This window comes from Phoenix dactylifera, chromosome 8 (assembly GCF_051530095.1).
Source record: "Phoenix dactylifera cultivar Ajwa chromosome 8, Ajwa_hap1_PhDact_Kaust_v1.1, whole genome shotgun sequence".
Classification (NCBI taxonomy): Eukaryota; Viridiplantae; Streptophyta; class Magnoliopsida; order Arecales; family Arecaceae; genus Phoenix; species Phoenix dactylifera.
In genome coordinates, this window is record NC_143197.1 from 4,354,237 (window position 1) to 4,924,285 (window position 570,049).

At 40.2% G+C, this 570,049-nt stretch overlaps 39 protein-coding genes, 6 long non-coding RNA genes, 1 other non-coding gene and 5 pseudogenes across 97 annotated transcripts in view; 21 read left to right on the forward strand and 30 right to left on the reverse strand.

Moving 5' to 3' along the window:
- Positions 1 to 5,984: 5,984 nt before the first annotated feature.
- On the reverse strand, positions 5,985 to 14,048 carry LOC103702078 (U2 small nuclear ribonucleoprotein B''). The gene is made up of 5 exons (XM_008784365.6): positions 13,873 to 14,048; positions 10,551 to 10,723; positions 10,190 to 10,283; positions 9,178 to 9,266; positions 5,985 to 6,374 (listed from the first exon to the last, which is right to left on the reverse strand). The coding sequence occupies exons 1-5, from the start codon at positions 13,952 to 13,954 to the stop codon at positions 6,090 to 6,092; spliced, it is 723 nt and encodes a 240-aa protein (XP_008782587.3). The 5' UTR covers positions 13,955 to 14,048; the 3' UTR covers positions 5,985 to 6,089.
- Positions 14,049 to 18,314: 4,266 nt separating this feature from the next.
- On the reverse strand, positions 18,315 to 20,751 carry LOC103702212 (sex determination protein tasselseed-2-like). The gene is made up of 2 exons (XM_026802604.4): positions 20,271 to 20,751; positions 18,315 to 19,771 (listed from the first exon to the last, which is right to left on the reverse strand). Exons 1-2 carry the CDS (start codon positions 20,354 to 20,356, stop codon positions 18,952 to 18,954), a joined length of 906 nt encoding a protein of 301 aa, XP_026658405.2. The 5' UTR covers positions 20,357 to 20,751; the 3' UTR covers positions 18,315 to 18,951.
- A 49,051-nt stretch (positions 20,752 to 69,802) lies between these two features.
- LOC103702079 (wound-induced protein 1 pseudogene) lies at positions 69,803 to 70,798 on the reverse strand (annotated as a pseudogene).
- Positions 70,799 to 72,988: 2,190 nt separating this feature from the next.
- On the reverse strand, positions 72,989 to 97,044 carry LOC120109280 (uncharacterized). 4 transcript variants are annotated; one of them, XR_015967808.2, is made up of 3 exons: positions 96,737 to 97,003; positions 93,618 to 95,521; positions 72,989 to 73,237 (listed from the first exon to the last, which is right to left on the reverse strand). XR_015967808.2 is itself a non-coding variant. In XM_039123041.3 (2 exons), exon 2 carries the CDS (start codon positions 95,331 to 95,333, stop codon positions 93,687 to 93,689), a length of 1,647 nt encoding a protein of 548 aa, XP_038978969.1. In that variant the 5' UTR covers positions 95,334 to 95,521; positions 96,737 to 97,044; the 3' UTR covers positions 93,272 to 93,686. The 4 variants fall into 4 exon arrangements, 1 of the variants encoding a protein (XP_038978969.1); XR_016396119.1 differs by lacking the exon at positions 72,989 to 73,237 and adding an exon at positions 86,379 to 86,789; XR_015967809.2 differs by lacking the exon at positions 72,989 to 73,237 and adding an exon at positions 91,562 to 91,580.
- On the forward strand, positions 89,512 to 91,177 carry LOC103702213 (3-dehydrosphinganine reductase TSC10B-like; annotated as a pseudogene).
- A 5,400-nt stretch (positions 97,045 to 102,444) lies between the features above and the next one.
- LOC103702081 (uncharacterized) lies at positions 102,445 to 105,857 on the reverse strand. The gene is made up of 2 exons (XM_008784369.5): positions 105,003 to 105,857; positions 102,445 to 104,619 (listed from the first exon to the last, which is right to left on the reverse strand). The coding sequence occupies exon 2, from the start codon at positions 104,474 to 104,476 to the stop codon at positions 102,719 to 102,721; it is 1,758 nt and encodes a 585-aa protein (XP_008782591.2). The 5' UTR covers positions 104,477 to 104,619; positions 105,003 to 105,857; the 3' UTR covers positions 102,445 to 102,718.
- A 145-nt stretch (positions 105,858 to 106,002) lies between these two features.
- On the reverse strand, positions 106,003 to 111,451 carry LOC120110166 (uncharacterized). 2 transcript variants are annotated; one of them, XM_039124340.3, is made up of 3 exons: positions 109,473 to 111,451; positions 106,715 to 108,549; positions 106,003 to 106,454 (listed from the first exon to the last, which is right to left on the reverse strand). In XM_039124340.3, exons 2-3 carry the CDS (start codon positions 108,360 to 108,362, stop codon positions 106,441 to 106,443), a joined length of 1,662 nt encoding a protein of 553 aa, XP_038980268.2. In that variant the 5' UTR covers positions 108,363 to 108,549; positions 109,473 to 111,451; the 3' UTR covers positions 106,003 to 106,440. The 2 variants fall into 2 exon arrangements, with proteins under 2 accessions (XP_038980268.2, XP_038980267.2); XM_039124339.3 differs by lacking the exon at positions 106,003 to 106,454 and having other exon boundaries at positions 106,464 to 108,549.
- Positions 111,452 to 111,594: 143 nt separating this feature from the next.
- Positions 111,595 to 140,893, reverse strand: LOC103702084 (D-alanine-D-alanine ligase family). 8 transcript variants are annotated; one of them, XM_088702452.2, is made up of 25 exons: positions 140,203 to 140,783; positions 139,014 to 139,085; positions 138,151 to 138,194; positions 137,953 to 138,064; positions 137,245 to 137,316; positions 133,436 to 133,498; positions 133,141 to 133,239; positions 129,426 to 129,503; positions 129,254 to 129,346; positions 129,040 to 129,162; positions 127,560 to 127,640; positions 125,743 to 125,958; positions 125,562 to 125,609; positions 121,902 to 122,063; positions 120,770 to 120,873; positions 120,205 to 120,449; positions 119,331 to 119,399; positions 119,178 to 119,242; positions 118,143 to 118,312; positions 117,943 to 118,021; positions 116,759 to 117,014; positions 114,494 to 114,539; positions 113,012 to 113,120; positions 111,888 to 111,950; positions 111,595 to 111,796 (listed from the first exon to the last, which is right to left on the reverse strand). In XM_088702452.2, the coding sequence occupies exons 1-25, from the start codon at positions 140,566 to 140,568 to the stop codon at positions 111,716 to 111,718; spliced, it is 2,916 nt and encodes a 971-aa protein (XP_088558578.1). In that variant the 5' UTR covers positions 140,569 to 140,783; the 3' UTR covers positions 111,595 to 111,715. The 8 variants fall into 8 exon arrangements, 7 of the variants coding, with proteins under 7 accessions (XP_088558578.1, XP_088558576.1, XP_088558577.1 ...); XM_088702450.2 differs by having other exon boundaries at positions 121,809 to 122,063; positions 140,203 to 140,782; XM_088702451.2 differs by having other exon boundaries at positions 121,809 to 122,063; positions 129,040 to 129,159; positions 140,203 to 140,781.
- Positions 140,894 to 142,824: 1,931 nt separating this feature from the next.
- On the reverse strand, positions 142,825 to 143,847 carry LOC103702214 (mitogen-activated protein kinase kinase kinase 20-like). Its single transcript, XM_017841562.3, has one exon. The coding sequence runs from the start codon at positions 143,845 to 143,847 to the stop codon at positions 143,017 to 143,019; it is 831 nt and encodes a 276-aa protein (XP_017697051.3). The 3' UTR covers positions 142,825 to 143,016.
- A 5,668-nt stretch (positions 143,848 to 149,515) lies between these two features.
- Positions 149,516 to 180,740, reverse strand: LOC103702083 (HEAT/U-box domain-containing protein). Of its 8 annotated transcripts, XR_003384672.3 has the most exons (17): positions 180,408 to 180,667; positions 180,111 to 180,222; positions 178,145 to 178,207; positions 176,152 to 176,229; positions 172,213 to 172,304; positions 170,078 to 170,180; positions 168,879 to 169,031; positions 166,243 to 166,898; positions 165,635 to 166,124; positions 160,518 to 161,011; positions 158,648 to 159,455; positions 156,085 to 156,802; positions 154,908 to 155,995; positions 154,367 to 154,822; positions 151,656 to 151,886; positions 151,096 to 151,327; positions 150,131 to 150,175 (listed from the first exon to the last, which is right to left on the reverse strand). XR_003384672.3 is itself a non-coding variant. In XM_008784372.5 (16 exons), exons 1-16 carry the CDS (start codon positions 180,461 to 180,463, stop codon positions 149,948 to 149,950), a joined length of 5,826 nt encoding a protein of 1,941 aa, XP_008782594.3. In that variant the 5' UTR covers positions 180,464 to 180,740; the 3' UTR covers positions 149,516 to 149,947. The 8 variants fall into 8 exon arrangements, 7 of the variants coding, with proteins under 7 accessions (XP_008782594.3, XP_038980269.2, XP_088558573.1 ...); XM_008784372.5 differs by lacking the exon at positions 151,096 to 151,327 and having other exon boundaries at positions 149,516 to 150,175; positions 180,408 to 180,740; XM_039124341.2 differs by lacking the exon at positions 151,096 to 151,327 and having other exon boundaries at positions 149,516 to 150,175; positions 168,685 to 169,031; positions 180,408 to 180,666.
- Positions 180,741 to 181,540: 800 nt separating this feature from the next.
- Positions 181,541 to 194,245, reverse strand: LOC103702086 (uncharacterized). 3 transcript variants are annotated; one of them, XR_015967811.1, is made up of 7 exons: positions 193,958 to 194,245; positions 192,828 to 192,964; positions 191,088 to 191,148; positions 190,787 to 190,952; positions 187,353 to 187,441; positions 182,348 to 182,531; positions 181,541 to 181,816 (listed from the first exon to the last, which is right to left on the reverse strand). XR_015967811.1 is itself a non-coding variant. In XM_008784378.4 (7 exons), exons 1-6 carry the CDS (start codon positions 194,007 to 194,009, stop codon positions 182,383 to 182,385), a joined length of 621 nt encoding a protein of 206 aa, XP_008782600.1. In that variant the 5' UTR covers positions 194,010 to 194,245; the 3' UTR covers positions 181,541 to 181,816; positions 182,348 to 182,382. The 3 variants fall into 3 exon arrangements, 2 of the variants coding, with proteins under 2 accessions (XP_008782600.1, XP_026658424.1); XM_008784378.4 differs by having other exon boundaries at positions 182,348 to 182,498; XM_026802623.3 differs by having other exon boundaries at positions 182,348 to 182,498; positions 190,787 to 190,949; positions 193,958 to 194,242.
- LOC148702620 (uncharacterized) lies at positions 184,541 to 187,352 on the forward strand. The gene has a single exon (XM_088702038.2). The coding sequence runs from the start codon at positions 184,680 to 184,682 to the stop codon at positions 187,194 to 187,196; it is 2,517 nt and encodes an 838-aa protein (XP_088558164.1). The 5' UTR covers positions 184,541 to 184,679; the 3' UTR covers positions 187,197 to 187,352.
- A 9,617-nt stretch (positions 194,246 to 203,862) lies between the features above and the next one.
- LOC103702087 (LURP-one-like protein (DUF567)) lies at positions 203,863 to 207,337 on the reverse strand. Its single transcript, XM_008784380.5, has 3 exons — positions 207,009 to 207,337; positions 204,455 to 204,664; positions 203,863 to 204,106 (listed from the first exon to the last, which is right to left on the reverse strand). The coding sequence occupies exons 1-3, from the start codon at positions 207,225 to 207,227 to the stop codon at positions 203,984 to 203,986; spliced, it is 552 nt and encodes a 183-aa protein (XP_008782602.3). The 5' UTR covers positions 207,228 to 207,337; the 3' UTR covers positions 203,863 to 203,983.
- Positions 207,338 to 208,191: 854 nt separating this feature from the next.
- On the forward strand, positions 208,192 to 211,826 carry LOC120110167 (protein transport protein Sec61 subunit beta-like). 5 transcript variants are annotated; one of them, XM_088702458.1, is made up of 3 exons: positions 208,192 to 208,462; positions 210,890 to 211,043; positions 211,298 to 211,826. In XM_088702458.1, the coding sequence occupies exons 2-3, from the start codon at positions 211,028 to 211,030 to the stop codon at positions 211,552 to 211,554; spliced, it is 273 nt and encodes a 90-aa protein (XP_088558584.1). In that variant the 5' UTR covers positions 208,192 to 208,462; positions 210,890 to 211,027; the 3' UTR covers positions 211,555 to 211,826. The 5 variants fall into 5 exon arrangements, with proteins under 5 accessions (XP_088558584.1, XP_088558582.1, XP_038980272.1 ...); XM_088702457.1 differs by having other exon boundaries at positions 208,410 to 208,462; positions 210,879 to 211,043; XM_088702456.2 differs by lacking the exon at positions 210,890 to 211,043 and having other exon boundaries at positions 211,302 to 211,826.
- A 2,255-nt stretch (positions 211,827 to 214,081) lies between these two features.
- LOC103702089 (protein neprosin-like) lies at positions 214,082 to 220,961 on the forward strand. Of its 4 annotated transcripts, none has more exons than XM_088702461.2 (6): positions 214,082 to 214,484; positions 216,123 to 216,323; positions 216,407 to 216,556; positions 217,385 to 217,438; positions 218,354 to 218,491; positions 220,435 to 220,961. In XM_088702461.2, the coding sequence occupies exons 3-6, from the start codon at positions 216,419 to 216,421 to the stop codon at positions 220,807 to 220,809; spliced, it is 705 nt and encodes a 234-aa protein (XP_088558587.1). In that variant the 5' UTR covers positions 214,082 to 214,484; positions 216,123 to 216,323; positions 216,407 to 216,418; the 3' UTR covers positions 220,810 to 220,961. The 4 variants fall into 4 exon arrangements, with proteins under 4 accessions (XP_088558587.1, XP_088558586.1, XP_088558589.1 ...); XM_088702460.2 differs by having other exon boundaries at positions 214,082 to 214,480; XM_088702462.1 differs by lacking the exon at positions 214,082 to 214,484 and adding an exon at positions 215,932 to 216,009.
- A 2,437-nt stretch (positions 220,962 to 223,398) lies between these two features.
- LOC103702215 (protein neprosin-like) lies at positions 223,399 to 226,811 on the forward strand. The gene is made up of 4 exons (XM_088702054.1): positions 223,399 to 223,777; positions 223,894 to 224,053; positions 225,402 to 225,550; positions 226,009 to 226,811. The coding sequence occupies exons 1-4, from the start codon at positions 223,613 to 223,615 to the stop codon at positions 226,375 to 226,377; spliced, it is 843 nt and encodes a 280-aa protein (XP_088558180.1). The 5' UTR covers positions 223,399 to 223,612; the 3' UTR covers positions 226,378 to 226,811.
- A 4,110-nt stretch (positions 226,812 to 230,921) lies between these two features.
- LOC108511119 (uncharacterized) lies at positions 230,922 to 233,784 on the forward strand. The gene is made up of 3 exons (XR_015967632.1): positions 230,922 to 231,343; positions 232,444 to 232,671; positions 232,818 to 233,784. It is a non-coding gene; the product is annotated as an uncharacterized LOC108511119 (long non-coding RNA).
- Positions 233,785 to 236,247: 2,463 nt separating this feature from the next.
- LOC103702091 (TOM1-like protein 6) lies at positions 236,248 to 250,978 on the forward strand. 2 transcript variants are annotated; one of them, XM_008784385.6, is made up of 9 exons: positions 236,248 to 236,695; positions 240,696 to 240,774; positions 241,323 to 241,421; positions 244,029 to 244,142; positions 248,399 to 248,568; positions 248,711 to 248,792; positions 248,952 to 249,037; positions 249,490 to 249,747; positions 249,829 to 250,978. In XM_008784385.6, the coding sequence occupies exons 1-9, from the start codon at positions 236,583 to 236,585 to the stop codon at positions 250,700 to 250,702; spliced, it is 1,875 nt and encodes a 624-aa protein (XP_008782607.4). In that variant the 5' UTR covers positions 236,248 to 236,582; the 3' UTR covers positions 250,703 to 250,978. The 2 variants fall into 2 exon arrangements, with proteins under 2 accessions (XP_008782607.4, XP_008782608.4); XM_008784386.6 differs by lacking the exon at positions 244,029 to 244,142 and having other exon boundaries at positions 236,346 to 236,695.
- A 340-nt stretch (positions 250,979 to 251,318) lies between these two features.
- On the reverse strand, positions 251,319 to 251,867 carry LOC149752950 (protein NRT1/ PTR FAMILY 2.6-like). The gene has a single exon (XM_089924618.1). It carries the CDS (start codon positions 251,865 to 251,867, stop codon positions 251,319 to 251,321), a length of 549 nt encoding a protein of 182 aa, XP_089780744.1.
- A 3,743-nt stretch (positions 251,868 to 255,610) lies between these two features.
- Positions 255,611 to 259,691, reverse strand: LOC103702216 (protein NRT1/ PTR FAMILY 2.7-like; annotated as a pseudogene). Its single transcript, XR_015967812.2, has 4 exons — positions 259,469 to 259,691; positions 259,170 to 259,391; positions 258,312 to 258,851; positions 255,611 to 256,599 (listed from the first exon to the last, which is right to left on the reverse strand). The product of XR_015967812.2 is annotated as a protein NRT1/ PTR FAMILY 2.7-like (transcript).
- A 6,723-nt stretch (positions 259,692 to 266,414) lies between these two features.
- LOC103702093 (uncharacterized) lies at positions 266,415 to 267,056 on the forward strand. Its single transcript, XR_005510939.3, has 2 exons — positions 266,415 to 266,740; positions 266,836 to 267,056. It is a non-coding gene; the product is annotated as an uncharacterized LOC103702093 (long non-coding RNA).
- Positions 267,057 to 273,577: 6,521 nt separating this feature from the next.
- LOC103702094 (alanine--glyoxylate aminotransferase 2 homolog 3, mitochondrial-like) lies at positions 273,578 to 279,114 on the reverse strand. 3 transcript variants are annotated; one of them, XM_008784388.5, is made up of 9 exons: positions 278,619 to 279,114; positions 276,811 to 277,041; positions 276,555 to 276,725; positions 276,233 to 276,376; positions 275,827 to 276,006; positions 274,899 to 275,124; positions 274,433 to 274,546; positions 273,915 to 274,001; positions 273,578 to 273,788 (listed from the first exon to the last, which is right to left on the reverse strand). In XM_008784388.5, exons 1-9 carry the CDS (start codon positions 278,814 to 278,816, stop codon positions 273,745 to 273,747), a joined length of 1,395 nt encoding a protein of 464 aa, XP_008782610.3. In that variant the 5' UTR covers positions 278,817 to 279,114; the 3' UTR covers positions 273,578 to 273,744. The 3 variants fall into 3 exon arrangements, with proteins under 3 accessions (XP_008782610.3, XP_038980274.2, XP_088558593.1); XM_039124346.3 differs by having other exon boundaries at positions 274,433 to 274,570; positions 278,619 to 278,930; XM_088702467.2 differs by lacking the exons at positions 273,578 to 273,788; positions 273,915 to 274,001; positions 274,433 to 274,546 and adding an exon at positions 274,671 to 274,813 and having other exon boundaries at positions 278,619 to 278,930.
- Positions 279,115 to 282,235: 3,121 nt separating this feature from the next.
- Positions 282,236 to 290,614, reverse strand: LOC103702095 (DNA N(6)-methyladenine demethylase ALKBH1C-like). Of its 3 annotated transcripts, XR_015967814.2 has the most exons (6): positions 290,223 to 290,588; positions 288,047 to 288,313; positions 287,328 to 287,672; positions 286,288 to 286,588; positions 284,141 to 284,626; positions 282,236 to 283,438 (listed from the first exon to the last, which is right to left on the reverse strand). XR_015967814.2 is itself a non-coding variant. In XM_008784390.6 (5 exons), exons 1-4 carry the CDS (start codon positions 290,388 to 290,390, stop codon positions 286,313 to 286,315), a joined length of 1,056 nt encoding a protein of 351 aa, XP_008782612.4. In that variant the 5' UTR covers positions 290,391 to 290,614; the 3' UTR covers positions 282,236 to 283,438; positions 286,288 to 286,312. The 3 variants fall into 3 exon arrangements, 2 of the variants coding, with proteins under 2 accessions (XP_008782612.4, XP_088558594.2); XM_008784390.6 differs by lacking the exon at positions 284,141 to 284,626 and having other exon boundaries at positions 290,223 to 290,614; XM_088702468.2 differs by having other exon boundaries at positions 282,236 to 284,626.
- An 11,151-nt stretch (positions 290,615 to 301,765) lies between these two features.
- Positions 301,766 to 304,564, forward strand: LOC103702096 (transcription factor bHLH61). Its single transcript, XM_008784392.5, has 4 exons — positions 301,766 to 301,991; positions 302,835 to 302,960; positions 303,064 to 303,234; positions 304,292 to 304,564. The coding sequence occupies exons 1-4, from the start codon at positions 301,914 to 301,916 to the stop codon at positions 304,379 to 304,381; spliced, it is 465 nt and encodes a 154-aa protein (XP_008782614.1). The 5' UTR covers positions 301,766 to 301,913; the 3' UTR covers positions 304,382 to 304,564.
- Positions 304,565 to 310,620: 6,056 nt separating this feature from the next.
- Positions 310,621 to 313,203, reverse strand: LOC120110168 (uncharacterized). Its single transcript, XM_039124347.3, has 3 exons — positions 311,516 to 313,203; positions 311,315 to 311,405; positions 310,621 to 311,221 (listed from the first exon to the last, which is right to left on the reverse strand). The coding sequence occupies exons 1-3, from the start codon at positions 311,676 to 311,678 to the stop codon at positions 311,125 to 311,127; spliced, it is 351 nt and encodes a 116-aa protein (XP_038980275.3). The 5' UTR covers positions 311,679 to 313,203; the 3' UTR covers positions 310,621 to 311,124.
- Positions 313,204 to 313,381: 178 nt separating this feature from the next.
- On the reverse strand, positions 313,382 to 321,382 carry LOC103702097 (Pseudouridine synthase family protein). 4 transcript variants are annotated; one of them, XM_088702470.2, is made up of 8 exons: positions 321,044 to 321,382; positions 320,903 to 320,938; positions 320,428 to 320,540; positions 319,152 to 319,300; positions 317,670 to 317,814; positions 314,851 to 315,288; positions 313,618 to 314,078; positions 313,382 to 313,537 (listed from the first exon to the last, which is right to left on the reverse strand). In XM_088702470.2, exons 1-7 carry the CDS (start codon positions 321,291 to 321,293, stop codon positions 313,641 to 313,643), a joined length of 1,569 nt encoding a protein of 522 aa, XP_088558596.2. In that variant the 5' UTR covers positions 321,294 to 321,382; the 3' UTR covers positions 313,382 to 313,537; positions 313,618 to 313,640. The 4 variants fall into 4 exon arrangements, 3 of the variants coding, with proteins under 3 accessions (XP_088558596.2, XP_089780830.1, XP_026658419.3); XR_015967815.2 differs by lacking the exon at positions 313,382 to 313,537 and adding an exon at positions 314,387 to 314,631 and having other exon boundaries at positions 313,949 to 314,078; XM_089924704.1 differs by having other exon boundaries at positions 313,382 to 314,078.
- A 54-nt stretch (positions 321,383 to 321,436) lies between these two features.
- Positions 321,437 to 328,887, forward strand: LOC103702098 (uncharacterized). Its single transcript, XM_008784394.6, has 6 exons — positions 321,437 to 321,665; positions 323,858 to 324,129; positions 324,749 to 325,400; positions 325,494 to 325,693; positions 325,774 to 326,018; positions 326,114 to 328,887. The coding sequence occupies exons 2-6, from the start codon at positions 323,858 to 323,860 to the stop codon at positions 328,066 to 328,068; spliced, it is 3,324 nt and encodes a 1,107-aa protein (XP_008782616.4). The 5' UTR covers positions 321,437 to 321,665; the 3' UTR covers positions 328,069 to 328,887.
- Positions 328,888 to 330,653: 1,766 nt separating this feature from the next.
- LOC103702100 (peroxidase RIP1-like) lies at positions 330,654 to 333,703 on the reverse strand. 2 transcript variants are annotated; one of them, XM_088702471.2, is made up of 4 exons: positions 333,557 to 333,703; positions 333,275 to 333,412; positions 333,002 to 333,196; positions 330,654 to 332,829 (listed from the first exon to the last, which is right to left on the reverse strand). In XM_088702471.2, the coding sequence occupies exons 1-4, from the start codon at positions 333,584 to 333,586 to the stop codon at positions 332,266 to 332,268; spliced, it is 927 nt and encodes a 308-aa protein (XP_088558597.1). In that variant the 5' UTR covers positions 333,587 to 333,703; the 3' UTR covers positions 330,654 to 332,265. The 2 variants fall into 2 exon arrangements, with proteins under 2 accessions (XP_088558597.1, XP_017697068.2); XM_017841579.4 differs by having other exon boundaries at positions 333,275 to 333,651.
- Positions 333,704 to 333,784: 81 nt separating this feature from the next.
- On the forward strand, positions 333,785 to 337,935 carry LOC113462411 (uncharacterized). Its single transcript, XR_015967816.2, has 2 exons — positions 333,785 to 334,292; positions 337,544 to 337,935. It is a non-coding gene; the product is annotated as an uncharacterized LOC113462411 (long non-coding RNA).
- Positions 337,936 to 338,627: 692 nt separating this feature from the next.
- On the reverse strand, positions 338,628 to 339,660 carry LOC108511120 (mitochondrial import inner membrane translocase subunit TIM23-2 pseudogene; annotated as a pseudogene).
- A 5,648-nt stretch (positions 339,661 to 345,308) lies between these two features.
- On the forward strand, positions 345,309 to 349,138 carry LOC103702101 (cationic peroxidase 1-like). Its single transcript, XM_008784397.5, has 4 exons — positions 345,309 to 345,582; positions 346,527 to 346,718; positions 348,367 to 348,535; positions 348,628 to 349,138. Exons 1-4 carry the CDS (start codon positions 345,361 to 345,363, stop codon positions 349,011 to 349,013), a joined length of 969 nt encoding a protein of 322 aa, XP_008782619.4. The 5' UTR covers positions 345,309 to 345,360; the 3' UTR covers positions 349,014 to 349,138.
- A 1,114-nt stretch (positions 349,139 to 350,252) lies between these two features.
- Positions 350,253 to 351,944, reverse strand: LOC103702102 (peroxidase RIP1-like). Its single transcript, XM_008784399.5, has 3 exons — positions 351,710 to 351,944; positions 351,416 to 351,610; positions 350,253 to 351,102 (listed from the first exon to the last, which is right to left on the reverse strand). The coding sequence occupies exons 1-3, from the start codon at positions 351,917 to 351,919 to the stop codon at positions 350,539 to 350,541; spliced, it is 969 nt and encodes a 322-aa protein (XP_008782621.3). The 5' UTR covers positions 351,920 to 351,944; the 3' UTR covers positions 350,253 to 350,538.
- Positions 351,945 to 356,136: 4,192 nt separating this feature from the next.
- Positions 356,137 to 357,722, reverse strand: LOC103702103 (peroxidase RIP1-like). The gene is made up of 3 exons (XM_008784400.5): positions 357,459 to 357,722; positions 357,163 to 357,357; positions 356,137 to 356,921 (listed from the first exon to the last, which is right to left on the reverse strand). The coding sequence occupies exons 1-3, from the start codon at positions 357,666 to 357,668 to the stop codon at positions 356,361 to 356,363; spliced, it is 966 nt and encodes a 321-aa protein (XP_008782622.4). The 5' UTR covers positions 357,669 to 357,722; the 3' UTR covers positions 356,137 to 356,360.
- A 10,964-nt stretch (positions 357,723 to 368,686) lies between these two features.
- LOC103702104 (Major facilitator superfamily protein) lies at positions 368,687 to 373,512 on the forward strand. 2 transcript variants are annotated; one of them, XM_008784401.6, is made up of 4 exons: positions 368,687 to 369,210; positions 369,620 to 369,837; positions 370,595 to 371,151; positions 372,452 to 373,512. In XM_008784401.6, exons 1-4 carry the CDS (start codon positions 369,108 to 369,110, stop codon positions 373,329 to 373,331), a joined length of 1,758 nt encoding a protein of 585 aa, XP_008782623.2. In that variant the 5' UTR covers positions 368,687 to 369,107; the 3' UTR covers positions 373,332 to 373,512. The 2 variants fall into 2 exon arrangements, with proteins under 2 accessions (XP_008782623.2, XP_088558600.2); XM_088702474.2 differs by lacking the exon at positions 368,687 to 369,210 and adding an exon at positions 369,313 to 369,499.
- Positions 373,513 to 378,290: 4,778 nt separating this feature from the next.
- On the forward strand, positions 378,291 to 380,376 carry LOC103702105 (peroxidase 4-like). Its single transcript, XM_008784402.6, has 4 exons — positions 378,291 to 378,565; positions 378,654 to 378,845; positions 378,950 to 379,115; positions 379,769 to 380,376. The coding sequence occupies exons 1-4, from the start codon at positions 378,353 to 378,355 to the stop codon at positions 380,158 to 380,160; spliced, it is 963 nt and encodes a 320-aa protein (XP_008782624.4). The 5' UTR covers positions 378,291 to 378,352; the 3' UTR covers positions 380,161 to 380,376.
- A 6,870-nt stretch (positions 380,377 to 387,246) lies between these two features.
- LBD15 (LOB domain-containing protein 15) lies at positions 387,247 to 388,923 on the reverse strand. 2 transcript variants are annotated; one of them, XM_008784403.5, is made up of 3 exons: positions 388,558 to 388,923; positions 387,992 to 388,241; positions 387,247 to 387,920 (listed from the first exon to the last, which is right to left on the reverse strand). In XM_008784403.5, the coding sequence occupies exons 1-3, from the start codon at positions 388,569 to 388,571 to the stop codon at positions 387,528 to 387,530; spliced, it is 657 nt and encodes a 218-aa protein (XP_008782625.1). In that variant the 5' UTR covers positions 388,572 to 388,923; the 3' UTR covers positions 387,247 to 387,527. The 2 variants fall into 2 exon arrangements, with proteins under 2 accessions (XP_008782625.1, XP_038980277.1); XM_039124349.3 differs by having other exon boundaries at positions 388,483 to 388,918.
- A 4,842-nt stretch (positions 388,924 to 393,765) lies between these two features.
- LOC103702107 (uncharacterized) lies at positions 393,766 to 404,296 on the forward strand. 2 transcript variants are annotated; one of them, XR_603256.5, is made up of 3 exons: positions 393,788 to 394,089; positions 398,236 to 401,767; positions 401,897 to 404,296. It is a non-coding gene; the product is annotated as an uncharacterized LOC103702107 (long non-coding RNA). The 2 variants fall into 2 exon arrangements; XR_015967818.2 differs by lacking the exon at positions 401,897 to 404,296 and having other exon boundaries at positions 393,766 to 394,089; positions 398,236 to 399,596.
- Positions 404,297 to 405,133: 837 nt separating this feature from the next.
- LOC103702108 (uncharacterized) lies at positions 405,134 to 406,437 on the reverse strand. Its single transcript, XM_026802624.4, has one exon. It carries the CDS (start codon positions 406,250 to 406,252, stop codon positions 405,635 to 405,637), a length of 618 nt encoding a protein of 205 aa, XP_026658425.1. The 5' UTR covers positions 406,253 to 406,437; the 3' UTR covers positions 405,134 to 405,634.
- Positions 406,438 to 417,071: 10,634 nt separating this feature from the next.
- On the forward strand, positions 417,072 to 417,153 carry TRNAS-UGA (transfer RNA serine (anticodon UGA)). Its single transcript has one exon. It is a non-coding gene; the product is annotated as a tRNA-Ser (tRNA).
- Positions 417,154 to 417,231: 78 nt separating this feature from the next.
- Positions 417,232 to 426,328, forward strand: LOC103702109 (uncharacterized). Of its 3 annotated transcripts, none has more exons than XM_026802622.4 (6): positions 417,232 to 417,423; positions 420,169 to 420,267; positions 423,293 to 423,486; positions 423,608 to 423,805; positions 425,498 to 425,557; positions 425,908 to 426,328. In XM_026802622.4, exons 2-6 carry the CDS (start codon positions 420,174 to 420,176, stop codon positions 426,052 to 426,054), a joined length of 693 nt encoding a protein of 230 aa, XP_026658423.4. In that variant the 5' UTR covers positions 417,232 to 417,423; positions 420,169 to 420,173; the 3' UTR covers positions 426,055 to 426,328. The 3 variants fall into 3 exon arrangements, with proteins under 3 accessions (XP_026658423.4, XP_088558601.2, XP_088558602.2); XM_088702475.2 differs by lacking the exon at positions 417,232 to 417,423 and adding an exon at positions 417,452 to 417,622; XM_088702476.2 differs by lacking the exons at positions 417,232 to 417,423; positions 420,169 to 420,267 and adding an exon at positions 422,883 to 423,087.
- A 13,626-nt stretch (positions 426,329 to 439,954) lies between these two features.
- Positions 439,955 to 442,178, forward strand: LOC103702110 (CBL-interacting serine/threonine-protein kinase 14 pseudogene; annotated as a pseudogene). The gene has a single exon (XR_015967817.2). The product of XR_015967817.2 is annotated as a CBL-interacting serine/threonine-protein kinase 14 pseudogene (transcript).
- Positions 442,179 to 453,987: 11,809 nt separating this feature from the next.
- LOC103702111 (adenine/guanine permease AZG1) lies at positions 453,988 to 456,675 on the forward strand. Its single transcript, XM_008784408.5, has one exon. The coding sequence runs from the start codon at positions 454,194 to 454,196 to the stop codon at positions 455,901 to 455,903; it is 1,710 nt and encodes a 569-aa protein (XP_008782630.1). The 5' UTR covers positions 453,988 to 454,193; the 3' UTR covers positions 455,904 to 456,675.
- A 6,674-nt stretch (positions 456,676 to 463,349) lies between these two features.
- Positions 463,350 to 467,269, reverse strand: LOC103702112 (CBL-interacting protein kinase 18-like). 2 transcript variants are annotated; one of them, XM_026802620.3, is made up of 2 exons: positions 467,155 to 467,269; positions 463,350 to 465,179 (listed from the first exon to the last, which is right to left on the reverse strand). In XM_026802620.3, exon 2 carries the CDS (start codon positions 464,842 to 464,844, stop codon positions 463,507 to 463,509), a length of 1,338 nt encoding a protein of 445 aa, XP_026658421.3. In that variant the 5' UTR covers positions 464,845 to 465,179; positions 467,155 to 467,269; the 3' UTR covers positions 463,350 to 463,506. The 2 variants fall into 2 exon arrangements, with proteins under 2 accessions (XP_026658421.3, XP_008782631.3); XM_008784409.4 differs by having other exon boundaries at positions 467,012 to 467,235.
- An 11,618-nt stretch (positions 467,270 to 478,887) lies between these two features.
- On the reverse strand, positions 478,888 to 486,868 carry HEME2 (Uroporphyrinogen decarboxylase). Of its 2 annotated transcripts, XM_008784410.6 has the most exons (6): positions 486,192 to 486,868; positions 484,794 to 484,915; positions 483,192 to 483,302; positions 482,443 to 482,631; positions 481,006 to 481,131; positions 478,888 to 479,551 (listed from the first exon to the last, which is right to left on the reverse strand). In XM_008784410.6, the coding sequence occupies exons 1-6, from the start codon at positions 486,304 to 486,306 to the stop codon at positions 479,036 to 479,038; spliced, it is 1,179 nt and encodes a 392-aa protein (XP_008782632.3). In that variant the 5' UTR covers positions 486,307 to 486,868; the 3' UTR covers positions 478,888 to 479,035. The 2 variants fall into 2 exon arrangements, with proteins under 2 accessions (XP_008782632.3, XP_088558603.1); XM_088702477.2 differs by lacking the exon at positions 483,192 to 483,302 and having other exon boundaries at positions 486,192 to 486,627.
- A 680-nt stretch (positions 486,869 to 487,548) lies between these two features.
- On the reverse strand, positions 487,549 to 496,156 carry LOC103702114 (Haloacid dehalogenase-like hydrolase (HAD) superfamily protein). Of its 2 annotated transcripts, none has more exons than XM_008784411.4 (11): positions 495,958 to 496,156; positions 495,747 to 495,863; positions 495,369 to 495,437; positions 495,122 to 495,226; positions 494,038 to 494,092; positions 492,429 to 492,502; positions 492,058 to 492,141; positions 491,826 to 491,966; positions 491,674 to 491,739; positions 489,827 to 489,936; positions 487,549 to 488,000 (listed from the first exon to the last, which is right to left on the reverse strand). In XM_008784411.4, the coding sequence occupies exons 1-11, from the start codon at positions 496,051 to 496,053 to the stop codon at positions 487,832 to 487,834; spliced, it is 1,086 nt and encodes a 361-aa protein (XP_008782633.1). In that variant the 5' UTR covers positions 496,054 to 496,156; the 3' UTR covers positions 487,549 to 487,831. The 2 variants fall into 2 exon arrangements, with proteins under 2 accessions (XP_008782633.1, XP_008782634.1); XM_008784412.5 differs by having other exon boundaries at positions 495,961 to 496,155.
- A 3,372-nt stretch (positions 496,157 to 499,528) lies between these two features.
- LOC103702115 (HMG-box (high mobility group) DNA-binding family protein) lies at positions 499,529 to 503,609 on the reverse strand. Its single transcript, XM_088702478.2, has 8 exons — positions 502,959 to 503,609; positions 502,636 to 502,766; positions 502,369 to 502,509; positions 501,339 to 501,426; positions 501,172 to 501,258; positions 500,256 to 500,300; positions 500,076 to 500,134; positions 499,529 to 499,960 (listed from the first exon to the last, which is right to left on the reverse strand). The coding sequence occupies exons 1-8, from the start codon at positions 503,037 to 503,039 to the stop codon at positions 499,936 to 499,938; spliced, it is 657 nt and encodes a 218-aa protein (XP_088558604.1). The 5' UTR covers positions 503,040 to 503,609; the 3' UTR covers positions 499,529 to 499,935.
- Positions 503,610 to 503,745: 136 nt separating this feature from the next.
- Positions 503,746 to 511,001, reverse strand: ETG1 (E2F target protein 1 (ETG1)). Of its 3 annotated transcripts, XM_089924705.1 has the most exons (15): positions 510,344 to 511,001; positions 509,763 to 509,876; positions 509,540 to 509,647; positions 508,987 to 509,118; positions 508,859 to 508,906; positions 508,622 to 508,669; positions 508,023 to 508,145; positions 507,675 to 507,833; positions 506,524 to 506,598; positions 506,223 to 506,336; positions 505,805 to 506,007; positions 504,958 to 505,093; positions 504,594 to 504,821; positions 504,171 to 504,238; positions 503,746 to 504,060 (listed from the first exon to the last, which is right to left on the reverse strand). In XM_089924705.1, exons 1-15 carry the CDS (start codon positions 510,521 to 510,523, stop codon positions 503,946 to 503,948), a joined length of 1,851 nt encoding a protein of 616 aa, XP_089780831.1. In that variant the 5' UTR covers positions 510,524 to 511,001; the 3' UTR covers positions 503,746 to 503,945. The 3 variants fall into 3 exon arrangements, with proteins under 3 accessions (XP_089780831.1, XP_008782636.4, XP_089780832.1); XM_008784414.6 differs by lacking the exon at positions 508,859 to 508,906 and having other exon boundaries at positions 510,344 to 510,883; XM_089924706.1 differs by lacking the exon at positions 508,622 to 508,669 and having other exon boundaries at positions 510,344 to 510,883.
- Positions 511,002 to 522,205: 11,204 nt separating this feature from the next.
- On the reverse strand, positions 522,206 to 530,675 carry KT2 (potassium transporter 2). Of its 4 annotated transcripts, XM_039124351.3 has the most exons (11): positions 530,597 to 530,675; positions 529,931 to 530,413; positions 529,688 to 529,788; positions 529,271 to 529,505; positions 528,940 to 529,185; positions 528,742 to 528,795; positions 527,321 to 527,581; positions 526,769 to 526,821; positions 526,562 to 526,685; positions 524,050 to 524,304; positions 522,206 to 523,556 (listed from the first exon to the last, which is right to left on the reverse strand). In XM_039124351.3, the coding sequence occupies exons 3-11, from the start codon at positions 529,724 to 529,726 to the stop codon at positions 522,484 to 522,486; spliced, it is 2,340 nt and encodes a 779-aa protein (XP_038980279.3). In that variant the 5' UTR covers positions 529,727 to 529,788; positions 529,931 to 530,413; positions 530,597 to 530,675; the 3' UTR covers positions 522,206 to 522,483. The 4 variants fall into 4 exon arrangements, with proteins under 4 accessions (XP_038980279.3, XP_038980278.3, XP_088558606.2 ...); XM_039124350.3 differs by lacking the exon at positions 530,597 to 530,675 and having other exon boundaries at positions 529,906 to 530,305; XM_088702480.2 differs by lacking the exon at positions 530,597 to 530,675 and having other exon boundaries at positions 529,899 to 530,249.
- A 30,509-nt stretch (positions 530,676 to 561,184) lies between these two features.
- Positions 561,185 to 563,136, forward strand: LOC103702119 (transcription repressor OFP2-like). The gene has a single exon (XM_008784418.6). The coding sequence runs from the start codon at positions 561,807 to 561,809 to the stop codon at positions 562,893 to 562,895; it is 1,089 nt and encodes a 362-aa protein (XP_008782640.4). The 5' UTR covers positions 561,185 to 561,806; the 3' UTR covers positions 562,896 to 563,136.
- A 3,785-nt stretch (positions 563,137 to 566,921) lies between these two features.
- LOC149752951 (uncharacterized) lies at positions 566,922 to 569,087 on the reverse strand. The gene is made up of 2 exons (XR_016396121.1): positions 568,683 to 569,087; positions 566,922 to 568,362 (listed from the first exon to the last, which is right to left on the reverse strand). It is a non-coding gene; the product is annotated as an uncharacterized LOC149752951 (long non-coding RNA).
- The window catches only part of LOC148702622 (uncharacterized), a 1,794-nt gene continuing 371 nt past the window's right edge, over positions 568,627 to 570,049 (forward strand). Inside the window, exons 1-2 of the long non-coding RNA XR_015967819.2 lie at positions 568,627 to 568,747; positions 569,223 to 569,327. This is a non-coding gene — a long non-coding RNA (uncharacterized LOC148702622). The remainder of the gene's footprint in view (positions 568,748 to 569,222; positions 569,328 to 570,049) is intronic.

Consider the following 570,049-nt stretch of genomic DNA (forward strand, 5'->3'; position numbering starts at 1 on the left):
AGAATTTTACGCACCAAATCAGAGTTAGAATAAGACTTTTCTAAACTTTTAAGCCCATTTATAATATCAGTAAAACGAGTAAACATATCAGTTATGGACTCAGTAGATTCCATTTTAAACAGTTCATACTTGTGTACTAATATGTTTATCTTGGACTCCTTAACTTGATTGGTCCCTTCATGTGTGACCTCAAGTCTATCCCAAATTTCTTTGGCGGTGGTGCAAGTGGATATTCTATTAAATTCATTTACATCTAAAGAGCAGTAAAGTGTATTTACAGCTTTTGCATTTAACTGTGCTAATCTTCTATCACTTTCATTCCAATCCATTTCTGGTTTGGGTATGATAGTGCCATCTATGTTAAGTGTGGGTATGTGAGGTCCTCTAGTGATGATTTGCCACAGTTCATAGTCCGAAGTTTGAATGAATATCCTCATTCTAGCTTTCCAATATGTGTAGTTTGTGCCATTAAATAGAGGTGGTCTATTTGTGGATTGCCCCTCACTCATTGCACATCCCACTTGGGTTGTCATGATCTTTAACTCTTGATTGTTAGATCAATGAGCACTATTAGAGCACCTCGCTCTGATACCACTTGTTGCCCAAGGTGACAAGCCAAGAGGGGGGGGGGTGAATTGGTTTCTTCTTCTTTTTTTTTTGATGCTTTAAACGTTTTCTTAATTAAGTGCGGTGGATGCTTTCTTAAGCTATTTGAGTGAGTTAAACTAACGCAAGAGTAGAAGATGATGCAAGAGTAAATGAAAACACAAGCACAACACAAACACAACAATATATAGTGGTTCGGTGCTCTCCTTAGCACCTACGTCCACTCCCCAAGCGACCCCTTGGGAATTCACTATAATCCCGCGGATTACAGTTGGATTGTTTTCCGGGCTCACAATCCAAAAACCTTTGTTGGTTTTACGGGCTCACCAACGAACCTATACACTTGGTTTTCCGGGTTCACCAAAAACCTTTGTTGGTTTTGCGGGCTCACCAACTAACCTTTACACTTTGGTTTTCCGGGTTCACCAAAAACCTTTGTTGGTTTTGCGGGCTCACCAACGAACCTTTACAAAGTGTTTAATTAACAAAAGGAAAGATTCAAACTCCTAAATGAGCATATGAAACAATATAAGCTACAAGGAAGAGTTAGAAAGTATTTATCGCTTTGAAGTCGCTTTGCTCTTCTTTGTCAAGGATGCTTCACTCTTTAAAGGGGATGGAGCTCTTGATGCCTCTTTGAATCTGCTCAATCCCTTTCTTTGATTCTTGAATGAAGCTCTTGATGAAGAAGATTAGGGCACTTTTGTATTCTTGGGTACTCTTTGATATTCAACTCAAAAGTTATTCTCTCTGATGAATAGTGCCCCTTTAAATAGCTTCCCACCTTCTTTGGTCAAGCCCCAATGGTTAGAATTCAAAAACTAGCCGTTACTGACCTTGGGAAGGACAAAAAGTACATCTGCAGAACTAGCCGTTACTGTTCAGCCCGTGTTTGGGTCGGCTCAACCTGTCCTTGGGTCGACCCAACTTTGCCTTGGGTCGACTCAAACATTCCTTGGGTCGACCCTCTCAGAAACCACAGAAACCTCAATTTCAGCCTTCCTTCCCATGGGTCGACCCAACCATTCTTTGGGTCGACTCAAAGTCCACTTGGGTCGACTCAACTTCTTCTTGGGTCGACCCTCTCAGTAATTCCAGAGAACCAATTTCTGTCTGTCTTTCTGTCTTGCCTTTGGGTCGACCCTCTCAGGGTTTGGGTCGACTCAAGCTTGGGTCGACTCAACCACTGTTTGGGTCGACCCTCTCAGTAAATCCAGAGAGCATTCTTCAGTTATGTTTTTGAGGTTCTTCAAGGTTGGGTCGACTCATGCTTACCTTGGGTCGACCCAACTCACTGTTCATTTGTGCCATTTTTGCAGGAGTGTGCCAAATGATTTCTTGATGTGCCGGGGTTGACCCAATCAACCTTTGGGGCGACTCAATCCACACTTTGCTGCATTCTCAAGGTTAGATTCATTCAAATGAACAAGGTCATGTATCTATTTTCAATTAACCAAATATACTGAGAGTAATGAACTTATAAATGAAGTATCAATTTAACTTATAGCATACTCTAGATAATTGCTTGTTAATCATCAAAATAACACTATCATCCTCAATGTATCTCACGAGGATTTCAAAATTAGAATGTTTACTGGGTCAAAAGTGGACCGCAATTAGGGACACGAAATCAGGGGCGCATTCTAAGGTGATTCTATTCCAAATCAAACTCTGCTTCGTGGATACATTGTATTAATTATTCTCCTTTTGTGGAGGACGAGGGAGCCACCTCCCGCAGCCTTCCTCAAAGCCCTAGCAGCCAAATTAAGCGTAGACTCTTCTGATTTTTGTCTAAATCAAGCTGTGATCTCCAAAAGATGCTGTGCTGATTTTTCTCTCGAGAAATCAGTTGATTTCTTTCCACACCAAGCCAACCCCCTCCCTATATTGAGGGGCACAGAAGCAAGAAGGAGACGTCAGAGAGAGGAGGAAGAAAGAAGGAGAAGCCAGTCTTAATGGAAGAATCCTTATGTGCTGCTGTTGCCCAAATCTGCATGGAAGGCTGACCTCTTCACTAGGGCAGGATGAAACCCTAACAAAGGGTCGGGTTTTGTATCTTTAATTTCTGTTCTTGGAGATTTATAAACTTTTTGTTCTTAATTAATATCTTCTTTTATCTCATATTTAATTTCTGTGATCTTAAGTATGATGTTTATACAACTGTTTTTCATTGTCACTAAGTAAATATAAGATAATCCATGCTTAAGGAAGATGTGGTGTCCTGCCACATTAGTTTAGGGTAGACATCTCATGCCAACTGAAGATGGATTTTTCTAAATTACTTTCGTGAATTTTTACTTGAATGCTTATAAGGCTTGTAGCCAATTTGCATGTTAATCAAAAACGAATTAAAATACAATTAATCATTACTGCTATGTTAGTGGTGAATTTCTTGCCCTAGGTTCTTCTATTCATATCATTTTCAATTGCACTTCTTATTAGATTACCGTAGTTTAATCTTCTTCACAAACTCTTCTTTATATATTTTTAAGAAAATAACTGCTCCCCAATCCCTGTGGATCGATATCCGTAATTAGCCACTATCCTACAAGATACATGCTATTGTGTGGTCTTTAAAGTTGACTATCAGTCGGATCCTTTTTTTTGTACTTCATCCATTGGCTTATGCAGTATCTCTGGCAAGTCTTTGCTCTTTATCTGCTCCTCCAATTCACTTTTGGATAACCTTGTCATGTGTTTCTTGGTACAAGACAGAATTGGGTCCATTTTTGCTGATTCATGAACTACAGTCTTGTCTACTTCAGTAGCATATTCACTTGAATCAGTGGATATCATCTGAGGGAGTGGCTGATAGAAATTTCAGACAATTTTTTCTGCTCTGGTGAATGCAATTCAGGAACATGCTCCATATAACTTCTCACACCATCTGTATCTGATTCATTAAGCTGCCTATATTTCAATCTCACGTGCCTTTCTGAAATTCCATTAGAATCTGGTCAGAAGTAGCAGGCAATCAGTTGCAACCAAACAACAAATTAGGCCAAAAAAATTATATAACAACAAAGCCCAAGCAGAAGCATAACAAGGGATAATTACTTCGATTCGATGTCCTGTATCAGCAAAAAATTGTGGGTTTCACCATTGCTCCAACGTGATTCCTTCTGGCAGAGACAAAAGTGATTTCTCCATATTCAGTTATTCACCTTTTTTATTAATAAATAGTACAAGCTGGGTCTGATGAATGGTTTCCTTCAATAGAAATAGGTTCCGCAGAATGAATGGAAGTTGGAAAAACATCAACCAAAGAAAACAACACGCCAGATGGAGGGGAAAAGGACATAACTATAGCATTAGAAAAACAAAATAGGCAACATTAATTCTAATTAATGGGAGTTTATTAGAATTATAACAGAAATCTTATCGCATCTATTTTGTGTCAGTTTAATGGGCAGAAGTATACTCATCAAGGTTCGAGGGTACTGCAAGGACCAGCTCTCAGCCTAATGCCAACTCTTTGTGTTTTAGTGTTGAAACCACAGCCAGAAATCTTTTCAGCAGGAGAGGGGCTGCATATGAAAAATTAATGGGGAAGAAAGAATTATTATAATCCAAGAATGGGAGAGAGAGGGCGGGGAGGAGATGGGGCGGGGGCGGTGGGTGTTTGAAAACGTTATGCAAGAAGAGATTGGAATATCCATTGTGCCAAAATAATTAAGAGATTTCTCCAAAAGGCATGTCAGAAATGCACTATGAAAGATTGCAGATCTGAAATGACTTTAATATATGCCAGACTCCTTGCAGAAATAGAAATAGATATTAGATTTGCATCTGTAACTGTCTAAAAGAGCCCAAAATAAAAATTTTGTTAAAGTTCAATGGGCACCTGATTTTCATCGTGAAAGCTCTCACAGCTACCTTTGCATCTGATGCCTCTTCCATGGCCGTCCCTGCACGTTGCCTTCTCTCCAAACAGGATGCACATCTTTAGAGACCAAGATGCGAATCCTTAGAGGCCACCCTTCTATGCCATCGGAGATACGAGTGTCATGCACATGGGACACGCAACTATTAATTAGAAGGCCAAGCTCCCATATCGACCACTGCAGACCAAGCTCCCATGTCAAGTACTCCAAGGCGAGCTCCCAGACCGAGCACTCCCAAGTTGAGCACTCCCGGGCCAAGCCTCCTACGGCCAAGCTCTAAATGGCCGAGCCTCTAATAATCAAGTCTTCAATGGCCGAGCCAGGCCAAGCACTCTAGACCGAGCACTCTAAGCTAAGCAGTCAAGGTCTAATGATCGAAAAAAATCACTTTGCTTCCTTTGTGATTTCTTCCTGTTATTTCAAAGTTCTGCTTGACTTAAGCTTCAAAGGAGGCTCGGTCAAAGCCATCCCGAAGGGTTTTTTTCTTTTCTTTGTATGCAGATCCATGACTCTCCATAGTAGATTGGCACTTTGTCTTTCACTACCATGGACCGAGTGGATTGATTTGCACCCTCCGCGCCACCAAATCATCAAATCATGGTTGAGCAGGATTTGGCAACAACTCCTATCGCATGTATGCACTGGTAACATGAATAACATTTTTTTTTTTCTGCTCTTCAAATATGGTAGTACAAAACCATTACAAATTTTTAACCGGGTGCCCCGTGCTGCGGCCTACTGCGAATGCTACATTGGTGAAAAGGGAGCGTTGTGGTCTTGTCCCTAAGCGTTACGCTCCATTATTTTATTTGACTTACGAATTTGTACCCTTAGTTGGGTTATTCATTTGCTGCCGAGATCAAAGGATGGTTATATCAGTGTTGGTGGCCCTTTCTTGATGTTGCCATAATACAAAACAAAGAAGACCCAGGTTACATCCCCAGCATCATAGCTGCAACAACTTTGGAAATGATTTACTCTCTATTTTATTCTAAGTGGGAGGAAAACATTATTTCTCTTTGCCTTCAAGCTTTTGTTTCCCCAGAGAGACACCTAAAAAGAGTAACAGGATAAGCTTCCCATTTCCTCGCTCATATATACTTCAGGCATGCCAAGAAACCCAACAGGAAGAAGTTAATTTTTTTTAAAAAAAAAAAGTATTAAGAGCATGTCTAGGCACCAACCAAAACTGGTTTCGGGGCAAAGCTGCTAAAGAATCTGAGCCACAACCAGTGCCAATAACCGTGAACAGGTTTTGGTTGGATCAAGTGGGATGAAAACTTTATGAGCTAACTGGTGCAGTTGGACAGGCAGAGATGGTAAAGGAAACAACCACCTGGTGCAACCGCCACATAAAGTGGTGACATGTCGTTTTTGTGTTCAACATAAGAAGCAAATATGAGTGGAATTCAGAATAAATCAGCAAAACCTTTTAAGCGAGCAAACCGCACCAGCATAGACAAAAGTAGGTGGAGCGATTATACCAGTACAAAATGGTGGACGAGTTCCAGTCTTTGGTTCCTTCATTTCGATAAGAGTAAGCGCTTAAGTTTTACACTCAAAATTTCTTGAATACTAGACAATCCCAATGGAAGGTTATCACTTCTTTGCATAGGTAATCGCCATTGGGTTTTGAGGGGTGATCTTGAACCCTTGAAGAGCCTGCATAGCAATGGAAGCCTGCATATCATCTCCAAACTCTACAAAGGCGATGCCTGGCTTTGCTTCGATCATCCTGACTTCCCGGAAGCCAGGGTATTGTTGGAAAAGGATTTGCAGCATCATGCTTGTTGTTTCATGAGGCAAGTTTTGGATGAAAAGGATGTTGTTGGGAGCAGCAGCAGGCTCCTGCGAACTTCCCCTTCCTTGTCGAGAAGCTTGACCCTGTACATATTTTAAAAGCAAAAACTATTTAAGAAATTGAAAAGCTCAAAGGAGTTGGTTGCAAATGAACTTCAAAATATAAGCAGAATAGGCTTAACCCTGTGCAGATTTTAAAAACAAATTGCTGTTAAGAAATTGAAAAAGCTCAAAGGGGATACAAATGAACTACAAAGCATAAGCTGAACTAATCCAGGATCATTAACAAGATAATCTGATACCTGACACTTCAAACTAAACCTACAGAATTTATGCCCGTTGTCCACTATTGGATGGATAATCAGTATGCATTATCCTATCACCAACACATATAAGTTCCCTAAAAATGGCAACATATGCCAATGCTAAAAGCAGTTTTAATATAGAGCAAAAACACAAAATGACAAATCAACCATAAGCATCTTGTTTGATACGTTTCATGAGTGCAAAGCACATGACACGAGAAAAATGAGGGAAATTAAAGAGAGATGATACAGATTTGTCGAGTTAATAAAATGATTAAGGAGGGTTTTGCAGCAATAAAGGAATTGTAAGATAATGGGAGGATTCTTGGGAAAACCCACAAAGACTATATAATTGTTTTCTTTGACATGGTATATACAAAAATTGCTATTTCGCAAAACCATTTAATCGATGCCACAAGTCCAATGCACTTGGTGATCAGAAGCTTAGGAAATATATGCTCCCCTCACTAGTATTTCAAGCAATCAACTTTTCAAGAGAACCGTGCACTTGATTTGATCCAGGGCCAAATTCAGGCCTCCAAGAAGCAGCCCTAGTATCTTGCATGGCGTGTAATTTAGTCTTAGGAGTAAGGACATTCAACAAGATTGCCTCATCCATAAAAAAGAGCGTACAAGTTCAGACAAATGATCTCATAATCCAAAAGTTGATCTCAATGAAATGTGTCGTCCTAAAGCTTTTTCCTTTTCTTTTTTCCTTTTTATCGCAATCTAAACTAACAACGCCATTACCAGTCTCAAGCATTGATGAGAAAGGTGGAGGTTTACGTTAGGTTGACAATCAACCATAAACATATAACAAAAACTATGAAATAGATCCAAATTTTTGCGAATGAGGATCCATATAGCACACTCCAAATAGTTGGAAAAAGGCTAGATGATTATGATTGTGATCGCAATCTAAACTTAAAAAAAAGTTAAAACATGTACACCATTTTTCATCCCTATTTCAGCCCTTTATATGAATATTGACTGGTTTTCTCTCACAGAATATGAGTTTGGATACTTTAAAAGTCCCAAAGAACACTAGAAACGCAAGATTATGAATGTGGTACTGATGTTAACCTCATTGATACTTTTCACAACTATTTGAAATTCAAAGTTATTGCATCATGAGCTGGTTTGTAATTCTATTTAATAATTTATACATGTATTTGTGACCCAGCATTTCTTACCTTAAAATAACTCCTCCTACCAATTCAGAATACACTAAATGCGTGTAATATACAAAGCCATCATAAATCAAGCCGGAATATGCCTTCAATCTTTTCTATCAAGTTCTTAATTATGTTCTAAATTTTCCAAACGTATCCCGATTCCATGCATTCATTGTAGTTGCTAAGATTTCTTTTTCTCAACTTATTTCAGCTAGAACACTTTGGAACAAAATGAAATGACAGAGAAAAAAAAGAAAAAGATTAATCTAAGGTTGGAACTCTTTTAAGATAAAAATCTTAAAATATTGACCATGTGACCTTCAATCTTAGCATCAGAAGAAGTTGTGTGAGAGGTTGAATCGGACATTCCGGAGTGATGGATAATCATGCATGAGTTGGTTGAAGGAAAGCAAGGAAAAATGATAACCTTAGAAGCCGGACTCTTAGCACAGGGTAATTAGAGATGGTCACTGAGAAGGAAAAGTTGCAGCTTGACACGTGACAACTAGGAGAAATGGGTGAAAGCAACCACAAGAATTGCATGAAAATGGTCCAGTGGCTAGATGTTTGCACAGTGATGGGCATGCTGAAGGTTTAGATCAAGCATCAAGAGCTGAATACAAGTACTAAGAACTTAAAAGGTATGGATAATAGTGACCTTAAAATAGTGTTGCCAAAATCTTTTTCACATTCAACAAAGGGGATGGGCACAAAAGATGACTCACAGAAAGGGCAAGTGTTTCTTAACCTTTTCTTTTATTAGTCTTGTGCGCAAGAGAGGATCCTTGTTATCCCAGTTATACTGCTCAAATATTCAAGTCAAAGATTTAAAGCAGATGGTACTATTATCATATCACACTTGTTGAGACATGACACCTGAATTGCATAAATCATAAGTCAAGGATTTGGTCTCTGGTGATGTTTGATAAGATAAACGACGATGATTCTAACATTTTGTAGAAAAACATGCAAGCAAACATGCACTGCACACACATTTACAACATCAACAACCTTTTAGGGACGTCCATCTAAATCACTGAAGAATCCAACGGCTCACCATCATGGCCAATGTCAACACAAGTTTGAGTGCACAAAAAAATATAGGAGAAACCCATTTCTTCAGTCCAAATCATTATGACCAATTAATCCATTGCCATTTACTCCAGATCATGGGACAGAAAGCTATCAAAAGCTATCAAAAAACTTTCAGCCAATAAACTCCTATATTTCATTTGTTGACACTAAAGGTATAATAGGATTTATCCTAAATCATGCTTTACATTCCTTTCATCCAACGGTATGCGGGTTGTAGAGTCAAATGCACCGATTAACAAATCAAACATGAATGATATTTGCCATAGAAAACAAGATTCAATTTCCAACATGGTATGGCAGCAAGATACTTACAGGAAGCCCTCCATTAGTTTGAGCACCTGGACCACTAGAAGCAGAACCAGATTGCTGTGCCTCCTCAGCCCGACGCTTTTTCTCAGCAGCTGCAATAAAAAGGTTTAAAAATACATGGTGCATATGGAACTCGTAGATAAATTGAAGAGCATACAGAAAATTATTTAAGAAAAAAAGAAAAAAAAAATTGCCAAGTGATACACTCGGCAATGGATGAGAAAGGAGGCCTACCTTTACTCCTCTAAAGCTGCAGATGGATTGAATCAGGTCGCCATGTATAACCCAGATCTGACCCAAGGTCTAAAATCTAGACCCAGCCCAAGACTTGGAAAGTCTAGTTCATGTCAGATCAAAGTCCATAGGGCTACAATCAGATTTCTGAACTAATTTTTGTCAGGTCAAATCAGATCTAATAGAGTCAGGTTCAATTTAGGAGATAGACACCCCATGCAAAGGAAGGAGAGGTCTTAGTAATGGGATACATGTGTGGCTCATCTGTCTAAAATCCAAGTATGGTTGGGTCTTTGGGTTACAATAAGTCAGATTTGAGTTCACCTGACCCACCTGCCCACCTACCAACCTTATTGAGCACATAGTTTAAGCTTATGCAACATTGAGTTCTCAGACACTTATGAGCCAAATTAAAGCACAATCCCTGACAATAGCAGGCATAGTGGCACAATACACACAATATAAGGAGAGAAAGCACTATGATGCAAGATTCTGAAAACATGGTTGACATCATTGTTATGGAATCAACCCAGCTATTATACAAAGACTACTGCTGCAAAAGATAAACCATTTATATGTGCTCACATGTGCATGACATTTGTGCATGTGCATGTCTGTCTTGGTTTATGAAATATTCAGAAGAACCATATCATGTAAGCACATAGTTAAGATGTTAGTCAATGAAAACAAAAATAAAATAGTTGCCCTAGAACTCGGACAAGCCCATGAATGGAAATTTGAGAGGATAAAATTTATTCAGAAATTCACAAGATCTGCATACCTTTCTCTTCTTGTTTCTTCTTTTTCTCTCTTGGAACATATGTTCCATCTTCTTTCGCAACACAATCTGATTTTGTTTTAGCATATTGTATCCTCTGCGCCAAGCAGTGAGATAAACATGTATCAACTGATTTACAATTCATTCATACATTTAGTATTTCCGTATAATGAGCTTGCATGCTTAATAGGAGTCTCATATCATATTGAGATTACCAAATTTAAAATCAGCACCACCATCTAAGTAAATGAAATTAACAGAAAAGAGAAAGCAGCAAATTTTCTTTCATTTGTAACATGTGAATAAGAATATATTAGAAACCAGAGGTTCACAACATAGACTGCCGTGCTTTGATAAAACTCACCAATGGCTTATCATAGAATGGAAAGTTTTGCATTTGGCGTACAGCATTACTAGCAGCTGTAACTTCAGTAAATACTACCCATGCCTGGCCTCGAAGTTTGGGTGTTTTCAGGGCCACCACATCCAAAATCCTCCCATATTGAGAGAATAAAGCATAAAGAGATCGCTTCAGCTCTGCAACATAAATTAAAAGAAAGAGCATATGAAACCCTTAAGCACTAATAATAAGTATTTACAATATTATTGCACTAACTTTAAGGATATTCACAGCTAGGCATCTGACTTAAGGAAGCTTTTGTCTAAGTGACAACGGAAGAAGTTCATATAATATTAGCAGTACCAGAGTACACATTTTCATCCACAACTATAAACATAAAAACGAGCATTCTCTCACTTATTTCCAACTGCTAACAAAATGTAGTTAATTATGTTGCATCTACCAGTAGTGATAAGACATTTCAGACAGGCATGTACCAAATGAGCAAGAAGACACCCCGCAATTATGAAGAGCCTTTTCTCCATGCACTAACAATTCTATATTCAAATCGCAGCATCAATTCCAAGGCTATGTACCACAAGTGCTTCTCTAGACCCACTAGACATTGATGCGTCGATCCACAGTTTAGCAGCAGCATATCACTTCAGTTCTAATAATTGTAGAGGAATAGACAATAATGAGAGATTGCTGCCAGAAGTGGCAGATGCTGTCTCAAGTTGATGCTATTGGAACTCATGGTTAAACTAAGGGAAAAATACAATTTGACCCCTACAAATTTTCACGAATAACACAGCCTCCAAAATTTTAAAAAGTTTTAATTAACACCACCAGGTTAATTTACCATAGCAACGTGGTCCAGCCCATTATCTACTCCTTGACATTGTTAACATACAGGCGCAAAAGACTAAATGCCCTTTTATTTCATGGATATCTACAAGAAACCTTTTATTAGGCAGATTACTAGACCCTCACCATCCCACCCATGCTTGAAGTGCTGGCAACAACCGAGGAGGAGGTGGAGACCTCGGAAACGAAGTTGTCAACAGGGTTCTTCACTTCTCCTCCCCCTCTTCGTCTTCTTTTTCCTCCATTAAGCATGGTCAGCCTGTGTCATCTCCACCTCCTAACATGTGTCTACTTCCCCTTGTCGCCACCACCCTTCCTCATTGTTGTTGGCAACCACGGCTCCTCCTGCTACTGTACCCGCTAATCCCTATCTTGTCCGCCATCAAGAAACCTTAGTTCATCTACAAAGAAACTTTAATTTTAACCCTAGATTTGACAATGGGAAGGTTCAAGCTCGATCCTTTTAGTCTCCAACTCATCTATCGCCATTTTCTCTCTCAATCCCTCATGATCAAGAACCTCCTCATTTCCACTACTATCACCGTGCTCCCCATCATAGCCTCTAGGTTCCATTGTCCTCCTCCCCAACCTCGACGACCACTACCTCTGTTTCCCTCACCTCTCCTCTCTTACCACCAAATTCTCCCCCTACCCCACTGATGGCTTCAAGGCCGCCCTCATCCACAATCCCTTGAGATCTAGGTCCATTGGAAGGAATTGGGCGAGCTCGTCCTCTCTCCCAATTCCCATGATCTATTCGGCTTCACACAACTAAGGGACAAGAGGTACGATAGCAAGGGCTAGGAGAAGTGCAGGAGTGGTTCCTAGGCCACAGCAACACTTGCCCCAATGGTCCTAGTCAATCGGCTTTGACATCTCCTTCCATGGGACCAACTTGATCTACATCACCCTTAAGGGGAGTGGTTTTGGGGTTTCAAGCTTTCTTCCTAGTGGTTTTGGTGACAGAAGTGGCATTGCGAAAAAGATGGCATTTTTGGGTAATGTGGACAGGTTTTGAGTGGGGCTTTCGACTGTGGAAAATTTGGTAGTTGGCTTTCTTGATTCTGGAGTCATTTAGGAACGGCTTTAGGGGGATGGGGTAGATGGGATAGGGAGAATGGAGTTTTTGGAGGAGGTTTCACCTCCCCCAGTAGCTTAGGTTGGGGGGCAGACACCATTGCTAGCCCAGGAGGCAAGTCAGTTGTAGATGAATAGAAGGGGTATTTTGGAACATCGGAGGACAGGTATTTGGGAATATCAGCATTTGCTAGTTATCACATGATAGTCATGTCATAACATTTCCTAACAAAGGTAGATGGTTGGACAAGAATGACCAGATAAAATAACTTTTGGAGGTTAATTGGCATTTTAATGTCTTGGTGGCTAAATGTTTCTTGCAGCTGCTTGAAAGGGTTAAAAAGCACTTTTCTCTTAAACTAAATATATATGTTTCCTTGTTATGTTCTATGCTACTTGGATCCTTCAATAACAAATTGTTACCCTATAGTTTTGAGCTCTGGCCTTTAAACATTGATAATGGCATTACCAAATAAGAACTACTTGCATATACATATGCATCACACTAACTAGAAGAAACAACTATGTTTGAAGTACTTAATATATTTCTCCTTCAATCTTTGAGACAATGAGTAATAATTACCTGCAAGCTATATATATGACTAATGTTATAAATACTTTAATTTAAAAGTTCTGGAGACTACAACCAAAGATCGCCCTTGTGGAGCTGAGGGTACTAATACTGCACAGAGCTGGAGAAGTCAAATCTCGAATCGTCTGGTCTTACTAGAGATTTTGTTATTGATTAGAGTCAGGTTTAATTGACAAGATCTCTACAAATAAACCGACAAAGCATGATAGTAGATGCCACTAATTTGATTGAAGAAGAACATAAAACCATACTATATTAATTTCCAGTTCAGTCACCTCAAACTAGCACAGATTGTAGAAGATCAGTGCCACATACCCTAACATGGAAAACTTGAAAACAATGGAACAAACGAGGGTTATTGCACGAGTGCATCCTGAGCATCGATAAATTTTGGGACTACATCCAGATTTATATCATCTTCTTTTCCAGAAATCTCAGAACAAACTCCCAATATTCTTACTAGTTTAAAGTTAGTAAGATTATTCCGCATGTTTTCTGAACAGTCCACTACAGCAACGTTTTACGTTTTTCCTCTACATTATCTGTACCCTAAAATTCTTAGGACCAAAATATGAAAAGAACCCAATCCCGATTTCGTCTAATAAACAGTCATGATCAAGAGAAAAAAACCCTAATGCTCGACGAAGAAACAAATAAAAGAAAAATTTCAAAGAAAAAGGCGCCAATACGACTCCTACTCGTCTAAGAGAGAAAAACCCTAGAGCTCGACACCAAGAACGAACGAACAATCTAAAAATTCGGAGAAAGGTGTATCAAAGGGGAAATTGGAGAAGGATTGACGGATTTCACCTTCTTTTTTGACCTTCTCGTTGAGATTTTTGATGTAGATCGTCTGGTTCGGAGGAATATCGCCGGAAAGCATCGCCACCATCGCGTGAGAGCAAAAGAGAGTTGAGAGGGTTAGCGAGCTTCTTGACAGGCCGACCTTGAGCGAACCTTATTGCCCGAGGCGAGTTTGCCGATATCTCAAAATAACGGACCCTCTCCGATACCATTATTCACCGTCACGGAGTTCAGGCGAGTAAAATCGGATGAAATACTAACATATTCATAATTAAATTTATTTTATCTAACAAATATAAATATAGACAAAGATATTAATCGGATGAAAAAAAAGTTTATATTCATATTTATTTTAAATAAATAAGGATATAAATTGAATATCAAAAATATAGATATAAATATGAATTTAAATCGGATAATTAAACATTATGACTATAGAACCAAAGATATTACTAAGTGGATGATAAATCAAATTAATAGTATATTACATTTATTGTTTTAAAAAGTTCATAAGTATTATATAAAATTATATAAAGTTACAAATAAAACCGGATATTTAGATACGAAGCGAATAGTTGTCTATCCATATCCATATCCATTTTTTTTTATGAATACGGATATGGATACGCATATTAGTCGGATGCTTAAATTTCTATCCATATCCGAATAGATTCGGATACTAAACGAATTTGGACGAATATTATCCGATCCACTTTCACCTCTAGGGCCTGCATTATATGCTGAAATTACCGGTAAGGTTCTTAACCATTGTAATAAGTATTAAACACAAAAAATTACAGTAGTCAGCTGGCATAAAAATGTAAATATAAAAATATTATTCAGATAACAGCCGTCATTTCGTTCTATAGTGCTCTTTGTTAGAGAATAAAAGTTGGATATATCTATAGAAACTCCTGTATGGGATGATGTTATTAGATGTGTTTTGTTAAGTGCTTAGACTCCTTTTCCCAAAAAAATAAAATAATAAAATAGTAAAATAGTGATTCTTATTTAAGCATATATGAGGAACTTATGATATAATGAGCGGTCATTATAGTAGCAAATGTTGTAAATCTTGACTTGAAGATTTGTTTCTAAGTCAGCATGCCGCATGAATCAAACTAATATCGGGCATGTATGATTCATCTTTGCTGAAGAAGCACCAGGATAACAGTCAATATAACAATAAGTGGATTAATAATTTCAAGGTGGTAAAAAAAAACTAATTTCTTGTAAAGCACATACCTATTAGTTGGGCAAATAGAATCTGAGAGGGGAAAAAAAAAGAAAAAAGCCTCCATAGACCATATCAATCTTCTGGGACTTTTCATCTGAAGCCTAACTGTGAGGACAGGAATCCTATGAAATATGCCATATGAAACAAGAATTCCTAAACCAACTATTCTTGCTTGTCTGGCGCCACCAATCGCAAAAAGATTCAAGCAGTTCCTGAAGCTGGCGTATTATGTTGATGACACTTTCTATGAAAATAAGAGTAAAACTTACTACCTTGAGATTGATGCGAGATGCAGTTCCATATTGAATGCAATCCCATCGTATGCCACGAGGTGCAGGTGGGGTTTGAACCAGGCCATTAGTATAGCCAACCAGAGACTTTACCGACATGATAAATTAGTGATGTGATTAGTTTTAACAATAAATAATTGAGTACAAAATGTAGTGGGATCTTGCTTCTTGGTAATCCTTGACATACAGAGGCGCCTGTTGACTCCATACCGTCCTTTGTCTCTATTTAGTTCTAACTTTATTGCATCCTACTTTCAAATAGGAAAAATTAAAAAAAGGGGGAAAAATGCGTTATAAAATTGATTATTGTAATCGACAGGCTCATGTACGCTAATTTATGTTTTATAAAAAGGAATTACGGAAGAAAATGTTCATGTTCGGTGGTGACAGCATTCTAAGTTACACATGTACCATTTGTTAGCTGGTTGTTTAAAATTAACCAATTAACGGCTCCCTGTAAATTTGGTGGGGTCTATCTCTTCAACCCTTGCTTCTCTTCCGAGAGGCAAACAATGAATCCATGGCCCACACAGCATTACCGCACTAGACAAAATCAGTTGCATGCTCATGTAATTAGGTATATATACGTTCTTTTTAAATTTTACATGAAGCCCTTTTGCTTGAGGAATTCAAAGCTACTGTCACACACCCCCTAACGGGACTAGGTTTTCTTAGAGCCAAAAACGCAAAAAAAAAAAAAAAAAAAAAAAAAAAAAAGGATAGAAGATTGGGTTTTTAAAGCTGCATCAAGACACTTAGCACTAGCTTGAAAAACGCCAGTATCCCAACCAGTTATATTATCGATAAGAATACAGATTGACAACATCCTATCCCATCGCCAGCTTCTTTTTTCTGACTTTACTGGCTGTTCGATCTCATATATGTATTGCGTGAGGCGCCGGTGTACCAAAAAAAAACAAAACAAATATATCATCGAGAGAAATACTTGACAGCATCCTACCCCAAAAGGTGGTCCTCATTTACACATTCAGAAAGAGGATGCTTGTTGCGCGTGTGAGAGAGAGGGAGAATGAGAGTGAGAGTGAGAGTGAGAGAGATAGAGAGACCAAAACAAGAAGATGCTTATCAAAGACACCAACATACCTATCTCGATTAGGATAATCAATGACCTAACTACTTGGCCAATCCCAGATTCTCGACTCTGAGAATGAAGTGGCTCCTCTCATATCACATTGGCAGTCTCAAATAAAAACCTGTTTTTAATTACCAAAAAAAAATAAAAATCTTATTTCCTTTATAAAAAAGAATATAGCAGAATCACCAGCAGGCTATTGTTCTAACCTTCACTTGGAAACCCAGTATCGCAGACTGCGATCTTTGACCTTCTTCATCATTATCTGCCTCTTTGTCAGCTCGCCCTAACTGTTCAAGTAAAAGTCTCCTGTTGTTTTGGACGTGTGAAAGCTCCATTTTTCCTAAGCCTGATGCGTCCAAATTCTCTTATACTAACTCCATTGTTCCTAATTAAACGATGTCACAGCACAGTCTCTTCTTGCATTAAAAAAAAAAATGCATCATTAATTAAGTCATCAACCTTAAATACTAAAGCAATTATAATCCTTAATATTCAGTACACATGGAGCGACGTCTCTCCCAGAAAACAGGAATATGGTTTTCCAGGACTTCATGGTGTCACTATAGGTCATGGGCTGGAAGATTCAGTATATAGCATAGAATAAAGGATTTCAAATATTATCAACAGGCTCGGTCGGTATTAAAAGCTACCTCACGTAACTCATGCTACGGTTAAAAAATGGATTTGAGCTGCAGAAGGTAGCGGAATGCTCACCTCACGGTTTTCAATGCTTTGAACTTTAATTATTCGATTACTCGAGGTGTGCTTAACCTACTTCCACTTTCATTTTTTAAATCTCCTAGTTGTATGCAAGCCAATTTTCTATTGAAGCAGAACGACAGTAGAGACGGAAGGTTGTCAGCTGCTTATAACCAATATCTTTCTTTTTCTTAAAAAAAAGGGGATATAAATTAACAGAAACTTTTGCTTGTGACTAATGGAACTTCTCCTAACAAGTGAGGTTGAGATAGGGAAATTAATAGGCCATCCCTAACTTTTGATGGCACCTTTTGATTTTTTTTAAAAAAATTAGTAAAATGGAATCATCCACCATGGCTTTACTTCTTTTTTTTCTTGAAAAAAAAAGAATGCAACCACTAGAGCTCATGTGTATATGGAGACCGTGGCTATGCTTGCAGCATCACTAGCTCCTTTTAGCAAACTTTTCCTAAAAGCTAAATACGAGGCTGCAAAAAGGGATTAGTGAGTTCCTCGCTTTGGGTGCAAATTTTTGAATTAACAATTTCTAGGGCTTTGCTGTGCTTTGAAAGTCAAATACTAGGTAAGGTCCTCCTAGACTAGCCAGTTCATTTTCTTCAGCAACCTTTTGTTTTTTGAAAATAATGGAGGAGTAAGGTACTCCACCATGTTACTTTATATTTCCTTCGGCAACTTATCTTGCCTTAAAGGCGATTCCATCACCATGACAGAATCGTACTGTTTGATCTGGTTAATATTCCAACATCTCATTGGAGTAGTCAAATGCCATGACAGCTCCACCGGAGTACAAGTTCCTGAATTCTTAACATGTTGGCTTGACTTTTCACTCAAAGAGCTTAAGTAGCTGTTTATCAGCAATTATCAAATATTCTAATGGTGGCATCTATTCAAGGCGTCTCAGGACGTTCATGTAGGTTGAAAGTTTATACGGTGAACTAGCCCAGTCTGAAGTCAAAATGATTACGAGCAACTCATTACTTATGATCAAAGTGCTTTAAGATGTTGATATAAGCTGCACAAGTACAGAGAAGGCAAAACTATAAGTTCCCTTGGGGAAAAAAAAATGGCATACTACTTAACTTTTTGTCCTTTTCTCCCCCCTCCTTTCTTCTTTTAATTTGTCATGTTACATGTTTTAGAATTTGATGTGAATTATGATCAAATATTTGATTGCACATTGTGCATTAATTCCAGTTAGAAGTAAAATTGGAATATGCAAACTATCAGTGAGGGTTTCAGAAAACAAAAGGAGATTTGTGCATAAACAGATCCGGGCTTCAGGTAACTTACCTCGACTAATTAAATCATCAAATCATTTTCTTACATTGATCTGATGATGTATTAAAATAAACAAAAACTTTATTATCTTTCAAAATTGATTCAACTTAAAACTAGTAACTCGGTTGGTTGGCACCCCTAGCTCTCTCCCTATCTGAAATCTCAGGTTCAAAATTGAGTGATGCTTGAGGACTCCGGTCAAGGAGAGCCATATGGTCTTGTCTTGAAAGCTGTAACCAAATAACTCGTCAGCATGTCTTGGATTTCGTTCCATCTCAATCACATCGAAATACTCCCAAGAAGATCTAGTTAGCAAATCAAATCAGAGATAAAAGATCGCAATCTAGTGAAAGAAGATTATAAAAGAAGCTGTAATTAGAGTTTCTCCTTCGGGTGACATGGAAACAAATCAATTGCTGCATCAAAAATTAATTGTTTGCATCAAAGAACACTAGTCCTCGTAACTACAATCCAATAAGATTCCTCGAGGTGGTGACACCTCCGTCCACCACAAGGTTGTGCCCGCTGACGTACTTGGCGTCGTCGCTCGCCAGGTACAGAGCCGCCTCGGCGACGTCCCGCGCCGTCAGCGTCGGCCCTTTGAGATTCGCCAGCCCCCTTACAAACTCCTCCATCTTCTCCACCTCCGCCGCACTCGGAATCCCGAGATCCACCCCTTCGCCGTCGTCCCTCCATGCGTTCACCAGCATGTGGGTGGCCACCCCGAACGGCGAGACGCAGTTGACCCGGATCCCGTGCGCGCCCAGCTCGCATGCCGCGTTCCTGGTGAGCCCCACCAGCGCGTGCTTGGACGCCGTGTACGCGTGCGGGCCCATCCCCCCCATCACCCCGGCCACGCTCGCCACCGACACGATGCTCCCCGCCCGGCGCACCGCCACCATCGCCCGCGCCGCGTGCTTCATCCCCAGCGCCGCGCCCCTCACGTTGACGCGCATCACCCGGTCGAGCTCGTCGGCGTCGAGGGACAGGATGCTCTTGGCCGCGTGGGCCTGCTGACCGAGCACGCCCGCGTTGTTGACGAGCACGTCCAGCCGGCCGTGGCGCGCCAGGGTGCGGTCCACGAGCCGCTCGACGTCGGGCTCGAAGCCGACGTCGCAGTGGACGAAGGTGGCCACGGGTGCTAGCGAGGCGGCGAGGGACTCGCCGAGGTAGTCCTCGATGTCAGCGATGACGACCTTGGCGCCGTGGCGGACGAAGAGGCGGACGGTGGCTTCGCCGATGCCGCGGGCGCCGCCCGTCACGATGGCCACCTTTCCTTCCAGCCTTTGAGAGAGAAGTAATGGAATTATATCATTACATGGAGAAAGAGAGAAGAAAAGAAGAGAAAAGCATCAATCTCCACAAACAAAATATTCTGGCTACGATACAGCGTGCAAAATTAGCTCCAAACTATGCATTGATCTGATCTGGTGTATATTTATATCCATAAAATTCGAGATTTGACAAGTAACGGAGCTGACACCAAAATTAAAGACCATGTTACCGGAGCTCTTTTGGAGTGTACCATGTTTCCACAGCTCATGAATGACAGCATCGCTGAATCGTACTTAAAAATGTACGTCAGAAATGTTCTTTTCGTGTATAGATGACTACATTGTTTTGCAAAAGAAACGTGGAAATGGGTTATGATTGATCTGTTTGTGTTCGAAAAATAAAGTGATCGGTGGGAGACTGGGAGTGCTGTGGGTGCTCATCAAAGGGAAGAGAAATGTAGAGAGATCAGTGGAAGAGATATATATATATATATATATATATATAATACCTTTTGTACTGGGGAACGCCAGTTTCCCATCCCCGAACAGGGATCCCTTGGTGGCTTGGCTCCGGCATTACTTCCACAATAGTCATGCTAACTATTTCTTAGACACGCACTCGGAGGGGGGGCGAGAGAGAGAGAGAGAGAGAGAGAGGGACTTGGAGGGGTCTTGGGAGTTAGTGGTATTGGTTTACATACATATATATAGATAAGGGGAGGGTTTGGTCTTCTGGTGATGAAGAAGAGGCGTTGATGAAGTCGAACCACCTGCAGGGAGGCGATTGGGTGGGGGCTGTTCCTAGAAAGTACCGGCGGCTGCATTCCGAGCGCGCATGTGAGCCTCTGAGAGGTCACCACATAAAGGCCTTAAAAAAATGACAATCACCATATTATTTCCGATGGTGCGGGAGGATAAATTAGTAGTATCACCAGCCAAGGAAAGATGAAGCCAGTAGAACGGAGACGTTGCAGCTAGGCAATTATTGTCGGACGGATTCGATTAGGATTTTCAGGAACTTACTATCCCTTGTACTGTTTTTATTAAATGCAGGCTTCCCTTGGACGAGATGCATAATTGCATAAAAAAACTAGCAATTATTGATATGATCCATGCAATTATGATCTTTCTCTCATAAAAATTTCTGCTGAGCTGGGTGATTACATGACCATTTAGATAAATGATTATCTGACCATTTAGATAAATGATTATATGGCTAACATATAGTATATGAATGATGATGTGGCATATATGAATGATGTGTTACCATGTCATCACTTGCATATGATAAATTATATTTTTGATCCTCTAAGTTTCACAAATATTTTTATCTATCCTCATAGTTTAAATATCTCTAATTAGGTCCTTTAATTTTCAAGTACATCTAATGTAGCCTTTTCGGCTAATTCTAACCATAGTTTCTGACACCGAAATGCTCGAGAATCCTTATTAGGATCCATATGCCTTCCTTCCACCTCCTCCTCATTGGCCTCTTTTCTGTCTTCAGCATTCAACCCCCTCCTTCTCCTCTTTCATCCTTGAGATGACCCAATCCCCCCATGCCCTCCTCCTTCGCCCTTGGCGTTGACTGGCCCCCGCCTTTGTGACGACCTAGTCTCTCTACTTCCTCCTCGTGTGGTTGTCCTTCTTTCGCTCCGTCCCGCCCTCTTCCGCTAGGTCCTCACCCTTCTTTTATTGTTGAGCCTAGTGTCACCTCCTCCCAGTCGAGCCTGCAATGGCACAGTCTTCCTCCTTCTCATTCTTCTCCTTCTCTCTCTATTATTATACTTTGATGTTTTTTTCTTTGCCAGTGGGCCAAGAGATAAAGAGAATGAGGAGGAGGAAGGTTGCGTGATTGCAAGTTTGAGTGGGAAAAGGCGACGACAGGCTTGAGCAGCATGCTCAACAATGGAGGAAGACTAGAAAGGACCCGACGGATGAGGTCGAGACTAAGTAGGCACGATGCCACAACGAAGGCAAAGTGGAAGGAGGACAGCCTTGCAAGGAGGAGACTGGGGGATCAATCTATATGCCATGTCACGGATGAGGTCAAGACTAAGTAGGCACGATGCCACAGCGAAGGCAAAGTGGAAGGAGGACAGCCTTGCAAGGAGGAGACTGGGGGATCAATCTATATGCCATGTCATCACTTATATGCTGCATCATGAAAATAAAAAATTTTAGTTGTCATGCCATGTCATCACCTATGTGCCACATCCTTATCTATATGCCATGTCATGATCAATCGGTCACAAAAGCTTTTAAGGATACATCCAATAATATACTATTTGTAATTTGATTTCGCTCGGATATGCGGTTTGCCTCTCCTCTCTTATCCATGTTTTGATATATTCAAATTACTTATTCCATCTTAAAGATCCTTGGAGACACTTGTGATGATAGAGAAAATATATGAAATAGCAAAGTTTTAGACACAAAAGAAAAGGCAAAACGACGGTAAAAAAATTGACGTAGGGCATGCAAATTAATATACCGTCCATATTTTGAAGACAAAAGAGTTTCACATGCACAGATTACACATCAAGTCATTCATAGAAGCCAAACTCACGTCAGATATTGAGATTATACCACCTGATCTAACATGATCTGATCTTATATTACTGCGGTAAAGCATGTTTTTTTTGAGTGTACCATGTTGCCAGAGCTCATGCATGATAACATTGCTGATTCACACTTAAAAATTAATGTTCATGATCAGAAATGTTCTTTTCTCGTTGAAGCATGCATGACAATATGTGAATGGCTACATCGTTTTGTAAAAGAAATGTGGAAATGGGTTATGATCGACCTATGTTTGTGTTCGGAAATAGAGTGATTAGGGGGTGTGCAGTGGGTGCTCGATCGCTAAAGAGAATGTATAGAGATCAATGGAAGAGAGAATATCTTGTGCCGGGGAACTCCATTTTCCCATCCTAGAACGGGGATCCTTTGGTAGCTTTGCTCCGGAATTCCTTCCATAACGTTCATACTAATTATTTGTTACACACAGAGTGAGAGAGATCCGAAAGTGTCGTAGGACTTAGTAGTGTTGGTTTATATACACATTAGCATATAACCTATGCAATGCAAAGATTAGGATTTTTTTCCCCATTATTCAACTATTTTTGAAATATAATATAGCAAGATAATAAATTAAAAAAAATTGATAACCGTTGAACTTTAATAATGACTAAGCAAAAATTTCAATCATTAATACCGACATCATTAATAGTGGCCTCACAAGATGCCAATTTTTTTCCTTCTTCCAACCATTTTTAAAATACAATATAATAAAATAATAAATTACAATAAATGGAGGAGGTTAATAATTAAATTGTTATTGCATATTAAGTTATGAATTTTAATGACGGCCAAATATATTAACATCTGCATCATTAATATTTTTTTTTCTATCTTACCTATGCTTTGAATTTCAAATTACTTTTCCATCTTTGTTTCATTTGATTGGGGATAACGTATAAAAAAATAAATTTTACGTCAGATAATCATATTTAGTAAGAAAAAAAGATGGAAAGGATGGTAAAATAATTGGTGGATCCCATGCTTATTTTATTTGGAAAGAATGTAAAACAATTATCACAAGAGGTTGGCATTTTTTTCCAAGTCAGATTACTAAGCGAGATAATCTGAAATTGTCATTACTTGATGAAAATATCCTAATGATTTTCTTGCCCCTTTTTAATATTGTTAATCCCACAATAGTTCTAATCAAGGCATAACACCAGCTGATTATGTAAGAAATATATTTTATAAAATATGTTAATTAATTTAAAGATATTTATAAACTCATGTAAATATATTTTAATATTTGAAATGGCTCATTTGACAACCTTGATATAAATGGGCCATAAATTGCCAACAAATAGGCTGAAAAAAAATCAATAATTGAATGGTTTATTTAGAAATACTGCTGAAAATTTGGCAATATTTGTATATAATATTACCTCCAACCAAGCAAAGTAATCAATAGATAGTTTTTTAAATTATTGGGTGTGAATCATCGGGCCATATAGTATGTACTGATAGAAAGCATGCTCTGAAAACTATCTATCGATTTACCGTAAAGTGTGTATTGTATCACTGCCAGGTATGCATCAGATAAATTTGTAGTATATTTCAAAAAGTCGATAAGTGCATATTACCGGCTATGTAGTATGTATTGGTGAACGTGATATTTTAAAAAGTGTATATTAATTTGCGTAGAAGTGTATATTGGGTTGCAAGATGATTAATTTGCTAAACGTATATCATCTGATCATGTACTATGTACCGATAGACACCATACTTTAGAACTTGAATATCAATTTACCTAGATGTATGTATTGACTTGCTAAATAATTAATTTACTTTGTGTGTATTACTTGGCCATATAGTATATACTGTATTTTTTTTTTAATCATGAAACCGATGACTCCGTTAGTAAAAAAATCAACAATTTTTAATTTTTTTTTTAAAGATGTGTACTAAAAAAATATAGCAAAATACGAAGTCTGGTCTATATTTTACTCTTTCGTGTCCGTCCATGTAATTTTTGTTGGATGGGGAGCAATCTGTCCTTATTTCCAAGACAAAAGATTTTCACATGAGAGATTTCATATCAAGTCATTGATAAATTATAATGACAACGATGCAGCAGCACATCCGCGTCATTTGCTGAGCTTATAGCTCCTGCATCCAAGCGGCACGATGTCCCCGCTTGAATCCTCGAAGAACGTTCTGAAGTTAAAGGCAGGACTACTTCACCAGGAAGCGGACAAAGCCAAGCAGTCAAGATGCCGTCGGGGATACGGTGAAGTACAGCATCTAACCTTGGTTTTAGAGAGCAAAGATCTATTGGGAAGGATTGCGGCATTAAGGTGTATTTGGTTCATGACTGAGATTAAAATCAAAATCAAAATCAAAATTTAGTTTGTAGCTAGAATCAAAATTAAAGTATTTTCATTGTTTACTAAACCGAATGAATATGGCTTCTCCCAATTAAATAGTTGGAATGAAAGCCATTTTTTTCATTTCTATTTTAAAATCTAACTCTCTCTTTAATATTATCAGCAATTAGTGACCGCTAAAAAAAAATGTTTGTTTCTCAAAAAAAAAAAAAAAAAAAAAAAAACATGATGGCAGATTCAGTTTTGTGGCATGGCAGTGGATTTTTTTTTAATTTAAAAAAATTGGATTAGATTCACAGATAACGAGCTATGCATCTTAGGCCTTATGATGCTGTGGGTTTATCCTCGTATCTCTTGAGCTCATCAAAGAAAACATCCAAGGCAAGCTGACAAACTTTTTACCTAATCTTTGAATGCTGTGCTAGAATTGACTCATCTTAACTTATACCAAACTTCCACCGAGGCTTTATGCTCTAGGGCACTGGTCAAAAATATAATGGGCACGTACTATGACTTGCAATTCATCGATCCAAAAAATTTATTGGTTGGATTAGTTTCACCTACCCAGTACCACAAACCAACACGTACAAAGATGAGAAAACAAGAAAGAGATACAAATAGAAGCATTCAAACATAGTTGTACATATTGGTTTGTGGTTGAACTCGTCCTTCGCCTCAACAGTAAATTTGGCCTAACTAAAAAGAAAGGAGACGTCAAGTGCCAACACATTTGAAAAGGAACCAAAAAAGAAAAAGAAGAAGAAGAAAAAAAAACTTTGCATGCTTAACGGAAATGAATGCTCTTGGTTTATTCTCAGTAGTAGGTCCTGGTCTAAGACCAATGGAACTAGGTCATCCAATCAGGTAAATCTGGCTTAAATCGGCCTGATATACTGTATTTGTCCCAGGTCTCACCTTTTTTTTTTCTTCTGTTTTTTTAATGACCTTGAATGATCCTTAACAGTGTATGGGTAAAAGTTATTTATTGACCTGAACTTAGTTCAATCAGAAAGCAGAGAGCTCCAGTCATTTCTTGGGCTGATGGCCTCATATCGCTCGATCGGTGGCAATTTTTAAACCTTCGATAAATGAGCTGATTAAAAATAGTAAAATAATAGGAGCTCAACAATAAAAAATAGTAGATGATTCCAAGATTTGGAATGATGATGATTAAGAGCAAACCTAGCTAGAGAATACGCTCTAAATTTATGCTGCCTATATATATATATATATATGAGAAATTTGTGATTAATTAATTGAAATCCCGTTGTTTTAGAAAATAAAACTATAATTTAGTGGAGATAGAAAAATTCTGCAAGAGTTAGGACTATCATCAAAACATATTTTGTATAGTGGCTGTTGAACCTGCCACATGGCACAAGAGGATTGGTGCTTTATATCATATTATTCTCTTGTCAACTGTGAAACGCATCAAGGCAGGTTGCAAGCCAAGAGAAATTTTTATTAGTGAGAGTTGGTCCATATGACAGTACACAAAGCACCAGGAAACCAGTCAATAAAGTCTCTGTCATCTAATCACTAAGCAAAGAGTTTAACTTTAACAAAGTGTTTTGAACTTTCCAAACTCCTTAAATTATTCCTCTCAGGTCAAACAAGGGCAGAGAACTTTTATTAATAATAAGGCCGAGCTTATAAAATGGTGCTCGGAAGACTTGCGTCTAGATGAAAAACCAAAGGAGGACTGGATATGCTACTTGTCGGTTCGTTATATAGAAGATGTCAAGGAGTTCCTTTCTACCGTATTGATCATGCAAATATATATCATCAAATCATTCTACAAACAAAACCTCAATCAATCATGGATCAAGTCAATTACTTATTACTTTATTTCTTTTTGAGCAAATGTGATGGAAACTCACCCATTTCATTAAGATAATGCAATCCTATTTTTTTTTTGTTTTTTTAGAAGGAATATGAGCAAACAAAACAACAAAACAGCAAGAAAACGGCAAAAAATAAAAGAAAAAGCTCTCGAGCAAGGGAGATATAACAGGGTGTAAATAATGATGATGGGTCGTAATGAAGCAAGTCAAGGCATTGCATTCAATCCATTTTTTCGAGCAAGTTGGGGGGATCACAGCGACATCCCAGCTCAGTCGCTGCTAATTATTGCTTCTCTTCCTGTTCCACGTAATCTAAGAGAATACTTACAAATAATTTTAGAGAAAGAACAGTACATCAGCTTTTAATGCTCGATAGTCAATGTACGTATTATTTAAGAACGCGTAGCGTGCTAATCATTATTCTGTTCCTTGGAAAGTCCAAGCAAATGGGAGACAACGGCAAAAAAATCACAATCCCTTCCTGGTTGACATGGGATACCAACCCAAGAGGAACCTAATAATTGCGAAGTCAATCTCATGGCGATGCTTATAATTATTTCCTTGTCAATAACTCCTTTTAAATTTTTTTTAGTTAATAAAATTGGGGAAAATGTTTTCTTTCTCTTTTGTTTTCTAAGGAAGAGAGAAAAAGGGAGGTCGGATACGTCCGAGCAGCTTCTTCTGAAGAAAATGGAACAGCCACACGCAAAAGAGTCAAGGAAAATAGAAGAAGAGGAGAACAAAAGCATCCCTTGCCGACACTGCTCATATCATCCTTTACAATATGCTTGGTTAGAGAAAGCTCCGTTTCTATTTTCATTTCATACTTCAACTCTTGAAAATCTAATTCTAGCTTTTTTTTTTTTATATTCAAATCCCATTCTGATATGCATGAAAAAATTAATTTTTCAAAACTACTCCTTTATTTAATTGATTTTTCAAAAACATCCGGCCATTTTGATTTCGATACCAATTTCAATCATAAACTAAATGCATTGAAAAATATGGCTATTCTGATCTCCATTCCAATTTTGATGCCCATTTAGATTTTGATCACAAAGCAAATGCACCCTTAATTCTCTGGGCCATCACGGTTGGGGATAGGTGGGGCGCATGACGGCATAGATGATACAGTCAAACCAATCTATTGCTCGGCTAATCTTGAATTTTCAGCAGTGATCTTTAACATTTTAATTAGAATAAGTTGAAGTAGTCTGAATTTCTTCTTTGTAGACCTTTGATCCAATCATTTGCATGGAACTTGATATGATCGATAACCTGCTGAACTGAATTCTTACTGTCATTGAAGATGATGTTTTGTATAATTGAAATTAATGGTTTTCTCGGTCCTTTCCAATGTGGTATGCATATAATTGTAATTTATTCTGTTATTCTAGTATTTACGATAATGAAAAGTAATTAGTGGACCAATGTTTGTAAATGATTTAGGGGCTCGTTTGGTTCGCGGGAAACATTTTCCTTTCCAGGAATATGATTCCTGGGAAACAAATTCCTAGGAAGAGGATGCCTAGGAAAGTACTTTTGGCATGTTTGGTTGACCATGGAAAAGTGACAAATTTCCAACGTGCTTATGTTTGGTTGGCCATCCACTTTCCTAGGAAAGTTATATATAATTCCTATTATGCCCTTAATAAAAATTAGGTTTTTAATGCCTCTTTAATGCTTCTTTAATGCTGAAGGGACTTTTTGGGAAAAAGTAAAAATGGAGTGATTCCCGCCTCATGGGAAAGTAACTTTCCCATGTTTCTCATGGGAAAGACTTTCCCATGAAATGTGGGAATCACATTCTCATGGGAATACAACTTTCCCTTCTCTCTCCTTTGAAAACTCCAACCAAACAAGAGGCATCTCCTTACTTTCCCGTTGACCACACTTTCCCCCATTCTTTTCCCGCGAACCAAACGAGCCCTAGAAGTAAGAATACTAGGGATATTATACATGAAGAAAGAACCATAGAGGGCGTTTGGTAACCCCAACAAGATCATCATGGTGATTTAATATCCCCGGTGATCCGAATACTGGGGTAATTTGATCCCCAGTGATCTAAGATTACTGTATTTGGTAGGCCATGGTCTAGTGATTAAAAATCTCCGGATATCTATCAGTAACTTGTTTGGTATAATACGGGGATCCAAGATCACCGACTACATAATACCACAAATACCTCTAATATATCTTAGATAGATTTTTTATGTGTTTTTAATTCTCATGAATCAAAAATGTAACTCAATATGCTAATTCCTATAATAGCTCTATAATTTGGTCATATATTCTATTTTTAGTAGCCCTTAATAAGTTTCTTTTGCTTAATCCCCTGTAAAAAATTGCTTTTTGATTCTTTGACGACCATTCATGCTAATAAAATTTACTATAGATCTTTAGCACTGTTTCCATCTATTCATGGTTGATAGCAATAGTGCTCTAACCTTAGATAGCAATAGTGCCTCTTCAATTTTATATGATTCTGGAATGGAAGCACGGAAAAGTAATTACTCTAAAAGAGGCCCATGAAACTGATTAAATAACTGAGATAATGCTTGGCAATACTGTTTACCATGTCAAGCAAGAGCAGAATAGGAAAAGGTTATCCCACGACACTTCATGGTCAAGGTAAAGGAAAGAATTTGTCTAGAAAGGGACAAATTCACTAGAGAAGGCAGGGGCATTATGAGAAATTCACTCCATCTAACTAATAAAAATTCCATCCCACCATCTCCCCTTCGAGTCCCCAAGCAGCAACTGCAACATCACAGCATAGCAACCATTCAACCCCAAGCAGCCATTCAACCACAGAAGGAAACTCTCCACCTCCCTTCCATCAAGGGGGAAGACCCGTAGCCAACTCCTGTTTCCGTTTTATATGGGGCCTTTGCTTCCTCAAATCTCACGGCCAGACATAGAAAACAGGGCAAAGAACCCCCTACCCCGCCCCCCCTCTCTCTCTCTCCTCTTCTCCTATCCTCTCCTCTCCCTATTTCATCGCAAGTCGGTGCTTTTTTGCGTCCTCCCTTCCTTTGGTGGTTATCTTCTCTTTGCCTCCCAGAAGCCTTCCTTTGGACGGAGGCCTTCCTTTTTTATTAGCATTCAGACTCCTTTCTTGCGCTCGCTGGAAAGGAGAGTAGAGAGATGGGAGAGATCGGAGCGGAGATAGGAAAGAGATAACGACTCGAGTGTAAAAAAAAGGTTGAGGGGTATTTTGGTCTATAATTTTCAACCTAGGATCACTGTCCTGATGTGATCTTGGATTTCCGAGCTTAAGGTCGGGTATTTCATCACCGGGTTGGACGGTGATTTGAGGAGTGAAGGTAATTTAGGATCACTGCCACGTAGGATCACCGTGGTACAACCAAATGCGGTGATTTCATCACCTCCACCCTCATCACCCTTGATCCTGGGCTGATCACTCCATACCGAACGCCCCCATAAGCCCCAAATTCCCTCCGGGTTACTAGTATAAGTGTCATTTGTTAGTTTACAATTGCTCTTAATTTAAAGCATTCTCTCTTTTTCCAAAGGACATGTTTAACGTTCTTCATTGTATATTATTTATAAATTGGTTTATTTGGTTCTAATTTGCAGTGCTTTATGATTTCAACATCTTATATCAACTCCAGCAAGCATCTGAGTGCATAACACTTGGGTGTTGGCCCAAGAAGCATGGCAGTTTTCTAGGCTTAGATCATCCACAAAGATCCAAGATCCATGACTCCGGCGTGCCCAGTTGGGCTTCTATTTCAGAGGTCCAGCCCACTCAATCTTAAATGGCCATTCTTCAGATGTTACTAACGTAGCAAACTAGAGCTCAACCAACCCATCATGTATCACACTAATTTCTATATGTTATGCTAATATCTCGTACCATATGGCAAGATAAATCGTTCATTGCGTGATACCGGCAACACTGTAACTCAATAATTGTCACAATGTTCTTTCCATTGAAGGTTTGCAATTTGAGTCTCGGAAGGAGCAGTACGTGGAGCAGGAACATGTAAAGAATTTGCCAAAGCTGACATGCAGGATAGCCGAGCAACGCCTCAGTTCGATGGGCCAACAACATGAGCTTAACCTGAGATACCCTGGACAACCTATATTCTCTACAATGCACTCTTGCACTATTAGCTCGTATCCTTGTGGGTTATAGTATGAACACACTCCAATTTTTTCTTAAATATGCTCTCTTAGGGTTATGTGCTACATGAAAAAAACTAAATTATGCTATATAGGCAATGAGAGCTTCACAACTTTATTTAGAAGGCGATTCTATGATGGCTATCAGATGGTTTTTTAATCCATCTCTTAATAATAGTGGTTTGCATTCACTATTATAGTGTTGTTAGAGAATGATATGCTCATTGCTTGCTATTGATATCATATTTACAGAGAGAGTAACGATGCTTCTGATTGAATAGCATCCTATATGGCTAACCATATAGAATCGATATTATGAGTTTCTTTGGCTGAACTTTCTATTTGATTTTTATTTTTTTATTTTTAGATTTTCCGGGAATGTATGTCTAGTTTAATTCAATGCGTGGAATGTAGTAATAGAAAATGAGATTGGATGCATATTCTCCCTTCTACCACTTGGCAAAGCACCCGAATACGGGTGCTAGCCGAGTGCTGCAAGTTGCCAGATGGGCTGGATAGCATCACCAAAATAGGACGGATAAGATAGCAGGAGAGGATATCCCGAGGACGACAAGCAATCCTCCGGTCCGTCCAAGCTGAGTAGCCCACCACTGCCAGCCGGCATTTCTTTAGTGTTCGGGTTGTATCCTTGGCGCGAAACAATGACCGATTTCTTTCGCGACGTCAACCGTTGTCTCGCGCTCTGCACAGATTGCAAAGCACTCCGGATGCGCGGTTTAAAGATCATTGTGCGATGCAACGGTGGATTCGCGCGAAGGTGGGTGAATCGTTCTTTCGCGCGAAGGATACAATCCCTGTCCTCCATTTCGCACTGAGCGCTCGCCTTTCACCTCTCAATCCCGAATTCCTAATTCCAAATTCCAAATTCGCCCTTAACCATATCGTATTCCGCCGCAGAATCCCCGGGGATGCGCGGTTCCCCTGGAAGATCCGACATTCCCGACGCCGAGATCAAGGCTTGCTCCTCGTCTCCCCTTTAGAAAATTTCCACTCTCGTTCCCTATAATTCTCGCATCAAACCCTGGAAGAGATGAGGTAGATGGGTTACTCTCACCGATATCTACCTTCTGGAATATGAGATTCTTAAATTTTACCATTTTCGATCGGGAATTATTTGTTTCTCAGCGTCAGGTTTTGAGAAAGATTCGATTTTTATTGGTGAAACAGTCGTTTGGATCACCGGAGCTTAGGAATTGAATAATTTCCGATTTTAGTTTTTGGAGGTTTTGGAAGAGATCGGTGGTTTAATGTGGGTCACATTGTTAATTGCATGAGAAGAGAGGGTTTTCAATGGATTCAACTGCTGGGAAAAATGATGGCATTCATGGCAAGAACGGTTTGGAGAACAATGGAGATTTTGTGGTCAATGTTGAGTGCTGTGGAGGAGAGACAGGGGATGTCGGAGGCTCCGGTGGTGCCGACAAGGAGGAGAAGGTATGCAGGGTTTGTCAAATGAGTTCAGACTGCGTGTCGCAGTCTGGCGATCTGATTCAGCTTGGTTGTCGGTGTAGGAACGATCTCGGGACGGCTCACCGCAACTGTGCTGAGCTCTGGTTTGCCATGAAAGGGAACAGGTCAGTGTCTCTTTTAGCTGTTGTTGCTTCTGTTTTTAGTCCGTTCCGATCGAGCGTCAGCCTTGATTTTATGGCTGGCTACACTATTGGGGTGAACATACTCTGATTCATTTCAATCAGGTTGGGTCAATCTCATTCAATCAACTTCTGATTCCATCTTGTCTGTCTGGCCCGGTGTACCTACTAGAGGTATTCAATACCCTACTCCTACTAGTGTTTGTGTGTGTCTGAATGTCTGAGTGGGACCTTTCCTCGTGAATTGCCTTCTTCGAGGCATGATCAGGGGCGGGATTTCACTCTTCAATGGTACGGTACCAGCACGGGCCCTTTCTCGATATGGGTCATCCTTAAAAAACTCCGTTTGGTGGGTATGAAGTCAAGACCAAAATCTCCTCTTTCTCGCTTTTGGTACAAGGTGGTTTGCTCTCTTTACAGGTGGGAGCAAAAGGTGGTCTCCTTTTAGTGGGTACTCGACAAATAGGATAGCTGAATGGGATTTTTGTTTATAACTTTCTAAATCGAAGATTGATCTTTTGTTGTGCGAAAAATCAGTAGCTCGTTGCTGTTCATGCATGGGACACTTAAAATAAGAAGGCAAGATAGCTCACAAAAATCACTCAAATAAGTCATTCAGCTGTCTTCCACCTTAAAATATGGATTTTTTTTTTTTTCTGATACAACGGTGACTCGCACTGAGCGAGCATGAGTACACCCAGTAAGATCTTAAAAAAAGAAGTTGATAGATAGAAAAAGAAACGGACTTGTAACTCTTCTAGATGTTCTCTCCCGAATGATGCGCAGCATAGGAAGTAATCCAGTCAGCAACACTATTCATCTTCCGATAAACATGAGTGGAGCTGAACCCTTTCGAGAGCTTGCAGATGTCTCGAAGCAGTGGGTGCCGGTCGTCTTTGCTGTGCTGACCCTGAATCCAGTTGATCATCGTAGCCGAGTCACATTTAATGTAGATACTATCCGCACCTAGAACTAACCTCGCATGGGTGATGCCCTTCCTTGCAACTTTTAGCTTCGCTTCGATGGCAGACTGTCGAAAATGCACCGACCTCCGGTTGTGACAAGTCTGGAGTAATGATCTCTAATCATAAAACCCACTCTTCCTCTGCCTCCATCCTCAAAAACATGGCCATCAAAGTTTACTTTAAGAAAGCTGGGGGTGGAAGCTCTCAGGAGACAAAAACAATCATAATCACTACACAAACTGAGTGGGAGCCCAGATATCCCTAGCCAACCCTGATAAAACCACAATAATAGTACTAGTAACTTCAGTAGCATGAAGTAATGCTCTGTCCACCACTGTATTTGGGTGGATCCTTCTGTCCTCGAAGATTTGGGCATTTCTATTCATTCATATGTGATAGGCCATGTAGGCACATCTGATATTCCACTCCACGGTATTGAGCCTCCACAAGGACTCTTTCAATTGACCTAAAAAGTCTTTAAACAAGGCTGCAACCTGTGGTGAAGCCATAGCGCACCCCCAAATGTGGCTATTACAAGATAAAATGCGCTTGTAGGTGATGCATTGAGCGCGAGAAGGCATGTGAATTATTAAAATGGGGAGAAGGCATTAAAACTAATTTACTCATTTTATAGTCTGTGCCTTTTAGCATAACACTGTAACTAGATATGCGCATGGCTAAAGAAGTGTCCAATGTTTGCATTCAGGCTTGGAACCAGTATTAGCATTGTTTGCTTGAAATTCTAAAACACGATGGTGATGCAAGGCTAATAGTTTCCAAGATAGTATTGTATAATTAATATTCAATTTTTCATGAGGCTAGGATATTCCTCTTCTATGATGGTTATTTCCTTCTTTCTTGACATGTACCTTGAAAATCAACAGAATATTGTGATATAGAATGTAATATCAGGTGTGTCTAACTCTGGATGATTATGCAGAGTTTGCGAAATTTGTGGCGTAGTTGCAAGAAATGTTACAGGAGTGGGAGACTATGACTTCATGTTGGCATGGAATGATATGCCTAGAACTTCCCACTCCTACAGATCAATAGAATGGAGGTGTCATCCTGTTTGTAGTTGTGTGGCAGCAATATTATTTATAGCCTTGACAATACATTGGATTTTACAGCAAAGGCATCACTCACTGTAGTTCTTTTTGCTATATGAAAATAAATCTCATGGAAGTTGTGCAATTCTTTTATATTAGTGGGCAATGCGAGAGAAAATATTCATTGGTATTCGGAGAATAAAATCTTTCTGAATATCTTATAAATATTTGCTTAACTATTTTAAAAGTCTTTTAGCATTTACAAGTTTATGAGGTGATGAGAAATAATTTTTAATTATCTCAACCTATTGAGAAAATAAGCATACGTGGAGTAATGTGGCGATGAGAAATAACCTTTAATTATCTCAACCCCGTAGCAATGGAGAAAATAAACATATGTAGAGTAATGCCAACATATAACTCCCACTGACAGGTCGTCGAAGTGCCAACATACAACTCCTATTGACAAGGTATCGAAGTGCCAACGTACAACCTCTGCTGATAGGGTATCGAAAAATATAGTCTGGCTATAAGTTTAAATTCTTTTCGAATCAAAACTCTTTTCTTCAAAAGCATTTTCAATGCTGCAAATTGTAAGATACATAAAATCTTACAACATCGAAATCAATCAAGCATAATTTCTATCAAAACCAATCGTTCAATCAACAATCATATAATATTCTAAAAAAACATATATAGTAATAAAACATCGTGCATTAAATTCATAAATCAAGAAGAATTCGATTAACAAAATATTTATAATTTGCCGATGAATTTAGAACAAGAGTTACATTACTTATCTTATGAGCGAAACCAGACTACATGTTCAAATAATTTTTAAAATTCTGCTTGGAACCCAGGACTTTTGCAAGCACCGTGAGCCAAGTAAAATGATTGCTAGAAAGTAAGATGGTGCGAGTAAAAATGGACCTTTGTTGGGCAATATTTACAAGATCACCTACTGAATGCGAGTAATTGGAGAGAATATAATGAACAATGTGATTTGTGGACCGCAGTAGATGTGATGGCATGCGTATGCTTTGTATGATTCAAGATACCCCGGCGCGTTACGTGCTCGGCTCTCATGTCTATTAACCTCAATGCCATACTTTGCGTGTGGAAAGATAGGCCAAACGATTGCAAATCACGTTCCTAATTTGATATAGAAATGATAAGCGAGTCATTCCTCATACCATAAAACTTGTGCGTGTGGTTCTGAGCGGTCTTGGATGATTTGTGGATGTGCCATGGTCCACCCTACTGTGATGTGTTAGGTTCCGGAAGGCAACCAATCTGGTAGCTAGATATGCCTTAAAGAATACATGCCCGTGTGTCATCTGATATTGAATCCTGTGTGATCCTTTTCTTCTCCGAAGAGGTTGCATCTTGTGTTTGGTTATTTTTTGACTCGTTCCAGATTTGTGAATTTTGTAACTAGTGCCATGATTTTTCAAATGTGAAATACGCTTACGTGTCTTGTGATGGTCTTTTGGGTTGCTAGTTTAGGTTGATCTAGGTGTTTGGAGGATGTGTATTAAGATGTACATATTATATCTTGCTCTTTGATGGTCAAAATGGTTCTTATTGGACTGTTGTTATATCTTAGGCATCAGCTAGATAGACCTATCAATATATGAGGAAGAGGATGTCAATTTGCCGGGTTGGTAAATTTTGTTTGTATTTATATAAAATACCTAGATTTGATCCCGTCTTCATGCCATCATCTCTCCATTGTTTTCTAAACTCTAGAGGTGTTAAATGGGACCTTGCAAATGCACTTTGGGAAATTAAAGGTCCATCAAGAGCTTTTTTGTGTGTGTGTGTGTGTGTGTGTGTGTGTGTGTGTGTGTGTGTGTGTGTTTTGATTGACCATCAAAAGTTAAAGGGTTGTGGTGGAGGGCATATCTTATGCGAGACGCTCTAGGGCGCAGGCCCAAGAGGATAGTGGTGGAGGATTGTCGGAGGAGGACCAGGGGGAGCTTAGGGGACTCTTGGCCATGCACCATTCTCCACTCAGGCAGCAGGAGGTGTTCTGGAGACAGAAATCGAGGGTTCAGTGGATCCGAGAGGGAGATCGCAACACGAGATTTTTTCATCAGTCGACTATCATGCGGAGGCAGCAGAACAGGATTCGCAGGATCAGGGATAGTAGTGGGCAGGAGTCAGAGGATATGGAGGTTGTCAGGAGGACACTATTGCAGTTTTTTCATGCCAGATGGACTGACACAGAGCGACTGGATGGTGATGGCTATGAGTGGGGATTGGTTCCAGAGGTGCAGATCACCGAGGGAGAGAATGCAGCTTTGACCAGACCAGTATCAGATATGGAGATTCAGGAGGCCCTATGGTCTCTAGGGGAGGATAAGGCCCCAGGGCCGGATGGCTTTCCCCCACTTTTCTTTAGGAGGTATTGGCAGATCATTAGACAGGAGTTTCTACAGGCTGTTCAGCAGTTTTTTGCATCGGCTTCGATGCCTACGGAGTGGAGGCGGACTTTTATCACTTTGATCCCGAAGAGACATGATCCAGTAGAGCCGAGCCACTTTCGGCCTATTAGTTTGTGCACGACTTTGCACAAAGTAGTGGCCAAGGTACTGGTACAGAGGCTGAGAGTTATTTTGCCCAGGATTATTTGTCAGGAGCAGGGAGCTTTTGTAGGGGGACGTTCGATTTCTGATAACGTCCTCTGTGCCCATGAGTTTATGACTGATCTGCAGAGTGCTCCCCGCTGCAGGAGTCTGATGGGGATCAAACTGGATATGGAGCGGGCGTATGACAGGATGAGGTGGGATTTTGTTAGGCGGTCCTTGGAGATGTTTGGATTCCACCCACAGTGGATTAGATGGATTCAGGGGTGCATTCTGGCACCATCTTTTGCATTATTGATAAATGGCTCCCCATCGCGGTATTTTGAGTCATCAGTGGGTCTGAGGCAGGGTTGTCCATTGTCACCACTCTTGTTCATCATCTGCTCGGACTTTTTGTCACGAGCACTCCGCCATGCAGCAGTGACACAGGAGATTGAGGCATACAGGCCAGCGAGGGGCGCGACAGGTATCTCGCATTTACTTTTTGCGGATGATTGTTTACTATTGACCCGCGCGACTCGGAGGTCAGCTCTGGCTATTAGTGGAATCCTGGAGGGATATTGTGGAGCTTCAGGTCAGATGGTCAACTTATCTAAGTCAGCCATCACCTTCAGCCCGAGGACTGATCCTAGGGTGAAGGCATCCATCATGAGCAGTTTGGGGATTGCCGAGCAGGAGGGGACCCTTAGATACCTCGGGGTCCCGATTACTGGTCGACGTCTACGGCAGGGGGAGTGCTCGTCCATGGAGGTGTGTATCAGACGGAGACTGGAGAGCTGGCAGGTGAGCACTCTTTCGATGATGGGCAGAGTTACCCTACTGAGGTCAGTTTTGAGCTCTATTCCTGTTTACCTACTGTCTAATACTCTGGTACCGGTTTCTGTGCTCCGTAATCTGGAGAGGTTGTTCAGGAGTTTCTTATGGGGGCACCGTGGGGACAGAGGGGGCATCCACCTACTGGCTTGGGAGGCCATCTGTCAGCCAACCAGTCGGGGTGGGCTGGGAGTCCACTCTCTTTTGGAGCGTAGGGAGATACTGGCCACTAGGCTGGCAGTCAGATTTATTTTGGAGCCGGGAGGCATTTGGGCTTCCTTGCTGAGAGCGAAGTATGGTGACCCCATTACTTCGGATACATTCAGAGCCGGACGTGGATCTTCCTTTATTTGGAGAGAGATATGTACTCGTGCCCCGGGGGTGCTGCCTATGATCCGATGGGAGATTGGGGACGGTCGGACTATCAGTATCCTAGAGGATAGATGGCTATCGGAGGACAGATTGCAGGATTGGCCCACACTGATGGATCACGGGTGGCTGGAGGGGCGCACATTGAGTGCTTTGTTTGTCCAGGGGGAGCAGAGATGGGATGCAGACCTCGTTAGGCGGGTTTTTGATGATCAGCTGGCAGAGAGAGTGTTGGCCTTACCGATCCCGATGGGGATGGCAGTGGATAGGAGGATATGGAGCTTGTCCGGGAGGACGATAGTGAGCTCCCGCGACATAGCGCAGTGGAGAGGAGGAGTGGGGACCCGACACTTTGATGGTGCCTGGATCTGGAGACTATGTGTTCATCCACGCATCGCACTATTCCTGTGGAAGGTAGCATGGGGTTGCCTACCCACTAGGAGTCTTCTGATGCGACGGGGAGTATGGATAGCTGCAGATTGTGTTGTCTGTCCGGAGGTGGAGGAGTCTATCTATCATGTGCTAGTTGAGTGTCCACGGGCTGTTCAGATTTGGAGGTCTGCAGGGATCGCCTATGACCCGAGACAGAGATGGTCGTCCATAGCCGAGCTTATCCGTTTCCTGGAGTTCCCAGGGGCAGGACCCGGGGTGGAGGAGAGAGGGACTCGTGTTGCATATCTGGCTTACCACTCCTGGTTAGACAGGAATGTACGAGTCTTTGAGGGTCGCAGCTCGTCCCCGGGGGCGGTGGTGGCCAGGGCCTTTCTGCATGCAGAGGAGTATTTTAGCACTGCTGTTAGGTCACCTTCCAGGTTGGCCAGGGACATCTGGGGTACCCCGACCGCTCTTAGAGCGCCCTTCTGTTTCGTATCCTGGGTACCCCCACCCTCTGGTTTCCTGAAGGTGAATTTTGATGGTAGTTTGGCAGCTGACGGAAGTGGTGGAGGTGCAGGCTTCGTCATCCGTGATCATGATGCCAGGTTAGTGGCACTGGGGGGGCAGCGGATCTTCGATGCATCGGTGGTTTGTGCGGAGCTCCGAGCCGCATGGGAGGGCATATCTTATGCGAGACGGATATTGCATGCCGACCAGGTTATTCTTGAGGGCGACTCAGCCACTGTGATTGATTGGATTAGGGGTCGAGGTCGTGCAGGTGAGGGTAGACCGTTACTCATGGATATTCGCGGACTTTTGCAGGCGTGTGGAACCCATCAGGCTACACATGTCTACAGGGAAGCGAATTGTGCAGCCGATTGGGTCGCTTCCTATGCGGCTCACCATTCTGGTGGTTTTACTGTGCGGGAGCCCGACACTGTGCCGGAGTCTCTTTTAGATTTACTTGCTTCTGATTTTGTAGGCCGTATTCATACCCGTAGGGTATGAGCCGCCGTTGCACCAAAAAAAAAAAAAAAAAAAAAAAAAGTTAAAGGGTTGTCTCTGGCTCTGTCTTCTCAATAAGCTTAATACTAGAGATAAGTTTTTCTTTCTGAGATTTGCATCTAGCTATTTGCATGCTTATTGCTGTGGTTGGCAGGAAAGAAACACGCAAATTTTCTGTTAGCATAATTTTAAAGATCATGTAACAAGCTACATCAACCATAATATATTTTTTTTTGTTAGCATATTATTATTTTTTGTTAGTATAATTTTATTAAAGTGATTTTAGAAAATACATAATAACCTGTAATATTATTTTTTATTAGCATAATTTTATATCAGCCTATATTATTTTTTTTTTGTATAGAGTCTGTACATAAATATATATTATCTCTTAGATGCACCAAATGTGATGGAACAAAAAATTAAAATTATTTTTTTTGTTTTTGTTTTTCTCTTTTTTACAAATATTTTAACATCTTTCTCAGCCTGGCCTTCCGCCGTCCCTTCAAAAATTATGCTTCTCTTGAATGACAGGTCTATCGTCCCTTCAGGAGTTACCCGGTTTTGGTAAGATCTGGGAGAAAATTAAAAGCATCTCTATGACTTCTGTATGACCTTCTACCTAGGCTTAGCCACACGAGCTCCTACCTCTGCGACATCTTCTAGCTGGGCGTGCATACACCCGTCTAGATCACATTGCCTCGTCCTCCTCTGCGCCATCGAAGATTTAAGCCTTCTGGTTGTCGTCTTTACTCTATTGCTGGTTTGATCTCATTGCCTACTGTAGTGTTGGTTCTGCCAATATCCTATTTCTACTGCTCTGTCCTCACATTCTTGTGCATTCTTCAATAAAATTGGTGGCTAATAGAGGGATACTCTCCTTAACCTCCTTTTCATCGAGGGAAAAAAAAAAAAAACTATTTTAGTTTTCCTGAAAAAAGAAAAAAAGCTATGACAATGGTATTAGTTTCTCAAGTTCATGGAGTTATGTTCCAGCTTAACGTTCCATACCTGGATTAAATAGATCCCAATGAAGCACTAATCTGTCCATCGGATACTTTCTCTTTCTTGAGAGCAAAAAGCAGGCCAACGTGGCTACCCACATCAAAATTTGTTACCCAAAGGGTTCAGGTTAGAATGAATCGGAACCGTCTCTTAATTAGCGGATCAAGATCATGCCTTTAATGATGGTTAATTACTTTAAATACATTTGAATCACATATTACCACTACTGGTCAGCTCATTTTGATTGGCTAGTTAGTTCAAGTCGGCACTTCAGTAAACACTGAGGTCAATAGTTCCGTTGATTACCGAGTAAGCTAGTGGCTCACTCGGCTACTAAGATTGTTAAAATAGTTGCAGAAGTAGAGAAAAAAAAATTTTATTTTTTCATTTCATCATATTCAGTACACCTTAGAAGTTATATATACTCATGTACAAATTCTATAAAAAAAATAATATAAGTTGATATAAAATTATGCTAATAAAAAAAAATAATACTCGCTGATATAAATTATCGTGTGATCTTTGAAATCACTCTAATAATATTATGCTAATAAAAAAATAATACTGACTGTTACAGAATCATGCTAATAAAAAAAAAACTATACCGACCAATATAGGATCAAGCTAATAAATTTTTTTAATATGAGCTAATGTAGATTATTACATGATTTCTAAAATTATGCTAATAAAGATTGACGGTCAACAAGGCCCCACTCAAATCAGGCAATCCAGGGGTTCGCATGAGATTTCCAAATCCGACTGCTACAGTAGAATGAGCCAGAGCAAGGATACTACTTCTGGGAAGATGGTTGATTAAATGATATTCCACTGGTGCGTTATCTGTTGTAAAAGTTAATTGTTTTTTCTTTTTTGAAAGGGTAACTCATTGCTAGGGGTGGCAAAATATGACCCGACTTGCCAACCCGACCCGTATTCGACCCGCCATAAACAAGTTTGGATTTGGCCTAAACAGGTTCGGATCGTAAACAGGTCGACCTGTTTAACCTGTTTATTAATTGGGTCGGATACGGGTTTTAGATGTCTGACCCGTTTAAACCATTTAACCCGTTTAACTGTTGGGCAGGTTAAACAGGTCTAAACAGGTTAAACGGGTTAAACAGGTTAAACTGGTCTAAACAGGTTAAACGGGTCTAAACAGGTCGGGTTGGACAGGTTAAATAGGTTGGGTTGGACAGATTAAACAGGTCTAAACAGGTTAAACGGGTCAGGTTGGGCAAACAGGTTAAACAGGTCGGGTCGGGTTGGGTAAACAGGTTACCTGTTTATTAAACAGGTTAAACGGGTCGGGTCGGGTTACCTGTTTAATAAACAGGCCAGGTTCAGGTTTGCAATTCCTGACCCGTTTAATAAACAGGTCGGGTTCAGATTTATAGTTTTCTGATCCGACCTGTATTTGACCCGACCTGTTTATGCCTGATCCGACCCGATTGCCATCCCTACTCATTGCAGGCCGATTTGTGGTGATCTTAAGGACAGCCGTGTGCAAATTTAAATGCGGCTCTAGAGTTTAACAGTACCTGACTTTTCTTCGGCTCGAGAGGTAGCATCAAACGCAAAAGGCGTCTAGAAAGCCCAACTTAAAGACAAACCTGGTAGATCTCTCCAAGTTATCTCACGTCCCGTCAAGATCATGGAAGAAGTAGGGCGGCATCTTACGGCTTCTTGCACGCTCGATTTATTCTTCCCAAGGCTTGTTTTGCGGTGCATCTCTTTTTTGTCATCAACTTCTCGATTGGCATCTTTTGTCATCACATCATGACTTATTCCTTAGTGAATATCAAAATATGCTCTCATGTTGCCAATTGGATCTTTCAATTGGAAATTTGAGAATATGCTCTCCATGGGGAGAATATTGGATATCTTGATTTCCACTCGAATCAGCCTCATTAACTTCTGTTGCTGGAAATTGGACCCGGGGGCCGCCACGAAGCCGGGGAAGGAGGGGCTTCCGCCGCAGGGGCGGCGATCGACGGCGTGCCGACTGGTGGCGTCCTCCTGGAGGGGCTGAGCTCCGCCGCTGGGAGGGTGGTCGACGGTGTGCCGGCTGGTGGCGTCCTCCTGGAGGGGCAGAGCTCCGCCGCTGGAAGGGTGGTCGACGGTGCGCCGACTGGTGGCGTCCTCCTGGAGGGGCAGAGCTCCGCCGCTGGAAGGGTGGTCGACGGTGCGCCGGCTGGTGGCGTCCTCCACTGTGGGGTGCGAGTCCTGCAGGAAGAACCGGTGGCCGGGCTCCCCGGCGCCGGCCCTCCGATGCCTAAGTCAGAGGGGGCAAATATGTGGAGAGAGCGGGGAAGAGAGTATGTGGAGAAGACAGAGAGAATATTTGGATAAAATCAAGAAGATCAGTTTCCTCAATTGTCTGTGTTGTTTACTTCTTTCCACCCGGTCTAGGAGGGTTCTCTTCAGCTTCGGGTTTTTCCTCCCGTTTTGGTCCCCCTTTCCTCTTCCCCCCAGGTTCCCTTTTATAGGAGGATTCGGTTACCTGGGAGGTGACAGTAGGTTTGTCCCGTTCTGTAATAATTGGGCACGATTTGGCCCATTAATGGCGTGATGGAGAACGGGACCGGATCAGACCGGAATCAGGGAGTTGTCACGGTCGATCGGACCTGTTGAAGTGGTTGAACCGCCGGCCGTGGTGGGCCTGGGGTCCGTGGATGGTAAGTGCATTTATTACCGAATGAACCGGCGGTCAGGGAGAGCCATACGCTCTGATGGTTCAGTGATCCGGAGATCGTCTTGGGCCGTGTTCATTAAATGACTGAGTGCATCGGAGACTTGAGGGAGCCTCGTGCATTAATGGCAGGTCGTGCTGAATACCTGCGGAGATCTTATGCCTTGATGGCTTGAAGATAGCGGCAGGTTATAGTGGAGTTGTCAGGTCCCTTAGAGGGTCAAGCGAGAGTTGAATTATTTGGTAAAGGCATCGGCTCGGCAAGGGTGCCGAGCCGAGCTGGTCGCCCAATGGGGCACCCTGTGGCGGGGTTGCTTGAGTACTCCTGGTCGGCGCCTTCTGGGCGAGCACCTCCTAGCCGAGCGCCTCTACTTGGCGCTGTCTCTGGTCAGCGCTTTCTACTTGAGCGCTTCTTTGGTCGGCGCCCGCTGGTCGGCTCTTTCTAGCCGAGCATCCCTACTTGGTTATTTCGGTTGGGCGCCTCTTGGCGCTTTCTCTGGTCGGCGCTCTTTGGCCGAGCGCCTTTCCGGTCGGCGCTCCCTAGCCGAGCACCTCCGTGGCGATGACTTCCGAGTTCCAGTTGGCTACCAGCTGGAGCGCGGAAAGTAGCTTTAGTTGGGGCATTACGGATTCCGAAAATTTTAATTTGTCGCGCGTTTTGAATTATCGAGCGCTTCGAGATGCCTTTAATAGGCGGCGTCTCTCCTTACCCGAGGAGTCTCATTATTGGGACACTTCTTGCAAAGCGTCCTCGCGTCGTGGGCTCATGATGGGGCCGCACGATCCGATGGGGCGTTTCGGCGTCCGAAGCGCTAGCCCTAATTAGATGCGTCGCTTTGTCTTTTGGACCGACACGCGTCGCCATCTAAACTGGATGCAGCATTTTTCTCGCTGATCCGGGCCGTTGGGGAGGTCTATTTAAACTCTCCCCTGGCCCTCTATCCTCTTTCTATTGCCTTCTGCTTCCAGCTTTTTATTCTTCCAGTCTTCCTCAGACCGAAGTCCCTTTTCTTCGGCGTCTTCCCCAGGTTCCCCTCCTCTTTTGATTTCTTTTTCTCTTGCAATGGGTTCTGTCCCTAGCGAAGTTGAGTCCACCATGAGTGTCCTGGAGGTCGAGATGACCGAAGAGTGGTTCTTTCCTCTTCACGGGTTCCGTTTGGAGCCCGCCAGGCGGAGGGATCGGATAACCGATCCTCCGGTAGGCCGGATCGGAGTGCATTTGGAGTCGCCCTGGACCGGCCTCCGATTTTCTCTTCATGGCTTTGTGAATGAGCTGCTAACGACGTGCCAGTTGGTCCCGGCGCAGCTTACTCCGAACGCCTGGAGGACGGTGGTCGGTTTTCTGTCCCTGTGTTTACTGCAGGGGATTCCGACCTCTGTCAGCGTCTTCCGGCGACTTTTTATCTTTAAGTCGAATCCGGGAGACGGAGAGTGGCTGTACATCGCCCTTCGGGTGGGTCGGCCACTTTTTCATGGCGCCCCCTCATCCATTCATGGCTGGAAGGAGAAATTCTTCTTCCTTGGTTCTGCACAGTCCTGGGGGTTTGACCCCAGGTGGGGACCGGCTCAGCTCAAGGCCATCAACAAACCCCCCAGACTTTCTCAGCGTGAGCAGGGGATCTTCGACGCCGTCCGCAGCCTCGGGAACGGCATCTTACTGAACGGCCTCATATGTGAGGACGCTTTGGTAAACGTGGGCTTGAGCTCGGCGCGTCCCCATGGTAAGGGTAATTTCAAGGTGTATTTATTTCCTTACTGTTCTAATGTTCTAATCCTTTTTGCCCTTGCAGATATCGCAAAGATGGTGACGAAAAGTGAAGTCCTCTATGCCCGCTTCCAAAAGAGGGCAGCCGAGCTCTCGGGCGAGCCGACCGAGCCGAGAAAAAAGCAAAAGGTCTCGGCGACCTCCAAGGCCCCAGCGACAGCAGTGACCGAGGAGGGTCCTTCCCGGCCCGCTCACTCCGAGGCGGGTCCTTCTCGCCCCGCTCGCTCCGAGGCGGGTCCTTCTCAGCCCGCGCGCCCCGAAGCTGGTCGGAGGGAGGGCGCGGATTCCGGGGGCTCGGGCTCTAGAGGAGCCTCGATGGCGCCCCTATGTCCGGCGCCCTTGGCGCAGATTCCTGGTCGGCAGGACGCTCCAGTTGCCGACCAGGGGAGGAGTTCAGCGGGTCTCGTGCTTGCACGCCCCGCTATAGTTGTGCGGCGGTCAGACCGGCCGCTCGTCCGACCTCAGCCCCCTAGCTCCGAACCGGGGAGCAGTCAGGGAGCCTCGGGGTCGGCTCTACCTAGGCCAGCCGACGCTGGCCTTCCGGGCCCATCGGGCTCGGAAGGACGGGTGCCCCTTGCACCCACCTGGTCGGTGTTCGAGGATGATTCAGCCCTCGAGAATCCTCGAGTAGCGCTGGAGATATTCTGGGTCGCGCTGCTCCCTGCCGACCGGGCAATGATACAGTCCATGAGCTATAATGCTTTCATGGACTATACCCGCTGCAACGCCGTCCGGATAAGTAAAATTTCCCACCTGTGTAATCTGTATAGATTTTTTATTTGTGGTGTCTTATGTTTTCCTTTTCGTCTCTTTTACAGCATTTGCACAAGACGGAGATGCTGATGCATCTTGTTCAAGAATACCGGGAGAAGGCCCGGAGGTGCCAGCACGGGTACGACGAGGCCCAGACGAGGTACACGGCCGCCGAGGCGAAGTACCAGGCCTCCGAAGCGAAGTACCAGGCCTCTGAGGCCGAACGACAGGTGCTCCAAGAAAAGGTCGGAGCATCTGAGGGAAGGATTCGAGCTCTTACCGCCGAGCTCGATGAGGAAAAGGGCGCGCATGCGTTGGCGAGGTCCGAGCTGCGCGCCGCTGAGGCTCGATTGGCCGAAGTCGAGCAAGCGCTGGCCTCCCGCGAGCAGGAGGTGGAGAATGCCCGCCTCCGACATTCGGAGCTTGAGCGGGGAATAAAAACCCTCGAGAAGAAGGCCACCTACCACGAGGCTCGGGAGCTCGAGGCTTGGGAGCAAGCTCAGAGCGCGGTGGCGCTCTTTCGCGAATCGGCGGAGTTCCGCGACCTCCTAGAAGAGGAGGGCGTGAACGGGCTAATCCAAGGCTTCCGGGACTTCCGTAACCAGTTGCGGCGGCTTCTCCCGGATTTTGATGTGAACCTGCTCCAGCCGAGAGCAGGGGTCGAAAGGCCGGATGCGGAGGCAGAGACTCCGGAGGCCGAGGCGACCGAAGCCGCCCCCGAGGCTACTCCCATTGCTGCCGAGGCCGAGGAGGTCCCGACTGCTGAGCCCGCCGCTCCCGACACTGCCGAAGCCGAAGTGGTCGGGAGCGGGCCTTAGTGTAATTTTTGTTTCGTTTTGTAAAGTCGGGATGGCCTCCCGTACTTGTAAGGGCCAAACCCGAATTTTGTACTTAGCCTACGGGCCTTTTTGAAATGAATATACATTTCTTTTTTGGAAACTCGTCTGTCGTAGTCCTAGTTTTCCTACTCGGATCCGCTTTAGGTTCCGAGGATATGGGCTCTAGGGCCTCAGCTTTTCCCGCCACAGGGTTTGAGTTTAAGTTTAGCTTGCCGAGCTCTATTGCTTGGTCCTTCAATCAGTGGTATAGCAACGCTTGTGCTTATACCAAGGATTTGGGCTCGGAGAGTTTTTCCGAGCCTAGTCCAGGACTCGACCGAGCCCTAAGGCGGTCATCAGGACTTGAACTTCAGCGAAGTTAGCGAGTTTCGATCCTCACGTTGCCGGGGCGGACCAGATTCGTTTCCAACGAATGGGTCGAATGCCCGTCAGCTCGTGACGGGGATTCGCCGGACTTAGCATAATATTGTGCTGGTGTCATGAGCACTTCTTCGCCGAGGCGATCGAAGGCGCTCTTCTGCTCGGTGTCCACTCTTGGAGGACATCGGCAGGGAGAAATCCGAGAACAGAATAGATAATGTAGAAACATTAAATAAATGGGTACCTTGTACCGTGTGCGTCCTTGCGCCGAGGCGACTGAAGACGCTTCTCTGCTCGGACTCCGTTCTTTGGGGACGTCGGCAGAGAAATCCAAAAATAGAATAGACAATATAGAGATTAATGTAAAAACATTAAGTAAATGGGTACCTTGTACCGTGTGCGTCCTTGCGCCGAGGCGACTGAAGACGCTTCTCTGCTCGGACTCCGTTCTTTGGGGACGTCGGCAGAGAAATCCAAAAATAGAATAGACAATATGGAGATTAATGTAGAAACATTAAGTAAATAGGTACCTTGTACCGTGTGTGTCCTTGCGCCGAGGCGACTGAAGACGCTTCTCTGCTCGGACTCCGTTCTTTGGGGACGTCGACAGAGAGATCCAAAAATAGAATAGACAATATGGAGATTAATGTAGAAACATTAAGTAAATGGGTACTGTTGGGGGGAATAAGATTTTTTCCCAAAATGACATAAATGCCCCTAAGAAGCCGTACAACTTCCGACCCCGGACGGCCGAAGTCGGCGTCCGACTTCGGAAAGCCCGACCTCGAGACCTCCGACCTAAGAAAAACCCCGATGTTCGAGGTCTACTCTTGTCAGCCACCTACTACGGCCGTGCGCCTCAGAGGTCTGGCCGAGGACCATACCCTGACATTTATTGCGCATGGTCGCTGTAACCCTCCGGCTTACTCCACAATAAATGCGGATCTCCGGCTTACTCCACAATAAATGCGGATCTCCGGCTTACTCCACAATAAATGCGGATCTCCGGCTTACTCCATAATAAATGTGGATCTCCGGCTTACTCCACCATAAATGCGCATGGCTCCTGTCATCTACGGACTCTCAGCTCTCCACGGCAAATCAGCCCAGCAGAGTCTAGTCAACTATGATAAGTCTCCGATCTCGGCCATACCTCCAACACCAATGCAATAATTCGTCTGACAGCGTGCTAGTTCGGGTTATACGACGCCCTCACCGCCGACATCAGAGCAATGATTCGCCTGACCATGCGCCGACCTGAACAACATGCCGAGCCGTACTATGGCCTCGCCCTGTTACATCGCAGGTAAACCGACCCCCGCCTATAAAAGGGAGCCTTGGCCTCTCAGGAGGGGGTTGGAAGATTGATACACTCTACAGACATTATTTATCTCCCTTTCTACACTATTTGCCCCCTCCCTGACTTGAGCGTCGGAGGGCCGGCGCCGGAAAACCCGGCCACCGGTTCGTGTGCAGGCACCCGGACGGAGGACGCCGCCAACTGACGGATCGCCGCTTCGCCACGAGGACCTGCCGCCCCTTCTCTCCGACTGCCCTAGACGGAGGACGCCGCTCGCCGACGGACCGCCGCCCCACCGTGAGAACTCATCGCCGCTCCCTCTCCTCGACCGAAGACTGCCCCCGGGTCCAATTTCCAGCAACAGTTGGCGCTAGAGGAAGGGCCTGAGTAGCAGTCATGAAGTTGAGAAGTAAGGGAGCCTCTAACATCTCCCGGCGTCCCCCGCAAAGCCCTGGACACTCTGTCCAGAATTCTCCAACTCCGGCTGACCTAGTTCCTCTGGTCCAGCCGGAACAGTTCGACGCCTTGGTACAGCAAGTCCAGGCCCTGGCCGCCGCCGTTCAGAGTTTGCAGCACGAGGAAGCCTTACCTACGCTCCCCCCACGGGCTCAGGCCCCGCCGGAGTGTCTCCCCAACGGCCCGGTTTTCCCAAGCCAAAACTTGCATGGCTCTTCTAGAGCCAATAACGGAGAACGAGCTTCTCCCCGGAGGGAATTACCGGGAGAAGGTTTCGATCGGAGACCCCAACTTTCTGAGGCAGAGTCAGCCCCAGATCACCGTAAGCCGGCGCAAACCACAGCGACAATCCCACGGGCGGGGGAGCTCGACCGGAAAGTTGAGCATCTGGAGCGTCAGATTGCGGCGCTCCACAGCAAGAAGGCAAGACAAGAGGGAGACTTTGAGTTCACCACCAAGTCCCCCTTCTCCCGCCAGATCGAGGATGGGCCAGTTCCCGCGAGGTTCAAAATGCCTCAGGTGGAACCCTACAACGGGACGACCGACCCTCTCGACCACCTGGAGAGCTATCGGGCCCTCATGGCCCTACAAGGGTCCTCGGAGGCCATGCTCTGCAAGGCCTTCCCAGCGACCCTCCGAGGGACCGCTCGGCTTTGGTTTTCCGGGCTGAAGCCGAATACGGTGTCCTCTTTTGAGCAGCTCGGCAGGCAGTTCGCCACCAACTTCGCTGCCAGCCGGCGCCAGCGACGGACGTCAGACTCCCTCCTCGACATCAAACAGAAAGAGGGGGAGCCCCTCAAGGAGTACCTGGACCGCTTCACCGCAGCCACATGGGAGGTTCGCGAGCTAGACCAGTCGATGGCTATGTCGGCTCTGAAGACTGGGGTTCGCTCCTACCGGTTCCTCTTCTCCATCGAGAAGAGCTTCCCGGCCGACTTCACTGAAATGTTGGCCCGAGCCCGGAAGTATGCCAAGGCCGAGGAGGCAGTTGCATCCAGGCGGGGGGCAATTGAGCCCGCCTCCAAGAAGCAGAAGAAACGCCGCGAGGAGCGCGGCCGACAAAGGAGCCGATCCCCCCGCCGAGAGAAGAACCTCCCCAGACTGAGAAGTCCGCCCCGACAGCAGAGGCGATCTCAGCAAAGGACCCCTCCTCGGCCGAGGTCCCCACCACGGCCTCGGACGTACCCGGGAAAGTACGAGAACTACACACCCGTCAACGCTCCCCGGGCCGAAATCCTGATGGAAATCGAGGGTCGGGACTTCTTCTGACCCCCGCCTCCTATGCGAGACACGGGATTCCCCCGGAATCCCAGGAAGTATTGCCGCTTCCACCGAGATCGTGGGCACGACACGGAGGACTGCTACCAACTCCGGGATGAGATAGAAGCGCTCATCCGACGGGGAGTACTCAACCGGTTCGTGAGGAACCGACCTGAGGAAAGGAGGCCGGCGGAGAATGTCGCACCAACCGAAAATCCGCGCGACAACAGGCCCATCGCCGGCACCATCAACATGATCGGGCGGGCCTCGGCAGGAACGGCCGCCCTGGAAGCACCCCCGAAGCGCCCACGTACTGGTGAAGTCATCTCGTTCTCGGATGAGGATTTAGAAGGGGTCGAAACCCCCCATGATGACGCTGTGGTCATCTCTATGATTGTAAATAGGTTCGATGTAAAGCGTGTCCTAGTTGACAATGGAAGCTCAGCCAACATTTTGTATTATCATGCCTACCAAAAAATGGGATTGACAGAAGGGCATCTTCGGAGAGTCAATGCCCCGTTGGTTGGGTTTACCGGAGATGCAGTCCCGGTTGAAGGTGAGGCTAGCTTCCTTGTCACAGTCGGCCTCGCCCCCCGGGAGAGCACAGTGAGGATGGACCTCCTGGTGGTCCGTCTGTCCTCGGTCTACAACGCCATCCTTGGGCGCCCAGGGCTAAATGCCCTTCGAGCCGTGGTTTCAACTCGCCATTTGCTCATGCGGTTCCCCACCGACCAAGGAGTAGGCGAGGTCCGCGGAGACCAGCTGGTCGCCAAGCAATGCTACATGGCGGCCCACCCAGTAAAGCAACCAGCCGAGGCGCCGGACCACCCGATGGGCCCTTCGCTGCCCATAGAAACCCTCGATGCGAGGGACACCCTCTGGAAGAAGCAAGTAGAGCCCGGTGAGCTCCTTATTCAAATCCCACTACAAGAAAATTTTTCCGAGCTAACTGTGCAGGTCGGCTCCGGCCTCGGCGCCCGCGAGAGGGATTGCCTCGTCAGCTTCCTGCGGGACAATGCTGACGTCTTCGCCTGGTCGCCCGAGGACGTGCCAGGAATTGACCCTGAGGTCATGGTCCACCGACTCCAGGTGAGACCGACCAGCAGGCTTGTAAAGCAGAAGAAAAGAGGCTCCGCCCCGGAACGACAACGAGCTGCGGCTGAGGAGGTGGACAAACTCCTCGGGGCCGGCTTCATCCGGGAGGTCTCCTACCCGGACTGGCTCGCCAATGTAGTCCTCGTAAAGAAGGCCAATGGGAAGTGGCGTATGTGCGTGGACTATACCGACCTGAACAAGGCCTGCCCGAAAGACAGCTTCCCCCTCCCGAGCATCGACCAACTCGTCGACTCCACCTCAGGACACCAGCTGCTAACCTTTATGGACGCCTTTTCAGGGTACAATCAAATCCGAATGGCGCCAGAAGACGAGGAGAAGACGGCCTTCATCATCGACAAGGGCACCTACTGCTACAAGGTGATGCCCTTTGGCCTGAAAAACGCTGGGGCCACATATCAGAGACTGGTCAGCCAAATTTTTAAAGACCAGATCGGCCGGAACATGGAAGTCTATGTGGACGACATGCTGGTAAAGAGCCGAGCGGCGGAATACCACATAGCCGATCTCAACGAGACATTCGCCAAGCTCAGAAGATATCAAATGAAACTCAACCCGGCGAAGTGCGCGTTCGGGGTCACCTCGGGCAAGTTCCTGGGTTTCATAGTGACCCAGCGCGGAATTGAAGCCAACCCGGAGAAAATCCGGGCACTGCAAGAGATGTCGCCTCCAAAGACTGTTAAGGAGGTGCAACGGCTCGCGGGGCGGGTTGCCGCCCTGGGAAGGTTCGTCTCTCGGTCAGCCGAGCGATGCCTCCCCTTCTTCAAGAGCCTTAAACGGCCGAAAGACTTCCGGTGGACAGAAGAATGCCAGCAGGCCTTTGAAGAGCTTCGGAGCCTTCTGGCCTCTCCCCCGCTGCTCACCAAGCCCCACAAAGGCGAGGTCCTTTACTTATATCTGGCTGTCTCCCCAGCTGCAGTAAGCTCAGTCCTCGTCCGGGAAGAGGACAAGCTCCAAAAGCCGGTCTATTACACCAGCCGGGTTCTCAGGGATCCTGAGACCCGATATTCTAAACTTGAGAAGACCATCTTCGCTCTCATCATCTCGGCTCGGAGACTCAGGCCTTACTTCCAAGCCCACACGATAGCTATATTGACCGACCAGCTTATGAAGCAAATACTGCAGAGGTCGGATCGTGCGGGGAGGATCGCCAAATGGGCGGTCGAGCTCGGGGAATTCGACCTCGAATATCGGCCCAGGCCGGCTATCAAAGCTCAGATACTCGCCGACTTCATCGTGGAGTGCACCCTTCCGGACGACCCCGAGAGGCCACCCGAATCCTTAGAGGAGGCCCCGAGGCAGCCATGGGTCCTGCACTCGGACGGGTCTTCAACCTCGGAGGGTAGCGGGGCCGGACTCATCCTCATCAGTCCAGACGGAGTGGTGGCAGAGCAAGCTTTGCGCTTCGAATTCCCGGCCTCGAACAATGAGGCCGAGTATGAGGCTCTCATCGCCGGGCTCAAGCTGGCAAAAGAACTAAAAGTGGAAGACCTAACGGCCTTCAGCGACTCCCAGCTGGTAGTGAACCAGGTCCAAGGAGACTTCGAAGCTAAAGAGCCATCCATGCAAAAGTATCTCCAAAAGGTGCGGGAACTCATATCTGCCCTGAATTCTTTCAATATTCAATACATCCCCAGAGCGGAAAACCTCAGGGCAGACCAGCTATCCAAATTGGCAACCTCCCGCATGAGCGAGCTTCCCAAGGGAACAGCGCTCGAGTATCTTCGGATCCCCAGCACGGAGGAACCCGAGCCCACCATGTGCATCGACTCCGAGCCAAGCTGGATCGATGGGCTCGTCTGCTACCTTCAGGACGGAACCCTACCTCACGACGAGACGGAAGCTCGCCGAATCAAGCGCCAGGCCCCCCGGTATGTCTTATACGAGAATAGACTCTACCGGCGATCATTTACTTCTCCCCTCCTCAGATGCCTCCGCCCCTCCGAGGCGAACTATGCCCTCCGAGAGGTCCATGAAGGGATCTGCGGAAATCACCTGGGGGGTCGGACATTAGCCCATAAGGTCCTGCGACAAGGATATTATTGGCCCACACTCCAGAAGGATGCAACGGATTTCGTCCGGAAGTGCGATCGGTGCCAGCGAAACGCCAATGTCCAGCGCCGACCTTCAGCTCTGCTGACCTCCATCATCGCCCCCTGGCCGTTTGCCCAATGGGGGATCGACATCCTGGGGCCTTTTCCCCTGGCCACCGGACAGAGAAAGTTCCTGGTCGTCTCCATCGACTACTTCACCAAATGGGTCGAGGCCGAACCCGTCGCCCGGATCACCGAGCAAAAGATGCGAGACTTCGTGTGGAAGTCCATAATCTGCATATTCGGACTACCCCGTATCTTTATATCTGACAATGGTCGATAATTTGACAATGTTCATTTCAGGGAATTTTGCTCTGAGCTCGGCATTGATCACCGTTTCACCTCAGTCGCTCACCCCCAGACAAACGGGAAAACTGAGGTAACTAACCGCACTATTTTGCAGGGGCTCAAGGCTAGGCTTGATCGGTCCAAAGGACAGTGGGTCGAGGACTTGTACAATGTCCTTTGGGCGTACCGGACCATGTTTCGACTGCCCACGGGAGAGACCCCCTTCAACCTAGCATACGGCACTGAGGCCGTCATCCCGTTGGAGATCGGCCTGCCTTCTCCAAGGGTGGAGCATTACGACCCCGACACCAATTCTTCCCAGCTCAGGAGCAACTTGGACCTCGTCGAAGAGACAAGAGAGTTTGCCCGGGTCCGCATGGCGAGATACCAACAGCGAACGGCCCAATACTACAACTCTAGAGTCAAGCCCAAGCTCTTCAAAGTGGGGGACCTCGTCCTCAGGAGAGCCGAGGCTTCTCAACCAACTGAGCAAGGAAAGCTCGCCCCAAATTGGGAGGGACCGTATCAGATCGCCCGGGTACAACGACCAGGGGCGTATAAATTAAAGTCCCTAGAGGAGACCCTGATTCCGCGAAGCTGGAACTCCGAGAATCTACGAATGTACTACCAGTAAAACCCCTAGGGGTTCAAGACAATCAGGACAATGGACTCAGCTTCCTTTTCGCAAACAATTCTCTTATCTTGATGGTTGTAATTCTCTTCTAATATTGGGTCGTCTGTGATCCTCAGATTCCCCGACCAAAATCGGGATGCCTCGAGGCTCGACCGTAGAGTCCCAAACTTCTTCGACCTCGGGAAGAATCGCAGGACGACGAAATATCGACTTGGCGCGAAATTCCCTCGACTAAGGTCAGAATGCCCCGGTTCGTCGGGATGCCCCGGTTATAGGGATGCTCGAGACGTCAATCTATGAGCACGGTCCTCTCTGACCAGACGAGCTCGGCTCGTTCTCCATCAACTTCCATCTATGAGCACGGTCCTCTCTGATCAGACGAGCTCGGCTCGTTCTCCATCAACTTCCATCTATGAGCACGGTCCTCTCTGACCAGACGAGCTCGGCTCGTTCTCCTACCTCGACTAAGGTCGGGATGCCCCGAGGGTCGACCGTAGAGAACCAGACTCCCTCGACCTCGGGAAGGCGCCGTGAGGGGTGGAAAGGGTGGCTCCACCCGGGGCGCCACGAAGTGGACCCCCGGGAGCGGTCGACGATCCCCGATCCCCGAAGCGAGCGATCCCTCGACTAAGGTCGGGATGCCCCGAGGGTCGACCGTAGAGAACCAGACTCCCTCGACCTCGGAAAGCGTCGCAGGTCGGTAGAGCGTGCCCAGACCCGCCGACTTGACGAACGATCCCTCGACTAAGGTCGGGATGCTCCGAGGGTCGACCGTAGAGAACCAGACTCCCTCGACCTCGGGAAGAAGCCGTGAGGGGTGGAAAGGGTGGTTCCACCCGGGGCGCCACGAAGTGGACCCCCGGGAGCGGTCGACGATCCCCGATCCCCGAAGCGAGCTATTCCCCGACTAAGGTCGGGATGCCCCGAGGGTCGACCGTAGAGAACTAGACTTCCTCGACCTCGGAAAGCGTCGCAGGTCGGTAGAGCGTGCCCAGACCCGCCGACCTGAAGGACGATCCCTCGACTAAGGTCGGGATGCCCCGAGGGTCGACCGTAGAGTCCCAAACTCCCTCGACCACGGGAGGCACCACAGGTCAGCAAAGCGTCCACGAACTCGCCGACCTGACGCAAGATCCCTCGACCAAGGTTGAGGCGCCCGAGGTCCTACCATGGGGTCTGAAACTCCCTCGACCTCGCAGAGAGCTACAATTCAATAAAGCCTCGCCAAATCCTCTCAACCTCGGTGGGCGCTGTTGGGTCCGTGAGAAACCCGAGCCCCCCCTTTTAAGTCAAAATGACTCCGGAGGTCAACGAGGAAAGGAGGCAACCTACTCCACCATGCGAAGCGTGACTCGGAGAATGCAAGAGGTACATCCAGCTAGACGCCCTCCTTGTTAAATTTTATCTACATATTATTGAGCGGAATCCCAACGTTGGAGTCTTATCTCGCCCCAAAGTCGGGCCTCTCCAATGGGTCGGCTTAAGATCGACCCCCTAACTACATTATGCAGGCTCCGTTCGTCAAGTCTCCGCAATCTGTACGAAGGCTTCATAAATTAGGGCCCAACTCGGCTCTTCTACGTAAACTCCGACATCTAGCTGAGAAAGTGGTCCCGACTACGAGTGTATCAGCCAAACATGGATACCAAGGCAATTTTTGGAAATCCCAGCCTTGCTCACCGAGATCTCGGCAGAGTCCGAGAACGATAACTACGAAAACCTTCGACGATGACTTACTTATTAGCCCGCGCTCCCTACGAGGGGTTCGGAGTTAAGTTCGGAAACCCGACTGAAATCTCCGAATAGCAGCAGGCATAGATCTAGTCCGGTCTTACATGAAGGGCTAAGGCCCGACCTCGATGCCTTGAGATTTCCCTAAAGGCTAAACGTGATGACTTCCACGATTCTTAGATCCGAGCTATGGGACTTAGAGGAATTTTCTAAAAAAAAAAACCTAAGGCTCGGAGCTCCTTTTGGTCGGAATGACTAGAACCCGAGAAGGCTAAGACATAGCCCGGGAAAAGGGGACAACTTCGTTAAGCAAACCGAAAACTAAGATGTGAAGTTAGAGGTCGTCGAGGCAGTTAGCTAAGGCTCTAGCCTCGTTCGCAACAAAAAAGAAAGGCAAACACACAATGATGAAAGTGTTTTTTATTAACAGAAGGCCGAAGGCCGATTACAAAATTGGAGGTCGACCATTTAAGAGCCGACCTCGGATACAATGAAAAAGAAAGGAAAATACGCTAAGTCCTAAGCGGCGGGAGCAACGTCCGGGGGGTCGTCCGGCACATTGATGATCTCGAGGTTTTCAGCCGGCACAGGCTCGGGGTCGGGGGCAGGGGCCTCGGGTACCGCCTCCGGGACGGCGTCCGTCTCGGCCGCCGGAGCCGCCTCTATGGTGCCAACCGCCTCGGCCGCCCCCGTCGAAGGCTCAGCGGGGTCTTCTTCGTATATCCCCGCCTCGGATGTCAAAATTGTGGGGAGGGCTTCCACGTCGGACCCCAGGCCCAGGTCCTCCCTCGGACGGACCGTCGAGAGGTCGTACTGAGGGCAGTACCGGCGCATCTGAGCCCAGAAGTTCTCGAAACTTCGGAGGAACCCGTCCACTGTCTCCTCCTCCAACATGTCGCGGAACTCTTGCGACTCCTTGAAGAGCTCCACGGCATGTTCGGCTCGCTCGAGTGCCCTCCTCTCCCGGGCCTCAAGTTGCTCGATTCGGAGGCGGGAGACCCCGTCCTCGTGCCTGAGGGCCGCGACCTCGGCCTGGACCTCCCCTAAGCGCGCCTCCGTGCCGCGCAAGGCCGACCTGGTTAGGGCGTGGGCGGCCTTCTCCTCCCCGAGCCCCTCCGCCATGGCGAGGCGCTCAGCCTCGGTGGTCGCCCACCGAGCCTCGGCTGCGGCCAACGCCGCCTCCAGCTCGGCGACTCTTTTCTTGGCCGGCTCCAGCTATCGGCCGAGCTGTCGGACTTCTTCCCGACACCCGTGGGCGATGAACGCCAAGGTGTCGAGCTCGAGAATATGCTGAAAAGAAAGAAATGAGGGTGTTGTGAGTTGAAAAGCACACAAGTACGCTATTAACTCAAGAAAATTAAGAAGGAAGCTTACCCGGGCGGTGTTGCAGTAAGCGCTGCCAACGACCTCCTCCAGCGAAACATTCCGGAACACGGCCCGGTCCGCTGGAAGTTCCGCACGCCGCAACATAGAGCGCGCGACCTCGGCATCCTGAAAGGCCGAGCTCCCCTCGGGAATAGGGGAGTCCGGCTCGACCGACTCTTCTCGGAAAGCCCGGGAAGAGCTCGGCACGACCGGGCCCGAGGTCCCGGAGCCGCTCGCTTCGGGGCCTCGAGCAAGCCCGGGTTCTGGCTGCTGCGGGGCCATGGACGACTCCCCCCGCTGGGCAAGGGGGGCAGGGCAAGGAGGGGCCGACGGGCCTGCATCACTAACGACCCGCTCCCGCCTCGGGTCGGCTGCAGGGGCCCCCGCCTCGGGGCCACTCGTGCCGGCTGAACTGGAGGCGCCGTCCGACCTCGCCCTCTTCCGGGGCTGGGGCCTAGCTCCCCCGGCCTCGGCCTCTCGCCTCCTCAGGCGAGAGAAAAGTGATGTGTTGCTGGTCGGCAGGCGGAGAATATCTGAAATCAAAATTTCGTTAAGTGTCAGACCAGTGACAGTAAAAGCAAAGAACGAAGAAAAAATAAAATAACGTAACCACCCTTACCCTCAGGGCGCGCCGAGCTCAGACCTACGCTCGCCAGGGCATCCTCCCGCAGGAGCTCGGTCAGGTCGTTGCCCCTCCCGAGGGCTCGCACGGAGTCCAGGGTCCTCAGCTCCCTCCTCGAGGGCTCGGAGAGCTTATTGAGGGTCTTCAACCGAGGGTTCCCCCACCTCGGGTCGAACCCCCAAGGCGCCTCGGACGCCAGGAAGAAAAACTTTCCCTTCCACTCATGAATCGAGGAAGGGGCACCCTGGAAGAGTGACATACCGCCCCGAAAGGCGAAGTATAGCCACCCTGCATCCGCCGAGTTCTTCTTTAACAGAAAACACCGGCGGAAGAGGCCTACCGAGATCGGAATCCCGTGCCCGAGGCACAGGGACAAGAACCCGATTATGGTCCTCCACGAGTTCGGAGCCAACTGCGCCGGGACGAGCTGGTACTCGGCCAGCAGCTGGCTCACGAACTCGTGGGCGGGAAAACGCAGGCCAGCCCAAAGTGTCTCGCGGTAGACCGCGATCCGACCTGGGGGCGGCTGCGTCACCCTGTCCTCCGGCCCCGCAGTTTCAAGACGAAACCCGGGCTGGAAGAAGAACCGGGAGCGGATCAGCTCCAACTCCTCCCCCGACAGACTCGATCCCACCTCCTCAGGACCCAAACCCATTCCCACAGAAGAACGAAATAAAAGTTAAAAAAAAAAAGAGAGCGAAAAATGGAAGCTGGGGAGGAGAAGAAAAGAGGAAACCCTAGTGAAAACAGGGTGAAAACCTACTGGACATCGCCGGAAATCGCCCCGGGCACCGACGGCAAGGTTCGGTTGAGAAAGGAAGCAAGGGAGAAAGGCAACGAAAATAAGAAGCAGCCAAATAAGACCTTTAGGGCAACCTCGAGGGGTTTATATAGACCCCCTGACGGCCCAGATCGATGGGGTCGGTTCCCATCCCCCGATCGGGTTGCGCCACGTGTCGACCTCGTAAGCCGAGGCACCGTATTCACTCCGGATTAATAAATCGGGTATGAAATCGAAGCGTTGTCCCGTCGGATCTCGGGGCCTCATCATGGGTCTGCAAAATCAAATCGTCTTGAGGAACGAGTGGACGCCGCCCCGCTCCCCTCATTTAATAAGATCTGGGACACGTGGAGCCTCGATGTGGCCTCCACCTCTCCGGAATTGTGATCCAATAACACGAAATCGGAAGCGTCCGACCATGGGTCACGCCGCGTGTCCGTTTTAAACCCCGTAACGGCACACTCATTAATGAGCGAGAAGCCTCGATTACGGGATTGAGGCACCGCCTCGACGAGCCCGAGGACCCCCATCATTAATCCGCCGTAAGGCGATCCTGGCGATTCAAGAGACGCCACCTCCGCTTCAAGAAGCGTAATGATACGAGCTTCATCATAAGCTCACTGAATAAAGCAGCCTCGAGACGCCAAAGGGCGCAGGTTTCACCATGAAAGCTCCGAGAAGCGCAAGGGGGCGGACGAGACTCGCCCCCCAACCTCAGTGACAGACTTTACTTCCCTCGTCCGAGCCCACAAGTCGCTCGAACTCGGAAGTCGGGGGGTAGTGTTGGGGGGAATAAGATTTTTTTCCCAAAATGACATAAATGCCCCTAAGAAGCCGTACAACTTCCGACCCCGGACGGCCGAAGTCGGCGTCCGACTTCGGAACGCCCGACCTCGAGACCTCCGACTTAAGAAAAACCCCGATGTTCGAGGTCTACTCTTGTCAGCCACCTACTACGGCCGTGCGCCTCAGAGGTCTGGCCGAGGACCATATCCTGACATTTATTGCGCATGGTCGCTGTAACCCTCCGGCTTACTCCACAATAAATGCGGATCTCCGGCTTACTCCACAATAAATGCGGATCTCCGGCTTACTCCACAATAAATGCGGATCTCCGGCTTACTCCATAATAAATGCGGATCTCCGGCTTACTCCACCATAAATGCGCATGGCTCCTGTCATCTACGGACTCTCAGCTCTCCACGGCAAATCAGCCCAGCAGAGTCTAGTCAACTATGATAAGTCTCCGATCTCGGCCATACCTCCGACACCAATGCAATAATTCGTCTAACAGCGTGCTAGTTCGGGTTATACGACGCCCTCACCGCCAACATCAGAGCAATGATTCGCCTGACCATGCGCCGACCTGAACAACATGCCGAGCCGTACTACGGCCTCGCCCTGTTACATCGCAGGTAAACCGACCCCCGCCTATAAAAGAGAGCCTTGGCCTCTCAGGAGGGGGTTGGAAGATTGATACACTCTACAGACATTATTTATCTCCCTTTCTACACTATTTGCCCCCTCCCTGACTTGAGCGTCGGAGGGCCGGCGCCGGAAAACCCGGCCACCGGTTCGTGTGCAGGCACCCGGACGGAGGACGCCGCCAACTGACGGATTGCCGCTTCGCCACGAGGACCTGCCGCCCCTTCTCTCCGACTGCCCCAGACGGAGGACGCCGCTCGCCGACGGACCGCCGCCCCACCGTGAGAACTCATCGCCGCTCCCTCTCCTCGACCGAAGACTGCCCCCGGGTCCAATTTCCAGCAACAGGTACCTTGTACCGTGTGCGTCCTTGCGCCGAGGCGACTGAAGACGCTTCTCTGCTCGGACTCCGTTCTTTAGGGACGTCGGCAGAGAAATCCAAAAATAGAAGAGCGGGCTGAGCTCGTTGGCTGAAGACGATGGAGCACGAGCCGAGCTCGTCCGGTCAGAGAGGACCGCTACTCATCTCGATGTCTCGAGCATCCCTATAGCCGGGGCATCCCGACGTCTCGGGGCATCCTGACCGTGGTCAGGGTAGGAGCACGAGCCGAGCTCGTCCGGTCAGAGAGGACCGCTAACTCATAGCCGATGGAGTACGAGCCGAGCTCGTCCGGTCAGAGATGACCGCTAACTCATATCCCGACGTCTCGGGCGTTCCTATAGCCGGGGCATCCCGACGTCTCGGGGCATCCCGACGTCTCGGGGCATCCCGACGGATCGGGGCATCCCGACCGTGGTCAGGGTAGGAGCACGAGCCGAGCTCGTCCGGTCAGAGAGGACCGCTAACTCATAGCCGATGGAGCACAAGCCGAGCTCGTCCGGTCAGAGAGGACCGCTAACTCATAGCCGATGGAGCACGAGCCGAGCTCGTCCGGTCAGAGAGGACCGCTAACTCATATCCCGACGTCTCGGGCCATCCCGACGGATCGGGGCATCCCGTTGTGGTAGGGCATCCCAATATATTGGGGCATCCTGACGTCTCAGGGTAGGAGCACGAGCCGAGCTCGTCCGGTCAGAGAGGACCGCTAACTCATAGCCGATGGAGCACGAGCCGAGCTCGTCCGGTCAGAGAGGACCGCTAACTCATAGCCGATGGAGCACGAGCCGAGCTCGTTCGGTCAGAGAGGACTGCTAACTCATAGCCGATGGAGCACGAGCCGAGCTCGTCCGGTCAGAGAGGACCGCTAACTCATATCCCGACGTCTCGGGCCATCCCGACGGATCGGGGCATCCCGTTGTGGCAGGGCATCCCGACCGTGGTCAGGGTAGGAGAAATAAACCTGACACCATGAGATAATCAGGAGAATCGGTGAGCTCAAAATGAGTATGCGGATCATAAGTTTGTTATGAAATGGAATTCATAAAATAAAATTCAATAATTGAATAATGGGGAACCCCTTAGGGTTCTACTGATGGTACATGCGGAGATTTTCAGAGCTCCAGCTCCGCGGAATGAGAGTCCCATCTAGAGACTTTAGCTGATAAGTCCCGGGTCGGCGGATGCGCGTGACTCGGTATGGTCCTTCCCAGTTTGGGGCCAGCTTCCCTTGCTCAGTTGGTCGGGAGACTTCAGCTCTCCTGAGGACAAGGTCTCCTGGTCTGAAAAATTTGATTTTGACCCTGGCGTTGTAGTACTGAGCTGTCTTTTGCTGGTACCTCGCCATACGAACTCGGGCGGCCTCCTTTGTTTCCTCGATCAAGTCGAGGTTGCTTCTGAGCTGCGAAGAGTTGGAGCCGGCATCATGATGCTCGACTCTTGGAGAGGGAAGCCCAACTTCCAGTGGGATGACGGCCTCCGTTCCATATGTTAGGTTGAAGGGAGTCTCACCGGTGGGGACACGGAACGTGGTCCGGTAAGCCCACAGGACATTATATAGGTCTTCGACCCATTGTCCTTTGGTTTTGTCGAGCCTGGCCTTGAGACCCTGCAAAATAGTACGATTTGTTACCTCGGTTTCTCCATTCGTTTGAGGATGCGCGACCGAGGTGAAGCGGTGGTCAATGCCAAGCTCGGAGCAGAACTCTCTGAAGTTAATGTTGTCGAATTGGCGATCGTTGTCAGAGATGAGGATGCGGGGAAGCCCGAATCTGCAGATAATGGACTTCCAAACAAAATCCCGCATCTTCTGCTCGGTGATCCGGGCAAGGGGCTCGGCTTCCACCCACTTGGTGAAGTAGTCGATGGAGACGACCAGAAATTTTCTTTGCTCGGTGGCCAGTGGAAATGGCCCTAGGATGTCAATTCCCCACTGGGCAAAGGGCCAAGGGGAGCTGATAGAAGTCAAAGGGGCCGAAGGCCGGCGCTGAACATTGGCGTTCCTTTGGCACCGGTCACATCTTTGGACGAAGTCCATAGCATCCTTCTGGAGTGTCGACCAATAATATTCTTGGCGCAGAATTTTATGGGTCAATGCTCGCCCTCCCAAATGGTTCCCGCAAATCCCTTCGTGGACTTCGCGTAGGGCATAATCAGCCTCCGTTGGGCGGAGGCATCTGAGGAGGGTAGAGGTGAAGGATCTCCGATAGAGCTTTCCCTCGTACAATATGTACCGGGTAGCGAGGCGTTTGATCCGACGAGCCTCTTGTTCGTCGGTGGGGAGGACTTCGTCTTGCAGGTAGCCGATGAGTTCGTCCATCCAGTTTGGCTCGAACTCAGTGCAGAGGGTCTGCTCGGGCTCATCTGTACTAGGCTTTTGGAGATACTCCAGTACTGCCTCCTTGGGAAGCTCGCTCATGCGAGAGGACGCCAGCTTTGATAGCTGGTCGGCCCTGAGGTTCTCCGACCTGGCAACATGTTGAATGTGAAAAGAGTCCAGGGTCGAGGCGAGATCCCGTACCTTCTGAAGATACTTCTGCATGGTCGGGTCTCTGGCTTCGAAGTCTTCCACAATTTGGTTGACGACGAGCTGAGAATCACTAAAGGCCTTCAAGTCCTTCACTCCTAGCTCTTTGGCTAGCTTGAGCCCGGCGACGAGCGCTTCGTACTCCGCCATATTATTGGAAGCAGGGAACTCGAGGCGCAAGGCTTGCTCGGCGACCACCCCTTCTGGGCTGGTGAGGATGAGCCCTGCTCCGCTACCCCCCGAGTTTGAAGAGCCGTCGACATGCAGAGTCCATGTCAAACTCGGGGTCTGCTCCACTGGTGGTTCAGGTTCGGGCTCGATCTCATCCAGTATAGTGCACTCGACAATAAAGTCTACGAGCGCTTGTGCTTTGATCGCCGGCCTGGGTCGGTACTCGATGTCGAATTCCCCGAGCTCGATGGCCCATTTGGCGATCCGTCCCGCGCGATCTGATTTCTGCAGAATCTGCTTGACCGGCTGGTCCGTCAGCACAGCCACTGTGTGGGCCTGGAAGTAGGATCGGAGCCTCCGAGCTGAGATGACCAGGGCATAGGCAGTCTTCTCAAGCTTGGTGTATCGGGTCTCGGCGTCCCTCAAGACCCGGCTGGTGTAATATACTGGCTTCTGAAGTTTGCCCTCCTCTTGGACCAGGACCGAGCTTACTGCCACAGGGGAGACGGCCAGATACAGGTAGAGAAGCTCGCCCTGGTGAGGCTTTGTGAGCAGGGAAGGGGAAGCCAGGAGGTGCTTGAGCTCTTCAAAAGATTGCTGGCACTTGTCCGACCACAAAAAATTCTTCGGCTTCTTGAGGGCTGCGAAGAATGGAAGGCAGCGCTCAGCCGAGCGGGAGATGAATCTCCCGAGAGCTGCAACTCGGCCTGTGAGCCGTTGTACCTCCTTGACCGTCCTGGGAGGCGTCATCTCTTGGAGAGCCCGGATCTTCTCTGGATTGGCCTCAATTCCTCGTTGTGTAATGATGAAGCCGAGGAATTTGCCGGAGGTGACCCCGAATGCACATTTGGCTGGATTGAGCTTCATCTGGTATTTTCGGAGCGTGGAGAATGCTTCATTGAGGTTGGCTACATGATCTTGTGCCACCTTGCTTTTTACCAGCATATCGTCCACATAGACCTCCATATTCCGGCCTATCTGGTCTTTGAAGATCCGGCTGACCAGCCTTTGATAAGTTGCCCCGGTATTTTTCAAGCCGAATGGCATCACCTTGTAGCAGTAAGTTCCTCCGTCGGTGATGAAGGCGGTCTTTTCCTCGTCTTCCGGCGCCATGCGGATCTGGTTGTATCCGGAGAAGGCGTCCATGAATGCCAGCAGCTCGTGACCCGAGGTGGAGTCTACGAGCTGATCGATGCTGGAGAGTGGGAAGCTGTCCTTTGGGCAGGCTTTATTCAGGTCGGTGTAGTCCACACACATACGCCACTTCCCGTTGGCCTTCTTGACGAGGACCACATTGGCGAGCCACTCCGGGTAGGCTATCTCCCGAATGAAGCCAGCTCCAAGGAGCTTACTGACCTCCTCGGCTGCTGCTCGCTGGCGCTCAGGGGCGGCGCCTCGTTTCTTCTGCCGCACAGGCTTGCTGGTTGGCTTTACTTGGAGCCGGTGGACCATGACCTCTGGATCTATCCCCGGCATGTCTGCAGGCGACCATGCGAAGACATCCATGTTGTCTCGCAGGAAATTGACGAGACGACTCCTCTCGCGCTCATCGAGGCCAGAGCCGACCTGCACGGTTAGCTCAGAAAAGCTCTCTCGTAAGGGAACTTGGATTAGTAACTCACCAGGCTGTACCCGCTCTTTCTGAGGGTCGACCCGTGCCTCCATGACCTCAGTTGAGGGCTGGTCAGTCGCTGGGGCAGGCACCTCGGCGGGTCGCTTTGCCTCGTGGGTCGCCAGGTAGCATCTCCTTGCCACCATTTGGTCCCCTCGGACTTCGCCGACCCCCTGGCTGGTGGGGAATCGCATGAGCAGGTGATGAGTGGAGACCACCGCTCGGAGGGCGTTGAGGCCTGGCCTTCCGAGGATGGCATTATAGACCGAGGGAAGGCGTATCACGAGGAAGTTCATCCCCACGGTACTTTCACGGGGGGCGAGCCCGGCTGTGACCAAAAGGTCGATCTCGCCCTCTACTGGGACTGAATCCCCAGTGAACCCAACCAACGGAGCATTCATCCTCCGCAGCTGTTCTTTGGTCATCCCCATTTTATAATATGCATCAAAGTACAAAATATTCGCCGAGCTTCCATTATCAACTAAGATGCGTTTTACATCAAATCTATTTATGATCATGGAGATGACCACGGCATCATCATGGGGGGTTTCGACCCCCTCTAGATCATCGTCTGAAAAGGAGATAGCTTCGGAGGCGCGCAGGCGTTTCGGGGAGGTTTCTTCCCCTGAAGCTCCTCCTGCCGAGGCTCCGCCTCGGATGGTGTTGATGATGCCAGCGATGGGCCTGTTGGCATTTGAACCTTCAGGCTGCGCGGCTCTTTCGGCTGGCTGCTTTTCTTCACGCCGGCCTTGCACAAACCGATCGAGCACCCCTCGGCGGATGAGTGCTTCGATCTCATTTCGGAGCTGGTAACACTCCTCGGTATCATGGCCTTTATCCCGATGGAAACGGCAATACTTCCGGTTGTCACGCCGGGTTCGGGTGTCTGGCTTCGGAGGTGGGAGCCGGATGCGATCCCGACTCTCGATCTCCATGAGGATTTCAGCCCGAGGAGCGTTGAGGGGAGTATATTTTTCATACCTCCCTTCGGGTGCAGGGGCTTGCAGTGGGAACCTCGGGCGGAGTGGTGACCTCTGCTGTGGCGGTCCCCTCAGCTGGGGTGGACTCTTCGGGCGGGGCGGATTCTTGGCTCGTCGCGGAGACGGGCCTCTGGGCTGGCCACGCTCCTCGCGGCGTCTTTTCTTGAGGTTCTGCTCGGTCCCGCCCCGCCTGACGGCCACGGCTTCTTCGGCCTTGGCGTACTTCCGCGCCCGAGCGAACATCTCGGTGAGGTCCGCGGGAAAATTCTTCTCAATTGAGAAGAGAAATCTGTAGGACCGGGCTCCAGTCTTCAGCGCCGACATGGCGATTGACTGGTCAAGCTCCCGGACCTCCCATGTTGCGGCGGTGAACCGGTCCAAATACTCCTTGAGGGATTCTCCCTCCTTTTGTTTGATATCAAGGAGGGAGTCGGATGTCCGCCGCTGGGGCTGGCTGGCGGCGAAATTGCCAGCAAACTGTCTGCCGAGCTGCTCAAAGGAGGAGACAGTACTCGGCTTTAGCCCGGTAAACCACAGCCGGGCTGGTCCTCGGAGTGTCGCCGGAAAAGCTTTGCACATCATGGCCTCCGAGGCTCCTTGTAGGGCCATTAAGACCCGGTAGCTTTCCAGGTGGTCCAGGGGATCAGCCTTGCCGTTGTAGGGCTCCACCTGGGGCATCTTGAACCGTAACGGGACCGGTTCATCTTCAATTTCCTGGGAGAAGGGCGACTTCGTATTGAACTCGAAGTCGCCGTTATGTCCTGACTTCCTCCCGTGGAGTGCCTGGATTTGACGTTCCAGCCTCTCGACCTTCCGGTCGAGTTCATCGTTCTGGAGGATCGCTGCAGCGGTTCGTTCGAGCGCAGGTTGCCCTGGAACCGATTCAGCTTCTGAAGGCTGTGGCCAGCCTCCGTGGCCTCCGGCTGGGTGCTCTCCCCAAAGGGAGGCCTGGACTTGGGAGTCCTGACCTCGAAGGTGAAGTCCGCTTGTGGGAGGCTCCGGTTGAACTGGAGCCTGAGGAGGCGGTGCCGTTGGGATGCCCCTGGGCTGCAGGCTTTTGACAGCGGTAGCCAGGGCCTGCACCTGTTGTACCAGGGCACCGAACTGCTCCGGCCGAACTTGATGAACTGACTCAGTCGGAGGTGATGGGTTTCGGACGGAACGCTCCGGGCTAGGTGGAGGACGTCGAGAGGCATTGGAAGCCCCTTTGCTTTTTAGCTTCATGGCAGCGAACTCGGGCCCTTCCTCTAGCGCCAACTGTTGCTGGAAATTGGACCCGGGGGCCGCCGCGAAGCCGGAGAAGGAGGGGCTTCCGCCGCAGAGGCGGCGATCGACGGCGTGCCGACTGGTGGCGTCCTCCTGGAGGGGCTGAGCTCTGCCGCTGGGAGGGTGGTCGACGGTGCGCCGGCTAGTGGCGTCCTCCTGGAGGGGCAGAGCTCCGCCGCTGGAAGGGTGGTCGACGGTGCGCCTACTGGTGGCGTCCTCCTGGAGGGGCAGAGCTCCGCCGCTGGAAGGGTGGTCGACGGTGCGCCGGCTGGTGGCGTCCTCCACTGTGGGGTGCGAGTCCTGCAGGAAGAACCGGTGGCCGGGCTCCCCGGCGCCGGCCCTCCGATGCCTAAGTCAGAGGGGGCAAATATGTGGAGAGAGCGGGGAAGAGAGTATGTGGAGAAGACAGAGAGAATATTTGGATAAAATCAAGAGGATCAGTTTCCTCAATTGTCTGTGTTGTTTACTTCTTTCCACCCGGTCTAGGAGGGTTCTCTCCAGCTTCGGGTTTTTCCTCCCGTTTTGGTCCCCCTTTCCTCTTCCCCCCAGGTTCCCTTTTATAGGAGGATTCGATTACCTGGGAGGTGACAGTAGGTTTGTCCCGTTCTGTAATAATTGGGCACGATTTGGCCCATTAATGGCGTGATGGAGAACGGGACCGGATCAGACCGGAATCAGGAAGTTGTCACGGTCGATCGGACCTGTTGAAGTGGTTGAACCGCCGGTCGTGGTGGGCCTGGGGTCCGTGGATGGTAAGTGCATTTATTACCGAATGAACCGACGGTCAGGGAGAGCCATACGCTCTGATGGTTCAGTGATCCGGAGATCGTCTTGGGCCGTGTTCATTAAATGACTGAGTGCATCGGAGACTTGAGGGAGCCTCGTGCATTAATGGCAGGTCGTGCTGAATACCTGCGGAGATCTTATGCCTTGATGGCTTGAAAATAGCGGCAGGTTATAGTGGAGTTGTCAGGTCCCTTAGAGGGTCAAGCGAGAGTTGAATTATTTGGTAAAGGCATCGGCTCGGCAAGGGTGCCGAGCCGAGCTGGTCGCCCAATGGGGCACCCTGTGGCGGGGTTGCTTGAGTACTCCTGGTCGGCGCCTTCTGGGCGAGCACCTCCTAGCCGAGCGCCTCTACTTGGCGCTGTCTCTGGTCAGCGCTTTTTACTGGAGCGCTTCTTTGGTCGGCGCCCGCTGGTCGGCTCTTTCTAGCCGAGCATCCCTACTTGGTTATTTCGGTTGGGCGCCTCTTGGCGCTTTCTCTGGTTGGCGCTCTTTGGCCGAGCGCCTTTCCGGTTGGCGCTCCCTAGCCGAGCGCCTCCGTGGCGATGACTTGGGGTTTTTCCCCCAACAACTTCAGCTATAATTGAGGCGAATGACTTCGAAGTAAACCGAGGTGCTACTTTGGTCACAACGATAAAAACTCAACATTGTATTTAATGCATGATCTACGTGACTGCCACTATGTATTGCTTGCGTGAAATAGTTACCACGCTATTAACATATAGCTGATTATTGCCACACAGTTAAGGACTTAAGACACGTCGCGCCAAATTAGCTAACGAACGCATATTTTATGCTATATAAAGAGATAGCTCGAGGATCCTTACGTAAGCTGATTTTCACTCTTCCACACTGTTGTTCTAGTATTCTGACTTAAGCATCGAACAATTTTTTACCAGAAACTTTTTTGCAAATGGACTTCTTGCAGATTGTCATTAATCATGATCAGTTCTTATTCACCTCGGTCTCTCCCGACTTTACTTTTCTTTGATTTGTACTGATCATAGAGCATACCGAGCAATGGCCGACCTCTGCTCAAAATTTAACGGCAATAAGTAACAATAAGATTCGTCTCTAATGCTATAGACTCCACTTTTTGTATCCCCTTCCCCAGCCATCTCTGTGATCCCTCCACCAACATAGAGAATGCTGTTATCCTAGCATCCGTATCCTCATCCCAGTTCTGGGCATCTTCTTATCACAGACGTGGAACAAGCGATCGACGAGGTTCGCTGGACATGTATACCATAAATAAAGTAGATTTGTGACGGTAACAGCATTGCGGTGTTTTGACGCTTCAAAACATAGGGAAGTTTTTATATGTGACAAATAGTTAAGAAATTGAAATCATGGAGAAAAGCAACACAAGAAATTGGGGTTTAATCAGTGACGTGACAGCCCATTTAAACTCTCCGACATAATTATCTGTTCCAAATAATTGACCATGGATGTAGATATTGATTTAAGATGCAAATATCAATTCTTTATCTAGTACAATCACAACCATTCCTACGAAGCATATGTGTCGGCCCATGTATTGGTTATATTTAGCTTCGTAAAACTTACAAGCGCTGGGTTCTTTAGTTTTTTCCGTGGGTCTATGCGCACGCAGCTCCAAAGAATCATCCAGCCGGCAACAACCTTTTGGTTTTCACTTTTTTTTTTTTTTTCCTCCTTGGACCCCACATGTTGGTGAGTGGGTGGCGTGGCGGGCGATTTTAGGAGCTGGTGCCTGCTGGTATGGTTGTTCTCTTCTTCGTAAAAGTGCGGACGCCCCTTGTTTTCTACTGTTCACACGATTATCGACGGGGACTCAACAGCTGGCGCCAGGTCGCGTCAGCACCGTACACGCGTCGGGTCACTCCCAAGGTTTCCGAGTTACCGCCGGTTAACGTACGCACGATTATTCTTTTCCTTCGCGTTGGACTTGGGAGAGGTATCACATCCTCCTCGGTACGGCAAAATGCAAACAATAAACACGCCGAAAAAGTTTTTTATTTTCGATCAGAGCTTGTGGTGGTGATAGCTCAACTCTATTATTCCTTGACATTTCCTTCTACCAAAGTAGGATCAGAAGAACCCGCTGCTAGTGGTTTCCCAGGCCGGTTAAGAGCTTCGCCGCCGGGCCTGGCCTCACAGAATTGTTAATATTTAAACAATTAAACAACTCCAGTTTGTTTATTAAAATGACGACACAAGCATCTTTTATTGAAGACGAAATCAAACCAGCAGGCAACAACAGCAGCGGAAGAAGAGAGACAATCTCTCTTCTTCATCTCTAAAAACACACACACAACACAACACACACCTCCAAGATACAAGCGTACTACGTTTAGCCCTCAAGCACTCCCAAAGCTTACTACAACCCCTGATTCAAAGACAGACAGGGGGAGACACCCCCAGACCTCAACCCATCCAGCAACCACCGGAACCAAGGCTTCACCCTGCTATTATTATTATTATTATTATTAGTCCACCAGCTTAACTCGTTATGGCAATTAGATGGCAAGGACGAGGCCGGGGAGGGACTTCCGGCCCCGGTCGGGGAGCCTGCTCTGCCAGACGGGCAGGCAGTGAGGGTTGGGCACGTTGGAGGTAGAAGAAGAAGAGTCGCCGGAGCCGACGCGCGTGACGGTGACGGAGGTGTCGAAGTACTCCCTCACCTGGGTGATTATCCCATCCGCGCTCACGGTCCAGGCGTGGACCCAGCAGGAGGAGCGCGCGCGGTCGGTGCCCTCGACGAGGACGGTGGAGCCGAAGGCCTCGATGGACAGGGGAAGGAACTCGAATGTCTCCTCGGGAGAGGCGCCGGTGAGGAGGCGCATCATGTGCTGGTGAGAAGGAGGGCCATGGAACCACCACTCGATGTCCGGGGCCAACAGCTGGTGCACCCTCTCCACGTCCCGCGAGTTTAAGGCCTCATACAGCTCTCCCGCCACCCGCTTGTTCCTCTCTTCCTCCGCGTCCGCAACTTCTATCTCGTCTTGGTTAGCCAGCTCCGAACGAGCCCCTGGGCTCTAGCTTCCCCAACAACAACCGACGAAAGCGTAAAGAAAAAAGAGAGGTATGGAAGCTAGGAAATACTTGACCAAAGGCTTTGGAGTTTAGGCTTTGGTCGAGAGAGGAGAAGGGTGCGAGGAACGAATCAGGGAGGAGGAAGTGGGGATGGGGGGCACGGGGTTTTATAGATACTTGGATGGGGTGCGTGTGCGTTCCCCGGGGCCCACACAGAAGTGGAGCAGGTCTTTCTTGGCCGACTAGTATAGGTTTTGTGTTAAAAGGTGTTTGATGATATGTGTGAACTGGCGTGGAACCCATTGTCTCTGCTTGTGGTCGGCTCGGCTTTAGTGCGCATCTGGGCTGTGGCATGCGGGGAAGGCAGCTTAGCGTGGGGTTCTTTTACAGGACAAAGTGATTTGTACAAGGCAGTGGAGCCCTGTGGTGGGCGGCGATTGGTTTCTAGCATGCTGTCCTTATTATTGTTTGGCCGGCATGCGTATTTGCTGGTTTCACTGCTTTACTTTGCTGTTGGCCACTTCTTAACCCTCCTGAGGAGTTAATTTGGGAAAAGCTTCTTTTAAAAGAAATCTAGGAAAAGCACCAACATTTTAATCTGTACCTAACTTTTCGTTGAATGAATTGACATCATGCCACAACTTATTATTGTTGTCCTCAGTATCAGTTTAGCTGCAATTATCGTCCACATTATCACTTGTAGTGCACGCCCGAGCCATGCTAAGCGGGGAAGGTAGATCGTTGTTTAATTCGTATGTAAGAAAGCGATCGGTGTTGATATCGACTAGTTTATCGGCTAGTGCATTCAAATTGTCCAATCCTTATTAGGGACAATGGCCACATATAGTCATGCTGATTCATTAGTCGTTAAATATGGTATCCTTTCTCTTGTGGCATCTGTTGCTTATTAGACAATCTTAGCTTGTCCATTGATATGGGACAAGTAATGTAACATTATTAGCTGATTGCATCAGATTGCTCTTTATTTACTGACTCATTGCACAAAAATTGGACTGGAGCTATTCTTTGTCTGTACTACATATCCTTGACGTGGAAGACATCTTTTATCATTCAGTTTTATCCATGAAGGTTGGTTGATTTCCATAACATGAACAGAAGTGGTACGATTGGATTAGATGGATGAGATTATAACTCCACATCCTAGCACAAAACATGTTAATTAAATTTTTCTTGAGCATAACATGGAGCAATAAGAACAATTGAACCAGAGAGGGACAATGTTTAAACTCCATTATTTGATGGAACCCCCCCTATCCTTGGGATCCTCAGGGCGAGAAAAAAGCTATCTTGAACATGCTTTACTCCATCCATTGTTTCAAAGATGAGCAAGAGTGAGAACAGCTGATGCCGACCGAGACAGTAGAAAGAAACGGCACTGGGGGCCCTCCAGCTGTCATCTTACTATGGCTCGTGAGAACGACTTCTGAGCTCGATAACTATGATGTTACTGAGGCCAATATCTATGGGTTCTTCCTTGATTAAAAAATTTACAGGGCACATCATCTTATTTTTATCAAACAATTGGATTTTCCTTTTAAAAAAAGTATTTTTATCCACGATCTCCGATCTTTGTAGGCCAGCAGATCCATTTATCTCAGGGATCTAGGGGTCCACTTCATTAAGGTTTCTGGTCCAGCATGACTAAGGCTTGACCATGCCCATCCTTTATTTCTATCATGGCCTACCAGTTGGTTCGGTGTTATTCCAGTCAGGTCTAGTATTTATTTATCTTTTTTCTTTTTGTTGAGGTGTAGGTCTAGTATTTATCTATCGTTCGGACCTTTGGACTTCTAGAGGTTTTGTTAGTTCAATCTGGTCTTTCGTCTAACCTAACGTGCACACCATGTTCATACCTTTTTGCCAGGCAATTAGAGGTCTTCGATTCAAATTCTGAATGCTGCATTCCGAGTACTAGGAGCTGGGTAATTTTAATATGTACAAGTCTTTAATTGTCACCTTCTCAGGAAAAAAAAAGAGAAAAATCTATTAATAAGATGTTAGGTTGAGACATGCATCATCGATCGATCGGCCCATCTTCGAGTCCATTTGAGAGAAGGCTAACGGTTGTTCAAGGGGCATACATGTGTAATTCAACGGTGCATGCATGTTTATATTGGCTTTCAAGTGAGCTACTCTTGGGAGAAGGTTCTCCAACTTACATACAGTACGAGCTCAACAGATTAGCTCGATGAATTAGTATGTTGTTTCCAGAATTTTCTGCATTAAGAATACCTCTAATGTGGATACATATGCGAACAACAAATAAGTTGAGAAAACATTGAGCTTATGTGTAAATTCCTGGTTGGTGTGTTTGCTTGTGGATTCACATGCCGAATTTTCGAAGCAATCATCATGAAATTGTACAAAGCTGGAGCTTTTCATACTGCTTCTTTTCTTAGATTGATTCGGGGATTAATTCTATGTCAAGGGCACATAAGATTGTTCTATCAAAGAAAAGAGAGAGAGAGAGTACCGTGTGAGAGAGAAGAAAAATGCTGTTGCGGACCCTAATAGCCGGAGGCTTGGGTTGTATCTTTCGCGCAGAATGATTTCCTTTCTTTTATGATGTCAACTGTTGGAACAAGCAATAACCATGTCAAGATTTGTGCAGAAAGGTAGATGAAAGAGATTAGAGTGCTTTAAAATTTGTGCAAGATACGATGCAACAGTTAGTATTGTTTTTGATGTAAAAGGAGGCAAGAAGAAGCCGCCCGGCTTTTATTGAAGATTAATCATATTTATAACAGCAATGAGTTACATTGTCAAAAGGAGGAGAAAAACAGATGTGAAAAAAAGAAGCTAAATGGCCCCAAACCAAGTGTCTGATAATTATGACAGAAAATGTTGATCTTCGTAAGAAGTAGTGGAGGAAAGGACTTCATCCAGACCTACAAGTATGAGCATTCATTTCCTGAAAGTTCCAAGCAATTTCACAAAAATTTTCAAGCCAATATTTTTTTGTTGTTCCATTCTCTTTTGAACATGAAGAACTCTATTTTATTGATCTTAGAAGACTAAGTTGTTGTACCCCTTCTCACATCCGAATGAGACTTAAAAAAAAAGGCAGTAGAATGCAGAATGGCTACAAGCTCCAAATTTTACAGAAAAAAAAAATCAAACTACATTAGTCACGCATAAGCTTAGAGACCGTATTCTTTACTTTGAATTAAGGTCTTTCTAGCTCTATCTACGTAATAGGATCGCATACGGTTAGCATTGTGAGAAAAAAGATCCACCGTTCTTTTGCACGAAAGGCACAATTGGAGGCATAGATCTATCATGAAATAGGAAAGTTTGTTGTTTGCCCTGGCACTCGGATATATTTGAAAGTGTTTTCCCTCCCTGAAGCTAAATTATCGAGCTATTCATGTTTCCCTTGGACACTAAACTATCGAATTAATTATATGAGACCGAATATTTTCATGAAAAAGTTGTTTGGTAGAGGCCAATCAAGCTTTGCACTATAACCATGAACTTTAGGGAGCTGATGTGGGTGCTGATGCACGACCCTTGGAATTGGATAGCCATCTACCATGAGATTCGCATTGCTAAGAGAATCTATGCTTTCTATATTTTCAAACTTTATTCACTGTTTTAAGAAGACGGAATGTTCTTAGTTGGATGATACAGAGACAAATCTTCCAAGTGGGAAAATTGATTCCATCACTACGTTGTGATCAGATAATTTTTTTTGTTCTTTTTTGAGAAAAGTTGTGCTTAGGAAAGTTATGGATATCTACTCTCAACATAAAAGTTATAGATGTCCACAATGACCGGCCACTGATAGGTTAAGACGTGTAAATTCTGATTCATTTTGCCCAAGATTACTTTCGTTTCCAGTGAAGTCTTCACCTAGTAGATCCAAACATGGAGAAATTATTAGCTGGACCAAGTTTATCATGGACCATAAATAAATTCATTCTAGCACGTGTTGCTATTACATATATAAAGAAGGAAGAGGAGGAAAAGGAGATTACTATTATATGTGTTACTTTCTAGTTGGATTTGTTCATGATCGATGTGATCTAACTAATATTTTTCTGGATTTTAGATGGACCCTCCCATCTCCACTTGTGTGAGAATCTAAGCTAGTGTTGGTTTCCTTACTAAAACAATTGATTGAAAATTGGGATATAGACATATGGTATCACTTTTTGATGAGCCAAAGCAAATTATTAATCGTATCAAACGGTTAGAAACATGGGCGGTCTCCATGCCAAATCTTATTTTGATCAGGTTCAAAAACTAACAAAAGAAGCTAATCATAGAGAGTTTATTTTTCCATGCCTATGTACTATGTCAGCATCCGTTATGAGTGGAAGACCAAAAGAGAAATTATCATTTGCTCAGTTACAACTGGTTCGTGTGCAGGTAAGTCTATTGGCTTGACTTATTTGTGCATGCCAGTGATTTTTCACATATTTGATTTTCTCTACTTATTTATTGTGCATGTCAATGTGATTGGAGGCCCATCCAAGTTGTTGCACACTATTCATTCTATTTTACATAGTTAAAAAATATAACAAATGGAATTACATATTTCTTAATGTCACGCCCCGAACCCGGGGCCCGGGGCGCGAGCAGACGCCGCGCACCTGCAGGGCGAACCCCGCAGGCACGCAAGGCAGATGAATCAGATTCCACATCAATAGCTAAACAAAGATAAATTCCAACTTTCAATTCAAATGTCCATATATACATAAGTCAAAAGAAAAAGTCAATATCTACTAGCTAACTACATCATGATCACTCCACCCCGTAATCCCCATAGTCACATATCATCACCTGTAAAAAATGTAAATAGTAGGAGTGAGCTAACAGCTCAGTAGGCAACATCATGCAATAAAGTCATCATATAACATGTCATAATGCATATAAAAGCAGCTAAACACATAAATCCAAAAATCCACACAATAATCTGTAAACCCAATCCGAGACTCAAAATAACTCAACCGCATGACTACGGCCACATCACCCAGTGGCATGGTTACACCGAAGTGCCAATACAACTCTCCGAAGAGCCGCTCCACTGAGCCAACGCACCACTGTGCCGCACCCCCTGGTGCCAAACTCACGCTCCACCGAGCCGCTCCGAAGAGCAAAACGCACCCCTGTGCCGCCACTATTCTATCACCGGTGGTCGCGGTGTCGGAACTAGTTCCTCAGTACAAGTCGACAGGGCCAACGTATCATCCCATTGGCGGGGCCTAGACTATAGTCACGCGGATTTTAAAAATCAATAAATCAACTTTCCAAATTAAAGTCATAATCATACTCCCATCAGTAAAGCATATAACAATTTATGAAATTTAAATATTTAATTTTAAATCTAACACATAATGCCAATAATAAAACATAACATCAACATATGCAAGATACATGTTAAAATTCTACTTTAAAGCAATAGGTCACCTACCTGGGTTCGCTTAAAAATTCCTGCCACAGATATCACGAACCCCTGGTTAAACATAAATATTAATTATTTAATTAATTTAGAAACATAATTTAAACTAATTCCAACCCCTTAAATTCCTAAGTTCAAAGATCCAAGAATGGGTCCCCAAAATCAAGCATAGACCCTAAGAATAAATAGACTAAATCCCAAAAATCAGAATTCTTTAGACCCAAACCAATTGTAGCCCAAAACAGATTAGGCCCAATTGAACCAAACCAGATTCAGGTCCAGATCAGATCTCAGGCCCATACCAAACCAGCCCACAGATCCAATTAGGTTCAACTCAGCCCAAAAACAGATCCTTAGCCCAACCCAAACCAGGTCTGATCAGACCAGATTAGACTCAAGTCAGACTAACCCAAATTTCTGACTCAGATCCAAACCATAACCCAAACCCATTCACCCAAATCCAGATCAAACCAAATACAAGGATTAGGTGGAACCGGTTCATAATCTAAACCGGTTCATGGTCTGATCCCCACTTGAGGCACGGATCTCAAAGCCAGGAAAAACCCAGGCCGAATGAAGAAGAAGAAGAAGAAAGAGAAGAAGAAGAAGGAAGAGAAGAAGAAGAAGAAGAAGAAGAAAGGAAAAGGAAGAAGGGGGGGGGGGGGGGGGTGGCTGGTGATTCCGGTCGGCCCTCGACGGCCGACTGTGGCCCTCGACGGCGGTGCTCGGCCCGCCGCCGTCGGCCATCCCACTGTCACAAGCCGAGCGGAGGAAGAAGAAGAGAAGAAAGAGAGGAAGAAAGGGAGGAAAGAGAGGGACCGAGGCTGGGAAGCCCGGCCCCCTGTTCGCCCACCTCCGGCCGAACCCGTTTCGGCCGGATTGACCCCGGCCGGCCGCCGTCGGCCGGCCGAATCTCCCAAAAGGAACTTCCCCGAAACAGGGGAAGTAAAACCCATTGATTCCCATCGTTTCTCTCCCCTTAAATCCAAAAAAAAAATAGGTCTATGTTGTCTTGCTCACCTCCGGTCGTCGACGAAAGGATACCCGGCGGCGGTGGTGGCTCTGGCGACGACTACGGCTCCGGCGACCGTCTCTAGAAGAGGGAAAAATGAAGAGGAAGGGATGGGCTCTCAGAGAAAAGAGAAAGGGAGAGAGAGAGGGAGAGAGGGAGAGGGAGAGAGGGGAAGAGGGAAGAGCGGGGGGGGCTTGCGGGGGTTTCGCTGGCCATTCGGCCGGCGTGTTCATCGTGGGAAGACCACGATGAACAGACTGAAGTCGGCATCCATTGCCGACTTCAGTTCATTGGGCCCAAGAACGGGCCCAATTTCCGGTCTTTACACTCTAACCAACTAAAAAAAAAATTTCGTCCTCGAAATTAAAACATACCTCAATCCGAGAACAAAGCAGGAAACTTCTCTATCATCTCCTCCTCCAGCTCCCAAGTAGCTTCTCTCTCACTGTGATTGCTCCACTGCACCTTTACATAAGGAATCGTGCGCCTCCTCAAAACTTGGTCCTTTCTATTTACCACACGTATTAAGTTCTTTTGATCTCCTTCAAAAGAATTCCAAATTCCCAACCTTGGATTAAACTGTCATAATTATATCCCAAAGAAATTAATTTCTCTTAATTCTACCCAGAGATCATAATTGGCTTAATAGAAATAGGAGAAATCTTTAGTATCAAATCCTCTTAGTATTCTATAATCATTTTGCTTTTCTTTCTCCCACATCATTCCAACAAATAAGAGATCCATGTTAAAACATTCCAAGTCTAAGACTAACCAAAGAATCATCATCCGTAAATGCTAAATTTAACATGCCCAAGATTCTCCCAAAAGTTGTCAACAGTAGAAGAATCCACTGGTGAGAATTACATAGCTACCTTTAGATCATCCATAGAATCAACAACATTCTCCTGAATCTAACTCAAGTATTTCTGTTAGCAATATATCTCCTAACTAAATAAATAAATCTATAAATTCAATTAATAAAAAAAATCTTAAAGGAAATAATATACATGCATATCATTCGGCATCCAAATAATTCTATTTTAATACAAAATAAATCTATTCTAGCACAAAGTAAATCTATGCATTTAATAAGTTTATATCATAGAATTTCAAATCCTACCAATCTACTAATATTAAATTAAAAATAAAGGTAGAAGAAATAGCCTGATTGAAAGCAGGTCGAAGCGCGTAGACGCTGTCCCAAAGAAGTATTTGCCCCCACGTACGGGTCACCCGGCAATCCTTCTCGGAGATACGACGACCCTACAACCTCTTCTTCGGCACGTCTCGGAAGAAGTCAAAGCGAACCCGATCGGACTTGCAGATCCAGCAAAGAACGGAATGAAAAGAACTAAATAAACTGAATAAAAAATGTAAAATAAAATTTGGAAGTGGCTAAGAGGGAGAAGAATTTTTCCAGAATTTTTCCACTATTTTTCTGAAATTTTTCGTGTTTCTAAAGAGATGAAATGGAGGGGTTTATATAGGGATTTAATCGGGGGCAATATGGTCTTTTCGGCGGACGCGTCCGCGCAACGTGCGCCAACGGGCGCACGCGTCCATTTAATGCGAACGAAAACGTCCGTTGGCGTTTTCGTTTTCAAACGAGCACGCGGCCGCGGCCGCGGCCGTTTCCAAAGCGTAACGCCCGCTGGGCGTTACCCTTTTATTTTTTTTTCTCTCAAACGCGCACGCGGCCAAATTTCGGGCCGCGTGCGCATTTAAATTTTTTCCAACAATCTCCCACAAAAAATTTAAATAATTTTAAAATCAAAATAAAATGCTGGATATCTTATATTATGTAATAGGTGTAGGTACCTTTCGGTTTGAACCTTCACTTAGTGACAATTGATTACATCTGTGGAGCCAAGGTGGTCTTAACCTTGAACCTCGGTCCATGGCTCAGATTAAATCAACAACACACATAATATAGCCCGATCTGGGTTCTAAGCGGGTTGCGCTGTTATGGCCATGCGCAGATATCTATCATGTGCTTTTTAGGGAATCGCCCATTTCCCATAATCGCGGCCTCACGACTGCACATATAGGTGAGTCCTAATAAGGAAGCTAGCAAGGAAGCTCCTGCCTCTTGGGTCTCGGACTCATTAAGAGTTATACAAACGAACTCATCCTACCGCTTGCTTTTATGAGCACTAGCGCCATAGGGATGAGGACAACATAAAATAGTGCTCCTCTTAGTCACACTTCGGTTTGTTTCTACCCATTGAACCTTTTAAGGTTGGGTTCCCACCGTGGTGATCTATCTTTATGGGCTAAGCCCCATCCCCCTCGACGACTCTAGAACCACTGTTCTAGATAAACCTTTTGTAAGCTGATCAGCCAAATTTTTTTCTGATTTTACAAAATTCAAGGCAATAACATTATTTTTCAATTTATATCTCAATGATTTATGACGTACTTTTAAGTGCCTGTTCATTTTTACATTGGCATTTTCTTGGTTGCACTTATCTATTGCAGATTTACAGTCACAATGTAAGGAGACAGGTGGTAAAGGTGACTCATCTACAGGAAGGTCTATAAGTAGATCTCTGAGCCACTCAGCCTCAGTGCTAGTAGTGTCTAAAGCTATCAGTTCAGATTCCATGGTACTCCTAGATATTAAGATTTGTTTGGTGGATTTCCAAGACACAGCAGCACCTCCTAGGAGAAAGACGTATCCTGTGGTGGATTTAACATCTAAGGTATCGCTGATCCAGTTGGCATCACTATAGCCTTCTAAAACAGCAGGAAACCCACTAAAGTGCAAACTATAGGACTTGGTACCCTTAAGATACCTAAGAATTCTCTCTAATGCTGTCCAATGATCTCTATTTGGATTAACAGTATATCTACTAAGTCTATTTACAGCATATGCTATGTCTGGCCTAGTGTAGTTAGTTAGGAATCCTAGTGAGCCTATGATTTGAGCATATAGGCTTTGAAGGATAGGAGTTCCTAAGTTCTTCTTAAGATGTGTAGAGGGATCAAAGGGAGTAGAGACAGGCTGACAATCCGAATAATTAAATTTGTTGAGTATCTTGTCAACATAATGACTTTGGGATAACTCAATTCCATTTGCACTTCTAATTATTTTGGTATTTAAAATTAAGTCAGCTTGTCCCAAGTCTTTCATATCAAACTTATGACTTAAAAATTGTTTTACTTCATCAATTATCTGAAGATCTGTCCCAAAGATCAGTATATCATCTACATAAAGGCACAAGATCACAAATTTGTGTCCAACTCTCTTATGATATACACATTCGTCTGTGCTATTGATTTCAAATCCAAATGTCATTATGGTTTCATCAAATTTCAAATGCCATTGCTTAGGTGCTTGTTTAAGACCATAAAGAGATCTGACTAGTCTGCAAACTTTATTTTCTTGGCCTGGGGTTTTAAATCCCTCTGGTTGGTCCATATAAATTTCTTCATTTAAGTCTCCATTTAGAAAAGCTGTCTTAACATCCATCTGATGAATCACTAATCTATGAATGGAGGCTAATGCTATAAGGACCTTAATAGTAGTTATCCTAGCTACAGGTGCATAAACATCAAAGAAATCTACCCCAGGTCTCTGAGTAAAGCCCTTGGCAACTAATCTAGCCTTAAATTTATCTACAGAGCCATCAGGCCTAAGTTTCTTCTTAAAGATCCATTTGCATCCTATTGTTTTACAACCAGGAGGAAGATCAGTCAATTCCCAAGTATGGTTTTGGATAATTGATTGCATCTCATTGTCCACAGCTTCTCTCCAAAAAGGTGAATCCAAAGATTTCATTGCGTCCTCAAAGGTAGTTGGAGAGTCTTCTATTAGGAAGGTATAAAAATCATCTCCAAATGTTTTCTCTACCCTGGATCTTTTACTCCTCCTAGGTTCTGCTTCTACTTCTATTGTTCTTGTCCTTATTCTACTAGAGCTACTAGCTATACCGCTATCTACTCTAGTCTTAAGTGGAAAGGTGTCTTCAAAATATGTTGCATCTCTGGCTTCTATGATAGTGTTGTTACTAATATCATTTATTTCTGAACTTATTACCAGAAATCTATTGGCATTACTATTGGCTGCATAACCTATGAATATGGCATCCACTGTTTTAGGGCCTATTTTCTTTCTCTTAAAATCAGGTATTTTTACTTTTGCCAAGCACCCCCACACTTTTAAATAGCTAAGATTAGGTTTTCTATGTTTCCAAACTTCATATGGGGTTAGATCATTATTTTTAGAGGGAATTCTATTAAGGATATAACAGGCTGAAACAAGAGCTTCCCCCCACAAATTTTCTGGTACTTCTGAGCTTATAAGCATGGAGTTCACCATATCCATTAAAGTCCTATTCTTCCTTTCTGCTACTCCATTTGATTGGGGAGAATAGGGTGCAGTCACTTCATGAATGATTCCATGATCTTCACAGAATTGAGTTATGTCATTTGATGTATATTCACCTCCCCGATCTGATCTAAGAATTTTAATTTTCTTTTCCTGTTGGTTCTCAGCTTCAATCTTAAAAATTTTAAATTTGCTGAGCACCTCATCCTTGGTTTTAATTAGGTAGATGTAACAGAACTTCGATAGATCATCTATAAATGTTACAAAGTATCTGTTACCTCCCCTAGAAGTTCTACCAGAGTCACAAACATCACTATGAATCAACTCTAATAGATCAGAATCCCTATTAACAGATTTAAAAGGCTTCCTAGGGAGTTTGGCTTCTACACAAGTTTGACATTTCTCATGGTTCTTGAGATCACTTTTTGGTATTAGATTTAGGTTCATAAGTTGCTTAATTGAATTATAATTTACATGACCTAATCTACCATGCCAAATAGAAGGAGGCTCTATATTCATAATCAAAGGATTTTCATTTATTGAAGGAGCTATTACATTCAATTTGAACAATCCTTCACTAAGGAATCCTTTTCCAATAAACATAACACCATGAGAAATTACAACCTTATTGGACTCAAAGACAAGACGAAAGCCTTGCTGGACAAGCAAAGAACCACTAATGAGGTTTCTCCTAACAACTGGAACATGTTGGACGCCGTGCAGTGACAGGACTTTTCCAGAGGTAAGCTTTAAGTCCACACGTCCTACTCCTAACACACGTGCCTCCGAGCTGTTTGCCATGATCACAGCTCCTCCACTTGAGATCTGGTAAGAAGAAAACCAGGAACGATCCGAACAAATATGAATACCAGCTCCGGTATCAATCCACCAATCTAGTGCTTGTAAAGTCATGTTAACTTCAGGAGTGAAGGAAACAGACCTGAAAGCTGTCTCAGAGGAGCCAGCGCCGGAAGTCACCATGTTGACTTGAGCACTGGATGTGTGTGGACCCTTCTTCTTAGATTGAAGAGGTGCAGTCTTCTTATAGAAGCACTGTGGAGACAAATGGTTGGTCCGACCACACACATAACAGAAACGAGCACCACCTTCCTCTTTCTTCTTCTTCTGCTCCTGGGATTGAATAGGCTTCCCATTGTAGTGGTGGTTAGGGTTTCTAGGGTTGTAGGGTTTCTTCTTGAAATTCTTACGGAAGGGTCGGTTCTGATTTTTCTTAGGAGGAGCTTCTACATTATATGCATTATTTTTAGATCCAGTAGAGGTATTATTTCTGAGCCTATGCTGCTCTTCAATCCTAATGGAGTTTAAGACTTGGGTTAGGGTGAGAATTCCTTGGGTATGGCTCAGGGTCTTAGCAAAATCAGACCAGGAAGTAGGTAGTTTATCTATCAAACAGGCTACCTGGAATGATTCATCCAAATTGGTTCCATTAGCCCTAAGCTGGTGGATCAGGGTTTCAAATTCATGAATTTGGTCATTCATAGGCTTTGAGTCCACCATCCTAAACTTATTGAAATCGGAGGCTTTGAACCTCTTTACCCTAGCATCATCAAGACCATATTTGCTATCTAGGGTGTCCCAGAGTTCTTTGGCACTCTTGGCTGTGTAATAGATATCATACAGCCTCTCAGAAAGAGCACCTAGAATTCTATGGATACAATGATAATCTATCTCATCAGGTGTCCTAGAGGGTGTGCTAGTGGAGGCAGAATGTTCAGTGTTGGAAGAGGTAGTTGGGTTGGACCCGTTATCAACTTCGATCGTACTTTCACCTATGGCTGAGATTAACCCTAATGTGGTGAGCCAGAACCGCATTTGGTTCTGCCACCTCCTAAAGTTATGGCCATCAAATTTTTCAGGTTTGGCACTAAGATGGTCACTAGTGTTTGAGGCCATAGGATCAGGGTTACAGAATAGTGACAGAAACCTGATTGAAATCAAAAAAATCTATGTCAAAAGATTGCAGTAATATTTATATTGAACTTTGGATGTCTAATTGATATATCCAAAAAACTAATAGCCAGATCAGCTCCAGATCGGTGGTGGAGCACTAGGCTCACTTAAGTACCAGCCTTTCTTAGGCACGTATGCCTTTTTGACAAGCTTTTCTTAGACACTATTAGTTAGTGGATATAATCACTAGAAATCACACAAATTCAATATTTAAAATAACCTAAATGCAAATTTAAATTAGATATTGTGGATTAACTAATTTCAAAATTTTTCGTTTGAATTTTCCGAATTAGCAATGATTGATTACTAATTTAGTAGTAGCAAATCAATTATTTTAATTGAGATCTAAAATATCAATTTAATGAATTATATGTTAGATTTGAATTATTGCCTTATTGAAATAATTGATTACTAATTTTATGGCAAATCAATTATTGTAATTAAGATCTAAAATGTCAATTCAGCAAATTAAAATATTTATTTCTTTATTAGAATAATTTATTGAGATCTAATAAGTCAATTCAATAGATTAACTATTATGTATCAACCAATTTCCGAATTTTCCGTTTGAATGGGATCTGGAAATTACTCCTTGAGAAGTCCAAATGGAGGTATAATAAACCTCTTGGAGGTTAACCAAATTATTAACTCTTTAGAATAATTTATTATTGATGATGTGCTAGCAAAAACAATTATTGCAATTAAAATCTAATATGCCACAATTGTAATAAAGAATTTAATTAATTATATATTACTAACAAAAATAAATACTTCTTTGGATTGTTAGCAATATATCTCCTAACTAAATAAATAAATCTATAAATTCAATTAATAAAAAAAATCTTAAAGGAAATAATATACATGCATATCATTCGGCATCCAAATAATTCTATTTTAATACAAAATAAATCTATTCTAGCACAAAGTAAATCTATGCATTTAATAAGTTTATATCATAGAATTTCAAATCCTACCAATCTACTAATATTAAATTAAAAATAAAGGTAGAAGAAATAGCCTGATTGAAAGCAGGTCGAAGCGCGTAGACGCTGTCCCAAAGAAGTATTTGCCCCCACGTACGGGTCACCCGGCAATCCTTCTCGGAGATACGACGACCCTACAACCTCTTCTTCGGCACGTCTCGGAAGAAGTCAAAGCGAACCCGATCGGACTTGCAGATCCAGCAAAGAACGGAATGAAAAGAACTAAATAAACTGAATAAAAAATGTAAAATAAAATTTGGAAGTGGCTAAGAGGGAGAAGAATTTTTCCAGAATTTTTCCACTATTTTTCTGAAATTTTTCGTGTTTCTAAAGAGATGAAATGGAGGGGGTTTATATAGGGATTTAATCGGGGGCAATATGGTCTTTTCGGCGGACGCGTCCGCGCAACGTGCGCCAACGGGCGCACGCGTCCATTTAATGCGAACGAAAACGCCCGTTGGCGTTTTCGTTTTCAAACGAGCACGCGGCCGCGGCCGCGGCCGTTTCCAAAGCGTAACGCCCGCTGGGCGTTACCCTTTTATTTTTTTTTTCTCTCAAACGCGCACGCGGCCAAATTTCGGGCCGCGTGCGCATTTAAATTTTTTCCAACAATTTCATCATAATGCCTTTTAGATCAAATATTAATGATCTTAACCGGTTTCAAAATAAGTCAAACCACCACACTTCCGCTGCACTCTCTGATTTAATTCATTTAATTCTTTAAAGTCACAAAATGATTTCTGACTAAAGTATCACTTTGCATTGAGACTAAGAAACTCCAAATTTCAAATTTCCAAGTAGAACTAGAGCAAAACCTTTAGATCTTTTTGTCCTCAATTTATATAGAGTGTACATACCATAACTAACCCCCGATCCTTTAGTCAAGTTTAAGGTCACTATGTGATCTCCACAACCTTCTTAGAATCCAAAATATCTAGGTTTAATTTAAAATAAGTTAACCATGGATTTCCTCAGCAATTCGATTAAACAATCCACGTTGATCTTCTTTCCAAAAGATTTACTTCAAATTCAATGGTTTAGGAGTCATTGAGCCAATACACTAGAATTTAACTCGATCGATCTCCAGATCTTCCTTCACCAAGATTCTTAACATCCATCAGTAATGCTATATATGATAATTCATGTAAGCATCTCATGACCGAAGTCTCTATTCAATATGACATTTATTAGTGGCTTCATCAACAACGACAAAAGATCCCTGCTCAAATCTTAAACCTAGGCTTGAGTTTTAAATTAACACATCAAATAGTCTTCTACAATTATAAGTAAAATCCAGTAGCCCAATCCAAAAATGAGAATTCAAATAATTAGAATTCTCCCATCAATATGCATACTCTATGGCCTCAAAATAATCAAATACATCCATAGGAAATAGACCCATTTGCAATATCCAACATGCCAACACCAGATATAATCAACATACATTTTCAACTTCGAAGAACGTTCCTTTCAATATTATGAAATCTCCTTAGCTTACTCCAATACTAAATCAACGTACAAATCCCACTCTAATAATTAGCAGCAAAACCAAAAGTATGATCACATTAAAACCCCCATCAAATTTGAACTTTCAAATCATTTAAATAATATCTGAACATGGTATACTCGATATGCCATTGTTGACCTACACTTATCTTAGGTCAAACCTCTCTTATCATGATCAAAGACAATTTATACTATCCTTTCGTATGCATCGAAAACCAAACCGATGCATACATTTTATCATAATGCCCAATGATCTTACAGCTTAAGCACTGAATTTAATTGTCATGTCCTAAGTGATCATAACCTTAAGCTATGATATATTTCCGTCGCAAACCCAAGTGATCTTAATCTTATGCTTGGGTTCAAATTTTGTCACTAATCCCAATGATCTTAAACCACAAACACTGATGCCACTTGGTCTTAAATCCCGAGTGATCCTAAACATATGCTCAAATTTCAATTTGTCACTATCCCCAATGGTTTTAAACGTCAAACTCTAGTGCCATTAAGGCCACAGTCCCTAGTGGTCTTAAATCTTAGATTACAATATCATTCTTGTTACAATCTCAAGTGATTATAAACCACATCTCTGATAGTTTTTCTATCATAATTCTCCACTGATACTCACCTGAACATAAACCCTAGGATACCTTAACCTTAAGCTCTGATACCACTAAATCTGTCACGCCCCGAACCCGGGGCCCGGGGCGCGAGCAGACGCCGCGCACCTGCAGGGCGAACCCCGCAGGCACGCAAGGCAGATGAATCAGATTCCACATCAATAGCTAAACAAAGATAAATTCCAACTTTCAATTCAAATGTCCATATATACATAAGTCAAAAGAAAAAGTCAATATCTACTAGCTAACTACATCATGATCACTCCACCCCGTAATCCCCATAGTCACATATCATCACCTGTAAAAAATGTAAATAGTAGGAGTGAGCTAACAGCTCAGTAGGCAACATCATGCAATAAAGTCATCATATAATATGTCATAATGCATATAAAAGCAGCTAAACACATAAATCCAAAAATCCACACAATAATCTGTAAACCCAATCCGAGACTCAAAATAACTCAACCGCATGACTACGGCCACATCACCCAGTGGCATGGTTACACCGAAGTGCCAATACAACTCTCCGAAGAGCCGCTCCACTGAGCCAACGCACCACTGTGCCGCACCCCCTGGTGCCAAACTCACGCTCCACCGAGCCGCTCCGAAGAGCAAAACGCACCCCTGTGCCGCCACTATTCTATCACCGGTGGTCGCGGTGTCGGAACTAGTTCCTCAGTACAAGTCGACAGGGCCAACGTATCATCCCATTGGCGGGGCCTAGACTATAGTCACGCGGATTTTAAAAATCAATAAATCAACTTTCCAAATTAAAGTCATAATCATACTCCCATCAGTAAAGCATATAACAATTTATGAAATTTAAATATTTAATTTTAAATCTAACACATAATGCCAATAATAAAACATAACATCAACATATGCAAGATACATGTTAAAATTCTACTTTAAAGCAATAGGTCACCTACCTGGGTTCGCTTAAAAATTCCTGCCACAGATATCACGAACCCCTGGTTAAACATAAATATTAATTATTTAATTAATTTAGAAACATAATTTAAACTAATTCCAACCCCTTAAATTTCTAAGTTCAAAGATCCAAGAATGGGTCCCCAAAATCAAGCATAGACCCTAAGAATAAATAGACTAAATCCCAAAAATCAGAATTCTTTAGACCCAAACCAATTGTAGCCCAAAACAGATTAGGCCCAATTGAACCAAACCAGATTCAGGTCCAGATCAGATCTCAGGCCCATACCAAACCAGCCCACAGATCCAATTAGGTTCAACTCAGCCCAAAAACAGATCCTTAGCCCAACCCAAACCAGGTCTGATCAGACCAGATTAGACTCAAGTCAGACTAACCCAAATTTCTGACTCAGATCCAAACCATAACCCAAACCCATTCACCCAAATCCAGATCAAACCAAATACAAGGATTAGGTGGAACCGGTTCATAATCTAAACCGGTTCATGGTCTGATCCCCACTTGAGGCACGGATCTCAAAGCCAGGAAAAACCCAGGCCGAATGAAGAAGAAGAAGAAGAAAGAGAAGAAGAAGAAGGAAGAGAAGAAGAAGAAGAAGAAGAAGAAAGGAAAAGGAAGAAGGGGGGGGGGGGGGGTGGCTGGTGATTCCGGTCGGCCCTCGACTGCCGACTGTGGCCCTCGACGGCGGTGCTCGGCCCGCCGCCGTCGGCCATCCCACTGTCACAAGCCGAGCGGAGGAAGAAGAAGAGAAGAAAGAGAGGAAGAAAGGGAGGAAAGAGAGGGACCGAGGCTGGGAAGCCCGGCCCCCTGTTCGCCCACCTCCGGCCGAACCCGTTTCGGCCGGATTGACCCCGGCCGGCCGCCGTCGGCCGGCCGAATCTCCCAAAAGGAACTTCCCCGAAACAGGGGAAGTAAAACCCATTGATTCCCATCGTTTCTCTCCCCTTAAATCCAAAAAAAAAATAGGTCTATGTTGTCTTGCTCACCTCCGGTCGTCGACGAAAGGATACCCGGCGGCGGTGGTGGCTCCGGCGACGACTACGGCTCCGGCGACCGTCTCTAGAAGAGGGAAAAATGAAGAGGAAGGGATGGGCTCTCAGAGAAAAGAGAAAGGGAGAGAGAGAGGGAGAGAGGGAGAGGGAGAGAGGGGAAGAGGGAAGAGCGGGGGGGGGGGCTTGCGGGGGTTTCGCCGGCCATTCGGCCGGCGTGTTCATCGTGGGAAGACCACGATGAACAGACTGAAGTCGGCATCCATTGCCGACTTCAGTTCATTGGGCCCAAGAACGGGCCCAATTTCCGGTCTTTACACTTAATCTCCAATTATATATCAAAACCCTTTTCTACTACGTCTAAATCTTTCATTTATTGATCACTTAATACATAGATGATTATTTCTAAAATATTTGAAATTTTATATTTATAAACATGTGTATAGTTCAAATTATGATGAATAGATTGTGTCAAATTTTTGAATGTTTGATATATGCTAAGTCATACCGTCCAAACACCAAATAGGTTTCAACTTGTTTTAAGGGATATATCATAAGTGTGGACAATATACACATTCAACTCAAGGTTTTCATCTTGATTGAGATCTTGTTTTGTATTGGCATCAGGTACATCCAAATATGATCGAAGTAAAAATCTTTGATCTATTATCTAAGCTGATATAAATAGATAAAATCCAAGATATTGGTCGAAGTGATATATTTATATAGGTTGACATCTTTGTCACTTTTTTTTGCCTCCTTACATAAGATGTTTCAATCAATAAATCTCAAAATTAAAATATAGGTATAATTTTTAATCTAGGTCTATTCATATTGACCATGATCTTGAAAATATCAATTGAGATTTTGAAAAATCTTGGTTCTTTCATTTTTTTTAATTGATGAAGACATTTCAAAATTTTTATTTACGACCTTAGTTCATCTCGGTCTTGGCTACTCACCAAGATAACCTACGTATAGAGATCTAAATACCTTGATTCAGCTTTATGCAGTCTTGGTTTAGCAAATCATCCTTTCCAATTTCCTTTTTTTCTCTCTATAGTCACCGGCTGTCTGCCAATATGGGAGATTATGGTGGGAGGGGTTGGGACATCAGATTTGGGAGTACGAGGAAAAGTTTGGAAAAGAACGTCCACTTGATCAGTGGACTCAAATTATCAAGATTAGAAAAGATGGATCTAGAGGCACGATTGTCAGTGGAAGCATGCGTGGATATCGTGGTTGTGTTCCTCATGGTAACCCAAGTGTGTTGGTGATGCTCCACCTCATTTTGTTTCCTACCCATTGAATTACTGCTGCTACTGGTGCAAATGAGTCGGGTCGGATCGGATCATGAATGACCACGACCCAATTCAGTTTCTTATTCGTGTTCTAATTTTGGACCTAGACCCAACTCAATAAAAGATCGGACCAGATCGGTCCATGCATAACTCGGACCCAACCCAAAATAATTTGAATCCGGTTCGGATTTCCGAAGTGCGTGTGTGAAGGGCAGTGTTAAAATTTCCGTGTGAGGAGAGATGGGAAAAGGGTGGTAACTAAAGTAGTTAATTGCAGTATCGAAACTTCCATGTGAAGGGGAAGCATAGGGACCGGCAATTAAAGTAGCAATTCAATTGCCAGTGGAGTGCACGAGAGTTTTAGTAGCCAAAATGCTATTGTATGTTTGTTTGTTTGGAAATTTCTTCTTCTTTCGATCAACCCTTCCTTGGCTTCCCTCTTCCTACTCTTTCTCCTCGTCGTCCCCTTCGCCGCCCTCCATCTCGTCCTCCTGGCCACCGTCGTTCGCCCACGACGCATCTAGATCCCCATGAAGGGCCGCCACATCCTCATCAGCAGCGGGTCTAGCAGCATCGGCCTCGCCCTCGCCCACCGCATCGCCGCCAGGGGCACTTGCATCTCCATCCTCGCGCGCAACCCCACCCACCTCCGGAGGTCTACAATGCCATCTAACTCGCCATTGGCATCAATGCCGTCGCCCTCGCTGCCGACGTCCGGGACCTATTGCTGTAGCTTGGGCCTTCAAGGAGGTCAGCCCCGTCGACGTTCTCATTTGCAACCAGGGTGTGTTCGTGCCCCAAGAGTTAGAAGCCCAGTTGCTAGAGGAGGTTTGCTTCATGGTGGAGGTCAACCTCATGGGCTCTTTCACCTCATCAAAGCCGCCCTCCCTGCCATGAAGGCCAGCGCCAGGGAGATTGGCCTCCCCGCCTCCAAAGCCCTCATGTCCTCCCAAGCCGGCCATGTCCCTGTCGCCGTCCCTCCCCCTCGCCCGAGTCGCCTCCACGGTACTGGAAATCCTTGTGCGTTGCGAGTCATATGCCTCGCAACCTCGCTTTCTATTTTATAAACGTCTGCTTGGCTTTGGGCTTGAGCGCGATTTCAATTTTCACAAAGATACAGAGCTTGGGTCGGGCCTTAACATGACTTGTTTTCACTCCCGTAGGCTGCGGGCAGTGGGCCCAAATAATTTTACAAATTCGGATCGGGTTGGGTCGGGGCCGGTCGTAGGATTGAAAATTCAAAATTATTTGAATTTCAAATGGATCGGGTCGGGTCTAAATTCAGTAAACCTAAATCCGATCTGAAAAAATGGAATGAGTCCAATTTTAGAACCCGGCCTAGCCCACGGGTCCTCCAAAACGGGTCAAGTTGGGTGTAACTGTGTAAGTGGGTCAGATCGTGTCACGAGTCAATACGACCCATTTGTAGCCTTTTACTGCTAATATCGGCAATTACTTGAATATTATAACTTGAGCTGCTTATAAAAAAATGGAATAAGGTGACATAATGCATACCTCACCTTACCAAACACCTCATCCAAACATTAAAACTTAATTTAATCGAACAGTATCCGAACTAATCCATTATAAATTTATAGCACCAGCACTCCAACAAACCATCACAGGACACTAAAGCAGACGAATTCAATTAACCCGTCAATTCGGGAGTCAATCTTGGGCCTGAAGAGCCCATCAAAAGCATCGTTCGAGCATCTCTTTGAGGCCCATTTACGCCCGACTTGGTCTGTTGCATAAAACGTACCAGAGGAGACATGGTCTTCTCTGACGCTGCTTCAACAAAGCAATTGTGAAGTCTCTGCCCCATAGAATATTGGTTTTCATTATGCAATCTGTATTTGGTTTCCAAGCGAGCAGCTCAGTTTGTTAATTAATATTCTTTACCATGTTCTATCATCTATGTACATTTCGTGAATTTTGTTTCTTTTGAAAACTTCGTTAGAAAAAAGGGAAGAAAATTTCTGTTCGAAATCTCGCTGATATAGATCATGGCTTGATATCAAGTTTGTGTTATAGTTCGATGAGCTACATCGTCTCCTATACCTTCATGTGCCATCTTTAATGCATCACCATAGGTATATCTGTGTCCATTTACGTGTTTGATTTCTATCACACAAGATGCTGCTATGGATTAAGGTTTGACAGTCGAGATGTACATGTTATACTTTCAATGAACTACATCAACTCCTGCACTTTCATGTGCCTTCTTTAATGTGTTACCATAGGCATCTCTATGTGCATTTAAGAATTTGGTTTCTGCTCGTCGGAAAAAAGAAATGGAGAAAGAACAGGATATTTATACTTTTATGTGACCTTCTTTAAAAGTATTATTGGAAATATTACCTTTTTGTGCTCCCTGGAAGACTTTATAATATTGTTTTAGCTATAAACAACCTGTTTTTCCACCTTCCAGAAATTTATTTGCTACCCATATGCCTCCTAATCTTTCATGCATGTTTGTGATACGAGCAATCTTTCTCATATTATATCTAAACAATGATGGTATTGTGTTATCTTTGTTTCATGATATGACTGCACTTATATATTTCCCATCATTGAGAATTTGTGGCTTATTTTCTCAAAAAGAGACTTCTGACTGATGGTTGATGAATGATGACCGCTACGTTATCCCAACTCATTCACCTTTTCTTCCCTCACCCCCTACTCTCTCTAGATTTTGCCTTCCCTTTTATCCATTTCGCAACTCGTCGTATATCCCATCTAAGATCACTCTTTAGTACATTGCTTCAAGTCATTAAGGTATAAGAACACAAATTATGGCCCCAACACTGCTCTTTTTTGAGACTCCAGTACCTTGATTTCCTTGTGATCTTCTAATGGAATATTTTCATGATGTGGGGCTGTTTGGTTCTGTTTTATTTTCATTCAATAAATATAAAAATTCATTTTATTTATTCAAGGATGATTTAATAAAGATCCAGTTTTACCAAAAAAAATAGAGAAGCATTTTATGTAGAACAAGAGAGGGTCCCTTAGAAAGCTCATACTAGGTTTGCTATCCTATCAGCTTTTCCAAACTAGGTTTTATGAAAAGCAATCAGACAAGTGTTTTAATTAAAACAAGAGCAGAAGAATGTACCATCCTCTATTTTGCCCGCAATTTATCATGTTTCTTTGCCCCAAAAGACTACTGAAATACTTTCAACTGCGTGCTCTCAAAGCATGAGGGGAAGGTTAGTCACTAGACAAGCCAAATTCTCAGCATGAGAGGGAAGAATAAATGTCTGAAGTTATCCTAGCCATAATTATTTTGATACATTACATGAAGAAATGAGTTTAAAATATCAACGAGCTGAAAATATGAGCAGCACACACTAGGTTTAGCAGTACATGTCATGTAGGCTGTGGATTAATTATGTTTCTGTAAGCTACTAAGTATACTGAGATGCTATGTTTCACGAATTGAACTTCTTAACAGGGCATCTATTTGAAGTCGCAACAGAAATTTTAAACTATATAATGATGAATGAAGACATAACAGGAAGTGACTTCAGAAAAAATATAAAAAAAAATCAATTCTCAAACTTCTTCCATTGTCTGTTGAATTATTGAAAAATGGAGTGCCAGCAGTCGGATAATGGTATACGGTTATTACAAGCAGAAAAAGTGTAGTTGTGATCCAAGTGATCTATTCTATGCTTTTCCCCCAAAAAAAGATTGTATGATAATTGATTTGAGACTAACATAAAGTTTACAAGTGTAGTCTCCAACCAAATGCAAATAATAACTTACAAATCCATCTTATATCGATATATTAATAATAAAGGAACTATGACATGTTTTAAAGATTTGCGAGATTATTGAACTTCCAAAAGTTGTACTGCAAAGAGGAAGATCTGTTCTCATACCTCGCATAGGAGCTAACTCTGATGTTTTTGCCCGACCATTTGCTTCCAAAACCATTATTTCTTCTGAAGCTAGCTGTCTTCTAGTTGAATTAGTGGTGGAAGAGGTGGTCTCATTGCATAAACCTTCCCGGATGTAGATGATCTCTCAAGGGTAATTGAAATCCTAGCATCTGTTGATATATCACTAGACATTTGTAGATTAGCTGGCTCAATTTTGGGTGGGCAAGAGTAGCTACGCATTCCAGACCCGCCTTCCCGGGGCAAAGGAACCAGGACTTGTCGACCGTCCTCACCAGTAACCTTCTGATAAAAGCTCTCATCCTCAATATCATAAAAATTTCCTGTCCTCACCTCCTGAGCTAGTGAGCATGACCAGCAGAAGAGCCACTGCATGCAATCAGTCACCGATGGATAGCCACAACAGAAAGGATTGGCTGGAAGTTTGAACCTCTTCCTCATCTGAATCCTCCAAAATCCTCCATAGAGTAGCCCAAAGAAACACAGCACTATGCCGGATATCGCCACTATGTACTTAATGGTATCATCGTGGACATTGAGGGCAGACACATTAAAGACCCAGAAAGGAGCAATGAGGAGTAGTATAAAAGTGACTATATGAACATACATATTGCCGAACCCAAGCCTTTCCATGTTCCACCCAAAGACACAGAAGGTACAGAAGAAGGAAAGATAGCATACGGTGAGGTCATCCCAGCAATCAAATAGTCCCCCAATCCACTCCGGACTAGTTACCACAACCCTTCTGCTAAATATCTTCAGTTCAGAATCATCTGGTTGGGTAGTTGTGGCTGCCTGATGCTGAGATTCTTCTTCGGTTTCGGACTCGCCGTATCTTCGACCTAAAGGGCTATAAACAGTATACACACCAGCAATAACTGGTGCTGCAATTCCTACTCCAATGCAGAGATTTAGTGCCCAGTCCGGTCGGGTCTTCCTTGTGTAACCCCAGTAAAGGCCACACATGACATACTGAGCAAAACAAGTGAGATGGAGGAGGATCACAACTAGCATCATATGAGCCCTTTCATGAGGTCGCTGCGCTCCATCCTTGCAGTAGATTTTCCTTAGCTCCACCTTGTCGGGCGATCCCCACCTGAATAGAAGAACTAGCTGGTGGAACAATTTTGGATGTTGATATAAACACATAATTGTAAAGAGTGCATTTAGTATTTGATTGACGATTTCGGTCCATCTCTTTCTTTGGGAGCTACTTGGTATTGCTCCATCTAGTATTCCAAGCATGAGCAGACCAAGAATGATGAGGCCCGCAGCAACAAAGATCAACCAAATAAGAAGAGCCATGTTCGCAGGATTCTTTATCCATTTCTTGAAGTATCTGATCAAAGCTGCCCAGTTGATTTTCCTGACAAATGGCACACGGAAACGCCGTCGGGCACCGCCAGGAGCTGGATCAGAAGGAGAGGACTCATGACCTGGGGTTCCATTTCGCCTTACGAAGGAGAAAGGAGACAGTCTACCGACAAAACCAGACCTAAGAAACCAATCTTTGGATGGATGGGCTCTGAGAAAATCTAGAAATCTTTTCTTCTGGTGGCTCTGATCCAAGAGTCCCTTCTCAACTGTCGGAATGTAGATGGGGATGTAATCCACAAGCCTCATTCTGGTGCCTGTTGTTCCTCTCTCCAGTTCCTCCTGGATTTCATCTTTGTGCTCTCCATTCTCATTTGAGATCATTGTGCCTTTATAATTGATACCCAATACTTGGATCTCCTTCAAATGTCTACCTAGCTCTCTCGATAGATATAATCTATTATCTCGAGTGCTAAGCAGGGAGCAATCATGCAAAGTTGAGTGTCACTTTATCTTTGTTGATGGCTTCAAACGGCAAATATTTTAACTTAGCTGACTGGTGTCTGAATTACCTGCAGGAACTCGAGAATAGAATCTATTAGTACAATTTGAAAGCTAGATTATCTACTATTTAAAATCTACACCAGGAGAATAAAATAAGATCTAAATTTTGGTTTAACTCAACTTTCTTTTTTTCCTTCTACCTAGAAACAGTTGAGGTCAGCTTTCAAGGTATGATTTCACCATATTTCAAGAATCATCATCACATTTTTTCACAGATATCATCCAACTTTAATAACAGCTACTGTTTAATCCACCTTCCGAGAGTTTAGTATTTGAGAAAAACCACCAGTTTTTTCTATTAGCCAACTACAAATTAGTTTATGAATAATTGAAACCCCTTGAATAAATGTTCCCTTCAGTCTTCACCTTGTTTCTTATGCTTGTTTCCATCTATTTTATATCCCTTTTGCTTGCCATCCTCTTCTTTTCTTGCTTGTTCCACACGGAATCTCTCTCGTTTTCCTCTTTTTCATTACGTTGCATTTCTCTTTCTTTTTCCTCTTCCATTAGATAATTTCTTCTGTCTCCTCCCCTGTTCATCAATCCTATTCTCGCTTTCCTGTTAAAACTTTAATTTTTCCATTTTCCTCCTCTTATGCAATAAAGTCTTTCAGCATCCGCTTGGAAAATTCTAGGACATATAAAATATTCTGGATACCCTTGTTGTTCCGCTTGGATCTCATATAGATTGTTAATGCATAAAAAAACACTGACATGCTAATATTTTTATTTCATGGGCATCAGCCAACTAAACTGTGTTCAGCGCTATCTATATGACTCGACCAAATCTCCCCAATGAAGTAAAGCAGAAAAATATAAGAGTAATTTGGATTAACTGATGATTAACTGAAGCACAAGGCAAAGAACATTTACATTTTTTATCATACATGATGATTAACTGAAAGATCTACTCTTTTTAAGAAAAAAGAAATTAAAAATGACCACCAGTTTGATTTCTACAAATATATTTTAATTCCATAAACAAGAAAGGCAAGCTCATGATAATATGACATCCAAAACCTCCAGCAGCGTAAGCCAGAATTCTAAACCTGCACTCATCTCTTTCTTTTGAGGGTACTAAGTCTGCATTTGCAATAAAAGCTAGTAGGAAGAAGCAGTAATGGAAGGAAACTAGATCAAAGTTCAATAAACTTCTTGAGGAAAGGCAAAACATTTGATTTCAGCTACTAAGTTCATCGAAGGGGATAAGCCAGCAGCAATACCTCATTTCATAGGTTGAGGGGAGATTGGAAATGCATCCTCTTGCCTTTGGTTCCCTAGTTTCCAGCGTCAGGAGAACACAGAAAAAGGTGAAGAAGGTGTTTGGAAATATTTCTTTCATCTATATATGAACATACAGAGAAGGCTAGGTGAAAGGGGCATCTGGTGACTCAAAGGCCATTCTATTTCTACATTTGTGTTTCCATAGTCCACCTAGATTATTTTGTTGACAGAGTATCGTAAGATCCAATAATTGGGTCAAATCTTGCTTTCTTCCTCGCGCCTGGAAATGAAGTCTATAAAAGGCTTCGGAGTGTGAAGGGAGACAAGAAGAAGTCAGAGAAGCCGGTTGAGACTCAGAGAGGGGAATGCATTCATTTTTTAGTTTGTCATTTGACAAAAGGGGCAGAAATGGTCGTCAGTGGAACTTTCTAACCCGGCGCACACGGTCCGCTGCCGAGTTGAGGCCGGTGGCGGTTCAGCCCACGACTTGGATTTACCAAACTGCGGCCCAATTACGGCATCATGATGACGTGTGTCGTGAAAAAACTGAGCTTCTAGACGGTTGAGAACACTTGTTTGCAGCCGTTGGAACGGTTGATCCACCGCTGCCACGTGATTTCCAGTCTTTTCCTCTCTCTTTTTTCCCTTAATTTTTAAATAATAGGAGCCGATCATCCCCATCATCATCAACATTTAGGGGAAAAAAAGTGTTCGCCACCCTAAAAATCAACACTGTATTGAAAAAAATTAAGAGTTGGTAGAAGAGGAAAAGGATAAATGGAATAAGTCAACAGCATTAAACTGGTGGGGGATATATATATATATATTAAAAGCACGCGCGCCCACACAAAAAAAAAAATCTTTATTGGTTGTACAATTATAGGCATAATTATAGTGATATGATAAAAATATTACTATAATTACAAGGATTGTTCAACCATACAACAACGTGAGAAAAAAAAAAAGACATAATTTGTTTAGTTGTATGCCATTATTTATTTATTTTATCATAAAACAATATATGCCGTGGTTTATTTCTTTGTATGCTATTGTTTATTTCCTCTCTCATAAGCAAATATATGCCATAGTTTGTTTTCGTCTATGTCATTATTTGTTTCCTCTAAAATAGGAGTAAATTTCATTAGGATTAACAGATGTGATTGGTGAAGTCGATTTGGTGGTGTTAATAGATGATATGTTGTAATTAACACCCCCTCAAGCAAAATGGTGCATGAGTATGTTGAACTTGGATCAAAGTTGAGGGAACCTTTAGGCCTGGGTAAATATATCAGCCAATTGATTAACTGTGCTAACAACAAACCCTGAATATCACTATATATATCTTCCTCATGCAAGCAGAGAAAAGCTCAGCCAAACTTTTCTTAATACAAGTGCTTTAGTGGGATGTGCTAATCAAATGGATTGAAATCCTCTCGCTACAATAGTATGAGATTTATCCACTCTAATTTTAGTGACCACAAATCATATGGCTATTTATATGAGTTTCTAATGTCAAACTTATCCCCCAGGCTATCTAGTTTAGCATCCCTTGCAAACAACTTTAGGATTGCCATCAAGATTTATTATCATAAAGGCTGTCTTAAGAAAACTAATGCAGAAAAACTTGTACCATATTATGAGATACTACTTTCAAGTATAATTCTTAAATCCGAACCAAAGACCAACTTAGTGATTCAGAAGGATCACTAGATTTAACATGGACCACTTTGGCCACTATAGATGGAATTGGATAGGATCTAAGAGTGAGATCCATCACATCAAAAATCCGAATCATGCGCCATTCGAAGATCATAACTTAGTTATATAATGCCTCCAAAAAGGGCCGTGCCCGTAGCGATCAGATCCAAATTCCATCGTTTGGGCCCAAAATAGACCTGTCAAACCAAAAACTTTCTTTTCAAATTTTTTATTTTAATTGGACGTATGTTCCAATCCGAAAAGAATTACGTGGAGTGATAGAAGAAAAAGTTGATGTAAGAGTCAAGATTTACGTCCTATAGGATTTTAGCTTTTTTGTGTTCATTTTTACTAATCATAACTATTTTAGAAAAGTAAATTCTATTAGAATTAAAAGAGAAATCCGATCTAAATTATGCAAGGGCAAACCTCACTTTTATGATAGTTAATGAAACAAAGGGGATCTAAACCCTATTTTCACCAATTTTTCATCCATTTTTAAATTTTTTTTTCAAAGATTCGAATTAAGTAGGTTGAAAAAATTCTTCTTTTTTTCCCGATCGGATCACATGGTCAAGAATCTGCATCATCAGGTAATCAGTCCAACTATTAGGTCAGTTGATGATTAGATTTACATATAAAAAATAAAATATATAAAACTAGTATATAATTATATTAATTTTTATTTATATACTGCTTTATAAATTACATTGTTCAACATCATATAATAGTCTTTACTTGTACCATAAATAGAAAAGTGAATCATTTAATTTTAAAAATAAAAAAAATATATGATGTAACAAACTAAATAAGACTTATTGGTATTTTCAACATTTTAAATAATAAATTTTAAGAATATAAAAAAAAATTAAAATGAGTATGTATGTATATTCAACTTAAATTGCGGTTTTGAACCACTTCAAATGCATTCTCGATCTTATAGCAAAAAGTGGATAGGCCAAGGTTCTAATTCATCGATTCTTGCATGCTTGATTCATCAGTCTTACAAAAACCATGCAACTCAATGGTTCTCCACTAGTTCAAACATATTTTTGGTACTTTTTGATCAATTAACCTGTATTTCTGATCTTATAGGAAAATTGGATTGTCTAGGGTTCTAGTTCACCGATTCTCTCGTCCCTCAAATCGGTCCGATTCAACTTTAATGATTATATTTTAAAGGTTAGGTTGAGCATAAGTCAACCTTTATGAAAACCAATTCACCTAGTTCATGCTCACCAACTAGAGCAAGCATCAATCAGCCGAACCAAGAACAAAATAAATCAATACAGATCCAGAGCAAATGTGCTCTCTTGTAAGTGAGTTGAATAGAGAGACTTTGTAAAAGGAGATTGACGAGGTGGATAGCAAGACGGTATTGCTTGTTCCGTGTCCAAATTATTAATTTTGTGCATGCCGCGGCTTTGAGAGCAAGATGTAATGACAAGCAGAAAAAATTTCCTGCTTAAGTCTCCATAACGAGCTCCAAACTGTAAGGTCAAATTTTGCTGGCTCTACGAAAGAAGAATCCGGGCCCCACCACCACCCACTTCCATCGTGTTGTTGACTTTCCGGCGTGTTCGTCAAGGATGACGGCTACATCAGCTCAACAGCTAGAGCAGTGAATTAATAGGGCTGCGGATTGGATGTCGATGACAACCCCCAATTGCTTCGAGATATTTAGACAATAAAAAAAAATGGAGGAGCATTTCAGACTAAGCATGTATTTCGTGAAGTTAATAGGGGTGCGGATTGGATGGTCGCTTATATGGCCAACCATGTTGGGAATGCCTTATGGGCCCCTGGGCGCTCCGAAATATTCTGTTTTCTGATTTTCTTGGATGCATTCGTACTCGTCAGGTATGAATTACCCGCTCTAGCAAAAAAAAAAATCTAATAGAATTCTTTTGCTCCATTCACGTTTACGCTTCATTATGCACTCAGTTTTTTTATATATAAATCAAGAGTCATCAAATCATATTTTTTTTTATGCATAAATAATGTAAAGATAGTAGGTCATGGTTAACGGCTTAGGTGATCTATGTGGAATCTTTGCTGTCCAATTCAAAAAAGATATAATTCTTTAAAAGTTATACGAGGTATCTAGAATTAGCAATTACCTATAGCTAATATCTGGCTTTAGTTATTGCATTTAATGCTCAAATTATTTGGTTAAAAGTGATTAAAAATTTGGTTGAGCCCTCGGTAAGTGAGGTGGGTTTGGGACAGATATTTTCTAAGCTGTAACATGCCATCATTTTTTGACTTCGATTTTTTTAGGCTATAGTATGGCATCATTTTTAACTTTTATATACAAAACTGAGGTTTTAGGTCAGTGGTTTCACCATAAAAGGCTTCAACTATTCTATGTAACCATTAAAACACCAAATAGTTACTTGAGCTCTTTTAACACATGAATTTCAAATTCAGATAAGATATCGGGCGAGGTATTTTGATGGGGTAGGCATCAGGATGGGACCATCTTGTCATCGTCTTAGCATCTCGATCAATGCATTTTAAAATATCCCTATCCCAAATATCGGGATGGGAAACGGTTCATCCTTTTCCATAAATAGAAAAACGGAATTGGCCTCATTCTAGGGATTTGAAACCTTTCTTTAACGTATTAATTAGTGAAGCTCAAAAAGAAATTGTCAAACTTGCATGAGCTACAAGTTGGCAGATTTAGAGGATCTCTTGCTTAATTATAAAAGTTTCAAGGATGAGCTCAGAAGTGGACCAGGAACAGCTGCACTGGCGTAAGAGTCAAGAAAAAAAAGTAATTTAAAGTCTATTAATTTTATATTTATTTAAAATAATAAAATAATAATTAGAAATTTTGATTGATGGTCCAAGAAACGATGCGGCGTATTGAGCACTCCGATTTTGTTGAATGGAATTATTTGTCAACCATTTAGGATGCTTCCGAACACTTGTGTTGTTTAACTCTTTTCATTAACCCAAAAAAACCGTTATTATTTCACTATGAAGTTGTTAATATTTTATTATAAAAAGGGCCGGCTCCAACTGGTGGAACGTGGATCACGGAAGGACGAACGGTCATAATTTGACTTGTTAATGGCTGACGAAAGAGGAGGTTGACCTTCACTTTTGACCAGATATGATTGCACTTGTCGTCCAGTTTTCAAACCTGGAAATGTAGCGCAGGGCTAATTGGAGGATATAAGCAGCAAGGCTTGGGTCTTCCTTTCTATCAACTACAATTTAAGGCTATGTTTGGATAGGAGAAGTTGGGCTCTTGGGCTCTAGAATGATAATGAAAATGAGTAACGCCCTCTTAAGTTATTTGGTTGGTGGAAGTTCTATTTCTATTCCGATTTTCATTTTAATTTTAGTCGGGAACCAAATATATAAAAAATAATACATGATCATTCATATTTCCATTTCAAACTGTTGATTCTGATTCTAATTTCAATCGCAAACCAAATGACAACTCCAGCAACATAAGGTTTTATGCATTTGGAAAGTAGTTACCATATAAATGTTGCTAATCCCCATGGTGAAGAAATGTCAAAATTAGATAACTTGGTCCTTCAAAAAAAAATTCACTTTCCATGTTTCTCAAAAAAAAAAACAGTCTCCATGAAAAAAATGCAGCCTTTTTGTCTTTCTTTCTTCGTCTGGCCGCCATTTTATATTTCAATGAAACCTGATCACAAATCTTTAGAGAGATAGATCTTCTGCCTCAGGTCTTTATCTGCATATTGGATTGCATCATTTTATTCCTTCTATTTACAAATTGATATCCATCCCGAAAGCCAAATTGCTTAAGAAGAAAAAAGTTCTCTTATTTCAATTCAATGAATCATAGCCAATATGTAGTTTCCAGATATATTACATAATGTCAAGGTTGACCTGTACCATTTGATTTTCATTTTATCTGTAAAGTTCTAGTATTCATCCAAGACAAAACAGCCTGCATGATTTGTTCTAGAAGCTCCCTTTCTCGATGGTCCGATCATGAATTATGAACCAAACCGATCACCCAGAAGAAATCTAAAATGCATAGATACTGAAATAGACCAATATTCTTGGTCAATATAACAGTTTTCATAGGAGGAATTGTTAATCGGGTACTAATGTATCTAGAAAGCAAACTTTTCTCTTGATAATTTGGAAAAGATAGTGTATACAGAGAAAAATTTCCTGTATAAGCTTGAGCAAGTGATACCGAAGAAGCTACATACAAGAACTTTTTCTTTGAGAACGCAGTAGGCACCAAGTGCCTAAAGATTTCATTAACATAATCCTGAAGACTCGAGTCAGCCATTCTGAATGGAAGCTGATGAATCATCCCGTGCCTGTAAATGGGGAAAATGTGGTGGTGCAGCTGAATTACCATCACCAACTTTCTTCAATGACGGTATTAATGGTCGAACAGGTGGTCTCAATGCATCATCAGAAGCTAATATGGAAGACTCCACCTGCATCACATGCAGCTGATCAATTTGAATGCCATGCTCCTCTCCCACCCCCGTCGAATTTGGCAACTTAGCAGGGTAGGAGATTGGAAACTGAGAGGCACCATCTGTTCCAAACTTTGTACTTAATCCCCCCTCACGAGGTAGAGGAGTTAGAAAAGGACTGCTCTCTTCATCACCTTCCAATTGCTTTCTGTAGAGGCTGCCATCTTCCACATCATATAAATTTCCTGTGCGCACTTCCTGAGCTAGAGAACAAGCCCAGCAAAACATCCACTGGGCGTAATCGGGCAGCGAGGGGGAGCCGAGACATGGAGTATTCCCAGGAAGTTTGAATCTTTTCCTCATCTGGATCCTCCAGAAACCACCATAAACCAAACCAAAGGCGCAGAGAACTATCCCTGCAGTCCCCACCATATCACCAATAACTTGGTCATGAATTTTCAGCGCTGAAATGTTGAAAATCCAGAATGGAGCAGCACACAGGAGAAGGAAGGTGACAATATGGACATACATGTTCCCAAATCCAAGCCTTTCCATGTTCCAACCAAAGACGCAGAAAGTACAGAATAAGGAAAGGCAGCTCACAGTAATATCATCCCCACAATCAAATAGCCCCCCTGCCCACTCTGGTTCGCTCACTACAACTCTTCGATCGTTCAACGCCAAGCCGACCATATTATAGTGCTTAACATCAGCACTAGAATTTCGACGTGGTGATTCTTCATCCGAGTCAGAATTGTACTCCCTGCCAAGAGGACTGTATACAGTGTAGGCACCGGCAATGATGGTTGTCGCAGTGCCGAGAACAACAAAGAAATTTTCAGCAAATTCTGGTCGTCGTGTCCTTGTATATCCCCAGTAGAGTCCACACAAGGCATACTGAGAGAAACAGGTGATGTGGAGGAGCACAAGAACCACCATCATATGAGCCCACTCGTGAGGTCGGTAAGCTCCACTCTTGCAATATGTTTTTCTAAGTCTTATGATGTCTTCTGATCTCCATCTGCATAGAAGAACAAAGTGGTGGAACAGATTTGGATGTTGATATAGACTCATGAGCGTGAAGAGAGCATTGAGAACTTGGTTGTTGATCTCAATCCAATGATTTCTCGAGGATTTTGTGGGGAATGCTTTATCTAGCAGTCCAAGCAGGAGTAGGCCCAGCATAGAGGCAGAGATGGCAACACATACTAACCAAATAAGAAGAGCAGCATTCATGGGATGCTTTATCCATTCCTTGCAGATATCCACAAGAGAAGCCCAGTTGATTTTCCTGATAAAGTTGATATGGAAATGCTGTTGCGTGCCAACAGGAGAAGAAACTGAAAGCGAAATCTCCTCTCTTTCATCCACAGTTCGCTGGAGGATGGTTAATGGGGAAGAGAATCCTAGTTTCTTAAACCAGTCTCTTGAGAGATCAGCCCTCAAGAAATCGAGAAATCGTCTCTTGTGATTTTTCGGATATGATAATTCCGTTTGATTAACTGATGGAATGGAAACACGAATGCTTTCAATGAGTTCGGTGGCATCTGAATTCGTGCCCAACTCGAGTTCTCTGAGGATTTCTTTGGTGTACTCGTTGCCATTTGATAACATCTCTCTGTTCGATTACATAAAACACCCACGAACCCTTGCTTCGCCACTGTTGTCGAGTCCCCTCCGAAGAAGTAAGTGAACAATCGACTATCCTATAACTCAATGGATTTCAACAACCTTAGTCAACCTCTCATCAAAATTTCCTGCAAAAAAAAAACACTTATCAAGTTATATCATCACCACCTCTCTCATAACAGTAAGAATTCGGCAGAAAACTTGTTCTATAATATAACTTTCTGATTTATGAAGTTCAATAGATCAGCATTAGCTCGCAAGTTTTTCCAGTTTCAGGAAAAATATTTCGCAAAAGTGAAAAATAATTTCGTTAGGTACGGAGATTTCCATTTTCTTGGGAAAAAAAATCAGAGATTTTCGAATCACCCAGAAGAAGAGTTGAATTAGGGAAAAAAAGAAAAAGAAAAAGACGAAAAAACAAGTAAGGATACGACTACATTCGAAAACCAAATATATATAGTTAGGATCAAGATCTATTCAATATATAACCGATGTGGGACTAAACACGTACCGGTCCAGATCCTCACAAAAGATGGCAGAGATTGCATAGTATAGTTCCGGCAAGAGAACTGAGCATCGGAACTCCTCCCGTCCTCCCGGCGTGAAAGGAAATCACCCAGAAAGAAGCTTTAGAACCAGAGAAGTTTCCTTGTTAGTGGCCCTTGAATTGGGAAGAGAAGACTTCGACATCACCATAGCGGGAAGAAACGGTCAAGCGCGGCTCAGCAGACGCTCCAACCCACGCCGTGTCCAAAAGAGAGCTCGGTCACCACTTTCCCCAGTATAACGACAAAAGGCTCTTGAGACGACCAAACGGGAACATTGGAATCCAACTTTAGAATTTGGGAACAAGGAAAAGGAATAGCGAAGCATGACCATGTCAAACCCCCAATGAGATATCGTAGGATATGAGCATCAGTTTGATCAAGCCAAACCTGCTTGCAATTATTGACTTGGAAACGCCCACCACTTTCTTCCCATCTTTTCTGACATTGGTTTCTTCATTTAAGAACCTGCTGCGGTCTAATGCACTCAGAGACTCGTATTAGTTGTCGCACAAAACCATAGTTTAGAATTTAGGGCAGAAGCTTCCAGTCAGCAGGCACCATGTAGGCATAGACCATTCAAACAACACGGTGGAGCGGTAGGAGCAGAATATTGGACTGGTATTGGTTGCTAGGGTTTATTTAAATATTGATTTCACAGCTCCAAAGTGCTTCTCTTAATGGTTCTATAATTGGTTGCGTTTCTGAAGTCGTCATGTAACAACCGAATTGGGATCATGTCTTGCAGCTCATCAGATAAAAATTCAAAGAACGAAACTGGAACAATCTGACATGAAGAACCTGAAAATTTGGTGCAAGAATATGATAGCTCTTCGAACAGCTTCCTCTTGGTTGCATGCCATTGTAATGCTGCAGAATACCGGGATTTAACGAGATGGGATGCAATTCTAATAGAATCTTGTCCTGGATATCAGATTCGAGAGGCAAACAGCATGGACCAGTCCGTCAAGAAAATGCATGCGATGCAACACTATTTGGATAATATTTCTGGAAATACTTGGAAGAATTTGAAGCCACAGTGCTCACAATTATTACCCCAGATAATCAGTTGGCTTAAAACTCCCGGCTCCAGAAATGACACTGATTATAGTCATTATAATACAAACAAGATAAGAAAGATTACATGAGTACCAGCAAAGCTGGTTCATTTCATCCACAACAAGACACCTTAATGTAGCAGCTCCTGCAGAAATGAGAGATCTTCTATCATGAAGTGAAGATCATCTCATAAGCATCGTTTGCATGACTGATTCAGCATTTTAAACCTCATTTGCAGGTGATTAAGGGTCTGAAAAATTTTGGCATTCATTTCAGCATAATATACTTCTCATGAGCTAGGCACCAGAGACTTCATTGATGGTGGAAATGGAACAGATGAGATCCTCAAAAGATTGGGTCTGTGCACATGAAAGGAAGGTAATTATGGATGATAATTGCATGCACAAATTGGATATCACTCATCTCTACACCAAGGACAGGTGTAGAAAAAAAATGATCGCTATATCAACAACAATTTCTGTGAAGATATTCTATACAACAACGGAAGCATCAAAAATGGATATGTTGGCTAGGATATCACGCTCCATACACCATGACAACATATTATCTTATCTTTGTATCACAGATAGGACAGGTGGCTTCATTGTTTCATCTTTACCTTGTACTGAGGAGTCCTTGACGATGGGCAAATGCCGTTCCGGAGCTAAACCACCTGAAGATCTGATAGGACTTGTTAAATTGGCCATCCTGAGGAGGGATTGGTTGGAATCGCCCTGTGAAGAGCTAGGGCTTGATCTGAAGGAAGTAGACCCAGCTTCACGAGGCAGAGGGAACAGCATTGGTGGAGTGCTATTGTTCATTTCCTTCAAGTATAATTTATCTTCCACAACATCGTAGTAGTCTGCTGTCCTCACCTCCTGAGCAAGAGAACACGAACAACAGCAAAGCCATTGAAAACAATCTGCAATTGCTGGTTTACCACAACAGAAGGTATTTCCAGGAAGGTTAAATTTCTTCCTCATCTGAATCCTCCAAAAACCACCATACAACAAACCAAAGATGCAGAGCAAAAAGCCTGTGATTCCCAATGTTTCTCGAATAACCTCATTGTCGATATTGACAGCTGCCAAGTTGAAGATAAAAAAGGGAGCCAGACAAAACAGAAGGAAAGTTGCTATATGAACATACATGTTACCAAACCCAAGCCTATCCATATTCCATCCAAAAATACAGCAGCTGCAGAACACTGAGAGATACGCCAGAGAAATATCATCCCAGAAATCAAACAGTCCCCCCACCCATTGTGGGCTACTTTCTGCAACCCTGCTTTCATCACCTACAATAAAAGAGTATCTCTTTTCTAAAGATTTCAGCCGGAGATGAGCAGGTCTGCTATCAACGGCAGAGCTAGTCTGACCCTTTGCTTCCTGATCTATTTCAGTCTCATATTCCTTCCCGAGGGGGCTAAGAATGTTGTACACACTGGCAATTGCTGGTGCACCAATTGCAACAGATATGCACAGGCCAACTCCAATAGCAGGTCTTTTGGATCTTGGGTATCCTAAGTTAAGACCACACAAGGCATACTGAGCGAAACAATTGATATGAAGAAGAATCACTACGATCATCATATGCTTCCAGTCATTAGGCTTGTTTGTTCCATTTTTGCAGTATATTTTTCGGAGCTTTAGAGCATCTTCTGGTCTCCATCGGCACAAAAGCACAAGATGGTGAAATCGTTTGGGATGTTGATAGAGGCACATAAGGGTAAATAGTGCATTGAGGATTTGATTGTTGACTTCAAACCAGGTGTCTCGTTGGGATTTTCTTGGTAACACACCATTCAACATTCCAGTCATGACAAGGAACAGGATAGCACCTGAGATGGCAACACAGGCAATCCAAACAAACAGCACCATGTTCAAGGGATCTCTTATCCATTCCTTACACATTCTCCATAGAGAAACCCAGTTGATTTTCCTGGCAAAGGGCACACTGAAACGTCCAGAACGATTTTGACTTACAGGAGAGATATCATCTCTTTCCTCTGCCATCCGCCGGAACTTGGACGAAGGGGAAGACAACCTACTGGAAGATCCAAATTTCACAAACATGGATTTACCTGGAAAAGCTGCTGCCCCCCTCAGAAATTTATTCCTGTGTTTCTTGTCATCTAAAAGTCCTCTTTGAGATGTACTAACATGAACAGAGATATGATCCTTTGCCTCGTAACCACTAGGTGTTTTTGCTGGCCCAAATTCTTCCTGAATTTCATCTGTGTGTTTCACATAACCACTTGAAACCATTCTCTTGTTTAGTATCAGAAAGCCTGATTTATAGTGAATGTTTTCTGGGGATTTTCTGTGGCTTGACGAAAACTAGCCCTTCTGACTATAAGATCTGCACCTGCTCTTCAATCTCAGTGTAAAAACAGAAGAAGCATATCATATTTTCATTTATCCTTTATTATCCTGATTTTCATGAGAGAATAACCTGAAACCAAACCATTCAAAATAACAATTACTAATTTCCTAAGCAGTGCAAGGCTTCATAAACCTTTGTTCTTAAGATCAGCAACCAAGGCTACCAAATTATCAGCTATCAATTGTATTTTCTTCAGAAAGTTAATCATAGATTCCTAAAGTAGTTCTGTTTTACATCAAAAGGGGAAAAAAAACCATAGACTCCTAAAGTAAATTCTCATTTGATGATTGCAGCAATCTATGCTTACAGAAGTCAACTGTAATGAAGAGTAAAAACACTAACATGAAGAAGCTGACATGCATAAAAGAACAAAATTAGATGATAAATAATATGAATATACAAAATGTCACCCATTTTTTGGTAAAAAGAAATTATACACCTACGTTATTAGCTATATTATTATGATTATAAGAATTAATATGTCAAAAATTAACTATTAAAAAGGTTTTTTCGAAGTACTCCCCGTCAATAACTCAAACTAAGTTTACAAAGAGTTCATAATACTGGCAACTCAAAACAAAAGACATGAATATTATTTGGTTTGATCTAATTAGATCCAGAACACAGAACCATAGAATTCAATACTTCTGTACACAAATTTGGTACCTTCAAGAAAGGAAGCCCTAAACTTTAAGGCTAGAAGCACCGATTAAACTACTCTCACATGAAAAGAACAACAGGATCTACTTCAGCACCAGATTTTTACTAATTAAACCTACACTTCCTAACCAAAGCATGCAGATGTAAAGCGCGATCCATATATTAGGTCATCCATAAAGCAACAAGCCATGAAACAAGCAGGCATATCATCCCCAACAACTCAAAAATATTCTGTATTTCGGCTAAAATTTTGATGCAGAAAGCTAGCTTGGAGAATATCGAACCCTAGTAGAACAAAGAAAGCCTAATTCAAAAGCCAAAAATATACGCACACTAAATTCTGGAGAGAGGCGAGAAACGATGGAAGCCCCTCCTCATCTTCATCCTCTTCAAGTGCAGAGAAGCTTAAAAGGATAAAAAGCGGGTAAAGGTGAGCCAGAAAGGGAAATAGGGAAGAGAGGTGCTCGAGGCGAGCGCGTTAAAAGCTTCGCATGCTTAATTTTCTTGAAGGGAACCTTCCGCTCCGCGTCAAAAGCACGAAGGCTGAGAATTTTGAACAGTTGGCGGAACTTCCAGAGAAGGAAGAATGGACAACACAACACAAATAAATAAATAAATAAAACAATGATATTTCCATCCCCCCGTGCCTTCCGGGAAAGGAAAAAAAAAAAAAAAAACCTTTCCAAATATATAAAAAAGGAAAAAATAAATAATCCAAACTCACAAAAAATGAAAATAAAGTGTACCTGTTTTTTTTGCAAAATCTCCAATTGATTCAGAGCATAAATTCAAACTAAGAGCTGCTTCTAGTTCGTGTGGCCTAGGGAAGTAATAATTTTTTTTTTTTTTGAGAAGAATGGAGGTTTAGAGGACCAACCATATTTAGAAAAAGTATACTAAGTAGAAGAAGAAAATAAAAAAGAAAAGATAAAAACGGGCGAACCAACAAGCCCAACCAGGCCATGGAACAGTCCAACAAAGTACATCAGCCCAGCCAGCCTAAACCAGCCCATTTCTTATCCTCCATTCCTCGTCGAGCTCTGCCGCTCCTGCGACTTGGTCACAGCCCATTTCTTAGCATCCTCATACACCTCCGTGATTCGACATCGTCGCTGTCTCCACTCTATGGCTCGGCAGCCGTCGCCCTCGAGCACGAAAGCTATGGCCACCAGTCTTCGTCCTCACCTACACAGCACCTCCATCACCAGTCTTCATCCTCGTCGCCTCCAATACCACCACTTTGAACGTCGACCTATTCCTCACCATTGACTGAGATAGGCAACTTTTAAGACTTTTTTCCCTCCCACCACTTCGGCTTCATCGCGAGGTCGCTGCTCCACCCATTGTCCCCATCGGCTACTACTGGGCGGCCATTCACAGTTGCCGGCATGGAAGGCAAAAGACTCCAATTGCCAAGAATAGGGGAGGTTGGAGGGAAGAGGCTAGAGAGGAAAGAGTTGGCGGGTGGGGGGCCAAACGGAACGCATCTTGGTCCATCTCTCTCTCTCTCGAACCTTTCCCAAATCTCAGAGCTTCTCTCTCTAGAAAATCCTAGAAGCAAATGGGAAGTAATTATATCTTCGAAAATCATATAACCTAGTTCAACCTATTTATTGAGCGTTCAGCTGCTGCTTGCACCATGACAACCTGACATTACAACGTAGTGCTGCATGATTAAAAATGAACTTTAAGTTGACAGTGTTCTCTAATCACAGGGTTAGCAGGACATCCGTTTCAGGCAGAATGCGATCCAGTCATTTGAAGCATTATTGTGATAAACCTGTCTATGAGAACATATAAAATAATCAAGCCCCACATAATTTCAGCCTTGGGCATGTACAATGTATTGCAGTAATTCCTGATGCTGAAATTTCAATTTCAAAGCAAGCCCAGCTCGCTCCCACCTCCATGCAGTCATAACATAAACTAGCCTTTCTACGTAAGTTATATTTGCTTCCATATCTGCCTCTTCTTCAATGTCCCAACTTCATTTAACAAACCTTCATCTGTATTTAATGCAGTCACTACTGAGGAAGCCATAGACTTCTTTAGTTCGGCAGTCAATGGGCCTCGACCGCGACTTCAGAGAGTACATAACCCCCTGTTACAGAAAGGAGCAAACAGGAACAGAGGAAAAAGAAATAGAGAATAAGAGATATTCAGAAGGTTCCATACAACAGCCACCATGGTTAGCACAGACAGACAATCTGCTGTGACACAAATGACTTTGGGGATAAATACCAGGGTGGCCTAATGATGATACCTGGAGAGAGAAGGTTCAATAATTATAAAATAAGCCATCAGCTGGCCCGCATATTATAGAGGAGATCACAACGGCAGTCTTTCTAGCACCACATTAGTGGCTCACCGCTCCAAGTATTTATCTACTCCTTCAACTGCAACCCCTTGCAATTTAGATGCAACCCAAGCACCGAATGGGACTCCACAAAAGACTTTGGCACTTGAAAAATTTTCATCAAATAATCCCTTAAATTTGTTTTAGCAAGGACACGGATTGCCACTTTTCACATACATTTTAATTATTCTTAGAAAGTGATGCACAGATGTTAAAAATCTATTCAGATCTTTGAAAGGCCAAGTCAAGAACCATCCTGAAAAATTGTTGGGGATAGATTGGTGGTTGTTCCACGAGTGCCTGAAATGGCAAAGAACAGAAACCAATGGACCTGAGATGGTAGCACTATATCAAGAATGCTTCTTATTGTTATTGAGGACTTCACTATTACCTGATGAATCAAGACAGTGGATGGAGTCATCCCAGGTACTGTGTTAACCTCTATCACCAGTACCTGAAAAGAGCCATATTTAAAATAAATTAATAAAAATATATCATACATTTGTCCATTTTTTAGCATGGCACACTTTCAAGGGATAACTATTTTAGTTGTGTTCTTTGCCAAAACACATGATTCATCATCCAAGTCAATGATCCACATGGCTCACCTTGTTCCCCATATTTTGAAAGATAAATCAACCAAAATTCAAGTGAACCAGGTTGTTTAGCAACCACCAATTGACACAGTCATCACGTTCCATTGTTGAAATCTGTTCGCTTAAAATGACCATTTGTTTCATAGGTGATGAGTTTCCAAAGCATATTTTGTTTCTAGATGTTTAGGATGTTATAGATCATGAAGAGTGCAATGGATCATTAATTTGGATGTCCTATCACACAAATTTAACTTCAGGTATAGCTAAGTAGCTAGGTTGTGTCCAGTTTACGCTAAAGCTGCCTTCTTTATATACTTGTACTATCAGATTTTAATTAAAAAAAAACACTGGTAAATAATCTTGAGAATACATGTATTATCAAACTAAAACAAACCTTGGTTGAAACTTAATTTATTTCGGAATTTTCCATGGCTATAAATCATGTAAATTTTTTAAGAGGTGTTGGATGCACTGATACACTCCATGCATCCTAGCCCAGTATGGGCAAGAAGTGCAACTGGAAGTTCCGAGTTCAACTATGTAGAGTAGGCAGAGAGAGTAAGAGAGATTGGAGAGCCAGTAGAGTTGATCCCAAATTCTTGGGTCACTGATATCTTGGGTATACATTTGTTCGAGTTTGCTACACTAACAGTCTAACTGTCCTATAAGTATTCCAGTGCCGACCAGACACAGATGCATGCACAGCAGCCGCGTACACTTGCAATTAAGACCAATTGTTTCTGACATAGAAGAGATACAAAGACAGTAAGTTCGCTTTTTAATTTTGAAAGAAGTTCTTTTTCTTAGGTTCTTTAAAACATTAGCATAATATCATTATCTGAAAAGTCAAATAGTTCCTAACAAAACAAAGTCGAATAGTGACGATAGAATATTCAATTAATTGAGAAGATCAGCTTACCTCCCCACTGTATGCATTCACAAATGCATCAATTCGTGAAAAACCTTCCAACCCCAAATAATTTGCTATTTCCTCCATCCGCTGTTTGCATCTTTGCAAGGCATCATTACTGAAGAAATTGGGCAAGCGATCTCCTCAGAAGGATGATACAGTACAGGTTCTTTTGAAGACAAAATGCGCATGTGAATGAAAGTCTCAATGCATGTTACTTTATCAAGCTCCTTTTGGTCATTAGCATATTAGTTGCAAAGTTTAAAAGAGATAACAACAATAAACTTCATGACGGATTTGTCCCAGCAAGGAGTACTAGTTACGTAATTTATGATATATGAGCACACAATCTGTGAGTTCATGCACCCGCAACAAGCAGAAATCTGTTAGAAGCATCAAGAGAGTGCACTTTTGTTAATTAAAAAGCTTCCTATGTGATTATTCGAGAGGGAGTACCATGATTCTGATTGTCAAACAATGAGAGGGAGTACCATGATTCTGATTGTCAAACAATGAGACGCTTCATCCAACCTACTTAACCAAATCTGAAAAGCTTTCATTACCTGCTGTTACACTGTCCAGAGTTTCCTCCCAATAGTATAAGATGAATTAGATTTTCCAAAATTAGGTTTTAATCAAGGATAAATGTTATACTCTAGTCATCACGTGTCAAAGCTTCTGATAGAATTTGCACATTGTTCATGCTATTTATCATGTATCAAGGTTCCATCTCAGCAAAGCACAGATATTGTGGGCAAACTAAGTTCATTTTAGCTCCAATGTCAAAACTGCCATCAAAACTGCACAGCCACATTTTATGCGCACAATACAAGCTATTCTCTCTGTATTCATATCAATATCTCTCAATTATGTTAAGTTCTTATCAAATAAATTTCAATATGGAGAAATTATTTCCTATATTGTGAGAATACATTCACATCCAAGTCAAGGCACTTGACAAGATGTTTTTGAATTTTTTATATGTAGACAACAAAAGAATGCAGAGTCTCAGTGACAGATGATATTTCAATAGACTGAAGTGCCAAAACACTAACAAGGCAGCACAATAAAATATTAAGGTTTGTAATGTATGCGTATTTGCTTATACATACATACCTACATGCATGAATGCACATACAACTACAAGCTTTGTCTGAAATGTTTTGAGTTGCTTTCGTGGAACCTACTCCACCTATATTGCTAAGGAAACACCGCTCTACGCCAGCTTCAATAGCTAAAGTTGACTCATTGATGATTTTCTTGACTTACATTTGGATAATAGTATCTAGAGATTAAATCAAATGCCAGATTCCTGCATAATGTCAGGCATCCTAACCATCCAGTGAACACAAAGCTATAATGCCTCAAAAGTAATTAGAAAATGAGTTAGAAAACTCCATCCAAACCACTTTTTGTATAGCCGCCCAAACCACTAAACGTACTTCTAGAAGCAATTAAAATATAGGTGAGATCAAGGATTTTAAAACAAACCTAATAATTGTTGCTGGAGGTGGTGTCAAGTTGATGCCAGTTCCACCTACAAAACAGTCAGTTTTAGTAGTCAATATCATTAGCTTAAAGGAACATATATAGTTGTTAAATATTATGTGTTGTCATTCATGCAACTAATCTCTACGATAACATAGTACATGTATAACAATATTACAGAGAAGTTCTTGACCAGGCTACAACCAAATTAAAGATTGTCCACTATCACCTACATTTGAGACCCTTCTTGCTAAAACTTTGTCCACTTGAAACTAAATTTTATAATCAGGCATTTGCCTGATTTAAAGGCTTCATCTAATTAAATTTTTGGTCAAGATCCCAGGTGATAGGTTTAGTAGCAGAGTCTAGGTTTTAAGACTTGTTGATGACAAAGGTGGAAGAGAACCTTGGGTACACTTAAGGATAAAAGAAAGCAAGGCAAGTTCAGATAGAAAATTGGTTCAACTGCCTGGTTGTAGGGTGGGGTTTTGGGATCTCAATATGCATGCCCAGGGTGAACTAAAGGCTCACTTGAATCTATTAGTCACCTGTTTATGCTCAAACAGATGGCTTTTTTTTTCAAATCTGTCTACTTTCCCCCAAATATTAGTCATAGTTAAATGGTCCTTCAATGTAAAAAAAATCCTGCATTCAAGGGTTAATTTTGTTAGAAATAAATCTGATGAGATGATGAAAGGATTATAATATAGTTACTAATACCACCCTACATACAATCACACTACATTATCACAATAGAATCAGTTATAGCCTAATATTTGTCTCTCAGTATTCCTGCCTAGGATAATAATGTGGTGATATGCTTGGAAAATCCCTGTCATCAAACCTTATTACTCCTAAAGTAATCCACATAAGTATGTTTTAAGCATTCACAATATGGCCCAAGTTGTTGTTGCTGAGTTCAAAAGAAGTACAGCAACCTCCTTAACATAATGACTTCCAGCTTTCTGCTTTCATAACCTATCAGCGAAACTTATGAAGGCTACATACCCAGCAAATCACAACCAATGGATGCAATATTTCAAGTCTCATTCTCCAAATCATCATTTTAGATGTATATGTGCTTTTATTAACATTCATAATACGTATTTATAATATATATGCATAATATATATAGGATATGTACAATACACACACACACAGAGGAATAGATAATGATGACATTTCATCACATATTCCAATTCAAGGCCTGAAAAATATGTCCGTAAGTGTGCTCCTGCAATTTTTTCTTATAACAAGTTAAAAAAAAATATCTTATTATAACATTAGCATGTGCTACTTGAGATCTTATATTTAAACCCAAACTCAATAAAAAACATTAACTTTTTTAAGAAGAAAAAATACATTGCAATCAAGGTATGACGTACCAGTACCGGTAGGCGTACCGGTCGCCTACCGGACCGGTACGGTCCTATATTGAACCGGCCAATAGCGCACAGCGCGTGTGTGCGACGCGCTCCACAGCCACTCTATGGCATTTAGCCACTCTGTGGCAAATGCCAAAGAATGGCATCAAATGCCACTCTGTGGCATTAAGGTGCCAGTTTGCATTGGCCGAACCGGATGGAACCGGTCTGGTTCCGTCCAGTTCGCTCTTGTACCAGCCGGTTCAAGCTGGTACGGACCCCATACCGCTCGATTCCGGCCCCAAACCATTTTCCATGCTTGAACTGGTCAAGGACTGGACCAGTCCGATACATGTTGAACCGGCCCGTACCGGCCGGTTCAACATACCATGGTTGTAATATTATTAATATCATATTGTACTGAGGACCCAGTCAATATGAATTATAGCTGCAACTGCGAGCATGACATAACACACATCATGTGACATGTATACTATATATGGAATATTTAAACTCAATTAAACACCTGCATGTCCAATTCAGGTGGAATACCTAAAATGTAGATATCCATATAGAGACCTATATATATTGTCCCGCATCTTTGTTGCCATTCCCACTTTACTGATCTGAAATATAGTTTACAGGGTACATAGACTAAAATGAGGTCCTAGAACTAATGGTCTAAGGCACAGGTGATGCCCAAGGTTATTTTCATTATAACACAGTTATCATAAAGAATAAAGAAGATAAAAGAAAACAAAGCATTCAACGAGCAGGCAATGTGGAAAAGGTACAATTTACACATAACATGCTGTTCTATATAATTAAACTGATCAACTAAAAAATAGCAGAGCACATCCATGGAACCATGATTGTCTGTAAGATTAGGCATAGGAAAACATACCTTGGAATTTCTCCTCAAGCGATAAGATGTCACCAGTTTCTTTAACAGTAATGCTAGGACTCAGTGAGCGCATTTCTCCACGTTTACCTATGACACCAACTGTTATTTCAACCCATTCATTGTGTCCTTCCCATATTAGACTACGAGCACCATCATTTGCTGATTTGGATGAAACAATTATTTCATCCGTCTCAATGAAAGGCTCAAAGACTAATGATTGTGGAGGAGGATTTGGCATCTCAATCACCCCGTGTGCCTAGCACATACAATTGAACAGGAACTTTTGAAAATTGCATTTGATTGAACAATATATTTTTAATTTATTATCTTAGCATACTATGTATTTATGCAAGAATAACTTAAGAATTTCCAACAAATAAAAAAGAAGTTGATAAGCAAATTTTAGTCTAGAAAGATGCACTTGATAAATTCTTTTCAATATCTAGAGGTCATGTGCCTGATGATAAATATTTTCAATATGATCATGAACTGCCATGCTAAAATGACACTTTGCCCTGTATACTATAGCATAGCTTTACCGGCCAGGGTTAAATTGAAAGGCAGATCATCTTAATGTGTCTCCTATCATGACAAATAAACTTATAAATCCTGAAGATGAGAGAGATTTATGCACTGCACGTTATGTTAATTTAAAAGCCAAATTCGGATTAATCTAAGTGAAGGAACTATAGGTAAGCTACCAAACATATTATGATGCCACTAAGGATTTAAGTAGGACCACCTGCATGCATGATACCATGCCCAAAGAAAAAAGAGGACATAAGTAGCAATGCAATAACAAGCAGCTTGCCTGGTGCCCAGTACCAACCCAGTGCAGAATGCTGATACTGGCCCGGAACTGAACATTAAGGGGATGTGTTCTTCATATCTGAGATGCATTTGTACATTTTTATGCCAAATGAGAATGCTTAATAATTAAGATCATAATTCACCTGATATCTACATTTGTACTCGTATACATTAAAACAAAAGGCAGATATGGATATGATTATGCATATTCTGACTAATATCCATTTAATGAGTTGACCATAAGGAGCCAAACAAATGACTGGAGAAAACTTAAGTTCCACTGGCATTATATCTGCCTTTAAACAAAGGACCTACTTACAAGACAAATTCCTACCCACAATGTCTGAAAAACCTAAATGTAGGAGTTTGCAGACCTTTGACAAACTATTAGCTGGAATTCGTGGAAGAAAGTTCCGCAATGCATTTATGTATACTTCCAAATCCTTCACAGTGCTGCAAAACAGTGTGATTGGTGCATCAAAACTCATGCAGATGCAGACTAATAAACACTATGCCAGTCTCAGGCAAACAAAAGTACATATGGAGAGTCACAATTGTGTGAGCATTCACATACCATAGTCTAGCAACTCCAGTCGAGCATCCATCACGAGCTGGTTTCACACATAATGTTTCAGATTTGAGCTTTGTCGTCAAGTCATGCCAAATATCAAGAGGAGATGAATTTAGTAGCTCCTCTTTACTCCTTACATCCTTAGGTATGGTAAGCACTCCTGAACTTGTCAGCTGCATTCAACAGTGGAGAGAATCACAAATTCTAGCAGATTGAGAATGTAAATAATAAATGCCACATCATAAAATAAAAGATTAAGGTAGCTAGCTCTTTAGCCAAATCATAGATACATAAATCTCAGGTCTCATTCACATAGTTGACAGGCATAAATCCATAAAAGAACAGCATTTTGTAAAAGAAATAAATAGGGCTGGGCACCGAAGCATGCCAGTTCATGCCAAAAGTTGGTATGATATAATATGGCAGGCGCATGCCCCACAGTTCTTAGATCATTCATATACATATAAAGGAAACTTAAAGATTTTCTGATGCGACTCATAGGCAGACCCAAAAGGAACACTGCGACCTGAGGTTTGTTGTTTCCTAGGCACTACTTTCAAGTATGTGTATTGTCAGAGCAAGTAATGTATATTGTTTTCTGGTGTGACTCATTGTAAGAGGCTAAGAGCAAAATATGCAACTTGAAACATGCCTCAAGCCTCCGTTATTGAAAACCTATATGAAGAGGCATGGTGGAACATGAGTTACCCACAACACTATCTTGAGCTTAATAATCTTGTTCTTGCAAATTTTTAATAGTTCAGCCAATATTAAAACTTGAATCATTCCATTTAACATAAAAACAGAAACAAGACACCTGCATAAAGTAACTTGTGCAAGTTATTCTACAATTCAACATCACAAATAGAGCTATTTCACCTCATAATGAATATACTTGACAGTTGATACCAAAGCCATTTTCATGTTTAGCTTATACACCGACATTAAATACATAGGTTGAGAAACATAAAACCATTCAATTAGAATAAATTAATTGGTATGCATATCCATCCTTGAAAAGTATTGCAAATAGCATACATGGCTAAGGGCTAGAGATGTTGACACTTTGTCCATGCAAATTTTGGAAGCCATTGATCCAGGACCTGAAAAATGTACTATTATGACAAAAGCCCAGCTGTATAGCAAAAGAGTATAAGTTAGAAGATAGAAAACGATCATGAAAGCTCAAACCTGTGTAAGGAACTCCTGCAGCCTCCAATAAAGCTTGAAGGGTACCATCCTCACCAATACCACCATGCACTGTAGATAATGGCAAATGATGATAATCGAAAGAACTAAAGTAACCTTATGAAAAATAAGGCATCAATACACAACAGAAGTTCAGTTTCTTTGGCTTTATTCTGATTATAAACTAGAACCAAATTAACAGAGACACTCTTTGATCAGTAGTACGCAAACAAAACTATTGACAAAGTACGAAGCATCGATTGATCTTACTTTACCATAGACTAATGTACTAGCTTATTTTGCAGTACATAAGGGAAAGAGATATTAGGCTTGTCGGGAAATTACATTATACCACCGTCATCTCAAGTGACAGCCTGTGCCAGTCCAAGTCAGGCCAGTACCAGGACCCAGCACAGCACCGCTTAGGGCTTCTTTTTTTTTTTTTGAGATAAATTTAGCTAGAAGAAGGCTTATCAAGTCATTTTTTTTGTCTCCAAACAGGCAGCATGCTCCACGCCAGACACTCATTCTTGCTCTCTCTCCCCCCTCTCTCCACCCAATATACTAATTGCCAAAATAAATGTAATAAACAAATAAACAAGCAAAACACAAGTATGTGTGCATTCACATGCATTTGCACGTCACACACGCTCATGCATATATATATATATATATATATATATATATGCACACATATAAGTACACATATAAGTGTGTGGGCATGTTTTTGTATATGTCTCCATCTACATGCCTATGTCCATACACATACTCCACTACCATAAAAACAAGAAGCAAGCATCACTAACTAAAATTGAAATTAAAATTAAACCAATCATAAAACATAAATTTACTGAATGTGGTATCATTCAGGATGAACCTGCAATAAACGCTACTGCTTGAGCTTCTTTAGCATACTCAATCCACTGTTTCAGTGAATATTTCACAGGAGGTTCATCAACAATGTCAAAACCCGTGAACCAACTATGTTTATTTAGAGCTTCTGCGAGTTCAGTCACCACATGCTTGCGTAAATGAGATGTCAGTGCAGCTCTAGTTGGTTCGATTGCCTCAACACATGCAGCAAAAACCTCCTCTGTTGTATGACGCAGAACTAGAGAATAACTGCAGCAGAAAATGGGTTTTAGTAATATATTTTGAAAGAACTAAAAGAATAATGTTGCACAAAGATATGCTAGGAGATAGACTCCCTGATCAAATATTAAAATTCTTATATGTCAATATTTCCAATGAACACATTGAATACATGATATGAAAGCTCTAACATTATTGGTTTAAAATGGTGATAATAACAAGAAGAATCAAGGTTATACAACTTGCAGTAAAAGCAAGCATGACCCTTTGGCCTAAAAGATTTCAACATTTAAGTAGCAAGGATTTACTTGTCTGGATCACTGTAGATATATGTCAAAAAGAACACTTACGGTAAAGACCAAACTATTCTTGAATTGGCATCATTATCTTCGTCGTGGTGCTGGGTAGATGAATATCCATTTGCAGGAGCAAGTAGACATGGAAGTACATCAACCTGAAGTCACCAAAACAATTAAAGAGAAAATAACAATGATAACAAAATTTCATGTAAATCTCAATATGCATATTCTTTGGAGTAAAGAAAATTCTAGAGGCAAGCAAATATATTATCAATAGAATAGATAGGAAAATATAAAAGGATACAGTGGAAAATATAAAGGCCAGAAAGGTAAAATGTAAGCTACTTTGAAGCAATGAATTATATTCTAAATACATAAGGGAAAAAATTCACAAAATGAAGAAACCCAGATGAGGGGGAGAAGTCTACATACACTGACATCAATGTCCATAAGAAGGCATGCCTGTCACTTAAAAAATTTTATGCACTTATTTGCAGATATTATAAACTGGTATGCTGCATGCAAAGCATGTTGCTAAGATACGAGTATGGGTGTGTGTCAGGTAAACGAATTTGATGCTTCAGATTCCCAAAAGAGGATTCACAGTTGCAATTACATGAACATTGACATGCGTAAATAAGCGCATGCATGTAAATTGATGTTTTATGTTATAGTACAAAGAGAACTATGCTTATGGCTAAAATGTTAAATTGGTGATTGAAAGGAAAAAAATCACAAACAATCCATATAATAGAACAAGTAATATCACAAAAAGATGATGATGAGGCCAAATATCTCAATATAATTAAAAAATGAATTCTAAGAGAATTTTTTAGGCTCAAAAATGAATTTTATAAAGATAAAGTATAAAAATTTCTTGGACGATGCAAATTGAGGCTATTTCATAGAGTTCAGGTAAATAGAAGAAATCTTGGTAAAACTTTCATGTAGAGATGGTTTTGAACTTTTTAACAATATTAACATGAAAAGTAGCTGAAAAAGTATATTTTCGACACTTAACAGCACAAATTTTAACATCCAAGATGAGACATTAACTAGCTTCAATTATTTGTAAGCTTTTGCGATTTACATCATCAAAACGTTGCAAGTTAAGCCAGACATTTGTCCCGCTCATGAGAGATACTTGACGTTCTGAAGTTTCTCCTCCAAAGATAACAAAGACCTTTTGAGCTTCTCTGTTTTCTCTTTTGACGTTTGCACGATGTGCAGATTGCAGTCTTGTAGACAATGCACTCCATGACTTTCTCCATGGTACAAGACAAGGGAACCGCAAGCAAGCATGCTGGATAATGGTACGAAGGATGTTTGAATGAGAAAATCCAACCTGCACAAAGAAAGTGTCTTTGCTCAGTACATCACTTAGGGTGCATTTGGATGTCCCTCAAAATCATGATATTTTAGCTTTTCGAAATTACTAACCATAATTTTGTAATGTGAAATGTATGTTGTCGCATAAATTTTCAAAAAACACCTAAAATCATGAAACTAAGGATTTCTACTTTTGAGTACAAATTTTCAAAGTTCATGTTTTTCTCTCATTCTTATCTTCAAATCTTTCCAGTTATGAACTTTCTCTTTCCAACAACCAAGTGTCACCTTAAAAACTCAACTTTTTTTTTAAAATTCAAACATTTAGAATTATTAGAAAATAAAATCATGATTTTTGAATATCAAGCATCCGAACATAGCCTTAAACACTGATGGGCAAGAGAAAAAAGCAGATGGAATACGAGTAGGAACTGTTGGTGTATATCTCTATATCACTTCAGCACACTGAAAGAAGACTTATATATCAACTGTACAAAACGCAGGAAGCAGTTAATCATTTTTACAAAATTGCAAAGAACTTTTCTACGATTAATATCTGCTACAATCAAGAGATATGGTTATTAAATATAGAATATGAATGAGGAGACTGACTTCATTATCTGAATCAAACTGGAGATAACTTTTTTTCCTTCCATAGATAATTTAGCTTTAAGAACTGAAAGATGTGATCCAAATAACAGGTGGTATGAATGCATATTGTAATATGTGTAGTCTGAATTAGATAGTTTCGCTGATGGTGCATGAAATCCTAAATGAAGCAGATCTTCTTTGTTTAATTTGTGCACGATACTAGCAAATTAAGAAACTTGAAACATTGGAGATTTTATGTAGTCATATGGAGCATGGACATATGATTTTATGTAGTCAGCAACCCCCCCCCCCCCCCCCCCCCAAATCAGCAGGTTCAAGATTTGCAAAACCATGCTGAATTGGCCGATTCGGGGCATACCAGACTAGTGGGAGACCGACACAGTTTAGGATATTAAATCGAGACAGGTCCCTCCCCCTGCATGGTTCGCTTAGACCCCAACCCCCTCTGCCCACTCACGATTAGATTCCCTCTCCCCCTGGTTGCTTGCGACTGTCTACCTCCCTGACGCCCACGTTCAAGGGTCCAATAAGTCCCTCCATCCCTCCCTCTCCCCCTCCCCCTCCCTCTCTCTCTCTCTCTCTCTCACTCGGGTTAGGATTAGGGTTTGCTGAGGCGGCCCTCCCCCTCCTTCTCTCCTTTTCTCTCTCTCCCCCTCCCTCTTCGGCTCTCCTTGTTTTGATATACTCTAGAATGGCACAGTACAGACCTATACTATGCCAAACCGGTTGCCGGCCGGTACACGTTTAGGTACCAATTTGGTGAACCTTGAGTATCTTATCAAATTTATCGCATCCACCAAAATACTTATGCATCTGTACCGAGCTGAATCGGTCGCTGGCCACTATGCCCTCCAGTACCAGTTTTGGTGAACCTTGAATAGATTATTGGATTCATCGCATCCACCAAAATACTTGCCTCACAAGTTTTAGGCCATCAAAGTCAAGGTCATCATAGAAGGACCTTAGAAAAAACTTCATTTTAGCTATCAAATGATATATACTCTCCAACATAATATTAACCCTTTGAGCACTTCTCTCTGCACACATACCTTCTCTGCATATTGAATTCTAAAAAGAACATATACTTTTCATACATCACTTAAAAGGGTAAATTCTTGCAGTTCTTTTCTTAACAAAAAGAAAAAATATATTGGGGACACCACCGCTAGGGATCAAACTCTGGACTGCTCCCAAGTGGAGGGAGGCATAGCTAGCTAACACAAGGCTAAGGCTGTTGGTTCATGTAGTGATTATTTTGCCAAATTTGGTCATAATAGCTCGATGAAATGATGGACATTTTGGGTGAGAATATCAAACAAAGCGAGCTATAATCATCATCTTCAAATCACCAGCTCTTTCTAGTGTTAAATACCCACTCCATGATTACCAGTTAAAAATGTGTTCTTCCAATTATTATTTTTTTTTGCAACAATAGCTTAACATTTTCAACTTTGCCATGTTAATGTTAGGTACCATACTGATATGATGCTGAATTGTACCATACTGACACTCGATACACAAATGTGCACTAGTTCGGTATTGGTATAGCATTTTTTGGCTTTTCTTATTATTTCCTCCTTTTGTTTTTTAGGATTATTTTAAGATTTATGGATGTTTAAAATTATTGTAGTGCACTTTTAGAGTACCCAATTAAGCCTTGGTTGCTGTTCAAAGTACCTAGTTAAGGTTTATGGATGTTCAGAGTACTTTTAAAGTATCCATCCACATGGGGAAAGAAGGAGAAAAAGGAAAGAAAAGAAGAAGAAGAAGAAAAAGAAATAAAGAAAGGAAAGAATTGAAGGACGGGCAAAGAACAAAAAGGAAAGAAAGAAAACGGAAGGAAAGAAGAAAGAGGAAATAAAGAAAAAGAGGAAAGAAGAAGAAAATGAAAGAAGAAAGGAAGGGAAGAAAAAGGAAAGAAAGGAAGGGAGAAGGAAAACAAAGGAAGGAACAAAGGAAAAAGGGAAAGTGAGAAAAAGGAAAAAGGGAAAGAAAAACGGGTAAGGGGTCCGAACTGCTCCAAAACGAGTCTAACCAAGCAGTTTCACTTGGTTCGTGCCAATTCAGGCCCTTTACTGGGCCAAACAGCCGAATCGACCTAACACCATGCCGGTTCAAGTCAGTATGCCTTGAACCAAGCGGTTCAAATCAGTAAGGCTTTCCTTTATGTTAAGTGGTGTTTTAACCTATTCACCATCCACTCATTCCCTAATTAAATGTTGTTATAAGATCTTCCACAATCTCAGTAGCCGCTGGAGATAACTCTCAACTACTTGGCTAGCTTTCTTATTAGTATCATAATCTTGATGTTGCTGAGCTAACAAAGCATTTCTTCAAAGCATCAACATTGCAATCAATGAAGCCCCAACTTCATATACACCATCATGACATAGTAAAATAAATGCTTCAATATAGATAATTAATAATGTTACCCTTCTCTTCCTAATTTTATTTTAATAATGCATGTCCTAAATTTTGCTTCTTTAATAGAAACTGCATCATGAAAAGTAAATTATGAGAGTTAAGGTCAGCCCTTATTCCCACAACTGAAAAATCTATGAATCTATCAGCAATTTATGTCCCACAAGCCACAACTTTCATTCTCCCTTATACAAAGGTTCTATCCTATTAAATATGACCAACAGCACAAGCTCTAACACACACACACACATATATATACAGATCACCACTGTAGCTTTGGCACACATAGATCAAGATAGCCTGAAGTAGAGTTCCACTGTGTGTCAGGAAAAAAATATATAATAATGTCATATATATGTATAAGATCGAGGCTTTACAATTTCAGAAAAATCTATCACCGTTACATATGATATCACCATAATATCACTAGTAATCCCGAAGTGGATGTTGACAGATATCAACAGTAATAGAAAAAGGGTACCTTTGAGGCTTGCTGAAATAAAAAGCTGGTTTGCTCCATCCCACTTATCTAGGTCAAATAAATGGCAACAACAGCATAGTAGCAAAAGAAATTAGTAAGCATCATATAAAACTTAGAGAGGGTAAATCAAACAGATACCAGTAAATAAGAATGCCGCAGATAACATGAACTTGTCTCTTACCAAGTTGATATCAGTAAATATGATTGCACCCGACTTAGTGAATCCGAACTTATTATGGTTGTCCACTGATGGTAATACATCAACAGGATCAGGTAAAAACCAGCCATCAATCCTGGCAAAGTCACGCAAATGGAGACGTTGAAATAACAAGGAAGCTCCTTGTCTGATACATTCAATTACATCAGTTGGAAAGCGTGGAGGAGTGTGGTAAGCAACCTGTGAAAAATATGATGGTAAACTTAAGATAAAGTTTTGAAAACCACATGCCTAGTTTAAGTAGAAGTTTAGAACACATGAATATGTTTGAATGCCTGGCCAATATTTGTAAACATAATTTGGTAATGGCTTTCAAGAAGAAGGAACCGAAAACAATGACTGGACTTTCTCATTTAAGTTACAGCCATCATAACAAAGATGCAGCTAAACACAAAAGAACACGAATGAGAATCTCAAGGAAATATAGCTGCTAGTACTGCAACATATTGCTATATATAGTCCAGTTTCTAGTACAAAATGAGTTATAGGCACAAAATAGACTTGTCGGGATCTTAACTACTGAACAATATGAAACTAAGAAATCAGAAAAAATATAAAAATGATAGATGTGTGCAGTTCTTCCCATCAGAAAAGAAGCACAATACAATTATTCAAATCAAGATGATAATGGAAAGTTTTTTGATTGTATATTTACATTCTTTAAACTATATTCTTACACTTCCATACATGTTTCATGCTTTATAAATAAAGCTCAATATCGACTTTATTATACGGTGGATACCACTTAACAATGCTAATTTTTTTTGTTGCCACAGCTGAGATAATATAATATTGTGACTAGGAGTTTCTGAAATCACTATATGGAGTTACTTCACTTACTACCAAATTATCATCCAGTAAGCATATAAGTTAACTTTTAAAATTAGAAAAGATTTTCATGTATTTCGTTCATCCATGCCTGTATGGGCTATTTGTCTTTCTTTTAATTTTTTTCTTTCTCTTTTTGAGATTGAAAAAGGTGCAAGCCCCACCATTTCTACTGCATGAGGGTGTGAATCAAACCCAGGTCTATTGTCAAGACGAGATTTTACCAACTCAACTATTTGGCACCCTACAAGTCATGCAGTCTTAGTGGATTGAAAAATAATGCCTACACAAATACTTTTAAAACTTAGAGTTGGATTTTAAATGTTTATTCTTTATCTCAACATTATAAGTATTATGGAAGCCATAGTTAACTTTCATTTTTTCCTCTCTCATGACACTAGTACTTGGCAGATAGAATGCATGTGAGTCTGACTATTCAGTAATTTGTTGGACAGCAATGAACCAATAGGTAAAATGTTTGGGATCAGATACTCTTTCATGAAATCTTATTTATGCTATGTGGTAATTGCACTCGCACTTTTGGTTAACATACTTGTTACTACATAAAACCTGGAGTGTATTTTCAAAAGAAGATAATGTACCTATGGAGGGGACAAACACTCCGAACATGGTTATACACAAGTATGTATCTACAACACGCATCCATACATCTGAGAGTGTGCACACGTGCACATTTATGTGACTGCTAAGAACCATCCTTGAGCTATGAGTCAAGAGATGAGTGTTTTCTTTCCTTATAATGCCAAAGTCCACGAGTTACGTTTCATCATGCTATACAATTCAAACTCTTATGGCACATATTCATGTTTCCGTCTTGCAGCAGTATAGCTGCAAGTACTCAGATAACAAAAGGCAACATATATCCAGGATCTTCAGCAAATATTTGACCATATATCTAGAAAGGTATATAGATACCTTGCACCCTTTCATACCTGTCTTGTTGGAAGATACTTCCTCCTGTAATTAAATATCGTATCTTCTGCATCATTTCTGCTAGAATATTGAAGCTCCACCTGCCAATGGATGAGATAAAATGATATACCAGGTCCCAGAAACTTCTGTCACTGGATCATGAAAACACTGATCAACAGTGACACTCAAAGTTGACCTTTTAAGTATAAAACTCCCACAGTTGGGCATTCATTGACTTGCAATATTGTTTGTAGATCTATCTAAATATCAGAAATAAATATCCACAAGAAGCCTATCTACAAAGTGAAAATACACAAGTTTAGATCCAGCAATGAAGTTAAATGTTCAAAATTGATCAACGCAATTTTCTACTAAGCCCTGGTAATTACCTTTTTCAGTAAGATTGAGGAGCATATATTAGTGGTGAATCTGGTGATCCTGCTAGTTTCTGGATTGCAAATTTTAAAACTGCCTGCTCCTAATAACAGAAAAGAGAGGCCTATGCAAAGTAGAAAACAAGACAAAAAATAGTGAAAGGATCTGATGGAGTTCGTTTCAAAGGATAGGAACTTAACAATATGAATTGGTGGAACAGAAATATTGGCTTGCTTAGATGTAAGTGATGCAAGGCATCAACAATCACTAAGACTAAAATAAAATAATAAAAATAAACCTTCTAACAGCTGGAATTATGTCCTTTTATTCTTTTGATAGCAGAAGACATATACCCAGCGGAGGATACCCCTCCCTAAATACCCCTAACTCCGCAAACCCTAGGGATTGAACCCAGACCTTTGGTACAACCACCAAGAGACTTTATCAACTTCATTCAGCTGGAAATGTGCTTGAATAGTATCAGAATCTTTTTCTACCCTCAGCCACAACAGTTTATTTAAAGCCAACCAAAACAGCTTATTCTTATACCTTGGGTTTGAAGCAATATCTGGTTTGTAAGGTTAACTCCGGTTTAAGGAATTCCATTATTCTAAGGTGCTCCATGGAGAGAGACTGATCAGACAAAGATGCAAAGCTGTCATCGAATCCGGTCAAACCTCAGATCTTAGTGTATTGTAGCCTATGACACATATATATTATGCCGAGTAGGATTTCCTTGCAAGTAAATGTTTTCAGTTGACAAACATAATATACTTCGTTTTGAGGAGTCGGTAAATGGGTCAGATTTTCATTGGAGATTCTGAATGTACCTAGTAAAGGGACCTCGAATCACAAGATTCACTAATCCATGAACATCAAAATCATGTGGTCATAATTAAACCACAACCCAGCTTCAAAATCATGAACATCGGTGCCGGCATCTTCTAACTACATAATATATAGCCATCATATATCCATAACAAAAGAATCTTTAAGCCAACTATTTGAGGCTGGTTGGTTCTATATAAAATATCTTAGAATGCACACTGAGATATCATGAGCAATATGAAACAATATACCAGAACCAGTTAATTGTTAGAACATGAAAAATATGATGGAACCTACTTCAGTTGGAAGTAGAACAACAGGGTGGCAATCAGTATCTGTCCCAACATCAATGACAATGGCTGTAAATTCACTCCCACCTTCTAGAAAAACTTCAACAATAACTTTATCATCAATGCCCTGCTGGTCATAGGAAACATTCAGTTGAAAGCAAAAGTTTTCCATCATTTTCTTTTCTATTGTATTTTATTAAAAAATCAGTGAATGTAATTACCTCTGATATTATATCAGTCGCTTTCCCAATGGCATCATCAACACCATGAGCAACTGCAACACCAATACTTGATCCTGCTCTAGTTGGCTTGACCTGCAAAACCAAAAATGTCAATCATGACTATATTGATATTCATTCCACAACATTTTAACATAAACCAAATGGGCCTTACCACAACTTTTCCTCTTTCTTGGTCCAGATGATTGCTCCAGAACCACTTTATTAATTCAGACTTGTCTGGTTGATTGTGCTAAATTTTCACACATACAAAATTAATTCCAAAGGAGCAAAAAGGATAGATGCTGCTTTCCAACCAGGAAATCCATAGTACAGACAACAAAGATAACAGAGATAGATTCTGAGACATACATTGTTGCTAGCATATCAACAACCTACACAAGATGGTCAGACTTGCAAACCTAAAGCAAGTTAGTAGAACAAAAGACCATGCTGAAGTGGCTTTAACAACACATTTACTAACATGAAGATCGAGCATTAATGTTTTCATATGCATAATGCTTCATTCTATTCATGCTCCATGGAATTGTAACGCCTTACACTGCAAACACAAAGAAGCAAGTAGGGGTGTGCAACAAAACTGAACAAACCACAAAACTGACCTGAGCCAGTTATTTCAGTTCGGTTTAGGTCGAGTTTTCGACATGCAGTCTGATTTTGGTTTGGAATTTCTTGGAACCGAAAAAATCGGTTCAATTTATAAGCTCTCACGCTTGGCGACAGGACCTGTAAGGATTCTTCTTTCAAAGCGAGAAATTTTCATTTAAATAGTCGATGTGGGACTAAATGGAACCAATTTCCTCAACCCTAACACTTCTAAGCAAGGTTTGTTGTATCGGTCGATACCAAGGTCCGCCGTATCGATACCAGTCGGCGTACCGGTGGCGGCTCAGACCGGTCCGACCCGGTCCCGGCCCGGACCGGTCCGAACCGTTTCTGTACCGGTTCCGTACCGGTTCTTCAACAATAAACTACCGGTACCGGATTCCACGCTGATCCGCTACCGGTCCCAGGCCGGATCAGTACGGCAAACCATGGTCGATACCGTACCGTATCGAACATACCATACTATACTGGACGTACCGTACCGATACAGAATCAGTTTGTGATACTATACCGTACTAATACTGGGTACGCCGAATCTTACCATACCATACCGTGTACTGACACCATAATAGGATAGTACCAATATAGAGTCATCGAGACAACAAATCTTGCTTCTAAGTCTTCGATCAAATATCAACAATCATCCATCACCCAAGCCTTTTAAGAAGCAGTATATATAGCCCATCACACCCAAGACAACGACCATGGCGTGCCCTAATTTTTTTCTCTTTCGAGCCTCTAGAACCCTAAATCCTGTACTCCTCCATCCATCACCATAGCAACTTGAAACCCTCGGCTCCCTTCAATCTCCTCCACTGCTGGTGTCTGTAAAAGGTCTTCTTTTTTCTTGTCTATTTCCTCATTTCTTTCTTCATTCTAGGATTGTTTATGAATTGTGAGATGGGTTTTCTCTAGGGGTCCAAAGGCTTGTTTCTCAAAACATTCGCAATGGTCGCCTGAGGGCTTTTGCCTCACCGGGCTTGAGGGCCTTTGCTGCTCGATCCTTTTTTGGATGTCTAAGATCGCCTTCAGTTGAAATTCCTTTCTTACGATTCCGTTGTGTAGTTCTACATTTTTTCCCGTTTGGTTGAAACTAGAAAGTTTATTTTTTTATCTATTTATGGTGGCATGTTTTCTCTTTTCCTCTTCTTATTGTTATAGATTTTTTTTTTACTAGTCACTCGTTGCTGGTTGCTAATTGCTGATGATGATAAATCCAAAAACTTGTTTCTCAAAACATTTGCAGTGGCTGCCTGCGGGCTTTCGCCTCGCCATGCTTGAGAGCCTTTGCTGCTCAATGCTTCCTTGGATATCTGAGATCGCGCCACCCCCCACACACACAAAAAAAAAAAAAAACTTGGAATACCGTTGTTACAATTCTGTGTCTATTTTAGATTTTTCTCCCATCTGGTTGAACACTTTTTTTGTCTATTTATGGTTCCTTGTTATTATAGTTTAACTTGATAAACCGAACTGAACCAAAACGAATTTTTCAGGTCAGTTTGAACTGGTTTTTGTATTATGTCGGTTCAGTTTCAGTTTCAATTTTGGGAAACTGATTTTAGCCAGTTTGGTTTCAAAAATAACCCTAAACCGACCTGACCTGAACTGTGCACGCCCCAAGAAGCAAGGTTTTAAAATGACAATACGAAGACAAAAATTAAATGCTTCATATTATTCCTGCATTAGGAAAGTGCAGAAGTGTAAATTTACACGTTGCATACATGAAGAATCAAGTTCCTAGATTAAAACAGGAAATCCAAATACAGAATTATGTTCAGGACTCTTGAATTTGTCACTGTAATATCAATGGTAGAAACCCATCGAAGGTTGAATTTCGCTTAAGAGATAACAGAAGAGAAACAAAAAACAAGTGCTGATGACCAAGATAAAATTATATATCCCAAAACTGTTCTGATATATGAAAATGAGACATAATCTGATAATAGAATAAGATAAAATCAGACCAAGTAGAACAACATATCGCTATCACAAGTACATTGGACAAACCTTAACATTTACCAACTTTCACATGCTGCTAAATTTGTTCATCAAGTGTTATCAGTCAGATGTTTTTTATGCACATTAGTTAGCATATGTAAATTTGGCAACATTGCGCACATATTGTAATTAGCTCATTAGAAACCAGTACCCCAACTCTGCATGTATTTTGGGCAAGCATGCTCCTAAATAAGTATTGCAAATGTGTTCCATCTCCTCTTCCCTTGTTTATACTTCTTAATTCCAGTATCTATACAAATACTTTGCATCATTCCCTTTTTTGGGCTTTATACCTCTAAAGGAGTTCATGAAGATCAGAATTCCACGGGAGAGGCTGGTCATACATGCTTGATCTGATGCGTTAGAGGTCCACGGAGTTTCTGTCTAGTGCCATAGTATGAAACTCTAGTCAAATGCCTTATCTCTCCACTGTGTTGTCCTCGTCACTCTTAGAATACCGTAGTAGGAAACTAGGGGTGAACCAATCCGAAATTATTCTTTTTCTTTTTCTTGGTTGTGGGGCAGGGGATGGGGTGTGGTTGGTTGCCAGGTGGGAGCTCTTTGAGGACATCAATGTTTGCTCTCTTCCCTTGTTTCTACTTCTTAATTCCATTATGTATACAAATACTATTTTATCATTCCCTTTCTTTGGCTTTCTACCTCTAAGGAGTTCATGCAGATCTGAATTCCACAGGGAAGGCAGATCATACATGCTTGATCCAATGCTTTAGAGGTCCATGGAGTTTCTGTCTAGTGCCATAGTATGAAACTTTAGTCGAATATGTTATATCTCTCCATTGTGTTCTCCTTCACATCACTCTCTGAAGACTATAGCAGGAAATAGGGGCGAAGAAGTCTGTTTTTTTTTCTCTTTTTTTTGGGGGGGCGGGGGAGGGTTGGCTGCAGGTGGGAGCTCTTTGAGGACATTTATGCTTGCTCTTCACAAGGTTTGTCATCCCAGATATTCAAATGCTCAGCCATGGCTAGTACACAGATTGATGACCATTACATTAGCTCGTGAGAAGCCATTATGGATAATGGATATCAACAGTATTTCTGCATCCATATCATGGGTCATGGCTACCCTGTGCCAGGCTTCTGATTCTATACTACACAATCAACCAACATTATCACTGGCATTAGATTATCATTAAGAGATATGTAAACCAAAACAAAACCCAATTAAAAGCATATGTAATGCTGGTATAGGCATTCTATATGATCAGGTAGCCTGTCAAATCAATTAAACATAATCTTCATACAATTTTAGAAGTATCGTCTCCATTATTCCCCAGTATTCTTGGCATTGGCATAGACCTTACGTCTCTGTTTTGACCTGTCTTTATTTTTCTCCCCTTCAACTTTAAAAACACAATACCAATCGCATCACATATTACTATATAAAAAAGTTATGAATGAACAATACAAAAATGCAATGATATTTAATCAATGCTATGCAGCAGGCCATGCAATCATAACCAACAATATACTAGGTAACAAAAACAAAGTATGACAATATAACAATAATTAAATAAAGTAGTGAGTGTAGAGTTACACCTCTACAAGAAAACTTGGTACCGTCACAAATCCTTGTTTGCTCAGCTCCAAGGATGCATTGTACTACCAATGAAATAAAAACAAAAAAAAAGATACCATTAGGTATTATATTAAGAAGAAATTAGATTTAGTTTAAGGCATAGTACCATGTAGAATTATTTATGGATGTTATATGAATAAATGAAATGTACACATTGATCATTTAAGTCATATAAAGCTGCTGCCTATGTCTATCTTGTTTCTCAATTAACAAACTAATCATAATCATAATCATCTAGCCTCTACCCAACTATTTGGGGTCCGAATTTTATAGATTTTCATTTGCCAAGTATTCCTATCTGGAGCCACTTATGATGTTATTCCAAGTTTCTTCATATCCTTCCTCATAACCTCCATCCATGTTAGTTTAGGTCTTCCTATTCCTTTCTTACAACCTTAACACAAACTAAAGTACCTCTGCTTACAGGAGTCCTCCTCATATCTTCGTTGTATATGTACATACCATCTCATCTGATTTTCCATCTTTTCCTTAATATGTACAGCTCTTCTAATATATATATTTCGGAATCTATCCTTCTTAGTTTTACCACCCATCCATCTTAACATTCTCATTTCTATTGTACTCAATTTATTTTCACATATTTTCTTTATTGTCCAATACTCTGAGCTATATAATGTTGTAGACCTTATTGTTGCTTTATAAATTCTTTTCTTAAGTCTCCAAGATATGCATCTATCACATAATATTTCAAACGCACCTTTCCACTTCATCCAAGCAACTCCAATTCTATTACACATATCTTCATCTATATCCCTACTATTGTTTTATAATAAAATCCTAAACAATAAAATCAATCACTTTATGGTATCTCTTGTCTATTGGTCTTAGTTGATATTACATATTCATTTCCATCCTCATGAAGTTCACATTGCATATACTCTATCTTTGCTCTACTAAATTTAATCCCTTATCCTCTAAACTTTTTCTTCATAAGTCCCATTTAGTATTTGATTTACTTTTCTTTTCATCAATCAATAAAATATCGTCCACAAAAAACAGATCGTGGTACATCTTCTTGAATGTTAGCTATGAGTTTATCTATAATTAATATCTTATATTGGCTTAGTGCTGATCCTTGATGTAAGTCTATTGTGATTGGAAAAACACTTATTCTATCGCGGGAACACCAAACACTTGTTAGTGCCCAACATAAATGCCCTCAATTATTTCAATATATCATTTATATATACTCTTCCTTCTTAAGCCTACCAAATCACTTTTCTGGGCATCTTATCATAAGATTTCCTAAATTAGTAAAGACCACATGTAGACTTTTCCCTCTTTCTATATCTTTTTATCGATTGTCTAAGTAAAAAGATAGCCTCCATTACTGATCTTTCAAGCGTAAACCCAGATTGGTTAATTGAAACGGTTGTTATTTTTTTTAATCTTTGTTCAATTATCCTTTCCCATAACTTCGTTGGCTGACCCATAAGATTAATTCGTTTTGTACATCACCTTTATTTTATGAACAGCTATATACTTCTCCTCCAACCATCTAGCATTTTCTCAATTTTTTATAATTATATTACATAGGTTAGTAAGCCAATTTAACCCAATATCTCCTATTTTTTAGTACTACAATACTCCATCGACAACCAAGATGCCCATAAAAATTGCAAGTATTGTAAACAACGAAGCAAGTAGATATAACAATGAACGAGAACTATGTTTTTGACTGACTAGAATAGGGGATTTATCAGGTATTATCTGATATACTAATGTTCTACAGTACCTAGTAATTTTTGAAGGAACAATGTCAGCACCATGGTTAAAAATAATCTCTAATATTATTAGAATGGTAATTTTACCTTTAGATAAAGTAGCTTATTAATTTCTACACTGATATGCATGTTTGTGCACGTTTAGACATAGTTTATTATTGTATACAAAATAGATCTTTCCTTGTACCAAAAAAAATTCTAGTGTCTCCATAATCATAAGAAGACAACATGGGCTTGAAACATGTGCTAATTTTTGATACAACATGAGCTTGAACCTTGTCTTCTGAACCAAGGTTCGCTGTCTCAGTACCGAACCCCGTAGCAGTGCCACACTAGCATAGTGTCAATACAGTATGAAATTTTTTTAGCATACCAAGTGTCAATACGCCATCCGTACCGGATACCGAATCGGTACAGTACGGTATGCCATGTACCGCCCGATTCGGGCCGATATGGCATACCATGTTCTCAACCATATCTCTACTTCTTAAGGGCTATTGAAAATTGTTCTAGGAGAAAGAAATGAACCTTAATTTCCTAGTTTCACTACCACCCTTTGGAAAAATGTAGCTGTGGTCCCTTTTCCCTTTCATATCTGCCTTTTGCTTTTGGGAAAAGATAGGTGCAATGGATTAGGTTGGGTTTAGGTCTTATATGGAGACAACACTAACTAGTTTTTGATTTTGCATCATAGCCCCAAAACCAACCTAACTAAATAGTTTTAGGTCAGACCAAGGTTCGTCGTCTCGGTACCAGATCTCGTATCGGTGACACACTAGCACAATGTCGATACGGTATGGAACGGAATTTTTTTTGGAATATCGAGTGTTGGTACGCCATCCGTGCCGAATATCGGTACCGAACTGGTATGGCACGTTACGCCCCGTACCGTCCGATTTAGGTTGGTTTTGCATACCATGGGTACAATATTTGAATTTTATTATCTGGATGCTATTGATTATCTCTTTCTCCAATAGAAAAAGGAGCAATAGACCCTTTCTCTATCAATAGTGAAAAATTGGGGAAACAAATAATGTCTACGTCTGGTGTAAGCTAAACATGATCTAATCAGTTTCAAGTTTGGGATATTAACCGGGACCTAGGTTTTGATAAAGTTTGTATTATAAGCCATACATGACATTTTAACCTTTAACCTTTAAAAGCAGAGGCTGCTCCTAATAAGAGCAATTGGCAGATCAGGACTTGTAAAGCTGATCTAGATTATTTGAACAAGGTTTCTAACCTTTTAAATTTAAACTCTAAAACTCAATTCTAGACTTGGTCACATCCAAATCAAACTACACTCCATCATGCAAATCCTACGATGTGTCGATTTCAAAACAGTCATATAATAAGTTATTATTTTGTGCCTAATATGAGTATAATATCTAATATTTTCCAATAACTAATATATATTCATTCCACCATGATTAGTAGTTAATAGAGTCTAGACTGCACACACACACATATAAATATATACACAAAGAGAGAGAGAGAGGTAGACTAGGATACATCATATACATAAATACATACATACATATGATTGGATAATGAGGGTTCATCGTCGATAACCCAAACCACTAGATGTGATCTACTATCTCTGAACTGCTTCCAAATATCATGTAATTTGAAGACCCCTAGCATATGCATCAAGTGGTCAAAAATTGGATAGTCTAAATAATATTTTTTTTGGTATCTAAGCAATTTACATGTAGCAGATCACATCCAACAGCCCGGATCATCAATGTTGGACCTCCATCATCAATGATGATCTAGCCATATTTGAGTGGAGATACACTTGAGTATATCCTAGCCTACCTATATTATATGTATATATATTTACATACACACACACACACACCTTCTTTTACCAAGAAGATCCATTAACACGAAACAGAGATAGCAATTTGCACCTTTCTGCTAAGAATCAAGCGCTAAACAAGTATGCATACTTGGTTACAAGAGAAGCAGCAAAACAATATCCTAAAATTGTTACGATCTAGAAGTGAAGATTGATTGCTTACCTTGTCGAATGCCTTGCGACACTCATCTGATGAAGTACCAACAAATGGCACATTCGCTTTCTCGAACAGCTCCTAAATGATTGAACATGAGTAGTATAGATGTTAATTTGATCATTTGATTACGATAAAAAAATGAGCTAAAAGTTAGCACATATGAAGCCAAACAAAGTTGCCTATTGCGTCCATGGGTTCCACAACAAGAATCACGTGAGACCAAGATAAGGAGAGTTATGTAGTGCCAGGTGTATGAAGGTCAAGGGCAATAACAATCATGTCACTTCAACTCTCCTCTTAATGGGCAGATTGATAGTATGTGATTTTTTTCCTAAAAAAATACAGATAATAAAACCCAATTCTATGTAGAAAAGCACGGGAAAGAATGTTTTCACATTTTTGATATTTCAGGACCCATCAATTTTTATTAAACATGTTCATAAGACTCATTCATTTTGATATTGTAACAAACCAACTTCCTTAAGCTTGTCAACTGCACAACCCCTAGGAGTAGCATTTAACTTTAATGAGTCATACGGTTATATTATCTCTTATATCATTCATATAACACTAGTGCATCTTTCAAAAAGTGTAGCCTTAAACAGAGCAAAATGGAGAAAATGGATTCATGGAGCCGACCCCAACTAGTTTGGTATTAACGCTTTGTTTCCTTTCATTTCGTTGAGTTGAGTTTATTTCATTCATAATACAAACCTGGATGCCACCATCTTCACCAAAACGACCATGAATAACTGGGAATGCTATATCCACGGAGACAGCAAGATGGGCAGCAAAGTCAGATAATGACTGAAAACCTTGGGCAAGGCTGCAAAAAATCAAGCAGAAAAAAGTAACATCCAAAATATATTAATTTGAACAAAGAAGGCAACATATTGAACTCAAAAGGCTAACCTCTCTAGTTTGAAATCAAAATCTGCAGGAGTATTTGAATACAACTGTGAAAAGAGTAAAATGGAAATAACATCACATTACTGACTTGCACAAGAGACATAACAGGAAAAATATGCAGTGAAATACATGATTTTGGATCTACAAGTGGTCCAGAAAGAAAAAATGTTAAAATATGCCAAGTATCATGGTCATTTAAATCATCTGTAAAGCTAACTTATTAGACATCTCTATGTTCAAAAACAGTTGTAAAGTACTTGTGACAGAAGAGAAAACAATTTACAGGTACCCTTGAACAAACAGATGTCAAACTTATCCAACTTCCGTGGCTGATAGAACTAGCCACAAATTGGCATAAGTATGTTAGATATAATAAAACTAAGTGAAATGACCGGGAAAAGCATTATGAACATTGCAAATATGTGATGATTCCATATATATGTTACAATTCCAAGGAACTCAAGTAATAAGCATTCGAGTTAATGCAATGGCCAATGGGATATGGAGAATGGCCCATATGTTCACCAAAGCTAGAGAAGACCCTTATACAATAGATTCACATTGCATATAAGGAAATGTTATTAGCAAATACAGACATGGTTCGCTGTACCAGCCCGAAACCAAGCGGTACACGGTATACCATACCGTACCAGTTCAATACTAGTAACCGGTACGGATGGCATACCGACACTCGGTATGCTGGAAAAATTCCATATTATGCTAGTGCAACATCGATACGGGGTCCCGTACCGGGACAGCAAATCTTGAATACAGGTATTCAATAGTGCACAGAAATTATTAGTCAAATTACAAATGATATTATAAAGTGAATAAATACTTAGAAACCTAGGATTCGGTATACCAACCTGGGCAGGTAATATTGCATATGCATTGAGATCACAGTCAATGTAGTAGCAGCTGACATGCAAATCTTCTCCCTGTGATGTAATGTGAACATGAATTTGAATATCATTTACAAAAAATAATACCAATTCCACATTCATCCCATTAATGATACCAAATTATTGTATATATACAGAGAAAATAATATTTGTCGAAATAGGCATAGGTATTTTAGTTAAAATACCTCAAAGAGAAAGCATTATAAACTCAAACCCCAAAAAATTCTCAACAGAATACAAAAAGCAGAAATTTGAAAGCCAATTTTAGAGAGAGCATATTCACTCACAGTCATATGAATTATGTTCCCTAATGATAACAATTACTTTGGTCAGAAGAGTGGCTAATGCCTAATCTCTAGAGAGATCACCAAATTAATATGAATCATCAGAAGGTAGATAAAAGTAACCATGTCAAGCCTTAACTAGATCAATCTTATGCTCATTGTCTGATTGCAAGGAAGTGGAGCTGGAAGCCATGTAAGTCATATTAGTAACCCATTTCCAGGGAATTAAATGCGTGCAACCAAGCAAGTATAGGAACTCAAGATTTCTTCCCCTTCTGTACATATTCGGTGTCACAGCTCACAAGTTAAAAATGATAATGTTTAGGCGCTTGCAACCCTGTTTAAAAGTAATAATCATTTTTAAACTATCCATATCATCAACTATAACTATACATATTCTGTACATAACATCACCACCAGAATCTTGCTTCTGTCTTGTCAAAATCAAATGCCTGAAACTGCGACTCAATACCAAAGTTTCTCAGACTACAGACATGCAACGGGACTAACATCAACCAACTCCACATAGCACTTCAACGTAACTCTAATTCAACAAACATATCATACTCAACATCAGAAATTCTAACCTACTAAAAGTTGGTATACTAACCGAGTTGTCGATCCAATAATTTGAGAAACAAAGCAATATAATCTTGAAAAAGACCTCTGTTTTGAACCCAAAACCAAGGAATACAAGTGCGTTCACATGTATTACTAGAAAAGATTTCATTTTACGGACAATATCGTAACGTTTTGCAATTACTAACAATTTCATTATTCGTCAACACTATCCTCGATTCTTGAAAAAAAAAAAAGAATCCACAACGAACGAAACCAACAAAGCTAGAACCTTGATCGCAGAAACATACCTGTATGTGATCAAGAACGGATCTTGCGGAGTTCAACGAAATCCCACGCTCCGCCGACGGACCCCCACAGACCAGCCCAACTCTCAAAGGCCTCCTCTCCTCCTCTTCCTCCCTCCTCTTCTCCTCTGCCACAGCACCAGCCTCAACCGACGCTCTAGGAACCCAAGAACCCAAGTCCCGCTTCGCCGATCGATGAGTCTCCAAGACTCTCTTTAAACCCGCAAGATACGGGAAACAAGAACCGTTCTTGCTCCGCATCGGCGCGATCCATGGAACTTCCCTCCGATTGGAGGCGTTCCTCTCGAGGTGGAAGGCGTCGACGGCGACGCCGGAGACGCGAGGAGGGCGGCATATGGACGACGCCATGGGAGAATAATTCTTCGAGAACTAGAGCTTCTTTGGTGTTGAGGTGGGGTTGGGGAGTAGTGGGAGAGGAAGGGAAGAGGGTTACTGGAATATTTGAAGCGGAGAAGAGCGACCATGGCGACAAATAGTGGGCACTACTATAATTCTTTTTTCGGGTTCCCTTACGAGGGGAAGCACCGATACGGGAGGGCCGCAGAAGGACCTTGTCGTTTGTGCCGTTTCGCCTGGGAATTTATACAAGTCGAGGTCATCTCAATGCCGTCCCTTCCGAGTGTCACGGTGGAGCCGAACTGATTAGACGGTCGGTGATCTCATCAGATGGCGCCGGCCGAAGGCGGGGCTAAAAAGCGGGCGCTATATCTATGGATATTCCGAATAACGGATAAATCTGAGACGCGATCGATCTTCTGTATGCGCTCTTCTTCGATCACCAGCCGCCCGTTAGAGTATTGCAGTGGGGAGCCCACACAGGACGAAGATATTCGGGATCCCAGATGATGGCGTGGATCGAACGCGAAGGGCGATATCCGTGGAGATTCTTGGATAAAGGGAAAATCCAAGGAAAGGAGGGATATTATATACGTTGTGATTGGATTAGTTGCGGAAAGGTGGGACCATCAAGGACGGCAATCTCGTAGGAGGCTTTAGCATTAAAATATGAATGAGAAAAATATGAATTGTGAGAGACATGAGGTAGCAATCCTCTTACCACCATGGGAAAATTGAAGCCGGCACTTTGTACAAATTTACAAATTCTTTTGCCGCAATGGATATAAATTTTGATTGCGTCTTGATATATAATCATCCTTCAATGGTTGCTAGCATGTCAAGATCCAGTTGAATAAAGTATCCTATCTAGTTCAAGGTTGATCCAATTGCTCAATCGCCATTACTAGTCTTAATCTCCCATCATAATTGGGAGAGACTTGTTGCTGCTGGGAACAGCCCGACCTAGTTACTAAGTTTGTGGAGGTTACTGAAGATCTCGGCTTGTGCACCGTCTAGATCAGAAAGATCAGATGAGAGTGTTGCACGCCTTTACAGCGATGTTCTGGTAGCTATATATTGTGCTCAAGCGGCAATGATTCCAACATCGAGTAGTCAAAAAAAGCTGATCCCAAAATGTATTAGGACCGATGCGATATTGTGCAGTCCACTGTTTTTTTTATAGTAAAAAATAGGAGGGAGGAAGAGAAAACCTCATCCGCGTAGCAGCTTCCACTGGGCCCCCCTTCCACTAGGGAATGTTCGATGCGAGTAGAAATTTTTGCTTATACCCTTCCCAACCCGTGGGTCACCCCACGTGTAAGTACGTCACTCCAGCGCCACCTGAACTAGATAGTGTTCCCACCGAGCATGTCCAAGCGGAGGGCATACAGTCCTCAACATTTAATCGACGCCCATACGTTTCGAACCTGGACCGTGCTGGTGGAAGCAAAACCCCGTTCCAACTGTGCTACCACCTTGGTGACATAAGAGGAACGCTCTTAATCACGGTCGCTGCACAATATACAAACAATTGTAGTTAAGAAACTAAATCTCTCCATTTAAACCTGAATGGGACAGGATTTAAACTTTGTCCGAAACCTGGAAATTCCGCGTATACAAGCCATAGCAAAATCATATTCAAGTTTTGCGGCTACTATTTTTAGATGGTGAAGAGGATTTTCTGAAAACGTACGAATGGGTGAATTAAGAAGCCCAACACTGGCATATAAATTACACCACATGTGCTGCAATCAGATTTACAGCGTCTGGAAACATTCTTTCCATATATGTGCACGGTCTTGTCATAAAAATGTATTCTGTATAACATGCCCCCATCATATGCATGCATTTACTTCCAATCCCCCCCCCCCCCCCGTTTTTTTTTGGTGAAAAATAGGAGGGGAGGGGGATACCAAGCATGGTTGAATCTTGAGGATACCACTACTTCAAGATTTGAATCAGGTTAAAGTTTCATATTTGAATCCGACCAATTTATTAAACAAGTAATCCGACCCAACTCATATTTTCATTTATTAAGCAGGTCAAGTCCAGATTTTTAACAAATTAAATGGATTTAAATAGATTAAATAGATTAAGCAAGTCAAGTTAAATAGATAAAAATAAATTAAGTAGATTTTAAATAGATTAAATAGGTATGGTTAACTAGGTCAAGTAACGATCCGACCCAATTATTAAACAAATTAAAGATCTAAATCTGAACTCAATTTATTTAATAAATAGGTTTAATTGGAATGATCCCTCCATAACTGAAATTGATTTATGTCAAACCTAAAATTATTTAAAATAGATCGTTTGATGGGTCCAATCACAAATTGTCACTCGAAGAATATGTTCCCGATCCCCTGTAACGGACTCACCATGCGTGAACAAATAAAACAAGAAATATTGATCGTAAAAATAATAAAAAAATATCATTGAATCGAGTATATGAGAACAAAGTCAATTTACAAGGGCTGGCTGCCGAGGAGCGACATGCAAAACTTCGCCTCCTAACCCTGCGGCACAATCTAACACTCTTTCTTGGGCTCCGCGCGGTGCTGCGCCATGTCCATCTTTTTCTTCCCCATAATCTGATGCGAAGGGATGATCCAGTAGCATCTCGGCCGTCCACCTTTTCTTTGGGTCCTTCACTAAGCACTTGTTCAAGAAATCCTTCCCCTCCTCTGAAAGGCTCTCCGGGATCTCCGGCAAGACGTCGCCGCGACCGATCCGAAACAACACCGCCGGCAGCTCGAAGCCGACCGGGAAACTTCTTGCTGGCTTGCCGGTGACCAACTCGATCAACGTACACCCGAGAGACCATATATCCGACGGCGGCTCGTACTCGTTCCGAGCCACACCCTCCGGGGCCACGTACAGTGGTGTGCCTCGAATAAAGATCCCTTGGGACCTCTCCGCAGCTCTCTTGGCAAGCCCAAAGTCGGCTATCTTGACCTCGCCGGAGCCAGACACGAGGATGTTGTGTGGCTTAATGTCGCAATGCACGTAACCCTTTGCATGGATATGGGTGAGGCCTCTGAGGATGGACCTGGCGCAGCGCCGGACTTCGGACTCGGAGAAAGGGCCGTGGGAAGATCGGAGGATGTCGAAGAGGCTGCCGAAGTTTGCGAGCTCAAGAAAGAGACTGTAGGTGGCCTCGCCATCGTCGTCGAGCTTGATGTCGTCGCCGAGGCAGCCGATGATCTCGGGGCAATCTTGCAAGAGATCGAGGATCTCTTTTTCGTCCTTCAAGATGGAGGACTTGGAGACTGGTGCGGACTTGACTGCCATTAGCTTCTTCGAGGAGGAGGATCCATCTCTGAGGATGCCCAAGCTAACCGAAGCTGAGCTTCCTCTCCCCAACTTCGCTCCTCTCTCCCACGTAAACATCATCTCTCTTCTCTTGATCTCCTACTGTTGCACTCTCTTGCTGTAACCTCTTGAAGAGTATATATACGGATGTAGGCTACTGGGCTCTGCATACATGTCATAATCCTACTCGTTCTCTTGGAGAGTAGTTCTTGGAGTAGGAATCATAATCCTACTCGGCTTTGCGATCGTCTACGATAGATTTGCCAAAAAAGATCATCTAGGCCGGATAGGCTTCGCATACCCGCATTCAGATAAATACTGATTATGGAAAGTTGTTACCAAGTAATCTTAGTAAGTTATTTTTTTGTTTGAATTGGGAGGTTAATCCACTCTTAGTTTAGTAAAACGGTTATGTATAGGAAGTGAATCATAGTAAGTTTTTTTGGAACCTTTTGAGCCAATGATTTCAGGACAACTAAGGCTTCAGAGTTTTCGGATTCGGAAGCAGTTTATTATCTGATTCGTTCTTCCGGGTCAGCGGGCTGGGCTGCTCAGAAGTCAGAACTCATCCGATTAATAGAAATGCTGTGGTAACCCAAAGAGTATAACTCACTCGGTCACTCAGCTGGTATACGTTGTATTCTAACGGCTCCCTTTGAATGGGCATGTCGTCTGTGCCACGTATTGAAGCCAGTTGTGAGTGGCGCAAAACAGTTACCAAAAAGTCCTAAAACTGATCCGAATAAGCGATTTTCCCAAGTTACCAAACCGCAGTGGAAGTCCTAAAACTGATCCGAATAAACGATTTTCCCAAGTTACCAAACCGCAGTGGAAGTCCTAAAACTGATCCGAATAACCAAACAGTAACATTTGGGGGGGGGGGGAAGCAAGCTAAGGTTCCGGAAAGTGACCGTAAAAGCAGAATTATTAGGGCCGGAAGCCGCACCCGGCCATGCCTCTGCTTGAGCCTGTCTTGAATTTTTTTGGGGCTTCAAACCGAGCTTAGGTCCAATTTTTTTTTTGGATAATCCAAGCCTGAGCTCACTAAATCTGATTAGGCCGGTTCAAATTATCCATTTGGGCCAAAAATAAGTTTGACCCGAAACCAATTAAAATTTAATATTTTATAATATTTCTTTTCTAAGTAAATAAGCTAATTAAAGATTGGGCTCTCTTCTATTACACAAGTAAATGATATATGATACATTATTCTCAGCTGAACTTTTTTGAATTTATTCATTACTTTCTTATTATTCTCTTTAAATAACTATATAAAAAAATAAATTGATTTGAGCCTAAATTCGGTCTCGATTTTGGGCCTTGTGCGGGCTCGAGCTAAGGTCGGGCCAATTATATACCTAAGCCCAATCCGAAAAATTAATGAGCTCTGCATTTAAGCTCAAACTTGTTTTGAACTTTTTTGGACCTAGTCCGAAGCCCAGCCCAAAGTGTGCTTGGCCCAATGGGCCTCAGATCAACCCGATCCATTTCCAGCCCTACTTATTATGCAAGGGACAATCCTGTCACAAGTAAAGCTGCAAATGGATCGGGTTGACCCGTGACCCGACCCGACCCGACCTGACCCGCGTAGACCCGACCTGACCCGAATTTTAGGACCCGCGGATCCGGGTCGGGTCCAAAAATTGGACCCGAATCATTTTCTGGGTCGGATCTGGGTTTACCAAACGGATCCGACCCGACCCGAATGGACCCGAAGAGAGAGAGAAAGAGAGAGGGAGAGAGAAAAAAAAGGGGGAAAGCTCGGATTCTCTCTCGATCTATTATACCGTTGAAACCTCTGGTGTCTCGGTAGCTAGGTTTTTTTTTTCCTTCTGTTTTTTGGTTTTTGTTTCTTTTAACGTTTGAAGAAAGAAAGTGAGGGAACGCTGAACTGAATATGGGTCATGTGCCAGTTTTTGCAATGGAATTGGATTTTGGAAGAAGGTCTGGGATTTTCTTTGCCCTCCTGAGAGGGGAGCTGGGAGGCACCAAGTTCCATCCAATCAGTCATATAGATAAAAAGTAGTGTGATATGAAATTTGGCTTGTAGACGGACTTACTTAGTTCGTCACGGATCATCTGTTCCGACCGGAGGTCAATTGCAAGTCTTTCAAGTCATGGGTCACCCAGTACCTCATAGTTATGATATGGCCAAATTAGATTTGCCCAAAATTCTTTCCCAAAAGCATAAAAAATGGATCCGATTCGAACCTGAACCCGAACCCGACTCGGACCCGACCTGACCCAACCCGATCTTCAACCGGGTCGGGTCTGGGTCCAAAATTAGGACCCGAACAAAAAACCGGGTCGGATCGGGGTCACTCAGGACCCGACCCGATCCGACCCATTTGCACCCCTAGTCACAAGCTAATGATATCATAGACCAACTGCTGATAGAAATCAAAATGGAGGTGTTTATTTTGAACTTTTTAAAGACGACAGGATGTATGTGCAAATAGGTGAAAGTTAAGAGGGTGTGAGTGTAATTTTCTCTTACATGTATAAATAAGATAACTGTCACACACACACACACACACACATCATATTAAGCCTTGTCTAATATTATGAGCAGATATTCAATGATTGTTTTAGAGATTATCTCCCTAATCACATGATACACATAAGCAGTTGCAGCAATTAATTTTACCATATACAATCAACATGGTAGAGGCAAACGAAAGGATTGTTTATACAATTTTATTTGTTGCCAAAAAAAATATATAATCACATGATACAGATGACAAATTACGTTAGACCTTGTCTAATATAAGCGACATCCAATGATTCTTTTAGAGATTATCTCTCTAATCACAAAATACACGTAAAACGTTGAAGCAATTTTACTGCACATGATCATGGTGGAAGAGACAGATAAAAGGATTGTTTATCCCCCATGGGCCTACTTGATTTTAGACATTAAAAAAAAAAATTCCAGGCCAAGGCTTGGACAGCAGAGAACAGCCATTATCTCCTTTGTTTCAGCAGACACTGGTTTTCCACACACGGCATGCAACGCACGTAAGGAAGCATGGATGGCTGCGGCAATTCCCTGATCTAATTAAAATTCAATTGTATCGTAACTCGAAATGACTCAAAATGTCACTCGGCTATTTTGCACCATTCACTTTGCTGCATTACGTTGCACAAACGATATGCCAATTCCGGCTGAGTGACTTTTTGAGTTATATTATTTGGGTTACTAAAGCATTTCTATAAATCGGATGAGTTATGAGCAGCCACCCGTTGACCAGAAGACGGAATCAGCTAATAAACAGCTTCCAAATCCGAAAAGGTCTGGAACGTGAGTTGGCTTTAAATCATCGAGTCAAAAGGTTCCTATAAAAAAATCAATGACTTAATATGGTCATTTACTTTTTTTGCTAATAACTTACCATAACTAGGATACATCTAATGGTGAGTATTTTTACCCTATCCTAGACGATTGTATACACCAACGGTAAAGATATTTATGCAAAGTCGAGTAGGATCATGTTCCTAGATGATTTTCCAGTGAAATTTCCTTTGGGGGTGGCATAGGGGCGGGGAAGATGTGCACTTCGATGGCATGGAAGACCATCTGTCAGCTTCTACAAAGTGGGGGATTAGGTATCCGGTCGTTCTTACTAAGGAGAGAGGCTTTGGCAGCCGGACATGTCGCGAGGTACTTACTTGAACTAGAGGAATTGTGGAGCTTCATGATAAGGGCCAAGTATAGCTTGCAAACTACAGTGGCAGAGCACTAGGCCGGTCAACGCTGGTCTTCATTTAGAAAGAGATGTGTGCTCAAGCACAACTGGTGCTCTCTAACATCATATGGTCGCTCGGAGATAGGAGATCTATAGATGTGATGGATGATGCCTGGATGTCAGAACAACCAATGAAAGTCTAGCCTATTATAGTTGATCTGGAGCATGCGAAGGGGCTTAAGGTCTGTGATTTGCTCCTCCATAGAGAGAGGAGATAGGATATTGGGACTATGCAACAAATCTTTGGGACCAATTGGCAGAGACAATCCTTGTAGTGTCAATTCCTAGGTGGGGAGTCCCTGACAGGAGAGTATGGAGATCAACCTGCAGATCGAAGGTCAGAGCTAATGATTTGTGTGATTTATACAGAGTGAAGTCCTCACGGAGGATGGAAGGTGGTTGGATCTGGAAGCTTCGCATTCATCCTAGGAGAGCCTTGTTTCTCTGGAGGTGGCATGGGGGTGTTCCCAACCGGGGGTGTTTTGGGCGGCAGAAGACTGAGGATTTCTTTGGCCTGTGATACATGTCTAAATGAGGTAAAGATGGTGGAGCATGTTTTATTTGACTGCCCGAGTACGAGGCAAGTCTGGAGAATGTTGGGAGTTACTTGGAGCTTCATGCACAACACAAGCTCCTTTTAGACTTCTCAATTATTTGAAAAGAACCATGATGAGAGATGTTGTTGTTCCTTAGGAAGTCAGAGATGCCTATCTTGCATGCTATATCTGGCTTGAGAGAAATGCTCGAGTATTCAAGAATAGAAGGCAGCAGCCGAGGGTCATTATTGAGAGGGCCCTTCTTCAGGCTACCGAGATCTTATAGTATACTACCGCAGGTGATACCATGATGGCAAGGGACATTTGAGACTCCCGTTCAGCACTTATAGCGACCCATACAATTTTCATCTATTGGGAAACCCCACCCCCGAGCTTTATCAAGGTTAACCTCAATGATAGTTATCGAGTGGCGGAAGTGAAGGTGGAGTCGACTTTCTGATCAAAGGACTTGACTCTAGATTGGTAGCAGTCGGAGGTTCTTGCATTTTCGATATATCATGCCCGGTGAGGAGCCGAGGGTTGCATGGAAAGGTATCACCTATGCTAGGCACGCCTTAGGGGCGGAATGCATTTATCTGAAAAGGGATTGCCACTATTATCGAATGGATCTAAGGTCAAGCTTAGAAAGATTGTGGGCATCCACTGCTGCAAAACATCCTCAGACTGATGAAGAATTGCACAACATTCCAAGCAATCTGTGTGTACCTAGAGGCAAATAAGACTAGCTGATTAGGTTGCATCATTTATTGCTCAGCATTCTCTAAAATAGCTATGAAACCATCTCTCCGCCCTTAGAACACATCTTATTTTTTGATTTTATTGAATATATTCATACAAAAATGAATGATCTATCCGCCCCATCAAAAAAAAAAAAAAAAAAAAAAATCCCAAGCCGGATCGATCCATGAGGCAGGCACGGAATCTGAAAGTCTTGGCTGCACCCACCATCTCCCAGAACGTACCATTCCATTAGTATTTTAGCTTTCAATGTATGACGGACTCCTTTGACTAAATACAAAGCAGCAGTTTGCTTTAGAGACCCGCATGATGCAACACAAAACTCACACATAATTATACTATAGCGACACCAAACTAATTTCGAGCAAGTCATGGAAGATAAGACATTAAGGTAAAAATATGATGCCTCTTCTTTCCCCTATCGCACAGAGCCATGGTTTCTAGATGGCAGAAACTATAGGTGGAAAAAGTTACAGACCAAATACTTGAGAGTGAAACAATGACACCAATTTTAAAGAGCCAAAGAATGTACAAATTCATTTTCTTCTTAAAAATGAGAGAAAAAAGTTATTCATCCGATACAATATATTCTAGAAACATGAGATGTTTATGCTGAATCAATTAAGGTACCCTGAGGTCATCCTTCTCCCTCTTTTTAATATGTAATAATTTACCACTCTTTTTGAGATTTAATAATTTACAATTTAATACAACAAAATTTTTCACCAAATACATTTTACATAACTCGTTACCAGGTATATGAGTTACGCCAATGACAGTAGCAGACCAATCTCTACAGCTATTTTGCTTAAAAGAACAAGGTACTGCCACATTACAAATCTCCAATAATTATACAGCTAAAAAACTTCTCGATTTTGGAATTCAAAACACTCTTGTCATCAAAGAATAATACTGCAGCATCTAAATTCATGCAGCTCCAGAATTCCTTCCTGCTCTGCAGAATACTTGGGGATTCAGATTAAAGTATCTTGTGCTAATGGTCCCAATTTTGTTTTGAAGTAGAACAAAAATAACAGATCAAAATGGTGTCTGACACAATGGGCATGTTGACTTGTGAGAGGTTGAGAACCACTTGTACAGGCAAGCAGAGTGAAACTTGTGCTTACAGGTTTTGCAAGCCAGCCGGGGAAGACTATGATTAGTTGTGTGGAGGATACTGTAACAGATAGGGCATTCCTCAACACCTTCAAACTCTTTGTCAAAATTACTCTTCCAGATGCGAATTGCCTCAGCTATCGCACCATTCTGCACAAAATAAGAAATCAACTTCAACTCTTCTGCCTGGAAATTGATTTAACATATTTGACGAAAGACCAGAAAATATGCCCCCTTATTTATAAGCATGAATACCATAAAAAATTTAAGGGATATAAGAATTTACGGACCATAACAGCAATTAATAAAAAGCGCTACAAGAGTACAAGATGGATAACTATTAAGCCAACAGAAAACGTGCCTTGACAGTAGGAACAACAACAATAATCACGAGCACATGCATGAAAATACAACACTACAACTAATAGCAGTACTTCAACTATGTGAAATGGCAACACAATGTCAACATAATAATTGACTGAGACGATAAATAGCTGATATAGGGGCAAAAGTCATTTCATGACTATCTATACTGTTTTAGCACATCCGATGCAGCTGCCATGTTATTTTGACTGTCATGATCAGTTATTATGCAATGGAAAAAAAATACCCAAGTACCCACTAATTTCTTAACCACTTCTGAAGATTTTAAAGGGACCTAACCAAAGCAAATGCTATATTAAGCGCCAACGCAGTTTTGAGAAAACATCTGTCAGCAAGACATGCAAAAACCATGATCAATTAGCATGCCAACATGATATCTGCAAAATTGATGCCACCATGTTCCTTCTCGTTTATGCTTTTTAGATTGTCAGCTAAATCTACAAAAATAATATAAGGGAACTCTGAAGGAGAAATCTTCCTACACAATGAGTGCAAATGGATTAATATCCAGCAGGTTAGTACAAATTAACTAAAACTTATGTCTATTCCCAAAAAAAAGATACTAAAACTTATGTCTACCTCAACTCCTGCAACATTGTGCGCTCAATACAATACGATTACATGACTCCTGAACTTGAAAAAGGCCAGAATAACTTAAAACAGGCAACACTGTACTAAAACATTACCGCACTGTAACTTTCTAATGGATGCCACATCAAGAGAACCTCATGACGAAGTTTTTCTCCAGTGTTTGTGTAACTAAAAGTCCTTCATTCTTCTTTTTGGTCACTTGGCAGATATAAACAACTTACAGAGGCTCTCTTGATAAAATAAGAGCATCATGTCCAAAGGAGACCCCCAGATCAAAGAATAGTTTAATATCCAACTGCCACAGCCAGTTAACACCAAAAGCAGGACCTAGGAAAGTGTAAGCGAACAAAGTGCTTTTAACAATTGCATAATCAGAGAACAAGCAAACAGTAAGGCAACCAAGGAATATAAATAAACCAACGAGTACGCACGGCAATCAAGATCTATTTTTTTTTCAAAAAACTGTAGCATACAAGCCACATAGAAAAGTACGTGAATCTGTTTACTTTTTGCCATCCTTTTCATCTTGAGTAGAAAAGAATCATCAAATCACCAAATGAATGGAAATAATACACAATGGAGAGAGAAGACTAGAACTGCATTTTGAGTAGCATGAAGTATACATAAACAAGTACAAAAGTGCATATTAAATAACCTGATTGCGAACAAATGCAGTTAGGGACAGCAGCCATTTTCGTTGCTTCACTTCACTGATACCCAGACTTCTTGTGCACTCAACATCCACAGGACGCAATGGGTAACAACTGGGAAGGCGAATTACAAGATCCATTCCTGTCTCCTCCTTTTTATAAGTAGCAATAATTTCATATGCTGTTCTATTCACACTCACTGAGAAGTTCTCGTCAGCAGTGACAGTCTCTTTTACCTGCTTGGATAAATATTTGAAACTAGTGAGGCTCAAATATTTCTAGAAAAGCATGTTAGTCATCTACCAATGTAGTTTTTGAATAAATATTCCTTTCCAGCACCATTCAGAACTTTTTCTGGATAACACATTTAATTTCTAATTTACAAGAATCACTTTTGACAAACAAAAAGAGGTCCACAAGAATTTGTCTGCCTCCAAAACCAGAACACCACAAATTCACAATTATTGAATCCACCACTAAATTTCAGTCCTTAATCTATAATTTAGTTTTAGGATCTACCAGTGTACAAAAACCACAAACACATACATCACAAAAAGGAGCTTAGTGGTAAACACGATAGCATGATCCTTATTATACTAAATAAGAGCTAGCCTGCCAGGTTGATATTCAAATCAGAATACTAGCTACTTTGATGGTTGATAAAGATGTTTGCAATATTATTGACAGGGTTTCCAAGTGAGCTTCGCTAGAAAGATGCACGTGAAAACATATGCCGCAAGGATCTATATTTGAGTTCTTAAGAAAGACAGCTTTATGCCTATCCTAAGTATGTTAAAGAATATTTTTGTCTCACATTGACAATGTTTCCTGGAAATTTATAGCTTAAAATAATGGTCTCAATCCTTGATACAGTTAAATCAGCAATAATTGCATCATACATCCTTTAATATGTCAGACAACTGCCACATAAAATAACAAACTTACAGAAAGTTTTTTGGAAAAAGTATGAGATGCACATAATGTTGTCACACACCAACAAAGATTACATACTAAAGATTGGCAAAAAAGGAGAGCAAACACTAAATTATCAACTGCCCCTTCCCCCTAACAATACACACATAAAAAAAGGAAAAATGATACAAAAAAAATATTTAGACCAAATCTCTCACAGTTAGAACGAAAAGATTGCCTACATAAATTGCACAAACTATTTGCAATGGGGCACAACAGCCAAGCAGATCTCAATCTATTCTAACAGGTGAGCACAAGCAGCTTCCAGTAGAGCTCCTACAAAAGCTAACAGAATCTGTTTCTATAAAAACGTTGGACTTTGGCCACTCATCCGCCCCGTCCCTGAAGGCTTTTAGAAAACAAGACCCCGGCACCATTTTCTTTTACTATTTCTCCCATTCCCTAAAGACCAGAGAAAAACATACAGATTGGCTGGAATTTCACACTAGATGCCCCTTAGTAACTCCAATATCAGAGCCGAGACTTTCTAATAAGGCAATCATAAGCATCTCTCTTTCGAGTTCACAAAGTGGGATGAAATCAGGGAGTCAGCCCCCTCTTATCAATTAGAACAGACTAGGTTTGTCCACAATCAAGATTTTATTACAAGTGAACCTTGAACTCAACTCAACTCACCCTTATTCTCAAACTAGTTGAGGTTGGCAACATGAATCCTTTCCCTCCATTCTGTGCTATTTAGGGTTGAGATATCAAAGAATTTTTGGTCTACCTTTACGGCTCCTCATTTCTTCTACAATATATCAATCATACATACTGGTGCAACTCCCAGTCTAAGTTATATATGTCAAATCATCTAAGTCATCCTTCTCTCAATTTGTCCTATGTGAACCTTGAGTCATCTAAAATTCTTTAAGTGGGGCTTCTCAATTGTCAATGATTTTATAATAGAAGTTAATAATAACCTGTTTATTCAGTTGCATCCAATGCCTTTAGGCCCCCCCTTCACTAAAAGCATATTTTCTAGATCTTACTTGACATTCATGCTTAAGATGTAACACTTACAAGTTTTCAAACTTGTAAGCTAAGAGCATTATTATAAGGGCTTTGGTTCTTTTATAGTCTCTTCATGGGGAAAATTGCATAATGCAAAAACTTTTAGTTAGGAGATAATTTTTTCCTTTTCTTTTTCTCTCTAGATAACCATTAAACATTTTACATATCCCATTTAAAATTTTAAGAATCATTTCAACATTTATAAATTGGATGCATTCAATGCAGCAGCAATAAGCCTCTATTAGACTTTTCTGTTCTTTCTACATGCATCTCCCAGAATTTTGCATCACAAATTTCTGTGCATCCCACTCAACAAATTTAGGAAAGAATGTTCAGTAAGGATGTTCTCTCACATAAATCATTTGCTTCTGTTGTACAAGTCAGGCACTTGTGCCATTTCTTCTCAATTTTGAGGAAAAAGGCCCAGATGCAATTCCTTTTATTTGAAAGTCAAGACAACAGTAATGCATTAGTCTATTCTATAAGCTGGCACTAATAAATACTAATACTTGCACCAAAAGATCCACCAAAAGCCTCAGTTTAGACCTCAGACAAATCCTTACCCCCCAACTTAGAATGCATGTACTGTAATCTGATAGTCTCTTCTTGATTAATGCTGAAAAGGAAAGACCTACTTCCTAAAGAATGTTTACATGTTGCTGAGACAGATAGTATTTTTCAGAATATATTAGTCTGTTTTAGAACATATTTGTTGGTCAAGACCACGTACCTGAGATAACTCATCTAAAAGAAGTGGAGGACTACACCATGTTTTTGTGAAATACTCAATGGCAGATGAAAAAGAACGGTCACGTAAGCTAGTAAACCAATTGCGCACATAAGAAGGTAGAAGTCGAATAATCATTCCATATATTGCACCAGCAAGTGAAGCCATCTGCTCAGTCCCAACAGGCCAAAGTGACTCTACATATAAAAATAAAGAGCATGTACTTATGGCACGCTTAGCAGCATTTGCAGCCTTAGACGCTTCAACTACAAGATCAACATCTTTTTTCTTTAGGTTACTTGCACCCAACTTCATAGGAATATGTTGGAAAATACAATCTATTATTGTTGAACTAACAGAATCTTGTATGTACTGAATCAGTCTTTCCCTTGCTGTGGAAGAAGATGGCAGTGAATGTAGATAAGACAACAATAGAGCCCAGGCAAGAAAAACATTTACCTGCACATGGGAAAGTGCTGGTATATCAATACAGAGGAGGAGGTAAAATGCTGATAAGTATAAAACAAAAGATCAAATGTTTTACCCGGTCTTGTGCTACTAAATCCATTTCAAAAAGTTCAGCAGCTGGTTTCTGGATCAGGCATGAGATCTCATCCCTCAGACAGAAAGACTCTTCCACAGATGATTCAGCACTACGCAACAGGTCAGACTCTGGGTTTGCAATTGCATTTCCATCCAGGCAACCCTCTTTAACAAGTGACAGATGTCTTATGGGTTCAGAAGAAAGTATACTATAAGCAGCAAACTGTAAAGAATAGATTGGTCTGGATGAAAAAAGAATTGCATACAGCGAGCTAACCGAACCCTTGCTAAGACCCCATAGTTCCATGGACTGCACTGCTGCATTTTTAACACGAACAGGTGAATTGATAACGAATGATGCAACTAGCCCCCAAAAATGTGAATGAGCCAGCCGACTTGAGGCTACAATTGATGAAGCCTCTCCACCACATGCATTGGCAATGGCTTCAGCAACACCAGTTGCAAAAAACAGCCGAAGAACACTTCCCACTATCCGATCTTTAATATATGCCCACTTCCCCGATCTTATTGACTGCAACATTTCAACATTATCTGCTACATGGAGTTCATTAAGCTGGAAGAGCAGACATAATATAATTAGAGCAGTATTGGAAATATGCATTGGTAATGGATCTAAAGCCTGAACTGCTACTTCAAGCTTCTTTTTGATTAGTTCCAAGTCCTCTGTTGCTATGCAGTTTATTACAACATCATCTATATCCTCTGCTATTTCCTCCATTAGGCAAACAGATGATTCAATCCATTTATGTGATTTATCTAACACAAAGTTCCAATCATCTTCATCAAACTCCTGCCAGCAATACCCAACGGAAACTGCTGTTAGCTTTGCTTGAATCATCTGTACTAACATCAAAGTAAATGAACTTTCATTGGACGACGCAGCAGAAGACATCTGATTAGAAGCTGTACAAGCATCATAGCAGAATCGCTGCTTTCGGAATAAACTTAGCAATAAGTGTCTCTCCGGATGGCCAATATCCCTCAGCAACTCAACTTTGAATTTTCCAATACTTCCTACTACACTTAAAGGATAACAAGATATGACAACTTGAATCCATTCTTCCAGATCTGCAACAGGAACCGAAAGGATTTTACTAATCCATGACAACAGTGTATATAATCTAATTTAAACTAAAATGAGAAGAAGATGCACTCACCTTGCTGCCCAGTTTGCCCTGAGCCCAAAGAAGGGAATGTTAGAGCTGTCTTAAGCCAACTCAAGATATTCTTACTCACTAAATCATCCCTTGCAGTAACCAGTGAAACATCTTCTTTAGCTTCATCCAACTCAGAGCTCTCTAGTAATGGCTGAATAATAACACTGAGAACAAAAGGAAGAATTCTTAGACAGGGTCTATTTACAGTCGTAGTAACAAAAAGTTTGCCTACTACATGTTCAAAGAATACATCAGCATCACTCTTTCCCCATATTTTGTCTTTGACAAATAGTGTCAATAGCAAGGAAATTAGGGCACGCAGGAAGGGATCCTGAATACTCTCAATGTCATCATCTGAAACAGTCCATGCATTAAATGAGATCCATTGGCTATAAGCTCCGTGCACGAGAGCACCATCAAGCAATATTTTGACTACAGAAGATAGTACATTTATCACAGAAGAAGATGCTTCACTTTCTGCATATTGGCTCAGAGAAGGTAAGAATGAGTCTGAAGCACTGCCTGCTCTCCACTTCCATGTGCAAAGTAGCTCAGCTGCAAGCCACGCTCGAGTGCAAGAAGAAAAGCATGAAACAAGTTCACTGGTAGGTGATGCTGTAGAAATTGGAGTATCTGGAACACCAGCAATCACTTTGCCCACTCCAAGACTTGAAATAATCTTGTCAACGAAAGTAACAAATTGATGATGCCTCAGTTCCTGCAAATTATCATAAAAATGCAATGAGCCAACATCAAGGTATCTTTACTAAAAGGTGGACCCCAACAACTACAAAAAGAATGCATTAACCATCGAGTAATGATATTTCTCAAATCAAAGAAAAGTGTATAGATGCTTTCTTGTAAAAACATAATCAAAAAGTGGACAGACAGGTATTTAAGAGAAAACAGTAGCAATGAACCAGTTGTGAAGATGATACCTAGAAACCCATAATCAAGAGCTTTTGCTAAGTCTAAGCAACAACGCACTCAAAATTTCAAATGCAATGAAAAGCACTGCTTACATGATATTCTGAATTTCTGATAAGCATGCAGATCCCAAAATAAAGAAGCAAAATGCCATCAGCAGTTAAAAGCATGCTTTTGTGACAATAAAAAAAAAAATCGAAAGGTAAAGGATTCCTATGTAAATTAATTTGTCATAACTGTATCTTCTATAAGGTGTATCTCCATTACAGCCCACCCAGCGCGATAACAATGAAAGCACAACATATGATGTCTGTAACCTGAATAAAGTTGTTCAATTAAGAGAATGAAAATTCATTTACGATAACCACAAAAAGATTGCAACTTGTCCATCATTTCCATCTTCCATGAACAATTGAAATCTATGTCTCATATATGTTTCGCATTGGCAGGTTATATTCAGCCATTATAGGAACATGCCTTGGAGACTGTTGACTAGTCACTGATGCTTATCATGGGATGTGTAGCTAGATTTAGTTTTTCAATACTGGAAAATTCTGATTGGCATCAAGGTGTTTGGTGTGTCAACGTACATTTTCCAGAAAATGCTTTCGAGTCTTTAGATTATCAGGAAAATTTCCTATGGAACAAATAAGGAAAAGTTTTTTGTTATGAAATTGAGTAAGGAAAGGTGGGTTGGGAGGGATATAAGGTAAAAGAATGAGAAGTCGCTAGGACAACTATAATTTTTTCCCCTTTCCCCTAACATAGAGGACCACATAGGAAACTTGGACAGTCCATGATACTAAATAGAGATTGAAAATTAAATATCATCAAATAATGATAGAAAGAGTATAACCATCAAGTAATAAATGTCACAAAAACTGAAAACGTATAACAGTTGGTTAAACATTATATATATATATACTTCGATACATACATATACACACATATACAAAATATGGTCTAAAGTATGGACAATGGACATGCTGGCATCTTAGGTTTCTAGAATATTTGTGTCACATTCCTCTTGACACTTGATATCTGTTGCAACTTTTCAACTAAAGTTGGATAAGTGCAACAAAGCTGAACTTTTTCCAGAGTAGCCAGGGCACCTCTTTTGTTGTTGTTGTTTTACTTCTGCAAAATCCGTTTTAAGCCCAATTTGAGTGTTTTTGGGATGACTATGGCCAAAACTAGACTGCACAACTTTTATGTTTAACTTAATCCACATGTCATCAGCCAGTTGTTCACTAAACACTCCATGGGAATCAAAATTTCAACTTATTTTCCATTATGAAAGTTGTTGCAAGCAAATAAAATGGGTTCACTCTGATTTGACTCTGTTTAACAAATTTAATGAAAACCTAACATATTCACTATAAAACTAACATTCTTTCTGCTAAAAATTAATAATCTGAAGTTGAATAACAAAAACAAAAACACGATGTAAATCATAGAAAAGTTATTTTAAGTATTTATCATGAAATCTAGAAAAGTAGGCATATGGTGCAATAGCATAACATGATGATGATGACAACAATAGCAATGATTGTACTTGTAGTAATAATAACAATAACAATGATGATGATGATGATGATGATGATGATGAAGCTGCAAATAAATTAGGGATTCTTACATTAGTGCTCATATCAACTGTCTTAACTTGAATTTTGGCTGCCCAAGTTCCATCGTGGAAAACTGGAGCAACCCACAGAGGCCAGGATCTGCTCTCAGATAACATCTGGTCCAACAACATTTGCAACTCTGTATGATCATGACAGATGACTTCCAACATACTCAAAAACCATTCAGAGCACAAAGCAGAAACTGAATTTACACTTAAATCAGTGGTTTCAAATACAGCACATCTAATGGTCTGAACTAAAATGTTTCCCAACCTTGATATGATGCTTGAGCTAAGGCTTCTCCAGAAAGAGGTACTTATCTTGTGGCAAAAAGCATGCATACTTCTTCCAAGAGCCAACTTAGAACTAACCTGGTTTTCTGAGTTATTATTTACCACATCCCTGGATGCCGAAACAGATATCTTGACATCGGCATCATATTTACAGCTTTCTGAACTATCATCACCTAAATGTGATGTCATACTACACTCCCAGTCAATGATGAATAAAGCCGCCAAAATAGAAGAAATCAAACTGCAATCCTCATCAAGTAGCTTCAAGCAAAAGATGCTACCCTCAAGAACTTCAAAAGCAAATCGAGCTCTCTCAAACTGGATAATGGAAGATGGTTCTTGTATATGTGAGAAGTCCATGGATCCATCAGACAGGAACAAAGAGCATGAAAACTTTGCCCAATGAAAAGGCGATGTAGTAAGGATTAATGACAGATTTTTCAAAATTCCCTTGAATGTTATCATTAGTGCTTCTTTAGAAAGAAAGCAGATCTGATCATCTTCAATTGACCCTCCAAGTACAGCACTGCAGAAAGATACAATCACATGAAGGTAGAAATATGAACAGGAATTGCACCACATAAGAACAATCTATAGTTCAACACTGCTAGAAGGAATGAACATTAAAACACTAGAATATTATATATCATCATAGAAAAATGAATGCTGTAACGAATCATGCAATTCTTTGGTACAAAGCACAGAACAAAAAAAATCAAGGTGGCTTGCTTCTGTCAAATGCATATATATTTTACAAAAATTGGCCATTTGATCACCCAGTAACAAGCAAAATCTAATATAGATAAATGTAGCTGTTACAAGGTGGTGGCAGCTCATGTGGAGCAGTATATTCCATTGAGGAATTCCACATGGCTATCATTTTCCCATCCAATTTTTCTTGTCAGTCATGAAAACTAAATATGCCTTCTCTCTCAACAGTCTGTAGTGAGAGAAAAAAAACCCGAAAGTAAGGGTCATAAAACTAATACATGAATACTTCATGTGAATGAGCGGAAAAAAAAGCCATAGCCATAACCAACATTCCTCGTCTAGCCTCTAGAATGTTTTAATTATCTTCTTCCCTCAATTTAGATATTAAGGGTTGTACCTGATGCCCTAGAAGAGAATAAATAATTTACACCAGGTTTAAATTCAAATATTGGTGATATTGTAACAACTATCTCTCAACTTTTCTTTTACTTCTCGCTGGAAGTCAAAGTTTCAATTAAAGGTGTTCAAATTGTAAATGCTTTATGTCAGTTGGTGAGGATTCTCTAATTTACAAACACAATTTGCTAGAAAAGAACTTCTCCTGTAGAAATTCATCAAGAACATCAATAATCTTTCTAAGCACAGTTGCTGGACAAAAAGGGCAGGACGAGGCATACTCAATTGTCAAAATTATCCAGCATGGTTTAGCATGCCCAAGAAAGCAGGTCTTAACTATTGGATTTTCTCACTAATGGAGAATAGCCCATGAAATATTTCCTAACATAAGCAAAGAAACCAAAATTACCAAAATATTATAAAAGAAATTTCCTACAATTTTTGTCGTAGAAGTCAGCAGCTATTGTATACTATGTATTACCGTAGAAATTTTGCATGGGTGACTCCTGAAAAAGAATGACAGGCAACAAAAGTTGCAATTGAATCTAACAGGTTGTGCCGCCAGTTTCCTGGGAGAGAACCATTTTTCTGCAAATGTCCCAGCTTCTTGGTGCTGATTCTTTCTCTCACCTTCTCAATGAGCATTGCCAACAATTCAATACGACTGAAATTGTCTGAGGACTCAGATACAGAAAAATTTTCAAGTTTTGTAGCATACGTAATGATCGAACACCATTGTTCACAGAAACATTCATCTTGAACTAAAGCAATCAATAAATCAAGTTTTGAATTGCTGGAGTCACTATGCCCATGAAAACACCAAGGAATAAAATCATCATTAAACATCTGTAAGAAATGCTTCATTTTTGACTCGGCATCACCTTCATCAGTCGTTCTACCACTGTATGAGAATATTGTTATAGGTCCAAATATTTCAACTAAGACAGACAAAAGCCTGACAACATCTGGGGAGTCCTGCAGTTAAGAAGGGTTAAACCAAGATCAGTTATATTTGTCTTTGATGGGTTAATTCAGCAACTTCATGGTTGCAAGACACATGATTTATAATTCCACAATGGGTATAGCATCATGGAATGCAGACAAATTTTAAACCCAGATATTTTGATGAACTACACTAGAAGCAACAAGTACATAATGCACAACCAGAAAAATAATTGATCAACTAAATCTAATTCCTGACACAGATATGGTCTGTGAGATATATAAATTATAAGTTTACAATAACAAGTTAATTACAAAGTTTACCAACACCCATTTCGTCAGATGTATAAATTGAACAATTAATCACCTACAATAGACACTTTTCTGAATAGGGTGCTTCACAAAATTACAAGCAAGAGTGATTCTCTATTAGTATCTGATAGAATGAAAAATTAACTTTGTCCCATATCTGTTAAGTTTGTTCCTCATGTTCTCACAGTCCCCCACTCAATGGAAGAAAAGAAAAGGTGAAATCCTAAAAAAGAAAAATCCCATTTAAGCTTGAGTCATGTATTAAGTCTTTCATTTCTTGTGCAGCAAGTCTTTTTTCTTTTTCTTTATAGTTCGATCTTAGATGAAACTGGCCTAGAAACCTACTTAGATTTGTTTCAGTGAGGGCAGGAACCAGGAATCCAAAAATACCAACAATGCCAGTGAATACTGACAAAATACAACCTTAGCTAGCCACCCACTATGAACAATTACAAAGTAGAGAGGGATTATCAATTAATTCTTGGAACGTTCATAATGGAAATTCTGCAGAACTCTACGTCAAAGAGACTTCTTACAAGCTAGTGATTGGCACTATCTTGGAGGAGCAAGAGACAAGTGAGGATTGACAACTAAAAGAAAGTCCTTACAGCTTCCTTCCATTTCATTGTCAATGAAATTTGTGGTTGCTAACCACTGTTTCACTCAAAAAGCATGCTAAGATTCCTTCCTCTATTCTATCATTGATGATGCATGACCATTGTCAGTAAGTGGAGAGATTTTGTATCATATACCCCATTAGTGAAATAGATCTTAGAGCCTAGAGATATTCACTTTGCAGATAGCTCTTTAGAGGGACAAATGACAATTAAATGCAAAAGCTTGAAGTAATAACATAGTTTTTGTGCCCTCAAACAACGTGGGTTGCGTGTGAGTTACCTAAATATATAAGAAACATTTAGCCTTGGATGGTAGGCCTGAATAACTTTTGTAAGTTTTCTTTTGCTCAGGGATCAACTTATTATTGTTAAGATTTCTCTATCAATGGCTTGAAGGAGAGAAAATGAATCTGCAGTGGTCACACTACCCTCTACAATAGCCATGGCCACAATGGAAATTCGAGGAAGCTGGGACTGAAGCAAATGGAAGTAATGATCAACACTTTGGTAAAGTTGTCAGAAACAGCTTGGTCACAGGAGGCTATATGCAAGACTTTTAGTGACTCAAAAGGTTTACAAAGGATAACTGTCTGGTGTTCATCTAGATGCTTTTCATAAACTAGTGTTTGAGATTGGAAGAGCAACAGAACAAGAAGATTGACCGAGAAAAGGTAAGTCCCTATGAAGTGAGGATCGATAAACTAGAAGTTGTTTCTCATTTCTATGCTGGTACTAAATGGTTTTTTAGTGTCAACAAAGACATTTGTTTGGCTAATTACATTTATGCCAGCACCTAAACTTTCTATAACTGATTATCTGAAGTTCTGTTGCTGACTTCTTAGAAAGGCTATCATTGTTTAGGCAAAGATTTTGAGGCAATAACGTGTTTTGATGTCCCTAAATGTTCTGGGTTACACCTATACATTCAACAAGTTTAAAGTCCTGACCAAGAGGGCTGGATTATTTTCAAAAATTTCTTCTTGATTTAGGATTCCTTAACATGTATTAAGATTAATCTTTTTAAACAACGATTTAAAGGAGCAATATTGCCACAGAAAGTCATCTAGGCGTCTGATCTATCCTGCCTAGGTGCCTAATACCTTCAAAGCTATTAGGTGAGGCGGGCATTTAGCCTTCCCTCAGCTGCTTGTTACGATGCAGATGCATATTTCTAATTTTATTAGCACTTTAAATTTCTGCCATCTTCTACATGTATCTTATTAAGAATATTTATTGTTTAGTAATTTAGGGTACATTAATTTGTCCAAGAGTGCATACGTCAAAGCACATTAAGACCAAGATCATAACCATCCATCTTGTATCTTCCCTCATCTAACAACAAACATCCATCAAGCTGCCCTGTCTTAACTCTGAGCCCTCCTCTCCATCATGGGTGGCAAGAGGAGGGTTTAGGGAAGTCTACAAGATAAAGGGGTAAATCCAAAAGCTAGGATTAGTTTATTTGTGACATTTTGATTATACATACTACTAGATTAGTTTTAGTAAATTCTGGTGATTTTAACTCTAGGCACTCACCTAGCCACCTAGGCATTTTGATAAGCTTGTAGAGGAGATAAAGCACATCCTTCTTTCTGGTGGTTTTGATGCCTGTGATAACCATGTATACAGAAAGGAGACTAATGAAGGTTAGGTTAAAGTGAACCAAAAGCCATCATCAACAACATTGACCTGTTGTGGTTTTTCAGGAGGAAAGAAAAAGTCTATGAGGCAATTGATGACCTTTGGACAGGTGGCAGAGGCGATCCAAAAAGGCTTCCTACATGCTAGTCATTAAGATCACCTTAGAATGGCAAGAGGACAAAAGCAAGGTTTCACACACTAAAGAAAGCCCCAATATAGTGATGTAATTGGGCATTTCAGGACTTCAGTGATAGAATTTATGTTCAGTTTTTTAGAGATTCATATAATTTATGTTCAGTTTTTTAGAGATTCATCTTCTATCTTCAACATTTTTGTTTCATATCTCTGGGGGCCTTTGAAGTCCTTTTGTCAATCAAATTATGGTCTGATTTGTCAATATCTTGTTAGGATTTAATTGGCCGTTATCGGTTGGTGTATGTTACTTAATTTAGGAGTCCAGATTTACTCGGTTGTTTAGGACTATTTTGTTTCCTTTTAAACGAGTCCTGGTCGAGGAGGGGAAAGCAGGTTATTTGAGTCCATTAAAAGGCCTCTTGGCCGGCTGCTTATTGGAATGGTTTTCAGTCTTATTTGGAGATATATGAGAACCACAAGCCTTTTGTTCTCTCTCTCTCTCTCTCTCTCTCTCTTCCCATTCTTCTCTTCTTCTATTATCTATTTATGTCTCCTTCCTCTCACCACAGCTGCAAGTCAAGTTTCATTCATAGTTCGCCGTCTCGGTGCCACGCTAGCAGTGTCCCAGTATGGTATGGTGCAGAGTTTTTTTAGCGTACCGAGTGTCGATACGCCACTCGTACCGGTACTGGTACCGAACCGGTACGATACAGTATGCTCCATACCGTCTGATTCGGGCCAATACGGCATATCACAGTTTCATTAGATCTGGACCAAATCTTCTGCTGGTTTATATGGTGTGATTTTTAAATCTTCAGTGGCTACATCACAATCAGATACCAGGTTGTTCTTGTATGGATTGTGGTGCACAGACATTCTTGAGGGAGCAAATGATCTGGTTAATTCCATTAAAGAATGAGATTAATTAGCAATATGAAAACATCTCTTCACAATTAGTACTTAAATTAATTTAGTTTGCTTAGGGAAAGAAATTTGAAAAAATAAGCAGTCTATAATACCATAATATGTTTTGTGTGACAAGTTACACTAATGCAGTAGTCTAGATCCTTGGCCAACAAACCAGAATGTTTATGAAGTATTATCATAATTTTCTGCTATCAACCTGAGTCACACCGTAACAAGAACTATGCTCGTAGAGTTCAACTGGTTTATGTGGATAAATAATGTCTGTCAGATAAGCAATATTGCTGCTTAATTTTAATAATTCAAGCATGATGGAAACGTCTTGCTGTTCATACAATCATATAGTTAACTCTTTTACATGGTAAAAGAGAAGTAACATATTGCAAAATACAATTAATTACAAACATAGCATTATGATGAGGATAAAGATAATGACAATAAGGAAAACAATAAGTAATCACTTCATATTTAGAAAATGCTGAAGACAATAAAATCACAGAGAAGGAAGCAGAACAATATGGACAATCCGAGGCATCCCTTATACTGTCTAAAGAAATAACTGTTTTATGTTTTAAGTTTTAACATAATTAAAAAGTCAAAAAAAAGGTAATCCCTGAATATATGCAACCTTTAACGCATCCTCTTTTTTTAGAACATCATAATTCGTTTCTACCAATATGGAAAAGGGTAGTGAAAGAGAAATCCATCTGTCAGAAGCTAAAGATCCTTCAATATTTTTAGGGATTGCAGTCCATTTTCAAAATAAAGTTTGCCATTTATAGTTCATTTTGTTGCTGAGTTAACAATAGCAATTTCTTCATGAAACAAAAGAATCGATGTTTCTTAGATACTGGTTAAAGCAAGCCATGTGTCATAGCACACAACATGATCAGTTAACCAAGATAAGCTTCAATGTTTAACAAAGTCAATACTTAGCAGAGTACAAGACCAGAATAATACAATACTGAATTTTAAGGCAAAAGACAAGAAATCACTCTGTTGATGCATGTTTGATTTTGGAGCTTACCATAGATTTGATCACGGGGAAAGACTTAATTACCAATGGTCTGGTTAAACAATGCAAGGGCCATGTTTGACCCTTCTGCAATGCATGTTGATCTAGCAGCCTAAAAAACCTCATAATCCGCTCCAAATTCTCATGAAATTTCAGTAAGTGGTCTCCTTCCTGAATTACCTCCAAACAATCCTTTTGAAATGATGTACAGAAAACATTGAGCAAATCACTTTTTTTCAATGAAATGTCAGATAGAATTCCTATAATGCATTTCCCCAATTCTTGGACATACGTTGTAGGATAACAAGCATCGAGCGTATGCTGTGATCTTTCACGGAATAATTGACTGCCATCTTCAGCTAAGCCATCACATTTCACAAGTTTTTCATCTCGAGTTTTTAAGCTGGCCGACAAAAGATAATCATGCCACAGTAGTCCTACGAGAATCTCATGTACAAGTTTGACTGGAAGATGATTCAATTGGTCTCCTGATGCAGAATATCTGCATAAACACAGTTTTAAAGCAACAAGTCAGAGAGTTACTTCTGTCAAAAGGGTCACCAAGACAATGGGTTGGTGAGATAGCATAACCAACCCTTAAAATTCAGATAGAATTGAACCTTGGAGCATTATATAACCCCCAAAGAAAACATTCTCTGACTGCATTGAACAAAGCCAAAGTATCTGCAGCTGAGTGCAATGGGTTTCTTCCAGCCCACAGATTATGGAAGAAGTCAAAGATAAATTGCTCCCAAACCACTGCTTCAGGAGGAATAGATTTCAAGAATAAGATTATGGCTGGGTAAGAAATCGTTTGTGACCCATAGCACCCATTTCGTAAAAAGTGCCAAACCCTATTTAGGACAACTTTTTGGACATTACAGTGGGACCAGCCACCAGGAAATTTTCTAGAGAAAAGCAATATCATGTCCCACATGGATGAATGGCATGATGCATCCTTTTCTTGGAAAGCACCAAGTATAGCAGAAGAAAGGATTTTCATATTTCCTTCATTGAAAGCATGAGGTATGTGTTTTATGAAACTCGTCAGAACCGAATATGAAGCTGAACGAATAGCAGGATTTTTGGACTTGAGGAATTCAAGAAAATATTCATGCACAGAAAACATATTTTCTGCTGAAGAAGTTGTGGCCCTCCTAGCCTTGGAAACAAGTTTTTGTTCTGGGTTAACATTTTCATCATCGTGGCTCTCTAATTTTACTCCCAGCAAAATATCGACAAGAGTTGCTACTGCTAACAATGATGACGAAATTACCTGTGAAAAAAGAAAAAAGGAAGCATGAAAGAGATGAAGAATATATCGTCAACGAGGAACTCAAAACTTTACCAGTGAATCTGAGTTATCAAAAAGACACAGAAGAAAGAGACATCAGAATGCAACTACAGAGGTAAATAACATTATAAAAAATGAATAATGAAATTGAATTACTACTAGATAAAATATGCAAAAGGAAAAGATAGTCTCCTACAAAGGATACGACAGAATGTTGCATAGACACAGACATGAGAATTGGCTTCGGAAACGTGACCAAGTGTCTGATTCGGCAAGAGGGAAAAAGAGACATATGGGGCTACATAGGATAGCATATAAATTTAACTAAATTATATATTTATACCAGTAAAACATCATCTATTTAAATATTAAAAAGAAGATGTTAATAAGATATTATTTTTTAAAAACTTTCAATCTACATGGTTCTCATTCAAACTTCCCAATTAACTTAAGCATATTAGCAAATAATATTTTGCAAGTTTGTTTCGAAACCTACACCCTTAAGAAATCTCGAAAAAGAACAATTACTCACTCCAACTATCAAATTAGAGGATCAAATTCATTTAGGAAGAGTTCAACTCTCTTCCGATATTAGAAGCGGCAACTAAAGAACTTTATAAGTATCCAGTGTCCAATATTATCTGACAAGGACTTTCTGGAACTAGATACAAGTGCCCCAGTAACAATGACAAAGGACTTAAATGTCAGATCCTAAAATCAGCTTTCTCTATTTTGAATGGACAATAAAAACAGAAAATGTAAGATTGTGAGTGTCACAAGAAATGTTGGCAAACATGCAATGGCACTGTCCTCTAGCTGGACTCTTGAATGATGAGTGTTGATTTATTTTCAGCCTTTAATTGCTCAAACAATTCAAACCATGGAACTACACTTCAGAAACACAAAGAAACTTAATTCCAAAACCTCCCAAATTAGCTATATTTGTTTGAATGAACAACTAAAATAGAAGATATGATGAGCATGATAAACTAGGGATGCTACATGAAAAATTTCATGCTAGCACAGCAATATTGGTCCTTCTCACATATTTCCAGACAGACAGACAGCCATACATTTGGACACGAAAAAAAGAAGTCTAAATTACAAGTCAAAAGCATAATTAGCCACCTAGTACTAGCCACCAATCTCACTAGCACATTTCTATATACATGCATATAAAGACATACAAAGAGGCAGCCATGAAGATTCTCCTTCATGCGCCCTGCATGCATGCCTTTCTCCTCATAAACATACAATCATACATGCATCATAAGTACAATACAAACATCACGTGCATGCAACATATGTATAAAAACAATGACCCACCGCACACGTACATACACATAGATATACCAGACACATACATTTATACATATACGTCATACATAAATATAGAAACAGGCAGAGAAACGTAGTTTCATATAGGCAGACAGGGACCAGCAGGCATGCAAATGCACACCATTCCTCACCTATGAACTAGCACAACGTAGACTTGTACATCATATGCTCCATGCCAAAACCAACACCAACACATGCATGTGCTCGCATACAATTATAGATTAATGTGTGTACACCATGTAGGCATCCACATAATAAGCTCCTTAATAACAAACTACAGGATACACCTGGAAGCAAGTATGTAGGATAAATTTATGCATACAATAAGAAAATACATTTCAGGACCTTCTAGTTAATGTAAGTTGCTCCATTCCCTACGAGAGACCAAAGTAACATGTAGCTAAGATTAGGACAGAAAATGAAGCTCAACTGTAGATGATGCTTGCCATCTTCATGTTGGACCCACTCCAACAAAGAGCAACTTTGATTGAATAAAGGCTTTCAAAATTCAAACTATAATTAGGGTGTTGAAATTATCAAATAAGAGAAAAAAATATCAAACTCATTATTCTATTTAGTAGCCAATGAAAAATAAAAATATCCAGTAGGAATGTCAACACATACACGATGGTGCATATCTTCCAGCTCATCTATAGGTGTTGCCTTATCAGACATGCTTTGCGGTGTAAGCTTTAAATTTTCATCCAGGTATAGGAAGATCTCATTTACACACAGCATCAAGGCGTCCAATCTTCTTTCTGCTGCTGGAAAAGCTGCCTGTTATCAAAATTTGGACAACCAGCTTACAACTAATCATAAACCAGAAAAATTAATGTATTAAGAAGTGCCAAGACCTTATTTTATTTGTCCCCTTTTTCAGTTAGACTATATAAAAATCATGCAAAGGCCCTAGTCACCTAACCTATCCTCTTGACAGAAGTCACATGATCCAACATACTAATTTGTTATAACTCTATGACGCCTTTAGGAAGTGAACAAAAATAATATCATCCAACGTCGGTGGAACCGGTACTAGCACCGTACCGGTTGCCCGACGAGACGAGTCGGTACGGGCCCGCGTCGTGCCATGTCGGGCCCGTACCAACATAATAGAAGAGACGGGGGAGAGGGAGAACGAGAGAGAAAAACAAAGAGAGCAGGGAAGGGAGAGACAGGGAGAGGAAAGAAGAGAGAAGCCGACCGAGGCCGGCCGGCGGAGGCCGAGGAGATGTGGAGGCAGTGCTCCGCCTCGGTCCCTTGTTTCGTTCGCTCGGAGAGGGCTCTTTTATTTTTGCATTTTTTAAGTTAAAGTCGGCAAACCCATTGCCGACTTAATTTAATGGGTTTGCCGACTTCAATTTAAAAAACACAAAAATAAAAGGGGCACCCTCTGGGCCCCTGTTTCAAACGAAACAGGAGACCGAAGGCAAAGCCCCGCCTCTGCATCTCTCCAGCCTCCGCCGACCAGCTCTGGCCGGCCTCTCTTCCTTCCTCTCTCTCTCTCTCCCTGCCTTCCTCGCTCTCTCTCTCTCTCTTTTTCTCTTTGTTCTTCTCCTTCTTCCCCTCCGACGATGGCGTCTCGATTTCAATGTTAGAATCATCCCGGTCCGCCGCCAGTACAGCCCGAGATGCTCCAAACCGGAGGGTTCGAGACGGTTCTGCAGACCTTGATATCATCAATGTGCATTCTGTAAATTTATATGCATGAAATATAATCCTAATACAAGCTAATCCATGCAACTGGAAAACATCTTTCTTGCTGGAATGCCTTTGACACCCACTAGCATCACAAAGCCTCCCTTCAGAAAGTATGAATTACAAACCTCCAAGGATCGCCTGGCAGCTTGGGAAACCTCAGGATTTGGATCAAACTGAGAAAACCACCAAGGACCCATCAAAGACTTCAGATGCGGAGCCAAGCCTCTCCTGAATAAGTGTTTTTTATCAAAACTATCAGAGGAAGTAGGCATAAATATTGTTCTTTCACAGGCAATGTTGGCAACAATAACAATTAACAAGCACTCAGCAATTTTGTCAGTATCATAAGATTGTCCAGGAACAATAAAAGGCATAACAGAAGCCTAAATAAAGACAAAAAACTGACTCGTAGTCAGGAACATAAAAAAGCAATGAAAAGAAGGATTATTGATAAGTACTTAACAAAAAGGATTATTGACAAGTACTTAACAAAAGTTTTGCAGAAAAAATTGTTCCAAATATCAGTAATAAATTATAAGACTATAGCTTTGCTAGGATTTTGAAATTCTGCATTTGCTTTGTAGACCAGCCTGACAAAAGTGATGCATCCTGTGTTTAAGCGACAAGTAGTCTTCATTTGGTTCAATCTATAGCTTCAACCAATAAGCCATAAGACCAAGGGACTATATGAGCACATCAACTGATGACCATTTATGCATGAAGCTCGCCAAATCACCACACCAACATGATGAGGTGCCACAAGTTAGCTGTGATGTTCTCAATCTGGTTAACAGAAAGTATTTCCGAGGTAGTTGCAACAATAACCAAAGGCTTGATATAAGGGGTCTGTCTGAATCTGAGGAAACATTGATGCTGGTTATAATGGTCAATCTGGAACATCTACATTATATCTTATTTCCAGCATAGCTTTAGATAGGTAAACTTCAGACAACAGCGAAAGTTCCTGTGAATGTTATATACTTCTGACTAGTGAAGAAGAAAAGCTTTTGCTCAATATCAAATCTGATACGAGTAGTGGAAATGGACATCATGGAAACCTTACCAGGACACTTGGGAAAGAATGCCTAGCGCAAATTTCTTGTTTTGTCCTCAAGCATGAAAATAAAAACTAATATATTGCAGAGCAAAGAAGACCAAGATCCATGCAAATGGCATTTAACTTAAATCCTTGGATAACAGCTTTTTCCTTGTTTGTAAAAATGGAAATTTAATGAATTGAAGAATAGTACAAAGCCACCAAGAACTAAGAAATTTTTTGCAAGACTCCAGCTAAGAATACAAAAGAAATCAGTGGCGATAATATATTGATATTGATAGGGAGATACGTGCTTCTTTCAAAGCATTTTGTCAATAAACTAAGGGCATCATTTCCCGGTGGGGCATTTACTTTCAGATGACAACAGCCTGCTCCTGCAACAGGGGTATTGCACAACGCTAAGCCACCCCCCACCCCAACTGATCAAGCAGTGACACTGCTTGTGACAGACTTGGCTTAAGCTGCTATATTCAGTTTGGATAAGTAGAGTCCCTTTGATTGGTTTGGTCGGGTGTTCAGGAGATTTTTCATTATCTTCCCTAATGTTCAGACTTGTTCTGGTTTGAGAAAGAAGCACCACCAAGTCCACTAGGGAACCCTAAATAAATAAGAAATGGGCAGCTAATGTCAAGCCCACATAAAAACTCGTACTGATTATAAGCTAGATGTTGATTGGACACCAGAGGTTGGTAAGAATTATGGGAATAATGCCCCCCTAACCTAGGTAGGCCTTTGCTAGAAGGAATCTTCCGCTTAGGGTGCCATACCCCCTTTGGAATCTCCCCAAAAACTCGTCGCTGCACCCGCTTCCTTTATTTGGGAAAAAAAAGAGATCCTCTTCCCCGCGCCCACCATGGAATCTGCTTCTGCACCCACACCCTTATGTAGGTCCACCAGCAAAACAGCTGGAAATTTTTTAAAGTATTCCTGAGGAAACTATATAAAAGTTCCCCTTGAGCGTTTGTGCGGTTTCTTTTTTTTTTTTTTTTTTTTTGCACGGCTGCCGCAGGGTGAGGGTGGGGGGGTTGTTGTTGTCAAGCCATGTCTCCACAACAAATAGACCAAAATTTCCAGAATTTTATCGCATGAAAATTAGCATGTCATATCAATAATAAGAAAACCATTTTCATAAAACAGAAGCCAAATGATGAATGCTGTTGATCATAAGCATGAAACAAGTACGATGTGACAATTGTGAAAGACCTGATAGCAATGACAAGATTAGCCATGGTATCATGAGTAGCTCGACGGACCTCTCTGTTGTAGTCATGCAAGAGTCTCTTGTACTCAAATGCCTATAAGAAAAAAAAATGAAAAACATTCACCATAAGCACAGTTATACATATTTAACAACTAAGCAGCGAACTTTACTTTCATGAAGATCAAATATGTACCAGACAACTTATTTTCTAGTAAGCAAAGAATCATCAGCATGCAAAAGTCAAAAAATGGTACCATCAGAAAGCCTAACCACACAAACAAACTTAGCAGGCTATAATATTAGCAGCAAAACATGAAAGGGAAGAAAGCTTCCTGACAAGATTGTTAAAGCTAAAAGTGGAAAAATAAACAATATCTTAATATCAGAAGGTGGGAACAAATTTGCACCAAATATGATGAATAGTTAAAATGGCACACTATACTAAACATGTTAACAAAGATCCTGGTATCTTCTGTAGCTAAATATATGCATCTTTGAAGAATTAATCACTTCACAACCAGTCGACCTGCATTATTGATAAGAGAGAGCAACAAATAGCAACCACCTGAATTTCCTAAGAGACAACTGAATATTGAGGAGGGCCTGCTCAAACATCCTGCAAATCAAATGGAGTTACAAGGGGGGAAAAAGAAGCCCAGAAAATTGATTTTTGGTAGGAGGTTATGTAATTCACAGTGTATTTTGATGCTTTGAATGTCTATCAATCCTCGTAGCGCTGCACAACTAGGAATTTCGGTTCCTGGATTTTAGATGTCTTTCATTTCTGAACCTTACAATTGGCATTTTTCCCAGTCATTAAGGCTTCTTGGCTCCCTTATCCACATCAACTCTTTTTTACTAGTGAAATCCTGGTAGTATACACAACTTTTCATAAAGTAAGTACGCATTGTATCCCTAAATGTTTTTTTTGAGAAGGTAATCCACTTGAATAAATAAAAAAGGATAAAGCATTATTGACTTATAGTATATAAGACCAAAATATTATATGGGCATGGGAATTTCTTTTGTTGTTGTTGTGTTGTGTTGTGTTGAGGTGGGGGGATGGGGAGTGCAAGAGTCAACATGTCCAGAAGAGTTCCAACCTTGGGGCATGGCTTCACCTTTGATTTTGTTTGTTCGTAACTAGCCACTTAGCTAAGCAAAGGTCTCTCAAAAGTTAAACATAAAAATGATTCTACCAATTTCCAAGAACTTACCCGCAACCCAAATCCTTATGCTATGACCTATATGAGCTCACCAAGTCTCTCCATATGTTAATAAGATGGCCTTAATCACACTAATATCTTATTATAAAGCATTTTTAACCAAAACGTTCTATCAATTATTCATTTGTCTCTCTCAAATATTATTAATAGTGCTATGACATGTCACAGAGTATCCCTGTGTTCCGACACAACCAAAATAATGATGATGATGACGACGACGACGACGACGACGACGACAGCAATGGCGATCATACTTACAATAACATGATGATGATGACAATGATAACGACAACAACAATAATTCATATTGCAAAGGTATGAGGTAATACCAGAAAAGGATGGGCCTAGATTACACATCTGTAGGTCTATTATCGGCACTGCAGAAAGAGAATCCACAAATAATTCATATTGTCTGTATAACTTTTTGGAGATGTTTTCATGTGTTTCATTTTTTATCTCGACATACATACACCTTATATAAAAAAACCTCTGGTCAAAAGGCTTCTTGGCTCTCTAACCAGTAGCCCATCTTCTCACCATGTTGCTCGGGAGTGTCAGATGGGTTCCTTTGGGCCAGGCTACTTCAGCGAATGTCGAGTCAGTATGAAAGAATGTTGCATCTCAGGAATCCATTTCCACATGTCTGTCGCATGTGAATCTAGCATGAGCCCAGCACAAAAAGGCCAATCCTGCACTAGCATATGGTAAGCCTTGTTGCTTTTAACATCATTTGAGGCATGTTTTATAATAATGGCCATTATAACATTTGAATGACCATAATTGCATTTCAGCCTCACTCCATCCAATTAAATTTATAATAACAAGGAAAATAATAGTGACTATTACATATCATAAAGATATTTTTTTACACGCAAATGTAAAACAAAAACACCGTTGTTTTTCCATTATTGCTTGTTATTTTTCTTTTATATGTCATTATAATGACCACTATAATAATTATAATTGTTTTAATTCAAATAACTTCAAATTACATAGGATGCGGCAAATAATAGCTGTAATAACTACTATAACGATAAAAAATGATTCCAGGGGCAGCGTTTGCATGAATAACACAGTATTGGAAACTCAGTTTGAGGGTTGTTGCACCAGCTTTCCAATAACAAAGACATTCTCCAAAATCATGAATGTCATTGGATTATTTTTTGCTTATTCCGTAGCTGTTCGTTGTTTGAAAACAAATAATATCTATTATAACAACCAATTACAAAAATAAAATTTGCTGATCAAATATTTCACTGGTATCATAAATAATATATTAATATTTATCGGATATCCGTTGACCTATGAAATATGCAGATCAACTTTCCGATGTTTTCCTTTTGCACTTTTTACCATATCCACAAAACTTGAATGAGTTTTTGCCTTCCTAAGTTTATTTTCCTTTTATTTTTATATTCTTCTCTTTTTTTTGGTGTACTATATTCTTCTCTTTTCCCAGGCCTTTAAACTGTCTAATAGGACAGAAGATTCTGCTCCCCTTTTTTTTTTCATTTCCATCTTTCCCTTTTTTTTGCAATCTTGCAAATTCTCTAACAAGAAATTAGAAGATGGATGGCTTAGTTCCCCTCCAAAATAAAATTACTAAAAAACACTTCTAAAATTAACTTTTTTAGCTATGTAATAAGAATAAATGAAAAGATTTGGCATGCTTTAAAGAGATATGCTAGGGATATGCGCACATACAACATGTGATATGTAGTGTTGGAGAGTGGAAATAGTCCCACATTGAATAGGTAAGGAGATCTAGTTGGTTTTGACATACACATAGCCTATCCACCTACTAGCATAAACTTTTGGGTTGGACTTTAATATGGTATAAGAGCCAGTTGACCCCTCCCTTGGCCTACCAATCTCCCTAGATGCTCCTCTTTTCTACCTGCGATGCATCTTCCGGTTTCATCCTTGAGTTCTCTACGTGAGAGGGGGTGTTGGAGAGTGGGAATAGTCCCATATCGGATAGGTAAGGGACTCTAGTTGGTCTCATATACCCATAAGCCATCCACCTACCAGCATAAGCTTTTGGATTAGACTCTAACATCTTGCACATACTCTTCTTGGGTGCATATTGATAGTAACTAAACTGACAAGGAATGTATCAACATGCATAATCAGACTCCACAATTAAATTATTGAGTAGTTCAAAAATGTTTTTTTGAAGTTGCAGATGATCTATTGAATAGAGGATATCAAACAATATTTTTTGGACAAATGATATTTCAAGGGAGAATATTTAGAGTTTCGTTGTAGTACAATGTGTTTCATACATAAAAAGTACATGATAATTGAAATATGGTGAATGATCATGATCCATCCTTGATAGAATGCTTTGATTAGAACCTTCTAGCCATCATAATTTTATGCAGTGATTTAATCAAATATGATTGAAAAAAACTAACATTACATAAGTATAAATCTTACAATCAAATCAAAATAACAAATTAAATCCTCGCATGATTACACATGCATCATGCATGCCCAACAACTAATGTGTGTGTTGTATAAGAAAAGAAACAAAATTGGAACACCAAAAAAGAAAAATTGGGGAAGGAGGTGGCTGCTTTGACAATGTTACACTTGCAAAAACAATAGAACAAGAAAAAAGAGATATGCAGCATAGATTGTTCAATTAAATTATTAATAGTTCAAAGCATCTGATGAAAAGAAAGTGAATACATCAGAGGCAGAAAATGATACCCATTGTGGAACAATTTGTACTATTTCCTCAGCAGACTTTTGCTTAAAGAGCATAGACAATGCTGTTAAGGCTTTAAGCTGTACCAAAAAAAAGACACGTGTTATAATAATACAGCTACTAGAAAAAGTAGCATAACAAGATACGTCTACTTAAGCATATACATTTAAAGCTAGACGATATAGTCCAGACTCCAGAATACTGTTCCTCTAAGAGGGAAAAGAAAGTGACAGTATTGCCCTATCAATAACCTTTTTGCTATCATTTCTTCTAAGTATACAAGCATTGTGTAATTAATCGTATCCTAATATGTTGCAAAGGACCCTGGACAATCAGAAGCTAGCCAAAAGAATGCAAACAAATTCATGTAACTTTGTGGAATGGCCAACTACAACCACAAGCCATTATTCCATGTATTCAATATACATTTCATGCATTCAAAGTCTCCACTAGTTCTAATATTAAGGGTCATTTCTTCCTTCTAAGAAACTACCTCAAGCTTCTTTTCAACATACCCATTTCTCGGATCCCAACTAATTCTCCTCAAGATAGCATATTTCTCATGAAAACTGATCACAGCAATGAGCTAGGAACATGGCTAGCAGTTGGGAGGGGGGAGTGAGGGCGGACCTAACAATCAAGCCTTAAGATTTAAAAGGGCTCCTGAGCTGGGAAAAGCCTTATTGTCATAATTAATTCGAAACAAAATGTCAGAACTAATTATAGTCTTGTTGCCTAAATTAAGGAAGATAATTGAACTTTTTCTATAAATTGAAAATCTTCAGTATCTATTTAACTCAAAGCTTCAACGGATTTTACCATCAAAGAAACATCCCTATTTACCAAAGACCAAAGGACTTAAATAAAATAATAGTCCAAATACCTCTTGTGGTAGAAAAAAAGCATCATATTGATTTTTAAGGAAGATAATTTTTATGTTTCTATAAATTCAAAATCTTCAATATCTTTTTAATTCAAAGCTTCAATGAAGTTTATCAACAGACAAATGTGCCCATATTACCAAATACCAAAGGGTTTAAATAAAATAATAGTCCTTATACATTTTATGGAAGAAAATAGCATCATACAGATTCTTAAGAGGGATCCAGCAATCATAACCAGAAAGTTTCCAACAAGATTCCTTCCAGAAGCAAACAGGAAAGATAAATTAATAAAAACACCCAAGATGCTAAATAAAGTTTTGCAAAATGAGAATATATGAAAGAAAAGAATGACTTAAATGCTTTGTCTATACATATTTCTGTTAGATTCAACCAGTACAGTTTGGATAACAAATCATCCATTTTCTAGCATTTTGGGCCTACTGCCAATTGAATGATAATTCTTATTTTCTGCAGATTTTTGATGTTCATGTTTGTTCGGTGTTAAAAGTTTGCATTGATTTATACTTAAAAGGACTAGGATTATGCAGTTCCTCTAGTCTGCCAACTACCAATTATGAAACTTTTTGCATACCTTTATGTCTTTCCCTGCCACTGCACACCAAGTATTGGTGTGGCATAGCAGAATAAGTGTACCAAACTAGCGCCTTTCCAGCATGCTCACTAGACAATATTTTAATCCTTGACTATACCACAAAGTGTTCTGCATGACCTTACATTCTTCAAGCCTTGCCACTCCTTATAACCAATATATTATCCAGTGCCCCATTGATACAAATTTTTCAACTCTGATCCTCATCTTTCATTTCCTTATGTTAGTTAACTTCATTAGCTGCATCCGCGCATTGTTTACCAAAAGAATAGTACTTAAACGAAACATGATAATCAAGTCAGCCCATTGTTTTAGTTAAGCAAGTTTAAAATAAGAATGTCTATAACTCTGTATAGTCTTGAAAAAATGCTGCCAAATGTTTACTATGGGGATCCACATCTGAACATTACGATCAAGGAAAAGGCAAGCGTTAAAAAATATTGGCAACCAGGGTAATTATGGAATATATGAAATATTAGTACCAAGAAATAAAATTTTCACCTTTGTTGTAGGATCCTTCCTACCCAGCCTCTTTAAGTGTTGTGCAACTTCACTATCCACATCCTTCATACAATAGCTTTACATTAAAGGGGTGAATGATGACTTACATGAAATAGTTTTAAAAAAGTTGGAAAAAAAGTCAAAAAATAACTTCCAATTTAGACAACATGGTGAAATGAATCAAAATAAAAACTTAAGTCAAATGAAATAAAGCATTGAATGATTTATACCATATTATTTATCAGCAACAACATATACTTAGAAACACAAGTTCTTCATTAATTAGATGATACTTTCAAACAAAATGCCTTGACGACTATTCAATCAAAATTAGCATGACAAACATCAAGCATATGGATGTAGAGAACATTCAAGTAGTACTAAAAGGACATGCAATATATATAACAAGTTCATGGGCAAAGACTACATACAAAAAATCCTCTTCGAAATAGCGGTAAGCAATTGCAACTACAGTTTGAATTCAGAATTCAGGATCATTTAATATATTTAGCTTCTTCTCTTTAAATAAGTCATGATACTTTATTTCTTTTATTAATTATACTACTCCCAAATTTACCAGAAAAATCCTCTAAGTTCTCCTCAAAATATAAGATAAATTTAGTTCTGTTCATCCATGACACTTTTAATTCCAAGTTGTGATCCTAGCTTATACTCCGTTGCTCTACTATTCCGTACATAATTAAAAACTTTTCCATGGAAACCATTCTATTTTGTCCAAATAATTCTGTATCCCATTTTTTCCTTAATCCAAATGGTATCACACAAGATCATGATAAATTAAAATCCATTTTCCTTTAATTTCTTTCCAATTAGAGAAAAGAAATATATAAGGACCAACATATAACAACTGTTACCAACAACTAATATCTAACTTATGCTGCTTCCTAGTAAAGACTAATTCATACCATCCAGTCCTATCAAAAACCATGTCTTCTATCTTAGGTAACAGTCATTTCCTTTATGACCACTAAAAAGTGTGCCCTTTCTCTTCTCAATTTATTTATTTAGCATACAAGTTGCATGGAAATACAATTTTGTATTGAAAGATATAGTTCAAAAATGGTACTGAAGTTCTGTTTTTGACAATTTTGATTATTTAATTTAAGCTTTCGAAGCTTTGAATAGATTGATTTTCTATTCCTTTTCCAAGTAAAACTCTGCTAATTGCTTTTCATTACCAATTTGCACTAATGCAATGCAAATTTTGCAATGTGGAGCTTTTAATACAGATGACCAATGAAAAAGAACTAAGGAATGATAAGGCTTGTGGTCCTTGAATGTGTGAATCGAAATTATTTTAATAGAATCAACTTCCCAGAAGTATGTGTTTGCATACCAATATTAATTCCTTTCTAAGATTTTCGGTGATCATAGTCATGGGAGGTTTTCTCAATAAAGTATCATTCTTTTGTCACTCCCAATGCTCACCATATCGATTACATAGAACAGATGATTTTACACACAAATATGAAGTTTCAAGTTTGAGTATCTACCTTTGTTGCTGATAGATGTTGTTACAGATGACTGACTAGTGCTAACCAGTTTGGCAGAGCATGTTGTGTTGGTTTTCTCCACCTAGATTATCTAAAGCTCACTACACATGGGCCTTCTTTCACCATACTTGAAAAAAGGTGCAGCAGGTTATGCGAGAGAATTCATTATTACTGTATTTTCACATTGATATAACCTTCTTTAAAGAAAAAGGTTCTTTTTATATCTACTGCCCCTTCTTCATTATTCTTACATAACCCTTTTTTAGACACAGCAGCTCAGCGTTCAAACCACCATAAAAATCTCAAGAATTCACAAATTCTATAACAACATTAGCCGCTCTGATCAATTATATCTCAAATACTGAGCAAGAAAAACAAACAGCTTACTACCTACATCATTAGCAAATCAGACATATATTTTCAGCGCAACTTAGGATCAAGACCAATAGTACCGAAAAAGGCGTCGATTCCTCAGCTGTTGAAGATGACTCGATCCGAGACCTTCCAAGATAACCTCCAAATCCAACGCTTGAAACCCCGGCAGGCAACAGCGAAGCAGCTAACCTGAAAATTTCAAGAACAAAAAGAAGGGAAAAAAAACGAAACGTTTTAAAAAGATAGCCCTCGAGAGCGAATTCAAGAAACCTAATACGAAAAATTCAAGAAACCTAATACGAAGAATTCAAGAAACCTAATACGAAGAAATCAAGAAACCTAACACACAGAACTCAAGCAAGAGAGAATCAAACCTGCTGCTAGAAGGCCGGTTCTTGCTCCTCCCACCTTCTCCCTTTTGTTTCCTCATTCTCCACTCCAAGCTCTTCTATGCGAACTGCGCCGAATGGCCGAAACCCTAGAATAGTCGGGCTGGCTTCTCTTCTTGGCGCGCGAGAGAGAGGGGGAGGGGAGCGAGGAACGATGTTGGGGTTTGGTCCGTTTGGAGGAGGGGCCGAACAAAAAAAAAAACAACAACAGGTTTTCGAAGACACGACCTTGGAAGCCCGGCCCAGTGAAATATATCCCTTGGAGCCGGGGAATGGGGACCTGGCCCTATCCTCGGGATTACATCGGGATACTATTAGCCGATGGCCCCTTTTGGGTCCGGCCGCTAGCCCAAGGCGCGTGCAAGCCGCGCGGAATTTTGAGGCGGTGCGTGCGATGTATTACGAGATGGATGGCACGTGCGGTGACACGTACACCGACCGTGCAAATCAGAAGGGAGACAGCTTGGCACGGATGGCGGTCTTAATTCACATCAGGTGTTGATCCATCTCAGGTGCCGAACCACATTAGCCAACGAGGTGAGCATTATGCTGTTCGTCCTGAGGTCCGGCAATACAGTGAATCGGACCTGACATCTCGAAACTAAGGTTGCCATGAAATTGCAACGCCGAGGTAACTGCAGAGCTAAAAATTACATTCTCTCAACAATTTAATTTTAATCGTCCGATGATTGAATTCGACGAGACCTACCAACCCTTTTTATCTCCGTAGGCAGCGTTACGGACTTATAAGCAATCTAGACGCGGAAAAGAAAGTTAAGATACCTCTTGCAGTCTATTTTATATTTCATATTTTTAGAATAAAAAAATAAAAAAATTTATTTTATTTTAAAGTCAAATATATCTTATAATGATGATAATAATAACCAAGACAATGATAGAGATGATGATGGCATAGAGATGCTACTGGTGCGACGACAAGGTGGTGGCAGTGGTGATAATGGTAGAGGTATAACAGATGCAGTGGTGGTGCGTCCGCCTCAATTTTGCAAGTAATTTTAGCCAAAAGGAAGACCCGCCGAAACTTTTTTTTTTTCCATCAGTAACTATGCCATAAGAGCTAAGGGACTATTAAGCAAGCTCAACACTAAACGAGAAAATAGAAAAGCTCAAGTGATCTACATATACACCCCAGCATATGTGTTTGCACATTGCAATGTATATACAAATGGATAAATTTCAGCATAAACCCTTTTGATGGTGATAAACCTCAAGATAGTAAACTGAAAAATTTGTGGCCACTTTGAGAACTGCTGCCATTCTACACCAGTCCAAAGATTGCTATTCAAACTGATATTTCTCTCTTTGCGAGGTGTAGGGTTAATTGCATTTTAAAACTTCATCGCTATATGCCTATATGAAACATGACCAACTACCTGCAAGAAATAGGAGCATTAATAAGATCATTCTGTCCAAGCTATTATTTTCTACATAACTTATGATGGCCATATTCATGAATCGACAACTACTTTCGACTTACGGGTAACTTTCTTCCCATGATAAGTCTACTGTCATGGTCTGAATCTTGCAGCAAGAAAGGAAATCTTACTGATTTTTGGATGCATGTGATATGAACCATCAATTCCGAAATGAATTGCATCTATGCCTAAAATTTGGGGATATGATGAAGCAGAAAAAAAAAAAGATTTTGATGATGACTGGTGAATCATCATTTGGGAAACCGAACTCCTTTTGCTATCCCAATTGACAGTTTAAATAACAAAGGCATCCTAAGTCATTTTCAGGATTATCAAGCAATTACAGACAGATGGCGGACATCGACACACTACTGCACAACCACTACAAAATGGAGCAAATTAACAGAACTGCTGGCATGTCTGCCATGCAATGACAGTTTTGCTAATCGGATTAACAAAAATAGAAGCATTTTGCATCCACTGGTATACCTGTAAATAATCTGATGGATTATTGCATATAAATGCTATGAACAGCACTTTGGTGGGGGTTCTTTCTCTGGTTCATCTACAATAAGAATCCCTTTTCTTGGTGGAGCAGGGGACAAGCCCTCAGCACTGTTTTTCTTCTTTTGCAATAATCCTGCAAGAGTGACACAGATGAGAGTACACTACCCTGCAGAATAGTGAATCAACAGCAACAGTCAAGGTACACAGATGCTGTTCCATTTGGTGAATTAAAAAAGGAACATGTCAAATTCATAGTCACAAAATGTTGAACATGGTTGCCTGATAATCTATTTCTCATCGAAAACCTGAACAACCCCAACACTTCTTCGTGAATAATAAATCACACCCAAATCTCACAAGTTGAATGTCTTTAACTGTTCCTTTACAATAAATCCTATGCCTGTTTTAATCTATTATTTTTACTTGAAACTAGAAAATAGCTGATCTGTGGCTCCTGGTAGACAATCCTTCAGATTAGATGATTGCCCACCTATTCATAATGTCATATGAGACGAGGTTTCTTTGCAGACACGGTTGAAAAGTTCGGATGGAATGTTTCATTTAATTCAGAATGTACTGTTCTTTTCTGACCAAAGAAACACTAAATATCAGTTCTAGATCACCTAGCACTGATGTTTTCCAAAATTGGCTAAATGTGATTTAGCTGAGAAGCACAAAATGGTTAAAAATGGCTATCAAGGAGAGAGATTCGACCACAAATTTTTGTGTGAAGCACTTCAGATCCCGGCTACCAAATGTAGAGAAAAATCTTGTCATCAAGACAAATGCCATGAAAATGAGAATGATTGGCAAGTTTGGCCTTTTTCTATTTAGTTATATCCACGAAAAGCAAAATTTAAGCAATAAGCTAGACAGATTACCTAAAAAAATTAAATAATGCTCAAAGTAGCTTGATAATGTCAAGAAGGTATCTTCAATATGACATAGTGAACTAAACTTAAGAAACATAAATATATGCGAGATCTTTTTTCCAAATTTTCTCATCAGATGGAAAATTTGTCAGCAACATTTTGCCAAAGTTATGTTTGTATTACAAACAGGGGCGGCCCAAGCCTTAGGCGACCTAGGCGGTCGCCCAAGGCCCCGGCTCGAGAGAAGGCCCCGCGACGGCATCCTACGCTCTACCCTCCCAGCTCCCGCTCCTAGCTAGTAGCTACCTACAGACTACATCAGAGGGTAAGGCCGCAGCCCGCAGGACGGCAGGAGCCAACGGCTACCTCGACAAGACGCGGGTCGCCGGGTGCTCCACTGTCCACTCCTCCTCAATGGCTTAATCCGATCCCATATTCCCATCGGCCATGATGCCATCGCCCATCATTCCTCTCTGCCCTCTGGCTCTCTTTAAAATCTTCATCCTGCTCCACTCCTCCACTCCTCCTCTGCTCCTCATTCCTATTTCCTCAATCCTCTTCTACTCTGTGTCTCTGTTCGACTGTTCCGTGAAGGTGAAGCCGTGAAGGTGTGACTGCCTGCCAGCTGCCGCCTGGGTCGTCTACTCGTCTCCTCCTCGCCTCCCCCCGCGTGGCCGCGCCTCCGCCAGTCCGCCTCCCCGCCTCCTCGGGCCCCGGCATCCCGCGACCGTCCCCGCCTCCCCGGCATCCAGGCGGTCCCGCCGCCCGCGACCTCCTCGGCTCCTTGCCTCCTTCCCGCCTCTCGGGCCCCCGGCTCTCGTGAGGCCGTGACCCCGTCGCCCGTTGGCCCGTCCGGCTCAATCCAGCGAGCCGGCGAGGTCGTCTCCTCCGCCTGAGCGCCTCCCAGTCCCCGGACCCCACCCGCGGCCTGTGCCGTCAGTCCGTCACTCCCGTGAGCCGTGAGCCCGTGACCTCCTCCGCTCCTCGCCCGCCCCCGGCCCCGGCTCCCGTGAGGCGTGAGGCCGTGACGGCAGACGGCGTGAGCGTGACCTCCTCGCCTCCCTCCCCGGCCCCGGCTCCCGTTGTCCCGTGACCCGTCACCCCGGCGGGCCCGGCCGTCCCCTCAGCCCTCCCGTCCGTCTCACTGAGACTGAGAGACTGTCAGTCTGTGACACTGACAGTGACTCAGTGGGACTGTGGGTGGTGGGCCTAGTGGCACTGTAGCACTAGCACAAGCTGCACAGCATATGGTGTGATCCTTCTAACCCTCCTTTTGTTGTTTGATTATATTTTCGACATCCAGTGTTTAATTTTCCTAATTTTATTGCAATTTCTATAATTTTGTTACAATTTTTCTCTTCTATTTTTTCTCTTTTATATTTTAATTTGTTTGTAGTAATTATCTTAATTGTTTTGTTTGGTAATATAATTTTTATATTCAAATGTCTAATAGAAAATATGAATGTGGATATGAAAAACTTAAAAAGAAAAGAAAAATCGAAAAACTCATTCAATCTCAAAAAGGAGCTCTAGATAAATTTGTTATGACAAACAAACAAAACACTACATCAAGTTCAACTCAGGAATTAACAACTAAACAAGCACCTGAAATAGAGCTAAAAGATGACATGAAAGGAATGAAACAAAATGAGATTGACAACCATATTCATGGTGAAGAACATAATGAGAAATTAGATGAAGATAGGATAAATAAGAATAGTGTAGAGCTTAATGAAATTAGTTCTATTTCTACAAATATATACGATCCTGGTCAATGGAAGCAAATCGATACAAGGTTGAGAGATCTATTAGTAGAAAGAGGTCCAATTAGAGATTATGATCTTCATTTTCCTAAGGATGAAAATAATAGGCACTTCTCTACGCTACATTACATTCGTAAATTACCTAATGGTGAAAAATATGATAGAAGATGGTTAGTGTATTCGAAGGAATTGGATAGAGTATATTGTTTTTGTTGTAAATTATTTGATTCAACACCTAACACGAGTCACTTAGTCAATGAAGGAACTAGGAATTGGAAAAATCTAGGTATTATGATCAAAAGTCATGAAATAACTAATGAACATATTACTAGCATGAATAAATGGATTAATTTAGAAGTGAGATTATTGAAAAATAAGACAATTGATAAAAGTCTCCAAGAACAAATAAACCAAGAGAAAGATCATTGGAAAAAAGTATTATTGAGAATTATTGCTGTCGTAAAAAATCTTGCAAAAAATAATTTAGCATTTCGGGGAAAGAATGAAAAGATTTATCAAAACAATAATGGAAATTTTTTAAGTCTTATTGAAATGATTGCAGAATTTGATCCAGTAATGCAAGAACATATTCGACGTATTCAACATGGTGAAATTCACAATCATTATTTAGGTCATAAGATTCAAAATGAATTGATTCAAATGTTAGCATCTGAAATTAAAACTATAATAATTAAAAAGATTAAAGAAGTAAAATACTTTTCTGTAATACTTGATTGCACTCCTGATGCAAGCCATCAAGAACAAATGACCCTAGTTTTAAGATGTGTAGATACTTCAACAAGTCCAGTAAAAATAGAAGAATATTTTTTAGAATTTTTAGAAGTAGATGATACCTCTGGAAAAGGCCTTTTTGTTGCACTTATAAATATAATAGAAAAATATAAACTTGATATTAATGATATAAGAGGACAAGGGTATGACAACGGGTCTAATATGAAAGGAAAACATCAAGGTGTACAAAAAAGATTATTAGATATAAATTCTAGAGCATTTTACACACCATGTGGATGTCATAACTTAAATTTAGTATTATGTGATACTGCTAACTCATGTCCTAAGGCTATATCTTTTTTTGGAGTAATACAACGAATTTATACCTTATTTTCTTCTTCTACAAAACGATGGAAAATTTTACAAGATAATGTATCTACATTAACTCTTAAACCTTTGTCACAGACACGTTGGGAAAGTCGTATTGAAAGTGTCAAAGCAATTAAACATCAAGCTCCTAAAATAAAAGATGCATTAGTTCAATTAGCGGAAACTAGTGAAAATCCTAAAATAAAGAGTGAGGCTATATGTTTAGCTACATATGAGATTGAAAATTTTGAATTCTTGTTAGGCATGAATATATGGTACGATATATTGTTTGCTGTTAATTCAGTTAGTAAGAACTTACAATCTGAAGACATGCATATTGATGTTGCTATAGATCAATTAAAAAATCTTCTTTCTTATTTGAAAAGTTATAGGAAAAATGGATTCATGAATGCTTTGAATTCATCTAAAGAAATTGCAAATGAAATGGAAATAGAACCTATATTTCGTGAAAAACGTGTGATCCGTAGAAAAAAACAATTTGATGAAAATAGTAATGATGAAACAACAAGATCAGCTGAAGAATCTTTTAGAATTGATTACTTTTTATATATAGTAGATCAAGCTATTTCTTCAATTCAAAATAGGTTTGAACAATTCACCATATATGAAGATGTTTTTGGTTTTTTGTTTAATTTTAGAAAGTTAAAATCTTTGAATGAAGAGAATTTGAAAAAGTGTTGTCTTAATCTTGAAAACTTTTTAAAGCACGGTGAATATTCTGATATTGATGGTCTTGATCTGTTTTCGGAGTTAAATGTTTTAAAAGAAGTTTTACAAATAGAAACTAGTACCCCTATTGATACTTTAAGTTTTATTAAAAAAACAGATTCTTTTCCAAATGCATTCATTGCTTATAGGATATTGTTAACAATACCTGTAACAGTTGCTTCTGCTGAAAGAAGTTTTTCAAAATTAAAGTTGATAAAAACTTATTTGCGGTCAACTATGTCACAAGAAAGATTAAATGGATTAGCTATATTATCGATTGAAAATAATATTTTAATGAATCTTGAGTACAAAAGTTTGATTAGTAATTTTGCATCTCAAAAAGCTAGACGGATTATTTTTAAATAAATTTTTAAAGTATTTTATACTTATTAAAAATTTATTATTATTATTATTATTATTATTTTAAAAAAGGCCTCATTTAGTGAGTTCGCCCTAGGCCCCCAAATGCATTGGGCCGCCCCTGATTACAAACATCAAGTTCTTGTCAAAATTGAAACTCACGTGTTGCAATATCAAGGAAGACTTCCTCTACTCCAGTCCCAGATTTTGCAGATGTGAGGAAAAGTCTTGGCCCAATTGCTGCTGCAAAACTGCAAGGGACATAAACAAACTAGCTCAGTAAGGTATTTTAAAGGAAGAATGAAGTCTTTATACTCTGAACTTAAAAGCAGATGACTACTATATACAAATTGCACAAAACAAACTTTATTTAGCGGTTTCCAGATGAACTATATTGACATTGTTTAGCTCTGAGGAAAACTCAAATTAAATACGAACTCATCACACAATTTGACAATAAGACCTTTGATGCAGATCAGGGACAACCAAACAAACTAAAGAGATAAATATAGACTGTTAGAATCTAAAAATAACTGAAGAGGAACAGCGAATAGATTTGAATTTTTGGGATATAAACAACAAGAAAAACCAGGTGCACTACGGTAAGAATACAAAAGCATAGATTGGAAGGAGCTTGAACAAATAATATAACCGTCCTCTTTTACCATGAGAGGCAAAGCCTCAAAATGTACAAAAAAAAACACATCCATAAAAGTCCCTGGACGAGGAGAAATATCAAACTGTAGGACTGCACCACCACAGAAAACAGCATCCATCAAGAACCCCTTCAAGCCATCCAATCCACTGACTGATTTTCATCATGGTAAATTCAGGTGACATGGAAACTTTCTAATGAACAAAGAATAAGACAAATATCACAAAGAAGAAGGTTATGAGATAGGCGAATCAAATGAATCCATTGATACAGTGCATTGCAGTCATTGAGTCACTTCCAAGTCAGATAGGTTGAGCTCAGAATTCACAGACTCAGCCAAGGGTACCAATCCATGCTAAAGTCTAGCACTGGCATATAAAACCTGACCCTCTGAAGTTTCATATATATCCTCATCTCTGAATACTCTTGTTTAAAGAGTTAAAATTAGCTAGAATTATATGCTTCAATATTTGTCTTGAGCATCCAGGCAAAAAACCTCTCAAGATGGCCACAGAGTCCCTTCTACAGATCAACTTGAAGATTAATTAGCAGCAAGCTTTAAGTTTTTGCCACCTGACACCGATCAATTGGTAAATTTGACAGATAAATGAATAATATATAGTTATAAGAAGTGATAAATGAGTTGATGATCAGTCTACCTCCTTGAAGATAATTCCAATGTTTCTAATAAATTTTCCATTCTAATCATTCACCGGCACTAGTGGTGCATTGCAAACTACAGACTTGAATTCTATACAAAGAGAGCGCCATATCCTAAGATTTCGATAAGTTCTGGTTGCACTGTATAACATTAGATTTCATGGTTAAATACCATATTTCCCACCAAGAGAGTTGAAAGGGTCATTCTAAGTCCCCTTATACAAATGCAAACAAATGCTGAAATTTTTACAGAGACAATATGCATTTAGCAACTGATCCAACACAGTAAATGCCATGGTTCAAGCTAATGTAAATTATAATAAGTCTCAAAAGTTTTATAGACTCCCATTATATATATATATATATATAGATAGATAGATAGAGAGAGAGAGAGAGAGAGAGAGAGAGAGAGAGGAAGCTAGATAGAGCTACAGTCAAGTGGATCTCTACTCAGATTGGTTAGGTCTATATAGGATTATGGAAGTCCCGCATCGACGATCCGAGCCATTGATTGTGATATACTACCTCTAAATTGCTTGCATACCAAAAATCACGTGATTTGAAGATGCCTAGTCTATGCATCAAGTGGTCCAAAAATAGACAATCTAAATTATACTAAATTATTTTTTTTTAATCATTTGATGCATAGGCTAAGCATCTCTAAATCATATGATTTTCAGTATGTAAGTAGTTTAGAGATAATAGAACATATCTAACAGCTCGAAACATCGATGTAGGACTCCCATTATCCAATTTAGACCTGACCAGATCTACATGAAAATCAACTCGAGTGTAGCCATGTCCAGCTCCCTCTCTCTCTCTCTATATATATATACATATGTGTGTGTGTACATGTGTGTATATTTATGTATGTATGTGTATATATATATATATATATACATATACATATAATCTGCATTTATTAAATACAGTTGTATAACGAGAACATCAGTCATTACCTGACATTTCACATTTCAAGTACAACAATACATATTATATTCCAATTTCCATGTCAAATCAGAAATTAATGTTTTATTCTGCGAACAATGACATAATCAAATAATGACACCACTATTTCATAGTTATTTCCATAATTTCTTGTTATAAAAGTTGATTGCAGCTGTTTTAGGTGATTCCTGTCCACGGTTGAACAAGGCAAATCATGGCCAAAATCTATTTTAATAGGAAAAAACATTTTTTAGTGGTGGTGGACGCGATTATCTGGGAAGATCAGTACCAATGAAACCTCTGGGAGAACAGGAATGGGACATCTGAATAGCACTTTAAAACAAATATAATTAAGTGAAGCCTCATCAAATATGTTTGAGGCTGATTTTACAAATCTGATTTCCAATTACAGCCAGTAGAAGAATCATGTTTTAGAAAGAGGAGGAAGGGGCAGGGAGACGAGAGAGAGAGAGAGAAGAGAGAGAGGAATGCTCATCAAAATTATATCCTAATAATTTTACAAGAGAAGCAAATCAGGAACAAAAATGAATGATGACTTTATTACTATATCACACACAACTTGACCTGTATGAATGTCTGCTTGCTGCAACATGTAAAATACTGAAGCCCAATAATTTTGAGTGCACCTAAGATGTATGCACCAAATAGTGCTCTTGATATCAATTATTTCAATTCTGGTGGGTTTGGGGGCATCCCAGCCGTCCGGTCCCATTCTTGAGAGAAAAATGGACCGCGGGCGAGAATCCATCCACACCGGAAAAGAAGAAGAAAGAGGAAAGAAAGAAAGGAAAGAGAGAAAAAGAAAAAGGAAAGAAAGAAATAGATGAAGGGAGAAGAAAAAGAAAGAAGGGAAGGAAAGGAAGAAAGGAGAGCAAGAAGAAGAAAAAGTAAAAGAATGGAAGGAGGGAAGAAGAAAAGGAAAGGAAGGAAGAAAAAATAAAGAAGAAAAAGAAAGAAAGGAAATAAGGAAAAAGAAAAAGAAAGGTAGGAAAGAAAGAAGAAAAGGAAACAAACAAAGAAAAAAAGAAAGAAAGAAAGAACGGAAAGAAAGGGAGAGAGATGGAAGGTACCTACTGAGATGGCTGGTGGGACAGGGCGGGCTAGCGAGCAACCCCATTACATGGAGAAATGGGGACATCCGTCCTAGGGATTTAAAACCTTGCTGAATATGTTAATATATCAAGTTTAATGATGTCCATCTCATATAGCAATTGAGTATTAATATAGAATACCAAATGTATAAAAAAGCTATATGGCCTTGTATCTATTGTACTATCAAGGAGCATTATGGATTTCCATTTGTTTTACTGACCTTTCAGCTTCTTGAAGATCAAACTTCTTTGACCTAACTAAATCACTTTTATTTGCAGCTATTGCCATGATTATATTCTTGGAAGCCATCTGTTGAAGTTCTTTAACCCATTTCCTTACTCGAACAAAAGTATCATTGTCTGTGATGTCATATACCAAAAGAGCTGCTGCAGTCACAAATAAAGGGCATTGTCTTAGTCATTCATAATCATCAAAAATCACAAATGTAAGTTTGAGGTTCCTTACAAATGCAATAACTACATCAATAAGACAGAACTGACTAGATGAGGTTGGATACAGACCATCTGCATCCCGATAGTATATAGGACCTAATGCATGAAATCGCTCCTGTCCAGCAGTATCCTGCATGAAGAAAATGCTTCAACATTGAAGTCTATACACACACACATATATCCATACTAGCATAAGTTTAAAGATTGATTGCTATGATTTTAAAATAACAACTATTAAGGACAAACCAAAGATCCAAAATCTGATGCAAAAAGTCATTTGCTTTCAAATGCCACAAAAATTCAAAAGTGCATGTACAAAAGATAAGTGCTAAGATCAGATATGATATCAGAAGCAAGAAGATCAAGAAGGAAAAAGTAAGGAAAGGTTGGAAGAAACACCGCTTGAAATGCTAACCAAAAAAAGAAAAGAAAAGAAAAGAAAAGGCTAATGCGGAAAGGATACATAGAGCCAAAATCATTCAGTTAAGTTCAATGAGTTACATTATTGGTTATGCATTACATTATTCATTATTCCACCCACATGCATATGGCCAGGTCTTTAAACCCAAATAGCATTGACTTGAGCCAAGATTGTCCAATCAGTATCATATAAGATGTTTCGAACTACTGCCGTCAATGTAACCAGATCCTTAGTTGTGATTGGTTATTGGAAAAAAAACACAAAAAGTAATGAAACGGTTAACTTTTGGAAGGATATACAAAAATGCAAAACCATTTCAACTTTCAGGTCTTTCTCGAAATTATGACACATACCAAATTTTCACCACCAAATTGTCTAATGAGTGTAAAGTTAATGACTTTGTATGATGAGAATCTAGACAGTAACATAATAATAATCAGATAACAATTTGAGCAAATATTCAAAAAGCATAAATTATCAGAATAGTTAGACTTGAACTTGGTAGAAGAGTGAAAAAACCCAGGATTGTGATCCAAATGATTAAACTCCAAGTAACAGAGGCCTGCATGGAATTCTTTGCGTTTGTCAACACAAATAGTGCAGGAAAAGATTCCAAAAAAGCAGTGAAATTTGAATCGAAGTAATCATTGAGATATAGATAACATTTAATTATCAAGCTCCCTTATCCATTTATGCATTGCTATGTCTGATCAGCAATCACAGCACATTATAATAATCATTTATAAGGTGAGATATCTATTGCTACATATATCACTTTTTCCTTAAATTCTGGGAATAGCATATAAGTAAAAAAAGAACACTCTTTGTTAACAATTTGCAGTTCATAGTAATTTCACCTAGGTTTGCAGTTTATATGTTACGTTTTGGCTAGTAAGTTTCTTTTTTTTTTTATAACTACTCTTGTACCTTTTAAGGTCCAGGAAACTTTTGTTCTTTATGAGTTGATCTAAAGTATCAGGTCTAATAGGGAGAGCTACATCTTCCCCCATCTTCACCAATGAACGATTGCCAACATTCGGTTGAAAAAAGATCTACGTGCAACTACTTGGATGAAGCTATGCAGAAAAGGTTTTACAACAAACAACCTCATTCGCAACTGGAAAGTGATAAGCAATCAAAATGACCACATGATTCTTTATCTTTATTTATGCCTTACATTCAATATATAGTGTAGGATATTCTCTGAGGAGTTAAGTTCAATATGAGTTGGAATAAGATATAGTCAAAAAATTATGTCACTGATCTTAATATAAGCATGAACAATCAGCTCTAAGAAATTGAAATCAGATTTTAATTTCCAACCATTAAAGGGTAAAGGAGTTCACAGAAATCAACCAATACAAGGATAAAAAGAGAAGACAACGCACCCATATAGACAAGGTAATAGGCACACCTTCAATAACAAGGCGTTTTGTTAAATATGAAGCTTGCACTGTAGCTTGTTGTTTTTCAGAGAAAACATTATTTACATATCGCAATACAAGAGAGGTTTTCCCAACTCGACCTGGAGAAAACAAATATAAAACCCATTATCAGTTACGTAGGATTAAAAGAAAATTGACAAATTTTGGATATAAACCTTGCATAAAAAATATAGATCCTATGGCCAAACTGTTGAAGAGGTTCTTAAAGCACAACAGTTTGAAAATTTTAAGTAAAGGTTTAATCAGTGAACATGAGGAATCTCAACACGGTTCTAACTTCTCTAGACTGGATGGTGAGTGAAAAAATCTGTAGTGGAAATGAATCAAAAGATAGAAAAGTAAATTATTAACTTTTTTACTGTAAACTGATTGCTAATTAAATGAAATCGTGTAGCCGGAAGAAATCTTTTATAAAAATAAAAAGGAAAGCATCCCAAATTTGACATTTTTTTTAAAAGCTATAATTTTTAACAAGAATAAGCAATATTTTCACAGTAAATGCAGATATGAAATTGAAACTGGGGGCAGCTTGTATCCTATAACAAATTTACTATTCATCATCTACAGAATTTCTTAGTAATGCAGCTTGCAACCCTTGAATGCATAATATGCAAAACTATACATGCTTCAGCACCATACCAACGTGTACATGAAACCAATTATGGCTAACAACAACCAGTGATGGGACGTACATCCGCCAATTTCTAACAGAGTGCCAATTAAGGCAAAACCCAACCAGAATAAGTTAACATCCCTGCCGGAGATCCCACCTCGAATGAGTTGCGCGAATATATTCCCAGTAAACTCATCAAAACCTATCAAATTTCTATTTTTTCTACCCAAATCTTCATCCCTTCAAATATCAAACTATAGCGCGAGGAAACCTAACTGAATTCAATCCTCGAGTACAGTTATCAACATATTCTCAAGAAACGATACAAAAGCAGACAGGATTACAAACATGAAGCTCTTCATTCTGAACAACAAAGAGCGATCCAGGAAACGGATCGGTAGATGCATATGACATTCGAAGGAAGGAAAGAAAGATGGCAAAGAGAAGAGATCGAAGTTACCGTCGCCGAGGAGAACGAGCTTGAAGGTGAGATTTGGGGGCCTGGAGCTCATCCTAGGGTTCTTCCTCCGGGAGTCGGGATTCGAGAGAACGCGAGGAGATGCCTCGGCCTCTCGGAAACCGAGATCGATCTGGAGCCCTCCAAACGGGATCAGCGTCTCCGAACTCCGTTCTCAGAAACTCAAATCTTCTTCAACACCGTAAGAACGAAAGCCTTCGCGCGACCCACACGACGAAGCCGGGAGCCGGGCCATTACGCGTGAACTAATCTACCAGTCTAATACGGAGGCCTACAAGGGTTTATCTGTAAAAATCTTAATTTTATACTAATGTCGGCATCTTGTGTTCCGGGACTCTTCAGTTTAAATCCACCTTATGCTACAAATATGTATAATATTGGAGCTTCACCGCATAAACGTGATGGACGTTGTAACTTGTAAGGGGTCTTCTGTGAAAAATACCTATTCCAATTTTCAAAGCGAAAATTTAGGTGGTCCTTTGTTTGCAGACGGTTGTATTCAATAAAACTGTTTTTACACAAAAGCCCTTATAGGACACGAATATTATGCATCGTTATTGTAAAATGTGCATTGTTAAGTTTGAACTGGTTGCGGCGACAAATTACCAAAAGGCTGGATGTACTCAAGTTAGAACTATATGAAATACGGTTTTCACCAAAAAAAATAAATAAATAATAAATAAACTACCAAAAAAAAAAAAAGAAACTGATTTAGGCAACCGACAGAGCAGACAGATTTGTAGTTAGGTTTATGCATAAATCACCTTTGCTTTGTCTATTATTAAAAAGCTTTCTATTCGTGCCACGCGCTCCAGACATTTCCACGCTCAAACGTATATTCTCGTCTCTAGTAGGCAAATCTTGATTAATATAGTTCTTTAGCCAAAGGTGAAAATTTTAATAAAATTAAGTCGCCATCAAATGCTTTTTCTCATGCACATTCTTACCACTAGTTTTCAAGTAGATAAACTGAAGTTTGAAGTATATTAATATCTTCTATGAGTAATGATGATTTATGGGATCATTGTGCTACTTAAGGACTGATTATAGGATGTGCATCGCATTTGCTGAGACCAGTCCTGTATGAGTCCAAAACAAATCCCAGCATCTGCACTTTGCAAAGCCAAATATTACCAAAATTAGCTTTGTTTTAGCATCTCATTATTTTAGAAACTATGCTTCTTTTTGATCCATGAATGAGTTCACAAGGTTTAGCTTCTTTTTTTTACCGCAGAATTTTAAATGGTTTGGAAATTAGTTTTACACAAGTATTTTAAAATTTCCCATAAGTCTACAGTGATTTCCTCAAACATTGCGGTCAATCAAACATTGCAGTCAATCAAACATTGCGGTCAATCAATTTATGTATTATTATTTTTCTGTTCAGTCCAAATCAACTACAATTTCAGCTTTGTATATTGATTCAACATGGGCATGTGAAATAATTATTCATTTGATTTTTCCAAAGTGGAGGAAATAAGTAAAAGAACACCTGAAAATTTAAAAGAAAATTATAATACACATATCTCTTTGTTTCCAAATCTGAAGCCTTGACCACCAAAGAGGAAGAAGAATTTCAAGCCTTGAATACCATGTATCGATGATGATGAAGAAGAAGAAGAAGAAGAAGAAGAAGAAGAAGAAGAAGAAGAAGAAGGGCTTTCTCGCCGAAAAAATGAAGAGAAAGGAAGAGAGAGAAGGAGGGGGTCTGTAAGCTTGTAGCTACATATGCCATGAGAATTTGTCCCGGTGTCTCTCCTGGATGGTGATCTTTGATCCTCTTCTGCAATAATCTCAATAAGAAAGCCTTTCTATGTTGTAGTGACTGATTACACATTATTAATAATCACACAGCCCTAATTGGGATGAAAAATACAGTGGTTTAATTTGCTATATGTTGAGAATTCTCCCATACCTGTACTCTGCCTATGCGACAGACCTTAATCATCCAAGTTTGCAACATTAACTGCAGTAATTATACCGGACAATCTTTGAAAGATTTTGGTCCAACAAATTATTTTGTCTTGTATGTAGCAGAAACTTAGCGAAACCACCAGTAACCAGTCTCTAATTGGTTTTCTCTGCCTGCTTACAAGTTGTTTGGATATCTTTTTTGGTCCAACCTTCCAAGCACTTCCACATTTTGCTATCAAGACTATTCTCTACAAGCCATTGTCGCTGCTTTGACATCTCAAACATTTCTTAATCAAATAATTGCATTGCTTGGTCCTCGGTTGCAAGCAGCGAAGATGGTAGCTGCCAACTATTGGACTAAGAAACCTCGAGCACTCAAATATAGTGGGTGTCTCTTGGAATTCTGAAAGATCCAATATGCTGTACAAGAACAAGAATCAGTGCTCGGAACTTCCAGTTAGAATCTAAGCTATGATATCTTTGGAAAAAACAGGGCACAGTCCACGCTTAGGATTTTTCTTTTTCTTCCTCCTTCCTTCTCATTCCTGCGGTAACTTGCACAGCATCACAAACATTCTTTAAAGCAACCTCTGACAAATTTGTGCTTGGATTCTCCGAAATGTTACAGTTCTCTGAGAGATATTTAGTGTTCTCGATTTCTATATAGAGATAAAGGACGGGAGAAAACAGAGTGCGTGGAGCCATGCAGATGGGAAAGATGTTGATAGATGGAACATTCTCCATTAAAAGCCTCTCATTTCCACTTGAATCCAATTTTCTAGCCCCTGGTTCATTGATATTGGAATATGGGACAAATCCATTACCCAAAAGAGGTTAGCACCATCTTTTGGTACCAGCCTTCCTGCCTCTCTTTCTCTTGTAATGATTACTTGCACCAAATCGGCGTCACCGAATTAAATTACCACTTTGCTCACCACTAACTCCATGGCTAACTGCGCTTCTAATTATTTAATCATCATTTTACGTAGTCCCATGACACTTATTCAAAATGGAGCCAATCTCCTACGTAAAAATCCATTTTGAAGCGGCACGATTGCAAGTTACAATTGAGGCTAAATCAAAAAGACCACCTGCATTGTCCCAAAAGAATCGTGGCTTCCACCAGCACCAACCAGCATTGGTTAGATGAATTAACTCAGCCACACGTACATGCTTTGCTCTGTTCTACATCTTGCATATATTTAAGCCTAATTGTCCACCGAATGCTTCTAAAGATGCCTCATTATGAGAATCTTCTTGCAATGATGATGATCTGCTACTTGCAAATCGACGCAGGCCCAAATAAAAGCTTTCGCGACTCTTCGAGCATCTTCTAGGAGTCACCTTCTGATCAATTGGAGGTCATCCGTCCTTCCAGGACACTGAACACTAAATTAGTGTTCGGAGAAGAACAACTGAAGGGTTTGCCACCCTGTTGTTGGGTAAGTTTGATGGGAAGAAATAAGGAGGGGCCTGGGACTTCGGTTCTCACACTAGAGAAAAGCTGGCGCGTCAGGAGCCTTCCATCTATCGGAACCAGGAGAGAATATGAAAAACGGCTCCGACAACCTTATCATAGTAATAAATTTTCAGTGAATTAATTCTCTCCGGAGGAAAGGAGTGCTATACTTTTTACCAAGGTTCTATCCATCCATTGATATTGCTTATGTCAAAATCCTGCCCGACTATAGTGGCCTAAAGGGCGCCGATCAAGCTGCAGAGAGATGCTAATCTGCTCAAAAAAAGAAGAGGAAGGTTCACTGGATTGACTCCACTCGGATCGGCTCCGTCCGGACTCTCTAATAGTTAAGTCAAGCAGGGCTTTCGAATGACAATGAGCAATAAAAAGAGAAAAGATTAGAATAGTCTAGATTGCTCGGTCTAAATTGCTCGGCCTGGATTGCTCCGTCTAGATTGGTCGGCCTCAGCATAGTGGTGCGGTAGCTCAGCCTTCAACATAGTATCTCGGTCTTTCAGCATGGCAGCTTAGCCTCAAATCGACTAGCTTAGCCTCATCTCGGTAGTTCAGTCTCATCTAGGTAGCTCAGCCTTCTGAGCTCATCCTAATTGGTCTAATTATGGTTGTCCTTCTGGTTGGCGGTCGTCCGTCCCGTGCGCAAGGTGCTCGCTCATATCTCAGATGGCACGGCAAGGCAACCTCCAAGAATACGTGTCCTAGTCTCTAATGATACACGTCCTAGTCTCCAAGGATGCATGTCCCGTGCAGAGAGAAGGTGGCGCTTAAGACAGTTGCAGAAGAGGAGTTGGACATAGAGGTGGTCATTAGAGCTTGAGAGCCTCTTTATATATAGGAGCTTCTCATCATGAGAACTTGAGAACCTCTCGTCATCCCTCCTCCACTCTTTTGGGATCCCTTAGCCCTATAGAGGAGGGAGCGAGAATCTCTTATGATCTGGAAGTAAAAATCAAAGGATTGCTATAATCCCCATTCTTATCTGAATTCAAATCTGCCGTTTTCATCCTCTTTGTCTGGACCCCACCATTGACACTTTTTCAAATTCAAAGCATTTGAAAATGCTTGCTATATATGTGCTCGTCTGCCGTGGAAAGGTCGGTTTTAGGCTTATAGCAAATGCAATGACACCTCACAATAAGGTCCTTGCAGTGATGATGACGAAGGACTGCATCATGGTCGGCAAAGGACTCCGTGGCGGCTCCGATCGAAGACACAAGAAGTAAAGGACGGGAGCTCAACCACTTTCCTAATGCAGATGGAAACTGCAGTGCATAACATCAATTGCAGCATTCTGCATTGGAAACCTAACTGAAAAGAACAGCTCATGCGTCGACCAACCTGCTTTACCTGACCTGTTTATGAGAATCTTAACGTCATAGTTCGGAGAAAAATGTAGAACTCTATGCCCTTCATAAGAAGGAACTTGGAGCAATTGAAGTAAGTTTAGGGCCACCTCATTTAGGAGTGGTCCAGACTGAGGTGAATCACTCCCGCGTGTCCATGGTGGGTCTCCATTCACGTGTCAGATATGAAATCACGGCGGGTTCGATCACTGTCATACCAGTACATTGCTAGCCGTGGTCCAAAAGTTTCTTGTGCTTTATTCCTCTAATGTCAGACGCGTTGCTTGCTTTAGTCACTGTCTTAGAAAACAACCAGGCACCGCCACCAAGTCAGCTTGCACTCGAAGCTGGGAGCTGCTGATCGCTAGGAAACAGGAGAGATCGCCCGTTGCATCGACTGAAAATTACCAACCGAACCTTCCTTCTTTCCACATGTACCGCCCTTCGGAACGAGAGAGGTTTCGTTTGGTTATAGACCTACGCCAGACACGACCACAGAAGAGCCCAACGTAGATGATGATGATGTTGTATTGCCTTCTCTTCAAATGTTAAAACAACTATTGTAACATAAGGAAGGACATAGGGAAGCATATCTCTGACAGTTTGAGATAAGGAAGAATCCTAGAAAATGTATAGCTGCAAACAATTTATCAAACAAGGAGTTTCATATGGAAAAATATCTGACAGTTTCGGCACACCTCTTCTCGGAGAAGAGTTGCTGAAGGTCAACGTGGGAAGCTGGTATTCCCACTGTAATTCTTAAAAAAAAACTGCTGCACTACATTTTTTTTTTCTTCAGTAAGAGGATGGACATATCTATTGTTTTGCTATAAGATATTTAATGATAAGATGATCGAAACGGTCCTCTTTAAACTATTATATATCATCAAGGTACATCTTCGCTGGCTTGAACCCACCATACTAGTGCTGTTACCGTCTTCAGATGAAACCTCCCAAGTCCCACCATCAAGTGACTGTTCTTGCTTTTGATTGCCAAATAGCCCCTCAGTTGTCACCAATGTCCTTCGCACTACATCGTTGTCATGGACCCTACGTTTGTGAAAGAGGCTGGTGTCTTCCATGCCACCTCTCCCACCCTTCATGGCACTTGCTTTATTAAAATAACAAGCTAAAAAAAATGTCAGAAGAGCAAGAGCGAAAAGTTGGAATCAGACCAGTGTCTGATCCACCTATATATAAACGAGAGAGCGGGCTGCTATTTCTAGTTGCAGGTCGAGCTTCTTGATGCTCTAGAGGTTGTGGAAAGATGGGTTGTGCAAGGTGGAGAAGCAGGGCACGTGCGTTACTATCTATCACATCTTCTTCTAGGAGAGTGGAGTCAGCTAGTTCTTCATGTGCCCAGCTTCTCCACCTAGCCAAACTCATCTATTTTATACAGAGCACAGCATGGATGACAAAGGCTTCCTACTGACTATGAGCAAAGGTGAATTCGCAGCTGTTTTAGTAGCTGTGTGGATCATGAGTCCTTGCTTCTTCAGTCACAGGCTCTGGAGGTGACATATTTTCAAACTTTAACCTCAAAACTTAGCTCACAATGGGAAAGAAAAACTCGAGTCAATCAATATTAGGACAATTCTCAACTTTCTTATCAAACAAAATTCTATTCCTCGTTTTTCAATTCATCAAAATAATGTCCATAAGTCCATGAAATGCTTCTAATGCGTTTACTGTCTCTGGCCCTAGCAATGAAGGGAAGTTTGGTGGTGAAGTATTGTTGCTGACGAGCTCTTATAAACTAACACAGTCTGCTTGGATCAAGAAGCTGGAAGCCAAATGAAGAACAAAAAACCACATAAATGAGCACATGGAAAGGACAGTATCCACTACTATGGTTTTCCTTCTTCGATTGTTATGTCTTCTTGTCACTGTTCATTACAGATTTTCAACATGCCATCACTCATTTTAATCACATCATATGTCTATCTACAAGATGTTTATTTAGTGGTAGGTCTGCAGAAATAAGTCCATTGTAGGAAAATAAAAATTTAAGATTTTGTGCTTAGAGCTTTGTTATCACAAGAAATACTAATTCCTGCACCCTAAATGCTTTTTTGGCAACGTGCTCCGTCAATTTGGTAGTTCTGAAGGTTGGTAGGTTTGTCTGTTCCAAAAGTTTCAGAAAAAGGGGATCCCAGAAATATCACTGCATCATTCATTTACTTGCTACTTACTTTCTAAACCAATCTCTCAATCATGTGGGCCATTTAGTGGACGGCCATCATAATGAGATCCATCTGTAAGCTAGCTTCTTGAGGAGCCCCAGCAAGGATAGTGAACAAGTATACCAGGTTTGAGGTTATGTCAGCCAAAATTAGCATATCTTCCTGAAAATTTCCTACAAGTGTTTTCGGTAGATTCTTAAAGGATGTTTGTCAGTATACTTCAGTAATCAACATTGATTTTCACTGCATAACATGGCCTTTGTCACAATCATTTACATACCATCGTTTCTTTTTTGCAAGGATTTTTTTTTTTTTTTTTTGAACTAGAGAATGTTTCAAAGCTGTAATACCATGATGGCCTTCTGATTGGTGTTTTTAAAACTACTAAAACTCGTATTTAGAGGAAATCTTCAGTTGCTCTACTAGGGAAGTTTTTTTTGGCATCTATGGCTAAGCTCTAAAATATGTTTGGGAAGCTGTTTGGATGCTCAAGCTGCCCATGCAAGAATGGTATTTAGAAAAGGAGGCTTGTAACTTTATTTTTAGCTTGATATTTTAGTCTTTGATGTGTCCAACAATTAATAATCCCATTCCAGGGTTAAGAGTTTTGACTTTTCTATTATTTTTGAGAAAACTATGAACTTTTTATTTGTTATTAATTATTTTTACAATGCTTGTTCCTCATCTCTCCTTTTGTGTGTGTGTGTGTAGGATTACTTGCTTCCACTCACTAGTAGAAAATTACAGTAGTGCATGAATCGAAAAGAAGTAAACTGTAATAGTGCAATAATCAGTATTGTCAAGTGATACCTACCATATTATAACACAAATTTGCAAATTAAAATCCACAGATCATGGACGGTGCCTTTAACTCTTTAATTATATGGATATAGAATCCAATGTCTTGAGTTTTTAACCTTCGAGTAGTTCACTGATCATCATTATCGGTTCTATAGGTATCTTCCATCTTTTCTCGAGGAAATGGATATCTTCTATCTTTCTATTTCAAATCTAACAGTCAACTTTCAGAAAAGTGGAATAAAATATATTTGATTCCTAAAATGTTTTGGATTTAAAATGAACTTCCTTTATCCAAGAACATATGCATAAATATAAGATGATAATTGCTAAGGCTTGTAGCTTTCATAAATCATAATGTAAAACTGCACATTACAGTAGATGCGTCCTAGCCTAGAGCAAGAAACGAATTAGATATGATATATTACTTGCTGACGTTTTAGTGATGGTGATAGTAATATTTCAAGTTTAGTTTCTTGATGTCAAAAAGATTCTCTTCAAAATAAAGTTTCCACGGAAGAAATAACTTCGTTACCAAAGATGTTGGATATGAGAGATTCATGAAATCTTCACATATAGTCTTTGACCCGAGAGCATTTCCTTAGGTGGCTATAACGTACAGACTACTTGTAGTAAGTTCAAAGTCAAGAATTTAAGGGCCGGTTTGAGGGTTATGTAACTTTCTTGGTTTCTTGGAGACATAGCTATCCATAAACCCCAGCCACTAAAATGGAGCAAATGTAATGACCACTAAAGTTGGATGGACAATTGGCTTGATTTAGAACACTCTGAAAACAACTCATTCCTACTCTTCAAGTCATTTTCTTTGCCTTATTAAGAAAATAATAGCAATAGTTTGAAATCTTGACTTAAGACTACATACTTTTGGCTCCTTAAGTTTTTGTTTCTATTATTCTGCAAAATGATATGCTTGGAATACCAACTTTTTGCTCTAAAACATAAATCTCAATATTGACAATGTAATGCACATCTACACACTATGTATATTTCTGCTGACAGAGACAAAATTTCAAGTATCCCCCATCCAACTCTTGTCTCAAGCTGATCATTACCGTCTTTGTGATGCGTGCTTACTATCAAAATGCGGTAGAAAAGTGAAACTCTATAGGGACAAAGTCAGATATATTTCAAGAATTGGACACCAGATCACAGGCTCCCACATATTTCCTCGGTAAATTTCTACAAGAATTGTTTGGATTAGATAATTGCTTTACCATTTTTTTTACCTTTCAGGGCACTCCAAGAACAGTGTTGCATTCTTTTTTTTTCCTTTTTCTTCTTTGAGAAAAATATTGGAGAGGTCCCAGTTGAATCAAGGTAATGATGAAACTAATTAATTGCTTTTATTGCATGGTGGCCCAGGTTTAGCTAAGCATTTGCACTAAAAAAGTTTAGCTCTGTGGTAGATTATAGGTTTATGGCACTTGTTCTGAAAAAGAAGGCTGTATACAACCCGGCTTCGGTAAATAGAACTACATTGATCTCAGATATATATGTAGGTAGATGCCAAAAACACAACCTCATGGACAGCAACAACACTACCATCAGTATTGTCGCCTTCTCCTGACCTCCGACCTCACACCTACTGAAGCATACAGAAAAGTTCAGGAGAGAGAGGTAGAAATAAAGACATCCAGGCTTCACCCAAATCCCCAGCTACCGTGAAGCACTTAGTGGCATCCAGGGTCCATCAGCTCCTGTAGATCAGTCATATCAACTGCTTTAAAGATAGTGATAGATGTCTCCTCTCTAGTATGTTGCTTGTGTATATGTTTTACGTAATCGTTTAAACATAGATTCTCAGTACTGACTTGTGGTTTAAGCATCAGTTCGTTCTAGCAACCATGCCCTGTGAACTGAATCTTATATACACAAAAAACACAGTTTCACTCATCACGAATCTATGAATGAATTCAGTACTGCAGGGATAAATCTACACATTTGTGTATGTTTCAGATCAAATTTCTGCAGGTTAGGCACACATTTTGACTCATAACAAAGTAACTTTCTGCCAAGTTCTATCCCCACTCGCTCTGCATTGGATAAGAGGGCCAAAATTTGAGATGAGGTGCTTTGGAGTATGCGAACATATAGATGTAGTCCATGAGGATTTTACAGCCTTGTTATTGCAATATAAATCAATGGTAAATATTGGTCTCACGAGAAGAATTAATACATTACTATTCAACTGATATTGGTTGCTACATAGGCAGTGATCAGAGGAATGTTTATTGTACAACTGCATCAAAGTTGTTGCCATTCTCTCTGTCAGCTACCTCCAAAAAAAAACTACAAGCATAGCCATGACCAGAACAGGATCATTTCCTGGATAAACAGTGAGTCGAAACTTGCGCCTTGAATAGATGACCTTCCGGAGCTTGTAAAAAAGGCTTGTCTGCACAAAATATGAGCATTTAGTTACTGTCTGACTATTTTACCCTTTTCAAATTTAATGCGATATTGATCTCACAGTTCGTGTGTCAATTTAAAAATGCAGGGTATGGGAATTAGATCCATTATTCCCTCAGTGATTGAAGCCAGTTTCAGAAACAGCACAAATTAGTTCCGGATCAAATGAAATCCGCTCCAGGTGATGAATCAATGGATATTTATTGGTTTCCATACCCGAACAGAAATTATTTGGTTCCCAGATAACATAATGTACAAACATATAAATCTAGAATACTACTCATGCCATAGATGACGGGAGTTAAAGCCAAGATGCTTATTCCTTCCTTATTACCTGAGCAAAAATGGAATTTCCATTGAATATTGTGCATGATCTCCGAAATGGATTGCCTTTTAGTCTAAAACTTGGTTTTAGATCTCCTTGATTTCTGCCTGACAAGAATACTTCTAGCTCAGTTTTAATGGGAGAATACAATGTCTTTTCCACTGTAAAAATTAAGTCGTTCCGTTCATAGTTGTCCCCTCTGAAGGCTTGCCAGCCATCCTACAAGAAAAATATGCTCAAGATGTTTGAGATGAAGCAGAGAAAAAATATATTTAAAAAAAACATAGTAAAGCTTTATCTGGATATGCATGCCAAATTTGAACTTACAATCATGAAATGGCATTCCCATTTTGTGGATGCAGATAATAATCAGATCTCCATGTATAAGGAGCTCTCCAGACATTAATGAGTTACCATCCTAGCATTGTACAGCAAGTCTTTTGTTGAATATGGTTTCATGATACAGGTTTTTTTATTCTAAGTTGTAACAGTCAAATAGAGAATCACCAAACTAATTTGCTGCTAAGCCGTCAAATAGGAAGTAAAACATGTCTCCACAAGGATCACACTCATGATAATGAATGCTGATATATTTGTTGTTTCATTTCCATTACTCCTTTTTTTTTCTAGAGGCAGGAGGACTACGATGGTCCAAACCTGGACAAATATTAGACCAAGGATCTGTTTGGGACAATTTAGACAAATCTTGCTGAATCCAGTAGGATGGGCCGGTGAAGAAGGAATGTCAAGAGTGGGGGAGAAGAAGGAAGCATGGGGGCATCATGCGGCCCGATCCCCACAAGATGAAAAAAAGGACCTCAAGAGGTCTTTTCTTTCATCTTATGGGGATCATGCAAGCACAATCCCATGGACTCTCCCTCTCCTGCTACCACGAGAACTTCTTTCTTCCCTGAAAAATCCTCTGTCCACCGTGCCCCATTGGGTCCTGTGGGATTTTCTCAAACACACCCTGAAGGTGGGATCAAACCCAGGTCTCAGGCCCCCTGTATCAACACAAAGAGACTTTACCAACTTCATCAGTTGCACCATCCCTTTCCTTTCATTTGTTCATTATATATTTGTTATTTCTTCTGGAATATGTATGGTCAGCACTTATGTTGGCTCCACTGATAATCTTTTTTTTTTTTTTTTTCGCGCCTGATAATGGATGGCGAGACAATAAAAGGATGAAAAGATTGCTTTAAATGTTTCAGAAACAAAACTACAATAATGATTTCTCTTTTTTGTTGTGAGACTTCAAAGCTGTCCCTAAGGCTGATATAGAACGTAAATGTGCAAAGAGAAACTGGATTTGATTTACTTACTACCACACAATGAATTTTCATGTAAAAAAACAAAAAAAAAATGCAATGTGATCGAAGAAAGTGTGGCAGCCAATTAATGAGGACCAATTGATGCATACAAGTACACAAAATATTGTGGAATTAAAGTTAAGCAACAAAATTTTGCTCCAAAAATATGGAAAAAATTGAGCATCAAAAATAGAACTACGAATGCCAAATTGGTGACTAATTCAACTCATGATGATATCAAAAGAATTATGCTGGATTTATGCTTGAGGAGTCAAATATTAAACTGTTACCAACATGATTTCAAGTTCTTCGCATGCCTACATTTCTCATAAAGTGTAATATGAGCTTGGATCCAACTGAATCTCATTGAAGGAAACATTGAAGTGCTCAAAAGTGTAGAAAGTCATTGCAAGTCAATTCACACAAGGATTATAACCTATTTAGTTAACCTTGTATTATTCCTAGTTTTCTTCTCAGTGTTATTCTAGTTGGAATAAAATGGAGTCGGATTTGAGTTGGAACAGCATGGTGTTCTAGATAAAGTAGGAGATTCCAGGATGAAGCAGGACTAGTTCGGTTACAGCATCAAACACTTCCATGATTGTCTAGATAGAGGACATTCGTCCTTACTGGTGTTAGATTTTCTTATTTAAATAGGAGCCTTCGTCTTTGTGTTAGCTTTCACCTCTCCTTGCCCCCACCCTCCTCCTCCTTCCTTTGCTTTTCCCATGCCTTCTTCAAAACACGAATCCTAATCGAGAATAGGATCGAGGAAAAATGAGAAGCATAACTTTTTAAAAAAGGACATAGGTTTTGAAAATTGCGATGGAACCTTCCTATTTCACCTGGTTAACCAGTCGCCCATCATCAGCCATTTATTATGAAAAGAACAAATCGGATTACGTATCTAGGAGAATAGCAGATCAAAACCCCAAAAATTATACGCCAACTCAAATACACAAGCATGCCAGTTTTAAACGTTACTAACTGAGTCTGCTCAAGTTGACTTTTTTTTTTTTTTCCTTCTTCTTCTTCTTCTTCTCTCCAAAGCTCGGTTTGAACCTAAAAACCTAAATTGGAGCCCATAGATCAGATTCGAGCTTGGATTAATTATAGGCCTACAGTTAATGATTTATTTTTTTGTTAAACTTGAAGTATTTGGTTAGTTTCGTAGATAAACAGTTAGCTAAGAGATTTTCTTTCCATTTGTTAAAGCATCAAAGCATGTAAAAGGGAAAAGAGAAGCTTACGTTGTGGTGGACGACGGTGATCAAGGGATTGCCCATCGCGTCGAAGAGGGTTTTGATCCGGCGGGGATGGGAGCTGGAACATCGTTTAATTCGGAATACGAAGTTCCCGTTTGCATCGTAGACCGTCAGGTCGCCGGCTCCGGTGAGGCCGAGAGGGGCCTTGGTTATCGTGAAGTCGACCGGGATCTGCCACGTCGACGGGGAGCTAGACGCACTCATGATCTCCGACGGAACCCTTTGCGAGGGAGAAGAAGAGAAGACCAAAGCGTGTTCTAAACGGCTCGGTCGGTAAATATTTGGGTTTTTCCAAGTCCGGCGAAGACGTCCTGCGGTTTCGGTCGCGCCGCCTTTAAAATCGTATATTCGTAATCTTCAAGTGTCAGCTTTCGGTCCCACATCAACCCGAGCCCAACCCCTCCATCCAACCGGGTCCAACGCGGCTGCGAACCCAACCAGCCAAACACTGACTTGATCCAATTTTGAAGTTTACAACTATGTGGTTGGGGCCAATTGGTTCAAACCGAGATCAAGTTAGGTTAGGAGCCCAAACAGAAAAATATGAATTAAGTTTTGATTCGGAAAGGAAGAAGCTAGACATCACCCGCCGGCTCATGATTTTGCTCAACAATTTGACGCTAAAGTTGATTTGGTTGAGCGATTGGCAAGGCCCGGCTAACATTAGTGACCTTTGTGTACAACACTAATCCCTATCTCTCAAATTAGTCAAGTGAACTCAGCAGAGGTTTGATAGTAGTGATATTTTTTGAAAAAATATATGCATAATTTAAGCTTTTTTGGGGGTAAGATGGCATGGTTACATAGTACTAGAATAAATATAGTGATTAGCATCATCATAAAACATATTATATAAATGATAAAATCTAAATGGTTCACAATATAAGAGGCTACCTAGTTTGTTGTATTATTTGCCTTCATGGCTAAGCTTGAGTGACCCAAATGCGGGGATGAGCCTTCTCAAATCTTCTAAGATGGGGTAAGAGCAGTTTAGATAATTGACTAATAACAGTTTTCAAATCTCCCTTGAGTACCGTATTGGAGATTTTTAGGACTGTGGCTGCATGGGCCAAGTCACCAAGCCCTCCCAGTTTGAATTTAGATGGAGGCTTGCATGGTATATTATAATAAGGTCTGAATTTGCCTCTCTCAATCACACCGACGGTTTGAAATCAGTATGATATGTTTCACAGTTTAAATTTAGGTGGATTTGTCTGCAATAAACCGGGTGAGTTTAAATTGCTTCGAATATAATCCGAATTTAGGTGGAGGCTGCATGGTTACGTCGTTGAACCGGCTCGAGTTCTAAAGCAGCAGATCGCACGCATGAATAGCGTGATCGTTAATAATTCCAAGCGCATCAAATGCCGACTTAGTTTGGCATCTCGTCGGTTCGGGCGATATTCCCATTGCAAGTGGCAGCCGGAGAAGAACCCAAGGTATGTTCTTGATATCAACGCCATTCATCTCGATCTTTTCTGCCGCCCCTCCTTGCGGGGGATCGAACATATTTATCTCTATTCTCTTTTGTGTAAATTAAAATTTTATTAGGGTTTTGGTACGTGGAAGATCTTGCCCTAGATTTCGAACTCCTCCAATATCTGATCTGAATAGTTTATTTTTAGATCTTTATAGCGTAGTTATATTGAATCGCTTCAACGATTCTTGATTTGTTACTGCCCCATGGTAAGGAGAACTCTGCTGTTATCTTGCTGAGGTCTCTATTTTTTTTTTCTTTCCTTTTTGGCTTTGTTGATGCTTTTCCTTTGGCATGTGCTGATGGGGATGATATATTCCAAGATTTCCTGGTACTTTGATCCACTGCAGCAGAATTCTCACCTAAGCTGAGTTAGGGGTCGGGTCATGACATGGAACTTAGTTATCTACCTCCAATCTATTGACGAGGCTTCTTGATTTTGGTTCAGCTGATTCCGTATACAGTTGTTCTTTATGTTCATCTGATTTCAATCCCTTATTTTTAATATCTTACCCATAGTGTTCAGAGGCACCCGCGGGGGTGGTGGGGTGGGGTGGGGTCGTCTTGAAAACCCTTGTTGTCGTTTGGGGACACTTTAATCCTTACCCATAGTGTTAATCCTTACCCCCCGGGGGGGGGGGGGGGGGGGGGGGGGGGGGATCTTGAAAGCCCTTGTTGTCGTTTGGGGACACTTTAATCCTTAAGTTGCAGGGTTAGAGCCGATGCGGGGGTACATCCTAAACCAGATAGTTCAAGATGATACCGCCAACCATGGTCTGGAGCTTTCCCGTTCATTTCAATCCTTGCCCCCCCCCCCCCCCCCCCCCCAACCCAAACCGCAAAAACCCTCCTTTAATGCATGCTCTATCCACCGTAGGTCGCTTCAACATGAAACTCTATATACACGTTTACCACGAGGAGAAAATATAATGATTAATCAGTCCCACTCACTTACGATTTCCATATTCGGAAAGGATATTACGGTGCGACATAGTGTTTATGTCTCTGCTCATTTGCTTCTAATTTATTTAAGCAGCTGGTTAGTTAATATAAAATATATAAATAAATCTACCTCATTCTATAAGCTTAAGCTTTTAGGACAATTGGTGATTTTAACATCGTATCGAGGTCCTGAGTTCGAACTCTGTCTCCGCACTCTTTAACTCTATTATTAAAAATTTCACATGCTGGGCTCATTCACTAAAGGGAAGTCCGGCCCACAAGTGAGAGGAAGTGTAAGAAAATATAAAATATATAAATAAATCTACCTCATCCTATAAGCTTAAACTTTTCGGATAATTGGTGATTTTAACAGTTAATAACTACAATAAATTATGTGCATTTCCCTAGATTCCTACTCATTCAAGGACTCTATGTCCCATTAAATGGTGATAAATCTGAGGTCCAAAACTTCTCTCTTTCACAGACCTAGCCAAACTTGGTTGCATCCCTATACTTTCATCAAATTTTCTCAATCTTTTTACCATGTATTCTTGTTTCTTCACATTCTTGGCTCCTTTATTCGACCCTGTTTTGGCATAGCAGCTATATTTCGATTCATCCTCTTCTTCCACGGGTTTCAAAATAGGACGTTGAACCCATTTCATATGATGGCACCAATCAACCGCTGAATGCTCAATGCACCACTTGCCAAATTTACTAACAATGTTTTGACAGATGGTGACACCTCTGCATAAATCTATAGTCATTTGTTGGCCATATTTGCTAATATACTCTTTCTTCTTTTCTCACCATCCCTCTCCGCACCCCTGTCCCCATGCGCCCCCACCCCCCCAATATAGAGTTCCTTGGTCCAAGCCTGACTCATCCCATAGCTATTTTTATTGATTCATACTGTATGACAAGCAAAATAACCATTGGATTCCCCCTAGTTTTGTCTGTTAGGACATTTTTTTGACAAGAATGAAGAGATAATGGCTTAAAGTTGATCCTTGGTGTAGCGTTGTAGTTATACTGCAATTGGTAAATTAGTTCGTGGCCTTTTTTTTGCATTTATCATCTGGTCAGGAGGTCATCAAGTATCCTTATTACAGTGGCTGCAGGAAGCAAATGGCAAAGGAGTTGGCACATTGGACCTTAGATTTAGATCTAGATTTGACCCTTGAAGGTTTGGTTTGGCCGGTTCCCTTTTTCAGGTTGATTGATATATGATGATTTCACTTGTGGAAGACATCAGACTGATTATATGGTTAGCATTCATAAAAGTGAGATTGTAAATGACAGTGGACTCGTTAGGAATGAACATTCCTTGGTTTTCCGCTCCATAGAGGCCTTGTTACGGTCAGCAATACCTTATGGTTGTTCATATATCCATAGATGTAGGAATAAACAGATTAACATTCAATGCTGTATTGAAGTTGATTTGCAGATAAACAAGTCCTTGTGGAATTGGTCTTCTCTTGTTTATTTTTAAAGAAAATGGTTGTGCTGAAAGATGATGTAGCACTTCCTGCAACTTATTCATCAAAATGACAGGAGAGGAGATATTGAAGATTATTATATCTGAATGCAGTGGTCTCAAGGTAATAAATTCTGTGGCATAGATTTCTAAGCCAACCATAATTCCTTGGTTAAGCCTGCTATGTGAAAAACTTTACCCAGGATACAGTGTGCAGCATATCGTCAAACTTTTCTGCCGCATCCGATCCAACAAAACACTTTTTTTTTTTGGTCTTGTACCATGCAATTGCATCGGCCTTTGGAATTGAAGATTATATTACATCTCTGTTTGTTATCTTGCATATCATTTATGTTCCTTTTTCTTTTTATGTTAAAGATAGAAGCAAGATGTCTGCCAATGCTGAAGCACCACCCAGGGGGAGCGCAGCTGCAGCTGCAAGCTTACGGAGGCGGCGGTCATCTGCTGGTGGCGGCGCTGCAGGAGGTGGTGCAAGCACAATGTTCCAGTTCTACACTGATGATGCCACAGGCCACAAGATGTCTCCTAATACTGTCCTTTTTATGAGTATTGGATTTATTGCTGTGGTTGCTCTGCTGCATGTGGTTGGTAAGCTCTATTTGGTTCAGCAATAGAGCTCCATATGTGCAGTAACTGGAATCTCACTAAATAGTGTTTCTATTAGCATCATAGACATAGACATGTTGAATTTGGAGGGTCAGGTGATTTACCAACTATGTTATGTGACTTGAGGGATTTCATTTTGACTGGAAAATGGAAAATTATGAGGGTGATATATTTTTTTTTCTTGAGAAAAGAAGTCATGAAGTTGATAGTCGTGCATGTGGGCTTACCAGAAATTATAACAGCAGCAGTTCTATTGTGAAATGTCTTATGAACTCTAGCATACTGGATGTTTTCTATGACTTTTACTCAGCTCCAGGAGGCATTTTTTTTAAAAAAACTTGCAAACAATTGAAATTTTATAAGACTACAAGGGTTAATTAATCTGTAGTATTCCTGATTATTAATGTATTGTGGTCATAGAAGTTTGACTGGGTTCACAGATTTTATGTGACTCTTTTTAGTGGGCATCAATTGGCAAGAATAGTTCCATTTTAGTTAGTCTTCTGCTTGAATACTGAAAGGAGGACATTTGTGAAGGTTGGAAGTCTTTAGTTTCCTTTGCAGGAGTTTAGATGAATGAAGGACTGTATTCTTTGGCCCGTCGCTTGTCTGCTGGCACCTTTAGGCTTGCACATATCTAAGTATCATCTTATTAAATAGATTGGGTGAAATCTTGGATTAGATCTGCACATTATCAGCACTCCCCTTCTTCAGAGCATTGCTATTGTTAAAGTTACCATGCTCTACTTTGAATGCATTCTTATGCTGTGAGAACGAAACCAACCAGCAGACATACTGGCTAATTTCTACATCTTATTAAATCGATTTGGTGAACTCTTGGAATCTAACTATCCTGCTGCTCTTAATCTTCTCATGTATGCTGATTCTGCTATGATGCAGCTTTAGTGTCTGCAATTAGGGGAGTTGTCCCCGAGCTTCCACACCCCAAAAAAAGACGAGGAAAAAAAAAGGTGAAATGCTTATAATTTTGAGAAATGGTGTTTCCTCAAATGACAACCAATTTACGACCACTATATAGGTTCTTATGGTTGTAAACATGCTATGCAGATGTACATAGCGAGCCACATCATCCATTTACATGCACAAACTTTTATCATTATAGTATTAGATATGATGAGTGAAAATGTGGATCTTTGATTATTTTGTTTTACAATCCAAAAAGATATATGAAACAATAGTTGCTTGTATCAAAGTTATCCATGCACCATATAATATGTTTTTTTTTTATTGTCTAATTTTGTCAGATATATGTCATACAGGCAATACACATGCCCTAGATTGGAGAAAGATAATTTCAACAAACTAGTTTGCCAATATAAAAAATTTGATTTTATAGTATTTTCTTGTAACTTGATTTTGTAATAATGTAAAGGTAAGGTCAACAAATTGACTGCCACAAAATTTGAAGTTCCTGTTAGTCTGTAGGGATAGAAACAAATTGTTTATAAAAAAGCTGCTGTCAGCAAAGCAATCAGTAAGTCTAATAAACTTTAATTTTCTAGTAAACAAGAAGATCATGTCGGCAAACGTTACCAACATTATTTTGCGAGTGATTTGCACGTTCCGATGATGTATGGAAACTGAGGTCCTTGTAGGCAAATTAATTGTTGATATTAACACAAAAAGTGTAATAGAAGTGTTGATATGAATATCGATGCTGGTAAGCTGGGTGACGACACTAGCCTAAATTAATGATGTCGGGCATTGCAATTAGAATTCTTAGTCAAGCTAGGTGTCGGCAAAAAAATTTACAGTCTTGCAGATGTTAGCTCAACAGTATGGAGTCAATTTGGTTCTTAAACATGAAGCTTGCCGCAGAGGAAAAGATAAATTATTTGGTAGATATTGGGGGATCTTTGAATGGTTTTGTTTGACCTAGGTATGCACTTTGCAATCAGTATCAATCTTCCTATAGAGGGACCCATAATTAATACGGATAATGTTGAGGGCCTCTAGTAATGTTTACTCAACTAGCTCCACATAAAACCTTCAAATTCGTGTAGGGGTAATTTAAAAATATTATTTCTTAATGCAAATATCCTCACTTATATATTAATATTATATTAATTATATTATATAATTAATAGTAATTATATTAATATATTTATATCAATATTATATTATTATAAATTATTAACCTATTAAATAATAAATTTTTATTTATAATATTTATTAATAAATATTTTAATATTCAAAATAGTCAATATTGATAAAGTTTATATAGATGGGACCAACAGATGGATTAAAAAAAATATTATCATCTAAATTATTTATTCAAAAATATTGTTGGCTCAGCAATATTTTTATATAAAATTATTTTTAACTAGATATTGTAATTTTTCTGATGCTTTTTTTTAAAAAAATAGTATTTCCACCAATATATGATAAAATTTATTTTCTTCATAATTATTTTTTTAAATAAATAATTCTCAAAAATCATCGAACTATCCTATAATTTAATATATTCCAACCAAATGAACTTACAGCATACTAGATAAGTGCTTTTCCGAAATCGTCATATAGCACCGACATATCTCCCCCAAACGAACCCTCAAGCGTATTTCTCGTCCTCTCTCCCTCTCCTACATCTAAAATTATCGGAGGCCATCTCTAGTGGCTGCGTCTCTGAACCCTTATTCTCTCAAACTTCTGCCTCTCTCGTCCGTTGGTTCCTCCCTTCCCCCCTCCTCCCTCTGCCGCCATCGCCAATGCTGCAGCCTACGCCACAATTTCTTCGTCGACTACTCTGCGATTATTCGTCATGCCCTGTCTTTTCTCTCAACTTTCACCCCCCTCCCACCTCCACCTCAAGCTTCTCCGTCTTCTACCTTTGGCCCGTGTGATGGAGAACGAGAAAGCCGAGATCTTGGCATGATTCCTCGCGGTTATCGAACGATTTCTTCTTAGAATCTTGTAGGTACTCGTAAACCATTCTATTCGATCTAATAAAGTTACTGCATTGTGTCGATTTAATTGGTATCTTCTGTTGCTTGTGATGCTTGGGTGGCCGTCGTTTATATGTTTCAGCTTTCTTGTTTAATTGGTATTTTGTTGATTAATGCTGCAATACACAGTCATTTGCCCTGATTCAGTATAACTACAAAATAACTAAATCACGGACCAGATGAAGCTCATTACGTCACGCTATTTTTGGCTTGATTTAAAGTTATTAGTTGTTACATCCCAAATACATCATCCGCATGATTGCTGCAAGTTGTAACCACAAAAAAGAGTAATGCCAAGGGGAGTACATTTCATGCACAGAAAAGTTCCCTCCTGCCACGTGGCAGAAGAGGCTTGGTTGAGTGGCAGACGACTAAGTTGCCAAGCCAGCATTGCATACTTCCAGCTTTCTCATGGTTGTTGTAACGACATGCTCATCACTATTAACCATCTCTATAAATTAATAATGAATCCTCTCACATTAATTGCGTGGGAGAATAACAAGAACAACTCAATTCTCTGATATTTTAGAAAAAAAACGCAAGCATACTGCTTTAAATCTCTGGGGGTAAACTTCAATTGTCTCATGCCATGTATGTCTTGAAACACTAAATTGCAACACAAGATAGCTATTAATTTGCCAAGCCAACTCTTTTGTACAATTCTGCAAACCTCCTAATTTGGTCCATCACTTCTAAGAGTCCAATTTCTTAGTTTCTTCTACCAAGTGCAGGTAGTACAATACTCCTCTTGTTCTTTCTTTACTCTTTCTTCTTTGGGTGAGGGTGAATCTTATATCTCCGATTTGCGGCCATTTGGGGGTTTTTATCTTTTGAATCGGAAGCAATACGAATCTGTTTTTTCAGTTTTCTGAATTGCTTCTTGATCATGAATACAGGTGAAACTATGAGAGCTTTTGCCTTAACCATCATGACAGCAATAAACCCCACAGAAATTTTTTACCACTTACCCAGTGGTAAGTGTTGCTTTAGATTTATGTTGTTGGCCCTACTGGTGTTTGTAGTGGCTGGATCAAGGACTAGAATTCCAACAGAAATAGAAGTAGAGAAACTTCTGGAAAAACTAAACAAACAAGCGCTAAAGACCATACAGGTTGGTGCTGATTATAGTGTGTTCCGTTATTAAGTATCAAAAGATCGACTGTTATTGATGATGATTCTGAAAAAGGTATTGAAAGAAAAAAGCTATTTTGTGAGGTTTGCAGAGTGAAGATGGTGACATTATTGATTGTGTTGATATTTACAAACAGCCAGCATTCGATCATCCTCTATTAAAGAATCACACTATTACGGTGAGGTTTTCATCTGTTTATTTTCTTACTACTATTTCGCATGCTTCAGTCTTATAATATCGAGAATTATGTTGGGTTGAGCACCAGTAATCATTCCTTCAAGAAATGATGCAAGAATTGCAAGGTCAAATACTTGGGGAAGCACCTCTCAAGGTTTAAACCTGGAACCTTCTTCACATGAAGGCAGGTTGCAACCACTGGGCCATAGCTGTGCTCGTTATTTTTTTTTTAATATTTTTAACAGAATTACCTGTACTATTTTCCTCAGTATGTATGACAAAAGAATCTCCTGTGCTATAGATGAGGCCGAGTTTTTTCCCTGAAGTGAAGAAAGAAAATTTTTATTTGGAAGTAACTGTAAAACAAATATGGCAAAGGAGTGGAAGTTGTCCAAATGGAACAATTCCAATTTGAAGGATTCACAAGAGTGACCTTCTCAAAGCTAGCTTCTTAGAACATGGTGGTCTGAGTATTCAGGAACCAAAGAATTGTAAAATAGAAGTGAGTTGAATTGTTGGTTTCATTTGATCACCAAATGAGATCATGGTATAACAAGTACATAACACTTCTATCTTGGTTCTTAGATTGCTGGAGCAATGGCAATTGAGCAACAGCCGTATTATGGAGTCAAAGCAAACATTAATGTATGGGATCTACTTGTCATGAATGAGGAATGGAGCTTGAACTCGATTGCAGCAGTAAATGATTATAGCTTGGTAGAAGCAGGATGGGGGGTAAGTCACTTCTTTAGTAATGCCTATTTCATTTTGATTTATTTCAATATTTGACAGAAAGCTAGGCAGAACAAAGCAAATTCGAATAAAACTATAGTTAATAGGGTTATCTGCAAGTTTCTAAATCCCCTGGAATGACAGTGTCTCGGTTTCTTCATGGGATGGGATGGTCGCCTGGTCGGGATGCCCCTGGTCCCACTGGAACTTAAAACCTTGGTTATCTGCATTCTTTTTTGAGATAGAGGAGGAGGAGAGGGGGGGGGGGGGGGGGTAGGGCTATTACTGGAATGTTGGAGTGGATATTAGATTGTGAAAAAACAGACAAGCATGGGGTTTTATGTTGCTCTCAAACACCTTATATTTAGCTATAATATTTAAACTTTGGGAGTTGTCATTCTTTAGTGTTTGAATGAAGAATCTCTTTACAAAACGGGCTGTACCAAGTTGCACCTCTTCTCCATTTTGTCCATTTCACATGAGTTCCCAAATTAGTGGTGCTCGACTGCTATTCACATGCGTGCATACACACATAACACACTTACGCCGGTGGGGGCTGGGGGGGGGAGGGGAGGGCGGCGGCGAGAGAGAGCACAATAATTAATCTATTCTCCCTGTCTTATGAAACAGATGTATCCCTTATCTTATTAAGTCAGCTTATTTTTCAGTGTTATATTGGAGCTCATAGAGGTATACGTGTCATCTCAATTTGTTATAAATGCTGACAGGTTGATTGCTGTTTGACTAACTCACCTGGTCCCTTTCTTTTTTCTTTTTCTTTTTTTTCTTTTGGGTGAAACTCACCTAAATCTTGCATTCAATTTATTTCAGGTGAGTCCGTCCCTGTTTTTTGGAAGTGGAGCAAGAATTTTTGCCAATTGGAGAGTAATTCTTTGATTCTTTGCTTCATCTTATTTTCCCTCATTTTAATATTCACATGTACACACTACACACATATAGGAAGTGGGAATAAGGTAACATCCACCAAGTTTAGCCTCAAGTCAAACAAAGTTTAGGTCATCACCATTCCCCTTTTCTGAGAAAGGAGAGGTCCAATAGCCTACATAACTGGCAAAAGCAGGGAAACAGTTTTCATTATCCCAACTCAAGGTTTCAATGACATTTTTGTCCTGCAATAACATCCCCAAAATTGCCTCTTTATCAGTTGTAGTTTGCCTTGTGCCTCTTATTGGATTTTGTTGGATTGAATAATGACTTAATCCTAAGTATTACCTTTTCTGATATAAAGAGAAACAATGGATAATAACAAAATAGTGCAGTGGATCTTCTAGAACTAAGTCACAGTAACCAACTTTGGTTTACTTTGTCCAACTGAACTAGTTTGTACGCTCATGAATTAGACTATAAGATCGTATTAATAAGCAAAGATATCATAAATTGGCCATAATTATCATTATGTACCATAGCTACAATGATCGTAACATCTATATAACAGGATATCTGCAAGTGGACCTGGCTGCCTTGGTATTTTACTGATCTTGGGTAGATTTATAATCAGCCTAGGCCCAAGTGCTAGACATCCCTGGCTTTTAACTTGGTAACAAGAAGTTAGATCCAGGTTCAGCTAAGCTAAAAACACACTGAGTTGACAGGAGATATCCAAACACATTTCTTGAGGACAAGGAGGCCAGACTGCATTAAACCAGAAAGACTAAAATGGCTCACATTCTTCTAGAGGGATCAGGACTTAGTCTAAGTTGTTGAATAATTTCTAACTTGGAAGCCAATGTGGTCCCATTTAATCCACCAGAATTCACTTGTTCTTGTAATGTGACAAAGGATGGAGAAAAGGGGTGCTACAATCTTTGGTGCTCAGGCTTCGTTCAAGTCAGCAACAAACTCTCACTTGGTGCTGCATTGTCTCCTTTGTCAACGTATGGTGATAAACAGTATGATGTGGAGCCCAAAATTTATAAGGTATGAATTCATTTCATTGTATATGAAGTTGTTTTTTTTATGTAAATTGGAATATAGTTAAATATTTGTTTCTCCTTTTTAGCTTAACATACACAACATGTATATGCGGTGTAGTAACTTGAACTTAATTACCTGATGACAAAGTACCTTTGACTAGTTATACTCAAAACCTGTGAGATTTCACTATGAGAACAAACAAATTTCTAAGTACCTTTGCTACAAGAGCCTGTATCATGCTAGATCCTACCTAGTTCCAATCCATACCAATAGGCCTATGGGTAGGGTATGCATCCAAAATAGACGCATCATGAGGATGTATTGGATACCAGCGATTTTGGTTTCAATTCTGCCCTTATCTCTGATTTTGACTAGCTTTCATCCCAAGTTCAATCCTAGTTAATAAAAAAAAGGAGCCATCATAAATTTGAAGTCTGAATTTTGATATAGAAAATGCGAACTTGACTTGATCCAATTAGGACTGGCAAATGAGCAAGTTGCTCGGTCGCTAGCTTGAGTTTGGCTCAAAATTTGGTTCGAGTTCGATTTTCTTCATTAAAATGTTATGGCGTCTTTTATTTAGAGGATAGATTCGCATGCTAGCTCGAGCTCAATCCGAATATAAAATGTTATGGCATCTTTTATCTAGAGGATAGATTGCTAAAAGAGACTCTCCTCTCGGGCCCTCGACCTGGGGGCTATAAGGCTTATAGGGGGCAGAGGTGTTGGTACACAGATAGGGTTCACCTATCCTAGAGTTTTTGGGATTGCATCTTTTCTATTTTGGGGCTTTTGACTGCTTGTAAGATTTGAGGCTTCTGTATTAGCGTTTTCGCGTCTCCTCTTTGTACTTTCTCCACCATTAGTGAAGTCTTCTGGATCATCCTTGCCCATGGATGTAAGCCATAGGCTGAAACATGTAAATCTATTTGTTCTTCTCCCTCCTTATTTGCCTTGCTATCTCTTGATCTAGTTTCTTTGCACCATATAAAACAAGCCAAGTTAGAGCTAGGCTTGGCTTGGCTCCTCTTCAGCTCATTTTCCCTTCGACCCAATCATGTTATACATTAAGATATGGATTTATTTTTTATGAACCCAAGCCAACCTGGATTAAGACTTGATATTCCTTTACCAAGTATAGTAATACATAATTTTACACAGAAAATTTATTAACTATACTTTGAATCTATGCTATTCATGGATTTTTTGAAGGCATGAATTAAATAGTACTTACTAAATGGTCTTACTTGCTTGACATGAACCTTGACTCGATATCTATATCCCAAAAACCTGGTGATTATGGGGCGAAGTTATAGATCTATATCTATATCCCAACACATAGACCTGATGAATCTTATGGAATCTTGCCAACCTAGACATGAGCTAGGCCCGTTCCTTGAATAGGAAGGGTTTGGATCAAAATTTAGACCTGCACATCCTATGGGTCTAGGTCTCAATTGGGAGTTAGCATGTCCAAATCCAGCCAGATATCACTAGTACCAAACCTCACGTAAGCTTCCAATTATGACTTAGTGGCTCAACAATATTTGTAAGTTGCAATTAATACAATTGCTGAAGATTCCTTGGGAGGAGTTGCTTATAGAACCTCCTCATAGGTGGGCAGGGGGCTTGCCATGGGGCTAGGGCCCTCTTGGCCAGTCATTAGAATATAATTCTCATCTTCATTATCTGGCTTTTTTGAGAAATTGGTGAATCTATAAATGTGTTTTCTTCAAAAGGTAAAAAGAGGGGGAGGGAGAAAGACTTACTCGAGGTTACTATATAAGTCCTATACTGCTAGTACTTGGACTTGCTCCACCAAGGATCTAAAGAGAGGAGGGCTTAATAGCTAGGGCATTGCCCAATTCATTGATCTGCAGAATAAATTGTTGTTAAGCCTGAAATTACTCTAAAACTTAATACTTTCTTCTCTAAATCCTTGACAGGACCATTTGAAAAGGCAATGGTGGTTTTCATTGAATGATGAATTGGTTGGGTACTGGCCACTGTCCCTCATTCCTCGACTTTGTTTTGCCCAACAAGTTCAGTGGCTCGGGAAAGTTTGTGACACAGAATGGAGAGGTTATCATACCACCACCCAGATGGGAAGCGGCTTTTTTCCTAGTGATGGTTATCGCAAATCATCATTTTTCAGCAACGTTTCTGTAATGGTTAATTCCACAGGCGCCACCTTTTTGGCTCCAAATAATTTGAGCTACACCGCATCACTGCCTAGTTGTTATGATGTGAAAGAGTGGGAACAGGGCTCCAAATTTTTCTATGGTGGACCTGGAGGCCCGTGCTGTGATGGGCGTTGCTGATGTGCGGTCCCTTCAACAGATGATTGGCAACCCATTGTATTGAATATGTAATACCATTGAATCAATACAAACGAGTTGTATTTCTATAAATCCTCTAAATAATGTTTTTCTCGCATGCTTATTCCTTGGAAATGAAAAACATCTTCTAGATCTGTGCCTGTTGAAGATCATTAGAATTAATTGTATGGATACCTCTTGTTAGAATCTTTCTTTGGATAACAATTTCATGATTGAAGACTGAATGACTTATAATCCTGCTAGGGAGAATGATCATTTACAGGCTATGATATGTGTGTATAATAAGATCTTGAAGAGTTCTGTTGGATGTGAACGATAACCTGTGGCACCACGGGGCCACCTGTTCCTCTCAACCTCATCTCTGGCACCACTGTAAGGCCACCTCTCCTACTCCTCATCATTGTCACCTGCAAGCAACCACCAAGCAACTTCTCCTCTACTAGCTTTTACACCGTTCGTTATGTTTTTCCTAATTCATGGTATTTAATTGCTGTTGAGAAATAGTTGATACTCTATAGCATGTTAATGTGTCGAGTTTATTTTAGTTTCCAGCTCAATGTATTGATTTTTGTGTATATTTCTTAGAATTTTTAATCATCCATTATTGAAAAAAATGTGGTGATTTAATGCTTGTCAGCGTATTGTTATTTCTGCCGTTCTACATCATATGCACATAATTTTATAGGCTATTAAGCATTTCATAATATATTTTTTAGTTATTAGTTTATTATCGAGTCTTGATGTTTAAGATGTTCTTGGCCAAGTCTTCAAGTCGTCTCAACTCGGTTGACTTTTGAGCCAAGTCAAGTTTTTGTATTTTTGAATTATATGTTAGACCATTATAACAGGAAGCACTGTTATCATGTTAAATTCAAGCTTTTTCTAATTTTAATAATAAACTAATAGCTTTTATGGTGACTGCTGTTACTTGTTGTAATGGAAAATAATGAAGAATGATGATATTAAATGATAACGCCATTGTTCGGTGTTCACTGGATATACTGTAAATTTTGAATCAACATATGAATATTTGTTTTGAAGATATAATTTTAACCCAGTTATTTTTGAAAATGCGAAATAAAATGGATTCTCAGAGGCCTTGGAATAATTTCTATGTCAACTTATTCAGTATAAAGATCTCACTAGATTTGCATCCTTGGTCATAGACCAATAAAGAATAAATGCTCTTAGGGAGCCCATAATAATTTTTCACTCTAACACATTCGGTGGAGAGACTGCAAGCTCTTTGCAATCTGGTAATAAAACAGGTAAGGTGAAAGCTCATCTTATGAGGCTATAAATATTTTTCTCTTCAAGCTAGACCTCATTTCGGGACTGCATGTCTTAGGCACCCGTAATTTACCCTAATGAATTCCTGTGGTTCTTTGAATAAATTTTGATTGAAAACTTTATTTCATAGAGACTGCAATAAATTAGTTGCAGTCTTCATGGACCAATAAATAATTAATTAGTTTGTTGACCTCACAGTAACTTATTTTTCAACATCTCTCTCATATGGGGTCAGAATGCATCTTTGCAATCTCAGGGATCGATATGTAATATATAAATCCTCAGGAATCTGTGAGCATATTTTTTTCTCTCAACTCATTCCACAAAGATTGCAGAGCATGCAAATGATCTGCAGCCTCTTTGTGTAATGTGGTTCCTTGGGACTTGTAAATAATTAAAGCTCCACTTATGAACTTGCATATAAATTTTCCTTCCACATATCTTCCTTCCTCTCTTTGTACTCCGATCTCTCCTACTCTGATTCTAATGCTTAGAATCTACATCTCTTTCAAGCTGTACTCTTGGTCTTCATGCTGACTTTCTCTGGAACCATTTACTAGAAGTGATTACTGAATTCATGAATCCATTTCTCTGGTGCAGGCTTTAATCTATACTTTTGACTCGGTGCAAAGATCCATTGTCGCTCGGTACAACTAATAACTTGTCGAATCGCCTAGTAGATGATTTCAAATGCCTTGAGCTATTTTTGGGTCAAAATACTACGACAAAAGCCAGTGGCTAAATGAGTTTTTCATTTCATGACAATTCCATAGCTCACAACATTTAAGCTTTGGATATAAGACTCTACAAACCTTCTTGCACTTACATAACCACTGAAACTTCCAAGGATAAAGAAGATAAGTCAAGCTGTACCAAAAACCCAAGCTAAACTTTAGAAGAATGATTCTAGGAGGTGCTAGTTTGGTGTTCACAAAAATTAAGTTCTACGTGGCATGAGAGGGTTAGTCTAGCTCGAAGAAATTGGTGCGAGACACATGAGGTGGATGAATACTAACTTACCAAAAGTATTTTCCCGCATAAAATTCTCATCACTTGTATTCATTCCCTGGTTGTTGTAACAACATGCTCATAACTAATAACCATCGGAAGAAAGTTTATAAATTAATACCGAGTCCTCTCACGTTAAATGTGTGGGAGAATAAGAACAACTCAATTCTCTGATATTTTTAGGATCATGTTATCGTACTGCATTAAATATCTGAGAATAAAACTTCATGAGCCTCATGCCAAGTATGTTCATAAAATTTATCTTTTCTGGGCGCACTTCTCTGGATAGTTCTGCTCCCCATGCTCTTTCTTTCCTCTATACATATTCTTTGGGTGAGGATGAATCCTCTAGCTCTCATTTGAGGCCATTTTGGGTTTGTTTATCTTCTGACTCCAAAGGATCTGTTTTTAAGTTTTCCGGGTTACTTCTTGATCATGAATACAGGTAAGAGTTTTTACCATTAGCATCGTGACAAGAAGAAATTCCATGGAAATTTTTTACCACTTTCCCTGTAGTAAGAGTTGCTTTGGGCTTCTGGTATTGGGTCTATCCGTGTTCGGAGTGGTGGGAGCAGGGACTAGAATTCCAGCAGAAGCTGAAATAGAGGGACTTCTGAAAAAACTCAACAAGCCATCAGTAAAGACCATACAGGTCGTTGCTAATTTTAGTTTCTTTCTTTATGAAAGTATTAAAAAGATCTACATTCAGCAAATATGGCATTGATGATGTTGCTAAACGGAAAAAATATAAACTTCGAGGTGTTGCAGAGTGAAGATGGCGACGTCGTTGACTGTGTTGACATTTACAAGCAACCTGCCTTCGATCATCCTCTACTAAAGAACCATACTATCATGGTTAGGTTTTTATCTTGTCTAGTTTCCATCATGCAATCTTCTTGTCCTGAGGATGACAATGGGAGCACCGGCAGTCATTGCCTTAAGAAATGATGGGAGAATTACCCAAGTAAAATACTTATAATTGTACCTCCCAAAGAACCTTAATCTCCTCCAGTTGGAGGGTTGCAACCACTTCTCTATAGTCTAACCTGCGATTGTGTTGCTGTTTGGATTGTAATCATCTGTTATATTTCCTGAAAAACAAAAATGAATCATTTGTGCATAGATGAGGCCGAGTTTTTTACCCAAGGTGAAGAAAGATAACTTTTCCTTGGAAGCAACCGGCCAACAAATATGGCAGAGGAGAGGAAGCTGCCCAAGTGGAACAATTCCCATTCAGAGAATCCGAAAGAGAGACCTTCTGAAAGCTGGATCCTTCGGACATGGTGGTTTGAGCACTTACGAGCCACAGAATTGTACAGTACAAGTGAGTCAAAACTTTGGTTTCAATAGTTTATCACTTGAGGATCAAGGTATGATGAATACTTCAACGTTTTCGTCTGCATTCTTAGACTGCTGGAGCAACGGAGAGTGAGCTACAGCCATATTATGGAGTCAAAGCATATATTAGCGTTTGGGATCTGCTTGTTGTGAGTGGAGAATGGAGCTTGAACTCAGTTGCAGCAGTAAATCATGGGAGCTTGGTCGAAGCTGGATGGGGAGTGAGTCTTAGAAGCTTGGATTTTGCTGCTCTCACTGATTTTGCGTTTAGAACCTTAGTACATTTCCTTTAATGAGAAAGGCTCATCTTGGTCTTCAATTTAATGCATTTCAGGTTTGTCCAACCTTGTTTTTGGGCCCTGAGGCAAGACTTTTTGCCAATTGGAGGGTAAGAATTTTTTCTGCTCTTTCATTGCTCTTTCCCTCATTTAAGAATATATTTATACACACTATAGACACATGGAATGTGAATGCGAGATGCTTTCATTTAAACCAACTTCCTAGCAATTGGTGCATGTCAAAATTGCAAAGGATCCACACTGATAACTTCTACTTATAGTGCAATGGTGATCATTTTACTTGCTGCAATGATGATCATGGCGTCATTTATATACTGGATGGCTGCAAATGGCCCAGGCTGCCCCCAGTATCTTTTTGAACTCAGGCACCTCTCAATCAGCCAGAAACCACTGAGTTAAATGTTACATCAAATTAGACCCAACCTTAGGTAAGCTGAAAGCATACTGGTTTGCAAAAAATTATCCAAACACACTGGTTGAGAGCAAGGATCGAGGAGCAGACCCAATTAAACCAGAGAGAGTTTGGCTAGAATGACCTATTGTCCTTCTAGAGAGATCAGGACTTGGTGCGAGTTGTTTTCCTGCTCTGAAAGTCCCCAGTGATCTCTTTTAATCCATTATAACTCAATTTGTTTTGTAATGCGGCCAAGGATGGAGAAAACGGGTGCTACAATCACTGGTGCCCCGGCTTCGTCCAAATCAGCAACAAAGTCATGCTTGGCGCTGCTTTAGCTCCTTTGTCAACTTACGGTGGCAAGCAGTATGACGTGGAGCCCATAATTTATAAGGTATAAACTGATAATTTCATTCGTTATGAACTTGTAATGTTTAATCTGAATCGCAATCCATGAATATATATATATATATATATATATATATATATATATATATATATATATATATATATATATATATATATATATATTCATGTTTTAACTTAACATGCATGGTGTGCACCCGTAGATTATTCGACTCAACTAAGCCTTAATCCAAAACTAGTTCCAACTCAGCCAGCCACTACAACCAGGAATAAGTTTAAAATGAATTCAATATTAATTCATGACAAAAGTAATCCTGCTGAGTTTGGGTCTAGAAAAAGTTCACCCTATCTTGTTACAATTTAGATGATAATGTGCTGATTTTTGCGGACCAAGAAGATCTGGAATAGTGTTCTACAAAATAAATCTTGTGTGAGGCATGATATTAGTCTATTATGTCTAACTTTCTCGTTCTAAAACCTTGGCAGGACGATATCCAACAAAGTTGGTGGTTCTTACTTTCTGATGAAATAGTTGGGTATTGGCCAATGTCCATAGTCCCTAATCTTCCTTCTGCCAAACAAGTTGAATGGCTAGGGAAAGTCTGTGACACGGAAACCAGAGGCTATCACACCACCACACAGATGGGGAACGGCCATTTTCCCAGCGAAGGCCATCTGAAATCATCATTCTTCAGGGACATGTTTATGAAGACTAAACACGCGGACTTCGATTATCCATTGCATTTGGAGTATACCAAAATTCGTCATTGTTATGATGTGGAGCAGGATGAATACGCAGTGCATTTATATTACGGCGGACCAGGTGGTCCATGCTGCGATGGACGCTGCAGCTGATGTGTTAAGGGCACTTACTATGAATTGTTTGCAAGCAAATATATTAAAAAACTTTCTTACATAAAGCCTATAAACTTGTTTACATGCATATATTTAAAAGGAGGGGCTAAGGCTCCACCGAAACTTATTAATTGATGGCTCTAGGAAGGAAATACAATGCAATCCAAAAGAGTCATCTAACAATTTTATACTAAGCACTAACATTATGTAAGAGGGCAACGGAGAAGAAGCATTTGACAAACTCTTAAGATACCGATTCTTTCTCCAACTTAACCGCAGATCTCTGATAATTGTTCTTGATTTTCAAGCTAATCAATTTTACAACCCAAGACCGCATCTAGAAAGAAAAGCTGCAAGATATTATATGAACTTCTTGACCATATATAAGTATCCAAGATCTATATAGTATGTAGTAAATGAAAGACTAAATATATGCCCACATAGATCCTTGCATACATTCTCCGTTTTAAGTGTTGGCATCGTTGCTAGGCTAAAAGTATACATTCATTCAAATTCAATTATGAGGATCACAAATTTAATTATAAATGCCATGATCAGCCTATGGCAACTCAAATGTGGCCATGTTGTAATATCCTTAGTCCTCATATACTATTAGCTAGGTCTGTTTTTCTATTATTATAACAACTTGGGATCTCACCTAAAAAAGCCAGCTGAAACATATTATTTGAATTTCTTAGTTTGCATAAGTATCCAAGATCTGCTCAATTTATAGCCGATATAGGACTAAATACATACATGTGTCCTTAAAAATTTGTTCAATTTGGGCCATGTAGGTGATCATGCATGGCGTAGCTTAGGTTGTAGAAAGTCCCATGATTAGCATAGTGTTGGAATCCAGTTGATTTATCTTTCCTTTTTCTTTTCTTGTTTTTTGACACTAAGATTGAGAAAACCCTTATATACATACATACATACATACATATATGTGGCAATGCAGATGAGCGAGGAACACAAGGCTATGAATTTGCCATAGGGAAAGCATATTTTTGGAGTGCACATCAATCCAAACAACAACTATTGTTTCATTGCTGCACTCATATTGATTCTTCATGAGATATATCGCGATGAAGATATTGACATTGAAGATGCAATTGCAGATACAATCAGTGGAGTTTATACGCGACGGAAATTTGCGGTCAGCTAGGCATTTGTTAGCCTTGATGTTTGTTTAAATTTAAGAAAGAGATTGTAATTTACAACGTAAAATCTAGGGAAGCTTGCAAGCCATTGTAGGCTACCCTCCAATTGAGTGTAACTTATCGAGTGCAGTCCAAGTTGCATCTACTCATGAACCATTCATTTAAATGGGTCAGGATTCTCTCTACTTCAAAGGTAGAATTGGATAGGTCTAGTCCTAAACATACCATGACTGTATTGGCCCTATGTTATAAATGGGACAACGCGTTGCAATCCCAACAAAATCTTAACAACTACAAGGCATCACATAAATCAGGTCGTCCATGATCGCAAGACAGGTCCTCTCCACCGAACATCACTTAAAATCACAACCTCAACCAGGCCTAGCCTTCCACATCTACTTCCATACTAATTAGCCTTCCCTGAAACCTTGCTTAGGCCCTTGACTGATGACACATGAAGCCCATGCCTGGCAATTTAAGCTCTTCTTTCTCTTTTTCATGCTTGATGCATTCATACCACCTCTTCGCTCCCCAGTGGAAAACACCGTTTGGATGTCAGACTAAGATATTGGCTGCATACATTAACTCAAGCTAGTGAGAAAGGAGTGCAGAGAAAGATGCAATCGAACTTCTGAGGAAGCATTGATTGACATATATCCTTGTTTGAACTTCTGGGGTCGAAGTGTTTCTCCCAAAAAAAGATGAAGGGGTTTCTGATATGACCGGAGCGGAGAAAGAATTTTCTCAACCCATCGAACTCGAATCCCTCAAAAATTATGGAAAAAGATTGGTGAAAATAGAATTTATATTCCTTTTTCTTTCATTGATGATTTATAAATAAACTGTGATACATAATCTTTATTTATAATAGTAAGGTGAGGAATGCCCTTGCAAAAGTCGAGTTCGATTTTTCTCTTAGTTCAAATTTTATTTATTTACAATGAGAGTTACCTCCTAGCCAAAATCCTACAAGAGAAATATCTCGAAAAAGTGACCTGGATAGGTTATTTCCGTCCAGTTTGGATAAGATTTTTCCACTTTTGGTATAAAATTTTTTGAAATTAAAAATTAATTTAGTTTTGATTTAAGTTAAAAGCAACTTAAACTGAATCGATCTGTAAATGTACAATTCAACTTGGAATAGACGAGCCAGCCTGACATACCAGTCTCCCTCTAGCTACCAAGGTTGGTGATAGGACTTGGGAGGATCTTCCCTTAAAATGAGAAAGTATCATAGAAATAGTCGATGTGGGGCTAAATGAAACTAGCACCCTTCGACCATTTTAATCTTAACATTATCAATGACTATGGAACCACAACTCGATATATATATATGAAGCCTTTAAGGCTTTAAACGTAGCCAAAGCTCTTACCTATTCTACCATTGCTATTTCCATCTCCTCTCCTCCTTGCAGCAGAGAACTTCTTCTCATCGTTGAGCTGGAGAGAGAGAGATCAAGAGTCAATTAGTTGGTCTTTCTTTCTCTACTATGTGGTCGAGATGGCATCGACTTCTAGGGTTTTTTTTATTGTTGTTGTTGTGGCTCTTCTCTTCATCATTATCTTCTCAGCTGTCCAAGCCTAGGCCTCAGCACTAACTAGCAATAGTAAAATCTAGTCCAATGACACATCGATAGCAAAGCAACTCCCCTATTTTCCTCTCCTCTCCCTATTTCACCCTTGCTTGCCTATTCTAGTTCCAACCACACCGAACTCTTAATGCAACTGGATGTTGGATCGGCCCTACCCTTTATCCATCAACAGATCTAGCTAGCCTGTTAGCCTAGGTGATCGAAAGGTAGTCAACTTTCTCTCTGTTTTGCTCCTCATCGCCTATGTGCGGCCTTGGTACGTCGGCACTTTCAAGCCCCACCACCACCATGATCATTAAATTCCCTAGAATCGGTGAGGCTACCAGACTTCTCTTCTCCCTCTTTCCTCTCTTTCTCTCTCTCTCCCTTCCTCTTTTCTTCTTCCAACCTGATAAACCGAACCGAACTGTACTGAATTTTTCTAGTCGATTTGAACTAGATTTCATTTTAGGTTGGTTCAGCTTGGATTTCATGTTGAGGAAACTAATTTAAGTCAGTTTGGTTTCAAAAGTACTTCTGAACTGATCCAATCCGAATTGTGTACATCCCTAACCCAAACAATAGAACTTGGAACTGATTGCTAGTTGCAACGCATCCTTCAAGAGTGGTGCCATGTCATAAAGTTTGAAATATTATTTTACTTGAAAGGAAAAAAAGATTATATCAACTAGGCATCGTGCGTATGTATATAAATATAAAAGTTGTCATTTTCGAAAGTTTGATTTGTAATTTGGTTTCTTGATATGATAAATTTTAATTTTGAATCTTGTCTATCCCTATTCGTAGTGATCAAAGTTCACATCGGATCCTCCTGTATGCCTCTCTTCACACTTCTTCTAACAGCACTTGCTTCGTCGTTGGATGGCTAAACCCGACATCCAACCAGGGCGTGCATGGAAACCAAATACATGTATAGTATATATATATTTATTTATTTTGAAGACTGATGTGAATTTAAATGTTCATTATGCGCTATTTCTCACTCGACGGTTATATACCTTCACGTGTTCATTGAAGAACCCGTGCGAATTGTATGATTTACGTAACTTTTTCCATCTTGGAATAGAGTACGAAGAGAAAGTTGACGAGGAAACCTTCGGTCCACGCGGAAGCGAAAGCTCGCTCCAGCTAGGAGGCCACAGGGGAGAGGAGAGAGTATATCGATGTTTCTCGGGCCCTCTTTCATTCAAATAGCTAAGAGTGCATGCACGGCTATTAAACATCTCCGGAACGAGCCAAGGTAGAAGATAACAACCGATGGAAATCGAATTGGCTCTTGCCAACCTCCTTTGAATGGCTCAGGGCGCCGGCCATTTGGACTTCAAATCATAGCTATCCCTCAGAACTAGAGTTCATCAAAGTTTAGATCCTTTTAGCGACTGTAGCTGAAAACCTGGAGAAGAGATTCCACGTGACAAAACTAACTTGATGGAATAGCAGCAGTCCATTCGAGGACATCATTAGTTTGACACTCAACCTGAACCAAGAGAAATCAGTGGGATGCTTAATATTCCTTAATTGATTTTGGTAGGACGTCTAATATTCCTTAATGATGACTTGGATTATAGATGACTAGATTAGCATCTTTTTGCTACGCAGGGAAGAATTGTCGTCGCGCGTATAGAAATATCTACATGGTATCACTATGAGAAGACAAATATATCATCATCAAATCAAGAATATAATATTTATCATAACAAGTTCCTTCAATTCTATCGTGACAAATATCAATGACATTTGTCCAGTTAACACAGAATTTTGCACCACGCCACATGTTTTTTCTTGGACAAGCTTCCTTGTAATATTCTATGGTTTGAATTCCTACCCAAAAGGAAGGTCGACCATAACGAGGGGGCAAAGATACCTGCTTATAAATAGACCAGATATCCAAGAACCAGAACAACGAGAAGAAAGGAAAGAGAGTAGAGAGATTGAAGAAGAAGGTATAGTTTCCATTTTTGGCAGGAAATGGATGCATCAAGCGGAAGCACTTCGCCGTTGGCCGTCATCGGCCCTCAATTCTGTGCTTCCCACCCTGTTCAGCTCATCTTTAAGAAGAAGATCCGCGGTGTGAAGCGTAGATCCTTCACTGCAACTGATGCCTCGGCTGGCAACGTCATCTACGAGACCAAAAGCCCATGGTCCAACCTTAGGAAAAGGAGCACATTGTTCGATGTTGCTTCCGGAAATCCCCTCGTTTCCATTCAAAAGAAGGTTTGCCTTGCCTCTCAGGCCTCTCTCTCACACGCTCGCATTTCCAAATTTGATATCATGTTTTTTTCTGAAGAAGAGGATAGCATGTTAGTAATTTAAGATGCCATAAGAACAGCTTTTAATTCTGTTGGCAAGTTTAATTGTGAAGAAACTGTACCCTCCCACCAAATAATAATAACAATAATAATAATAAAACTTTACCGTGCATCCTCTTTTTCTTTTTTTGGTGAATCAAGTAAATTAAATTAAACGAGCATAAATACATATGTGAGAATCAGCAAACAAAATATTTAGCCTTTATACACATTCTTCGTCCTATAGTAATTTAAGCCTTGTAGTTTGGTGGCTAGTTAACGAAAGGTATGCAAGAGAAGAGAAACCTTCAACTCAGACCCAAAGAAAAAAATTCTGATGTTGCCGGCAACTAATTTCTAATTTCTTTTCCCTTGCTATAATTTTTATTTGTTCCTCTAAGCAACTGAAGGTTTTGGAGGACCATTACAGTTGATCAAATGAATTGCTTCTCTTCTAGGCCTTTAATATGATAATTTCTTCTTAGTTTATAATAGAAGCCAGGGTAGGCAGTCGGGAATTAATTAGAATTGCTTGTTACTAACACTAGTAAATACTCTTTGATTTTCTCTATATGGTTGTGAAGATAGCTTAGTATCGTGTTATATCTCAAATTTTAATATTTTCATGTTGAAGATAATGACCTGCAACATTTTTATATCAATTCCACTAAATTTGAGATGCTACAAGGTCAGTTATGCTTAAAGACACCAATATAGGCACCATAAAGCATCTGTATTTAAGCTCATGTTGTTGGAAGCAATAAACTTTTTTTTTAAAAAAAAAAATATGTTGCGAGGAGGAGCAAGCTCCACTTCCTTCTTTAAGGGGATAAGGTACAGAAGGCAGTTTGACAAAGTGTCAAGCTGAAAAATTAGCAAGATTACAAGTAGAAAGGTTTTTTGAGAAAATTGTTCAAAGCAATAGAAATATGTTATACTCTGTTTTCATCTAGCAAAATTTTACTAGAAATTAATAATAACCATCTATGAGTCATATAGAATTCTAACTACATACATTATGTGCAGGTACTGAATGCCCATGGCCAGTGGCAAGTTTTTAGCGGTGACAGCTCTGACCCTACAGATCTGTTATTTACTGTCGAAAAGACTAAAATAGTTCAGTTTAAGAGCAAATTGAACGTTTTCTTGGCGTCAAACACCAGCAAGGATGTTTGTGATTTCACCATTGAGGGAACTTTTCTCACAAGATCATGCAAAGTCTAAAAGGGTGATTCCTCAATGGTCATAGCTCAAGTAAGCTCCTAACTCCTCCATGGCCAATTAATCTTAGGTTGTTCATCTAGTCGAGTAGGTTAAACTGAGGTTTTTATTAAGAAATTCATCTTAAAGTTGGTGTCTAATAAAGATGGCGGCTAACTTCTGCATGGTGGGCAATGCAGATGAGCAAGGAAAGCAATACCAAAGATAAGCTTCTCAGAAGGCTAAGCTTTAGTCTGTCCGTTGAACCAAATATTGACTCTGCATTCATTTTTGCACTCTTAGTGATCCGTAATCATGTCCACGTGGCAAGAAGAAAGAGGGTATTAACCATTCCCACAATTCCTTTGGCTGTTGCAACATCAGGCTGTTTTTGATTGATTGTCAGAGATAGAAAGGCTGGCATCTTGTTTTCTAATTTTATTGGATGCATCCGCACTCATCAGGTATAATCTACCTGCTTAGGCCAAAAAAAAAAGAATAAGAAGAAGAAGAGACAGAAAAGCTAGGTGTTCCCATAAGTGACGAGTGACTGCAAAATCTTCATTGTTAGCCAGAACTAGGTGAAGGCAGATTGGGCCTCGTTGCTTCATTCTAATTCTTTGTTTAAATTCAATAAGATTCTTTTTTTCCCTTTTTTTTTTGATGGAACAAATACATAATTTGTTATTTATGAAAATTAAGGTCATGTGTGTCTGTGAGAGGTTTCATGTTTAATTTGGACTCAAATGGTTGTTATAGTGGTTGTAAGCCGTGAATGTTTCTTTGATTATTCTCTCTGTGTTATCTGAGATCTTTTTGCACATATGGAGCCATTGTTGGGAAATCAGTGTCTTGCCTTTGGAATGACTGTCATCTAATATTTAGGTCTTAATGATTCTTTTCCTCTTCCTCTTGAAAGTTCTCTCTCTTCATTGATTGATTTCATTTCCAATGAAAAAACTGAAAGATAAAGAGAAGGTTTCCTCAGGAAATCAAAGAAAGCACCCAAAGAGATAGTGAACTGGATTTTTTTTTTCATCCCTTGGTTTGGATGGCTGTTATATTTTTAGTCCTTCACTTGTTCATAAGTGTCGTAAACCAGGTTCGAAAAAGGGATATAAAATGCTAACCCTGAGATAACTAGTCGTGAAATTGTAGCCTTGCAAAGGAGCCGGCACCAACTTGCTTTTATCTAACTAGGGGCAATACATCACTTGTTCTGAGTTGATAGGGATACGTGTTGTGACATAATCTACTAACTACTTCACTTGTACTCTCTGGAATTAATGCTGTCCTCAGGGGCGGCCCAATACATCTGGGGGCCCAAAGCGAATTCAGTAAATGGGGCCTCTTTTTTTAAAATAATATTTTTTTTTAATAAATATAAAATACTTAAAAAAATGTTATGGAAATAGATTGCTGTCAAGTACACTATTTCAACAAAGATGCATGAATCTAATAAAGATCGACAAAAAGCCTCTTCAGTTTAATATAATTCTTGAATGAAAATATTAAAAAAAAATACTTAAAAAAAAAAGGCCATGGAACTGTTCTTGGCAATACTGTTTACCATGTGAAGCGAGAGCAGAATAGGAAAAAGGCCATCCCATGGCGCTTCACGGTCAAAAAATTTGTCCAAGAGAAAGTAGGGTCATTATGGAAAATTCACTCCATCTAATTAATAAAAGTCCCATCCCACCATCTTCCCTTCAAGTGAGTACCCAAGCAGCCCCTGCAACATCACGGAACAGCAGCCATTCAACCCCCCCTCCCTCCTTCTCTTTCTCTACCCTCCTTTTCTTTTGCTAAAGACCATCTCCCCCTTCAAGTGAGCACCGAAGCTGCAACTGCAACATCACGGCACAGCAGCCATTCAACCCCCTCCCTCCTTTTCTCTCTCTACCACCCAAGAGGGGAGAAGAAACCGAGAGGAGAAAATTAAAAGAATCTCCACCCTCCAAGAAGTCCATCTCCAATCCCCCTATCTTGCTTCCTGATGGCCCAGCTGGATCAGGAGTAATGTGAGGGAAGGAAAACCAAGACCAAAACCAAAAAAGAGAAGGGATGATAGATACGAGTGGCTTCAGGTGTGTATGAAGCCAACCAAATCCCTCCTCTCTCTCTCTCTCTCTCTCTCTCTCTCTCTCTCTCCACCCAAAACAAAACTACTGTCCCCAACTTCCCCGATTGCCCTCTGCAGGACAGGAAACCCTCCACCTCCCTTCCATCAAGGGGGAAGACTCGTAGCTAGCTTCTGCTCCCGGAGGCCTTCCATTGGCCCGGGGCCTTAGGCGACCGCCTCAGTCGCCTAGGGCTCGGGCCGGCCCTGGCTGTCCTCTTGTCACCCTCCCTCCCCCCGGGGTAGAGAGAATCTCATGTATATGATTGAGGTTAACTAAGTTGTTCTTTCTCTAAATTCTTGGACCCGAAAAACTTAATTCAAGCAAGGAGGGAGGACGTGCATCTCCATTTCAAGTGCAAATTAATTCTGAATCATGAAATATCGATGCAACTGACGCTAAATGCCATGCAGAATTGTAATTAATATAATGGGGACATATAAGATGATAAGATTAAAGATGGCATTGTGACATTTGAAGCAGTCCAAAAAATCATCAGGACAAAATTGGATGAATTAGATAATAACATGTATAGCCATAGCACAACTACAAAATGCCCGACTTTGGTGTGCACCATGTGTTGTGCAGACCGATAATTACACTTGTTTATTTCTGTAGTAATGCACCGAGATAAATAGTCGATGAATCAGCCCGTAATTGGCTATGTGCACCCAGTGCATGCAGAATAACTAGGGTGATAATTTCTTTAAAAAAAGAAGAAAAAATAGTCCTCGAATGTTGTAGCAAGAAAGCAAGTGCATTGTGATAATTATCAGCTCGCAAGTCTGCTATCACCTTCCTTTTGATTTTTTATACATTTTTTCTGTCTCGATATATGTAAATAAATTATTTCCACTTCTTGCTACGTGGATGCATGTGATTGAAGGGGGGAAAGTGGATAATGAATCACGCATCTCCACACACGCCCTGTCTAAATTGACGGATATTTGGTCAATGCTGGTGTCCTGCGTGACCTAATTTTTTATTCTCTACCTTGGGCTCATGCCCATTTAATGTGCCATTTTTTTTATTATCAATTTGGTCATCACTCACCAAACCCCATACTGCATGAACCAGAACGGGCATTACGAAATAATCCATAGATTTCATCCATTTCATATGCCTGCCCCTAATCATAAGACCCCATCGGGTTGTAAGTCAACCTAACTTCCAACAAAAAGGTGAAAATAAACAGTGGTGACGCCGGTGTACCAGTCAATCATGCGGACAGAACGAGACTTCCACAAACTGGAGTCCACCAAACGAACGGCGGAGCTGGCCTCCCCAACTTTGTGGTGGGCCCTCCTTTCCCTCTCCCTCTCTCCATCTCTCGCCGCCCAAGACTTTCCCGTGCCGCCTTCCACTGACGATAACAGCTACAAAATTAAGGAAACAAATTCGAATATTTCCTACGAAATCCCAGCCATGGTCCCCAATCGGCACTCTATTCCATATGGCACGATGCGACTGGTTCGAAGCTGCATAAGTTCCCCGTTTTTCTGCCACACGTGGCAGTGGTCCTCTTTGGGTTCTGTGTTTGGGGCTCTTAGGTCCAAATGGGGATGATGGATGAAAGAACATGGGGACCGCTAAAAAAGAACAGAAGGCCTCTTTATTCGGGCATTTGTAGTGATTCCCAATCCGGTTTCTTTCTTTTATATATAATAATATAAAAGAGATGTTCTCTTCTTCCTCGCGGTTTCGTTTTCTGGCTTTGCTAATTATTAATGGAAGAGAGAGGGGGGGATTTCGAAGGAATGCTTGTAAGCTAAAAGAGTCTTGATTTTTGGGTTCTTATTCTCGATCGCTTGTGCCGTCTTCTAGGGTTTCGTTCTGGGAGCGGAGATGTCATCGTCCTCGGCTTCGGTCCGGGTCGAGAAGGCGACGAGCGATCTCCTCATCGGGCCCGATTGGACGTTGAACTTGGAAATCTGCGACTCCATCAATACCGATCACTGGTGAATAATCCAAAACTGTGGAAAGAATGATTGGCTGTTCCTCTTATGTTTCATATGTTTCAAGCTTGGTTCCCTTCTTTTGTTTTCATTTCTTTTTTTTTTTTTTTGCCTTCTAGGGTTCTTGATTCTTGAAGGTCTTTTTGGGTGGTCAAAGATTTCGATTTTAGTTGTTTTGGTTGGAATCTTGCGTATCTGGATTTCGTTTTGTGAGGAAATTGTTTGACTTGATTTTTGACTTGAAAATTTTCGTTGCCGCAGCATCAATTTCTGATCCTTTTATTTTTTTTTATGGATTTTTTGCAAGTTTTATGGTTATTAATTTTTTTGTCCTTCATAGTTTCCTCTGTTCACGAAAACTGATGTGTCATATGAAACCGTTGCTCAATTGAATGTTGAGGATTGCTGCTATTTTCTTATTGTCCTTGTTATTTATTTATTTATTTATTTATGTGTAGTTTTTAAAGATTAGCTTGTCCTATGATGTGATGAAAATTTTCGGCCAAATATGTGGCGTAGATAGTGAGTTTGATCATGCTTCTTGTCGAGGAATGATTGAGTGAATTATACATGCTTCTTACATGTTACTGGCACTGCGTTTCTTTCTAATTGATGCATGATACTGATAAATAATAACTCGTAGTTCAGTTACATACTCTTAGATATAGAAGGATCACCAAACCCAGAATTTGAAATTATTGATGCTAAAAACTCTTACTTATATTAGTTGACCTAAAGGGTTATTTTCAAGCTTTGGAGTTGGGTTAGTTTTTCTTTTGGGGTTCTGTTGGGTTTTCTTTGAGTTCTTTCCATAGTAGGAAGCTGGTCAAAGTTGATCAAGTTGTTTTCAGATAAAATTAAGCCAGGTTGGTCCTAAAGCATTTTAAGTTCTTAAAATTCTCGGTATTCTTGCTTCAGAGATTCTGTATAGATTATTATTATTATTATTATTATTATTATTATTATTATTTATTATTTTCGAAACTTGATTTAGAAGGATTATTCTGTATTTCCTCAGATATTTTGCTAAGGTGGCGATAAATGTAATTTAGCTATGCTTCCATGCTAGTTTCCTGATTGATTTGGTGCTAGACAGTAGGTTGACTATATTGAATCTCTTTAAGAGGAAGGGGATTAAGCTTTCTAAAATCAAACTTAGGACCTATTTGGTTCATGGGAAGAATTTTTTTTTACTGGAATGTTTTTTCTGGAAAGATGATTTTTGAGAATATGATGCCTGGAAAAATAGTTTTGGCATGTTTGGTTGATCATGGAAAAGTGGCACATTCGTGGCTTATATTTGGTTGAGCATCTACTTTTCTAAAAAAGTTATATGAAATATCTATTATACCCTTAATAAAGGAAAAAATCTTACCTATGGATTTTGATAGCTCAAAAAATACTTTTGAAAAAAAAGAGGCTCCAAATCCCAACAGGTGGAAAAGTAGTTTCCCATGTCTCTCATGGATTGTTTTGTCATAAAAACGTGAGAATCTTATTCCCATGAGAATGCTACTTTTTCATCTCTCTTCTTTGAAAACTCTAACCAAACGAGAGACTTTTCTTTATTTTCTCGTTGACCACACTTTCTCTCTTCTTTTTCCGCAAACCAAACGAATTCTTAGTGGTGGAGATTCAACGTGAAGTGATTATGAGCTTGCACACCATGCCTCTCAGTACATTGAAGGAACAAAAGCTCTTGCCATCCATCATCTGCCATTAATGCATGCAAACAAGTATGCTAAAACAATAGGGATCGGATATGGTGGCATGTGATGTTAGGCATAGTGTTACCAGCTACCAAACAGCAAGTAAAAGGCGCTTGAAGTGTGAAGGATGCTGGCATCATCATTCTTAGAAAATTAAGGTTGTTTTTTTTTAAAAAATGGAAATTTTGATCATCTTGGTAGGTGGTCATGCCCCAAATGGACCAAGACCTCAGATAAACTTGGCAGAGATGGAAAGTTGGAAAATAGAAAATGACCAAGATTTTTGAGATCTCAGCCAATATTTTAGGAATAGAGATATAAGAATTTTGGTAAATATGGTGTTAAGTAATCCTGAAACACTCTAGGACATTAATATGAATATTTAATAGTAAAAAGGGTACTTTAGGATTGTTAAGGTTGATTATGAAATACTGTCTGATATTTTAGTATTTTGTCAGCCAGTATATCAGAATATCTCCATTTATGTTGGCTGAGATAATAAGAATTGATATCATGGTCTGCCGTACCGGTCGGTACGGGCCGGTACATACCGGTACCGGACCCTACCGGCACGGTACAGCTATATATTTAGGTACCGAACCGTACCGGCCCGTACCGACCGGTACCGATCCATACCGACTCGGTACCGGCCCGAACCGACCAGTCTGTACCGGCTCCAATTTTTTTTTGGCTTTTAGCCCCATCGGTACAGTACCGGTTCGGCTCGGTTTGGTTCGGTACCGTACCGGTACCGATGCCCACCGGTACGTCGGTACAGTCGGTACCGCGTACCTTGATTGATATGCTAGCCATATCGTATTGGTGAGTGTGAGCTTCATGCTGGAAAATGCACCTAGTTTCTGGTGGTGCTGACATATCTGCAGTTCCTAGAACTAGGATCACCCTTAGATCACTTCAAAAATATAAATATTAAACCTAGGTGTGAAGTTCTTTCATTTTTTTTTATTTGTTCCTGTGTGCAGTTATGAAATGCAATGTTTCTCACTTTTGTGAGTTTTTTTTTTTGGTCAAAGTGCAGTGCTTATCAACAAAGGAAACTAAGTAACATTGTGACTATTAAGGTAGACTGGTCGCATTGTACAGCTTAATAATATACAATACAAGAGCATGATATGCCTATAACTCTATGTGATGGAATTATATATGTTTGATGTCTACATTATGCCAAAGATGAAGTCCTCATAAAGAAATAAAGGAGCTTTGCTGGCAACAATTTTCATGGTCATTGCATGTAAAACTGTTCCTGTTGTATGCCACTCATGGACTGATACACCATAAGAAAAACTGCCAACCAATTCCCTTTCTTTTATTATGTGGTGGATGGTATATGTTACAAATGATTAAAATAGCCCATTCTAATATCTCCTTGTGTTTATCAAAACTCTTGTAATGATTAATCATATCAATGCAAGTTTTATCCGATAGAACTCTCTAGCTGTTCTTTAAACGATGACCAACCATGTTTCTTGTTACTACTATTACCACACAGACATACAATAAAAAAGCTCTAATATTATCTAAAACCATCATTGGCAATGTTTTCTCGAAGTCAGAAATCATTATCAGAAAGGAAGGAAGAAGATTGAGGGGAAGCATTAAAGGTCACTTTGGCATCTTTCATATTTACTATTGGTAGAAGGACCAAGTCGGTACTGCAGAAGATGACCAGTTTTTAGTAGGCAAGTTTTATTGTAAAAAGGAGAGAGATACTTAATCTCATGCCAGTAAACTGATTTTAAAGAAATGGTTATAAAACATACCTCGGGAAGATGTCTTTGCATCATGACCTCTATTCATGATTTGATTCAATTTGTATTACAACAAAATATCGGTTTAAGATTGGAGATGAAAGACTTGTAGATGTTATAAACTAGGAGGCTACATATCTAGTTTAACAGTAACTTGTTGGAAACCAGATGTCTTATACATTGTAATTTTCAACTCCCTCTGTCTCTCACAAAGCACATGCTTGCCCTCCGTATCTTGTTCACATTATGTCCATGCTGCATGCATAGATGATGGGCACCTTGATTGTTTCTAGAATTACATCTTGATTTGTTTCTAGAATTACACCTTGATTTGTTTCTAGAATTACACCTTGATTTGTTTCTAGAATTACACCATGAATTGTACAAATTGAGATTCTTTTTTCCTGGTCATATGATGGATGTTTTACGGCTTTAGCCGCATTAAAAATTTTAATGCCAATTCAAGCTCTATGATGGATATGTTTGGAACTGTTTGTGAAAAACTTATTTGGTATATTGAATCAGGCAGGCAAAAGATGTGGTCAAAGCTGTGAAGAAGCGCCTGCAACATAAAAACCCAAAGGTCCAATTTCTGGCTTTGATGGTATGTGCACAGTTTCACGAAAGCTAAACATATACATTCGTTGAACACAATCTGTTTCTGTTTTTGCATCTAGATGTTAAGTAGCATGGAGGCTTATTAACTGAGAATCATAGTATTGATGGCTTCAAATTTTGATATTTATATTACCTTTTCAACAATGAATCATGAATTTCATAGGTGGTGCATTTAATATTCTGCTATTCGTCTGTTCTGTCAATGAAGTTATTTTCTTTTGTTAGCATGCTGCTTGGAGGCATATGTATATCGGTTGACAGTTTTAATCTGAAAGGGTCATTATCCAATTATGGTCCTGGGATTCTGGGGTCTTGGGAGGGGTGGACTGGGGATAGACCTTACTTTTGTCCCTTTTTTTTTTTCCATGAAGTGGCTGCCCTAAGACTTGAACCACACCATTGTGCTTATCAGCGAAACAATGGCCCCTAGATGACAGTTGTGATCTATTTTCACTATATTTGTCTGACTCTGTAGACATCTAGGTTGAAATTGTGCCACATATTTCCTATAACATTTCAGTTTGCTCTTTGCAGCTTTTAGAGACGATGATAAAGAACTGTGGTGATTATGTGCATTTTCAAGTTGTTGAACGTGATATTCTGCAAGACATGGTTAAAATTGTCAGGAAAAAGGTTAGTTCCTTTTATGGTCTATGAACACTGGATGTTTGATCATGGTACATAATTGGTAGTATTTTTACCCAATGCTCTTATGTCCATTTTGAGTTACGAATGTATCTCCCTCAATTTATTTTAACTAAAACACTGTAGTGAAAATTTCCCTCAGAAATTTCAGTGAACATGTTCCTTTGCATTTTGTTTTTTTCTTTTTCTTGTTGTTTTTGAGAAAAGATTGACAAGTCTACCAATTCATTTCAGTAGGATCATAAGATGAACTACAGTAAAACCATCTCTCCAAAAAAATAATACTCTGAACCTGCTTATTTATATCTTCTTTATAATTAAAAATAAAAAAGATGACCACTTGAACCAATATATTTTCACTTCTTTGTTTAATCTCCTCCACAGATTTTAGATGTAGGCTGCAAATCCTAGCATTATGTTCTTTTCAAATTCTCCACAAAACCACAATGGCTAAAATGTTATATCCAGTTTTATATGATTTCAGATCTCTGTAGTCCTTCATGTTCCCTTACATTTGGATACAATTAAGGCTGTATTTGTTTCCAGGATAGTCAATCACGGGGTGGTAACCAGTTAACCATGAAGCTAAAAAAGGGTTATTTGGTTATTAGTCGGTTAACCACATCTTTTTGCTAAAATGGCAAAAATTGTGTTTGGTTGGAAAAGCATGGGTTAAGCAATTATAGAATAAGTAAACATGGGCAAAAAAAAGGTAGCAATAAAGTACGGTAAAAGGTAATGGGAGAAGGGTGAAATGTAAAATGGGAATAAAATATGAGAGGTGAAGGGCTTACCCCCCACCCCCCCAAAAACCGCGCGCCAAAAAAAAAAACTGTGATTACATGTGTTATCTTGGATCTACCATAGTGGAACAAATAAGTATTTTCTTTTGTGATTTAACAGCGAAAGTATACCTCTTTGTGATTGATTACCTTTGTGTTATCTTGGATATATTATACCGTAGAATGAGAGACAGGCAGAGGCATACCTTGGATACTCAAAGCTTAATGGCTGGAAGCCTGGAACAAAGAAGTGTTTGTGGGTGATGTGTGGTTCCCACGTCTTAGAGACATAAACAAAGACTTTATAAGATAGCAACATGGCCAATAATGTTGTATTGCTCCAAGGGTCATACATTAAAGGAAGCCCAATCAAAAATGATGACTATGATGGTTTTAAGAATGCCATGTGGATGGGTGATAAAAGCAAGGGGTGGGTCTAAGTTAATACATGAGAGGAAACAAAATGAGAGGCTAAAATGTAACTATTTGAGATGGTATGGGCTATAACCATGTGCATGAAGATTTGATGGGACCTCAGCAACAAAAAAGCTACGTTCACGCCATACCTCTCGAAGAGGGAGAGAAGACCTGAGATATGCGTATGAAAGTTGTGTGAAGGACTAGTCAAGGTTTGTGTTACCAAGGATGTAAAATATTCTTGAGAAAGGAATTTTTTGTCAATATCGTGTAGTTTGGGTAGGGTTTATTGGCTCATTATCTGGGTATAGAATTTTACTCTCATGTCCTTACATTCTGTGTGGGTGAGAGAATTAGAAGGGTAGAGCATCTTAGTAATGCATATCTCCAATTGAACTTGTGGAAAGAGCTGGGACAGGTAGAATATGGATTGATGTTCATATTGTAGGTTTGCATGCTTGTGCCTTTTCCATAAATATCCTGTTGTTGATTATTGTAGTCCTTATCTTCAATTAATGTTTATGGGACATATATACAATAGTCTTTTTCTTTGATATTATGACAAAATGTCTTAACTGAATCTAAACGAACACTTGTTCTCAGTTGTAGTCATTAGGAATATCAGCGGCACCAAAACTTGTATAAACTATCTCTGCAAGGATGTATGCTTCGACTGATGGGCATAATCACAATTTGCGGGCCACTTATATATTGGATAAATGTGATTTGCAGATATTTTTCCATGGGCCTATATGGGCTGTCAATGAGCAGGGCCGGCCTGAATGATATGAGAGATGCAACTAAAAACAACCGGGTTTTTTTGTCCTAAAGCCTGATTGTCCCAAAACCTGAAAATGCCTGAAATTTTTCAGGCTGAGACTAGGCTTGTAAACATTAGAAAATAAACTGTTTCTTGTTTCAGCATGGCCAGGCTGAAAAATTATTAGAGTCAGATTGGGCTAAGGCCTGGTCTCTTTCCCCCGTGAGTTTCAGGCTATGCAGGGCATGTGCCTAAGTTTTAAATTCCGGGCTTGAGTTCCAGCCCATTAACACCCCTACGCAGGTGAAGAAATTTGAGACTGCTTATCAGGTTTAACCGTAACTGCAATGCATGAATCAACATTTTAGTGGCATGAAGGAAGCACATGTTCTTAAATCTCATGTGAAATCTCATTGACTTAAAAACTTTCTTCATTAAGTTTAAGTAATATCCTTATCAAGAAAATACATTAAAAAGATATGTGCAAGCTTTCTTTTGCCTGTTTCATATAAATCATACCTTAAAAATGTTTCTCTTTGGTGGTGGGGTTGGGGTGGGAGGGCGGGGGTTGAGCATGACTAGATTTTGCTTCTTATGATGTATTTTTCTCTTCAATATTTATGAAAAAAATTACAGACAGATATGCAAGTAAGAGATAAAATTTTGGTATTGCTGGACTCTTGGCAAGAAGCATTTGGTGGGCCAGGAGGAAAGTATCCACAGTACCATTTGGCATATGCGGACCTAAAGGTATGTAATGTTGTACCTTTTCTCTGGGAAATGTCCCTATTACTTAGATAAAGCTAATTCCCTAGTTGATCACACGATATATGCGTTCTTCTCTTACCTGTGAATTGTTTTTTTATGCATACGTATTTCCGTAAATTTTAATGTTATGATCTAACTTGTGTATGACTGACAGCATAACAATATATTGCTTGTTTGCAGTTGTTTCTCTTTTTCTTTTTCTTTTTCTTTTCTTTTTTTCTGCAATTGTGAATTTATATTAGATATGTCTTAGGACAAGTCCAACTTTTGAAACCAAAAGAATTGCGTTTTGGACAAGCTTTGAGCTTTAATATTAGTTCGTGCTCAAAATATGTGCTGGCAAAATAATAAATTTATGACCCAAAAATGATCTTTTCACTCTTTTGTTGTCCAATTGGCCTTGATAGGCCGTATGAAGAGACAATCAACGTTTTAAGTATAATGTGCAAAAGTCATGTTGTGTCATGCTATGTAGTGTTTGGCATGCATTGGTATGCATTGGCATGCAGCTTGTGTGATGCCATGTAATGTTTGGCATGCATTGGTATACATTGGCATGCAGCTATGCTATGTGCTGGTCAGGCATTGGCATGACATGTGGTGATCCATACCGCTAGCGTGAATGATACTTTAATCTCTGGTGACAGAAATCTCTCTTATATTGTCAGTTTGTAGGACCTAAAGGTGGGCAATAAGGATATAAGCTTTAATCAGTTTAAGGCCCTATTTGGGATTGCTATTGATAGTAGAGCTTTTAGAAGTAGAGCTTTCGGAAAGTAGAGCTTTTGAAAGTAGAATTTTTATTAAAATCCATTTGCTATTTGGTAACTATATTTATAAAGTACTGTAAACTGACATATGTTTGGTAACCAAAATGAGAAAGTGCTTTAGGTATGATAAATGACAATAAAGGATATTGCATAGTATTACAAAGGGGGAAGTATAATACAATATAATATCATATATTATTATATATTAAAATATTATTATTTTGTATAATAGGATTGCAATATAGTACAATATAATATTGAATACTATAGCATGATAATATAACATAATATGATATGATATGATATAATCATGCATTATTAATAGTAGAATATTACTACAATGTAATATAATATTATTATAATTATAACATAATATATAATACAATATAAAATAATAATATTGTAATATAATACAGCAATATAATATAATATAACGGCTTAGAATCTAATCTAATAATAGATTATGTTATATTATTATAAAATATTATTATATATACTTAATAATAATATAATATTATTATAATTCAATCATATAATATAATATAATATAATGTAATATATTATCATTGATATTATTAATTGTATATTATAATATTATAATAATGATAATAATAAAGTATATTATCATAATATAACTATAATAATAATAATATAAAATTATGATTGTAAAAATATATATATGTCCATATATACATATACGGATATATATGTATATATGTATTATACATAGATATATATATATATATACATATGTGTGTGTGTGTGTGTGTGTGTGTGTGTATATATATTATATGCACCCACAGATATGTATATATGTCCATATATATAGATATAGATATAGATATGGACACACATATATATATATACACACACAAATATATACGTCATATATATGTGTGTGTGTGTGTGTGTAGAAATGAAATCTAGGATAAGAAAAGGAGAAAAAATATAATAGTTCGGTGCCTTAGATTATGTTTATGAAATGTATATGTATATGTGTATATATATATATGTATATATATGTATATGTATATATATATATATGTGTATGTGTATATGTATATATATATATATATGTATGTATATGTGTATGTGTATGTGTATGTGTGTATATGTATATGTATGTGTATGTGTGTGTGCGTGTATATATATGCATATGTATATGTATATGTATATATATATATATATATATCGATATGGACATATATATGTAGAGATATACATACATATATCTGTACATCTATATAGATATATATCTGTATATATATATATATATATATATATATATATATATATATATATATATATATATATATATATATATATATATATATATGTAAACTTGCAACTCAACGGATTGAATCAAATCAATTAAGGAAAATAGAAATGAAATCTAGGATAAGAAAAGGAGAAAAAATATAATAGTTCGGTGCTTTAGATTATGTTTATGTAATGTATTTGTATCAAATCAATAGAAGCGATGATTCTATACACAGATATTAATGAAAAAAAATACTTCAATTCAGAAAGAATATGCTAGAAATCCCTAGATATTTTACCCCATATGACTACGGAAATTTTTTCAGTTTTGGAATTTTTTTATATTATATTTCTATATTAATTATATTTTTTATATATTTTTATTTTCTATATGTTTTTATTTTTTTTATTTTCATTATCTCATTATATATACATGTAATGAAACATATAATTAATATATACATTTATATATATATGGACATGTGTGTGTGTGTGTGTATATATCTGTACATTTATATATATATGGACACACACATATATATAAATATTATTGCTATTAGTAGTAATATTAGTAGTTTTAGTATTATTACTATTATTAGTAATATTACCATTATTAGTATTTTTAGTACTATTACTATTTTAGTACTATTACTATTATTAGTATTATTACCATTATTAGTATTTCTAGTACTATTGCTATTTTTAGTACTATTGCATTTTTCAGTAGGATTGCTATTTTCAGTAGTATTGCTATTATTCATATTATTACTATTATTGGTACTATTACTACTTTTAGTATTATTACTATTATTGGTAGTATTACTATTATTGGTATTATTACTATTATTGGTACTTTTACTATTTTTGGTATTATTACTATTATTGGTGCTATTGCTATTTTTAGTATTATTACTATTATTGGTGCTATTGCTATTTTTAGTATTATTACTATTATTGGTACTGTTACTATTTTAGTATTATTACTATTTTTAGTATCATTATGATTTTTAGTATTATTTCTATTTTTGGGATTATTACTATTTTTTACTGGTACTATTATTAGTACTATGCTATTATTAGTACTACTGCTTTACTATTTTTAGTATTATTGCTATTATTAGTACTCTTACCAATTTTAGTACTATCACCATTATTAGTATTAGTACTATTATTAGTATTATTGGTATTATTACTGTTATTAGTACTATTACTATTATTAGTACTGTTACTATTATTAGAATTATTATTATAATAGTACAATGTTACTATAATATAGTATAATATTATTATTATTATAATATATAATATAATATAATATAACAGATTAGAATCTAATCTAATAATAGATTATATTGTATTGTTATTATATATTTAATAATAATATTATAATAGAAGCATACTCAATGTTCATTAGTTTATCTTCTTGTATGTGGTAATTTGGTCATCTTACAGTATTACTAGTTCTGTTTTATAAGGCCTCATATTAGGATTGCTGAAGATATCAAATGCTTTAAATCTGCAAATTGTCACCTTTTGACCTTTATTTGTTATATTTCTTGTTTCTACCTTTTCTTTTTATCATTTTGGCTGGTCTGAAGATCTGTTGTTCATTAGTTTATGTTATCTCAGTTTTCAGCCACCTACCTTTGTGATTTTGCTGTCAGTATGCTTTCTTAATTATGCTTCTACTGTCCTTTTTTTTGTTTTCTTCATAAGACCATTGCCCTATGCAAATTATTCCTTTTCAGTTAGGTAGATCATATATTTAAATGCACATATTAAGTCATATAGCAAGCAAGTATTTTGTTCATACAAGGGTATAATGCTTGTACTTGCTTATAATACATGCATTTGCTTCCCTTATTCTATAAATAGAGAGTGTGTGATGCATCTAATACATACATTCATTTCCCTTGTTCTATAAGTTGAGTGTGAGTGTATACGAGTAGGCAAAGTGCATGTATGCAAGTACTTTTTGTGCTTCATATGCTAATATTATCTCTAGGTAAAGAAATAAAGCATTGCCATGTGGATTTGTATAAATGTGTCGTTATGTCTTTATGAAGTTGTTATAACTCAGAAAATTTTGTTGATACAACTTCTCATGAATAGTATTATACAATCTTTTGAAAGTTGCAAAAACTTATTTATTTTTAACAAAAAAGAGTACTAGAACATGATCATTTGGCTAACTGAAAACATATGCAGAGATCTGGTGTAGAATTCCCTCAACGCCCCCCAGATTCTACTCTAATATTTACTCCTCCAGTTACTCGTGTAACCCCAATATCTAGACATCCTCAAGCAGGGTATGGAATGGCCAGCAATTCTACATTAAGACTTGATGAAGCAATGGCATCTGAGATGGCAAACTTGAGGTCCCCCATTGCACCCTCCTCTTCTTCCTTTTTTTATGCTTTTGTATGTAATATTCATTTAGACTGGTTTTTCAGTTTAGATGTAACCTTTTGCTCGCTATTCACTTTATCTACTGGTCAAGATTTCTTTCTTGGTTTTCAGCTTATCAGATTTGGATAGTATGCAGAGTGTGACAGAGTTATTAAGTGATATGCTCAAAGCTGTGAATCCAAATGATCCTGGGGTATGCTTCATACTTGGGCAGATTGTATATGATTTCTAAAGTTACTATGGCATGTCGCATCAAGTTTACTTTCATGAACATAGGATCAATATTTTGCTACTTGTTGATGGCCTATATCATATAACCTACTGCATTTATCATTACTTTTTAAAATTTTAGGCTATTAAAGATGAGGTGATCACAGACCTTGTCAGCCAGTGCCGCTCCAACCAAAAGAAGGTTATGCAGTTTGTCAGTTCTACCAGGTATTGCCCCAGCCATAACCGATCTTGTTGTCCATGTTAGTGATTTATAGTAAAACATTTTTTCTGTTGAGAGAAGGGACGGTGAAACCCAATCTTCTTCATGCAAATGAAGCTTCGACGGCTTTTTTTGTTCAAGATCAATTTACGCCACTAAAGATTGTTCATTTGCATTGACAAGTACCTTGGATATTATTGCACCTCTGGAATTGGAGTGCATGTGTCCCAGTTTGCTGTGATGACCTTTGATCACTTCTGCCCTACAATATATTATGTTTGCCATTGTATTTCATCTGAGTTGTGTGAATATATTGAAACTTCAGTAGCAGACTATGTCACTGCATCTTGGAATGAAATACTTGACCTGTTTGGGAAACCCATTCTCTTGAATGAGAAACCTGCTGTTCATTTTTGTCTTTTGGGTCTCAGTAACCTGTAATTTGTTGTCTTGGCAGGGATGAGGAGCTCTTAGGGCAAGGTCTCGTATTGAATGATAACATACAAGGCCTGCTTGCAAAACATGATGCAATAGCCTCTGGCTCTCCTCTTCCAATTGAAGCATCTGAACCTAATCCGGGACCAAGTGTTTCTGCTGTATCCACACCTGAACCCGATCCAGGACCAAGTACTTATGCTGTACCTAAACCTGCAGAAACTAAGGGTTTTGAAGATGATGAAGAAGAAGATGATGATTTCGCCCAGTTGGCTCGAAGGTTCAAGAGAAACTGACCTCTTTGTCTCTTTTTTGGCAACATTTTGGCCATTGTTCATAGTCTTGATGTTTCTGTATGCAGGAATTCGAGATTCAAGCCAGCAACCACTCATAGCTCATCTGCTGTGACCCTACCTGATCCCCCAGCCTCTCCAAGCCATCTAGCTGCAGAAGGCTCATCAGCAAACAATGCACTGACCCTACCTGATCCCCCAGCCTCAGTTAGGACTGCCACCAAAGAGCAAGACATGATTGACCTTCTGAGCATCACCTTGGCATCGAACCAGTCACCACCCCATACTCCCCTAACACCTCGTGCCTCAAATCAAAACGAGTCTCCTATATCTGTTTCTCCAAATGGACAAGGGTATCCTTGCAATCCCAAGGCGTATGCTGTAAACCAAGGATACATTCCCTCCAGCAGTTACGTCGCCCCCTGGGCTCAGTCCCAACCTCAATCTACCCCTCCACTTCAACCCCAAGCTCGATCTCAACCAGAGAGTCAGCCTCAGATACTCCATAATTCTAGTTACCCACCCCCACCATGGGCGACTGTTCTTGCAAATGCCAACACCAATCCCTTTGCATCAAATGCCCGCCAGTATCCTGCCCCTACTGCCCATGCTGGTGCTTATGGGTCAAATGCTTCTATGCCTCCACAGTTCTTTAATTCATTTGGTTCTAGAATTAATAGCACCCCATCTACCACCGGGGAAACACAGGTAAGTCCTGCTGCTCATGTGCCAAATGCCTCTATTATGCCTCCGCAGTACTATAATTCATCTGGTTCCAGAATTAATAGCACCCCATCTGCCACTCGGGAAAGGGCGAACGCAATCCTGAGGCCAATTGGGCCAGAAACTCCTCCCAAACCATATATTTTATCAAATAGATTATTTGAGGATCTGGTAGACTTGAGAAATGCTGATGGAAGTCTTAAGCAGCACAGCACCTAGTTTGTCCAGTGCATCCAGCCGAGGTACGAACGGTGGAAGAAAATAAAACCCTTGATATATGATTTTAATGTACCATAATTAGCAGGGAAATTTTCCTGCAGACTTCTTCAGGTTTGTGATTGTGTTGTATGATCCTCATCTTTTTATTATTATTATTAATTTTCTTTAACATCGATCAACTTGTATTAGCAATATGTTATTTGCAGCTAGAGTCTTCGAAATATGCAAGTATTAACATACTTGGAATTCAATGTGGATGGCTAATGGGTTAGGCCATATCCAAGATCTTATCCTGGATCAATCTGTCATCTATATAACTGTACACATGCCTAGATATCTGGCTAAAGAGAGGGCAAAGAGAACCAAAGAATTGAAGAGATCTAGGCACAATAAACTACACAAAAAAATAAAAATGATCGAGGCCAGAAAACATTCTTATTTTTTCAGTTTTCTGTGTTGCAGCATATGTATCATCACACGCACGAATGCTACATATGACAGGAACCGCGATCTCTCTTCTTGGGACGGTCATGATCTCCAGCTGACGGGGCAGTCCATCTTGGATCAGGTTTAACCATGTCAGCTACTCTCCGGTACTTGTAAAGCTTTGCACCGACTAGGTATCATCCAAAGTTGAGCAATCAAGCTGACAACGGCTAGAGGTGTTTATGTTATCCGGCGGCCAATTTGTGGCCCCCCGAATCAAGCCGACAACGGCTGTGCTCAGGTAAAAGCCGGTGGCGATGATCCGCCAGACCATCGCTAGCTGTTGCCATGCTCCGTAGCGGCTGGGGGAATGCCTGGTGGTAGAGGCTACTTGGCCTGGAAAGTGCAGCGCCTCGGCAGCTCCAGTCATCGCCAGCGGCAGCACGACCCATAGCGTCGACATGGGCACGAACCACCCGGCCCGGCCCTCGGCATGGTGTGCGTGCAAGACGGCGGACCGCCTCCGCTCGACCAATGCGGAGGCTGCCATGGCGGCAGCATCGAGCACTTGGCCAAGGCTGATGCGCTGGAGAGGCGTGGAGACGTGCTCGGCGAGGCAGTACCGCAGCGGGAGGAGGCGGCGGTCGAGGAGGGAGAGGAAGATGGCCGTGGCAGGGAAGGTGACGACTGACACAGAGCCGGCGGGGACAGTGAAGTAATCGCCGAGGGAGCGGTCCATGGTGAGGGCCTGGAGGACGCTGAGGCTGTTCTGGGTGGCAATTAGCACGCTGACGAAGATGCCGGAGGTTCAGAGGGGGATGATTCGTATCAAGGCCTTGACATGTTCCACTTGTTGGACGGTGCAGAGGCGCCCGGGCTTGGCGATGGAGCCGTCCGGGTTGGCGTCGCCTTGGGAGATCAATGCAGCGCGGTTTAGGAAGCTGCCCTGCGTCGCGGCTTACGCACGTTCAGGTCAGCAACAATTAATTGTCGTCACGTTATTGAAACTGAAACATGGTCCGGGAGCGGACTTTAACAATCTTGTTGTGAGGACCAGGGAAAAAAAAAAATCCTTTGGTTTGATGGGCCGGCCTAAAAAGGCCTGGCCCATCTCTAATTTCAAACGTGCCCTGGGCACGATCGTGGAAGAGGGGGCGTTAGGGGAGACCGATCGTCGGGGGAGATCGATCGCCGGAGAGGGGACGGTTTCGAGAACCGGCCGGCCGTGGATGAGGCTTTAAAGCCCTCTTCCCTTCAGCGAAGACCCCCCTCCCCCCCCCCCCACAAATCGGGTGAAGAGGTCTTGGATCCGTGCGTGTTGATACAAGTTTACCCACGGATTCTCGTCGGAAAGGTTGCCGGAGCACCCCATCGGACTGAGGTAAGCATGGCTCGCCCCTTGTGCTTCATTTGCTAGTTTTAGGGCTGCGTTGGTTGGGATTTGGCTGGTGAGATCGTCGGAGAAGAGTCCGAAACAGGGTACCTCTGTTTCGGCTCCTCTCTACCGGATCTTGCCGCCGCCGGCCGCCGGGTTGGCCGGGATCCATGGCGTTTGGGGGTTGATCAGGACTGTGTGAGGATTGGTGAGGGATTTCTGGGTTTGGTTAGTGATGGGGAGTGGTGGATTCGAGGTCTTCTTCCTCGTGATCCCATCCTCTTCTTCCCTTCTTCTCGATGGTTGGCCGCCGCCGGCGACGACTGTGAGTCGTGGGCCGCTGTGGCTGCCGTCGGGTGGGGGCCGAGCCACCATCATGGTGGCCTTCTGTTGATGATGGTGGATGGGAGGAAGGAGTTCTTCCGGTTCTTGGGGGAAGAAGAAGAAGAGATCTATTCTTCCCTCCTTCTCTTGGCCGACCACCATCATCGGCGACTGCAACAGTGGCGGCTGGTGATAGTTTGGCTAGTGGTGGCCGTGGTGTTGTCGGGTTGGGGAAGGAGAGGGCACAACCACCATGGTTGTTGCCCTTGGACCAAAGAGATTTGAGGGAGGGAGATGTACTCCCAACCATGAAGAGAGAGGGATCTTCCCTTCTCTTGGTCTCTTCACCGGGACCGGCCATCGTCGCCGGCATGGCAGCGGCCACGGCTGGCGACGACATAGGCCGGTGGTACAAGGGTGGGAGTCAGGCCACCCGACTGCCCCTAGATCTGGAGAGATTGAGATGTTTGGGGACCTGGTAATGGACCCCATAGTAGATGTGAATTATGGTTTAGAATATTTAAATATTAAATATTTTAGTTTGTGATTTGATTGATGTTGTAGGAGGAGAGTCAGTGGTGCCAGGAGATTTTGATCAGGAGACTCAGCACCCCGGCTCGTAGGCTGTGATTTGGATCCGAGTTTGAGTCAGTCTACAAATTCCGGTAAGAATCCTTACATTTGAGCACCTCTATTTATTAATATATTTGATTTATCATTGAATTTATTTGTAAGTATGTTGTTATTAGATTTATGAGCTGGTATGACACATACGAGGTATGCATCTTGGTTGCTATAGAAATATTGAAATAATTAAATTGGGAAGAATAATCATATCTTTGAGAATACATGAAAATATGTGATGTGATTGAAATTTGATTAAACATGTAAAATGGGTTGGACTAGCCTCGTCATGAGATAGCCTCTACGAGCTTATGCGTAGGATAGCTGCCACGAGCTGGTACATGGGATAGCCTCCACGGGCTTACGCGTGGGATAGCCTCTACGAGCTTATGCGTAGGATAGCCTCCACGGGCTTATGCGTGAGATAGCTGCCACGAACTTATGCGTGGGATTTGTACAGTCTTGAACTGGGTCATGATTTTGGTTAGTCCAAAGCCAGAAGTGAAAAACTTAAAATTTGGGAATCAGATTAATACGAAAGTGAGTAATATAATGTGTAAAAAAGTATTTATGTAAATGTAATGGTTTATATATATACTCGTTGATTATTGAGTCTTTTGAATGATGAAATAACACTTATTTGTTGCTTAGATTGTTTTCTTATTATTACTGGTGCGGCCGTTGGGTTCTTACTGGGCTGGAAAAGTTCATACTACACTTATTTTCTTTTTCAAAGGCACTGGATTTGTAGAATCCGTCGGATGAGACGAGAAGTGAGATCGATCTGGAGTCAGACTGCTAGATAGTTAAAAGTTAATTTATTTTTTACTTGTGAACATTTGAAATTGTGTAATCAATCAGTACATTTTAGTTGGTTTGATTTAAATACATTAATCGTTAATTTTTAATATTTTTGTGAATATTGTACCTTTTTAGGCGTTACATGATTTCTAGTTTTACTTTAAGAATTATGTGATCATGTCATATGGTCGACCCGAGTGGTGGGTTTGGGGCGTGGCACTTGTCCTTTCTAATCAATTCTAAATCTTGTATTCACTTTCTATTGTTCTTATATTTTTCTTTCTTTCACAGATTTTTTGCGGATTTACTTTTGTTGAATATGTTTGTAGTTTGCACTTTTACCTTAAGTCTATTTGAATTATTTTATTTTAGTTTAATATTTGATATAGCTTTGATCTTCTTTAACCATTTGCCGTGTTGTATTCAGGTTTCTTTTTTTTTTTTCAGTTTGTACGATTTTTATTAGTAGTCTAGTTTATTTTGCTAGTCACATTTGTATTTAAAATTTCAATTTTTAGTAGTCTAGTTTATTTTGCTGTCTCCATCTTAGTTCTATTTGTATTTTGAAGTTTATCTTTCTTTTTCTCCATCATATTGTGTTTTTCGTATTTTCGTAATTTATTATTAATTTTATATGTTTTATTTTCTTTTTAGTTTTTGTTTGTTTTTGTATCATTTGTTTTAAGATTCTCTCTCTCTCTCTCTCTCTCTCTGATCTCTCTCGGTAACAGGGAATGGAAGATTACTATATTTAAATAAAGGATATGCCACTAGCATCTGCTCTAACAAGATAAGCAAGAAGATCGGAAGGAAAAATTTCCAGTAGGAAGGGGTAAGAACAAAATGAAGAGGTTGCCCAGAAAATCCTCCTCCTTACCCCATTAATCAGATATATATAATATGAGATAAAGGTAGTGCTTAACTAATATACATTATACTTACAAGACAATCCCTATCTAATTATTGAAACCTACCATTAAGTAGCATCTGTTCTTCATTTCTAATATGCTAGTAAAAGTAACTGCCAGCTTAAGCTTTTATGAATTTATGCTCCAATTCGCTGCTCATGATTTGGTTGACTGCATTACCTGGAACTTTGAGATAGGACCGTCCGACGAGGATGAGGGCTTTCATGTCCCAATAAAAATTCTCAGATTTTTCTTAGCAAATCCTCCACATAGATCACTATCATTCCTGTTGCACTCTCACTTTTGGGTGATTGATTTTTGCCATGTAACCAAACACCACTCCCAAGTTATTTCACAGTTTAGGGAAAGGTTTGTAATATACAAAGGGGCGTCTTTGCCATTTCTCTTGACATTCTTTTTAACAAAGTGGATGGCCTACTTCCCTCGCAACTATAAAATTGAAAACATATTCGATAATTTTAAGACTAGAGCTATTAACTTACTCATCGCATGGTTTGCAGGTAGTCGGCTCTTGTCCCAGAGTCATGATAATTTAGCTACATATGATAATAACTATAAGATTACTTAATTAACCTCTACTTTGTGAGCTTGCCTGGCCTTCAACTTTCTCGGCTGCACTCTGGTACTGGTAGAACCTTGCACACAAAACGAAGTATCCAAAGTTGATCATCGCGAGCACGGCGAGCGTCCAGTACACATTATCCAACCTAGAGTCGTTTATGTTATCCGGCAGCCAATCCGTGACCCTGCGAACCGCGTCGACGACGGCCGTGCTGAGATAAAATCCGAGAGCCATAAGCAGTGCAATCATCCCGGTCGCCGTGCTCCGCAGCGACGCGGGGAACTCCTGGTAGAACAGCGCCACCTGGGCCGGGAGGTGCAGCGCCTCCCCGGCCCCGGTCACCGCCAGAGGCAGCACGAGCCACAGCACCGACATCGGCACCACCCACCCGGACCGGCCCTCGGCGTGGTGCGAGCGCACGATGCCGGCTCGCCGCGTCTCGACCAGCGCGGAGGCCGCCATGGCGGCAGCGTTGAGCAGCTGGCCGAGGCCGATGCGCTGGAGGGGCGTGGAGTTGCGGCCGGTGAGGCGGCGCCACAGCGGGAAGAGGAGGCGATCGAGGAGGACGAGGGAGAGGACGCTGGCGCCGAGGCCGGAGACGGGCATGGAGCCAGGGGGGATGGAGAAGCGGCCGGGGCCCAGGGAGCGGTCCATGGTGAGGGCCTGGAGGACGGTGAAGCTGCCTTGGGTGCTTAAGCAGACGGTTGTGAGGATGCCGGAGGACCAGAGTGGGAGGATTCGGATCAAGGCCTTGAGGTCTTCCACTTGTTGGACGGTGCACAGGCGCCAGGGCTTGGCGGTGGTGCCGTCCCGGCGAGCGTCGCCTTGGGTGATCAGCGCAGCGCGGTTTAGGAAGCTGGCAGCATCCAGAGACACACTCCGATCAGCAAATGAAGTAGAAAAAGTTGATTAAACGGGGAGGCTGACCATAAAGAATAGTTCATTGGATCGACAAATACTAATCCAATAATTTAATACTGATTTAGTAATTTAATATTCAACCAATTTCTTTGCATGGCAACAAATTTGTGAGTTTCACCAACCTCTTTATGTCTCGCTTGCCAAGAAATCTTCTTATACACATAAATGGCCATGGAAGCTTTGTAGCGGTACTCAATTTGAAAAAGTGGGCATGCATTTTGGTTTATCGTAGTCGGTGGTGGTTCCCAATAAAAAAAATGTTTTATGCTGTTTAACTGTGGATACAAAAATATTTTTTAGGTCTGCAAAATGCTGGTTTGGTAACTCGACATCCAACCGCTCTCTTTATTCCATCAATTCTTATGAGTTTTGCTATATTATTGAGTACAGAATGAAGTGCACACTATAGCTTTTTCCCAATTTCCTATACTCTCTTTTCCGCTCCTTGGGGTGTACATCCACGTAGTCAAAATGAGATTTCAAATAATGATAATTATATTGCCAAAACATTCATTATAGCATTCTCAGAAAATGTTTCATTTATCTCATATATAAAAAGTAATTGATATTCTATTGCAGCTGTTGTTAGGAGATGGCAAATGAGAATTTCGCCTCAATACAGATCCCCTTGATCAGATGTCTCTGTAGGACTTCTATATTTTAGGATGTCTCTGTAGGATTGTTTCTTCTTGGTAGTAGAGAGTGGTTAACTAATTTATTTATTTTTAAAATAAAGGAATATGTTCGGCTCACTATTTCCGAATGACCTTCATCAGTCGCCTTTCTTCTATAATGAAAGGAATTACGGACGGGACAACTTCGCGTTGTACGTGCTGAAGGATTAAGCTATAGGACCTCACCATCTGCCATCCAAAAACAATATTAGCACTCTTTCTTCTCGCATCAAAAAATAATTGGATGTGGTGGGAATGGTTGCTGTCTTCCACCACGGGAGAACCTTCCACAGCACTAAAACTTTGAAGGATAAGATTTTCCTGGATCCGTACAATATATACATACATATGCGCGTGTGTGTATTTATTTATTATTTGAATGAGCTTGGGATAAGCATGCTGTTACTAAAATCTTAATGATAGTTTGTTAAGAAGAGAAATATAATAGTGATGTTTGCTTGAGATCATGGTGACGTTTCTCAAATAGCATGAGCAATTTTAAAAGTTCTCAGCATGCAACTTTGCTTTTTCTCCGGTAGCATCAATCATCCATCACCATAATTATATCAGAAAAAGGTCAGCACTCATGAGTCATGCTCAAGGCCTTTCTCCTCAGCTGTCACCATCTTCTTTTATTTTTGTTAGTCCTCCCTTTTGCTCTATTATTACATTTTGTCTTATAATGGATGCTGTTCCAACAAAGCTTTGACACCATATCTTGCACCTGATCTTTAAAAATGGCAACGGTTTCTGAATTATATTGAATCGAAGCAACAAATACTGTCTGCAGCAAGTCTAATATGAATGTTTGATAGCCGATAGAATTTGGGTGTCTTTTTGGGAGGCATCCCTCTCCTGAGCAATTCGTTAGTTAAAGATTCCGAGTTTGAAATGAAAGGTTACCATACTTCTCGAATAAAAAGAAAGAGAAAATTATCCGATATGATCATTGGGCCATTAATTAGGTGCTTACCTAAAACTTTGAGTTGGACCAACAGGGGAGGGCTTGGCCGCCTCGGTAGGTCCATGGTAGTAACCCGAGCTGCCCGTCGACGGTGACGCTGCAATAATTGCGGCAACGATGACGCGAGCCAGTCCCGTAAATGGGCTCCCCTGGGCCCCAGTCCTGCGGTAGAATCACGCACCGAGGAGAATGACAACCACACTGATGGCGTTCATGGGAGCACACAGGCCGAAGCCCAAGGCCCAGCTTATGCTATCCTGGATGTAGACTACGGCAGTGGCTCCAATTAAGGCTGCTGCATAGAGGATGATGAATTAAGTACCAGTTGATGAAGACGTCATGATCCTGGACCTCGTCAAATTGGTTTGCACCCAGAGTAATATTGTTGAACCGCGTTCCTCCGATCCCGATGCCCAACAGCAAGACGGCAGCATAGAGGACTGCAAACTGGCCGATAGATGCTGCTTCGCATGCAGCGGAGACAGGAGTGCATGGAGAAGGATGCAGCCATCGGAGGACTGCACGTCAATTGATGCAAATATATATATCCTAATTAATTTGATGACAATAGTTGCGCGCATGCATGAATGCATCAGCAAAAAGAAAAAAGAAAAACATCAAGGAGGTGGCGGGACATCTACCTGCTTAGCTTCCTGCATGCTGATATCATTAAGTGGTCTCATCATTTTCAATTCTAGGCTTTCAGAAATTTTGTGAGGAAGGCATGATTTTGTAGTTGATTCTTTCTATTAATTCTAGTTTTTTTATTCACAAGAATACTCATGTCTCTACGAAGCATGCATGCATTATTCTTGACGTATACATATATATACATATATAGGCAAAATGAATTATATGAGTGATTACTAGCAAGGAGGCCGTGGTGGAGAAGGCAACGACGGGGAAGCATCCAAAGTAGGCATCGGAGATGATGGCTCCGGCCAGGGGGGCGAGGCTGGTGCAACCATTGATGATGTTCGAGATCTGAGCAGAGTCGACGCTCTTCACGTTGTACACCTTCATCAGGTACACTATGAAGTTGTTTAATTAGTACTCCGCTTACGACCAGCGACATCCCGAACATGGTCCCTGTGGGAAAAGCATAATTAATATTAGGATATTAGACTGAGAGGTGCATGGCGAGGAGGGGGGATTGAGAGAGATACCTGCGATGAAAGGGAATGTGATCCAACCTCCTCTTTTGCGAGCGATTTGAGCTTCATTGACGTGCACCTCAGGTTCCTCATCAGATTTGGGTTCCATTCACTCACTTCCTGCTCGCCTAAATCTTGCTTGGAGAAGAGCACTTGGTGGAGCTCCATATATAGCAGTGCCGGGCACATACAAAAGGAGGAAAAGCGTCGCGCAAATGGAAGGATATATGACTCCGATTTGTTTTACTGCACTTCCTAATTTTGCTGCCATTTCTCTTCTTCATGGATTGTGATGTGCGCTTATTAAAAATGGGGTATGTACGGACTGCCTAAATAGGTGGCAGAGTCTTTGCGTCAAATCAACAAAGGTTTAGGGGCAGGAGCCTTATTCTGATTGAGCTAGGTCTTCCGTTTACTTTATATCAACTAGCACATAACCTACATGATATGATATGTGGTACAATTCTTTTTTATTTTTACATTATTTCTGAAATACAATATAACAATATATTAAATTTTAATAAAGAAAAAATTTTAACGACATATTTTTTGTTGAACATCAAATAATAAACTTCTGTATTATTAATACAGGTATTTGGATGGCGAAAGAAGAACTCTCTTAAAAATTAAGCCTTTTTGTAGAAACTTCTGTTGTTAATATCAGTGTTCTTAGTATCAGCTCTATGCAACATGCGAGATATGATTTTTTTTCCTCTCTTTTTTTCAAATTATTTTTGAAATATAATACGGAAATTGAATAAATTCTATTAAATAAAAGGTTTTAATTAATAATCAAATTTCTATTGCATATTAAATAATTATAAACTTTAATGATGACCAAGTATATTAATATATTGTTGCATATTAAGCCATAAGCTTTGATAATAGAAGAGCATACCAATCTCGAAATTGTTAACACCGGCATCCATATGCTGAATAAAAAATTTTGCACATTATGCAATGAACTTTAATAATGAGCAAACATATTAATACGCCGCTACTAACACATATTGCATATTAAGCAATGAATCTTAATAATAGTTGAGTACATTAATAACAATACTATTAAGATCGGTATCCATATGGCTGGCAAATAGAAAACTCTGGTCTCCATTTTAGATTATACAATGGATAAGAAAAAGTTTCAAGCCAGTCTTGCAGATAAGACCTTCAACGTTATGAATATTATGACAAATCACTTGACCCTTACAAATGTCATTCACCTTTATTTCTTCCTTTCTCAGAGTTGTGGCCATCCAAGGAAGAAGAATAGCTGCTCAAAGTCTATTTTTCAAATCAACATGACTTCGATCGCCATCACTACTTCTTAAGGGTCATAAGTTGAGAAAAATGTGCAAAAATTATATTTTTCCTTTTTTTTGCGCACTTGTTTAGCATTTATATTTGATGTAAAATACTAAATAGAAAGAATTTTCTTAGAACCCACTTGGAAATCATGCCTGAAATTGGGACCAAGTTGCGAAATTGGTATTGGTTTATTAAGAACGGACGAAACGGCACCGGGGTGGGGCTGTCCTCTTCCCTCCCCGCCACCACCCACCACCAAACCTCCCCGGAAAAAGAAAAATAACTCCACTTTACTTTGACCCGAAGAAAGCTAAAACAAAATTTAAAATTTTAAAACAAAATCTAACATAAAAAAATCTTTTCAAAGAGATAAAACCAACACGCATAGACTACGTACGTAATGGATGGAACGAAACCAACATGATGCATCATTGGACTAATAATTTTCATGTAACGAAAAGCTCTAAGTTAGCTCCATTACGCGTCCAGAATAAGATATTCTATGACGAATCATCTTGAAGCGTTTGAACATGTTCAGTGTTTCTCTAAGATCTCGATCAGCTTCATATCTGATTCGAGGAACACCAAACAATTATATGATCCTAGCAAAGCAAGTTGTTATCTCCACTAACCAACCTGCATTTCTAATGGAACAAAAATACCATAACCAAAATCAAATTTATGACCAGATCTTGAGCACAGCATGTCGCCCGATCCAAGCACCGTGAATTTCTAATTCCATTGCATAATGCGGGGTGTAATCTATTAGAAGTTTCTCTTTAACCACACTCTCAGGGGGTTTGGATTGGAACTAAGTCTTCCTTGGCAGCTAGGGATGAGGCAGAAATGAGGCAATGCGTGACTCAGCATGAATGTGAATGGAGAAAATGATGAAGGTAACAACACGGACTAGGAAAAACTAGCAGTTAAGGAGATCGTCACAGATCGATATACTTCCCTCAGTCATACTTTGAGATGTATGATGGAGAGAAGTATACTTGTATATAGATTATGTATGTATGTATATATGTATGTATTTTTGTTTGTTTGTTGGACACGACCAAAATATGTATGTATTTATGATGCTGCAAGAGCAATGAAACTAGTAGCGCTTATTCAAATTGTGCCTGCTAGAAAAGAAATTCTAAGAATTTGTGCTTGGAGAAGCTGCAAGCACTCATAAAGAACTTGAAATGGCAACAAGAAATATGGCCATCTTTCACGTATGAAGTAGGAGAAGCAAATTACATTTATATACAGAAGAATCAATCTCTTATTACATTATCCAAATAACATGACAATAATGTTTTCTTTTTTCTGCAAGAAAATGTCACGATAATAACGGTCAACTGAATAACATCGCAATGGCACAAATTCTATTTACTGTAAAACAAAATAAGTAGCAAAATAACCTCCATAAAAATTTCTTTTCCTGCCTGTGACTAATAGTACGTACGTATTGCAATTCCTGACATAAACAGAACTGCAAGTATAGCAAGCAGTGGTTGAATTAGATGGAGTAAAATAACCTTTCTATAAATTATTTGCATATGATGTATTTAGTAAGGATTTATAAGAGCAAAGTGTTCAATGAGTATAACCATGGTCCTGGATGTCCTAGAAAAAAATCCATGCTACTATTCACAAACTACCTGCATATCTTAGTTTTTTGCGAGAAAGCAGCATTCCTGGTTACATCACAACCTAACAGGGCAAGAGTTCACCACAATTTCTTTAGTGTTGGGAGTTCATCAAAGAAGAACATAAAGCTACCGATCTAAGATGAATATACAAGCAAACATCAGAAACATGCAGCAATAGCAAAAAAACTACATCTTCTACCCTCCAAAAAAGGGAAAAAACATCTCTAGGAATTAGAATGGAAAGATATTGAAGAAAAAGAACAAGGAAATGCCACTCACAGCCTGCCAAAGAACAGGCCGAAGAAAACTAGCCAAACCTCGTTCCACAAAACCGCAAAGCGAAGGAAGATGAAAAGGGAAAAGCCAAACGCAAAGAAATAGAAGCGAACACCCGGTTCTTTAGCGGGCCGTGCCAGGCCTTAATATTTGGGCTTGTAAACTAGGTCTTGAGGAACTTTTAAACCGTGAGACATTTTACATATACAAAATAAATAAAAATTTTGTCAATCTGAATCCCATCTATTTATTAAATGGATGGATCTGAATCAAAAATTCAGATCTGAACCTAATCATTTTATTAAATATATAACCTAATCCGATCTACAACAAGTTGAGCCAAGTTAAAAAATGTGGTTAAGCATTGCCATCCCTAATTTTAATGCAATGACAGCATACATGTATAATATTCGAAATGTTAAAACTGTGGACTGCAAGCAGAGAGTTTGGCAATTTATTGTGCTGTGGCAACGTTGTGCCGCACCTGGTCAATAGATCACACGCATGGTTAGTTGAGAGGTCACACCTACAAGTCTTTTAATCATGTCAACGTCCGGATACCAAGCAAACCAGATGAAAACAGCATGAAAGGATCGCAGGTTTTTACTATGAAATTTCATGGAGAAACAAGTCATCACATTCAGCGATAAACTTGCAGCAATAGCATAGAAATACCGACTAAGAAGGAGATATTTTCTTTTGTTTTTTTTTTTCTTTGATGACACAAGGAAAAAGAAACAAAAGCGCAAAGAGCATGGGAAAAAAAATAGGGAAAAATCAAGAGCCCCGCATGCAGGGAATGCCCAAAGCATCCTTCTGCAATAGCAAGGCAAGCTCCGCAGTGAACATATTAGAGTAGTAGAAATCAAAGTTAGAGTGTGTCGAAGCGAGCCAATCAGCTACAGAATTGCCATCGATGGGGCAAGCCATCAAATGCCCTTTAGAAGCGGATGAAGTGTCGAATTGGAATAGTATCTTGCAATCCCCTTCAAGACTAGATGGTGAGGGAGGCGCTGGTATTGGAGTAGTCTATGAAAATCAGACCCGAGGTTTTAGAAAAATAATAAAAATTACTTTTCCATCCCTCTAAAGACTCCACCGTAACAAAAAGTCATTGTTAATTAAATCTAAAACATCCGGTTCTCATCCCCTGCGTCGAACCACCGCCGAGCCCTCTCCTCACTTTCCTCTCTCTTTCTTCTGCTTCTCCGGTGGCTAGCGCACCACCCCGGCTGAGCACCACCGCCTGAAGCCCCTCCTCCCTCAATTTTCTCTGTGCGCCCTATTTCCTCTGTATCGAGAGCCCCTCTCTTCGTCAAAAGCTGCCGTCGCCGCCGCCGCAAGGTCCACCGCCACTGCAGCTGCCCCGGGGAACTCCCATTCCCCCTATTGATCCTCTAGTCCAAGCCAATCGAGCCCGTTTCTTTTTCCCTGTTTCAAGCAAATCGAGAATGTCCTCGGTTCCCCCTTCTGGCCGGCCACCGCAGCCGCCGTCGGCCACCCAGGTCTGGCCACCGCCACCCTTCCCCGGCTTTTGCTCTCCTCTTCCCTCTCTTCCTTCCCTTCTTTTTAGTTCTCTTTTTTCTTCCTATTGTTAGTTTCCTTTATTTATTTATTAATCCCTATAAATATATAGATTCTATTGTTCTTTTCTAATTTCTAATTCCTCTCCCCGGCCCATAGACTAGATATAGTAATGATTTATACCACTATGACTGGCCAAACCCAAACCCTTGACTGAACTCGAGCTAAGATTCTATCTTCTCTTTCTTTTTCTCTCTTTGAACAGGCTCATGGATCTTAGTGTAAGCTTTGCTTTTCTTGTTACTCGGATCCAAATTACCCTCTGTTTGGAGGCCTTGAACCGCCCCAATAACCGGACGGTAGATCAGCCCATTACTTCAGTCCCAGGTAGATCTTTTTAAATTTGGATACTATTGATCTTCACCTAATCAGTCGAATTCTCCTTACTCAGACTGACCTGGATAATCAGGCACTATCACTGACCGACCTAATTTGGGGACATAAGGCCGTTTTCCAATAGTGTTTAATTTTTTTACTTCGCTTGGCTTTTAAAATAATGATGAAATTAATGATATTTTAATAATATTAAAATAGGTGCACTCAGACTCGTCTGGCTGCATTGAGATTTTTGAAGTGAGAAGAGGTAAATAACCTAATGCTTCGAAGTGTGTTTTTCAAATTTTTTGATAAAATAATAATTAGTTGATTGAATTTTGATATTTATTTTATACTTAGTTAAACAGGTCATGCATATTAATGTTATGGTAGTAATTAGTTTAAATTATGTTATGTGTTATAAAATTTGAAAAATATGACCGAACAAATTATAATTTTTTTTTTATATGTATGTATTTTTTTCACGGCTATGATCTGGCCACACAAATAGAAATTATTCGTTGGCTTTGCTGACTTGTATTATGAGAAATTGATTTCGACCTAGCACGAAGGACAGTATGTTAGGCCACCCAATAGGATCTAAAGTACGATCCTACATTCCCCAAGCAATTAGAATGCCATCATCACGGTCGAATCCTGATCCAACGGTCATATTAGCACCTCTATCCATCAACGATGGGCTCAGCCTTCCATCAACTCATCAAGTGCGGTCCGAGTCGCTCTGGTGACCATCAGCCGTTGGTGGCGTTCACGTGGCCCAACGTCACGGCCGTACGATGGCCCCATGCAAACCGAAAACTTTAAGCAGGGCCACTTGTCCCTTTCCTTCCCACTATACCCACCCAGAATGTCGACATTTTCGTGCCCACGGAAGGCGTTGAACTTCCCTTCTCTTCCCAAAATCTCACGACGCCGCACGGAGGCGGCCTGGTACTTCCCGCCACCGCCCAAAAAAATGAGGACATCATGTCCTCATGCACGGCTCCATCTCAACTCTTTGGACTTTCCGCCATAATTTACCAATAATAACCCTTCGAATACGCCAAAAATACCCTGACCGGGTCCTGGTCTGGGTTTCACCGCCGGTTTAGCTTCAAATGAAATTTGAACCCCGCAAAATTTGCCCAGCCTACAAAGAACAAGTTTAGGTCTACAAAGAGCACCACCCAATCCAATATGGTTAAAAATTAGGATATGAATCCAAATTTGATTCGCTTATTCAACAGATTTAAGTAATGCAAGATCTACATTATGGTCAAGCTTCATTCAATGTTAGAATTATTAGATGATATCTCTAAGTTATATCTAGTTGGTCTTGCTCTAATATGAAAATACTACTAGTTCCAACTTCGATGCTGAAAGATCTTATCTCACAAACTAGTACATCACATAGCAAGTCTAGATAAATAGCTGATATTACAGCCTATCAATTCCATGTTGCCATATGGTATGATGGAGTAGAAGACTTTAGGAGCAGAAGTAGAGCCACTATGGATCTAAATTAATATGGGACCAGTTTTACATTTGCATGCACCCCACCGAGCTGAAGAATTAAAGCCACTGCACATCCAAATTAATAGGGCCGAGTTATTACATTTGCACCCTACGGAGCTTCAGGCAAAACAAAAAATTGTATTAGACGGTTTGAGACTTGGACGTACGTGAACCGCTTTGCACGGTTGTTTTGGCCTACGAAGAGCAAACTATCCCGATGGTGGGTATGTTGGTCATATCACGCAAGAGGTAACATCAACTTTTTATGATAACACGCAACTTTATTTTAAAACAATAGATTGTATCACAAGGTGCTTAGTTAATTGATATTTTAACCGTAACTTTCCATGTCTCATCAGCATCCAGCTCCGGCCGCAGTTTGATAACTTTCTCAAAAGAGAGTTGAGAAAAGGAGCAAAGAGATCGGACCGGAGATGGGAAGCTGGGACGCTGTAATCTCTGCAGTGTTGGGTGTGATCATGAGGAAGAGCATCTGCCGGTTCCAGGAGATGGGGAAGGTGGCCATGGAGTTCATGTCGGTCCTCTCGACGGCGGTCTGGTTTTCCGGCCTGGTTTTCCGGCGGCCGGTTTCAATTCCGACCAGGTACTCCCCCTCGTCATCCATGGTGGCCAGGCATGACAGGTAGGCCAAAATCTAGTCAAAATCTTGAAGCCCAAACTGTGATCTCTCCTTAACTCATTTGTCCCCTCTGGCTCTGAGTTGCACCTCGTGTTCAGGTCTACGACATATCAAGTGGTGTGACAAGGTGAGGGCGAAAGCAGATGTGTCTCAAATTAGGCTTCGCCTGTATGGATTTTGTTTTGTTTTCGGTTGTGTGAAACTAGCACCGTATGTCTCGGTCGATGGTGTTTCTTTTATGCATTTGCTTAGTTTTTCTTGAACAAACTCTTTGCATGCTGTTGTTTGAAGGCAATAAAGATCGTATAGACGTGACATATATCCAGTGTTTTTGGAAATTGAATTATGAGAACATTCTCTTTTGTGTCTGTGGCATTTGGGTGGGTTTTGTTTCCAGGTTTGACAAATGTGGGGATAGTCGATCTTGTGGTGGACTTTGATCTAGGTTGTCTGGGTGGAGCTTGTTCTGGTGATCAGGGAGTTTTCGGGCTAAGATTTGGTTATGGTGTGGAATTTGGTTTCGTTTTTGAGATCAGATATTGTTCTTTTAGGTACGTTATTCTACCAAAGGATTGTAAGCTATGAAATGTCGATAAATTTAGGTTTAAGTATGCCAGCTGCTGCTACGATTTAATCATTAAGAAGGAGATCTTTTTCAGTTATTTGTTTGTTTAGTAACCAAGTTTGAGGAATGAAATGGCCTGTAAGCAGTTACAGTGATCAATATGAATTAAATGCTGTTGCGGTTCAAAATTTATTGAGTAAAACCGCTTCTCAAAAGTAGAAAATAAAAAGAGTTAAACGCTAGTTTGCTGTGGGAGTTTTCACGTTTATATGTCTTTCTGCAGATAAATTAATATTGCTGGTTTCATACAAGACTACCAGATCCATGGATCGTTTCATCAGGTTTCATCGGTACAATCTATATATATAATCCTGTGCCATTCTTTTATTTTACGATAAGGAAAAAGAGAATGAAAAGCATAAATAGTTGTGAAAACATTCCAATTCTATGAATAATCAATCTCATGTACAAGAACAAAAAAAAACATGACCGATTCACACCAATTACTTTATTGGCAAAAGTACCGTGAATTTTAATTATATATCTTGCTCATTGATCCGTTCTTTTTGGTACACAAAGGCTAATATATAGGAGCAAGCTATTCTCTTTATCCAAAAAAAAAAAAAAAAACAAGAAGAGGAAGAAAAAGCTAGCTAATTGCTTCTCAAGAATAAAAGGAAAAAGAAAAATAAAAGTCAGCAACTGTAAATGACTTTTCATTTGTTAAGTAACCATTCAAAAACTACAATTATATCTACCCTTTCTTTGATGCATGTGCCTGTCAAAATGTGGGCTATAACCAGTGATTGTTAGGCTTTTCATAATGATGGGATATGAGCATATCATTTATCAGCCCTTCAATATTATTCATGTATATAAATAATGACACTACAATCTTGTTTTAGTTATTTCCATCGAAGGATAGGCCTTTTGAACATAGTTTTTTCTATGAGTTATTCATCTTGCCATGCGATCTGTTAGTTGCCTGTCAATATATCAAGGTGGGGATTCTTCTTTTTTTCCCCATAATTTCTCGTTTGCTACGTGATCAAGAAAGCAACCTCAATAGCCAACGTATCTCCAGTTCAAATTATATTTGTAAGACTCCTTGCACAGCTTTGCAGTGCAGTTTATAAGGTATGTTCTTTAATTGAAATTAGTCCTATCTATTCTTATCATATTTCTTGCATTGCATCGTCCTTCAACAGCATTTTAATTAGATAAATTTGCATCAACGCCTCCATCTTGTTAACACAAAATTTTCCACTGAAGTGAAATAAGGAAGGTGCATTCATTCTTGGGGGTTTTCATTGTTACATGTGATTATGATTATTAAGGAAAAAACATCACATTTTAGTGAGACCTGCAATTTTGTTCAAATCTAATTATTTGGAGCAGATGCACATGGAAATGGGCAGATCATACAAATGTTTGACATGGATTTTTGGAAACACAACGAGAAAATAAATTAGGAGTTTGTTGCATGAAGATCAGAAGTTGCATATGTAAGGGATAGAGAGGTGGTAAGCTCGTTAGGTAATGATGAACAAAGAAGTGCTGACGATATTTGAATCAGAAAATAATAAGGGCTGTATTTTTTGGACAAGAGAGGAGGAACTAAGAAAATGCAGTCAGGAGCTGGAGGAGAAAAGGATTGAGAGAGCTCTTGTTGACGGAAAGAGCAACACCTGATTGAGCAAGATTTGTAGAGCCCTAGAGACCATAAAGCAAATTTGGAATTGGGCAGATCAGAACAGGTTAGTCCTTATGGTATCATAAAAGCAAACAAGTAATATATACAATAATTTTTTGATAGAGTTTTGCTCGTGATGATATTTCTTCATATTTTGAAGTACACGTGATAGCATGCTTTTTTTTTTCAGATACTTCATCAGATTTCTCTTTAAAGTTTTTCCTTTCACAATACCTTTCTTTTGTTGTCCTTTTAAAAAAATTACCTTTCTCTTGGAAACTTCTCACATGAAGCCCTAGGGAAAAACCAAATCATACATTATCCCTCTGAAGGAACAACAAGCGTTAGTGTACACGCATGATATAGATAACCAATGCCATTCATGAGTACTTTAAAGAGGGGAGCTTTGTACAAGCTACTTTTCAGTTTTATAGCATCAGCTCTCCATGGATCTTTCCTAATTCATAGAACTTGCTCCAATTATTGATGCAAACTACATGCATTAATTAAATATTCTTGTTAAACGGGTGTGATCATACCAGCACTAGAGCACTGGATCCCATCAGAAGTATTCTTGCTGAACACCTTCCAAAGGATGAACCTCTACTTCTGCATTTCTCGATGCCTGTATTCTGAAGGCAGTTATGCTATCATCTACCTTTTAATCTTGCCATGATTTTGTCTTAAAATGTAGGGTTATTGGCAGCTCCAATCCGAGCCTTTCAATGCGAGCTGATCATAGGATGAATCATCGATTTTCTTTGGAGAAGTTATTTATCTGGGCAAATGAAATTTATGTTGATCATTTCTGCTGCTGGAGTAATTCTGCTCATATTACCATCATGGCTGCTTTATTTTTCTGCCATCCCTAGTGTTTTCTGTCTGCAGTGGGTTTCTTTTTCTAATTAAAAGAAGTTATGTGAAGATACTGGCCGAAGGTTCTTATGTGAAAAATATCATATCACATTTGGGACTATCATTTTTTTTTTTTGAGAAAAGGACCTGAGATTAACATGAACGTAATAATTGTCAGGCATTACTTCTGGACTACATCTTTGCATAAACTAAAGCTTTCTAATTGTCTAGGCAATTATCACAGTCAACAAGCTAATATCATGGATATCCTTGCGACTGCCTGCTGCTCGTTTTCACTGATGAGATATGTTGTAATTCAGGTTGGTCGCAAACTATCTAACGAATATTTGCATTATCTTCATAATCATGATCAGGGCATACCAAGGCTTGTGGTGCAGGCCAGCATCATTTTGTGAACCGCTAGTTCATGTATGTTTTAAGTTTTCAAGTTCATCTTTGTGTGTGTGTGTGTGTGTGTGTGTGTGTGTGTGTGTGTGTGTGTGTGTGTGTGTGAGAGAGAGAGAGAGAGAGAGAGAGAGAGAGAGAGAGAGAGAGAACTAGAGAACGTTCCAAGATTTGAACTTAGAACCTCCTCTAACAATAGGCTATTGTCCAATTTGCAAAATTTCTGTTTGTCTGGTACACTGCATTGTCCATGGATGGCTCTCATTTACAGGCCATGCGCATATATTTGATCTTTCTTCTTTGCCTTCCAAGTCAAAGATATCCACTGATTGATAAGGAAAATCCCTGGAATGATTCATCCGAGATAAAAGGCTAGACTGCTAAAGGTGTTCACTGCCACTCCTATGAATTGGATCAAATGTGGCTGTGCCGTAAATCAAAGAGACCCCCTCTCTCCATTCTTATTTACAATTACTGCAGACGTTTTGTGTTGCATGATTAACCTTGCAACGAGAAGTCTTCTAACAGCACTTGGTAAAATGGGGAAGAATCCAGGAATTTCCTGCTTGTATTCAGCAGATGATACAATCTTGTTTTGTGAAGGTGATTTGTACTACCTAAAAGCCTTGAAGTCAATCCTATATAGCTTTGAAAGAGTGTCTCATCCGAAGATAAATTATAATAAGGGCTCTATTATTTGTTCGGGGTCGAGGAAAATAATCAAGCTTTGTTTGCTGTTGCTTTGGATTGCAGGTTGGAAGAAATGCCAATTAAATATTTAGGCCAGTCACCTAGTCTTATAAAAATCAGAAAACAAGATTCGCAGGCACTCATTGATAAATTTGAGAAAGGGTTGGAGAGATGGAAAGTTAAATTTCTTTCCATGGCCCGTCATGTTACGCTGGTGAATAAGCTCTCGAATATCTCCATTTACTGTATATCTTTGTTTCAGATTCCTAAGTGGGTGCTGAAAAGATCCGATGCTGCATCTGGTTTCTCTTAATCAAAATAGGAAGGAGGATTAGGAGTGAAGAATTTAGAGGAAATGAATCAGGACCAACTAAGCTAATGGATATGGAGATATCGCCAAATCCATTTTTGTATCTATAGGGATTGAATCTAGAAGATGGAAAAGCAATCAGATTTTGGGAAGATTCTTGGGTTAGTGATCTTCCGTTATGCTCTTTATGTGAGAATCTATGTAGGCATATGTTTAGCCCCATATTAGATATATACTGGATAAATTTTGGATACTTCTTCAAGATCAAAGAACTCAAGTAATATTTTTTAGCTAGCTTTTTAAAGTAAGATCTGGAATCATTACAAATGATATCAAAGTGGATCTGGCCCATAATATATGTGAAAAACGAGACATACAAGACATTGCAGCATGGCCTCGTTTGGATTGGCCGCAGACTAATTGTGGTATTTGTGATTGAATTTACATTCTTAGCTTGGTGTATGGGGTAGAATGTTTCTAGAGTTTGACCAACCACAAGAATCCATAAGCAATCTCTTCTTGAGCTGCGGTTTTGCAAGGTGAATTGGGAATGAGGGTCAAAAAGAAGACGGGTGTGAAATGTAGAATTCCCTCTTTCATCTCTTTATGGATAGAATGGAAGAAAAAGAAAGTACCTCCAAACTCGAAAGCAGGTTATTTACCCAAAAAAAAAAAATCAGGCTAAGATTTGTACAATCCAGAACCTCACCCAAAAAGAATACTCTAAAGGTTTTTTTTTGGATTTATTAATCCTTTATAAGTACCCAAGATCTTCTCAGTGAACAACCGATATGAGACTAAACATATGCCCTCGTAGATTCTCACATACTCTCTCCGTTCAAGGCCTGACGTTCTTGTCGGACTAAGAATTTAAATCTATTCAAATCTAATCACAAGCACCATGATCGGCCTATAATCGCCTTCATAAATCTGTATTGCAGTGTCCCTTAGTCTACATAGGCTATGAGCCGAGTTCGCTCTGATACCATTTGTCACAACCTAGGACCTCATCCAAAAAAGCTAAGCCAGAAGATATTATTTAGGTTTCTTGGTCCTATATAAGTACCCAAGATTCACCTAGTGAATAACCGATGTGGAACTAAACACATGCCCTCACGGATCCTCGCATACTCCTTCGTTTAAGCCCTGACGGCCTCGTCAAGCTAAGGATTCAAATTCATTCAAATTTAATCACAAGCACTACGATCGGCTTGTGGTCAGTCTTTATGAACTCGTACTGCAGTGTCTTCTAGTTCACATAGGCTATGGGCTGAGTTCGCTCTAATACTATTTGTAACAATCCAGGACCTCACCCAAAAAGTTTAACCGAAAGATATTTTTTGGATTTTTTAGTCTTGTATAAGTGTTTAAGATCTTTTCGGCGAATAACTAATATGGGACTAAATATACTCCCGCACGGGTCCTCACATACTCTCTCGTTTAAGCCCTGACGTTCTTATCAAGCTAAGAGTTCAAATCCATTCAAATCTAATCACAAGCACCATGATCGGCCCATGGTCAGCTTTTATAAACTTGTGTTGCAGTGTCGCTTAGTCCATATAGGCTATGGGCTAAGTTCGCTCTAATACTATTTGAACAACTTAGGACCTCGCCTAAAAAGGCTAGCCGGAAAGTATTATTTGAGTTCCTTGATCTTATATAAGTACTCAAGATCTACCTAGTGAATAACCGATGTGAGACTAAACATATGCCCATACAAATCCTTACAAGATCAACTTATAATTGCCTGCTGTCAGACATTTTGGCGAGAAAGGAACAATCGTATCTTTCTGAAAAAATGCAATTCCCCAAAGTTTTTGTTAGACAGAACATGTATTCAGCGGAGAGTATGTTATAACTGAAAGAACTTGGAGGGCCGTAAAAGAGTGGGGAACCTATTAGGCATTGGTTCTGCTCCTTCCTTGAAAGACTTTAGTTTGTATTATATTCTTTATTCTTTAATAAATTGGATGGCTCTTATCCTCACTTCCTTTAAACCAAAAAAAAACAACAACAACAACTGTAACTATTCTGTTTTCTTGGTAAAATTATCTAATCTTACTCGAGCTCTGATGGCATGCTAAGCTGGCACCAGATCCCAAAAGTTTATGATGACAGAAAATGAGTCAGCAATGTATATAAGACTTAACCATTTTTTTTTTTCCTGGAGCAAACCCACCTCACATATTAATGAAGGGAAGGGAGGTTCAAATGATCGAAGGATCAGAAATTGCAAACCAATGTTTGATTTCTATCCATACATTCACACACGACAGGACCAAACCCCAGAGAGAGAGAGAGAGAGAGAGAAAGCCAGTGAGATGGTGTCTTCTAATCATCTCTTTGTGAGATATTAACTCATATTATTCATACTTCATAACATATGAGACCTCATTAACAATTAGAGTAAAGAAAGTTATATTACAACAGACAGCACCTTACACAGCTGATACAATATATCTGTTTTATTTGGTATGGGAGCAGGGGCTTCACAGCTTTGACAACGAAATATCCATTACATCAACAAAGAAGTCTGCAAGAAGAAATCAAATTGTACAGAAGTTGAAGCAGCGGATATATTACTGAAGGATCTTTTTTAATATAGAAGTACGGGAGGAGAAAACTTAATAACAATGCAGCAAACCAATTTAGCACATACCAGAATCTTCCTTGGTGAAGCAGAGAGGAGGTGTTATTCTGAAGACATTCCCATAAAAGCCACCCTTACCGACTAATACACCCATTTCTGAGACACCATGAATCTTGTGAGTGATCACTCAATGGATAAGAGTATTAGGAAAATTTAGGACCTCTTTAGCATCTTTGCTGCTTTTGTATTTTTGTTTCTCTACAACTTAGTGAAATAATACATGGAGATTAATGGTGAAAATAGCATTTCAGAAAACTTCTACTATTCGCGGCTTTCACTTTAACTCTATAGTGAAAGCAACAAATTTCTGCTTCCAAAAAGATATGAGAGACAATTTTGGAAAACAAAAGGTTTATTTTCTTCTTGGGTTTTGAAGACAGAGGAAAAAACAAAGCAATACCAAATGGGCCCTTAATTATCTTTTATAGTGTCTGTTGTAAGGTATTCTAGACCATGCAACCTAATTGAGGGTCTCATTGATAGACTGGAGTGCGGTTATATAGCTCAAGAGTAGGAGATGAGGGAACCTTTCATCTGGTCCATGACATGCAAGGCCTCGGCTTTGGCTGGAGTTTTCAGCTGGCGGTCAGCGACTAGTTCAACTCCAAGCATCAGGCCTCTTCCTCTCACATCACCGATGACTGCAAAGACCGGCGAAGCAGTAACTGCATCAACTTACAATTACTTGACTACCAGTTACAGGCTACAGATAAACCTCTAGCATACAAGGCATATGATTACAAATATGATAAGAGGTTTTTCAAATTTTTTTTTTATTGACTAATTTTTTTTTAAGATTGCTTATGAGGAGATTTTCTTATGAAAAGATCGCTGATGGAAGCACCATTACACACTTCATAGGAATTAGAGGAATTATTCCATCTCCCGTGTTTCAAATGCGGAACCTCCTGCCAGTGGAAAAGTAACTACTAGGCTCAAGCTCCATCTGTGTTGAAGCAGAAAGAGGGTCATTAAGCATAAGAGAAAGCTTACTTTCATGCTTTTCCTGAAGGGCTTTCAGGCGATCTTTCAGGTAGGAACCCACTACAAATGCATTATCTTGAAGCCTTTCTTTCTCAAGCACTCTAAGAACAGCCAGCCCTGCAGCAGTGCAGACAGGATTGCCTCCAAAGGTGTTGAAATAATTTCTACGGGTCAAGACTTGGGCAATCTCTGGAGTTGTAACAACTGCACCAAGAGGGATCCCATTCCCAATACCCTGATGTGCACAAGATACACCAGTCAGCCTAACAAATCTGCTATAAGGAAAATAGATTAAGTTTTACCTTGTAATTGAAAATTTATTAAGGGGCGACTATGGGAACATATTTTCAGATATATGAATCAATAAATCGAATCAATTTAGAAAGCATGAATATTTTGGAAAATCCATAGAACTAGCTAGTGCATTGAACTGAAGTAGTAATGTATACACAACCACATATTTTCAGAAGAGACAGAACCACCTATGATTATGTCCAGCCATAAGAAAGACAAAGAAGACACTAAAATCGCCAATACATAAATAGCTGCCTCTTTCGCTACATGTAACTCTAAGAGGCCCTCCAACTGAGGCAGTCCAATCTCTATCTAAATAAAACAGAAAAGGTTAGGCATGCAGCAAGAATATCAAATGCAGAATTAGTTTCTAAGAAAGCTATCCAAATTTCTATTATGAACATTCATCAAGCTACCTGACAACTTTTGCAGTTTTAAAGGTGACCATATGACTTTAACATCAACCTACGCATAGAAGCAGCAACTTCTGTGGCTGGTAAACTTATAGAGGATGTCCCACGCAAGGCAACTCTATGGTATTTCTACTCATACAAGTTTTCTATGCAACAATCATCAGACACAGAAGAAAAGAAAGCTTTGAAACGCCAAATATAGAAGAATAGGAGGTGCCAAAAGAGTTCACCTTTGCCATAGTGACTATGTCAGGCACAACACCATGGGCCTCGAATCCCCAGAAGTGGCTTCCGGGGCGAGCAAATCCTGACTGTACCTCATCAGCTATAAAGAGTCCCCCAGCTTTCTTTATGCTTTTATAGACGGCAGGCAAGTAACCTGGTGCTAATTCAACTATTCCACCCACTCCCTGTCAAACAGCAATACATTTTTCTACTTATTAACAAGCTCAAAATGCAGCGCTAAAGAACTACATTATAAATGAAAAGCTATTTACTACGGAAGACTTACCAATACTCCCAAAGAACATAAAGTATGCCATGCAGATAGGTATTATAATACTAAACAAGAGGATATCTTATAAAAGTTTTCTGAAAAAAATGGTATGCAGAAACTTCACGTTACGGACAGAATACCTGTATGGCCTCAGAAATGAAACCTGCGACCTGCCCAGAAGTTCCGAAGTCGATGATTTCTTGGACATCTCTAGCATATTTTTCTCCATCTGAACCGAAGACGCCTCTATATGGGTCTGGGTTCAGTGCATGGTGCACTCCACTCTGGTGGCAGCAGATTAGTCAAAAAATAGACAGCTTAAAGCATCATACCGAATTAATTATGGCGGCATTATCCTAACAACTAATTATTTATTCAGCATCATCTCTGTTCCATCCTTCTAAGGTTCAGGGCCGGCATGCGTCAGGAAAAGTTTCATCTAAATTTCAAATAGATATGTACCTGTATGACATTGAATTTCCAGTTGAATTGAGCAGTTGCACCCATTGTTCCAGCTGCATTCCCGTGGTATGCATTTCTGAGTGATATAATATCATGGCAGCCAGTATAGAGCCGGGCAATCATCATGGCAAGTTCATTTGCTTCTGTACCAGAATTTGTGAAGAAAACTACCTATAAAGTACAAAAGAATACCAAATAGAGTTAAGCAGAAGGTACTGAAGTTATGAGAAGAGCAATGGGAGAAGATGATCCATACCTTGAGATCACCAGGTAGCTTGGAAGCTAATGCCTCAGCAAAATCGGCAATAGTGTGATTTAGATATACAACAGTAGAATGTTGAAGACATTTTGTCTGTTCAATGATAGCTTCAATGACTTCAGGATGGCAATGTCCACAGCATACAGTAGCTATACCAGCAAAAGCATCAAGATAGCGGCGCCCATGCTCATCGAACAAGTACTGCATCTTCCCATCAACAATATTTAACTGCGGCAACAAGGAAACTGGCATACTATCGGTTACCTACTAAACATTTCTGCCACACTAATCAATAGTATTGAGTGCAATCTATGAACATCCCGCATGACAAGACCATGAACAAGTAATTAAGCAATAAGGATTTCATTGTAATTGCATTGCCATGGATAAAAATAAGAATCTTAGAGTACATTAACATCAATGTTTTATCCACTGCCGATCGATGTCGGTCAATGATTTCAGAAGAAACACCATTGCCATGTTGAAGAAGAAAAACACAACGTTAGCTCCAAATTTTGGTCATTGTCTACGTTCTCAGTTCTAAATTTTCCTATTTGTTCACCATTGCCATTTGATTTTTTTTCCTTTTTTTGATTTAAGGGACGTCAAAACCACAAACCGTTTGATTCTTTCATCAACTCCTACCCATATCCATTTAGTTTTCGCGCACTAACAGTACTTTTTTGAGTAAAATAAAACACAATCGGAAGCTGCTTCTCCTTCAGGTACCAACTTAATGGCCACGAGACCGTCGCCGATTTCTGATTCATGCCGTCTCCTTATCAGAAAAAAAACACCATTTCGCGCCCTCGAGCTGCTTTGAGATGCATGATCCTACATGATTGCACAAGATCAGGCGTGATTGCTCATCTCAAAGCATGATCAGACAGTTCTTATGTACTGAAAAACCACAACGATTTTCGTGCAAAACACCTAACCCGGTCCCTTTATTATTGCCTTTCCTCTCATATACGCTCTACAATTGACAGACAGCTATAAACTAAAAAAAATTAAGCAGCCAATTGAAATAACGAGTTTTTTTTTACCTAAAAAAAAAAGGAAAAGAACTGGTTCTGTTCTTCTTCTGTTGCACTGCAACCAGGAGTAGCAGCGCTCCGCCAATTCTATTGTGTCATACAATTAACACTCTATAACTAAACTAATCCACACCGTCCGTCTAAATTCCCCGTGGCACGGTTCTTCAGTATTTTGCCGTCCTGTCAAGTGGGATTGACATGGACATCAACTAATCCTAGAGTGCCACGTCATCTTTTTTAAAAAAAATAGCCCGGAAATCCAATAGCAAGCTATTCTGAACGGCTCCGATTAAATTGTTAGGACAGCGTTGCCATCACTCATGGGCGGCCACGATTGAGAGACCCAACAGCATCCGTTCTCTCCAAGGTGGGACCGCGGTAACTCCTGGCCTGGAATAGAATGTTTTCGCGGAACATTGCAACATTGAAACATCCGTCCAACGGCCGATTCCCAAAAAATTTGGAAACGGAACCAAAAGCTAATGCTCGAGCCCAGAAACAAATGTACGGATGGAAAGTCCTCCAGAGTCTTTAATTAGCAAATTAATTATTGCCAACAACATTAATTCATAAAAAAACACGAAAAAGGAAAAAAAAAAAGGTAATAGAGATGGAAACACAAAAAAATTGCTCTTTTATTTTTTTTTTTAAAAAAAGGAGGCATGAATCCAATGCGGACTATAATCTTGATTTAAAATTTAACGACATATTTTCAGAAAGAGAGAAATGGAGAATTTAATGAGAGAGAGAGAGAGGGGGGGAACCAACGGGTTTGCGGTAGAAGTAGAAAATGGAGGGGCTGAGGAACTCGGCGCGTTTCTTTAAGATGTCGGCGGCGGTGGGGCCTTCGTAGGGTGGCGGAGTGTAGTCGAACGGGGGCATTTTGGGAAGCGCGGCGTCGGCCGGCCAGGAGACGCCCCTCCCATGGGCCACGGAGGAGAGCCTCCGGAGGAGAAGCCTCTGCATCGTTCTCTCGGCGGAAGGACGAGCCCTTTTTCGGAATGAGGATTTCTCCGGGAAAGGGCTTCCGAAATCTCTCTCTCTCTCTCTCTCTCTCTCTCTCTCTCTCTATGGACGGACGACGAAGGCCGAGGAGACTGAGTTTATATAAATAGGGGCAGGAGAGGAGGGGAGATTACTTTAGAGTGGTAACTAATTGTCGTTATTACGGCGTCGCCCTTTCTTTTGTCCGAAAGGGAAAATGCGTACTTAGGGTGGATCATGTATCAAAATTTATGAGTCTATGCCAAGAAATGCAAGCAGTAAAATTTTATTTGCTTTGCAGTAAATTTCTTTGCTGGCGCTAGAAGGAGGTTGGTAGAGTTTTATAAACTACTGAAGCTTTACATATTGTTGCTTGATGTAAGAAAGATTAAGGGATTGCTCCACTAATGAAGCTTTACATACTGTTGCTTGATGTATCAGTTTTGGGTGGAATGGAATGCTCGATCGCATTATTCCTGCTGTTGTTGAACCCCTCATTGTATTCAGTGGACTACAAAAATTCCTTCATCTTAGTCTACATTGGACAGCAGGAATAAGGATATAGTGTATGTATGGTAGATCTAACTATGGCCTAGGCTGTGCACTTGGTATCTTCAACTGTGGATGTCTTTTTAGCTGTTTCTGCAGCAAGTCCTACCGTTGTTCATGGTCTCAATTGCATGTTATATGTTTCGGTCACCGTTGCAATCACAATCACTGGAAGCAAATGCTGCATTAGTAATCATGCTGCATCCCCGATTATGCTTCCAATAATATTGTTGGATATCTTTCTGAATAAGTGCTGTAAATCTCTTAATAGAATATTATTATTTTGCCTCTATTATTAAACTAATGGTTTTCTGCATATACTGAATAAATAAATTAAATTTGGATGTTTTACCTGGTCGGTTTGAGGATGCTTTTTTTAGAGTAAAATTCATCCTACTTAGATGCAAAGAGTTGATGGTGTCCTGCTCCTAAGATACAACGAATCGCTTCGTATTCTCTTTGAAGTGCATTCTAATGAAGAAGAATCAAGATCGAACACGAACTAGCCAAATTTGGGTGCATTGAAAATCAGCAAAATAAATTGTTCCTCTTTTATGTGGATATAATCCTCTTCTCAAATGCTTAATAGGTGCCTTGAGTTCCCTTACTCAGTGAACAAGTCACTCTCTTATCCGAATCTATTAGGATAAGGTTAAAAATTGGAGATGCCTACTAATATCCGTATTTTGTATCATATCCATAAAAAAAAAACAGATATGAATGTGAATAGATAATTACTCGATCCATATCCAAATATCCAATTCTATTTATAATCCTATTTAATTTTATATAGCTTTTATAAACTTTTAAGTAAAATAAACCATATTAGCATGTTATTAACTTGATTTATCATCAACTTAATAATATAAGATTCTGTAGCCATAAAATTTAATTATCTGATTTATATTTGTATTTATATACATACTTCCAGTATCCGATTAGTATCTCTATCCGTTTAAAATAAATATGAATGCAAATTTTTACATCCGACTAATATTCATATCCATATTCGTCAGTAAAACAAATATGAATATAAATATACTAGTATTCAATCCGATTTCAGCCCTCATTCGAGATGCCTTGTGATGCCTCTTTTTAAAATACCCCATGAGAAACAATTGGTGATAAAATGAATATTTATCCATTCCAAAATTCTAGTTATTTGGATATCTAAGATAAAATTTTATATTTAAGTAAGTTTATGTTTAAATAAATTTCCAATGTGTGATTTTAAAATCTCAAGATTTTGAATTACGTATCGTGAATAAACCAGCAAGCTTATCATTCACAGATGAAATCCGGAGGTCACGGGATGCACCCAAGAACCCAGAGGAAAATGCCAATCTTTTTTATATTTTAGTTGAGAAATAGACATGATGACACTGATTGGGCCAAGGCTGGTATGTATCAGAATGATTCTGACCTGTTCTGACGCAGACGATTTTTCTTAGTTTAAGATATGCAGGAGATACCACTAGCCGTTTCTAATAAATTAATGTCGGTAGTGTCGCGCGTGGGAGGAAAACAAAGTAATGGATGGTTTCGGTGGACGAGCAAGCTATGAGGAGTTGTTTTGATGGGTAACCATCTTGGCTTCATCACCTTGTCGCACAACTTGAGTTGATGTCCCATTAGATTGTTCGGGTTTCCCAGGGAAAAATAGAAAGAGAAATCGAAAAGCAACCATAAAACAAGCTTGTTGAAGGAATTGTTGGGTTGAAGGATATGCACCGCTGAAACGTTTGAAGTATGATTCTAAGGTGTCTTAATGTGACGCTTAAATTTGAGTTTGTTCTCAGCAAACCTTAAAGAATACAACTGTAGATGAATACAGGAGAAAAATAGTTTCACTCTAAGGGCTTATTTGGTTCGCGGGAAGCATTTTTTCTCTTAGAAATATGATTATTGGAAAGCAGATTTATAGGAAGAGGATGCCTAGGAAAGTACTTTTAGCATGTTTGGTTGACCATGGAAAAGTGACAAATTTCTAAAGTGCTTATATTTGGTTGATCCTTCACTTTTCTGGGAAAGTTATGTATAATTCCTATTATACCTTTAATAAAAATTAGGTTTTTAATGCTGAAAAGTCTTTTTGGGAAAAAATAAAAATGGAGTGATTCCTGTCTCATGGGAAAGTAACTTTTCCATGTTTCTCATGAGAAAAACTTTTCCATGAAATGTGGGAATCATATTTCCATGGAAATACAACTTTCCTGTCTCTCCTTTGAAAACTCCAACCAAACAAGAGGCATCTCATTACTTTCTCGTTGACCACACTTTTTTCCCTTCTTTTTCCGCGAACCAAACGAGCCTTAAAATATATGATGCTTGGATTTAGAAGTCCAAAAGAGTATTGAGGTGAAGGTGACAGCTAACTTGTTAGTAAAGTATCATGGTCGTCCTATCAAATACCTAAAATGAAGTCCCATCTTCATTAGGATTGGAGAAAGAGTGAGGTATTGGGGTAGGTCCACCCATTGTCACCTACCGCCCTGCAACATTTACACTCAAAAGCATAATTGCAACTATTAAGAAAATTAGGAAAACCAAGCTCAAGTTAAACAAACCTCTAACTAGTTGGAGTAACAGCTACCGATCAAAACGTAATCATTTATGCGTCCTATACTGCCTTACACTAGTGCAGAACTGCAAAGAGATATTTCATGGTGAAGGAGCAAACAACCAACAGAAGTTCAAAATGTGGCACACTAGATTCACACAAACATCATTGTTTCATATTTATGGCAGTCATATCCTGAAGGTTTACTTTAGAACCTAGAATTTACAAGCATAAACCATGTAAACTGTTATTTTTAAAGAAAAATCGATGAATTTTTTACTTCTCTAAGCCATAAAAGAAGCTCACAATATTGCAAACAGCTTTATTTCATTCACATGGTTAGGTATTCAACTTGCAGATCTCGATACAGCATATATGAGATCATAGCCATTTCGGGGATGAAACAACCCAACCATCAGTAGAAGTTCTAAGCTTGTGGAGAGATCAAAACAATGTACAAAGACATCCATTTCTCTTGCTTTTATGAGACAGATGGGCAGACCGTCCACGCCTTTCCAATATGGATGTATAGCTTTTGAACCGACTCATTCCTCTCCAACCACCGGGATCCAAAACCTTTTTCCAGTTGAGTGGAGAGCACAGTCATCTTTATTGGTGCAATTTTAGCAACTGTTTGTCCTGTCTTCAGACCTATTCCTTCTTGGAAATTTATTTATTAAAGCACCCCTCTCTGAGGCTCCACTCGGATCTGTAAAGAATTTTGGAGATCCACATCATAGCTCCAGTTGTTGCTCTTTGTGGAATTGCCCATCATATGACTCAATTGATCTTGTTTTGGCTAGGAAAGACAAAATGTAGCTATCGACGGCACAGTAGAAACGATCTGAAGTCCTGTGTAACTTTGATACTTCATGTTGCTAGCCTTCATGAACTAACAGAGCTTAGAACTTTAACAAATGAAGCAAGCGACAAAAACTAATATTGATAACCTAAATATATCTCTTTTGCTTTCTGAGAGTTCGCTCATGGTAGGTTCTCAAGCTTAAGAAGTGATCACTTCTTGAGTCTTGCCTTCCCAAAAGAAAATTGAAAATTTTTCTATACCTGCACTGCTATATGTTATGCCTCATGATCCCCTTCTCTTCCTCTTACAAAATCACAAAAATTATCTGCTACATGTTATGCCTCGTGTCAAACCGGCAACAAGATCACAAAAACGATACAAAATCGCCAGCTTCTCCTTATCCACCAAAATTGTCAACAACCTTATCTGATAACATCATGGACAAATGATGACGGAGTTGATCAGGCGATCATTTGTCGTGGCACCATGTAGATTGATGGAGACCCAAGGAAGAAAGCAATGCAGGAGCTTCAATGGATGACAAGATGCGACCCATCTTGAGGTTATCATCTTGCTAAATCAGATGCACCAACCAAATATTCAATCCTTCTGGTTCTCGCTATCCATAGGACACATCCAAATACAACCTTGTTCAACAAGAGAGAGGAAGAGAGATTCATTGAACATAGCCTGTTTAACAAGAGAGAGGAAGAGAGATTCATTGAACATAGACGAAAATTGGAAAATTGGAAATCAGACAAATGCTTGTGTCAAAAAGGGTTAAACCCTCGAAACTCAAAATGCAGCAAATTAAGGGCCCATCAGGTATTGCTTTAGTTTTCAATTTTTGTTGCTAAAAACCAAGACGAAAAATGAAGTAGACTGAATGACATTTACGATGAAACCCTTCTGGTTTTCAAATTATTTGTAAAATTTTTCAGAACTCTTGGAAGCAAGGAGTTACTGCCTTTAGAAAATAATGAAAATAGAACAATAAAAGTTTTGTGCATGTTCTATCTTCCACATCAATCTCCATATGGTATTTTGCTAATTTGTGGAGAGACAAAAACGCATAAACAACAACGAAACCAATCAGGCCCTAGAATACTAAAACACAATGCAAAAGTTACCACAACTGGTTAATCCAACAAAAAAGCTAGAGTACCCATGCCATTGCCAGGTGTTGCCATGGCTGAGTGGTGGAAGATAAATTTGCTTGCACCCTTGACACATAAAAAGTGCAATGCATGCCACAATCCACCAACTGTTTAAACTCTAATGCAGTAATTAAACAATGAGAGAATGATAGAGAAAAGACAAAAATGACAACACACAAGATCAAAAAGCTTTCTCTAAGAAGTGATAGTGATTGGTCTATAATTAATGAAGCACCTTATCTTGATGAGTGTGATGACACCAAGCTTGTTTTAGGTTATGCCATGATGCCAAGATAAAATATATGTAGGTAAAGGCTGATGCTTGGATTCCTTGTCCCCACACATAAGAAAAAATGATGGCATTGGAGACCTAACCACCTCTTCCCCACTCTTTTCAAGGAGCTTCTACCATTCAACATTGTATATGGGTGAACGTTTCCATCATATATCTCTCGCAAGACTGCTACTTGACAGCAGCATCGCTGCTTTATGTCAATATGATTGCAATCAGTGGGCTTCTGTTTCTTGATGCTTGATGGCATTTCCCAATGAGGTGCACCTAATTTCCCAGCTGTTGGTTGCTTTCACCTTCTGAGTACCCCATAATGGTGACCCAAACGGCAAAACCAAAATCGCATGTCACACAGTGAGACTAACATAGGTTTATTTGTTCTTCAGCCCCGCATAAGCTGCATTACTGTGTTTTGATTAACATGCATTTCTGCACAACAGCAAATCGCAGATGAGCAGCTATACATCAGATGCACACTCACTCACCAGATGCCTTCTTAACCTACTCATTCTAATCTGTTGCATGCCTTACTCATCATTGATGGTGCATCTAATTGTAGAGAGCATAAAATAATCTGGTGGTATCACACTAATAAACTTATATTTACACACAAAAAAAAAAAACCACCACCCTAGTTAAGCCTTGTCAAATATATACCATTAGTCAGCTTCATAAATACTCTCAGTATTTGTTCTGTCAATGATTATAAAATGAAAAGTATGAAGAATGATACACTCATTCTACATTAACTTCCTCTTAATTTGCTACATCCTAGTTTTGGTGGCTTTTGTGATTTGCTACATCCTAGCTGACTTTGCATCCGGTAGCTATTATCAGTGCTATGGATGCTGCCCTCATAATTTCCCTTGGGTACATAGTTTCTCTTAAAGCTTCTCTTGTGTAGTCATTTCCAATTAGATTTCCAGATCATTTTATTTCACCAAGTAACGAACATTCTAACAAAAGCAATGTTTAATAATGATATTTTCTGATTAGTGGCTGGTGGATAGTGCCAAAAACACATAATAAGCACAGCTCGGATATATGTTATCAGGTACCTTTTTTCCAGCCTCCTGCCAGAAAATGTGTATCATAAGATTTAGAGCCAAACAGACTAACATTTTCCCATTTGAGCTTGCAATCTGTTTTAGACATCTTTGATATGAAATTTACCTTCCCAAAACAACTTCAAAGTTAAATTTTATGTGTAATAATGCCCTAGCTAATCACAAACTCCAACATATCAATGAACAGAAAGACTTTTGACTAATTATTTTTGCAACTAGAATAGGACAGCAAAATTAGTGTCAAATAAGTTACTTGTTACATCGAAACAATAATATTACAAGTGACAACACCTGTCAACTCAACACACAAATACTACTGAAGAATGAACTCAATGAAAACTCTAAGTAGAGGAATCAGAACTATTAATACTTTTCTACACAATCCTTACAAAAGTATAGCAATGTATCAGAGTGGAAAAAGCCTATTAGTAAAGAATATTATAATCAGAACCATATGTACAATCAAATCAAGCAAATGTGAAATGCAGCCAATGTGATAAAAGAGTGAACTGTAAAGAAAACTGGACCCAGATTACACAGGCTATCCCTAACAAGCTTTAGAGTCTGGGATCAGTAAAATTTCAGTTCCACCAAGACAGTAATTAACCTTTGAAAGTCCAAATAAATAAACTTGCCTGTTCCAAACATCATAGACAGCATCATCAGTGGTTTCATTTAAAAATTTTCTCATCCACAGAAACAATTAACTGATTGACTAAATACCAACTCTAGCACTAAACAGGGTGATTTTTGGTGTGACAAAGTCTAGTCTTGTCTGATATATGACAAAGTTGCACCAAATGCCTATCAAGACATCATCATTCAGAAGTTAAAAACTTAAAATAATGAAGTAACTATTTTTTACCAAAGATGAGGTAACAGGGTTTTAGATCAGAATATTAAATTATCTAGCATTAAACACTACACAAAGTAGGACATTATGATAAAAGTTAGACAAAACAAAAAGATACATCAATATATAAACAGAAGAAAATTAATGAATAAGAATCATGTTGAGAATACCAAAAGAAAACAGGAACTAGATCTGCTAGTATTGTCTGAAAGTCAAATTGAGACGTCCAGGCCGCAGTTTTGTCTCCTCAATGAGCCTCTTTGGTGCCGTGTTTGGATGAATGCATGAAACTCCATGATATATAAGCCTGGAATTGCCACCAAACATCAAGACATCACCAGATTCAAGCACTACTTTTTCAGCATTATCTGCATCTCTTTCCACTCCATATAAGAATTCAGCAGAGTCACCCAAAGAAAAAGAAACAACAGGCAACCCTTTATGAAGACTCTTTTTACTCTCATCTCTGTCCTGCATGGAAGAAGAAAAATTTGCATCAAATGAATGAAATTGCAAAACCAATTTCCACAAATGCACAGAAGGTTTCACATCAATGACAAAAAAGAATCTAGCGGACGCTAGTAACATGCAGGTGCAATAATACTTTATATGAGAAGAATTATAATTGTCATATAAAATTAATTGCAAGAATAGAGCAAGTAAAACTAAGTTTCAGAAATGTAACAGCTGCATACAATAGATCCAGTAAGAGTATAGTACATTCAATAACTTGAAAAGGCTAATAGAAGCTCTAGATAAATATTTAAAAAAAAGGGTTCATCAATAAATGCCAAAGATAAAACAAATGATAAAGGAAAACTAAAAGGATGTCCAGAGAGATGAAATTTGTGGCGGTGCTTAACTGAATTTGTTAAAATCATAATGACTGAGAAGAAGTGATGCACAGACTTGTAAAGATCCTTCCCAGAAAAACCCAAACATAAAAATAAACTAAAGAAAATGATTTGGCAACTGAATACATACATACACACATACATACATACATACTCACATGCATACACACACACATACATACATATACTCAGAAGACATCAAATGGCCCCTCAACTTCACCTATTATGATAATTTACCTCAGCTTTTTTGGTGCATAATGCCTGTTTATGTCCTCCAAAATGTTAAAACAGAAAAGCAAAACATCATCAAGAAAAATTTACATACATTTTAAAAAAAATAAGGGGTTTGATTATACCTGATGGAGACCAAGTTTTCCAGCGTTGTTATAGAAGTTGACAATGCAGATGTCTGATGACATATTTGGAACTTCATCTTCAATGTTAACATCTTCATAATTTTGCCTCAAAAAATCATGAGAATCTTGAATTGCTCTACCAACTAATTTTCTGAAGTATTCTGGAATTTCAGGTGCTTTGGCACCATCTATTGGGCGATTATCTTCATATAATCTTGACTCCAGATCCCAGTTCTTGCCCAAGCACATCATGTACAGACGTAACTTTGCACCATCTCTATAGCCTGGTCTATAGAATCCTCCGGAACCAATTCCAAGGTCTCGGCATTTTCCGACAATTTTAACCTGACAGGCAAAAAAGAGAATGTGAGAAAAACCTGAAGCACAAACACAATCTGGCGCATACACAGGAAGTAGCTGTTTATACTTTATGTAGGATTATTAAAGAGACATCACATGGAATGTGCATCTTCAGTTGTACTTGCAACACCATGTAAAGCATGACTTCATGACTCCTTACAGAGTAAAAGGAAATAATTATTTGGGGATAGAAAGGAATCAATCAATATCTTCACTTGACGTGACAAGCTAGTTAATTGTCCTCCAAGATGATTGATCAATTGAAATTTAGAACAAAAATATTGAACCTAGAAAAATAGAGAAAGATCTATGATTAAACAATTTAAGGATAATGATATTTATCGGTAGTAAATGCAAACCTGATCATGGTGGCTGACATAATTCTTCAGTAGAATCATCCCAGATCTCAGATATGCATGCTGCGGAGGATTCTGGGAGCATTCAATTTCCTTTCTTTTTTCTCGATTAAGTTCAAGTAAAGAATTTTTCAATGTTACAGGCCCTACTGTTTCACTCCCACAGATGTCAAAAGGATGATCCTCAGGATCACTTTCAGGATTTCTCACCCTACCTATCATCCTGCTTGGAGAAGTTCGATGCTGTTGAGGTGTCACCCTATTGCTCCTCTGACCGGCATTAGAAGACAAGATCACATATTGTCCCAATAATTAGAAGATTTGCTAGCAGAAACTATAAATTCAACTAGAAATGAAATTAACATAAAAAAAGATACAATTTTCTTTAGTTATGACTGGTTAAAAGTACAAAGAAGTTAGAAAAGAAATACCATAACAATTCCTGCAAGATATGCAAAGTGCTGAATTGGTATCAAAGGAGATCTTAATTGAGCTATGATAAGTGAAACAAAAATTAATAAGTTAGAATGACAATGACAAATACTAGGCAATAATTCCAGTGACATATCTTCTGTTATATCTCATGCCAGGCATATCTTCTGTCTTTTAAAATTCATGATTTTAAATCTGGGAATGATTGAGTTCATAGGACGCCAGAATACCATAATTTTATCAATAAAGAAAAGTTAGAAGTTTCCTAACTTGGATCGATCAAAATTCTCAAATCAGAAAGACAGTATCAGCTCCATAAAATAAAGATCATGCAGTTCAGTGAACAGTAGCAAGAAATTTTGTTCTAAAGTGGGTGGTTTTCCATCAAAATCTATTTCCAGCCACAACTATTACATTAATATACCAAAACAAATATATACTTCATCAAATCCTCGTAATCTATTATGCTCTTCCTATTCATGATGGCAGATCTAGCCTCCCCAACAGTCTATCCACTATTGAATCAACAGAGCTTTTTGGAAAATGCAATTTTCATGTGAGACAGACTTTTCATAACAACGAATCCTAAAGCTTCATGTCTCACCTAAACTAAAAGGATCAAATTAGAAAACAGTTGCAATTTCTACAAAACCCCAATAAGTGAACCCTATATTCCTTGGAGGCAAGTATTAATAACGAAACCATTGCTAAAAGACTTATGGGTTTAGCTTGAGCCCTTGATTACACCTCCCCTCCCCCTCCTTTCCCCAGAGTAGTTAATTCCAACAATAAAACAACTCGATTAAAATTCAGAAAGTGATAGAGTACTTTCAGACCAGCACTGCATCAATATTAGCTAATTTAAATCATGGTTTCAGGACATAACATTGCGCTGCTCTTGAATCTTGGATAGCTAGTAGCAAAATCTAATCCTTAGACAGTACATAAATCCCACATCCGCTGTTAGTACCACAGTAAGAAAATTCTATGCCATTAGGTTCAGTCTAGTACTCATGCATCTGCAGAAAAGAAAAATATTTTGATCCACTGAAAACACAAAAATCATACATTCCAAGAAAAATGTTCATTTTCAAAGGGGAAAAATTACCTGGCATAGGCAGTTGCGTCTACGCATACGAAATAAATGAACTCAAACAGAAAGTAGACAAAATTTCAAGCATCAGAGTAGCATAAACAATAGTGGGTAATATATAGTACGTTCTTATCAGTTCAAACTCCTCTTGGTGATTAATTTTCCCAACTTTTTATCTTTATCTATAGCACAGAGACCAGGGGAAACATCAAAACAATGTTGCATTTATATAATTCTGTTTCAATGGAAAGAAAAAGAGGTGTTGATCTGGCGTTCGAATTCGTTGCCAAGGTGTATTCCTCAAAACAATGACATTCTAAGCAACTCTTAATATAGACAGTTTGGCAAGTACACATGCCTACAACAGAGGGATAAATAGAATATTGCTCAACAGCTCAAATTTTGACTCCAAACCCTAGATTCCTCGACTGTCAACCAAATAATAAAGCATGAATGCTTCCAATTTGAAGTTCAAAACTCGCAAAGAAATCTAGAAACATCATTGTTTATAAATTGAAGATCCTAATTCCAGAATCCGACAACCAATTCTTTTATTTATTTATTTATTTAAAATAGGCGCACGCGTATGCCTCCATAACAAATATATACACATATATAAACATGAAAATGAAACATAAAAGGGAAACGGCTCACCGGTCCGCCGCTGAGAGGAGAGCGTCGGCTTCTCAAATTCCTCTCTGGGGTTGTGATACCACCCATCGTTTTCTTCTTAGAAGAGGAAGGATGGTAGGAGAAGGTACGACAATTTGGGGGGCGGAGGAGGAGTTTGGGAAAGGGAGAGGCGCGGAGGAGTGGAAACATAATGAGAGAGGAGTTTCTGAAGAGGTTTCGACAGGGAAAGAAGTGGAGCAGTTTGGCTTCTCCGGGAGGAGACGAGACGGCCGGTTCCCGGTCGGCCAGTCAAACCGGCCACCGCGAGCCCTTCTTTCTTTATACCTCTCGCCGTCCTCTCGCGCCGGTTCCCGTGGCTCGCACGAGCCAAAAGGTCCGCCTCAAGGATTTTTGGCATCGGTTCGGGCTCAAGCTCAAATACATTGGATGCCGTTGGCAGGATGCAATTTTAAAGCTCGTGTCGTGCCCGTCTGCTTGTATCCTATTGGCATTCATGGCTAGGCATGATTTGAAGTAGCAGAAACCTTTTTTTTCTTCCCCATTTTAACATGATGCCCTTTCAGCAGGAGAAGTGATGTGAGGATATTGGGCGCAGCTGTAAGGACATTGAGTTGCACCTGAGAGAGGCCAAGTTTTTTTTTTTTTTTTGGTACATCCGCTGCTCTTGCGTGAGCACAGTCAGCTACATCATTAACAATAAGACTGCACAAAATAGAGGAAACAGAAGACTGCTAGGTGCAAAAATATCCTCCTAAATGATGAGCAGCAAATGAGGCAATCAATAGCTTAGTTCGCCTCTCCAAGACGTTTCTTTAGTTGAGAGCAGAAAGCCAAGAAATCGAATCGGTGATCCTGATGGATTGGAGCCAAATGATACATGCCAAGCTTAAGCTTGATGAGTTTTCCATTATTTCTCCTCCATTATGGGCTGTAGGAAATTGTGGCATGCTAATGTGCTTGGAAGGATTCTTTTGCTGGCTAGCTATCTTGAGCTATATAAGGTGACGAGAGATCGTTGCATGATATATTGGAGTAACTAGCCTTCGAAGAGTCTTGATTTCGAGAAAGCAACCTTTTTTGTCCAAATTAATGAATGGATGTAACATGGTGGTTCTGCACAAATGTCATGAAATCTAAAGTAGTTCTAATAGGTCGATCAGATTCAGATGTGGCGTGGGCCAGGATCTCTATGTTACCCTAGTGTGGTTGGGCCTTGACCGGACTTGAAAGCTTCTATTTGGTGAACCACATAAAGGAATAGTATGGAATTGGGGTCCAGGTTAAGACCTAGCCTAATCCAACGACCATCAAATGTGACAAGTAAGAAGAGTTCGGTAGTATATACGAGGAAAGGAGGAGAGGTCCATAGATTGTCTGATGACTCGAATCCCACAAATTTGTGTTTGGTTTTACCATCAACAATGGAGCCCAAACTTGATGGAAACTGTTAAATCCAAGAAAAAAGAAAGAAAGAAAGAAAGAAAGAAAAAATGATGTAAACTGCATGTTGATGACCTTGCAGAGGGAGATAATATTTGGTCCAGCTAACTGCGAGTATATGGCGAGGGGTCAATGTTTGTTTAAGTCGTAGGATGCGGTTCCCTTTGCAGGTTCTCCTGTCAATCACATCATGACGCAGAAGCCTGGTCGCGATGTTTAATTGATAAATTCTTGTGAACTTGCTAGCACTACATAACAGCATGATGAGGAAGATGGAATTCATGTGAGCTGTTGGATCAGATTCATGGTCTCACGGTGTTCACCTAAGTCGGTTTCTTGCCGACACCAAAATCAACTATAGGGCTCGTTTCGTTCGCAAGAAGCATTTTTTCTTCTAAAAATATGATTTCTGAGAAGCAGATTCTTAAAAAAAGGATGCTTGGAAAAGTACTTTTGGCATATTTGGTTGACAATGAGAAAGTGACAGATTTCCAAAGTGCTTATATTTGGTTGACCATTCATTTTTCTGGAAACGTTATGTGTAATTCGTATTATATCCTTAATAAAAATTAGGTCTTTAATGCCTCTTTATTGCTAAAGGGTTTTTATAGAAAAAAATAAAAATAGAGTGTTTTTCGGCTCACGGAAAAGTAACTTTTCCATGTTTCTCATGGGAAGGACTTTTTCATGAAATGTGGGAATCATATTTTCATAGGAATACAACTTTATCGTCTTTTTCCTTTGAAAACTCCAACCAAATAAGAGACATCTCATTACTTTTCCATTGACCACACTTTTCTTCCTTCTTTTTCCGCGAATCAAATGAGCTCATATATTTTTTGGCCGCCGTATATATTGGTAGATGTACCCTGTGGTGCACTGAGCTGGACACTTTGGACCTGATTATGTGGGGTAAACAATCTGCTCATAACAACTTACATTAGGGTTATAGCCACTCTGGCCCAACACAGAAATTTTTTCAACGCAGTGCTATTAAAATTATCCATTTTTATACCTACTTGAAGGAGATGGGGGCCTTAGTTATAAGTGAGAGACTTTTTGAAGACCTCTCCATACTGTTTCCTTTCCATGGTTCCGGCCAAATTAAACTTGGACTTTTACGGTGCACAGGTCACACTGCTGTGCAGATCTTTATGACCGTCAGAAGATAGATGTCCATCAAATAAAATAATCCATAAGTACATCCCAAATGATACACGGCATACATTATTTAATAGTCATCGAGAGCTACACAGCACTCTATAGTGCATTCTATGCGCTAGAGGATTTTCGCTGATTAAACTCAACGGATGTACGATGTGGGCGAAGAAAGGCAGACATGCACTTACTTGCACGCCATTTGATCTTACTCTCCTTCGACGGAAGAATCAGGAGACAAATAATAGTAAGTTTATAGTTCCACACAGCGTTCATGAGGGTGACTCCTCGAAAAGGAAACAACAGTAGGTTTAATGGATTATGGTTCCACAGCGTTCATGAGAGCGGCTCCTTGAAAGTTGAAACCATACCCATTCAAGCGGAAAGCGTGGCCTCGTGGCGGGCATAAAATCCATTATCTCCATCTGGTGCAAGCGTAACATTATTTACTATTGTTTGTTTTGTTGCACTGTCCCGTTCTTGCACTAGAGCCAAAACTTGTAGTACTTCCATGCGGTCATGTATGCTTGTACCCAACCAAGCTTCTTGTCTTTGGTGCTCACCTTTTCACCTTCATCCTTTATTTACATATTTTACCCCCCAGCAGATATTTTTCCATCCCATCCCTTGCCTACGTACAACATTGGCAGCTTATCCTCCACTTTATACTTTAATTAGTTTTGTTTCTGCTGTCATGGTTGCATGTGAATGTACCCTTGAAAGCCCCCAGCTCATGTGACCTTTGGTAGTATATCACGAGAATCCTAGAGAGTAGTCCATAACGGGTGCAGTTTATCCATGCCCGTCCAATGTGTGGCCTCCTTTGTTCCATGCATGCGATTGGCCTGCATGCATGGTGGGGCCTGCCTCTTGAGGCCGAGTGCCCTCCCTTGCATTGACTAGTTTACTGCACGACCACAGAAAGCGACACAAGGCATCGGCGATAGAGAAATTACACCGGTGGATAATAATATAATTTGGAATTCTTCAAGGAAAAAAAAAAAAAAAGAAGAAGCTAGGCATTGGTTCAGAAAATTTAACTCACTGGAGAATGATTCGGCTGGATAAATTAAATAAATAACTGGCATGGAGATCGGTATTTAGACTCATGATCTTTAATGACCTTATCCGTACTAATATAATTTTTTTTTGGGGGCAATACCTGGAGTTTTTGTAACCAATTGAGTTAACAATTATCACTCGAATACCATGTTAACTAATTAATTAGTTGACTGGAAAGTTTAAGTTGTTTGGTAATGTATCAATAATGCACGTACATCAGGTTTAATAACCAAGGATGTTATCTTCAAACAATTCTTTACTAATTGACATTCTAACTAACAAGATCTTGCAATGTTATAAATTCTATCAGGATTGTTTGCCTTTTCATTTGTCATTTTTGTGTGTATAATAGAAAAGTTTTAGCACCGAACTAATCCCACTCCATTGCAATTTTTATTTTATTTTTTTTATTGCTATGTACAGAAGATAGCGTTAGCACATTCTGGATAAATGCCAAATGTTGATGAGAACAAACTGACCACTTGGGTAATCTTAATGAGGTTTGGCCTTATATTCCCTGTGCATGTGTACTATATATTGGAAAAGTGGGATTCACTGAATGTGACTTTTCCCAGCTTGAAGCCATCAACCCCAATTGAGTACTCAGGCTACATAGAAATTACTGCCACGAGGAAGTGAATTGTTTGGATTTTTGTACCTGTTTCATTAGCTGCCACATGTAGCCTCTGAAATTTTGTGCCTAGGGCCTAATGTTAGCACGAATAACAACGATGGTTAATACTAGTAGAAGTGTAGAACCCTTTAGGTGTTAATCATGTGATCATTCTCATGGCATGCCTGCCATGATGCATTTGAGAGGCATGCATGGATGGCTTTGAACCCTCAGTCAATTGAACATCCTTTTCCCTTGTTCATGTAATTTGACAGACGCATTTACAATTATACAAGATGCAACTTTTTGTTACGTACTCTGATGATAAAAGTTGAGTTAAAGGAGTTATTTTTCAATATCATCAAGGCAATAGGAGAAAGAGAAAATTACTAAATTTGAATACAGAAACATAAATTTGAAAAATAGGATTCCATAAGTCCAAGGAAATCTTCTCTACGTCAAAATTCTTTTTTTTTTTTTGTACAATGGCAACTCACCCATGTCGGGCATGGGAATAGCCAGTTAAGTCAGATAAAAGAAGGTAACTCAAAGCGTGGGGCACTGCTACTTCAAAATCCATTCAAAGTCCAAACCAATAGTCTCGTAATTGTGTATCCCTCTCTTCTTTCTGAGCGTTTTCTTCCTTCACATGCATGGCATATGCATTTTGCTTTTCTTTTTTTTAAGAGGCTAATAGACATATATAACATTGTAAAATGGAAGAGTTATGGATGTTGAAAATATTGTAGTAACATGTAATTTTTGTTTTGCCATGAAGGTGTTATGCAATTAACTAGATATTGCAAATGCTATTGAATAAACAAAGAGACAAATAAGTTGAAGCAGTGAAAAGTTATTTAAGTGTTCCGAATAGAGTACACAAAGAGTCATGAGGATGTTTCTAAAGTTAATTTAGAATCTATGTACACCTATCAGAGATTCATCCCTTGTAAGTAAATAAACAGTATCTTAAGTGTCCCCAAAATCAGTCCTACCAAAATTTTGTTTTGTTTAAAAGCATTAAAATTTTATATATTTAATTTCTTATTCGATCTACCTTATCCTTCTGACGATGAAGATTCCGAAGAGTTTCACAAAATAAAACTCACTATAGTTTTGGTTATATATAGATATAAATACCAGATAATATTATTTTTGTATTAAATGGTATAAGAAAAGATAAATCCTAATTTTCCAAAGAAAAGAGCATATCAGAGGATGAAGAAGTCGAGGTAAAAATTTGTAATGATCTATTTGCCCAAAGACAAGTCAAAGGTTACAGTTTTTTACATGGGTATGGGGAGTTATTTGTGCCATCCTACAAAAGAACAGTTATGAACAGGGAGGAGTCACGGGAGGTTGTCAAGTACTATGTGCAGCCAAACTGGGCATGGCCTGGCAATTAAGCATGGCGGTGGCGCTATCACAGCTCTTGTCTTTCCTTTCTTTCTCCATTATATGAGGGGAAAAAGATAAATAGAGGAAGGACAGAACTTGTACAACTCAGCAGCAGCGCATTCCGGCATTCCTCTCATGCTGATGGTTGGGAGAAGGGTAGGATACTATTTTTCCGATTTTATAGGGGCTGTGGGGAATGCTGCTGCCGCAAGAAGGGTCTATATGTTGATGATGATGCTATCTGTGATGCCAGTATTCCACAGGTGTTTTCCTACACACGTTTATTTCCCAATTATATACTCCCATCATTCATTTCCACACATGTGAAGGTGACAGTCAAATCAGGCTAAGAATCTTCTTAGACTCCCATTTCCTAGCGACTAATAACCTTGCTCATTGACCCACTCCTCCCTAATTACATGCTTACATGCTTACACACACACACACACACGCAGAAAGAGAGAGAGAGAGAGAGAGAGAGGGGTGATAGGATGCATTATCTGATACCATAAACTCCTGGCATCATCAACAACTAGAGGCTTCAATTTAGTGAATATGTTTGAGCTAAAACAGCGCGACTAAATGCTTGAAATTGTCGTCTAAGATTCTTTAAAACCTTTAACTGATTGCGCATCACACCTTTCAAGTCGAATGAGCAAACCACTGAACTAGAGCTAGGACAACTACGTATGGTGATAGAGAGCCATAATGCAAAGCTTTTGTTTGAATCACAATTTCCAACATGATGAAACTAGGGAATTGTAATTTTTCAAATTTATTCATGTGGTTTCTTTTGTTTTGTTTCTTCTTCCGGAGAAGTTTTTTTTTTTTTTTTTAACCATCTTCTATAGAAAGATTAATGTTTACCTTTTGCTTGGCCCAGACTAAGTTATATATACTGTTCATCTTTTTACTGCCTCGATCGACCAATTGGAGTACACAGGTAGCACTTGACTGACTGTAGTTATGTCTGATGGGGTTGAGGCATATATGCAATATTTCGAAGCATGGCTCCTCATACAGCTGAATCCATCCATTCACAAGAGAAAAGAGCGGGGATTTGGTCAGACATATAGTGCCAAGTTTTGGTAGATGTGATAATGCTGATATGTTCACCACGTGAGGCATCTTTTGCCCTATCCACTTATTGTCTCTTTTGGGAACTAAATATGAGATGCTTGTGATGGAGTGCAAATTGCCATTTAAAGAAACAAAATTTAACTAAATGTGAAACTAATATGAAAGTACACATATAGCAATGTGACAATAAAATTGTAATCCACAATATCTCACACTAATCTATGACAGAGCATAAAATGATGCTATCATTCTGACAAGCCCAAGGTCTCCACCAATGCTAAAAGGATATACGGCATTTAGTAATTTCTTTAGTCAAGTCTCATGGTTCAAGGCCAAACTGTCACAAACAAATTAAATATCAAGAAAAAAATTTGATATAGTTTGTTATATTGCTAGTTTCATATAACGATGCAAATTAACAAGCTAAGCCAAGCTAATTAAGGAGCAAGCTGATTAGGCTCGGCTCAAAAAATAAACAAGTTGTTCGAACTTGGCAGCTCGAACTCAAGCCAAGCTCAAAAAGATCTATTTAAGCTTGATTTGCCTAATCTCCGAGACCAACTTTTTCAATGTATGTGAAAGGATGAGGCGTTCATGTAAACAAGCTGATCGAGCTTTCAAAATTGGTTCGAGCTTTGCTCACTTTTTGACCGAGTCGAGCCTGAATCTGGTTGAAGTTGAGCTGCTCATGAGCAGCTCGGAGTATTTGCTATCCTAAATTTATTTTCAGTTTCCATCATTTATGGAGATCCTAATGGAAATGGTTAGGAAGCATCCAAGTGGAACCAGCGATACCTATTTGGACGCCAAAGCTCCATATTCAATAATAGCACTTATTATCAGAAAAGGTACCATGCTTTTTATGTATTTATTTATTTATTTTTCTAATTTTTTGAGAATATCAACGAGAAATAAATTTATGATTTGACTAGGTCAAATACTTGAGAAACACTTTTGACTAGTTTGAATTTGGACTCTTCTCCATTTAGAACACTGCTGCAACCACTTTGCTAGCTGCATCTTAATATGTTCTCCTCCTCAGCTTCACCTAAATATTATACCATGCCATTTTCACTTTGACACGCATCTAGAAGCTATATATCATCCAATTAAGTATGAAATCACCCTCTCTTCTCATTTTACAATGCAGCTCGAGAATTTTTCAAACAGTTCTAACAATTAAGAATGATCGACTGCTCTGCTGTGAAGCTGTGGCACTTAATTGTGCACTTAATTGTTTCCCAAAATATTCAACTTGGAAGCCCAAATTGTAGATCAGACACAAATGACATCCAGGAGAAATTTGAGGCTTCCCATCTTCATGAAAGGAAAGCCATGGGGGGCTTTGAAGTGCAGGCCAGCACAGCATGGCAAGGGCTAGAGACAAGGCCAGGGCAGGGCTGCGTGCATGGCGAGATTGTTGGGTTGTGATGATTAGGGCTGAAGGAAGGAGAGAGAGAGAGAGAGAGAGAGAGAGAGAGGTGCACACATGTGATTGGGTTGGTACGTGTTTTGTCCATGTGGCATGCGGACGATGGAGGAGTCATGAGGGGGAAGCGTGGGATTTGGATAGACGCGGACGCAGAAAAAGCTCAACCCAGCACCCAGCCACAAACCCATTTCGAGAAGGAATGCAGCACGCTCACGAGCCGTCAGTAAATAGAAGGGCGCCTCCAAGAGGTCACGAGAGCCTTTGCAGAGCCCTTATTCCGATCTTGTGACCGTTAAGACAAGAGCTACGTTCTAGCGTCCAATGAGGTCGTGCTAGCTTGCGGTTCACGTACCTCCGGAGGGCCCCACTGATATGCCCCTGTGGATATCATTTTTGGCTACTGATTAAAAAAAATCATTTTTATTGATTATTTATTTCTAAACTGAAAGGAGAAATAGGGGTGGCCAGCTTCTGCATGGGACTGCATGGGAGCCCTGCAGTACCTGAGCTCGACTGAGGACAATCGAAAGCATATAATTGACCTGATAAAAGGAAAGGATTTAAGATCAAGAAAGATTGGTAGATTTCTTTTTTCTCTTTTGTGGATGCTAATGGTTTTTTTGTGGCAATCCATGCTTGTGATGGCGCACTTGTTAATTGGAAAATCCAACCCAAGGAGAAGGAAAAAATGAAGTAGGGACCGAGTTATTTAATTAATGTTTTAGTTAAAATGAGCTGCTAGAATTTGTTTTCTTTTTAATTTGTTTGGAGAAGAGGGCTACAGCCTACAGGGTGTATATATATATATTTAACCATCCAACGTAATGATGTTACTGGTCATGATCCAAGTGGATTTAATGGTTGAATGTGAACGCTGAGTTGTAAATTAATGCTTTAACTCGAGTCATCATATGAGTTTCAATTCTTTTATTGTTTAAAAATTAAGTCGGAAAATAATGATAACCTTCCCCCCTTTCTACTCCAAAGGGAGAACAGTGGATTACTTTTACGGAATATGACGATGCAAAGGCTATCCATGATGGAAGGAGGCAAAAAAAAAAAAAATCGATGCTTTGGAAGAATGATATTTATACGGTACTACTTAGAATGAAAGCGAAATTTATATTGAATCCAAAAATAAGGGAACAATTTTTTCACATACACTGCCATGGACATGAGATCGAGAATTGTGTGACATGACTTTTGTGAAGTATTATCATGGAGCACTTGTTCGGATTTAGTGATGATTTATTTACTAATGGCAGGCAAGTTTTTGATGATCTCTTGGCTGACAAGATGTCTCTATTAATAATTATTAATAGAAGACTGTGAAGGCACTCCGATAAGGATCAAAGCAAACAACTATTCACAATCTTGACTGGATGTTGGGAGGACACCAATCCACTAGGTACTTCTGTGAATTGATGTTCTTAAAAAGCACCTTAAATAGCATCCCGGTGGCCCTCTGATCAGTTTTTCCAAGACATTCTCGTGTCTTTGACGATTTATTTCCAGTAGGATTAACGAGGACTAGACCTGCTCTTCCTACCCGTAGTCTTTTCGCAGAAGCAGCCAAATAGCCTACTATAATATAGCTTGATTGTTTACCTCCACTAGCCCCATAAAAGTGGACATGGTAAACCTAAGTAAACAAATATCCCTATGATTAATGCACTTCAGTATCATAGATTCACTAAAAATTTTGATGGTTAACTTTGCGTTCTTCTTCCGTCATGCCAAAACTTAAATATAGCTAGCGAACCTTATTATAGAAGTGCACTATTATAGGTGCTGTGTAAATTCTTTTAAGAGTAATAGTATTCGTCTACTATTTGCACCTTAATGCATTAGGTTTTTTTCTTAGAAAACTACTTGCAACATTCATACAATTTAGGTCATGATGCCAATCTACAGATCACCTTGGCATTTGTACATGGCATATGGAGCCCATTGGCATGTGCAAGGCACGTGAGGCATGAATCTCAAGATGGCTGTCGATCATTGAAGTCATTTTCTCTTATGCGAACTGCTTGATCACATCAATGTCATGTTAGCCCATATAAACAAGTATGTAAAAAGAATAGCAGGTGATGACATTGTTCCTTGCGAAATCTTTGTGGCGTTCATTAAAATATTGCTTCCAATTTCACCAGGGTGCATGATTTCTCGTCACCCCGTTTCTCCTCCTCATCCACGTTTCTCAGAGTGGAAACCGATGGGGGTGGTGGTGGTGGTGGTGGGAATGACAGGCACGTGCGGATTGAGGAGGAATGGAAAGGATTTGGACAAGGAGGTGACGGCGAAATCCCCCCGTGAGGGGTGTTTGGAAGCATTCGCAACTCAACACTCCCAAAAACAAGCTCCCAAACCCCACATCCTCCTGCCTTCGCCACATCCCCCGCACGCAAACAACCATCCCTCGACGCCTTCGCTGATTTCGATGGCGCCCCGATCACGAGCAGATTCTCTCTATCTCTCTCTCTATCCTCGTTTAATACCTCCACCCCCGCTATCCCTTCTGATTCCCTGGGACTCATATAACATGAACCTCCTAATTAGTGTTTTTTTGGCGAAAAAACCTCGTTTAGTCTTTGGTAAACTAATGTTGTGGGATGCTATTATGGCAGCAATAATTGCCTGTTTGGCATTTGTAGTGGCGGTAGGTATTTAACCTATTAAGGTGGCGAGGTTTTTATATGCGAGGGATCAGTAATGTGGTGTCAATTGGGTGGAGTTGTGGACCCTTGGAGGGAGATTGTTTGCTTGGGGGTGCAATCCAAGTGGTGGCCAGCGGCGTTCAAATGAGGTACTAATGGCTTTCTTGACCGGAGGTACCGTGCAAGGTGGCTTTCTTTTTCATGCTCCTCTTGTTGTTTTGCCGAGCAAGAGAATGTCTTGGGGCATTGAAAAATGGACGGGCTGGCTTATGCTTTTGGACTCTAGCATCAAGTTGTTGCAAATCCTATGTTGCTCAGAGTGATGTGGGTGGGAGGGGGAAGGGAAGAAAAATGTAGATCATCAACTAAAAAAAATAACATAATTAATTAGACAACAGAATTTAAGATGATCGTGATCATGATTTATATCTATTAGACCACTTTATTGATCTGTCTGTTGATGCCAACTAGAACAGAACATATATATGTAGTTTTCTTTCTTAAAAAAGTGGAATTAATTAAACTTTGTGATGGTTAGCAGTTTTAAGACATGATGGAACAGCAACACCCAATCGCAAATTAACCAAAGAATAGGTCACCTAATATAGTTTTCCAATTGGAAAGGTAAGGAGTATGGGCTGTTGCCATGAGCATTTTTTCTTGGAAAGCTGAAGGTTATTTTGGGTAATTCATTGGCACTTGTAATCTGTTATTTATTTGAGGAAACTGAGGCAGCTCATGTCGGTGACAATCAGGAGATCATATAGACTTGAGGGTTCCTTCCTCTCTTTAAGCAGCCCCCCAGCCCCCGGAGAGCTTCAGAAAGAGAGAGAAAGAGAAAGAGAGAGGGAGAGGGAGAGAGAGAGAGAGCCATGGTCTCTAGGGAGCACAAGAGAGCTTCTCTGCATGACAAGCTGCAACTCCTTCGCTCGATTACGAACTCTCATGCAGTAATTTGCTTAAATTCCTAAAGCTCCTTAACTTCCATTGCTGTGTGCTCATTCTCCTTTCATCCTATTGGTTAACCGAAGTTATGTGTGTGTTCTGAAATTTGTTTATGTTTATTTAGAAAAAAAAAACTTGTAAAATTTTCCAAAGTTTTCTTTCTCGGGTTTGCATTTGTTTTAGCATCTCGTCCTTGAAACTGTTGGCTTGCCATCTATACCATCACTCTTTTGCAAATATATACCTATCTTGAAACATGATCTCGTTACATGTTTCTCCTATATTTATATTTTCATCACCCGATATCTCTATACATCCAATCATCCATCCATATAATTTCGCATGAAAGTTTCACTCACCAAGTTAATATATACTAATTTGTATTCTCTATCACTGCTTCCTTTATGCCATTCCGGTTCTTGCCAAATCCTTTCCTCACTCTATATGATGGTTAGTGGCTCCATTTCGAAGCTCATTCGAAGCCCAAAAGTGTCGATGATATGTAGCCGAGCAGCAGACTTTAAGGTAGAAGAATATCGCCGCAATCTTAACCTAAAATTCGGAAGACACGCTTGTCCTAGTCAGCAACGTTTTTAACAAGCATTCCAACCCGCAATGATATCTTCATATTATGTACTTGTGTACAATCATCTTGCTTCACCTAAATGTTAAAGGGAAAAGAAACCCTTTTCATCTAGTTCTTTTAAAGTACCATATGTAACTTCTTTCTCAAAGAAAGGTACCATATGCTACTTTCCCTTGTAACAGTATTAGAAACTATTAGTAGAACCCACAGCCTTTACCTGAAGGGCAGAGAATGATTTAGTTTTGGCTTTTCTTTTTGGCAGCTAAATAAAACATCCATCATCATAGATGCATCAAAATACATCGAGGAGCTGAAGCAGAAAGTCGAAAGATTGAATCAGGAGATTGCATGTGCACAGAATGTTGTTGAAGAAGACCCTATGCCTATGGTAAGTCTGAATGTTATTTTTTATCATTTCATTTGTTCTAAAGCTAGCTCCTCATGGAGTACCTGAAACTATGCAGTGGCTTCTCACATACATATTTTGACAGGTCACAGTTGAAACCCTAAAAAGGGGTTTCCTCATCAATGTGTTCTCAGAGAAGAGATGCCCAGGATTGCTTGTCTCTATTCTGGAGGCCTTTGAGGAGTTGGGTCTCAGTGTGCTGGAAGCTAGGGCTTCTTGCACTGACACCTTCTGTCTAGAGGCAGTAGGTGGAGAGGTGAGATGAGAAAGCATGACACTCATAATTCCATTGGAATACAGCTTTTCAGCACAGTATACAAGTAAACTAGCTACATGACACGAGAGTGGCTTTTCCTAGTAATAATCGTTTTGAATTACGAGGGTACAGAAAATAAATATGTGCGCATCAGCTGAAGTATGTATGTATTTCAATACATGCACACATGTTGGTATATAGTTCATACATGATTCTTTTCTTAATGAAATATTTTGTACATGTTATTTGAACATTTCTGCTAATCTTGTAATTAATGGAATTCCAATTATTTGAGTGTAGCTTTATGAAAGTGCCTTTGATTCTTTATTATTAATTAAGAGCCATGTCCCGAGCAACAAGTCCTTCTGGATCCTTAATATAACCTTCATAAATCTTATGTCGCCTTAAACATCTTCATCACCATTCAAACATATAGACTACAGTTATATGTATTATATGTCACTCATTATTATTAATTCATGCAAGTTTGTATTCCCAAATCCAAGCATAATTTTTTTGGTTTTCCTCTTCGTCGTCCTCCACCTCGAGTCCTTGTATTTTTTTCTTGCTTGGGTGAACATATAGTCAGATACATTTCACAACAGCATGCATGACATGCCTCCATGCGCACAGAATGATATTTTCTCAGCTCAAGCAAGCTACATGCAAGTTTTTTTTAGAGTTGCAGGTGTTACAGAGGGCATGCACATCACATGCACTTGAACACCGACATTCATGAAACCCAGACATGTATGGCATGTGAATGAATCATAGTGTACATGTTATCTAAGAGAAACAAAACGTACCCTGGGCCTACACCAGAGCATTACAGAGATATCAATAAATAGGAAACAGTATGTACTGAATATTGTTGGTTTTGACCAACTAGTCTCAGGTCTGACCTCTTGTGACCCCTCTCCACAGCCCATGAACTAGGGAAGAGGTCCCTAACCTTGCGAATTCCGATAAGGTGGCTCCCATGCTATTATTCTCACTAAATTCCTTTATTGTAATTAATCACTATGTTTTTTTTTCTTTTCTTTTTTATAATTTGCAGAATCAAACTGAAAATCTGGATGCGCAAGTGGTGAAACAAGCAGTGCTGCAAGCCATCAAGAGTTGCTCTGAAGGGAGCGAGCAAGAGTAATTATAGACGTACTTCGGGCGCAAGCTTTGACCGTTAGATCCTTTCCTTTAGCATTTTGTTATGGGCTGCTGAAGCTCTTCAATGAAGGAAGACTATTCTATGTATAATTATAATTAAAAGGCTTCTGCAGATTATGAGATATGGTGCAATGCATATAGAATTAAAATGTTTATATGATATTGACATGATATTTCTACTAAAATCTTTTAGTTTCAGAGAATAGTGAACTGAGAACCAGCTCCTTAGAGGAATACCAGATTTAAACATGGGAGAGCTACCTTAAATAACAAGATTCTGAAATAGTAAGTACACACCCTGTCCCAGTAGACTAAGTAAAAAATATATAATTTGCTTGCTCATCCAGAAAATGTCTCAATTCTTTAGCATATGCAATCTGTATATGTAGCTGAATACAGCACAATCTATAAAGCACGTACAAGGATCAGGAATACTAATGCGCACCTTAAAAAGTCGTCGATGATGGAAAATCCTTCAAACTTTATTTTGATGAAAGCAAAATTCTGAAGGCTTGAAAGAAACAGATCAGCTATGTAAAGTGGCATTGGTTAAACACTTGGAGGCGCTCAGCAAAATTGATGCGATACTGCAGAGAATCCAAAGTCCAAATCAACAACCAGAAGTAGATGAAGTGTCTAGGGTGCCAACTGGTTGTAGAGTTGCTGGAGATTTGATACCAGTGACCGGTTTGGAGTCCCATCTTCACCACAATTCATGGTCTCAGTAAATTTTGATAGGCCTTGCCCATATTCTGGGAAAGGAAAAAAAGAAAGGTAGACGTAGATTTATGGTAGATGAAAGGTTAAATTTCTGTACGTTTATGTGGAGAATCCCGAAAAGGAGTTATTTAAATAACCAGTAAGAGCTTATATTAGCACTTTGATCGGACTTTTCAAGAAGAAAACTAGACACAATTAACCTCCTTAGAGATTCTGCCATTCTAGAATATATATAACATTAGGAAAACCAAATAATAACAATACTCGCAATCTAACGTCCGCTGGAGTAGCATCGAATTGGCCAGCTCAAGATTTTGAAGGATCTACTTTTCCCGTCATTTTTGGATCGTACCAAGCTTGCATGATGGCTCTCCAACCAAAAAGTTCAAAATGCAAGGAATATCCTATGGTTTGGTAGAACTTTATCTATAACTTTAGTATATGTCACTACCCAAATTGATGAGTCCTCGCATATGCACTGGAATGAGGGCCCAAGAACCAGGGTACCCAAATTACTTTTTTGTATTTCCTTTTTTTTAATTAAAAAAAACATATAGACAGGTTTTTCTAAGTGTGTTTCCATAGCTTTCATTTGGTCAAAGAAGTCTAGCGGAGCAAATATCACCAACACAATCATTTCATATTGATTGATCTGTTGTCTTAAAAAAGCTACATTGTTTGTATGGTGGGTCATGAATGGGTCAACCAAATTAAGGATCAAATTTACTTTAGCATGCTCCAACATCTCAGCCATTAAATTTTACATTTTCAACCAAATTAGGAGTCAACGTACATCACCTCCTTGCAGTCAATTGCTTTTCCAAGCTTGTGTACTATAAAACGGGTCATTGATCTATGATTCCATAGGAGGACTAGAAATTGCCCTATTCCTCCAAAATCCAATCTCGATTCTTCTCTAATATTCAAATTCTATTCAGATTCTAATTTTTATTTCAGTCACGAACCAAACGTGTTGAAAAATATAGCTATTCGGACTTCCATTCCAAATTTCCAATACATTCGGATTCTGACTCTAAGTCCAACTTTGATTGTGAACCAAATCCACCCTAAATTAAACCCCAAATTCATATATCATCCTGCCATTGCATATTATAATAATCAAGCACCTTAATTCTTAACTAGCCCATTCGTATAGGAACCAAGCCCAAGGTTTGGTCGGGTTCAGTATTCTATCTACTTAGCCTGACAAATGTGCACTACTGGCTGGTTCTGAATCGACGCGGCATTTGCTAGCTGTCGGTTCACATGAAAAAGCCTCTTCCTTCTTTCCCGAGAAAATGGGATTAAAGAAATTAGAGCCTTGCCTTTATCCTGATAGCGAAGTGGTACCCGATTCCAAGAATCATGGAGAGGATCCTAAGGTGAATATAATATGGAGCTTCTTGTAAGCATGATAAGATAGCATTTATAATAACAGAGCCTTCTCCTGGCACACGCAAACCAAATATTCTCTATGTATATCTAGATTTGTGCATATGATCTCCATATGCTCATACTATATATCTTAATGGATTGAGGATGGGATTGTAGGAGATGGAGCATTCATGGGCCTAATGCTGGTGGTTTTCCTTGAGATTCAGCTACTATTTTTCTAATATCAGGCCTTAAATAACATGGATAAAAATAGGTTCACTCTCAACTACGTCTGATAACCGGTCCAACCAGATCAGGTTTTATCTAGGGTGAAAGCCGCAGGCAGAAACGTCGGCAGACGGGTTGCCGGCTTTAACGAAAAAATCCCACCGAAAAAACAAGGAACAGAGCATCCTCTGTTTCGTTTGGAAGCAGGGATGCTCATATTCTAGGCCACGGAATCGCTCTGCTGCTAATCTTATTGGTGGTGCCTGCAAGGGATCATGAGCCTGGCGAGTTTTGCGGTGCTTGCTGACCCCCGCCATGGTTAGGGAGCCACTGCCTCCCTAACCATTCTTTACCAGTAGTGGTTGCCATGGGAGATTACTCTCTTCTCCTAAACCAACTTCCAATGAGATCACTGCCATCCTGATACTGCCCTCATCCCCTATTTGATGAGATAGACCCACATCTATTCTCCTTCTCCTCTCCCTTGTTCCACCCTAGTGTTCCTTATTCCTCACCCAGTGACTGAGATCACTCTTTGCTCACCACTCCTCTCAATCACCATCTCAGCCCGAGCTCCTGATCGGTAAGATTGACTTCCTTCTCTTCCTCTTCATTTTCTTGGTTTTCTTCTCCCTTTATACGACCCTAGGGAGGATGGCACAAGGCCACCCTGTTTCACCAACACCGCCCCCGTCCAAGGCCTTTCTCGACCTCTTTTTCCCTCTCGACGCTTGGTGGCTGTGATGCAGGTGGCCAACCCGGGGCTTGAAGCCTCGAACACCGGTGTCCCCCCCCCCTCCCCCCACCTCTCTCTCTCTCTCTCTCCCCTCCTTTCTATTTTCCCCTGGAACCCGTGGTGGGGCCCACCTACCTGCTGTCGCAATACAATTGAGTCCCGGCCTTACATGGGCTAATAGACTGTAGGTTCCCCTGAGGGCTAGACTTGGGCTCGGGCCGTATACACACAAGTCTTAGCCCTTGATTGACGGATCTGGAGTCACAACTTTTAATCTAGAAGGATTCTGGGCCAAGAAGCCCCAGATTGGCCCCACAGACTAAGAATTGCCCAAAATTTTGAATTAATATGTTTTTTTAAAGAAAAGTGACTATTAAATATGCTCTGTATAGATCGTGTATAAAGATTGTGAATAATCTGGTTGAAGAGATTTTTGGTGTGCATAAATTGATCGGTTAGTTACCTCTACCTCTAGTGTTTTTACTATCATCTGATTTATAATTGTATATTGCTTAATTCTATACTTGCATTCGAGTAGTAATCGAGGGATGTAAAGTTTAGTTATGAGTATTATTTATGTATATATTTATATTTAAATTAAATATTGCATATGCTCTGCATACAAATTTAACATATTGGATCATGCATGAAATGATTTATTTTGCATAATTGAATTTTGTTGCAACGATAAATGTGCTGATTTTATTGGATGTGTTGTTTGCTCTCTAGTCTAATTATGATCATACGAGTTCAAAAGCTAGTCTCTTTCTGAACTTCTAGTAGGGCAATTACTAGCACATGCTATTTGATAGCATGTTGTCGTTAGGAGCTAGTTTTCTTCTGAGTTATACCAATAGGCGATCACTGGCATATATTGTTGTGGGCATGTTTTGCATGCGATTTCAAAGCTAGTTTTCTTCAAGGCCTCCAGTGGGGCGATCACTCACACATGCTGATTGATAGCATGTTATAGTCAGGATCTAGTCTCTTCTGAAACTTATCATAGGCAAATTGTGGCCATAGTCGTAAAGGCTAGGAGAGAATGGATGGCCTCTCTGCAATTTTTTTGATGGAATGATCTATCTACATTAATTTGAAAATTTTATTTCTTAATCAGATACATTAAGTATTTTTAAATTTATTTTAATAAACATATTTTATATCACGTATTTAATAGTATGCTTTACTTATAATTCAAACTCTTATATTTATTATTTTATACATAATATGCTTGATTCAACTAGAGGTAGAGGTTACTTGCTAAGCTTTAGCTCACGCATTTCTTTTCTATATTTTTTAGATAGCAAGAAGTAGATTGTGCAAGGATCATCGGCTGAGTGGAACGGAAAATTGTGATTTGGTTGACCTTTATATACTCCTTTTACTTTATAAGGTTATCTGAACTAGGAGTGGCAAGTGGGTCGGATAGGATTAGATATGGTTTGGAATGGATATGGGTTAGATTGAATGTGAGTCAGGTTAAAATTTGTCAATTCAAATCCGACCTATTTATTAAGCAAGCTAAAAATATAAATCTAAATTCGACCTGTTTATAGGTAATCTGACAAGACGGCATAACTTATTTATTAAACAAGTCAAGTAAAGTTAATCAGCTTATACAAATTACGTGGATTTTTAACAGATTAAAAGGATCTACTTAGGTTAAATAGGTTAAACCGGTCAGGTTAAATAGGGCAGAAATATGTTAAACAGATTTTAAACAGGTTAGATGGGTCAAAAGTCTAAACCCGAACCCAACCCATTTAATAAACAGACCTAAACGGATTGACCGGTTTATGTCCCTGCTTAAAATAGGTTGTTCGTAGGTCGGATTGGCAGATCGGATCATAAATTGTCACTCTTAATGTAAACAATTATATTAAATCTATTATGCTAGAAATATTGTTGTTGCAAGAATATCGTTCTCTAGATTTTGAGTTGATATTTATATTGAAAAGATAGGCTTTGCATGACCTTTTGGGATTTAACCCCAGGGATATGCAGCCATTCCCTATGTACGCGGCTCATCCCTTCGAGTCAGGATGCGGCAACATGGATGTTTTCTTTTGAAAAATGGTAGCAGATTAGAAAGGGAGGGCCATCGGAAGAATGTTAAGATGAAAATATGTCAGAAATGCTCTCATTGGTATTCTCCAGCGAGACTTCTTTGTGATCTTCACTGCCTCCTGATCCAGAGGTCCTTTCCATTGCGATCCTTGCCAAATAAATACGTTTTCCGCAGGAAACATGGATGACCTGCTCTCACTGAACCTTCACTGCTTCGCGTGTGAGAAGATAAATGGTTATGATTTTTTTTAATTAAAAATAATCTATAGAAGTAAAATGGTTATATTTTTTCTTGCTGAAGATAAAGATAGAAATCGAAGTGGACTGATAATTCCAGTTGTTTGATTTACTAATCTCAAGAAATATATATTTATTATCAAGACTCATTGTATTTCATATATTTTTTTTTCTCCTCATTGTATTTTGTTTCTATTATAGATACCATCAGTAATATCTTCTCAATTGAAAAATTCTAGCTAATGTGCAGATCCGGTTACAAAGAAAAGTCCAGCGAAAACCTTCTTGAGAAATACAAATGTATTTCTTGAGAAATTGTTTTTAATAGTTAAACAGTAATTTTATCTTATAATATAATACTTTTTTTTTAAAAAAAAATAACATATAAGTCCCATCATTATAAATCAAAGATCTCACTGCTGCTAATCAGAATGATTAGGGATGGCAATCGGATTGGATCAAGTTGCATACAGGTCGGATTGGATGCATATCGAATCGAAACTTTGTCAATCAGAACCCGAGTTGTTTGTTAAATAAGTAAAATATTCATATCTGAATCCGATGTATTTATTAAATAGGTAATCCGACCCGATCTACATAATCCGTCTACTAAACAAAACTGGTTGAGTTAGGTTAAACGGATTAAACAAGTTAAGTAGATTTTTAACAGTTTAAATAAATTTAAACAAGTTAAGTAGATCCAATTAAATAAGATAAAAATAGATTAAGTATATTTTAAATAGATTAAACAGATCTTAAATAAGTTAAATGGGTCGGATCATGATCCAACCTAATTATTAAATAGGTCAAAATAGGTTAAATGAACCAAAGAACTTTAAACTTAAATCCAATCTATTTAATAATTAAGTTTAGACAGATTGAATTGCTTACTTCCCAAATTCTTCTATGTAAAATCCGAATCTACTTAAAGTGGATTATTTGCAGATCGAGTTTATGGATTGAGTCAAAAATTGCCACCCTCCAGAGCCCGTAAATGTTAAATGATTGGTTTTTGTGATTATCCTGGTACATCCTTTACATTCTATGGAAGTCCCTGGTCACAAGTAATTTCTTTTAAGTTTTCCGCACAACAAAACAATCAAATACACATAATCATAACTTCCAAATTCAAAAGATATGCATGATCACAAATATCATTATTTTAGCAAACTGCAGCTTATATTCTGATCATCATAACCCCGCTGCACATTTGGTTATGCACGACATGCCATCCCCACAAGCTAAAGCTAACAAAATGCATCTACCATGCACCCTACCTATCTCTACCAACATGATATCACTGAGAGACGCTTCATGAGTCACCATTCCATGGAATCATGCATCTAGCGAGAGCATCAGGGGACTCAGTTTTTGTTGTCATCCACGGCGAACTTGGTCTCGTAGTAATGCTTCAATGCTGCACCTGAGAGCACTGCAAGGGTCAGGGCTTGCGCATGCATCCTGCACCGGCCACCACCACCACCACAAACAACAAAACTGTGATCACCTTCACTTCCAACTTCAACAAGAATATTATCCTGATAACAAGTATACCTAGCATGGATCAGCCGGATACTGGTCTTGTGCGGCGATCTTTTACGCGAGTAAGCTAAGGACGCCACCAAGGCTGCAGCCCATAGAGTTCCTGAAAAGAATCAGGACTCCATTTTAGCCAATGGCTCTCCATGGACCTAAACTACACCAAGTTTTTCTTGCTCATTAAGAAGAAGCCAGATCGTAAGATGTTTTCCTTACCAACACCGGCGAGCTTGTGCTCGGAGACCCATGCCTGAAAGGAACCCATCCCGAGAAGACACAGGAAATGGAGAGAGAGAGAGAGACGCAGAGAGGAGAGTGAAGTGAGTGCTAAAAAAGAGTAGGTGCCCCAGGGTTTAAACCTGATACCTGGGATGAACATTGAAAACCAGTGGCGTGCCGCCTTCGGTTTAAGCTCTTTCCCACTTTCCGACAAACATGAAGCGCCTTTTCACCATTTTATTCGTAAGCATGAGTAACGGGCCAAATCGCAGGAGGTCGAACGAGGATGGAGGGGGTCTTTCTAGTTCAGCCATGGCCGCAGGATTAGCTTGAAAGCTCTTGTCCTCCCAACACGTGGTTTGCGAAACATTACAACTGGGTTAGTGTAGGTGGAACCCAGACCAATGGTTCTGACCACAACAACGGCTTCCTGCGACCTAAATGCAGGGCACTTCAAGCTACTTGTGAAATGCGGTTGGGCTTCCGCCCACCGTTACGCGAGGGAGAGACGGACAGAGAGTACATGGTTTAAACTTAACCCGGCCAGAAGGAAAATTGTATTCCAGATATACTAATGCACCATGCTAGTATTATTTCGTATTTGGATGGGCACATTTAGTACAGTTAAATTACAAATTAATGCATGTAAGGTTGGTCATGATCGAATGATATGGCGGTCATTCAGAGCTGCACAGCTCTCTACAGTGCAAAACACATAGTGTAGAAGAGTTCACTTTATATATATATATATATATATTTTCAGCTCATGTCCTTTTCTTTTATCAAAAAGACATAAGATAGTTACTCCTCTCCGGCCTCCGATCGCTGGTGAGAGAGAAAACTTTAGAATGTATCATAACCTTTTGGAATTTTTAGAATGCATATACTTAGTATAACAACTTAGAACTTCACCCAAAATGACTAGCCGGAAGGTATTATTTGTTTTCCTTGATCATGTATAAGTACCCAAGATTTACCCAGTAAATAACTGATATGGAATTAAACACACGCCCGCACGGATCCTCATTACGATATGCAGTAAATAGCCATCACTGTAGTTTACCCAGTAAATATCCCCCCATTCAAGTCCTGACGTCCTCATCAGGCTAAGGATTCAAATTCATTCAAATCTAATTCCAAACATTACGATCGGCCCATAGTTAGCCCCAATGAATCCGTGCTGCAGTGTCCCCTAGTCCATATAGATTATGGACCGGATATGCTCCGATACCATTTGTCACAATCTAAAACTTCATCTAAAATGGCTAGTCGGAAGATATTATTTGAGTTTTTTAATCCTATATAAGTATCCAAATCTACCCAACTGATGTGTAATTAAACACACGCCCACATGGATTCTCACATTTAGCGAGCACATGCTTATCCGTCAATGTGTAGTTTAGTTATCTAATTTCTGAAACGCTATTTACACGTTATATCTTCTCCGGCATCACTGAGATTTTATGCAGGTCTCAAGATCTTGTATATTTCCTAGGGTCACGCCCCGTGGAATGTGCGGCAGTGTTGAGCACCCAGCCCAAGTGATGGTTTGGGGCATGACAAGAAATAACCAGCTCGAGTGATGGTTTGGGGCATGACAGGAAACAAATATGGCATAGAAAATATTTAAAATGGGTTATGGGCACATTGTCACAATCCAATAAGTCTGCAGTCCAATGCAACTGAGAAATTCTGGTAATATCACGAGTCCAAAGTACTAAAAAATGCCTCAAACAAAATTTAGTACATAATGGAGATGCATCTCTACTAACTCATGCATTTGCATAAAACATCAAAAGCTCAAGGAGAGGGAGAGATGAACCTAACATTATTTTAGGACCCCTTTATTGAATCAATCAGGGCATTAGACAGTGGTGACTAGCCTTTCGACTGAAAGATGGATTATACAACATTTTCTTGTACAAAAAGGTAATGTTAATGCTAAACCTATCAGACTCTTAGCATAGATCATACATGCATCTGCAACGATACAACGGAGCAAGATTCCGGTGTTCACAACTGCAGTAAGATCATAAGCACTGGAAGGGGACAAAAATGTCTTAACCCAGATTGAAAAAAATTGGGGAGTGAAGTCATACCTTATTGCACACTCACCGGTGAATTAAATACAGGCACCGCTATGACTCAAACGTTTTTCCTTCACTTTTAAGAAATCTTCTTTCCATACTTTCCATGAAGTTCTGACTTCATCAAGCTCTGTGTCTGAAATGCTTGTGTTTGCATCCAAGTTATCCACCCATTCATTCCATGGGGATTTGGATGGATCCAAGAACTTGGATAACTGAGGCAACAGCACAGAAGAGTAGAATTCATCAACTGATTTCTGGATTTGTTCAGATTCAACCATTATTTGCATCTCGGGCCGTGTGATGTTTCCAGGGCGGTTTCTCACAGAATAACAGTTAGCCCTAAGGATCAGAACTTCGGAAGGAGCAAGGGGTAGAACAATGCGAGAAAACTTCGCCAAAGACAACTCTATGATATCTTCCGGTAGCAAACCCCGCTTTATGGCCACTGCAGTCCCTACCATTTTCCGGATCTGTGATGGAAACAAAAGTGAAGCACTCTTATGACTTGGATTAAGATATGCACATGCTCAGATGAAGGAACCCAGATATTATTAAAGTAAAAGGTCATGCTTTTTCACTTACTACAAAACAGGTCATTATCCTATATGTTAGTTCAGTTGAAGATGAGTGGAAAATTTTACTACTTATTTTTAAGAACAGTTCTCTATCATGGTCAATATCTTGGAAAATATGGTTGTTTGAAAACTCACTAATTATTGTCCAAATTATGAAAAGAAATGTCAAAATACACACATACATACACATATGGGATAATGACCTGTTCTCCATCATGGTGGATCTTGGTTGATATGGTTGTTTGAAACTCACTCATCCACCGTCTATATTTACTTTTAAGCTCAGTTCTCCATCGTGGCTGATATCTCAGTTGATATGGTTGCTTGAAACTTGTTCATATGTTGTCCAAATTAAGAAAAGATTTTTAAGTCAAAATACACAATGCAGTGCACATAAAGGATAATGACCTGTTGGATCTCAGATTTATGAAAAGTCTAAAATGGGCTCCTGCAGTAGAATGAGAAAATGATTGTGAAGCAAATTTAAATGATGTTTGCATTGCAAATGTCAGACTGGTTTAAAGGGAAAGATGGCAACCTAGCTAGCAATCTCCTAAATACTTAGGGATGTTTGTTAAATAACAATGTTTACTGTGTCATAAGTTTTTTTTCAGAAGATAATATGTGGAAATTGTAAGCTTCTGTGTCACCATGGTATTTAGCTTACCTGATGTAGCATGAAGGATTCCCCCCATATGGACAGCTCGATGTAATTAATTCCTGAAGATGTCTCCAGCTGTCCACATGAGCAGCGAATGATCTTTCTGAAATGGGATGCACTGAGTCGATCCATTTCATCAGGCTCATGGAGCCATCTTGCACGAACAGTTATATGGGATTCTGAGTCTCTAAAATCACCCTTTAGTTTTCCTGATGAATCATATACTTCCTCATCAGAGTCACTTTTACACAGAATATTTGGATGTTCTTCACATTTATCAGGTTCTGCCTCCACAACCTCAGAACTTCCCAGATAATCATTTTCTTCAACACCAGCAGCCAATGAATCCTCAGCAAGTCTTGATCTTCTGATTATGTGCCCCTTCTTTGGAGGTTTTTTCCTATATTTGGAACGAACTGTGTAGTTATGGAAAGGATGCTCTCCCTGCAAGGCAACCATAAAAGACACTATGGATGTTAGTTTTCTAAGGATCAACTACTGTATGCTATTAGATTATGAATTTTTTTCGTATTCCTTAGACACTCATGACAAGCATGCACTCCAATAACAGCATGTGGAAAATTTCTAAATTTCTTACACACTTGAAAATGGTATCGATGCAAGTCTTTTAAGATATTTTAGTTCTATATGAATGTCTCAATTCTGATCTAATACTACAAACATTTTAATAAGACTGGCTCTCCATTTTTTTTATTCATAATATGCAACCATGTACTTAGACTATCCTGTGCAAACTCAGCTACCACCTCCTTACATATAAGAAAGCTTTTCAGAAAACAAAACAAAAAAAAGCATAGGTAAATATTTACCCTTGTAAAGTTGGATCTGGAAATAAATTTGAACTAGCTAGCTATTCCATGAATACTTAGGCCCTGTTTGGGGGAGCTTTTGGAGGGCCAAAAAGCACTTTCTGGCCCTCCAAAAGTACTTTTAGATAAAAAATGGTGTTTGGTAAAATTTCTGAAAAGCTGTTTCAGCTTTTGCAGGAAGCTGAAAACAGCTTTTGGGGGGAAGCTCCAATTTGGAGCTTTACGAAAATGCTATATTCAGCTTTGTTGGAAAGCTGTATTTTTGACAAAAATGCCCATATTAAAATATAATAATTACATTGTTTGTCCCTTTATAAACCTAAAAATCTGCTGGAGTCAAGAATCCTAGCCGTCAGACTCCCTTCCGCAAGAAAAATTGTTAGAGAGATAAATGGTCATTCGGAGGATGAAAAATTAATTTACACTAATAATTAAAATATTTTATACCTTTATTATTGTATTATACTATAAATATAATATTATATTACATTACATCATAATACATTAATATGTTATTTTAAATAATTTAATATCATGTTATATTATGAAAAAATAATTTATACTAATAATTATAATATTTTATACCTTTATTATTGTATTATACTATAAATATAATATCATAATACGTTATATCATAATATATTAATATGTTATTTTAAATAACTTAATATTATGTTATATTATGGGAAATTAATTTTTACTAATAATTATAATATTTTGTACCTTTATTATTGTATTATACTATAAATATTATATTATATTACATTACATCATAATACATTAATATGTTATTTCAAATAATTTAATATTATGTTATATTATGGAAAATTAATTTATACTAATAATTATAATATTTTATACCTTTATTATTGTATTATACTATAAATATAATATCATAATATGTTATGTCATAATACATTAATATGTTATTTTAAATAATTTAATATTATGTTATATTATGGGAAATTAATTTTTACTAATAATTATAATATTTTGTACCTTTATTATTGTATTATACTATAAATATTATATTATATTACATTACATCATAATACATTAATATGTTATTTCAAATAATTTAATATTATGTTATATTATAGAAAATTAATTTATACTAATAATTTTAATATTTTATACCTTTATTATTGTATTGTACTATAAATATAATATCATAATACGTTATATCATAATACATTAACATGTTTTTTAAATAATTTAATATTATGTTATATTATAAAAAATTAATTTTTACTAATAATTATAATATTTTGTACCTTTATTATTGTATTATACTATAAATATTATATTATATTATATTACATTACATCATAATATATTAATATGTTATTTCAAATAATTTAATATTATGTTATATTATGAAAAATTAATTTATACTAATAATTTTAATATTTTATACCTTTATTAATGTATTGTACTATAAATATAATATATATATTACATTATATCATAATACATTAATAAGTTATATTAAATAATTTAATATTATGTTATATTATCAAAAATTAATTTACTCTAATAATTATATTACTATTATGCTATATTATAATAATATTATTTTATATTACAATAATATTATACTATATCGTATATTTATGTTCTGTTGTATAATACTATGCAATGTCCTTTAAGGTAATTTTGTCATACAAAAGTACTTTCTCAGTTTGTTTACCAAATATATGTTAAAGTGCCACGGCACTTTACAAATGTAGTTACCAAACAACAAACAGCTTTTTATAACAGCTCTACTTCCAACAGCTCTACTTCCAACAGCTCTACTGCCCACAGCTCCCCCAAACAGGGCCTTAATCATTAGTTATATTCATGGATGCATGAAAAATTATTTCGGGATGTAAGTGGAAAAAAAAAGCAGAAGTATATGGATCAATGTGTATAAATCTATATATGCAACCACTAACTTGACAAAATGAATGGAAAAATTAAAATTCCATGCAAAAGCCAACAACAAACATATACCTCAAATTTTTTCAGTATATTGTTGAATTGACACAAATGGTCGCCAACTTCTGCAGAGCTGCATTCCCTAGTGATCCCAACAATTTCAGCAGGAAGGAGATAAGAATACATGCGGACAGTACACTCCCTTCTTGCATCAAAACTCCTACAAAAATCAATACAAAATAACTAATGAGACGTAAGCTAAGATAGAGTCATTTTTTCTTTATACAGTCATCACCATGGAAGAGAAAAGGCGAAAAGTAAACATGTTTACTGCTTTAGTAAGAGTTTCGGTACTGCTAAAACAGTCTGCACAATACATTTCATAAACTATATCAACTATCTCAGGAACTTGGCAATAGTCTAATTCCCTTTTCCTCTTGTATAACTTGGAAAGGGTTGAAAGTATATAAGCTATAACACAGACGAGAAAAGATGTCAGTTGACAGATCGCCAAGTAGCAGTCTTAGGCACTTTAACCTCCAAAATCCTGAAATAGAGACCCTACTGTGAAATACAATTTAATTTACAAATATGAAAAATATAAATATATGGAGATATACTGATGACCAGGTAAGTTTACTGGTCATTAGCAATTCTAATTAACTAAAAGTTATATTTATACCATTATAACAATAAGAAAAGGAAGAAGAATTAGATGTGACACTTCACCAAAAGAGATGCCAGAAAGTCCACTTTTTTCACTATTATGAATGGAAAAAAAACAAGCATCCACAATTGCAATAAGGTGTTCTTGACAGGAAGCGCCAAGTACCAAGACTTCTAGCTGAAGTAAAAAAGATATCCCATTCCTCCAGAGTGCCACGAAGTGGCATGCTATCAACTCGTGTATGTATCTAAGTTCTGGCACTTCAGAATTTTAAAAAGCTGAAGCAGCTAGATAACACAACTGTGCACTCACAAATTTGGAATTATTGAAAACTGTGATGAAGGTGATATTTAGTAATGGCTTCACTATTTATGCATGCATGTATTTTTTTGCATGTATCTCCTAGTAAAACACTATGACTGTGACATGGGGATTGTTCGGATTCACCTGAGCAAACAAAGCATGTAAGGCATATGTATCCACAATGAAGTGCACAGAAATAGAAGGCTGGCAACTAAGAATTATGAGAGAAGGAATAAAAGCAACAAAGTAATTTGAGGTAAGAGCTGTTTTTTTTTTGCCAGGACTATCAAAGATATAAGAGTTTCTTCCAAGGTATGGTAGTATATGTTGTATATATTTTCTTTCAGGTTACATCAACTTGTTGAGAAACTAACAATATAGTAACATCCAAAATAAGGCTAAAAAAATGAATAACAAAACATGCATGTTTTCAGGATTTTGTGAGGTAATTTGTGTCAAACAGACACAAATTTCAGAATACAGTTACACGATATTTTTTTTTTTTAATGCCATTTTTAATTTCCCTTAGTTTGGTAAAAAGGCATATAAATTAACTCATAAAAAAAAATTCAGGTACTAGTTCTCACTTTTGGGATGGTAATACACTGAAAACTCTGACATTGTTGGGTAGGTTAGAGTTAACACAATTTGCAAGAACCATGCCACTAGGATCATCCCTCCATGCATGTTCAGGGATCTCCATCTTCAATGAGATCATGGTCGCCAAGGAATGCACCTAAGATATGTTGAGTTTAGAACAAATAAGAAGTCAATTACTCTTTTTTATTAATCACATTTAAAACAACTAATAACAGGTCAAAAGAAAAAAAGGAACTAAAGCAACAGCAATATTAGAACCACAAACATATCCAAAGATGCAAGTGACAGTTGCATTTAAAATAAATGAGAGGTGCTGTAAAGGTTTTTTGTTCTTTCGATGTGTGGATTATTATGGTGGGAGAGATTGCATTAATACATCTTACTATCTTAGGAGGTACACTTCAAGGAATGATTACTTTGTTTTGTTGATTTAAGAAATGAGAAGTATAAGGATTGTAATGAAGGGGATATTTTCTATCTTCTACTATATGTAATGCAAAGCATAAAAGTCAGGCCATGGGAGGTTGGTGGCAACTGAAGCCTTTTACACACATGGTGGCATCTCATATCTTAAGCGGTGAAGCTCCTGTTGGATGCCCTTTTTTCTCCTAAGACCATCTTATATCTTTCTCTCATTGTCAATGGAAATACAGCCATTGACCAAATCCTCTTGCATGCATCAAATGTACCAAAATTCTAGTTGCAATTATTGGAGATGGTGTAAAAATAAGCATTGGTGCTATTCATTAGATGCAGCTGGGAATATCACATTAATTGGAATTCTGATTCTTAAGCAGCATAAATGTGTAAAGATATACATATGCAACCATAGTCGAAATATAGAAAGTGAAAAGAGCGTTCACATGAACTATAAGAAAATTTTTACCTTGTTTTTTTATTTCTGATATCAATTGATTTCTAGGTATGATAACAAGGTTATTACTAGATAGATATCTATCCATTAAGACTGCATTTGTGAAGATTTTCAAGATACATTTATGAAAGAGAACTTTAACAGACATTTGGAAATTTCAGAAGTCTGCTGATAAAGAAGAGGCTATAGCAGGCCCATGTTTCTTTTTTATTTTTTTGAAACGTCAACTAATTTTGAAGTAGAAATTCAGTTTTCGGAGAATATTGTTCGGGAATGCAGTTACCTGAATGATGACAACAGTGCATCTTATTAACAACTGAACAACAAAAATAAAGGGAAATGTCATGTTATATTTAAATAAAGGAGCAGGTTTGCATGTGATCTCTTACTCCTTTATCAGTTCTGCTACTCCTGACCCACCCAATTTTGTGCAAATTCCCATAATTACTGTCACGAATCCCACCTGCCTTGAAGATAGCAGACTCCAATTCTCCTTCAATTGCTACACGTCAAGATTGGAAAGCTTTAGCAAAGGCCCATCCACGCTAAGCTGATAAAATGCGTAATGCCATCAATACTGTCACACAGTACACAAACAACGAGCAAGAAAACAGAAAAGGACCTTCCAAGACCAGTATATATGCAGAAATATCAAAGCTGGGCAAGATTTCCGCAAGATGCAATCTTTATAAAATCTGAGCTACTCTCAAAAGATTTTCATCTTAACAAATACCATTACCACTTCCATTTTAATTTCAGATAAGGGAAAGATTACAACTTTAGCAAAAGAATATATCCACAAGCAAGAAAATCTTATTTTAACTATCAAAAAAAATTCAGGAAGATTATTCTTCGTGCTCTTACTTGATAAAGAATGGCTATCTCGCTGCATCTGAAGACCTACAAAACCAAAGATTATCAACGTTACAAAAATTATAAAATTACTTCGACCGGCATCAACAATAGAAAAATATTAGCAAAGAGAGAAAGTTAATATGGAGCTACCTCTGTAATCGGTTCCCACATATCCGACACGCATGACGACCTTCTTCTTGCGGAAGGATTCCCATCTCCTTCCGCCATGATCGGTGGACGGAGGAGGAGGAGGAGGAGAAGAAGAAGAGCATAAAACCCTGAAAATTCTGCGGTTTGGAAGGAAGCAAGATGAGCTAGAGTTTCGAAGGAGGGCGAGCGAGCTAGGGCTCGAGAGGAGCCATGGAGAGAAGGGTAGTCGCACCGAAGAGACGGCGGCCATTGCGAACCGAATGGAGCGAACAGAGAGGCTCGCCGGAGAGAGAGAAGGCGGATGGATTAGAAGAGGGGAAGTCGCCCGATCTAACGGCCGATATGCTCTAAATTCTTAAATAACTTTAAAATAACTTGGGCTGCAAATGGATTGGATGCAGATGGGCTGAGGCTTGGGTTGGGTGGGGCCCAGATTCCTTTTGCCGGGCCTGGCACTTTCTCTCTTTATTAGTAAGGCTCGGCCCGACGGTGCCGGTCAAGCCAAACCCCAAACCCTTGTACCCTCTCCTTCCGAGTTCCGACCTCTCTCTTTCCCTCTCTCGGCCAAGAAGACCTAGGAAAGAAAGGAGAAGATAACGGAAGAAAAAAAGAAGCAAAAAAGGTCTCTCTCTTTTGTCTCTTTGTTTGTTTTCTTTAATAAATGTTGTGATATTTGATAAAAAGCTATACTGTTAGGAGTAATCGGAAGAAGAAAATAAATAGAGAGGTGGGTACGAACCTTTACATGGTCGTTCTATGTAGCTTTGGATTTGCCCTAGTTTTGTGGGTGATGTTAGCGGCTCTTTCTTGTTGGAATTATAGAGGAAAAGATATCGAAATTTTATTAAGTCATTAGAACAAGTTAACAGTTCCTCTGTTCGAAGTTTGATTAGCAAGAAAATTTTAATTTTTGCCCACCTTTTCACTGATTGAATTGTTACACTAGGAACTTTTCGGTCTCTGCTGGAAAAATATTCTTGGAATTTAGGCAAGAAAATATGGTATTGGCATTTTTGGGCTTTAGCATTTGTTTCCGTCTTTTTTTGGGGTTAGGCTTTCACCATGTGGTGTTTCGGGTTTTGTGTTTTAGGGTGTGAGGTTGGCGATTGTTCTTATGTTATATGACTTTGTCTAACTTGGGTTCCTATTTCCTGTTCTTGGCTTTCTTTTTATATGTTGATTGTTTACTGATTCATAATTATCAGTAGCTCTTAGTTTTTGTTCCCCGGATGATAAAATAGAGTTTTTCTTTTTATTTTCTCTGATCTTAAGTTCTAACCGTCTTAAGTTCAAACCAAATCAACCATCGCCAATGCTGTATGCTATCACTTTCTGTAAAATGAAACTCAAAGTATGAAATAAAGCCTTATGTTAATTAATTCTCAAATTAGTAGATGTGCTAGTATTATTTCTTAGGAGTATGATAATTTTGTATATGTACAACTTATGTACAAAACTAATTTCACCTTATTATTTGATTCTAAAAGCAACTTCAGAATTTAGGGCATTCAAATTTTAGACAGATTTTTTAATTAAGTTTGGATATGAATAAGTGTGGTTCCTGGAATCAAACTTTTGTCACTTCTCCTGTGCAAAGGTACACTTCTTTTGTGAATCTCTTGTCTATGTACTATTGATAATTTCAGGAAACAGCGATACAATTTTTTATGGCATCTTATTAACGAGGCATGAGCAATTGTATTTGTGATGTTTAAAGAATCACTAGTGTTGCTTTCCCAAATTCATAAATTTATAAGCTTTATGTACTATTGATAATTTCAGGAAACTGCGGCACAATGTTTTATGGCATCTTATTAACAAGGCATGAGCAATTGTGTTTTTGATGTTTAAAGAATCACTAGTGTTGCTTTCCCAAAATTCATAAATTTATAAGCTTCTATGAATATGCCTCTTTTATTTGGGATATTTTTTTTATAGGACTCATAACCTCTTGTTATTAGTTGTCTCTATGTTTTGGGGTAATTAGAAAAAGTGGAGGAATTTCCTGGCTCGAGGAGCATTTAGGAGTAATCTAGATTTTGTTCTTGGTAGCCTGTAATTGCTTGGTGATTGTTGCTCTCTCGATGTTTTGAGGTTCTTGGACTAAGAAATCTGCTTCACATTTCCAGCAGGGATCTGGCCAGTCAACAAAATCCTAAATAGTCAGGGAATTACAATTCATTAAATTTTATTCGGATTTGACATAATATATTGTGTCAGTGTAGTCTGCTTAATGAGCTGCAATGTTTCTCTTTTGGTTGGTCTCTAAACTCAACAGTTTCTTCTTTGGCAACTTTTGACAAATAATATGTTACTATCTGTTTTATTTAATCATAATCATTAACTTGCCTGTAGTTGGGTTAAAATGATTCTTGCTATGTTGTATTATATTATAACTAGAGCAAGCGTCATAGTTCGGGTTTCAATACCTATATTAATACCATGTTTGTATTGTGTTGGTATGGGTCTGTTTATGGTACTGACACTTGGTACATCCCTTGTAGCGAGTATTAGATTGCCACCAGTACGGTATTAATTGTACTCCTGGTATAGCGCTGTACAATCTGATACGAGGAAAAAATTGACTAGAGTTTGTAGGCACGTAAAGTTTGAAAAACTGAGGAACAAGGTTAATACTGAGGTCCCAATAATACTTTCTCCGGCTTGGACAAAATCTGTTAATGAGGGGTTTCAGAATACTTCTATTCGAAAATGTGGAAAGTCATGATTTTTCCAAGTAATTTAGCTTTCTGTGAAAAAAATAATGTTTACTAGCATTTCTTGTGCTATGTATGATATCTCTTGTTTGTGCAGATGGCTAGATGGGATGAGATTTTGACACTTCCGGTGCAGAATCCACCAACCTTGGAGTTTTCTGCTGCTGATATTGTGTGGTCCAGAGTGGAAGGCTGGAGAGAGCAGATGGATAGGCTTGCACTCATTCCCTTCTCCCGTGTTAATGATTTTGTAAGAGGTGAATCTAATAATAAAGAGTGTCCCACTAGATTCCATGTTGAAGCAAGGAGAAGGCGTCCTCCTGAGATGGCTTACAAACCAAAAGTCGATGGGATTCTTGAATATATTTTGTAAGTACTTATCTTTTGAATGCTTGCCAAGTGAAACCCTATTTTAAAAAGAAAACCTCTGGAGTGCGCAAGTGCTGATATGACTGTAGCGTATCTGTCTTCAAAGCCGTGTACTTTTATACTTGCTAATATAGCTTTTCTTTGGTACTTTGCTTTGCTATGCCTCATAACCATACTTTTCTGTTTTCTGCCTCCTTATGCTTTCATCTCATCTCTCAATTCCTCTAAACTGGTCCTCTCATTGAATAAATGCTTGTTAACTAGATCGATATTGTCTAAGATGTCTAAGAAGTTAGTAAACACTAATTGGTAATTTGACTGTGACACCGTTTGCACCTTACAGTAAAATTTTATGCCATCAACCTTTGTTGTTTGTAAGAGAGGATTGGTGCTTGAAATAGAGATACAAACCATGCTTTTATTGTCTAAGATGTCTAAGAATGTCATCGGTATTCATTAGTAATGTGGCTTGTGGTTTTATGTGAACCTTTGATGAAACTTTATGTCATGAATCTTTTGCTATTTATGAGAGAGAGGATTGGCACTTACACAAGAAAGATTCAAACACTACACTTTGTCCCATCACTTCTGGTATTGTGATAGATGCATTTGAATGCAGGTATTGGTGTTCCTTTGGTCCAGATGATCATAGAAAGGGCGGTGTTGTTCGTCCCAGCAGGAATTATACTGCTAAGAGGAAGACTCCTGCTGGCCGGCCAAATACAAAGAGAGGCTGTGTCTGCCATTTCATTGTGAAGCGACTAATAGCTGAACCATCAGTTGCGCTTATCATATATAATCAAGATAAGCATGTGGACAAAAAAGGTAACCCCTGCCATGGCCCCATGGACAAGAAGGCTGTTGGAACACGGGCAATGTTTGCACCTTACATTTCAGATGAGCTTCGTCTTCAGATTATGTCTTTGCTCTATGTTGGTGTTCCTGTGGAAACCATCATGCAGAGACACACTGAAATGGTAGAGAAGCAGGGTGGACCATCTAATAGAGATGATCTTCTCACCCATAGGTATGTCCGGAGGTTGGAGAGGAAGATCAGGCGTTCCATGTATGAGCTGGACCCTGATGACGCTCTGAGCATTGGCATGTGGATTGAAAACCACCGGGATCACATTTTCTTTTATGAGGACTTCTCTGAAACAGATCCTTTTGTTCTGGGTATTCAGACGGAATGGCAGCTTCAGCAGATGATTCGCTTTGGCAACAGGAGTCTTCTAGCATCTGATTCAAGGTTTGGCACAAACAAGTTAAAGGTCTGTGCAGTTCGCATTCTTGCTGTTTTAATTAGATAATGTGTTGCTTGTGCACATTGAGTTCTGACACTTGTCCTTGATTCATAATTGTAGTATCCCATATACAGTCTCCTTGTTTTTGACTCAAACAACAATGCAATCCCAGTAGCTTGGATTATAACACCAAACTTTGCGAATGGTGGGATACATAGATGGATTGGTGCCCTATATGATCGAGTTCATTCAAAAGATCCGACATGGCAGTTGGGTGGTTTCATTGTTGATGATCCTTCAGCAGATGTGCTTACCATCAGGTTATTACTATTGTTACCCTTGTGTTGGCTGTTTTAAGTAAGCAAGGTTCGTAATCTCTGACCTGTCTATGCTAATGCAGGGAGGTGTTCCAATGTTCAATTTTGATCAGCTTCTGGCGTGTTCATCATGCATGGCGTAAAAACTTGATGGAAAAATGTTCAGCACCAGAGATGCGTGCAATGATGTCAAGAAGGCTTGGAGAAGCCATATCCAGTATTTGCAGAGGAAGTGGTGATATGCATTTATTTGAGGCTTTCCTTGAAGATTTTGTTGATTGTTCAGATTTTTTGGACTACTTTAAGGCGATATGGTTTCCCAGAATCGGTTTGTCTCTGTCTATTCAGTCAAATTGTATTTTAGTATTCATCCTCTGAAGATGCTAATTGAATCTCACTCCCTTTTTCTTGTAAATCTTGTAGGTGTATGGACTGCTGCCTTAAAAGCGCTTCCTCTTGCTAGCTCAGAGGTTTCTGCAGCCATCGAGTGCTATCATCACCTACTGAAACTGAGGCTGTTAAATGAAAAAAATTCAAGTGTTTACCAGCGTGCAGATTGGCTGGTCGATAAGTTAGGAACCAAGGTACATTCTTATTACTGGCTGGATGAGTATTCTGGGAAAGACATTTTTTCCCGTTACTGGAAAGATGAGTGGAAAAGTGGTTTAACATCATGGCGCCAGGCATTGCAGATTCCTGACTCAGATGTTGTATTAGATGGTAACTGTGCCAAAGTAGTTAGTCAGAAAGATCGAGAAAAGGTACATACTGTATTGAATCCAGGTTCCGAATTTGCTATTTGTGACTGTAGCTGGTCGATGATGGGAAATCTTTGTAAACATGTAATCAAGTCGACTAAGATATATCGTGATAGGGGATTGGCTGTGTCATCAACAAGTCTCTTCGAATATAACCGGACTTTGATGAGTATACTTAACTGCCCACCGCATGATTCTGTAATCCGTGACCATGCAGTTGCTTTGGCTGTTTGTGTTCAGACACAGTTAAATTCTCTATTTGACCTGGAAAATAGTGTCGCTGCCTCAAATACATCAGGTCCAAGGGAGGAGCAAACAACTAATGATCAGAGAGTATCTGCCACTGAAAACTTTGACAATGCTAATACAGATTTGATAAATGAGTGCCAGTCAGTTTCTGACAACAGGGATGAAGGTTCGGGAAATAATAGCCATTCTGTTGCTGAGAAGAATAGAACTGCAGTGGAAAGTATCAGCGACAATGGGCCAGACACTGTTATGCAATCTGTTGAGGTTCCAACTAGGTTGTTGCCCACTGAGCAATTGGCCATTGATGATATGACTGCAAGTAACTGTGCAGAGAATGAAACAGGAAATTTGTTAGACAGAAGTGACACTTCAATAGATGCTTGCAGTGACTATGACACTATTCATGTAACAAATACTGATCAAGTTGGTGATAGTGCTCTCCAGAACTCCATTGCTGAAAAAATGATGGATATTGATAACCACCTTCAGGTCTTCCCGACTGCATCAGGTTCTGGAGTTTTGAATGGTCTTGCAGAGGAAGAGGATGCTTTCCAAGTATCTGGTGTTTTAAGGGACAACAAAATAATAAATGAAGTTTCAGAAGCTCATTCCTCTGATCCTATGGTTATTGACTCTGTCGAGGTCAGCAACGGTGTCTGTGATGGTACTGAAAAGAATCAGCTGATTGTCCACGAGTATCAGGGCAGCATTGTTGAGAATGCCAATCTTGACCAGAATGATGAGGCAGTAGGCAGTAGGATTGGAGATATTGTGGAGAATAATGGTAACAAAGGCATGACAATTGGAAGAATTTTAGCTGACCGTAATGGTTGTGCTGAGGTTGATGGAGATGTTGATGGAGCAAATGGAATGTCAAACAGTGGATCTTGTAACCCTGATGGTAAGGAAGTGGATGCCAATGTGAACAACATTTCGGAAATGGACTTGAGACCTTGCTCCATTTTTGCTACTAATAATTCCAGGGACAATGTTTGCATTGACCAATTCTTGGATGTTGCTCAAGCTGAAGAGAAGATTAGTGCTGATATTAGGGAGAAAATAGATGATGATAATGGTAGGGCTCTAGAAGAAACTACTAGCAATGCACAAACAAGTTCAGACACTGGCAGAGTTAACCCAAGTGCAGATAAGCACTCTTCTGTGATGGACATTGAGGTTTCTACTGATCCTATTGAAGAAGTTCAGGTTATTAAGGATTCCTCTGGTCTTGATAGGAAAGATGGTGTGGAAGTAGCAATTGATGCTTCTCCTGTTAGTTATGGCACTTCCAGTAACACAGAGGAGAAGTCCAGTAATGGTCATGTTGTGCATAATATGGCACTCACCGGATGTTCGCCATTGGGACAATAGTAACTTGTGTCTTGTGATCCCTTAAATTGAATAGTTCCTAGTGTGTCTGTGGAGACATGTTCCACCTGCGAATATTCGGACATCATTGAGATTTGAAAGAAACTGCATGGGAGAAGATCTGCCTTACTATTTGGAGCTATACTGAGTGGAGATATGGAGATGCATGGGAAGGAATCTGGACTACCATATTCTTGGTAATATTTGCATCAGTTCAGCTGGGGGAAGTTGTCATATTTGTGTACCATCTGGATATATGGGGAATTATGAGCTACATGTACTGATAAAATTAGATCGACTTTGGATCTCTCTTTGCAATGAAAGTGCCCGTGTAGCTCCTGAGAGTCAGGTGTGGTTGGACTAATTCCCATGTAAGCTTCTTCAGATTTTGTGCCATAAAAAGTCACTACAGCATCTCCCTTAGGGTTTTGATCTGCTTGCCAAATGGCTCAGTTTCCCAAAAGAAAAAGAAAAAGAAAAAAATAGGAATGTTTTGAAGGTGGTTTGATATGGAGGATGCCCACGAGGAACTTCGCTGACAACTATCAAACCAACAATCCTGTGCATATATACCTACTTTGCATATGTTCATTTTAATATCAGTAAGCATTGTGGACCTATCTTGAGTAATTTGTTTGCCCGTCTTTGTTCTTTAGCCTGCATAATTTCCAATTTGACCGATTGATGATCGTGATTCTTTAAGCTGAATGCGGGTGCTCTTGTTTGGCAAGCAAGGCCTGTACATTTTAAGAAAGAACCCTGCTTTCTAGTTCCAAAATGTGATTACTAATTAGAGGAGACTGGACACATTCACTTTGTCTAGACATGATTTTCATTTTCATATGAATCATTTAAGCTTTAGCAATAGTTAATTACATTTATCCTAGTTAATTGCATTTATCTTTCTTCCCGTTCTTGCCATAGACATTCTTCATTTGGCTCAATCTTGTTCAGAAATCGAGATCAAGAATAACAGACATCAGACTGCCAACATGTGTAGCTATATAACTGCAATTTCCTTGATGGGTTGGTTAGATCTAAGCGCCTAAGTTCTTGCCACTTGTTGCAGCACAAATTTATCCAGATGTTCTCATGGTGTGAGAGAATCTGTGAGACACTGGAAAAACTTTACAGCAGCATCGTCTTATGCAACATGAAATGGTTTTGTTAGTAGAAGTTAGAAGCATCAACTCTGATTTAAAGTAGAACAGTGAGTGTGATTGATCATAGTAATGCATTAAGTTGCTTATATCATTCCTTATTAATGATTAAAACCTTTCAAGCTACATATATGCACTTATTACCATGCTTCAAAAAGCAATTCTAATACTCTTTTTTAACTTTTGGAACAGCTTTTACACTTTGAGCACTCTTATAATTTTTTATTTTTTGTTTTTTTTTCTCTTTTTTTCTTAAATTTCACAATCCAACTTTTACTCCTTGCTTGTAAGCATATATAAGGTATCCCTGTAATGAGCTTGGACATTTAACTGGTTGCAACTTTAATTTAATTTCTGCTGAGTGGCACCGATCTTGTATATTGGGTTGTCTTCTCTGATAATGATTAACCTTCATCATTTTCTATCTTTCTGTGTTTCTTCCTTTTTGAAAACAGTTGCATGCTTGGGATTCTCTTCTTGTTCAGTTGCTAGCAGTTTTCATTCTTCCTTTTGTCATACCATCAAAATCTATTGAGTTTTGAGCCAGATGTCCTGTTAACCTGTGCTGCTGTGGGATAACATGTTGTTGTGCGAGTGCATGTCATACTTCTTCAGTATTGTGATATGATTCTAACAATGGGTGATGCTAATTTGAATTTGAAAAACATGTAGAACTTTGGTATTTGTGTTGCAAGACTAATTACCATGTTATCAAAGTCTACTTCACAAAATTGGGCAAGTATCTTTATGTTTACAGACTGCACTTGTTATCTTTTTTTGTCGCTTCATCGTGGGGCTATCAGCCTTTAAATGGAACTGTGCTTCTGCAGGAGGTTTTTCCTCCATTAAAGTAGGTCTTTTCATTTCCATTGTGTTCCGAAGGCTCTGATATGAGAGGGAATGCAATTCACTGTCATCAAGAAAGAGTTGTGGCTGCAGGCAGTAGCATCTGGATCAGAAGAATATTGAATAAAGTAATAGATGATATGTAGCAAAAGAACATTGTTAAAAGGTAGTAACTGCAAGTGAACATGGTGGATGAATTGTCAAAGCTTATCAATAGGCATTATTATTTGATCTAAGACTCTGATTCAAGATGGAGGCAACTTGGAAGTAAATGATTAATTTTGGAAGTTGCATGTTGTAATGGCTTTGAAGAAAAAGTGTTGCATTTGACATCCTGAAAATGTAACTAACTTCAGTTTGTTGGATTTATTATGTGCTGACTTGCTGTAATTCTGTCTCTTCCAATGCAAATCATCTCATAGAATGGAGAGTAATTCAGATAGCTGACTTATCATGTCAATCTGTATAGCTCAGGCCACGGATAGATTCATCTGGTTTGCTTGATTTCTTTGCATGTCTTGCGTTGTCCTTTCAGAATCTTAACCATCCTTTACCTCGCAATGGAAGCGTAATTAGGATTGACTCATTGACCGTTCTAGCGACTCGAAGTTTGTACCCTTGGGGCTCAAGCAACAAAATTGAGAAGGAGATGAAGTGAAAGAACTTAATATGTAAACCTGAAACTGCAATCAATTGAATCATAATCCTGGATAATCCATGAACCTTATTAGAACTTGAAATAGATAAAAACGAATGTGAAAGAAATGAGAAGCCATATGAAGAAAACACCTAACAAAACCTTGCAGAGGAGAAATCAGTGGAGTGGTGGTGATGAAATTGGCTGGGGGAAATTTGACATAAAATTGTAATTTTAAATGAAGGAAATCTCTCTCTCTCTCTCATACACGCACACGTCCGCGCCTGCGCACACTAAATCTTGCTATCTATGGTGGATCTTGTTCAAGTCTTTGCAGACTTCCGATTTTCCCCGCTTTTCTGGATTTTAATTTCAGATTTACGTCAAACTTTCTGCTTAAATTCATTCTATTTATATGGAGTCATTTTATAAATTAAAGTAAAATTATTTGTTTTGAAGAATGTTTTCCTGGTCAGCTCCCTTTGATATAAATCCTCTGGAACTGCCAACTTGGAGTACCAGTTGGCAGAAAGAGAAGTGTCCGTTGCCGGTTCTCTACACAGGGCAGCTGAGGGCAGGGAGGGGCCTGGCAGAAACTTGGTACCTATTGGTAGGAAGAGAGATGTGCCTTGTATTAGTTCTATCGTCTAAGTTGCTTGGGAAGAGTTAGAATCTTTAGACGAATCTTGAGAACCAGTGTTTAATATAGGGGATTAAATACATCTGCAAGGCACAGACTAGTGAGAGCCAAATTTTGGAGCATTCTATATAATCTTGATCTTGGATGGCCTTTTCTATATCTTTTTATCATTCACAAACACATTGTAATCAAACTGATAATAATTTGAAATGTGATGCAACAGTCATGCTGTATTTGTGTTTGGTTTGGGAGATTTATTCTTGCTTGTTTGCCCAGGGCATTGAAAGAAAGCAAATCCGACTTAACGGGTTGGAATAGAATAAAACTAGAGCCAAGTCTGAAGCATTTTAGGGGGCCTTTGGTTCACCAACGAAATTGAAATAAAAAGAATTGGAATAAGAATGGATCGGAAAGTAAATTAAAATAATCATATCTCTTTATGCATTTAGTTCACAACGAAAATCAAAATCAGAATCGCAATAGAATTTTGCAATAGGATTTGAATACTAGATGAGAGTCTGAATTAAATTTAGAGGAATGGAGCAGTATTCTTATCCCCTTCAAATAAAAATAGGAATGAGACTTTTTTTAACCAAACAGCTGGAATAAAAATTGCTTATTTTCATTTTCATTATAGACCTCAACTCCTTCCGACCAAACATGCTCTTACTTTCTAGCTTCAATTAATACGCAAAGCGTTTTACTCAAGTCCATATATTTAATCCATATTTACGCAAAATATTCTATACTTGTGCACAATCACGCAACATTATCTATACTTATTGCTTGCTAAGTAATGCACGAAACCTTAGTCGTTGAAATCGCATGGTGCAAGAAACCAACTTGCGAACACCCAGCAACCATGTATTGCCACACCACGAAGCCCTCCCGTTTACGTAATCAGCCAACTCGTCATCTCAATCCGAATTCACAACCCGACAATTCTCACGAATCTCTCCGTCGCTTCCGGTCAAAGGACTTATGTTTCCCATCTTAATCATAGCCGCCCCAAAGTCCGCCGAGAAGTCATCAGGGTCGTCGCTGTAACTCTGCACCTGTTCATCGGCTGCACTCCCATCCCCCATGAACAACTGCTGGTCCGAGTGCAGCAGTCCCTTGCTCCCCATCAGGTCTTGGTAGTAGGCCGTGTCGAAGCTCTCCGGGGTGTCATCGAGCTGCGCGAGGTTGTCGTCGTCGCCCGATTGCGGGCACACGGCCTGGAGGGAGGCGGCGAAGTCACCGTCGATGGTGGAGGTCTCGTTGTAGATCCGGTTTCGGAACGATACGCATCGAGCGAAGCCCAAGGTGTGGGCGCCGGAGAGGACCACGAGGTCCTCGAGGGCCAAACCATGGGATTCAAAGTTGGAGACAAGGGCCGGGAGGTCGGAGAGGGGGGAGGGGATGTTGGTGTTTGCTGCATCCTTGCTCGCTGTAGTTGAGTCCCTTCTGCCTAGGAGCACATCGTAGGAGCTTCCTCCGAGCTGCATGCAATATTGGATTAATGCGAGAATATTTAGATGCCATGCATGGATCACAATATAGCCATGAACGTTAATGTAGTGCATCCATGTAAGAGCTAGTACAAACGGTAAGGGAAACGTATGAGATATAATGATTCCATGTAGCTGGGAAATTAATGGAGGCACAACTCACGGCCACAACCGAGTCCCGGGCAGCAACCGCCAGGATATCAGCACACGAGACCACATTTTCTGAGCACACATCATTGACAGCATCTTTAATTTGATCGATTACATCGAAGCCTCTGACGGAATTATTGTTAGGCCTTGCCGTCTTCTCGCCGGTGAAGGTTGGGCTATCATCCAGCAAAATTGAGCCATCGCAGCCCTGCAATTACAATTAAATACCATCAACTTCGATGTTCTTGGCAAGATGAAGATATATATAAGGTAGACGGCCCTTTACATTAACAAAACAGTCGTGGAAGTGCAACCGGACCAACGATGCGCCCATCCGAGGCTCAGATGCAATCGCTTGCTCGACCACGCTTTTGATGGTGGGAAGCGCTTGAGAGCACACCTCATCGTAGAAGTCTGGCGAGAGCTGCCCGATGACCGGAAGCAATAAAATTGGCAAGACAGCAGAGTACGTGAAAAAATAGATGATAGCCATGGAGAGACACTTAGAACAACACTATGTTGAGATATTATAAGAGAGAGAGAGGATAGGTAAGGTTGGAATGTTTACATTAGCTAGAGGAGGATTGGCTTGTAGCATCTCTGGAACCCTGTTGATATAAAGAGAAAGATGATAGCTAAGGTTGGAGTGTGTATATGAGCTAGAGAGGGATTGGCCTATAGCAAGTCTCGAGGCTACCAAACTCTAATTGTTTGATAAATCTAATATCTGGAAGTTAAGACTATATATAATAGATGATGACTAGTGAGTTTTGGTGTTGAACATATTTCAACTCGAAAAACTTTTGGGTTTTGACCACAAAAAAAAAAAAAGAAAAACTTTGGGGTGGCTCAACTCCCCTTCCCGTAAAATTAAAGAAAAAAAAAAGTTGGCTAGTGGCTAACTGCAGAAAGATGAACATGGTCGCATAGAAGTCACTATAAAATCAACCGTACAGAAATTCGGGCCAACCGTTGCTCCCCGGCAGCACTCCCGCCATCTCATATTCTCTTGGATGGAGAGGCAGAGGAAGCTTCTGGTCCAAGCTTCGTTTGGAATGGAAGGCAACGGGCGCAAGAGAAAGCCCTTCTCCGACCTCACGAACGCGCGATCCCTCTCCTCGTCCTCGGCCCTCTCTCCTCTAAAGCGCAAGGCCAAGCTCAAGCACAAGCGCTCTGAGCGGAAATCCTCTCCGTCATCGAACATCGACGTGGTCTCCCTTCGATCCGGCTCCAGCATCGGATCCAGCGCCCACGAAAACCCCGGAGTCCGAGAAATCCCCAAACCTAATCCCCGACGTGATGAGGTATCCGTGGATTCTGGTATATTTCCCTTGTTCTTTAATATTCCCTTAATTAGTTGATATCGTGGAGCTTGGAGGCTCGAGATTAGGGTTCTTTTCTATTTAGAAAGACATACTGAGGATTTACATTGCGAGTGCTTCTATTTGAAACTCCGTATTTGGTCTGGAATTGTTTGCTGTGGATGCTAGGGTTTAGGGAATGTGAGGAGGTCTCGACATGACTGGTTTTGATAAGCCTAGGTCTAGGAAAGTGAGAGAGTTTCTCTCTGTTGAGGTTTGATGATGCAAATTGTTCATCAATTGTCGTTAATTCAAATTTAAGGGAGAGGGAAGAAAGAAAAGATACTCATGTTTATGGTTGGTTTATGATTATAAGTGGTGAACTCTTCTTCTTAGTATGGTTTTCCTGGTTGTGTTTTCTTCCAAGAGTTGGTTCGACTATAAATCCATTGCTTATATTTAAGATGATAATTCCTGTCGTTTAGATGTAAAAGTTTCCTTGTTGTCAATTGGGTAATATGGCTCTGTTATGATATCTTCTCAAGTTTGATGAGTATACATGTTGCAGCAAAGTTAGTGTTTGTTTTCAGAAGAATTTATTATCATACAGAAAAATATGAAGAGCATGGACATTTTCTCTCTAAGATGATATAGATAAGCCTTCAGAAGCTACTTTCCTTGCCAAATCCTGGTGTCATAAGAATTTCTTTTGAGCAATGGTATCATAAAAATTTCAAAATGATATTTTTTGTTATCAAGTTCAGTGTAATCTGTCACTTAAGTCCTTTGTGTTTTTGATTCACTTGAACTTTGGGCTTTTACAATTGGAAATGCTGTTAGTCATCACAAATATGAACATTCTACAGTTTGTATACAATGGGATTTAGAAAGAAGAAAGGAGAAGGGAAAGGCCAGTGCAGCCCAAGGGGCATTTAGACGCTCTCCGGTGGGAGAGTTAAAAGTATTGGGTAGGTGCCTTATTTGGTGCTTAATGAGTTGTTCTTTTTTTGGCCTTCATAAGTGGTTGCTCAATAAGTTGTCAAAAGTATTTTTTAAGTTCACTGACATCTTTTGGTCTCATTTCTGACCTCTTCTATCGAACCTTACCTTCCATGTCCTGAGTCTTTTTCAGATTTTTCAGATACCGTAATAGTTCGATATAAGGATTGCATAGCTTGTAGAGGATAACTTTTTTGTTTTTCTTTTTCTGTTTCCTTGCCGGCTATGAGTACTTTATAAAATTATCTAGTACAATACAGACAAGCTTTTTAGCAAAACAATTTGTTTAGCATTTTATTACATTCATGATTTAAATATTTCACTTCTTCCCTGTTGGAGTAAAGCAAAGATGAACGAACATCAGCTTTACAAACTTTCAACTCTTCATCAGAAAATCAAAAAGGTCACTTCTTATTCAAACTCCTACCTTTTGTGTACATTCAAGTTCACAGTAAAGGAACATTACTGAGACAGCATTGTTGTTTTAGAGAGCAAGATGCTTGAGATTCTTCGTTTTCTCTCGTCCATTAAAACTACTGTAACTTGCTTTGAAGCAACTTAAAAGGAATGTAGAAATAATCAGTTTTTGGGCTTCTTTGTTGTTTTCATTTATGTTGGTTGCCTTAAACATGTAGTTATTTCTGTTTTACCTCAATGCCTTCCTCCATTTCCTCTGGCCCTGTGTTTGTATTCTGTTTTAACAAACTTGAAGATAGATATTAGTTATTTTGATTCCAAAGTATTCTTAAAATAACCAAAGGAACAACTTTTGAAAGGTGAAAAGAAACTTTTCAGATATTTTATGCATATGCAGATATTTATGTAAACACATGAAACGACCAGAAAATCTTTGACAAGCCACATATGACAGTACATGGTTTGGAAAATCCAGATGGCCATGTCTATTTGACACCTGAGAAACCTAATTACACTTACCATTTGTTTCCTTATGGTTTTCTTGTGGTCATCTAGTAAATTTCCTGAGCCAGCAAGCCCAAAGAGGGGAAACTACACTCGGTTCATTTTGTCACATAAGTTTATTTTTAGGTTATAAGCTTTTGCAAAAATAATTCGATTTAATAAATTCATCTAGCCGACTCTTCTGAAGTTATAAGAGTTTATGAAAATTGATTAGTTTCATCTCCTCAGAATTATTTTGAAATTAGAAAGCTATTTATGTATTAGATTTCATTAATGCATATGATTCATATTAATATACAACTAAACAAGGCATGCACTTGTGAGATGTATGTTATGCACTGCAGCATTTGTTTGACATTCTGTGAGCTTATGTGCTTGGATTTTCATTTTGATGACATACACCCTCATCTTAATGTTGTTGAAACAGCATTGGTGATTTAGTATCCTGTACTGCGTCACCTAAATGTTTTTTTGTTTGCATATTTAAGGTACCTTATTTTGACTTATTTTTCTTAAAAATGGAAATATTTCCCATTTTTCCAAATAGTAACACCAATATACGAGTGCGCATATATAGATATACATTACAAGCTTTCTCTCATCAAATTATGGTCAGTTTATATGGATCGTATAGTCATCAGTTACAGCCAAGTTCTTGATATGGAAAAGTGTCTTCAGATCATTTTCTGTTACCTCACTCAATGTGACATTTGCTGCCTCCCTCATTTCTGGCTGTTCAACCCCTATGCATGCATCTCTGGATTGGGAGTGTAGGATAATGCAGCTATTAAGATTTTCATCATACTTTGTGGCTTGTTATAAATGTTTAAAAGATGACAAAGCTTGATATTAAGTTGTGATGAAGCATCTCTGTTGTTTCTAGTGGTTTTGGTCGATGATTCTCGTGTCTTTCATCTATTCTGGTGCTGCTAGCGTTAAAGACATTTAATTCTTGAACTGATGAGCTCCCAAGATTTCCATACTACAAAATTTAGTGCATTCTTATTAAATAAATGTTGAATTTTTGGATCATTATAATGTTTCTTTAGAGATTTTTTTTTGTTTGACTTTAATAACTGCACATTCTAGTGGGGTTTTTGCAGGGGAGCCATGCTAAGTTTTTAATTCATTTTTTTTCTGTAAAAGGTTAACCCACCCCATACTTCCTGCTTTTCATAGCCTACCCAATATATTTGTCTGATATATATATATATATATATATATATATATATATATATATATATATATATATATATATATATATATATATATATATATATATATATATATATATATAACATTTCAATGATTAATCTCCCTTGAAAAATCCCCAGAAACAACACCACAAAATAGCTGGAGATGAGGATCTTGGCGGTCCTATACTACTTCAGGATTATATTGAGAAACAGAGAGCTTACTTTGCAGAAATAGATGCATTCGAACTGCCCGAGGAGGTGGTCTCGGAGAGGGAACTGGAATAGCCAAGCTGATCCAGTCATTGATTTTCCTTATTCTCTTTGCAGAATAGACACTACAGACTACAGACCTGCATTTTGTACACTAATGGGTGGACCACATCAAGAACATCTAGAAATTTTAGCAGCAGGCATGGTTACTGCAATGTAAATCCAGCCACGGTGGCTCACATAATGAAGCAAACAATTAGCAGAATCTGACACCTTTTCTTGATCATCATTTTTTTTTCCTTTTTCCTTTTCTACTTCTATGTTGGAGCTTACCAAAATACTTTCTGATTTTTAACCCCCCCCCCCTCAAAAAAAAAAAAGTACTTTCTGATAATGCTACTTCACAATATTTTCCTATAGCTCAGCAGTAATTGGATCATGTTGCTCTTTTGTGCTTCTGGAGGAAGCAGCAAGGCAAGCATGACATGAGTACTTTTTTTTTTTTTTTTTTGCTAAAAAGACATGAGTACTTATTACTGGAAGCTTTTCTACTCTCAAACAATCAAGTTAACCCCCCACACATTGAAAGAAACAGAGTAGCAAAAATATGGCCCCTCCATTACGATTTAACAGCAGGACCTGAACAAATGGTGCTCCGGTGACTAACAGAGATTAAACAGAACACATCAGTAGCCAGCAGCACTTGATCCAGGAATTATGATACACAGGGATCTCGCTGAGGCAAGGAGTTGGGTGAAGCACGGGCAGATCATCATATTAATTCATTCTTTCTTCAATGCAGGATTTGTGCAACCCTTTGTAATGATCGATGGTGGTCGAAGCCCCGCTGGTAAGTAAGATGACAAAGAGGCATTGGTGGAGGAATTCCATCATCAGAAACCCCTGCACCAAACTACCAAATGCTTCTTACTGGGAGCCATTGCTACAACATTTGCAAACCCTCTACAAGCAAACTTCAAGTTCCAGTGATCATATTTTGACAATCAGTAAATACCAGCAAACATATAGATATTTCATTAAATAATTGCTAAAGAACAATGTGAAATTCCAACTGGAGAATAAAACTATCATAAAAAACCAATACATTAATCCAATATTTCTACCACAACTATGATCAGATATATAGCTCTTCAAGAGGCGACAGACAAGACTGTTTCAGACTTCTTCTCAGGGACGATAGGCCAACAAACAAAACTACTTTAGGCTAATCAAAAAAGAAAACGATTTAAAAAGAAATCCAAAACCCTAAAGTCGTACAAGATCCAAAGAAGAAGAACCAGTCTCCTTAGATGGGAACGTATCTCTTGACCGCCTGCTTCCCTACGACAGCGAAACCCGCCGCCAGCCCTCCGATCGCCCCGGCGATGGCCGCCGACCTCGGCCCCGCCGCGGCCTTGTACACCGCCCCCGTGCTCACCGCCGCGGCCACGGTGCTCAGGACCCCGTCGTTCCCCGTCCAGGTGCTGATCCCGCTCTCCAGCCCGGCGAAGATGAGGCCAAGGACCCCCAGGGAGTTCCCCAGCCGCCGCCCGGCCTGTCCAGAGGAGTTGAGGACCCGGTTGACCCGGAGCTTCAGCGACTCGCCGGGATCGGCCTCGCGGAGGCCGGCGGCGGAGCCCCGGGCGGCCCCGAGGGCAGCGCCGGCGAGGTACGCCGTCCCGGTGTATAATCCGAGTCTGTGGCCCCAGGTGCGGCCCTGGAGGGCAGCCTCCTCGGCGAAGAGGAGCTCCGGGGAGCTGGGGAGGTCGTAGATGAACTGGTGGACGGGCATGGCGGAAGCGTGCTGGACGGATTCATATGGGTTGAAGAGATGGTAGGTCCTCCGGTGCTCGTCGTCAGAGGAAGAGGAGGGGGTGTAAGGGGAGTTAAAATACGCCATTGGAGAAGGAATCTTGGTTGGAGGGCAGCTTGGGAGAAGGGAAGCAAGGGGCTCCTCCTTCCTTTCTTTGTTAGGGTTTAAGCTAGGGTTTTCGAAGAGGAAGGGCGGCTCCTTAGGGCGCAAGGTATGACTAACGCCGTTGACGTGAAATAACGGACACCGCTAAAACCGCTACTGTTATTTATTACTAAAATGTTGCACGTGCCGGGCACGTGAAGATAAAGTTTAACTTCATGACGAGATCCGAAATCAGGCAAGATTTCAGACCATAGGCTAACTGGTCTTGACATGATTGGCTCGAGGGATAACTGATATCCAAAATTTCTATAAACCTAATTTTATTATTTTATAGTACTCAAGCAAGATCCGTATTAAGTTTTTGATAACTTTATAGAATTAATTTGGGATTATATATGATCCAATATCTTGTAGGACCGAGTTCAAAATTATCTATGTTTGAGACATAAAATTTTATGCATATATATAGTATATGTAAGCATAAGAATATAAAGAAAATTAGTTACATAATTTGCATTAATCTTTTCTCCATATCCAGATTTATACATTTTCTCGTGTATGCTGTTCTTAACTCTTGTTTGTTACCGTTTTATTTCCTAAATTCCTGCTGGTATGTGGTTTTTTATTTTGTTGCAATCAAACAAATATCAATAAAAATTTAAATCCACTTCAAAAGCAATTAGATTTTTTTCAAAAAAAAATCAATTATTCACTATCCATATCATGTTCCTTTTATATTGCAATTTGCCACAAACTATTATGATACGAGTTCTTTTTGTTTTGGGAATTGTTAATCCTAGACTAATTGGCCAGCTAACATGGGTTAAACTAAATCTACAAAATTCGAATCAAATTATAAATTGAGTTTGGATATAAGTTCTAAGCTGACTTATATTGATGGATCCAAACCTAAATTCGAACTTGATTTTTCCTATCGAGTTTAGATGTGCATACAACATAGCTCTAACCCAGATTCGACTTATTTACAAGCCTATGAATCAAGGCTAGGTTAATTGAAGATTCAGAAGAAATTATCAAGGGAATCCGAAAAACTTCCCATAAGTTTGATTAGATTGGTTAATGGGTCCCAATAGAAAACCATGTTGCGTATGAACCGTGCTTGCTTGTTCCCAACCCTGCCCGTTGGAGGTCTAGTAGCAACAACCCTTATTTACCAATTTCATACCGCTTTAGCATATCTTGAGATATGATAGCGGCTGTTATAACATCTTTCATTAGTCATTATAACAAGAGAAGAAGGTCCATAACCAGAAACCAATAGGTTCTTTTTCCCTGGGCACCACTCATCAAATTAAAAACGCTTATTTTGCCTAGGTGCTGATATTTGTTCCAAGGTTTCGTGGAACCAAGAAGTTCTAACATAAATCATGCACATTCCGTGTATCGTCGAACTTTAGATGCTTGGCAGGACAAGTTAATGGAGAAACAAGTGAAACATTAAATATGGTCATTATGCGTCATTAGTTTGCAAGTACATATACCCATATATATATATCACTTCTTGTTTTCAAGAAGAGCTGGGATCCTATCTAATTTGCGGATAAACCAGAGTGATCCAGCTTTACATTACTTATGTGTGATGGATGCATGGACAGTGGTTGATACAGGATCCAAACTAATAAAGAAAATGAACGAGAAATTAATACATTAAGCCATATATATATATAACTCCATCATACATGGATGGATGAGGCATAATCTATTGGATTATGAGGGCAGTGGACAGAGCAATAGGGTTCTAATTAATGCAAAATTACATTTCTAGGCTTCAACCACCATCTTTGGTTGCCTGGTTGGTGCAGACACAAATCAACCGGCTAGTCAAGAAAGAAAAGTTCCACCTCCATATGCTTCGAAATAGCCAACACAGTTGTCCAACTTGCCTGCTATACTTGTCCTCTGTAAAAGAAATCAAAGACTTAACGAGTGGAGCCAGTTTTGCGGTTTTCCGGGACCTCTATTTCTTTCTCCGCACGCACTGCTAGCTGGAATAGGAACCGATGTAAAGCTGTAGAATATCCTTTTCAAACGAATTTATAAGAAGTGACCTAATTTTTTTCATTAAAGGTCAAAGATGTTGAACTGCCAATCCGACGGAACAACTTAAAAGATGAAAAAGTACCATTGTTTTCTTCATGCTCATTTTAAATTCGAAATACCATTTGTATAAATAAATTTTTTTTCTTTATTATTAGTAAGATGAGGCGTACATTATACAGTCTCCTGGCCTTGATGAGTCATCATGAAAATTTCTCATGAAACATTCTCCAATCGCTGCATGGTGTTACATAAAGAATCCCTTATTCTAACGTTGTCCAATCACTGCATGGCGTTACATAAAAGAATTTCTTATGCTAACGTTGTCCAATCACTGCTAGAGTTCCTTGCTTGCTGAGTCCTATATCATTATTTTTTTATTTTTTTTTTTTGCGCTAAAAATAGAAGTATCATGCATAATATGTACGGATACAGCCAAAAAAAATCATACATAACCTATATTACTACTTGGCCGAAGTGCTTAATACAGAAGCTTGACATTACTTTGCCATCTAACATGAGCTGGACTATGCTCGATCGCCATCAAGTCAATCCGAGCCAAACAACCATAACTGCTAAATTTTACGATGATTTGCCGTGTTTCGCGCTTGCCAGTTTCCGGATACGATGAGGCTTGCTAGGGTCAACAAGATGAATCTTGGAGCTATATGAATTGACATTTTCAACCCAAAAAAAATACAAGATGAACCTTTTGACGTAAACCTTATTGGAAGCGAAACTGGCATGTGCGTGTAGAAGATGGAGGCAATACTTTGACAAAACATGCACGTACGCATTCCTGATGATGGTGGAGCCATGCAATCTGAAGACCGGAAACTGCTGAAAATAAGGCAAAGCGGATAACAAAGCTTATTTAATTTGGAGAATTTGGAAGCTAAGAGGCCAGTGGCTGCACCATTATCTCAAGCAGAAAAGTGTTTATTATTTTTATTTTTTTATTCTATATTTTGGCGGATTTTTCATACAATGCGTGTACAAATATATCCAATAAAATCAAAAAATACAAGCTCGCTAAGTGCTCGTGGCAGCTCCCCTCTCCTGACCACAAGGTGTACCCTGAGTGGTGACCCGCGTAGGCAACCACCCAGTCGGCCGCCCCGTTGGCCTTTCTAAATTCATGCTTGGCCTGGAAGGCCACCCCAGCCCTCGTCATCATCCTTATATCTTGGATCAAGGGGTGGTCCGTGCTCTTGCCCCTCAGACCTCTATATCCTGGATCACCATAGCCGAATCGCCCTCCAAGATAACCGAACTGGTCTGCAGCACCTGCCACGCATGTCGAAAACTCGCTCAAACAGTCCGCAATTCCACCCCGTGAACCGACGTGTCGAACAACTAGCAGTCACCCGCTGCCACCACCTTGGAATGCGGGTCCTGTATAACAAAGCCCGCATCTCCCCGCGCACCTCCATCCAGCATTGACCTGTCAAAATTGATCTTGAGGAAGCTCGAGAGTGGAAGCTCGTAGGTGAAGAACACCGTCTGAGGAGTTGTCTAAGCAGAGAGGGAACCTCAGGTTTCCCGAGCTATCAAAAGTCTATCTGAAGAAAGGAGGGGGCTGATTTCCGTTGTCTGCACTCGAGCATCCTCCACAACAAACCTTGATGACATCCTGCGTTCTCCAAATATACGAGTGTTACTTGCCGGCCAAATCTGATGCGCTGTACAAGTTGCTTTAATGGCCTCCTGATGCGTCAGCGGACTGAAAGTGTTTATTATTTCACCATAAAAGAAGAATTGATAAGCCATAAGCGTCCCCTAGGGTGGCTTGTGGGCGCCACTAGGCCATGTAATCCATCCCAACCACTCCATCTTCCATCCCTTAAGGACCACTTCCTGCTTGCATGCTTGCTTATCTTTTGACCTCCTTTTTGTCTCACGTCAAGGGCCAGAAAACATGCCAATTACCAAAATATCTAAGTTGGAAAGAACTAAACAAGTGAAGGATGCAAATTGGAAACTTTAAAGTTGAGAATTGCCATTAGAGCAAATGGTCGCCTCCAATTCAATCATACATTTGACAATGTTGATGCCAAATTAAAATATATTCAGTAGAACAAACCACTAGTCCATTTCTATTATCTGGATTTTGTCATGGCAACGGATTTTTTTTCTATTTTTTCTATTTTTTATTGAGGCACAAATGACCAAGAACACTAATTCCATCAAACATTTGACTTTGATTGCTCAAAATTAAAATATTACTTGTTCAAAAAATCACACATAGTGTCAATTAACATATCATGCATGCATGCCATGACTCTCAACATTTTTCTAATTCATATTTGATCATGACATCGAGATGTTTAATGATGCACAATCTTTCAAAAGATATCCCTCCCGTGGCATTTCTGCATCATGCAAGATCGCAACATCCAGGTCACTTAAATTATGCTTGCTAAACAAAGGCACTTGACTGTGCTTGATTTGACTATTGACAAATTTTGCTCCTTTTTTTTAGAGAGCAAGCGAGAGAGAGAGAGAGAGAGAGAGAGAGAGAGAGAGAGAGAGGGAGATCTGCTACCCTTAATTACCAAATCTAGATTTTTGTGAAAGCATCATTAAAGAGTAAAGTTTGGTTTTGATAGGATTTGATACATCAGTGCTTGATTAATCACCCCCAAAGAATCGAATTCAGGATCTCTGCTTGCTAAGTCTTTGTAATTTAAGCAGCAGCAGCAGCTAGTTACTTGCGTATAGAAGACGCATCTTTTTATAGGCTGACAAATACAGCCTAACTTAGATCAGATTTATTGATATATCTAACAATACAAAATTTTAACAAAATATTTGGTGGATCAGACCGTTTCACAAAATGGCTTTAATGGAAACTTCTTCAATTACATGATATCAGCCAACGTCCACAAGTAATTCTGAGCTTTCAGGTATCTAGCTGTCACCATGTTAGACCAAAAAGTATGCCCCATAGGTCCCATGCAACTTGTCCGATGACACAATTCATAAAATCAGAATTTAACATCCTTTTCACCGAGGGGACTAGTGAAATATTCCTTATCTGCACCTCTAGCACTATGGACCAAACCAACTCATAACACCAAAAAAATTATAACTTCATTGGGAAGATACACGGACTAGGTGCCACACAACAAGTGGACTCGAGGAAGTAATGACTTAATCTCTGCCTTGATAGGCTCGTCCATGATTGGTGGAAGCTATTATTCTTGAAATGGAGCAGAAGGTTCCGAGATTGGGGAATATGACAAGGTAGCCTAAAATTCTGTGCTAAGAAAAGGCAACGGCTGTGTTTTTTTGACCCTATCAGATGCTCCCAACGTACTCTGTTCACACCTAAACCTAATCTTCAAACTACACTGGTGTGTGTATGTGGACCTTTGAACCTCATGAAAAGAGGCCTACTATTTCAGGTATCTCACTTGTATCCAATAGGCTTTTGATGCTTCTCTACATTATATTAGTAGGCACAAATGGGCCGCTAGCTTCGTTTTTGTGTGTATGCGGTTAGGTGGAAAATTGATATTTGGACGGATCGCGACCATTAGTAACATCACAAATGGCTAGTCTGGCTGGCCCTCACTCTCTCCCAGCTCTGATTACTTCACATTGACCAACGAAGCTTAAGGCCTAATTAATGCAACAAAGGAAGGAAGGGTGCAAGAGCATTCAGAGAGAAGCACCCGGGTGCCTAACCTTCGGCTATAAATATATGACACCATGGACAAGCTCTCAGCACCTTAACGTAGTCTTTCTTGCCTTTTCCTTCTACGTCATGGCATCTGCCTCTAGTTTCTCACATGCTCTAGCCTTCTTCTTCTTCTTCTTCTTCTTCTTTGCTGCAGTAACCTCTGCTCAGCTATCACCGACATTCTATGACACTTCATGCCCCAAAGCCTTGTCTACCATCCAGAGTGCTGTTAAGGCCGCTGTTGCCAAGGAGCGTCGCATGGGGGCGTCGTTGCTCCGACTCCATTTCCACGACTGCTTTGTTCAAGCAAGTCTCGTTACTTCATCATCTCTTCTCGTAGACTATCTAACACTGATGTGACATGCATAAGCCATGCAGTATCATGCATGCACTCCACTCCATGCATTACTCGAGTTTGTGTTCTAAAACCCTGCCTGCCGTTCTCGTGCATAAATCAATTTAGACATGGTCACATGGTCCCTGGAAGCCAGATCCAGAACATATTTTATTGCGCTATAAGCTTATGCATGTATCTGGTTTTCGCATTGGCGTTTTGTTACGCAATATTGGTTTTGATACATGCACAGAAAATACCAAGTAGGTGCCAAATCTATCATTCATGCCATCCTCCAAGGACAAGCTAGCCTTCTGCCCATGCATAGATTTCTTTTCCTTGGGCGTGCCGACGCACATGAATATCTCAAATAAATTTGCATTTAGTAACGCATGCTAGCTGGATTGAGATGCTTAACTACTGGTCACAGCTTCGATGATTCTGCATGCATGTCGCTATTGCTACCTAGCTTGTAAAGGTAACTTGGGTCATCGCCAACGAGTCACATCACGAGTATCTATTGACGCGTTTCGTGTTAATCTCTCTAGGATTAATTTTTATGTACACCTTTTAAATGTTCAGTGCTTGGTCCCTGCCACCCATGCATCGAATACGCGTGGTTAGTCCGCATGGCAACATCAGCCCATATCCTTTTCCCAGTCAACCTTTTTCTTAAGGAATCAGTCAACTCCTTTGACAGCATAGTTTTTTTCACTATGTTTACGGTAAGTTTTTCGTAGAAAAGAAAAGAGAAGAAAAGTAGGCATCCCAGGCCCTCTGGATGATAGATATACTTGTGGCCAAAACGAATTGCCCCCATGTACTGAGATAACTAGATGATATATATATATATATTATACTTAACTGTTTTAGAAGAACTTCCGGATAACTGAAGTCTCTGAGTATTCGATTGCAGGGCTGCGACGGTTCCGTGCTATTGGATGACACTTCCACATTCACAGGGGAAAAGACGGCAGGGCCCAACAACAACTCCATTAGAGGTTTCGACGTGATCGACACCATCAAATCCCAAGTCGAAGCGGTCTGCAAGCAAACCGTGTCCTGTGCCGACATCCTGGCTGTAGCTGCTCGTGATTCAGTGGTTGCGGTATGAATCACGATTTCCTTAGTCTCTTTTGGTAGTGATCTAGTGGTTCTCCTTCCATCTCTAATTATTCGAGCACAGATCGTCTCCCACGTACGTGTCTTATTTTGCACGTACACGCACATGTGATTGGTCCATGTGCCGTGTCGACCGGATTGATGCGTCTAATAAGCTAATCACAGGTATATAACACGTGTGGCAGGGCCGCATGTAACAAAGGAACCACCCTTGGAGGGGATAACTTTTGGAGAGTTACCCCTTCAGACCAGATTTCCATTCCATATGATAAGTTATTTTTTTCAAATTTGATTGAAGGAATAGGTGAATGCATTGATTGTCTAAATTTTATGAGACAAAATTGTCTCCCATTTTGAGTATATTTGAAGAGTAGATAGGATAATCTTGTAATTATACAAACAAGTTGCCTTATTCTATGGTCTTTTGAAATTAACCCCCCACTCGGGGGATAACTCCCACTTATCCTCCTACCAAATGCAACTATGGAGTCTTGGTTTCATACCCTTGCATGCAAGCCTAGGGGATTTGAACAACTGAATTAACAAATGGACATTAACAAAGCAATACTCATATTTTTGCGTTGTTCACACATTCCATGCAGCTTATGCAACCCATAATGCAACAAAATATTAAGTTCATGCTTGACAAGCATATAATATAGTGAAAAAAAGACCTATCCCTTCCAAACAATAAGTTACGATTCTTTTAGTTAAGGTTGTTTGTGTTTTTTTTTTTTTTTTTCCGAGGAAATGTTGTTTTCTTGGTTGAAAAAGTTCGACATATTTGAATTTAGATTCTCATAACTTAAATTTCGATAAAGTATTAGATTTCATGTATTGAAAATCTGAATTATAGTCAATTATATTGTTTTTCTACAAGACATTACTCAACAAAATATAATTCTAGATATTAAAACTACTATTAGAAATTATTATTAATATTTAAATATTTCTTACATAACTAATTTTCAAAAAGAAAGTAAGCTGGAGATAGATAGTCACCGGCTAAACTCTAAATCTTAAAGTCCATACTTTATCTAGGAGTAGCAATCAGGTGAGGTATGGGTGAATTAGATATAGATCAGATCGCATGTGAGCTAAGTCAAAAATTTGCCAACCTAAATGCAACTTATTTATTAAATGAATGAATCAAAAAAATTCAAACTTAAATCCAATCTTTTTATTAAAAAAATATCCTGATCGATTTAAGCAGAACTTAAATAGATTAAATGAGCTTTAAAAAATTAAGTAAATTTAATTAATGGGCTAAATGCATCCGTTCATGATCCGGTCCAACTATTAAAAAGATCAAAATAGGTTTTAGGATTAAATTTGAACTTGTTTATAACTGGTCCGGTTGTGGATCAAATTGATCGAGTTGATGTCATAAATTGGTGTGCGTAATTGTATCACTTTTGTCCCCAATTCAATAGAGTATTTTCTACCGGGTGGGACCTTAACCACGCACACACCTCGTCGTCTAACGAGTCACAGCACCAGCTCCTCCACCCGTCTCTTATTGGCATTATGTGCCCTGTGGAATCATACCAACTTAATCTTAATCATAAAATCCTTGCCCGGGTAAAGGCAAACAAAAATAATAATAATAATAACAGAAACTTCGGATTTTTCAGCTAGGTGGCCCTTCATGGACTGTGCAATTAGGAAGGAGAGACTCCACGACGGCAAGCTTGAGCTTAGCGAACAGTGACATCCCTTCCCCAATTACCTCGGACCTCAGCGCCCTCATCTCAGCCTTCTCCAAGAAGGGCCTCGCCACCTCCGACATGGTAGCCCTCTCAGGTAATTAACACCCGCGTCTTCCCATGCACCATCAGACATAAGAAACCATCACTCCCCTCGCACTTGCCTCAATTTGGACTCTTGGCATGCAGGTGCTCACACAATTGGGCAGGCGAGGTGCACGTCGTTCCGGAATCGGATCTACAACGAGACCAACATAGACTCCTCCTTCGCCACCTCGCTGCAGTCCAACTGCCCGGTCTCCGGCGGCGACAGCAACCTCGCACCCCTCGACGTCTCGACGCCGACCATCTTTGATAACTTCTACTACAGAAATCTTCTGAACAAGAAGGGGCTCTTGCACTCGGATCAGCAGCTCTTCAATGGAGGTTCCACCGACTCCCAAGTCAGCTCGTACAGCACCAACTCTGCCAAGTTCTTCAGCGACTTCGCCAGTGCCATGGTGAACATGGGGAACATCAGTCCTCTCACGGGTACCAGTGGGGAGATCAGGATCAGCTGTAGGAAAACTAATTAAGAAATGTGTCTCTTGTTTCTTGGTTAATGGCGCACGTACGCTCCTTGTGTTCTTGAGCAATTATATGAACTTATTTTATTAAAATAATATAAAGGAACGAAGATGTAGTTGTCGTCGATGCAGAATAGTAACTACTTGACTCTTTTGCGTTGCTAATCTTGAGCTTTAAGATTTTCCATGAAAGAATCCCGGTTGCTGCGATCGCAGGACCACCGTCAGCCGACTTCTTTTCTTTCTCTTTTTTTTTTTTTACTCTTGGGTCCCGCGTGGCAATGGATGTGGCTTCCCATATTGGGCGCCAGCTCCTGTACCCGAACGACCATGCTCTTTCTCGTTCTTTTTTGAACCAGATTGGAATAACTCTTAAGTTTGGTTTATAAATATTTTGTTTTGACTAATTAAGGAAAAAGTAGATGCTTCCAGAAAAGTTATTTTGCTCAAATATCTTTATTCAGAATAAAATAAATATAAATTTGCTTTTTGCGCCCGACATGGCAGTGTCGATAAGTTTTCTCTTCACAGCTGTCATGTGACTTGGAAGAAAAGAGATCAATATGACATGGAATTGATATGGTTCATGGTAAGTTGTGGTTTTTTTAATTAGGAGAGCATAATCTACATCTATCTTGTATCTAATGGGGAGTAGGATAGAGTAGATGGTTGATTCCAACTCGAATTGAACTCCTACCGTCAATATCTTACAATGAAAAAGGTGACATTAATTGTCCGAGCAAGAAATCTGTAGATTGAGATTTTCAGTACCAACCGATTGTCTTGCCCGACATGATATGGTAATTTTTTGTTGGGTGCATGACATACATGTAGTATTAAAATAAAATGTTTTAATAGTAAGAGGGACCTGGAATCATTTTTCTTCATGGAAGAGAATGAGAAAAGTGGCTGCATACGTATATTTGAGCATCATTAGTTCTGCTATAACAAGCATGCTGAATTTTAAATAACGAAACTAGCATCAATATTCTACCATCCATAAAACTTGGCACAAATGGAAGCTTAATTACTATCATGAAATAATATTATTTAACACCGCACAGGTATAAAATTTCATTTTAACCACTACTATATGAAACTTCTTCCCTTTGGTAATCTCTTGCTCTCACCAAAAATATGCAAGTCTCTCCTCTCTCTTTTTTTGATGTAAAAAAAGTCAATTCTTAGTAAATAATAAAACTCCTTGCGGATGCTTATCATGCGCAGATGAGAAAGTCGTCGGTCTCATAATTGTAACTTGGCAACTTCATAGTTAATTAACTTGTTATGTTTTGATAACAAATTCATGAACTACGCCAATATTTTTTTTTCCTCCCACAAAGCAAGAGAACTGTTCCATGTACATATTACTATAGTAACACAATTATTCGGGTTTACTAATGTAGCACAACATCACCCATATTTGTCAAACGCTGTGTGATCCAGGAAGCCACCTTGTGAACACCCAGAAACCGCGTAGTACCACGCCACATACAAAAACCTCCCATCCAAGCAACCAACGAAACTGCTCATTTTAATACCCATTCACAAATCGACAATGCTCACGGATCTCTCCGTCGCACCCGGTCAAGGGGCTTATATTCCCCATCTTAATCATAGCCGGCCCGAAGTCAGCCCAGAAGGCATCAGGGTCGTCGCTATACTTGCGCACCAGCTCATCAGTGAGGCTCCCATCTCCCTTAAACAGCTGCTGGTCCGAATGCAGCAGTCCCCTGCTCTCCACTAGGTCCTGGTAGTAGGCCGTGTCGAAGCTCACCGGAGACTCGTCGAGCGGCGCGAGGTTGCTATCCTCGCCTGACACCGGGCACACCGCCTGGAGGTCGGCAGCGAAGTCACCGTCGATGCAGGCGGTGTCGTTGTAGATTCTGTTTCGGAACACGACGCATCTAGAGAAGCCGAGGGTGTGCGCGCCGGAGAGAACCACGAGGTCCTCGACGCCCAGCCCGTGGGATTCAAAGCTGGCGATGAGGTCTGGGAGATCCAAGGAAGGGGAGGGGATGTTGGTGTTTGCTGCGTCCCTGCTTGCTGTCGTCGCGTCCCTCCGGCCCAGAAGCACATTGTAGCAGCTTCCTCCAAGCTACATGCAATAAGTTGCTTGTAAAAAAATATCAAATATATAAATAAATTTATCTATAAAAAATATAAAATATATAAATAAATTTATCGCATTCTATTAGCTTAAGCTTTTAGAATAAGTGATGATTTTAAGATGGTATCAAAACAGAGGTTCTAAGTTCGAACTCATGTTAAAATCATTACTTATCCTAAAAACTTAAGCTAATAGAATGAGATTAATTTATTTATATATTTTATATTTTTTTATATGGAAACGGGAAATAGATGCTAGCTCGATCAGCGAGAACTGATTAAGCCTTAGAGCACGAGCTCACCACCACGACGGAGTCTCGAGCAGCGACAGCCAAAATATCAGCACATGAAACAACATTTCCCTGGCACTCCTCATTGACGGCAGCTTTAATTTGATCGATCAGGTCGAAGCCCCTCACGGAGTTATTATTAGGTCCTGCCATCTTCTCGCCGGTGAACGTTGGGGTATCATCCAGTAGGATTGATCCATCACAACCCTTCAGTTTGAGCAAAAGAATTGCATGTTAAGTAATCAATACCAGCTATTTCGATGTTCCTAGATCAGCAATTAATGATGCGGCGGTCATCGTACTTACATTAACAAAGCAGTCGTGGAAGTGTAACCGGACCAACGATGCGCCCATCCGTGGCTCGAGAGCAATCGCCTGCTCGACCAAGAGTTTGATGGTGGGCAGTGCCTTCGGACACACCTCATCGTAAAAGTCTGGCGACAACTCCCCAAAAGCCGGGATCGCGAAGGCAGAGATCATAGTGAAGTATGTGAAGAGCATTTGGATGGCCGCCATGGGAAGACACTCGGCTCTTTTTTCATGGGATGGGGAGGATAAGGCTCGAGTCTCTATATAGCTACGGAGTGATCGGCCGACAGCGTATCAGGAGGCTACCAACTTCCAATTGTTTAATATACCTAGCTAATGCATTGTATTTAGGAAGACGTACGTGCTCATAGTAGATATGGAACTTTTTGACGACCGCAGGGTTTCTTCTGATCCTAGAGATGTTGCTTACCCGTTTGGCTTGGCCACCTCCAAGCTCAAGCAAAGCTGGAGAAATCTTCCACTCCATATGGGCTAGGCTTCAGAAGCTTCCAGTTTTCCCCTTGGAAGGCAAAGTCCTAGATATGAAGAGTGTGGTAGGTTTAAAATATATGTATATCTATATAAAACGTATTTGTACTTATGTATACGCATAATAGAGAGATAGATAGATAAATAGATATAGATATAGATATGGGAGAGGCTTGCCTCAAACTAAAACCGTAAACGAGTACGGCCACAAAAATCTGAGTAAATAAGCTAAATCTGTAGGCCGGGAAGAATTGACTGTGAACTCTTTATCTCCATCCACTCCATTGTTGGCTAACTAGTACCTTCCTTGAAAATATTAGTAGCAACCAGTACTTCTCTCATTTGCCAGAAGTCCTGAAGCAAAGTGGGCGGCAACTTGAGTTCATTTTGTTAATCCAATGTACCACCTCCATTGAATGTCCTTCTAGCCAAATTTGAGTGGCCTAATCTATATGGAAAGCGATATAAAGACACTCCCAGGCAGCTTTGAACTCAGCTGAAGGTACAGAGCATGGTTCAAGAGATGGAAGATGTTTTTTTCGAAGACATCCAACTTTCTATACTTTGTGCAGCCGTAGTAATGTTGAATGAATTGGTTTTCTGGAGCCCATGAAAATAGGTAATTAGTAGGCAAGTATGTGCATATTTACATACGTAAGGGCAGGGCTTCGGTACAGCCTGACTGCTAATTAATGTTGTAAAATTTCGATAGTGGAAAGTTGTAATGTTCCATGCATGTTGTACGATTAAGTTTTTTCGATCGTGCAAACCTAGCCAGCATTTTATTCATGGAGTAGATCGATCGTGCAAACCCAGCATGAAGTAATGGTACAGTTACACCATGTATTGCCTGATGCATGAATGTGCTTGATCTCTTGCTAATTTAACAGAATTGCAGCTTTTTCTTTCCAAGAAAAACTATTTTTTGTATGGCAATCAATCGGAGTCAATTTTTGTTTAAAATGGTGATGTATGATGACATGGCTGGCTATGGATTAGGGGGTGCGCTTGTATCTTCCGCCCTAAATAACTATTCATCTTTCTTCGCAGAAACCATATTTGGATCATCCGCTGGTCGCTTTGAAATTTTAACGGGCTTTGAAATCTATATGGTGGGTGATCTAATAATGAATTTTCATAAAGGAAGATATTTACGCTCCATCTCGAGGTGGCTGAGAGTAAGCACAACATAAATGAAATTTTATTGGAAACAAAATAGATGGGAGTCACATGATCCCTAGTGGTAATGAATCAGATTGTGGAGATGCAGACCGAACAGTTAGGATTCGACCATGATATAAATAGACAAGCCGAATAATTAGAATTTGGCCATAATTAAATATGATATATATATTAGTACGAGTCACAGAAGGACATCATGATCTGGTTCGCAATTATATTATGCATGAGATCATGGGAGCGACCCATCGAAACCGTTGAAGATCGTAGCGGCATGGGGTAAATCTCTACTACCGTAGTCCAGCACTATACATCCATCTGTGCCGAATCATTCTTTTGCTTGAAATATACAACTCCAATTCATGGATTATGTAACAATCTAGGATCTCACCCAAAATAATTAGCTGGAAGGTATTATTTAAATTTTTTGATCATATATAAGTATCCAAAATATGCCGAGCGAATAATCGATGTGAGATTAAACACACGTCCGCGCAGATCCTCACATATCCCTCGTTTAAGTCCTGACGTCCTCATAAGGCTAAAGATTCAAATCCATACAATTCTAATCACAAGTACCATATGGGCCAATGGTCAACTTCAATAGATTTGTATTGTAGTATTCTCTAGTCCACATAGGTTATAGGCTGAGTCCGCTCTGAAACCATTTGTAACAACTCAAAATCTCATCTAAAATGACTAGCTAAAAGATATTATTTAGATTTCTTGGTCCTATATAAATACTTAAAATTTATCTAGTGAATAAATAACGTATGACTAAATTTATGCCCGCATGGCGCTCACATATTAGATCCAATTATTTCTTGCATATCACGCTACCTCGATTTGCATTCTGAATTCAACCCACTTATCCGATATATATATATATATATATATATATATATATATATATATATATATATATATATATATGATATGATGGGTGGTCTCCTGTATTTTTTTTATCTAAAATAAATACTGGATTGCGATGAGTGTACATGCCTGTGCCTGTGCCCAAGCACCGCGAATCTCACCCATCATTAACTCTGAGTCTTGGTTAGTCCAGGACTCATTTAACTCAGATGATTGATTTCTGATTTTACTATAAATTAACAGCAACACTAATTTCAGAAAGAAGACCGTGATAAGTATAATTTTCAGTAAAACCGGAAGAACTCCTGAGCTATATATATATATATATATATATATATATATTAGTATTCTTACGATGAAGTAGGACATGGTGTACATCCGATAGGGTTAAGTCATTCCATGACTCATCGAAATATAAAAAATAAAAGTTAATTAACACCAAAATCCACCACCTTTTGGACCCACGACATAATTGACAGCAATACCACATGAAGTCACCGGACCCACCAGTGGACGGGATTGCAATAAGGCTGTGCGCCTACGGACAAAACTTGGAAACCATGGTGATATGAGATAACTTCTCCCTAAGGTATTTGCTTGAGCCAATCTCTTTAATTATTAGTGTTTGTTGGTAATATAAAGATTGAGTGTAATTAATGTAATGCTCGAAATGAAGAACACCACCACCGACACTAAAAGAAAAGGGATGGATAAAATGAGACCGCAAGCCAAAGCTTTCCAAGCTAAATTTTAGAGAAGCTGTAATGGGACATTTTTTGTTCAAAAATAGAATAAGATGGCAGGTTCACCTAAGCTTCAAATGCACAACTTATGAATATTAAAATAATGAATGTAATGATTGTCAACTGCCTCCTAGAGAGGTATATGTAGCCTAAGATTTTTTAAGAAATTAGGAATTATTTATCGCCACTGAAGTTCGAAGAGATGGATACCAACCAGCTAAACATATCCAACCACCTTTACCCATCTCCAACCTAATTTTCAATCCTAGCACAAATGAGGCTATAGCCAAGCAATTAACTTTTCTAAAACTAGAAGGCCGTATGTTGGAAGCTTAGGTGTTAATTAAATATTTGCGCAGTGTAATTTGATTTGATATGATTTACATTTCCGCTCTCTTTTTGATAGAAAACGGATCCTCGTTCGCCCAAGATTGACCACATCACGTTAGTAATAGTGTTCCAAAGTTCTACTTTGTGTGTCCAATTAATAAGCATGCAATATCTCTAATTACATAATAATTTGACACAAATAATCTTCACATAAGGAAATCATTTAGTTTTAGAATCACAAAGATATTATTCTTATTACTTATTGGAATCTTTACTCAAAAATAATTATCTATTATAAATATTTCTGCTGTTTCTCTCGTGTGTCTAACAACAAAACAATGTTGACATGCTGTCCTATTCCATCTTCAAATAGTTAAAAAATAAATAGACATCCAATTTGGTGCCTGTTTGATTGTCCATAAATAAAAATTCGAACTCCATTCAATCCAACGAAGGTTCAGTTTGGATATTTGATTGGCTCAAAATGGAACTGAAATAACTTTCTATAGTGGTCCAAATTGGAAAGAAATTGCCACTTCAGAAAAAAAGAAGCCACTGCAGGAAAAAAAAAAGAGAAAAAAAGTCCTTATTCATGTGAAGATTTTTTACCCTTCAGCTACCTTTTTTTTTTACTCCTGAATAAATAGAACTGATTAAACTGGTCGGCTTGTAATTTTGTAGGAAGGCATTTTAAAAACGACCCATTTTGTCGTCATCACAAGAAAAGTTTTTTGTTTCCCCAGCAAGGGTCTACTCTACGCTTGACCATCATATTGACGTTGTTTAACTATTTTGAAGCAGCCATGATCCTTTTCCACAAAACTTCAAAAATTCTTCTAATTAAACAAAAAGGAAGGTACATCACGAAGACACCAGAACTCTTATTGCACAAAGATTATGGAATTATGACAAACTTCTCTCTCAAAGAGAAAGGAAGGAAAATAAACGCCAAACAACAGCTCTCACCTCAAAAGAAGACAGAAACCAACCCTAACACATCTAGACTTGACTCCAAGCTCTAAAAATCTCAGCCCTCAATTCACCTTCCTGCAGTTCATTCGGATCTCCCCAAAAGGACCAGTGAGGGGGCTCATACTCCCCATCTTTATCATCGACACCCCGAAGTCCTCCCAAAAGGCATGTGGATTCTTACTGTAGTACAAAACCAGACCATCACTTCCACTACTGCCATCCCCTTTGAACAGCTGCTGATCAGAATGCAGCAGCCCTTTCTTCTTCAGCAATCCCTTGAAGTACACCCCATCGAAGCGCGTCGGCGTCTCATCCAGCGGCGCGAGGTTGTTGTCGCCTCCTGAGCTTGGACACACTGGTTTCAGCGTGCTAGCAAGAGCGGCATCCATGGTGGCCGTCTCGTTGTAGAGCCTGCTTCTGAAACTGGTGCACCTCGCAAGGCCAATTGTGTGGCCTCCAGAGAGGACCACCAGGTCCTTCATGGACAGCCCATGAGACTGGAAGTTGGAGAGAAGGGCTGAGAAGTCCAAGGTCGGTGCTGGGATGTTGTTGTTCGCGGCATCCTTGCTCGCCGTCCTCGAGTCCCTTCTACCTACTTGCACCTCATATGAAGGTCCTCCTAACTGGATCAGCAAAAGTAAACTTTGTATATTAGAAACCTACACTTTTTGCTGAGTATTATGTGTTAATGAATCCAAGTATTTTGTAAAATGGACAGACTTCACAAGCTCAGGAAACAGGATTCTTGGTCAGTGAATGTCTGAAAAAGAACTTTCATGGAGTGTGAGAATTTTCAGAAGAGAGTCAAAACTTGGACTAGAAAGCAATATTCTGATACCCTAAGCTACTGGAAGGGAGACGCACCGCAACAACGGAGTCACGAGCGGCGACCGCTAAGATATCAGCACAAGATACCACATTGCCATGGCAAGCGGCGTTAACTGCTGCCTTGATGCTGTCGACCACATCAAAACCCCTGACAGAGTTATTGTTGGGCGCTGCCGTCTTCTCTCCGGTGAACGTAGGCGTGTCATCTAACAAGATGGACCCATCACACCCCTAAAACCATACAGTATCCAAAGAGACCATATAGAAGCAATTAGATCATAATTAACATGCACTCTGATCATCAAATGATTTTTTATCGACGGTAATCTTACATTAACAAAGCAGTCATGGAAATGTAATCGGAGAAGCGATGCACCCATGCGTGGTTCCCGTGCAACTGCTTGCTCAACCATCATCCTAATGGTCGGCACTGCCTCAGGGCACAACTTGTCGTAGTAGTGGGGGTCGAGTTGAGCTCGCGTCAGGAATAAGGAAGCAAGGATGACCGCTAAACATGTCAAGAAAGAACAAAGAGAGGCCATGGCTATAACTGGCTAATATTGTTTGTCTTGAGAGCACACTGCAATTAATGGCTTCCAAGAGGTGTTTATATAGATGGGTTATAACTCTCCATCTAGGATGCATGGCTTTAATCAACTTAAAAAGTATTCTACGCTGGTTTTGGACAGCAATGCATCATCTCCGTTGACTTACGAACTCGTTTGCATGGTGCCAAACCATTAGGTTAGGAGAATCTGTGGATTTATGGATTTAAAACCCGATCCTGTTCGAATCAATATTGTTAGCGTGGTTCAAAAAAGGCATAACGAAACTGAATTGAAGGTGGTCTACCCTATCTACCAATTTTTGGAACTCTATGAAAGACTTTGATGTGTTACCCACCATGTTCCCAGCTCCCTTTTTGCATTAGAAAAGGACGGCCTTTTGTTTAAAAAATTGAGCAGTTTTATGTCGTAGTAACAAGTTATTGGTCTTCCCTACCAAAATGTAAATTTTAAACGAAAAAATTATAAGCCAAAATTTCGAACAACTACTAAATTGCACGTCTCTTTTGTAGACGCGTGTTTAGCATGGAATTAAATACAAGGCGGTGCTCGTCGTGTTGTTTGAAGCGTGCCCCCTTTAAATAATGTGCCTATAAAATTATAGGCCACTTAAGGAGATTCTCTTCATACACGATAACTAATTAATTTAAGTCAGTTTACCTTGGTCTAAAAGCACAAAGAATTAAATGGAATTACCTCATTTCATTAATTTTTAAACAAAGAATTCGTAAACAATGGTTGAGGTTTGACTCCAGAATTGTTAGACGTGGAAGACAGCTGAAGCCAGCGTTGCACTCTGGTTACCAAACGCAACCAGCTCTTGTCTTCTTAGCAAGTTGGTATTTTTTTTTTTATGCTTCTGGAGGAAGTTCGATGTCTCGGAGCTCTCCTGTGTGCATAACGTTATGTTATGATGTTGATAGCTATTTAACAGATTAACTCTTTAAAAAATGGCGTGGACTTGCTTCAACGGATGAATGAGTTTAGGCTTCTCCACGGGCCGGGCCGAGAGCTAGTCTCAAGCTTGGGGCAGGGCCCAAAATAATTCAAGACTCAGCGGTTTCTTCTCCTTCTGAAGAGGAAGAAGTTTGCTGAAGGCCCAAACTAATTCATGCCGGGCTCCATGTGCACATACATGGGAGGGCCAAGTGGACTGGGGTCCACTACTTATCAGCACCCAGCCAGTAATCAGCCAACTGGACTGCGATCCTGAGAAATCCCTTGATTCTGAGCTGATGGTTCTAAGGAACGTCACAAGTTCTTCACCAATGGGTGGAGCAGCAAAACATGATCAACATCTTCGCTGGCACGATCACTTTCTCCATCGCTGCCTTTGTCATAGACCGTGTTTCTAGATATGCATGGTCGTAGAAGTCCGTGATGCAGCTGTTAAGGAATAATAGTTTCACATCGAATAGGTTAAGAATTCTAGTGCTTATATATTTTTAGGCCATCCATCTTAATATCTAGATTTTTAAATAAAATTTTAACATGGTATCAGAGCTCACCAATCCTTTTTGCCTGTCGAAATAAAAACTCAAACTAGAAATTTTGAAACCTTTTTATATGTTAGTTAGAAATAGCAGGTAAAATGTTCCTAATATGAAATCAAGGAACATGGAGCTTTATCAATGGATTAGTAAAAAACTTCTGTATTGATTTACCAAAAAAACCCACCGATTAGCTTTTTTAGGTGAGGTTTTAAGTTGTTACATATGGTATCAGAGCAGATCGAACCCATAGCCTATATAAGCTAGACTAGAGCACAAATTCATTGAGGATGACTATGGACTTATTAATGTATTTGTGATTAGATTTGAATGGATTTGGACCCTTAACCTGATAAAGACGTCAAGGCTTAAATGGGGAAAGATCTTGCGTTGTTACTTCTTTTTTTTTGGAAAAAGCATATTATAGATCTTGCGTTGTTTTTCAACAAAATTGCAGTACAACCTTCTATTCATCCTCTCTTGAAACTAAAAGCTCTATAATATGCATTGCATTGTTTGAGACTGCGGCCACCAAAAACTGTGCATTTGTGATGAGTTTCATGTGTTAAAATGAGAACACATCCAGTGCCTGAGAACAAGAAGATGATATATCGCATTTCCGAACCACTTATAAAGCAGACCGCAAGGCAACTCTCTATCGATACCCCTATCAGGGTTGTCGGCGCTTCAATTCGAGCTAGATATTCGAAAAATTCTCAGTTCAATGGTTGTCCATGGGGCCCTGTCCAATCTTCATTACTGTGCTTGAAAGCAAGTGTATGATGCTAACTAGAACCTACTCAGGTCTGCACTGACGGAGTCTTACTGGTTAAAGGGTGGTTAATTTTCTTCCCCATGTCTTTCCTTTTCCCCTCTCCTCTTCTTTCTTATCTACTCTCTCCTCACTATTTTCTTCGGTGAAACGAGTGGTGGCACTTCACCACCTTTTTGCCCTACCCCACCAAAAACCAAAACAAAAAGAAAAGGAAAATAAAGATAAAGGATGCGTATGGTACCACCACAAACTCAGGGGAGCTGAAAGCACCTCATGCGCCTTGGCCATGCGTTGGAAGTCCAATAGCCATCCGGCTTTATGGACACAAAAGATTTGGACTTGCTATACCACGAACATTGGCAGGTTAATAATATATGCACAGCCCCACCATATAAAGCTTCAAGTGATACGGCCCCATAAGTTTGCCCACATGAGATCACTCGTTTGCTCACATAGTAAGCTTTTACTGAATAAGATTAAGACATCCAATGATCCAAACGTCTGATGTAATCACCCATGCATCAACTTTTTCAAAGGTCCCATAACATTTATTTTCCGGCACCATGATCTAGCACGAAACATCACTGTTAACTTTTACTCGAGGAAAAAAAACATCATATTTTTTTGGGAGAATTATGACGGAATTGCCGACATCTCTAGCTGGCTAGCACCCAATGAAATAGCATCGCCACCTCCGCCACAAAATCCTAGGTTGGTAGTAATATTTGCCTTTTTCCAAAAGGATAACAAATTAAGCCAATCAGCAGTTTAAGTAATAATCTAGATAAAAACAAGTGCAACATTTTGCAATGCTTGTACCTCTTTTGAACCATTAACCTAAAAGCTACGGTGAGATCGTCGGAATAAAGACTAATCTAAACCATTTGCTAGCCTAGTCTAAAGGTGCTAGGTGTTTGACAATCTTAAGAGTAGTAATCAGGTCGGATCAAAAATTCAGATCTGTGTCTAGTCATTGTATTAAACAAATAACTTAAGTTGATCTATAGTAGATTAAATCAGGTTAAATAGATTAAATAGGTTAAATTTTTCTATCTCTAATTGAGATGGTGTTAGATTGCACCTGGGATGGGCACCGGAGGAGGCTTCGGTTCACATCATCATTGAGCACTATGGTGATCTTATCTAGGGAAGGTGGCTCCTTGACATTATAAGGCCTCACCTATCAATTCAGTGCCCCAAAAACATCAAGCAGCTATATTTGACGAGTTGATAGCGGGAGCCACCATTGCATGCGTATCTGGCTTCCAGCCAGTCCTAACCGAGCAATTCCTCTGCGTCGAGTCGAGCTATTTTGTGTCCCTCGCTTAATTAAATCCTGTCATTTTCCGATGTAGACTCGTGGGAATCAATGTGACCGTGGGTGAGCTCGTGTCTCAAAAACCAACCAAAAAATCACAAAATAAAGAAAATTATAAAAAAAAGATCTCAGTGCAATATTCAATTAAAATTAGAAGATCTTTAACTAAAACACAGTTATAACTCACGGAAAACAAACATCATAAAATCAGGTCACTGGCCCAATCTGATATATTCAATTAAGTTGTTGTATCATTAAAGGTTGATCAAAGCCATGAGAAAAGAAGAAAAGAAACAATGGCGGGTTATCTTGTGTTAAAATATTTGTAGAAGAAGAAAAAAATTTAAAAAAATGAGAGAGAGAAATGAGTTTATTTTTTTGTTCCATCATATTTAGTATATCTCAGAAATTATATATACTCATATATAGACTCCATATAACAAAAATAATATAAGCTAATATAGGATTATGCTAGCAAAGAAAAATAACATATATAAGCTGATATAGGATCACGCTAATAAAAAAAAATATTATTGGTCGATATAGATTGATACGTAGTCCCCAAAATTATGCTAATATCTTGTGCCTGGTTCCTCTCATCACAGACTAGGACTTGTCATCACCAATCCTTTGTTTAATGGCATGCAGTAGCACAAAAGGAGCTGAACTACATCATGGAACAAAATGAGTACAAGAGTCTAAGTCGATGTACCATGCTTCGATTGGTCCCAAAGAGATAAGGATTATCTATTCCTCCCAAAGATCCAATGTTGAAACAAAATTCAAGAGTACCTTCCTAACTCGATTTGGGTGATCACCCCTCTCTACTTGCTAGTGAAATTCCAAGAACAATTTAAAGTTCTGCTGCCACATTTCTTTGCTGCTTGCTAGAAGTTCACAACAACAATTTAAGGCTTTATTTGTACGCCCCCAAAAAAAACAACAATTTAAGGCTTTATAAACACAACCCACATGCAAGCATGACTCGGTTAGCACATGAGACATAAGTGTATGCCAAAGATGTTATAATTCAGCTTTGACATCAACTTAGTACTTTACATGACAACACCCACATGCAAGCATGCACCCATATACACATACATAGAGGTGCCATTAAGCACACAAGCTCTATCTTAACAATAAGAGAATTCTAGCTCTATATTGATCGACAAATAAGAATGAAAGATTAATGACATTGAGATAAGGATCATTTTCTCATGCCAGAGATGCCATGTCGAAATAAAAGTTTGAAATACTTTCCCTGCTCGATCCAGCTGTTTCTATATTACACCATTCTACTATAGACGCATCCATAGGTCAACCATAGAATCCCATAACATGGAACCAATATGGTTGAGCGTTACCATCACAACTTACCATGCACATATAGAAGCATACATATAGGGAGCACACATAAGAGTGCCATAGAACGCACGAGCTCCATCTCAATTAAAAAAATAAATTATTTTTTTTTTAAAAAAGAAGCATATGGTCTCCATGTCGATGACACGCAAATGTGACAGAGTTGACCTGCACCTGTGCATCCCCTCGATGCAATATGGCGAGCGTTGACCATGCTTCAGCACGCACGTGCGCATGCTCCATGCCAAGTTGCCAACCGGTCGGCAACAAGCCCACACCTTGGTACGGCAAGTTGGCAACCATTGGCCGGCCCAATAAAAAGAATTGTGGGCCCACATCTACATCCACTTGGGCCGGGTAAGCCGCTACAGCCACAGCACTTGTCGCTCATCGCCACCAGCCGCGCCGCCCACACCATTTTTAGGGTGCAACGGAGAAAGGGGGTCATGCACGCCGTGATCTCCTGATTACTCCACAGGTCGGTCTCACTCCGCTCCGGAATAAAACATAATCTTGCACACTTTGGCCACATCGCCCTCACGAGGGGGGCAATGTCTTCGCCACCTTGGATTAGCAATATGGATCAAAGTATATCATGGCCGCATGCCATTCTCAACATCAGTTAAGCCATTGTCCCAAATATTTTTCAGCTGTGACTTGCGAAGAGTATTGGAGGAAAAAGATTGGATATTGTTGGATAAGATATCCAATAATGATGATGTCGGTGGATGTGTAAAAAATATGAAGCACTGAAAATGTTGGAAGTAATTAGATGGCTGAACAAGCTAGATATCTTATAAAGTGGCAAGTTGATATCACATGAGGCAAAGTGGGCTGTAGACCTAATGTTGCTGCTGTCGATATATAAGGGCATTCAGATAGGTCAACTGAATCGACCATGTAATGTCGCACTTTCAAAAAAAAAAAAAAAAATCAACTTCAGCTCCATGGTAATTAAACATGCGCTAGCTCGTCTGATAACCAGGATGCTCTCTATTTTTTAGCAAGACGGTGGAAATCAACCACAGCCGGGTGACCAGGTTGCTCTCACAAGAGGGATAATACCATTGTCCCTGCTTAAATTGCAAAGCCACCATCGCACAATCTACATAGTTGAATTTCAAAAGACTCAAAACACATATTAAAATGGTTTTTTCCAAGAAAAAACATGTATTAAAATAGCATCGGGCAGTCATGTACAGAAACATTGGATGTATGTAGACACTAAGATTGATGTAAGAGGATCTTCAGATTCGATACAGACTACTTTGATCACTATAGATATTGCCGACAGGGTCTAGAAGTGAGATCCGTCGTATTGAAAGCTGAGTCGCAAGACAAACTTCTGCAGTCATAACTTAGCCATACAATGTCCGATCGACTTTCTTTTTTTTAAAAAAAGGATAATTTTTAGAGATCTACAACATGATATGACACCCTTTAGAGGCCTGTCAATTATACTCAAATTCCATCATTTGAGTCCTGAAATGAACCGGTCAAATCGAAAGTTTTTTTTTTTCAAGTAAGATTTTGGTTGGGCATATCTTTCAATCCGATAAGAATGAGACGGAGCAACAGAAAGTAATTGATATAAAAGTTGAGCTCTACCTTATAAAGAATTTTAGCTTTTTTGAGTTTATTTTTACTGGTCTTGCCTATTTTAGGAAATGAAAGAAATAAAATCTTTAAGAACTAGATAGAGGAATCAATCCGAATTGTACAAGAACGGACCTCACTAATACAAATAAAAATTGTGTACCTCGATTTTAGATCATCGATGGAAGAAAAAGATATTTAAACCATACTTTCATAATTCTTCCATTTTTTTTTATTTTTTTAGAAAGATTCAAGTTGAACGGATTGATAAAATTTTTTCTTCTACCCGAATAGATCAAAGACTACTCCTAAGCAAAAAGAATAAAATCAACTGATTCCAATACACGCAGTGTCCTTGTTGCACATGTAATCCATTACAAGGATGGACCTCAGCAATACAAATAAAGATTGTGTATCTCGATTTAAATCATCGATAAAAAAAAGAAGATTTAAACTCTACTTTCGTAATTTTTCTATCTTTTTTAAATTTTTTTAAAAAGATTCAAGTTGAACAGATTGAGAAAAATCTTTTTTCTACCTGAGCATATCATAGACTACTCCTAAGCAAATAGAATAAAATCAACTGATTCTAATACATGCAATCCATTAGGCTTCTTTCTTTGTTTTAACAAGAAGGTGGAAATTTTGTTTCCAATCCAGGGCTACTTTTTATATCCTTGTATGTGTTCTCTAATATTCTGGAGCCCGTTCCCCAGCTGTTTAGCTATTCCTTCCATTAATAATAATGTATCCTTTTCAATTATTTATTTTTGTAAGAAAACTTCTATAGCTTGTCATAAATTTAGACCCTCGGAAATTATGGCACTCCATCCTTGCGGATTCATGCCATCAACCATGGGCAAGGGACATCGCTTGAGAGTTGAGAGCGACACGTTCCTTTTCTTGTTGGTCACGGTACCTAATTAATCATCTGTTGAGAATCATTGTGAGCCCTAGCTTTAGGATTATATTTTCAATTATTGTTCCAAGTTGTTCCAAATAATTATTATAATATTGTTCTAGCCAGAATATAAGTTTCGTTTTTAGCGACCGTTGGAGTATGGTTCCTATAATGAAATGGTAGTCCTTCGATGTCAAGCATCCTAGTCGAGTCAGATTAGGTGAAACAAAACATTGTTTTTTTACTAATGGAGAGTATACTTTGTTCTATTAATAAGAAGTTGGAGTCTCTCACGCTTACCTCTTAAATAAAGGAATGGTGGCCCGTGCGGAGAGCCTAGAGAAGATAGTGAAGATTAGCACCTTGTTGGGGAGGGGTATGGCGTCCTTTTCTTAGTTATAAAGCGTGTGCTTTGTCCTTGTAGTTTTGGGCATTTTTATAAGAACGATGGAATGTGCAGAGGCCTCGTTCTGTTCCAGTGTGTGAAGAGTTACAGCGTCTCGTCTTTGAGAGATTTGGAGTTGCTAGAAGTTATGAATTTTGCAAAATATTTATTAATAGAATTTTTTATCTCTTCAAAGTTATTCTCTCTATTGTCTTAGTTTCTTCTTGCAAAAGTTTTCGAGTTTGTTCTTTGTTTGGAGTGATCTTGAGCATCTCCTATGCAGGATCATGCTATTCATCACGATCGCAATCTTTCCCCTCTGGTCGAACACTAGAAAATCTAATTCGGTTGATATTTTAGAAGCACATAACTTAATCAAATGCAAGTTGGCTCGATTAGCTATTAGCTAGTAATGAACAAAGTTTTCATTTAACCATAAATATTATCTATTCAATGTTTGAAAATAGCATAGGCACATACCAGTTTAATCAATATGATCTTTATGGAACATTTATGATCTATGGAATTTGTACTCTCAGTGGCTAGTATAGGGCCTACCAACTTCAAGACAACCCTGAATGGTGTTTGTTAGGCCAGCAGAATGTACTTAACAATTGACAAAACTAGTGGCATTCTTCATTGTACCATTTTATTTTTTTTTGACTTGGCAGGCTATACGCACATAAAAGCTATATGAAATGCCGTTTTTAACCAAAAAAAATTAGTGGCATTCATGTAACCAAGGGATTGGTGAGCGACGTTGCATATGCTTAATCCGCTCTCAACTTATCTAGCACAATTGGTGTCGGTGAGCACGCGAGGTCGGACACGCCATCCCAACCACATGTTTGGTTTAACTCGGCTACAATGATGAGAGTGTGTAACAGGGTAGGATTAGGGTCGACAAATGAGTAGAGTAGTAAAGGAGATGGGGTTACATTCACGAAAGCAAGGATATTTATTTAATATAAATTTAGTAAGAAAGAAATTATGCAAAGAGAAGTAGAAGGAATAGCAAAGATCATTTATCCATAAATCTAAAAATTCTAAGTATAAATGTTTTGCCGAAAGGATTATGCTATCTCTCGCGTTGTTGCCATCCAAGACGTAACTTCAAAATAAATAAGCATATAGGTACCGGTGCCTTTGTTTAAGAAAAAAAATGACAGGGAAAGTATCACCAGTTGCAAATTGGAATTGCATATTTAAACATTTAAGAGACAACTTTCAATATGACAATTAAAATCCGGAACCTCTTCCATATAAATTACATAAGCTATATAGGCTAGTTTTATAGCTTATCCACCATCTTTTTATGATTTATTTTATTTTATTTTTGGTAATTGATGCAGTCTCAAGACAAAGTGGATGGCCACCGGCTGAAATAAAGCCAGTTGGAGTTCACTCAAATTAAATACCATAAATGTCAGTGTTGCGGGGACGGCCGGAGCCTCGCGCAACAGCATAGCCCACATTAAGCTAGCAGAGAAAGAGGACTGCGTTCCTCCCGAGGTATTGTCCGCTTTGGGGGTCGAGCGTACCCGAAGCCCTCCTCACGGTTTTGCCCTTCAAAAGGCGCCTCAAGAGGAAAGGGTTTCCACCCCCCATTTAAGGCACAGAACCTTTCCGCTACTAGCCGATGTGGGACTAAATTCAAGGCCCCCTCCCCTCCCCACAACATAGCCCCCCCCAGCGGGAAGGTTCCGGGCAGGTTTTTGCCCACCGGGCCCCACAATCCTGAAGGGTAGTCAATGGAGAGAGGAGGCGCCCCTTTCTGGCGCGCCATCTGTTGCGGGGACGGCATTCTGCCGGAGCCTCACACAACAGCCTAGCCCACATTAAGCTAGCAGAGAAAGAGGACTGCGTTCCTCTCGAGGTATTGTCCGCTTTGGGCGCTCCGGCCCGCGCATCCAGCGCAGACGGGGGGAGACCACTGCCCTTTGGGCGCTCCGGCCCGCGCGTCCAGCGCAGACGGGGGGAGACCACTGCCCTCACGATTTTGTCCTTCAAAAGGCGTCTCGAGAGGAAAGATTTTCCAACCCCCATTTAAGGCACAGAACATTCCCGCTACTAGCCGATGTGGGACTAAATTCAAGGCCCCTCCCCCTCCCGCAACATAGCCCCCCCAGCGGGAAGGTTCCAGCCAGGTTTTACCCCAACGGGCCCCCACAGTCCTGGAGGGTAGTCAATGGAGAGAGGAGGCGCCCCTTTCTGGCGCGCCATCTGTTGTGGGAACGGCATTCTGCCGGAGCCTCACACAACAGCTTAGCCCACATTAAGCTAGCAGAGAAAGATGACTGCATTCCTCTCGAGGTATTGTCCGCTTTGGGCGCTCCGGCCCGCGCGTCCAGCGCAGACGGGGGGAGACCACTACCCTTTGGGCGCTCCGGCCCGCGCGTCCAGCGCAGACGAGGGGAGACCACTGCCCTCACGGTTTTGTCCTTCAAAAGGCGCCCCTTCCTGCGCGCCATCTGTTGCGGGGACGGCCTTCGGCCGGAGCCTCGCACAACAGCATAGCCCACATTAAGCTAGCAGTGAAAGAGGGTCGCGTTCCTCCCGAGGTATTGTCCGCTTTGGGGTCGAGCGTACCCGGAGCCCTCCTCACGGTTTTGCCCTTCAAAAGGCGCCTCGAGAGGAAAGGGTTTCCACCTCCATTTAAGGCACGGAATCTTCCTGCTACTAGCCGATGTGGGAATAAATTCAAGGCCCCTCTCCTCCCCGCAGCAGTCAGCATTCTCATTTTTTGTTCTTTTGACATATATTCCATGGCCTTGCCTCCTTTAATACACTATAATATGAAAAATTCTATTTCCAATTTCACAGTTCCAATAGAATTATCCTGACACGCTATCAATCACATCTACGGTAAAGCTAAAGAAAACGCCAAACCGATAGCGTGATTCTTTTTGGAGTGGGATTTTTATCAGCAATTTTATATCCTTTTCAACTGCAGTCGCCAAACCGACAAAAATCTTGGCCTTTTTTTCTTTTTTGTAAATAAAATCTTTGGATTTCCGGGCCAAGATTGCGCGGAGAGTAAGTGCTCTAATGTACGTTACCTTCTTCCGCACGTGCCCGCGAGTGATCGTGACTCTAGAAGGCATAGCCCGTGCACGTGAGAAGGCGAATGCTTGGACTAGATTATTTCTCCTATACCAATTGGTTTAGGGGTCATTGGGAACCACGAAAAGAGTCAAAAACAGAGCCAGAACAGCAGTCAAAACAGCACTTATCCAAGAGTTCCCTTGTATACCTTCTTGTTGCTTTCTACACCATCTGCAGTGCTAAAGGAGTGCATATTTAGAAAATAAGGGTGAGTAAAAAGCAAAGAAATTAAATGAAGGAAAAAAATGGAGAGAACGCGTACAACTCAATCGATTTGTTGCACGCCTATAGCTTATTTAAGTGACAAGCTCCAAAGCACTAGTTGTAGGTAGCTTCCATCTTGAGTGGCCTATCTTCTTCTTCTTCTGAAGAAGAAGAAGAAGAAGCTCAAAGGATATCACCTAGCTATCCCTCATCCAACTCCTAGACACGGCCTCGCATCTCTCTTTCTCATCACCAAGTCTCGAGTCCTCCCGGCCTCCAATGGAGAACAAGGGCTACACACAGGATGGCTCTGTTGATCTCCGTGGGAGACCGGTTCTTGCTTCTCGAACCGGGAGGTGGAGGGCTTGTGCCTTCCTAGTAGGTATATCTAGCTGCACCCATCTGCATGTATTCCTTATGTTATTTAGAATCACAGCAATTTTTTTTAATATAATCCTATCATGGTTTCTTTCTTTATTGCAATTATTTGTCTGGAACGTGTCTCCTTTATGAGTAAATAAATGAAAATACAACCGTGCCACTTGCACTTGGATTCCATGAAATATGTATATATCTTAGTTGAAAATTTATCTCTGTCTACCCATATCCTTCATATATGTTTGGTAAGGAGAGAGATCATGGGAGTTTACTTAAGTGGATAGTGTTGAATGGTATGGATCCTTGTCGTGCTTCTTTAGATTTGGATCTATGTGGCTACAAGGATACTACTGCAACTTTTTCCCCAAAATACCTTTATTGAACCTACTTTGTTTGTTGAAATGATCAAGCAGGCTATGAAGCGTTTGAAAGGATGGCCTTCTACGGCGTAGCCTCAAATCTGGTGGTCTATTTGACAACTCAACTACACGAGGACACGGTCTCGTCGGTGAGGAGCGCTAACAACTGGTCCGGTTCCGTTTGGATCACTCCGATCCTCGGAGCCTACATCGCCGATACCTACTTTGGCCGATTCTGGACCTTCACTATTTCGTCTCTCATCTATGTCTTGGTAAGTCATAATTGCAATTAACCAGAATTCAAATCAAGGAAATAAGCGTGGTGCACTAAGAACTTAATTTGTATGTTTCATTACCATCAACTGCTGAAGGTTGGATTGTGATCACGAGGAGTGATTTATTATTATTATTATTATTATTATTATTATTATTATTATTATTATTATTATTATTATTATTTTTCTGGTCGGGGACGGGCCTTGGGTAGGATGGAGATGATGATGCATGATTGGAGATGGAAACTTCATGAGTTAGTTCTGGTTCACAAATTTACGATCTTTTGATTAAATTTTGAAAGAGAATTAAGGGACTGATGGACCCAATACTATTAATTGTTCCATTCTCAGGTTGCCTTCGTTCCATCATCCAACTAGTTGGTGATAGTGAAAACCAGCCGATCGAACACGGCTACGGCCTCAGTTGCCTTGTCATCAGTTAAGCATGATGGGCCTTTTTTCCAATTAATGACATAGAATTAACAAGATCCATGACCAGAAATTTTTAACGTTGTAGCAAAAAATTAAGGCTCGGAAGTAGCATCTCATGAATTTCGTTTTTGGATTTATTCTTTTTCCTTTTTTTCAAGTGGCACCAGGCTCCAAAAGTTATGGAATCCCCGACAGTAGTGGCGAGATAATTTGGTGGGGAGTCCATGTCTCTATTGACCCATATAGTGCTGCTTTATCTTAATGGTCTGTGGGCCATCTTTAGCAACAACACTTTCACCCCCTCTTCCTTCTGTTCCCGCAGGGCATGGTCCTCTTGACCGTGGCAGTTTCCCTCAAGCCTTTCAGGCCAACTTGCACCAGTGGGATCTGCAACAAGGCAACGCCATCCCAGATTGCCTTCTTCTATGCGTCTCTCTATGTCATGGCCATTGGAGCTGGGGGGACCAAGCCCAACATATCGACGTTCGGCGCCGACCAGTTCGACGACTTCGACCCCCACGAGAGGAAGCTAAAGGTGTCCTTCTTCAACTGGTGGATGTTCAGTAGCTTCACGGGGGGACTCATGGCCACCCTTGGCCTCGTTTACATCCAGGAAAACCTTGGGTGGGGTCTCGGCTACGGCATCCCAACCGCAGGCCTCATGGTGTCCCTCATCATCTTTTACCTGGGCACGCCGAATTATAGGCATAAGGTCAGGAAGACTGAGAGCCCCGCGAAGGAGATAGCAAAAGTTTGTGCGGCTGCTTTCGCTAATCGAAGGCTTATCCTACCCAATGACCCAGCGGAGCTCTACGAGCTCGAGACGCAGCATTATATGATCACCGGAAAGCGCCGACTGCATCACACTTCAGCTTTCAGGTACGCTTTTCATACTTACCCACGGAGAGTGGTATTGATAGGTATGCTGGAACTTTGTCAATGTACTAACTTTGTCACGTAGGAGCTGTCGTCAATGTACTAACTTTGTCACGTAGAAAACCTTAGGAAACTTTACCCAGTTGCTGCCCAAATGACTACACCATGGTTTACGTGTCAGGTGCTGGTTTTTACAATTAAGACTGTTCTGTGTTTGTGATATCCAAAAAAAAAAAAATGGATGTGCTAAACACAACAGATATATCACCGATGGTTGACTTTGATTTATGAGGTATAAAGAACTATGAGTGTGACTTTTGCACTTTGGTACCATCTTGGATAGCAGCATTTTTTTTAAAAATCTTTATGATACACCGTATATCATGCTGAAAAGTGAACAAATATATTTTTGAAATAAATACGAGCCGGCTATCTCTGAAATGAATGGTGTAAAAAGGTATATATTCACAGTTGTGCAGGATTTTGCGGTAGGCAGCGGAGAGCTATCACTTTTTTTCTGAACCTCTAAGGAAAAAAAAGGTGAAATGTTATGAAGCACCGATAACTTCACCAGCTTGTCTGACGTGGTGCCGCATGAGTGGTCCAACGCGGACCTCAATCGAGCCAATACTATGCCACGTCGGCCAAGTGTTGCACTGGTAAGTTGGTGGCGCTATATAACATTACATTTATTAGGGAACAACAACGTGCTCGTTAATGGCCGACTAGTGGGGGACTAGTGGGGGTACGAAGCCATGAGCAGCGGCTAGATTTAACTATTTGAAACTTGAGTGGAGTCCAGTCAAAATTTAAAATTTTTAAATAGGATTGATTCTTAAGGCACTTTCCATCGGTTTTTATTATAAAAAAGTGCTGACTACAAAATGAATATTTTAATGAAAATCCTCTCTCGTAAAAATGCACACATAAAAAAAAAAAAAAGGAAGAACCTGATGTTTATAGAGAATATTGCTTGATAGTCTTGAATTTTTAAAATAACAACCAAGAGGAAATAAAAAAGCTAAGCCCAGGCTGTCTAAGTGTCAGGCAAATTGCATGTAAGGCTGATTATCGAACCACTTTGTCAAAAAATTTTGTCAGACCTCGATATGAGATCAAAGAGTACGAGTGCTGTAGTATAGAACCCAATTCACACTCTCGAGGCTCCGGCTGTCTCAAGCTTTACAAAAGCCTAATTTATTGGGCCTGGACTTGGGCCATGCCTATGACCACAGAATCATATTAATTTATTGAAAACTGTTCACTTAATCTTTATTAAATAATTTGTGATCTTTTTTGTTAGGTTTCTAGACAAGGCAGCACTGAAAGAAAGGCCCCGACCCTGCACGGTGACCCAAGTGGAGGAGACCAAGCTGGTGCTCGGCATGAGCATCATCTGGCTCGCCACCCTCATCCCCAGCACCATCTGGGCCCAGGTCAACACTCTCTTCGTCAAGCAAGGCACCACCCTGGATCGAAGCCTCGGCCATGGCTTCCAGATCCCCGCCGCATCTCTCGGAAGCTTCGTCACCATTTCCATGCTCCTCTCGGTGCCCATATACGACCGCTACTTCGTCCCCTTCATGCGGCGCCGCACCGGGAACCCCCGAGGCATCACCCTCCTGCAGCGGCTCGGCATCGGGTTGGGCTTCCAAGTTCTCGCCATAACGGTTGCCTCCTTGGTGGAGCTCGAAAGAATGCATGTCATCGGATCATACCATGTCAACGGCCCCAAAGACATCGTGCCCATGAGCATCTTCTGGCTACTCCCTCAGTACATCTTGCTAGGGATCGGCGACGTGTTCAACGCCATCGGATTGCTCGAATTCTTCTACGATCAGTCCCCCGAGGCCATGCAGAGCTTGGGGACGACGTTCTTCACCAGCGGGATCGGCGTCGGGAACTTTCTGAATAGCCTACTGGTTACCGTGGTTGATAAGTTGACGAGGAGAGGTGGAGGGAAGAGCTGGATTGGGAACAACTTGAACGACTCCCACTTGGACTACTACTATGGATTCTTGATGGCTATCTCGGCGATCAATCTCGCGGTCTTCATCTGGGTTTCGAGCAAGTACAACTACAAGAGGGAGACGTTGGAGGCGATGGAGGGGAAGGTGCTGTGCGTCGAGATGGAAGGGAAGCTCATGGATGCTCCCCCAAGTTCTCTAGGGTTGCGAGTGTGACAGTAATTACTTTTAAGCTTCTAATGGCTGTATAAGATGGATATGTGGGACTACGACCTTCTGTATAATTTCCTCTCTCCCCCTCTGTCAAGGTGCCCACCATTAATTGGCTGGTGCTCCGCTACCATTGTTAAGTTTGTTAGCGAAGTTGTCAAGTACTCAAATCCATCATTCCATGAAACAATTGGTGGCACTCCCTCCGTTAAAAGAATACAAGTCTTGTTGCACGCGCCCGCTTGCACGTACGCATGCTCACACGCGGTTGCAAGATTACATCTACGTATATATGTAACATTGTTCGAGAAAATTTGTGAAGGCCACAACACTACGCCACTTCTCTTTGATAAACCCGTCAAGACCCAAGAATGTGGCGTCCAATTAACGACTGATGCGATGTGTTAGTCGTTATGAATAGTAATAGGTTAGCAGGCCTATTAGGCGTAGCACTTTCTCACAATTTGTGTGAGACTTGTCACTTGTCAAGCAATTTTCTAGATTCGGTTATCTATGTACATGACTTATGTCACAATGAGGTTGGCTATGTAGGTTGTTGAGCTTCATGTAGTGTAAAATTCTAGTTTTCGAGCCACAGCGTTGCTGACGATCCACACCTGAGTTCAGCTCATGATGGTGTGACGGAGCCAAATTGACGATGGGAAGCCCGAGCCCCATCTAAATATAGGTATTAATTTTATGGGGCAATGAGAGAGGCACGAATAAAACCCAACACTAAGCGCAATTATAATGTGGGCTGTGGGCTTATCCACCAACCACGGCATCTACTTCTTTGTCTAATCCTTTAATAGTTTTACCAGTGCCAAATGTACATCAATTGTTAGTATTAGCCCAGATCCATCTCCTGCATGTTTACATGAAACTGCATGATTTCATAATCAAGATAGAATTTGGATACTTCTATGTTTTGTGATGAACTGGGGTTTCCAGTCCACTTAGCCCATCATCATCCATGCGTAGTAACTCCGTGTTGAGTGGCAGGCAGATACAGAGATGATGGGACCCATGGTTTATATGTCCTAACCTATTCAATCACCCACAACTAATCAATGCAGGAATACTGGATTATTGAACAACGTGAATTGGAGAAAATCTAGAGCCAAGCTGCAAGCTCTTCTTTCCTCAAAAGAAAAAACTCACAAGCTTTTCGTGCATGCCATGAACAAATTTGACCAAATAGAAGTCAATTTTAGCAGTAGCAGCCGACAATTTAGACTATAAACTAAAGCATAGCCCTATAATATTTTAAAGAGAAGCAGTACGTTAACAGGAGGCGGCCCTTTAAGCTCTTGTGATTACGAAATCTAAGGTTGAAAAGAACGTACATTAAGGGCAGCATGGCTTTTGAAGCGCAGCCATTCCCACTCTCAATTGACACGCAACATGCAACCAGAGACTTGGACATGATAGATTTTTATCCATCCTTCCTCTTTCTCTAGAACCTGAGCTGTACCTAAAATGATGGCTTTAGTGGAGTAGATTTTGACCGAATAGTCTTTCTACAACTCACAATAAGTATGTTTGGTGGATGAGGATATGGTCGACCCCACTTTATTTGCAATAACAATGGACATAGCATGAGATAATCTGCATGAAATGATGTGTTTTTGAAGACAGACTTCTTCTCAATCAGATAATTGGAGCTCTCAACTAAGGCTTCCTCTAGTGGACTGGTCTGCTCATGGCATTAGGTCTTGTAATTTCGTTACGGTAGGTATAGACTAAAATAAACTAGAAGGATGTGACTCTTGATCTTAGTCATGGGAAGAGTGTCTTTTTTCATGAAACAATGGTTGGAATCAAATAATATGGTTGAGATGGTGGCCAAATAACAACTACACCTAATTGACGTGCCATGTGTTTACTTTGTGATAAAGATAATGATTTTATCTTGACAAGTTTTTGCTATTAATTTTATCGAAATGTTTGAGGAGAAATGGAGAAAAGTTTTTTATGAAATTATTTCCAAGAGTGAATGAAATGAATTTTATTGCAGATATTTTGAGGTGTGGCTTCGAATTTTCTAGTGCTAGCTACTCCGGCCAATCCAGTTGAGCAAGTCTTTCAAGGGGAGTGCTAAGATAGCAAAATGTCATTCCTGTTCTTAATAGAGCTTGAACAACCCCATTGTGCTGTACGGCTGTAATGCGCTTTGAGGGGATGTGGTCATTTTTCAAAAGGAGATGACAACATAAAGATAGTACTTGTATGGCTGAAGGGGGACATTTCTAATTTTCTTCTAATAGATAATGGTGGTTATTTGAATGTGCGTTTTCTCTTGGTAAAAGCCAAAAGTAGAGTAAAAATAATTAAACAAAAAAGTACTTGGGTGTTATCTTCTTGCGAGAGACAACCTTAAGCAAAAGGTGGAGTACTTGTACTTAAGACAACCTTCTTTCATGATGTTAATCATTAGATTGCATCCTAAATCTTAAAGCACTTAGATCCTCTTCATTCATTTGCTTGCATAGATCTCGAAGCACCTATTGCACGATTCAATAGTGGATTTATGCGAATCCTTATCTCGCACAAAAGATATGACCCCCATCCCTTAAGCAAACCATTCAAGGTTCCTCTTTCTTGATGGATGCGAGATTCAAACCTGGATTATTGAATTCCACAGCCCAATGATTTAACTAAATGGACTAGTTGGCACCCGCGTATATGAGCTTTTTGTCTTTTTAGAAAGAGATGTGAGATGTTTGAAAAAAAAAAAACGTCTCTTTCATTTCGGTTGTTGGGGTTGGCTTAGAAACAATGGCTCGCATTGACCCAACTAGGATTTTCCATTCTCAGAGCTCAGATTCCAAAGAATTGGAGGCCCCGTAGACCAATTCTGATCAGATGACAAAGACCCAACCCAACTCGGGTTGGCCTTTAGCCCTTCAAAATTGATCTCTGATCTCATAACCCATTTTTGAACCTCCATGTCAATGTATATTGTGTATTGGAAAGGCAACATACCTATTCTACATGATACAAGTTAGTGTGTAGCCAAGCCCTTCCTACAAGAGTCTCATAGATTATAAGAGAAAGGATTGTAATAATTAGATTCCGAAACAAAATTGTTTGTGAAAGGTAGACTAAAACAAAAACATAGGCTATGCCAACATTAGGAGATTTGAGGGATCCACATCTTGGGAAGAACTTAGCAGGCCATGTGGCTTGTAATCTACAAGTCAATAATATTAGAAGTTCGAATCTGATTGGAACGGTCGGCAGATGCATACTAATTAATCTTTACATTAATGATTGTCCCTGGTTGAGTCCTCACTTTTTTTGCTGTTCTAGATTTGCAAAATCTTTCATGACTTGCTTGATATTAAATGTTAAGAAGTTACCTAACCTTGTCGAGACATAAACCGTCCTATTGCCATGTCCCCATCCATACCTTGGCTTACGTCGAAATGTTTCACTCTGGCCCGTGGTTGCCACTTGACATTTTGGTGGATTAGGTTTCTCAGAATTTAAGGCTGTACATGGCCGCCGAAACGACCAAGGAACGATTCAATGACACAAGGTTTCAGTCTTTCAGGAAATGGCAACTAATAATATCGAGTGCAAAGACTTTGAGCCTAATGCAAGTACCAAATAAAACCAACCTGCATACCTAACCATGCACTACTAATTGACTCTTGACCATTTTTTGGTTCTAACACGCATAGGAGTGCATACAAGCCATAGATGTGGAGGTTTGGATCAACCAGGCGCAGATCAACCACATAAGTTTCGCTGCTCGAGCTCATCTGTCTTCAGCCATGTTGACCTCGGCCTAGCTACTGTTTATCATTACAAATTGAGGGTCATACATGCTCAGCTTGTTCATAAGCAAGCCATTTTCCCCCCTCATTTCTCCCAAAAAAAAGAGGAAGCCGTTTTCGAAAAAATAAGCAAGCCTTACCCTGTGCCTCTGACTTGAGGTGCTGCCTTGTTTTCTAGTCCAATGAGCTTGAGTGAGCCATTTATAATGCCAACCTCATTATTCTTGAATTATTTGACTCTTACTCCTCAAAAAAAAAAAAAAAAGCTCTTTCGCAATCCTATGAGGTCATGGAGGACAATTAAATACTGAACTGAGGCTTTCCCTGGTGGTCACATCTCTATGCCATATGCTTATAGCAGCCAGAGGTCTTGACTCAGTCTTCGATGGTTTATCCAATTAACAGCACCTTAAATGACGATAGCGCAGGTGGATATTTCTCTCTTCCTTTGAAAGAGTGAAAAAAAAAAAAGAGTACTCATTTGACACCAAGATCCAAAATACATTTGATGCAAGCCAAACAGAACTCTGGTTCTTTTCGAGTTCATATATCAGAAGGAGAATCACCATCACATATCTACAAAAAGAAAAAGAAAAAGAAAACAAGGTAGCCACTCTGTCCTCATATTGACAAAGTGTGAGATACTTTGGCCTAATTCACATGACTTGCATGTAGCTCTCAAAATATCTACTAATTAGACCTCAACACATGGTAGTTCCTGAATAAATCTACCCTTCCTTAATTCCACAACCCAAGCTGATACAATCCACACCAAATGGCTAAAATTAGCCTAACTCTAAGTTACTTTGAGGATTCGAAACTTCGACAGCCAGCTATAAACCAATTATATCATCTAGGTAGGTTGGCCTCAAGATCCTTTGACATTTCCATCAGAGAAAAAAGGATTCACACTTGTTCTTCAATGGAGGAACAAAGGGGCCACCGTCTTTTGACAAACCTTTATCCTCACAGCAAGCAAACCGCGTTTTATTTATTTATTTCAGAAATAGACCATTTATGCACTTTCAAACATATCAATGTGAATGCCCCTTTTCTCCCCTTGATCCCATGTAGCCAGAAGTTTCACAATTAGGCTCCTAGATAGTGCCATGAACCTCGACACCAGCCAACCAACCCTCCCTTCCCCTCCTATATGGCTATATATATGTCCCAATATCCAGTATGCTCTCCACAAGCCAATTAAACATAGTCTCCTTCCATCATACATACTTGACCATCAGAGATATGGCTTCTTCCACCACCATGGCTTCTTTGGCACTAGCCCTTGTGCTCCTTTTCCTGGGGAGCTCCTCAGCCCAGCTCTCTACCAACTTTTACTCAAAGACCTGCCCAAATCTCTTCTCCACAGTGCAGCCGGTCATCCAATCCGCTATCTCAAGCGAGAAGCGGATGGGTGCCTCGATCCTTCGCCTCTTCTTCCATGACTGCTTTGTCAATGTACTTGAATGATCTCTAACTCAATTTAGCTTGTAATTAAGCTGCACTCTTTGCATTCACGAATAACAACCTTGCATGCTTGTTATAGGGGTGCGATGGGTCATTGCTCCTAGATGACACCTCGAGCTTCACCGGTGAGAAGACCGCAAACCCGAACCGGAACTCCGCCAGGGGCTTCGATGTCATCGACAAGATAAAGGCTGCGGTAGAGAAGGCATGCCCAGGGGTCGTATCGTGTGCCGACATCTTGGCGATCTCTGCAAGGGACTCTGTGGTCCTTGTGAGTAAGCTTGGATGCCTTCGGCGCAACCTTGCCATGCTCTGCTTCTTGGAATGGTTGATTCTAGCTTATATTCCTAATTGTATATGATGGATGGTGTGCAGCTTGGTGGGCCTAATTGGAATGTGAAGCTGGGGAGAAGGGACGCAAGGACAGCAAGCCTCTCTGGGGCCAACAATAACATCCCCCCTCCAACCTCAAGCCTCAGCAATCTCATCTCTAAGTTCTCGGCTCAGGGTCTCTCCGCAAACGAAATGGTTGCGCTCTCTGGTATGGCCCTCGACCAAGTCCACATAGATACACAACTGCAGCCACGTAGCATGCATGGAGTTTCTTGTCTTGTCCTTTGCGTTTTCTCTTTTTCCCCTTGTCCACTTCTTACATCGTATTCTTTGACGAAGGTTGTGCTTGTGATTGGGTGGCCCTCTGTTACTTCCTCTGCCCCAGAAACAGTCTTATTTTGCTGCAGTTCCATATTTCATCGCATAAAAAAAAGAAAAAAAAATTGCATTGTGACTCAATGTCAAAAGAGCTGGTGGACAGCTGATTGAGACATAAATCAACCATTTTCTTCAACCATTACTTTTGCACTCTGGCGTTCAAGTTGTAAGAAATTATGCTAGAAAGAGAGAAAAAAAGTAATCATAAAATTTATTTCTACTCTTTCTGGAATAGCTATAATTTTTTTTTCAAAATTGTTTTTTTTTTTTTTACCATTCGGCTTTTATTAAGAAATCTCTTTCTTTCTTAATTTTTTCATAATTGTTTCATAATTTTTCGTTTTTTTTTTTGTTGAAATCTCAGGAAGATCGAGAACTAAACAATTATATCCAATAATTTTGGATTAAAATTTGAAGTTCCAAAAAAAAAAAAAATTATGTATTTCCTTTGTATTATTGTTCTGAATTAGTTATCTTAAATAGGTGCGCATACGATTGGGCAAGCAAGGTGCACATCCTTCAGGGCTCGCATATACAACGACACCAACATCGACAGTTCATTCGCTAAAACACGGCGGTCGAATTGCCCGAGCACCTCCGGCAATGGGGACAACAACTTGGCACCTCTAGATCTCCAGACTCCAACCAGCTTCGACAACGATTACTTCAAGAACCTTGTCAACCAGAAAGGCTTGCTCCACTCTGACCAACAACTATTCAACAAAGGCTCCACAGACTCTCTGGTCAGCACTTACAGCACCAATCCGAGCAAGTTCAGCTCTGACTTCGTCGCAGCGATGATCAAGATGGGAGACATCAGCCCTCTCACAGGGTCCCAAGGGGAGATCAGGAAGAACTGCAGGAAGATTAATTAAGGGGAGAGCATGGGCTTTTCTACGTAACAGTAATAAACGTCATGGTTTTTGACTAGGATACAATCCGAGGACACGGTAGTGGTGAAGTGTGTCTACATGTTATCCTGAGAGTCTCCTTCCCTGTTTCCAGATGTGGTTTCCGTTCTTGTTTTGCCTTTTTTTTTCTGGGTTGCTATGTGATGGACATTAACTAAAGTAATTGTTTTATTTTGCCTATTTGTTTCTTTGATTTAAAGGTGTCTTCTAGCTCTACTTTCTTCCCCAAATGCCGAACTACCCTTTTTTTAGTTGATATTATCTGTTGCAGACCAGTCAAGTATTAGCCCAAAAGAAAATGCATCTCATTATTGGTAATATGATGACATATATAAAAAAAACATGATTAGGCTGGTTGAATGAGTCTGATGTCTTGAGCCATACTGACTAGGTGGAAGTTCTGACTAGCTTGGGCAGTTTTTTGAGTTTAAGTAGCAAAATACTTTGGCTAGCAAAATACATACATACAAAAGTATGTATGTATATATGCATATGTATGTGTGTATATATACATATACACATATATGTATTATTATATTATTAATACATAATATTAATTAAATTTTTTAAAATATAATATTATGTTATATTTTATTTTAATTATTTTTTTTAAAATTATGATTAAGGTTGAATTCAAATTCGAGTCCAACTTAATTGTTATTCAAGTTGAATCGAATTGATCTCGAGTTTTGCTTCTTCTTTTTTTTACCGGATCGAGTTCAGGCTTGAACATCAAGGCTCGATCAATCTTGAGCTGAGTTTTGAGCCCAAGTATTTTAAATTGAGTCAAGCTACTTGGCTGACTCGGCTCGGATCAATTGCACCCCTAGGTGGAAACATTCGCCCCTTATCACTTAGAAGAAAGACGTGGATGAGTATTTGGGTGTTTTGAAGTCCACTTATAGACTGGGCGGATTGGTCGTGGCCCATTAGTCCTTTATTCGTTTGACCCAATTGGGCCGCGGGCTTGCTAAAGATAATCAGGGTGGACCACTTGTTTGCTGAGAAAAGGTAAAATGAACTGGATGATGAATTTAACCGAGTAACCTTTAGAAATTTCTTATTCCGATGATATTGCTCTCTTATTTATTTCTTCCACAAGTATTAAATGTTACAGTTGTTTGTTACTTTAGCCATTATAGTTCATTCAATTCAAAAGTTGGAATCCGCTTGAGGTTGGGTTTGGTATTAGGTGGAGCATGAATTGATGCAAATTCAAGTGTTTTGATACATGAATCTTATGATATAATTATTCAAGCATATGAAACCATATGGTTAATATACTTTTCTTCCACAACAGAAAAGAAATTAAAAAAGAAAGAAAAAAATGAAGAAGTATCTGATTCTTATAGTCAACTAGCACTTTGGCCATAAATCCACGTAACTGCAAATTCTCCATTAGTTATTCCTTCATTTATTTAATTAAATTGATTAGGCTCGCCTAATCTTCTCTCAAAACAAATCTTCATTAATAAAAACACATGAATGTTGCAGCACTAGGGAACCTAGTCAATCACCATCCTATGTTGATAACAGTCTAGGGTTGTCCGTCTTCAATTTTCCTCCAAGTCTCCTTAACTTATCCCCCTTGTATATGTCCAATTCAACAATGGCATAGGAATTCTTCAAGGATGCCTAATTCTCTCAAGTTGGTTAGTGGGATAATTATGTAATTGAGTTGTGAAATATAATTAAAAAATATATAATGGAGATGTTACTATTGTTAAATGAGGGAAGTGATGCAATATCTTGGGCATAAAGGGATTTTAACAAGGTAACCAATGGGTTCGATTTTTACAAATAGCTTATGATCCGGCTGTGGAGAGAAATTTTTTTTTTCAACTCATTCAACTCAAATTTTTCAAAAAAATATTAGAAAAATATAGAAGAATTACAAAAGTAAGGTTTAAATCCCTTTTTCTTCATGATAATCTAAAACCGAGGTACACAACCTCTATTTATAATGACAAGATCCATTCTTGCACAATTCAAATCAAAATTTTCTTTCTAGTTCTAATCGAACTCTTTTCTAAAATAGTATTGACTAATAGAAATAAATTTTAAAAAGCCAAAATTCTTCAGGATGTACATTTTAATTTTTAAATTAACTCTGCTTTTTATCACTCTATCTAATTCTTCTTAAATTGGAAGATACGTTCGATCAAAGTCTCACCTAAAAAAAACCGATTTAATCGACATGTTTCAAAGCCCAAATGATAGAATTTAGGTTTGAACGCTAGGGGCATCGCCCCTAAAAGATGGGACATTACGTCATAGATTTAAAACAGTTACCAAATAATAAAAAAAAAATCTCAATCGAACATTATATGATCAAATTATGGCCTCTAAAAGTTTGGCTCGTGATTCGACTTTTTAACGTGGCGGATCTTGTTCCCAAACCTTATCCAATCCTACCTATAGTTGCCAAAGTGGCCCACACCAAGACTAAAGATTTTTCTAGATCAACTTATCAAGTTGGTCCTATTTCAAGATTTGGTACATGTCATACGTTGACACAACATATTAATTAACATCACTCATACATGTAAAATTTGTTGATGTGAAAAAATTGTACCCCATATATATATGTGAGCTAGTTAGCGGATATTCTACATTCAACAAATTAGCCGAGAGAGAGAGAGAAGGCATGGAAGTATGTGGAAATCATGTTATTTTTTGTCCTCCATGGAACGTAATTTTCTTTTTTTTTCTCCTCTCTATTTTATTTTTCTTCATTCTTCCTGTTCTCTGTACGTGTGTCGACATGTGCTAGAATGTACTCAAATTTAATTTATTAAAAATGAGATGCCGTTTTGACCCCAACAAAAAAGAAAAAAAAAAGCGGCATGGCCACCCAAATCGTGGAAGGACATTTTTGAACCGCAAAACTATGACGCATCTATGATTAAGAAATCATGTTGCTTCACCTCTCAAAACAAAAAAAAAAAAAGAAAAGAAATAATGTCGACTGTAGTGTTCCAATCGGCTTATAAATATACCATAACTCTGTACATCATTCATTGCATTTAATTTGTTACATTTGGAGATCGCGGATTAATGGACGCAAACTGCATAAAAATACACATGCTTATGTTTTGTAGTATTGATGATGTGAATATGCTGTGCACCAAATATGTGCTTAGATGTTTCATTAAAAAAAAAAAAGTGCTTATATGTAGGTGTAGCTACTCCTCACAAATCATGCTGATGAGCTCCATCCAGCTTGCACGTTGACACTTCACTGTAGCCAACTAGAAGATAGAAAAAGAACAGATCAATTTTTCTTTCCACATCACTTTATGCTTCACCTAGCTCTTACATACATACCCCTTCGAAAATAAAATATGCACCCACTAAGATTATAAATAGACCCTTGTAGTGTATTTGAAGGATCAATTCGTCTTCCCTTAGAATCGACGGACTCCCGGATTTGTTTGAAACCCTACGTGCGGACATTAAACTTGTGCATGTTACGTCCAAAGTTCTAATCAAAGCTGTACAAAAATGCTGCACGAAGAAGTTTTATTAAATAACGCCAGCCTCCAGTCTGTGAGCGGCCATGTCCTGGGAGGGTTATCGAATGAGTAGACGAGACGTGAAATGAAGCTCATCAACTTCATTCAACAAAGAACCAATTAATTATAACATAACCAATAATCCAACTTGTGACACTGTCAGGTTGGCAGTACTTTGATGAGCGTTTGGTTTTAAATAATTTCTGTTGAGGTCACAAATATCAAAACCATCCACCAACCAGGAGCTTACGGCTGCTATCATAGTCACAAATTATAGGTTTGGGAACAATTCAGCTAGATATAATAATTCAGAAAATTGAAATAATTAAAAGTTTATCCAATTTTTTTTAAAAAATAGACAACAAGAAATTAGAAAAAAGAACAAAATTTTTAAAAAGTATTTTAAAATATTTATAAACTTATTTACTTAAAACTAAGTATAGAAGAGACAAAAGTACAAATTAATAATGGGAAAAAGATTGTCTATAGCAATAATATAATAATCTGTGACACGTAAAAATTTTTTACATTAGTCGAGAATAATTTGTGAATAAATCATAGAATTTGTATGCGATTCGAGAATAATGGAATGGTTCTAGATCAATATTTATTTTTGGGGAATAATTCAAAGAAAAAACTGAGAGTAATTCAGGAATCTTTCGGAGAATATTATAACAATGGTTGACATCCCTCGCAGTACCTGAGAGATGTCCTGGATTTAAATTTATTTGGTGATAAATATCCTCACCAAGGGGAGAAGAGAAAAAACACACTCCATTTTCTTTGTGCCCAACTCAATTTTTTGTTGTACTTTACCATTAAAACTCTTGCTGTCATGGTAACTATAAGATTTTTATTTTTTTATTTGTATACCAACATATAAATGTGTGCATCCATTACTAGCAAGCAAATATTTGTAGGGTAAACGTGAGCATTCATTTGCTGGTAGCCACATAGTGGTCTAGAAAAATCCAAAATAGATCATTCGTGCAATAAAAAAAAAACACTTTTGCTATAAATAAAGTAATAAAGTGAATATCTCTGAAAAATTCCCTTTGAAGGGGTCCTTTTGTTTTCTTGATAGGCAAGAGGCTGGCTTCACCTTAGCATTGCATTCCTTAATCTGGCATTTGAGAAAGGAAAAACGCAAGTGAAAACATAAACATGATGCTCTTCAAACGTTCTTCTATAATATTCTCTAACTCTGATAAGGTGAACATAGAGATCTGCGCGCTATAATCTCAACAAGTATCTATGATATTTAGAAGTATTTCCAGATTTGCCTTGTCACATCTCGAGATATTGGAGAAGCGGATGGACTATTATTATATTGTTTTTCATGCTAGACCATTCATTTTATACACCATTAAGTATTTGGAGTTGAGTAATTAATGACAAGCTATGATGCAAAACCATTTCAAGCAACCACAATGGAAGACCTAATCCTATCACATTCATGGGAGCTACTGCGAGCTCCTTCTCATGTATAATTAAACAGCATATAAACCAAAATGGATGAGAGCAAAGCCATGCAGCTCCTTATCAAAAGAAAAAAAAAATTATAATGCGTCCGACGTCTTCTCCTTCACCATCCCCATAGCGATCAAAGTAGAACTCCACACGCTAAGAAACTATCTAGCTTTAGTAATACAACTAGCTGACAAGTTCTTGGACCAACCAATAAAACAAAGACCATTTCTTTCTTTTTTTTAAAGAAAATATACAATGTGATGCAAGACGACGTATACCCACTATATTTGCTTCCACCTATGTTTGGTGTCACCTGGTGCATCACTTGTTTTATTGCATGCAACCATGTACTGCAGCCAGGGGCGGCCCGATACATTTGGGGGCCTAAGGCGAATCCAATGAATGAGGCCTTTTTTTTAATAATAAATTTTTTTAATAAATATAAAATATTTAAAAAAATAATATGAAAATAGATAGCTATCAAGTACACTATTTCAACAAAGATACATGAATCTAACAAAAGTAGACAAAAAGTTTTTTCAGTTTAATATAATTTTTGAATGGAAACACAGAAATGTAATTGCCGGACCATAAAACTGATTAAATAATTGAGATAATCCTGGGCAATACTGTTTACCATGTCAAGCAAGAGCAGGATAAGAAAAGGTCATCCCGTGGCACTTCATGGTCAAGGTAAAGAAAAGAATTTGTCCAGAAAGAAGCCTCTCTATAAGAAAAAGTAGGGGCATTATGGAAAATTCACTCCATCTAATTAATAAAAGTCCCGTCCCACCATCTCCCCTTCAAGTGAGTACCCAAGCAGCAACTGCAACATCACAGCACAGCAGCCATTCAACCCCCTCCCTCCTTTTCTCTCTCTACCACCCAAGAGGGGAGAAGAAACCCAGAGGAGAAAATTAAAAGAATCTCCACCCTCCAAGAACTCAAGAAGTCCATCTCCAATCCCTCTATCTTTCTTCCCGATGGCCCAGCTGGATCAGGAGTAATGTGAGGGAAGGAAAACCAAGACTAAAACCAAAAAAGAGAAGGGATGAAAGATAAGAGTGGCTTCAGGCGTGTATCAAGCCAACCAAATCCCTCCTCCTCCTCTCTCTCTCTCCACCCAAAACAAAACTACTGTCCCCAACTTCCCAAATTGCCTCTCTGCAGGCCAGGAAACTCTCCACCTCCCTTCCATCAAGGGGGAAGACTCGTAGCCTTCCATCAAGGGGGAAGCTCCTGTTCCTGTTTTCACATGGGGCCTTTGCTTCCTTTTGGTCACGCCTCCCGGAGGCCCTCCATTGGCCTGAGGCCTTAGGCGACCGCCTCGGTCGCCTAACGCTCGGGCCGGCACTGACTGCAGCATGAGATGGCTCTAAAAAGGGAAAAAGGGACCTGCAAATTTCGTGCTATGGTAGCAATTTCTACACGCTTCCTCCGCACGTAGAAAATATCTATGTTCGCCACGTTACAGAATGCATGAACAGTTCTAAACAAGATTTAGATACGAGATAATTTTTTCTCGATTTCTAGAAAGATGTTACAACGGTATCAAGCAGAACTAGTATTGTAATGCGAAAACAATCGGAGAAAGATGGACTCTATCATGGCAAAGTTTGAGGGTGGTAGGTTTGTCTAGCCCTTCTCTTTGCCACTCAATTTCTCAAGGGTTGGCATTGCGCGCAAATCCCCAAGGGGATGACGAACCCATGCCCGAATCCTGAGAAGCTTCTGGCCTACGTTGGGAGAATCAAATCAGTCGTACCTTCTGTCCCCTCTCCTTTAATGCTGAGAAGTTTGAGGTCTCGGGGGCACGGACAAACATGTGAGGAAACCCAGACCCAGTTCAGTCAACTAGATCGCACGCGCGTGCAAGGAGACCACCGGCCCGCCTCTATTTTTCATTTACAGAAGATTAGAATTGTGCTTCAGTAATTTAGGGAAAATACTGAAATCAACTGCAGGCACAAAATATTTTATATGGCCTAAAAATTATGGATTTCCCTTTTTCATGAAGAAAGTTATCTCAAGGCCTAACTATAATTTACTAACAATGGCTCAGATGTGGAATAAGATGCAAAGACTCCAAAATTATGTCCATGAACCATGAGAGATGGAAAGATCTCATTCTAGTGTGGGAAAAGAGAAAAAGAAAAGAAAGAGAAACACTGGAAGAAAGCTGCGGCATGGGAGATAATCAGAGGCATAGTTTAACAAGTTCTAGGAGATGAGCATGAGCTTCCAACCATCAACCAAGTCTGAGATCCAAAAGGCAGTCCTCGAGCCAACCAATATTTCCTTCTTCGTTTATTCCGGATGGTTCGTGACTAAATAAAATCGAAGTCTTTAGCCGAAGTATGGGACATTTTCGTTTGTGGTGGAGCTATAGTCGGTGGAGCTCGATGCAGCGGTGTACATAGAGGAGGAAGACGAAGCAGGAGCTGCAGGAGGGGCTGTTGGAGTTGTGATGGGCGGCAGCGATGCACCAAATGAGACCTCCCCGGAGGAGGCTAGAAGGGCAGCAGCATGAGATGTGGGGAGGACGGTAGCACCAGCAGACCTGTACTTGTACTTCAATATCTCAGCTCTCACCGCTGCGAGCTCAGCCTCCAAGGCCTGAACCTGCTGTTGTAACGCCGAGATCGCCCCCATGCACCCATAGACAGGGTCCCTCAGCCTCACATTCGCTTCATAGACAAGGCTGTTGGCCGCGTCGGCCCGCTGGCTCTCGGGAACCTCCTAATTATAAGAACCAGCAAGATAAATACCAAGGAATTTAATGGATGCGAGGGAGAGTAGGCGATTCTTACCATTAGCATCTTGGAGACGTTGCTTGCACCAAAGACTTTATGAACTGAAGCAAACTTTTGGGGCTCATGAGGGGAGAAATAAGGAGAGAAAGGGCATTCTTGGGCGCATCGCCGCCTCAAGAGCTTGCAAGCGGCGCATGGAGTGATGGTGTTTAAGTTTCCCACCGGACCTAGCAGGTGACGGCGTGCCATGCGATCGGGAACATCGGGTTCTCTCTTGATATTCTTGCCTACTTCATCAGCCCTCTCCCTGTGGTGCAACCAAGAAAGGGAAAACAAAAGTTAGAGGATGTCATGGGAAAAGGGAATTAGGGTTAGGGTTTTGGTCTATCTTATGACACCCATAAACAAAATTTGATACTGGTTAGATTTTCTGGTCTCCCTTCTAGATAGTAAAGCTATAGGGATGGGGTCTGTGGTGTTTGTTTGAGAAAGATTGATCAAGGTCGAGTCTGCGGTTTCCAAGCTCAAGAAATAGGAGGAAAAAATACCCGTAAAGTAGATCATAGACTTAGGGTTTGGACTCTTCTTATTTCTGGAGAAGATTCTTTCTCTCTGCTCCTTACCTTGCTGTGGACATTCAGGCATGCTCCTTGACAATGGAGAGAGAGAGAGAGAGAGAGAGAGAGAGAGAGAGAGATGGAATATGAAGAAAGAAAGGAGTACTTGAAAGGCAAGGTATATTTAGGGGAAAGTGGGCCTAGGCTACCATCACAGGGCCACAAAAGAGGAAGCTTCGAAGAAAGAAAAAGATAGAAAGATATGAAGAAATAACGAAATAATGGTATGTATTTGGCTGTTATTGTTCAGTAATGGATCCCCTATAGTTGATGAAGATTGCAGAAAAGGGAGAGAGACAGAGAATAATTGATGGTTTAGAGAGAGAGAGAGAGATAGAGAGAGAGAGAGAGAGAAGGGGTGTTAGAGTTCCATTTTTTTTTTCTTTTGGCAGAGAATGCCAGCTCTAGCACCGGTTGCTCACGTGGAATCCCTCCAGATGTTGACTTTTCTAAGATATCAAACCAAGGGTTTGGCTTGTCAGGGATCTTCAATAGGGAGCCCTAAAAGATCTCTTTGCCTCTTGTTTGGATCTTTCCATTTAGCCAACTTTAAAACCCACCCTTGCTTGTCACCAGAATGTGGATAGAGAAATTTTCCTTAAGTACTTAGTAACAAATCAGACATAGTTAATTGATGCAAACTAATTCAAATATCAGATGTTTATGGCCAAGCTAAGTTAAAGTGGTGGTAGTTTGATGTCTATATCAAAGAATAGAGCATTGATATCTTAATCATGCAAGGAATACACAGCACGAAACAAAATTCTCATGATGTGTAAAATGATACGAGAGCAAATTAGATAGTTGAGTGGTTGTCAGATCATAGTTGGACGCTGTCATTATGGGACCATCATGACAGTGGCTTATCCGTTCAAAAAAAAAGAAAAGAATGACTAATGGGACATCAAATTACGTGGGGCAGCACTTAAACCTAAGATGTTTTCTATCAAGTGCTAACCATTTTAAAGAACATCGAATATATCACACTGAGTGCAATTTAAATTGTTGCTTAGCGTGCTATGTTAAACAGAAACCATTACCCAACAAAATCATCTTTCTTTTTCAATGCTGCTTTATGGGCAAGCTTGATGTCTATATCAGAGTGAATTTTGATTGGGAGCTTGCATTGTTTTTTTCTGTTCTTTTTCTTTTTTCCTTTGGAAGAACTTGCCTGGCTGATCATAAGAAAATGCCCAGTAACTGATTAAACATGACTAAATGTAAATGAGTAGCTCAATGTTCATGATACTAAAATCAGCTTTTTACTTTGGATAAATAAACCAACTTTATCAGTAACAGATATGAATAGCAAAGATAATTTTGATCTACCTATGAAATGCTAAAATCATCTGACATCTAGTAAACATAGTCAATATAATGCATGCAGACCTTTCCATCAAAAAGAAAGGCATTTACATATGCATCAATGGAACCAAGTTCATGGTTACACTTTTTAGGCAGTTGAGTCGGCTGTTTCTAAGTGTGCTGTCACTGATAGTGATTGTAACATTTAGAGCTGTGAACTGTTAATGTTAGAAATTAAGAATCATGGCTTTACTTCTCAATTGACTGGCCACTAGATATGCTCCATGCTGTGTATCTTCTAACAGCATTTCTGCCTCTTAGAGCTGATGTCAGAATTCGTATCCATCCATCAAATCTCCAATGCAAGGACAAAAATTGCAGCTTTTCTTCAGTCCATCAATAGACATTGTTCTTTTCTTTCCGCACGAAAACAGGTATTCAGTCTAGCTACCAAACATAAATTACTCGAACAGTATATTTTTGTTTTTCTCTTTTAACTCTAAGAAGATCTTAACTCCAGTTGCTTAATCCGGTCTTGCTGTTTTTTTTCCTTGAGAGTAGTGCCCATGGTGTTGAAACGGAGGCCACAACAAGGTCCTCTATGGCATTAAACAACCTACCCCAACACTAGGCACATATATAGGTTTGAAGTTGGTCCGGCATGAAATAGATCGCTTACGTATAGGATTTTAATTACGGTCAGGGTCTGAAGTTTGAATTAGATTTTAGTTAGGTGGTATGTTCCTAAAAGAGACCAGCAGGTTTGAACTGAGATTCTAAGCACACTGGTTTGATAATTTAACAAGTTCTCAGATAATATTATCGTACTGTATATTGTAAAGTATCTTGCAAGGCAGAGCATTTCCGATGCCTACTTCCAATTATATTATCCTCACAAGAACCACGCATGGACTTGAGAAATGGTTAATCTCGTCCAAGCTGAGCTAAGCTGAGCTGAGCCGAGGTTCTCGTTGGGCTTGCCAAGGAGTTTATTGTACACTTCGTTTCCATCGTCTTACAAGGTGGGTGATAAATATATAATAATAAGAAGAAAGTGATGGCAAAGCAAGATGAGCCTAACTTGGTCGCAGGGGGTGGTTTCTTTTGTTTAAAAAATAGCTATTGATGCGTATCTTGTAAGAAAATGGCACGGCTATTCTTGTTTGACCCGCATTCTATGCCTACAAAAGCGCTCGGACCCAATTTAAGCTCTTAAATCTCACCTCGTTTCCCCAACCCAACCGATGCTCTTGAGGCCATCTCCACGTAGAACCCTAGCAGCCACCCCCATCACAAAACCCTAAACTGTAGAACCATGCAATCCTTCCTTCATGTGGATGCAAGCCCTGGCCTTCAGCCCAAGGAGCCCATGGGCTGTTTTCAACTTCAAGCACCCAACAGACATTCATCTAGGATAAGGGGTGTAAAGCAATGAATGGGGACTCCACCTCCCCTCCTAAGAAGGCTGCAAGAAGAACAAAGAGAAACAATGCATAGATCATGATCAGATGAGGGATTACTTGATGTGTAAAATAATTCAAGTTTCACATATGTTAGGTCCTTGGATGGTCAAAAAAGCTTTGATGGAGTCTATAGTTTTTGATAAAAGATATGTAGTATTTTTATTTTTATTTACTTTGGTGGGTTCTTTATTCAATGCGTGCACGAATACACCCAATAAAATCATAAAATACAAGCTCGCGGAGTGCCTGTGACTGCTCCTCCTCCTCTGACCAGAAGGTGTACCCTGAGTGGTGGGCCGCGTAGGCAGCCACCCAATCGGCCATTCCGTTAGCTTCTCTAAATACATGCTTAGCTTGGAAGGCCACCACATCCCTCATCATCATTTCTATGTCCCAGATCAGGGGGGTGGTCCGTGCTCTCACCTCTCGGCTTCCTCCGAATCCATCCGATAACCGTGGATGAATCGTCCTCCAGAATGATCGAACTGGCCTGCAGCACCTGCCGTGCATGTCGAAGACCTGCACAGACAAATATGCAATATTTTAGTCGGTCCTTGGGTGGACTATGTATACTATTTTTTTGATTGATATATTGATTGATGAAGGTCCACTGCTCAACCCTGTGCCCGCTTGATGAGTTTCTTTCACTTTAAATTTATAACTATTATGGTGAGTTTAGAGCTTCAACCGCTCCTAGGATTCATTTGTGTACTATATATGCTTCCAGTTATGGTGTTTTCCCTTAATTAAAGACTTGAAAAGATGCTGGGTCAAGAGGGGAGTTGAGCAACCTTTCCTTTCAAAAGTTTATTTGGAGTAGGGAACGAGTCGTTTATGATTCTTGGTTGGATTTTTCCATCCATCAGAAATTTCATTTAAAAGAGCTAGCTCTTCCACTTGGACTGTCGTGCAAGCACCAGCCACATGTATTTATTTGCAGTCATCATGTTATAAAAATATTTTAAAAAATTACAACCGTAATCGCAATAATTTATGACCTAACTCTAATCCAATCTGGATTCAACTCGTAAAAAACAAATTGATTGGATCAAAATATTTATTAAATGAGCAAGGTTCATGATTAGAGTCTTTACCAGTTTGACCCGGTTAATAATAAGACTATATTGTATCTCGGCCTATTTAACCTATTTAGAATCTGCTTAATTTATTTAAAAATTATTTAATTTGTTTAAGTTCTGCTTGATCTATTTAATTTAATTAGACCCATTTTTATGCTAGACGCATATGTTAAATGCTACTTAAATATAAATGGACAAGTCACGCCGCTACATGCTATTCATGATCATGTGCTTCATGAAAGCATCATGTTTATCACATGTTTGACATCAGGTTACAACAAAATTATACGGCTACATGCAACGTGTTCAAAGAAAGAAATGATTATAATGCCATCAAAGCGATCAAGCATTTGGAGTCATCAACCAATAACATATTTGTGATTGTATTTTTATTATATTTATTTATGCTATAGTATAATTGATGTATGTGATGCTACAACACTAATTTGAGAGGAAGAGTATGTGGATGGTTTTGAACTCATCATTTGATGAAAAAACTAACATCGGCAATAAGGACAAAGCATATAATGGATCTGCACAAACTAAATAAAAAATATAATACGCATGCTTCTTGCCGCCTCATCCATCTCTATTTGAGGTCCTTCATTTGGTTTCAATCCTTATTCTCATCTTAGTTCCTACAGTTATATAATTTCTAAGTTGTATTCGATAATTTGAATTTCATGGTTTATTTAGGTGTCTCATTCATTTTATATCAATATTATATAAAAATTTAAAAATCCCCCCCCCCGCCCCCCAAAAAAAAAAAATATCAGCTACAATTTTTGAAAATAAGTTTGCTATAAAGCATAACTCTATGATATACGTTTTTTCTATTTAAGCTGGTCGTCACTAAGAAGATTAAAGGGCCTTCTTTTTTCGAAAAAAAGATAAAAGAGCTTGAAGGAAACTTTGTTCATTGACTGCAAAGCATTTTTGAAATAGTCTAATTATAGATATTACAAGTTTCTGATTTTCAAACCAATGCATTTAAGTGCACTACACAATATTTGTATGATGTGTATGTTTATTCATATACCAATAGGTGATATTTAATACAGGATTTGATGAAGCTGGAAAGGGGATAATAAGCACGAAACCTTACATTTTATTTAAAAAAAAAAATTACATATTCTTTTTATACAAAAAGTAAAATCTTGACTTTTATTAGGTGTTAATCTATAATAATTACTTACTACGGGGGTTTACAAGAAAGTTGCAACGGTAATGTTATCATTGGAACTAGTTCCGGCTGTGTGTGCCGGATTTACTGGAAACTTAATATAAAACATTTTCTGGTAATTACAACTTATTCAGGTAGTTATAAGTAATATTTGGAATGTTAATCTTGAACATGTTGCGGGGTTTCTGCGAACATACCAACAAGGGATTTTTCATAATAACCCCCTGACATCCAAATTCCTGAACTATTTATTTATTATTTCAGCCCTTCACGCCACTCCATGGACTCGATCCCGTGGTCCGTCGCCGAGCTCTTAAACCCTAATTGCCGTTCCCCGTAGAATAGCGCGGAAGGAGGAAATGGGGGCCTCCTTCGTGGATCCGAATGGTTCGCAACTGATGATCGGTGACGAAGCCGGCTGTGGTAGTCGTGGCGGCAGATTGGAAGCAGAGGCGGGCGCCTCCCCGCCGGCGGCCTATCGGCTCTGGTGCCACGAACTCTGCACCTGGTACGTCAGTCATGCAAAGAATCTGATCTATTCGGGAGCTGTGAAGCAGTCAATCATGCAAAGATTCGGTTCTTTATCTTTACCATATCTGTTGCTATGATCTGGATCTTTACTTTTCTATTGTTTGTTCCATGCTCCTCTGCCCGCAACTGATGATTGGAATTGGGATTTTGGGAAAAAACTTGTTTTTTTGTTCTTATTCCAAGGTTTCTGTGGCCATGCAATATTTTTTACTTGAAAACATAGTAACGTAATCACTTATTCTCGTTTTAAGCTTGAAGGAATTTAAATTTTAGTTTTTGGGTGCATATCTGTGTATGCTGCGTTTTTTCCTGGAACTTTGAGTGAATGGGGAAGATTATGTTCTTTCTTTTCGATTTTTCCCTCGATTCTAGTCTTTGGTGGTCGCTTCTTCTTCTTCTACTCCTTCCTCTTCTTCTTCTCCTTCTTTTACTTCTTCTTCTGGGATCTAGGGAGAAAGGGGTAGTGGCAGCTACATGTCCATGTTCTCTGAGATGGTTAGAAGGGTGAATTGTGCCATAATTATCTGCTATTTTGCCATAGGTTGGCCTCTCTCTCTCTCTCCCCCTTCCGTTTTTTCCGCCAATTTGTTCTTTCCAATGGTGTGTGGCTAGTTGGTGAAGTAGTCATGAGATTTTATTAAGCTGGTAGTGTTCTAGGAGCCTCTTTTTGGCTCTTGTTACTCTATGTTGGGTTTTTCTGGTTTTGTCTTTAACTTATCGAAAATTTTTGATATTGGAGCAAAAACGACAGCAGTGGTGAGTTCAGTTTTATATGATAAAGTAGGTTGTTTTAGTGTATCAAGTGTTTGTTTCTAATGTATTCTCTGATTTGGTTTGGTCTTTACCTTTTTGAGAGGAAGGTTGGTGAGGTAATAGAATGAATTCATGGTAATCTATTGCTTTATCATATTAATAAGGTCTCTAACGAGCTTGGGCTTGTCTCAAAAGAACTGCATTAAATCCACGCTCCCCCTGCCAACACTCTCTTGATCATATTCTAGTTACAGTCTTATAAAATTTTACCTTCAGGATTAAAAATGGACATGGTTTTCAGAAAAATTTCAATACATTCCTCTTAGTTCTTCTATGTTAGAGACCCCATCATTTAGTTCTACCTTAGACATTGATCTTCCCTTCCAAATATCAGACATATTGTAAGGATAAGGTCCTTATGAGCATTGGAACACATGTATAATCATTTTTATGCTATCACTTAAAAAGGTAGAAGAAGAAGAGAATGAACAAGAAGGAAAACAACAATAACAGCAACTTCATTGTAATTGTCTCAAAGCCTCTCCCCAGATAAGTGCATAACTATGGTTGCCTCATAAACAGTCACCTTGTTAAATCATGTACTGATCATATTTCTTCATCATAACTGATTGCTTATTGTCTAGAATCTGGATTCCATTGGTTTTGTTGTTCGAGGTCATGGACATCATTAGGCATGACCTTATTCCCCATAGTGCATTATCTGTCTCAACCAAGATGGTCAAAACTGATAAATCATCTTGTCCATTGCCAAATTTTTTCCCTAGGACAGCATTAGTTAAAATGAGGTACTTTTCCATTATGTTGGTCTTACTGCAATACTTCCGTCTAATACCTGATCTAACCCCTTCCACCCCTCCCCCCCCCCCCCCCCCCCCCCTCCCCTCCCCCCTCCTCCCCCCAATTTGATTGTGATTTTTTGCCAAAAAGTAGGAAAAGAGACAGCTAATCTCGATTTAATCAAGATTCAAGATGCTACTAACAGTGCTAAATTTCAGGTGTCCTTCCTTGACCAAGCATGCTCTTTTTAAGCTTGTTGGATATTTAGAGGCATTCTCCCTTCCTTTCTTCTTCTTCTTCTCCTCTGTTCCTTTCATTGTGATTGTTTGCCCAAAAAAAGTAGGAAAAGAGTCATCAAGTTTCAAGATGCTACTAATAGTGCTAACTTTCAGTTCTTCTGCTTTGACTAAGCATGTTCTTTGTAAGTTTGTTGGATATTTAGAGGTTTTCTCCCTTCCTTTCATTCTGATTGTTTGCCAAAAAAGTAAGAAATGAGGTAAGTTAATCTCCTTTTAATCCAGATTCAAAATGCTACTAATAGCACTAAGTTTCAGTTATTCTGCCTTGACCAAGCATGAAAAAGAGATATCAAGTGCTAACTCTATTTGGAGTGTTATTCTACTCATGTTTTCAAACCATTTGTACGCATAATTATGTCTTTATGCATGCATGCATGCATGCTTGTTTCATCTGAAGAAAGTGGCAAATAGTGATGCATTTGTATCTTATAGCTAGGGATTTAGGAGGCATTTGGTATGGGGTGACCATCCTAATGTTAAGGGTGATGTGGTTGGAGATGATGAGATTACCACGTTTGGTTGCACCACGATGATCCTACGTGACAGTGATCCTAAATCATCCTCACTCCTCAAATTACTACCCAACCCACTAATGGGATGCTCAGGTATCCAAGATTACCTCATAGCAGTGATCTTGAGCTGAAATTTGAAGACAAAAATGGGCCTCAATCTAGCAAGAAAAATTTGTATATCAATATACCATTAATATATAATATCAATATATTATGTTATATTGATATTATATATTATATTTATGATATATATTATATTATAATATGTTATTAATTATATTATTGTCATATTATTATTTGATGATAATCTTAAATTATAGTTGAAATATATTGTTGCACTTTATATTTATATAGTAAAATTATTTAATATATGACTTCTATTTGTCTTATATTCCTAATCAAAATAAATATTAGTATTAAAATAATATATTTAAGTATAAATAAAATATTAATTCTATTATAACAATTAATATATCTTTATAGGATTAATAATATATATCTATAAAATATATTAAATATATTAATATTTTATTATAATTTAGTTTATATGATTAATAAATATATTTTTTATGGAATATATTAGGGATAGTTTTGGTATGATATGGTCAGTGATCTTGAATTTCTATAAAATACTAAATAGGTTACTCATGGATATCTGAAAATATTTAATCACTGGAACGTAGCATACCAAATGCGGTGATCTTATATTAGCGGGGGTCAAATTACTCTAGGATAAGGATCTTTAATGATTCAAGATCACCTTGGTGATCCCATTTGGGTCACCACATGCCAGCAATATTGATATCAAGTTCAATTAATATTTTTTGAATTTATTCATGTTTTCCTTCATAAATATTAGTTGTCTCTGATACTGATTCATTCTGGTACATGTAGTTATCACATATGATAGAGGATCCAAGTGACATTATATGTCTTTATTCTTTGAACTATTTCACTTAGATGGGAGATCTAGATGTGATAAAGTCGTACACGAGTGGCAAGGGTGGCTCATCATCACACGCATTTGGCTAAATGCTGGAGTTTTGACTTGAAGGAATTTGTATTTAGCATGAAGCAAACCGGCTATAGCTTAACATCAGTTATTAAAACTATTCCTTAGTTTAGTCAAAACTGAACTTGTAGAAAGTTGTGTATCCGGTGAACGTTCATATAAATATTAATGTGCACATTCTTGCATCCATGATCCTGCATTTATCCAGTTGCATTCCCATTTGGATTACTAGGGTATGTTTCAAGTAATGCTAACTAGAAGTTTCCTTTGAATTTGTTTTGATATATATGATATTTGTAAGGCATACTTAATTTCAAAAATTACACCATCTTTATGAAACTCAGGGCGAGATCAGGTTTCACGTATCAGCCAGGTCTAGTGATGGACAACTACGCTTTTATGGTTTCCCTAATCTGAAATCCATGTAAATTAATCAATATAAATCTTGTCATACTTTGACATTGAGAATGTTTGTTCTGAGCCTGCAGTCAAACGTAGACGATTATCATCAGAAGGGAAGCTGGTCTTGTAGATAGCAATTAAGGATACAATTCTTTTGGTGCTATGCTATTTTGTTTAGACCATTACTTGCACTAATTCTGGATCCTCTCTGCAATGTTGAATAAGGATGTAGAAGTTCAATCCTGATTGATAGGATTAAGTTAATTTGGTTATGATCATCGTAGTTTTGCCCTTTTCCTCAAGCAGCCATCAACCTGGATTATTTTCCTCACCTTTTTTCTTTCCAGGAAAACTTACATGGTCCTTGTGAAAATACATCCCAGAGCATCAGTTAGAGCTAGTTTCCAAAGAGCTAGAGGAAGCTTTGTACAAGAGAAAGAAAAGTTACCATGATCAGCTACATAGTTAGCAGTCCAATCAGCCGTTCGATTGCCCATGCGGTAGGTGTGTGAGATGTGGAATGATTCGAGGTCCTGAGTGATGAGCAAAATATCCAGCAACAAGGGATGATTTGTAGATGTTGGAGATGGCAAGTGGTTGCTCCATTGAATAGTAGAGGTAGACTGGCCCTCAAGCCATATGTGAATTGACTGTGCAGTAGACACCTTCCCATGCAACACACAGTTCCATTATGGCTACATTTCTGTTCTGTTGGAAGATGCCACCGGCTGCTACAGTGGCTCCCATGTGATCGTGGATAATGTATCCAGCACCACAGGGGGTCTACCTCCCTCCTTGATGGACCTGTTGAAATTGACCTTGAGAGTGCCAGGGGGTGGGGACTCCCAAGACATACCCTGTTCAATAAGGAGGTAATAGAGAGCTGCAGATTGCCTTGGTATTCTCATACTCCATGGAGATCAAGGAGGGCTTGCTGCATTGAAACTCAGCCTATTGGAGTGGAGGGAAGCGGTGTGATCCATTGAAGATATGCTCATTGCATGCTAGCCAAAGGATGTACCCAATAACACAGATCCTTATTGGCAGCATGACATTTGAAAGCGGAGCTGGATCTGTTCCGTGAAGGGAGCTGAAGGCTTCTTTATTATCGAAGTCAAACCCCACCAGCATCCTGCTCCTCAGAAAGATCACAGATGTTCATGCCTCGAATGATAAGAGTGAGACAGTATGCAAGCGAGACCAGGTCACCTTCTACCAAAACAGAGTCACCCGAGCTGGTAATTTGATTGTCCACACCAAGGTGGCATAGGCATTTGAGCACATGGGTGTTGCTGTGACATGCTTATAGGGCTCCTTGGCCTTGAGTATGCTGCTACGAGAAGCTCCCCAGTTCCTCACCCAGTTTTGTATGGATGTGGAAGAGCATGGGCAGTGTTCAGTGATCTGAGCATGTACTTGCTGAGTTGATTTTTTTTTTAATATCTTCTGGAATTCTAATTGATTCTTGGACAATCAATTGCACACACCATAATCATCAAGCATTTTCCAAACTATTTGGGGCCAGCTTTAGGATAATCAGTTATATAGATATTTTAAAACAAATTAGGTCATTATCAATTTATCATGTCGGGGGAGTTCCAGCTGGTGAACTAATTTTTTGTAAATATACTGGATTATTGAAATTGTTTAAGAATTATAGTATGTTTGTTTATTAATTAGCAGATGACAGCTTTTGCTTGGTACCTTAGCAAGGTTCAGACATGCTGCTAAGCTAGATCATCTCATGCTTCCTTGTAAAGCTGTGCATGAAGTCTGGCAGCGCTTGATTTATGCCAGTCACTAGCTTATCAGTGTTAATATAATCTCAGCATGTTTACAATTCTAGAATGTTAATGGACGTTCATGGGTATATGTGCTAAATGTGATTAATCCAAGTTGTTCCTTTTGGTTGATAAGTTTACAAAATTGTTTCTTTCAAGTCTTTGCTGCTTTTGCTTATTTATGTACAGACTTTATATCATCGCTCAAAGTGAAATGCATATATATCTTCTGAAAACTCAAAATTCCCAGATTTTCTACATATTTTTGTCATGGTTAAAATTACGTCTTTTCTGCTTTCATTCTGTTGGACAAGTTATCTGGTAAATTTGTGAAATTTATTAGTTGATTCACTTTTTTAGAGGATATACTTTGAAAGCAAAGAAAGAAAGAAATGATCACTCTTTACCGACTCTTGTAAAGGAGAATAATTCTGGTGGACAAAATTCTGCTTTCCCTAGGTAACTATAAAAGAGGTAGAAGTCGTGGAAGTATTCATTTTATTCTAGGAAAAAACTCAAAGAGTGGGTTCCCTGGGAGATGAAAATAAATAACATGATTAAATGACCAAATTCTACATTTCCTGGATAGGCTTGAGCTATATCCAGGTTGTCTGCAGCAAAACCCTACGGCCATGTTTGGTTCAAGTTCTACGCCTTTCTGCCTGCCAAACAGCTTTTAGAAGGCAGGCATAAGCAAAAAATAGTTATCCCGGTTGTAGTTGTTTGTGCTGAGCATAACTATTCCATGTTGTCATAAGTTATTCCTAGTATAAAGCCCTCATTTATGACTTCTTTTATGACAAAAACACTCTCAACATAGAGTTATTCCAGAAACTGTAGCCAAATAAATGCAGGATAAATTGTGGAATGACTATTCCATAGGCAAAACTATCCATATTCCATTTTTGTGTGCGGTAATTTCAATCAAAGAACTAGATGGTTGCTAGTTTCACCAAGAAACAACACTCAATTTGCTCCCAAGAAGAAAATCTGATTAATAAATTTATAGCATATCAGGAATAACTGATATGATTATTGGAATCTCAAACATTTAGATGATATGAAAAAAAATAAAGGGAATAGGCATTAGATGTAATGCAATTATCACGGTGAAGTTCCCTCAGGACGTCATTGCCAAGTGGAGAGGTGAATGTCCGAGATATCGTCAAGTATTAACTTCCAAGGTTGGAATGTTGATGCCAACGGACAAGACTAGACTTAAGCCAGCTCCTCAAAGCTAATGCCTAATGGCATAGGGACATCAAATATTAGATGCAGTATTTGTGACATAAACTGAGTTGAACAATGAGATAGAAATAGAGAAGAAACATAGGATGTAACCACCGACAGCAAAGATGGAGCACCCCCCCAAAAACAAAGATCAGAGCGAAACGAATAGGACATTGTGGTGGTCCTTCAACAAAGAAACAAACCATGATTACCCAGGGGGAGCTTCTTAGAGTCAAAAGTGGGGAAGATTACCCAATTGGCGTATTTTTCTTCTGGTCACCCACTCTGTAGCCCACTTAAACAAAGAAGAAGAAGAAGAAGAAAGTGAAAGAAAAATGGAAATGTATGCTCCAGGAATCTTAGAAACTGGAAAGCCTCATGAATGTATCATAGAAACATGCTCAAGATTTCAACCTTGTTGGTCAGCTTAGGAGTTTGTTTGGGTAAATATTAGATCATGAAAATGACGTAGCAACCTAGAAGCGAAGGATGAGTCAGCATATGGGGCAGAAAAATCAAAAAAGGCATTTCTTACAAATATTGTTTCATACAATAAATTTTCTCTCATTTTACTTAAATTTACTCATTTTTTGTGTGGAAGTTATGTCATTATTGTGACTAAATTTAATTATTTCAAACTTTTTCAACTTGTTACACTTCACTGTAACCAATGCTATGTGTAAAGCTAAAAGCAAGGAGGGTGCTCCCAAACAAATCCTCCATGCTAAAGCTTATCTTGGTCGGCGGACAATTCTAGTATCAAAAATAGGGGATATCTCTTTCCAGGTGTCGAAAGTTGTCCACATCTGCAGCCATAAAGATAAAAAGGATCAAGGCAATTTGGTGTCTTGGGAATGTGTACCCTTTGGTAAGTGTGGTTTATTTGGGCTTATTATCAAATACTGAATGTAGATCACATGTCTATGTTGAAGTATGAGATGACATAGGGTGGTGCAAGTATTTCAGTGACACTTTTATGTTTATTGTTTTATTTCAGGGATAGTAGTTGCATGATTAAGTGGGAAATTATAGGTACATGTGATACACATTTGTGAGCTGCCTTCCTTATAGAATGTGACAATTGAAGCAGGAGATGATTATTTAATAAATCATACCTAAAAGGAGGCATAGCAAGGTAAGTACATAGGTGAGTGTATTATACCGTCCATTGCAAGAATTTCTACACAAGAATACTGTTGGAATTTAACTATAATCTTAAAATTTCACCTTGAGTAAGCCCTTGGAAAAGCTACCTGGCATTGTGCTCTAGATCCTTGTGCTGTTCGAATGTCACAGTGAGATACCTTTCAGTTTTGAGAATATCATATCAAATCATTTCTACTTTGTATAGTTTGGATTATGATTGCTTCTATATGTAAACATAGAATCATCCCCATATTTGTGAGTCTGTTTTTTTTTTTTTTTCTCCTGGGTGCTTATGTATTCTCATACATGTTGTTCCTGCTGAGTCTGCTTTCTACACCATTATCTAAGCTGAGTTGATCCTAGATTTCAACCTTTATCTCCGATCTGATACCTGTGGCAAAGATTTTAATTATTTTAATTGGCTTTTCAACCTTAAAACATTTGCTCGTGACCGCGATCCTGTGGTCCTAGCTGGAGAATAAACCGTGTCACAGTATCATTTTTATGATTTAGATCATTAGATGGGGAATCTTGAAAATTAACTAAATAGAAGAGAGAAATTTTCAAAAAGGAGAGATTATGCCTTCCACCAGATATCTGCCCTGAAATCATACTAAATCGAACTTGTGTCCTTCAGATGATACTGTCCAAAACTTATACTTGATGGGATCCAAAATCACCATCAATGGAAGGATAAAAATACTCCCTCTCTTGGACCTACATCGATCAATACACCACTTACACCCCTAGTTAACCTGTGGGCCTACATTTAATATACCAATTGATGATAGAGCTACACCAACATGTATAGTCTACCCAACGGCCAACTACAATACTACAGGGCTTTTTTTTAAAAAAAAAAGTATCCTTGTTGTTCTGATCACTTCCCTTCAGATGACACATGACACCCTATCTGCTGCAGAACTGAGATTATTTCTCTTGGTTGGATTTCAAAACAGTATACATATTGTGGCTGATGTTGGCCTTCCATGTGGGCTTGCTAGCATCATCAATTAGGAAGAAGATTGAATCATTTGCATTTCTCTTTCTAATATCTATCTTGTATCTTTATATTTGTCCTAAATATTAATTAAGTTTGTCTGATTGCAGTGGCTACAGGTCCTCTCTAACTAATTGGTCAGGTCGTCTTTTTTTTTAACCCTTTTTGCTAGCCATCTGGTCTTTAAGATATATGGTGGTGAATTAAATGGTGGGGTAGCCTTCCTACCAACTCCCTTCAGTAGCTCCATGTCTGCCAAAGAAGTCGGTGGGTTGGCCCTCTGATCCAGGCTGCCCCAATCAATGAACCTTAACCCCAAGCTTGTCGAATTTGATGATTCTTTTTTGCCTATTTAATATCCACAGGATCCCTGGGTGAAGCTTAAAAGAACTGCTGCATGAATGATTTCAAGTTAATTTATGACTTGAACCCAAGACAGCTTAGAGGTCTATAAGAGATTTCTTGATGACTTTTCTGGGAGAGAAAGATAGTGTCCATGCAATGTGTGAGATTTTAGGCAGTGCTAATAAGAAAGTTCACTAAAATGAAGTGACATTTCCTGGTTGATTCTTTCTTCTAGTTGAGAGGAAAAGAAGATGGTGGAAAGTTCCACTTCAACTGAGTGAATTTGAGTGTGTTTACGGTTAATTTCTGAAGGTCTTACTTGCACTTAGATTGTATCAAGCTTTCATGAACAATGAAACAGTCCACTAATTAGAGAGATGCAGTTAACATCTTTCAAGAGTATATGTTCCTTTCTAGAAGACGTTGCTTCCTTCGATTTTTTTTTATAAAAAATTTACTGTTGATGTACTGATGGACCACAAACCGAAGGTAAAGCTCCCACGAAACTCTCCTGCCGTCTTTCAAAGGAAGAAGCACTGACAAGTCTTTTGATTCGCCACCAAAAAACATACCATCTGACTATTTAGCACCCTTCTGTTATCTTCTTCAATATACCCATTTCATTTGATAAGGATTACCAACAAACAAGACAAAATAATTTATTGGACGTGCTATATACTGTACTACAGAAAAAGCCTTTTAATTCTGTCACCTTTCAATTTTGCTACAGAAATCCAACTCCTGAGATAAACACCTTCTGAAGCTGACTACCCTCATTGTACATCATTCCCAACTTACTTTTCTCTGCTCTTGTAAATAATTATCATTAATAAATTTGGGTGGCAGGGCCTCCCTTTTTCTCAAAAAAAAAAAAAAAAAAAAATCGCCGGAGTTCTTACTTAGCAATACAGAAAGAGCACAAATTTTACACAATTGTGAATCCCTTTACCCAACCCCTCCAAACAAGTCATCCAACTTTTTCGATTCGCAAAATACGAAAAATCATTTACTAGAGAGCTAAATATCACTTCACACAAAATAGTGCATGAATTTGAATGTACTAATGCTAACCAAATTTCTGCCTAGACTAAAATTATATAAGTTAAGTCGAAAAAAATTCAATCTTCATTTAGAAGAAAGAAAATTATACCCTTCTCGCTCTAATTAAACCTATACTCTTATCAAATTATCCTTCTTTTAATATTGCCAAATTCGGCAAGGATGCCATCGAAAGTGTTTCACTTTGTTTATTGTGTAGTAGAAATCCTGCGGATTTTTGGTCAGGATAAAGAAAAGAAAAAAAAAGTGAGCCTCTTTTCTTCTTGATAGAAATTTAGTCACTTTTTACTGAACAGAATAACCCATCAATTTACACTTAAAAAATTGAAACAGGAGGAGGTCAGCCTCATTAAGTGAGTTAGTCCTCGATTCATTGTAACTTAATTACTGCAAGACAGCTCTCTTTCTTTTTCTAGCCCTGCTCCCTATTCTCCTTCCTCACGAGAGAGAGATTCCAATGCCCTTCAAATCAAATCAACTGCTGAGAAGGAAGCTGAAACCCATCTTTCCTCACTTGATGTTGATATATGAGCCAGCTTATGCACAAGCCCAATAATAATATATGTGAACTGAACAATAATAATAAGAACACTTACCACATCCCACATCAATCCACCAACAGATCCAAGCTCAACTCTGATACCTTGTTAAAACAAGAGGAGAAGATCGAAGAAGGTCTCTGTATATCGAATTGCAACTGAATTTTTATTTGCAATAGTACGTACAGGACGTATATAAAAGCCTAGCTATAGCGGGCTTCGAGAATGGTATATAATAACTCTATTAATAGTTGGTTACACTAACACAACTCAGTGCTTATCGCTGACAACGGGGTAGGACACAACTATCTCTGCTTTCTTCTCATGCTACCCATGTCACGTCACACAAGGAACCATCTTTGCACAACCATCAAACAAAACTCTATTTTCAGCATCTCGACTTATAAATGATAAAAAAAAAATTAAAATGAAAAAAGAAGCAAGAAGATCAAGAAGAAGAAAGAATAAGGAAGGGAGAGCATGAGCTATGCTGATACAAATTGAGCCACGTTATTCTTAGCATAGACAAGATTTGATATCTAGCTATTACATTCTCAATTTTCGTTTTTGCTCTTCTTTGGTAGATGAGAAACACTACCGCAAATGTTACACTTCCAACCAGACCTCAAAGTATTGATTTAGGCCTCTAGGCGGGTGTACCTTGGCTGGATCCATGACCGACGATGGACAGCAATGCTTTTTTCATGTTGGCGACTGAGTGGCACCCCCTGAGCTTGCCCCCATGCCGCATCCTGAAGCACAAAGTGGAGGTTGGGGACCCATCGTCGGACTCCTCGTCATCGCCCTGGGAGGAGAAGGAAAACCTCGTGCTTGAGGACCGCCGACGCTGGTGAGTCCCTGTGGAGCCTACTGGAGAGAACAAGGAGGAGGAGGATGACACCGACGAGGATGACAGCGAGACAGACGGCGAAGGCGGTGCATGGGTCTTGCTCAGAGTGAGCCTGGGGAGGATGGTATGAATGAGGTTGGACTTGGAGGACTTCTTGGAGCTCTTGATCTTGGGGCTGGAGTAGTATGATGGTGGAGGGGTGAGGGGAGGGAGGGCGGTGGTGGGGATGGTGTTCTTTGGTGTCCCAGGTCGTGACTCCCACAAGAAAGGCACAGACCCAGTGGCCACCCCATAGTAGACCCTGAGGGAAGAGTTAGCCGGAGAGCTCTCCTTGGAGAGGAGCCTGGTGTAGAACTTGTCATCCTGCCTTATTTGAAGGGACTCCTGCGCGATATCTGAGCTTTTGGAGAGCATCTTTGTCTCAGAAAGAGAGAGAGAGAGAGAGGAGGAGGAGGAGGAGGAGGAGGAGGAGGGGGAGCAGGAGCAGGAGGAGGTGTGGACTTGAAGCCTTGGAGGGAGCTAGCACATCAGGCAAATGAATGCTAGCTGGATTTGTTACAGGGCTTTTGGTTTGTGTTTCTGGAATTAATAAGCTATAAAGAAAGGTCATGGACCCTTAGCCGTGAAATACAGTTATGGACTCAGCACACGATCGAAGGATTGGCTTCTGACTTTACGAATGGTGAAAAGACGCACCCCTGGGTTAAAATTTTATTCCAACCTTATAAGATAATGACGTGAGCAAAGGGGGCAAAGATTTCTTAATGAGCTGTGCTGGAGCCTATCCTTGGTTTAGTTAGGATGGTAATTGACTCACGAACTAAATTCAAGCCTATCAACATCATGCAATATGATGCATGGCTGAGGTTAAGAAGATCAAGTCGGGGTTCGGGTTGCGTCTTTCATGTGAGAGAGAGGATGATTGATCTTATTTTGCAACATTGGCCATTAGGTTATATTATGCATAGGTACGATCCAATGATGGAGTCATACGAAGAAAAATAAATTCTTTTTTTACATTAAAGATACAATCCCTGTTCACCGGATGGCGGGTCCGGATTATCAAAGGTGTCGAGCCGTCTAGGTGGTGGGCCCAGCAGGCCGGGGGATGGATGTGGAATTTTAGAGGGTGGTATTGGATGGAATTAATGGGACGGGGGGATGGAGAAAGGGGGTCGCTGTGATTGATTTGGTTGTTGCTCTTATCATTATGGAAGGAGCCTTCAAGGTGTTTTAAGGGTTGGCATCGCACTCGCTGGGATGTGGAGTGATAAACACAAGCTGTAGGTGGAGAGAAGTTGAGGAAAGATTGTTGGCCCAAATGCTTGCACTTCATAATACAGTTTATTGTGGAAATAAAAGAGCTCGGACTTAATCCCATATCGACTAGATAGCGGAGAAGCATGTTCCTTAAATAATATAGGGCAACCCCTTTCTCTTCAGAGATGTTTTTTATGGGGCAAAACCGTGCGTCGGGAAGAAACTATGAAACCTCCTTCAAAGCGGACAATATCTCTGAGGAGAAGCAGTCGCCTCCGCTGTCTGAGACCGGTGGGGACGAGGTCGGAGGGCGGCAGATTCCCCGTAGCGCTGGACGTGCGGACCAGAGGCCGACCTTCCTTGACCTCATTAATGGTGAGATCGAAGGGCGAGAGATCCCTCTGTAGCGCTGAACGCGCGGGTCGGAGCGCGACCTCACTTGACCTCATCAATGGTGAGATCGGAGGGTAGAAAATTTTTTCATAGCGCAGGATGCGCAGGCCGGAGCCCGACCTCATCTTGACCTCAATACAGTTCAAATGGTCTTTTGGTTTTTAAGAATGTCCAAATTGTAGAAGTCACGCTGCTTCTCATACAATAAGTAACCCCCATCTTAGAAAACTGAAAAGAATATGATCGTACTGAGTCCTAGTGCTAGGTTTTAAATCACGTACCTTTACTTAAGTTGGGCCATGCATCACGCTGGGTTCATGAATAAAGAGCACGGATTTGAAGCTTATTTAAGGCTTGGAAAGCAGGGCATCATATCTGTTCAGGACAACCACCTTAGCCTATAATGATTTCATGTGGACCTCAACTTGGAGAACATGTCCCAGTTTCGCTGTTTGGCGTCCCGCTTTGGATCTAAATGTGACGTCCAAAATGGCAAACATGGAGAGCCTTGCACTCCAAACCAGCTTAGAATAGATGGCTACCCCATGGCCCGATTTTGTGCAAATGCCTTTCCACCGACAATCGTGTTAAATTCGCTAACCAAAGTGGGTGCGTTTCCATTCTTGACACTCTAATAATTCTAGCCGAAAAACTCGGAAAAACTCGGAAAAAGTTTTGGTTCCGCCTCTTCTGCCATTAAATATACGAATGGCCTGGCTTATAAATGAACATTACTGATTGAGGAGAGAACAGGACTTCGTGTCAGGTACGTTACATGTGACACCTAATGATCAAGTACAGAGATAGCTAAGATTCAAACCATCCAAATTTAAAATTACTGAGGCATCCAAAAAATAAAGCAGTAACTTCAACATTGTTTATAAGGTTAGAGATTCTGGGATCATTCAAATAATTACCTCATATGAGAGAGAGAGAGAGAGAAAAAAAAAATTACATCCTACACCACACACAGCACGTTGCAGTGGTGTCTTGAATTGAGATCAATAGAAACGAGACGAGATGATTGGTATGGTATATCACGATAGGTGTGCATAATGTACATTATAATTTTTTGAAAGAGAGGGGGAGAGAGAAGTTTTATATTACACAGCTTAGACACTGGAAATTGCCGGGCCGTGAACGGTGGGCATACACCAGGTTGACCGGGCTATGGTTGGGTCGATGGGGGGAAGTTCGAGCCTCTTAATGCGGGTTCCCGGGCGCTGAAGGAGTTGGAGCACGTGAACTTGGCCTGGGGCCATGTGTGTGCGGGCTTCCAGCCCCTCTTCTATTCCCTTTACAAGGAGATAGCAGATCTAGGCCGTAACAAATTATTCTTCTTTTTTCTTTCTCATGGAATAGGCCATAACGAAGTATACCTTATTAATTGTCACAGCTACATAAATAAATAAATTTTGATTCGGTGCCAGAAGTTTTTTTCAAGTCCCGAGGGCACAATAAATATAATTCAAGTCTTCTCACCATATCAAAAGAGTCCGAAGTCTGGCCAACACAGTGGTTCCCAAGACGATCCTGTTAAGGATCGAGCGCCTTCTTAGGGACTTCCTGTGGGGGTCATACGGTGGAGGTCACGGAGTGCACCTGGTTGCCTGGGAGCAGGTTTGCCGCCCCACTAGTGAGGGCGGTCTGGGAGTACAGTCCCTTATTGAGAGGCGCGAGGCCTTCATTGCCCGGCATGCGGCTCGGTTCATCTTAGAGCCGCACGGCCTCTGGAGTCAGGTGATGGCAGCGAGATATGGCCGAGGGGCTTCAGGGATGGCACAGCGGGGTCGCCGAGCATCTTTCATGTGGCGTGAGATCGGGAGGCACCTGCCGACAGTATCAGCACATATCAGGGTTCTGATTGGTGACGGCCGGAGTATTGAGGTGGCTAGCGACTCATGGGTGGACTCCTTGGCCCTGAGCCGCTGGCCAACTATGTTTGACACAGAGGCAGTTGAGGGATTACGGGTGTGCGATCTCTTTGTACCAGGAGGGGCAGTATGGGATGAGGCCAGACTCAGGCCATTGTTCGGGGTACACCTAGCTGCGAGGATCCGATCCCTTCCATTACCAGGATGTGGGGGGCCGGACATCAGGGTGTGGGGCACCTCGAGCCAGGCCAGTGTCAGGTTGAGAGACATCACGCGAGCCATGCAGTCAGGTCATGAGCCGGGGCCGGACTGTACCTGGATTTGGAGGTCCGGACTTCATCCGAGGGTTGCTCTCTTTCTATGGAAGGTGTTCTGGAACCGACTTCCTACGAGAGCAGAGCTGAGCAGGCGAGGTTGGGGGGTCCCTGCTGAGTGCGGGATGTGCGGCGTTGAGGAGTCAGCGGACCATGTGCTCTTCCAGTGTACATGGGCGCGGACGACATGGCAGTGGGCTGGGATCCCGCAGGGGGCCCGGAGTGAGCGGCTACAGTTTCTCAGGGTGACACGGCAGTGGTTAGCCAGTTCACGGACCCGTGAGGAGGGCATTAGAGCTACTTGCACAGCGCTTCAGATCTGGCTGGCAAGGAATGCCCGCACTCTCGGTGAGCGCAGGGTGTCACCGAGGTTTGTGGCAGAGCTTGCTAGAGCACAGGCCTTGGAGATCAGACCCGCCCTTTCTACAGATAGACCTTTGACAGCTCGGGACACCTGGGGTTCCCCCACTGCCTCGGCAGCTTCCCAGTTGGTGTATTTCACCTGGGAGCCCCCACCCCTGAGCTTCCTCAAGGTCAACTTCGATGGGTCGGTTCTGGATGGCGGCACGCGGGGCGGTGCTGGCTTTGTCATACGGGGCCCACACTCCAGGGTAGTGGCCGCAGGTGGGTGTCAGTTGTTTGATACATCGGTGCCAGGAGCAGAGTTGCACGCCGCCTGGGCAGGCCTTCGACATGCGAGGGCAGTACTGCGAGCCAGCTCGATTATTTTGGAGGGGGACTCGGCCACTGTTGTCCGATGGATTCAGAGGGGATTGGGGGGTGAGACCATAGACCACCCCCTGATTCGCGATATTGTGATGATGAGTCAGGGAGGGGCCATTTTGGCCAAACATGTATTCAGGGAGGCCAATGGGGCAGCCGATTGGGTGGCTGGCCATGTGGCCCACCACTCGGGGTATGCCCTCTGGGCAGGGGAGGCGGAGTTGCCATTGGCACTCCGTGAGGTCTTGTATTTTGACTTTATTGGGTGTATTCGTACCCGCACTGTATGAAGCACCCGTTTTCAGCAAAAAAAAGAGTCCGAAGTCTAGTTTGTTGAAGCCTACAGATTTCAAGTGGTAGGTTATTATATAGTGTGAAAGTGAAACAGAGAATTTTTTATGTATCATGGATTACGATACCTTTTTAAAGGCTAAAGATGAAAGTGGTGGATTTATTTGTGCATCTTCTGATTTAAAGTCCAGGGTCAATGAGATTAGCCCACCAAATTAGTTTAATAGAGCAGTTGGGGAATATATGTTAAAAATTTGTAGATGTTGAATTAGGAGTATGTATTAAGAATCCTCATTCATCAATATTTACGATAGGATATGTTCAAATTAGTAATGACTAATTATCTTATCTTGTTTTAATAAATATATTTACCATGCTTGAAGATGTTACCAACCTCCTGAGAAAACCGTCTTCTTTGAGAGGAGGGATGGAGATCTAATCACGCTATAATCATTTAAAATACATAATCCAAAAATAAAAATATTAACTTTTGGTTACTAAACAAAGAGGTATGACCACTAAGCTCTATCCACTTTTTTTTTTCTTTTTTCTTTTTGAATAATATTGGAAGTATCACGGTCTGATTGAGACTCTATATCATCTTGATGATAGTTACATCTCTTTGACTAGCTTCACCACTAATCTCTTTACCTTTCGTCAAATTTAGCAACAAAAAAAAAACTACAAGAGATCCATTATTGTACGTGACAATATTGTCATAGCATCACAAGATATTTTAATATGATGATGATGATATTGCTTTGTCATAAATGACAACATCATGATGTTTTTTTGGCAAACTTGGCATCAAAGGGTATTAAAAATCATATGTGAACTTTAGTTGCTTGTATCACCATTTGAGAAATAGTAGATCTCTATGCCAAAAGAGCCGCACGCCTCTCTCTTAAATGGACCCATGTCCAATAGACAAAACCCTTGTACAATAAGCTGAGAATGGCAGATATTTGCATTCATGCATCGTGTTTTTTTATGTTTTAATTTATTATTTTTGAAGTTGGGGTTTATTAAACCAACATATCCGCCCATGTTAAGCTACTTACATGCAATGTGAGCTGCATGTAACCCTGTTGCTTGGTGGTTTTATTTAAGTAATCCAACAATTGAAGTCAATAAAAACAGACATTTAGACTCATTACTTTTAGGCAAAAAATGTTTAGAATATGATTTGTTACAGAGTCATCATGCAAATGGTCACGTATTTTATTTCATTTACCAACAAAACCAAATGCTGAAAAGGTTTTAAGCATCAGCAATTCAATCTCAATTTGGATATAGATAGGACCATTTGTGTCGTAGTACTTTTTTTATTCTTTTCGCTTTTGGAACGGATTTGCATCTCGATACATTATATCAATGTTCCAAGGGCTAAATCGTGGATTTTAGAAAAGCCATAGTCAGAACTTTGATGTCATCAACTGAGGTTCTAAAATGGTAGGGCAAGCTTGAGCCGCTAGGAGAACTGAAGGCCAATGCAACTTCTGAAAGACATCAGCTTTGATGTCATTCCCTCATCTGCTGACTGAAAAATCCAATAAGATATCACATAGAATCGGTCCATCTAATCTTTGGACGGCAGCACTTTAAATTAACAAGAGCTTCATCAGAATCCCTAATTTGGGTCTGAATTATCATCTTAAGTCTTTGCTAAAGGTGATGTAATCTCATCTAGACAGAAAAAAAAAAAAATCAATATATAGAATACAATTAATTTTGCGAAGAGTTTGACACGATAAGTAACGGACATTGTAGTCAACATGCAATGAAGGTAGACTTTGTTGCGATGCAATCATCTTAAGGGATCCTCTTTGAAGCCATGATTCATGGCTTCTGCCGATCAAAGACTGAAATTTGAAAGTTACCTTTCATGAGATTAATAAAAGATTGCGGTGCCTGCGCATGATTTGGTTGACTCAGATATTAAACTATGCAAGCACAAAGGAAATCAGAACATCTCATGAACAAAATATAGGCACAGAGCAAGAAATTATATACTTCGCCACAAAGGATAGGCCGATTTAGAGGCACTTGGAGTGGCCTCTAAGGCAGTGTAGAAGGTTAATTGACAACTACAGGAAGTTTGGAGGCCAAGAGAGCTCGTTAGCAGCCGTTAGCCCAATGTATGTGCTATCAACTTTGGCCCAGTTGGCCCAGCCCACTAACATCACTAAACAAGGATAAAAAGAAGGTGTATTATGCATAAAGAGTTGTTCCAAAACATGGATGGAGAGATAGGCTGCAAACTGTGACAGAATCTACAAACATTCTCCTTTACAAATCAGATTTTGATGTAAGATCTTATAAAGAGAAGTTGAGCCCAACTTTACATACGATAAAAATTCTTGATTACTCAAAGAGTCTTCTTCTAACAAGAAATAGGATAGCCCAAGGATGTAAGAAAACTTATATATTCATCTTGTTGGTGCTATAATGTTAAGGGAAATTGAAAAATAACTAGCAGGCAAGAAAACCTGCTGCATATAAATCATGAGATTAAATTTCTCTTCTATTGTTAGCATTGGCTATCGGTCAATTCCGATTCCTTTCCTTATAAGTATTTTGTCTCCTTCATTGATTACTATTCTAGAGTGACTTGGATCTATCTTATGAAATCGTCGAATGAAGTTCCTTTGATTTTCCGGTTATTTCATAAGATGATCAAAATTCAGTGTGGTATAAATTTGAAGATTTTGAGATCCGACAATGCAATTAATGTGGAAAGCTTCTGCTTGAAACATAGCAATAAAAGTTATTTTCTCTTTTTTGTTCAATAGAGAAGGCTGATCCTTGGTAGACTTGTTAGATGTATTAGAGTATGAAGACTGGAAGCACAACAAAGAAGATCATTTTACGCTCATTACTCTTGTTGTGACCATAGAGAGGGAGTGTGTGTGTGTGAGAGAGAGAGAGAGAGAGAGCGAAAGAGAGAGTTCTAATGCTTGGAAAGTAGGTTAAAAAATAATGCATATATTGTGCTCGTGGATGGCAGACAGGGTAGTATACAGTGGTTCCATGTTTCTTCCAGTACGAGGAGGTTCTATGTTCTAAGATTGTCATGTGCCTTTGGAAGTATTGAGTATAAATAATTCTTTTACATTCGTGTGAAATGATTAGTATCATATTTTTTTTTTTAACAAGTTTATGGATGACAATCTGCAATCTCGCCTTTGTCTCAACGTATTCCATATCGGTTATTGATGGCCGTAAAAAAATAGCACTTCCTATTCCCTCATCTAGCAGAGGATTTGACTATGTTTTGGCATAGAATACTTGCTATTACTATAGAAAAGGTTTTGCAATAAAACGGCACTGTTATTTGAGTCGATCATAATTCATAGCCTCGCAATAAAATTTATTTTTCAAACTGTCATTGAGATTTAGCTTTTCTTTTGAAAAAATAATATTTACATAAATAAATAATTAAAAAATTACATACATATCCTCCTAAATATTAAAAATTACATGAATATTCTCGTAAATTGATATTTACATATATACCCTTATAAGTACTTGTTTTGTGTATATATCCTGCATTTTTCTTTTTTTTTGCATAACGCCATCAAGAAATTAGCGGTTTAAAATTAAAAATAACTAAAATATCCTTAATGGGTAGATATACAAAAAAGAAACATTTATAAGAGTATATATGCAAATAATACTTTGTAAAGGTATTCATAAAATTTCATATATTCAAGAGGATTTACATTCAAAAAAACTCTAGTTTTATTTTTTTCTATTTCAATATGTTTGAACACTCAGATTTGTCTAATGCCTGCTCCTCAATGCTTTCATAAAAAAATTGCTAAAGGAAAAGATCGATTCGACAATTAGATAACAAAAAGAGTCATAAAAGTTATTTCACTAATCATAAGATTATTCTACTTTATTCTTCTTCATTTATAACAATCACTATATTTTATTTCATTGAAATATAGTTTATAATATTTATTGTTATAGATGCATATATGAGGGCATGCATTAGAATATAAAAAATGATTAGAATCTCTTAAAAACACACGATAGATTGCAATGATCGAGTTTTCCTGCTACTGCTATACTCATGAGTAGAAAGACAACATCAATCATCTTCAATTAAAATTATTGAAAGACTTTAAACCCTTCAGACTTATTAACAACCTCCGTAGCTATGTGCTAGAAAGCTACCCTTTACGTTGTGTACCTTAAGCTATTTTTTTTGGAGCTTTAATTTTTTAAAAGAAGAAAAAATGTAGTATATAAGGCCCATCTTGTTGCAGTAATTATAAATCAACCACCAATTTATATATAAGAAATTTTTCAACTCTAAAAGATGAACATTGCAAATCTCATACACTAAAAGATAAATATTGCACATCTCTTACAAAACTTTTCTTTAAATAATTCATAAAGCTAAAAGCAGGACATGACCATCTTTATGTAAAAAAGATATAATGAAGGGCTATCTATGGTGGAGAGGGAAGTTACGGAAGCAAAAAATTTTCAAAGGAGGTAGAAATAATAGTTTTCAGTTAGACCCGCTAACCTGTCATCTGCTTCAGAAATAAAAAGATACTTTCATAATTTTATTTAATTTTTAGTTTAAATAAATATAATTTTAGCTAATCACATTAGCTGAATCGCAATATCAAAAGTATTCATACAAAAATAGTGTTTTATGAAGGCATGCACGTAAATATCAATTTGGAGGGTATTCATGACAAATTTTAATATTTAGAAGGATATTTATGCAAAAATCTGAAGATTTTTTTGGGTGTATATCCTTCTAAATATATAAAATTACATGAATACTCTCAAAAGTTACTATTTGCATGTATACCTTTATAAACATTTTTTTTTGCTTGTTTACTCACTTAGAATATTTTTATCATTTCAATTTTAAACTACTAACTTCCTAACAGCGTTAGATGGCAGAGGTAGATACGCAAAAAAAAGAAAGAAGAATATATATACAAAGCAAAAACAAGTGTTTGATAAGGATATAGATAAAAATATCAATTTTAGAAAAGTATTCATGCAAATTCTAATATTTAAAAATTGGAAGAGTATATACCTAAAAAATCTATAATAAAACAGTGGCTTTACCGTTACGTCTCATTCCTAGTTACCAAAACGAAGAAAAATTACAACCATGGCAGCCTTGCCATGATCTCCCGCAAGCGCCGTTGATATTTTTTAACGGGTCAGTGGACTGTTAGGCCCATGGGCCCAACTCCATCATGACCCGTTATGTTTCAGCGGCAGTTTTTTTGGATAATTATAACATAACCTGAGATCATCATTGTCATCTTGTATTTGTCCAGACATTGAAACCCCTTTCATTTCATATGAAAAAAGAAGGAGAAACAGACCAAGGCGAAAGCTAACGGGCAAAACTCTGAACCAAAAGCCTCCTCTTCATATCCAAGGATTTATATTCAGGTATGGGGCATGCCAATGGTGCCCGCTGCATTGCACTGTGAGGACACGCCTGCAGAGTGTGGCAAATTGCCTTGAGCACCCCAGCAGTCCATGATCACCCTTTTGGAGTCCTTTAAGAAGAAGCATCAAAATCATCGAGTCTTGTGGAGTGATTATCTCTTATTACATCGTTTACCATTTTTGGTTATTTAAGAATGCATGTATGTTTGAAAATAAGGATCTGGGTTCCTTTACTGCTCTTCTGAAAGCTCAAGCCCCCAGCATCTGGTCAATACATCCAAGCCAAAACTGCTCACTTGATCGAGACAACCCGAGAAATTGAGTCTTTCAGTACGTCTCTTTGTGTCTTATAGGATGATATATTTTATCTGAGAGCTCTCATTTTCTAATTTTCTCAAGATCAATATTGATGAAAGCATTCTGGATAGTGGCGCAAAAGATGGAGTTGGCTTTATGATCCGAAGTCAGAGATTTGCCCTCATAGCCATAGAGTAATGTCAAATTTATGATGTCATTGTCCCCCTAGTGGAGGTGAGGAGAATTTGGAAGAGTCTTGTTTATGCAACTATGGTCTTCATTGCTTCCAATATTATTGTTGAGGGAGATTCGAAGACTATCATCAATTAGTTATCGGCTTGAAGTATAAACTTATAAATATATTGTATTATATTACATTATTTTTGATGCAGCATTACATTATATTGCATTGCATTTTTAGTATATTATGTTTTAAAATACAAAATTTGTATTTGTGAAAACAAGAAGTGCGATCATGATGATACATATAGACATTTAAACTGATAGCATAAAAAAACACTTGCCAATCAGTGGGTAGGAAAGCTTTTCATCTCTCTCCATTAGGACCATGAATGAACGATAAGGGTGGTTGAAGGGCCTAAAACTATATTACATATAAAATATGCTATAAAGCTGAGGGTAAATGTCGATATGTCCGAGTGGTTAAGGAGACAGACTTGAAATCTGTTGGGCTTGGCCCGCGCAGGTTCGAACCCTGCTGTCGACGTTAAAAGGCTTGTTTTTATGTTATTTTTTTTAAATAATTTCTATTTAACTAAGAGCCAGTAACGTCACGCTTCCTCGTGGGTTCCGGTTAACAACAGCGAAAGTAGAGGAATTTATTCAATCTTTACCCCATGGCGACGGCAGCCGCCTCTCGTCTCTGCTTTCTCCACTCCCTCTCTCTCCCTATCATAAGAAGTCAACCCTTTCCCTCCCGTCGGAGGCTTTCGAGAGGAGGAGATACCGAAGCCCCCGCCCCCCCTCTTCCGTCAAGGTTCCCATCTATATCGCTTTCTCTTCATCCATAAATTTCTTGATCTTTCGTCCATCTCAATCTGCAAATTAGGGTTTCAAGATCTCAATTTCTTTGAAAATATTTTGTTGTGGCTGGTAGTTTTAATGATCTGATGTCTTCTTTTTTTTTTTATCGGTAATGACCTACATAGAGAGAATGACCGGTGGCTGAAATCTTGGTGCGATATTATTGTTCTTTCCATGGTTTGTAGATGTTGCTTTCTATATTTGTAGCTTGGATTTGTTGTAGATCGGGTGTTAGGTGCTTGTCTTGTCTTGACAAAATTGGTGACTGTGTCGAGATTGAGTTGGAGTTTAAGTTGTTGATATCACGATGTTATCTTGATTTAAGTATAGAGACGTGTGGAAATGATTATTTTGCTTTTATATTGATTTTTTTTTATTTATGCTTTGGGTTTAGAAGATCAAGTTTGAAGAGAAAATAATGGGTGGACGATACTGAGTTACAGTTTACTTGGGCAAAGAAATTGATTTGACTGGATGGCTCATCGTCTGGATTGTTGCTTTCTAGATATGACATTCTTCTAAACTGCACGCAGAGCTTTTTCCTTCCCTCTAAGTTTTCCTTTGTCCGTCGTGCGAAGTTCGTTAAAATTGGATGTAGATTATAGGTGTTTTGAACGGGAAAGTGAAGTTTTGTCCTTATTGTGTTTCATCCGTTCAATGTTTTAATTCCTTGGCAGTGAGAGAAGCTATCACCTCATGGTAGTGTCTGCAGGGGAACTTTGGCACCTCTTATTCTTGTGGTGATGTTTTGGATTGGTTATGCTTAAGGTGCTGTGGAGCATTTCTTTCTATAGTTTCTTCCATTAGTATCAAACTGTAATGTTGTGATAGATGTTCATTTGATCTACCTGTATGAAACAGAAAGTCTTTGGGGGTCAAGGTCTTTGGCTTTTTGCTGATTGAGCTTTTAGCAATACCTTGTGTGGTCTACTAGGAATGAGGCTGACAAGGGATACTGGATATGCTTCTAGTTTTGCTTTTAAGCATTCTAAGTGAGAAAGATGCTACAACTTTGCTAATTTCTTCTTCAAATAGTGTTAAAACTGTCAGCGTGTGAGTCAAGGATGGTAATTGCGCCTTTGTGTTAGAAGGATTCAAGTTAGGCGGTTGATTTTTGTAATAGATTCTCAACATGCCGGGTAGATCTTAGTGTCAGAGTGACTCAAATTCTGGGTGAGTGCGAAGGCTACATCTCTTGGTCTGCATGATTTGGTTTACCATCCCTTATACGAGCTATTTGCATTCAGATTACGGTGACACCATAACAGATGTTCTCTTATGCGGTACTGACATATGTCAACATTTTATTTAAGGAGTTGCTGTTTGGAACAAATTCTTGGAAGTTAGAATATCAGCTGGAGTGAGGATGGTTAGGTTTTAAGCTCATAAAAGTATACCTGTTTTTTGTTTGTAAGTCTTAAAAAATTGGGGCATTGGCTGAGGAACAACGAAATTTCAGATCTTGGAATATATTTCTGTCAATTTCAAATTTTCAATCCAAAATGCTTAAGTTAGTGTGGGGTGTATTTGTAGGCATCTGTTTTTCATGGTTAGGTTTGATCCGATTCCCTTTTGGAATTATAGTATAAATTGCTGCCAAAGGATCAATTTGTAGAGATTCTGCAGCCTTTGTTTTTTTTGGGGAATCGATTCCAAGAATCATTCAAGGAATAACAGGATACAACTCCCATAGATGGACCTTTTGTGACTTGTAAAGTCGGCTAAATTTTGAAAAGGTTTTCTTCTAGATTCATTCTCCACCTGAACTTCGTTGTTATTCTGTTGAAAAGTCATATAATTGGATCTTTGGTGCTTGGAATAGTCAAAAGTTTTTTGGTGTCAATGGCAGAGTAATGTTGTGTGTATTCTGATGATCTTAAAAGACAATTTTCATGCAACTGCTGGATAATTCTGTCTTTGCAATTGATGATCACATAACAATGAAAAAGTTTAATGTTTCCTTTGGAAATGATTGCAATTGAAGGACACATAGTTAACACCATCTATTGGTTAAGTTTATGTCTCTGCAACATGAAGACTATGCAAGAGAAAGGGATAAAGAAATCAAAAGAATTGATTATAATTTATCTTTTGTAATATTTGAAAGGAACTTAAAGTTTGTGGTTGAATAAATTAATTAATGAAAACTTTGTCTGGGGAGTTTGCTCTTATATGATTCCGATGTCACCAGGACATCTGATGTTTTGATGCCATGCAGTAGGAACCTGAAAAGGGATTTAGTTGTATCTGTCAGTTGACTTAACTTGGTGCTTCTTTACTAGTTGTCCATTCTAATAATCGACTAAATCTTCTCCTTTTGGTTTTGCTTATTTATTTCTTTGGAGAACTATCGTTATTCAAATTTATGTAAGTTCACTGCACATATCTGGTTTGATTGTCATCTTAATGTTTTGAAACCTTTTGTTCTGGTGACTAAAATACTTATTCATGTGGACCAGAACTGATTTCTTTTTTATTGATAATTAAATCATGTACATTTTTTGTCGCAATTTTATGTAAAAGTATGCATATAGGACCACTTTATCATGTTTACCTAAAGGCAAAATAAGTTGTAATAATTGTGTTCACTAATCCAATGAGTGATATCCATGAATTATTTGTTAGGTGTAGGAATATATATTTTTTAAATAATCTGATGCATGTAAATATGGCATTCATCAATTAGTTTATTTGACAGGTATAATGTGTTTGAGAATGAGATTCATGCTTCTTCTTATGCTGGTCATCAGCTGTACCTGTGCAAATGCTAGAAATTTGGTAACCTTGGATATCATGGGTAAGTCTGAGTAATCTTTCTTTAACAGCTTTTTCATTCGTATTATATTTATGGCATCCCCTTTGATCAGCATTTTTATCTTTGATCTAACATTAAATTCTAAAGGTGGTTCAAGTATTTAAGTAATTGAGAAAACTAATATGATTAATGATATCTTGATTAGAATGAATAATATTAGAACAAGATACAATATGCATAATTGAGGTAGCTCTTTCAGCTTCAGTTTTGTTAGTGTGAGTTAACTGAAACTACTTTTTGGTTCTTCCTTTTTCCTTTTTCTGCTTTTAGTCATGCAAATTTTGTTTGTGTGGAGAATGTCTTTTATCAATGTGTATATCTACTATGTAATGGAAAATATTTTATATGGACATATGGTTTATGCGACTTTGTCCTTAGATTGAAGAATATTATCAAAAGGTTTTATATAATAACACAATCTATACAATCGAGGTACCTTGTAAACTCACATATTTTCAGTACTAATCAAAATATTAGAAATTGGCATGTGCCAAAAGCAACTTGTTTTCTTTTGTGTGTGTGCGTGCCTTGAAGTTCTACTTATTTTTGTACATTGTAGTTTGCTGAGTATCAAGTTTTCTATTCATCAAAATTTTGTCTTTAAAAATGTATTGTAAACAATTACACGTATAGGTAATTAGTTTGACTAATGAACTTTTCATATTAAAGTTTACAATATTAAAAAATGGTTCTGTATTAGTTTTTAGGCCTGGTCAATGCCTTTATTTTCTAGGCAATTCATTCAGATAAACTGGATTTAGTAAATACATCTTGCTAGAGGAACTTAGTTAACATAAAATGTTGAAGGTCATATTTTGAAGCTTATTTGAAGGCGTGTATTAGATATGGAAGAGGTTGGCTTAAGAAAGATAATCATTTTATTTGTCAGTGACAAAATGGCCTTGTGTATTCAATCTTATGTGAACTGCATTCAGCAAAGATAAAGATATTAAGACACCAAACAATCTGGAAATATGGACATAAGATACGAACTATATGTTTCATACTCCAATTGATTTAGTTGACTCAGCTCAATAGGCACCTTTGGCTTGGAAGTTGGAATGCCAAGAATTTCATAATGCAAATACTTTAAAATTTACTTCTTTTTCTAATTTAGAGCAATGTTTCTCTTATCTTTCTTGCAATATCAGGGATCGATGAAGTAGGTACGAAGCATAACGCATAATAAAATCTAGCTTTTTTATTCTATTATAGAATTTTGAATATCGAATTGATAAAATTAAGGAATATTGATCCTATGTTTTTTTGTGTAAAACTGCTTTTGGAACTGCTTTGTTTTGCTTCAATATTATACAATTTGTCAACTAAATTGAAATGAGTATTTTTGTAGGTTTTAGCCAAGCATCTATTTTGGTCTATAGTAAGATATGAATTAGCAAGTCTTTTAATGCTAAAGCATCTATTTGTTTATCAAATAATTTTTATATTTAGATTTCATGTTGGAACAAACAAATAAAACATCTCATTACATTAATGCGTTAAAGGATTGATTCGAGAGGAACACTAGAACTAGGAGAGGAATCCGATCCAAATTGTGCAAAGGTGGATCTTATTATTATAAATAGATGTTATGAGTCCTAGTTTACAAATCATCAATAAAAGAAAAGGGGATGTAAACCCTACTTTTGTCAATCTTTTTCCACTTTTCCATAGTTTTCATGAGAGATTCAAGTTGAGTGGGTTGAAGAAATTCCTTCCTTCTCCCCGATCGAATCAAGGATGGAGAGTGTACACACATGCATTGGTGCATGCACACACACATCCCAAGGTCCAAACTATTCTCGTATGGGCTTGTGATACGAATCATTTTATTTATTTAAAGCAATATTTTAGAACTTGGATCATTCATCAAATCTGAAAAGTGACTGTATCATAAATTACTCTCATTCAGTGGGTTAACCGGAATCAAACCATGATATTATGATGACATGATAAATATATGTATTGTGCATTATTTATGTAAAAAATTAATTAAATTAAAAATGTAGAAAATTTAAAAATAAAAATCCAAGATTTGTTAGCATTTTGTTAACATTTTTTAGTACTCTTTATGGATCCATGAATGAAGTGTCTTTGAAGAAAGAATCCTAACTTTATTAATTTTAACAAATCTATTAAATTGAGTCGGTTTTTCCTCCAATATGCCAAAACTATCAGTTAGGAACCTATTCACAGTAAATGATGCTTATCGAGTAAAAAGCTAAAGATGTTATAGTCTCATGTAATGAGGGGTGGGAAGGGGATGAAAAGAGTAATAGAGACTGAGAGGGAATGAGTGAGAGTGCAAAGAGGGAGGGAGGGATAGGGAGAGGACGAGGAGGCCTGGTGTGCTACCAGTGGGCCACGGTTGCCAAGTGGATTGACAGCAAAGAGGTAGAGAGAAAGAGAGAGAGGAAAGTGATGCTACTCCCAAGCTCTAGCTATTGAGAGGGCCAAAAGTTGGGGGAGAGGGGCATCAGTCAGGAGGTTGGAGGGAGGGAGGGAGGGGAGGTGGGGGGGGGGGGGGAGGCCCAAGAGGGGGACTAGGTGGTGGGTGGGGAGGGGCTGGAGGAGGGGTAAAGACACACACAGATAGGGGAAGCGTGCTTGACGTCTGGTGCCGTTGGTGGTGTTGGCTATCTTCCACCTCCATCCTCCATCAATGTTGTAGAGGAAGAAGGAATCATTCTCATGCAAATGGGAGAGCAGTTTAGTCAAAAACCAAACCGTACTCCTAATTGTAAACCAACAAGCCGAGTTTTATCTATCACAAAACGTCTTGATTTGTGCAAACTTGGAAAGGTTTAAACAAATCTCCATTATAACCAAAATTTATTCTGTTTTAATGATAGAAGCCTTTTTTCTCTGCAATCTGGTTTTGGGGGGCCTAACTAGTTGATGGTTCAAGTGGTTCGACTGGCTAGTCCAGTTTGGTTTTTAGAACATTGATTTGAAAAATCCATTAACATGATATCTTGTAACGTTGGGTGATTTTCTGTGTTTCCAGTTATGCCAATGGATTACAAGACACAAAGTGAAAATAGAATGTCTGAATCAATTGCAAGGAAAGAGGAATCGTGCACACTATGTGAAGAGTTTACTTCCCAGGCTATATATTATCTTGGCGAGAATGAGACCCAAATTGAGATTGTCAATACCCTTCACCAAGCATGTTCTCGGCTTCATTCTTTTGAGAAGCAGGTAAGCTTGTCTCATTTGGCCAATATAAGTTTGTAGTCCAAATATAAGAACCTTTCTTTATTTGTTTTTTTTGAAATGACTTCATGCTAATATTGTGCCCTTAAACTTAATTTCCTGGCAGTGTGTTTTATTAGTAGACTATTATGCACCTCTTTTCTTCATGGAAATTGATACAATACGCCCAGAGCAATTTTGTGAAAAGGTGAATCTCTGTGAGAAGATAGTATTGGTTCCTCTACCAAAGCATGATGATGCCTGTACAATCTGCCATCATGCTGTCGTGGAAATTATTACCAAACTGAAAGACCCTGACACAGAGGTATACTGGTATCCTTTTGGTCCATGCTGTTTCACAACCAGGTTCTTGCTTGCATCTTAAGCTAACGATGATCTCTGTTATGCTGGACGGGAGATGCTGAAACAGAATTATCCGGCAGCCCATCTCCAAAGCATTAATTTTTTTATTGCATAGCTAAATCTGTCATACTATGTTCTTCACTTCCATCATAGTCATTATATGCTACTAAATGTCTAACTTTTTCTCTCTCTGCAACAATGTAGTTTCATATGTGTTCATGTTTGACTTATTACTTCTTTGTAAAAATGCATTGTCATGCTATGCACAAGGAACTATATTATCGTGTTTTATGCCTGTGTTGGTCAGTTATCGGCTCATATGCTTACCATGTCACATTAAGGTGCCATTTCGCGTGTATCAGTATAATTATGTGTGGTATCATATTGTTGGATGGCTGAAGAATTAGAAGATTTGATAAAAAAAATTTGCTTTGTGTCTAATATAGACTATTCTATGTAGCTTTGATGCAATAGCTTATTCTATTCAGCATAATTACAACGACTAGAAATGTTCCGAGCTTTAAAATACATTTTTATTTCTTATAAATACATATGTTGGTTACAACTAAGAAAGGAAGCTGAAGAACTGTGTGCAGTCGACTCTCAAATTGACGCTGAACCTTTCAAATGGGTTCCAGAGTACTTGCCTGAGCAACTATAGACAAGACATACTTTAAAATCAACTCTCCTTCATTAATTGCCTTGGTTAAGTTTAAGTGACCAGAGAGCAACCCTCCAAAATCTTTATTGACGCAGTTTAGACAAGAAAGGATAAAAAACAAGGTTTGATCAACTCATCTCTAACTCTACTATCATTTTGCCAAGGACTCAAATTGGTTACACACTTTGCATTTTCTTCTAAATACATCGTATACAGTAAGTCCTACATCTCATATACATGCTTAGTCTATGATATCATTGAGACTAGGCATGCTACTATGTATTTCTACTGCAAATTACAGATTAACATTAAACTTGCATAAATGATAACATATCTGGCATTTCTTCTTTCAATGGGCTCTAGAATTACAACTTCAATAATGTTTCTGATACATGGTATTTTGTATAAAGTAAAATGCTTAGTGATATTAATGGATGCTCGGTCAATACTTACGGATGCATGACCTTTAGTTCTTTGCTTGTTCTCAGGATTGTATGGTGTTGGCGAAGCCATAGTTTATGATACAGGATGGTATAACCAAGGACAAAGTAACTTGGCCATGTCAGAATAATTTTTTTTTCACCTTTAGTGGTTAATAACGATGTTCTTAATACTATGCTTTAGGTAATCAAGATACATGCTTTGCTTTTTCTGGGTCCCCTGTCAGTGTGCCGGGTGCTTTTGCATTTTTTGCCTGTTAATTATACCTGACCCTTGTTCTCTGTTTTTCTTTTCAAGTAGATGTAAGATGTGGTTGCATCTTTGGCTCTCTTTGTTGATCTATGCAGTTTAGTGACCTCCCATTTTTGGTTGGACCATGGCCTCTGTTTGAGTAGATACAACTATTTTTGCTCTGCACAAGATGTGTAAAATTATAGCTTTACCTCACAGGATCTGTTCCTTTGAATTTACGGAGGCACAAATGTTGCTTAAACATAGATATATATATGTTGCTTAATGCTGACCAGATATTTTCCTGTGAAAAATCTGCAGCTTGAGATAATTGAGATGCTTTTGAAAGGATGCAATAAGGTGGAGAATTTTGTGCAACAGGTAAGTAACATAGCACCTATCTTCCAAACAATCAAGTGTTAAGTGACATGAGACCTGAAATCACCAAATACCTTTAAATATTGTTGGAGTTCCTAGTAATCACTGGGTATCTGTGGTGTTAAATCTGTAATGCAATTTCTCCCATGGCCTTGGCTTGCTGAAGGTGGCGATGACCTTGTATTTACGGCCTTTAAGTTTTTTTTTTTTCCTTTTTTTTTTTGCTTGGGGATTTTTTTTTTTCGCTGAAGTGAGGCATTAGTCACTTTTTGCTTGAATTTTGCCTATTAATGTATATTTGGGCTTTTCCCTTCTCTCATGATTTCTTCTTCTTATTTTATTTCCGTGTGCAGTGCAAGAGGTTGGTCTTCCAATACGGTCCACTGATAATGGCAAACCTTGTTAAGTTTCTTGAGACAACAGATGTCTGTACTTCAATACATGCATGCAAAGCTAGTCGGGAAGTGGTGGTTCGGTCAGAATTCCTCGCTGTTGCTTAAAGCTATGAAAGAATAGTTTTACCCCAAAGGAGGCAGAACAAATATGAATGTATAAAAGATCTGGGGAGTGGGAAAAGTAGTTGCTATGGAGGAATCTTTTTCCCTCAATTGTTGTCAAGCTTGTAATCTTAAAGTTCACGTCTGTATTTTGCCACGGTTGTAAATTGCCTCGTCCATTGGATTGTATTCTTGTTCTTTAGATCCCCACAGTGTACGATATCTTTTGTCTACTAGATTGCAGTTTCTTCAACCTGTAAGTATCTTTGTTTCTTGAGTGCTGCTTCAAATGATCACACTATAGCAGGATTGCCTCTGGGTTTTCGTGTGAGGTTCCATCTCGTCTTCCACTTTTTGTTTTTGGGTTCCTCCTATCTCGAGGTTGTCTCAAATATTTAGGATGGACTTTGTCGATACTCATTCAGCGGGCATTGATATTTAGAATTATCTTTTATATTACTTATTTTAAAATTAATAATATATAAATATAAGCTTAGTTATAGCTACTTGAAGAACAGCCTTCCACAGTGACAGCAACTGAAGGTACTGGAGCAGCGGCTTACTACCTCAGAGTCTCAGAGACACCTAAGTACTTGAATCTGGCTGGAGGGGGGCTCGCTCTTGGTTCTTGAATCCTGAGTCCTTCCCCGCATGCTGCCATCACTACGTCTGGCAAATGATCCTCAGTGGCGCTGGATTTTATTTGATGAGAGAGAAAAAAAAAAGAGAGAGAAATGGAGCTAATAATAATAATAATAAAAATTGCCTCGGTTGGAGTTTTTTAAAAAAATAGAAAAATAGTTTTTGATTTTTATATTTTATAAAAAAGAAAAATTTGCATTATGAAAAAGTTCAATTTTCATCAATTATGGAAATTGTAATTATTTTTTTTCAAAAAAGTTCTTAAGCTTTTAAATAGAATAAGGTAAGATATTTTTCTTTATTAAAGGTATAACAAGTATTCTAGATAACTTTTTCAGAAAAATAGATATTTAACAAAACATCAAATATTATGAAATATGTTACTTTTTCAAAATTAATCAAATATACAAAATTTATTTTTTCAAACACCAATTTTTTAGAAAAAAATATTTTAGTAAAAAAAAAATTTACGAGCCAAATGAGTCCTCAAGATCTTTTATACTTTTGAAAAATAACATCTCACTGATATATTGCCTTCTAATTTATATCAAGCCTCAAGTTTCTAGTTTCTAGTAGCAGAATCTCAACAACTAACTTAGAAACTCTCTCTCTCTCACACACACACACACACGCACACTTCTTTCTCTCCTTTTCTCTAAAAGAAACTAATGGTAAATAATGAGTTCAACAAGTTAATAATAAAGAATGCAATTTCTTTCTTGCCCCCTGTTTTTTTATCCTTTGACTTATATTCTCATATTCCTATTGAAATAAAATTCCACAAAGTTTGGGAGCCTTTAGTTATATGAATTCACAAGAATTCTTCATTGCCATAAAATCCATGACTACATGTATATTTTTGGTTTTTTATGTATATATACCTTTATCAATATTTGAAATTATGCGAATATTTTTGTAAATTTCTATTTGCATATATATCTCACAAAACATCCTTTTTGCACATCTTTATAAAAATCTAAAATTGTATATATATATATATATATATATATATATATATATATATATATATATATATATATATATATATATATATATATATATATATATATATATATATATATATATATATATATATATATACAAATTGAGTACTTGCATATACACCCTTATAATTTTTTTTATTTGCATGTTATTTTTTGCTGTGTATATATCTTTAACTCAATAAAAAATAAATATAAAAACATATAATAATTTATAACATTATACATGCAAATAGTAAATTTGTCGGATTATATTTATAAAAAAATAATTTACAAGAGCATACATATTGTTAGAGCAGGAAAAGAGGATGCGTTCCAACATGAGGTATTGTCCGTTTTGGGATAGGTAGAAGCCTCCCTCACAGTTTTGACTTTCAAAAGACGCCTCTTTTTTTTTCTTTTTTTTTTTTTTGCTAAACAAAAAGAGGTAGGGGGAGGAAGGGACAAGCCCATCCCCGCGTAGCAGCCCCCACTGGGCCCCCCGCCCCGCCAGGAGAATGTTCGATGCGGGCAGAAATGGCCGTGTGTTGGGCACCCCGACCGGTTTTACTCATACCCTCCCCACCCGTGGGCCCAGCTCAGCTACTCCTCTGAGCCTCGGCTCGAGTCCCACGTGTGAGTACGTCACACCTGGCACCACTCCGGCTACTAGCGGTTCAAGAGCGGTCCTACACCACAAGTCCAAGCAGTGGCCAAAGTAGTGAGCTCCGGTCCACAATTTAATCGTCGCCGCAGCGATTCGAACTTGGGATCTTGTGGTTAGAATTGCTGCCCAGTACCACTAGGCTACCACCTTGGTGGCAGAAGACGCCTCTTGAGGGAAGGAATTTTTGCCCCTCTATTTAAGGCACAATCCTTTCTGCTACTCAATCGATGTAGGACTAAGTTTCTAGTCCCTCCACCCCCAACACATATAAATGATAAATTTACAAGAATATAGATATAAATAGCAAATTTGGAAGTATGCATACTCAATCCCATATATTTGCAAAACCATACCTGTAATTTTTAGGAGATGGTTAGCCACTGGTAGGACCACCATGGATACCATGGTGGCCAAGAGAAGCCGTGAAGCAGCGGTAAACTGCAGGGTCACTCAACGTTCCTCCGAACACGATTGACTCCGGACCCACCTGTTCAATGTACCTGACCGCTTGAGCGTACCAAATTCCACCCCGGATCATGAGACGTCCCCCTGCTTCTTTTCTTTGCTTGGCAACTCCAGAAGTCACCAACTATCAACAGCCAAGAGGATTGCTCCCTCGTCGCTGTTCAAACCAACACTCCGAGGATTCAAGATAGCACGCCGCTCCACCATATTATAGAAATTTTTCTGATAATTAAACAGAGAAGCTTAGTCGTCTCCTTCACTTGTAATTCCTATGACCAGGCGTAAGAGGCGGCGAGCTCGTTCTCGACTCTGTTTTCCTTTCAAGTGGCCCCCGCCATTGTAACCACGAGTGAGCACACCAGCCATTTATCGCCACCTAATTAAATTATTGCACACCAACTTCAGCACGTTTTTTTCGGTATTTTTTTCTAAACCACATGAGTTAAGCCATCTAGTCTGGATGCATCCAGACGAATCAAATGGTAAAATATTCTTTAGAGGAAGTGGCATGTAAGCATGATCAAGCCAAATGATTTTTTCAGCATGAAATGCAATGTATATGAAGCCACTCAGTCTGATAGATGTGAGAAGCGACAAAAGAAGCACAAGATCCAGATAAACTCCAAATGTGGTAAATGACATGGGGCGCGTTTACCGAAACTTTCTTACTCTTTTCTTGGTTAGAGTTTATTTGTTAGAAGGTGATAGCTTGCTTAAGTTCAAGATTAGCTTACGACAGCATAAGCTCTTTTTTTATTTATTTATTTGGTCAAGATAAAGATGCCAATGGAGAAGTTCCTGCTGGTAACGCGCTGACCGGGTCCTTACGCCACAAGAGAACCCTTTCGATCGTATCATATATTCCATGTAGGCTTGTGGTTTGATAGCGGCAATTCATTCTTTAATTGACTATGGTGCTCGAATTCTTGCATATTCTTCTGTTTAAGTTCTGGCATTCTCGTCTGGCTAGGGGTCCAAATTTATTTAAATCTAATCATAAACATCATGATCAATTCGTGATCAGCCTTCATAAATCTATATAGCAGTGTTTTCTAATCCATATAGGTTATAGACGAGATCCACTCTGATACAATTTATCATAATTCATGATCTTATTTAAAAAAAGTTAACCGAAATATGTTATTTGAATTTTTTGGATCTACCTAAAATTTATCTAATATATAGACACGCCCGTATGGATAATCACGGTTCCTCGAAAAAATTCAACTCTGACGCTGCAAAACTGGATAGGATGAAAATAAACTTCGAGGAACGAATTGATTTCTTCGTTTATATTTTTCTGCATTGTTAGCAAAATGCCAAATATCGCAATAATTCAACAAGAATTACTTCATCCTTCATCGCTTTCATTACCTGTCACGCTCGTAAGCTGTTGATCCACCTCTGGATTTCTCACGAAGGCTGATATCGACACAATTAATTAAAAAAACAAAGCTCAAAGTTGGGGCGGGACCGGTTTCTTGCTCTTTAGACACCATCAAACCTGGGAGTTTTTTCGAAGCTCATCAGACCTTCCAATGGTCCAAAATTAACACCAGCCATGCAAAATGTAACACATTGATGCCAATGCTCCTGTGATGAACACATCTTGGCGCTTCTTAGGCACCTCGGCACGATAATTAGCATAACATCAGAGGCTTGGAGCTTTGAAAATTTATTTTTAGAATCAAACTTTGTAGATACTTTTAAACAAAGCTGTGGCCCAACTTTTGAAGTCCAGCAATACTCAGATATGAGCTATGACAAAAGGCCAGTGACATTTACTGGAGCAAAAATTGAATCAACTGCCTTGCTGCAGACAACACGCTACATTAGTCCGGATTCCAAAAGAGGTGGCGATGTCCATAAAAAGACCCATGGAATCTATCAAATGCTAGCTGCCAACTTCTTGCCATGCCATGTGGAAAGAAAGAAACAAAGACGATAACATGGAAGGCACGGTCGACAGATGCTTTGATGTCTCTTTCTACTCACAGGGAAAGAAACGAATGTCTGGCGTGGACGAAAAGCAGTTTAGGATATTCACAGAAATTATATATGTAACTTTTAGCTCATTTAGGTGCGTTTGTTTTGGGAATAAAAAAATAAAAATAGTTACAATCATGCCTAGTGAGAATATTTTCATCACGAGCTATCCCAGTTTCTATTTGGCTCCATTTTTCGAAAAGCAAAAGTTACCTTTTTGGAATACCTTTTAGATGATATTTTTTGTAATCCATAAAAATGTTTTTTTCATGCTAAGAAATAGTTTATGATAATTTTTCTTTGAAAAAGTTTTACCTGTTATAAGCAAGTTTGGCCGGCATAACTCTTCCTGGACCTTCTTCTCAGATGTTTTGGGGGCACTTTTTCTTTTTTTTTTGGGTATATATAGGCATAAAGTTTATCCCAAGCCTCAAATCTACCTTGTGCTCGAATCAAAAAGCAGCCTTGGTTATTTCAATATGGAATTTTGAATTCACTCAATGGAACGTGGGTTCATTATATTTAGTAACTAATATGTTATCTTAAAAGTCTTTTAGTTTTACATCAATTACGTTGTGATATTGCTGTCTGTATCTGCTGGTTGTAATTTGAGAAGCCTCACCAACCAAGCATTCATGGTGTGAATCAGATTTTTAGGTCATTGTTAATTAAGTATTTTAGTTTACATATTTATGGAATTTTATTTCGTTTGAAAGTATTCAAATAGGAGTTTGTGGCTGGCTAGTAAATTCTTGAATCAGAATGTCACTGTTTTTGTTGATATTATCTGACTGTAATTGCACAAGAAGTCTTAATTAATTTGATTATGATTCATTGTTCTAAAAAAGTTAAAACTTGTTAAAAGATGTAATATGATCGATGACATAGTTTGTGATTAGGAAAAGAAAGTTCTTGCATCATCTCTCCATCTTTCCTTCAATTTCTTCTCCAACATATGACTTCTCCTCTCTTGTTTTTCTAATTTTGATTTAGCATAACCATGTCCTGAGGGTTAATAAATTTCCGATCATAGAAAATTGCATCCCCAGCCAAAAAGATTCAGGAGAGTTCCCATATAATTTGAAAGCAATATTTGGTTTGTTAATGCATTGTACACAGTTAAGTGTATTATAACTCTTTGTCTCTAAACCTGTAGTTGTACATAATGTTAGGCCTACAGGAGCTAATATTTTCTTGAATGCATCAAAAAATTATCTAAAAATGCATTTAAAGAAGACTTTTCTATATGATCAAGGCAGACCATGAGGATTGGCATGTATTTAAAATTAGACACCTCCTAAGGGACACACCTGATTTACGTTTTTTTATGGCAATACACAACATCAATTAAATGCATTATTACCCTTTTGTCCGAGCCTGTGATCATATATAATTAAGTGATTTCTTTTTTTCTTATAGCATACACAAGTCCAGCACTTTCTTGAATATATTAAAAGAATCATCTAGATTTAAAGAAGTCTTTTCTAATTGGTCGATGCAGATTCCAAGCACCCCAAGGGGTCCTTATATATATATATATAATAGAGGTCATACAATATAATTGACAGTAATAATGGAGCTCTCATTGACATTTACTTTTTGTTATCATAGGCCTTGCAAAAACTATTAAAGTGATTAGCTCACCCTTTTTCCTCCAATGGTAGGTCTAGCGTAGCACAAATCACATCTCAAGCAATAGCTCAAAGTCTTAAAAGGTGTAACAATAATGTGCTCAATTAATTAATTAATTAATTAATTAATTAATCAGATAATTATTAAAACGTTTAAATCATCAAATGAGATGCTGGCCGCCCGAGGGCCAGATGACGTGGAATAGAGTACTGCGACATCTCAATGATTCATTTAAACTAAGGGCTCGTTTGGTTCGCGGGAAGTATTTTCCCTCCTAGGAATATGATTCCTGGGAATCAGATTCCTAGGAAGAGGATACCTAAGAAAGTACTTTTGGCATGTTTGGTTAACCATGGGAAAGTGACAAATTTCCAAAGTGCTTATGTTTGGTTGACCATCCACTTTCCTAGGAAAGTTATGTATAATTCCTATTATGCCCTTAATAAAAATTAGGTCTTTAATGCCTCTTTAATGCTTCTTTAATGCTGAAGGGTCTTTTTGGGAAAAAATAAAAAAGGAGTGATTTCCACCTCATGGGAAAGTAACTTTCCCATGTTTCTCATGGGAAAGACTTTCCCATAAAATGTGGGAATCATATTCCCATGGGAATACAACTTTCCCATCTCTCTCCTTTGAAAACTCCAACCAAACAAGAGGCATTTCATTACTTTCCCGTTGACCACACTTTTTCCCCTCTTTTTCCTGCGAACCAAACGAGCCCTAAATGTATGGGAAATGGACACGTAACTACCACGATTAACGGGCTCAAGAAGAAAGGAGAGAAACGATAAAAGGATGACGTGAGATGAATCCAATGATAAGGGCAAGCATTAATTTATTCCCGCTGCGCGCCACGCCCATGCACTGCGTGCCACGTCGCCACAATATTCGCCACCTGCATGCATCACACCACCGTTGTTTTTAGCCAGTATTTTAATCGATTTAGAAACTAGTTCTGCCGTATATGCATGAGACCTGCACCTTTGTCATGGAAGTTTGGAAAGCATGGCCCAACGAAGAAAGCGATAAATATGCAGTAAAAGCATAGAACAGGCTCTTTGTTCCCTCCAATAAACATGGCCATGAACCTTGGTCGATCCTTTCCTCCTTTTATCTTCTATTTCATATGGCAAGAGGATCATTTTGTTGTGTTGATAAAGAGAACAAAGTCCATGTTCCAAGCAATTAATTAATTAATAAGCACGCATGTCTGATTTTGAAGATGAAAAAAAGTCGATTACAGATAAAATAAACATTAAAAATGTAGAGATATAGGGATATAGACTAAATGATCTTTGCCCTTCTCATGATGGAAATTACTAACCAAGGCCTCAATAGAAGATCGGATCGGATCGGATTCACAGCTACAATTTTTGATCTAACGGATCATTCGGGTCGGGTCGGATCCAAGTATAACCAGGTCCCAACACAAAAAATTTGGATTAGAGTTGGGTCCAGATCGGGTTCAGATCGGATCTGAGTAAGTATATAAGTCAATACTCTAATGACTTTGCTTATAACACAAATATTTATTTTGCCAAAATCAATAGCTTGGCCGTTTCGTTCCCTTCCCAGGTTGTTCCCAGCTTTAGGCACTTTCTTTCTCTTCTTAGATGGAATCACAATTCACAACCTATCTTGCATATACTTTATTTTATCAAGCGTTCTTCCTCCATCCATCTTAACTTAGGCTTGCTCATCTTAACTCTTCTCGACGCTTTAGCACCCTTTCTCTTCTCCATTATTTCAGCATCAACTTTAATGACCATCCACGACCAGTTCCCTCCAACCCTCCTACGAGTGAGTTGTCATTCTTTTGTGATGTGACCTCACATGTATAGTGTTTCCATTTTCATGATGATCTTGGATGGTTTCCAAATTCATGACCAGAAGATTATAGTTTCTTCAAGAAATAGCCATCAGAAAACGGTACATGAAAAGGAATCTAATCTAGTTAGTGCTTAGAATTATTAGTTGCCAACATGAGAACATGGGGACATCAATGATGTCATACAGTTATTAGTTGCATTAAAAGATAAATTGCTTGACGATATGAGATGGGAAACCCCATGGAAATGCTATGATCTATGCCATTCAGAGGTGGTGTGGAGATGTCAACCACCTAGGTTTACGATTCTAGCAATTCTAATGGTTGATTTGTATATATTTTCTTATCAAAGTAAGTAAATTCCAATATGGTTCGATTTAAATAAGCGGGGTAGCATCGTGATGCTGCTACCTCCTAAAGATTGCACTCCTCTTGGGAAAAATAGGCTCTCATTGTTAAAACATCTTCTCAGTTATAGGGTGTAAGTTATTTTCTTCTCCTGAATTTTAGCTCATAGCAATTGAAGTCAACACATGCCTCGTTGATAATGATTTTAAGAGTATAGTAGCATGTATCACTATTTTCCATGTTGCAAGTAACCAGCTCGGCAGTTGGGCCTGCTCTCCTATGACTCGCGGGCTCAAATAGTTTAACAGGTTCGATCGGGTTAGGTTCGAATTTAGAAAACTCAGTCCTTGCTCCAAAAATAAAACGGGTCTAATTTTAGAACTCAACTCGCCCCACGGATCCTTTAAAATGGTTCGGATTGGGTCTAACCAGATCGGGTCAGGTCCCGGGTCAACTTGACCTATTTATGGCCTTACTCATTCTATGATCAACAAATTTACTTGCCCTTTTTAGAAGTGGTAAATAATTCAATAAATTGGTTGTCTTTCATATTGTTTAGTTGGCAAAGGACAACGTCTGTTAGGACGTAAACTACAAGAAAGCTTGGGGAAGAGTGATTTTAAGGATTTGCTGTAGGAATACAATATGTCCCGTAAGGGAGATAATGTTGCAAGGCTCCATGATTTGGAAAGATGACCCATGGTTGGCCCACTGCTTCATAATTGCATGTTGTTGCTATAATTTAAGAGCGAGAGAAGGAGAAAGTGAGGAGAGACAGAAACACCACCTACCAAGCATATTATTGAAATCAAAATTTTAAATCTTATGAAATAGGTGCGGGCTAATTTTTCCATGAGTCGTCTCTCTAGAGCAATCTGTCGTGATGCAAGGTCATCCCCATCAAGCATCTCTTCCTTTTTGCTTTTCTTTGTTTTTTTCTTTCCTTTATCTTGTCTCTTTTTTGTTTCTTCTCTTTCCTTTCTTTTGTCTTTCCTTGTTTTTTCCTCTCATTTCCTTTCTTTTGTTCTTCTGTTCTTCCGTCTTTTCTTCACTTCATTCTTTTTCTAATCTTTTCCTTCTTTCATTCTCTTTCTTTCTCCATTTTTTACTTTTTTTCTTTCTTATTTTCTTTCTTTTCTACTTTTTTTCTTTCCTTTTTTCCTCCTTATCTCCTTCCTTTTCTTTTTTTTTTTTATTTTCTTCTTCTTTCCTTAATTTCTTTCTTGCATCTTTCGTCTTTTTTCTCTAAACCAGTGGGTTTCGAAGTCTTTTCAAATGATGATCTTATCTTCTTGGGAGCAAGATAGGATGGCCAAGACGTTCTTTATCCCGCTGAAACTTAAAATTTTAGTAGTAAATATAAAACAACAAAAAGAGAATCGTAAAAAAATAAATAAATAAATAAAGAAGCACACAAGAAGAAACAAAGGAAGGGCCCCAAAACCTAGACCAGCTATCCATAGCCAGGCGCAAGCAATATCAAAAAGAAGCTTCTTAGTCTTGAGAGGAGCTCGATATGAGCGTTTTAGGTCCTGGGAGAGCACAGTGAACCCCAGTGGAAAATCCTTCAGCACCCTTTTTATTAGTGGCATTACTCCACATTTTTGTTGCAGAAAATTCATGGTTCCTTTGGTTTCAAATATTCCAGCAAACTGATCGATAGTGCCAACTGATCCCAAGCAAATCTCACACTTTTATTTACATGCTTTTTCCCTACACAAAAACCACAAGAAAGTCGGAGCTGGTGGATGGCCTTTAACACCCAATGCAGCCTTCACTTCCAATCAGATAATTTAGCCAAAATTGCAGTAAAGGATATGCACCCCGGTTTGAGCAGCAGAGCCGAAAAAAATGAGCAAGTAGAAAAACCATGCCAATCTTTCCTACGAAGCAAATCAATGGTATGAACATGGTTTTTGATACCTACAACATGAAGATCTTTGCTTTCTCTAGTGCTGAGCATCTCCAAATTAAAGTGTTCATTTATGAAAATTAATCTTTAAACCATTTGCCCATTCATATCAACTCAGAACAAGTTTGACGGCCAAGAGCGGAGCTTGATTACTAGAAAAGAAGAGTGGGCTGTTATCTGCAAAACGAAGATTCCTTATTCCTCCTTGGAGTCCATCAAGCATATATTAAATCAAAAATCAAGCCATTGGGATTTGCCAACTTAAGTATTCCACCGCTAAAATCAATAAACCTAGAGACAATGGATCCTCCTATCGAAGGCCTCCTACATTTGATGCATTTTCCAGTTTACCATTCGTTAACATAGCTATTGAAGAAGAGGTGAGCAAGTCTTTGAACCACAACACCCACATCGTACGAAACCTCCTAGTCTCCATTAGATCAAATAAAATTTTTTAGTTCAATCTATCAAAAGCTTTTTCAAAGTCCAATTTGCAAAGAATTTCTTTATATATGGTCCTCTTTTAGAAATTCACAACTCCATATGAGCACTAAGTTTTTTTTCAAGATATAGCGATCTTTTATCATCAACCAGAAGAGGTATTAGCTGAGCCAACCTAGACGATAGGACCTTTGCAATTATCTTGTAGACTATCCAACAAGTAAATCAATTTAAATTCTTTTGAACTAAGCAAATCCAAAGGCTATAATTCTCAACAAGCACTAGCCCAAATTATTATTGTTCATTGTATTCTTATTATCTCCTATCTCTACTCTTATATATTGTCCATGTATTCGACCTGCAAGTACCAACCATAATAATTTAAAGTATGCAGCTTATATTTATGCTTTAGACGTCTTCCAAATATATTGAGTTCTATGTATCCTTTTGCAACACTAATTCTGCATATTTGAAGTGATTTTTAGAAAACTTTAGAATATTTCTTCCACTCTATAGTAGCAAAAATATTTTTCTACTTTTCAAATTTTCATTTTTGTATGCTAGTATTATCCACTGTACGATCCGAAAATTTTTGACCTCAGCACATGTTTTTTCAATAGTAGGCTTATTGCTGCTAGAATTATTTAGCGATCTTCCTATCCAATGATTCTAACCTCCCTATTCATCCCAACCCAAACACTACTCGTAAAAATTTTTCAACTTCATCAGTTTGGCAATACACCACCTTTCACTCATTATAATCTTCTTTTCTCAAAAAACTAAAATTCAATTATCATCCTAAATCTAGAACTTTTAGCACATTCAATGCAATATAACTAATCTTTGAAATAATTACAAAGCAAACACATACAATACTAAGTAGCGCGACCGTATCCGTATGTATTGGAACGGCTACACGTGGATAGCCGTGCAAAGAAAAGATATTGGCTGTTTGCAGGATTGCTTATACAAATCCAACGGACCACCTAACTGGTTTAGTGGGCGAGAAGCCATCTCCCGCCGTACAGCGCTCCTGGCTCTTTGTCGTGTCCACTTCTATCCACGTGTCCCGCCAGTAGCGGAATCTTAGTCGGTGTGCGGTCCGCCAACCGGGTCCTCGCCGCAGGGCCGCGCCACACCAACCCCCACCCCCCCGGAGGGGCCCACGGGACGTACGGTCAGATTTGATATCTTTTCATGATAAAGAGGGGAGCGTATCAACCGTCCAGGGAGATATCAACGGCCGCTTCGGGCCACGCGTGTCCGTTCTTTCCTCTGACAATTACATCACGCGATAGGATTCCCTGGCTGTCGGCCGTCCGATATGTTGCGAGGTGTTCCCGGGCTCCAGTTATCCGTTTAGGAAACAACGGCGAAGCATCGCCGACCGACTGGCTTTGAAGAACGTGCCAGATAGTTTTTGACTGGCTCCAAAGCTGCCTCTCACGCCACTAAGGTGGTAGCTCAATAAAAATGTGGTTTTACTTCCAATCAAGTGGTTCCGAGTTCGAAACGCACGGGCATCAATTAAATTGCTCTATTAGTAGCTTCGGTGGTGCCAGTTGTGATGTACTCACACGTGGTATTCGTGCTGGAGCCCAGAGGAATAACCGAACCGGATCCACGGATGGGAATGATATAAGTAAAATCAGTCAGAATGCCCAACACACGATCATTTCTGCCCGCATCGAACATTCTACTGACGGGGTGAAGGCTGCTATGCGGGGGTGGGCTTGTCCCTTCCTCCCCCTTCCTCTTTTTGTCTTGCAAAAAAAAAATGCATCTCACCGGATGCTGCAAGTGGTTCTGGTTCCAAGCTAGGTTTCCTCATCTTTGTTCCAAGTTGTTCTACAAAATGATTCAAAGTCACTCTCTTCTCTCTCTCGCTCTCTCTTTTCGGGCTGAAGAAAATTTTGATTTTTTTAATTGAATTGAAAGAAAAGCCACAAATTAATTTGATGTATTTAAAATATATTTACTGAGCTAAGTGAAAGATAAGATATTACCTATAGCCATTGTCGGTTGCTAATGCTCCTAGACAGGAGCCAAATCACAAACTATGATAGATTATAACGAATTGTATCTTGACTACATGCTCTTAATTGTGCCATCAAAGGAGGCATCATATGTTGCACATATCATACCAATCACATTGTAATGATGTTAAAGTATTCTTTTTGTAGAAAAAGAAGATTTTTTGGAATACCATTCCACATAGAAAGTGAATTCAAACTACATTTATAAGGCCAGTTCTAAACTAAAATTAATGAAATTTCCAAAACTTAAAAAGTAAGCATAGATGGTATAAATAAAATATTTTGATAGGCTATATTTTTAGATATGTTTGGACATACATGTCACTATAAGTTTGGTTTGGTGCCATCTTATGCTAGGATTGATATCCTTATAGTAGACTTTGTTGGATAATACTATATTTGATACTCAATCTACCATACAACATAAAATAGAATGGATATAGAGATAGAAAAATGTAGATATTTTTGATAGGAAGAATGAAGATATAGGATCAAGACCGGTAGGCATAGGCCAATCTACTTGCCTAAGATTGGCACTCCCTAGCATGTATAAGCCAAAATCCAGAGAAACTAAAACCATGAGCCTCCTAGTGCCAACCAAAAACCAATTGGTTCCGATGAATTTATCGTGAATATTTAATAAATAAAAATTTCAAAAAATTATTGAGATACAATATTCTAACTAAATTAAACAAAAAGCAATTATTTATAATGTACTTTCAACTGCTCTAAAATTCAGGCGCCAACAAATTTTTTAATTAAAACAAATAAAATAAAAAAATTATCAACAAATGAAACATGACCTAATATTTTGGCATAACAATCATTTCAGCGCAGTTGTCAAATAGCTTATTGATTTGATTTTTTTTGGTAACACGGGACTAAATTAGATTTGCTAACCAGGAGCCGTCTATTACCGCGGTCGCTGACGCGAACCCGTCGACATTTCATTGCCCACCTCCACCAATCGTGTACCATCCGAACACTCCAACTTCAGGTACAGGCCCAGCTAATTGATATCCCTTATAATTCGGAAGAACAATAATACTTAGCAAAAAAAAGGATATTACTAAAAGCTGATACATATTTAAGACACTTCAGATTCCTCGAAACTCGAAAGCAAAACCCGGAGCCCGTTTCCCCTACTCCACGCCGGACTTCTCCCGTTCCATACTCCGCTTCAACTCCAAGGACAACTATTTGAACATTTTTGTCTCAATGGCGTGTCCTTATTAAGTTAAGGACACCGCGCGGATCACCAGACAGCGTCTTCCTCTTTATATACTGCGCTAATATTCTCGTTCCGCACATTACGTCTCCCCCCGCCCCCCCCGGGTCTCACGCAGCTCACTCTTGAGAAAACGGGAAGGGAATTTCTCAAACACCAGAGTGGCACACCGCGGGATTGGGCCCGAAGCGAGGATGCCGGACTCCGGTGGCAGCGCACCGCGGAAATTCGGCAGCAAGGAGCTGCCACGGCCGGCTGCGAAGGTCCTCTTCGGGAGGTTCGAGCTGGTCCGCCTCCTGGGCTTCGGCGCCTCCGCCCGCGTCTACCTCGCCCGCGACCTCCGCTCCGGCCACAGCGTGGCCGTCAAGGCCATCCCCAAGGGCCGCGTCGCCAAGGACGGCCTCTCCCACAACGTCGTCCGCGAGATTGCCATCATGCGCCGCCTCCACCACCCCCACGTCCTCCGCCTCCTCGAGGTCCTCGCCTCCCGCTCCAAGATCTACTTCGTCCTCGAGCTCGCCCGCGGCGGCGAGCTCTTCGCAGAAGTCGCCCGCGGCCGCCTCCCCGAGGACCTCTCCCGCCGCTACTTCCGCCAATTGATCGCCGCCGTTGGCTACTGCCACTCCAACGGCGTCTTCCACCGCGACCTCAAGCCGGAGAACCTCCTCCTCGACGACGCCGGCAATCTCAAGGTCTCCGACTTCGGCCTCTCTGCGCTCCCCGAGCAGATCCGCGGCGACGGGCTCCTGCACACCCTCTGCGGAACGCCGGCGTACGTCGCGCCAGAGATCCTCGACAAGAAGGGATACGACGGCGCCAAGGTCGACGTCTGGTCCTGTGGCGTGATCCTCTCCGTCCTCAACGCCGGATATCTGCCGTTCAACGACCCCAATCTGATGGCGATGTACCGCAAGATCTACCGCGGGGAGTACCGGTGCCCCAGGTGGACCTCGCCGGAGCTCCGGCGGCTGATCGGCCGGCTCCTGGAACCGAATCCCGAGAGGAGGATCGCCATCGACGTGATCCTTCGCGACCCCTGGTTCAAGAAAGGGCTCGGCGAAGAGGAGTGGACGGCGCTGGCGAAGTTCCACGCGGCGGAGACGGCGGAGGCGGAGGACGCAAAGTTCTGGAAGTCGGAGGAGCCGGACCGGGCGCTCAACGCCTTCGATCTAATATCCTTCTCCTCCGGGCTCGATATGTCCGGTCTGTTCGGACCTCAGTCAGACTGGAAGCGGTTCATCTCGGCCGAGCCGGCCGAGGCGATTCTCGCGAGAGCTGAAGATATTGGAAAGAAAGAGGGGCTCGTGGTTCGGAGAAAAGGGAAGAAGGGGCTCGCAGGAGTGGTGGTGGAGGGGCAGATTGGTAATTTGGTAACGATTGTGGTGGTTCGCCGGCTGGGTGATGGGTTGGTGGTGGTGGAGGCGGAGGATGGCGGCGGTGCCGCCGAGAGGTTTTTCCTTACAGAGAAACTCTGGCCGGCGTTGGAGGGGCCGGCTAGTGAAACGGGGAGTTCCGGTTCAGTAACTGACCGGCCGCACCCGGTTCCGTGAGACTCTGGTTGCTGTTTTAAATTGACTTGACTTGGCTTGCTGGGGATTTAATTCCGGCGAACTTCTCACCTGTCAAATCGCTGGTGTCCTTTCTGTGCAGACATGAGTGGCGCTTGTTTGTAAATACTTATCTTCTTTTGCAAAAAAAAAAAAAAATGTTAAAATAAGGTGATTAAGATGGATTCACATTTTATTTTTCGCACAAAAGACTGGTTCACCTTTTTTTAGAGCTGTGCAGGTGGATGATAGAAAAGTTCGAAATAATTTTAGATTTGTGCAGAGTACGATTTAATTATTGGCACCATAAAATAAGATCTATCATTCTTTTGAAAGGTACAATCTCGACTTGATTAAACTTATGGGATGTTTTAAATGATTTTTTTATATGTGATTACTTGGGTTTTATGGAAGATGGTACTTGGAGATGAGTTTTTTACCAAAAAGATTATAAAAAATGTCCACTTTCATCTTTCTTTTTAAGCACAAGTTCATTCTCTTTTATAATGCAATTATGTAATTTCCCTAATGAGAATTTTAGAGGAAAAATTTTTTTTTATTAAAAAAAATTTTTTTTCCTTTGAAAACTTTTTTTATTAAACTTAACTAAACCATCATACCGGTATACTCAAGTAAGTATAAACATGTAATATACTCAATAGAGACCAATTTATTGGATGTATTCATCATATAAATTGATGCATAGACTAGAATATCCTTATAACCAGACACAAGAGCATGGTACGATGGTCTAAAAAAATCTAAAATGAAATAACATGAATTTCTCTTACATATTTTTCTTCTTTTTCTGCAATTAAAAATTTTCTATGTTAATTATAAGTTTTTTAACAACTTTTTGTGGTCATATATGAAGGTTATAAAAAAAGGGGCAAAAAAAAAAAAGGTATTCTTTGGATTTGCAGAATGTAAATTACATATATTTTTATTATGGAAAGGATTCATGATATCTTTTGCTAGATCTCACCGCATCTTAAAAATTAATGCATATATTTAGCTCGATCAATATACATTAATTATTGGTTGATGTACATATAAAAATTATATTTATATAAAAAAATCAAGCAGAGATATACTTGTCAATCGAAGTCCAAACATACTCTCAAGTAAAAATAATGTATAAGGTCACTTTTATTAACATTAAAAATGATTTTTTTTTTGTTTTTTGTCATTTGCACCTAGACATCCCCATAAAAAGGAAGTCGCAAATGACAAAATTATGTCCCGGATTAGTACATTGCTGACTAAGATTTTTTCTTTTTTTTTTTCCACGAATGCCAGATGAGCATTCAACCACGGTGGCTTGGTGGGCCCTGGAACCAGGTCACTCTGCTTTGTACAGCTCAGTGATCAGAAGGTCCCCCATGCCCTTAGCCTTAGTTTAAGGAGCAGGTCAACTTCTCTCATACGATGAGATGGGGGTTCCGCTGCGTAAATAATTGATCATCGTAAGGCGCGCGCACAGAGAAATTTCTCGCGTAGATAATTTGATCAGAGGGAGGATAACAGGTGCAGATAATTGCTGTGAGAGATCTGATAGGGCACGCTTGCAGAGAGCTTCCCTGTGTAGATAACTGATGGATGAGGTTATGATAAGGCACGCATATAGAGTTTGTGTTACACGAGAAGATCCTGAAGGTTTTAAAAAGAAAAAGACATATATATTTTCTTTAACCTTTTTCGCTGGACCATGTGCTTGCGCATTGTACTATCAGAAGGCAGAAGCGACCAAAATAGGCAAAGATGGCAAGGTTTTAACCATGTCAGAGCACATGAAAAGAAACGCCGTTTGCAGCCAGCTCATCTTATTTATTAATTTGTACGAATCGAGCATGGGTATGACACTTATGAGCGTACACTGCTGTGAATATATGATGGAGCCTTGGACTATTATGGAACACATGGTTAAAAAATGTGAGTCTTACCACCGACATGGTAGCACCGTTGAAACAAGATTAAAATTTTATCGAAGTAGTCTAGATTCAAAATACACGAACGACGATTAAATACGGAGACCGAATATCTTCCGTCTAATTTATTCCGTAAAGTCGACATCTGATCCGCCGATACTTAGGTGGTTGCTGGTGTGGCATACTCACACGTAAAAAATATTGCCATGCTGGTGGAACTTCTCCACGGATGGAGAGAATATGAGTAAAAAATGTTCTACCCACATCGAATATTCTCTAGCGGAAAGGAGGCCCAGTGGAGGTTGCTATAGCAAAAAAAAAAAAAAAGCGCCTTCCATTGACAAAAAACATATAATTTTATAACATCATTTTTTTTTCTCGCTTGTTTTTTTTAAAAAAAAAATTGAACTTGTTTGTGTTAGTATAATCCTCACCCAATGAATTTCTTGCAAGCGGTTCGTCATGGTATTTTGTAAAATTATCAGCTCTTCTCTAATAAAAAGTTTACTGCCCGGAGTAGCTGAAGCCGGTTGAAAATCTAGTATATCTGGTAAACTAATTATTGAGTAGAAATGTACAAATTCTTAGGCATGAAACTGCAAATTCTAACTCTTGATAATGATCAACATGGCATAGTAACATATGATAGACGGGAGGCAAAATTTTAAGTAGTCACTATTATGTTGGTAATTGTACATATAGTAGAAATTTAAATGGAAAACAAAGTTATGAATTTGTCATGTCGAATGCAAACTGCTACATAAACGTTGATTACCATATCATTACTTTATGAAACAAAAAATCAAGGAAAATCTAACTTAGACACGCAAGTCTATATAGGGAAGTTATTTGTACATTTGTGGCGAGGAGTAAATGTCCAGGCATGTCAATTAGTCATGGCTTCTAACCAAATAAACAAGTCATAAGTATAAATGCATCTATTCAAAAATTTTCTTGACCTTGCAAATTAGTCATGGTTTTGTAATATAGATCTGGCCAATCTTTGTGGAGAAAGTTAGTAGAATTAATACAAAATTTAATGCTCAATGCAAGCATTTGTACTCAAGATTCTTTTGGCTGAACTTGGTACATTATATATTCCAAGTGGTATATCTAAGATATATATTATGGTGTCTTGTATTTAGAGGATAGACCGTTGAGATTTTTGAGATTACAACTATTGTATTATGGGATTTCTCATGTGCTTGTGAAATTCAAGTACGTTTTATTCTGCTATTCTGTACTAATGAAGCCCTTCGATCGTCTTTTGCATGAGGATATAGATCGTAGAATGAACTATGTAAATATGTCTGTTCTCTTTTAATTTACTTTTTGACAACCACAAAAGCAACTTGAAAGGTATCCCAATCTTTGTAAACCTATGATATTAAGGCACTGTTTGGATACTTAAAATTCAGAAATGCATGTAGCTGGGGTGACGTGATTGCAACTCCTATATTTTGTAACTATATTTCCAATGCATGGTTCAACAATCTTGTAGTTTCAGTCACATAAAATCTCAATATTTTGTTTGCATATAAATGAAAATTAAAACTATATCTGGCTGTACTATTAAAGCAAATTTAATTATCTCTCTGCTTTCATTTGGTCTTAAGTCATCGTAAAGATGCATATAAAGCCTTTGCTAGTTGCATTAATTTATTTTACGGTCAAATTGACTACAAAACACAAAGACTGTCAAGGTCTCCAAATACAGTTCGACTTGCAGAATTTTGATTAAGTTACAACAATCCAAATAGAAAAGGGACCACATTCTGTGACTGAGATTCCTTTACGCCCAGTTGCGTATGCATGCACTCTTACTCACTTCACCATAAAGGCATCGAGGGGGGTGGGGTTGGGGGAGAAAGTCACTGACCATTTAACTGAAAGAAAACAGAGGAAAACAGAGGAAGGCGTTCGGTCACTACAGCAGAAAACAAACGTGGAACATGTTGGGGTCCGATGATGAGTACGTCATGAGCTCGTCAATGCAGGAGTTAATAATGACCGGCTGTCTGCCGTCTGGACCCACAACTTTTCGAATGGGCCAGGTTTGCACCCTGGTATATATCCGTTGTATAAAAAAATTCCTCGACCAACCACCTGGAAAAGTATTCAGAAGGTTTGGTCACCCGTCCCAACGGCGATGGCATCTCAGAGAACCAATGATGGCGTCTCACAGCGAGCCAGGAACACAATGTGGTCACCATGAAATGTTACCTCATTGATCTCATCATTGTTCATCATGGACACGTCACACGTGATGATGAACCACGCGTTCAAATACCATAAGCCCCCTCTCGAGCATTCTTTTAGGCCCTTCCAACTGATATGGCTAAAATTTGAGTATTTTTTTCCATGGAATTTTATTACTTTCTTGGAAGGTAACCTAATTGTGAAGGCCTATTCTAACTTCAGACATGAGTAACGATATGGTCTCAGAAAAGTCACTCAAAGAAGTCGTTGAGGAGTCTTGCACCAACCAATCACTTCATGAAACCGATTCAGAGAGAGCAATTAGAATACACCGCACCAGAGGAAGGGTTTTTGAGTGACATTTTCGAGCTACTAAAGCATTTTTGTTCAGATATAGGTTGAAGAAAAAAGAGCAGTGCTACAATTACTCTAAAAAATCACTTGAAATAAATTTTGATTCACCAAATGGCCCATTTCACGACACTAATTAAAAGGGAGCAATAAGGATACGCCACACCAGTTGCTTGACACTTTGAGTGCTATTTTTTGAGTTATTAAAGCATTTTACATGAAAAAACTCACTTTTAACCCATTTTGTAGTTCCCCCCCACGTAGCTCCCGTCTTTTTTGATTGTTGTTACCTTTAGTTTGTCATGTTGTTTCTACAGCCCTGAATGGGATTGTTGTAATGGCTGTTTCATTACCTTGATGAATGTGACGGGCTAAGCATCTTTTTCATAAAAAGAAAACAGGGATAGCTTGTGAAAAGCTTAATTGTCTCTTAGCAAAAGAAGAAGAGCATAATTGTGTGACAACCCAGCAGAAACTCTACATGATGTGGCTAGAGAGCGCCCACGTTACTACCATATCATGAACAATTGAGAAAACTTTCATCATGTTCAGACCTAAGTTAAGAAGTATCAAAGATGCTTGCTTTGTAAGGCTCATACTCAGCTATATTTTGCAGAGAAATTGGCCAAGTAACCAGTAGTAGACCTGACCACGGTTCCGGAACCGCCGGTTTCGGTTCCACAAAAACCTAAAATCTTAACCGGAACCAAAAATAGTCGGTTCGGTTCCGGTTCTAGACGGTTCCGGTTCTGGTTATAAAATTTTGTAAAAAAATAGATTGTATAATTAATTTGGGGAAAAAAATTAAATACAAATAGACTGTGTAATTAATACAAAATAATAATTTGTACCTCATTTTATTATTTACTCATCAATAAAGGGAGGTCAGTAATTTGGATCCCAAGAATTTGGGTTTGGAACATATATTTTCTTGCTTTTATTTGAGCGGGAGGAAGACATTTTTGATAATTGGATTGGAAAAAATAAAAATATGGGAAGGTTATGGAATGTGTAGAAAATTCGAATAGATTGAATAATTGAGAGAGTGAAAAATTGAGAGAGAGAGATTGGAAGATTGAGTAGTGTGGTGAAAAAATTGATTTGGAAAGGTATATATAGTGTTGGGGATAATTTTCGTTTCCCAAAATACCTCTCAAACTAGCCGTTTTTTAGTTGATAGGAGGGATATAATAGTCGTTTCCCAATGTGCCCCTCAAACTAGCCATTTTTTAGTTGTTAGGAGGGGTAAAATAGTCGTTTTTTCGGTTCGAACTGGAACCGAACCGCCAATTCCGATTTCGGTTTTGGTTTCGGTTTCGGTTCCGGTTCCGTCAAACCTAGAATCTTAACCGAACCGTATTCCTCAAGGTTCCGGTTCGGTTAAGAACCGTGAGTCACGGTTCCGGTTCCGATTCGGTTCTTCCCGATTCGGTTCCTGTCCGATTTTTCGATTATAATCGAACCGTGGTCAGGTCTAACCAGTAGGCAAATCAAGGCGATGGGTTCCATAAGGAAAATAGCCGAGTAGCCAATTGGCAAATCAAGCTGTTGGGTCCCATCGCTCCATGATGAGGGCAGGCCGATATCCCAGGCATCACGCTAGACTTGGAGGCCCATGTAGGAGACAAAAAGGAATAAATGAAATGTAGTTATAATGCAAGATTTTAAATTCTGATGGGATGGGTGCATCCTCGTCATCTTGTCGAGTTCGCGTGATAAAATGGGACCGAGATGGTTGTGAGACTCTGAAATCTATCCTGCAGCGAAAGAAGAAGAGAGAAGAAAGAAAAGAAGAAGAAAACAAAAACAAAAGAAAAGAATGAAAGAAAGGAAGGGAGAATATAAAGAAAGAAAGAAAGGAAGGAAGAAGAAGAAGAAAAAGAGAGAGAGAGAGAGAGAAAGCAGTGAAAGAAAGAAAGAAATAGAGATGAAAAGAAAAAAAGCAAGGAGGAAAGAAATTATTAGAAAAGAGAGAAGGAAGGAAGGAAATAAAGAAGGAAGAGAGGAAAGAAGGAAGAGAAAAAAAAGAAAAAAAAAGGAATGAAGGAAAAAATAAAGAAAGAAATGAAGTAAGAAAGAATAAAGAATAAAAGAATAAAAACAAATAGAAAAAAGAAATAAAGAAAGAAAAATGGAAAGAGGAGGAAGATATATATCGAGACAAAATCCGCATTTAGTACCTATATTTGTTCTAAATTGATATAAATACGAATTATATATGAAGTATATTAAAATTTATAAGTTGCACATTATTCGAATGTAGATCGGGTGGTGAGAAAGATTCAGTGATGTTCGTAAACCTTGCACTAATAAATGAAATAATCATAAAAATTGAGAATGGAATTTACCATCCAGATCGCATGCAAAGGATGGATAATAACTAAGAGTTGGTTCGTGGATCACCCAGGCCTGGATAAACGAACACACGCACAGCCCACTTTGAAGTGCCTGCTTAATGGGCTTTTGTGGGCCAAGATCGTTTCAAGCCTAATACAAGTCAGGTCAAACAAATTGAACAATCCACATGCACCCATAAGCTTGACTGTTGCAACTAACATACCTTGAGCCAAGATTAATCAAACATGTAACCAGAAGAGGGAAGAACTACGTAATAAGCATCTTGGGTGGGCGTTAAAAACACTCGTTGGACGCCCAGATCCGGTTTCCATTAGCTAGCTGCATAAAAAAAATCTTGCTATTGCTAAGTAAACTACAAAAGTTCCACGTTAAAAAACAAAAACTGACTTTAAACACATCTTTCTAGCAGATCGCCCGCCATGTTCTGCAGTTGTTTTGCAGCATACCGAGAAAGACGAGACCGCCTTATTCTTTCCTCCAAACAACCTGCATGTAACTGCGACTTACCTCTGGCCACCTAATCACTCCCTCGAGCTCGCCCTCAACCAAATGTAGGGAAACATTACAAACACTCAGTGCCTCCCTAACTTGTTTCAGAGATCCCCTCATCTTAGCCATATGGACTACATATACGATGGATTAATACTATCAGCATAATTTTAGAGATTACGTAACAATCTGTATCAGCCTATAAAATTATTTTTCTTTATTAGTATGATCATGTTAGAGTGATTTTAAAAACTACATAGCAACTTATATCGATGAGTAATATTTTTTTTGTTTGGAATGATCCAATATCAGTTTATATTATTTTTCTTGTATGAAGTTTACACGAGTATATATAACCCATGAGATTTACCGAATGTGATCGAACATAACAATAAAGTTATTCTTTTTCCTCCTTTTCTCTTGTTTTTCTCTTCTTCTATAGATATCTTAATAAATATATCTAGCTGCAAGAATAGCTATTCATCCATAATACAAGTCCAAGTACAGGGACATCAGTGATGGGCCAATTCTCGATAGATCCTATTCCTGATTCTCCGATGCATAGGCCCAATCTAATGACTGGACCTGAAACAGTACTGATTGGGCCCACAGATTGGGCTATCAAGTTTCTGTTTGCATGAGGAAGCGGGGTCAGGAACTAATGCTTATCAGATTCAGGTCTGGGGTAATGGATCAAGATGCAGAAAGTGCATGTATCTAATGTGCATGTGACTGCACCTTTGGTTTTTACGCATCTCAACAGATGATCCAAGGATCTACACTGCATCGAACGAAATAAATTTTCTTTGCAAACAAGCACGACATGAGATATTTAAGAGGAAGATGAGCAAGACTTGCCGGCAGCAAATGTGATATTTTGAGCACCGTGGTCCAAAGAAACATATAACCCCTATTTCTCGCCCTATAAATAAATAAAACAAGATGCGTCTTTCAAGAGAAAAGTTAGGTAATCATCAAGGTCTAACTTGGATGATATTACAGCTCGGGCCGAAGACCGGGGGAAGTTGAGGAGAGATGGGGAGACCCAGCTGCTGCTGGTCGGGACGGACAGGAAACGGGGCGGGGATAAGCTTGTGAAGAAGCAAGCTTATTCCCCCACCCCCAAAAAACAAACCGACCCAGCCTAGAAGTTATGCTTGAAAATGGAATGAGCATGACCAAAAAAAGAAGAAATGACTCTTTACGACCCTTTCTATTGACCTTGACTAGGGCTCTCAAAAAATTATTCTCTACGCTGCATGCCCCATATGGCACTGCATCCCACCAAGCAAAGTCGCTCATTTTTATAGGCTTCATTCATCAAGTATGAATTTTGATGCATCGCTAGATAAATGAACGATTATAATTAATAGCATTTATTACCACATGGTGCATGCAGTGTAGAAAATAATTTCTTTATTACCTTAGGATTAAAGGGCCCGGCCGAAAATTTTTGTTTGAGCTTCACCAGCGGAAGAAGGAAAGTTGGATGAGGAAGTGCCATACAACCGAGAGTTTCAGATATTTTGGAAGAGACCAGGACACGAATGATACCAGATCAATAAAGATGGGAAAAAGACGACAAAGAAGTAGATTTTAGTGCCATTATAAGAAATGAAGTAGGGGGGACATCCGCCTGTGACTGAGATGTAGACGTAGCAATTAGAGATTAGTAAGTTGGATTCGATGTCATCTCCCAACTAAAAGCTATTTGGCCGATTGAGAGGGAGATGGTACCAAAGAAGATTTGCTGGCTGCTTGAAGAGTACTGGCTTTCTTCTTCTTTTTTTAGTTACTCATCGAAAAAGAAGCCATTACTACTGTTATCTTGCTTTCGCAATGGAAACTGTAATCAAAACTAGCAAATGGCATGGAAAGTCATACTCGATATTGGTAATTGAGTTCTTAAACAATGTTTTATGAGAGGACAATAAGAATTGCGAGCCCAATTTTAAGCTCAAGCAAGTTATCTTACAAACAAAATACTAAGAGAGATAATAATTGTTAATTGCTATATAAGAAGCTAGAGCATACGTTTATGCAGCGATTTTTTTTTTTGATGCAGTTAAAATGATTTCGACCATATACATTCAATTTCAAGAGCTGCAAATGTTAAATAATTTCCATCAACAGATTAAAACATTATATTTTAGGTCTTCTAGAACAATATATTTTCACATTAAATGAAGCTAAAGTTTTTATTTTTATCAAAATATATTTTATAGCTTCTCTATAAAATTGTTAATAAACAAAATACTAACAGTGAGTATTGCTATGGGGCTTAAAAAAGGTTGCAGTATTGGTGCAATTCACGGAGCACGGTATCAGATTAAGAATTAATTTGATAATAATATTTTATTTTGACGATAAGCAAATGCTTGCTTTTGCCGAGATCAAAAAGTTGGCTTCCACCGTCCGACCACTGCCAAGCTGAGGACGTCACCACTAACTAGCCGACACGCGCCCATGTGTCATAAATAAGTAACCAAATTACGAGAGGATGTTTGCGCTAAACTAAAATCCAATGAAGACGTCGCGCACTCGCACCAGAGATGACGCAACCCCACAATTTCCGGCCGAATGCGTTCTTCCCCCATGCAATCATCATCACGATTCCACTTGATTTGCAATATAATCCTACTCTGAGTCCACACGTGATTCCGTGCCAGCCCACACGCCCTCTTTCCGGTGGAGCGCGACGAAGCCAACTTCCGAACCAAGAGCAGACTCGCTTTATTTATACTTGAAATATTTTTTTTTAAAAAAAATTAATGCAAAAATATATGATGCATAAAAAATAATTTTATAAATTTAATTGATTATAAAAAAATAATATATTTTTTGAATGACTTATATTTGGTTCAATAATATTTTTTGAAAAAATTATGTAAACTATCTATCATGTTCTAAGTCCACACGTGATTTCGTGCCAGCCCATACGTTCTCTTTCTGGTGGAACGCGAAGAAACCAGCTTGCGAATCAAGAGGGGTTGCAGACTAGCTTGATTTATACCTAAAATATTTTTTTTAAAAAAATTGATGTATAAATATAGGATGCATAAAAAATAATTTTATGTATTTAATTGATCATAAAAAAATGATATATTGCTGAATGACTTATATTTGGTTGGACAACTATTTTTTGAAAAATTTATGTAAAATATTTATTATGTTCTTAATAAAAAATATTCTATTTTATTTCATATGATTTTTTTTATAAAATGCAAAAATTTATTCCTATAAAAAAATTCTATTTTTTTACTGAAAAACTTTAATAAATTACGAATTATTTTTTTTTCGTGCATTTAGTTTTTTTTATAATCAACGGCTGCTCACACCATTCTAGTGCGAGTATAAATAGCAGGGCCAAGAAAAACCGCCAGCGATTTTTCCGCGTTTCACACCACCCGCGTGGTAGCATGCTGACATGGACCCAAAGTCGGCACCCGCGGGATCACGGCACATTGCACGGCTAAGAATTGGTCTCCTCCATCCAACTGGGGTCATGCGCCCATGATCACCGTCCATCCGTGATCTGGCGGTACACGAGCTGTAGTGCAGACTTGGAAGTCGAAGAAACCGTGTTGCAATAATTATCTCACTTGGCCGCGGGGGGTTTTGTGACACAAGACTGACGCCAAACAATGAAAGCAAAAGAAGAAGCTGCATGCGGGCCGTGGAGCGCGACGGGTGAGACTGACTGTTATCATGTGTTCGTTGTTATATTCTTTGTGTGGAAAAAAAAATATTCTTTGTGTAAAACCAATCATGTTCCGAGTAAATGAATAAAGGCAGATCGAAGAAGTAATCTTGGTCCAGGGGTTGAGCACTTGGGAACAATCCTATCAGCATCGAGCATGTCTCCTTGAGAGGATGACAGCATGAAACGGTCCCGAACCAAAAGGATTCAACTAATCTGCTCTCCTAACACTAACAGAAGTGTTTTTTTTATGTACCGGCCCACTATAGTCAATTAATTTACTTGGTCGGTAAACGTTTTAAAGTTTGGCATCCCGGTGGAAGTCCAGATCCAGTGTCCAGCCTAGATCACGACGTCACCTGCGTCGGAGAATGCTTTGATTACATTCTTCATTAGTAATAATAACAACTGTAATAACAAGCTGATCGTAGGTTACTTGCATTAGTTGCAATTCTGCTACCAATCAACCTACGGAATGGGAATGCATTCTGAAGGGAACTCAAATACTCCTACGAGCTTATGCCCCTTCAACTCTATTGTCTAAAAAGAAAAAAAAAATCTGTTAATCGGCGGTGGTGGCCGAACGTTGAATTCCAACAAATGTGGCAAAAAAAATTTATATAAATATAAGAAGGTATGGCAAGCAGCTAAAATATTTTTGGTTGAAAGTGGATCGGATACCAATATGTTTATATTCAATTTGTTTTATTTTATAAATATAAATATGGATACAAAGATTAGTCGGATGCAAAAATTTATATATATATTTATATTGAATGAATACAAATACAAATCAAATACTAAAAGTATGGATATAAATATAAATATAAATCAGATAATTAAATACTATATAAAATTAAATAGGATTACAAATATAATCTGATATTTGGATATGGATCGGATAATTGCCTATCTATATTCATATTTATTTTTTTTATAATGAATATGGAAACAGATGTAGTTAGATGCTTAAAATAAATCTAGATAAGTATTATTCTATCCATTTTTCAGCTCCAAAAGTATTTGATCAACAGCTGACGGTATATCAAAATATTATAATAAAATAACGTATGGCGAACTACAACGAGGGAAACGAGAGTCTCGTGGGGAAGGTGAGAAGTATCGTAGTCCCAAAACAGGCTGGAGACACAACATGAGGAAATAATAAAAGGAAAGCAAACGAAAGAGAGGTTTGTGCGAATTGGAAATTCCCCCGAGCCCTTTCCTCCCTTGACTCCAACCCCCAAAGATCCCATAACCCACAAAGAATATAAAATATGTTTTTTTTTTCTTGGTAAGTAATCCTAAAATATTTTTCACTAATTAGACTTCCCCTCCCTCCCTCCCTCCCCTTTAAAACCAAACCCCCATCCCTCTTACCCCCACGCCCCTCCACAACGGACCAATGGACCTAACTCCGGCTGATTCGCCGTCAGCCAAATCCCGGCTTGGTCGGATGAACTCGGTCGTGGCAAAGTCCTGGCTCGGGAAGTGGTTCAAGCTCGCCGAGCGGGGGTCCACCTTCACGACGGAGCTCCGCGCCGGCACCGCTACCTTCTTGACCATGGCCTATATTCTCGCCGTCAACGCGTCCATCCTCACTGACTCCGGCGCCACCTGCTCCGTCTCCGACTGCAGCAAACCCTCGCCGACGTGCAAGTTCCCCCCGGTCGACGCCGGCTACGCCTCCTGCCTCGACCGCGTCCGCCGCGATTTAATCGTCGCCACTGCCGCCTCCTCCATCATCGGCTCCGTCATCATGGGCGCCTTCGCGAACCTCCCACTCGCCCTCGCCCCCGGCATGGGCGCAAACGCCTACTTTGCCTACACCGTCGTCGGCTTTCACGGCTCCGGCAACCTCCCTTATGGCAACGCCCTCGCCGCCGTCTTCCTCGAGGGCCTCCTCTTCCTCCTCATCTCCGCCCTCGGTTTCCGCTCCAAGCTCGCCAAGCTCATCCCCCGCCCTGTCCGCATGTCCTCCGCCGCTGGAATAGGCCTCTTCTTGGCCTTCATCGGCCTCCAGAACGACGAGGGCGTCGGCCTCATCGGCCATTCCTCTTCCACCCTTGTCACTCTCGCCGCCTGTCCCCGCGACGCCCGCGCCTCCCTCGCCCCCGTCCGCACCTTCTCCAACGGCACCGTCGAGCTCATCCCCGGAGGCACCGTCTCCGGCGACATCCTCTGCCTCCATGGCCGCATGGAGAGCCCCACCTTCTGGCTCGCCGTCGTCGGCTTTCTCATCATCGCCTTTTGCCTCATCAAGCGCATCAAGGGCGCCATGATCTACGGCATCATCTTCGTCACCGCCGTCTCCTGGTTCCGCGGCACCGCCGTCACCGCCTTCCCCGACACCGCCGCTGGCGATGACTCCTACAACTACTTCAAAAAGGTCGTCGACGTCCACCCCCTCAGCTCCACTGCCGGCGCCCTCAGCTTCTCGTCCATCGGCCAGGGCCACTTCTGGGAGGCCCTCGTCACCTTCCTCTACGTCGACATCCTCGACACCACCGGGACACTCTACTCCATGGCCCGCTTCGCCGGCTTCGTCGACGAGAACGGCGACTTCGAGGGGCAGTACTTCGCCTTCATGTCCGACGCCACTGCCATCGTCGCCGGCTCCCTCCTCGGCACCTCGCCGGTGACGGCGTTCATCGAGTCCTCCACCGGGATAAGGGAAGGCGGAAGGACCGGGCTGACGGCCTTGACGGTGGCTGGGTACTTCTTCCTGGCGCTTTTCTTCACGCCGCTGCTGGCGTCGATACCGGCGTGGGCGGTCGGGCCGCCGCTGGTGCTCGTGGGGGTGCTGATGATGAAATCAGTGGCTGAGATCGATTGGGATGACATGAAGGAGGCGATCCCCGCGTTTCTGACGCTAATATTGATGCCGCTGACCTATTCCATCGCCTACGGACTCATCGGCGGCATTGGGGCCTACATCCTCCTCCACTCCTGGGACTGGGCCTGGGCCGCGTGGTCCCACCTTGGCCTGGGCCCCGCCGATACAAATACCTCGGCGGTTAACGGTACCGCTGCTAATAAAATCGGCACTCCTAACAATAGTAACGGTGTCATTAGCTGTAATGATGATCAGAGTAAGAAACCGATTCAGGTCTAAAGGCTGAGAATTTATTATGTTAAAAGGATTGCACTTGATGGGAGTAAATTGCACCGGTAGATTCCCCAGTCTTCTATTTTTACCTTTTTTCCCCTCCCTTCTAAAGAGTCTTAATTATCTTAGTAAAAAAATAGGATCATTAAAGGGTTAGGAGATTTAAAATAATATACATGAGTGGTTTTCTTTTCTTTTCTTTCCTTTTGTTTTGATTGCATAATGAAGGATGATAGTATATATGTAGCGACTTTGCGGTTATAAAGGTGTTTACACCAACAATGATTGATTGGTACTCCTAAACGTCCAATCAAATCACTCTGCGTCAATTCATGCAAGGCTCACATTACTCGAAATCAATGGTGGATGATCGAGCAAATGGCAGGACCCACCTTTAGCATGTATTTAGTCTCGTTGCCATCCTATCTAAACCATTGGCTGATGAAGTTTCAGAACTATGGACAAGGATTGATGAATGACCAGGCACTGCATGGTGACATAAGAATCGAAGAAGTATGGAGCTCATGCCTTGGAGTGTTGCTGGAAATCTTCTCCATTGCCGAAGGAATGGACTTGGGGAATAGCAGTATTCGGAGGATTTATCTGCATTCTATTGGTCATAAAGGGCCGAAGGTGAATCGTAAACGTTCCAATGAGTAGGGAGGATATTCCATGGTTAAATCATTGGTGACTTGAAGAGGAAGTGTGGGGAAACAGTGGTTTTCTTGCTGCAATTGTATCTGTTTGTACTATATACAATCTTATCTGTTTCCTGTAAGTATTTCTCTCTTCATTGGTGGATATTTCCAACTCCACTTTAGAGCCACAAGTTCAACAATCAGAAATATCAATGGTAGGTCTAATTGATATCATGATAATGAAACATGGGGAATCCACATCGTTTGTTCTACGCATCCATCCTGCTTCTGTTCGGCTAACCTTCCATGCAACAAAAGCACCAGGATACAATTTATTCAATTATTCATCACTCAAAATAATCGAATTACTTGTTAATAAGAATTGGTGGTTGCTCGGGAACTTTGTTTTAGAAATTAGAAAATAAGCCACATATTCAGCTTTGCAATTTCTCCAACAAACCAAGTATTATATGTTTGTTGCATAGGCAAGCACTTAATTTTGTCAGCCTATCCAAAAAAAAAGAGAAAGGCATGAAAACCTTGATTTGGATCAAAATAATTGAATGTGATGATGGGGATCCAATATGGTTAAACAACTTTTGGTATCCTAGTACCTATCCACAAATAGATGCCTATAAATTAAACATATTGTTGTGATCAAGTGACAAATTACTTGCCATATGCGCGTCCTTTAGGCATGTTTGACATATGATATATATTTATATAGAGAGAGAGATAGATAGATAGATAGATAAATAGATAGATAGAGAGAGGGTCACTGAGATCTTAGAAAATTAAAATCGCAATAATATTTAATATTTGTCCTTAGAAAAACTAGGGTCTTTCGCATGTGGCCATTCCTTTCACAGGGCTCTGAATGGTGCGAATGAACACCCTCATCTTTTGCTTCGCTCCAAAAGAAAAGGCTAGCCTCCTTCCTTTGCGGCAATAAGTACCTCAGAAAGCGATGGGTGCATCATCCCCACATGATGCAAACTTTTCTTGGTCGCTTTATTGCTTGGGCACTAAGCCCAATTTGAGCAACTTAATATTAATAAAATGACATTAACAAAAAGTATCTTAAAAGTTATATTTTATTTTGTAAATCGATATACTTATTAAAAATTTAGAATTAAATAAGATCTTGGAAGCAATTAACAATTGGATGACTCCGCCTTTCAAGAGTGTCACAACAAACAAGGTATAGTTTTGAATGTTGGATCTCAATAACAAAAGTATTCAGTTAAATGAAATTATTTAACTATAGCAATAGCAAAGGATTGATTCTCTATAAATGAAGTGGAGTAATGCTAGAGGATGCCCATTTTCTGCACAAGAAAACCTTCTCAAGCCACATTTTGTAAAGGGACTAGTATGGGGTGGTTAAGTTCTATATGGGCTTAGAAGAAGTTTCATGATCATTAGCAGACATCCCATAGCATGTTCCAAAGAAATAAATCATGACATGTCAACCAAGTTAATGATCCAAATGGAAGTCAGCAAGTGGGTAGGCGCTAAAGTGAATCATAGGGGTCCAAAGAGACTTCTATTCAGAAGAGTCGAGTCGGTTATCAAACCTTAACCATTGGAGACACTTTTAAAGATGCCTTCAATGTTGTCTCCAAAGTTGCAAGCAGCCACCTCAAGGACCGTTCTCTTCGCAGTGTCAATTTTCCCCTTCTTCCACGCAGTAGTGGCCATATCATGCGGTTCCCAAAACATGAAACTATGATAAATAGGCTGGTGACGTGGTGCCTCTTTTTTTATTTTTTATTTATTTTTTGGGGCCAGTTAGCCAAGAGAAGAATCGAGTAGCCTCTTGATTCCTCGTTGCAGTTCCTAGTGCGAAGTGAAAAGGTCTTAATTTGGTGGTTTTAAAAATTTCAGCACCTACTTGTGCAATCCCCTGCAGCCCTCACTACGAGAATTTCTTATAGCTTCGGGTTTTGGCCAACCCTAGCTTGCTTTTCACTTTTGAGGTAAGTGGGACAATCAGGATCCTCTGCGATACAGCCTGCATAATATAGAGTGTTGTGCATCTCTAGATGACTGCCATTAGAAAATGGACGGCTACCAAACAACGAACACCATAGATGAAATGCACAAGCTTGTGGATTGCCTTATTTGATAGCTGTCTATCTCTTGATGGTGGCTATCCATGGCTATACAGCACTCTGCGGTGCTGCATTTGTATCGTAGAGGATCAGTGCTCTAAGTGGGATGCACTAATCGTGGACCTTACAACTTTAAACCAAACCTAACCTACTGATTGGACCAAAAATAATGTTTAAAGCACTTGATCCTAGAGACGCACGAACCTATGCCCTCTCCCTATTATATGATGTTAGCAAGTTTTGGTGTTTGTTATCATTCTTCATTTTCCTGTAGCCGCATTAATTGGTCTATTTGGAGTAGCACACCATGATGCAAGCAATAGCATCAATGCTTTTAGCATAAAAGCTGTGCTTTATATTGAGATGTGGCTTCCCTTATCATGCAAGGAAACGGAATCACGTCCCAAGAAAAATGGAGGCAGTTTATTCTCTCCTCTTACATCTATATATAAATAGGTCTTGAGGTGTCCTTGAGAGTGGTGTGGAAAACTATGAGCATGGAGGAGAGAAAAGAGAGAAAGAAATAGAGTAAGAGAGAAAGAGAGAGAAGGATAGATAGAGGTGAAGAAAATTAGATTTTCTTGAAGTTTTATCCTAGTCCCTACTTCTTTTGTGTTGGATTACTCCACAAGATCTATATTTGCATTTATCTTTCTTGTATTTTCTTTGAATTGATTCCCCCCTTACAGTGGATATCTCGCTTCCAACATAACCAAAGTTTTGGATGAACCAAACTAAATTTTTATGCAATGTGCTAGCTTTATTTTTATTATTTCTATTATTCTATTAAGCTATTTCTAAGGTTGTAACTCTTTAGACAACTAGATGGAAAGAGCCCTTTATCGGGCATTGTTTGTCGGATAAATAAGGAATTTAGTTCGAGAGTAATTACCTTCACCTCAAGTGCAAGACAGTGCCACACATAATGAGGGTCCAAGGAGAGAATCCTTTACACTTAGCCTCGTACGTACTCCGTTAAGTTATTTGAGTTCTATGTTATTGTGATTTGTTAATCATGGAGCATATACTCTTCCAAAAGGACATAGATTTTAAAGAAGAAAATATGATTCCAAGAAGTCATGATTGAATCTTAGAATAATACTTACAGAATACGGCAGTAGTTTCTTCATATATTATCTCAATCCGAACACCTTGTCCTCCCACGGATTATGAAGTTGACTAGAGATATCATGGCTCGTTGACAAACTGAACATTAACATGCAACTACAGATTCGAACGTGAATGTAGCAGCCTCATAATACAGGACCTCGACAATCCCAACACCTTGTCCTCCCATGTAGGAGCTTCGTGGACTCGTAGTATGAATGTGGCAGCCTCTTACTTGTTCTTGGACCAGTTCATGGAGTTGACTAGAGGTATCATGGTTCCTTTGATAGACTGAACATTAAATGCAACCACTGCTTGGGATGTGAACGTGGCAGCCTTATAATACTGGACCTTCACAATCCCAAAACTTTGCCCTCCCGAATTTATAACTATTACATATTCAAGCACCAAAGACACCAGACGATTCAATCAGCAGTCTTATTCATCTCTGGGTAAACACAAAAAAAAATTGAAAAGCTACATAGTTCCCCAACAAATCTGCCCTAGCATTACTCTGAAACCACTCAATCACTAAATTTGCTCAAAAAAATTATTTGTATAAAATTTTTTATCTGTTCTTTCTTTTTTTATTAAAAAAACAGGACTGTCAGCAAGATGAGCCTACAGAGGACACGGAAAAAAAGAAGAAGCTCAAAGTTGACCAAAATGGTCGAGAAGCGGTTGTTGGAAGCTAACCGATAACCCAACCAGAAGTCTGACCTCAGTGCCGCACAGATACCATCTATTTTCAACAGCATTGCCTCCCAAGTCGTCGGCCACCAACTTTAAAAACAGTCTTTCCCGCAACCTAACGTATTCTCCCTTGGACCGGTGCATGTGGACTCTTCATGGCATCCGCATGAAAGAAAGAAGTATTACATGGATTATAGCACCCTATGAACTGCCTCTGATACCTGCTTCCTGTTTCTCAGCACCTCAGGCGCCCCCCAAAAAAGCCTCATTTTGGAGGTTCATTGAATGCTACCATGTGTGCCCTTGTGAGTTCCCTCGATTCCTTGATGGGAGGTACCATAGGTTTGACCTGGCCATTTTATTGTAGGATGGGAGTTTGGATGGAACAAACTGTGTTTCAGTTTTGGACCACACTATTCTTGCCTAACCAATGCCTGCCAACTGCCAAGTTTACAGAGCTTCCAAAACAAGATTAAATGGTGCTAAGAAAACGTTGGCCCAAATCCAGAGCATTGATTAACAGCTTTAATTATCATGACATCCTATCCCTATTCGGAGGATTGATTCCCAAGGGGTGGGAATTGCTAGCTAGTGAAGAAATATTTGTTAAGGCAAGCCATCTCTTGGTCTCTTCCACCATGTTGCTTACAAAAAATAAAAAAAACAAACCATGTGTTCGATGCAAAGGGATCTTGGTTCGATGCTTTGGGACCTTTTTGATACTAATTTTCTCATGTCCATCATTTCATATTCCTCCTTCCCAAGTGGAATTATTTTTTTGTTTTTTTCCCATTGACTTTAGATTGAAATGTGTACATTTAGAAGATGGATGTCATTGTTGCCGTGCCTCTAGCATTAGCAGGGAAACTTTCCATTTTACAAGCACTATGGATATTTGGAGGTGAAAGAACCGTCACAATCCAGTACCTCACCCAAAAGGACTAGCTGAAAGATATTATTTGAGTTTCTTGATCCTATATAAATACCCAAAATTTACTCAGCGAATAACCAATGCGGAGCTAAACACACGCCCGCATGAATTCTTACAAGAACATTCATCGTATAGTAACAAAGGCTTAGGACCAGTTGATAATAGTAGGTTGCTGGCAATTTGGAAAGAACAAAATGATAAAATCTTCCCAAGTATTCAGCTGCGTTCTCCAAATGGTTCTTAGCATACATCGCCTACAGGGCAATCCATGTTCCCAAAAGACCTCATAGGGCCATGAAACTGTGGAAAATTTGTCTCATCCGATGGCGTTATCGGATCTTTGGGTGTATCTCCCTCCTTTTCTTGACTTGTAACCTTCTCCCTCTTCCCCTCTTGTCCATCTGTCTTCCATGTATTTACCTTTTTGTAAATATTCGTCTTGTTGTTCAAAACGTTGGGGAAAGTATCTCGCTTCCTCCATTTTCAGAGACTTCCATCAATTAGAATGTGCTTTGAATCCAGATGCCAGGATCGTTTTAAATCTGGTTGAGCCTGGGTCGAGATCGGCTCATGCCCAACCGAGGGGTGGAAACCCCTTTTTTGTTTATAAGTGCTAAATATGAAAGTATTATTGCGAGGTTTAAAAATATACCGCATCAAGAAGGCATCTTGAGTCACACCTTAGAAGATGATGTTGTATCTTAAACATTTCGAAAAGTATTGTATCTGTAATAACTCAAAAATCTTGAAGCGTCGTGATGAAATAGGAATTCACAATCTTCCCCAACCAATGTTGCCCGACTTGGATTAAACCTTAGTGCCTTCAACCAATTGCCAAATTAAATTAAAATTGCCAGCAACTTTCGTTGCTTTACCGCTATAACTAATGGGGTAGGCCATTGTTGCAAAAGGGAGGACCTTGGCACGTCCGTTACTGCACACCTAGGCGATACTTCAAGTAGAGCTCAGAAACAAAATGGCACTTGATCGCAAAATGGCATTTTCTCTCCAACATTCAGATGTTGATTGTTTGGTACCTTGATCCTACTAACCAGCAAGAACAAGAAAGATCTAAACTGCCCTGCTGCACCATAATCTGAAATGAATTAAAAAAGAAAAAAGACCTTTCTTTGCCCCCTCAGGATCCTGATGCGAAGTTACTGTTTTCCTTCGGCACGCACAGCGTGGGGTGAATCAGGCAAATTTCTATTAAATTCAGAAAGTAGAACTAAGGATAACAAGTGAAATGCTAGGATTTAGGCTAGCTGTTTAGATCAGTCGATCTAACTTGTTTTGAGCTGAAAGTAAAAAAACAAAGGCACCCAAGAGAATATTTATCCAATTCTGTCACTTCTTTCTTTACAGATCAAGAAATGCAGTTTCAAACTCAGGTACGTAGACAAAGCAGTCATGCCACCTTCTGGGCAGCTACCTAATCATTGCCAGACTAACAGGAGAATCTAATCATTGATAGTTTTAAAACAACCAATTTTAGTTTAACATAAGGGCTTTCCAACGAACCGTTATCATTTGTGTGACATAAGGGCTTCCCTTCTCCATTTTTTCTGCCAGTAAATTTTACTGAATAGAGAATCTGTAACCAGTTTACCCGGAAAAGATAAAATGCAGCGACATACAACAATACCGAATGCGAGGATTTTATTAAGGTCTGGAACACTATCTGCTAAAAACCTTTAAGAAATATTCGTTGCATAAGTTGAATGTTTCCTTGTCTACATTAATCTCATAAGCGAATTAGCTAGCTACCCAGTCGAAGTATATAAAGCTTGCACAATTTCCCAGCTCAAAAGAGCAACTTAGTCACTCACTTCCTTCATTAGGCCCTACAGAGACAAATCTGCAGGCCGAGGTTCTCTAGGAGTGAGAATAAATCTATAACGCCTCATTTAAGTCTGAAGCCAAACTCTAAATTATACCAGGTGGTTGCTCAATCATGCATGCATTATAATGACAGAATAACTTCAGAAAATTATTATAGTCACAGAGCAGCAAGGCAACAGTTTCTAAACAAAGACAGCAATAAGAAGAAAACAAAAACATCTAGAAATTACTCAAACATGAAATGACCTTGACTAGTACAGCAGAACACACTCGATCAGCATGAACTAGGGCTGCTGCTCCTGCTTATCACCTTGCCATGCCCAAACAATGTCCTTAAGGGCTGGCCTTATGTCTTGTTTCAACAGCTTCTGGTACTCCAAGGTATCCCCATTTGTCTTCTTTATCTCCACCAAGTGAAAGGAAGGAGTGATCTCGAAGATTTCAGCATCAATGGCCAAGACCCCCTTTCTTCCTTCTTTTGATCCTTCCATTTTCAGCACTCCGCCGTCCTTCTTCTTTACTTTCAACCTCAAGCGCTTGGCTATATCCTCCAGTTTCGAGATAATAGTGGAAGCTGGTTTGCTGGAGGAGAACCTTGCCTCTCTTCTGTGGTCGGTGTCCTCAAACAAACCTGAAAGATCAAATCCTGCTGCAAGAGAGATGATGTCAAAGGCATTCAAGTTAGCGAGTTTCCCCATCTCCTGCTTTCCCTCGACTGTGTTATCCTCAGACGGCTTAGAAACTGCATTGCCATCAACAGGGACAATTTCTTTTGTTTCTGTTTCATTTTTCAATGGTCTCTTGTCAAGTCCCTTTCTAAACCAAGGATTTTCCATTATCTTTGCAATTGAGATCCTTGTACTTGGGTTTGGGTCTAGAATCCTTAATAGTAGCCTTCGAACATCTGAAGGGAACCAATTGGGGAATTTAAACTCTGCTTTTCCAATTTTCCTATACATCTCCATCAGATTTGGGTCATGGAATGGGAGATAACCAGCCATAAGCACAAACAATATTACTCCACAAGACCAGATGTCAGATTTGGCACCATCATATCCCTTTCTGTTGATCACTTCGGGAGCAACATATGCTGGAGTACCGCAAGTTGTGTGGAGCAAACCATCTTGCCTCTTAGACTCAGCAAGAGCACTCAAACCAAAATCTGAGACCTTCAAATCTCCATTATCATCAAGGAGAAGGTTTTCAGGTTTCAGATCACGGTGGTAAACACCTCTGCTATGGCAGAAGTCAACAGCACTGATCAGTTGTTGAAAATATTTCCGTGCAACATCTTCTTTGAGCTTGCCTTTGGACACCTTGTTAAATAGTTCGCCACCTTTAACATATTCCATCACAAAGTATATCTTCGATTTGGTAGCCATGACCTCATAAAGCTGCACAACATTTGGGTGTCTCACCAATCTCATCACTGAAATCTCTCGTTTGATCTGGTCTATAAGTCCAACCTTCATGACCTTCTCTTTATCGATCACCTTTATAGCTACACTCTGGGAAGTCCTAATATTCCTAGCATAGTATACCTTGGCAAAGGTTCCTTGCCCTAGCAATCTGCCGAACTCATACCTTTGCATCAAAACACTCCCTTTATTTTCAGTTGCCATTTTATGATATCACTTACACACAATAAAATGCTAAACTGCCCCACTGACGAAATATATATACTTTTCACAGAATGGAAATTTAGCTGCAGAAGATTTCAACCGTCTTCACCAAGATCGTGATCTAACACAAAAGCTCTTTGAGGATTTCTAGCTCCAATTTGTGATTGTGCATGGAACACATGCTGGATACAGGTTTGTGCTACAATCTCATCAAGGATGGACAAGGGCAGGTCAGATGGAGCTACAATGTCATTTACCTTAGACGAGGATTCCTTGGTGTGCAAGCACATCTTTCAGCATTCCCTGATATTCGTCTTCTAATTTTTAGCTAGAAACTGCAGGAAAAATACACAAACAAAAATTATACTTAAGCAAAAAAAGAAAGAAAGAAAGAAAAAGACAACAATTCCAAATTCAAATAACTGGCACTAATCTAATTCAAACTAAGAGTAACTTTTTATATTCCAAAAATAAACAGGCAAGAGAAATATTTGCCATTTCAAAATTGTTATGAATCAATAAAAGAGGGATCTTCAGCAAGATTTTTTTTTTTTAAAAAAAGATATATAAAGAGTAGATCAAAGAAAGAACGATGCTTTGTACCAACGTCAGTGGAACCAATACCGGACACCGTACCGGTTCTCCGGCGGAACGAGTCGGTACGGCCCGCGCCGCGCAGTAGAAGAGGCGAGGGAGAGAGAGAGAGAACGAGAGAGGAAAAGAGAGAGCGGGGGAGGGATAGAGGCTGCCGGAGGCCGGCGCCGAGGCGGAAAAGGGAAGCTGCGTCCGTTCTCCTATTTCGTTCGAAATAGGGTCCGCTGCTTTTTTAATTTAAAAATTGAAAATTTTAAAAAAGCAACCGACCCTATTTCCAACGAAATAGGGGAATAGTTACGACTTTCCTATACCGCTCCGGTGCCGGCCTCCCTCCCTCTCCGCTCACTCTCTTTTTTTCTCTCTTTCCTTCTCCTTCTCCTCCTCCGACAATAATTTTCGTTTCTGTTGCCGGAACCGTACCGGTGGGCCGCCGTTATGGCACTGAACCGCCCGATTTGGGACAGTTCCGCCGCCCTTGCTTTGTACAAATATAAGAGATGAAGCAGTGGTGCACAAGATAATATATGAACTAATGCAACCCAGCCTTCACCATCGTGTAATGATGAATCAACTAATTCCTCAAGCATACAACCAAAGAAAGGGACAAGCAGTACCCAGGATGGATAATTCACTACCATGTCATCCATCTATTGCTAGTCTAAACATAAAGTCTTACAAACATGCAACATAAAATGTTAAAATAAACGAAGCTTTGAATAATATAAAACCAAAAAGGGCAGAGGAAGAGCTCAGAGAAATTTATGCAGCTAATATAAAGGAGATTACAGAAGAAAAACAACTTCTGAAACAAGAATAAGAATCAAAATAAAGTCGTAACCTATTTTTCTTGGAAAAGGCCTTTTAAAAATGCTAGATTTCTTAGGAAAAAATGGAATAAAAATATATCTAACAAGCAAATAATATGAAGGTTTATCAAGAACTAAAACTATTTGCAATAGAACAAAAAAAAAATCCTAACGAAAAAATTAATCAGTTAAAAGAGATAAAGCGTTGATTATAAAAATACATAATTTCATAAAGAAAAAAAATCACATCAGAACATAATTAGCAACACAAGGAACATATATTGAAACAGCAGGAAATAAATCAGAATTGGGATATTACAAGAGAATATATATATATATATATATATATATATATATATATATATATATATATATATATATATATATATATATATATATATATATATAAAGCTAACAACGAATGAAAAATAAATATTATTTCACGTTACAAAATCTAACAGTTCTTTTATTAATCTAATACCAAAAGGATGGTTCTGTCCGTCCTGCTTCACTTCAATGACGATATTCCATTTTTAACACCACATTGAGATAGTACCGCGAGTTAAACCGAATAGATATTTTTTTAAAAAAGAAAAGAAAATGAGAACATAAAAACAATAAATTTTCTTAGAATTAAAACACATCAGCGTCCTCTGTTTCTAGGATCACAACAATCTCCACAGAAAAATTGAGAAATATGCGTTCAATTGAAAAGAAATCACAGAGAGAAGAATGCCAGAATCTTATAAAATCGAAATTTTTACCGTTCCAGAACTGTCGAAGACGAATAACTGAAAGAAATATCTGAAGCCAAATCGGATGCGATTCGCAATCCAAATGGATGCTACGAAGGATTTGTGAGATTCTAGTATGTTTCGGGAGGAAAGGCGAAAGTGAAATAGGATACCGTGAGCAGACGAGAAGGATGAGAGCCCTCGACTTGATGCCCTTTTTATCCTTCTCCTCGCCTTCCCTTGTGCCTTCGAGATTCCCTTCGGACCGGCCACCGCCTTCCAAAAGTACCGAAATACCCTAAAACTTTTCCAAAAGCATTAAACTTTGTTAATTAATGGAACCCAGTAACTCGGCAGAATCACGTTGATTTAAAGAACCTTAGAATAAAACTATGAATAATTTCGCCCTTGTAGCATGCTAGGTTGACCCATGAATCTAAAGTGCGATATGTTCTTTGAAAATAAGGGTTTTGACTCTTTAGTGTTGTTTATCATGCATGGCATTGGCCGTGAACAAGGATAATGTTAACATCAAGATCACAAGGAGTCTTCACATAAAGATCAGAGTCATTAGTAACTATTGATGCCCAAATCCTTCTCGACCATGTTATGACGATTTGGAGGCGTGGAGGGCGCCTATCAATCTACTCGATCCATGATGGTGGAAGGAGAAGCATCGATCTATCATGGAGAGTCACAGATATGCACATAAAGAGAAGAGAAAGATCTACCGAGATGGCTCCAGCTTGACTTCCTCCAATGCTTAAGTCAGACAGAGATTTGGAATAACGATAAGAATAGCAAAAAAGGATCAGAGGAGAGTGATCTCCTTGGATCGTTAAGCCTTGATTACTCGCCTAGAGGGCTTAACCTGAAATTCTCGGCCTCAGAGCTCGGCCTTGGCTTTTGGAGCTTGGTCTGCTGGAGACTTCATGATCGGGAGCTTAGTCGTAAGAGGCCCAGCATAGGAGGGTTGATCTTGGAATGCTCAACATAAAAGCTTGGCCTAGGAGCTCAGTCTGGAGTGTTTGGCATAGTAGCTCAGTCTGAAGTGCTCGACATAGTAGCTCAACCTGGGAGCTCAGCTTAGAGTACTCAAATTGGGAGCTCAATCTAGAATGTTCGTCATGGGAGCTCGACCTAAAGTACTTAGCCTGAGAGCTCGCCTAGAGTGCTCGGCATGAGAACTCGACCTAAAATGCTCAATCTAAAAACTTAGCCCGAGAGCTCAGTCTGGGAGTGCTCATCCTAGGAGCTTGGCGTGGAATGCTCGGTTTGAAGTGCTCGACTTGAAAGCTCGACCTGGAATAATCAATATAGAACTCGATCTAGGAGATCAGCATGGAGTGCTCGGCCCGGGAGCTTGGCATGGAGTGCTTGGTCTTGGAACTCGGCATGGAGTGCTCGGCTTGGTTCTGGTCGGGCTTCGATTGGGGGTCGTGTGCCCCGCATGCACAACACTCATGTCTCGGGTGGCATGGAAGAACAACCTTCAGGGACTCGCATCATGGTCTCCAGTGATATGGGTCCCGTTCACACGATGCTCATGTCTCAAAGGGCGGTCTCAACGGACTCGCGTTCTTGTCTCCAAGGACACACATCCCATCTGGAGAGGAGAAAGCGTGCAGTAAAGGCCGTAGAAGAGTAGTCAAGCATAGAGATGGCCATGAGAGCTTAAGAGTTTTTCTTTGGGAGCTCCTCACCATGAGAGCTTAAGAGCCTCTCATTTTCAAAAATAATCTATGATCTCGTGAATAAACCTACAAATAATTTGCTGGCGACACTGCCTATCATTTAACACATTTCTTTTGAACACAAACTCTAAGTAAACTAATGAATTATTATGCTGCTAGGGTCCTTGATGGATGTATTATATCTATATTGAGCTCAACCAAGGAGACGCATTAGCAAGCAGCATGCGATGGATTCCACCTCTCATTCCCATGTATTGTGGGCCTACATATTTATGGTAAAGAATCGGAGTCAATTGCATATGCATCAAAGCAAAAGATGGGAGTCAATTACATAGGTATCAAAAGAGGCATATGCATCAAAGAAGAAAAAAAAGAAGCAGCAAAAATACATTTTTATACCATCAACTTTTAGACTTCTAGTAATTGAATCAGTAAAATCTGGGATGTAGCAATTTAGTCAAGAATCTTGACAAATCATGCAAAATCAGAAAATTAGATGGATGAAGCTTTAGTATCACATGACCGTACGTGACTTTTAAATTTGCTGACTTGGCATCTTAAGCGGTAAAACTCTGCTATCCTATGATTAAATTTGCTCTCCACCGCACACCTCCCCTTCCTCCTGTGCCACTGCCACTGCCTCCGGTCACCCCTATCCCTAAGATCTACATCTACGAGCTTCCCCCCAAGTTCACCTACGGCGTCATTCGAAACTACCTCCTCACCTGCGACACCAAGGACACTACTCCCCCCGCGCCCTCCGCTACCCGGCCACCAATTAACACTCGATCGAGGGGCACTTCTTCTCCGACCTCCACTGCCCTGAACATAGCTCAGACTCCCACATCTGTTGTGTCTCCGACCTCGCCGATGCTGGCCTCTTCTATATCCATTTCTCCTCCCTCAGCCTCATTGTCAATGCAAGTCACCCCGCCAATACCAGAGCCATGTCGCGGAAGGCCTATAGCGATGAGGCGATGCAGGAGGAGCTAGTGGCTACAGGGACAGGAGTACTGGAGGAGGAAGAGGAGGAGGGTTATACCCTCGTAACCATCATGGAGTGGGCGAAGCCTGTTGAGGGCGGATCGAGCGGCAAAGCTGGCGGAGCCAGAGGAGAAGGCGAAGGGGTCGCGGAGTAGGTGAAGCTGGGGAGAAACCGGAGCAGGCGGAGCTGAGGGAGAAGGCAGAGGGGTCACATTGCGAGCGGAGCTAAGGGAGAAGAGGCAGAGGGGTCACGTTGCGAGCGGAGCTTAGGGAGGAAGTAGAGGGGTTACGTTGCAAAAAAAGAACAAAGAAAAAAAAAGGCAGAGGGCTCGGAGGAAGGGTTGGGTTGACGAAGAAGCGAGAAAAGATCCCGGCGCTAGGGTTTCTTTCCTTTTTTTTTTAATTTTTTGTTTGATTTACTAGGAACAAAGTATTATTTTAATCCTTAAGATGCTATGTCAATAAATTTAAAAGTCACGTGACCCTAAAGGGAAAGTGTATTGAGTTTCTGATTTTGCATGATTCGTCGAGACAGTTGACTTCATCGCCGAACCGTATAGTTCAGCGACTGAGTCGCTAGTAGTTTACAAAAATATATTTTTTCTCAAAAAATAAGTTAATTCGAAAAAATAAAGCAACAATTAAGCACATGAGTGTCCTCAGATATCTGTCTTAACTTAATTAAATTATTTTTACATAATTCTTTAGCATATATATTATCTTTCTACCAGCTTAGCTGGGGCTAAGGAACCAACACATGACCTCACTGGTCATTAACCCACAAGATTCTTCTGCTTCAATCCGCACGTATCTTATCTAACATGTTGAGTCAGGGACACCAGGCCGACATCAAGAGGAGTTATTGGTTGGATCAAGTCTATCATCTCAGCAATCAACCAGTCCAACTATGAAACAACATAGCACAAATAAGAAAAGAAAAGGAAAAGAAAAAAACAGAGCAATACTAACGTGGTTGCATGTGTTGCTCCATGGTTGGACCAATCCATCCACTATTGAGATGGTGGACATGATCCAAGAAATAATTTTTCTCACAACAAGAGCTCTGACCAGCTTCCATTGTCTTCCCTCCTGCGGAAAAAAAATCTACTGCTACCTCTTAAGTGGGCGTAGGAAAAAAAATATAATATCCATAAGAGGGTATTTCTGTTACAAGGAAAATCTTGTCCTCGCCGCACGCGTTTGGTGATACATCGGATTCCATGCGTAATCTCCTCAGCATATCTAGTCCCTGGTATCGTGACAGGGACACCAAGCAACCGTTCTTGCCCTGCAATAGGCGACTCCCACGGCCAGTCAAGTTAATTTCTCCGTCCACTCGTCAAACGGTGTAGCCTCCAAGATGATTTACTAGCATATGGTCCTCCTTGGACTCCAATGCCAGCAAAATGAGACCTCTAGCTATGAGCATGCAAAGAATAATTGAATAAGGTCTAGATGGATAAGGTTTAGATCATAGTTCTATGATTATAGTCCATCGTGATGCATGCCACATGATGAGTTGATACCCCCAAATCGTCTCTGGGGTTTCATGTGGAAGTCATGGATGTCCATTAGACACCTCATGGTGCAAGCATGACCTAGACATCTTCCTATCTCGGTATGTTCTATTTGTCGGAGATGAGATGCCTGAGATCCTTGCCCAACAATTATAAGAAATCAAATTAAAGAGTACCATATGGCTAGAAGCAGGTTAGATACGATGGCATAGTAGTAAGCACGATTGCTGCTATCTAGTTGCGTACATGTACATCGATACAAATTGGTGCACGATAGTTGCCTTAAGACATTCATACTTAAATTTTTTAATGCGTAATACTCAACTCAATTAAGCTTTAATTCCAAACTATTTGAGGTCGCTTAGATGAATCATTTTTCTCTATTATGTTGTGTTTAAGATCACACTTTCTTCCACTCCACTCTATATCAAACCATTCCTTCAAATCAGTGCATCCATTAGCATACGCTGTGATGCATACATGATTATTGGAGCATACGCTGTGATTTAGACTAAAGTTGAGGGGTTTAAATCATAGCTAACTATTATTGGAGCCTACATAATGCAATACAACATCATGAATTGGTGGTTTTCAATCAACTAATGTCGGTCTAATTGCCCTAAATGCACCATATAAAACAACATACTATTCATGTCATAGTCGTGGATGTCTATTAGACGCCACATTGGTGTGACAGTGCCTTAGATTTCTTGCTCTATAATTGCAATAAATCAAAATTAGGATAGAAGCAAGTTAGGTGTGATGATGCAGTAGTAAGCATGATAGTTTGCATCTAATGCGTGAGGTGCAGACCAAAACAAGTTGATGTGCAATACTTGTCTCATGGATAAGATATCCGTACCTAAAGATGACTTAATGTACAGTACCCATCACACCAAGTCATTGCTCTTAGAGGTATCTTTGGTCTGAAAATTGGTACGAGTGACGTGTTGCACATGCCACACACTCGGTTTAGACAGTGATAGATGCGCTGGTATGTACCAAAAATTCCTACCACAACTTGTCCTCAAACTTAATCCGCAATAAGTAACTTCACAGAGCTTTCCTAAGTGCTGTATCAAACATAATCCTAAACTTGACAAGTTTAGGATGACTTGAGAAAGAAAAAAAATATGAATTTGAAATGCACTGAGCTCCTTAAAATCATGTTGAAGTAGCTCAAAAGTGTCGAAAAGATGTACTTATTCTGCTTGTCATTTGACATTCTATATCACTGTAGGTGAATAGTTACACAGCCTGCTTTTGTGTGGATGTCTTTTAACCAACCCTTGACCTCAATAAAACTAGGTTATATGGAAGTAAATTCCAGAAGTTCTACTACTGTAACTCTAACATCACCGATGTCCTTTGGGCAAGCACCAACCAACCAAGCTTGACCCTTTCCAACTAGTTGTAATTTCTCGGCACAAACATGTTTATAAAGTAGTAATAACTGCTTGTGGTGTTGAAATAATTTGGTAAAAATAAAGTGAGAAACAGAATCATTTGAAAAAAAACCCTGCAGCACCTTGCAAGCCGGGCAACCAAGCCTCTGGTTCGCTGCCAATAATCGTAATCACATGGCCCCTGGTTTGCTTCTCAAGGAAAAAGGACAGTAAAGGGAAGAAAGGGAAGACAAGTCACACCTACAAACGAGTTGTGGGCGTCAGGGATCAATAATGCCAAGTCTGATTGCTTCTAACTCTAGCCTGTCACACCCTATCATTGTTTGACATCAAATCCATGTTTAGTGTATTGGAAGAATGCTAGGGTAGTGGTTCCCATTCAAATCGACAACTGAGTGTCAATTAGCCGAGCTTGAAGCTCAGTTTTGGTTGAGGCTGGTCAGCTAATATTTAGGGTTTTTGAGCTAGGTGAAGCTTTATGGCTTTTTTAATGGGTTTAATTAAGAGTAACTGGGGCAGGTTATCTGAATTCATTTTATATTTCATAACTGAATTATATAAGGAGATGCACCATGTTCTAGATCATGTGCAAAATCCTTCGGTCGAACCTGTCCTCGGTTCGTTTGACCAGTTCGGACCTAAGGAGGTAGTTTGATCGACCATACTCTTTAGGCTGGAAGACTGTCTGAGAAAAATTATTACTTGAAGAGGCTACATAGATAGGAATGACATTCAGGTTAGGTTAGACTAGATATGGATCAAATCGGATACATGATAGGTCAATGATTTATCAACCTAAACTTGATTCTTTTATTAAGTAGGTCAAGAATAGAAATTTGAACTTGATCATTTATCAAACAGATAACTAAACTTGATCTACAATAAATTGAATCGAGTTAAACGGGTTAAATAGGTTAAACATTGCCACCCTTATATGTGGAGGATACTTAGTGCGGGCTTTCAAGTCAAGTTTTTCTTATATAATGCAAAATAAATGAGAGAATGGAAATTAAGTAAAGGATGAATGTTGTGAACATAAATTATATGCAATATTGATGAATAGTTTGATTTAATTGAGTGGATGAAGGGCACAAGAACAAAGAAAGTCCATCCCTAAATGGAGAAAACTTTGATAGGCCATTCAAGAAACTATTGTAGTTTGCTATACTTCCATGACATGGATAGTTTTTTGAATGAAACAATGACATGGATGGTTGACGCTACGCTAATTATTTATAAATGAGGAAAACTCTTGTATAAGTGAGAAAGAGTTCAAAGATATATCCTGAATTAAAATTTTTATTTTTATTGACAAACTTCTCCAACAAAGGCTTGGCTGCTCATCGTTGACATATTTGTATTGTATGACATTGGCATGTATTACTAAAAATTAGATTTAAAGCATGCAGGAACTAAAAGATACAGGTTGAACTCGTGAATTCTTTTGACTGCTCAAATGCTTTTTAAGTCAGAACGGGATGTAGATGCCCACGCATGACCCAACTAATCCTATTACTTGACTGTTGGTGGCATCTAAATTCTAATGGGTTGGTAACAAGGGTGCGAACGACTCCGGTTAAAATTCAAGGACAAGGCATGCGTAAGCTGCAACTCCTTCCTTTCCTCCGAGAGAACCGATATGCTTTCTTCCTTTTGCCATCGTTCCCATTCTCCCATGACTCGGACTATCTTATTAGATACCCACGTACAATTGTTTAGAAGACATGCATTTTCCAATTATATGCAATCCTCATATGTTTCTACCATCAACCATAGGCTTTGGATGTACATGGTTATCCAGTCTCCACGTTAAAAGAAACCCCATGTTAGAGGAGTATGTTAGGTGTGACTAAAACTATATATTAAGGGAGCAACATGCACATCCAAGAAAAGCAGACCTCCAATAGCTTAAATCAACGAAGTAGATGACCACGAGTTTGCAGAGAGACACATGGGCGATGCTCGCGACCAGCTTGACGAGTGGTTTTTGAGTTCGAGCTAAGCTAGCCAAAATCTTTGGCTTGGCTGCTCTTGAGACACCTTGCGGCGAGGCCATGATCAAAAATATTCTCTATTAGACTTGCGACCACCATCACATGACCATTAGCAAGTTCATGACGGGGCCAAGACGTACGGTAATGGACAATTCTTGGAGAATATGGAGCATTCTGTGCCCCGCCGGACCTCTCTGGTTTCCGTAGAGATGGAGATGGTTCCATCTCTCTTCCAGGACGCGACTCCAGAAAAGGGACGCCTGGCCACGGGGTCCAGCCCCAATGGGACTGCGCCGCACGGCACGTCTCGTCGGCAAGAGAGGAATTTCTCGTGCTCTTAGACGTATGCTATTGTGGTGAGCGAGTTCCCTGGTCAAGTGTCTCGATGCTCGAGAAAGTTTTTCCAGCGCTCAAGAAAGTTGCCAAGGTTTTCTTTCACGTTTCCAATATTTTTCTGAATGCTAGATTGAGTGGTGGGTATCTTTAGCCTGTTTAAGTCTTGAAGCTGCGTGGAATGAGTGTTGTTACGAGCAGACAATAAAAAAGAGAATGCCGCATCCGATGTTTTCCACCCACGGGCCGGCCAATGTTTTCAGTCACAACTAAGCTTGATTTTGTTGCCACCTTAACTGAGTCTGTAGGTAATTTTCCTTTTTTTTTTTATAAAACCCAAACTCAGTGGAGGAGATTTGGACGAGAAATGATAAAGCTTTGATTCTAAAAATATAGGTCAAAGACAAAAATATCCAGACATCATTCAATCCGGAGAAAATATTTAGGGTCTGTTTGAATGAACTGGACTGAAAGTTCTATTAGATTCGCGGATTGGACCAATATAACCGATAAAATTGTAGCATTACAGGCTGAGCTAAACTTATATTCATAAGTATTCAGGAATAGCTTTCGAATGGGCCGACCTGAATACCAAACAATAGATCTTTTTTCTCTTTCTGTGGAATTCCAGACGGTCTACTCCAAACCTACTTCTAGGTACTTATGAATATAAACCCAACCGAGTCCGTAATTCTAAGATTTTACTGATTGTATTAACCCAATTCATGAATGCAATAGGATTTTCAGCCTAATTATCCAATCAAGCCATAATATTCATTGCCATCCCTGGAGAAGAGTTAGAAAAGCACAAATTATTGGCAGCCTTATCCCAAACATCCCCTGCAATGAGGATCCTAAATATAAACAGAGACCAGACTCCTTTATCATGACCAATAAATCTTAAACAAACAAATCTCAGGGCATGTTAGGTTTACTATATATCATCATTGAAAGATATACCATCGTCATCCACTGTCCAAGTATAAACAAATTATCTTCCACACGGTGGCCTGTTGACTTGTCATTGTAAATAATTTGAAGGATGCTTTGGGCAGTTGCACAAAAAAAACAGCTAATGAAAGGTGCTTGCGGAATATGAAAATTTTTTAAGAAAAATGTAAGCTAACTTTCAACCATTATGCCTTAAAAAGATTCCCAAAATCTCAGGGTTACTGGCTGTCAAGGAGGTTAAGGGCCCCCCTGTAAGCAGAAGGTTTGAGGTGCCAACCCCAGCACTCAGGATTGTTTGTGAGGGTGGGTTGTTGGTGTCGTCTTGCATTCAAATGGAGCCTTAATAACTTCCTTTTAATTTGTGGCCCACCAAAAACATATTAATGATCCACTTTGTTCGATGATGAATAATGGTTGCATGCCATCAATATCCGGGTACGAGATGTTTCAGGAACATTTAAACTCCGCCCAATCATTCTCCGGGGAAAAAAAAATCTTTCATGAACCATAATTTTTACAGGACAATTGCATTCTTCACTGACAAATTCACCTTTGAGCAGTGACTCTCTTAGGCACAAATTGTTTAGAACGTACCATGTCAAAATTAACTAATTGACAAAGTCGTCATGTTGGTACACCGAGCTCCTCTCCTTGGAAAACCGATCTATAAATCCAATTGCCATTTTCGAAGTTAGATATGTATTGCCATATACATAGTTAGTGCTTTCATATAGTCGGTAAATCATATATTACCATATTTTAATTTTAATATTCAAAGCTCTGAATTAGAGATTCGAGTTAACAAAGTAAGAACATTTTACATATAATGCCGCAAATTAAAATCTATTGGTGAGCTATAACAATAATCTATGCAGGCGTGCACATGTATGTGATCTACCAATGCTATAGAACATTAAGAGAATAGTTGAGAAGCCAGCAAATAATGTTACAAATACTATTATATCTTATATATGCCAGCAAAAATTGAAGGGATATCTCTTCTCCCAATATATAATCTGAACTTGGGTATTGGGGCTTAGATCTCATCATCCCCACCTTGTGATCAAAGGAACACTTTTCAACTGGACCGGGACATGCTACCTTTCCCTCTTTAATCACACTTTTTTTTTTCCTGATAAAACTTCAGATTTCTGATGCAAAACTAGCAACACGTTGCATGCAGTCTCTCAGAAATTGTTAGCAATACATTTTCTGATACCGATAACGGTAGATTTTTCTCCACTCTTCTAACTTGAATGCCAACATATGATTTAGCTGGACCACCAATATCATGGAAACTATGGATAAAACGGTGCTGGTTTTATTTTACCTGGCCATGCCAAAAGGTGCTTGGAAGAGTCGGAGAAAAGTCTCTCCCGAAGGTGCTGAGAAGAGTCTGGGAAAAGTCTCTGCTGACCGTGCAACTGGAGAAAAATTCGCGTCGAGTGAAGACCTCTCTACTTTTGGCCACATAAGCCAGGAGTTAACTTTCGTTTTAATAGAATCTAATAGTTAGATTGCATATTAATACAGGGCCACTTGGAATTTGGCCTGCCTTGCATGGGAGGACCCTGGAAATATGATAGCTTAGACTTTGAAGCAGCTTTATTGATTACCATCGAAGTCTGAGAACAGGACAGCAGAGAACTAATTTTAGTCTTCTAGCTTGAGGAATGATTAAAGAACCCCATTATAGTGTTTTATGAATGATGGAAATGGAAGATATCAAAATCTAGACCTTCGTAGCTTAATTGAATAGTTCCTATAAACTCATAATCAGATTTCAACAAATAAAAGTGCACAGATTGAAACAGGCAGCAATAAAATCGAGTTTTAGCAATCAAACAATCAAAAAAATAACATATTAATCCCTGTTAACTATGAAACAGTATCTGAACACAGAGACTGAAATCGGGTTTCAATGCAGTGCTATGTACAAATGATAGTTATCAAAAGAAAAATAAAATCAGATTGTAAACTAGGAAATGAAACAGTAAACAGTAAACTAGGAAATACAATTATTGACAGTATGATGCAGGGCCACCATTCCATGAAAAAATCGTCAAAATAGTTTATCTGATCCATCACCTATTTCGAGACCATGCATTAATTGTTGGCCAGAGAGAATGGAAACACATCCATGCCGAGCTTCATGATTCTTAGATATTGACCAGATACTGGTATAAACAGATCGCTACGGTCAAAGGATGTTACAATGCAGAATGGCACTTCTCAGAAAGAGAGGTTCAGAAGGTCTACCGATTCAACAAGGCTAATTTTTGCATTAGCGCCCCACAAAAATTAGAGAACCAAAAGAAAGGAGATAAAACATACTTAACGGATCCTACATACAGAAATTTTTTTTGTTATGCTGGCTTATTTTTTTCGATATTATGAACATAATCTGATGGAAACCAAATGCATGGGATCAAAAACAAAAATAGACATCCTTTTTGGGATAATGGGAATTTCCTGTATATCACCAGGACAGCCTAAAATATCACCTATCATATCAAGACATGCAATTAATCAATTTTACAGTGACAGTATTTCAGGAATATCAGGTGATGCAGGGATGGCATTGTCTGGCTAACAAGCATATTTGGATATGAGCTCTTGATTACTTCATCTGCTGAAATTTTGAAAATTATTGGTTGGTTTGGTAACCTAAAATTCAGGTTTCGACCACAAGGGTGACCGGAAAAAAGTGACAATAATGTTCTGAATCCAATACAAACAATGTCATTACTGGAAGCAGAATAAAACTATCCCATTCATCTTCTATATGATGCAGTAATTTCATCAATTTCATTTAATCATAGCAGAGTGCAGACTTATAAACAAAGATGATTCACAACATAGAATTAATGCATTGCTTTTCAAGCACTTGGATCTGATCCATGGTAATGTTTAATCATTTTGTTTGAACATGATATGTCCAGTCATTGCAGCGTAACAAATTTTCCATCTAGTGAAATTTAGTATGTGCACTATAGCTAAATACACCACCAAACAAGATAATGAATCTATCAGAAAAGGATCAATTTTTGATTCTCTTTATAATACTTAGAAATAAAAATCTCTCAATTTTTTTGCATCTCAGCTCAAGCTACAAAAATATTAATTTTGAAAAAAAAATACAAAAATCATTTATAAAGGGAAAAAAGAACAATATTTAGTATCTGATGCCTTTTGCAACTTCAAAGAAGTGTGCAACATTTTCCTCTGGGGTTCCTACTACAATGCCATGGCCAAGGTTCAATATGTGTTTATAACTACCAGCTTTTCTTACTGTGTCGTGAATCCGCTTGGTTATGAACTCTTTTGAACCAAAAAGAACACCAGGGTCAACATTTCCCTGGACTGCCACATCATATCCCAATCGTCTCCGACCTTCAGCCATATCAACCGTCCAGTCCAAGCTGACAACATCAACACCAGTCAAGGGAACTCTCTCAAGCAAGCCCCCAGACCCACTTGCATAAAGAATTAAAGGTAGATCAGGATGTGATTCCTTAACAGAATCCACAATTTGTTTCAAATAGGGCAGGCTAAACTCCTCAAAATCCACAGGGCTAAGTTCTGTTGCCCACGAATCAAAAATTTGGACTGCCTGTGCTCCATTGTCTGCTTGGTACTTGATGTATTTTGCCATAGAGTTTGTAAATTTCTGTAACAGAGCATGTAGAACCTACAAGGAAAAATTATCATAATTAAATAACAAAACACAAAGTCTGATATATAAACATACATGCTCAAGGAGCTAACACATCATATACGGAGGTCATCATGCAACATGTACATGCTGACATTCAAATAAATATGCTATGTTGAAGGGGTTTTTTTTTTTTTTCAAAGAAAAGTGGCAGTCATTTTCAGTGTTCCAACATGGAACACCCCTCCCAGCACATGCATTGAGGAGACAGGTGCCAACCAGCAGAACCAAGCTCTGTGGGTCCACATGAGAAGTGATAACTGAATCGTTATTACATTTACACAAATATCTTTAACTCATATCCTGCAGGTAAGTGCTATAACAATTGGGGCTGTAAAGTCCCAAGTTAGTGACCAGTGGCACTGATGCATGATACCAGAATTTGCTTTTTAAGTTAGCTGGGAATTCATGCTTGAACTAGGCATTTTTTTAACCTCATTACCCTCATGTTCCATGAGCCCTTCCTGCCTTCCAGAATTTCACTTTGACCTTCTTGGTGATTCACAGAATTCACAATGCTAGCAAGATTAATTCCACACAATAGGCATAATTCCGCAAAATAGGCATTCAGCTTGCTGGTGAAAGCAACAAGCATGCAATTATGTCATATTGCACATGCCTTGTTGATTATGATATGTGAGGCCATTTTGTTGGCTCAAAAACAAAGCCAGCCTCTTCTGCAGCATCAGACGGGGTAGAAATTTATTCGGTCTGTGACCTTTGTGGAAGCCTTCAGCACCCTCTAATCTCTCAATTCAGTATCACCTCCGAAATCTAGACCTACTTGGGTACCTCTCTAAGTTGTTTATGTCTCTAGTGGAGTCCTGGGTTTCAATTTCTCTGACTGACAGCTGCTCCAGTTGACTGATATATTTATTATACAGGGGTAGTATATGATGAAAGGGTATATATTTACAGTTCATATGTTAGCAATATTTTCTGTTCTCCGTTATTGCCAGTTGCTCATCAAATTGATAGGGTTTTGCCTCCATAATTGTAATTCCTTAAATTTAAAGCGAAAAATACCTAAAGTAGGCTTTTGATAACTCTGCTAAGCAGGGGTTAAAAAGTAATCTTAGAGAAACTTCAAAGAAAGCTAGCAGCAAGGGTCATGCATTTCAAGAGCTCATAGCTTCATACCCAACTAACAAGATGGGTTCAATTATCATATATAGAAAGAAAAGGGACTGTTTTGGGTGTGTCGCCAATTTTTTAAAATTATGTCATTTTGTTTTTGTTATACTCAGAGCGGAAACTTTGGAAGGAGATCAAATGCTGGGATTTCACAGGTGTCATCCACAAAGTATAATTCATGCTCCTGACATGCAGGCAGTGTTGAAATTAGGGGTGTTTGACAACTTTAACTAGCAGAAAACAGATAATACTAATTTCACAAAGCACATTCAATAGATAAAAAATTTAACATATACCTTTGGTTGAGAGAAAGCCAGACTCTTTATCTTTGTGAAGTGCTTAGACGAACCACCTTCAACCACATAAGATGCCAGGGTGAAAGGAGCCCCAACAAAGCCCAGCACAGCAGCATCACTTTTAACCTGAGCAAGCAGCATAATCATCATCATTGAAGAAAATTACAAAGACAATCTCATATGACTAACCAAGATAGATCACTTTTAAACTGAGCACGCAACAAAATCATCATGTGGACATGTATGAGAAAAATCCAGTATGAGTAGTAAATATTGATAGATAGATGGACAGATGGATGGATGATGTTAAAGTTACAGTTTTCATTAATGACAGCTTGGGATCATGGCACAGAGAAGGAATTTCAAAAACTTTTTATGAAAATATGACCACGTGTCCCTGCCACATGGAATATGTCTAACTAGATAATGATTAAAAAATCAGGAGATTCTCTTCGCTTGTCTATCATTCCGACTTAATGATTAGCAGACAATGCCATCATCCAAAGTAGGATGATAACTTGAAATTCTTGTCTATTGGTTCAAAAGCTAATGGGAAAGAAAGATGAGACCCTATAGAGAAAGAATTTTTAATGATAAATGCATCTAAGATTTGTTAGAAAAGTGGAAAGGGTTATTTGATGTCAATAATTCTTTTAATCAATAACTTCCAATTAAAGCATCATATTATATTGAAGCTTCACAGCAGGGATTACATTTATGCATTAGAACTCGTCAAGATCCAAGATTCAGAAAGTTATCAATGTTCTTAGTTCCAATAATAACACCTAAGAGCAGAGGTGAAAAGCATAATTCAGACTCAATATACTTTAATTCTTTGTTGCATCTGAAGGTTTGAGCTCTTGTTTCAGAATGAATATGCAAGCAACACTTTTGGCTACTTTACATGCATGTACATGCATGCTATGATGTTTGTTAAATTTCAATGCAGACAAAGTACCAACCTGCTTCTTCATAGTAAAATAACAATGAAGAGAAAAGTCATGTATAATCTACCCAAGAAAATGCTAATAATGCCAATATTTCAATAACCTATCAAAAAAGCCTTACAAACAGCATTAATTTTTCCAATATAAATCCACAAGAACCTTAATCAAGGTCACTTATGTCCCATAATTATGTTCTTAATGTTCCCTAAATATGTTTCAGTACTCCAGCACACTGAAGGTGCATGTACAGGCCAAATGAAAGATATCAGATTATTTGGAAATGGTATGTAGTGTTCTGGGACTCTTCAGCAGACAACCGGGATTTCTTTTCTAAAAGAGACCAAAAAAGGTACTCTAAAATGGTATCTGCAGGGGAAACACCACATATCCAATGATGGTATCAATACTAGATAGAAGAATCCAGGTTAGCTATAAAGAAAAAGATGAAGCATTTAAACTTTTGCAATTCAAAAGAAGATAACATGCCAACCTCTGCCCGCAATATAGTCAATGCTTCCCCAACATATGGTACTGCCACCTCAGGAACAAATTCTGTCACTTGATCAACATCTACAGCTGTTCTTAAAGGACTGTATATCACCGGACCTTTTCCTTTTACTATGTCAAATGGTATATTCATCCCAGAAAGAGGGGTAAGGATGTCTGAAAACAAAATAACCTGCCAGAAAATAAAGTAGAAACTGAAATCAACAATGTATTGAATTTAACAGCACTACATGAAGCAGCAGCCACACTGCAAGATATATTCAAACAGCAACTAAGAAGATATATGATAACATGGTTCGATTTCTACTAAAATAAAAAATGGGCCCACCAGGTTATCATACTCAATAACAATGCCAGGTCTTTATGACATCAAAAGGTGCACTGTTACAGATTTGCCACTTTATAACATAATCCAAGATATACATGAGTCAAGAATCATTACAAGGCTTATTATGTCCAACTTCTATAGACTCCAACTAGACTCCTTGATTTGGTTAATGGAGCATCGCTAGCATATAATTGAACTATGGCGCAATCATATACGATGTATATCATAGACAAGTTAACAGAAAGATCAGAACTCGTACGACAGAAGAAGCAAGCCACAGTTTTCAGCTGACCCCCCAACCCCCACAAACCCATTGTAGATTATGAATAATCAACAAAGAGTCATGATGATAAAAACAAAAGAAGAAATTAAAGCCATGTAAAAATTCCAAATAAGTATCTCACCCCATCAGGCTTGAAAACTTTCCATGGCTGTAGAGAGATTTCTACAATGAGATCAACATTTTCTGATCTTTCACGAAAAGAAGGATATTTTTCACATATCTTTTTATAACTCTGTTCAAACGAAAGTGATTGCATTAGCATTGAAAAAGACAAATATATTTTTGTGCATAATAAACAACTAAGGATATGCATGAAAAGATACCAAATATATTTGTCACAACCAAAGAAAGCAGTACCGGAACTGGCATCTGTGCCAGTTGGCCGGCGGGACAATATGGTACTTCCCTATGCCATCCCGGCATGAACTGACAGGCAAAATCGGAAGGAAGGGGGAGAGGGAGAAGGAGACAAAGGAAAAGAGATAGAGAAAGAGAGAGAGAGAGAGAGAGAGAGAGAGGGTGGGAAGAAGGGAGGGAGAGAGAGTGCCCGGCAACGCCAGAACAGGGGCAAGGGAGAAGGGAGAGAAGGCTTTGAAAGCCCTCTCTCCCCCCTCCTTGCCCCTATTCCAGCTGCTGCCAGCCACTCTCTCTCCCTCCCTTCCTCCCTCTCTCTCTCCTCCTCTATCTCTCTCTTTCTCCTTCTTCCCTTCAGCCAGTTTCTCAATCCGGAGTCTGGAACCATCTCGGTTAGCCACTAGTACAGTTTGGTATACCTCAAACCGATTCATGATGGCTCCGCCATCCTTGGTCATAAAAATATGCACATGTTTCTTTCTCACCAACTTCAAGTTGACTAATGACTATAAATATTCGCTTTTTCCCTCCATATCTATAATAACAACATACAGTTCACATTTATAATAAGCATATATAGTTCATCTTGCTGTATATTTTGCCACCAATAGCTTTAATAAGAAGAGGTCTAAAATAAATGGCTGACTATGCTAGCATTAAGCCATATGAGAGTTCAAAAAGGAAGAATATGATTAATACAGGAAAAGGAATTTCACTCTACTGAAATCTGTTAGAATACTCATGTCAGTCTATGTCTAATTATCCTCTTCTGTATATCCATAATATTAATTCCTAAAAATATTTATTCTACTGAAATATGTTAAAAATCTGCAGAAATCCTTTGATATATAAACTGATATCATTATGTTTTTCCTCCTTTCATCTAGAACTAAGGCTACTATCTCTAGTCTCCATTAGCTATTTATTCATGGCTGCAAGGTCCATGATAACTAATTCATCTTGATTTGCTTTTATATTCATTTCAAGGCCCATCAATATGACTATTCCTTTTCATCACTGTACTGTCCACATATTAATCCAAATGTCAATAATTCTGTAAAAGCTAAAAAATTAAAACTTGAAGTTTAATATTATTTTCTTGAATTGCCTCTGAAAGGCACCCACTTCTCATCAATTTCCAGGACATTTCTTCATCGTGCCGCACCATATTCCTCTACCGTTCTGGCATCTGCTCTTATATCAACACAATGCAAATCCTTTTAAGTTGTAGGCAAGGAAAATTTATAGGCACTTTGACTATAGGCACTTTGACTAAGCCATTATCATCTCGCACATATTCTATAAGTCCAAGAAAAAGAAAATAAGTTCAGCAGGTCATTGGAAAAACTGAAGCACATATTAAACCTGCCTTCATGTACCTCCCTGCCTGCCTCATCAACCAAACTGGTGGTCTTTCAACTTTCTCTCCTCGAACAGCATGTAGTAGGAGTGGCTCAGCAACACTAGTAACTTCTGGTTCTGCAACAAATTCTGGGAAAAAGAAAAAAGGAAATAGGAATTATAGGTTAAACTCCACCAGAACACAAGTAACATAAGAAAGTGATGAAATCAGATTTTGTTCTTGAATTTTTAAAGGTATTTTCTTATTAGTATTAGATTTCAAGGATAAGAAAAAAAAACAGAATTTCAAGATAGCTTTGATGTAGCCATGTAGGGTGATAGAAAACACATATACAGTTCTTAGCAAGATCTGCCTACCGACACGTACCGACCCATACCAACCAGTCTAGTTTGGTATATCAATCAAACCAAGCCATACTAGTCCAAACCGAGTGGAACCACCCTGTACCACTCGGTATTGTCCCAAATCAGGAAACGTACCATACTGCCTAGTTTTGGATGGTATCATGATAAAAAGTGAGGAAAAAAAAGGGTCAGGAGCTATCTTTGGTAATGAGGTGTGTATCATACCGTATTATGTTGTACCAAACCGATAATGTACCATTGCAGTACCTAGTACCAAGCATGACCTTGGTTCTTAGTTAAAAAATAAAAATAAAATCAGCAGGCCCCCCATCAGATATTTAGATTTTTTTTTGCTGAGGCACTCCACATACGTCAGTTGCTTAGCACTCATGTTTGTCAAGTTACTAATGAGTCATTTTTTTAAGCTTGTTTTATGTTTTGTCATGTATATGCTTGGTGCTTATTTTGCATTGATTTTGCCTTTCAGTGTATATAGCTGTAGGTGCAAATTTACTACTAAACTCATTGTAAGAACATTAAAGTGAATTACAAGCTACATTTACATTTATGCAGACGTATATTGGGCATAAATTAGAACTTTTATGAGCTAGTGAATATTGCCACTTAAGATTGACAAACTATATATATGAACGAGTATACATCTATCTAATAGAAAAGCATTTTGAATCAATTTGGTCTCCAATCCGAACCACCTTCCAACATGAAAAGACAAATTGGGCAAGGATCGAGTAAGAATTCAACTGTCAAAATTGAGTAACTGCAACAAGAAAAGATCCAGTTCATGTCCAAAGCTTACGGCATCAATTTTTACCCAAAAAAATCCAAATTTTACGAACTTCTGATCGCTCGCAGACTAGAATCATAGAACTTTGGGAAGGAAATAATCTAGTACGTCTCATAAGAGCATTATAAAAGGTACAACAGAGAGAAAACAAAAACCCTAGCTTAAGAGAAAGAACAAATATCACTGAATAAAGGTCATAAAAATACTAAAAAAGCGGGGGAAAATAGCCAAGAAGTATAAAAGAGAAGCAGATACCTCCAACAGCGGAGCGGGCTGTGAGCAGGTTCGATTTGGAGCGGAAACCAAACGCCGATTTCCGTATAGTCAATGGAGAAGACTGAGAAAGAGGGCTACACATACACGCCGACATCTTCTTGTCCCGGGTTAAGCTTATCGGGGATTTAATCCCTCTCCCGATCCGGATCCCTTGCGACCTAAAATTCTTATCTCCGCTTACCTCGCAGGCTCGTTCGGACGAGAGAAGGAAAGAAAGCAGACGTGAGGAAGAAATAGATAGGTTTTTCGGATTTGACTGAAATACGCCTCAGCGTGACCGTTGAATTCGCGGATGGTTAACCCTCAGAAGCAAGAAGGCGATGAGAACTCAACAGGGCAGGGCTTGGGGTGGGACCGTGGGAGGAAAGGAACGAAACATGTCCGTTGAGGACCTGGCGATGGCGTTTTCGTGGATAGGGGGCATGGAGGAGGGCGTTCCGGGTATCGGGCTAACAAAATCCTATCCTCTTTCTTCTGACAGCCTATCCGGTTGAGCTGGAGGATTGCGTCGTGGATAGCGCGGAGGTAATCCAACGAACAGGTGGTGGTGTCGGGTGACATCGTTGCCAATCGCGGAGGTAATCCAACGAACGGGTGGTGGTGTCGGGTGATATCGTTGCCGGCAACAGTTGCGTGGGATGTTCTGACGCCACAAACGAACAGTTCTTCGTCCTTTGATTGGGATACATAAATTTTTAGTAGTTCAGCCCGCAGACTGCTACGACTTGCAAAATAAAAAGTAATTATCCAAGCAATGTCAGACCACATGTACGATATTTATGGCCGAAAAGCAACAGCAGACCACATTGTCTGGATACAACCTAAACCGTCTTCCGCGCCATCTACGTGCGATCTTTACAGGATAGAAAGCAGTTCGCATATCTCCACCACGCAATCGAATCCTAATAGCATGACTTAGGCTATCTACAACATATGCTAACATTATTTGGTGATAATAAATTAAAACATAAATGCCTTCATCATCACTTCCATACATACATACATATATATATATATATGTAAAGAAAAAATGAAAAAAAAAAACTTCTTAAGGAAATAGAATAAATCAAAAGAGGCGGATCAACTGTAAAGAAAAAAAAATAAAGTAGAATAAATCAAAAGAGGCGGATCATTCTTCAGCTTCCACTAGGATTTGGTGCACTTGCCTCTCTTCTATCGGAAAAAAAAAAACTTTTTTTGGAGCAAATATTTCGTTTTGTCAGATCCAATTCATTAAGGAAATAGAAAATGAAAAACATGAGCTTCACGGCTACGGTTTCCCACTGTCTTTCGACAATAATAGCTGGTATAAATACCATCACAAAGATATTTAAAATAGGACAGCCACTTGCTTTCATCATGAACCAGATATTCTTGTGATAACATTTGTTGCATCAGATATCCTAAATTGACTAGTTAATGTCAAAGCAGGGGTGGTTCCAACTATATCGGTCAACAAATATTAGATTTTCTCTCATACCAGAAAACCTACTTTTACAACGTTTAGGGGAAAATTGCCTAGCAGGCCCATCAAAGACAGGCCATATATACACAGCTTTCTCCATCATTTACGTGCGCACAAAGAGAAAATGAGCGCAAAAGGAAATGGGAAAAAAATATCAGAATATGGTGTCGGTCATAAGCTTCCTTTTAGGAGGTGATTTCTCTATAATCTGCTTCTGTAAATCCATAAAACTCGATCCCTTGTGTGCAAATAATCTCCTAAGGTTGATCACAGAGAGCTCACTGAAGCTAGCAACAGCAAGATCTGCCTGCACCAACTCATACCTGCAGTTTTAAGGGAAAAAATACGGTCACTTTTAAGACAAGAACCAAATACTTCTTAAGTTCATCTGACAACAAATCGTGGGATATGCCATAGTGCACAGACCAGACAACAATAACATTTAATTTTAAAAAAAAAATAAAATCTAACAGATGAGAGCTAAAACAGTCAGATTTACATTGTGCAGACAATTTTGAATCTGCTCTCATGCCAAAAGAAAATGAGGTATTAGAGTATAAACAATAATAAAAGTAATTTGCTTGCCCCATTTTCCTTGAACGCATACCATCCATTCAAAAATTACTCTCCAGCACGGGAACTGGCAATATTTGGAATACCCCCAAATAATAGTCAGAAGGAAAGGCCAGTAAATGCTCTCTCATTATTCATCATTTTCAGAATCACTGAGAGAAACTTACTTGATCACATGCTAATTCTTCCTTTTTTTTACCCAGCAAGCATATCTTGAAGCCAAGCATGAAATCAACTTATACATTATCTTAATTCAAATTATCAAACTGATTAATTTTCGTATGTACTTATGTCCAGACAGAAAGGCTTTCCCTTTATAATAGTAAGATGTCATTTAAGTGACCTGCATGCATGCATCATGATCAAAATTGCACCTTTTATGCTTTGACTTGTTCGCTTATGGGTGTATCCTCCTGCTTGGAGGAGAGTCCACTTTCCTATTCATGTTTGCCCTCAATCATCATTCATCCTATAAATTTGGCACCTTAGTTCAACCAATTCTTTTCTGGCCAAGCTATCTTCCCTATATTCCTCTTTCCAAAATTATAAATGATCCATTTGGTGCAAGACCTACCCCATTTCTAGTGGTGAAGCTACCACCTTGACCATTTCTCACATGATTTGTTTGTTTAGTCTTAGCAAACTCCGAGGACACATTTCATGCACCACAAAATCATGGTCTTCCATGATTTTACATTCCTAACCTACAAATTATAATTTTATAGAACTGCCTGCTTGGTTATGCAATGAGAAATTTTAAATCCCTGGAATCATGAAATTGGAATTCTCTATTCTGAGCAACAGCTTTCTAGATTCATATAATCTCCTAGCTGTCAATATTCTTTCATTACTGGACCTCCTCTTTGTAATAATCAAACACTTAAAAAAAGAAGTCTATGAAAAGGATATAATCATGATTTTGAAATTAAATTTCTAACGCTAGTTTAATTTCTAAATGCAAGATTATTATATGATCCAGCTTGAGTCTGAGCATTCCATTGTATGGTAAGAGTACATAACACATATGTAGTTCTGTTTGTTCTCCATTATGGATCTTTTATTCTTCATGTACGTATGTATGGTGAGTGTATATATTGAAGTTCTGTATTCATGAAACTCCAATGCAGGCTCTCCATCTCTGTATCTTAAGTCTTGTAATATGTATATTTTGACATCAGGCTTAATAAAGATATGCATTTGTCCCAAAATTTGATCAGCTTTGAATTTTGCTTACAGATGCAGATAAACTAAAATTGTTAGAAAGCAAAAGGAAAGTCAGGTTGAAAATTTTGAATAGTTTTATGGAAACATTGGTTAGTTAAAGTCCGTTACCTGTTTGGAGGAAGGAGAGCTGAGGCCTGAAACAAGTTTCTAGAGATACTGCAGCACCTAAGGTGATATTCATCCTATTATATTAGAATTGCAACTTCACCTATGGGTTCCTGAGTAGGTTCCTAACAGTTGGGAATCCTTGTTGATAGCACCCAGGCTTTATGATAGCTATCAGTACTAAATTAGCCAAGAAGGTGTCCATACAATGCAATTTAGTTATAAGAAAGAAAAAACATATACTTACGCTGGATGAGCACCAATCAAGGCTACTGCCATCATTGTACAGTTGTGAGCAGCAGTAATTCCTCTTGGATCATCCTCAAAAACTATGCACTTCGAAGGTTTTCGGTCCAACTGCAGAAAGAAAGGATAATGCAATGAAGTTGGGCAAGATTAAAATTTCAACATTTATAAGTGAACATAGGCATGTGAACACACATATATATGCATAAATTGTTAGTCCAAAAGTACAGGTCAAACCCAAGGATGCTTCACAACAACTTGTATAACGGTATACATCAGAGTTTGAAGCAAATATCAAAGATCTAAAAAATAGTAAACAGCAAGTAAATTTCAGAAGTGACAAACCCAAGGATTCATGTATATCATGCAACCCAAGCATAATTGTCTAGACACTTGTGGCATGCATATAGAGTATGTAGTTAAGCAATCGAATATGGAGAAGAAAGAAGAATACTCTCCATAAATTTCTTGCTTAGTATATGTAAAACACTCAAACCACTTTGCTTCCCCCTCTCTCTCTCTCCCCCCCATCCCTCACAACTTCAATCTCTCATCTTCTAATGCCTTCATAAAGAAATTGTGAACTCAAGCTCTCTTGGACGTCCCAAAAAAGTTGATCCAAAATTTATATAACTAAATAAACAAATAAACTCCACAACCTCTATATCCTAGGATTTTTTTTCTCATTTTCCGCCAATTCTCTTCAACCTTTTAAACCAAAGATCTAGAGACCCAACTCTGGTTTCTCTTGCCTGCCACTACTGCCCAACACCTTAATAATGTAAAGCCACCAGTAAACCACCTCCACTGCCACCATAGCCCCAGCCTGTACGAACAGTTTGGCCTTGACCAGTGGGGACAGGTAGCTATCATGGAATGGTGATGGTACAATGAGTGGTGGTCTCAGTACTAGCATTATTGAGTAAAAATGGTGATAAAGGAACGCTATCATGCCAAGAAATTACAGTTGGTGGCAAGAACAGGAAATGTACAAGGGACACGCAGCAGAATAGTTTGCTGGACCAAGGTGCTCTTGATCACAGCTAGATGGGAACGTAGTGCTGGGAAGGCTGACTCTCCAAGCAAATGGTATATTAGTTTATCAGAACATCACATGATGATTAAAATAAACAAAAAAGGTAAACCTTTATAATTTTGCCTCACTCAAAAACAATTTTACATGCATAACTGATTAGTATTGCATCCTCCATTCTTTCTTATATTTGATGCCATATCTGGCAATTATTTATTTCTTTGGAATACAAGGGGCTCTGTACGTAGCATATACAACTCAATATGTGCTGGCTTATCTATGCAATAATCACGAAAGGATAAACTGCGTCATAAATAATCCTCACTGAACAAAAAGACTGCTGGTAATTTATGTTTGCTTCACACAGTTCCAAGTATAAGAAATTCTTCCAAGCTTCCTTGGGTAACTGCTAAAAAGCCTTGTTCAAATGGATGATAACATCAACATTAACCAAGGGCATCAATCTCCGAAAATATACAATATACAGATACATATTGGAATGATATTCTCCGTGCATCCTAGAATTTTACTGCAGAAAAAGGTTTCATCTGTAATAGATCAAATGTAACAGACAAGGAAACGAACATGCTGACCAGGAATATAAGCTGGCACTGGTCAATATTCATTTAATGATGCCCACAGAGAAAAAGAAAAAAGAAAACATTATGCCAGACAATTAAAAATAACATTTTATGTAAATAGGAAATAAAAACATTATGGGCATAACACAGCATCAAGCAAAAGCCATAAACATATGATACAGAGATAATTAAGCTGTATGATAGTGCTGTGAAAACAGTGAAGTTTTTCCATACCTTTACTGCAGCTGATAGAAATCTATGGGCTATTGACTCCATTCCATCCTCCTCACTCACAATAGCCTTCAATCCATAAAAAGTACCGATTACCGAACTGAACACTGATGCAAATACAATAGGCCAAATATGGCAGCATATACAGATCTCACCTGGAAATATTTGCTGAGCCCCATCCGTTCCAAAGCCTCAAGCATATGTCTCCGATCAAGACATGATACAACAGCAGTAGGGATCCCTACCGTATAGATAGCATCAAGCCATTCTTTTAATCCTTCCACTGGAGCTTCAAGCTGGACAGAGCATAAAGCATTTGTTTAGTTAATAAAATGAAATCATCTGTTAATACTAATGATGAAGAAATCAACTCAGGAGAGAGACAACATTAAGAAGGTTCTCATAGTATAATTCTGAGAGCCGCGACTTAAATCTTTCCAATTCATTCTCTTCTTCTGTCCAGCATAAAACCTGAAATTTTAAAAAATAAAATCCGAGGAAACAGAACTTTTAGTCATGGCAATCAAAATGCCAAGAATCATAAAGTTCAGCATACATTGCAAACAAGATCCAATATGAGAAGGATAAAAAGAAGACAGCCAATAGAAGAGAGAAACAAAAGAGCACCCTCAGAAGCTAATGGCTAGTAAGTGAAATGAGAAGATTTTACAGACAACAAGAAACCTTGAAAATGATTAGTTTCAAGAAAACATTGCTCAATAGCTTTTCATAGCCCATTCACAAAGATGTGGCTTAACCTTTTGTAAGACACGATCAGCTGCTGTATGAAGGATGGCTCTTTGTGTATGACTATCACTCGAGATATCCCTTCCTGCTCAAGAATTACTTATTAGGAATAAATTTTTGTAACATATTGGCACCTAATAGTTTAAATCGACTACCAAGAGAGCTTAGCACACTTGTCAAGAAAAATTCAATGCCAAAGTTGATATCTCAATTAGAATAAAGATTAAATTTTGTGCTTGTTTACAGAATGCTTAGGTGTGAAAATTCAAATTCATGATGTAAAAAATGCCTCCTCGTTTAAAAAAACCTTGACACATGACAAATAAAAACAGCAATCATATAGATCATAGGGTGAGTAATTGTCGCTAAGCTTCTCTGTGGTGCGACTCTTCATGTGCTCCAGGGTCCCAAAGTTTTTTTTTCCATGTAACAGCATCCCAAATGCTAACAATAACAATATATGATCGAATTTTGAAACGTCTTTCTCACTATTCAGAAAAGTGGAGTGATTCCTCATTACATAATATTAAAATTTGATATGTAAGAACAAATACAATAATACAATCAACTAAGCAGATTTTTAAGATAAGTTGTGAATGGAAGATCGTCTTGCCAACATAAATAAATAAAAAATTTCTGTTTGTAGGAATATGACAGAGAAGATAATTACTTTTATATATATCAGAAAAAACACGAACAATTTGCCTAATCTTGACTCTGTGGGGTCTCTGTACTTTCATTATGCATCAGGCACACAAACCGAGAAGCAAAATAAGTGAGTAAATTGAGTTTTGTCACTCCTAAACATTATCAACAAAATGGTAGAAGGCTTCTGGCAACAAATTGCTATCTCATGGCACTGACTAGCAAGGTTAAGCCATTTGCATATATTCATGTATTGGTTTAGAAAAAACAATTAACAACAGGATATTTGCAGCCATGCATGTAAAGATTATTTACAAAATCTCAAGTAAACTCAAGTCTTTAAACACTATATTGAACCAACAAACCATTAAAAGAGCCCTGGTAAGGTTTTTATTTGACATGAGAACCAACTAGCTGATCTATTCTGCTCCAAACTGCATAAATCTTCAAGACACGAGTGACAGCCATTATCACAACAACGCAGACAAGAAAAGGATATTATACCAAATGAGTAAAAATCCAATATTCAGGGTAGCAAGTCGAGAAAGTAGGGGTTTCACGGTTCAAAGCAAGGTAACGGTAGTCAAAAACAGTTCCGGGATCAATAGGGGGAAAAGAAAGGGACCCTTAACTCAATTCAACAACATTTTCTTTGAGTACACCATCTAGTCTCTATGGTACAGGATCTCGTATCTTCTGTTTCAATCAGTATCCGCAAAAGAAATGTTGAAGTTGGTCCAGAAAATGTATGTAAGCATGTCCAAGAGTGCCACTCCACAAAGATTTTGGTGTAAGAATAACAAATGGCACTGACTGTTAAAAGTGTGCTAGAACAAAACTTATGAAGAAACGCAGAGAAGATTACAAAGACAAAAAAAATGCATGGAGAAAATTACTATTGCAAAACTGCTTAGGTATAAGAAGTTTCTGAATGCCCAGTAATCAAATAACAACCGTACAATTTGCAGGCCATACCCTCTTCACAAGCAAGCTGTCTCCATGCATCCAATTTTAGAGAGCGAGTATCAGCCTAACAAACAGCAGAGCTGATGTCAGTATGCTGAATTAACAGAATTTCTAGCAGAGAATATGTACATCTAGAATGATGAGAGAGAGAGAGAGATTTGTTTAACTGCTTGACAAATAAAGAAATACAGGCAAAAGACAGGGTGCAGTTTTTTATTGACGCATATGACAATACATTCCTACTGGCAGCTATTCTTGCAAGAGAAGACATGTGAGTCCACAATTTCCTACATAAAGTGTATAGAACTTGTAGGACAGTATCAGAAAAACACAGACAAATGGTTACCAACTAAATCTTGCATCCTCATAAATCTCAACTATATGCTTACCAAGAAATTAAGATTTTAAGAAGAAAAAGGACTTTGTTTGCCTTTGCATGCGCAACTGAATAAAATCCATTGATGTATGAACTACAAAACTTTTGATAATACACAAAAGAACAATATACAATATCTAAAACAAAAATACTTCATGCCCAAGCATGTATACATGGACACGCTGATGCCATGGTATAAGAAAATCGTTTTCCCAGGGGAGATTAGCATTATAAATGATGCATGAATAGTACTAAAAAATTATGAATCATATAGCAAGATCATTTGGATCATCTAACACCGTCTTAAGTTTACATTATATAAGACAGTTGAAAGACCAGCTTTGCTGATGAATCAGATCCTTAGGAAGTATGATGATTCATGTGCATAAGATGAGGATAGAAGGGAAATAAGAGTATATAATGGGTCTCTTGAGCAACAGCGAAGACAAAGAAGATAGAAGATAGAATATAAAGTGTGAGAAAGTGAGGTGTTAAAGAATTAATGCAGCAATAGGAATTCTGCTCCATAATGCAAAAAAGAAATTTGCATCTGAGCCAATATAATCATAACACGCATCTCCCCTTCAATGTGATTTATGTTATATCAGTGTCTGCCAGGTTAAATCATCAGTTTTTGTGATATCTATCGGTACTACAAAAGAAAGCATCCAGAGTATACATAGTTTATGAGAAGAAAAGATAAAACTATAAAATTACCACAACATTATCCCATGAGAAGATAAGACCAAATGCTTCATCTGGCTTCATAGCATGCCGTATCCTCTGGAGAAAGCACTCTTGCAATTTGTCATTCAAATAATCCTACAAAAGAAAAATCAGGAAAAAACAATAAGTGATCACTGCCCATAATCCATTTACTAATTATTGCAAAATAGATGTAGAATCAGAAGGCAGAATATGTTCATTAATAAAGGTTGGCTTTAAAAACCCTAGAGCGTCTTACCACATCGACCTTGAGTGGGCCGTCCATCCTAAACGTCTCGAAACCTTCTCCATATTCAGCTCCAATTGTCTGATAATAATATGTCCAGTATTCAACCAATTGAATCAGTGTATCCTATTTTTTTTAGGAAAAAAAATCTGTCTCCTAATATGATAATAAACGCCGCTCAAGAAAGAAGGAGAAGAAGATCAATAAATTGTAGTCAAATCAATACATGAAGAAAAATGCCCATCGCTTCTAAATCACTTGCATGTTCTTCTCTAAAACCCACCCGTCAAGAACTCAAGAAAAAGAAAACTTTCAAGATCAACTCCACAAAAATAGCCATAAGAATTCAAACCCAAGAACAAGAAACCAAATCGAATCAAAACCAGTCACCTCTTCGACGAAAACCTTGCTGGGGGCGGCCGAGAACCCATTCCCGGAGTCTTTTTCCTCGGACCCAGACGCCCTGCTGACCACCACACGCTTCCGCACGCTCGAAGGCTTCAATTTCTACAGAAAACCCCCGAAAAAGTATCAGAAAAAGCCTCACGCAACGAGGAAAGCAAAGACGAAAGAATCCAAGGAGCGGTAGGGAACGAGTAACCACGGAAAATCGAAGCTTTGGAAGGAGGTGGGAGGGCCCGAGACGAAGGGCGGGGCTCGGAGGAACCCAGGACGTGCCTCTAAAAGCGCAGTCCATCGGAAGGGGAAAGGAAAAGGGGAAGGGCAAAAGAGCTCGTGGAAGCCTCTTATTTCGGCCTTCGGAGCCGGGAGAGGGCTTCTTGGGGCGTGAAGAAGGCGTGAAGTGCTAAAACGACCCGAGTCTGGACTTATGGACAGGGATTGACGGAAGGCTCCCCGTCCTAGTAGATATTTACCGCTTATTATTCTAAAAACATCCCCTAGACTCGGCTTGCATCTGTTTGTCCACCCTTGTTCCATTTTCTTTGCCTTAATTTTGATGACAGTGCTCATATAAGATTAGCTTGGCTGTACAAAAATAATAATAATAATAATAATACTTATATCTATCAGCATAGTTTTGTCATAAATTATTCCTATGTTTGATTGACCATAAAAACAAATACATGATGAATTTTTGTAATCTATTATTCCCTTTTTCATTTAACGGGCAGCCCGGACATGCTATAAGTTTTAGTAAATAATTGACTCAAGAAATGAAGTGAGTTTATTTGTTTCACTGCTTGAATTGGTTATTTCACATGTAAGCTCCAGCAAAGCATGAAAAGAAGAAAGTATACGAGTTGGGGAGTATAGTTGATCACATTATCCTTAATTTTTTTGGCTTTCTTCCTTGATCAGACTCCTCGCCGTACTCCTTCAACTGATAGCTTACCAAAGCATCCAAATGGTGATATTGTAGACATCAAAAAGTTTATAAATTCCATTAAACTACAATAGGCCACGTAAAATGCATGTGGTGAGAAATGATGGAGAAACGGCATAATTCTCTCCTCTCTTTAAAGATGGAGCTTCATATAATTTTCTCCCTATTATAATTCGAACAGTAGACGGATGGATGCGCCTCCCAGTGCACCAGCGGAAGTCAAACTCTATATAATATGACAGATAGAATAGGTGGTAGGGATTATATAACTCATCCTTACTATGACGCCAATTATCCGAGGTTTGGAGAACAAAGAGCACCCTCACCTACCCACTTCCCCTCAGTCTCTCTCTCACCACACCAATTTAAATTAAAGTTTTGACATATACATCAAGAGAATCAAGAAAGCGAAAGAGTTGAGATGGTCATCCTCTTATTCATGAGAATCATAGGCTGGCTATAAAAATGAATGAGATTCAAGCAATACATATATTCCGTAATACGAATAGAACAATCGACTACGTCGCCTCTTATGTTGCACGATATTCCGAAAAGCTCCGCTAGATATTGACAGTAGAGCTCCCGCCCCCATTGTATTTTTTGCTTTTTTCGGATTTGACAGGATATACTCACGTTAGAACTATATGAATTACCGTTTTCACCACAAAAAAAAAAAAAAAAAAAAAGTTGGGTGGAACCTCCTTGCATGGTAGAAACCGGAGAATGCCAGCAGAGAGCAATGCTAGAATTTGGAGTCATGAGAATAATAGTGATTGGAGAACAGTTGCTTCTTATAAATGGAAAAAATTTGTAGTTTCCTTTTAGTCAGTTTATTTCCGGACATAAATATTATTGTGCCACGTTTTTTATTATTAACAAAATGATTCTATGAATTTGCCCATCTTTTTCCACACACACAAAAAGAAAAGAAAACAAGGCTCCGAAAAGCTCAGAAACCATTACAGCCAACCTGTACCACAAAGTTGATGATTGCTTCTCATGGTTATACTGTAGCTAAGCACTCTCCATCTTATGTTGCATAACAAGATGCCAACTTAGATCTACAGAGTTCACTAGGGTCAGACCATCATCCAAGTCCTACCAGTTGGTCCAGCTTTATAAGGCTATGAGACAATTAAGCTACCCAATCTGCTCTCTCTCTCTTTTTTCGATGGCATCCAATCTGCACGCTTATTAACCAAATTTTAGAAGCACTTCCCTCTGAAAATGGCTGAGTCATAGGACTAAAGATTTATGGAACAGAATATTAGCAGATGCATTTATGAGGCTGAGAAACCAAATGACATAAATTTGTAGTCTCTAAGAAGCTAGCTGCAGACAAACAGGCCGGTTATTTGCACTGAAACTAAAGAAAACTCAAGGATGATTGGATACACCAGAATTGATTGGTTTGCATTGATGCAACAACTGAGGTACCTGTGCATTGCTTATATTCAGAGCAAGTAATCTCACATACTTAGAGCAACATTACCAACTTCACCGCATCAGCCAACCACAAAGCCCTGACCAAAGATACCATACTTTAACCAATATTTTTATGTCGAAGTAGATAGGAACTATAACCAAATTTGACCAACTGATAATGAAGTCGAGCTTTCAAAACAATAGAACAAGCATCACTTAGTGGGACCAAAAATTGTAAAATTAAGCTTCAGAAACAACACAACAATCATACAGAGAACAATATACAAAATTTTTTTGCCTATAGATCTTTAACCTTATGGACATTGTGGCTACAGACGAGCTGGGTGAACAATCTTCTTCTGAGATATTAATGACAATTGAACAAGTATTTGTGCAAGATTCACCGGCTGATTAAACTATAACCTTCAAAAAACTAGTAGTAGTGTTTGTTTGACAAGACCGAGACAAAGCACAACTGGATTTAGGACATTAAAAAAATGAAACATAATGTTTTATAGAAATAAAGCTACACGAGTCATTGGCCAGAACGGATGACCAGAAGGATCAGGCAGTGATTACTTTTGCTACTTCGACTCTATTATTAAAAAGATTATGTGGATGCAAAACCATATTATTTGAAGAACGAAAAAAAAGTGGACAATTTCTTTCAACCGAAAGAAAAGCCTTGGATGGTTGAGTTGTGAATTTGGAGCGCTTTGATAAGCAAATGCCTGAGAACAAATAAAACTGAGCGGCCTTTGAAAAAAACAAACACAATATGTGAAGCTGGAACAGATTTTCTCATCCTTACTCACATGCACCATGCACACACACAGAGACACAAAGCGAGAAAGAGAGAAAAGAGATGTGCATCAAGAAAGCATAGCAAATACAAGCATATCATAGGCATCGGAGAGACAAGAAGCTATGGCTGGAATTATGAAACCTGAAACACATCATATATGGGGGACTCAACAACTGGACATGAGTAGCTTGTTAGATTTAAAACATGGTAGGCACACACAGTAGACATGAGGCAGGAGAAGAAAGTTTAATTGGAATCATGAAACCTGTAACACACTAAGCACATAAAAGGGACCAATTACCAAAACTAGTTTATTAGGTTTCAAAACAAATAAGAAACATATGCAACGGCACATACCACAATAAGACGGACCATCAGAAGTTACTCATCTTATTTATCATGATTTTGAAGCTTCAAAAGCAAAATTCCTGCTTGCAATTAATAGGTGGTTTCTCGATGACAAAGGATTTATAGAGACAATCACCACATTGCTAGACTGACACAGTATGTGATTGTTTTCGGTTGTATAGTTCTGAGAACATAAATAAAAAGTATTCATAATACGCTAAAAGAAAGGTTGTGGAAAGAAGATACGCATTTAATGCAGTTGAAGATCACTTGTCAAGGAAATGAACATTAAAAGGGCTACTGATGTAGAAATTTTGGATTGGATACTCCCAGATCCATTTCCCCATAAAAAGGGCACAAAGACACATGAGATTTTCCAGCTTCAGAAAACAATAACTTCATACAGTCATATGTAATCAGACTTGCTTGTAATTGTTTTAGAAAAAAAACCTTCAAACAGGGAAATGAGTTGCAAAAACAAAATCTTCCCCTCACTTAGTAGTATCTATACACAATAGCCAAATGACTTGCCTTTCAAAGTGGTAATAACAACAGCTAGCCAATAATCTAGTTTGCTTCCAAAAACAAGAGCTGAACATTGTGTTAAGAACAGAAAGATACTTGGTGCCACAATATTCAATCTTCAAGGAGGCCTATCATAGCCAAGAGCTAGAGAATTCCCTGTATTGAATTGAAAATGAATCAAGAACCAAAAATGTAAGGTCCCTTTTAAGAAAACAAACAGAAAGGATGATCTCTAAGCAAATATCAGAGAGAGAGAGAGAGAGAGAGAGACCAGTCATGACTTTCAAAACTCTCAAATGAGTCTTCATAATCAGATGAGCCAACATGACGCTACAATTCAGATAGACGACAAAAGTTCAGATTGTGATTGAAGTGTAGATTTAAAGACCAGATAAAAGCTAACAAGTTCAATAAAATAAGAACATGAACAATTATTAAAAAGCATACATACCGTATCAATTTTCCCAACCATAGCTGAATCTGCCTCATCATCCACCTAAGACACAGGAATTTGAATTTCAGATTCTTCCTCCTAGCTAATATCCATGATCAACAAAAAATAGCTTCTAAAAATAGCAGTCTCTAGATCAAGAAAGAAAGCTCATCATGTTTGCACATTCATTAGACAAAAATTCATTCCAGAGTATGACTTGAGCAATATATGATGAATAAGTAACAGAACGTACCACCATCCTTTCTCAAAAAAAAAAAAGAATATATTTCTCTTTTGTCTGTCTGTCAGGTTGCAAGCATCAGATTGTAGTACTGAGAGCAATATGCAGCGATACAATTTTTGTAAAGGTTCAAATTTCCAAATCAAGAATAGAGAAAGGCATTAAAGAGAGTAGGCAAGCAGATTTCTCAAATTAACATCAAAATTCATCATTTTTTCTTTGGAGGGAAAACATATATTGGTTGTAAATACTGGAATTTAAGACTGGCAATAATTAAAGACTTGCATTTCAAAGAACAAAACTAATTGTTTTTATATTAGAAGAGCCTCCTTGTCGTGCAAACTTGAATATCTAATTTTGAACTATTATGAAAACATTGTTAGATACTTTCAGACAAGAAAGAAAATAATATATCATAATGCAATGAGACCTAAGGCAGAAGCAGAAAAGAAGTCAGTCATATAAAGGAGAGAGAAACATTGAAAACAAACAACAAAGAACTTGCATAGATACCAAGACAAATCATGCCCAAGCCCGCAAGTATTTGTTAACTATTAATGAAAGAGCTTTTTGAGCAAGCACTGAATTATGGTAGAATAGAAAAGATTTCCAACTTTTCCCTGATTACAGTGCATGCCTGCACAACTTGTTAACGCTGAACTGTAGTTAGGTTGAGATGTAGCTCTGAGTTACCTTTGACATATTTTCACTCTCTTTCAGTAAAATTTTCTGGTAAGCTGTATTCACCTTTTCAGCTTGAATGACATATTTATGCCTCTCCTGAGAAATATAAACCAATTTGATACTTCAATCCCTGAAAAGAACTTGTAAAAAAGGAAAATTTACTTAAGTAGTCTTACATATGGAGACATGTTTTTCCATGTGTCAAATCCTATTCGATTAATTTCCAACAAAGTTCGATCCCTGCATTTCTTCCTAAAACTTTCCCTGAAAAAGCAGCACAAGCTGAAGAAGAGAACACAACTACAAAATTGTACAATCATTGCATACTAAACATATCTTATTCTGACAAAAAAACATCTACCAGCCTTCCAATGAAAAGAACGACAGCTCAACATGGTAACATGTGAAATCACCAGGGATGTTCAATAAATTCTACATTTATTTTGTCAAAGCGCTCAGCCAGGAGCCATATGCATTAACAAAACCACCATTTTTCACATTTCCTAGATCGGTTTCTAAATTAATATTGTGACAGCCATTAATGTGCTGTTATAAGCATCATAAAAAAATTATCTTTTCTATTGTGATAAAAGTCCCAATATCAGAACTTCTGGACAGGAATGGCAGTATTTCCATTATTTTGTAAAGGAGAAAGAATAAACAAAATGGGATGAAATTTTTGAAAATTTGATGCATAACTACATAAAGTTTACTAAACAAAAGACAGATATGCATCACTCAGTTTCTGGTTAAATAGGCCCCACATCAACGACAAGTGATTGCATATTTGCTTAGAAAACACATGAACAATGAGAACTTAAGGTCATGATGTTACAAAGGGCCTGCTAAATGAATGAGAGTATAGTATTCCTGAAAAATTTAATGGTTGAGATGCATCAATATTTCCAAACTGACAAAAACTTTTCAATGCCCTTTCATTTATCTTAACAGCTGAGTAACTAAACAGAACCATACATCATGGAAATGCTCAGAGATAATTCAAACATGAAAGTAATCCAAAAAAATGAGGTAGACGCCATACAAAATACAGAGAAACGCAGCACAAGTCAGCATAATGGCACAAACTTCAATAGGAAACTAGGACCGCAGTTATGAGCATATCTTATTACAAGCATTGGACATGGATAAAAGCTAAATGGGACAGGAACGAGAGAGAGAGAGAGAGAAGATAAAAGGATGGTTTACATAAAGCAACAAAAAGGAGATCTCGGCTGGTCTTGAAAGCTTGACGGTTCCTTCCCGGGTTTGCGTCTCTTGTGCCTGCCATTACCCCCGCATTCGTGCATGTCTAAGAGGGCAACCGCAACCGAAGCACGACAATGTTCGCTGCCAGAACCAAACATTTAGTATAATACAGAACTAATTTTGTGCCAAAAGAGCTTGGTGTAGTGAGAGAGATTTGGAGCGGAGAAAGAGAACATACAGAAGAAAGCAAGGAGGAAAATTTTTCACCATTTGAGAAAGGCGCTTCCATCCGGGGCACGGCGAAGGGCGTGGACTCGCTTTCCAGCTCTCGACCCATTCGCCATTAATGCTCTGCAGTCGGAGCTCTTCCAGTTCCTCTTCTTAAAACAATAGGGAGACTAAAAACAAAAAAAAAATACCGCTTGGAAGATTTCCTGAGACGAGCCAAAAAGATCCCGATTTAATTAAAGGCGCGCTCTATTAAAAGTCGACGCGCCGGATGTGGAGGCATTTCGATCAATGTTTCGGGCGACTTTCAAAAATTTGCCCGAATTAGATAACGAAAAAGGGCGCCGGTAATCTACACTCACGGGCCAGTGGGGAGGTGACTCGAGGAACGGAATCCGTCGCCTCTGGCTCGCCGTACCACGACGCGTCGGCGGGGCCGCCATAGCTGGGCTCTCAAAGCGGCGATGACGGGACGCTTTTTCTCGGGTGGGGAGTCTCTGCTGCGATGTGATGGGGTCGCATCCACAGCCGTTGCAACCACGGAAATAACCACCGTGACTTCTCCTTCTCGTTTCTACTTCTGCTGCTTACTCGTTAGGCAATACCGCAGCAGCAGACCGGGTAAACCAGGTGCCGATGAGGTTGTACGTAATTACCACTCATCAATTTTTAGTTCGTAAAAGTAAGTTCTAATGGTTGTTAAAAGTGTGGAGAAACCAAACTCCATGGCCATCATATAATGCTCCTGTTCCCCTACATTTTGTGACAATATCCAAAGTTTTCTGCAGTCACCAAAATCAAAGCAAAAAACACATTGTCTCAGCCGGGTATTAGCATGGATCCTTAAATTAACCTTAGGAACTCTTCACCTGCATTCAACCCATGGCAGCATTATATCAAATTTTTACAGATTATCGACTATAATTTTTCATCAGTCGAGTGACGCTCTTGGATGCTGGATATGAATTCATGTAATGTCTAGATACAGGTGTTGATAAATTTTGGCAACCAACTTGTAAGATTTAGGATCCAAACAATAGTTCAAAGGTAACTCTTTGCTGCTGATTAACATTTCTTTGTTTATCAAACTGTTAGTGCAACTCAAGTCTCGTATCTTTAAGGAGGGGACAGCAAACAAAGGAGAGGTCAGAATTCAATAACTGAAGTTAAAAGCCTTAAAATTCATGTGTGAGGACAATCACCCAAAAATAAACATAGAAATCTTGAAGACTTGACAGTAATAATACAGGATAGAATAACCACAGACACTGCACACATACACTTTCAGGGACCATCTGTCCACAATCACCCAGCTTAACTCTTACTGCTGTCAATTAGACAAACCGGGTTTACTTGAGCCTCTCCTTTCTAAGCCTCTCCAATTCCTTGACCATTTGCCAACGCTCCAAGGAGAGAGTCTTTTCACCAAAGCTTGAGGACATTAGTTGGGCCATTGTTAGCAATCTGAAAAGGAAACAGGAAAACTGGATTCATTTCCTAATATACATGAAAACTAAAGTAAATGTCTTCATATTATAAAATTTTAAGAGCTGAAAGCAAGGTTTATGGCAAGCCTGTTGAGATCTGTGCAGCCCAAACTCCGATCTCCTCGCATGGCTGCAACCAATTCATCTTGCAGCAGCTGGAAGGAGGAAAGATGTTGGTATAAGTTTTTTTTTTCAAGAAAAAGGTCCATGCTAGTTATCAAAGACTAAACTGACAGCTTGCCTTCATTGTGTAGATGTGCTCATGTGCATGGATGAAAAAATCAAAGATTTGTATGATTATTAATAAATTATTGAAGTGTGCATTTTTAGCACATCCTAGCCCTGAATTTCTGCAGTCTTAGGATTCTCTCCAACCAAGACAGCAGTCCATCTGACCATAGCCAACGTTGCATGCGCTCGTATGGAAAATTTTGATGGTCGTTAAGCATTTGTTCCCTTCCCATCAGATGTGAACAAGCTTGATAGGGAAGCAGGAGTCCAGATGTGTACCTGATGCATTTCTGGTTCACTGGAGTGAGGGAGGGACTTTAAAGTGGCCAAGTACCATCTCCAAGCTTGAAGTTCCTCGGCACTTGGATTCACAGCAGCCGCAACAGCAGTAGGGCGAAAAGGTAAAACCAAGTCAGCTGGCAAGATATTGGATTTTCCCTCAGACAGGATAAGTAATTGAACATCGGCAGCCATTTCCAACTTGTAGTACTCAAAGTCGTATTCAACCTGAAATGAAATTCCAGCTTAAGCGGCAAAATTCATATTTCATCTTAACTGAAAACGAACTAATGATGGGGCTTGGAAAATTTTGCCTCCATGCACTATAATATTATAATTGGTAAAAGATGAAAACTAGAGTCACCGTTTGCCACTCCATTAAATGTTTAAGCAACCTTGCATTCTCCACACCATTAGAATCAAGCACTCCAGCCTGCATATGAGTCTCATCAATTGTCAAGTGGGTACCTTCTGCTAGCTGCAAGACTCCAGCCACCAACCTGAGGCCATCATTCAACCACAATAATTTGTTATTCATACTCAACATGTATCAATTACTAAAAGAAAGAGCCTTTAAAAGAAATATACAAAAACATCATCACACTACCAGAGCATCTTCCAGTGCACCAGAGGGCAGGAATAGGGAGCAAAACTCCCCAAAACAATTGTTCAGAGCTCAGCTACATACTGATCAAGGACGATAGGGAAGAAAGTTCTTTTTCATTCAAAACCTTAGAAACTCACAAGCTTAAACTCAACTAGAACTCTACGCATATGATGCACGTGAGAGTTTACTTGGGGGAACAAAAAAACTTCAAAGCATGGAAATAACAGAATCTAGAGATTCTAGACTTGGGGTGTCTCCCATCTCATAGATGGTGAAGAATATAAGAGAAAAAAACAACACAAGCGAACTCATGCAGGCGAGAGAAGGGGTAGTTTGTAAGGGAAAGAGGTTTCAACGACTAAGAAGATGAGAGGTAAAAAGAAAAGAAGGGGAAAAAAGGTTGCAGGTGGCTGGGGCCCATGGTGGAATCCCTAGCCCAAAAGAAATATAGACTAGAGACATGGAAGGGTGTTCGAATGGTTTCAGGCTTTGGAATTGAGCCTCACACGCCCAACTGCAAGAATTTCCATGATAATATGGTATAGATATGCAAATTTGAATAAAGTGAAAACACTTTTCCCAAACAAAGATGAAGATCTCCTACCTTCCTGTCTGGTTATTTTTTCTGGGTTTAAGTGTTGCAGTGTTGAGGTACTCCACTGTGAGAGGAATAGCATGTGTGAAAGGCAAAAGCATTTGTATTGCAGCAGTGAGTTGATTCCCAAAAACTGATGCGCTTTCTCTAGTAAAACTTGTTAGATTGAGCGACAGCTTGCCCACTGTGACCACATCAACCCTAGCACGGAGCTGCTCAACAGGAAAAAAAAAAGGTGGCAAGTAGAAGCGAGTCATACTCCACATGAAAATTAAGTGGCAGGAAGTCACATACAACAATATGGTCATGACTATATCATGCAATCAACCAACCAAATAAATGAGTCTCAGTTGAATAACCATCTTTTTGTGGATGATTTAATCTAAAATTCACGAAAGTGAAAGAGGAAAGAGAGGGGATGACGTACTCTTGACAGAAGATGCAACAAAACACATTGCGCTGCTAAACCATCATTGCCTAAAGCCATAGAAAGATGCCCAAGCAATGATTCTCGAATCCCTTTAACAATACTAGGTAAAGGCTGCAACCAGAAATGTTCAAAATCCACTCACATTGGAACATAACTAAAAATACCAAGTTGAATTTGCTGGATATAAAATGCAAAAGGATGCTTCTAAAATCCAGGAGTAAGGGCATCATATGGAGAGAATAATACTACACTACTACTACAGGATAACATAAGAGGAGCAAAAATAAGTTATAATTACCTCAATGACATGAAAATTGGAAAGAAAATCTTGGACAGCCAGCTTTCGACATATTAAACAATGAACGCGTGGTACCTAAATAAAGGACATTAGCCAAAAAATTGTTATATTGTCAAAAATAAAAACAAATAATATAAATCGCATAAAATTATATGTACAAGCATACAGAAGAGCATACACCCATATACATGAATACATATAATGACTGTTTCTTCTTTAAGGATACCTTGGACAACAGTTGTCTTAGCACAATATTTCAAAATGCAAATTCAGGATTGAAAATGAAAGTAAGCATCATAAGTAGCTGGAAGATTTTATCATTTTTGGAAACAGAATATTGATAAAACCACCATATAAAAATTGTGGTACAGATAAGCAATTAGACAAGCACAACCACATCTGCTATACATCACAACACTTCAGTCAATAATCTAACAGATATGGTGGCGCTTGAATGGGCATTGTTTATCAATGTCAAGATTCATAGTCTCAGTCGAACTGTGTGTTACTAATAATCACACCTGAGTTTAGATACAATTTCCTAAAACAAGAGCCATTCATGGACAGGTTAACCAAAGCCTCGTGGTAGCAGATCTAACATTCATCAATCATATTGACATCTCACTTTCCAATTCTATAAATCATCCCCCATTTTTTTGCAAGCACACAAGATTAACAAGCAAATTATGTGGTTCAAATGATAGGCCAGCATATATAATTTCATATAATCAGATAATTCATATGGCCAATCTAGAAAGCTCAAGACTGATGCTACAAGTAACACCTCAATCAACAAAATGCCCAGTTCCAGTTAAAGCTGAAACAAATGTTCCAGATTTAAATTCTTAAAAGTTGATAATAAATCCTTTTTTAAGTCACTGGTGATTATGCTAATGATAGTACATGCTCAGATGGATCCGTCTTTTAAGGGTTTGTTAAATTGACCAGCTAAAAACCAAAAACACGACAAAGTTTAATCTCATTTGCAGGGCGAAGTTAGAAGCAGATGAAGCATGGTTCACATAATTTATGGTGAAAACCAGTGAAAAATGGTACAAACCAACAGGATGTTAACCAGTTCATGGCCTGGTTATATTTTGTTCCAGATGTTAGGCAACTAAGCAACTATAAGCTCAAAATAGTGGACCTACCTTACTGGGAGGTAGATGGACCATCACATCCTCCATGAGATCATCCATTAGATCATCAGAATCATCGTTATGAACAACAGGGTCAGGATCAAATGTGTAGATGCCAATAAACTCAAAAACATCATTCAATTTTATATGACTCTCTGGCATATCATAGACCTGCAAAAATGCAACGGCCATTAGAAATATTACTGAGATATTCATGGATTAAAACGCTAGAAAGCAGGGGTGTGAAAAGCACCAAGTGTAACTCAATATTAAATCTGTAAATGAAGAAAACAACACCAAAACGGATACCATTGCCAAATGAATAAAATAAACTAGAATAAGCAACTTCAGAAATTTTACCTTTACTAAACATGAAAGGGAACTTGCATCAAAGTTGGCAACATTACTTTGCTGCAACGAACAACCATGATTTACCAATTCTGCTGAAGAATGGGATGGATGACACAGATACTCATCTTCCTTCTGTAGAGGAACAGATGTAAAAAAGTTTAGCATCTACTATCCACAGTTTTAAAATCATGATTAAAGCCCATAAAACCTTCCAAATGTTATGCTAAACACATGAACCTGTGAATGCAATGAGGTTGTAGCTACAGAGAAACATATTCAACTGCATTAACCTTTCGCATTGCCACCCATTGTTAGCTTTAACCATGAGTTCATAAAAATAGAAGTAGCTATTCATAGCTCGGTAAGCCATATGAAGTTAAATTTAATTTGACTATTGATAAAATATTGTTAGCCTCGAGGTAACCAAGTTTCCTTAAATTTTGCCCAATGCTTGCTGACATGCTGGCAACACATTCAGTTCCAATTTTTCAAAAAAATGTGGATTTTCTGAACAGAAAGGATCCATTTTCCATATTTCACGAAAGTTTAGAATTTTTGCAACTTCAAAAGATAAAAATTGGATCATCAAAATGATATCTCGCAGTTACCTGCTTTTTACTGGATGATGGTGAGGTCTGATCCCCATGATCTGAACACTGTAAAACAACCATGCTTAATCAGATGAACTGGTACTAAAAATACATCAACGGTCAGTTCCAATTTTTCAAAAAAATGTGGATTTTCTGAACAGAAAGAATCCATTTTCCATATTTCACGAAAGTTTAGAAGTTTTGCAACTTCAAAAAGATAAAAATTGGATCATCAAAATGATATCTCGCAGTTACCTGCTTTTTACTGGATGATGGTGAGGTCTGATCCCCATGATCTGAACACTGTAAAAACAACCATGCTTAATCAGATGAACTGGTACTAAAAATACATCAACGGTGCACTAGAAAGAGTGGATACGCACATTTAAATCCATGCCATCAGCATCTTCCTCCCTCATACGTTTTTCACCATGTTGGGATGTACAGCAGCCTAACATATTTCTAACTGTTGGAGAGGGGGACAACTCCATCGTCCATGAATTCTGTCCTGGAATCTGGAAATAATGCAAAAAAAAGCATGCAACATAAACAACGAGGGTACTAAAGATCTATGTAAGTCAGTTTACTTGAGAAGAAGAAGAAGCATAAGTATCTCCTGACTCATCTATCTCTGGATAAACTCATAATCATGTAAACATATCAATCACGAAACATAAGTTTCTCCTCATTTCTCTAATTCAGCAGACAAAAAGAACACGAATCTACAGAACTGGATGGAGGATTACCAATATATGGGAACAGTCCAGCAAAGTAACAATATTTCTAAGCATATCAAACACGAAACCAAAATTTCACGTTGCTTCTCTAACTTAGCAGACGTAAAAGTACGAAACCAAAGAACTTGATATAGAATAATCTATTTACAGGAACAGTTCGGTATAATAAGCGCATCTATAAACGGCTATGACAACATACAGGGACACAGTGGAAAAGATGGCGCTCCCAGAGCTGCGTTTCATAGGCAGGCGGCATTGGAAACAAAGCCGAGTCCGTAAACTTGTTCGTCCTCCATATCGACCCATCCTTCACAAATTAAGGTACTCATTTAGAAGCAATGTGGTTACTGAGAGATCGCACAAAACCAACAGCCAGAGATCAATATACTAAAGTAAACATGGGACCGAGAAGAAGGCAATACCTTATAAGCACCAATATAAAACTCATTGCCAAGCATATCTTGAACCATTCCCCTGACGCGCACCAGTGTATTGGGCTGAATCCATCGAATAGTTGATGCATCAAGAACTGGCACCTAAAAAGAATCATCAAGAACTAGTAATTTTACAAAGGCCGAGTCAGAAAAACACCGAAAAACCCAAAAAAAGAATCATCTGTTTAACAAAAAACAGCATATTCAGCATCGAACTCCGGGATTTCCATTCTAATCTTGTTGAGACGAGGTGGGGTTGGCCAAAAAAAACTTTTTTTTTCTCTGTCCAGCACTCTGATCGAGAGGTATAGGGTTTGATTTGGTTAGTTAGTATGAAATAGGGGAAACGGTCAGATAGAATCTTAAACCTTGCGATCAACAAAGAAGAAGTTAGGGTTCCCGAAAAGGCAGTTTTAAAGCTAAAGAACCAAAAGGTCGACGATCGGATGCCAAAAATTAGGGCTTTTGCCTGCCTTGCTTTCCATTTCTAGGATTTGAAGGTGGTCTTAGAGAAAAATGGGAATAACAACTAGAGCTCGGATTAGGGTTTGGTTTTGCAATAGTTATACCTGGGAGAGGCCGCCCTGTTCGAAGAGAAAGTCACGGAAGAGGTCCAACGCCCCCCAGTCCTTGCCTCTGAAGGCCGCCGGGGGATCGACGTTGGGCGGCGCCTCCGCCACCGCCTTCTCGAACGATAGCCGCACGGCCCCCAGAGGATTGGCGAGGAAATCGTACGGAAGCCCAACCATCTCTCGATCGCTCGCACAGTCGCACGACTCTCTCTCTCTCTCCCTCCGTGGTTGCGCTGGTGGTTTTCGGCGTGGGCGTCTGAATGGAGTTAATTTACGCGGTTTCCCGCCATCTCTTCCCGCCAAAATCGAGGGCACGAAACTGGCTGTCGGATGGACGGCAATGGTGCAAGTGGATCGGGTCCAGCGATCAGGTTTGGGCTCGGTGCACGTCGCGCTAAGTAGAATCCTCCATGTGGTGCGGCTGTGACGCTGTCCAAATTGGCGAATCTATCTTCAATCACACGATAGTTTCGTCATTGGAACCAATATTTCTATCAAGATACTCGGGGCGACTGCTAAGTGCTTCTGGTCCGCTCTACGAATCTTACAGGATTTTTAGCCCAGTTTTATAGAAACATCCAAATAAACCTTTAGAAGGCTAGAAATATTTGATAGGGTAGAGAGAAGCTACCAAAATTTTACCTTACACAACTCAAAAACTGTTGTAAATTGAAGACATTTAGGGTTAGATAAAGTGCATTTTTATTTTTATTTCCAGCATTTTTTGGTAGAAGGATTTATAGCCTATAGGCTACAAAATAGGAGATAACCTTGCTTCGAATATCCTTAAACTCCTCAAATGCTAATAACCATAGGATTCAATCCCTAGATCAGTTGCTCTGGTCGCCAACAACTTTATAAGCCTGATAAGCTTGCACATATATTTGGCTAAGTTCTTAGGTTTGCACAAATCTTGATAAAGCCTTCAGCAATGCATTCAGAAAAATGGAAACTATTAGTTTGAGGGATAGAGAAGATCAACTGATGTATCGTCCCGCCAGCCCCAAACTATTTTTATTACAAAGGCTAGTTCAAAGCTTAACCCAAAATGACAAAAACCAGGCCTTGTGAGAGCCACTTGTTTCCTTGGGGAAACAAGTGGCTTACTTGTTTTGTTGGCCACTTACTCTTAAACAAACTTTATTAAGGTATTCATGGCTTGGCCAATATACATCCCTCTAAATATCAACTTTAGATTTCGGGGCAAAGTATATTCATCTAGAATACAAGGAAAACCAAATAAAGTCATTTTTTTTCGAACCCCAATTTGCATCTTCTAATATCTCGAGATGAGAATTTGTTCACTATTTTTTTTCAGGATTCATCGCCAATCCCTCTTCCCTTCCCATAATCTTTAGTGCCTACTTTCGAAATCATTCCTATTCTAGCTTACAGGCATAGTAAAAATGTTTGTAGAAGTTAGGAGAGAAGGACTCAGAGCGAAATCATGATGAGTTATGGGATGGCTATTCATGTCGACCTTGCCCGAGATTTTAAGACCACAATCGTTAACATATAGGTTGCTACCGTGTGCAACATCAATTGCAATCGCAGTGTTCCAGTTGGTTGCTAGAACTATTCCGAGTCATAACACGGGCAGCATGCAGCGCTGGCACGCAGCTCAGTGCACCACGAAACATGCATTCCCAGAACTCTCCTGTTGGTTATCTTACGTGCATTCTTCTCTTTTTCTAAGAGAGAACTTGCATCATCTCCCATCTATCGTCGACACTGCACAAGATTTATGGCACAGAGAGATATCCATGCACCAAGACTGCAATGTGCAGGTAAAAAGTGCACCCGTGCGTGGCTATGCACCCAACACTTATCTGTGTACAATCAAATACCAACCATGTTCTGAAAAATTAATGCAAGACTAGTTGATATTCCCCTTTCACTATTTAGCCATCAAAGCAAAAACACTATAAAATCAGTATACTATATACAAATATTTTTAATCTCGTCCCACCTTCCTCCCTCCATCACAACTCCGCTCGAGCCACACCACCAACCAGCAAGGCACGTAGAAAGCAGCAATGCTACGTTCAACACCAGCAGCACACTTGCATGCCAAGGATCCTCATGAATAACTTAGAAAATCCAGTGTATCCCCTCTTCACTTTTCCTAGCTTCACTAATTTCGCAATATTTACGTAACAACAATAACATGAAATTGGTCGGGCTTGCAGCTTGTGCAGTTTTGTTGCTTGTAATGGGCCTTCAGCCGTCACGGCATGTAGAGCCGGTCGCCACACTTGCATCGCCAAGCTTCCGGGTAGTACTCCGTCGTCACGGGCGTGCCCGGCGGGACCGGCACGTGTACCGGCCGGCAGGGGGTACATTTGCCGCACTTGGACGTGCACCGCGGAGGATACGACCCCGGCCCGCCCAGAATCCTCCGGGGCACCGCCGCTACCCCTTCCACGTCGCGCCTCCTGCAACCCCCCTGCGGGATACGGTCACCACCTCGTGCATGTTAGTACGGAGAGCCTTGAAATGGGTCCAACATTGATTCGGGTGGGTCCCAGGGAAATTTCGTAATTCGTCCAGTTACGGTAAAAGCGCATCTTAGCATAGACCAGTAGCCGTGGACGGGCCCTGGTCGGCCAGACGAGCACGTTAGCAGAGAAGCGTGCATGTTCCTACATTGCGCCGCCGGACGGGGAACTCTCAGGACGCCGGCGTCGCACTGTAGCAAGTGCTTCTTCACACTTCAATATTTGAAGGTCATTAAGGATGTAACTTTAGAATATAACTTCGATGAAGAGTTCAAATAGAGGAAATTGGTGATCCTTATTTTTATTCATAAAGGAACGAAGAGGAAGAATACCTGCTTACAAGAATCCATTCTCCTGTTTCTAATTTCTGCAAATATATATATAAAAAAAAGTTAACACATGATCAGAAAAATCGATGGCTGTGACTAAAAGAGTGGCTTCCCGGTTACATGGCATATAGGTTAATAGATAGAACTGATGTTTTGGACAGAGAGAGTTGGGACAAGATAAGGCTAATTTTAGAGAATCAAAAGAAAAAGAGTATCTCTAGTCAGAGTCATGTAAAACCACTGCAAATGAGCTAGAAACTGAAAAGAGAACTCGTTTTTTTGTGTGTATGTGTGTGTGTGTGTGTGTCGTGGAAAAGAGAACTCCTCGCGACTCCGTCGGAGATATATAATCAGAAATCAATCACAAGAAGAATATCTAAATTGCACAATGGAACACCAAAAGATAGAACCAGATGAAGTAAAGCTACAGTATTTCTACCCCATGGGCAACAAAATTTAGCAGGAATTAGGATGACAGATCCTCAAGCTCCAAGACAAACGGGTTCGTAACAAAAATCAAATCTTGCTCACCTACAGAAGCCCTCCCACTGCCGGTTCCTGAGACCAGAGCACAAACAGAGAAGAAACAGAGACAAGCACAGAATAAAAGAGCCACCTTGCAGACTAACCCTCCGCTCGCCCTTCCACTCCTTAAATCCATCCACGTCGCGGAAGCCAGGCTCAAGATATAATTGGAGAACACACAGAGATTTCGGGATCTCAAAACATCCCCTCACAAACTCAAGTACCTTGTCTGATTTGATAACTCTTTTTTTTTTTGAACCCCTATCTCTTCCCGTCAGACCCTATGCGCGTTTCTGAGAACCAGAAGGAAAAATCTTTCGTTCCACACTCTCATTTAAAGCTAGTCGCGCTAGCTTTCTCTTGGAGTCCGAAATGACGTATATAGCCGCCAATCTTGCCATAACTTGAGCAAATGTGCATCTAGACGACGCTTAGCTTGCATGGATCTGGTTTGGTGTGGTGCGACCACATCGTGCCCACCAACCAAGGATAAACTAGGAGGGTGAGGAGAGCGGAGAGGAGGGCGGGGGTGGCTAAATTCTTTTGCAAATCAAGATTAGAAGTCTTTCTAATGTTGATGATAAACTTCTAGTTTCGAGCTACACTTAATTATTGGTGTCGTTTAAACAATCAATCGGTTCAAAAGGGACTGGATTTGGAGACACAATCTAATGTATCCAGGGACCACTGATGGTAGGATTGGGAAAGACGTGGACCAGGACAAAGATATCATTTTATGCATGAGTTTCCATCATGATTCTACCGAATGGGATATTTGGTGATTGTCTCTCTTGGAAGGAAGCCAGCCAGGATTCTTTAGGAGAAAACTCATTAGAAATTTGATGATTGTTTATATCAGTTAACCATTGTTTGTAGCATAACAAATCATCTAGGGCCCTTCCTTGGCTCTTTCGAAGTTACAGGAATTGTTGGCATCCACCAAGCACACCCCACACAAAAAAAAAAATGACAAAGAAAAAGAAAGAAAGCACTACAGTAGTTTCTACCATATCACATAGATATATCTTATTTCTAACAGAAAAAGAGATATACCTCATTTAGTCCAATTGCTTCATAGAGGAAACTGTAAATTTGCACCTTGAAAAATCTATTATTGTACTTGTCAAATAATATAAACAGTAAAAGATCTTCAATCTTATTAGAGAATAACAACCGTTCATGCATAAGTATCCTAAATGTGCTAACTTACTCCAAAATTTTTAATAGCAGATGATTAGTGCATATAATTTATAAATGCACGGTAATCTACGCTAAAAATCTTCAATCCATTATTGAGCTTCTAGCTTTTTCAATCATACATATACATATGCATATACATATATGCACACGCATGTATGTATTGTATGCATGTGCGCACACGCACACACATGCATACGTACATATATGTGTATATATGCCGGCATGTGTACATGTTGTGCATGTACATATATGATATCGTAAGCTATGGTGCTATGCATATTTACTGTATCCATGATGATTCCGCATGAGAGAGCTAGCACATTCGTGGAGTTGTGGTTAAATTATGACATGCTATGATAATGCTTTGTCAATGCTTGATGTGGTAAATAAGCACGGACTCGCTTATTATTTTAAACAAGATGGTGTTGCAAATATGCTTATACTTTGGTGTTTCGATTATGATTCTGATCACCTACATCTCACTCCAAAAGGTTAATATTCCATTCCTTTGATCCTCTCTAAGTTGAATGGAGCAAGCATGTTAATCATTGTTGGACATTAATTAGATAGTGGTTAAAAGAGGATTAGTTGGAAATGCATTTTCGAACGCCCACGAATGAATGAAAAAGGAGATGAAGTCTCATACATGCATATAGTTACTCATGTTCCATGCCCCCTATTTCCATCTCTAAGACCATATTATTATTATGATTCATACAATTCTAGTACAAACACATTCAAAAAGATCAAAAAAATAATACATTCCGAAGCACTATAGGCAGCTCCCTTTTTTCAACCCACAAAGCATCCTCAGATGATTGGCCACATACGAGGTCACCTAATCAGTGGCCTCGTTGGCCTCTCTGTATACATACTTGGCCTGAAATGCCACGCCACCACTGACTATAGCCTAGATATCTCGAAGTATGAGGTGACACTCATACTCGCCACCAGTGCCTTCCTAGATCCAGCCAATAACCATAGCCGAGTCACCCTTAAGTACGACTGTTCTGCCTCGCAACATTCGTCGCACAGGGCCCAACCCGGCCCATGCCACCGCCAGCTTAGCTCCCAGCTCTGAAGTGTCAAAGATTTGACAACCACCAGCAACAACCACTCTAGAGTCTGAGCATCTGATGATGAAGCCAGCACCTTGCTTCCTGGCGCCCTCTAAGTCCTTGTTTGGATGCTAGAAAAATACAATCAAAAAGTAGCATGCCAAGGAGCAATCAACACTCTAAGAAGTGCTTTAACCTGGTAAAATATATTTCATAGGCCTACCCAACAGAGCTTCTGTTCTCCCTCATTACTTTTTTTTTTCACTTTCTTATATCCCGCTAACCCTCAAACATCAATCAACTAAATGGCACTATTAACTGATGGATAACGAATAAAAGATGCTTGCATGGAGTTAAAAAGTATCTACCACCAAGTATAGCTAGCTATAGCATCCGAACAGGGCCTAAATGCACTAGGATAAAGTTAGTTAGTTAGCTAGCATAGTTATGTCGCCATGAAGAAAATTACTTGACTTTAATAGCAGATAAGCAAGAAGCCAGTCAATTCGTAAATCAGAGTCCAGCCTCGCCGAGGGAATCGGATTCCGCAACCTGGAAAGGCTCTCAACAGAGCGAATCTCAAGCTCTAGCCCAGACCCGCTCCCGTTGGTCCATCCCAAATCCATCTGCAGTAAAAATATATATATTATATATCGCTTAAAGCGGAATAAAGAAAGAGGAGTGAACGGTACAAAATGCAAGAAATCCAAGTGGATTCAGAACAGAAGACGTTCGTACGGTCCTGGCGGCAGAGAGTCGCAGAGAGAGAATCTCGGCCGCCCACTCTGGTCGTCCCATCCATCGTCTTTTCCTTCTTCGGGGACCTCACGCGCTCCTGCAGCTCCATCTCTCTCTCTCTCTCTCACCGATTCGATAGCTCCAAATTCGATATCTTCGGGGAAAAGTTGCTTACCGAGTCCGCATAAGCGTTTGGGTTGGATCACGTTTGGGCCAATCTGAACCATTTTTTTCTTTTTATGCGCGCCATTTATAATCTAATTGAATTCTTGGTAGGATGGGGTTTGGACCAGGAGCCAATCCTCGCCAACTTAGCCCTTATGCCGACTCAAGATCGTGCTGCAAGACTAAGCTCTGTTTCCTGTGAATTTCCATCTTTTCTACCCGTCTCTCCTACTCAGCATATAATCCAGCAAACTAGGCACGGTAAAGAAATTTAGACACCACTAGCCTCCTATCTTGAACATGACAATTATACATGTCGTCATGATCCCATTAAACTAAAATAATGGAATGAGATATAATATATTAGTAGTTAAATTGGAGATTTTCACTTTCATCATCAACTGTTTATATATTGGAGAGCATCGAATAATTGAGAGTGAGATCTAGACATGCATAGTCACCATGACTTTGTTAGTCGATATGGTTAATTAAGACGGTATGCTGTGGACCGCGACGCCACACCAAAGCCAAGCATCACTTTCGACCCATCGCCTTCCATGCCATGGGCTCCCAACGAAGGAAAAAGACCTCGGGGGAGGCTGGACTCCAGTTTTAGGAAGGGCAGGGGAAATGAACTTGGAGCCGTGTCATGTGGGCATTTGTTCCCTAGCACTTGTTTCATTTCCGGATTCGAGGACCCTCCTATTTCGGTGGTCTGGACTGGCCCCAGTCCAACGTTCAAATCTACCACCCCGTCAAGGCAAACCCATGCACGAGAGAGAGAGAGAGAGAGACCGTGCCTCTCCCTTGCATGGATGGCGACATCGTTGGATGCAGCATGGAGCCTGGCATAGAGCTCCTTGACAAGATATAGCCTATGCTCATACCATCGAGCCTTGAGAGAGTTCCCTATGTGTGTTACATGGTATCTTATATCCATGTTCAACACCCAAGAATATATGTACTGCCAATATATTTAGGGCTACAGACAAGATAAACTTTGTGCTATCTTGGCTTCTTAATATAAAGGGGTCATCTGTTTATCAATTCAAACTCGTCCTGTTTAGTAATTGAATATGCATGCATCAACCATTTAGCAAGCTAATTTGGGTATCGACGTGCTTTTAGCAAGCATATATAGTCGTGTTTCGCCGGTTCACGAGCTAAGACCAAGCTATTTAACAACCACTCAGCTCAAGTTGTAGCTATGATATTTCGGTATCTAATTATAGCATTTCTATCATATGTAATTCTAGAAAGGAAAATTTGACTATTGCTTCTAAGCATGGTGTGCTATCATTTAATGCGACTAAAATTTTATCTGGCCATGTACTATTGAATTAGTCAATGGTCTGTGTATAATTGTGCAAATAATCATAATCATATATAAAATCATGCGTTGCTAACTGTAAAATGGAGATCAAATCAAGGACTGCAAATCAATATCCACTTTTAAGAAGCTTAAAGCTACATTTACATCTGCTATTATATTCTTTTCTGATAATCTGCGAGACATTCCCTGGCACAAAATTTTTTTTTAAAAAAAGAACTGATAATATAGAAATTTTCAGGACTCACTTTTTGCTGATAGGTACCAAAGAACAATAATAGTACCAGCAAACCTACTCTGCCTTGCTCGATTAGTGCAAAGTAGCCGATCCAAAAGGGCTCTCTGCGGCGATGCTGTGCTTAGGCATAGATGGCTCAGAGGGATAGGAGGGGATGCAGTAAGTGATTGCGATGGAGATGGAGATATTAGTTGGGGTTGGCAGGAGATTCCTCCTTCTGTGGTGGATCCAAGGCCGATGTGCAGGTGCGTGGGGGATAGGACCCACTGATGGGCTCATTTGATTAGGGCTGTCGTTTGATGTGCCTAATTAACCGTCCTACCAAGAGCATTGGGTTGTGAGCGTGTTACAGGTACGAAATTAGCCACGGATTAGCTATGTACTGAATGCACCAAACTATGAGACACCAAAAGGGAGTGGATACGCCAGAGATTACACCAAAGTACTGGGTTGGAAGACCAATGCCATCTGAGCAGGAGGGAGACCAATCAGGATACATACAAAAATTCAAGTATCTGGTTGCATGATAGATTTTGGTGTACTTCAGATCGTCTCGTGTTCGCATAAAAATAGAAAATATCTATTTCTTCACCCACTGTTGATTGTTACCATCCTGGTAACATGGATAACTGGGGATCAGGAGACCAACTTGCTAGTTCTTAAACAAAAATTAGCGGTTTTTCAAAAGCTTGACTTTGTGGAAGATCCATACTCTCGTCTCGCCAACAGTAATTAATTTAACTAGAAAAGCTAGAGCCCTCCTGCTTGAGGGCAATTCAGTTATAATTATTGAGTGGATCCAGTGGAGTTCAAGCAATGTGGATGACTACCATCTGTTGCTTAGAGATATTCGGGCTATTGTTTTGATGGAATAGTCTTTCAGACAAAGCATGTGTATAGAGAGGCCAACAAAGCTGCGGATTGGGTGGCATCGTATGTGGCCAACCACTCTAAAGATACTCTGTGGGTGGAGAGAGAGAGAGTTGCCTAGTGCGCTCTGAGAGTATTGTTTTTCGACTTTTCTGGTTATATCGGTGCCTGTATTGCATGATACATTCGGTTTAGCAAAAAAAATAAAATAATTATAGATTATTTTTTTTTCTACTTATTAGTTCTGCCATCTATAAATAATTTGTTGATAAGCAAGAAAAGCCTTTCCTAAGATCTCATACACATTATGGACCCTTCTCTAATAGAAGAACCTTGCGGAGTCCGGCGGTAATTTAATAGTTGTAGGTTTTTAACTCGTTTATGCATGTAGTCATGAAGTAATTCTTTTTATGCTAATTATCTTTCTTGACAGTGCAAGCGTCAAGGGCGGTGCCTGTTACAAGCTGTCTACTAGCTCACCATATGTTGTGCATCCAATGCATGTGAAGCCAACATATTGCACGTACATATGCAGTGGAGAAGCTTTAAATCTATCCAAGAAATGTTTCATCTTTTTGACTCATGCGTTCCTTTCAAGTTAGAATCTTGTAGCTTTTCTGACTATCATGTCAGACATGATATCTCAAAGAGGTCCTCAGAATGCTCTCTCTTCCCCTCCTTTCCAGCTCTCCACTTTCCGAGGGCTACGAGCCCTGCTTACTCGCCACCCCGTTGGTTATCAATGAACAAAGTGAGCAACTCAAAGGAGTTTGGGGAGTTGGAACGTAGGGCCCGTATGGTTGTCAAATAAGAGAGAGATGGTACAAGCTGGAGCCAGGGCACAAACTGGTGAAACACGTATGCATGAGTACCAGCAAGAGGACTAGGGGGCTACAAAAAAATACGCAAAAGAGGAATGTGGTCCAACCTAGCAGGTTGGAGGTCAAGGCCTACCTCCATGGCTCGATGCAGGTTGGAGACCAGACTAGCTGAGTGGTCTCATCAATGGGATGGGCCAGCACTGGAGACACACGGGCTTCACACCTTTCTTTCCTTTTTTTTCTTTTTTTGGGACGGCGTTCTTGAGTCATGCATCGTGGTCCACTGGAAAACTCCATTTCACCAAGGTGGCGGTGGTTGGCCAACCATCCACCTCTGCATCTGTTATGATATATATATATATATATATATATATATATATATATATATATATATATATATATATATATATATATAAGTGTGCACAAGATATGGCATCGGAACGAAAAAAGTGATGAGCCTACACTATTTCGCATGGATTAGCATATCACTCAGACTCTCAGAGAGAACTTTAATTCTATCACAAACAGGATGCGAGGGAGCTGCATGTCTTCGTGTTATCCATGAATGGGTAAGAGTCTGGAACAAAATAAAGAGTATCCCTTCACAGCTATCTGATGCATGGAGTATTGATTGCTTACCTCAATGCAGCTCCAAATCAGAAGCTCAGAAGGCTGAAGTTTTCACGCTGTTTCTTACATCCTTGTGCCACCGTTGAAGCCTAAATTTAAGACTTCTGTTTCAACCCTCCTGTTCTGTTTTTGTCTCTGGTCCAACCACAGTTTGGAAGCAGAATTTTGTAATAAATCTTGGACAGCATCTGTTTCTGCCTTCTGTAAATTAGTAAATATCACTCTGTAAATAATTCCATCTCATACAATAAAAGCTGGGTGGCCTTTTGCCTCCCTTTTCATCAAAACAAAATAATAATAAAAAAAAGAATGGGCAGCAGCAAAGACAGACAATTAGTCGAGAAGTTCTACCTCATGAATTGTAAGTGGATTAGCACAATTTATCCATCCTGTAGCATCATGATATGTAAAATTAATCCAGGTGCATCGGTGACAATTATCGATATAAATAGAAGTAGACTGCAAATCGAAATAAATAGAAGTAGACTACGAATCGGACATCCTTGTGTGTTGCATGATTTTCTTGTGAGCATGATGTTCTATATGGATGGTAGATATTGAATATAAAAAACAGAATTGCTGCCACCAAATTTGGATTTCTAGTAACTTCACAGTGATCGACAATGTCTCAAAATAACCCACTGCAACCTTTATTTTGCTGTCATTATGGAAATATCAGACATTATTTACATAGTTTCAGCCCAGGTATAGGATGGTTGGGAAAAAACAATGGCTGCTATTAACCCCTATGATGAAAAAAATGAGATGACAAAATAACTTTTTCTTTTTTTGACTGTTATTGTTCACCCAATGACATGAGACAACTTTACTGCTCATGACATGCCTTCTACATTCAATGGTCCAATGGCTTCCAGCGTCCGAAAATCTTGGGGAACAACCATTTCCACACTGGTAAAATTTCCTTATATCAATTTTTGTAATTTCTTAGAACCTGGGACATTTGGTTTCCAAGGAAAGGGCGTACCTTTGGAGTAAGCGCCATTCTATGCTTTTCCACGCTGCAGATGCTATAGTGGCAATGATACAGAGTTTCAACCCATTTTTCAGGTCATGCAGCAATACATTGTGAACAATGTGCGAACAGAATAAGGAAATCAGACATATTGACATCAAAGCAATTCATGTATTTGTTTGTCCTTTTATGTTTATTAAGTCGCAAAGCATGAAAACGGCCACCTGCCTTGTGTCAAACCATGTAAGATGGGAATGAGGACCAAACCACAATTTGAGAATATTTCAAGTCTTTCACCATGCCAACAATGACCAAAATAGTACTTAGTGTAATTATAATAACTATATAATCCTCAGAGCAAGATATAGTGAAATTAAGCTACGAGAAACCATTCCCATAGACTGCTTTGATTAAACATGAGAGATGTGACAATTGCAAATTTTTACTTAATTCTTCAGGTAAGATCTAACAGCCAGATACTCAGTACTAGTTAATTCTCAGATCCATTCAATCAAAGATTTTCCAAGTATTGTCACGCTGTTACATTCTCTTGAGATACAATAGTACATTCCCAAAACATTTTGGCAGAGATGATCTTACTCACATGGCTGTGCAAGTTTCAGCTAACAATACATGCATCATCCCGACCTCAGGCAGTTGAGGCTCCACCATGATTTTAGAACTGCCAGTGTCCCTCGCATAATATAGTACATCGAAGGGATCAATTTACTTACATGGCTGCACAGGCTTTCAGCTCACAAGTCACAATACATAAACCATCCCGACCTCAAGCAGTGATGCTGGAGGCACCCGCAGTGCAACATCCGGGCCCCGGCAATTCCTACTCAGGAAGTTGTATCCGAAATCAATTGCCACCTTCTTCATGATGGATGACCCTGGCTTTGCTCGCACATGCGAATGCCCCAATATGAATGCAGTCCCAGCTTCACGTGCCTCGCATAGATCCTCAAGCTCTTCTTCTACATGTTTATACAATTCTGAGCTATCGTCATCTTCTAGAAAGAAGCGAACCTTCTTCCCTGTACTAATAGGCGCTAATTCCATTGCATTCCCCTTGTCAGGGAACTCAATTAACACACTAGCCGGTTGGATGTTTTCCTCAAAATCATATTTGGGAGGACATGCGAGTGCATTGCTCCCAATAACAGTGAGTCTGCATTCACCCCCATCCATTGACTCACCAGACCGCACGCCACCATATGATGCTTTGGACCGTATGAAGTCAGATAAACTAGCAATAAGCTGAGATTCAAAAGAGTCGATATCCTGGTGGACATCACGGTACCCATATCGAACAATGCATCGATATGACCGGTGGTTTGGTGGTCCAACATAACCCAGAAGGTATCTTTCAGCAGGAGGCACGAAAGGGACAGGAACAGATTTAACACAGACAAAAACTAGGATGCGGTGGAATGCTGGAAGGTTGGTGACGAAGTGGGAGAAGTTAGCAGGTATGCCAGAGATGAGATCCGTGTACACAAGGCCAATGCCAGGAACGCGGACAATACCAAGATTGTCACCAAGTCCAAGGAGCCATTCCAAGGAAACCATGTTGTGCAAGTCAAATTCATATTTCTTGATTGTCGTGTAGTGCCAGACAAACATGACAGTCATGAGGAAGAGAGCAAGGAGGATGGGGACCCAGGCACCCTCAAGAAATTTGATGAGGGAGGCAGAAAAGTAGAGGACCTCAATTGAGCCAAAGAATAGAAGAAAAGCAAGGGCCAGGAGTGGGGGCTTATGCCAGCAAAGGATCATGACTAGAGAAGTGAGGCATGTAGTAACCAACATCACTGTGATCACTGCTAGTCCTGCATTGCATACAAAGGAAAAGAAAATTAGGAGTGCAGAAGGGATTTAGCATAATAACAGAAAGAATACTGTAGAGTAGTCGGTCATATGAATATTTAGTGCAGTAGTATAGGGGACTTAAGAGGATTTAAATTAAACGGGTTTATAATATGGATATATCTCATATGTTTGTAATATTAGGAAATGATAATTTTTGCTGTCCTCCATTAGAAATATGAGAAGAGCTTGAGGGCCTTCACTGTACAAGTACAGCCCATTTGATAAAGGTAGCATATGCTGGGCAACCAGTATGCAATATAGATAATATGGACATCTTCGTTGAAAGCAAAATTTGAAGCATTGGAAAATGCAATGTACTCAGGCTATTTTTGATTTGATTTAAGCTCTATAATACTGGTTGAGTGGAGAATGCATCCTGGAAATAAGTGGTATCATAAGTGGCAAACTACTGAAAATATCAAAGGAAAGAGCGATTTTCCAGTTCTAACATACCAGATGCATTGCCCATGTGTTTTGTGTTTCTAAATCCAACAGCAACTGCTATGCAGAGGATCATGAGCATCCAATTGATCTCTGGGATGTAGATCTGCCCATGAATTTTCTCTGAGGTATGCACTACTTTGACTCTAGGAAAGCAGCCGAGCGATTGGCTCTGGTTTATGATAGAGAATGTTCCACTAATGATTGCTTGGCTTCCCACCACAGAAGCTAAAATTGCCAGTCCAAGCACAGGCCACCTTACACTCTCTACAAACCAAAAAATATTCTAAGAATCAAATTTGGTTCTTCATATTGATCATGAATGAGCTGATTCAAATCAAACAAAATATCATGAGAAAAAACATGAAAGGTCAAAACTATGCTATATTATTTGCTATTATGAAATAAATACTTCTGAAAAGGAGCCTGAAACCTTTTTAGTTGGATTAGCATAATAAAAGGAGCATATCATATAAAGTAAGACCATTTTAAAGAAGAAGTTTGTTGGGTAGAAAAGCAAATAACACCTTCTACAGAAATTAATACTGCAAACGAAGCAATTAAACCTGAGCAGCATTTTAGTTCCATCCACAGCTATCAATACCAATCCCACAGGCCACCAGAATAAGTCGAACACAGCCGATAATTCCAGTTCAGACTTAAAAGAGGCCAAGAACTCATTGATATTGAGGATAAGTCTAACACAGTTGATTAATCCACAGTAAGTCTAACAAACCCTTCTTGAGGATTTGGTTGCATGAAAGATTCTTGATATCAGCAATTTCTTAAAGTGTCATATTCTCCCAACCAAAATATCATTATCAAGATGTTTCTCAGAACACACTATCGTCAAGAGAATACACCCAGAAGAAACCATTATACGATTTTTGTGGCAAATGAAAATAATCATCCAAGGACAGCAAGATGTGGCTATCAGTATGGGCAACAAATTGTTGATTGAATTTATATAATATAATGGCAAATGCAACCTTTGCACATTTTTAAACTAAAGCGTTTGTTTCATCACCGCCACTATTGATCAATGGGGATATAACTCTTATCTCAGTCATGCACCAAGCAGACAAGGGCAACTCACCTTCCAACCATCTATTGATTGTGCAGATCTTAACACCCCCCAAACCCCCCCTTTTCTCCCTTCCCAAAGCAAAAATATACCAGGACTCATATGATTTCTTAGTCAATCGTGATGTGTTGAGACCTCAGTGCCTGCAGCATCAGAAATCAGCATGGAGGATTGAAGTCAAAATCCCATCTTCAAATTTCTTTTTCTGCGTCTTTAAGCAACAAATTCAAACAATTTCCCATTATGCTTTTGAAGCCACTACTAGAAAAATGTCTTTTAAACACTACAATTGCAGAAAGTTTAGATAAAGGAACAAAACATCCTATGATGCTAAAAAGGAGATCTGTTTTCCTTTACACAGCACTCAAGAATAATGTTGTGGTAAAAGTTAAAAGTGAAGAACCCTCCGTACTTCCAACTGGGGCATGGCTATTGGAGCTATATACTCCATTCTACTGGAATTTTACCGAGACCAACTTATTAAGTGTTTGTTCCAGGACCAATTGATCAACACTGAGGTAGAATTTTACCCTTCCTACGTATAAAGGAGAACATATGGCCAGACTAGTTCAAATTCTTCCTAGTCACTTCACAAACAACTTGTCTCTGTTTGATGCCAAATAGGATCAACAAGGGAACTTATTACTTTTTATATGCAGCGAGATCTCCTTTACAACTAGCCAAAAATGCATAGTAGGGCTTTACTTAAGTTTGCTGATGGAACATGCAAATTACATAAACAAACTCAACAAAACTCCCTTTGTGACTGCTTCCTAATTCATATAATAGCAGGACATGCATTCAATTTCCTATTCATTGTTCAATAGGTCCTCTTGGAAGTCTATTGAGTTCCTATTCTACATCAACATTAGGAAAAAATCAGTTTTCACTCACATCAATTCATGAGTTAGAAACACCCCAGTTATTGATCATCTTCACATGAAACCAAGTTGATAAATTTTGAATGATTCCTCTATGGGATCTAGCTACTTCCCATATATATTTCACCTTGCTCTGTTTGGAACATACTATCTTATTATGTGCCTTTCTTCTAATCCATTCAAATCTATAACTTCTAATACATTAATAACCAGTTCATACAGCAGTCAAACTCTCCCTCCATGAGTTTACAACTCTTGGATGCAATTTCTTCTGTCCCTCAAGAATCTTTTCATTATTTAGTTGAATGGGTAAGATACTTGTTTTGCATCCATCTATGTGAATAATGTGTATGAATGAACTTCTGAGCAATCACATATGTCCAGCTGACGAGCAAATAAAAATATCTGCTCCTCAGTAAGATAACTGCATGAATATAGATTTAGCTAATATGACGTAGTAGTCAGACGAGCGACTATTTTTCTTAAAGTTATAGATCACTACTTTCCAATAAATACTTATATGTAAATGGTTCCTTGAAGTGAGAAATGGAATACTTACCTGGAACTGAAACATAAAAGCCAATCTGGTAACTTGAATAGATTCTATGATGCCTTGATAAATAAGCAGCTTGACCCATGTATGCCAAAATCAGTGCCGGATACACTAGTAAAGTGAAAGCAATCTACAAGAGGTATAGAATAGAAGATTTAGTCAAAACATGAACAAAAGAAATTAACAAACAAATAAATTGCTAGGCAAAAGCACCTGAATTGCAGTGTATGAGAAGTGTCCGAGATCTGCAAACATTGCCTCTGATCCTGTAATGGCAGTCAATGCAAGTTATTGTATACTGATCCAAGTTGTAATTAGTTTTATACAAAATACATGCTACTACATTGTGCTCTAACACTTCTATAGACACTGATGCAGCCTTCTAATTTCATTTTCTGGCATAGTTCTGACTTCCTTCAAATATCAATATACAACCTGTCTTAGGAACTGTGAGGGTCTATGTTTAGTCCTACATCGGCCATACACTCAGTAGATCTTGGGTACTTATATAGGGCCAAGTAACCTAAATAACGTCTTTTAGCTAAACTTTTTGGGTGAGGTCTTGGGTTGTTGCAACCTGTTTTCAAAATGACTATTGCTTAGAGACATGCTTTGTAAAAAGCCATATATTTCTTTTTGTCAGAGATCTCTATGTAAGATTAAGTTAGCTACAGATATCTCCATGTAAAATAAGGTCAACTATATTTTCTGGTTTAGTGAGTGCAAAAAGAATTCTGAGTTTTTGATGCATTTTCCTGAATTTACCTGTTACGCACAGTAAAATTCCACCCAAGGACATCCAGCCACCTTTTTTCGTCTTTTTCAGGAACTTAAACATGTAATATGGGGAAAGGGCTTTATAAACATGTTGGTTCCAGTGAACAATATTATAGATGCCAAGTGCACTGATGCAGAGTAGCCAAGTCAGGACAATTGGTGCAAATAGAAATCCAATCCGACGAGTACCAAAGTGTTGGAGGGCAAATAAACATATTAATATAAAGCAAGTAATTGGAACCACAGCATCTGCAGACAAAAAAGAAAAGTCATCAGATAGCAAAAAGAAACACCCTAGAGAGACTTGACATGTAATTGTTAGTCATCCATGGCTGTGGATTTGCATTATATACCCACGCTAACAGTTAATACATGTAAGTTCCAGTTTTTTGCTTCAGAATTAGTAACCATCAGATCCAGTTTTGTTTGGACTTCTCCAAATGTCAAATAGTTGAACATAATTTTTTAATTTTTAAATAGTGATTGCAACATAAAATGCCTTTTAATTTCATCCAGTACTCAGGCATATAAAACATGCCAAATTGTAATTAACTTTAAAATAAAAGAACAGTCCGGGAGATAGTTGCTGTATTCATACAATAAAATGTTTATCAATATGTAGTTGCTATAACCTGGTTATTGTGGTTCTTCTACTGGTTTTGTATGGACTTGTGCAAGGGAGAAGCATTCCTAGACTGGCTACAAATATCAACATAGGAATAATACCAGTGACCCATGACCCTTTTTTTTTTCTTTTTGTTTTCTTAGTGGGGGAGGGGGTGGGAAGGGGTACAACAGGACAGTAAAATTGCCATATTTATTCTAATAAGCCTGGAATAAGAAAGAGGAAAAATGTATATTTCCTTAAAATTAAAAAGATCTCTGGAGAAAACAACCAGCAGAAAATATTGACCAAGGAATACGGGACATGGATTATTGCAACCTATGAGGACTCATGTGGGTGTGTGTTTAGTCCCACATCGGTTATTTGCTGAGTAGATCTTCAATACTTATACAGAATCAAGAAAGCCAAATAATACCTTCCGGCTAGCTATTTTGGGTGAGATCTTGGTTGTTACACAACCCTTACTCCATAGGGTCTCATACAACTTAGCCCTGACCAGAAATTTAGAAATAAATAAATGGGAAAAAAATAAAAAGCAGCATAAATGTTGGTTCAAGGAGCTCAAGTCATCTGTTGCTTCCACAGACCTGTTAATTGTGTTGACATCTTCTTGTTAATAGAGATTTGTACCCTAAAGAAACAAACAAAGACTAAAGTAACAAGGGAGTTACGTGGTCTTCACTTATAACAAGAGACTAGTAAAATAGGCTTTTCTTAGAGCTATCAATGGACTGCTGTTGGAGCCAAAAAAAAAATTGATTCATGCGATAGAAGAAAAGCTTACATTCATGGTGGCCTTTGGACATGGCTAACTCGAGTCCTGAAACTGCAGAAAAAACTAACCAAGGGGGAAAATAAAAAAAGAGAATAAGATTAGCAAATAATGTGGAAACTTGAGCACCAGAACAAGAGAAAGAAGCCCCCCATCCCCCAACCCCACCCCACAAAAAAAAAAAACTCAATAAAAGAAAACTGGAAGCACCTGATATAGCTGGAGTGAGTACACCATCTCCAATCACCATACAGGTACCAAGCATAACCACTACTAGCAAGGCAGTGTGCAAGTTCTTATGCCTCTCAAGCCAAATTTTCACCCTTGACTTATTATTTGTTTCTGGAGGGCTTTCCAGTTTGTAAGTGGAGAGTTCTTCATCTGCAACCTGTCTGTTAGGCAGAAGGCTTACATTGGCATGCCTGCATATCAAAGAATATAGGGCGAAAGTACCACCTGCAACATCATAAATAAATAATGTCAATAAAAGGACAAAACTATTGCTTCAAGAAAACAAATTTCAGAAACTGTTGATACGTACCCTGACCATTGTCATCAGCTCTAAGAACTATGGAAACATACTTGAAGAGAGGGACAAGGGTAAGAGTCCAGAACACAAACGAAAGCACACCCAAAATCTCCTCGTTTGTCTCTGAATGTTTTATATCCTCTGCAAAGGTGCTCTTATAAACATACAAAGGGGATATACTCAAATCCCCATACACCACACCTAGGCTCTGATATGCTAAAAGCAAGATGGCCTTCCAAGAATCCTTCTGAAATCAATTGGGTAATCAAGTTTTCAGCAAACCCACCAAACTAAGAAGAAAAACCTAGGTGCTAACACCTAAAACATGTTATCACCAAAGCTTGGAGAACCAAAACAAGCTCTAGGAAGAATTGAAGATGATACATGAACTTAACAACTGAAAAAAAAATTACTGAAGGGGGAACAAACCTTTGGAGCAGTGAAACTTCTTCCTAAATCAGGATTCATTATCAAGCTAAAACTTGATCTTCAGATATAGCCTTTATTCTATGCGTCCTCCGCAGGTAGATCTGCATTAGGACAGCATGAGTTTCTTAATAGATGCAGCTAGAGAAAGTGAACAACCTAAAACAAGAAGATTTCAGACAATGGGTAAAAAAGCAAAAGAAGCAATCGTCACCACCCACACAGTCTGCCCTCGCTGTTCCATACCTAAGACTGAGACAAGCAGTTTCCCTGCACAATTTTTTTATCATTCTACTCGCATGCTTCCGAACCCAAGTATACAACAAGGGAAGGCATTTCTACACACAGCCTCCTTTCTCCATGTCTACAATGCATTCATGAAAAGCGAACCACTTTCGTGTAAGAGACCATCCTCTGAATAAAAAATTTACATGGGTAGAAGTAAAAGACAGAGCCATGTGAAGCACAAAGCTATCCATCCACGTAACCCAAAGCATTCTTCACCGACATGCACAAGAATTTTTTCCAGGCCTCGAGAACGGAATAAACGAAAATGGTGGGATTCAGGGGAGTGAGAGAGGGGAGCCCTCAAAGAAAGCCAATGACATGCAACAAGATGGTGGAGCCCTCAAAGCATCAAAGATGGAGATAAGCAAAGCAAGCTGCATCACGTGAGAAGTGTGCCAATATCTCCTATGTCCCACTTGCTTTTAATGCCGGCCAACAACCCTGTGACATAGTAAATGCGAACTTGAAAGGAGCTGTAAATAAGAAAAAATTGAAGAACTTTTTTCCTGTATCCACTTCCTCTTCTCGAGTCCGTAAATATTTTTCTCACTCCGTGTCCATTTCATTTGATTCATATTAAAAACTAGAATGGGGAAAAAAAAGCAAAAAAGATGCAATTTTTACCACTTCCTTTCGGTGGAGGAGGGAAAGCAGGGCAGGAAGCGCAAACCATGGGGCTAAAGAAGACCGGATTGGAAAGAGTTGGTTGGGGGCTAATCATGTGGACCGCTGCGGTTCTTGGACAAACCAGAGCTGAAAGCGATCGTTACCAAACAACAATCACACACAACGCTACAAATGACCAAACCCTAACTCTAGTCCCCACTTCTCATTTTTTCATTGATCTCCCCAAAAGCCTTCACCTTTATCCAACCCATCAAAGGAACTGGTAGTAAAGCAGTAAAAATACGATCTTTTTCACCAGCGATTCTCGAAGAAAGCTGCTGCTCCCGAACTCGACCCACTTGGTTTGATCTCTCTCTGATACATTACTCCGTAACCGAACACTTCCAGATAAAACCTCCCATTCGCGCTCGTCACTATCTTCTCGGGCTTCCCGCACGAAATCTACTTTGCGTGAATCACTAATGGAGCCATTAACATCATCCGCGCTCTCCAATTCATCGCTTAAATGATCCAGAAATCCTAATTAAGCTTCGTTGAACAGCTCTTAGGCAAATCCTAAACGGGAAGATCTTTAGATGGTGACGATTGGTCCCCTCTGGAGCTGCTCTGCCGCCATTAATGCGAGTTCTTTCCAGATGTACAGCTAGCTACCAGCCATTGGACATCTCGCTTGAAAGTTGAAACACATGGAAAGGGACTGAGATTGGGAGAGAGAAAAGCGTTTAACCCGAAGAAACTTTCTTGAGCTAGGGTTTCGTTAGGAGAAAAGGGTGAGCCGATTGGGGTTCCAGATTTGGGTGAAGAGAAAGTAGGTGCAAAAAATTAAATTAAATTGAATCACATCGTAGCAGATGTCAGGCCGTCAGGCGGGAAAAAAAGACATTTAAAAATAAAATGATATTGATTGATTTTCTGTTTATTTTAATTTTTAGGTATTCCTGGTTTCATCGAATCCAAAATGTCGGGAAGAATGTCCGATTAATTAATTAGCTAACAATGGTGCAGCCTGTGCTCGCATCTGGCACCGAAACAACTCTCCATTTGGAAAGAAGCATAACCCAAAATTGATGGAACTACCGGCACATAAAGAGTTCAGATTTAATTTGGTACTGGTGTATACGAAAAAGTGGTTTCAGATCGCTGGAGATCAGATTATCTCAAGATTAGGATTACCACGATGATCCCATTTGGGTCACCAAATGCCCCTTTATAGGATTCATCACTCCCTGCTATTCTATACCCACTCTACTTAGATTACAGTCTAGATTCACAATAGACGACTATACCCATGGAATTTTTTTAGGAGATCGAAGTGAGAACCAACTTTACATGGAATCAAATTTCTGTTCTCTCACCTAACCAATGATGGTCGTCTAGGCTAAGAATCAGATCCCAATAGTATTTTATTCTAGGGATCTAAAGTTTTAAAGTTATGAATAGCAGAGTCAGTGAATCCAAAGAAAGTTCTGGTCCTGTCTAGTTCAAACTTCCGTGTGAGACCTTCTATTTCATATGAGAAGAGTGGTAATAAACGGGAGTGGTTGGACAACAGGAGAGGATTGAACACCATATTTCAACATAAAATTGCACCTTATATACACCACTTTCCAAAAAACACCAAACAATGATCATATCCTTGTAGACTTCTCTGTAGTGATCAAATACTTGTCTCACTTCCAGCATGGACGCCTACCATGAAATGAAAAAGGAATCCTCAACGAGCACCATTAGAGATCAGTGGACCTCGGCAATTAATTGGATTACGTCAAGCCTCACCCAGAATACTAAATAGAGCTGGATTTCATAATTTACGTAATCATAACCGGCCAAGAAAGAGACCTTGAGAACGACCCAATGGAGCCCGTACACCCTCTAGGATGCCCACTATTCCGATGGGGCCCATAAATTGGCTGTGATTCCCTCATCTTGAGAAATGGCGGCCCATTGAATCGTGGCTCGAGGCAAAGTGTCCTCTTTGAAACCTTTATCTTTTCCTTTTTGAAGGCCTGCATGGATAAGACCTTCACCAGCTTTGCCGGAGAATTCCAGGCTCATGTGATGAGTGCGAGAGGAGAACCAGTGTCATGACTAATAATTTTGAGAGGATCGGCGGACCACCTACTTGGCTATTTTATACGCTATCATGTTTTATAGTTTATTTATTCTTAGTACAGACTCACTGTAAAACAAGCTTTAGGTTCTATTTAGGAAGCTATTAGTAGTAGAGCTTTTGAAAGTAGAGCTGTTAGAAGTAGAGCTGTTTGAAGCAGAGTGTTTATAAAAAGCTGTTTGCTGTTTGGTAACTACATTTCTAAAGTGCTATGGCACTTTAATATGTGTTTGGTAAACAAACTGAGGAAGTACTTTTGTGTGATAAAATGACCATAAAGGACATCACCAGTATTATATAACAGAGTATAATAAAATATAATATGTATTAATACATAAATATATGATATAATATAATATTAATGCAATATAATATAATATTATTATAATATAATACTATAACATTATGTATTATAGAATAATAATTTAATATAATATTAAATTATTTAAATAACATATCAATGTATTATGATATAATGTAATATAATATTATATTTATAGTATAATACAATAATAAATATATAAAATATTATAATTATTAGTGTAAATTAATTTTTCATCCTTCTAATGACCATTTATCTCTCTAACAAATAGAGAGAAAGGAAGAAGTAGATTGAGAGGGAAAGGGAGAAAGGAAGAGGCGGGATAAGGATTTTGGAGGAAAAAAGTATGATTTAAATGGAGATATTTTGGTCCAAAAAACAGCTTCCTGACAAAGCTGAAAACAGCATTTTCGGAAAGCTCCAAATTGGAGCTTCTCTCCAAAAGCTGTTTTCAGCTTCCTGCAAAAGCTGAAACAGCTTTCCGAAAATTTTACCAAACACCATTTTTTATCTAAAAGTACTTTTGGAGGGTCAGAAAGTGCTTTTTGGCCCTCCAAAAGCTTTCCCAAATAGGGCCTTAGTCATTAATCATCTCTATATATAATGTCCGGTGTGAAAGACTACAAATGCTCCAAAACTTATGTGTAGATTTATTTTGGTTTTCTCCAAAGTCACGGAAGTAGGAAGACCAAACTTACACTGACATATAAAAGTGTTGTTAAGATATTGATTATTTTGATTGGTTTGGGTTTGTTTCCTCCAAAACTTAGGAGAAGGTTTACTTTTCTCAGAATTTAATAAAACAAACCAAGATAAGCAGACAAAATTCACAATGGCATCTAGAAAATAATGATACGCTAAGCAAGCCTTAGCTCAAGGGTCTTTTGGGGCTGCTCATATAATAATTATACAAAACCATATACAAGTTTGAATATTCTATTGCATGGCCAATGTCCAACCTCCCTTGCTATCTTACCTAATATGGACTGTTTATTGCTTTGGAAGGTGCAGTGTCGTGTCGTATGATATGAGCTCGAAATATCTAGAAGTTTTGTGCTCCCCCTTTGGATGAGCATTTTCTCCCACTTGCTTGTAAAACACATTTAGTTGAATAAACATATATATATTTATGGAAGACGTCAGCTTAGGTCACTAATTATGGATCAGGAGACCATTAGGTGCAGAAAGGCTACGTTCACCTTCATGTATAGCATATCTCTTGAGAATCATCGATGGCAATACTTATTTGTTTAACTTGATTCAATCCATTATAAGTTAAATTAGGTTGCATGTTTAATAAAATATTCAGATTTGGATATGGATTTTTGACTCACCTAATAAACAAGTCAGGTTCCATATGGCAGAGACCTAATTGCCACCCCCCATCGTCCTATTGTCATGTCTACCATAAGACTGATCGGCTAAGCAAGTTTTCTTCTATCCTACAAACAAATTGTCCGGTATTAGGTTGGCGTGTTTCTTATTACTTCATGTGATGCAAGGGGTGATCCGCTTGTTAAGTTTTAACCCAAGTCTGTCTGGGACACTATTCCAGCAATTGTACTAAAATTTGTAATAATTGCACACAAAAAATAAAAAAATCAAATAATTGTAAAATCAATTAACATAAGAAAAAGGCATGCCTAGAATGACGAGGGTATAGCACCGCTCCAAGAATGAATTTAGCCTCCACAAGTGCAAGAATCCGGTGAGATCATTCCTAAGGTAAACAAGCCCGGATTAGTCCGAAGTCTCTTATCATGAGCATGATTGTACGGAGGTTTCATCCAAAAAACTCCTTAAGTTGTTCAAAAAGAAAGGAGGGTGGGGAAAAAAAAAAGGGAAACAAGTGATTCCATAAATAAGAAAAAAGCTCTTGAGAAGAGAGAATAAATCTCCTAGGAAGAGAATAGCTACTCGCACAAGGCTTGATTTGTCTTGTGTTCGAGACCTTGGACCTAGAAACTTTATATAATAACCCCTAGAGAGGCCTACCAATAGAAGGTCATAATAGCAGTGCCAATAAAAGTGTCAAAGCTTATAATGGTTTGACAATTCGTGCATAGGGCCTTATGATGTTATGATATGCAAGCATAAAGAGATTCAGATAAGGTACCAAGAATTCTATGGCGATAATAAAAGTTTATTTCTTGGGAGCTTTTAATTTGAGTATTAGAAAAGGCTGTTTCATGATGACTAGTTTCATAGGTGTTTTGAAAACTTGATAGAACCGAGGATTTAGGATCTGTTTGCTCAGTGGCTAGAAATCGACCCAAGAGTATTCAACCAATATCTCACTTGGTTTCACCATCTTGTAAAAAAGAGTCACTAAATTTTTTAGGTTTGATAACACTATGAGTATCAAAAGAAACTATTTATGAAACGTGCATTGATTAATGGGTTGTACATGGATAAAGTTTAGGGGTCTTGTCCTAATTATTCAAGTATTTAACTAACAGCTTTCAATAATGTATTAAATTTTGAAATTTAAATGTAATGAATGCATTAATTAACAAGCAGACGATAAAATGGTAATAATGACTTGAATAAATAGTGCACTAGACAATTATATTAAATGAGTATAATCATTCCAATGTAGGATAGTAATTATGTGCTAAGATATACTTTAATGGATAGGTTTCAAAAATTTAAAATAAAGTCATTTAAATATGAGTTTTATACAAAGTACTAAATACATATCTAAATATACCAAAAAATGCGCTAGTCTAGGTTTCAAGATAACGAAAAAAATTTTGATACCTCAACAAATAAAATTAGACTTTTCCATAATTTTCAGAATAGCTGAAATAACTAGTTTTAATTTAAGGAACAATTTTAGAAATTCTACACTATGTTCAAAGCAGTTGAAATAAGGATTTTGCCATGAAATCAGATTCAATGATTTCTGCACGAATTATAGAGTAATAGATTTTAAGGGTTAAATTTGACCTTCTAGTTTTATATTATACTGTCTACTAGGGAAGGAGTCTAAGTCAGGTACATGGTCTGTCCTCCAGTTAACCAGGCAAAAGTGGAGGTGTGGAAGGTAGTTTGAGAGCATGGCAATGCAAAAAAATTGACCATGGACAGTGGGCCAGCCTCCAGGCCAAATATTTGTCTATTTTGGGCTTCACTTCTTGGGCAGTCCTATCAGAGATTTAGAAGTGTTTGGCCCACATCCAGCCTATTAACATCCATCCAACTAATTTTTATAGTTGACCCAACTTAAGGCCTTGTCCCATATGTTCACTTAGAGATCACCTCTTAGTACGGACCTCGAGGGAAATGTAATGCGACAGTTAATTTGATTAATGATGACTGTGAAGCCCGAAGGTTTGTCGGATGATTATATCTTATGTGACAGCTTCACACTTGTTTTCCGAACCAGAATGGTTGAAATCCCTGTTAGTTTACATAATTTGAGTCTCCATTTCCGTCGATAAATATTTGTTTGAGCTACAGTAACTTCCAAGGTTGTAAACTCATAAAGAATTTTACAGTACCATTAGGATTATAAACACTAGTTAAAATCATAAGGCGCTTTCAACTACCATGTTATTTTCAAAAGTTCCGGCCAAGCTCCCCTGTCATTCCTGCTTACGGCCTGTTTGGGTAATCTAGCAGGATTGGGCTGGATCTCCTATTGGATTCATGGATTGGAGGATCGGCTTATGCTTGGCTCATATTGAGCCATCACTGCCTGCCTGATGTTTTTAGTTAGATTGCAGGTTGGGACTTGGGCGGCCTTAGTACAGATGCATCTTATTGGAGTTGGAAGAATGTTTAGTTCAATACAAAAGGGAAGGTGAATGGTTAGCTTACATGCTAACACTGAAAAAGAAATAGTGCATTAGTATCAACATTAATTGTGAACAATAATCTTCTCAATCCAAACCAACAATAAAAGGGAAGAATCACAATCTTTTAGTTTCAGCTGCAGACCTAAAATCCTTCATGAATCAGCACAAATATCATCAGTCGCCTCGCATTCCCTGCTTGAGAACAAGTCCTTGCATAGCTCTCCATAGAACCTGGAAACCAATTCAACAAAGACAGGAGACTTCAGACTATTCCAACAATAGAGGAGTTCCTCGACGTCCATCAAATCCCTCACCTTCCTTTCCTCCACAATCATCTCCACCAAATAATTCTCAAAGCTCCGACATGCCTCTTCTACCTCATCAGGTCCCTCCTCGATGTCGGCCCTTCGAAGCCTCGCCATCTTAATATAAGCCGGCGTTATCGGCGACGGGCAGGGCGCTCGAACCCTCTCAGTCATGCTCCTTAGCTCGCCAACCTTATCAATGTCTTCAGACCGCCTCGATGGCCAGAGCACCCGCCGGAGCAATCGAAATCTGGCCCTACAAGTGCTCTTCTTCTTGCCAACCTTGCGGAGGCACGGGAACCTGAAGGCCCTCATGGAGATGGGCCTTTTGTAGAGCATGAGGAGCCTTTATTTGGAGCTTTTTGCATGGCTTGGAGAGCTTTGCGTTGAAGGAAACCGAGGTTGGCATCTTGGAATGATTGGGGAGTGCGGTGGAAGTAAGTGAAAGGGATGCTTGCTTTGAAACTTTTGTTTCTTTTTCCCTCTTCTTTTCTTTTGGGGCAGGAGCTTTGGATCATGTGGTGGTTAGTTTGGATTTAGATAATGACTTCTTATAGAGAAAACAAATTAGAGAGGCAAAAGGTTTGGTGGTTGATGGTGGTGGCCTTCACGTCCCTTCGTGGGCAATGGTGGATGGTCACGAATGATTTCTTAGCTAAAGAATGATTTAAAATTACACGGCTAGCTAAGATATGGGAGGTACCATGTAACGTTAGGGCCCAGAGCTCGTTTAGGTTTGACCTACCGGCTGGCCCGAGGCTACGTATATGTGCAGGACAAGCAGCATGAGTGCAATGATATGGACCCGACTACGACACACATCAAATCAATCTCGGCAATTGAAATATGCTGTGGCTGATGCATTCTTTGTAATGCCCCCTTGTTAAAGGGATGATGCTGTCATTAAGTAACATGGCTAAAAGCAACAATCTTGAGCTTTTTGTCGATTGCACTTGTTTGAAGGTTAGATTTTTTAACATTTATATGCTATTGCAAATATATCTTATTGCATATTTGCCATTCAAAATCATTCTACTTTTTGCAACAAGACCTCTCTTCCCCCATCATTAGATTTTTGACTAAATAATATTGGAAAATAACTATTTTAAGCATAAAACGTCTTTTTTATTTTTTATGACAATATCCTGATGAAAAATTTATGCCAGATTATGGGTCTTTATAACACGAATTCAATATTAAATTTTTTTATGGGTATTATTGCAAAAAGGCACTAATGTCATTTTATATTAAAATAGTTATTTATCAGTACCATCTATTAAAAAAATAATGGAAGGGCACTGTTGCAAAAATTGTGTAAATAATGATTTTTGAATAATAGACATATAACAAACTACATTTGTAGGGGCATATGTGTAAAATTTTGTCTTCATGTTTGGCTGCTTTGGACTTTAAGATATTTGGCAAAAACGACATGACCGGTAAAAGTGGGGAACAAACCGGCAGTAATTATATGATGGCTCAATTATTAAGATTAGCAAACTGAAATGGCCTAATCATTTATTACCAGGTAGATCATGTTGCAACGTGGCAACCCATTGACCCTTAGGGGACTAGATTTGCATAATCCAGCTTGATGGAGGATTTTTTTTTTTTTTTTGGGTAAAAACAGCAATTCATATAGCTCTAACGTGAGTACATCCTGCCAAGTCAGAAGAAAGTAAAAAGTACAATGAAAGCGGAAGCTCTACTGTGGACTTCCATAGGAACTTTCTGGAATGCCGTACAACATAGGAGGCAATCTAGTCTATTGCCCTGTTCGCCTCCCGAAATACATGTACTGCCTGGTACTTACTCAGCTCCACAATTAGCATGCATGTCTCACGAATAAGTGGATGGCCATCTTCATACCTGTCTGCACCCATATCCACTCTAGTGGTAGAGTTTGGCAATCATTTCTTTTGCCTTGCATCATGCACCATTACAAATCTAAAGCTTCAATGCATGCCCCGCTAAGAATCGTGATGGACTCACCTTTTCCATTGTGGTACTGATGTAACTTCGATTAATATCCAACTGTTTAGACTACCATAGGATACACTTGATGCCATATAGAGCTACTCGTATCAACCTATCCTATTTTTTTTTGGTAAACAAAAGGAGGGGAGGGGGAGGGACCAGCCCACCCGCGTAGCAGCCCCATTACTGAGCCCCCCTTCCACTAGGGAATGTTCGATACAGGTCGCAGGTTTCGCGTGCCTTCTCCGACCCGTGGGCTCACCCCACTGGGTTCACCGCCTCACGTGTGGGTACGTCACCCCAGTGCCACCTTGATACAAGTGGAAGGAAAGCATAACCGCCAACAAGCCAGCCGAGCGTGGGGCATCCGGTCCCCTAATTTAATCGACGCCCGTGTGTTTCGAACCCGGGCAACTTGGGCGGAATTATCGTCCCCTTACCACCAGGCTACTACCTTGGTGGCAACCTATCCTGTTTAAAATGATGCAGCTTGCACCTTGGTTGATAACTCGAGATGACAAATTGATGCAAATAGTATTCGTATATTTAGATTTGCATGTCTAACTGTGGATGCAAATGGGCAATAATAAATTGGCATCCAATTTAATCCTTACCCATCTTAGACTGATCTCAAACTTTTGTCCAAAAATAATCACTGAAAGCAGGGCTGCAAATGCGTTAGACAAGCCTAATAGGCCATATATTTATATGTTCTCGGACAAGTTGGGCTCGGAAGATCACATGGTTGACCATTCAAATCCAACCAAGAGGACCTCCTCGTTTATATTTGTGGATTTAAAGAGCTTGCCAAATGTTCTCAATCCCACAATCTTCACAACTCTGTAACATGATCTCATGATAAAATTGTCTACGTCTGAAAGAGAAACCGTAGATGAAAACTTTTGGCTTTGCTTCTAAGAGCCTGAACCAAGAGAAACCTAGTCCAAGACAAGTGGTGCTTTGTGCTACGCATGTCTCACCAATTGAGCGATCGATTTATGCAACCTTGGAAAGGCCCTCGGCATCCCATCGTGGGCCAAAAGGCCCATTTTGCCGCTGCCCCGGGAGTCCCGTGCAAAATGGGCTCGTTGACCTGGTTGGTCGAATTGGGTGGCTCAAGCTCAGCCCAGTCATTGTCCTGCGCCATCTTCTCTCGGTGTGATTACTTGGCGGAAATAATTATTCAATGACGAGACTCCCACTATTATCCTTATCGGAAAATCGAAAAGCAAATGGTGCGGACTTGTGAACTTGTCATGAGGCACTTTTTTGATGATCTTTGGCTACTCATTTTCTATTGCACAAATCTAGATGCATCAAGTCACTTTGCAAATGTATCTCAAGATTGACACAATGCTATGTCACCACCAACAGTAGATAGCATGAGGACGAGTTAAGAAATTCTATTTGCCAAGTCGAGGAAATCCAACCTAGTGCCATGGGATGATGGGATTGGAATTGGAAGGTTTGTCTTCCCAAGGAGCTTTACCTCTGCTCTGGAATAGGCATTGTTGACAAGAACGTTTTGGACTGGTTTAGTTCGTGAAAAAAGAAAGGAAGAAAGTGGTAATGGAAAAACAAAAAAAAGTTTTTTACTTGGTTAGAGTTTTCAAAAAAGAGAGAAAGAAAAGTGGTATTGTAATGAAAATAAGATTTTCATATTTCATAGAAAAAAAAACTCATGAGCGATATGAAAAAGTTACTTTTCCATCGGTTGAGAATTAGGATGTTTTTATTTCAAAACTATCCTTAAACCATTAAAATCAATTGATAAGGTCTTTTCTTTTATTAAGAGTATAATAGATATTTCTTACAACTTTTTCAAAAAAGTAGATGCTCAATCAAATATAAATCATTTTAGAACAGCTACTTTTCTATGTTCATTCCTCACATAGGCATTAACGATCACAACATGTAAATAAGAAGCATGAAAAATGCATCAAGAGCGCACCTGCATACTGTCTACAACCAAGGTTATCTATCATCTACTTGAGTTTAATTAGTGCAATCATGTAATCTTGGGTTTAGCTTTCAAGGCAACATGACACGATGCACATTTTCTTGTCTTCATGTTCTAGTTCTTCCAAAATTCAAAGTTGGCTGCACACCAGATTTTGCCTTTGGGTCTGTGGAGTTTTGCCCTCGGGACTACTATTGGGTGTTTGATCTTCAGTTTTGCTCTCAATAGTTAGGAATACTAGTACGTTATATCCAAATGTGGAGTTCTGTCATTATGAAAATCAGCAAGCGGGCCCAATGATAATGATCTCAATATTTGAATAGGATGAAAACCGCGTGCTCTGTTCAAGGCTAACCTAAACCACATAAAAAGTGATGTCATGCAATAATTATTAAAAGTCCGAAAAGAGTTTCAGATAGAAAATTGGTGAAACTTTCTCCATTCGATAAGAGATTATGTATCTTATTTTTCTGAAAAAAATCAGATATGTTATGTTAGCGATCCTTTTCACTTGGTCACGATCACACTGACCTAACTAGTCATCAAAATCCCCCGCAATTGAATATCTAATACCATCAGGATTCCATGAGATCATCCATTTAAAGTTTTTCTTCAGTTAATTAATCACCAAGTGGACCATAGAAGAGTAGCAGCTTGCTGAGGTGGAACTATCGTAAAATTTTTTGTCACATACAGCAATATTAGACTCTTGCTCATAAGCTAAAACGTGTTCGCCAAGGCTTCCATGGTGGCTCCAAAAAGAAGCCCAATTTCTCCCCATTGCGTGTCAAAGGGGCAAGCAGCAAACGAGTGCTTTCATTTTCGGGTGCAGCAAGGCGAAGACATTCCACTCCCGGCGTCGTCGGGCAATTAAAATAATTCCAAGTCAAACCAACAAAGCCGCCCGGGCCCAGACCTTTCCTTCCTCTCAAAGACTTAGATACCCATCTATAGCCTTTGATTGTGGGAGTTGGTGGGCTCATTCATTAAGCTTGACCTTAGCTAGCTAAATCGAAATACCAACTCCCAGCTGTGACCACCTAGTCCAAAAGAAATATTGCTTTTATTCCAATGTCTCACATTATTTTAAGCACAACATGCCACTTGGAATATCCTCCTCAAAGGCCTCACAAATGACTTAGAAAACTTGTATGCTATGATCCTATGACGTTAGTCTCGGCTCTCTACTTCTTGGGCGGTCCCCATGATCCAAACGCAACGACCTCAAGAGGTGACTTTGCACACCGGCTTATCATGCATTTGTTTTTCCTTGAATACGAATTTTGTTGAAGAAGTGACTTTGTTTTTTTTGTGGAACACCATGTCGTGTGAGCTTCTCTCACACAACACAGCAAAGCACCAACTCGTCAAACAAATCTACATTTTAGAAGTTCAAACGCCGAACGTTCCGGGTCTCTTCCTCTCATGAATATCTCAAAGTTGAAGTTTCAACGTAAACTATAATTTCCACACCTCATCCCACCTTAAAACGAACACCCAACCCTCCTCTTCGTTACAATATCTTCTCTTCCCTCTTCATCCTAGCATTCATAAACATTTTTGAGTCCTTGAACACTCCTCTAGCTCTCCAAAAATGGCTGTCCAACACCAGGCTCACTATACGATCGCCTTCCTCCTATTCCTTCTAATTCTATTCCAACAATCCGCTGCAAGGCCTACTATACGTGGTTCCCCGGGTCAGAAAGAAGGCGTCTTTGCTCCGCCACTGGAGAGGCCGTTTGGGTATAATCCTCCACGAGCCGGTCCATGCGACATGGCGTCGAAGGTGAGCACCGAGAGCTCGAGATCAAAGCAGAAGCTCGTGGAGAGGTATGGGCCGCTGTTGTTCAATGTTCTTCCTAGATCAACTGTTCCGCCGTCCGGTCCGAGTGGGGGAACCAACGAGAATAAGAATTAAGTGGAGGACTATTATTAGTTCTTGGATTAGTATTTATCTAGGATGATTTGCACACGACACACACATATATACATTTGATTTCTTCTTTCTTTGTTTCCCTCTCAGAAACATTGTAAATATTAGGATTACAAGAAGTTTGTATACGTTATTCTCATGATAAATTTTTGCAGTTCCTGCAACGCGCTTGTATTGCAATTATTCAAGGAGAATATAAACACTAGTTGTCATAAAATTTGAGACCTGTGGATAAATTTTCTGTCGCTAATAGTTAATTTTAGTACCTTTTTGGAGGTTCAGTGGTATAACTGAAGCTATAATTAAGTGAAGAAATATCAGAGATGGTTTGAGATTTCGAATGGTGGAGCAAAATCTAGTGCCAGGTCGCAGGTTCGGTCATTCTGGAAAAAAAATGGTAAAGGAATAAAGAAGAGCAGTTGCTTACGTGGGACGAAGAGTGAGGAGAGGTTTTCAATTCCGAACCAATTCTCACATGCTTGGGGTCCCACCGTACGTGGGGTAGGTGGCTCCTTTATGGTAGCTTCTGTGCCGTCCAAGCTGAGGCTACACGACTCCCGGTGTATTTCCACGTTAAACCATCGATCAAACACATTTCACGTGGAACCATTCGATCAGAACACACGGTCATAAAAGTTGGTAGTAAAATTCGGCCATTTCTTTTACCATTAGTGTTATGTGTAGCTTGAGTTTAGCAAGAGAAACATGTTAATGAACCAAGAGAAATAGTTGTTGCATCATGAGCTTTCCATACCTTGACTTCATCGAACTAACCTATGGCTTGGGTAGGGGCCAAGCACGAAAGTAGGATTCATCGCCCTTTGCACAAATCCACCGTTGGATCACCTACATAGTACTTTAAAATCTATGCAAACGGATGAATGATAAAATTTAAAATGATTAAAGGATGGATCCGTGCGAAAGAAGGTATTGGATCGTTTGTATATATAATACTTTAAAATTTATGCAGATGGATGAATGATGAAGTTTGGAGTGATTTAATGTAAGAGCAAGAAGAAGAATGAATTCTTCTGAGATGCAGAATTTGCCAACTTTTGCATAGAACCACCATTGGATCAGCCGCCGCTCACTTTGTGATCTGTGCGGGCTCTTTCGACTTATCCCATGTCCCAGATCTCGGTGGAAAGTGGCTGAAATAATGACGATGGTGAAACATTCACTCCTGACAAATTTGCCATTTTCTTTGATAATACTTGCCATTAATCAATCGACTCCTTGGCATTTGTAGGCTGTTCCTCAGTATCGTGAGTGTTACGGGGGAACTTAGCCACCATGCCCCACGTGACCGGCACGCGCGCCCAGGAAGACTACGGCTGCCCCTTGATCCAGCAATCCGACCTCTGGTCGGATATCTTCGGCTCCGCAGCCCGACCCCGAGTCGGCTGCCCCTTGATCCAGCAATCCGACCTCGGGTCGGATATCTTCGGCTCCGCAGCCCGACCCCGAGTCGGCTGCCCCTTGTCGACAATCTCTCGACAACAACAGACTGTTCCTCTGAGGCACGCCGCGGCCCCCTGCTCCACTACTCCCTGCAACGGCCGTATCCGGCGCTGCCCCACGATCCCCTGTAACAGCCGTACAAAGCGGAGCTCCACTATGCCCTGCCATGGCTGTACCCAGCGCTGCCCCACGACGCCCTGTAACGGCCATGTCAGTGGCAGCCCCATCGTGCCACACGATGACGAATCCCCGGAAAAACCCCCCAGCCTGATATATATGAGGCTGGGGGGAAGGGGGAGGGTAAGATATATCTTCCAGAGTATCATCTCACCTGCTACCTTCTCCTTCTCCTTCTCCTTCGATCTCCTCTGACTTGATCGTCGGAGGGCCCCCACTACCCCGGTGGTGGTGCGAGGCTTGCTTGCAGGTTTCACGACGGAGGGCGGAGCGCAACCAAAGCAACTCAAAGGGAACCCCGTTCACACCGCTGTGCCAATCGTTCTCGGTTTGGACCACCAGCAACAGTTGGCGCTAGAGGAAGGGCCCGGATCTCAGAGCGATCGTAATGGCACGGCGAGGTGGTCGTGGAGCTTCCAATGCTTCCAGTCGCGGGGCCTCTCGCGCCACTGGCCGGGAGGCCGCTGCATCCCCAACACGCTCTCAGCAACACTCCACCGCCCCACCGCCCATTCAGATGGTCGAAGCCGCCCAGTTCGACCAGCTAACCCAGCAGGTTCGCACCCTCGCGGAGGCGGTGTAGAATCTGCAGGGTGCGATGTCCCGGGCGCCGCAGCAGGCTCAGGAGCCGCCGCTGCCTGAGCGTTCGCCTGTCCTCCTCAACCCGCGTTCCTTCCTCTCCCATGGGGAGGAGCGCCGGCGCGAGGAGGATTCTCGAGCACGCTCCATTCTGCCGGGACCTTCCCACCGGAGCTGCGCGGAGTACGAGAGGCGGGCCCGGGCGCGTTCCCAGACCCCCCAGTCCTCGAGGAACCCGCGCTCCAGTCGGTCCCCCTCTCGCCGCTCCTTGTCTCCCACCCACCGGTCGCGTTCCCTGGACCGGCGGGTGGACGATCTCCACCGACAACTCCAGGTCCTGAAGGGCCATTCCAAAGATCCTTCGCCGACTTAGAGATCTCCTCCCAGCCGGCGCTCGCCTCGAGGATCCTGCGGACCCCGAATCCGCCGGGGTTCAAAATGCCGGCAATCGAGCCCTATGACGGGGCGGCGGACCCGCGGGATCACGTCGAGAGTTTCAGGACCCTTATGCTCCTCCACGGAGCATCAGATCCCCTTCTCTGCAAGGCTTTCCCGGCAATCCTCCGTGGCCCGGCGAGGGCATGGTTCGCCGGGCTGGAGGCTGACTCAATCCGGTCCTTCGACCAGTTCACTCGCCTCTTCATCACTCATTTCGCCGTCAGTAGCCGGCGGCTGGTCTCCGACTCCCTCTTTGATGTCCGGCAAAACGAGGGAGAAAGCCTGCGGGATTATCTTACCCGCTTCAACAGGGCTACACTGGAGGTCCGGAACCTGAGTCAGGAGGTAGCTCTTTCAGCCCTGAAGCGTGGCTTCCGGAAGGGCAGACTCACCTTCTCCCTGGACAAACGCCTGCCGCGGAGCTTCCCAGAGCTGTTGTCCCGGGCGAACCAGTATGCGGACGCCGAGGAGGCGGCCGCCCACCGGAGCAAGGAGGCCGCCGAGATCCCACAAAAGCTTGGGAAGAAAAGGCGGAAAGAGGCACGCCAGAGGAGGAGCCCGACGCCCCAGCGTCGGCGCAGAAGCCCGTCGCCGGCGAAGAACCACGGCGCCCCACGCCCTCGTTCTCCGCCCCGACGTTTCAACCGGTACACCCCTCTCCTGACTCCCCGGGCCCAGATCCTTATGGAGATCAAGGGGCGGGAGGACCTCCCGGCCCCGAGACAGATACGAAGGATCCCTGGAAAGAGGCCCTCCCGGGCGTACTGTGAGTACCACCGAGACCACGGCCACGACACAGAGGACTGCTTCCAGCTTCGGGACGAGATCGAGGCTCTTATCCGTCGGGGGCGTCTCGGTCGATATGTGAGCGACCGACGTCCCCCCGCAGACCCGCGTCCGGCCGACCCGGCTCCTCCGGAGCCTCGGGAGCAGAATCGACCCGTTGCGGGCGTGATCCACACTATCACTGGGGGCTGCTCTTGGCCCGTGAGGAACGCAGGGGGCTCGACGGAAGCGTCAGGGACGGCCGTCGTAAAGAGGCAGAGGGTCGGCAATGTAATCACCTTTTCTGATGAGGATGTAAAGGGGGTTCAGACTCCCCACGATGACGCCATGGTGATCTCCCTCACTATGGCAAACTATGATGTAAGGCGTGTTCTTGTGGATAGTGGAAGCTCAGCTGATATTTTGTTTTACGAGGCCTTCCAAAAGATGAGCTTGTCCAGACAGTTGTTGCACAAAATGTCCACCCCCCTCGTAGGATTCACCGGTGACGCTGTCCCGGCGGAAGGTGTCGTTGAGCTGCCTGTGACTGCGGGCGTCGCACCCGCAGAAGCCACGGTGCGACTCGGGTTCTTGGTCGTCCATGTTCCCTCGGCCTACAACGCTATCCTCGGGCGACCCGGGCTGAACGCCCTTCGCGCGGTGGTCTCCACGTACCACTTGCTCATGCGGTTCCCCACGGCGGTCGGGATCGGAGAGGTCCGAGGTGACCAACCGACCGCACGGCAATGTTTTCTAGCAACCCTCAAAGGGAAGAAGCCCGTGGAAGCCCTAAGCGTCGAGTCCTTTGATGCCAGAGACGAGGTGGCCTTGCGGCAGGGGGAGCCGGCCGAGGGTGTGGTCGAAGTCCCCCTTGAGGAAGGCCGCCCCGATCGGGCGGTCCGGGTCGGCGCCAATCTCGACCCGGGAGCTCGGGCCCGGTTAGTGGAATTCCTCCGAGCCAATGCCGATGTATTTGTCTGGTCGGCGGCCGATGTACCTGGGATCGACCCGGAGGTCATTTCTCACGCCCTCAACGTCGACCCGACCCACCGACCAATAAAGCAGAAGAAGAGACACTGTGCCCCGGATCGGATCCGGGTGGTCGACCAGGAGGTAGACAAGCTCTTGGAGGCAGGATTCATAAGGGAGGTAAGCTACCCCGAGTGGCTGGCAAATGTTGTACTTGTCCGGAAGGCGAGCGGGAAGTGGAGGATGTGCGTCGACTATACCGACCTGAACAAGGCGTGCCCTAAGGATAGCTTTCCGCTTCCGCGAATAGACCAACTGGTCGACGCGACTTCCGGATATCAGCTGCTGTCTTTCATGGACGCCTTCTCCGGTTACAACCAGATAATGATGGCCCCACAGGACGAGGAGAAAACTGCCTTTATAACAGACCGGGGGCTGTACTGCTACAAGGTAATGCCCTTCGGTCTGAAGAATGCTGGCGCCACTTACCAGCGCCTCGTCAACAAAATCTTCAAAGAGCAAATCGGCCGGAACATGGAGGTGTACGTGGACGATATGCTGGTGAAGAGCCGCCATGCAGACCAGCACATCGCGGATTTGGAGGAGACTTTCACCACCTTGCGGAAGTTTCGCATGAAGCTGAACCCAGCGAAGTGCGCCTTCGGCGCTTCGGCCGGGAGGTTCCTCGGTTTCATTGTCAACCAGCGGGGTATCGAAGCCAACCCGGACAAAATCAAGGCCATCCAAGGTATGTCCCCTCCGACCAAAGTAAAGGAGGTTCAGGAGCTCGCTGGAAGGGTCGCCGCGCTTGGACGATTTGTGGCAAAATCGGCCGAACGCTGCCAACCATTCTTCAAGGTGTTAAAACGCCCGAAAGACTTCCTCTGGACGGCCGAATGTCAAGCAGCATTCGACCAGCTCAAGGAATACCTGGCGTCTCCTCCCCTACTGTCCAAGCCGCAAGAAGGGGAGATGCTCTACCTCTATCTGGCGGTCTCCCCAACCGCGGTCAGTGCGGTGCTGGTTCGGGAAGAGGCAAGCTCCAGAAGCCTGTGTACTACATCAGCCGGGTCCTACGGGATGCCGAGACGCGGTACACGAAGGCTGAAAAGATCGCCTTCGCGCTGCTGACCGCGACCAGGAGGCTTCGCCCCTATTTCCAGGCTCATTCGGTCACCCTCTTAACCGATCAACCACTACGGCAGATCCTCAGCAACCCCGAGAATGCGGGACGACTGGTGAAGTGGGCAGTAGAACTCGGTGAGTTCGACATCCGCTACCAGCCTCGACCCGCCATCAAGGCCCAGGTGCTCGCGGACTTCCTCGCTGAGTGCACAGTGCAGAAGGCGGAACCTAGACCGCCGGAAACGCCCAGCCTCGACCTCCCGATCTGGACGTTTCACATCGATGGGTCGTCGAACCCCGAGGGTGGAGGGGCCGGGCTGGTCCTTACCAGTCCTGATGGAGTGATAGCCGAGTATGCCTTGAGGTTTGGATTTCCAGTGACCAACAACGAGGCGGAGTACGAGGCCCTAGTCACGGGACTCAAACTCACCAGGGAGCTCGGCATTCGGCGTTTGAAGGTCTTCACCGACTCCCAGCTGGTGGTCGGGCAGGTTCATGGGGAGTTCGAGGCCCGGAGCCCGACCATGCAGAACTACGTCCGGAAGGCGCAAGCACTCATTCCCGACCTCGGCAGTGTCGACATCCAGCAGGTCCCCAGAAGCGAAAATGCCAGGGCCGACAGGTTGTCCCGCTTGGTGGGCACAGAGGCGCACAACTTGTCGAGGGCAATCTACCTGGAGACCCTGGATGCCCCGAGCATCGGCGAGGCTGGAGCGGTGATGGCGATTGATCCGGAGCCGTCTTGGATGGACCCGCTCGTCGCCTACCTCGCCGAAGGGATCCTCCCTGAAGAAGAAGATCAAGCTCGGCGACTTGTCAAGAAGTCCGCCCACTACGTACTCTATGAAGGGAGGCTGTATCGGACCTCGTTCACCGCCCCCTCTTAAGGTGCCTCCGCCCCTCGGAGGCGGCCTACGTCCTCGGCGAAGTCCATGAGGGCGTCTGCGGATCGCACTTGGGGGCTAGGTCCTTAGCGCACAAGATCATGAGGCAAGGCTATTATTGGCCTACCTTGTTGGAGGACTCGAAGGATCACGTACGGAAATGCGACGCCTGCCAGCGCCACGCCAACGTCCAGAGAGTCCCTTCTGTCCCCTTGGCACCAATCACCGCGCCCTGGCCCTTCGCACAGTGGGGAATGGATATCCTCGGACCATTCCCCGTCGCTTCAGCCCAGCGGAAATTTTTGATTGTTGCAATCGACTACTTCACCAAGTGGGTGGAGGCAGAGCCGCTGGCCACTATCACGGAGGCGCAAGTCCGGAAGTTCGTGAAGAAAAACATCATTGTCCGATTTGGGGTACCTCGGGTCCTCATCTCGGATAATGGTCGACAGTTCGACAACAAGCATTTCCGTGACTTCTGCGAGGAGTTCGGGATCGAGCATCGGTTCACATCTGTGTCGTATCCCCAAACCAACGGTGAGGCCGAGGTCACAAATCGGACAATCCTCCAAGGAATTAAGGCGCGAATCGGTCGGACGGGGCAAGCTTGGGTCGAAGAACTCGAGAATGTCCTTTGGGCGTATCGGACCACGCATCGGACCCCTACCGGGGAGACGCCTTTCAGCCTAACCTATGGCACGGAAGCGGTTGTTCCCGTGGAGCTCGGACTCCCCTCGCCCCGGGTGGCCGCGCACCGACCCGAGGCCAATTCGGAGCAACTCCGAGGGAACCTGGACCTCTTGGAAGAAGCAAGAGAAATGGCACAGGTTCGGATGGCAATGTATCAGCGGAGGGTGGCCCGATATTATAACTCCAAGGTCCGACCGAAACTTTTCAGAATCGGAGATCTGGTGCTAAGGCGAGCCAAAGCATCTCAACCCGCGGAAGGTGGGAAGCTGGCAACAAATTGGGAAGGCCCGTATAGGGTTCGCTGGGTAAACCGACCTGGCTCCTACCAGTTGGAGGCCCTAGATGGTCGAGAAATTCCGAGGAGCTGGAATTCCGCTAACCTGCGGGTGTATCACCAGTAGAACGACAAAGCCAGGAAGACAGTTCGAAAAATGTACAATTCTTTTCATTTCAATAATTCCTGGTTACAACGGTGTGTTCGTGTGATTACAAAGAATTCCCAGAGGGGAATTGGGGAGTAAAGAAAACAAGGAAGAGGTGGAGACTCCGTGGAGCTGAAGATTTGGGATCCCGAACCCTCCATCCGAAGCAGCTGCAATCCCACCGGGCGTGGGTGCTTCTCCCCGGAGGCGCCATCGACGCCTCACGCAAAAGACGAAGAGCCGGCGCGGACGAAGAAGAAGTGGACGAAGGAGGAGTTCCCGCTGCCTCCAGAGGAACGCCACCTCCAAGGGATATTCCGGTCCTCCCCAGGAGAAGGGGAGGGAAGGAATACAAGGGAGAAGAGCGCGAGGAGGCGCGATCCCGGATGAAGCGTCTGGCGCAGAGCTCAATCGGGAGGCGGGGCTGAAAGGAGGGGGGATGTGATCCCGGATGAAACGCCTAGAGCGGAGTTCCGCCGGGGAGAACCTCCTTGTTGATCCCAGATGAAACGGCTAGTTGGCGGAAGTCGCGAGGGGCGCGCCTCCCGTTCCTCCGGCGGGGGTTTCCCAGCCACACGCCGGAGAGGAGGTCCACGATCCATGGCAACCTGAATAGCTCCGGCTTGGCAGGCTCCACCGCGCCTGCACTTATATTTATAGCCAAACTGTGGCCCCACGGTCGTTCCGATGCGGGTGGCTCCAATAAAGGCGGGCGCACCGAATCCGGAGCCGTTCCAGCTCTCGAGGCGTATCCTCCCACGATCTCCTAAGCGTCGTTCTCCTTAATTGCATTCTTCATGCAGGACACTCCGGGCGGTGTGTATCCCACGGCCCACGTATCTCCGCTCGCGGCCGCTTAACTGACGCTCCTTGCAAGCAGCAACTGGCGATCCGATTTCCCAGGTAACGCCTCAATTAGCATTTAATACCCTTCTGGTGTTCCCCAGGCGACGCCTGGAGAAGAGGAGAAACACGATCGTAGCTGGCCACGGAGAAATCCCGTCGAGCGGCAAGCGACAGGCGCGTGGCCCTCGGATGCCAGGCTAACCCGATGATCATCCCGGGAGCAGACTAGCCTGAAGCCCCGACCGGTCGCCTCGGCTTGCGCCAGCCTTGGCCGACCAACGAGCGGAATTTCCCGAGGCTCGGCCCTCGGATGCCAGGCTAACCCGATGATCATCCCGGGAGCAGACTAGCCTGAAGCTCCGACCGGTCGCCTCGGCTTGCGCCAGCCTTGGCCGACCAACGAGCGGAATTCCCCGAGGCTCGGCCCTCGGATGCCAGGCTAACCCGATGATCATCCCGGGAGTAGACTAGCCTGAAGCCCCGACCGGTCGCCTCGGCTTGCGCCAGCCTTGGCCGACCAACGAGCGGAATTTCCCGAGGCTCGGCCCTCGGATGCCAGGCTACCCCGATGATCATCCCGGGAGCAGACTAGCCTGAAGCCCCGACCGGTCGCCTCGGCTTGCGCCAGCCTTGGCCGACCAACGAGCGGAATTTCCCGAGGCTCGGCCCTCGGATGCCAGGCTAACCCGATGATCATCCCGGGAGCAGACTAGCCTGAAGCCCCGACCGGTCGCCTCGGCTTGCGCCAGCCTTGGCCAACCAACGAGCGGAATTCCCCAATGCTCAGTCCTCGGATGCCTGGCCTAGCGCCGGAAGAATTTCCTGAGGCCTAACCCTCGGATGCCTGGCCTAGCGCCGGAAGAATTTCCTGAGGCCTAACCCTCGGATGCCTGGCCTAGCGCCGGAAGAATTTTCTGAGGCCTAACCCTCGGATGCCTGGCCTAGCGCCGGATGAATTTCCTGAGGCCTAACCCTCGGATGCCTGGCCTAGCGCCGGAAGAATTTCCTGAGGCCTAACCCTCGGATGCCTGGCCTAGCGCCGGATGAATTTCCTGAGGCCTAACCCTCGGATGCCTGGCCTAGCGCCGGAGGAACTTCAAGAGTCAGGAGTCGGCGAGGCGCTACCGAGAGTTAAAAAGAGGAAGGATGAAAGTGAAATGAGGAAACACTCTGTTTGCATTAACTTTCGTTGCATCAGGACCGAGACCCATACAACATGGCGAAACGCCAACATACAAAGAAAAGAACAAAGAAAAGTACAGAGGGTCAGCTTGGAGGAACCCCTGGGTCGGGAACGGCGAGCACATCCGCAAGGGGTAGGGAGACAGTTGGAGAATCAGCAGGCAATGGCATCGGAGGGGAGTCGAGGAGGGAGACCCCACTCAGGTCAATTTCGGGGTATCTAGCGGACACCCTCGCCAGGCCTTCATCGAAGCCTAAGACAAAGGAGTCGGACCCCGCGTCCGACATGTCACGGATGAACTCGGCGGACTGACGATAGGCCTGTACCGCCTGACGCCCGATTTCCGCGCTCTTCTCGGCCAGCGCCGCCTCCGCTCGCTCCGTAATCTGAGCTTTCGCCTCCATGACCTTCGCCACAATCCGGTCGTCCGCCTCGGAGGAGACCCTCAGCAGATCGGCCCGAGACTCCATGTGCTTCGCCTCGGCAGCAACGCGAGCAGCCTCAGCCTCCTCCAGGCGCGAATGAAGCTCCTGGTTGCTCGCGCGGGACTCCTCCAAGGCCGATTCCAATTCGGCCAGCTTGGCTTCAAGAGATCGGGCTCGGTTGCGGGCGTTGTCGGCTGACTGCTGGGCCTTCTTCCACCTCCCCCGGAAGTCGGCAGCCTTCCGGGACTGCTCTTCGGCCCGCTCCTCCGCCTTCCTGATCTCGCCTTCGAGACCCGAGGCAACCTTGAGTTGCTCCTGAGTCTCCAACAGTTGCCTCTCGAGGGCGGCGAAGCCGAGTACCCGCTCTTCGGCCACCTGGAGCCTCGTCTCGAGGTCCCTGGTCGTTCTCCCCGCCGCAGCCTGGCCTCCCTCCTCTACAGCTTTCAGTCGGCTCTCGGCCCTCGCCAGAAGCCTCGCCTGTTCCTCGTGGCTCTCCTCCGGACGGATCATGTACTGGGCGAGCTAAGAGATAGGAAAAATGGGCCAGAAGAACACTCACCGACATAAGACAGACGCAGCTGGCAGCTCCGACGTCAGGGATCCTCATCTGCCGGACCCGCCTACGGTCACTCTCCAGCAGCACCGTCTCGATGAGGTTTCGGGCGCCGGCGAAAGTGAAGGCTGACCCCGACTTCGCCCCGGAGCCGGACGGTGATTCTGCGGCCTTACCCTTACCCATTGCTTGGGGGAGAGTCATGCTGACCGTGCTCGGGGCGGGGGCCGCTCCAGAAATCGACAGGGTCCCGCTCGGCCGGGGCCTCGGCGCGCTCCTTCTCGTATCATCCGAAGCCGATCGAGTCGAAGGCCGGGCTGGGGACCGATCGCGTCCGACCCGGCCGTCTCGGGCGCGCCCGGGTGACGCCTCCGGAAAAGCGGTAGTCTCATCACCGGAGGGCTGATACGGCGTCAACTGTCGGTCCGAGCCCGCGGCGTCCCCCTGATCGGTGGGTCCGGACCCGTCTGTCGGCGTCGGAGTCGCCTGCTGGCGGGACTTCTTCGCCGGTGGGACCCCGCTCGTAGGAGTCCGTTTCTTCCTCCGGACCGCTTCCAGTAGGGACGCCCTACTGACAGCCGTCGCCTTGTCCGACCGCATGACGTCGTCGATTTCTGCAAAAAGGACGAGATGGTCGGAGACTGAGAAACTGATGGAAAGAAGAAACGAAAGAGGAGAAAAGAGCTAAAAAAGAAGTGGTGGCGGGCTCACGGTCAGCGGGGACCGAGCTCAGACCGACGTTCACCAAGGCATCCTCGGAAATAAGGCGGGCCACCGGGGGAAGCCGGCCCTCGGCAACCAGCCCCCTCAAGACGGCAACGCCATCGGACTCCTCCCTCGACAACCTCGATAAGCCGATCGGGGACTTCATCGGCGTCTCCCAGGTTGTCCCGATTCCCCAAGAGGGATCTATGTCAATGAAAAAGAAACGCTCCTTCCAGCCGTGAATGGAGGAAGGAGCATCCTTGACGAGGCCGCACCCTCGCCGCGCCCCGAAGCACCACCACCCTCTGTCCCGGGGGTGGCCGTTCAGGCCGTAGCATTCCCAAAAGACATTCAGGGTGGCGGGAGCCTCATGCATGCGGCAGAGAACCTGGAAGGCCGTCAGGATACGCCATGAGTTCGGCACCAGTTGCGTCGGCGCCACTCTTAAACCCCGAAGCACCTGCACGACTAAGTCCGAGGGGGGAAAGCGGAACCCAGCCCGAAGGATGTCCTCATTGATGGCGACCTTCCCTGGAGGAGGATGGGACATCCTCTCCTCAGGCCCCGGGAGCGTAATGTTGCAGGCTTCGGAAAGGTGGTACCGGGCCACGAACCTATCTAGGTCTTCAGGGACCAGCTCCGACTGAATGCGGTCCGCCCTTACTTCGTCCATCCCTAATGGCCAGTGAACCTACGGTCAGGACGGGGTCAAGAGGGGGGAAGGCACCGGAACGACTGGAGTACACTAACACGAAAGGAGAAAGTACGGAGAGCCCTAAATTGAAGAGTGGGGCAACTCACCGGAAAGGAAGGAAGAACGGCTCCGAGAGCGTCAAAGGAGGAGCGAACGAACAGTTCGGCGGCAACGGCAGCGGCACAAGGGAGAAACTTGAAGATGCCTGTGAAGAGAAAGGCGGACGGGGGAGGGCCCCCCGGTTAAATAGGTGGAAAGGCGGATGACGCCTCGGTGACGCCAGAGGACGCCTGGCTGCTGAAAGTTTGTTCGCGCCCCAAAAGCGAATCGACGCCATTAAGGAAGGATGTCCGCCGAAATCCGCAGACCGCCAGATCAGCGACAACTGCCATACGCCATAAAGAAGGCGGGAAGCTCGGAGCGCGCGCGCCTTTCCGAGGGATGGCGGCAATCTCGAAGCATCACTCCCTTCACCCGTTCCCCTCCTGGTTCCAGGCTCGGGAGTGGGGGGCTACTGTTACGGGGGAACTTAGCCACCATGCCCCACGTGACTGGCACGCGCGCCCAGGAAGACTACGGCTGCCCCTTGATCCAGCAATCCGACCTCGGGTCGGATATCTTCGGCTCCGCAGCCCGACCCCGAGTCGGCTGCCCCTTGATCCAGCAATCCGACCTCGGGTCGGATATCTTCGGCTCCGCAGCCCGACCCCGAGTCGGCTGCCCCTTGATCCAGCAATCCGACCCCGAGTCGACAATCTCTCGACAACAACAGACTGTTCCTCTGAGGCACGCCGCGGCCCCCTGCTCCACTACTCCCTGCAACGGCCGTATCCGGCGCTGCCCCACGATCCCCTGTAACAGCCGTACAAAGCGGAGCTCCACTATGCCCTGCCATGGCTGTACCCAGCGCTGCCCCACGACGCCCTGTAGCGGCCATGTCAGTGGCAGCCCCATCGTGCCACACGATGACGAATCCCCGGAAAAACCCCCCGGCCTGATATATATGAGGCTGGGGGGGAAGGGGGAGGGTAAGATATATCTTCCAGAGTATCATCTCACCTGCTACCTTCTCCTTCTCCTTCTCCTTCGATCTCCTCTGACTTGATCGTCGGAGGGCCCCCACTATCCCGGTGGTGGTGCGAGGCTTGCTTGCAGGTTTCACGACGGAGGGCGGAGCGCAACCAAAGCAACTCAAAGGGAACCCCGTTCACACCGCTGTGCCAATCGTTCTCGGTTTGGACCACCAGCAACAGTGAGAAACGAGGAAAACAATATTAGCGTGGCAATTTTGCGGCGTATATTGGTAAAATATAAGATGCCTACTAACAAAATAACAGATGTCTATTTATGACCAGCCCGAATGCTTATATATATACTAGTAGTTGGAGATGTACTAATATATTAGTAAAACAATGATTTAAATTATATGTCATCTCAATTTGAAAATTGTATCCATAATACATAAGATGATATAAAAGATATGCATCGATCGATCTTTAGAACATTGTAAAGTTGGTTACCGACAAAGGGACTAGGACAGTTGGTTTCAGAGCTTCCTTCTTTCATTGAAATTCAAGCATTGAGCACGGCCTGCAATTCATCACCCGGTATGTCGATGTAACAGAGAGGAGGGAGATTCTTTCAAATCTCTTGCAATGGACAAGCTTGGAAGTAGATCTCCAAGGAACTAGGAGGTGGTGGATTAGAAGAAAAGCATACTAGATTTCATATGCATCTTAGGTTGATAAGAGGTTGGTAGCCACCAAGCTCTCTTTCTTATGATCTATGATCTTCTGCGAAGCAAACCGCGCACCGTAGAGAATCTATGCTTCTTTCATTTATTTTTTTATTTTTTTCTCTTCATTCGATACCATTAGTGACAGTCTATTAGATAATTTTTTTTTATTTATCTTAAGTGTGCTTGAGATATGGGAGATGGAGCGTAAAAAGACCCTTCTCAAATGGTACAATCCGATGGTGCATCAAAAGGCCCTTCTTAGATGATATTATGATATAGTCTGACGAACCCACTAGAGAATTTTAATGCTATATGTACCCTTTTTATTCTTTATTAATTTCTTAATTATTCTTTTTCAAATGACCCATCTCTAATTTTCACCTTAACATACAACACAGCACTCAACTTCTCCTTCTATGTTGATGTAGGAAGACCATCGTTTCAACCCTTTCTCGTATTCATTTGCACATGTCCCATAACTTGTCTAATAGCATGAGAGGAAGTATATCATTATTATGTGAAGCCAAACTTTGGTTCTCTATACCATGGAGGCGCCAACATATTGCATCTTTATTATCTCACACCAGCCAATGTTGCCAGCTTCCCACTGCCATGCTGCCTCCTAGCAAGTCTGTTGTCACCATCATGCTGCCTCTGCTGCTATAGCGCCTAGGTATGTACTCACATCCCGTGAGCTCCCACTCTCCGGCCACCTTAAGGTGAATTTTGATGCTAGTTTGTCCGCTAGTGGAGAAGGCACAGGAGTTGCCTTTGTGATTAGAGATTATGAGTTCAGGCTGATTGCGGCGGAAGGATGGTACACTTTCGAGTCGTCTGTTCTGAGGGCAGATCTCAGGTCCGCATGGGAGGGTGTCTCCTATGCGAGGCGAGTTCTGTAGACCCGGTGCATCATCCTGGAGGGAAACTCAGTGGAGGTGGTTGAGTGGATTAGGAGGGGTCGGGGGTATTCGACCATCCACTTCTAGAGGACATCCGATGGCTATTGCAGGAGTGTGACGTCTTTCAGGCTGATATGTATTTCAAGAGACGAACAGAGCTGCTGATTGGGTCGTCTCCTTTCCTGCTCATCATTCTAGAGAGTTTCTCTGGATCTGTTGTGTACCTGTTCTTCCACCGCTGTGGAGTATTTTGTCTCTTGACTCAGTAGGCAATACTTACATGAGATTAGTGTGGGCTACCGATTTAACAAAAAAAAAAAAATGTAAGTAATTGATGCCAAGTCATGAGCGCCATGCAGAGCTATGTTAAAGTTTACCATCATGAGTCGATGTCACCAAAAAGTATGCCGTGCAAGCAGATGAACCAATTTCACGAGCTGATTCAAAAAACTTCGGTTTGAAATAACAATCACTGATTGTCCCCATGCTTATGAGTTCTTTTCCTGTAATACATCCTGCATTCATATTTGTTTGGACATATTTCTCATACTTATTAAGGAAGGGTTTAAGAGTTCTAATCACTTAATCCGATGAGTTCCTGTAACAAGGAAATAATTAATTGAGGTTTTTTTTAGAATCACGATCGAGGAGATAGGCCGACAAATTTCATCAATGGACTCAAAATTTGTCAAAACATCCGTAACTAGACGTGCACGCCAGCCTATTTTGAGCGTTCGGTTGGCTCAAACTGAAGATGAAATGAAACCCTACAACAACTTCATTTAAGGAGACATTGTCCGGTTACCTCGCCCCTAGTTTAGACGAAGCCATTTCAACTAGTGGGCCCACCTGCACTAAAGCAAATGGTCCCTGAGTTGAAGCAAAAACTTCTTGGCCCAGGCGTGGGCTGAAACCTGGTTCCCCCAGGCCCAAGCAACCGAACATCTGGGATATGCCACGTAAAAATTGAGTCAGAAAACAAAAATCGGCAGCCACCCAAGTACGAAGCTTGAAGCCTGGCTTAACTTTAGATTGGATTTGATTTTTTTTTTTTTTTTCTGTGGTTAATATTTGAACACAGTTTGCAATATGTGGATCCAGATTTTGTCCAATCATTTGTCTTGAAATAATCAATTTTGGCTGCCTTTGTAACTGCAGTTATTTTCTTAGTGTGGGATAAAGATAATTTCACACACTCCTTGGTAGTCATGTATATTTGGGAAGCTTGCATCAAGCTTTGCACTAGTGTTTGCCATGCCTATTTTAGCTACTTACCAACAAGTGATTTTGATAATTTGGCCAAATCTCATATTATAATGCTTTTAAGATATAAAAATCTCAATTCACTTGAATTCCAAATCATTAGAATGGATCACCAGCATGAAGAATAAACTATTATATTAATGAAATTAAATTAACAAACGAAACAAAAGAGGTCAATAAATAAAGCATAAGATCACCGAACATAAAATAGCTTGGGGAGAAAAAAAAATCAAGCCTCGAGTTGCTTTTAAAAGTTAATCAAGTTAAAAAGATTGATACGGTACGCATAAAAATACAATACAAATTAGAATGCTTTCAAAGAGTAACACAACCCAATTGGGTGCTTTAGTTGGATCTTCTATCCACCCAAAATGCCAACTAATTTTTAATCGTCGGCTTGGAGATTCGTGATCCATCCATCGGCTAGGGCTAACCTTGATTTGGACCAGATTTAAAATGCCTAGAGTCTTGACCGAGCGAATAAGCGTGTGCACCAGCTCAAAATTGCTCACATTGCATGGCTAAAGTGAAGCGCAATGAGAGAAGACAAATGGTCGTGGTCCCCTGCCACCATGCAGAGGGATCGGTTTTTTTAAGCCAGCGAGGGAGGCCCAATCCGCGGCGCTTTGGCTGTAAAGGTGAAGGCTTTCAAGAAAAACTATAAAAAAGCCTGCTGAGAAGAGCTAGCCCGGTTCTGAGCAAAAGGGGAACGCCAGCTTCAAATCTTGTAGGCTGTGGAAAGATTGGTGGACGCTGAAGCATTCTTATTATTATTTCAATTGTGATATCTTCTAACTTAGGGTTTGGTGCAACTTTTGAAAGGTCACCCAGTTCATAATACTGTTACCTGGGAAAAGTAGGCTATGCCTTCGCCTACTATTGGAAGCCTAGTGTGCAGGATGGGCCTCTCTTTTCTCACATTCCACACTTCCTTTTGGTCCCTTGCTACGCTGTAAAAGGCTTGGTGCTCCCAAGGGTGGGGAGTGGGGACACCAGCAGTTGATCATGGATACGTGACAATGTTGATAGGCTTCGTTTTTTGAAAAACAAATTTCTTCCAAGGCATGGCTTAGCTTGAAAGTATCGAATAAAAATATGTCAGCTCTTGCAAGATTGGTCTTCAAAAAGCTTGATGCTAGGGATCCGATTTCGTAGGTCGAAACCCAATTCGGATTCGACCTCCACTTGAAATTGAGGGCCTGGGTCCAGCTTGATTTCCAATTAAGGATCCAAGTTTCAAGTAAGGATTTCACAAGTTTGTACCTAACGCAACCAAACGAAGACAATCTGATTTGACCTGCAAAAATTAGCTAGAACTGCATGGTCCAGACTCATAACTTTAGATCCAATGTGGACTCAACTTTGTCTCCTTGCGTCCCTATGTTCCAAGGATTTATTGGAAATCTACGACAAATCCAGCCATTTTAGCACCATTTTGGGGAATACAGGATCATATGCAACTTTATGTACCATCAGTCCAACACCTGCATTTGATCTGGGATCGATAAATTTATTGATCTTTGCCCTCCAAGGATGCGCTTGGTTTGGAAAAAAGGCCGAAAGAGTGTGTGTCTACTATAAAGTGAGCAGCTCAGAATCCTTCCAGAGTTCCACAGTTGAAAAAGATATTGCATGATATCCATGTCAAATCTTAATCATTCATACATGAAACCTAACCTTCACATGCATTTGTACAAGCCTATGTTTGGTAAAAAAGCTGAGACAACTTTTGTGCTGTATATGTCTTTAGTTGGCATCTTATCATTGGCCTGAGACTAAAACTACTTTGTTAAAGCTCGATGCTTTATTTTCAAGAATAAAGATTTTATAGTAAGAATATCCTCAGAAGGCCTCATTAGATCAGTCTAGTTACTCCTTTGGTCGGGAAGCTCGGGTAGATAATTTTCAGTGCTTGGTTAAACACATGCCAGGTTACCAGCATGGAATCATGCCTCTAATTTTCACTGGCCAAAAAATATTGGTTAATTGAAAGGCACCTCTCTCTTTGGCACTTACATTAGAAAAGGTTACAACTTTTGATTTGGAAAAAGATTGGCTCTTCCACCACTATTTCCAAAATAATGAAAAGTTCAAATATTCAGTAAATTGATGTTCATTTCCCGCTCCAACATCTTCAATAGGGACTAGGAATGTCCTTAAGGTAATAATAAATGGCGAACATAGTTATAGCTTCATTACAGCCAAGGTAATGCTGTGATTTGAAAATATAAATTATAGCATGATAAAATGCTTCACCGCACCACTCCATTAACTAATCCAGTCCCTGCAGCGTGGTGATTAGCGAAAATGGTATTTGAGGCTCGCCTGTCGCCCACACGATTCTGTGTACAGGCATCAATTCCTGACTACCACGAGGAATCGTAGCTCTCAGTGGGGAATAGAGTGGTGCCGGGGAGCAGCACTCTTACAATGTCTCTCCCCCGACAGGACCTTTAATTCAGTGATTAATTTTGGGCTGGAGCCAGTCCTTTTCTTTAGCATGTCTGCAGGTCTAGGTGCATAGGAATTAGGCTTGTACAACTATTAACAAAACACTAACCAAGCTTCAAACACTCTGTTTCGTTCTATTAACAAACACTGGACAACATCTCTGTCCCTCTATATATCTTATTCCTCAATTCTATCTTCTCTTGGTTTGACCCCACCATTAGCTTAAAGACATGACATGAACATCTCTTTCCCCTCACTACATCCCTCTCTTTTCTTCTATTTATCCCCCACCAACCTCCATCCCACATAGAGCCTTTAAACAATATGTTCTCCTTTCTATGTGTATCCTGGTGAACTAGAATTCACATCCTTGTTGTGGCTCTGCAACTGCTTCCCCCAAGGAAAAAAAAAGGGTGGGTGATACAAGCTAGCATCTATAGCTTTTTTCTTGTTAGTGTAATTAGTGTAGTCTCCTTGTGTGAGAGGGAGAGGAAGTGGTTTTCTTCTTCTTCTAGGGACTTTGGTTCTCTTAGATGGGCAATCATAGGTTTAGACTATCTGACATGTTGCCGAACTCCTGGTTCTACAAGCTCAAGGACATGGGAAGAGCTGGTAGAAGCCAAAGGATCAGGGAGTCTGTAAAGAGAAATCCTCCAACAAGTACCACCAGAGCTTCCATCACACCAAAACCAGCCCCACAACCCAACGAAGCCTACCTTCCCAACAGAGCCTCCTACTACTTCCCCAGCAAAGAGAGAATAGGAAGTCTCCTTCGCTCCCCCATCCACCAGAAGGCCTCGGACACCCATTTCCCGATAGACCCGCCGAGGACGCCCAAGCGAAGCAGCAGTAGAAGGCCCACAAAACCTTTTCCCAAGCCGGTCTCCTCCTCTGTTTCAGCCAGCTGCAATTGCCGCGCCACCTTCACCTCTGCTTGCAAGCCCGAGTCCACTCCCGAGAGCTCACTTTATCGCCACCACGACGACGACGACGACGAGCTCAGCGAGCCCATCGTTGCTGAACAATTGGAAGTCGACTGCTGCCAGGTCGCCTCCTCTGCTAGTGATGTCATAAGCGACGTCGGCAGCAAGGGCTCTTTCCATCGGTTCAAAAGTTTTGACGAGATGGAACCAGACTCGGAGCTCAAACTCCCATCAATCGTCGCAAAACCCATGAAGAAAGAGCTCGACAGGGCCGAAGGAGACGGCAGGAATGCAAGTGGAAAGCAGGGGAGCTACCATCATAGTTGTGATATTAAGGAGACCAGCAAAAGCCCAGCAAGGCGATCAATTCAACGGATTAAGGTGCGCGCGAGCTCTCCAAGGGTCGGCACCAAGAAACTGCAGGCTCATCGGAGCCAGAAGATGGCAGGGTTGGAGGCAGCCAGGCAGCAGAGGAAGGGACGAATGGAGGGCTTTGTGGTGGTGAAGTCGTCGTTGGACCCGCGAAGGGACTTCAGGGAGTCTATGGTTGAAATGATCGTGGAGAACAACCTCCGGGCATCAAAGGACTTAGAGGAGCTATTGGCTTGCTACCTGTCACTGAATTCAAAGGAGTATCATGAGGTTATCATCCATGTGTTCGAGCAAATCTGGTTTGATCTCGCTGACATTATATTGTAAAGGAGTGTGTGGTTAGAATTGGGGCTTGTAAGGATATCTTATACTGAATTATATTACGTTGAAGCTTCTGATGCACTTCGGTTCATCTTCTTTTCAATTCCCCCCCTTATTTCTTTCCAGGTTTCCTTTTTTCTTCAGCATTACCTGTGGTAGGGGCACTTGGAAGCTCCATGCCGGTACCTTGTCCTCAAGTTTAGCGGGTTCTTTGTACTGTATGAATACATATATGAATACATCCAATAAAATCAAAATACAACAGCTCGCGGAGTGCGAGTGGCAGCTCCCCCTTCTCTGACTAAAGGATGTACTTTGAGTGGTAGGCCGCGTAGGCAGCCATATAGTCGGCTGTCCCATTAGGATGTTCTCCTTTGTGGTGGATAATAAGACCCATGCCCTTCTCCCTTTTGGCAAAAGAGCTCGACTGAAAGATGGCGGGTCCTGTAGGCACTCATTTCTTCAGGTTGAGGTGTGGGACTACACTTTTCTTTGTATGTGTTGTATTGTACCTCAGAACATTCAACAGAAAAGCCCTGTATAGCTTGCTTACAACTTGCCGGGGTCTTAATTGCTTGAAAATGAAGGGTCATGATCAATGCTCGTTGCATTCACATCCTTACAGACTCGAAGTGGTCCAGTATTATACCAAGTGGCCTTAATCCATGGGCAAAAGACTTTTCTACAAACATCTACACGAGAACTATTTATTTTCTCTACTCAGCAAATATAAGATCAGTACTCTCCTTTTTTATCTTTGAAGTGCGCATACCAGGTACCAGGCGTTCCCATTTAGTTTTAAAATAACTGAAAATACAACGAAAGGAACAGAGGCATGGGTTGGACAAGTTAATTTGACAGCCGTGAGAGGTTTTCAGCTGCTTCCTGTGGCACAGTTCCAGCATATTTCTTTTGCTCAATATAAAAAAAAAAGAAACATTGGATTTCAGCATAACTGCAATTGGTTTGATAAAATAGTACATTTAGTTCCAAATGACCTTGTGACGGTGGACAGAAGATGAAGGAGAGAGAAATAAAAAGTGAAAATAGAGAAGAGAGAGAGAGAGAGAAGGGCGGAGGAAGAAAGTGTATTCTTGAATCTCAATAATATAAATTATATTCTCAATTAATATGGTAACAAGTTTATATACATAATCAAAAATTCTAACAAGAGTTCACATAGAAATAAATACAGAAATCTTCATAAAATTCTTGTTCCAGAGTCTACATATATATATATATATATATATATATATATATTTTAAATAGAATAAGAATTTTTCTAATTTCTATATTGGTGCCTAACATAAGTGTGCCTAAATTTTTTTAATTAGAATCTCACCTAAAAAGAATAGCTGAAAGATATATTTTGGATTTTTTAGTATTGTATAAGCTCCGATGTCCTCATTAGGGTAAGAGTCTAAATGCATTTAAATTTAATCACAAGCACTATGATTGCTTTGTGGTTAGCCTCAATAAACCCATTCTGCAATATCCTTTAGTCCACATTGGCCATGGGCTAGATCGGCTTTGATACCATTTGTAACAACCTAGGATCTCATCCAAAAAAGCTAGTTGGAAGATATTTTTAGAATTTCTTAGTCCTTTATAAGTACGGAAGTACCTAAGATCTTTCTAACGAATAACCAATATGAAACTAAATGTATGCCCGCACGAGTCCTCACAAAATTTCCTAAAAAATATAGGATACTATTAACAGAACCCCCCTCCCCTGTCTATAGTCCCCTAAGGACTCCAAATGAGACACCCCGTCTTCAATCTATTCCTCCCATTCTTCTCATATTTCCTATAGAATACAAATTGAAGAAAAAACATTCACAAACTATCGGAGGAGCATCCGTGACATGTAGGATAGCGGGGACAGCTTCAGGTACAAGTCTAACAGCATTTACAAAGCGAACTGAACAATAAAAAGGAAACACTGATGCTTTCAGAAGGCTCAAAAAGCAACCGTCCAAAGGCCACATGGCTTCTCCTCTTTCCCTGTCTAGCTACAATGACCCTAAACCGTAAAAGAAGCTTTCAAGGAACCTCCCCACTTGAAGAAACCATGCACAAAAGCTAGTCCCTCCATTAATTTTGAGTAGCAGAGAGACCCAAGTTTTAGACCCTAAACAACAATTTCAAGATAAAGCAGTCTAAAGCTCTGAGAACCATGGAGATAGAAAAATGTTAGCGGATGAGAATTGCCTACCAGATAGCATTGTGGGAAGAAGGCCTGATCTCTGTCTGGAATCTGATTCATGTGCAAAGGCCTATTCAAAACCATTAAAACGAAATATATTTTGGATTCTTAATTCAAAATATTGGCTCTGACATTATAAGAATTAAAAAAAACAAAATCCCACTCAAGAGCATCCATCCATTGCAAGTGTATTTGCATTTCCAGCATTACAAGTTCACCATCAGAGGATATGCAAATACTTCAACCAACAACTGAGAAACAACAACCTGACAAATCACAAGACTGTAGCACACAGTCTGAGATCATTGAACAGAAATATGCACTGAAGAACTTACTTTGGGTAGCTCCTGGACATTGGATGGTTGGCTCACCTCTATGTGGTCCGACACCAGTGAAGACTCTTGCATGAGAAGTAGAGGGGCTAAGCACTGGACACTAGTCAGCAGTGGAATTCAGCTAATCCACAATAAGAAAGCAGACAACCTTTCAAGAAAAGTAGCACCCAATTTGTACGCAATGTCCCGAAGAAGCACTAGCGTACGGTGGGATAGTTATCCTGAGGTCCTACCTCACTCGAGCATGCAGGCTAGGCACGTTATTTCCAAATTTCTGAAAGCTCTGATGTTATCTGTGAATATTTCATTTATCAAAATGTTTTGCCAAACTGTTCGTAAATAGTCAAATCAAAACTTATGCCAGGATTCTTGATTCTTTAAATGAATTCATAAAAAAACTCTTATTTGTTTGTAAATAGTGCCAGTGATCTTATCCCTATTTGCTGTTGACTTCTTGTTGCTTGTCTTTTGTATCTTTTAGCTTGTTTCTTTTAGCATGCGTGTGGTCTATGATTTTACGTGATTTGACCTTTTGTCTGATGTTTCTTGTTTTCTAAACTTAATTTTTGGACAAATGCTGAGCTTCTAACAATTTAGTATTTTCTAGCTTCAAATTTTCCCTCGAATGATTTTTATTTTTACTTTTTAAATGCTGATATAACCAAGTGATAAGTTGAATAATGTGTTAGCTACCAATTTGACTGTCGTCAAAGTCCAGGCCTCCATGCTTGCGTTTCATCTAATACATAGATGCTATCATCAAGCATAATTATGACCGTATAGATTAGCTTCAATCTTAGATCTTATTTCGTTCGATATATTCATCTACAATAATCATCTTCGGCTTCCATCTCGGTAGGTATATTATTCTATATTTTTTTGAAAATATATTCACTCATTCCTTTTCTTTTCTTTTTTTTTTTTTGCTTCCCCGTCGATCACTACGAGCAGGCAGTTGTTATGCTAAACGACGAGGTAAACTTTTAAAAAAAAGCATCATAAGGGACTCATTGGTAGTGGATGAGGATAAAAATGATTGGGCGATGTATTTTTAAAACAAAGTAGCACGGTGTTATGGGTATCCATCATCTACCATTATAAGGACATATAGTGACATATTACAGCGATGGGACACCTCCTTTCGAAGCCAGGGCTTGGATAATTTGTACTGTATGTCACTAGGAATAGGATAAACTATCATAAACCTCAAGATAATTTGTACTGTATCTGGGCCCGGGGATATCAAACTGCCTATTTATGTGCCTGCCTTTCTATTTGGCCTTCAAAATAGTTTTCTTGGTACTCAATCATAGGTTCTTTTGAGACCAGTCAAATCTATGCACAATTTCTTCTTGCTGGAAATGAAGTTGTGCATTATGTATAAAGGAAAATCATTTCAAAGTGAGATTGGTATATTGAAATTGGCATTCCAGGCATAGAGCAAATTCGGTGTTTTGAATACTTTGTTGCTTTTCTTCTGTTAATCAAAAGTTTGATTTGTGTAATTCATGATGCTTTACTGAGCAAAGATTAGTCCTATGCCCCTCAAGACTTCTCCATATATATTGCTTATGCTAGAAACTCCTAAATGCCTATCACCTAATGAATGAGACTTGGAACACTATGCTCCTATTTGCGACCTCTCACAACAACTTTATTATCTTTCTTTTTTTTCGCTTGTTCTTCCTAGCCTATGGTTATTTTCTTACTTTTTCCTTGTCATAAAGCTTAAAATGATGTTCTTAACAAAGACTAGAACACTTTATGCCTTCTGAAGTCTTTCTAGTGTCTACTATGTATAGAATTATTGTGCCTTCTAAAGTCTATTATTTTGCCAGTGAGAGGGCATGGTCTCCCCTGCTTTCCCTCATTGATAGTCTGCTTGGCCTCTGCTTTTCAATACTAAATTTCCAAACGGATGCACATTTAACCTTTGGGCCGCCAGAGAACCCCTTTAGCTAATGCATTCAACCATTTGCTTATAAATTAGATTGGATGATGCTGTCTTGCACTCCTCCATGTTTGAAGCACTGCAATATGATGCATACTTACCATGCGGGACGTACTACGTGAGATTCCACACGAGGGCGAGTCGATCCATGTTTATGCATAAGCTTGCTTCAACATGTGCAATTGTGCTTGCATGCGATACGGGATCGAACTAGGGTTTTGAGTGTATTCATGGTAAACAGCCACTTGATAAACCGCTATGAAATTATGGATGTGCCCTTTTATCACAAGTCACTTTTGCCTCATTACCCAAATGAAATTTCCTTATTGGTTATTATATGACACCGATATCAATATCTCATAATCTGATTATTATTAACTAGACCGTGCCAATTATTTGACTTTAATTATCACTTAGTTCAGTTCATTTTTTTTTCTACTTCCAAGCTCATCGTTTAAACTAGACATTAGGTCAAAATACTTTTGATCGAAGCATGTAATTCCTCCTAAATGTACCTCTGCTTTTTCTTTTTTTTTGATTGAATGGGAGGCTGTGCTGCCCTTTGTTTTATTAAATAAGAATTATGTTACGCATTGGAGAGCTTTGTCAACGATATGCTGCTGGCCGAACCCATAGACATTGAGAGATAATGTAAGGGTCTAGGTGAGGATTCGAAAAGGACTAATCCCCCGACCCTTAACAAAAAACAACTGAAGACACGAGTTTGTGGGTTTATAGACTTCAACCATCTTATTCTTCTTGAGTAACGTGTGCTTTATTGTTTTTCTCTTTTGCATGTCATGAAAGTCGTGCACGTAGGCTTTCCTCTGCTGCTGCTGTAACAATATTGGAAATCTCGACGATCGTTTCTTTTGCTGCGCCATTGTAAAAGGACATCCAATCTATTTCATTTGCTTGGTCAGGTTTGGGCTGGCCATCTCTCTGGAAACCGGCTCCTTGTTGCTTTATGGAACCGTTGTCCTGAAGCCGTCACAATTATAGCTAAATGGGAAACACTTGGCCTTGATTCAACCTGTAGAGACCCACGTTTGAGTTGGGCCGGCCTCTGAGCAAGGACGGCCCAACTCGTGAAAATGGGGGAGGGAGTCTCCCGATCGTAACGCTCTCCCTCCCCTGTTTTCGGAAAGTTTTCCCCCTCCTCCCGAATCCACCGGGAAGGAGGATCTTAGGGTGATAAAAACCCTAGCAATCGGGCCGAGACCTCCTCCTCTCCCTAGGACATCAGCCGAGAGGCTTCCACACACACACAAAAAAAACAGAGAAAGAGATTGGGTTTCTACCTTGCCGCGGGGAGGATCGGAGCTTTCGCCGTCGAGCCGGTCGGAAGGAGCTCGCCGGAGGCAGGGTGAGCATCTTCTCCTTCTTCTCCTTCGTCTTTGGCCATTACCTCCTTGGGAATGTAGCCGGGAAGTCGCCGGATTGAAGGAGAAGCCGAGCCCTATTCGGCCTTCTCCTCTCTCGTTCCGGCCGGCCGTCGCCGGGCGTGGCATCGCCGGCACCGCCACAGGCCGACGACCATGGGGCGTCGCCGGCCGTGGGCCACCGGTGGCCGAACCCCCTTCTCCCCTTTCCGTCGGGAAGAAGGAAGAAGAGAGAAAGAGAGAGGGTCTTTCCCCACCTTTTCTCTTATTATATATTTCCTCTTATTATATTATTTGTTGTTGGGTCCCTTCTTACACTTGGATCCGGGGAGATCATGGCTTTGAGGACTCTAGATAGTCTTGGGATGCTAGATTTTAGAGGACCCTTTAGAGGATTAAACAGGGGTCCTAGATCATCATATATCTTTGATAAATTTTAATAATGACTTGGTTCTGTAGGGGAACAATCTATTGGACGAGAGGACGCTGAGCAGAGTCCTGTGCATTCCTGTTCATAGATCACCGTGAGGGCGGGTGATTAGTTGTTTGAGTTTTCAACAAAGGGTAAGGATCCTTGTACGCCAATCCTGCATGATATAATATTTTTATGCTTAGATATGTATGAATGGATGATATGCTATGATCCAGACAAATCAAAAATAGTTTTATATTAAATTATATTTTGATCGTGTTGGCTTGTGATTATTAGTATGATGGATGCATGTATGTGTATAACTTATACCTGCATAATTGAATTTATGGATGTGGTGGTATGGACTAACCATGTTATATTGATTGTCCTGTCACGGGCCGGAAACGTGACCATGGTTAGTCTAGGCCGGAAATAAAGTGGAAAAAAGGAATGGATGTGTTTGTGAATTGATTAAATGAACAGGAACTTTGGGCTTATCTCGTTATTATTGATTGCCCCATCACAGGCTGGAAATGTGATATTATCGATTGCCCCGTCACAGGCTGGAAATGTGATACTATCGATTGCCCCGTCGCAGGCTGGAAATGTGATACTATCGATTGCCCCATCACAGGCTAGAAATGTGATACCATCGATTGCCCCGTCACAGGCCGGAAATGTGATACTATCGATTGTCCCGTCACGGGCCGGAAACGTGACCGAGATGTAGTCCAAAGTCGGAAAGATAATTGATCCGGATCAAGTTAATATGGAATGGAAAGAAAAAGCATTGAAAACAGTCATAGTGATTTATAAGCTATTATATACTATATCATTCTTATGTGGCTGGACTTTCATTGACGTTTGATATATA

What these genes read in the sequence shown, in the direction of transcription:
- LOC103702078 (XM_008784365.6), bottom strand. Translation starts at nt 13,954, where the DNA reads ATGGTGGCGATGCTTTCCGGCGATATTCCTCCGAACCAGACGATCTAC. An exon ending in CATTCTATGATAAGCCATTG is followed by an intron (nt 10,284 to 10,550) that starts GTGAGTTTTATC and finishes TGCTTGGCGCAG; the next exon opens with AGGATACAATATGCTAAAAC. An exon ending in GAAGAAACAAGAAGAGAAAG is followed by an intron (nt 9,267 to 10,189) that starts GTATGCAGATCT and finishes TTTTTATTGCAG; the next exon opens with CTGCTGAGAAAAAGCGTCGG.
- LOC103702212 (XM_026802604.4), bottom strand. Translation starts at nt 20,356, where the DNA reads ATGACTATTGTGGAAGTAATGCCGGAGCCAAGCCACCAAGGGATCCCT. An exon ending in GGCGTTCCCCAGTACAAAAG is followed by an intron (nt 19,772 to 20,270) that starts GTATTATATATA and finishes TCTCTCTCAAAG; the next exon opens with GCTGGAAGGAAAGGTGGCCA.
- LOC120109280 (XM_039123041.3), bottom strand. Translation starts at nt 95,333, where the DNA reads ATGATCTCAAATGAGAATGGAGAGCACAAAGATGAAATCCAGGAGGAA.
- LOC103702081 (XM_008784369.5), bottom strand. Translation starts at nt 104,476, where the DNA reads ATGTTATCAAATGGCAACGAGTACACCAAAGAAATCCTCAGAGAACTC.
- LOC120110166 (XM_039124339.3), bottom strand. Translation starts at nt 108,362, where the DNA reads ATGGTTTCAAGTGGTTATGTGAAACACACAGATGAAATTCAGGAAGAA.
- LOC103702084 (XM_088702450.2), bottom strand. Translation starts at nt 140,568, where the DNA reads ATGGCGTCGTCCATATGCCGCCCTCCTCGCGTCTCCGGCGTCGCCGTC. An exon ending in TGCAGGAGTTCCTTACACAG is followed by an intron (nt 119,243 to 119,330) that starts GTTTGAGCTTTC and finishes TACATTTTTCAG; the next exon opens with GTCCTGGATCAATGGCTTCC. An exon ending in GCTTGAGGAGAAATTCCAAG is followed by an intron (nt 114,540 to 116,758) that starts GTATGTTTTCCT and finishes ACTGTTTTGTAG; the next exon opens with GTGGAACTGGCATCAACTTG.
- LOC103702214 (XM_017841562.3), bottom strand. Translation starts at nt 143,847, where the DNA reads ATGGCAGTCAAGTCCGCACCAGTCTCCAAGTCCTCCATCTTGAAGGAC.
- LOC103702083 (XM_008784372.5), bottom strand. Translation starts at nt 180,463, where the DNA reads ATGAGGAAACAAAAGGGAGAAGGTGGGAGGAGCAAGAACCGGCCTTCT. An exon ending in GGAAGGATCCTACAACAAAG is followed by an intron (nt 176,230 to 178,144) that starts GTGAAAATTTTA and finishes TTTTTGGTACAG; the next exon opens with CTTAAAGCCTTAACAGCATT. An exon ending in CAGTTGATATGAGCACTAAT is followed by an intron (nt 156,803 to 158,647) that starts GTAAGAATCCCT and finishes GATAATTTGCAG; the next exon opens with GAACTGAGGCATCATCAATT.
- LOC148702620 (XM_088702038.2), top strand. Translation starts at nt 184,680, where the DNA reads ATGTCTAATAGAAAATATGAATGTGGATATGAAAAACTTAAAAAGAAA.
- LOC103702086 (XM_008784378.4), bottom strand. Translation starts at nt 194,009, where the DNA reads ATGAGCTCCAGGCCCCCAAATCTCACCTTCAAGCTCGTTCTCCTCGGC. An exon ending in ATACTATCGGGATGCAGATG is followed by an intron (nt 190,953 to 191,087) that starts GTCTGTATCCAA and finishes TTGTGACTGCAG; the next exon opens with CAGCTCTTTTGGTATATGAC. An exon ending in GATCTTCAAGAAGCTGAAAG is followed by an intron (nt 187,442 to 190,786) that starts GTCAGTAAAACA and finishes TGTCCCTTGCAG; the next exon opens with TTTTGCAGCAGCAATTGGGC.
- LOC103702087 (XM_008784380.5), bottom strand. Translation starts at nt 207,227, where the DNA reads ATGAGTGCGTCTAGCTCCCCGTCGACGTGGCAGATCCCGGTCGACTTC. An exon ending in TCACCGTCGTCCACCACAAC is followed by an intron (nt 204,665 to 207,008) that starts GTAAGCTTCTCT and finishes TTTTTCTTGTAG; the next exon opens with GATGGCTGGCAAGCCTTCAG. An exon ending in GAAATTCCATTTTTGCTCAG is followed by an intron (nt 204,107 to 204,454) that starts GTAATAAGGAAG and finishes TATTTTGTGCAG; the next exon opens with ACAAGCCTTTTTTACAAGCT.
- LOC120110167 (XM_088702456.2), top strand. Translation starts at nt 208,350, where the DNA reads ATGAATAGCGTGATCGTTAATAATTCCAAGCGCATCAAATGCCGACTT. An exon ending in CAGCCGGAGAAGAACCCAAG is followed by an intron (nt 208,463 to 211,301) that starts GTATGTTCTTGA and finishes TGTTAAAGATAG; the next exon opens with AAGCAAGATGTCTGCCAATG.
- LOC103702089 (XM_088702461.2), top strand. Translation starts at nt 216,419, where the DNA reads ATGGCAATTGAGCAACAGCCGTATTATGGAGTCAAAGCAAACATTAAT. An exon ending in GAATTTTTGCCAATTGGAGA is followed by an intron (nt 217,439 to 218,353) that starts GTAATTCTTTGA and finishes AATGTGACAAAG; the next exon opens with GATGGAGAAAAGGGGTGCTA. An exon ending in TGGAGCCCAAAATTTATAAG is followed by an intron (nt 218,492 to 220,434) that starts GTATGAATTCAT and finishes AATCCTTGACAG; the next exon opens with GACCATTTGAAAAGGCAATG.
- LOC103702215 (XM_088702054.1), top strand. Translation starts at nt 223,613, where the DNA reads ATGGAAATTTTTTACCACTTTCCCTGTAGTAAGAGTTGCTTTGGGCTT. An exon ending in TGACAATGGGAGCACCGGCA is followed by an intron (nt 224,054 to 225,401) that starts GTCATTGCCTTA and finishes ATTTGTTTTGTA; the next exon opens with ATGCGGCCAAGGATGGAGAA. An exon ending in TGGAGCCCATAATTTATAAG is followed by an intron (nt 225,551 to 226,008) that starts GTATAAACTGAT and finishes AAACCTTGGCAG; the next exon opens with GACGATATCCAACAAAGTTG.
- LOC103702091 (XM_008784385.6), top strand. Translation starts at nt 236,583, where the DNA reads ATGTCATCGTCCTCGGCTTCGGTCCGGGTCGAGAAGGCGACGAGCGAT. An exon ending in TCCAATTTCTGGCTTTGATG is followed by an intron (nt 240,775 to 241,322) that starts GTATGTGCACAG and finishes TGCTCTTTGCAG; the next exon opens with CTTTTAGAGACGATGATAAA. An exon ending in CAGTTTGTCAGTTCTACCAG is followed by an intron (nt 249,038 to 249,489) that starts GTATTGCCCCAG and finishes TTGTCTTGGCAG; the next exon opens with GGATGAGGAGCTCTTAGGGC.
- LOC149752950 (XM_089924618.1), bottom strand. Translation starts at nt 251,867, where the DNA reads ATGGACCGCTCCCTCGGCGATTACTTCACTGTCCCCGCCGGCTCTGTG.
- LOC103702094 (XM_039124346.3), bottom strand. Translation starts at nt 278,816, where the DNA reads ATGCAGAGGCTTCTCCTCCGGAGGCTCTCCTCCGTGGCCCATGGGAGG. An exon ending in CCTTCAGGAAAAGCATGAAA is followed by an intron (nt 274,571 to 274,898) that starts GTAAGCTTTCTC and finishes AAGTTGATGCAG; the next exon opens with TTACTGCTTCGCCGGTCTTT. An exon ending in CTTCACCAAGGAAGATTCTG is followed by an intron (nt 273,789 to 273,914) that starts GTATGTGCTAAA and finishes TTCTTCTTGCAG; the next exon opens with ACTTCTTTGTTGATGTAATG.
- LOC103702095 (XM_008784390.6), bottom strand. Translation starts at nt 290,390, where the DNA reads ATGTTTCCACTCCTCCGCGCCTCTCCCTTTCCCAAACTCCTCCTCCGC. An exon ending in ATGTCAGCCACCATGATCAG is followed by an intron (nt 287,673 to 288,046) that starts GTTTGCATTTAC and finishes TTTGCCTGTCAG; the next exon opens with GTTAAAATTGTCGGAAAATG. An exon ending in GAAAACTTGGTCTCCATCAG is followed by an intron (nt 286,589 to 287,327) that starts GTATAATCAAAC and finishes TCTTCCATGCAG; the next exon opens with GACAGAGATGAGAGTAAAAA.
- LOC103702096 (XM_008784392.5), top strand. Translation starts at nt 301,914, where the DNA reads ATGGTCTCTAGGGAGCACAAGAGAGCTTCTCTGCATGACAAGCTGCAA. An exon ending in AAGAAGACCCTATGCCTATG is followed by an intron (nt 302,961 to 303,063) that starts GTAAGTCTGAAT and finishes ATATTTTGACAG; the next exon opens with GTCACAGTTGAAACCCTAAA. An exon ending in TAGAGGCAGTAGGTGGAGAG is followed by an intron (nt 303,235 to 304,291) that starts GTGAGATGAGAA and finishes TATAATTTGCAG; the next exon opens with AATCAAACTGAAAATCTGGA.
- LOC120110168 (XM_039124347.3), bottom strand. Translation starts at nt 311,678, where the DNA reads ATGTTCATCCCAGGTATCAGGTTTAAACCCTGGGGCACCTACTCTTTT. An exon ending in GCACAAGCTCGCCGGTGTTG is followed by an intron (nt 311,406 to 311,515) that starts GTAAGGAAAACA and finishes GATTCTTTTCAG; the next exon opens with GAACTCTATGGGCTGCAGCC. An exon ending in ATCCGGCTGATCCATGCTAG is followed by an intron (nt 311,222 to 311,314) that starts GTATACTTGTTA and finishes TGGCCGGTGCAG; the next exon opens with GATGCATGCGCAAGCCCTGA.
- LOC103702097 (XM_088702470.2), bottom strand. Translation starts at nt 321,293, where the DNA reads ATGGCCGCCGTCTCTTCGGTGCGACTACCCTTCTCTCCATGGCTCCTC. An exon ending in AGTGTATTACCATCCCAAAA is followed by an intron (nt 317,815 to 319,151) that starts GTGAGAACTAGT and finishes TGATTTTTGTAG; the next exon opens with GAGTTTTGATGCAAGAAGGG. An exon ending in ATATACTGAAAAAATTTGAG is followed by an intron (nt 315,289 to 317,669) that starts GTATATGTTTGT and finishes GTTGCCTTGCAG; the next exon opens with GGAGAGCATCCTTTCCATAA.
- LOC103702098 (XM_008784394.6), top strand. Translation starts at nt 323,858, where the DNA reads ATGGCTAGATGGGATGAGATTTTGACACTTCCGGTGCAGAATCCACCA. An exon ending in GGGATTCTTGAATATATTTT is followed by an intron (nt 324,130 to 324,748) that starts GTAAGTACTTAT and finishes ATTTGAATGCAG; the next exon opens with GTATTGGTGTTCCTTTGGTC. An exon ending in TTGGCACAAACAAGTTAAAG is followed by an intron (nt 325,401 to 325,493) that starts GTCTGTGCAGTT and finishes TCATAATTGTAG; the next exon opens with TATCCCATATACAGTCTCCT.
- LOC103702100 (XM_017841579.4), bottom strand. Translation starts at nt 333,481, where the DNA reads ATGGCTATCATCTATTTTTTCACGTACTCTGCTGTCTTGCCAATTTTA. An exon ending in TCCACGACTGTTTTGTTAAT is followed by an intron (nt 333,197 to 333,274) that starts GTAAAGGGCCGT and finishes TTGTAATTGCAG; the next exon opens with GGCTGCGATGGCTCAATTTT. An exon ending in CCCGGGACTCGGTTGTGGCC is followed by an intron (nt 332,830 to 333,001) that starts GTGAGTTGTGCC and finishes TATTGCATGCAG; the next exon opens with CTCGGAGGAAGCTCCTACGA.
- LOC103702101 (XM_008784397.5), top strand. Translation starts at nt 345,361, where the DNA reads ATGGCATCTGCCTCTAGTTTCTCACATGCTCTAGCCTTCTTCTTCTTC. An exon ending in CTCGTGATTCAGTGGTTGCG is followed by an intron (nt 346,719 to 348,366) that starts GTATGAATCACG and finishes CGGATTTTTCAG; the next exon opens with CTAGGTGGCCCTTCATGGAC. An exon ending in CGACATGGTAGCCCTCTCAG is followed by an intron (nt 348,536 to 348,627) that starts GTAATTAACACC and finishes CTTGGCATGCAG; the next exon opens with GTGCTCACACAATTGGGCAG.
- LOC103702102 (XM_008784399.5), bottom strand. Translation starts at nt 351,919, where the DNA reads ATGGCGGCCATCCAAATGCTCTTCACATACTTCACTATGATCTCTGCC. An exon ending in TCCACGACTGCTTTGTTAAT is followed by an intron (nt 351,611 to 351,709) that starts GTAAGTACGATG and finishes CTCAAACTGAAG; the next exon opens with GGTTGTGATGGATCAATCCT. An exon ending in CTCGAGACTCCGTCGTGGTG is followed by an intron (nt 351,103 to 351,415) that starts GTGAGCTCGTGC and finishes TATTGCATGTAG; the next exon opens with CTTGGAGGAAGCTGCTACAA.
- LOC103702103 (XM_008784400.5), bottom strand. Translation starts at nt 357,668, where the DNA reads ATGGCCTCTCTTTGTTCTTTCTTGACATGTTTAGCGGTCATCCTTGCT. An exon ending in TCCATGACTGCTTTGTTAAT is followed by an intron (nt 357,358 to 357,458) that starts GTAAGATTACCG and finishes GTATGGTTTTAG; the next exon opens with GGGTGTGATGGGTCCATCTT. An exon ending in CTCGTGACTCCGTTGTTGCG is followed by an intron (nt 356,922 to 357,162) that starts GTGCGTCTCCCT and finishes TTGCTGATCCAG; the next exon opens with TTAGGAGGACCTTCATATGA.
- LOC103702104 (XM_008784401.6), top strand. Translation starts at nt 369,108, where the DNA reads ATGGAGAACAAGGGCTACACACAGGATGGCTCTGTTGATCTCCGTGGG. An exon ending in CGTCTCTCATCTATGTCTTG is followed by an intron (nt 369,838 to 370,594) that starts GTAAGTCATAAT and finishes CTGTTCCCGCAG; the next exon opens with GGCATGGTCCTCTTGACCGT. An exon ending in CATCACACTTCAGCTTTCAG is followed by an intron (nt 371,152 to 372,451) that starts GTACGCTTTTCA and finishes CTTTTTTGTTAG; the next exon opens with GTTTCTAGACAAGGCAGCAC.
- LOC103702105 (XM_008784402.6), top strand. Translation starts at nt 378,353, where the DNA reads ATGGCTTCTTCCACCACCATGGCTTCTTTGGCACTAGCCCTTGTGCTC. An exon ending in TCCATGACTGCTTTGTCAAT is followed by an intron (nt 378,566 to 378,653) that starts GTACTTGAATGA and finishes TGCTTGTTATAG; the next exon opens with GGGTGCGATGGGTCATTGCT. An exon ending in CGAAATGGTTGCGCTCTCTG is followed by an intron (nt 379,116 to 379,768) that starts GTATGGCCCTCG and finishes TATCTTAAATAG; the next exon opens with GTGCGCATACGATTGGGCAA.
- LBD15 (XM_008784403.5), bottom strand. An exon ending in ACGTCTCCAAGATGCTAATG is followed by an intron (nt 387,921 to 387,991) that starts GTAAGAATCGCC and finishes TCTTATAATTAG; the next exon opens with GAGGTTCCCGAGAGCCAGCG.
- LOC103702108 (XM_026802624.4), bottom strand. Translation starts at nt 406,252, where the DNA reads ATGCTCTCCAAAAGCTCAGATATCGCGCAGGAGTCCCTTCAAATAAGG.
- LOC103702109 (XM_026802622.4), top strand. Translation starts at nt 420,174, where the DNA reads ATGTGTTTGAGAATGAGATTCATGCTTCTTCTTATGCTGGTCATCAGC. An exon ending in GGTAACCTTGGATATCATGG is followed by an intron (nt 420,268 to 423,292) that starts GTAAGTCTGAGT and finishes CTGTGTTTCCAG; the next exon opens with TTATGCCAATGGATTACAAG. An exon ending in TTCATTCTTTTGAGAAGCAG is followed by an intron (nt 423,487 to 423,607) that starts GTAAGCTTGTCT and finishes ATTTCCTGGCAG; the next exon opens with TGTGTTTTATTAGTAGACTA.
- LOC103702111 (XM_008784408.5), top strand. Translation starts at nt 454,194, where the DNA reads ATGGACCTAACTCCGGCTGATTCGCCGTCAGCCAAATCCCGGCTTGGT.
- LOC103702112 (XM_026802620.3), bottom strand. Translation starts at nt 464,844, where the DNA reads ATGGCAACTGAAAATAAAGGGAGTGTTTTGATGCAAAGGTATGAGTTC.
- HEME2 (XM_008784410.6), bottom strand. Translation starts at nt 486,306, where the DNA reads ATGTCGGCGTGTATGTGTAGCCCTCTTTCTCAGTCTTCTCCATTGACT. An exon ending in AGCCCGCTCCGCTGTTGGAG is followed by an intron (nt 484,916 to 486,191) that starts GTATCTGCTTCT and finishes TCTTTTTCCCAG; the next exon opens with AATTTGTTGCAGAACCAGAA. An exon ending in AAGTTTTCAAGCCTGATGGG is followed by an intron (nt 482,632 to 483,191) that starts GTGAGATACTTA and finishes ATTTTCTGGCAG; the next exon opens with GTTATTTTGTTTTCAGACAT.
- LOC103702114 (XM_008784411.4), bottom strand. Translation starts at nt 496,053, where the DNA reads ATGGACTGCGCTTTTAGAGGCACGTCCTGGGTTCCTCCGAGCCCCGCC. An exon ending in ACTATGAGAACCTTCTTAAT is followed by an intron (nt 491,967 to 492,057) that starts GTTGTCTCTCTC and finishes TGCTCTGTCCAG; the next exon opens with CTTGAAGCTCCAGTGGAAGG. An exon ending in GGCTCAGCAAATATTTCCAG is followed by an intron (nt 491,740 to 491,825) that starts GTGAGATCTGTA and finishes TATGGATTGAAG; the next exon opens with GCTATTGTGAGTGAGGAGGA.
- LOC103702115 (XM_088702478.2), bottom strand. Translation starts at nt 503,039, where the DNA reads ATGGCGGCCCCGCCGACGCGTCGTGGTACGGCGAGCCAGAGGCGACGG. An exon ending in AGTCACCTCCCCACTGGCCC is followed by an intron (nt 502,767 to 502,958) that starts GTGAGTGTAGAT and finishes TTTTGTTTTTAG; the next exon opens with TCTCCCTATTGTTTTAAGAA. An exon ending in TGGTTGGGAAAATTGATACG is followed by an intron (nt 500,135 to 500,255) that starts GTATGTATGCTT and finishes TCTGAATTGTAG; the next exon opens with CGTCATGTTGGCTCATCTGA.
- ETG1 (XM_089924705.1), bottom strand. Translation starts at nt 510,523, where the DNA reads ATGGTTGGGCTTCCGTACGATTTCCTCGCCAATCCTCTGGGGGCCGTG. An exon ending in TTTATATTGGTGCTTATAAG is followed by an intron (nt 509,648 to 509,762) that starts GTATTGCCTTCT and finishes TAATTTGTGAAG; the next exon opens with GATGGGTCGATATGGAGGAC. An exon ending in GTGAACCAGAAATGCATCAG is followed by an intron (nt 504,239 to 504,593) that starts GTACACATCTGG and finishes TCCTCCTTCCAG; the next exon opens with CTGCTGCAAGATGAATTGGT.
- KT2 (XM_039124351.3), bottom strand. Translation starts at nt 529,726, where the DNA reads ATGAATCCTGATTTAGGAAGAAGTTTCACTGCTCCAAAG. An exon ending in TCTCATACACTGCAATTCAG is followed by an intron (nt 526,686 to 526,768) that starts GTGCTTTTGCCT and finishes TACCTCTTGTAG; the next exon opens with ATTGCTTTCACTTTACTAGT. An exon ending in CTTTTATGTTTCAGTTCCAG is followed by an intron (nt 524,305 to 526,561) that starts GTAAGTATTCCA and finishes TTTGGTTTGTAG; the next exon opens with AGAGTGTAAGGTGGCCTGTG.
- LOC103702119 (XM_008784418.6), top strand. Translation starts at nt 561,807, where the DNA reads ATGGGCAATCATAGGTTTAGACTATCTGACATGTTGCCGAACTCCTGG.